The 460,316-nt window shown below is 33.2% G+C and overlaps 79 protein-coding genes and 1 non-coding gene across 112 annotated transcripts; 33 read left to right on the top strand and 47 right to left on the bottom strand.

The window, feature by feature from the left end:
- Window positions 1-398: 398 nt before the first annotated feature.
- Window positions 399-8,576, bottom strand: Bm3000 (Uncharacterized protein; the record flags this gene model as incomplete). Its single annotated transcript, XM_043080568.1, has 25 exons — window positions 399-608; window positions 783-905; window positions 1,067-1,171; window positions 1,358-1,561; window positions 1,731-1,883; window positions 2,246-2,389; window positions 2,469-2,537; window positions 2,776-2,888; window positions 2,971-3,091; window positions 3,196-3,229; window positions 3,414-3,558; window positions 3,862-4,018; window positions 4,148-4,400; window positions 4,653-4,862; window positions 5,088-5,180; window positions 5,416-5,592; window positions 5,668-5,749; window positions 5,895-6,032; window positions 6,112-6,257; window positions 6,498-6,611; window positions 6,774-6,874; window positions 6,965-7,099; window positions 7,532-7,763; window positions 7,901-8,002; window positions 8,464-8,576. The coding sequence occupies 25 exons, from the start codon at window positions 8,574-8,576 to the stop codon at window positions 399-401; spliced, it is 3,474 nt and encodes a 1,157-aa protein (XP_042936502.1).
- A 417-nt stretch (window positions 8,577-8,993) lies between these two features.
- Bma-rpl-31 (Uncharacterized protein) lies at window positions 8,994-10,379 on the bottom strand (the record flags this gene model as incomplete). 2 transcript variants are annotated; one of them, XM_001901348.2, is made up of 4 exons in its annotated part: window positions 8,994-9,141; window positions 9,626-9,751; window positions 10,025-10,144; window positions 10,321-10,379. In XM_001901348.2, 4 exons carry the CDS (start codon window positions 10,377-10,379, stop codon window positions 8,994-8,996), a joined length of 453 nt encoding a protein of 150 aa, XP_001901383.1. The 2 variants fall into 2 exon arrangements, with proteins under 2 accessions (XP_001901383.1, XP_042936501.1); XM_043080567.1 differs by lacking the exon at window positions 10,321-10,379 and having other exon boundaries at window positions 10,025-10,137.
- A 6,767-nt stretch (window positions 10,380-17,146) lies between these two features.
- On the top strand, window positions 17,147-35,519 carry Bm12939 (the record flags this gene model as incomplete). 2 transcript variants are annotated; one of them, XM_043080566.1, is made up of 18 exons in its annotated part: window positions 17,147-17,363; window positions 17,945-18,131; window positions 19,070-19,223; window positions 22,237-22,373; window positions 22,855-23,040; window positions 23,252-23,325; window positions 29,681-29,981; window positions 30,231-30,971; window positions 31,260-31,699; window positions 32,154-32,404; window positions 32,696-33,001; window positions 33,450-33,708; window positions 33,842-33,996; window positions 34,234-34,377; window positions 34,455-34,550; window positions 34,734-34,857; window positions 35,013-35,162; window positions 35,362-35,519. In XM_043080566.1, 18 exons carry the CDS (start codon window positions 17,147-17,149, stop codon window positions 35,517-35,519), a joined length of 4,080 nt encoding a protein of 1,359 aa, XP_042936500.1. The 2 variants fall into 2 exon arrangements, with proteins under 2 accessions (XP_042936500.1, XP_042936499.1); XM_043080565.1 differs by having other exon boundaries at window positions 31,260-31,711.
- A 1,224-nt stretch (window positions 35,520-36,743) lies between these two features.
- On the bottom strand, window positions 36,744-41,044 carry Bma-zipt-2.4 (Uncharacterized protein; the record flags this gene model as incomplete). 2 transcript variants are annotated; one of them, XM_043080563.1, is made up of 9 exons in its annotated part: window positions 36,744-36,914; window positions 37,073-37,348; window positions 37,627-37,804; window positions 38,404-38,505; window positions 38,787-38,895; window positions 39,015-39,097; window positions 40,049-40,218; window positions 40,462-40,623; window positions 40,961-41,044. In XM_043080563.1, the coding sequence occupies 9 exons, from the start codon at window positions 41,042-41,044 to the stop codon at window positions 36,744-36,746; spliced, it is 1,335 nt and encodes a 444-aa protein (XP_042936497.1). The 2 variants fall into 2 exon arrangements, with proteins under 2 accessions (XP_042936497.1, XP_042936498.1); XM_043080564.1 differs by lacking the exon at window positions 38,404-38,505.
- A 1,177-nt stretch (window positions 41,045-42,221) lies between these two features.
- On the bottom strand, window positions 42,222-43,776 carry Bm13892 (Uncharacterized protein; the record flags this gene model as incomplete). The annotated part of the gene is made up of 5 exons (XM_001901344.2): window positions 42,222-42,449; window positions 42,644-42,762; window positions 42,986-43,107; window positions 43,389-43,513; window positions 43,687-43,776. 5 exons carry the CDS (start codon window positions 43,774-43,776, stop codon window positions 42,222-42,224), a joined length of 684 nt encoding a protein of 227 aa, XP_001901379.2.
- A 144-nt stretch (window positions 43,777-43,920) lies between these two features.
- Bma-nol-58 (Uncharacterized protein) lies at window positions 43,921-47,319 on the top strand (the record flags this gene model as incomplete). Of its 3 annotated transcripts, XM_043080560.1 has the most annotated exons (11): window positions 43,921-43,965; window positions 44,084-44,160; window positions 44,410-44,581; window positions 44,904-45,053; window positions 45,268-45,362; window positions 45,479-45,551; window positions 45,631-45,792; window positions 45,913-46,203; window positions 46,287-46,477; window positions 46,651-46,822; window positions 47,287-47,319. In XM_043080560.1, the coding sequence occupies 11 exons, from the start codon at window positions 43,921-43,923 to the stop codon at window positions 47,317-47,319; spliced, it is 1,461 nt and encodes a 486-aa protein (XP_042936494.1). The 3 variants fall into 3 exon arrangements, with proteins under 3 accessions (XP_042936494.1, XP_042936495.1, XP_042936496.1); XM_043080561.1 differs by lacking the exon at window positions 43,921-43,965 and having other exon boundaries at window positions 44,159-44,160; XM_043080562.1 differs by lacking the exons at window positions 43,921-43,965; window positions 44,084-44,160 and having other exon boundaries at window positions 44,573-44,581.
- A 665-nt stretch (window positions 47,320-47,984) lies between these two features.
- Bm12938 (Uncharacterized protein) lies at window positions 47,985-51,174 on the top strand (the record flags this gene model as incomplete). The annotated part of the gene is made up of 9 exons (XM_001901342.1): window positions 47,985-48,184; window positions 48,286-48,422; window positions 48,554-48,783; window positions 49,067-49,247; window positions 49,396-49,556; window positions 49,712-49,846; window positions 49,930-50,136; window positions 50,273-50,353; window positions 51,016-51,174. The coding sequence occupies 9 exons, from the start codon at window positions 47,985-47,987 to the stop codon at window positions 51,172-51,174; spliced, it is 1,491 nt and encodes a 496-aa protein (XP_001901377.1).
- Window positions 51,175-51,205: 31 nt separating this feature from the next.
- Bm4518 (Uncharacterized protein) lies at window positions 51,206-52,955 on the bottom strand (the record flags this gene model as incomplete). The annotated part of the gene is made up of 5 exons (XM_001901341.2): window positions 51,206-51,253; window positions 51,774-51,988; window positions 52,140-52,227; window positions 52,394-52,522; window positions 52,815-52,955. The coding sequence occupies 5 exons, from the start codon at window positions 52,953-52,955 to the stop codon at window positions 51,206-51,208; spliced, it is 621 nt and encodes a 206-aa protein (XP_001901376.1).
- Window positions 52,956-54,736: 1,781 nt separating this feature from the next.
- On the bottom strand, window positions 54,737-56,635 carry Bm3491 (Uncharacterized protein; the record flags this gene model as incomplete). Its single annotated transcript, XM_001901340.1, has 6 exons — window positions 54,737-54,883; window positions 55,225-55,315; window positions 55,473-55,537; window positions 55,647-55,783; window positions 56,043-56,103; window positions 56,429-56,635. The coding sequence occupies 6 exons, from the start codon at window positions 56,633-56,635 to the stop codon at window positions 54,737-54,739; spliced, it is 708 nt and encodes a 235-aa protein (XP_001901375.1).
- Window positions 56,636-63,353: 6,718 nt separating this feature from the next.
- Bm12937 (Uncharacterized protein) lies at window positions 63,354-68,369 on the bottom strand (the record flags this gene model as incomplete). 2 transcript variants are annotated; one of them, XM_001901339.2, is made up of 13 exons in its annotated part: window positions 63,354-63,447; window positions 63,758-63,933; window positions 64,163-64,229; window positions 64,349-64,581; window positions 64,802-65,026; window positions 65,379-65,471; window positions 65,725-65,907; window positions 66,073-66,258; window positions 66,421-66,582; window positions 66,809-66,877; window positions 67,177-67,339; window positions 67,687-67,753; window positions 68,327-68,369. In XM_001901339.2, the coding sequence occupies 13 exons, from the start codon at window positions 68,367-68,369 to the stop codon at window positions 63,354-63,356; spliced, it is 1,761 nt and encodes a 586-aa protein (XP_001901374.2). The 2 variants fall into 2 exon arrangements, with proteins under 2 accessions (XP_001901374.2, XP_042936493.1); XM_043080559.1 differs by lacking the exons at window positions 66,421-66,582; window positions 66,809-66,877; window positions 67,177-67,339; window positions 67,687-67,753; window positions 68,327-68,369 and having other exon boundaries at window positions 66,073-66,228.
- A 1,658-nt stretch (window positions 68,370-70,027) lies between these two features.
- On the bottom strand, window positions 70,028-71,926 carry Bma-tsp-20 (Uncharacterized protein; the record flags this gene model as incomplete). The annotated part of the gene is made up of 6 exons (XM_043080558.1): window positions 70,028-70,147; window positions 70,352-70,435; window positions 70,600-70,779; window positions 71,050-71,223; window positions 71,433-71,627; window positions 71,819-71,926. 6 exons carry the CDS (start codon window positions 71,924-71,926, stop codon window positions 70,028-70,030), a joined length of 861 nt encoding a protein of 286 aa, XP_042936492.1.
- A 1,524-nt stretch (window positions 71,927-73,450) lies between these two features.
- On the bottom strand, window positions 73,451-77,718 carry Bm17651 (Uncharacterized protein; the record flags this gene model as incomplete). The annotated part of the gene is made up of 15 exons (XM_043080557.1): window positions 73,451-73,572; window positions 73,948-74,077; window positions 74,166-74,328; window positions 74,497-74,599; window positions 74,734-74,900; window positions 75,047-75,135; window positions 75,291-75,470; window positions 75,634-75,762; window positions 75,837-76,044; window positions 76,166-76,275; window positions 76,459-76,566; window positions 76,640-76,750; window positions 77,032-77,088; window positions 77,207-77,337; window positions 77,568-77,718. 15 exons carry the CDS (start codon window positions 77,716-77,718, stop codon window positions 73,451-73,453), a joined length of 1,959 nt encoding a protein of 652 aa, XP_042936491.1.
- Window positions 77,719-79,051: 1,333 nt separating this feature from the next.
- On the bottom strand, window positions 79,052-81,842 carry Bm13730 (Uncharacterized protein; the record flags this gene model as incomplete). Its single annotated transcript, XM_001901336.2, has 8 exons — window positions 79,052-79,216; window positions 79,346-79,442; window positions 79,665-79,795; window positions 80,005-80,158; window positions 80,382-80,547; window positions 80,789-80,905; window positions 81,208-81,298; window positions 81,744-81,842. 8 exons carry the CDS (start codon window positions 81,840-81,842, stop codon window positions 79,052-79,054), a joined length of 1,020 nt encoding a protein of 339 aa, XP_001901371.2.
- A 1,614-nt stretch (window positions 81,843-83,456) lies between these two features.
- Bma-lst-2 (Uncharacterized protein) lies at window positions 83,457-88,609 on the top strand (the record flags this gene model as incomplete). The annotated part of the gene is made up of 14 exons (XM_043080556.1): window positions 83,457-83,469; window positions 83,553-83,738; window positions 83,959-84,080; window positions 84,243-84,445; window positions 84,835-84,924; window positions 85,087-85,176; window positions 85,310-85,494; window positions 85,714-85,810; window positions 86,559-86,735; window positions 86,911-87,094; window positions 87,363-87,450; window positions 87,543-87,706; window positions 88,050-88,176; window positions 88,524-88,609. The coding sequence occupies 14 exons, from the start codon at window positions 83,457-83,459 to the stop codon at window positions 88,607-88,609; spliced, it is 1,812 nt and encodes a 603-aa protein (XP_042936490.1).
- Window positions 88,610-91,040: 2,431 nt separating this feature from the next.
- On the bottom strand, window positions 91,041-95,541 carry Bma-magu-3 (Uncharacterized protein; the record flags this gene model as incomplete). The annotated part of the gene is made up of 8 exons (XM_001901334.1): window positions 91,041-91,113; window positions 91,442-91,729; window positions 91,891-92,029; window positions 92,305-92,494; window positions 92,792-92,920; window positions 92,997-93,125; window positions 93,452-93,814; window positions 95,323-95,541. 8 exons carry the CDS (start codon window positions 95,539-95,541, stop codon window positions 91,041-91,043), a joined length of 1,530 nt encoding a protein of 509 aa, XP_001901369.1.
- Window positions 95,542-104,137: 8,596 nt separating this feature from the next.
- Window positions 104,138-109,102, bottom strand: Bma-hpo-11 (Uncharacterized protein; the record flags this gene model as incomplete). Of its 4 annotated transcripts, none has more annotated exons than XM_043080553.1 (13): window positions 104,138-104,251; window positions 104,532-104,659; window positions 104,815-104,928; window positions 105,030-105,162; window positions 105,330-105,485; window positions 105,690-105,773; window positions 105,960-106,070; window positions 106,227-106,285; window positions 106,527-106,610; window positions 106,793-106,928; window positions 107,147-107,236; window positions 107,744-108,016; window positions 108,965-109,102. In XM_043080553.1, the coding sequence occupies 13 exons, from the start codon at window positions 109,100-109,102 to the stop codon at window positions 104,138-104,140; spliced, it is 1,620 nt and encodes a 539-aa protein (XP_042936487.1). The 4 variants fall into 4 exon arrangements, with proteins under 4 accessions (XP_042936487.1, XP_042936488.1, XP_001901368.2 ...); XM_043080554.1 differs by having other exon boundaries at window positions 105,345-105,485; XM_001901333.2 differs by lacking the exon at window positions 108,965-109,102 and having other exon boundaries at window positions 107,744-107,923.
- Window positions 109,103-112,215: 3,113 nt separating this feature from the next.
- Window positions 112,216-112,368, top strand: Bm12935 (Uncharacterized protein; the record flags this gene model as incomplete). The annotated part of the gene is made up of 1 exon (XM_001901331.1): window positions 112,216-112,368. The coding sequence occupies one exon, from the start codon at window positions 112,216-112,218 to the stop codon at window positions 112,366-112,368; it is 153 nt and encodes a 50-aa protein (XP_001901366.1).
- A 1,520-nt stretch (window positions 112,369-113,888) lies between these two features.
- On the bottom strand, window positions 113,889-116,989 carry Bma-fecl-1 (Uncharacterized protein; the record flags this gene model as incomplete). Its single annotated transcript, XM_001901330.2, has 6 exons — window positions 113,889-114,149; window positions 114,707-114,970; window positions 115,320-115,388; window positions 115,833-116,055; window positions 116,263-116,481; window positions 116,736-116,989. The coding sequence occupies 6 exons, from the start codon at window positions 116,987-116,989 to the stop codon at window positions 113,889-113,891; spliced, it is 1,290 nt and encodes a 429-aa protein (XP_001901365.1).
- Window positions 116,990-123,817: 6,828 nt separating this feature from the next.
- Bma-sem-2 (Uncharacterized protein) lies at window positions 123,818-127,227 on the bottom strand (the record flags this gene model as incomplete). 3 transcript variants are annotated; one of them, XM_043080551.1, is made up of 8 exons in its annotated part: window positions 123,818-124,225; window positions 124,487-124,642; window positions 124,789-124,968; window positions 125,390-125,546; window positions 125,667-125,920; window positions 126,062-126,227; window positions 126,422-126,534; window positions 127,117-127,227. In XM_043080551.1, the coding sequence occupies 8 exons, from the start codon at window positions 127,225-127,227 to the stop codon at window positions 123,818-123,820; spliced, it is 1,545 nt and encodes a 514-aa protein (XP_042936485.1). The 3 variants fall into 3 exon arrangements, with proteins under 3 accessions (XP_042936485.1, XP_001901363.2, XP_042936486.1); XM_001901328.2 differs by lacking the exons at window positions 126,422-126,534; window positions 127,117-127,227 and having other exon boundaries at window positions 126,062-126,151; XM_043080552.1 differs by lacking the exons at window positions 124,789-124,968; window positions 125,390-125,546; window positions 125,667-125,920; ... (1 more) ...; window positions 126,422-126,534; window positions 127,117-127,227 and having other exon boundaries at window positions 124,487-124,585.
- Window positions 127,228-132,048: 4,821 nt separating this feature from the next.
- On the top strand, window positions 132,049-133,538 carry Bm8164 (Uncharacterized protein; the record flags this gene model as incomplete). Its single annotated transcript, XM_043080550.1, has 4 exons — window positions 132,049-132,171; window positions 132,470-132,559; window positions 133,265-133,331; window positions 133,402-133,538. The coding sequence occupies 4 exons, from the start codon at window positions 132,049-132,051 to the stop codon at window positions 133,536-133,538; spliced, it is 417 nt and encodes a 138-aa protein (XP_042936484.1).
- A 12,796-nt stretch (window positions 133,539-146,334) lies between these two features.
- Bm17650 (Uncharacterized protein) lies at window positions 146,335-146,632 on the bottom strand (the record flags this gene model as incomplete). The annotated part of the gene is made up of 2 exons (XM_043080549.1): window positions 146,335-146,351; window positions 146,506-146,632. 2 exons carry the CDS (start codon window positions 146,630-146,632, stop codon window positions 146,335-146,337), a joined length of 144 nt encoding a protein of 47 aa, XP_042936483.1.
- A 1,959-nt stretch (window positions 146,633-148,591) lies between these two features.
- Bm8162 (Uncharacterized protein) lies at window positions 148,592-149,232 on the bottom strand (the record flags this gene model as incomplete). The annotated part of the gene is made up of 3 exons (XM_043080548.1): window positions 148,592-148,688; window positions 148,752-148,901; window positions 149,111-149,232. The coding sequence occupies 3 exons, from the start codon at window positions 149,230-149,232 to the stop codon at window positions 148,592-148,594; spliced, it is 369 nt and encodes a 122-aa protein (XP_042936482.1).
- Window positions 149,233-163,789: 14,557 nt separating this feature from the next.
- On the bottom strand, window positions 163,790-164,396 carry Bm12930 (Uncharacterized protein; the record flags this gene model as incomplete). Its single annotated transcript, XM_001901325.2, has 2 exons — window positions 163,790-164,064; window positions 164,387-164,396. The coding sequence occupies 2 exons, from the start codon at window positions 164,394-164,396 to the stop codon at window positions 163,790-163,792; spliced, it is 285 nt and encodes a 94-aa protein (XP_001901360.1).
- Window positions 164,397-165,975: 1,579 nt separating this feature from the next.
- On the top strand, window positions 165,976-167,921 carry Bma-pas-4 (Uncharacterized protein; the record flags this gene model as incomplete). The annotated part of the gene is made up of 6 exons (XM_001901324.1): window positions 165,976-166,074; window positions 166,232-166,358; window positions 166,784-166,908; window positions 166,994-167,116; window positions 167,361-167,540; window positions 167,799-167,921. 6 exons carry the CDS (start codon window positions 165,976-165,978, stop codon window positions 167,919-167,921), a joined length of 777 nt encoding a protein of 258 aa, XP_001901359.1.
- A 1,098-nt stretch (window positions 167,922-169,019) lies between these two features.
- On the top strand, window positions 169,020-170,631 carry Bma-snr-2 (Uncharacterized protein; the record flags this gene model as incomplete). The annotated part of the gene is made up of 5 exons (XM_001901323.2): window positions 169,020-169,022; window positions 169,285-169,378; window positions 169,545-169,630; window positions 169,927-170,122; window positions 170,504-170,631. 5 exons carry the CDS (start codon window positions 169,020-169,022, stop codon window positions 170,629-170,631), a joined length of 507 nt encoding a protein of 168 aa, XP_001901358.1.
- A 487-nt stretch (window positions 170,632-171,118) lies between these two features.
- Window positions 171,119-173,882, top strand: Bma-ola-1 (the record flags this gene model as incomplete). 2 transcript variants are annotated; one of them, XM_043080546.1, is made up of 8 exons in its annotated part: window positions 171,119-171,190; window positions 171,590-171,701; window positions 172,071-172,260; window positions 172,519-172,708; window positions 172,783-172,932; window positions 173,144-173,295; window positions 173,441-173,537; window positions 173,652-173,882. In XM_043080546.1, 8 exons carry the CDS (start codon window positions 171,119-171,121, stop codon window positions 173,880-173,882), a joined length of 1,194 nt encoding a protein of 397 aa, XP_042936480.1. The 2 variants fall into 2 exon arrangements, with proteins under 2 accessions (XP_042936480.1, XP_042936481.1); XM_043080547.1 differs by lacking the exon at window positions 171,119-171,190.
- An 887-nt stretch (window positions 173,883-174,769) lies between these two features.
- Bma-sptf-3 (Zinc finger, C2H2 type family protein) lies at window positions 174,770-177,708 on the top strand (the record flags this gene model as incomplete). Of its 2 annotated transcripts, none has more annotated exons than XM_001902881.2 (7): window positions 174,770-174,967; window positions 175,318-175,444; window positions 175,879-175,976; window positions 176,258-176,465; window positions 176,861-177,095; window positions 177,212-177,402; window positions 177,476-177,708. In XM_001902881.2, 7 exons carry the CDS (start codon window positions 174,770-174,772, stop codon window positions 177,706-177,708), a joined length of 1,290 nt encoding a protein of 429 aa, XP_001902916.1. The 2 variants fall into 2 exon arrangements, with proteins under 2 accessions (XP_001902916.1, XP_042936479.1); XM_043080545.1 differs by having other exon boundaries at window positions 175,867-175,976.
- Window positions 177,709-179,767: 2,059 nt separating this feature from the next.
- On the top strand, window positions 179,768-180,633 carry Bma-rps-19.1 (40S ribosomal protein S19S, putative; the record flags this gene model as incomplete). The annotated part of the gene is made up of 3 exons (XM_001902882.2): window positions 179,768-179,981; window positions 180,204-180,373; window positions 180,565-180,633. The coding sequence occupies 3 exons, from the start codon at window positions 179,768-179,770 to the stop codon at window positions 180,631-180,633; spliced, it is 453 nt and encodes a 150-aa protein (XP_001902917.1).
- Window positions 180,634-180,645: 12 nt separating this feature from the next.
- Bm1046 (Uncharacterized protein) lies at window positions 180,646-180,747 on the bottom strand (the record flags this gene model as incomplete). Its single annotated transcript, XM_043080544.1, has 1 exon — window positions 180,646-180,747. The coding sequence occupies one exon, from the start codon at window positions 180,745-180,747 to the stop codon at window positions 180,646-180,648; it is 102 nt and encodes a 33-aa protein (XP_042936478.1).
- Window positions 180,748-182,406: 1,659 nt separating this feature from the next.
- On the top strand, window positions 182,407-190,955 carry Bm4154 (CG14616-PC, putative; the record flags this gene model as incomplete). Its single annotated transcript, XM_043080543.1, has 27 exons — window positions 182,407-182,472; window positions 182,612-182,794; window positions 182,994-183,087; window positions 183,209-183,363; window positions 184,125-184,226; window positions 184,313-184,474; window positions 184,585-184,771; window positions 184,890-184,993; window positions 185,275-185,412; window positions 185,512-185,648; window positions 185,717-185,862; window positions 185,950-186,045; window positions 186,160-186,260; window positions 186,386-186,529; window positions 186,600-186,771; window positions 186,853-187,097; window positions 187,337-187,476; window positions 187,548-187,662; window positions 187,981-188,198; window positions 188,524-188,638; window positions 188,948-189,185; window positions 189,424-189,747; window positions 190,021-190,077; window positions 190,173-190,250; window positions 190,414-190,510; window positions 190,567-190,736; window positions 190,891-190,955. The coding sequence occupies 27 exons, from the start codon at window positions 182,407-182,409 to the stop codon at window positions 190,953-190,955; spliced, it is 3,849 nt and encodes a 1,282-aa protein (XP_042936477.1).
- A 2,975-nt stretch (window positions 190,956-193,930) lies between these two features.
- On the bottom strand, window positions 193,931-194,296 carry Bm12928. The gene has a single exon (XR_006227886.1). It is a non-coding gene; the product is annotated as an Unclassified non-coding RNA Bm12928 (non-coding RNA).
- Window positions 194,297-201,494: 7,198 nt separating this feature from the next.
- Bm17649 (Uncharacterized protein) lies at window positions 201,495-201,982 on the top strand (the record flags this gene model as incomplete). The annotated part of the gene is made up of 2 exons (XM_043080542.1): window positions 201,495-201,638; window positions 201,956-201,982. 2 exons carry the CDS (start codon window positions 201,495-201,497, stop codon window positions 201,980-201,982), a joined length of 171 nt encoding a protein of 56 aa, XP_042936476.1.
- Window positions 201,983-204,437: 2,455 nt separating this feature from the next.
- Bma-kpc-1 (celfurPC protein, putative) lies at window positions 204,438-212,682 on the top strand (the record flags this gene model as incomplete). Its single annotated transcript, XM_043080541.1, has 15 exons — window positions 204,438-204,541; window positions 204,747-205,218; window positions 205,790-205,897; window positions 207,658-207,756; window positions 208,181-208,327; window positions 208,401-208,538; window positions 208,616-208,781; window positions 209,256-209,428; window positions 209,627-209,839; window positions 210,142-210,270; window positions 210,522-210,715; window positions 211,275-211,435; window positions 211,627-211,770; window positions 211,889-212,125; window positions 212,546-212,682. 15 exons carry the CDS (start codon window positions 204,438-204,440, stop codon window positions 212,680-212,682), a joined length of 2,622 nt encoding a protein of 873 aa, XP_042936475.1.
- Window positions 212,683-215,630: 2,948 nt separating this feature from the next.
- Bma-trap-1 (Uncharacterized protein) lies at window positions 215,631-217,909 on the top strand (the record flags this gene model as incomplete). The annotated part of the gene is made up of 7 exons (XM_001901320.2): window positions 215,631-215,685; window positions 216,139-216,236; window positions 216,506-216,596; window positions 216,687-216,814; window positions 216,985-217,269; window positions 217,572-217,686; window positions 217,851-217,909. 7 exons carry the CDS (start codon window positions 215,631-215,633, stop codon window positions 217,907-217,909), a joined length of 831 nt encoding a protein of 276 aa, XP_001901355.2.
- Window positions 217,910-218,579: 670 nt separating this feature from the next.
- On the top strand, window positions 218,580-224,576 carry Bma-cogc-3 (Uncharacterized protein; the record flags this gene model as incomplete). The annotated part of the gene is made up of 21 exons (XM_043080540.1): window positions 218,580-218,626; window positions 218,725-218,843; window positions 219,095-219,170; window positions 219,385-219,523; window positions 219,687-219,851; window positions 219,964-220,112; window positions 220,425-220,516; window positions 220,599-220,821; window positions 220,892-220,998; window positions 221,081-221,286; window positions 221,596-221,780; window positions 221,937-222,069; window positions 222,137-222,247; window positions 222,346-222,547; window positions 222,679-222,824; window positions 222,972-223,118; window positions 223,228-223,335; window positions 223,486-223,569; window positions 223,710-223,798; window positions 224,228-224,281; window positions 224,486-224,576. The coding sequence occupies 21 exons, from the start codon at window positions 218,580-218,582 to the stop codon at window positions 224,574-224,576; spliced, it is 2,673 nt and encodes an 890-aa protein (XP_042936474.1).
- Window positions 224,577-226,419: 1,843 nt separating this feature from the next.
- Bm12927 (Uncharacterized protein) lies at window positions 226,420-230,799 on the top strand (the record flags this gene model as incomplete). Its single annotated transcript, XM_001901318.2, has 11 exons — window positions 226,420-226,513; window positions 226,589-226,625; window positions 226,890-227,004; window positions 227,097-227,216; window positions 227,322-227,474; window positions 227,771-227,881; window positions 228,070-228,336; window positions 228,627-228,744; window positions 229,018-229,676; window positions 230,010-230,336; window positions 230,665-230,799. The coding sequence occupies 11 exons, from the start codon at window positions 226,420-226,422 to the stop codon at window positions 230,797-230,799; spliced, it is 2,136 nt and encodes a 711-aa protein (XP_001901353.2).
- A 1,839-nt stretch (window positions 230,800-232,638) lies between these two features.
- Bm12925 (Uncharacterized protein) lies at window positions 232,639-241,069 on the top strand (the record flags this gene model as incomplete). The annotated part of the gene is made up of 24 exons (XM_043080539.1): window positions 232,639-232,792; window positions 232,864-233,043; window positions 233,321-233,432; window positions 233,844-234,007; window positions 234,214-234,308; window positions 234,739-234,818; window positions 235,434-235,608; window positions 236,076-236,202; window positions 236,410-236,506; window positions 236,583-236,693; window positions 236,941-237,062; window positions 237,401-237,657; window positions 237,754-237,984; window positions 238,080-238,179; window positions 238,322-238,478; window positions 238,561-238,642; window positions 238,750-238,835; window positions 238,986-239,140; window positions 239,252-239,332; window positions 239,521-239,737; window positions 239,838-239,905; window positions 240,167-240,345; window positions 240,419-240,569; window positions 241,026-241,069. 24 exons carry the CDS (start codon window positions 232,639-232,641, stop codon window positions 241,067-241,069), a joined length of 3,225 nt encoding a protein of 1,074 aa, XP_042936473.1.
- A 5,716-nt stretch (window positions 241,070-246,785) lies between these two features.
- Bm1045 (Uncharacterized protein) lies at window positions 246,786-247,032 on the top strand (the record flags this gene model as incomplete). The annotated part of the gene is made up of 2 exons (XM_043080538.1): window positions 246,786-246,889; window positions 247,029-247,032. 2 exons carry the CDS (start codon window positions 246,786-246,788, stop codon window positions 247,030-247,032), a joined length of 108 nt encoding a protein of 35 aa, XP_042936472.1.
- A 1,420-nt stretch (window positions 247,033-248,452) lies between these two features.
- Window positions 248,453-250,129, bottom strand: Bm1044 (Uncharacterized protein; the record flags this gene model as incomplete). Its single annotated transcript, XM_043080537.1, has 5 exons — window positions 248,453-248,516; window positions 248,743-248,882; window positions 249,235-249,306; window positions 249,674-249,746; window positions 250,101-250,129. 5 exons carry the CDS (start codon window positions 250,127-250,129, stop codon window positions 248,453-248,455), a joined length of 378 nt encoding a protein of 125 aa, XP_042936471.1.
- Window positions 250,130-251,101: 972 nt separating this feature from the next.
- On the top strand, window positions 251,102-251,423 carry Bm12924 (Uncharacterized protein; the record flags this gene model as incomplete). Its single annotated transcript, XM_043080536.1, has 2 exons — window positions 251,102-251,250; window positions 251,342-251,423. The coding sequence occupies 2 exons, from the start codon at window positions 251,102-251,104 to the stop codon at window positions 251,421-251,423; spliced, it is 231 nt and encodes a 76-aa protein (XP_042936470.1).
- A 3,177-nt stretch (window positions 251,424-254,600) lies between these two features.
- Window positions 254,601-255,125, bottom strand: Bm12923 (Uncharacterized protein; the record flags this gene model as incomplete). The annotated part of the gene is made up of 2 exons (XM_043080535.1): window positions 254,601-254,722; window positions 255,107-255,125. 2 exons carry the CDS (start codon window positions 255,123-255,125, stop codon window positions 254,601-254,603), a joined length of 141 nt encoding a protein of 46 aa, XP_042936469.1.
- A 286-nt stretch (window positions 255,126-255,411) lies between these two features.
- On the bottom strand, window positions 255,412-256,040 carry Bm1647 (Uncharacterized protein; the record flags this gene model as incomplete). Its single annotated transcript, XM_043080534.1, has 2 exons — window positions 255,412-255,559; window positions 256,027-256,040. 2 exons carry the CDS (start codon window positions 256,038-256,040, stop codon window positions 255,412-255,414), a joined length of 162 nt encoding a protein of 53 aa, XP_042936468.1.
- A 69-nt stretch (window positions 256,041-256,109) lies between these two features.
- On the bottom strand, window positions 256,110-256,536 carry Bm1646 (Uncharacterized protein; the record flags this gene model as incomplete). Its single annotated transcript, XM_043080533.1, has 2 exons — window positions 256,110-256,133; window positions 256,360-256,536. 2 exons carry the CDS (start codon window positions 256,534-256,536, stop codon window positions 256,110-256,112), a joined length of 201 nt encoding a protein of 66 aa, XP_042936467.1.
- Window positions 256,537-257,354: 818 nt separating this feature from the next.
- Window positions 257,355-257,861, bottom strand: Bm1645 (Uncharacterized protein; the record flags this gene model as incomplete). The annotated part of the gene is made up of 3 exons (XM_043080532.1): window positions 257,355-257,432; window positions 257,559-257,687; window positions 257,826-257,861. 3 exons carry the CDS (start codon window positions 257,859-257,861, stop codon window positions 257,355-257,357), a joined length of 243 nt encoding a protein of 80 aa, XP_042936466.1.
- Window positions 257,862-261,820: 3,959 nt separating this feature from the next.
- Window positions 261,821-262,352, top strand: Bm1643 (Uncharacterized protein; the record flags this gene model as incomplete). The annotated part of the gene is made up of 2 exons (XM_043080531.1): window positions 261,821-262,031; window positions 262,189-262,352. 2 exons carry the CDS (start codon window positions 261,821-261,823, stop codon window positions 262,350-262,352), a joined length of 375 nt encoding a protein of 124 aa, XP_042936465.1.
- Window positions 262,353-263,412: 1,060 nt separating this feature from the next.
- On the bottom strand, window positions 263,413-270,811 carry Bm12922 (Uncharacterized protein; the record flags this gene model as incomplete). Of its 2 annotated transcripts, XM_043080529.1 has the most annotated exons (25): window positions 263,413-263,520; window positions 263,640-263,783; window positions 263,855-263,963; window positions 264,140-264,268; window positions 264,343-264,503; window positions 264,696-264,855; window positions 264,942-265,106; window positions 265,240-265,345; window positions 265,502-265,599; window positions 265,700-265,794; window positions 265,886-266,005; window positions 266,116-266,188; window positions 266,271-266,380; window positions 266,460-266,527; window positions 266,739-266,910; window positions 267,021-267,102; window positions 267,414-267,560; window positions 267,753-267,838; window positions 268,237-268,360; window positions 268,521-268,691; window positions 268,800-268,952; window positions 269,418-269,543; window positions 269,678-269,886; window positions 270,033-270,245; window positions 270,620-270,811. In XM_043080529.1, the coding sequence occupies 25 exons, from the start codon at window positions 270,809-270,811 to the stop codon at window positions 263,413-263,415; spliced, it is 3,321 nt and encodes a 1,106-aa protein (XP_042936463.1). The 2 variants fall into 2 exon arrangements, with proteins under 2 accessions (XP_042936463.1, XP_042936464.1); XM_043080530.1 differs by lacking the exon at window positions 270,620-270,811 and having other exon boundaries at window positions 270,033-270,119.
- A 1,197-nt stretch (window positions 270,812-272,008) lies between these two features.
- Bm12921 (Uncharacterized protein) lies at window positions 272,009-272,477 on the top strand (the record flags this gene model as incomplete). Its single annotated transcript, XM_001901311.2, has 2 exons — window positions 272,009-272,093; window positions 272,329-272,477. The coding sequence occupies 2 exons, from the start codon at window positions 272,009-272,011 to the stop codon at window positions 272,475-272,477; spliced, it is 234 nt and encodes a 77-aa protein (XP_001901346.2).
- A 240-nt stretch (window positions 272,478-272,717) lies between these two features.
- Bm3408 (Uncharacterized protein) lies at window positions 272,718-284,093 on the bottom strand (the record flags this gene model as incomplete). Its single annotated transcript, XM_043080528.1, has 33 exons — window positions 272,718-272,819; window positions 273,166-273,406; window positions 273,651-273,769; window positions 273,896-273,951; window positions 274,167-274,267; window positions 274,387-274,544; window positions 274,665-274,868; window positions 275,136-275,312; window positions 275,709-275,840; window positions 275,909-276,010; window positions 276,115-276,258; window positions 276,398-276,446; window positions 277,079-277,251; window positions 277,389-277,499; window positions 277,732-277,914; window positions 278,040-278,119; window positions 278,220-278,418; window positions 278,539-278,734; window positions 278,835-278,954; window positions 279,060-279,202; window positions 279,507-279,668; window positions 279,823-280,092; window positions 280,214-280,303; window positions 280,474-280,663; window positions 280,917-281,101; window positions 281,289-281,558; window positions 281,809-281,940; window positions 282,019-282,165; window positions 282,351-282,524; window positions 282,707-282,922; window positions 283,140-283,233; window positions 283,397-283,513; window positions 283,909-284,093. The coding sequence occupies 33 exons, from the start codon at window positions 284,091-284,093 to the stop codon at window positions 272,718-272,720; spliced, it is 5,022 nt and encodes a 1,673-aa protein (XP_042936462.1).
- A 2,209-nt stretch (window positions 284,094-286,302) lies between these two features.
- On the bottom strand, window positions 286,303-287,536 carry Bm6320 (Uncharacterized protein; the record flags this gene model as incomplete). 2 transcript variants are annotated; one of them, XM_001901309.2, is made up of 3 exons in its annotated part: window positions 286,303-286,740; window positions 286,852-287,112; window positions 287,399-287,536. In XM_001901309.2, the coding sequence occupies 3 exons, from the start codon at window positions 287,534-287,536 to the stop codon at window positions 286,303-286,305; spliced, it is 837 nt and encodes a 278-aa protein (XP_001901344.2). The 2 variants fall into 2 exon arrangements, with proteins under 2 accessions (XP_001901344.2, XP_042936461.1); XM_043080527.1 differs by lacking the exon at window positions 287,399-287,536 and having other exon boundaries at window positions 286,852-287,082.
- Window positions 287,537-289,071: 1,535 nt separating this feature from the next.
- On the bottom strand, window positions 289,072-299,679 carry Bma-hgap-1 (Uncharacterized protein; the record flags this gene model as incomplete). 3 transcript variants are annotated; one of them, XM_043080524.1, is made up of 19 exons in its annotated part: window positions 289,072-289,487; window positions 290,008-290,200; window positions 290,427-290,741; window positions 290,836-291,028; window positions 291,281-291,564; window positions 291,674-291,964; window positions 292,171-292,341; window positions 293,227-293,391; window positions 293,837-293,932; window positions 296,391-296,537; window positions 296,669-296,829; window positions 296,974-297,056; window positions 297,156-297,460; window positions 297,848-298,013; window positions 298,170-298,420; window positions 298,510-298,657; window positions 298,806-298,989; window positions 299,086-299,254; window positions 299,554-299,679. In XM_043080524.1, 19 exons carry the CDS (start codon window positions 299,677-299,679, stop codon window positions 289,072-289,074), a joined length of 3,864 nt encoding a protein of 1,287 aa, XP_042936458.1. The 3 variants fall into 3 exon arrangements, with proteins under 3 accessions (XP_042936458.1, XP_042936459.1, XP_042936460.1); XM_043080525.1 differs by having other exon boundaries at window positions 291,281-291,552; XM_043080526.1 differs by lacking the exons at window positions 296,391-296,537; window positions 296,669-296,829; window positions 296,974-297,056; ... (5 more) ...; window positions 299,086-299,254; window positions 299,554-299,679 and having other exon boundaries at window positions 291,281-291,552; window positions 293,837-293,896.
- A 1,376-nt stretch (window positions 299,680-301,055) lies between these two features.
- Window positions 301,056-301,777, bottom strand: Bm6954 (Uncharacterized protein; the record flags this gene model as incomplete). Its single annotated transcript, XM_043080523.1, has 2 exons — window positions 301,056-301,504; window positions 301,588-301,777. 2 exons carry the CDS (start codon window positions 301,775-301,777, stop codon window positions 301,056-301,058), a joined length of 639 nt encoding a protein of 212 aa, XP_042936457.1.
- Window positions 301,778-303,314: 1,537 nt separating this feature from the next.
- Window positions 303,315-306,426, bottom strand: Bma-mlst-8 (Uncharacterized protein; the record flags this gene model as incomplete). Of its 2 annotated transcripts, XM_043080521.1 has the most annotated exons (7): window positions 303,315-303,377; window positions 303,455-303,559; window positions 303,861-304,050; window positions 304,396-304,670; window positions 305,240-305,401; window positions 305,687-305,892; window positions 306,387-306,426. In XM_043080521.1, 7 exons carry the CDS (start codon window positions 306,424-306,426, stop codon window positions 303,315-303,317), a joined length of 1,041 nt encoding a protein of 346 aa, XP_042936455.1. The 2 variants fall into 2 exon arrangements, with proteins under 2 accessions (XP_042936455.1, XP_042936456.1); XM_043080522.1 differs by lacking the exon at window positions 306,387-306,426 and having other exon boundaries at window positions 305,687-305,707.
- Window positions 306,427-307,642: 1,216 nt separating this feature from the next.
- Window positions 307,643-315,948, bottom strand: Bma-let-502 (Uncharacterized protein; the record flags this gene model as incomplete). Its single annotated transcript, XM_043080520.1, has 27 exons — window positions 307,643-307,756; window positions 307,945-308,054; window positions 308,146-308,205; window positions 308,271-308,403; window positions 309,004-309,084; window positions 309,649-309,727; window positions 309,882-310,033; window positions 310,242-310,409; window positions 310,523-310,714; window positions 310,854-310,997; window positions 311,168-311,265; window positions 311,336-311,436; window positions 311,543-311,625; window positions 311,908-312,039; window positions 312,238-312,360; window positions 312,592-312,792; window positions 312,902-313,129; window positions 313,320-313,511; window positions 313,604-313,712; window positions 313,785-313,947; window positions 314,041-314,198; window positions 314,292-314,509; window positions 314,661-314,860; window positions 314,952-315,090; window positions 315,164-315,324; window positions 315,599-315,680; window positions 315,877-315,948. The coding sequence occupies 27 exons, from the start codon at window positions 315,946-315,948 to the stop codon at window positions 307,643-307,645; spliced, it is 3,693 nt and encodes a 1,230-aa protein (XP_042936454.1).
- Window positions 315,949-317,081: 1,133 nt separating this feature from the next.
- On the bottom strand, window positions 317,082-319,161 carry Bm16947 (Uncharacterized protein; the record flags this gene model as incomplete). Its single annotated transcript, XM_001901304.2, has 4 exons — window positions 317,082-317,243; window positions 318,379-318,628; window positions 318,741-318,900; window positions 319,137-319,161. 4 exons carry the CDS (start codon window positions 319,159-319,161, stop codon window positions 317,082-317,084), a joined length of 597 nt encoding a protein of 198 aa, XP_001901339.2.
- A 570-nt stretch (window positions 319,162-319,731) lies between these two features.
- Bma-him-6 (Uncharacterized protein) lies at window positions 319,732-325,517 on the bottom strand (the record flags this gene model as incomplete). Of its 2 annotated transcripts, XM_001901303.2 has the most annotated exons (26): window positions 319,732-319,849; window positions 319,993-320,119; window positions 320,188-320,298; window positions 320,417-320,573; window positions 320,664-320,763; window positions 320,826-320,932; window positions 321,149-321,355; window positions 321,458-321,595; window positions 321,662-321,733; window positions 321,808-321,926; window positions 322,038-322,162; window positions 322,247-322,298; window positions 322,408-322,553; window positions 322,688-322,822; window positions 322,953-323,060; window positions 323,129-323,274; window positions 323,359-323,472; window positions 323,599-323,717; window positions 323,779-323,922; window positions 323,998-324,057; window positions 324,111-324,207; window positions 324,296-324,404; window positions 324,547-324,623; window positions 324,840-324,995; window positions 325,112-325,312; window positions 325,398-325,517. In XM_001901303.2, the coding sequence occupies 26 exons, from the start codon at window positions 325,515-325,517 to the stop codon at window positions 319,732-319,734; spliced, it is 3,165 nt and encodes a 1,054-aa protein (XP_001901338.2). The 2 variants fall into 2 exon arrangements, with proteins under 2 accessions (XP_001901338.2, XP_042936453.1); XM_043080519.1 differs by lacking the exon at window positions 321,149-321,355.
- Window positions 325,518-328,938: 3,421 nt separating this feature from the next.
- Window positions 328,939-333,624, top strand: Bma-viln-1 (Uncharacterized protein; the record flags this gene model as incomplete). The annotated part of the gene is made up of 10 exons (XM_043080518.1): window positions 328,939-329,021; window positions 329,446-329,623; window positions 329,715-329,808; window positions 329,959-330,095; window positions 330,504-330,716; window positions 332,443-332,650; window positions 332,735-332,808; window positions 332,923-333,016; window positions 333,222-333,417; window positions 333,591-333,624. 10 exons carry the CDS (start codon window positions 328,939-328,941, stop codon window positions 333,622-333,624), a joined length of 1,311 nt encoding a protein of 436 aa, XP_042936452.1.
- A 1,580-nt stretch (window positions 333,625-335,204) lies between these two features.
- On the bottom strand, window positions 335,205-336,546 carry Bma-rpb-6 (Uncharacterized protein; the record flags this gene model as incomplete). Of its 2 annotated transcripts, XM_043080517.1 has the most annotated exons (4): window positions 335,205-335,268; window positions 335,587-335,786; window positions 336,133-336,266; window positions 336,420-336,546. In XM_043080517.1, 4 exons carry the CDS (start codon window positions 336,544-336,546, stop codon window positions 335,205-335,207), a joined length of 525 nt encoding a protein of 174 aa, XP_042936451.1. The 2 variants fall into 2 exon arrangements, with proteins under 2 accessions (XP_042936451.1, XP_001901336.1); XM_001901301.2 differs by lacking the exon at window positions 336,420-336,546 and having other exon boundaries at window positions 336,133-336,255.
- A 194-nt stretch (window positions 336,547-336,740) lies between these two features.
- Bm12920 (Uncharacterized protein) lies at window positions 336,741-337,855 on the top strand (the record flags this gene model as incomplete). The annotated part of the gene is made up of 3 exons (XM_001901300.2): window positions 336,741-336,897; window positions 337,154-337,311; window positions 337,715-337,855. 3 exons carry the CDS (start codon window positions 336,741-336,743, stop codon window positions 337,853-337,855), a joined length of 456 nt encoding a protein of 151 aa, XP_001901335.2.
- Window positions 337,856-340,698: 2,843 nt separating this feature from the next.
- Window positions 340,699-348,743, top strand: Bma-unc-14 (Uncharacterized protein; the record flags this gene model as incomplete). Its single annotated transcript, XM_043080516.1, has 10 exons — window positions 340,699-340,902; window positions 344,053-344,287; window positions 344,540-344,736; window positions 346,313-346,521; window positions 346,785-346,980; window positions 347,316-347,441; window positions 347,604-347,736; window positions 347,848-347,947; window positions 348,217-348,599; window positions 348,664-348,743. 10 exons carry the CDS (start codon window positions 340,699-340,701, stop codon window positions 348,741-348,743), a joined length of 1,863 nt encoding a protein of 620 aa, XP_042936450.1.
- Window positions 348,744-350,038: 1,295 nt separating this feature from the next.
- On the bottom strand, window positions 350,039-350,167 carry Bm1640 (Uncharacterized protein; the record flags this gene model as incomplete). The annotated part of the gene is made up of 1 exon (XM_043080515.1): window positions 350,039-350,167. A coding segment is annotated over one exon (129 nt), but the record flags the coding sequence as incomplete, so codon positions are not given.
- A 301-nt stretch (window positions 350,168-350,468) lies between these two features.
- Bm3751 (Uncharacterized protein) lies at window positions 350,469-356,654 on the bottom strand (the record flags this gene model as incomplete). Of its 2 annotated transcripts, XM_043080514.1 has the most annotated exons (13): window positions 350,469-350,575; window positions 350,693-350,866; window positions 351,411-351,557; window positions 351,747-351,857; window positions 352,079-352,266; window positions 352,509-353,052; window positions 353,683-353,995; window positions 354,410-354,583; window positions 354,806-355,078; window positions 355,245-355,417; window positions 355,580-355,819; window positions 355,928-356,066; window positions 356,511-356,654. In XM_043080514.1, 13 exons carry the CDS (start codon window positions 356,652-356,654, stop codon window positions 350,469-350,471), a joined length of 2,727 nt encoding a protein of 908 aa, XP_042936448.1. The 2 variants fall into 2 exon arrangements, with proteins under 2 accessions (XP_042936448.1, XP_001901332.2); XM_001901297.2 differs by lacking the exons at window positions 355,580-355,819; window positions 355,928-356,066; window positions 356,511-356,654 and having other exon boundaries at window positions 355,245-355,382.
- Window positions 356,655-360,947: 4,293 nt separating this feature from the next.
- On the bottom strand, window positions 360,948-362,786 carry Bm5219 (Uncharacterized protein; the record flags this gene model as incomplete). The annotated part of the gene is made up of 2 exons (XM_001901296.1): window positions 360,948-361,642; window positions 362,543-362,786. The coding sequence occupies 2 exons, from the start codon at window positions 362,784-362,786 to the stop codon at window positions 360,948-360,950; spliced, it is 939 nt and encodes a 312-aa protein (XP_001901331.1).
- A 1,563-nt stretch (window positions 362,787-364,349) lies between these two features.
- Window positions 364,350-368,472, bottom strand: Bm12919 (Uncharacterized protein; the record flags this gene model as incomplete). The annotated part of the gene is made up of 10 exons (XM_043080513.1): window positions 364,350-364,565; window positions 364,739-364,834; window positions 365,156-365,572; window positions 365,661-366,288; window positions 366,405-366,552; window positions 366,919-367,162; window positions 367,231-367,362; window positions 367,527-367,634; window positions 367,845-367,908; window positions 368,354-368,472. 10 exons carry the CDS (start codon window positions 368,470-368,472, stop codon window positions 364,350-364,352), a joined length of 2,172 nt encoding a protein of 723 aa, XP_042936447.1.
- Window positions 368,473-374,531: 6,059 nt separating this feature from the next.
- On the bottom strand, window positions 374,532-379,120 carry Bma-riok-1 (Uncharacterized protein; the record flags this gene model as incomplete). 2 transcript variants are annotated; one of them, XM_001901294.2, is made up of 11 exons in its annotated part: window positions 374,532-374,633; window positions 375,469-375,621; window positions 375,863-376,043; window positions 376,386-376,477; window positions 376,561-376,803; window positions 376,924-377,110; window positions 377,320-377,525; window positions 377,777-377,880; window positions 378,203-378,245; window positions 378,323-378,354; window positions 378,676-378,814. In XM_001901294.2, the coding sequence occupies 11 exons, from the start codon at window positions 378,812-378,814 to the stop codon at window positions 374,532-374,534; spliced, it is 1,482 nt and encodes a 493-aa protein (XP_001901329.2). The 2 variants fall into 2 exon arrangements, with proteins under 2 accessions (XP_001901329.2, XP_042936446.1); XM_043080512.1 differs by lacking the exons at window positions 374,532-374,633; window positions 375,469-375,621; window positions 375,863-376,043; ... (4 more) ...; window positions 377,777-377,880; window positions 378,203-378,245 and adding an exon at window positions 379,107-379,120 and having other exon boundaries at window positions 378,317-378,354; window positions 378,676-378,851.
- A 1,869-nt stretch (window positions 379,121-380,989) lies between these two features.
- On the bottom strand, window positions 380,990-384,752 carry Bm12918 (Uncharacterized protein; the record flags this gene model as incomplete). Of its 2 annotated transcripts, none has more annotated exons than XM_043080511.1 (10): window positions 380,990-381,164; window positions 381,492-381,664; window positions 382,075-382,140; window positions 382,304-382,398; window positions 382,541-382,704; window positions 382,950-383,304; window positions 383,527-383,675; window positions 383,766-383,930; window positions 384,194-384,291; window positions 384,519-384,752. In XM_043080511.1, 10 exons carry the CDS (start codon window positions 384,750-384,752, stop codon window positions 380,990-380,992), a joined length of 1,674 nt encoding a protein of 557 aa, XP_042936445.1. The 2 variants fall into 2 exon arrangements, with proteins under 2 accessions (XP_042936445.1, XP_001901325.2); XM_001901290.2 differs by having other exon boundaries at window positions 382,950-383,298.
- Window positions 384,753-387,322: 2,570 nt separating this feature from the next.
- Window positions 387,323-389,311, bottom strand: Bma-mrpl-19 (Uncharacterized protein; the record flags this gene model as incomplete). The annotated part of the gene is made up of 6 exons (XM_043080510.1): window positions 387,323-387,502; window positions 387,811-387,872; window positions 388,434-388,592; window positions 388,667-388,801; window positions 388,994-389,118; window positions 389,193-389,311. 6 exons carry the CDS (start codon window positions 389,309-389,311, stop codon window positions 387,323-387,325), a joined length of 780 nt encoding a protein of 259 aa, XP_042936444.1.
- A 795-nt stretch (window positions 389,312-390,106) lies between these two features.
- Window positions 390,107-393,671, bottom strand: Bm7327 (Uncharacterized protein; the record flags this gene model as incomplete). Its single annotated transcript, XM_043080509.1, has 8 exons — window positions 390,107-390,310; window positions 390,531-390,802; window positions 390,976-391,187; window positions 391,275-391,455; window positions 391,770-392,156; window positions 392,607-392,839; window positions 393,070-393,220; window positions 393,422-393,671. The coding sequence occupies 8 exons, from the start codon at window positions 393,669-393,671 to the stop codon at window positions 390,107-390,109; spliced, it is 1,890 nt and encodes a 629-aa protein (XP_042936443.1).
- A 1,037-nt stretch (window positions 393,672-394,708) lies between these two features.
- Window positions 394,709-395,266, bottom strand: Bma-josd-1 (Uncharacterized protein; the record flags this gene model as incomplete). Its single annotated transcript, XM_001901287.1, has 1 exon — window positions 394,709-395,266. The coding sequence occupies one exon, from the start codon at window positions 395,264-395,266 to the stop codon at window positions 394,709-394,711; it is 558 nt and encodes a 185-aa protein (XP_001901322.1).
- Window positions 395,167-395,449, top strand: Bm1639 (Uncharacterized protein; the record flags this gene model as incomplete). The annotated part of the gene is made up of 2 exons (XM_043080508.1): window positions 395,167-395,275; window positions 395,394-395,449. 2 exons carry the CDS (start codon window positions 395,167-395,169, stop codon window positions 395,447-395,449), a joined length of 165 nt encoding a protein of 54 aa, XP_042936442.1.
- Window positions 395,450-396,125: 676 nt separating this feature from the next.
- Bma-mrps-33 (Uncharacterized protein) lies at window positions 396,126-398,042 on the bottom strand (the record flags this gene model as incomplete). The annotated part of the gene is made up of 5 exons (XM_001901286.2): window positions 396,126-396,212; window positions 396,417-396,518; window positions 396,877-397,073; window positions 397,359-397,427; window positions 398,027-398,042. The coding sequence occupies 5 exons, from the start codon at window positions 398,040-398,042 to the stop codon at window positions 396,126-396,128; spliced, it is 471 nt and encodes a 156-aa protein (XP_001901321.2).
- A 142-nt stretch (window positions 398,043-398,184) lies between these two features.
- Bma-pro-1 (Uncharacterized protein) lies at window positions 398,185-401,013 on the top strand (the record flags this gene model as incomplete). Of its 2 annotated transcripts, XM_001901285.2 has the most annotated exons (10): window positions 398,185-398,202; window positions 398,413-398,527; window positions 398,612-398,808; window positions 398,891-399,024; window positions 399,330-399,507; window positions 399,750-399,857; window positions 399,922-400,117; window positions 400,171-400,325; window positions 400,483-400,539; window positions 400,822-401,013. In XM_001901285.2, the coding sequence occupies 10 exons, from the start codon at window positions 398,185-398,187 to the stop codon at window positions 401,011-401,013; spliced, it is 1,350 nt and encodes a 449-aa protein (XP_001901320.1). The 2 variants fall into 2 exon arrangements, with proteins under 2 accessions (XP_001901320.1, XP_042936441.1); XM_043080507.1 differs by lacking the exon at window positions 400,483-400,539.
- A 1,228-nt stretch (window positions 401,014-402,241) lies between these two features.
- Window positions 402,242-408,420, bottom strand: Bma-maco-1 (Uncharacterized protein; the record flags this gene model as incomplete). Of its 2 annotated transcripts, none has more annotated exons than XM_043080505.1 (17): window positions 402,242-402,455; window positions 402,846-402,982; window positions 403,201-403,328; window positions 403,590-403,725; window positions 403,956-404,115; window positions 404,328-404,510; window positions 404,623-404,778; window positions 405,179-405,500; window positions 405,603-405,869; window positions 406,216-406,452; window positions 406,751-406,902; window positions 407,024-407,102; window positions 407,172-407,282; window positions 407,410-407,550; window positions 407,662-407,788; window positions 407,881-408,052; window positions 408,329-408,420. In XM_043080505.1, 17 exons carry the CDS (start codon window positions 408,418-408,420, stop codon window positions 402,242-402,244), a joined length of 2,814 nt encoding a protein of 937 aa, XP_042936439.1. The 2 variants fall into 2 exon arrangements, with proteins under 2 accessions (XP_042936439.1, XP_042936440.1); XM_043080506.1 differs by having other exon boundaries at window positions 407,446-407,550.
- Window positions 408,421-412,715: 4,295 nt separating this feature from the next.
- Bm1043 (Uncharacterized protein) lies at window positions 412,716-412,966 on the top strand (the record flags this gene model as incomplete). Its single annotated transcript, XM_043080504.1, has 2 exons — window positions 412,716-412,729; window positions 412,876-412,966. 2 exons carry the CDS (start codon window positions 412,716-412,718, stop codon window positions 412,964-412,966), a joined length of 105 nt encoding a protein of 34 aa, XP_042936438.1.
- Window positions 412,967-416,462: 3,496 nt separating this feature from the next.
- On the bottom strand, window positions 416,463-419,582 carry Bm12915 (Uncharacterized protein; the record flags this gene model as incomplete). The annotated part of the gene is made up of 2 exons (XM_043080503.1): window positions 416,463-417,278; window positions 419,424-419,582. 2 exons carry the CDS (start codon window positions 419,580-419,582, stop codon window positions 416,463-416,465), a joined length of 975 nt encoding a protein of 324 aa, XP_042936437.1.
- Window positions 419,583-424,685: 5,103 nt separating this feature from the next.
- Window positions 424,686-426,365, bottom strand: Bm12914 (Uncharacterized protein; the record flags this gene model as incomplete). Its single annotated transcript, XM_001901281.2, has 4 exons — window positions 424,686-424,730; window positions 424,917-425,016; window positions 425,640-425,871; window positions 426,302-426,365. The coding sequence occupies 4 exons, from the start codon at window positions 426,363-426,365 to the stop codon at window positions 424,686-424,688; spliced, it is 441 nt and encodes a 146-aa protein (XP_001901316.2).
- A 1,055-nt stretch (window positions 426,366-427,420) lies between these two features.
- On the top strand, window positions 427,421-434,099 carry Bma-sec-8 (Uncharacterized protein; the record flags this gene model as incomplete). Of its 4 annotated transcripts, XM_043080499.1 has the most annotated exons (17): window positions 427,421-427,477; window positions 428,296-428,425; window positions 428,618-428,680; window positions 428,798-428,936; window positions 429,227-429,315; window positions 429,388-429,464; window positions 429,674-429,739; window positions 430,145-430,456; window positions 430,757-431,065; window positions 431,207-431,443; window positions 431,561-431,758; window positions 432,084-432,318; window positions 432,440-432,654; window positions 433,055-433,222; window positions 433,393-433,520; window positions 433,685-433,918; window positions 434,012-434,099. In XM_043080499.1, 17 exons carry the CDS (start codon window positions 427,421-427,423, stop codon window positions 434,097-434,099), a joined length of 2,745 nt encoding a protein of 914 aa, XP_042936433.1. The 4 variants fall into 4 exon arrangements, with proteins under 4 accessions (XP_042936433.1, XP_042936434.1, XP_042936435.1 ...); XM_043080500.1 differs by lacking the exon at window positions 427,421-427,477 and having other exon boundaries at window positions 428,314-428,425; XM_043080501.1 differs by lacking the exons at window positions 427,421-427,477; window positions 428,296-428,425; window positions 428,618-428,680; ... (2 more) ...; window positions 429,388-429,464; window positions 429,674-429,739 and having other exon boundaries at window positions 430,211-430,456.
- A 1,111-nt stretch (window positions 434,100-435,210) lies between these two features.
- Bma-iars-2 (Uncharacterized protein) lies at window positions 435,211-442,022 on the top strand (the record flags this gene model as incomplete). Of its 4 annotated transcripts, none has more annotated exons than XM_043080496.1 (18): window positions 435,211-435,354; window positions 435,437-435,526; window positions 435,860-435,967; window positions 436,413-436,594; window positions 436,706-436,895; window positions 437,063-437,283; window positions 437,771-437,855; window positions 437,986-438,158; window positions 438,278-438,518; window positions 438,647-438,844; window positions 439,035-439,146; window positions 439,295-439,509; window positions 439,714-439,908; window positions 440,168-440,269; window positions 440,565-440,789; window positions 441,032-441,157; window positions 441,440-441,615; window positions 442,013-442,022. In XM_043080496.1, 18 exons carry the CDS (start codon window positions 435,211-435,213, stop codon window positions 442,020-442,022), a joined length of 2,793 nt encoding a protein of 930 aa, XP_042936430.1. The 4 variants fall into 4 exon arrangements, with proteins under 4 accessions (XP_042936430.1, XP_042936429.1, XP_042936431.1 ...); XM_043080495.1 differs by having other exon boundaries at window positions 437,042-437,283; XM_043080497.1 differs by lacking the exons at window positions 435,211-435,354; window positions 435,437-435,526 and having other exon boundaries at window positions 435,966-436,013.
- A 1,547-nt stretch (window positions 442,023-443,569) lies between these two features.
- On the top strand, window positions 443,570-444,160 carry Bm7262 (Uncharacterized protein; the record flags this gene model as incomplete). The annotated part of the gene is made up of 2 exons (XM_001901276.2): window positions 443,570-443,824; window positions 444,134-444,160. The coding sequence occupies 2 exons, from the start codon at window positions 443,570-443,572 to the stop codon at window positions 444,158-444,160; spliced, it is 282 nt and encodes a 93-aa protein (XP_001901311.2).
- A 1,277-nt stretch (window positions 444,161-445,437) lies between these two features.
- On the top strand, window positions 445,438-449,356 carry Bma-rtcb-1 (Uncharacterized protein; the record flags this gene model as incomplete). Its single annotated transcript, XM_001901275.1, has 12 exons — window positions 445,438-445,530; window positions 445,712-445,858; window positions 445,965-446,064; window positions 446,537-446,703; window positions 446,788-446,934; window positions 447,097-447,196; window positions 447,393-447,545; window positions 447,638-447,720; window positions 447,854-448,049; window positions 448,513-448,616; window positions 448,773-448,892; window positions 449,249-449,356. 12 exons carry the CDS (start codon window positions 445,438-445,440, stop codon window positions 449,354-449,356), a joined length of 1,518 nt encoding a protein of 505 aa, XP_001901310.1.
- Window positions 449,357-451,335: 1,979 nt separating this feature from the next.
- Window positions 451,336-457,507, top strand: Bma-lin-41 (Uncharacterized protein; the record flags this gene model as incomplete). Of its 2 annotated transcripts, XM_001901274.2 has the most annotated exons (16): window positions 451,336-451,458; window positions 451,712-451,824; window positions 452,333-452,573; window positions 452,932-453,153; window positions 453,401-453,544; window positions 453,860-454,141; window positions 454,295-454,468; window positions 454,757-454,917; window positions 455,090-455,299; window positions 455,412-455,504; window positions 455,668-455,851; window positions 455,959-456,045; window positions 456,326-456,508; window positions 456,579-456,700; window positions 456,951-457,119; window positions 457,220-457,507. In XM_001901274.2, 16 exons carry the CDS (start codon window positions 451,336-451,338, stop codon window positions 457,505-457,507), a joined length of 2,796 nt encoding a protein of 931 aa, XP_001901309.2. The 2 variants fall into 2 exon arrangements, with proteins under 2 accessions (XP_001901309.2, XP_042936428.1); XM_043080494.1 differs by lacking the exons at window positions 452,333-452,573; window positions 452,932-453,153; window positions 453,401-453,544; ... (9 more) ...; window positions 456,951-457,119; window positions 457,220-457,507 and adding an exon at window positions 451,966-451,978.
- Window positions 457,508-460,316: the final 2,809 nt, after the last annotated feature.

Raw genomic sequence — 460,316 nt, 5'->3', positions numbered from 1 at the left:
AAGCATTATATCTCTCACTGAAAAAAATTTTAAATAATCAACTCTTTGTTTTACATCGATTTTCAGATCTAATGGCGACCCAATGCATATGCAAGATCTAAACTAGAAACTAATTATCAAATTTTTGGTAATTCAAATTTAAAACTTTAAACATAAACTTTTTAACAAAAAATTCGACATTTAAATAACATGACTTTCATCAAACGGAAGTTGAGTCAAATTTTTTATCACTAAAACTAAATTTCACTATAGTAGCATTAAAATTACCAAGATTACAGGGTTTCAACCATCTTTTCACCGCAAAGTTAAAATCATATCCTCATTGAAATTCTGCTAATGAAGTATCCTTGTTAAGGACTTCACATAAAAACTGCAATTACAATATAGAAATAAATACATTAATATGGTGAATTCATGCCCAATTTCGTATTGAAGTCAAGCTTTCTTCTCCGTTGGTCACGATAATGAAGTTTGATTAAATAAAGCTTGCACAATTCGCTAATAACAATAATCACAGTTACCCAAAAAAATGAGATTACTATAACCCAAATGTTGCAGTCAAAAATATAACTCAACAATGAACCACATGAAAGATTTGTATAAGCGATCTGAAACAACATAAATTAAAGTCTTTTGTCTTCTCTTTTTCACCAAATCGTCCATCAGAGATTTACTTTTTATATTTTAAAGTGTGGCATTCTCATGATCTTGCTGATTTTGACATAAATGATGATTTGTTCAAATGAATTATCATCAAGATGTAAATAGAAATGTTTCCACACCTGTATAAGAATAACGCAAGATGTTACGGCTACCCAATAATAATTATCCAGTGGATATTTCGCCCAGCAGTTATCACGAAAATGAACAAAACCCATTGATAACGTACATAAGTAAAGAAGCAACTAAAAATGGAGTCCAATTACACTAAGACAACGGTATCAAAATAAATATTGGTAAAGTACGTAAGACTTTAATATTTTTCTTTTTTCTGTAATATTAGCACCGCGTGCTATACAATCTGTAAATTTAAGGCCTTTGCAATGTTAAAAAAAGTTCAACATACATAAAAAGAAGCAACATGCTGGCCAATAATAACGGCATGATTAGCAGGATAAAACGAATAGTTGGAACTTCTCTGATATTCATACTTTTTTCTAGTTATCACGACCTGAGATATACAGAAAGAATAAATCTCTGTCTTAGACAGTTCGTTTAAATGATCTTTTATCTCATTTGTGAATTGTGTCACAAATAATTAGTGCTGATTTTGCCAAAAAAACTTTTTACTACAATGCACAAAGTTTGCGAAATATTTCTTTTCTATGATAACAAAAAAATCTAAGCTTGAACTTACGGTGCTATAATAAATAAGACAGACGACGAAAAGAGACGGAAGAAAATTTATTGAGAAATAAATAATCGCACGACGAATGACACGTTTCGGAGCTGAGGAAATGTTTTTCGGCGCTATTTCATCACGATTTTCACCAGAGCCACGCGGTGAGGCCATCAGTGATAAGGCTAACACTGGTACATATAAAATTATGAATAATAGGGCCTAAAATATGTAATCTCGTTTTCTTTACTTACTAGAAATAAAACTGTGAATTGGTTTATTTCAAATAAATGAATAAATAGACACTCGGTAATTTTTTAAACAGAAGATTACTGAATATCAATGTGTTCTGTCGCTAAAATCTTCATGTGTTCTCTATATAAGAACAAACCTGAAAAACGGATAAGACATTCGGAAGAAATAACAAAGCTAAAGTTTGCTGCAGCGCAAGTGCTGTCGATGAGAATATAAAAAATAGGAAGGAAGAACGAAACGTCCCTAACTGATGTCGACAAAATGAGATCAATGAAATAAGGTCCAAAGTCTAGAACAAGCATATAAAATGTTCCAAGAAGATGATAATAAATAAACTAATATTAAGGTTTTACTTTATCTATCAATGACAGAAGTGATGCATAGAAAATTAAGTATGGTAAAGCATTATGCTTTTCCTATTTATTACTAACTAGGCTGTCAGCAGTTATATTATTTTTATGTACAAAAGAAATAAAAACTAAGTTCATTATAAAATGTAGATTAAGAACTGTAGAATGTATATCTACTAGCATTATTTATTTATAATCATTGTCTAATTGTTGCATTAAAATGCCTCGAATCTCAAAGGCTATCTTACCGGTAATTAGAATGAAAAATAATCAAAAAATCATATGTATAATAAATAAATACCTGATTTGGAAATACAACAATATCGCAACACAGTCCCATAAGCAATGTAGCGATAACTGATGATTTCAATCCGTTGTCATTCTGGAAAATTTTTTTGCTACATAAAGCAGGATGCTGCGGCTCAATAGTGACTGAACAGTTTGCCTATAATAAAGAAAGAACTATTAGAAATTTGCAAAATATGAGAAAAAGTTCCAAAATTACAAATTGAAATTGAATTTACCTGACCAAAGATACTGCAATTGAAATAATTTAACGATGAACCAACAACAAGTACCACTTCACCATAATCCTAAATTGTAATGATGTAATTGAAATGTAACTTCAGTAACTGAAATATTCAGACAAGAAAACAAAACTGGCAATCTGTTTCCTCTAAAAGCAAAGCTAAAGCAGAGAACACAAGCTAAGCAATCCTAGAACGTAAGGCACCTTCATTGTGGGACGAATCAAAAACTACGAGAGAGATACGGTCAGCCTCACACAATCTCTTTAATAAATTATAAAAAATAGAAATGAAGCCTAGATACCTGCATTATTTCAATCATTCTTTGACAAGAAAAATGGTCGCAATCTGTGAAAAGATTAACCAAGAGTGGCACATTATCAACATTCTCTAAGTGAGGACGTATATTCTTGATTCCTGGAAATGAAATTTTGAGCTGATATGAAAATACAAGAAAATTCTGAACCTGAATCTTTTTTAAATATGCCAAATTCCAAACTCCTATTCCATGCTTCACCTGATGGTAATTTTGCTTTGTTCGGAAAAAACTCCACGCCTGTTTCTTCACTATATGAAAACACTGAATGATGACTTTGACTGTTTTTTAATGAAGCTTCCTCCTAGTAAGAAATTCTCATTACGCACAAAAATTAGTGGTTATAATATAAAATTGGAAAAAAACGCAACTTATGTTGGTAAACAAATAGTAGATCGGTAAACAAACCGCTTTGCTTCGATTTGAGACTTGCATAAAAGTTCTGAAGGGAAATATTTATAGAGATTGTTTTCACATTACTCATGAATAATAAATGTTTTAACAAGAAATTTTGGTGTTTTTAAATAATTAAAAAAATTCATTAAAAGTTACACACTGCGATAGCTTACGAAATCTGAATCCTCACAGCCTTTCACGAAATTACTAAGAATAAGTAATCTGATAACCTGAAGATACTCCCTACTGAAAAGATAGAAGAACGTCTTTGCTCTAGTGGAAAATGTCCAGACCAAGTAGCTGAACGATGTAATGCTAACTCTGCTGAATGTCCATAAGAATATTTGTCAACATCAAGAACTTCGGAGTGTTCATCTGCAATTTCTTTAAATTTTATTTAACAAATTTTGTCCATTAGAAGACTATAACAAAAAACAGATGATTACAGATGACTGCAGTAGTCATCTGAACGCTATTCGATTACTAATAACAGGCTAAGAATCACCATGAAAAACATTAAGTAGGTTGTACCTGCTTCAATTTTTCGAATATAATGGAATTTGAATGTAAAATAGAGTTGGAATAATGTGAATTCCATGCTTACTTTGAGCGGCAATAGGAAACTAAAACTAATATTAAAATTACAAAATTCCTTTAAGTAGTTATTTAGTATCTTACCTTCGCTAGCTAATGATATATGACAATTCCATCCTGCTTCTAAACCCAGTTTTTCTGCAAAAACTCGACTGCGCAATTCATTTTCTTTCGAGAAGTAAATAAATCGAATGCAAGCATGATCTAATTGTTCCACCAATTGAACGACGTCACTTCGAGCCTTAAAATTTATTTAAAGAAAAAAAAAAACTAAGAGGCTCGTATGACTATGAAATTTACAAATAAAATATATTAGGCAGTAATGATAACATAAAATAGAATACCCATGCTGAAAATTTTAAAAATTGACTTGGTGCTGTAGGACAAGCAAACCACATAATGTTTGCCCATGCATTACTTCTTCAAAGCATTCATAAGCGGTATGCAAAGGCGACTGTCGATAAAATGCTTTCAAAAACTCCATATCAAGACTGACGGCCCTTGGAATTGAAGTCCTTTCTATAACTTCATATTTTTTTAGTAACGAAATATCAATATATCTTCCACTAAGAGTATTTGAAATCGTGCAGCCCACTGTTCGATAGCCAAGAACCAAACAGAATCTGGAACTTTATGTTACATTCTTCCTGAGAAACAGATGAAGCACTCTTAGTCACATTTTTAATTATCATACTTATCGCTCTGTTTTTTTTTATTATTCAGAATTATTTTCAACCATTTTATAAAGCAAATATATGTAATTTGAAGACCTATATGTAATGTATATATATGTAATTATATGTAATTTTAGAATTACTCTAAAAAGATATAAAACGCAAAAAAAAACACACAACTAAGAGTATTAATTAACAAACCCCGTCATTGTGTTGCGCTGATAAAAATCAAGGACGCGTTTATGTAAATTCGGTGTATACGGTTCTAGAGAATTCTCACACCATACATGAGTGCAAGCATTAAGCAGTAAATCAGCTGTTCCCTGACTCATCACATGATAATACTTTGATGTTGCATCTTTCGTAATTGTCAGAAACGCATTTTCTAACGGCATTCGGAATTTCCGTAGTCTAAAGTTTATCATTATTTATGAATCATAGGAATCGTTAGATATTACTGACAAAAAAGTACCACTGTTATTGCACTACTGCTAAAATTATTTCAGAACTTGATTACAAAGTAAATGGATCAAGATAGTATATACTATCCAAAATAAATACAAAGTGTTTTAAGTTGATATAAACAAAACAACAAAAAAAAAAAAACAAAAACAAACAAATAAATGATAAACTGACTCATTAGCGGATTTTTCTCTTTGCAATCGCTTATAAAAGCCTATCGTTTTTGTATCTGAAGTATTAAACTTTTCTAAAACTTCGTCACCAATCCTGCAAATACTTAAGACTTATACTTCTGGCTCTTCGTCCTTTTTATGATTCAATAACCTAGTTTTAATAAAAGAATTTAACAGAACTCTGTAGTTGTCTAACACTCAAGATTCATGTCTTAAAACTTTGAATTTTACAATAATTCAGTTTCATTTGAAATAACGGAAGCACTAAGTATTAATAACTTCTTTTCAAATAAAATGTTAGAGAAGTACTGATAAGTCTGTGAACAAACCCTAATAATTGAGTTAACGGACATAAGCAGTGTCGATTGGAAATTGCAATAGTGTTTGACACAGCTTCCGAAATACTGCTAATGTGATTAAGGAATAATGTATAATCTGGCAGTAAAGAGCAACCATTTACAACACTGCTAATTCCGAATGGCAGTAAAGATCCCTTATAGCTCTCCCTGAATTGTTACATAAAAAGTTTTACACTGAGATATGAAAGAAAAAATGTTGGTTAATAATAACATGCAGCCAACCATGAAGAATCATCGAAATGTACAGGGGAAGCTCCATTCGTCGTTAAATCCAAGATTTTTGGCACCAATTTTCGTTCCTCACCTTTGGAAAAAGTAGTGGAAATTTTTGGAAATTTGAAATACATAGAAAGCATAAACACTTACCATGAACAATTCTCCGAACAGGGAAATTGTTCAATATAAGTGAAGAACAAAGGAAAATTTTTAGGAATTCAAGTAATTTTCACCTTCGCCATCAGCGTGAAAACATAGCACCTTTTCGATTGTTGCATTTGGCCATGAAAGTAGGCCTTTCTTGTCCAGGAAAGCACAGGATGTGAGACCACCGCATGTAAAAACGAAATCCATTGAAATGTGAAAATGACCTAGAAATAAACATACACGAATCAAAATTCCTGTTCACTGATTCTTCATATCTATTACTCTAAACTGTAAAGTAATTACCTATAAAATAATGATAAACCGCCTTAAAGCCATTGATAACTGCTCCTTTTCTGCTTTTATCAAGAAAAATACCAGCTGTGGCGGCTTCTGAGCTTAACTTGCTGTATCGCAGATTACAATCGTCACCCAAAACAAAGCCCGAATTCCTCAACATAATTGAAAATTCCAACCAATTCGAATTGACAATAAAATATGAAAATTGTGTGAAAATATATGGAAGTTTCCCATTCAAAAATACAATCGGAAAGAATAACGTTGGAATAAATTTCAAAATATCAGTGTTGTAAAATCATGTACTGTGGCACATTCTTCATTACGCAACTATTCATTGGAAGAAACGAAACGGGAAAATTTTCTGAGGCAATATATATAATTCCTAAGCATACCATAACTTTCCAACCAAGCAGAAGGACGGAATCATGGGTCCCAACACAGGAAGAAGAACCACTGATGTATCTACCAAGAAATGAACAGTGTTTTCTCTCGCCACAAAAAAATACCTTAAAATAATTTATAAAAAACGTTTGCATCGAACTTGTTTAATGTACTAAATTGTAGGAACTTCCCGAAAACAATGTACTATGAGCATCATCGTGAGTATGAACGGTAAAAAACATCTTTCAAGGATAAAATGAAGTGTCGTATGGATTTCAAAATTCAACAAATTCGAATGTTTCTTGCGATGGTTACGAAAAGCTGCGCGTATATGGTCAACAATAGGTGGTTCAACAATTTTCCACAATGTTGATTTTGATGGAAGTATCTAAAAATAAAAGAAATATCGAACGATTAGAAATTAACATAACATTTGAAAAATTCTATAAAAACAAGAATAAACAGTATGACACAGTACCTTTAGCAGTCGTGGTTTATCCCCCAAACCAATGAAGTCACCATGTTGTGATATACATTGGTACGGTGGCGATTGTCCAGCACGAAGTTGTATTATATCACCATCTACCAAAAGCATCCATGGCACATTCACTAACTAAAACAATGTTTTCTTATATAAGGGTTTTTTAAGTGTTTAATTCGTTGAAAAGTTTTTTTTTTTTTTTTTTGAAAAAATTAAAAAAACGAGTCAGAAACTAATTAAAATACGGCTGTAAACCAAGAATTTAACACTACGCATCATCTATAGAAAAAATTACAGCTGTCAAAATGTTTTTTTATCCATTTATTCCAAAAGAAGTGGGTAAAACTACGTCGTCGGACATGGAACAGTGTTATTCAAGTTTACAATGTGTGCCAAATGCAGCAAACGAAGTTACGGTTCCATATAGTTTTCATTAAGCAAAATTATATCATTCTTCACAGTATTCATATGGTTATATGAATGGTCAGTTCAGCACAGTGAAGAAAACAAACAAAAAACGAGAAGAAAACACATTAAAATGAAAATAAAATTGCTTAAAATTACTTTGTGGTCTCTGTATGTCCATTGTAAACTGATAGCATCAGATGGCGGCGCATAAAGATTTTCATATCGGAAGTTCTCTACTTTCAGTGATTTTAGAATATCCAATATATCAAGGGCTTTTTCAATAATTGCATATCTTTCAGTACGATATATTTTTAATGAACAATATATGTTACATATTGATATAGTCAAGAATAGAAATGATGCAAGCTGGTCGAGTAAAGTGCAATCTCTAAATGTTTTACAAAGTAACTTCTCGTTTGATATTTTTTTCAGGTTCTCACCAATCAATTTTTTTACTGATAAAAGATGACTTGTGGGACAATCGAGAAAATAGAAATATGTAGTAAAATAATAGAGTCAACAAACCTAAGCAAACTGCAACTTAACAAAACAAGACAACAAATAATTGAAGCTACCGCATAAATGACACAAAAGTTTCCGGTAGTCAATGCATCATGAGCTAAGAACCTGAAAAAATACTGTACCTATAGTGAATTAAAGAGAATGATGTGAGCTGGTCATTCATCAAATCAAGTTTTCTGCTGGTGGAGATTGACTTATTTGCCACCAGATCTCGTACTAAATAATACTCCTCACGTGATCACATCCAGCAATAAGCTCAAACGGGAAACTAGAACATTCTTCACAAATATTTCCATCCTGTCCATTATTTAACACAGTAGTAAGTTTAGGGAAAGAAAGAGAGGAGCTTAGGATTGTCAGCAAGACAATTTTGAGTCTCAGAGGAAATTAATTATGAAAATCAACAATTTAATAGTGAAACCAAAGACCCCAGCTTACTTACACTCCAACGAGAATACTGGCACCACATTTCACTTTCTAAAGCTGGTTTCATTAGACCAACTAAGAGACAAATGCAGATCAGATTTAATATTAACTGCAGTGATAAATCGGCAGCAAGACGTTACCTAAATGTAAATGGTCCAGCTGCACGTCCACGTTCCTTGTCAATTTCAAATTCTAATACAGCGCAAAGCTTTGCAAAAGCTTCCTTCGTACTTAAACCAATCTCCACATCCATTGCCAATTCCAAAAAATCTCAGAAACATCATGTCTAATATACTTCTTTGCTTACATGCTAAAGCACATCGACGAACATTATGGCTCATGAATAGCAACAAAGGCACTGGACCTATACCTGCTGCCACTTATAAATAACGCAGCGGCAAGTTGAGAAAAAAGTGGGGATTTCCGGGATTTTCAATAAGACAATTTTAGATCGCAGAGAAAAATCCGTTATGGAAATCAACAATTCACTTACACTCCAATATGAACACTGACATTCCCATTTCACTTTCTAAAGCTATCAATCAGTAAAGTAAACAAATTAGATTAATGCAGATAATATGTAGTATGTGAAGCGCAAACTGACTCGGAAACTTTATGCTTCAAAAAAAGAAAAAAAAAAAAAAAAAACCGAAACAATTAAAACATAAGATCATTCCTCATTATCAACATTCACTGTTGTTAACTTTTTAAATGTCGTAACAGGAACATGCGTTACCAATGTGTATAGTCGATCTGCAGAACTTTCATCATCATTATGTCGTCGCGACAAACGTACACGTACACGATACGGAACATTTCTGAAGATTTTAATTCCACATAAATTAAAGACAACTAGAAATTATTTAAAATTTTTCCAATTTTCAAAGATTTGTTTCACTGTATAGTTCTGGTCTAAACACATATTCTTTTCTCTTTTCTTTTTTCTTTTTGGATCCTTAACCTTCGAGAGCGTGCTAGACAAGAAACAACACTTCATTTGAACAAGTTCAACTTTTTAGTCTTTCTTCTACCTCACCACGACAGCAGGCACCAGAAAACTTTATATATCGAGACTTAAATTGAACTTAGTACTCCAAAATATATAATTCTTGTCACAATACAATCAGTACTATTGATAATTAGCACACAGTATAAATAATTCATAAACAACGTATTTCGAGAAGCAAACTATTGGCAAGTCCATTTCACTCTTCATTCTTTCCGAAGTTAATCAAACTATAAGTACTCACAATACTGCTACTTTACAAACTCTTTACAAATCTTCGGTATGATAATGCTTACTTTACGCCTTTCGACCACAAAAATTCATTCAGACGTATGTGAACGCGTACATCTTTTGTCCCCATCTGTTCTTCTGCAAATTTCCGTATCGCCTTGATAGCCTGAGGAGCACGCTTTTTGAAACCACTGCAACTGACAGCTTTAAAACTTAACAAATTTGGCAGCATTTCATGCATTCCTCAGAAATCTAGTACATTATAGAGCCATATCGTGAAAAAAAAAAAAAAAAAGACATCTTTGTGTCATGAAGAAACCTGAACTAGCTAAGACCTAATCAAGATTAACTAATATATATATATATATATATCGAACATAGGATACGACCACATGCAGAGCAATAGGGAAACAAAACAAATTTGTGCAAATTTTATATATACGAACTAAAATACACAAACTTACACTCCATGCAATCGTCGATGCAAATTAACAGTATACTCACGTGTCACCACTTCACTCATTGCACTTCTCGGCTTCCTTTCTTGTTTCGGTCCTTTCTTTCCAGGTGCCATCATCAAATGCCTGCAAAATAACCAACTCAATTCTATACGGAAGAAGACCGGCATAAGATTTTACATTTTACTGCAACACCGATGTTGCAATGTACCATCTCCTACCGCTCTTTACTTTGTCTTGACCATGAAAAATTAGTGGTAATGGTAGTTTGACACATCCAAAGAATCAGACGCCAAACCTACCCACCTACCACGTCGACACGCTTACGCCACACATCTTCTGCCAAATAGCCCGCTGCCATCCCAAGCCCTCGACCCTAACCCTTTTTTGCGGCCGTTAAAAACAGAAGAAGGGAGGTATGCAAATCTACATTTCACAGTCAATAATCTCCCAATGGTGCATGGTTGCATCTCTTCTGTATAACGTGTCCAGCAAGTGAAGTGTCGTTGAAGTGGTTGGATGTCCTTTCCTTGGCTCATCTACCATAGGAAGTGCACGTTTCTCGTTATCTGTGTGTTAACGAAGAGTTAATCACATTGCATATAACTCATTCATATCTTTCAATAAAAGTGGTGAGACTAACCATAAAGTAATCATCTAAAACAATCTAAAAATTTATTTGTAGTGCAGGCCCAAATTACATATCTTGTTCACGTTAAAATTAGGTAGCAATCAGCTCTGAATAATTCTAAAAAAGACCTCAATAACCAGAAAGAATACAATTAAGTCTCGATAGAGAGTAAGCAAAGAGTAATAAGTATGACAGGATGAAATACTGCATACCAAAGGTCATCAAATTATAATAATTAAAAGCTTACAAGATTCAGCTCATAAAAGACATATAGCAACAAATATTATAAGAGTAATAATCATCATACAGAAAAAGAATCCAAAATGTCAATTAAGATAAAAACTTATTTGTAAAAAGGAGAAAACAAATTTTAAAAAAACAGAAGAACAACTACAAGGACAATATAAAGAAAAGCTTAGGAACGCAGAGATAAAGCTGGAAGCGATTCTATAAATTCAAATTTAAACGTCTACTGAAAGGAAATCATTAGCAGCTATGGCACAGTAATGCATAAATTAAATAAGCATAATATCTTTTATCATAATTGAAATTAATATTAAAAACTGAAAAAACAAATAATCTCTGCTATGCTCGAACATAAAGCAATAGCAGTATGAATTATAAAGATTTGCGCTAACATTGAATATTTAATTTAATCCAAAAAACAATGAAAGATATGACAAAATTTGTAAACTGAAAGTAAAAAGCGAGGAGTGAGCAAAAGAAAGCAATAAAAATTAATAACAAAAGTATAGAAATTAAATACAACTAGGCGACAGCAGTTTATGATTGAACGGAAGTGGTAATTTATGAAGATTTCTTTTCAGTTTTCATAATTAGTAACTGCAAAGAATAAAATGGCCACTGTCTTTTATGGCAATTAAGTTATAAAATATTCTCTCAAGTTTAACTCACAATCAATGCAATCAGAAAGTGGAAGTGTGAAGTGAGGGATGTACCATGCTAAATGCATACTTTCTCTGAATAGTTTTCAAATTTTGTTTTGTTCTTACTTTCATTTTTAATTTCATTTGACCATTTTCTTCTGACTTGATAATATCAATTTGGAAATTTATCGTTTTTTTTTTTTTTACTTGAGAAAATATCATAGAAAGTATGGCTCTTATTGGTATTAAATCATAAATACATACCATACTGGTTGAAGATGAATTCTGAAAGTCATATGAATTGTGATAAAGATCAGTTTGATTTTAAACTTTAAATTTAATACCTTACTTATAGTTATCAAATAGAATTTAAGAGGCATCGGATTTTTTAATGATCAGTGACTTTATGATAGATAGAAAAGGTGTATCGAAATTGTAAACTTTTATCGTTATAAAATTTATTTGATAAATTGCATTTCCATTCTTTCAGTAAGCCAATAGCATTGGTCAAAATTAAGAATTTATTGCTTTCGAAGTTTAATTTGTAACTCCCACAAAAAAACATGTTTTCCAAATTGCTAGCAAGCAGTTCCATGGAAAAAACTAAAATGAAATTATTTTCAGTTCCATTATTCTCCAAAATGAAATAATACTTTTTGGCTATTCTTTTTATTGTAGTGGTAAAAGTTCCCCTTTGATCAGAAGTATTTGGTCTTTTCTTATCGAACTTAAATTTGAAATTCAGATTCAAACCAAGGGACAAAATTCATAAGAGATCGTCAAATTTTATTTATGTTTTTAATTTTGGCTTTCCCATAATCTGTATTGTGACGTTTGTTTTTTCTTTTTTTTTTTTTTTGAATGTTGACGTGATGGTAGCAAATTTCTTTAACAATTATGCTTTTTTAATTATTAACTACATACCTTATATTTTTCGAATATTCTTAACTTAAAGCGATGATAATCATTTTTGAATCATATTTGCCTAACTTCTTTCCGTCTGATCTTTTTCTACTGGTTCAGAGTGCCTCAGATCAGACAGTAACAGCCATCTTTTTAGGTAAACAGGAGCTGTTATGCCAGCAGCATATAAAGTGCATCAATTAATTCATAGCTGTTACTTTAACTGGATAAGTAAACAAATTAGAAATGACTGCATATATTGAAAGTAAAGTCTGTCATATGTTAATACATGCTTTAACATTTGGTCGGAAAGGTACTTAACAAATTTTTTGACTTTTAAGTGCAAAAAAATAGAAGAAACATGAAAAGAAGTATTGTGTCAATCAAGTTTTTTAGGTGTGTCTTTACTTTAGAAAACTATTTATATCGCCATCTATCACTCATTTTCTTTTTCTTCCTTCCTTACGGATTCTTTAAATCTTTTCTTAATTATTTTGAAAGTAAAAAAAAAGCGCAAGAAGACAACAACGTTACACATGAGAATGTTTAACTTAACTTACAAATTAATTTTATTGTTATTATAAATAGTCATTATCAGTCCAAACTGACCCAGTACCGGATTTGTGGATTCGGTTTGAGAACAAAAGAAATTTTTTTGGTATGCTAGACTTAAAGAAATACAAAATTTTCAACCATAAAAGAGAAACAAATAGAATTGATGATTTCTTATAACGAGCGCCTGCAACGCAAAATTCATTGACCTTGACGAACTATAAGATGTTTTCAACCTTTTAGATGACAATTAATTTACATTTCAGTCTTTAATTTGTTATGTCAAAGGAAAGAACATGTATATATATATTTTAACAGATGAGAATAGAATTGCCAAACATCTTTTAAGGTTATGTCATTTATCCACCCAACATACCTCTCTGTTTCTCTCTTTTTTTACTTTACAATTAATTTCATTTTCTGTTGTCATTCTGCTTTTTCATCATTCTTTTTTCCCTTCCTTTCCTTTCTCGACAATTAATCAATAGATATCATTTTCATCGTAGACATAAAAACATTTTCTGATATTGAGTTTTTATTGCCTTCCATTCTTTCCAATTTCACAATTAATTGAATGAATAAATCCGATGATTTATTTGAGATGATTTCGTGTTTTTTTTTTTTATTTCCAAGTTCAAATCGAATTTACTTTATACGATGTAACGTAGGTATAAATGCTTGATATTTTACAAACAAAACTGGCACCGGCGGCCATCGCAACTGTCGCATACTGCCAGCAGTGATGACCTCCCTGGGGGCTCATCAGCAAAATACATACTCTTTTTTGATTGACCAGTATGTGTGTGGGTGTCATCGCACTCTCACTCATATCTGCTTTATTTTGCAGTGACCAGAAGAAGAAATAGTTTAAATCTTAATTTGCTAAACCCTTAATATAAAAAGTTGAAGTTTCATTCATATAGCAATCTTGTGACGATGATTCGTTTGGTCGATAAGCAATTCATATGGGCAGAGTTTAATTTCTAATTTAGAAAAAAAGAGATGGAAAGGTTTTTTTCAAGCCTTTTTTTTAAATTTTAAAAATGATTCGCATCAAAACGAAGATAAATTTAAACAACTCAATGCTTCTACATTTAATTTGTGAACTCGATCTAAAATCCTTGGATCATTTTTATTACTAATTATGACCATCTTCTATCTTACCACGACTTCTTCATCCTTCCGTCTAATTCAGGCACTCAAACTCTCGACATTCTGCACGTAGCATGCATTGCATCGAATGGTGCGCGAGTCATGTTCTGAATTTTGCCAATAACTCTGCTATGGGGAAGTCGGAATATTACGTGGAGAGGTGAAATGTATGTAGGCGTCATTAAAAATCAGTACATCAGAGAGGATAGAATAGATATTTCTGGTGACATGAAGCGCAAATAAGTCAGTGCAAGCCAAATAGTTCTTGCGTTGGATGAGATGACAACTGCAGTTAGAAGAGATGCAAGAGGAGAGAAGGAACAGAAACTACTGTGTGAGCAAGAAAATTCGCAACTCTCAATAGCACCTGTTCCCGGTGCCAATAACCATCGGTTGCTCTGGACAAGGTGGTAGCATTTGCACAGGCGCATGTGTGTGACTGTTTCACTGAGAGCATGCTCTGTGGAGGGACTGACTGCGACAAAGGACGAAGTGTCATCCTCTTCAGTGCGCCTTTGAAGTGGTCGAGAGGACAAGGGACAATGAGAATACTTTGACCCTCACTCGATGAATTTAATGCGCGTTTCCAGTCATTACCGCTTTACTTTTCTCTTGTGGATATTATTAACACACTACCGCTTCCGACATCATGCTATCATCTGCTCACATTCTTTTAAATTCTCCTGATAATTCATTCTTGATGATCCTTTCTTCATGATATTATCATTATGTTGACCAAACAGTGGTAATGTCCTCGCTCATTAATGTTTATAGCAGTAATGTTCTGAACCATTAACGCCAATAATTTAACAAGTAGTCGTATTTTTTGAATAAGTAGCTTCAAACAAAATTCACTGGTAGCTTATGTTTCCACTTCCTGTAATTTGTTCCAAATTCTCGATAAATATACTAAGATAGCTTTCCTGAAAATTAACCGCTGTGACTTTGTATAGAACCTAAGTCAATGTTGAGGACTGCAATTATCATTTGAATAAGATACACTCGAAATATTTAAAGCAAATGCCAAAATATCCAAAATCAAATATCTGTTTTAAAATAAATTTTAATAAAATTTGCTCAAAATTTTGTTATATTAACCTAAAATTACTTTTTAATATGCTATTACCATTAACTATCAAGTATTCTAAAATTGCCACTGGAAGATAAATTCAACTTTGGAGCGAAAATTTGATTACAAACAATCAGTTTAGAATAACTTTTATTAGTATGTTATTAATTCCTTTACTTTCAGAATCCTTCTAATTTTTCCTTTTATTTCTTTACTTCAGCTAACTGTTTTAAAACAGCTTTAGCTCCTTAGGACTATTGAACATTCAAGCTTGCTGTCTCCGCAGTATCTTTCGTTCAATTATTGTCTTGTCATTTATTTAGCAAGCATTTCATCTACAATTAGATGGACATTGTTGAACCAACATTTCCCTAATTTTAATCTCGATAAAACCTCATTACGAATTTAATGTCACGTTTTGCTACAGTCCTATGCTTTATAAAAAAAAGCATTTTCTCAAAAGTAACTACTGACATAAATAATCAAAGTGGTATTCCTAAATGTATTCAAAATTTCATGAATTTGTGTTGTTAATTTTATATTGTTAATTTATGTTATTGAATTTATTGTATACTGGAAATACATTAATGAAAAGAATCTCGGTTAAACACTAGATTTCAAGAGATGTTGACAAACGACCACAAGTGAGTAACCTCCCAAGAATTACTGTCAATGGAGGACGGTTTTGGTTGAAAATAAAAAATTAATACTGGGATGTATTTTTCCGAACATTTTCAAAAAACCGTGAATAGTACCACAAAATAAGAACAATTCTTCTCGCTCCCTCGTCCGCCACAACATTCTTTTCCTTTCTTCTTTCTCAAAAACAATCTGAACATGACTGTCATTAGCTAACGACACTTCTCCCATCAGAATGCTATATTTATTTCGTTCTCTACCTATTAACCAATACCTCAACGGTATATCAACTAACAGTTTCTTTCGAATTCAAATATCTCTTATATTCCTTATTGGAGAATGTCTTTCGTCTCCTTACATTAATATAATTTCTTCCTCAAGTCATACTTGAAATTAATAACTTTTTATTTCACTTCTTTCTTTCTTAATTTATCAGTGATTCAATAATTTTATATGAAATCCTTATTTTATAATGAGATCATATATATATATATATGTACACATACTTTTTTCGTGAAATCTGTCTTACTCACTTCATCATAGACTGTGAAGAGTATATTTTAGGAGGATTACTAGCCGAATAATAGCAATTATGATAAACTTCATTTGCAAAATGCTATGTGATAAGTTGACTCAAATTTCATTTCTGTCAGAAGGCGTTCAATGATCAGATACTGTTGATAACTTAGGTCTTTTACTGCATGCTATGTAAACTTAAGAAATGCATTGTGACAATTAGTTATAAGAGGAATCTTCGCTATGACATCTAGTGAAGTCATATTTCTTAAACATAATCATTTCCTCTTCCTATTCAGTGATCTGCTATCCATATTCTGTCAAGATGAAAAGATGGAAAGACTAGGTGTGCAATTTGATAGTGACAGCGAAATCGACTCATTAATTAGCTCATATCATTTTAGGAGGATTCTTTCCGGGAAATCTTAGTGACAATTCTTTACAAGTACTGAATAAAGCAGTTGTATATTTAAATGCTAACATCATTTTCTGCAGTTGGATTATGCAGGAAATTGAAGTTGTTGGAAACAAACTGTACGTGTTTGAGAATTCAATGCACGAGTTTTAAATATCCAAAGCTAAACTTTTATACAAAGATGACTTATCAAAGTAATCCTTTCTCTTTTAATTGTTCACTTATGCATTGTTCAGTGTAAAGCGCATAAGCTGCATGGGACAAACACTGATACAAAGTTAATTGTTGAGTTGTAATCAAATGGTACACTCGATTTCGTACAGCTTTGCTTTCATTACTAAAATTCCTCAAAAAGTGATAGGTGATGAACAGTCGAATACGAACAATTGTGCTGTATCGCGGAAATGCGGATACATCGAAATCTTCAAGTTCAAATTGTTCACAACAGCAGCAACCCTCCAGACACCCATTGGGTTTCAGTATCGTAGGTGGCATCGATTCACCGCGCGGTCCCATGGGAATCTTTGTTAAAACTGTCTTCGCCGATGGACTGGCTGCCAAAAGTGGCCTTGTTTGTAAAGGTAAATAAAATTGGTTTTGTCGCAGAAAAGTACGATCGGATGGAATTGAACAGAAATTTTAATCATTAAATACTTTAAAAGTTTCGGAAAATATTTGTCATTTTTTCTTCTTCCTTTCCTCAAAAAAAGGAAAGGTGCAATACTTTTTGTGGACTTCTTTAGGGAACTTCCTCTATAGCTAGATAAATATTACTAGAGAATACCGCTAAATGAACATCAATCGGTCTAGAGTATTTCTTCTTTATAACAATTACTTTTATGATCTACTTGAATCTCCTGTTACTACTCATTTGAAAAGTTCATTAAGTTTCGGAAGAAAAACCGTATTTCTAAGGAGTAGACTTTCAAACTTTTTTAACTGGAAAAAGTGCTGAATTTCAATTTTAATTTAGTCAAGGTGGAAATCTACAATAGGAACGAACCGATTGATGACTAACAGATTGTAATTAATCTTATTATTTCTGGATTTATGCTTTTAAGCAGTTCCATGCACTTTCCTTATAACATGCATTCCAGTCCAAAAACTTAGAATAAAACTAGTTAATTTAAAGAGTCAGTTTTGTGACATTTAAAAATTTTAGGCGATGAAATTTTGAGCGTTAATGGAGTGGAGTTGAGTGGGAAGACACATTCGGAAGCGTTGCAAATATTCAAGAAGAATACAAAAATTGATGTAACTCTTTGCATTCGTCGAAATATCCCGAATTCATCGAAACAGAACAGAATTCTCGATTGTACTAAAAGAACCTTCACAAATCAAAAACTAACGTACTGCATTTTACGAATTTTATCAAAATCTGATGTATGAAGCAAGGACAGGATCTTTTACGATCTTTCATTTCAGTGATGTTTGTTACCACGTAAAGATACATAGTGAGTAAAGGAATCATCAATAAAATTTAAGAGTTGAAGTGCAAAAGAATTCTAAATTTTAAGGTTCTTGATTGATCGGAATTCTCCAGTTCTATACTTAAAAGCTAACATTCCAAATTATTAACAAAGTTAGCTTTTTGTAGAACAGTTAAGGATCAATGATTATTATGAATCATCGACTATTCTGTTTTGTTTAATCTCAAAAATTTGAACTTAAGATTTTAAAATCCGTAATTTTTGTATAGTAAGTTGAAGTTATGTCAAAACCGCTTCTTTTATTTTCTTACTGTACTTAATACCCATCAAAATTGCTTTTTCCAGTCTCTGCAAGGAAATATGAGTTTTTAAAATAACTTTGTGAAATCCAAAATAATCTTCGCGTATTGGAACAGCTTATGTCATTTCGTTCATAAATTTATGCTTAAAATATTCTTGTCTTATCTTATATATCAAACCAATAAATATTAGTTCTATCCTTCCACTCAAAAGTTGCAATTAATAGTTAATTCAAAGTAATGAACAGAAGAAATGAATTAGAAATGAAGAGTGCATTATTCCATTAAAATAAAATAAATTCTTAATATAATAATAAGCAATGTTTGTTCTAATGAATTCTGTTCACTTATAGATTAATAGTACATCTTCAAAATGGTCTACAAAACTACAAAAAATGTTTTCGTCATTTCTGATTCATCCACTGTTTGTTTACTTCCGGTTATTTGCTAACCTTTCGACATTTTACCGTCATTTTCACTCATGATCTATTATACTAAGAATATTTATTCGTATTCTTTTAATGGAATAATTATAAGAGAAAAAGAAAGGTTTTTCAGGATGGCCAACGGTAGTAGGTATGAAGGTGCAAAGAAATGCATTGTAGATGGATCATTAATAACAGCAGCAACAACATCAGCAAGTACTGCATGCCGCAGATCTGCGATTCTGGTTCAAAGTGAACGACTAAAAATGCATGATAGTCTCGGTGCGGTAAGTGGATTGTATTTCTGTGAAGTGTAGCAGGGAAATTTGTATTTCGCTTGTGCAGCTTCATATTAAAGGACAGACTTCAGAAATTTAGACATTAGCTTGAAATGTATATTTCTGTAAGGATTTTCCGATTCAAGGTGCACTTTTTTATTCGACAATATGTCTCCTGATTATCTTTCAACTTCCATAGTTATAATTCTGGTGTATAATAATAAATCCAGCTGTTGATCAGGGACTTTGTTAAAGCATAGCCGTCCCGTCTTTGAAAAAAAGCTTCCAAAAATCTAGATTCATCATATTGTCCGAGGAGAGTGAGTTTCGGAGAAAGCATTAATTTGCATCTGGTGTCACGAAGTGCAATGCAGTGCTGTACTCCTACCATATAATTATATTCGTTCTCGTCGCTTATCATTTTCTTCAATTTCGCTTTTCCCTTAGACGATCGGCTTCTTTTTATCCATTTTTCAAGACTGATGGAATTAAGTGTAAGATAGTTAACTGCTTAAGCCTTAAGCATACTATAATCAGTTAGAAGCTTACTTTTAAGAACCATAGGAAGAGTAGATCATTTCCCTGCACATCACTTCACTTTTTGTCTACATTTATTTGGCAACTTTTCTGTTAATTACCTTTATTCGACTTTTACTTGATTTCATTCTGATGACATTTCGAGTGAAGAGGGAAGGCTGAAAAGAGGTACTTTTTAAGATCTGTTTCCAAATTTCTTCCAAGTTTCATTAAAAATTAGGCCTTGATATTTTCGCTACAAATTATATATAGCGCACACAATGTCTCGGTTAAATGACAACACAATGACATTGAATTATTCAAAAGAACTTCATTGCCATTTCTTTGGTCATTTCTCTCCTAGCTACTTCTCATACCCATTTATATTTTATTTTTCTTCATAACTGCTTTTAAAAAAGTGAGAAATCATTGTGGCAGATATCAAATACGGACGAAATTAGTTCCACCTGCAATTTATACCATATAAGAAGATCAGTCGATAAACATTTGACATATAGTTTTCTGTTGTAATATCCCCGAAACCTTGCTAAACTTTCAATTACTTAATTAACTTTTAATACCCTTACAAAGCTGAGTTGTGAGGCTTTATAATGCCATATGAATGCGGAGGACGCATTCAGTATTAGTAATATTCATTTATTTTTTTTTCATTTTCTTTCCTACTGACTTCCTTTTTTGACTCATGTTATGACAGTTTACTTTCCCTTGTTTTTTTTTTTTTTTTTTTTTTTTTGGTAAAAAAGTGTTCTTCTGATCTGTAAATATGGATCGAACATTGGGGTTACAAAACTCAGTTTTGCTCAAAATTTATGGTGTATGTTTTGTCGAATGCAATATTAGATTAATCTCGAGTTAAAGAGTTAAAGTCTAGTATTTTAGTAGTACTTTAGCTTGTAGAACCTGTTGTAATCAAACTTTAAAAGGCCCGTAGAAGGCTTTAACTCGAGATTGAGTTAAAGCCTTTTATCCTTTAAAAGGCAGTAAGCACATTGCAGATGTATTAGATCTCAGTCATAACCTTTTGAGATCTACTGTTAACTGACCTTTTGATGATTTTTTTGACAACTGCTTGATTCTCTTCCTCTGGCACTAAGTGTTGAGGAAATAAGTGATAGAGTATTCGTCGGATTCACTAACAATCAGCAATGCCTATGTGTCATTTCTCAATTTAAAAGTTATGAAATGAATGTTGCTACTGAAGAATTTCAGACAAGATTTTTAATGCATTGCTATGTTCCAGAAATTTCCAGCGCTAAGGAATTTCAATTTTAATTTTTGAGGGTAATAAACAGGTAGACTGTCCTTAAAATTTCTACATTGCTTTGTTCCATATGGCCTTCAAAAATTGATGTATTGGTAGGTTGGCTTCAGAAATTGACGTCTTCTCTATCACGCTGTACAAATTTCCATTTTAAAATCAACATGTATTTTTTTCAGTCTGCTAAAATTTCTGGGATTTCGGATTTTTCAAAAAAAAAAAAATTACTTTTCCTGATTCCTATTATAAATTTAAAGGGATTAGTATGATTCCCATTACAAAAGTACATGTGCGCAAGCAGACAACTGATTTTCTCATGTCATGTAGTCTGCCAATTGAAGTAAACGTAAAATGTCCGTTCATTCTATTACAACTGGCTTAATGGTGAAGCATGTATTACTGTGTTTAAGTCCTAAGCGTCTTACGTAGTACATCATAAATCACGTGGTGATAGAGTAACACGTAAGGTATGTAGGGATGAGACTATGGCAACTACCTTCATCATTGTCTCTTTCTAACGTATCGAGAAAGTGAATTTAGCATTTGTTTGGTTAGGAACTTGAGTTTGACTAATTTCGATTAAATGTGATTTATGTTCACTCCCAATTTTGCAGTACACAGTAGAGTAAACCCAAAATAGAGTCTTATACCACTGAAACGTGATTTTTAATTTCTATTTTCTTATTTACTTATCCGTTCTGCCTTAGTTGCATTCCCAGTGGTTTCCGGTCAACTGATTATTATTAATTAATTTTATCGTAAGATATAACCGTGTAGTTATATTGGTATTTGATGCACTTACACACTTGAAATGTCAATTTGGACAACATCTGTTCACCTATTTACCTCATTTTTTGGTTTATCTTGTATTTAAAGGTTTATTTCTTGTTTTTTTTTTTTTTTTTCATTTTATCACTTTTGAAATTTGAATGAAGTGGTCACAGCAAAGCAGTTTAAATTGTATTAAATTTTAGAATTCAAAGATTTTAGCATCGAATTTCATACGCTTATTGCTTCATATATTTCCTGTCATTCTTCCATAATTGGTTTCTGAACAATTTTTAAGTGCTTCTTAATTTTTTCTTGGATGATAACTTCATGTACAAGCTTTTTAAACAGTCAGTAGTCAATGAAGTGTAGTAGCACACTAATAATTCGATGATAATCAAATATTGATTGTTTGGTTATTGTCTTCATCAATTATTCACGTAATTATGCAAATTGCAGAATGCTTTTGTAAGCGCAAAGCGTGTACTCGGCATTAAGCACGAGCTGATGCGCAAGGAAATTATTCTTCGACGATCTGCGCCATCAGAACGCCTCGGTCTTGGGATCGCCATTGAGAGCGATGATAATAATAACAAGTAAAATTTTATTTGTTTATTTCTGTATGTGACGATTTATATTTCTCTTTGAAGGGATGTGAATTAGCTTATGCATGTTATATATCTGTTTAGTACTTGAATTAGTTGAAATACCACATAAGCCGCGAGAATTGTAAAGCTGAAACTTCTAAGCCCATTCTTATATTTAGATATACTGTTTATTATTTTTGATTGGTTATTATTTAAGGTGATCCATATAGGATTTACGTAACAATCGAAATTTTTATGTTACAATGCTGAAAATATAATTTAATGCTTCATCACCTCGATACTTGATACATAAGCTTTATCCTGTTGTCAGATTCATTTTATTAATACTATTCATGAAATCTTTTCAGTGACCAGCAATCCTTTCACAGTATTAAATTCATATTGAAGCAGCATTTTAGCTCAGGAAGTCATTTTAACTTTTTAAAATGAGCTTGAATAGAAGTACTGATTTACGGAAATTTCCTTATAGAGTGATCTGTGTGCGTATAGAACAAGTTGACCCATATTCTATTGCTTCTCGAAGTGGCTTGCAAGTTGGTGATCGAGTATGGAGTGTTGCTGGCACCGATGTCCATCAGTGCACTCGAATTCAATGTTTGTCACTTTTGCAGCAGCCAGCAATGAGCGTCACTATGGTTGTTAGTCGGCAAAATACGTTAGTTAGCTTTTCAACAGTTTAATTTATTTAGAGTAGTTGACTTGATAATATATACGCCCAGAGATGATAAATTTTTGTAGATAGTATCGTGGAGAAGAATCAGTGTACGGTTATTGTACTAAAATTTAATGAATTGTTAAAAATTATGTGAGAAATTCACACAAATATTTATGTCAGAATTACTAAATTTAATTGTTTTTTTTTTCAGTTCATCATCTCCACAGAATAGAAGTAATCGTTGCATGATCACCAATGGATCTCAAATTTTCTCCTTACAGAAAGGTTATTTTTTCAAAATGCAGTCTTCATTCGTTTATAAATTTCACATGTGATCATCAATCAGTTGCAGCGTATTGTCATAATTTTTATGGTCAAGAAAATTCAGAAAGCTGAAATAACTTCCATGACGTGGAGAATCACGTGTAGTATGCTAGTTAACAACTTAGATCAGACGGAATATTTTCGCATGATGGGAAGGTATTGGTTGGCATATATATCTTAAGTCACTTTTTTATCAAAAATTTTTATTTATTTATCAAAGCATCATGTTGCCTTATGCCAAATTATAATAAATATTCATGATGAGGATTTCATAAACTACTATTGTGCACGTATTTCTACAAATGCATGTGTGGATAGAAGATAAAGGAGAAAAGAAATTTATTCATTTTGATCAGCCAAAGGTCAACCTATTCATTAAGAGTTATTCGGAAGACTGATAGTGTCCAACTGCAGTCCTCATCTCTGCTTTAGTTTCATTCGTTCTGCATTTTTTTTTTTGCATAATGATCTGCGATAAGCTTATAAAAAGTTGTGGAAGAAGGTCTGAATTGTGTTCATAGCCAGAAATTCTGAAGAATCCATGAGAAGTGAATAAAGAATTTTTTGATAACTGGTATTAGAGGCTTCTCAAGCAGTAAAGCAATGAAAATATCGTCGTCAATGTTTAATGTGAAAAAGTCGAACGTAGGTGAATTGTTCGATTACTTTGCAAGAACCTAATAATTAAAAATGTTAATTTATTATTATTATTACTAATTATTGATTATTATTTACTGTTATTTATTTATTGTTATTTACTATAATATTATTATCACTACTATTGTTATTATTATTAAATTATTTGTTCTCTGTTTCCTTATACTTGTTTCGCTCCGTTTTGCTTTTTTATTCCCTTCTATTCGTACGTCCTTGACGTTGTGGAAGAAGAAAATGTTTTTCTTCCGTTTCTTCATTTTCCAAGCATTTCTTCTTGGCTCCATTGTTTTCCTTAGTTTCAACCAAAGGCGTCTTTTTGTGTTTTATGCCCTATATGGAATTGTTCGTTTTTCTAATTAATGATTTCCAACTTCTGTATTTCTTTCTAAATATTCATTTCTATAATCGAGAAATTTTCCGGATATTTTGAAAGATTAGAGAACTTCTATGCACTAGAATTCATTTACATTGTTATTATATATAAAGTTGTGAAAGTTTAGTAATGGGTCAAAATTATTTTCATTTGAATGCCACCTAAAGAACTATTGACTTTTTTCACACCTCTACCCTCTTGACTATTAAACCAGATATCTTTGTTCGTTACAGACAGGGATCAATGTAAAGTATTAAAGGAATGTTTATCATACTTCTTATTTGTAATAAGAACTCATTTTCTATATTTCATTTCTTCTTTTGTTAAGTCTACTTTTTGTCGATCTCAATTCTTCATTTACTTTATAATAGTATCTATTCGATCAATTGAGATTGAAACTTCAAGAAAAACTTTATGTTTAATTTTAAATTATTAATTTAGGGAAAAAAGATTTAAAAAAGAAAAAAAAAAAGCAAATGTCAAATATGACACAATTCCATTAATGAAATATGCTATTTTATATTCAAACGGTTTAATCAATAAGAGATTATTGTCAAATGCCTCAAGTTTTGGTGAAGTTAACCAATCACTTCGTCGTAGGTTGGAAGTGGCATTTTCTGGAATAAGTCAAAAGATATGAGAATACAGATCTGGAAATTTCAGAAGACATTTCTCAGCTCACCTGAAGTTATCCTGGGACTAGGGTAGCTAGGGGTCTTAATATTAACCAACTCTTCTTTCCATGATAAATAATGAATTAATTATCTTGAACCTTTATGTTAAACTGCAATTGAGAAAGTTAAGCTTAAACATTTAGACTATTCGTCTTATCAATAACTCTGTTATTCTGTTAGTCCATTGACGTATGTGATAGTTTCCTTCAGCTAATTCCGTTAGGCTTATTAGCTGTATTGAAATAAGTTTCTGGCATTTCGGATCCAATTTAATTCAGATCTGATGAAGTTTTTGTCATCACTGTGTCAAATTCTAGATTATTGTAATAATCTAAATTCGAACAGAATAATTTTCGGAATTTTAAGACTTCTCTCCCTCTTTCTTTCCTTCGCATGAATTGTCAAATTCTGAGCATTCAAATGCAAATTTCATGGTGCATCCAATTTTTGCATTTGAAATTTTGTTAGAATTTTCTTCATAACTTGAAGGATGACGTCATTATCGTCTGCATTTACATTATCTTACTACCAAAAATCCGCATTAATTTGTTAATTTCGGGTCGCTTCTGTCTCATACCCTTTCTTCCAGTTATCAAGCCTTAATGAGGTATCTTATTTCATATTAATTTCACTCATTTTCTAATCTCCATATTCTTTTTCATCTTTTAGCTCTACCATTAAAAATGTTCTAAGATTTGGAGAGTTATGTCTATATTTTTTATCAGTGCTTCCTGAAGTATCCTACTTCACTGTATTCTGATCTATCACAGTAGTTTTGATTGAAAGTTTTGACAAGACAGTCGGTACTTGTAATTCTTCTACAAAGTGACGAATTGAGACGAAAGGAATCCGAAAGTTTGTTTTGAATATTATGTGAACAGCAGAAAATGATATCAAAACAGTCCTTTAAGAGGCAAATACTATAGCTTTCTTTGATTTTCTGATTCTGTAAGCTTTTTCCGTTTGTGTGTGGAAAAATTTTTTAAATTTTATCATTCAAAAATGGTGATGTGACTCATTCAAACATGTCAAATTAAACCATGCATCTATTTGATTACAATCTTTGATTTTTTTCTCCTTCATCTTCCTTTGCCTCTAACATACAAAGAATGAGGAATGTTGATAAAGGCCATGCAGTAGCATCTCACCTGACATTATCATTATGCAATGGTTATTATCGTCATTGTCGTTATCGTCACATTTCTCACTGACAAATTCCCAGTGAATACTATTGAATTGAAAAAATATGCATTTTCATGGGATTGCAATGCTTTTTTTCTGAACTTAACTGCTTGCTTTTCTAACGATTTTATTCCTTTCTCTCATGATATTATTTTTTATTCTGGCTGAATTTGTCAAAAATAATAGCTTGTGGAGTAAGGAACTTCAGTAGAAAAATTCAAAAAAGTAAACTGCAATTGCAATTGCTTACTAAATAAGGAGAACCCTTAAACTTCACTTTTCATCGTTCGGAAAAAATTCATCTCATTTTTCTAGAAAACTTGTCTTAAATGCTGTAGCTGCTAGTGGGTTTTTCCTGCATGAGTTTACTTTAATGAAATGTTAATTAAAGTTAAATATTAATGTCTTAGTTAAGAGCGAAGGATTGACCGAGTTTGAAATGTTACCATGATCCTGAGAAATTTTATGTTCGTGGAGCCTTGTGAAAATAATCCTTTGCCGAATAGATGTACTGAGTTTGGATTTTAGGTTTCTGAAAAGAAGGATTAAAAGAAATTATAAAAAAGTGAGAGGTATCTGAGACCTATTTACCAAACTCTTGGAGATAGGAGAAAGGACTCGATTAATTGATGCAAGAGTTGATTTGAAATTTAAGTTTTACTGTTTTGAATTCTTCAGGATTCAGATTATTTAAAATCCCTCAGCCATAGGAGATTTTTTTGATTTACATGGAGACTATCGTATGTTAAATAAATCGCACTAGAAGTATTTGGTTCAGCTGTCAACTGATTCGGCAGGAGAATTTTTTGATGACAAATCTCCCTAATTGTTCTAAAGTTTTCATGATTTTTTGAAGATGAATTCTTTTACAGAGTTATTTATGTTTGAGTTATCGATTTCATTGATATTTTTTTCTGGTTTATTTGTATTTCTCTTTTGTTTTTCTTCTTAGCATGAAAAGTACTTCAGAAACTGATGGAAAAGTCGAGATTTTTTTTTCGCTGTAACAGAATGAGCAGAATGTTTACCTGATGCGGAGAGATGAAGATCAAACAAGATGACAAGGTGACAGAGGTCGCGGATATTTCGTTATTCAAAGGCTACAAAAACTATTTCATCATTTTCAGTCATCACTTTTCCCAATGAACAAATGAATGACTCACTTTGCTAACATTCGATCACCAAAACATCTACCCATCCATCCATCCATCCATCCTTTTCTTTTCTTTCTTTTTCTTGGAGAGAGAGAGAGAGAGAGGAAGGGAAGAAAGAGGAAAAAGGAAAAAGCTTTTCTACTGAATACTGTCTTGCATCTTCCAGCATTCTGCTTATTCATCTCTTCTATCAACTTATTCAATTCAATTTACATCCTCTCATGTCTTCTCGTTATCCGCGGATTATTTCGTCTTCAAGTGCACTTTATCTTATCAGCTAATTTGTAATTAAACTCGTTCTTCCATACAATAGGGTTTTCTAAGATTAAAGATTTGACTATTTGTTTGTAATGAAGACTAAGATCAATTACAAATACTTACTAAACATCAAATATGCGATTCTGACCGAGATGCCGACATTAATTATGTATTACGTTCCATTTCAGGACTGGATGATTATTTCTGTCTTGATTAGCATTTAGTACTTCTACCTGAAAATCTAATTCTAATAGCTGCTGACGTTAGTTTCTATACTGCGTGAAAATTCTATGTTAATATTCTTTAAATGCTAATAAAATAAGAGTAAACAGACGCTTGACGTAAAGCAATAAATCAATCAGTGATTTATTTTCAAAGCTGCTCGGCTTGGAAAGTTATAATATGCACCTCACTTAAGTGATTTCAAAATGAAATACAAACATCTGAAAGTTAACGTTCGGTCGTTCCTCGTATCTGTGATGACAAAATAATTATCTATTGAAGATTCATCGGTCAACCTCTGCACTATAAAACTCTAAAAATTTGTATTATAAGACATTATTGTATGAAAAACTTAATAAATTAATAATTAGAAAACTTAACAATGGCTCAGCTCTGAGCTGATTATATTTGTTCTGACTGATTTCTATCTAAAATAACTATAATTGGAGAGATTGAACTTTCAGAATCATGCGAGTTTGGAATGCTGAATTTAACCTTTTTTTTTTCAGCTTCGATCTAGCTTCATTTTTTTCATTTTTTTGTTTTGCTTAATATGTAAGTACATTATTATTAGTTAAACTGAATTAAGTTGAAATATACTTATAAACAGACTTATTATTCTCTAACCTACTTTCCTTTTCCCATTTTAAATTACTACAACATTTTTAGTGAATTATTTTCATAATTACCATCACTACTTTCGTTATCTTGCAGATGAGATGTTTTATAAAACTCAGCACTCAAATTCGTTTATTTGTTCCACACGTGACCCACGTGAGAAATGAGAATTGTGAAGGAAGGAAAAAGGGATTATTTGTATGTTTGTTATGGATAAATTCATTTTCATACCCTTGAAAAAAGCATTTAGTCCTGCTTATCCTGTTTACTTTTGGAAACCTTTCAATCATCCAATTGCTCATGTTTCACTTCGCAATGCTCATCCATTCTTTCATGGATATTTATAATTGGAAAAATTGGAAAATATTTCCTTACTGCAAGATTGATTCAAGAAATTAGTGGGTAGACTTTGAAATTATATATAGGTAAATTAGTATTCGAATTGGGACATAAAGCTAGATAATCGAATAACAATCGTGTTTTATGATTCCATCGTAATAAAATACCTTTTGCAACAGTGTGTATCTATCCCATGTAGCTTTTCTAGTTTCTCTTTGTGCTCACATTTCGATAGTTATGTTTTTCTTGGAAGTAAAGTTGTGTTTTTTAAATAGTTCTAATATAGACGGTAAGAATAGCTACTGTTGTATAGCAGTACTCGGGATTGAAATTCCTTCATTTCAAATCGAAACCATTTGAAATATCTAAAAAATTTCCTCTTCGAGACTAACACATCTAATTTCTTGTATCAGCGACTGTTGCAGGAGGCTTTATATTAGTTATTGTTGTCCTTCTTCTTTCCGTCTTCATTCACTACCAGAGGGCTTCTTTAGATAAGATTCTGTGTTGTCAAAAAAGCTGAAATCTTTTCCTGAGATTATCAACTGGTTGTATTTCATTCTTAAAATCTTAATCTGATTAATTAAAGGTGCTTATATGTTATGAGCACTACTTACGATAAGATTGTGTGATTGGCAATTTTGTTTGCACTGCTATGGTGATATTTGTCCTTGGATATTTGTAATATGTTACAATAGCTTTGGCCTATCTCTTTAATAGCTTGTTTCCCCTTTCGAGCGATGTATTACTTCTACTTTGGCAGTGCTATTTCCGCTGCATTCATGAATAAGCTAAATTTGTTTTGAGCGCAAAATCTTTTCAAAATGAAAAACTTGCAGGTAGTAAAATGGCTTTAGAATTAGATACAACCATATCATCTGTGAATGGCAATAACAATGATAACAATGGTAATATTACTGGTATGGTATTCAAAACAATTAGTAATCATTCACCAAGCAGTAACGATTCCGAATTTCACAGTGATCAGTTACAACAGCATCAGCAATCTAAAGCACAACGAACTATGTCCCGAAGTCGTGGAAATATCAAACACAAGCCAACTTATGTTAGCGTATTTGCTTCTGACCCAGATTGTTCCAGTCCATTGTTCGATGAATTCGATCGACGTTTCGCCGCCAAGTATTTCTTTGAAATGTTTATAAAGAATCTAGTGGAAGTCAAAACTGACATAAGATCGACTCCGAGTTTTACCGGAACCAAGATAACGTTATCGACCGCATCTTACTAAGCGGTCGATCAAGCGTGTTATATTGTAGAAAAGACGTTTGTCAAGGCAGCAGAAGCTATGCCCTATCGTGTTTACTTGTTGTTGTCTCATCTACTTTCAAACTGCATTAGCAAATTCTTTCCATAACTTATTTTTTTCAGTCGACCGAACTTTCTTAACGCTACGCTTCATCTGCCAACAGGAGATGAAGAGACATGTTCCGTTCCATCAATCTCTGCTCCGCTAATAACGCCTTCCAGACAACCAATATCACCGTCGTTTATGAATATGAGTGTTTCTTCGAATCCCGCAATTCATCCAGAAACCTCGCAACAATCTTATCTGAATGAACATCATACTCTCGCAACATTTCCTGCATGCACTTTTCAACAAGAGCAGCAGCATCAACCTGCTTATTCAACTACGCTTGCAGAAACCCCAGCACGTGAAGAATCAAATAATGTAACAGCTCCTTTCAATATTCTTTCATCCAGTGGAATATTAAATTCAAATCGATCAGTGCAGGAAACTTCGGTACAGAAGAGTTATAAATATGCTTGTTTGAAAAGTAAGATGCAAAAAAATAAGACGTACATGAATGAGCAGGAAGGCGAAAAGTCGAAAGCATCCATAAAAGAATCGCCGAATGACCTCTGTTCAAAATTCCAGGAAAATTTACACACTGAAGCACAAATTTCGAATTGCCATTGCTATCCACGGATAGTTAACAAATCAGAGAACTTTCTTACAAAATCAACAAATCTTCCTACAGCAAAGTTACTGTGTGATAATTCATCTGAGGCAAAGGAAACAGTGGAAACGTTGGACACAGATAAGCAACATAAAATTGGAAAACAACACGATGATGGAGTTACCATGAAGCACTTATCAGCCTACAAAATGTAAATCTTATTTGTATAATAAATTGTTAGGAATATTTACTTTCTTGAATATTCTGAACAAAAATTGCTCAGCAATAAATTCTTTTATTCATATTTAAAAATATTTTAATTCAATTTAAATTCTTCCAATTTCAAGACTTGATTAATTGAAAATCCATTGAAATTTTTGCCACCACACACTTGGTTTCTTTATTGATTTAACTCGAATCAGTTCAAAATTCCAGTTTAGCAGAGTGATTTTTTTCTTTTCTCTATTAATCAATTTCATCAAATCTTTTTGCTTTCCAGATACCACATGTCGTCTGATTCTGTTACTGAATCGTTGCCTCATAATATATCTGTGGAATCAAGGAATGCTTCACCTGAACAGTCGCTTATGAGGGCTCAAGAAATAACAGTGCCAGAACTTTTTCTTTTTAAAATTGTCTCGGGAAATGATCAAGAAAGTTGTGACACTAACCTGGAAGGACCTCCACTTCAGATTCTGTTTCGTGACGTAGAATTTGAGATGGTTTCACAACAAAAACCAGAAAATCAGGTGGTGAAAATCGAGAAATGTATTGCTTATAATGAAAACCTAGAGTCATTCAAAAATTCTGCTGTGAAATACGGAAATAGTTCGGAATCAGAAACACACTCGGATGTCAAGAAAAGTCACTTCGTTTCATTTGTACCTGCTACAAAACTTAGCCGGATTATTTCTCAGAAGTCTGATTCATTAACAAATGGTAATGGTAGCGGTTTGTTTTTTGATGTTTTTACATGGCAAATAACTGATTCAAATGTTCCCCAAACTTCCATTATTCTTCATTTATCTAGTGAATAATTTGTGGAAAATATCTCTCTACCATCTACGATGGTCTTCTTTCAGAAGAATTTGAGAACGATATTGAATAATCTTATTTTTCTTAAATAATCTTATTTTAATAATCTTATTTTTTTTATCTTAGTTTTCGGCAGCCGAAATTTGGTTCTTTGGAACTTAATTCTTGCTTGAGATGATCAGAAATGATTCCTTCAACTGCAAAAAAGTCCAATTTTTCATTATGTGCAAACAGCTACTTCAAGAACTTCAAATCACTTGATGAATGACCAGCTAAGATATAAGCAATAAGTAGCTGGTATATATATAATAGATGTGTCATTCAAAAAGAACAGCTGCAGCAAACTTTTCTGTTTCAGAAAAGTTTGCTGCAGCTGAGTTTGAGAAGTTTGGCTCAATCGTCTCTACCAAATCAATCCCTTTCACGCGCGAAAATTCTACTGTATCGAAGAAACGGGAACACTCTCGTGAAATTGACAGAACATCATCCATTAAAGAATTGCAAACTGCGAAATCATCAAATGAAAAATTCGAAAAACCGGCAGTGCCACTTGCTCCGCGGCGTACCAGAGACGATAAGCCAGTTCCATTTGATAAACTTATTGAAAAGGTAGTTTTTGTTTCCATTTTATTTTTATAATTATAACTGAGCCAACTGTTTAAGTCAGTGGATTAGATTGGCTCGCTAAGATGCTAACTGTGTTTGAAATCCTCTGTGATTCTGCTATGAGCAATGATTTCCTATACTTGAAATTATTAATATTGCTAATTGATCTATTTAGCTATGATTGATCTATTGCGATGGTCTTTTCGACTAAAATCTGATTGAAATTACAATTTCTTCCTTATTTCCGCCAGGTATTTTTACTCCGATTTTTGACTGATCAAAAAATTTTTGTAGTTCACAAAAGCCGATAATGGTGCAGTTCCAACACCGAAAACATTTCAAGGCATCGTAGGTGTTATTGATCCGAGGAAGTCTACTGCGATCAGAAGCAGTAGTAGTGGTGCTCCGAAAGGGACAACACTGAATCTACAGATCTCAAAAAAAATTCCGTATCGTGGCAGTAGAGTGATGAGCGACAAATTTACTGGAAGGAATGCGACCTATGTTGGAACTTCCAGAAATAGATTTTCAACTACTGAGAACGCAACTGTTTCGCGAGCCGAAAATTTGTTTACAAAAGTGAGAGCATCCTTTGAAAAGGTAATTTGTTTATCTAATTGTTTAGAAAAAAACTAATTTGTTTAGAAAATTGCTAATATGTAGCACGTTCTTTCTCTCATGTTTTATGGAAGGGAGTAGTAAACAGAAAATGAACAGTACTAGAAAAGTTTTAAGTTAAAAAGATATTGGAAAGAAAATAGCTCAACCATAGCTGATAAATTCACGAGAAGGGAATTCAAATTTTAGTTAATGGAATAGTGACACAAGTCCTAATTAAGAGCCATTATATAAGTACCATTACGATAATTTGTTTTTATCACAAATTTCATATTCTTATTTTTTGTCTTTAGCAGATGCACATCTTATGTTATCAATTGTAGCAATTTGTGAACAGTCTTCGTAATACTCTCTCTTCAAACTATATTATGTTCTTCGTCTTTAGCAATACTATGTTTCATGTCCACAGCATCAGAATAATTCTTTACAGAATGCAGAATCTTTTCCAATGATCTTGGCATCTCATACTAATGGTGAAAAGAAATTTGTCTCTATTGTCGAAGAAAATATCAAAACAGGAAAATCCTTGAATATTATCCGACAATCTGAAAAAGTTGAGAAAAAGTCCTCGATTATAACGGAACGGAAAGAGTCCCCAGAAATGTACACATCCGTGATGGAACAAAAGCCGAATGCAAAAATGCATTCTTGTCTATCAGAAACGGAATCTTCTTTCGAAATTATGAAAGGTTCAAAAACAACTTTGTTCATTTATGTAATCTTCCGACTGTAAGATGAACTAGTCAGAATGAGGATTGCACAATTGATATCTGTGCAGTTTTCATGCATTTTCACTACTTAGTAAAAAATGAAATATTGAAGGACTTACTTTGTCATGTTTCGATAATGTGGCAGATGATGACATAGTTGGAAGGTCAGTTAAAGTAGATAAAGCTGAACAATCAGCATTTCAAGCAATGGAGGAGGTAACATCATGCAGTGGATTACATGAGCAAGGAAAGCCATCTGAAGCGGAGGTAATATCTGATTGATTCCGTTATTGTTAAATTCTTATTGATTGTTTCATATTTTCGCAAATGTGGAATTATTCCAACAAAAAAGAACATTATGAAAGATAAACAATACGTTTTTTGTTTGCTTTACTGCCTCACTTAATTACTGTTTTAAAGTTCTAAGGAAATGTGCTTGTTTTTTGATAGAAACTACAATGTTTTTATTTGCAATATCCATTTAATATTGTTAAAGTATTTTAGTTAATGGAATGCAAAAGTTTGTTGGATGAAAAATTTGCTAATTATGATATTTTCAAAGTAACACTGAAAAGATCGGCAAATAATCCGGAAGGTTCAATTGGTGTAATTCTGAGTTCAGCAGCTTCCGGTGACCAATATATCAGCGTGAGTATTCGTTATTGGTTAAATAATCGATTAATTAATTGTGCTGGGGTGTCGAAGAATGGTTTTTATATGTTCAGGTGCAAAGAGTGATATCGGGTAGCATTGCGGATCGAAGCGACCTCGTCGAAAAGGGTGATCGTGTTTTTTTCGTGCAGGGTCACTCTACAAAACAGGTCAGTTGGTTTTTCTTGTTGCTTATCTTCCGCATTATAATTTTTGATATCGAAAAGTTAAAATCTTCGATGTAAAAAAAAAGAAGGGTTTAGAACACAAAAGCAATTCTTGCGCATTGATCTTGCAGAATATTTGAATTTGATTTCTTATAACATAAATGGATCAGTTTACTCTTGTTCCAGATGTCAGCCACAGAGGCACGAACCTTAATCAAACAAAGGACTGAACATGTCGTTTTTATACTCGGACGACTGAAAACAAAATCAAATGACATGCCAGCTGAACCTACTAAATTTGTTTCCACTGGTGAAATCATTTTAGATGTTCTCAGTATATTTAGTTAAAAGCACAATCTGTTTTTGTTGTACGAGTTAGTAGTAATTAGTGAATTAAAAATGTGCAAAAAACGAACTATAAATTCTTTAAAAAAATTTTTTTAATGGATTTTTTCCTCTGGTTAGCTACTACTGATCCTGATCTATTCAATTATTCAACGTATTCCGAAGAAGTGATACTCACAAAAGGTAATCTTGGTGTCGGTTTGGCACTTGATGGTGGTCGTGGATCAGTGTTCGGCGACCGGCCTATCATTATCAAAAGGATTTTTGAAGGTAAGTTATCACTCATCGTAGAAATAGCGATATGCTTGAAAGTACATGCTTTAGTTAGAAAAAGAACTTTGCATAGTCTCTAGCTTTTCTTAGAAAGTCACATTTTAATTTTTAACGATGTCCTTCATTAAATTGTAGTACTTAGCTAACGCTGATTACCTAGTCAGTAATTACCTAACTCATTTTAACTCACTTCTAGGCGGTTCTGCAGCACGTAGCGGTCGTATAAAAATTGGTGACCAAGTGATCACAATTGATGGTATAGATATAAGAGGTATGAGTTATTTGGAAGCAACGAAGACGCTTCGGTCACGTCCGGAAGGACCATTAAAGTTGGTTATACTTCGCCGTTTATAATAGACTTATGTCAACTGTTTCTGCTTGTTCACTCGCTCAAATTTAGTTGATGCAATAAAATTCCATTGTTTCAGTATGCAAGAAATGAAAAACATAGCTTTTTGAGATCATTTGATATCGCCTTAGGTTGAGTCACAGATAATGTCTCAATGACTTTGGATATGTAGACCTGATTTTTTAATAAAAGTTGGATAAGGAAATATTATTAACTCGCCGATGAATGCGAATTTTTAAACATATTTCGGGTTTACCTTTTATGGAAATCGTGAGATCCAAATGTCACTATTAAAGTTGTATCTACAGGTTTCCTATATTCCAAATCAATTTCTATTTGAACGGTAGACGAATGTTTGTAAAGAGTAAGCGTAAGCGTTGTAATTTATTATTTCTAGATATGATTTGCAAGTTTTGCGCAATTAAATTTTTCTGACGACGGATAAACTCATCAACGTTACATGGTTTTTGTCAAAAATAAATGTATCAATGAAAGCTAAGCGAATTATATATCCTAATTTCTTTATCTTTGACGATAGATATGAAGTTGACTTTATGCAATCGAAAGATTATTCGGAATGAAAATGCGGCAGTTCTTAGCTTAAATTTCTTGCAATTCTTTGCCTCATTTCTTTACATAGAGTATTCTATCATGAAAACATTTCACAAGTGATTAAAATATTTTACTCAGTGCAAGTCTGACTGATACGATTTTGCTAGTTTCTTACATAAAATGTGAGATTTAATACCAAGAAAAAGAGATAAAAGAAATAAAACTTCCCATAATTATCAAAGTCAATGTATAAAATATGCAAGTGTTAATCAGATTCATTCAATGATGCCAACAATATTTTGCGATTCAGATCTCAGCTTGCAGTTCCATAACTGATAGTTTTTATTTAGTTCCAAGATTAAGAAAGAAGATATATGCATGAAGATGTTGGATACATAGACTTAGTGAATCCAAACAGTCTGATGAGCGTCATGAATGGGAATAGTGTAACATATCTGTAAGGACAGTCTTCTTTGAAGAATTTGCAAAGTCTCGTGTCCCTATACATAATTCATCGCGTAGAATTTGTAAGTAAAATTGAAAACTGAACGAGAAATTTAAGTCACAAAAATGACCCAACTTCACGACGATAATAAAAGTACTGTCTTTACCCTGTGGAAATATTTACAGAGGTTAAAAACAAATATTGAATTAACAGCTTTCTGAAGGACGAGATACTATGGGGTTGAGGTGATGACAAGAGCTCCATGGTTTTGAAGAGATCCATCAAAATGTTCATGGGAATGATTGTCAAAAAACCGCAGCCCACCAATCAATGCAAATCCTATCAACATAAAAATAAGTTTTAAAAGATTCGGATGCTCGTTATCTCGTTCGTGTAACAAAACCTGCAAAACACATAGCACTTGGAAATGGTTTTTAATGTTTGTTATTATTCGATATAATTCGTCTCCCAGAATTAATCAGATTTTCGATATCACTGTTTGGTGTTGCCAAGATTAAAAATGTTCCTAACAAGTCTTCTAAATAAAAATATGAATCTTACCTCAAAAAACGTGACATAAATGAATGTACCAACAGCAACTCCTTGAAAAGTAAGTATTGTCAGAGCTTTCACTTGTGTATCCATTTGTGAGCTTTGAACAAATGTACCAATAAAACCGCCAAAAGGTGACATGATCGAAAAAAGGGCCATACTAAGGCACACCCATCCTAAAGCATGTGCGTGAGTGCGGCCCAACTGCAGACCAACCGAAAATGCAACAATGATTTTGTGCACCATTAACGATATAAACAGTGTCACAATTCGAGCGTTATCAGTCTGCAATAATTTGAAACACGACGATATATCGAAAACAAAATTTTTATAGTAGGAATTTGCATTTAAGAAAAACAAAAAGCTATTAAGAAAACAAAAGAGATAAATTTAAAATAAAAACAAAAAAAAAAATGTTATGTAAGTTTAAAATCCCATTTTTTTCCGACTGCAGCTAGTATTACCCAACTTTTCTGTTTTTTGTTCACTTTTTTCTTAGTAACTGACCATATTCCTGTTATATTTTCAGACGTTTCCTTATCAAACTAACAAAACTGCCAAACCTGAACACCGAAAGCGAGACCCTCAATGATTGAATGAAACGATATTGCCAGGACGAATGTGATACTACGTACACCATGGCTATGAGCATGAGGACGACTTTTCATCAAAATTGGTGGATCTTCTTTAACACTATCGCAGTTTCGTTCACATGCTTCTGGTTCAGCCAATGTCAATGTCCTATAAGAAAATAAGGGATAATCAAAAAGATAATCCGGCAAGTTTTAATAGCTCTGTGTGTATTTGAACAGATAGGATACAAACAGCACATTTGTTCAGATGAAACTGATAAATTTCATCTTAGTATGAAATAGCATAATAAAGTATGAAAACGAAGAATTCTACTATGACCAATATGCATTACTTTCAAACTAAACAAGTCACCTTTAGAGCAAATATTTCTTGCTTTTTCTATTTGACTAATAATATGTATAAGGTAACTTGAAAATATCGAATATTCACTTCTTTAGAATCAATCTCATGACTGAAGTTTTTGACGTGTATGTAAAATATCTTCACTCATGCCATAAGCAACAAAAATTATGAAAATACATAAAGCTTAAGAGATAGGTAGTTAATCTTCAACATATAACATCAAAAAATAAAAATATCTACTGTTAACGAATATAAATAATTAAACACAGTAATCAGTATAAACCTTCATGCAATTTTAACAGTGACGTGAAAAGAAAATAAAAAGAAAATTAGGCAAGAAGTTATAAAACGATCAATAAATGTTAAAGTAGCAAAAATTTAAAGGATAAGCCGCAAATGAGTACTTTCCTTTATCTGATGATTCCTGACCACAAGATTTCCGGATCATAGTACCATATCCACCACTGTATGCATAATTTTGGAGCAAAGGCGTTGAGTCTTTTCCACTAAATTTCAATATGAAAAAAAAGTGAGATAAAAGCTGTAAATCCATGCTTTTGTTCAAAAAACGGTGAAAAATCAAAAAAAAAATACAAAAAATCATGCCTCTTCTTCAATATATCATGCAAAGATTCGAATCATCACAGATGCACAGGGACAAAACAGGCCCTCAACCAATAATAAGTTTACTGCATGCAACATTTGCAAAAATGTCGGAATAACAAATAAAAAAATAACTAAAATCCACAAAAATGTTGAAAAAACGTTGTCAAAGCATCACACTTACTCTGCAGGATGTCCATAATCAGATCCTTTGTTAACGCGCTGACCACCCGCTGGTGCTCGATTAGATGAATTTATTGTGCATAGTAATCCTTTTCTAGACGAGTCCTCGTCTGTAATGTGAACAAGTTTATTTCCATCCTAAAGCATAAAAATGAATAAGTGTGAGAAAAACCTCCAGAATGCAAGAAGCTGTAAAGCAGTCAATATTTGGTCGATGCTTAAAAATTACCTTTAGGACCACATGACAAGCAAGTTTTCGAGGAAGCATCGACATTAACACTTTCATGGCAACAGTGATCAACGTCATGGTTTCTGAAGCTTCGATATTTTCAAACTAAATAATAAACTGAAAAACTGTGAGAACTACAAATCAACCAGCTCCTAATCCATCGCCATTAACGATATCCAAAATCACTCAATATTAAAATTTATTTATACCTCCTTTATTTATACCCACAATAGAGGTAAGTCATGTCATATGAAAAAAGAAATAACTATTAGATTTGAGTAATTACGGAATCAAATATTGACTTTTCCCTTACTTTCTGTATTTGCCATATTGACTCTCACCTACTGACTACTAGCAAATTAGTCAAGCACCTCACATTTATTTTCAGAAAATTTGTAGAATCAGTCATCCCTTTTCAATTGTACAGTATCGCTTGACACTCGTCAAATTTGTCTTTTACTCATCATTTTCCTAAACAACGCTATGCCTATTCATTTCATTTGCATTTATAAATTTTCGGAAAACAAATTAAAATAATTCTTTTCTAGCAACGCACAATAAGGTGCGCCATTCACGCAATATAGAATTGAATGCATACTTTATTTCCAAAAACTTCAAATTCTAACTTTACTCGATCTTTATTAAGCTTCACGCCAGAGGCAAAAATCCTAACTTAAACTTTATATATATATTTATCATCTTAGTAAAATACTCAGTACCAGATACTTCGTAATATTTAAACTAGGTGCTATATATGTATTCATGATCTATGGAGTGTAATCTTCCCGGACAGCAACATTTCATTATTTAACCATTATAGTCAATTATACTTGCTTCCGTAATAAATCATGTTTATGAAACAAAAGGAGCAATTACCTTTAGAATCATCAATAAATTTAGCATTTAATATCCAAAATCGTTACTTTACCAGTATTAAGCAAGCTCTATCTTTATTGAGCGATGTTGCAACTAACCAATTAGAATAGTTCAACAATCTATGAACCGTTTGAGAATCCTTTTTACTAATAACTCACCGTTCACAGAAACTTTCAGCAATTTGAGCACCTGTCGGAGCATGTAAATGACCAGCACCGGGTAAAAGAAGCAAAATGACTTCTTCGACAAAAAATAAGAGAAAAAATCCTATGCACGACAATAATTCAGCCAGGGGATATGACACAGAAAACCCATATTCTTTTTTCATCTAAACAAATGACAGTGATTAGTTAACATCAATTTCGAGCTACTGCTTCTTTATATCTGAAGAATAGAATTTTAAAATGAATCCAGAAAAGAAGAAAGTTTCCAAGCGAACTGAAAATTCCTGGAAAAAATTACGCTTGGAGTTCAGTTTCAAATTTACAGTTATTAAATCACGTGATCATGTTTCGAGTAACTGCAAAATGATATCATTTTCAAATGAAAAATGCAATTCAGACGAAATAACCTCATGAAGATGCTCAGTGAGTTCCGGAAAGAGATGTAAAAAACACGTGGCGAAGAAAACACCACCAGAAAAACAAGTAAGTAAACACAGCACTAACGAGACGTTTCGCTGCTTCGCGGATGTAGATGCTGAGGCTGCATGCTTCCGAAGAATTTTCAGTACCTGAAATCTTTTGAAATCTCCTGAGACCATAGTCCGAAACTGAGAATTCTTCCAATTCTGAGAACTTTTACCAAACTTACAATAGCACCGTCACTATCTAACCTATTGCTTTTACAAATTCACTTTTCTGATGGCAAATTCTTTTTGATTCAAAAATTTTTGTGATCTCAAAAACTATGTTCATTTCAACAACACTGATGGCCCAAAGCTTACTGTTCCCTGCAAACTAAACAACAGCAATACGCTTAATAATTATTTTATATCTATACAGCTAATCATCATTCCGATATAGTAATACGAAATCAAAATAAAAAGTTTTATAAATAAAGCAACGTACTTTTACTGGCACCATTCCCGCGCCAAAAGTAACAGCAAACATCACAATCAAAAGAATAAATTTCAACCAAGTTGAATTCATCATCTTTTCTACTTATCCCTTGTATTTAGCCATCAAATCAGTAAACTGCAAAAATAGCTTTTTGCATTGAACTTTTATTACTTTACTACTAAATTAGAAACCAAGACTGGACCTGATTTAAATCACAATATAATTCATACGCTAAGAGGAATAAAGTACGGAAGAATCACAAACTAATAAATATGAAGTTTGACAAAATAACTGCCGACGCCAAATCAAAAAAATAGAAATGAGCACCATGAAAAAGCGAGGTGTTATATTTAAATAGAAACGCCTTGACGCTATCCAAAAAACAATATATTGTGAAATAGCAACATATATATATATAATGAAATAATTAGTGGTATAGTAAAATTTATAGAATAAAAGAGAAAAGCAATAATAACTGACCTATTTTTACTAGGAAAAATGGGAGCAAAACCTTTCGTTTTTGGTTGGCAAGAAAAAACTAAAATTCCTTCTAAATTTCTCGAAAAATTGAAGTCTTAGCGCACTGTCATCTTCTATTTAATGGACATATTATAAATAACACTGACGCAGTACCAGCAATAATAAACAGAAAACAGCGAAGAAATCACTTCAACAATCTCAAGCTTCCGGTTATGAACCAAAAGAGTTATTTTGAAATGTCCAATGATGAACTGATTACTCTTGGCCCCTAAACCGCCGTAAAGATAAAATAACAAAGTTCTGATTCTTCGGATCTGATTATGTTGTTCCAATTGTGCCCAATACCTAAAGGCAGAACACGGAAGCAAAGTCTTAAATTCGTTGACAATCCGGAACTACCGTATTTTACCATATATACTGGAATAGATGAGAGAACATATAAGGAGACTGCTCATTACTTTCACCAAGCGACAACATTTTTCTCCACTTTGCTACGCCATTCCTCACCCGATCAAACTCGCTTCTGTTTTAAGCTTTGCAGTGACCACCTTTACATTTAACTTAATAAAAGCAATGTTACAAGATACCTCGAACGGTTTTTAAATCTTCCCTTTAACCGTAGTGCTATCACAGGACACCACTGTAAAAATGTTTATTTTAAAATGAACAAAAATCTTATGCATACATGTATAATATAATAATAAATAATAACAACAATATTTGCCAATCAAAATTAAATCTACGAAATGTCGAAAAATTAGTTATAAAGTAATCTATCTGTTGGTGACTTCTATTCAGTCAAAGTAATAAAAGAATGAATATGGATATGTTCCGGTAAATGTTTTCGTGGTTCTAGGTAAGCAAGTTCGATTAATGTGAACGCTCCAGCTACGTCACCACCAGCCTTTTCAACCAGTGATACGGCTGCTTTTAAACTACCACCCGTTGCTAAAAGATCATCCACCAACAATATCTTTGAACCCTGCTTGATTGCATCTTCTTGTACCTCGATTACATCCTGTAGATAAATGAAAAAAATATTACGACCCTCATAAATTAAAAAGACGAATTAAGCTTAATTGCAGTGGTTCTGAAATCCAATCACAAAATTCAAAGTAATATAAATCGTCGAAGCTATTTATTACAATCAGATATAATTATATTTTAAATTTCCACTTATATGCGAAATTCAAAAGAAATAAAACAACCAACTTCGCCATATTCTTTCTGATAGACTTCTTTGTGTGTTCTTCCTGGTAGTTTACCTTTCTTTCTAATTGGAACAAATGGCACCTTCAACATCATCGCGATTTGGGGACCAAATAAGAAACCTGCATTGAGTATTCAAAACATAAAAAATTCTGTTCAAAAACACACAAGCAACAGAAGTTTGAATTTTATTAGGCAGCTTATTCACTTGCATCTCAAACAACTATTTGCAAGTAGGTCTTTAAAAAAATTTGCCAGCTTTACTTGGGCAAATTAATATATGTGCATAATTAGAGTATAGCAGTTGAAATGTTTTTTGAAAACGTTGAAAATGAATGTATTCACCACGAGCTTCCAAACCAGCAACTGCATCTATTGTGACAGGCATTTCAACACGGGCATGTTGAGCTACTGTTGCACAAAGTTCTTCGAGCAGTAGCGGATAGCGCATTAATACCATCACATCTCTGTAAACAAGTCTCCTAATTCAATAAAAAGAATAAAAAGTAAGTAAGCGATATCATTAGTGTCATGAGATTTTATTAAATGAAGTAGTCATTAAAACCTTCCATAAAGGCCCTTACTCACTGCAGTTTTAACACCTTCCTTACCTTGCGCCAGTGTAGATTGACTATTTTAAACTACGGTAACATTATGGAAGAACTGCCAGTAATGTCGAAAAACATTCTCACAATTTAACATTTTATTCTTCTAGAACTTTTTTACAAAGTAGAAGAGAAAGACTTACACAAATTTGATCCCCGGCTTAGGAAAATCCGGAAAAATTCGCAGTTTCGACCCAACTTCCTTCTTTAGACATTCCAGTTGACGTTTACTTTTTGACGTTTCCGTCTGACTATTCATAAGGTACTCCTAAAAAGGTGCAAGTCCATTCCTGAATTTCTCAGTGTTATGAAGACAAAGCACTGACATCATGCACTTCTGAGTGTTCAGGATCCACTGAAGAATGTCAAAATACGAGATCAAATACTGTAGCCGATCTCTTCCTCAACAAGCACTGTTCTGCCGAGCTTGCATCGACTCACATTGCCACTCACCGCAGCTACCGTTCGGCAAGCACACTTTGCAAATCTAGGAGCCGGGCAATATTTCACGGCTGGCTGGGAATTCTTCATAACTGCAGTGATATGATGGGACAGGTCGGGCGACGTGAGGAAGAAGGCAAAAGCATTGCTAATTTCGGGTGTGCACGTGCTTACGTTGACGTAGCCTTAATGATTGTAGCCTTTCTACATCGCACTGTTCATTGCAGGTGAAGAATGTTGGTGCTATTTGAGACACCCGCAGGATATGCTTTGTTCAAGGTTACATTTTAAACTGAGTAGAGTAGGATTATCATGTATGACATATTTGAAAGTGTTAGGCTAGAATTGTGGTCCTGAGAATTCACAAACGTTTTTTGAGATTTACTTTATATTTCAGTTGTTGGACGAAAAGAAATTGGAAAATGTGGATAATATTTGGAATGAGTGCTCAACACCAGAAAAGGCGCAAAGGATGTGAGTTTTGCAGTTACTGTTGATAAGTGAGGTATAATTAGATAAGTTGTTCATAATGGGATAGATATATCATGGTTTGCCAGACCACGACATAACTGTTCAGGGTTTCTTTTGGTTTTTTTTTTTCAACTCATTTTTGTTTTTCCTTGCAAATGCAGAAAAAGAGTAACAAATCGTTGCGGGTTTTAAATACTTATTGTAATGTTGGAACAGACTTTATATTGAACTAAACTTTATATTGAACTTCAGGTTGCAGTTAATTTCTTTCAAAAAGTTCAAGGATACGGCAGAAGCAGTAGAAAATGCTACTCGTCTGGCGGAAGGGAAGTTAACTAAGGCACTGAAAAAAGCTCTGAAGGGAAAATTACACGAAGGTGAAGAACTTGCTGTTGGTGAGGTGAAGTTGGGAAATATGATCAAAGTGAGTCCTTTAATTAATTCTAGTGTTTTCAATGAAAATAGAATTCAGTTAAATATTTCGGAGGTCGCGGACTTCTTAACATTTAAAGTTCTTTACATACCTACTTTTATACAGCCAATAATTACTTTGATTCTTTCATTATAATAGCAGTTCCTTGCCTAATCGTAGTTATGGTGAAGACATTTTGCTTTGAAGAAAAACAATGTGGCCTCATTGTGATCAGTTTCATCGATGTCTCTTGTAGGTATTTCGAGGTAAAGGTATCATCTTTATCAAAAATGGAAGGAAGCATTTAGTATATAATGAAAGCGTGTATTTCTAGGAAAAATTCGATGTATCTTGTGTTTATAATACAGCGACTCAGGAACTTATGCGTAGTATTCGTGCAAACTTGGACAGTTTATTAAATGAACACAAACAAGAGCTACACTCTATGAATCTCGCTGTGGCTCATTCGTTGGGTCGTTATAAAGTAAAGATATATATATATATATGTATATATGTAGTGCTAACTTGCTACTGACCGGAAGTGATATATGAAGTTCACTAAATCTATTTATGATTGTAGGATTGAATCGATTTTTTTTTTTAATTTTTTCGACAAGAAGTGCTTTGTATCAGATGCAGATGACTCAAGAAAACTGACAGAATGTTTTTCAGCTGTCTCTAAAATTAAAGCTTTTCAGGTTAAATTTAATCCCGAGAAAATTGATACGATGATTGTGCAGGCAGTGTCTTTACTTGATGATCTCGATAAAGAAATTAACAATTACGTGATGAGGTTTGATTTATTATGTACCAGAGTACTGCAGACAACTCCATAAAAAAAATTTGCTTTTTGCTTAGTATTTTGACATTAATTTTCGCGTAACATTTTTGCGTAACAATCTGCTTTAGATGTCGAGAGTGGTACGGTTGGCATTTTCCAGAATTGAGTAAAATAATTCAAGAGCACCAGACGTATATAAAGGTTTGTAAATAGACCTCTGGCAGCAGCAACTTTTTAATCCGGAATGTTGTGTGATTTCTGTAGTCTCATTTTTGTTTAGACTGTGAAAACTATGGGAATGAGATCAAATGCTACAAATTGTGATTTATCTGATATATTGCCACCAGAGTTGGAAGCACGTGTTAAACAGGAAGCAGAAATTAGTATGGGAACCGATATATCCGAGTCAGATACTTTGCACATAAAAGGATTATGCGAACAGGTAAATTTGAGATTCATTGTGAATTAGTGAAATTATTCGTCATGAAACAAATAGAATAGTTGACCAAACATTTCTTTGAACTTGGTATGAAAATGTTTTTGATAATAATTGCTTTTTTAGATTATTGAATTGACAAATTATCGTTCCGAGTTGGCAGATTACTTGAAGAATCGAATGATGGTGCTTGCACCGAATCTTACTATTTTACTTGGTGAATTGGTTGGTGCCAGGTTAATTTCTCATGCCGGATCACTGGTGAGTCTTGCGAAATACCCAGCATCGACAGTGCAAATACTGGGAGCAGAAAAAGCACTTTTTCGAGCGCTGAAAACGAAACGAGATACTCCTAAATACGGCCTCATTTACCATGCCCATCTTATTGGTCAAGCTAATATAAAAATCAAGGGCAAGGTAACAGCAATTATATATTTTTTTTTATGAATGAAATGTTTAACTGCGTTGTTGATTGGTTTTTATTCTAAGCTAACTATTAGGTAGCTCGTAAATTGGCAGCAAAAGTATCGCTAGCAACTCGAATCGATGCACTTGCGGATGAGTCATTGGGAACTGAGCCTGGAGAAAAAAGTCGAGCTTATATTGAAACATTTATTAGAATGGAGCAGGAACGAGGACCAAAGAGAATAACAGGGAAACCTACTCAACATGACAGTTATACATATAAAAGGTAATTTAGTTGTTTTTCATTATCCAGTATTGCAAGCTATATTTTCTATTCTTTTCCAAGATATATTTCATCCAGCATGTTTCTTATAAAGTTTATATCAATAATTATTTCATTTCTCAGTTTTTCCGAGTTCATCAGGTTTCAAGATTTCCCATTTTTTATGTGCATTGCAGCACCACAAGTCGATACGATTCTAGTGCTGACGCAACAGTAAAAAGTTCTAAGAAACGGAAATTTTCTGAAGGCAGCGATGGTGGTACTGATAAAGGTTCTGATACTATAAATGAGACTGGAAATGAACAGAATAAAGATGGCCCACCACACAAGAAATACAAGAAAAAAAAGGTATAACATGTTTGAGTATTCAGTTTCAAAATAATTTCTTGTACTGAATTGTCAAGGTCCTAAAACGGAATCAGTTTGAATGTTTAATACTTCGTTTTGAATTGAATTCGAAATATCTCGATTATTTTTAGCAAGAGTTTGTTTTTCAAGTTCCTTATCAGCTTGCCTTGAGCGTATTAGTGTCATTAATTTGTTTGTCAGTGATGTAGTTTAATCTGAAATAGATTTAGAGCTCTGATTTTATACTTGTCCAAATTATTATTGAAATCATTATGCAAGCAATTAATGTGCCTAAATATCTAAGCTGAGGACCAGTCTCCTGAATCAACTTTTGGTAAACGAACTAATTACCGGTTTGATGTCACTGATAGAAGTTAACAAACAGAAGTTGAAATCAAAAAATGATATGGAGTCGAAAGGTCGATTGCAAACTTTAAAACAAATAAAATATATAGTTTTTGCAGATAAAGGAAGAAGCTGATGATAGAAGTTATTAGAGCATTCAGTCTCTCACTACCACCAATCACGCTATGTTTTTAGATCCACTCATAATTTTCCGTATTCAATAAGTTTTCTAGCCTCATGGAATGTAGCGCGTTTATTGTGTGTGTATTTGTAAGGAAAGATTCAGAAGTAATGAAGTTTTAAAGTTAACTTGAAAACTTGGATTGTTCGGACTTGAGTAGCTTTTCATGAGACTACATGTTCTCTGTTTGTTATCCTTTGTTGTTTGTTTGTTGTAAGTTTGAAAGTTGGATAAAGTTGGATTTTTTTCTATTCTACAACAAAACACTTTTTGATTCACATGAATAATTCATTGTCACACAGTATTTAGTTTTTTGGATCCACTCATAATTTGTCAAATTGGAAAGCTCACTATCATTTTATGTTTTTTGTTGATTTCAGTTTTCATTCTCATAACTAGAAAGTTCTACTCCTATGTTTTTTTCAAAAGCACTGTCTAAACTGATTAGAATTAACGGATACATGAGTAGTGTTAGAATGAATATTTACTGACAATCTTGTGTAAGCACAAATTTCACGCAACAGTAAAGGTCTGATGGGGAGCATTTTACCTGTCTCCCAGTTACCGTTCCCTCCTTAGTAACTGTTATATATTTGCAGGAAAATTTAAAGAAACATCAGTTTCAGATGATAGGAAATGTCTTATTATTTTTTGTTTGCCGCTGGTTTGTTCATTTCATCATTCGCCAAAGGAGCTGAAAATGCTCTCTGTTTCGGTGCACTTAAACTTGATTTGCCGGTTCGCTATTTGCATATACAGTTGCGGTATGGCGAAACTAATATTACGCAATCTGTAGGCCCTTTAAAAGTATCTATTTTGGGATCTTGTCGTCATCGGTTAGTTTTTCTACAGCAGCGAGCTGCTTCTTAAATCTATTGCTCAAAGTACTATTTTTAATATAAACGTTATGATTTTAAGATGTCATGAAGAATTATAGGTTCCAACTACTTGATTATCACGACGGCTCATATGTGCTACGATTGCGGTTATGGTCTTCTTGTCTACAGATGGTTATCAATATTCATACTCCAAACGGTGTCCCATTGTGCGACTCCCCAATTGTAATTAAGAAAGGTTTGGTATTCATTAGTTAATGATAAACTCACATGCATACACAGATGACATCTTACATTTGATTTCTATCCTTTACGATATCTGCGATTTTTAAACGCATTGCAGTTCTCCAACGTTATGACGTTATTTAGCTGATGGAAGTTTGCTTTATTCGGAATACTGTGATTGTCCGAAAGGGATCGTTTCGCAGTGGATGCAGGAATCTGGTTGTACATCACAACATTCACAGCTTGATAGTGATTTAAGTCAATGGTCTACGATTAATTTTGAAGAAGTATTAACGATAGTAAAAAAGAAATGGGCAAGTCCGCAGCATCGCCGTGGCAGTGCATTATGTCATTATCAAATCATTGAAAATAATGTAAATGTTTCTAAGTAATTGAAATTCTACGCCTTTTCTACGGGTTTGTGTTATAGACTTTCTCAATCGATCTTTGATATAATTGAAACCACTTCCAAATTACAATCGGACCAAATTTGGGTGAATCTTTTCGTTTGATTGGGTAATTCTTTCTACATTACTAACGCTGTTCAAATGACTGTAGTCACTTTTTCTCCTTTGCAATCAGACTCCAACAAAAGAGCAGTCTTATGGGGAAAAATAAAAACCAATTCATATTTTAAAATTATGTGCTCATCTTCAGTTGTATAGACAGTGTTTTGGTGATTATACGGGTTTCCGGATATTTGTTGATGCAGCATTCACGTCATTGATGAGAAAAATGTATTTGCCAAATACAGAATTTATCTTCAATCTTGGCGACTGGCCGCTTGCAAAGGCAGAAAGTGACCTTGTTCCAATGATTAGCTGGTGTGGTTCCAAAGGTACAAAATTTTTACAATAAAATTTAATAAATTGAGTAATGCAAACAAAACTGTGACTTGCATATTATGACTTGCAATATGCTGATCTTTCTAAATTTGCAAAAACCATTGCAATTCTATGGAAACAGTGCACAACTTATAATTTAAGATACAACCGATATCGTAATGCCAACGTATGAGCTAATGAAATCAGTAATTGACTCTATGGAATCGGTAATACTCGACATACATTCCGTAAGAGGTGAAAAACATTATAAATGGAAACAAAAGAAAGATAAAGCTGTGTTTCGAGGTCGAGATTCTAGTAAGGTATACTGTATTTCATTTCAAATATAGCTTTCCTGAAACTGTTTAAAGTTAGATCGATCCCAAAAAAAAATACAACCATTTTGTATATATAATATATGCCTTAATGCTGAAGGTTTTACCAGCTTATTCCCGAATAAATGGAGCTTTTATTATAGCTGCGACTTCATATAGCGCAATTATCAAAATTACATCCTAATTTTCTGGATGCAGGAATTACGAGATATTTCTTCTTCAACGAATCCCAGCACACGCCGACGGTTGAAACAATGCCGTTCCCTAACTTCTTCGAGGTTCATACTGGTTTTATTCATATACTGATTACTTATAGTACCACTTAAATCTTTGAAATGAAATGAAAGAAATGGAATTCCAGTACAAATTTATACTAAGCATTGATGGAACGGTTGCTGCGTATCGTTTTCCTTTTTTGCTGGCTGGAGATAGCATCGTTTTCAAATCGTTCTCTGATTATTATGAACATTTTTACGCCGATCTAGAAGAAGGACTACATTATTTTCACTTTAGTGATTCAACTCTCATTGAACAGATCAAATGGGCACGGACACAAGATTATAACAAGGTGACTTTATTTATAATGTAACCGTTCTTCATCTGAAATGAACACATGCAATTTCCAAAAGTTATCAAGAGTCTGCGATGTCAATCTTCACTTAGTGTGGAATGTATCACTCTTCCCTCATCTTTACAAATTTCAGACATTAAAGGCGATGCGCCAATTTGTGCTCCAGCATCTTCAACCTCTGAATGTTTACTGCTATTATGCCGATTTTGTGCAGGTTTCTTTGCCATAAATAGGAATTTTCATTGCGCTATACCATCTTTACTCTTAAGTTATTTCTAAAAAATGAGACACAACTGGTGATCAAAAAATAAGTTGAGTGATAATAATATATAAATAATAATTCAAATAATTGCAATACTAAATTTTCTCGAACTTAAGAGTAAAGATAATTCGCTATCAATATTTCTTAATTTCCAAATTTTGAATCATGAAAAGACTAAAGATTTTCATTCCTTTGTTACAGTTACATTTGCTTATCAACGAAAGCCTACTACCGAATGTCCACACAACAATGAAATATATATATTCAAACTATAGCAAAACAGATGGTTTTTAAAACGTGAGAAGTTTTCGGGAGGTTTTAGAAAGTTCTCTGTATTTCCCATGGGTTAAAGAAAAAAGAAAAAGGACGACTTCTGCGCCGCATAGTAATAGGAGCAAAAATGATGTAGAAGAAAATATACAACATATGAAGAACTATAAACTATGAGATCCAACAATTTTCAGTAACTTGTTTTAGAAATTTCCAAATAAAAGTAGTGATTTCTAAAACAGATTCATGTAGGTAATGTTCAGCAAATATTTTTCTTCACTGGTTTTATCATAACTTATATTATTATAATAATATATACCAAGTTATACAGTGAATAATTTCAGAAGTATACTAGTAAACTGGAGAATATTCCGACACAACCTCAGGATGGGATGGAACTTATCCCGAAAATACCTCCGGAAAAACAATCTACTGACCAGTCGTGCGATTGTTCAAACCAAATGAAGTCTGGCGAAAGCGTAAATAATAAACACGAATTATAAGAAGGCAAAGTATTTACTACAACGCAGCAAATCAGAAGATCGTTCGTTTCTCGGTGAAAAATGAACGAAGTAGGAGCACCTGTAAATGAATACAGTTAATGGACTTTTCGTTCGAATCACATCACTTTGTAAGTGTAAACTTGTAATTATAATTATAGTTTTTCGCTCACATTTGCTACTCCAGCTAGAACGAGTTATCAAAAAAAAAAAAAAAAAAAACATATCTAGTTATTAAAGAAAATACATATTTAGTTAGAATCTAGTTAAAGCATTGTCTCAGAGGTACGTGTGGTTTTCAGTTTTTCCAACTTTCCAAAGTTATTTTCCCTTGAATACCTTTCGTAACTAAACATATTTTTATTTCGGATTTAAGAGATTCTACACCACCAGTCATTACCAAGAATTAATAGTGTATTTTCTGTGAATATTAATACTTTGGAATGAACTTTTATTCTGTGTTTTAAAAGAGTGATAGCATAATAATTCAACAAAGTCTTACCATTTAGTGAAGACAACTCATAAATTAAAAGATGCAAAATTCATGTTTGTATGGCCTTTGAACAACAATAACAAAAAAAAAAAAGCCAATCAAATGTTACCTGTGCAATTCCCAAAGTAATAATAATAGCCGTTTGTCCCAAAGACCATAGTAAAACGCGCTCATTGAGGTCCTCCGCGCGCTTACGCCCAGTAGCTTCTCTTAATCGGTGATGTGTTTGATAATCATCAATTAGCCTTAACCGATCACCAATAGCTGATGCAGATGTTTCAAGTTGCGTCATGGCTGCTATTCGTGAAGTTACCCTATCGACATCTGAATTGAGTTGGATTATTCTATTATATGGAGATGTCTGACATACCAAAAATGGAATTTCAGTTCATTTTTCTGATCTACTCAAATCAAGTTGATATGAAAACAAGGAGAAAGAATGTTGTCAGTTTCTAAGCTAAAATGGAAACTATACTTGGTAAAAGTTGACCCTCATCTCCTTTTTGCCAATCCATGTAGACTACTTTATGTGAAAAAGTTGAGAATTCATTTGAGAAGCATGCCTAAAAAAACTATGAGGTGAAAGAAAATTAAAGAAAATCTACACGTCTCATTCGATTAAGGCAGAAATCTTAATGATTTTCTAATATAATTTTCAACAGCGACAACTTTTCCATAAAACTTGATTTTATATTCAAGGGATTTCAGAATTTAATGAAAAAAAAAAACCTTATATGTTCCTTCTGTTTCTGTTTTCCATGAAAAACTGTCATATTGCTTTTTGACACCTTTATATAAGATTTTACCTTCCTTATCTTCAAGCGTCATATCTACATCATACTGACCACCTGTTACTACCTGAAAATAATCATACATGAAAATGTAAATTGTATTTTTCTAATCTATTCAAATCAAGTTGATATGAAATCATGTGAAGTGCAAAAGATCACATCCATAAGCAATTGGTTCCAAAATTTTTAAGTTAAAGAGATTGCAAGGAGATAATAATCCCAAAAGAAAGTCATGAAATGTTCTAATAAATTAAAGGGTTTTCATCATTAAAGAAAAGAATATGATGCCCTGGAAAGGATGACAGGAAGACCATTCACAACATTATCTGAACCTCATAAAGACAACTGAAATATAGCACCTGATATTCAATGACGCAGTCAATGCCATCTTTGATATCCTCAAAAAAACACTGATTCGCACTGTCTGATAACTCAAACGTTAATTCGATAGCTTTAACAAAAGCTATAACACAAAAGGCTGCAATTTTTGATAGTAACATTCCAGCTAACTATAAATTGCACTCATTAAAGTTCTTTGAAATCTGCAATGTTTAAAAACATATGAAATATGTGGGTGAAGTAGGCATTCAATAATTAATAACAACAATAAATAACAATAATAATAGCAAAAATAATAATTAATCATAATAACGACAATGACAACAATAACAATCAACAATAATTATTAATTAATAATAATAATAATAAAAGAACAAGAACAAGAATAGAAATAACAACAACAATAATTATTAATTAATAATAATAATAATAAAAGAACAAGAACAAGAATAGAAATAACAACAACAATACTCACAGAACACCATCTACCGCTTTATATATGCAGCGTTTGCGAGGAATGTAAATTGATTACTTAAGGTTACTTATTGATTACTTATCAATGGTATTAACTGTTCTCATTTACTTACATGTTCGAGTCTCGAGAACAGTCCTCATATCCTAAGTGTCATCCAAAACTAGCATAAAACGAAAAATGGAAGACTGTATTCTCCCAAGCAATGCACCGTTCGAAAGACACATAATTGGTCGCGCCGTGCAAACTTAAATCCCAAATAAAAGTTTTCTATTTCTGGGCCAACTGTCGGAGGGAAAGTCCAGAAACCTAATACGGTTTTCTAATCGTTATCTGAAAATATCTGATGCCAAACAGATATTAAATCGTGACAGATCAATGAAGAATCTTACATTTCGAAATTCCGAGTTCGCACATTTGCAATTATTAACAAATTGACTTTAAATTAAATAAAAAATAACATGTGCTGACAAAACCGCTGTCGTAGACAGTATAAATCTCATCAATATTAGTTTTAAAAACTTCCGTTTACTATTCACATGAAAAAACATCAGCAATCAATGTTTTATTCAACATATAAAAAATGAGAGTAATAAGTCTAAAGTGATTTTTAAAAAAATGAAACCAAAACTCTCGCAGCAGAATAGCGAGATTCTCTCTTAAGATACAAATGCTATCAAGAATCAAACCTTTTGCTCAGGATATTTCAAAATCCTCTTTCAAAAATTTAAGGACGAAACTCAGTAATCCAATTCTAATGTTCATTTCTTAATGAATACAACATAGAATTTCCTTCATTATGCAGAAAAACGACCACAAAGAGTCACGTTTAAAATGACGTTTACATTAAAGAGAACATTTTTTGACGCAAAACTAGGAGTGACATATTAAACATGGACGAAGAAATCAACGAATTTTTTGCTCCTCTTCTTATTTTAGTTGGAGTTATCCCATTACGGTGAATAAAACAAAAGCTAGAGTTTTACTCCAAATCAAACAAATTTTCAGGAGAAAAAATAGTTCAGTTGAACTGCTGACATCAGTCAGTATATGTCACATATTTAAATTCAGGTGAATTTTCCAAAAATTCTACTTCTTACTTACACTATTTCATGAACTCCACTAAAAAAAAAACTCTTCTAATAAGTCCGAATCACACTAATAATAATATAATATAAGAAAATTAAGGATTTAAGTTAAAAATCGATGGATAATCCAGAGAAGAGATAAAACTTAGAGTTAGTTTAACAGGAAGTATAGGTTGTAATCATTCTGTAAGCCTATTAAAGAAATTCCTGAGAACCCGAAATTATTGAGAAACAGGTAACAGCGATCTGACAATAGAAAAAAAATTATCAAAAAGGAGAAAAAGATTTCCATAAATTTCAATGAAGAAAATATACGCAAATGCATAAGTCACATACGCATAAGATTTTCATCTGGGATTTGCGTGGTCGAAAAATTCAGCTATTATGTCGTAAGAGGTTCTTTATCTATGCTAATCACAGTATCGGCATACGGTGGAGGTTGTGACATCGTAATGTATTCATGAGGAATATCGTCATAATGAAATGCCATCTGAGTCGTCGAAAGTTGCTCTCCAATGTGTCGCACAACCTAAAACGTATGCATTTATGACTTTAAGGAAATTTACATCCTTATGCCACATACGAACGCGAATTTGATTATCAGAAATGATTTGTGCAAATATTTCAAACTAATAATAAGCTAAAGAGAAATTTTTCCTTCTTTCAAGCCAAGACTGAAAAGCATATGCGTGGAATAAACTGAATTGAATAATGGGTGCTTCCGAATAAAACCACGTCTGACTAATGCATATATGATTAACATGATCTCAGTGTCAGTAAAACTAATTCATCGATTACATCTTTCTGCACTGCCCAGTACCAAAATAATCAAAAAAAAACCATAATTTTACAAAAAGCTATAAAAATAACCTTCTTGTCTCCCAGAAAACCATAGCATCGCCATACAGTCGCAACGCACCATAATTGAAACAGTGTCCCAATCAAATGGGAAAAGAACTGACTGCAAATAAATTATATAAATGAAAGATAAATAACGCTACGCTGTATATATATATATATATATATATATATATATATATATATATATAGAGAGAGAGAGAGAGAGAGAGAGAGAGAGAGAAAAGAAGGCTATCAATAAATAAAAACAAGGAACTAACTTGTTGTCGTACATTAAGTGTGCTAATGACGAAGGATGCATAAAACCGAATAAATCGTTCCCGATCTACAAATATTTAAAGCTATTTATGATTAATATTGGAAAAGCAAAAACAATTTTATAAAGGAGGTAATTATATTAGATTTCAAGATAAATATAACCATTAAATAGCTACCTGGATAAAGCCGAGAAGTACTGCGATCAATGAGAATACAATAAAGGGTAGCAAAAATGAGCGGCGTTCTGTCCGAATCCCGTGAACAAGTAAAAGAACAAGAAGCAACTGTAACGTGACCGCAAACAGAAGTGAAGCTAAAAATGAGACTTAATTGAAAGAAAAGTTGAATCTCTCAATCAATATACTTATCAAGTGAAACTATCAACATTACACTTTGTTGAGCGAGAAAAATTAGTGCTGCCGACACGTCAGCCTATTTTAATGTGGATATAATGACTTTCGTTCAGCTGCAAAAGAAAATAGTGAAAACAAACTCTGAACAAAACACGAATCGAAGGAAAATTCTTTATATGATTCTCAAAATAATATTGGATAAGTTGAAAAAGTACTTACAAATATATCGTTCACCTAACTGATTGATCCAATGGTCTTGCAGTAAGCGTCCGTTAATGGCCTAAATAAATGACGCTTTGCGTACTGCAGAATGTATGTTATTTGTAATGTATCTTAAAAAAGTTCCAGGAATTTTGTTTGCAAATAAATCGTCATCCAACTAACTGGTGTTAGTTGTTCGCTAACTCCTAGCAAAAAAATTTCGTTAATTCTTTTCGATGGTTCAGAATCAATCGTATTCTACTAATTTAATCAGCCGCAAAGGCATACAGTAGTGATGCGAAATGTTTTACGATTATCTTCTAATAATTATTTAATCATCGATGGATGGAAGTAACGATATTTATTTATATGAAACGAGTTTCTTTCATGTAGAAGGATCCAACCTGTATGTAATAGAAAGTGAAGAAAAGTGCGAAGACAAATGTGATTAGCATTTGAGCATAGGCAATGAAGAGCGATGCTCGGACGACATGGAATGTACGACAGCAGCACTTGTACTTATCCGCATCTGCATTCCAGAAATCATCCAGGTTAACGTCATCCATACGTCGATCACCACCACGCAAACTTGTTCGGGTCAATTTTGGCATTCGTAGCTGCAAGAAATGAACATTAGAATGAACTGCTTTCAGAAGTATTTTCAGCGCGTGAATTGCGTAAGTGTAGTGTAGTGCAGAGTTGAACTGAGTGCGAAAGCTGGTGGAAAGCACAAGTATTCTGAAGATTTGACGTAGCTCAGTACAGTACTGTGTGACACGACTAGAACTTCTCAGAATGAAATACATCCTTGGTTCCCTGGTGGTTCTTCAGAAGGCCATTTCGTATGTCACCGAGCAGCCAGCCAACATTCGATTGGAAAACAGCCAATATTTGACAGAGAAAGAGGGAGAGGAGGGAGAAGGGAAAGAGAGAGGGAGTAAATTTGTATTCTGTAGAATGGTGTCGAGGGAAGAGGGAGCACGAGCACATGTCACACGACTGGCAGACAGTAGAAAAGTGAGAAATCAGGGTTTCTGTTGAATTGCTGCGATAGCACGCAATACTGTAAGGTGCATGTGCATGTCTGCATGAAAGATCACTTAAATTCTATCTGGTAGGATAGGCTCTGTTTGGGTAGTGAATTTATGATGCTGTAACCATGGCAGCAACCGAACCGCTTGGCATTTTTATACATCGGAATTATTGGATAGGACATTAAGCAGTAACATAAGATGAGAACATATTGGTGATATTAATGGAGTAGTGGGGTGTAAACAGGTGAAAACCGGGAAGTAAAATTGAGGAGAAGGGAACAGAATAATTAGATAATAAAAAAGTGTCTTCCGAAGAAACATGAAGTGAAGCAAGAAGGAAAAAGTGGAAAAAACAGATTCTAAAGCATTTGAGGGAATAGCGGTTGCAAATGCGGCAATGACATGATACCATTCTTCATATGAAATGAAAACATTCTTAGAAGATTTCAAAAATTGCTCCATTTCTTTGCATCACTGTGATTATGGGATGGAGTGCGACCAAGGTAGCAACTAGGTACCAGATGTTTCCTTAAATTTATTCAACTTAAAGAGGGTAATTAATTCGTTATTAATAATATTCTTTGAAGATTTTCAGTTCTTCATTGCAGTTGCAACATTTATTTTTTTCTTTCAATGTAAATATAAATAAATCAAAAAATCAACATTTTAATTTCTGTTATATAATGATGCTTATAAGAGTAATTAAATTCATTGATTATCTTTAATAGTTTTCAGTTTTTCCCAATGTTTGGGAACAATTTCTACCCATTACAATGCGTACTTGCAAATTACTTACAATATACGTTGTTTTTTGTTTTAGTTAACAACAAAACACGAAGTTTGATGTCGTTTTCTTTTTTCTCACATAATCAAAACGGCGTAGTATTTTTGCATTTTCATGTAATATTGGAAACGAAATTTGGCTGTTCTAAGTTCCTTTCAAAGTTTTCCAAAATTTATAAAATTCTTTCGAACCTTATTTTTTTCAAATCAAATATGAATTTTTAATTACTTAATTAGCAATTTAAATAAGGTATACAGGGATATTGTCAAATATAAATGTCAGTATTAATTTAAGCAGCAATAATTCGAAAGTATTGAACATATTACTCGGCTTTCTATCAAAGTTTTTTCATCAAAATTTTTAGCCAAGAAACCTTAGTTCCAGTGAACACTTTTAACAATGCATATATTATCTTGTATCATTGTACTTCACCTCCAGCTGTTTAAGTCATTGACGAATAAACTCATAAGTATTCGTATTTACATTTGAGGATTCATGTAATAAGAGCTATCCAACATTTAACAAAACAGCTTACCGAATAAGGATATTACATAAAAAGAAGTGTAGAAGCTTAGTTTTAAAACACACCATCTGTCTTTTGATAAGTTTCAGACATCAAGAATATTCTCTCCACACCTGAGAAGATGATAAGTTCATGCTTTTTTTGGTACCTGTAGTGTTGAATACTCTTCCATAGGTATTATAAATAATCAAATGATGTACAAGATATCAGAGCCCTGTTTTATCATGGTAAAATCATAAGATTTCTGTCAGATGTTGGGAACAGTTTCGGAATAAATTGTTCCTCATGCTTATGAAAACATTCGTTTGACTATTCACGTTTTTTTTTTTTTTACCTATAAAAAAGTTTTCTTACTTTCAGATAAGGAGAAAACTACTCCAAACTTTCAGTCAGCAATGATCAGTAAGTTTTTTTTCCAACATCTCTCTGCATGACCTTCAATTTTACATGCAATTAAAATAAGTTTTTGATTTAAATCTATGGCTAATAAATTATTTTTGGCATTTATTCTATTTAGATTTAGGACTAGAATTCCAGATATAACCAAAATTAAAGTCACGAATGGGTCGTACAAAGAATAAGCAAGAAGAAAGCAAAGAAGATTATATTAGAAAATATAGGATTGCATAATTAAGAAGTTAGTGTAAACTGGAACAATAAAGTTATATGGAGGAATAAACAGTAAGTACGGAGAGGAGAAGAATTAAAAGATGATAATTTTGATATGTGATGTATGATAACTTAGCAGACATGAAACAAAATAACGTATGGATCAATGATTTTTCTCAATTGTATTCGTCGTTGTTTAACATATGAAATGAAAGTAATTGCATTTAACAACGAAAAATTATTTAAGTATTATTAAATATAATATTATTAAAGTATATCACATATATCGTATGAGAGATTTGTGATTTGAATAAAAATCATTATTTGATTTTGCTTTTTTGATTATGCTAGATTCTCGTTTCATTTAATTGTTGTGAACTGCTGTGGTCAATCTCTTTAAATTCATAAAATGAGGAATAGATTTTTTCCTTTTTGGAATATTTAAAATGGCATATTTTTGCAGATTTTTTTTAGAAAAAAAGGCGATCGTCCATAGCGCTTTCTGTGTTTAAATGTGCGAAGTAAAACGTTACCGAAAATATAACTTCATATGGGTTGAAGGTATGCTTTTTTCCAATGATTGGTTCAGAATTTTTATTTTTTTTTTTAACAAATTTGCGCATTGAATAAGCAAATATTAAACTTTTAGTTGATTGCAGCATGTTGGTTATGAAGTAAACCTTTTTTTTTTTCAGTAAGGTAAATAAAAAATATCAAATTGATTGACAAATCTAATTTTCAAGGAATCCCGTTCCGGATTTAAAAAGAAGAGGAAAAAATATTATCTGATATGAACAGAAAGGTTTGGGCATGGATACCAAGCAAGTAAAATTTTATGAAAGCCTTAGTGATATATAACATTTCTATAAAATAATTTAGGAAGATTTTGGTCGTTTCGCTTGCAATTCATTTTGACTGCAGAAAGCTGAAAGTAAAAAACTATAGCAAAAACGCTATGATTAAAAATTAAAAAAGTAAAAGATGACTAGTATTATAAACCATTAAAAAAAAAATTAAAAAAAAAAAAAACTATCAGTGGTAAATGTTTGATATTTACTTTTTACTTATTACTTTATTCGCCTTTCTCTCCATTTCAACTTCTTCTGCTTCACATTTTTCATCATGAAATTCTACATTATTGGCTATGATGCAACCAAACTAATGTCGAGAGCATTTGATACGATTTAGTTAACTTTCATTTAATATTTTTCATACGAGGTACTTGTTGAAAAACCAAATTATAATTGTATGAAAGCCATAAAACTAAAATCTATCTTATTTGAGCATTCCTTATACAACAAATGTTCCAATCTCATGCAGAAAATCATTTAACCAATATTTATCTTTCAATTTTAACTCGAATATGTGTAGAAATTTGCTCCCAATTAGATTGTTTACAAATTATCAGTTCTTTATTTAGTTGATCTTTTGTTTTGCTTGTCGGTTGCTTACTAACTCTAAATTATATTCCAATTTAACTAGGTTAACAGTTCTTTATTTACCTAACCTCCTTTGCGGCATGTTCGCTCCTTCTTGTAAATCAAGCCTTGTCATAAGTTAGTCTACAGTATAACCTTTGTCTAAGTTAGTTTTTGTGGATAGCAATCTGGCATTCACTGCCAATTACTTCCTTAAACTGTTTAATTTTATTCGATAACAACGACAAATCTTCATCTCAGTAAAATAAAGGTAAACATATTCGGCTCTACAAACTACTCGAAGCAAACACTATTTCACGATAATTTTACCTCGGAAGTACAATTTTCCTTTCATTCCTTTCATTTTGCCTTTTTCGCACTTAGCTGTGATGCAAAAAGATACTTTCCTGTGTCTTAACTGTTCAGTCCTAATCAATACCAATACGAATTCTTGATCAGTTTAGAAAACACAAGATCACTTAAAATTCAATTTCTTTACATATTAAAAAGATATTTCTACGGACCAAACAAGAAGTTGCATTTGTTACACATTCGAAGAATTTTCAAAATATTTCAGAAGCTAAGAAAGCTTCCGATATTGTTAAAGTTGAAATGTGATATGTAACGGATTAAACAAGCTTGTTCAAAATTTTTTTCCCTTTTTTTATAAATTAATTTTGCAAATGTTTCATTATTCTATTCTAAGAGATAAAAAAGAGCAAATGAGTGTAAATTATAAAGATGATATCTTGAAATATATGGAAGGAAAAGAAAAAGTTCTGTATAATTATATAGACGAATAAAAACATTACAGATAAAAAGTTTTCTTTTACAATTGTGCATGTTATTAATTAAGAGAACTCTCAAGTGAAAATTAATGCTATTCGTTTCTTAATAAAAATGATACAACAGAAATAAATATGTATTCTATTTCATTTTTTTTATGTTTACAGCAATAGAAATATAAATTTTACACAATGTGAATATAAATTTGCATATATATATGACATCATTTGAAATCAAGGATTGTTTTCCATCTGCTCTTGAATCGTTTTGATAATAATAAGGTTTAGACTGCAAGAAGAAATTTGGCAATTTAAAATAGGTATAAAAAAATAATAAAAGAGGAGGTTTTTTATTATTTTATTACGTTTATTATTATTATTATCATTAATTATTGTTAGAACAACAATTGTTTTGAATTTTATCATTTTTGTTAATTTTCATACCTCTCATATGGTCATATTCACGCATTGTGAATATTACTGAAAAGTATTAGTAAATATTAGTATTTTTCTCCATCTTTATCCTTAATTTTTTTAATTTTCATGTGTGAGCAATAATCAATTTATGGTAATTTCTTGATTTAAATATATTCTTAAACTATTGATGATTTGAGGTTTGGCGACAGCGATCGAAAACAGTGACTTTCAGGAAGCACATTAGCAAAGCGTCTTGATGTGATAATATGAACATTAATTAACAAATTATCAATGAGTTGAATATTTGGTAGGAGATTAATTCGAAGGTTGCCGTTCAAAATTGATATTCATTGACCTCAAGCAAAGTAATAACGTTCACGAATTTGAAAATAAAAACTTTAATTTAGAAAAACTCTTCAAATTTTCAATTCCTTAAAATCTTTTGAAGAAATTGTTTAAAAATTTGGTAGATAAAATATTCACATTTATTTGGTTGGAACATGTTTTAATTGTGTGTAATTAGTATTTCTGCCTCATTTTTCACTCATTCAAGTCCTTGTCCTCATACTTCTACTATCAAGAATAATAAATAAATATTTACTACGAAACTGAATTCTGACTTTCCGCGTTTCTGCGTTGTCCATTTGTCATTATCTTATCAATAAGTGCACAAAATAATTTGCAATATGCTTGTCAATTTTTCAGACCCAAAGAATTAAACATTTGAAGCATGAATTATGAAAGACCTACCGAAAGAGTAGTAAGTCTAACAAAGGGCTGTTGACCTTGTTTACAAGCAGAGCTAATTCCTAGTTGACGAGCAGTTTTATATAAAAGATTTACAGATTAAACATAAGATTGAAAGCAAAGAGTTATAAGCACTACTTGCAAGATTTCATAAACCTTATTTCTTACTCATATTCTCAATGCTTATATTTTAGAGTTTCGCGATATTAAAATCCGCGACAGGCATAGCCTGAATGTGACCTTTTATTATCCTTCGCGCTTCACACTCAAAGTTCACCTCACATATTCCTTAGATTTGAAAGGGTGTGCAAAATCTTAGTTAGTGACAAAATAATAGATAAAGTTGCACGTTCTGAATGTAAGCAGTTCTGCTGAGATGATTTTGAAAAAAATATGCTGTTTTTACATTCAGGTCTCGTTCTAGTAGAGCTAATATGACCTCTGGGCTGATTCATAGATGAGACGTTGATAGATTTGTCTCTTTTTTGTCATTCAAGATCAGTTCTTCAAAACTTACCGTGAACTCATCCGATTCTTCCTCAATATACTCTTGATAATGTGCAAATATTATTAACAAATATTATTATAATTAAACGATGACGTTGATAATCACAAGGTGCTTGCCGGCTATAAAAGATATCACTCGACTTTAACCATTCAATGAAGCGTAGATACAATAAGATGTTCGTCCACTTGACACATTCCTGTATTGTTTGCCTGAGACAAATTACAATGCTAGTGATCGACTATTTCCTTCTCTAGATGAACGAAAAAGCAAGGTTTTGGTAAACAAAAAAACAAAGAAAGAAAATGAATAATAAAAAATGCGTTTTATCTGTTGCATTGAAGCGTCTCGTTGACGTAAAAATAAAACGCTTGTAGCTGTTTTCTTCGATATCCTATCTCGAAATTTATTTTAACTGTTAACAGTAATTTTTTTTTATAAAAAAACAATATAAGAAAAAAAAAAAAAAAAACAACAACAATATAAAAAAATGACTGCGCAAAAACATCAGTTAAAACGTGTTTTCATAGTCGGCTCAGCAGCACTACATCGTGTTAAAGTGCCACCATGTATTTTTACGTGTAGTGATAAATCATCACGGCTGAAATACCATGCATATAAGCTGACAGGCTTTGAAAATATCGTTCGTGTAAGTTTAATATATGTACGTTAACGATTTCTATTCAATTTATTTTAGTTTTTCAGCCAATCAGAAAGAAATATGATTGAAAGGCCTCTTTATATCCTATTAAGATTTCCCCTTTTTGTACCCTGAACTCTGAGGAAAGAGATCCTTAATATATTCCACATATCCCCGTTTCTTCATTATATTTAGCTAAATAACTGTTGCTTATAATGGACACCAATGCTGGTAACAGATACCAACAAACGATCATAGAAATTTCACTTACTTCAGAAATTGCAGATCGCAAATTTGACACGTAAAGTTTTTCCTCGAAAAATGTTTTTTACGATGGGTTTCAAGGCGTTGACTGGATGAAAAAGATAGCACACAAAGATCACAGCGAAATGATCTTGTTGAATGAATATGTGAATGACCCTGGAGAGCGCTTTCCGAGCCAAACATCTTAACAAGAAATTACAAAAATAACAGCACTTCAAGTTTTTTCTCCTTTTGCACTTCACTTTTTAGAGCAGTGTGTAAGGTCATTTGCGTAAGTGTCTTTTGCATCAAATTTCCAAAACTAGCCGGAAATAAGATAAGGATTGTGAAAAAGTGGTAAAAATAGTACAGTGAACAAATATCGTGTGATTCAAATGGATTGAAAACTAACAGGAATTGCAAGAAAATCAACCTTAGGACAGTATGGGCACTGATAAGTTTGTTGCTGGTTCAAGACCGGTGGCTGCTCTTGAAGTGAACTAAACAGTAATTACAACATGGATCATTAATGCATTGTTATCTCACACATCATACATACTTTTTTATTTCAATAATTCTATAACAGAAATTATTGGGACTGGACTAAAGTAAAGTCAACTTAGGCAGTGTTTCGCATGCAACAGCTGGACAATGGTGATGTTGTAGTTGAGATTTAAAATGAAAAGCCTGTCGACAGTTACTGCACTGATAGGCTGCTTCCACATCCGAATGCACTGAATCAATGTGAGTCAATAAACTCCCAACATCTGGGAGATGTCTGCCACAGTACGGACAATCTCCGTTGCTGGAATGCTCCACTACATGTAATCCGAGTGATTCGCTTGAGAAATGCTGCAAAAATCTTAAATGCCAAGAAAAAAACATCATCAAGATAGACCACTCATTCCCGCGACTTAGGATTTCCTCGCGATATCAGAGAGTCAATGAATGGGCACGAAATATTGCTACACTCAAATATAATGTTTGCAGATCTGCGGAAGTCTATAATTTTACAGAAGATCTCTTTCAGTAAGCTGAATGAAAGTTTTATAACTTGACGATATTAGTGAACCTGTTGGCATATTCTGCACTGTTGATCCCTTCCCAAGGTATTGTCACTTAACTGCAAATGATATTTAGCATGCGTATCGATCTGTGTATCATTACGAAGTGCTTGCCGACAAATGATACAGCTTACGGTGTATTCGTCTTGCATATGTTCACGAATATGATTCTTGAAATGCATGACGGTCTGGATTTGTATCTGGCAGTCTGCACAACGATTCGACCGAGGTACCTGAGAAATTCTGTTCTCAAAAATCTCAAATGGTTAACAATAAAAAGCCAAACTTCGAGAGTCAAAAATGGTAATAAAAGCTCAAAGTCGAATACCTACAGCAACGAATTTCTTAGTTATTTCTTCCAAAATGATATATAGTACTGATGCATAAAAGCAAATCGAATTACACAGAAAATGTGCCAGTTAATGTGTCCGTTTAACGAATTAAAAAAATTATATGGCCTTTTAGATAAAAACAATAAATGAGAATCAAATCAGTAAGCATAATATGAATCAATAAATACTGAAATCGAAAAAATAAAGAAAAATAAGAAAGAAAATAGGAAAAAAACAGATAAATTCCCAATACCTTGCAATGTGCGATAAGGCGATGAAAGTCCAATTCATCTTCGTTTTCAAATTTTATATCACAGACCAAACATTTTACTAGACGATTTTCAGACTGCAATTGAAATATTCAAACTTATTTAGCGTATTTTGTATTTCGGTCACCAATCATATAACTCATTAGTAATTAAACATTGTGATCTATTAGTGGGAATCTGTTATACCTAACTTATGAAAATGTATTTTTGAAAATGCACAATGTGTACTATCAAAGCATTTCCAATTGTCAATGCCATCGATTGACCAAACTGGCCTGCAGTAGTGAATATAAATTATTAATAATTGCTGATCGTATAAGAAATAATGACCTGTTGTTTGCAAAAACTTTTTCCCGATGAATTCCGCTGTAAATTGTTAACTGTTAAAGTAATGGCAGACCGATCATGAATTAGCTGTACATGGATCGCCAGAAGATCGCGAGTTTCAAATGGAATGCTACAAACTGCGCAATGATATCGGAGAACTTCTTCGATGTGAGTAACAGAATGTTCCTAAATTGAAAATAATATTTAGTTCAAGAATATGAGAATCCCGATATTTGTGCATATCATATTGATTGCCTATTCGTCGTCATTTTTCTCTCAAGTCTCCTGAGAATATATTACATGTTATCATATTTCATTGCATTTGCAAATGAAATTCCGGAATTCCTGCACCTGAAAACGATGTTGGTTGCTAAACATTTGATGACATATGGCGCAGCGGTATAGTATCTCCAAATGCTCGTCAGAGTGATGTTGCCGAACTTGTTGAAAATTATAAAACGTTACCGTCGGACATTCTTTGCATTGTATACGAATACTATTTTCCATAAAATGTTCAACAATATGTGATAATCGAATCTAAGAGAAATAGGTAGGTGACAGTAAACAAAGTTGCTAGTGTTTTTTAGTTATTGAATACTTTTATAGTCAAAAATTGTGGGAGAAAAAGAAATTTTCATTGCTACGAATATTTTCTTCGCATCATCTATATTATTTTTGAAGGAGTAAAAAGATGAATACAATAGGATCGGTGAAGATGGCACTGCAAAGACTGCATTTCTGCTCCTTATCTTTACTGATTAAATGTGTTCGCATATGACAACCAAATTCAGCAAAACCATGCAGTGTCGTGTCGCACTGTTGACATACCATTGATGGACCTTCGCCATTGTTTCGACCGATCTGAGAGGATTTTAATTGAATTTGGTTTAAATTTGATTTAATTTGGTTTTGGTTGGACATAAATATTTTCATAAAAATAGAGAGATCAGTTACTTAGACTTTATCATTTTGTATCGTTTCAATATTTTAAATCTTGTCATATTAATTCAAACAGAGTCTTAAGCAATATCGAGAATATTTCCCTTTCTTGTTGTGTTTTTTGCAATAAACAAAAACGAATGTATACTTCGTTGTTCAACGAAACTGCATCGTTTTCCTCATTTTCCACTTTTATATTTTGCTGCTGCTGTCGCTGCTGAAATAAAAAATAATTAAGTCTTCATGGAATGCAGCAATCACTTGCACGTTAACTTATATTTTTTTAACAAATGGAATCTTCCAACGAACACTTAACGTAATAATTCCTAAGGAAAATAGATGATTTCGAATAAATTAATAAATTCGTATTAGGAATAAAGAAATTGTGAAGGATCAAGGAAATAGGTGAAATTACTCGCCATGCATTGTAAGCAGCAACTAATGATAAGTTTGGTAGACCCAGAAGGAAGACTGAATGTGACATTTTTGTAATTACAGCACTTGAAAGCATTATACCTGGTGATTTTGTAATGTGTGATTCTGTAGTGCCTTGATATCATCAAATCTAGTCTCACAGAAGCTGCAGATTATTTCCATATCTATGATCTTAACTAAGAGAGAAGGTTCTGGAGATGATTCTTTGCCGTTGATCTCTGATTCTCCATCATTTTTTTGCTTTCTTAAGAAATCAAGATATAGTGACGGTCACTTTTTTAATGCAATATGAAGAGTTGCATGAAATTAAGGTTTGCTTTAGTTCTATTATTCCCACTAATTATCTACTCAGACCACTCACTTCACTTATGAGAATTTGGAGACTTTTGTTCAGTGTCAACTGTAACAAAAATTTCTGAACAAAATATTTGTTATGGACTTAGTTTAATGGATACGCATCAGTCAAATTTTAATGTGCTATCACGAAACATGATTAATCAGTCGTTACAAAAGAGATTTTAATTTAAAGCAGATATATTAGTTTTTAAGAAGTCGTTAGTAAAATAAATGGTAGTAGTTCTGTGAACAAACCTTTTCTTTCCTTGTACTCTTTGCTCCCTATGTAAACCATCATAATCATTATTAATTGTTTCATCATCTGCAATATTTTCAAGACATAAAATTTTCATTAAATAATAATCAACCGACTGGAAGATTAAAAAAAATAACTGAATGACAGCTTAACTATTAGTCAGTAAGTTCAACTGCTGCAGGTCTATTAGCTTTGCCTGATTCCTAAAATTATTTGGAGGAAGTCATTATTGGGATGTAAAGAATGTGTGATATTAATGGGCAAGAACAACATGCATTTTCAAAAAGATTCAAGTAGAGAAAAAATTATCTGAGCCAATTTTGGCAAGTGTATTAAGCAGCTTGGATGTTAACAACTTCCTTTGAAGAACAATGTCCGTTACTTTCGATGTTACGACAGTTGTGTAAAGTAGCGATCGTGAGGTAAAGAAACATTGTGATAATTGCCAGTAACAATAAAGTGTCATAAGCAACTACGAAATTTTTTAAGTGAATTTACTGAAGTCTAAGCTTTATGCAAACGTAAATTGTTTACTAAAACTGCTACTCATGTATCTGAAGATTCAAATTTGTTGTTTTAACGAAAATTTTGATTGTAGAAATCTTGGACAAATAGGAAATTTGGAGAAACAATTTATACCTTTGAATGCTTTCGGTTTAAATTGCTTTCTTTTTGTTGACATTGTTGATTTGAGATTTTCGGCCACTAACAAAATAATGATAAGGCTTCCTATGAATATAAATACTATAAGCACACAGATACCACATTCACTGAAGTGACAGAAGGTTCGGAAGTGAGCTTGAGCTCTGACGGAAATCTGAAAGTCGCCAACTGGAATAAATAGGATTTTATAGGAAAAGAACGGGAAGGAGGGTTGCGGAAAGGGAAGGGTACGGGAGAAAGACAGGAGAGATGATTTGAACGGGCAATATATGGACTAGTTTGCGGCATAGCAGCAATTCCCTAGTGAATTCTGGTTATGGGCTTTGCAGTCTGCGAAGCAGGTCTCCGCCAAATCCCTTAGGTAATCCACTAACCGTAGCTCTTCCATCCCTTCACTTCATCCTCATTCTCTCTCCTCTCTCCTTTAATTAGCTCGTTTGAATTCTCGAACTAGTCGGCCAACAAATGCAGGAGTAAAGCCTCACTTCCTTTCATTTTCTAAAATTCTGAAGAGACAAATTTACAGCAAGAAATATCACTGGAAACAAGCGCCACAAATTTCTCCATTAATGGATCAAGTTTTGTAAGTTGGTAGAAGACAAATACGCTTTCTCTGCGCATATTGACGCTGTTACTACAGTAAAGAATAAAAGGACGCCTCAAGTCTGAGATGAGATAAATTTGTTACGACTGACAAAAGTTAGGGACGGACGACCTATATCATTTGAAATACAGTACTTCAAACATAAAGCTTATCCGCCTTCTTGCAAATCCAGTGTCAAAGGTCGAATGATGCATGTCAAAATTTGCGAATTTTCCCAAATGTCACCTTTTCCTTCAACAACCTACATTCTGTCCAGCTGATTTTTGATCGCTTAATTTTGTTTGTATTAATCAAACATGGATCCAAAGGTGAAGATTAAATAGCAAATTTCACAATTATACCAGTTAAATATGCTTTTCCTGCACATCAATTCGATTGAAAATTTCGTTTCTATTCACATTTGAAGTTGATGGAATATTTCAGAGATTTACTTGCAAGTACAAAAGCTTGTTGTGCAAGACAAAACTTTTTTTTTTTTTTTTTTTTTTACAAAATATTAAGGAAATATACGATCTAATCAAAATTGTGAATCGCACGATATATAACATTTATTAAATGCTTAATAACTGGCCCAAAATTATTATATTTGAAAGACAAAACTGTACGAAATACATTGCAGTGATTTATGACATTAAAAAAAGCATTAACATATTAAAGTATTATTTGCCACCTGGGTAGTACCAAAAATTTTGAAAAAAAAAAATGAAATTTTACAAGGCAGGACAACTAGTGAATAACGGAAAAAGTCTTATAACACAATATGAGAGTTGAAAGCTTTACATCAAAGTTACCGCTAAAGAAATATTACATAAAGATTAGGTTTCCTCTCGATTAATAAATAGAAAATCAACGTAGGTATAAACAACACTGTAACATATAGACAAAGGTACAACAGGACCATACGATTAATATAATAGTGATATTGTAAAATCCAATTTTGCGAGTTTGCAAATGAAATAATTCTAAATATTTGAATAAAGAAACAGGAATGTTTTTACTTCAAATCGAACTTATGTATTCTGTATAATATATACTCATCAACTTAGAAAAAGAAAGGTAAAAAAAAAAAAAATTCATAAAGAATACATGATAGTCATATCGTTCTTTTCCCTGCTATTAGAGCTTATAGATCGAAACTTTAAGAATTCACGCCACTTCATATACAAATATGCAGCAAAACACATGCCAAATAGCTAGAAAATATTTTTGGAAGTTATTCAAATATGTAAAAAGAAGCAAAACCTAGGCACAATTATTGTAATGTCAACTACTGATTCGTTAAAAATATTACATAAAAAATGATCAAGAAGTTCTATCCAATCTGATTCCGTTGGTTCAGTTTATTCAGATACTTTTTATTGTATTCGGTGGTAAGATTTAATAACAAGAAGACACACCTGCATAACTGCAAATGCAAATGCAGTACCACATATGATCAGTAATTGCTCGTTTATCATTTTTTTCAAATAAATTAAACATCCCTGAAAATTCCATTAAACTTAGATAATAAATTTTGAATAAGGAAAAATTTTAGCAAATCAGCAAACTAGACTGATTCTTCAGCAAGTCTTAATATTCTGGAGCGGTACTGAAGGAGAACCTGATAAATAAAGAGCATGAGTAATTGACATGTACAGCAACTCACATTATAATAAATATTGGAGGGATGATCTCGGCGTCCGCAGTTCGGTTTCACTGAACGGCAGCAAAAATCCGGTACAACCAAATCAAAAGAACGCTGTTTAAGCTCAGCTAGGCCATTTACCTTTTGCCACCAAACAGAATCACGCCAGTCCTCGAAAGACTGAGAACCACAACAGCGACCCTGCAAAAAAAGAATGACAAGCAAGTGATATTATTTGAAAAAGTGATAAAAATATCTGGAAAAAATCGAACTGATGAATTTTCCTATCTTTTCACGCCATATTCAATAAATCTGTGGCGCTATCTTCACAAACATATGTAAGATTATCTCAAAATTATTCTCAAGGCGTTTAGCGTAAACATATGCCTACTAACATTCCTCGTAATACATAATAGAAAGCATTCGTTAGATAAACAATAGCTTCGATATATTGAACATATACTGTGATACCTGCTGATGTAAGTGCTGCAGTGCTTGAGAAATATCACTGCGCTCAGAATGATCGCGAATAACTGACATAAGTAAGGTCGTTCCAAGATTACTTTCAAGGTGCTCAACATAAGCATACGTCATAATACATAGTGCTAATTCCATCAACATTGTAATTAATACCAGAACAGAATACTGAAAAGAACGGTCCAACTACACTTAATTATAACATCGATAGTCACTTTATTCTAACAACTTTATTTGAAGATAAAGATGTACTGACAACTAAAAACAGGTCATTCGGAAGCCATACATAATACTTGCGGTTGACTACGCTGTAACAACGAGAAAGACAAATTAAATACGCTATAAGCAACATATGAACTATATAAAGTAGTACCAACCAATAACAACAGCAATTGTTTTCTTTTTAAAATAGCCCAACAACCTGAGGAAGCTACAATAAATACAGCTAAACCAACAACGAAGCACAGACCGATACTGTGCAGGTACCTGTTGCTATACAATAACGAACCAATCATTGTATATTTCATAGTATAAGTCCACATAGCTAGTCCAATAAATGCCATGGAATTGATCTGTTATAGGCATTGATATTAAGATTTAAATTAACATCAAATTCATGGCATTTTCTTTTGGAATTCAAAAAGTTCGAACTCTCCCTTACTGAAATTTAACATTTACCAAACTCCAAATGTTAGCCTTTTCAAAATAATGAAACATAAATAGCATTTCGCTACGAGCAAATAATGAAATAGAAGAAACTAACATAAAAGAGAAAATTGAAGAAATAAACGATCATTTGAAGCAGTCGTACATCACAACAACTTTTCTCGTTATATATCGCTCGCTGTATGCGGTCATCTCTTTTCGCCATACTCACTCAGTTTATGATTGGATAATATTAGATATTACAAGGGAAAAAGAATAAGCAGATGTGTTTTAATATTTATAATTTAAAAAATCTCAGCTTATCATCTAATCAATATATAGTGTTTGTGATACTTCGAGACATTCATAAAGCCATTTCAGATGTTTCCTTTGTTTTAACCTACTTTCTTGTCTATCTCTCCCTTTGCAGTGCACGCTGTTCCAATATATTTTCTCAATTCATTCAGTGCAGAATTCGCTCAACACCTAAGATTTCCTGTTATTTCTACCATCCTCACTAATTCTACCTTGACAAGGAGAAAAAAGACGATACAGTACAAACAACCTCTCACTGTATCAATAAATAGCCAAATTCTATATGACGAACGAAATGGTCAACAAACGCAAATCTCCTTGCTATCGAGAAATTTATTACAGAGATAATATTTCATATGTCAAGAACATGCAGACAAAGAAATAGACACTGTACATCTCTCCGTGTCACTGATGTCCTATATCTTCTAGAATGCCACTGAAGGAATGTCTCCTACAATTGTTTAATGAATAATATATAACCAGAGATGCTAAGGGTCTACCTTCCCTTTGTGAGATACACTTCAGAATCTTCGCAATTAAAACTTCACTTGGTTGGGTAACTCAGCTGAAATGAGACCATTGTTAAAAAGTTTCCATTTTCACACCAAGCAATGATTGCAGTTTTATACTATTTAACTGCCGGCTACACTAGTCAAATCTGCACAATGGGATATAAGACTAATTATGTAAAATAAACCTTTGTAATTGAGAATTAAATTGATCCAACAGTTGTACTACATTTTTAATAATTTATTCTTGCTACATCAGTAGCCATCGTTTCATCTTATGAAAAATACATGCCTTCACAATAGAGATTATCTCACGAAAACGTAGCACAATATACCTATTTTTTTTATATTTCATAGTTTTTGCAATAATTCCAACAGAGTTGCAAAATCAACTGGTTCAGATTGATCCTTTAATTTCAATATCAGCAGAAGCATAATATAATTTCTACATGACATAAGCAGTTCATAAACAAATAATTTTTTAATTCAATAATTGAATGAATTACAGAATTAAATTCACCTTCATTTGCAAATATGGAAAACTTTCATAAAAATGACTTCACTAAATCCTTTATTAATAATAAAATCGACTATTAATATGATAAAATATGAAAAAAAAAAAAAAAAATCATCAAAAAAAAAATCATGAGTGGAATCTTTCCTAAAAATTATGGAAATTAAAACCTGGATTTCAATCTGAAACAAAAATTCTTAAATATTTATTATTGTGATAAAAGCAAAACTGGATTAATATCATTTACGAAATACCAATTATAAAACAACTTGAGGATGAAAAATAATGGTGATGACCATCAGAATTATTATCGAAATAACTCCACTTCGATTTGATTTACCAAAACATCATTGTATTTCACCAAAGCGTATCTTTCAGTACTCAACAGTAACAAGGAATCAAGTAAGTTATATTACCTCCGCAGTACATTGATGAATGCTTCTTTAGGGATTTGTACTTGACCCAGCTGTTTCATCCGTTCCTTTCCTTTTTTCTGATGCGACAATTTCTTACAGAAACGTTCCCAACCACTACCTAGAATTAGAATGAACGGTTTTTACGTAAAAGAAGAGAAATATTCACCATAAAAAATGAAAAATAGAAATCACCAAGAAATAAAGAAAGAATTTTAAATGAAAATAATGGAGTTGAATATTCAAAAAACGAATGTATTAATGAAGAATGATAAGAATATCGCAAAAGAAGATTAAACTTATTAAACTATTATAGTAATTAAAATAAGCAAACAGCTTGCACGCAGATGAAAGAAAAAATTAAAGATATAATAAAAATACGAACACAATAAAACAAATGAAATTTTTAAAAAGTGAAATCTCGCAGATAAAAAATTGGTATGAAGGAAAAAAAGCAGGACAAAAACTATTAAACTAAACTCAAAAGTTATCAAACCTCCAAAATTGCCTTTCAATCGACCTGTGAAATCTTTTTTGACCGGTGCAATAACTGTCTGTACTAGCGCCTTTTTTGATTGTCCAAGAGTAGCTTTAATTCGTACTTCATACTGCTGACGAGGTATCTCCTGCATTATAAAAATTTTCAAAATATTTTTTTTCATAATAAAAAATCAGAGAAGATGAAAAATCTTTAGAAATTGTGTAAAAACTAACCTCTTTCAATTTCTTTACAATTTCTTTAGCTCTTGCTTTAATTTGATTTGAAGGCATTATCTCTGAGAATTCATAAATAGGAAGATCATTGATATGTATCATAAGCAATTCAATTGTCGCCTTTTGGAAGCCATCCCACTGGTAATTATATGTCACATAACCACTAAAATATAAATGAATATTTCTGTCATTCGAAACTTTTCTTAAAAAAGAAGAACCAAAAAACTATAAAGCACTGAATAATTAGGTAATGATGCTGAGTAAAGAAGCAGGATAACGACCTTCTGCAAGAAATAGTAATCTGGCAAACGGAATAAGTAAAAATAGCAACCTCGTGATCCTTTTTAATCTATCGAAGAAGTCCATACAAACTTCAGCAAAAGGTAATCTCCATTGTTGCATAATACAGTCTGTATCCAACCCATTATTCTCAACTGAATGAACGAGATAAGGAAAGCTTAATATTCCCATCTTTTATAGAAATAAGTTCAATAAATTGATTTTATGAAAATATATTACATATGTATAATAAAATATATAAATCAGCTGCACCAAGCACAAATGATACCTTGCTCTCCACGAGCATCAACACATAATCTTTCTACGTGCTCGCAATATGCAGTGGATAGTAAAAGTGTTAATTTTATCATCGGTTCTAAGAAATGATCAATGTCGCTGGGGCAAACCGGGAAATCACTAGCATCCAAAAGACGAATAACACGTTGACCGTTGTATCTAGAAAAAATAAAAAACTGAACATATAAGTAATGTTCATCCAGAAACAAAGAAAAGAATTTTAAAAATAAAAAATGAAAAATAACCATTTCAACTCAAAAAAATAATACAAATGTAGCAAATAAGGTTAAGATTTTATAAAACACCTTTTTTTTAGTATAGTCTGATTGTCTTTAATGACAGCGCGATATTCGACACTAGGTGCAGTTATGGTAATGTTAGCATCATATTCCTGCTCCAATCTCGCACAAAAAACCCGAAAAATAGTTACTTTAACTTTGGATGTTTCATTTTATTAGCAGCATGTAAAAAAAGTGAAATTATTTTTCCAAAAAAAACTAACTATTATGGCTGTTTTGCTTTTAATAAGTTTAATAAGCAGAAAATTACCTCCATATGCAAATGTCCTGAGAAACCAATCTTGAAACCATTCCCCAACGCAGTGCTATTACTATGCTGGATTTGCACTGATGAATCATTTAAAGCCAATTTGTAAAGCGCAACGCGCAAGGCATTATATTCATTTATGTTTGTCGGATAAATACTGGCATAAATGCATGGCGGAGTAGGCTACAATTTGACCAGCCCTTTATGCTTGCTTTTTTTGAAGATTTTAGCGGAAAGAACTTGCCCTGTTTTTTCATTGTGTATACACTAACTGACCACTCTCAGGACAGATATGACTAAAAATAAACATACTAATTTGTCCACTAACCACGTTTCAAACTCGAACCGTTATTAGAGGCATAGGTTGTACCATATTCCGTTCATCGCTTACATCATATAACGTTTCTCCAATAACAGCATCTTGTACCGATTTCATCGTTGTTAACAGATAGCCAACTTGGCCAGCATATAAACACTGCAACACCTTTTTGAAATAAAAAGCGAAAGGATGGCAATAAATCATTTGAAACCATGAACAAATTACCTAACCTTAACTTCATACATATTCGGAATCATGATGCCTACTACCAACACTTCGTATTCACAGTCACTATGATACGTTCGTATTCTCTGCCCCTTAGAAATCACACCATCATGCACAGCAACGCAAACCACTGGACCATGATGAGTCTCATACCAGGAATCAAAAACATGTGCACGAAGAGGAGAATGTGCTTCAACTTTGGGTGGTGGTAGTCTGCAAAAAAGTGAGGATGAAAAAAAGAAAAAACTATGAAGTGACCCAGTAAGTGTTTAAGTTATGAGGTATGGAAAAATCCATCTTTAATATGAAGTAATAAATATTGCAAATGTATAACCTTTCAACAACGGCATCCAAGACATCGCCAATACCAGTACCATTCTTAGCAGAAATATAAAGTATTTCTGATGGTAAAAAATCGAATAAATTCTCCATTTGTGATACTACCTACAAATGTTCGGAAATGAAAAAGAACGATAGGTGATGAGGGACGGTGGATGTTAAGTATTCTATACCAGGACAGAGACTGCTCAGGCTTCCGACCCATACTAATTCTACCAAATTTTCCGAAAAGAAATAGAACTAGTTGAATTGAAGAAAAAAACAAAAAATGATGGAACATGAACGAACTCGTGGAACGTTAGCGCTCTTGAGATCCACTTTATTGATAACTGGGATTATTGTTAAACCAGCTTCAAATGCTAGCCAAAAATTTGCCACCGTTTGCGCCTGTACACCCTGTAAGTAGCAGTGTTGTATATTTGGTCAGAAATTTTTACAAAAAGTTTTCAAAAGCGACACAGAATTCGACCTGATTAGCGGCGACAAGAAGCAGAATTCCATTAGTAGCAGTAAGAGATCGAGCAACCTCGAAACTGAAGTCAGCATGACCAGGAGTGTCGATTAAATTCAACATGCAATCCTGTAATGTATTTATAATATCATTTTGCTTCAGTCGTTCATTATATAAAATAATGACTTTTTCCAAATTCTAGCTCTTATTTATCTTCTAGTTTATCGTAGAAAAATACTACTATTTGGAAATAATAGAATTAATTGAAACTGCTTATTTATAAAATCTTTCCATCGTTTCTACGTGATAACTACCTGCTTTGAGTTATATGACTATCAAATTAATTACAAAATTTCTGTGCAATTCCACATGTCGGCAAAATCAAGTAATCATATATTTAATCGAAATACCTTATGAAACATAGTACATGACTGCGCTTTCACCGTTATACCGCGTTCCCGCTCTACCTGCAAAAAATGAGTTTGCTAAATATTGAAAAGTTTAACCAGAATATTTAATAAACAGACAAAAACAATTATAAATACTCATTAATTAGAAGACAAGATTACGAATAGTGAAGTAAACCTGCAATTTGTCAAGCATTTGACTAGCATGACTACTTTTCTCAACGGCGCCTGTCATTTCGAGAAATCGATCTGCCAGAGTACTTTTGCCGTGATCCACGTGGGCCACAATGCCGAAGTTACGTATCTTCTCTTCAAAAATTAGAAAGAGATTTCGTTTATGCATCAGCAAACTATTATACAAAATAGTGAGCCAAACTGATGAAAAACAATACCAACATTTCCAAAAACGAAAGACAAGAGAGGTCATTCATTCATCCCTCGAACTGCGCTTCATGGTGATAAGGCATGCATGCACTGGCATCATGTTGCTATGCATAAAAAAACATAAAGAGAATGAACGAAAAGGAAACTAGTAATACTTGGTGGATAGGCCGCTAAATCGATCACTTTCTTTCTATTTGTTTTTCTCAACTTTTCAGTGAAAGGTGATGAAAAATATCGTCTTCCTATAATAAGCATAGCGCTACTGCAATTGCCAACCATTGGTGCAGCGGCTCGTGTAACTGCCATTATCAACACGACTGTTTTTCATTTACAACCTTAAACGGCTAAAGCATTCACTGTATTACGTAACTGTTTTTTTTAATGATGCATCAATGCGAATAAGGTCAAGTTGACAGTTCCTATATACTATTAACCACGTACTCTGTACATTAGTACCCCACATAGATATTCGTCTATCTCTAACTAGTGTTTCTATACGTGTTAACAAGAAATAAGTAGGCTATGTCACACTGCCGCACGTTATATGTCGGAGCTCTGCCACCCTGCCAGTATCTCACGCGAAGTTCACATGAGTACCAATCACGACAGGACGTAATTCAGCGGGGGCACTACGAAAATGACAGACTCACACACATTTCGATTCCTTGTTTGACATTATTTACGTGGTTTTAAGAGTTGTATGCCGGTCAGATGGATTGTGCATGTTAGATATGATTTGACACAACTCTCGTAGCTACGATGTTACCTTGACGATTAACTGTACTCCTCTACATACAATATTATTTTTTAAGTTCTTTCCCTCGTGTCATTTTAACTACTTGCATGGATAAAGGCGAATTTTAAAGAAAATTCTACCACTTTGCAAATTAGCACTATATTTCTTATGCAGTTTTGTGGAAACTTCCTTTCATTTGTTTATTTTATTGTAACAATTTCACTGTCTTAAGTTTTTAGAGCTGTTAGTATGATGCAGCATTATTCGAATTCGAGACTACGCCAGTGAGTATTCATTAATGAATTAGAGTGATAGTTGTAGTTGATGTATTCCTTTCATTTCAAATTTCAAATTTTATTGTTCAGTGACTTGGATTTTCTTACTCTTTCAAAACAATCTCATTTTTTTCGCAATACAACAGTTCTTTTTTGATTCAATTAGTGATATCTCTTCATTTTTCATGCTTCACATTTGGCTGAAAATATAATAAAGCGTGAATAATTTCAGTTTAAATTTCGAAGTTAACTTCTAAAATTTTTTTGTCAACAACTAAACAGAATTGGCATAAAGTGAAAATTTAGTTGCTTGTACTAAGTGTGGGTAGGAAAGGAGCGAAATTAGAAACTTTTGTCAATGTTGAGAAAAAGTGACTTCTTTAACTTGTCTTACAAGCTGACATAAAATGTGGTTTTTTGTTGCAAAAAATGGAAGTGACTCGTCAACTGTGTACCTCGAAGAGAGCGTGATTTAATTGTTTGTAGTGGCTGAATTAATAGTTTCGAGTTACTGCTGCCATTATGTAAATTATCTATCTTTAAAGAATTAACAATTATCACTAAGTTTTGCAACAAAGAATAGTTAATTAAGTGATGAGTTAATTTCTGACCGAAAGTTTTTGACCTTTTAAACTGGAATTTGCCTGAAGAAACTACTAACAAAATTGCCAAACAAATCTTCTTCGTTCGGACTCGTAGGTGCATTTGTCAGCAGTTTTTTTGCAAAAGGTGAAAGGTAAATTGTTTCTGGAAAGCGATATCTAGGCGGCAAATTATTGACAATTACTGCTATCTAAAAAAAAAAAAATCATATATGCTATTTGTCTGCAACCTTATTTTTTTTTATTTGTTATATCCTTCCAAATTAAACGGATATTGAGTGTTTTTATTGAAAGAGTTCTCGTGCTATTAACATCATTACCTGTTTTATGTTTACTTCCAAATGATGGTCTCGAACATTCGCAGCAACTGTTTCAGTAATAATTTCGAGATTCTTTGCAATTTCATACACTACTGTCCTATAAATAAGATTAAAGTGAATGTGAAAAAGTTAAAAAAAGAAGTGAGTGCCAGGATTTTCTGGAAATTGATGCTGCAATTTCTTAATAAATGATTCTCTTCACAATAAATCAAACAATACCAGCTTTTCTTTTTCTGTCAAATACTTAAATTTCAACTTTGGATACTTGAATTTGATTTCTATTGTTTGCCGTCAAAGGAAAAAAGTATAAGTAACTGACCTAAAATGATTGATCTGTCCTTCAAGTTTTTTTATGTAGTCTTTCGTAATAATTCCCTTATTTAGTGGCTTGTTGATAATGGCGATGTTCCTTGCGCCAATATTTGATCGAATGTATTTGCTATATTCCGGCTACAAGAAATAAAATAACAGAATTGCCACATGTGAAACCTGCCTTTTCTGAGACAATGAATATGAGAGAATCTAAACAAAGTAAATTTGTTGATAAAGCTCATTCTGAGACGAAATTGAAATATATGATTTCTTGCAATGATATGGGAGGGAACTTGGATTTTCAAAGTGATGCAAATGTTCAGTGTTTCAATTTTCAACTGACTTACTTTATTTTTCTGGATTTCTTGTAGCGACACTTGTGGAATAGCAAATAACTCGGTGATTATATATGCCATTTCAAAATTGGTAAGAGCATTAGTTAACAAATTTTTTAATAATTCCTTGTGTTTGGCCACATTAGCTTTATTATTCTCGAACCATCTACAAAATTAATCATAGCTGTTTGTATCCAACTGCTTGATACATAACTTTCTAAGTTGATATCTTCACTGAAAATGCAAAAAAAAGTTTCAGTTCTTAATACCTTTTAGGAGAATAAAAAGAAGAAATCAGTTGCATCCGTTTCATTTCATCGCTACTCTCTACTTTTGAACAAATCACTTAACATTTTCATGAAGAAAAAAGATTTTAAGAAGAAACAAACTTATCCAAGCTTGCTTGTATATCCAGTAGCTCTTCCATTGCCTTTAGGTTTGTCTCCAACCGATACAATGCGCAACAGTCAGCTAATGAAACTGTTTTTTCACGAGTTAATGGCCGATAACCTTGTGTCATTTCCACATCATCTTGTTGCAGAGTTTTCAACGCTTCTCAAAATTCAACTCTACGAATTTCTTAGGTTATGATGAAGATAAATCTTGACACTACAAATCATAAATCAATCCTGAGTCAATAATTACTCTTTTTGTTGATGCATAACACGCAAACATTTTCAAATATTTATAAAAGTGTCTGCCAATGAATGATTCATAAGTTCCTATTTTAACAGCATATTTTTGAAGAATTTTAAATCTAAACAGGGCTATCCCGTGCAAATATAATTTTATATACGCTGTAGTTTCTCGGCAACTTTCACGTGACTGCCCTCAGTGCCATCAACTTTATTCGCAGCATTCGCTCCGTCTGTTGAGCGATCGCTTGAAGATTCCATTGATTTACTTACAAATTCTACAATAAATAAGATAAATGCAAACAAATCTTAACCGTAAAAAGTTTTAAAGGGAAGTAAAATACCGATGAAAAAGAATATTTATTATAAGAGCAAATATAAATTATGTCCTCTTTAGCAGTTAGAAACAATTTTACAAAAGTTAGAGGAATATGGTACAATAAGTAAGAATAGCAAATACACAAAGTGCTTACTTATTCTTTACATCTTCTCTTTACTTGAAAAATGTCAAACTTGAAGATAAGGGATGTTTACGAATGTGAGTTGAGAACTGTAAATTTGTAAAATGGAAGTTATTTACCAACGGCCCGCTTTCCCCCGCTACACAATTCATCCAGTGGCTTAAGGTACATTATACGTATCTCTTCGATGTATTTCCTTGTCATCCATTCCTAAATGTTACGCTCACGCAGGTGAATTAACTAAATAAAGCAAAAAACAATATAAATGCAGTACTTATTTTATTTAATCCACGTTATGCAAATATATTTAGTTTGCGCACGAAGTTTGAACTAATCATAATTAGTTATCAAAACGTGAATTCATATTCAGTTCCACCTTTACCATTCACCATAATTATGAAGCAATTACCGCCAGCTCCTGCTCTCAATACTGAGAATCTACAACCGTCCATTGCTGTCCTTTCACACTTCATCACTCCTCATAACCAACAATCAGTTTGCATTGTGGTTCGAAAAAGTTATAATGTTGTTATAATAGTTTTATTGTGAAATACGATATTGAAAAGGTTATGTGGAACATTTACGTTAGCACAAAAAAAAATTCGTCCCATAAATAGAAGATGGTAAAGTAAGTAGCGAAAGAGCAAAGCGATACCTGACAACGTAAGAAAAAGATAGCTGCCTCCACCCTCTCCCTATCATCACCAATACTTGAATTTGCAATAGGTTTTACTTGCACCCTTGTAGACTTCATTGTGTTGGATGGCTTTCCTGTTGGAATGACTCACCTATAACGAAATGTGTAGCCACGTATAGGCCTGATATACGCGTACACGTTTCTTTCATTACCCTCCAGATGCTTGAACATGTGAGATATGGCAGTCCGAAGTACGTCAGTAACGTAGTGGCGATCGTGTAAGACGTATACGTTTTCACAACAAAAAACAGAAGCTAAAATGACCTATTCAGTGCTTGGATTTACAACATGAATATATGAAGCGAAATGGACTGCAATTCCTTCATCCTTCATGTTATGCAAATTTATGGAAATGCTGAGAAACGCAGAACCGTATGAAATTCAGACTGCCCCATATTAGTAAACCTGGTGATCGAGTACAGTATCGCAGTCAGTCACTCACTATAGATTATTTGTGGATAGGCAATTGTTCCATAAACAGTCACTCGTAGATAACTGTCTTTGAGGAGGATTTGCAAGGTATTAAGAAAGGATATAAGACGTAAGTATAGACATGATATGGACTGTGGAGAAGATATGACGAAAGATTGTTAACAGATATGAACTGAAATAATGGAGTGACCAACTTAACAATACATTGCTGGATTTCAATGAGAAATTTCATTAAAATGAGTCGAGGTTTTAAATTAATTGTGACCAACATCTGCTTACTGCTCCTCACATGATACCCTGAAACGTCACTCATTGCCAAGTTTGTTTCACTTTGTCATTAATCCCAGTGGGAATTAAAGTTGCAAACTGTTCTCCCTTGCTTGTGATATGTAGATTGGTCTGATGAATGGTGTGATCCATGTACCAACCAGCTTGATTATGTTCCATGTTAGCATTAGGTTTGTTGGGAGGTGTAGGAATAAGTTGGCCAGAGTTAAGACTGAGTGGACTAGTAGGATTCAGGCTCTTCCTTTGACGTCTTTATTTTTATCTCTGTCAATTTATTACTTTACCTACTTGGCATGGCTTTCTGTTTTCCTTCGTGGTAGTCTTATCTGCATTTCTGATCTACTTTATGAAATGGAACAACAAATAAATCTGGTAGATTTATTAAGCATATTTAGAGCATCTTCTATCACTATCAAGTTCCATATATTAGAACTGTGGCAGGAAAGCATAGGAGTTTATGAGAGAACCTTATCTTAATTGTAGAAATCACAATAGCTCTTCTTTTGTATGTTGCAAACATATGTATAAATTGCCTGAACTATGAATGTGCACTAGCTTATCTTCACCTTATTTGTTCATTTTTCATTATTTTTTAAAAATCAAGCCAGGGTTTTTTTTCTGAGGTCCTGTTTTTGAAACATTGTTTCTTTCCCATATTACACATAGCAATATGGCAGTGCAATATCTCTCTCGCTTTCATTCTCTCTCTCGATGAATGATGGCTTAGAAGTGTTATGTAGAAGGAAATCGAAATCTGAAAGAGTACTTATTGGTTAAGGTGAAATATATAAGACTATAAGTCATTTCTGATTTTTCAGAATTGTTGAAATTGGTTTTTCTGGTTTGTTCGTGTATTCATTTCTTTTCATTGTTCGATTGTTAGTTTCATCGTAGTATTAAAAGTGGAAAAAAGGCGTAATCATTTTTTGGTGGAGTATTACATCGGCTACTATGCAAAGCTTGCGTTAGTTTTATTTGTTTTACCAAATTATAGATTATATTGGAAATTTTATATGGCAGTTGTCAAAGTAGAATTTGCAATTTCAGGTAAGCTGGTTAACAAGCCTCGTGTGGACGACTGGAATCCACTGGCGAAATTTTACTATGCAGACGAGGCACTGAATGCAGTGGCCAACGAATTAGATTCATTTGATGGACGTCGTGACCCAGAGCGTTGTAGCCAACTAGTTAACAAATTGAGGCAAGCCCAGGATCGTCTGTTGCATATAATTTGTTAGTTTGTCGTTGTTTTCGTCTTTAAACACTCTACTAAGTAATCAAAGTCAGGGGCATTATGTTAAGCATTTTTCATTTATTCAGCAAGTATTTCCACGTGAATCTTTAGAAAAGATGTTTCTGTTCTAAAACTGATTGGATCACATTGAGATATTAAAGTTACTAGTTTAAGATCAGAGACTATTTTCGAAAGATATTCACTTTTGCATTGTTACAGCAGAAATGATACAGCAAGTATTTCCACGTGAATCAGATCGTGCCTGTCGTGATTATCGCGTAAAGTTTCCGGAAGAAATTATGCATGACAATTTACCCGGACAGCTCTGGTTTGGCGCTGAGGCAAATGTTATACCTGTGTTTGGTTGTACTTTCTCAGTAGCTTATGATCCATATTTTTTGATTCTTTTTTGGTTTTTGATATTGTAATGTATTCACTTGGTAAATATATGAATACTAGATTAGATGCTACTGAAAGTGACACTAATAGACGTTTCATTTCAGTGTCTTACGGCAGGATCAAACATAATTGATCATGAAGTGGAATCAGAAGCCATAAGACCAATGGCTCGTGCATTAACGAAACATTTGGACACTTTGCGCGATTTGCTGAAAGATCAGTCTCTTAGAGATCCAACACATTATAGCGATAAAGTGAAGAGAAGTTTAAAGCATTTCGACCATCTTTTTGCGGAATTTGAATTAAAGTTAGTGAATGAAGTTAGTAGCGACAAAACATAAAAGCACTAGCTACATTATGGGAAGTGGATATTTTTAAAATATATTTTTCCTATTGTGGAAGATGGGCATCTCAGAAATGTATTTTAAAATGTTTTTTTTTTCTTTTTTTTTTCCAAGAGAAAAGTTTTCTTGCACGACATGAATAATACATAGATGCTTTCATGTTTTGTTGCCATAAATGTTTTGCGAGATATCTTGTATTCTAAGAAATTAGACTGATGTAGAATTTATCATCATTCTCGTTTCAAGAATCTATTTTTTGGTCAAGTTTATAAAATATTTGTTAATTTGTCGAATTCTTGTAACGTTGATTCAGTTAACAGCTTCAAATAATCAGTCTGCAGGAGTATTTCAGTTATGTAAGTGCAATGGTTCCAGTGAAGAGTGTGAGAGAATACGATTGTCAGCTGGATATTGCTGTTTTATTTTCGGAAGCATTAGATAGGTTTGTTTCTGCTCATAACCTCATTTACAAATGTTTATATATGACATGACCATTCAGTTTACAAAACTTCAGTTCTTGAGGTTTCGAGGTATCTTTGCACTTTTTAAAATCCCAGTCATGATGCAAATGAAATAAGTATTACTTCATTTATATTGCTTGCAGAGCTGTTAGATTAGATTATCTAACGCAGGATCAGATCGATGATTGTGATCCTATTGTGATGATTGCTGTCCCACGTTTAGCCATTGTTTGGTATGTTCTGCTTTTTAATTTCCGTTTTCTTTTTCTATCAGATTGAAAAGACCAGTTAACTAATGGATCCTTTATAGAGTGCTAATGTTATCTTAAATTCATCTGAGAATTGTTTAAAGAAATTGGTTTGCAGCGGTCTTTTGTATTTTCCGGAAGGGGCACTGAATGTGGATGCGAATCCTGAAACATTATCCAATATGTTTCGCTCATTTCATAGTCTGTTGGTGAAAATCCGTGACCTATTGCGTATTTTGAACTTGCATGAATTACGTCGTGTCGAGAAAGCTCTATGTACCGGTGAGACACAAGTTAAATTTGGTACGTTCAAACACTATTTACTACCTTAATTTTTCGGGAAGATATGCACAGATTCAATATGAATGTTCTAATTATCTACCTTCGACGTGTACTGGCAGACCATTGATACTTTTTTTCACTTTTTTTTTTTTTTTTTTTCACTTTTTTCACTTTTTTTTTTTTTTTTTTTCATAGTTCACTCAAACTATTAAAGCTGTTCCTTTTATTTAGCTCTTCCAGGTGAAGATAGTATCGTGGAAACACTGACTGTAGCAAATTTTCACTTGAAAACTACTGGAAAAGGAACTGGAAGGATTTTAGAAGCGCAGAATTTACAGTAAGAATTTAATTATTAATTATTAGAAAAGGATAACGAAGTTTTTACTTTGCTAAAAGGAATTTAAAAGACTGGTGTAGAGGGAAATAAAATACTAGTGTATACTTGGTGATTTGCAATGAAATCATCTTAACCATAGCACACTGTAATTTAGTGTATTGTGAAGAGAATGAGATTCTTAGTAATTTGATGCTTTCGGTGCTCTGTTTGTTCGTTAATTATTGATCTGTTCATGATAAGGAATGAATATATCAATTACTTGCATCAAGCTTATCGTTTTGCATATGTGTTAATAGAAATGGGTCAGCGGAAAATGATTAAATAAATAATAAACAAGTAAATGTAGCTGGAATAATGAATCCTTTAAAAAATTAAGTTCGTTTTCTATTTTACCAAGCTAATAAATTATTTTAGAAAAAGTTTTGGAAAAAACATTTTTTCTTTAATTTCATTGTAATTCTTATTTGTATTTTTTTAGATTTATGTATTTTCGCTATTCATTTCTTTTGGCAATTGTTTTCACTAGTTTATTTTGAAGATTTTTTTTGTTATTTCTTATCACTTTTATTCGTCGTTCTCCATGTCCACGTACATTTTGATCATTTTAACTAGCCGACCTCCATGTTTTACACAACGTTAACTCACTGAATTGTGACGCCACTTTAGTGATATCATCGTTATTTCTATAGTTTTTCTTATTAAGCTTCAAATAGAAATTGATTAGCTTTGTCTTTGTTTTTTTTTGTAGACCGAATGGCTCTTCGAGCTCAAATTCCTCAGATGGTGGTGACTGTGACGTATCCAGCGCTTCCGGTTCCGTATGTCACACAAATACATTTGCATATAAGATATTATCGCCAATCCGTCTCAAAGACAGTAGTGAAAGTAGCAGTATTGAGAATTCTTCGAAATTAGACCTTCTGATGTAAGTTAGAGTGTTATGATCTAGGTTATTGCTTGATCAAGAATTTAAAAAGACGATCCTGTGTTTGACTGAGAAACAGTTGTAAGAACTTGAGTGTTTTTGATGGATTTCTATAATAAGTGGTAGTATAATTGATTTCTTCAATGATTTAAAAAAAAAATGAAATTCTTAACAGTATGACTCATCCGCCTGACCCTCATCGCTTGCGTGCCCGATTCCGTTCTTCTGCCGATCTGATACATCGTTTATTTGTTTGCATATGCGGCGTTGCTGATCAGTTGCAAACAAATTACCCCACTGATTTACGACGTGTGCTAAAGATGATTTTGCAGCCGAACGATGTTGTGCCAGTCTTTGAGGCTTGTTTTTATTCTTGTTTGAATTTATCTGTCCTCCCAACTACTTTTTTCATTATCAAATGTGTCATATGTCATGCGGATTTACTTTCTTGATGTCTCGAAATTTCATCAAAAAATTTATTGGAAAAGGGTGGTTTTACTCATCATTCGCTGGTTCGCAAATTGTTTTAGAAGATAAGCAGATCTTTGAAAACTTTTCCTCATTCATTCATTCACTGGTGTTGGTTGGGTACCTGTAGTAGGCATATGTATTGTATCTGTGTTTCAGATATCCGGAAAAACAGCGCCAAATCCAGAGAATGAGGAGGAAATGGGTCTGGAAGTTCAGGAAGCACTTCCTCTACCTTCCCTTATAGGTTAGTTTTTGTTTTCTTTTTATATGGTCTTCAAGTGTAACATTTACATGAGATGAAAACCAAAATTGATCTTTTAAGATCTTTTTCTGTAGGTGTTCGTTGGGTACCAGATAGTGACTGCGAACAGTGCACTGCTTGTAGTGCGCAATTTACACTGGTCCGACGTCGTCATCATTGCCGCAATTGCGGGAGAATCTTTTGCTCACGTTGTTCTGCCAACTCCTTACCGCTTCCCGAATTGGGTTACGATAGAAAAGTAATAATTCCTTTATATTTATAGAAGCATTATTTTTCATTCTCTTTTATTATTTTTTTTATTATTGCTCGTTAAATTGTACACTTCTGTTCCTTTTTGCAAAAAACTATCCCAATTTAAGCTGTTGTTTTTATTTCTTGTTGTGATTATCTTGTTTGTTATTATATTATTGCTAATGCTGTCAAAATAGGAGTAGGAAATCATCTTTTATATACGAGATGGGATTATATTTTAATTATTCGTAATCCTATTTTTCATGTAATATACCGTTTTTCTTTAGTTTAAATGCTATTATAATTTAGAATTTTTATAAGAAATGTTTCCATATATATCTACATTTCAGGTTCGTGTATGTAATTTGTGCTTTCTGTACAAAATTAATCCATTTTCGCCTTGTACAGGTCAATCAAACTCGTCACAAAACCATTCAGTTATTGCATTTAATAGCGCTGTTACTTCTACTGCAGTTGGTATAGCTTTTCATTTTTTTCTGTTTTATCCTTCATTGGTCGTTAAATTGTACACTTTTGTTCCTTTTTGAAAAACTATTTTTGATATATATTTTTTTGAAAAAAAAATTTAAACTGTATGCCGATTAATAATTAAGCTGTAAGATAAAAGTTTTATCCCGGTACGCCTTCTTGTCAAAATTAATATCACTTCATTTCTCACTGATCTGTTATAGTATCATCTTTTTTAATGTGATATTGTTGTTATTGCAGTTAACATCTAATTGCAGTTAAGCTGCGGATCCAGACATTTTTCATCTGTTGTATCTGTTTATTCATATATTCAATTCATTATTTGCTCATTTTAGTGCTGAATCAGGTTGACCATGAAAGAAGCCAAGACGGGTCGCAAAGTAACGAGTCACCCACAGCAACAACAGCTACCACTATATAAATTTATTCGGGTCCTTTTGCTACAAATCTTTTTCCCTTGATTGTGCTATTGTTTACTGATTTCATGATCTGGAAGGAGTTTGTTATTTGAACTCGTGTTGTAAATTCCTGAAAGATCTCGAGATTTTTGCAATTTTAGGAGTGTTGTGGACATAAAAATAGACTTAAATTCTAATTATTATCTAATTAAAATCTAATATTAGTAGCGATATACTATTACAGCTTACTAGTTTCTCGGTATTATTCTCGTATACGATTTTCATCGAGCTAACAGATTTTTTTTGATTTTTTTTTTTTGTCGATTATTTCTTTACATATTTGATTACAGATATTAGAAGGCCCTAAATCTTTTTTTTAAAGGATTTCGTCCTAACACTGAACAAGCAAAAAAATTACCAATACATCAACACTAGTTTTTCATGTTCTAAGTAAACAATCTTTATCATATAATATTACATTACTTATTCCCTTAATGCGTGTTTTCATTACATATCCGGTACCTTTTTTTTTGCGCCTTAAATTTATCACTGAAATGGCATGTTTTTATTTGATGCTGTTACATGCCAGCACTTAATACACGTTAAAAGATATGAGCTTTTAATTTTCTTCTCTCTCTTTTGTTCAGTGCGAATATGATGGCATTTCCAAAAGTATTGTTATTTTTTGTTCTCCCTGACTTGCCTTAAACAAAAGTTTCGTTATTTCTGAGTCTTCTTACTAAATTTATAAAAGTGAGGAATTTCTAAAAATTATTGACTTTTTAATGCGGGATATTGCTTTAAGCTGTCAAGGTGACACTATTTGAAATTCAAGGGCAATATTTATTTTTGCGAGCGTATTTCTGGACATTTGTGATATGCTTGTTTATATTTTAAATATACAAGAAGTGGCATTCGTCAAGATGTTTTCTTAGTGTTTTAGAACTTTAAAAACCGTAATCTAGCACCATTTTTATTCTTGGAAAGTAAGATTGTAATAAAACTTCCACATTCTCCTCTTCTGTGTTCCGAAGATTCCTTTCAACGGTGTCCTTTCATGTATTTCTAACGAGTTTCGCTTCTTCACTCTCGTAATGTTACCATGTAACCTATAATTTTTCGCTTCTTCACTCTCGTAATGTTACCATGTAACCTATAATCCAAAACTCAGGTATTTCAAGCAACTCAGTATTCAAGGATGAAGCAGTATTCACGTGAATATACGTGGTGTTATTTCTGCCGAGGGTACATGGTACACCGGAATAAAACGTTACATTATAATTTTATAAGCATCGAGTAAGGGGTTCTTATATGCGGGAATCTATTGGTTGACCACATTTCGATGATAAGTATGGCTCTATGACTCTATAGAGAATGTCCTAGATAGCAAGAATTATGAACTAATAAGGCCTTCCATAGGATATTTATAGCCGCTAATTGATGTGTACTAAAAATCTATGTTAGGCGGTACTACTTGTTGGGTAACTGCAAAACGTTTGGAGCGGAAATATTGCATAACCTTCTCAGTACTTCATTTTTTTCAAATCGATGATTATAAGCGTGGTACTTTCCAGTAATATTTGTAACAGCCATCTTCAGGATTACGATCTATAAATAGCTAAACGTCGTGTTCATCTTTACGATGAGCAGCTACGCAGTGACTCAACGTCAACTCGATCATCTAAACTACACTTTGTTATTGCAAAAATAGCGAATGAACAACACACAAATATTACTTAAACCGCATTTTGATTGTCGCATTTCTTATGGAGCGTATTGCTGAGATCAAAGTAACTGAATAAACGTAACACAGAAGAAGAATTTCTTCCCCAAATTTTTAATAATCTTTCTTAGCTTCTTTGTAAGGTATCGAGAGAGAAAAAAATATCTGGATTTCTGTAGTCGTGACTTCGACTTTAGTTTTAAAAATTGAATGGTATACTGTGTCTTCAACCTTAATCCAAAAACATCTCACAAGGAAAAGGTTGGAAAAGCATGAAAATTTCCCACAGATCAAAGTTCAGCCAACAATTTTTATAAAACAAAGTTAATGGTAAATCATTCATATTAATTTTCCACTCATTCCTCCTTCGTCTATAGAGAAGTAATTTCAGTTAGGAACTGATATACATGAGATAGAAATAGTTGAACGACGATATGTTAACAGAACTACGAATAAATCAAAATATTAAGGGAGAAGAAAGAGGCAAAATAAAGCAACTAATCATAGCAGCAGATGATCTAATTTAAAGAAGTTCATTATCTTTTGAAAAAAATATAAATATTTTGCCGATTCAAAATATATTAATGCACATCTCACGAATTAGAAATTGGTGTAATTTGTACTGCACGACACATTCCAAAAATCAGAAAATTCACTGAAAACTTCACTCCTTAATTTTTAAAGTGATACGTAGAAGCGAAAAGGAGATTAAATTCAATTCAAAAAAAAAACTATTTCCGACGCAGCCAAGTCTCTGGTACCCATTGCACTTCATTTCTTAATTCATTCAAAATCTCCATAAGCCTAAAATTATATTTCATAAGTTTCCAATATTCCTTAACTGTAAAATTTAGGAATAACCTGAATAAGAACAGAATTCCCATTCTTTGCTTCTCACATCCTTTCATTCAGTTTTTAGTCCAGATAGATTTCAATAATTCAAAGTGTCCTACCATACAAAACCAGGTCAAAGAGAATATATTGAATGGTCTCTGAACCGAAATGGTATCTCAATCACACCCAAACTATAGGACTTCGTACTGTTTTCAGACTGCAACATCATTTTAAGAACGTGTTGTAAAAGAAACTTTGGGCTGCGTAACAATAGCACAGTAAACAAGTAAGGAAGGACCTTTTGAAAGTGGTGTCCAAGTTTTTGTTCACCAAAACAATATCAAACATTTTGGCATAACTGCTCTCCATCAGTCTCTTATTTTCCCGAATATAAGCTTCCATCTGCTCTTCAGTGTAAGGTTGTAGTCGAAGCTTATTTATTTCTCGAAAGTCGTCAGTTTCCGGAGGAGCGATCAATACAACAAGTGGCATAAATTCGGCATTGTATAAATGTTGCAAAGCTTGTGGCCCACAATCCAACAAACAAACCCGTCCGCTTCGAATACAACTACGTACTGTCTCCAAACTGCAACGTGATTTGAGCAGTAGAACCAAAGAAACTATAGGAAAGTTTCAGTTCTGAAACACCTAATGAATCTGTCCGGAAATATTATCTCATCCTTTTCTGTTGCTTTCCATAAAATTTGCTGAAATAAATGGGTGTAAGAAAAAGGAAGATGTAGAGACCTAGTGCCATAAAGTTGTTCATCTAGTTCACCCCATTCGATCATATCACCAGTTCGGATCCTCTCTAACATTTCTTCTTTCGTTCGGAAATAATATTCACGACCTTCCAACTCGTTAGGTTTTGGAACTCGTGAAGTATCTAAAGGATTTCTAAGCAAAGCTCATTGTAATGTTAGTAGTAGTAAAAATTATTAGGAAAAAGTTGTACAGCTGTCTGCTACAAAAGCGCCAATGCTATTGTTTACTTAGTTTCACATTATAAAGGATGAAGTTGGTCTTAAAAGTTCTGTGCTCACTCGCTTTACAGAGGTTCTTCAGAATAATAACCCTAATTTAGATAATTAGACATGCATGGGCATCTTACTTATTAATTAAATAATCTTTACAGTGGTAGTGCTGAACTAGTTAGCTTACAAGGAGTGGCAGATGTGAAGTATTCAGGCAAATGACTCAGAAGCATTGTTTTGAGAGTTCTGCGTCCGACACCTGGAACACCCAATAGTACCAAAACTCGCCGACCGAATGGGGAAAGCATTGAGACCTGCTCACCGATTATACTTACCGGACACAACCCTGTTTCATTTAAATCATTCACTTTCCGTCCCTGCAAAGCTTCAAAATTTTTTTTAAATCTGATTGATTTGTCCTTTGCCTCTAAATCATACGTATGATTTTGCCAAGTTTGACTTATCCCTTATTCATTACAGTATATTATTTTTTTTGTATATCCATCTAGATATCAGATCTGCTCCAAACTGGAAACGAGAGAACATATCTAAATAAATCTGAAATTCATTTCAAAAAGACAAAATTCTCATTGCTTAGATGCAGAACTGATAATGAGTGTTTTAAATAAATAATGAAAAAAATCGCATTATATTAAAATATTCAAATCTGCAACCTGAATCCAATTAGAATCCTTACTGAATGCTTGGATAACATCACCTTTCTTCAAATTCAAAACGTTGAAATGAACTGGTACACGACTATCGTGTGAACCATCATAATCCAGTATCGCACGATAATAAATCTAAATTTGAAATAAGAACACCTTTTAGTTTTTTCTAAGCAATTAAATTCCTAGATGTAAATAAATATACACTTACTGATGGCCCTTGATGTAGAGGTGTCGGCATCATTTTTAGCATTATTCTACCATTCAACTTCGTTAACTTCTTGATTTTGGTGACAGGCACTCCATTGATTTCAACGATTGCATCACCCGCACGAATTTCCTATCAAATTTCAATAAGTATTAATTATTACAACTGCATTCAAGAAATGATGTCAAAATATATTGATAGTTTAGGGATCGATATTGAATTAAAACAAATTTGATGTAACTTCTTGCACTAGCTTTGAACGATTTCAACTTAATGTCAAACTCTTATATATCTGTAATTCTAGCTTATAAGCTTGAATTATTTAGAGTGATAACTGCAGAAGACATACTCTTTTATCCAGTATTCTATCATTATTCTTCATAAAAAAATTGCTAACATCACTAAGCTAAACCACATTATTTAACAGGTACATGGAACCGATATTAATAAAAGAATACTTTAGAGACAGAGTCAGGCTTCACTCGGGTAATAATGATCAGATTGGCAACTCGATCGTAGTCAATTTCATGGAATGGATTTTGACTAAGTTCTATGATTCTCGTAGTCATCGGGATTGACATTTCAGATGATAAAGCAGATGATATTTCAGTATCTTTCCAAGTTAATTTCGTTGTATTAAACATTTTTGATTTGTCAGCATGAAGTTCTGCGATTTCATTAATCGTCGTCACTGACTGATCAAAATCATCATTGATCGGTATGACGTGGAATGCTTTGGTTGTAACTACTCTTTCTGTTACCATTGTACGCTTCTTAATACCCGTTTTCGGATCTTCTGTCAACGTTTCTTTACAAACTACCTAAATTTTGAATAAATTACGTATTAAAGATTTATATTATAGATTTTCGAAGTTCAATTTCGACAAAATTTTCAAATTTTACTTCCTGATTTTATTTTTCAATTAGTGCCTGAATAAATATGAAGTGATGGAAGTCTTTATATTCCAATTTGAAATAAAAAACGAATTGGATAAATAATGCCGTTCTTAAGTAGAAGAATGAAAAAATTTTGAATACTGTGTTGTGAAAATTGTTTCTGTAAAAAAAGTTAGTTAATTTGAGAAATGTTTTCTGTTGAGACTGAAATAAACAATGAGCCAAACAGAAATGTTCTGGCCATGTTAGGATACATTTCGCCATTCCATTCATCTATTTCTTATATTTTTTACAAACGGTTAGTGTCGTCCTTCAAGTATTCAAGTTGATTCACAAAACTGATATCTTTAATGAAATGCCTGTCCTATTTGATTAAAAAACAACACAGCCTGAATGTCACTGAAATCGATTAACATTGCACTTTTCTGAAATGAAATATCGCTGTATTCTGCAAGAAATCAATGATAGAAATACAATCGATAGATTCGGAAGAATCAGTAATTCATCGGTTTAGATAACAATTAATTTTGCCACAAAATGACTAAATGATTCATTTGTTCTGAAAATGATAAAAAACATTTCATTTCCTAAACAAAATCGAACTTTTAAATTTATAAGTGGCTTTCGCTCAAGAAAATCCATCTGCGATTTTCTGACAAAGTTACACATACTCTTCCGAATTTCTTCCCTTCAGTGCTGGATAAATAGATTCTGCAATTCATGCAGGTTTCTTCAGTCACTTCATTTATCACATTATGATTGCTGGTTAATGTTTGGTACTTCCGTATCCAAAAACAAGTTAATATTTTATGGTTTTTAAAAAGAAATTCCCAAGACATCTGTTTTTCTTCCTTGGTATTAGTATGGCTTTTTTCCAGTCTGCATCGGTTGGAGAAAGTTAGCCAACTTGAACTATTCTTTAACTATCAATGTAATGCAGCTTACAGGTTGCATTTAAAGTGTCGCCTATGCACTATCACAAATGATGTGCTGTAGAGGTAGCTCTAATGATGGATCCATAATTCAAGACAGAAAATTTGATGCCTAGAACATTCATGGGACAGAATTCGGAGAATATTTAGTATATTTATGGTAATGAAACGTTCTTGGAATTAAAGAAAAAAAAAAAACAGATTTTCGGGGAAAAAAGAGAGATACATCCTGCAATAGCAAAGATTGAACTCAATACAAAATAGAGATGTGTGATTTTTGTCAAATTTTAACAAGATTCTATTACTAAATCTTCGCTAAAAAGTAAATCAAACAATATAATCGTCTGTCATAATGGCACAGGACAATTTCACCCATTTAATGAACTTTGACAAAAACTGATCAATATTTGCAAAGTTTTTACGAGGAGATTTCGTGCTGCTTTTTTTGATAGAAGAACATAGAGAAAATAATTTTTGGAAATTTCCAAGAGAAAGCTAACCTTCACATCTGGATCCTCATTATGTCTCTCTTTGATGTTGATTGACATTAAATCATCAGTGATACCATTGATTCTTTTTGAGATATTATTGATAGAAGATTTATGTTCTGTATTCGAATTGGCGATACCTTCTAGCTGCTCAATACGTTTTAATAAGGCATGTAAACAATGCCACAGATTATCCACATTGGTTTGTAGACTTGTCACCTCAACATTCATCTCGAATTATCGTCTGCTATAATAGCCACCATAAAATTCTCAATTCAGCAAAAATTATATTTCGACATAAAAATTTTCATTTTTCACACTTTGTGTCAATAGATATTTATCGGTTTTAGCAATTACAAGTACTTCATGATCAAACTCTGACGAAAATAAATCTGTATGTTTAATTTTTAGATTTTGATATCGTTGTAATACATAATTAAGTGAATTCTGAATAAGTTTGACCTGAAAATTCGTTATAAATTAAGAAAGATACAATTAAACAGTGCTGATAACCGAGAAAAGTGAGCTTAGCATTAAGAAAGTCAAAACTCCAGTCGTATCAGGTAATGTAGATGGAATGAGCTGAAAAAAAGTCTCTGGTAGATATTCTCTACAGTTTAAGTCCTACTCTAATACAAAATATTATAATTATATAAATGAGGCTAGAATGAAATTAGTGGTGAAATATTTTCCTTGAATATATTCATAAAACGGAATAAATTCAGTAAATCAATTAAAAAGGTAATAAGAATAAAGAGTTCGTTGATGATGGTCACCTGACTTCAGCATATTAAAAAATTATGTACCAATTTGAAAAAAAATCAGTTTTATTGAAAAAATTTTATTGAATTCTAAAAAAAGAAATCAACTTTAACATGATTTTTATTTGAGATTTAGATCGAAGCTTTGATGATGACATCATTTGCGAAATTAATACCTGAGATTTGAATTTTTTCGCTTCATTTCTTCCCTCAACATACTCAAGAATTTTTTAACTTCATTAGAAATGGTCCCATATTTTTCGAAAAGACTGTTTTAGCTTAGTTAGTAATACAAAATTTCTTACCAATAAACTTTATTTAAGTTCGGGGAAGGAACATTTATATTCATCGCTAATAGAAATAGAGGTCAACGGTACTCTGTGAAGAAATTCAGTAACAAATTTTATATTTTCCTCTTGAAAAATAAGTTCTGAGGAATTTCCACCTGAAATAAACTGCAATTAATGTCAGTCAATGCGGAAGAAGAATAAGAAAATGTGAAACAGCGCAAATCTCAGAAAGAGTATGCAAGCGAATTAATAATGTACGATAGGCAATATCAATAAATAAATTAAGCAAATAAATAAGTGATATACTTAAGTGTACAAAGGTCAAAAGATCAAAAAATTCAATTTTCATTTTAATTATTATTCAAGTCCACCTCATATAGCCAGATCATTCCAAACAACAGCCAAAATATCATTCTGATTCCGCAAAGCGTTTACTTGGAACTGAAAATTTCATGGAATTTTTTAGCTACTATGGCTGAATAAATTACTCATCCAGATATTTCACAGCCACTTCCAGTATGATTAGTATTAGTACTATGTAAAAAAGTGTTCTCAGTTGATGAAGTATGCCAGCCATTCTACAATCCGGAAATCTATTAGCAGCAGCTCAGAAATCCAGAAGTAACGAATCAATTCCTTTCGCTCGTCCATTTATTGTAAGCAATAACAATTTCAGTAATTCACTAATAATCTTATAAAATCATTCTTGATCGATCTAAATTTCGCAAATATAGAACATGAAAAGTGAAGAATTGAATTAATAATCGGATCGACTATGATCCCAAATTTTATTAGAACACAGAAGAAATCTGTTTTCAAATTTCATGTAAACTAAAGGACTTAATAGTTTACAATACAGATGTGATGACAATGTCTTCATCGTTATCCATTTTTGCTTGTAGCATTTGCATATACACAACTTTATGTGCTTATAAATGTGCCAGTAATCTGCAACCTTATTATCAATCTGTGTTTGACAAATATGTTACAGAATACAGTGAATGGAACTGACAACGAGCGGAGCGGATGTGCCGCAGTTCAATGAAAGCGATCCATTTCTACTTTCTTTTATTCAGTTTTGACACGGAAAGTATGTTTTTTGTTTTTAATAATGCATATCGCAGCATATTTCAGTCAGAAAATAAAACACATAAGTTTTTCTGAACAAGAAATTGAATTTTCAAAAAACTTCTGCCGGTGACACGTAACAAACATTATGTGATCAGCCAAATAATTGTCGATGCGGACCGAATATGTCGTAAGTGTCGGCAGTGACAGCAGAAGTTAATGCGGGATCGATTAGTGCATGGGTGACTTGCAATATAAACGCCTTATGAAAAACGAATAATGATTGACTCTGTTCTCTTATGCTTCTGCTATGACAACAATAACAACAACAACAACAACACTTTCCCATCTGATTGTTGTCAAAAGAACCGCCAATCATTGACTTTCATTTCGTGCTTTCCCCCATGATTGTAAACTATGCTATAACATCAGCAAAATCAATAAATGCCTTTAAAATTTCGACTTCGTACTCAATTCCGTCGATTAGATCTAACTTTTAATTAAAAATAATATGAATAAACATAAAAGGTACAAATAAAGAAAGTGCTTTCTTTCTGATTTCCTATTAAATCATATGAAAAGCAATTTTGGTAATACTCAGACCTTTAACTATCGCGAAACTCGAAATAATTTTCGCGAAGCTCCGCATAACTTACGAAATGTATCAAATAAAGTCGTATTACATCCATAGAATAAAGGACTGTCTTATTTTACCCGTCAAACAGCCGTTCCAAATTCATTATCTAAATACAGTACAGCACTCGGTTGATTACCTGAAAAGATTACGCCTGTCATTATATATCTATCTTACTGCATATGTATTGCTAACTGCATTGCTTCCACAATTAGCAGGTTTTTTTTTGGAAATAGCAACCATTGCAGGACGGAGCAATCTATACCTTTACGACAGTGCTAGCTTTCTTCATTATCCTCTCTTTCTACAACAGCTTGAAACTATTTATTTTGTACCCTCTTTCAAATAGATTGTTTACATGGTATCAGTTCTTTATTTAGTTGACCTTTGTTTCGTCATTGATTTTAAATTATGTTTGAATCTACAAGATCAACAACTTTTGCTTAACTGACTCCTTTATGACTTGTTAAGTGGTAATTAGATTTACTTGTAAACGAGGTCAACAACGCTTTGTTAGGCTGATATCTCTTTCGGCAAGTCAACTTCTCATTGTAAATCACATACATTGTTTTTTCATATGCTTGCTATATAAGGAGGTCATTCATGTTCAACATTTCACTGACTAAGGTCCAATTTCAACTTTTCATATGCGCTCGCCAAACTCAATCCCTTATCTAATTAATTGTTTTCCTCACCTAATTTTCATAGGCAAATACTACGAACTTATAAGCATATTCTCGATATAGTTTGCATCGTGGTTGCTAACGAATAAAATCCTCATAACAGATCTTTAAATCAAAGCATTTGTCTGTATCAACTACAAGGAAGACTCCTGAGCATACGAAAGTCTAATTCGACTCTAATCTACAAGAAACAAGTTTCACGACACTAACTAAATCAGAAGTGATGAATAATCAACCCAAAGAAACTTTTTGAATCCTAAATGTTCGCATAATGACTTACATGAAAGCATAAATGCACACTCTGAGTTGTAGTCTACACAAGAGCCAACTTTGAAATATGAGAAAGGATACACTTTATTTTGCTGATAAAGATGATGACAATGTGATAACAATGGACAGTATACTTAACTGCATTCCATAAAATAGCTATTATTATATCATTCATACAAGCATAAAAACAGCCTAACTAGGAAATAAAGTATCCATCAGTTTTATCAGCCTCTGCACGTTTTAATGCTAAATTTTAAATTCCTATGTACTTTGCGCTACCTCACTTTTCTGAATTGGTTCTTTCCCTCATCTATTTGTTGCGGTTTCCTGCTAGCTCTTATTCTAAATATTTAATTCATCTTTTGCTTCTTCCGCGACTTTTCGGACTCTGTAATTATTTTTTCACATACATATACAAATTCTAGTAGCAAATAAAAATATTTAAATAATCCATCTTGCATAAGTCAAATTCTAAGTAGCCTTTAGAGACTGAATGTACGATTGACCGCATGAAAAGTGTGCTAATCGCACTGAACAATTCTATGGAGTAATTATGTGAGGAAGAAGAATAAAATCTTCGGCGTGGACAAATTCATAAATCACGCGTTGTAAACAAACAGCGCCTAGTTTTCTCCTTTCTTTTTTTCCATCATAATGGATTTGAAAACTTTTAACAAAGTGAAAAAAATTTTTTTGCTTTGCTGTTGCTGTGAATCCTGCACTTTTTCAAAATGAATCTTAAAGAGGACTCTACATTTGGAATTCAACATTCTTCAGATCTTATTCTAAACAATCGTTATTTGGGATTGCTTTTTATAAAGATTAGTTGAGTGTGTTTCAATCTTTTGAAATTAGTATGATCTCTCACTTGCAAAAAAGGCAGTCACTATGATGGGATTATAAACTTTAAGAAATATTTGAGGTACTTGTTGAAAAACCAAATTATAATTGTATGAAAGCCATAAAACTAAAATCTATCTTATTTGAGCATTCCTTATACAACAAATGTTCCAATCTCATGCAGAAAATCATTTAACCAATATTTATCTTTCAATTTTAACTCGAATATGTGTAGAAATTTGCTCCCAATTAGATTGTTTACAAATTATCAGTTCTTTATTTAGTTGATCTTTTGTTTTGCTTGTCGGTTGCTTACTAACTCTAAATTATATTCCAATTTAACTAGGTTAACAGTTCTTTATTTACCTAACCTCCTTTGCGGCATGTTCGCTCCTTCTTGTAAATCAAGCCTTGTCATAAGTTAGTCTACAGTATAACCTTTGTCTAAGTTAGTTTTTGTGGATAGCAATCTGGCATTCACTGCCAATTACTTCCTTAAACTGTTTAATTTTATTCGATAACAACGACAAATCTTCATCTCAGTAAAATAAAGGTAAACATATTCGGAGCATCGGTAAACATAACTCAACTGGTCAGTTAGCTGTCTATGACTGGATACTATCTGGTCAGAATAATAAAGCCATGCAATCTACTATGAAAATAACAAAAGAAGCATACCATTTTCATAACTTAGCTTTGAACAACTGCACAGAAATGACAAAGTTAACAGCAATATCTATTATTATCTGAAAGATTTCTAATTTGTTAGAAAAAAGTCGATTCGAAAACAGATTGAACTGGAAAAGTGACAGACACACAAAAATTGGAAAACTGTAAATAAAATCTGATTCAAATCGGTTCAAATCACTAATGCGATTTAGCTATTCAATCTTACCAAGTTTTTGAAAAAATATATAAAAAATTGTATGCATCATTCACTTACTGTTCCACTGTTATGCAGGAACATTTGAATTATTCCATGTGAGTAAAGACATATGATAATAAGAAGCAACTAGATATAGCAGACGAATTGATTGGCCAAAAGTGGACTTATTGGGGGTCTCCAGGCTCAAATCGGCTTTGCCCAACCCAATCCAAGTGTTATCCTCCCCTATGCATTAGAAAAATTTTTTACTCTGCCTAGCGATTTCTAACCGTCATTCTGCTTTCAAAAAGAATTTGTTGGAGACCAGCACTTGGACACTCACTAAACTAGTAAGCACTGCAATATAGCTGAATCATTCGAGCTTCATTTGGGTCTCCAGACTCTACTGAAAAAGAACAAGCAATACAAATCAATGGATGGACATTTGCAATAACCAATGAAATAAAAATGTATTCTACGATTTTAAATTGTTGCGGTAAGAGTCAAGAATAGAATGAAAGGTTAATCGGTTGGAGCGAAATGGAAATTGTGATAAATCAGTCACTCAAAGTGCTAAGAAAAGGTGCACCACAAATAATATATTTTTATAAAACTTCGAAACTAATTAACTGTTGAAAAAGAAATCGTGATGATCATTATAACTGATCACTGCAAAGATCACTGAATCGATAAGCGACGAAGGAATAATGTTGTGACTGTGAGTATTCTGTTAATTTAGTCCAACAAATCTATTGAGCTAGGGTGTGGAAAGCATAGAGCTTTTAATTATATTTTAATTATCATCAAACTTCTGTTCTTAAAATGGTCTAACTACGTAACTGCTGTAGAAGGCTTTTTTAACGTAAAAAACTGCAGTACCAATTCACAACTAAACAATAATCATGCAACAAGTCATGTAAGAAGACGACAAATACTACATCTTTAAATAATAACTGAAGAGACAGACAGACCACTTGATATTTCAAAAAAGCGCTGGAATATGTCTTTTGAAAATCCAAAATGATAGTAGACATAAAAAGGAAAGTGAATGATTTGGCTTGGAGAATCCATTCTAAAAGTGGGCATTTTTATTTTTTCAATAAAAGTCAGTTCATGTGGCCAAGATCTAAACCGATAAATGAAAATATCAACAAGAGAAAGAAAATAGATTCCTAAAGACGACAGAACTGAATAAAAAGAAAGCATACGGAGAAATTTCAGAGTAATGTTGAATAAACTGAAATAAAATTGTGAAATAAAATATTGAATAAATTGAAGTATTGAATAAGACGTATTTCTGAACATTAATTATAGTTAGAATAGACTAATGGATCATGAATAAAACGATTGCTAATAATTAAAGCTATCGCCAACAAGTATGTGAAATGATTTCCTTGTAAATTTTTCTCTATAAGCAATACTATACCTTCGGTGTTTTTCAAATTGCAGAAGAGAAAATTATGAGGAAGCATAAAATAACTCAAAAATTTATAACAAATTTTTCATATCAAGCTAGCGCAAACAATCTAAAAACAGCCTTTTCATAAAGCACACAAGTCATCATAATCTGGAGAGATATAAAACCCAAAAATCCCAATGCAATTTTAATCAAAAAAATTCCGGACAAAATCTGAGAGAGCGATAACTTTTCATCCATGTGATAAATATTATGAGAGATCGCAGAGCGCTCCATATCATATTATAATTCGCAAACACTAGTATTTGCGACACTGAATTTATCTTTCATATAGACTGTATGACCACCCAAAACTTTACTCTAAGAAGAAGCAGTAGTACTGAATGTTCATTTGTTCCTTTCCATAAATCTCCTCTGCAACATGAACTGAGAATAGATGGATGAAAGCTGATTGCATTATATGAGCATCACTTCAACCTTATGTGACTCGAGCTGTTTGAATGGAGCATTCTTTAACATATCTTCTAATTAATGATTCATTTTGTTAGATGCTACTAATTTTGCTCGTGGCAACGAACAGTTCAGATTTAGATGGATAATAGATAGATCAATATTAATGCTTCAGCTAGTTGAATTCATCAGCATTAGCTTACTTGGAATGACTTCCCATCTAATTTATAACCATTTCTGGCCTCATTTTCTTTGCCACTCTGAATTCCACTTACAGAGCTAGCAATGATAGGAACTTAAAAGAATATAAAAAACTCTTGTCTCCGAATTTCATCCACAATCTCAAGGAACTTAAATGAAACTTATGGAAACCACATGCATCACAAGTGTATCTAAGGATAACACTCAGTCATGCATCTGAAATCATCAGGTTGAGGAAAAGCAGGAGTTCGCATTTAAATGAAACGCATACAAAAGATAACCTTCCCCCATCTAAACCTTATATTTTAACGATCACCACCGAACACCTAGACATATTTTAATCTATAGGAAAAGCTTCAGAACACAATAAATCGAACATATGCAATTTCCAGAATAATTTTCTGCAATAATTATGAGCTTGGAAACAAAATCACATTTACTCGCATCCCACAATACAAACAACTTCCCCATAGAATTAACAAACACATTGACTAGCAGCGGATACCCGTAAAAAGTAAAGAATTTCATTCAAACCGACAATAAGTGATTCTTCACATCATCTTCAAGACAATTTCCTCAGAGATTACCTGATGCCACAGTGCATCCGCTACTGCAAAATGATGCTCAATACAACGTATACAGTAAGCGATAGTTAGAACTTTTACCAATTTCTTACTTTTCAGGTTATTTTCATGAAGCAAATAGTAAACGTTACGGATAGCAGTTAAGCAAATAAATCATCAAAAGTGCAGCTAATATCCTTCATCCCCGGACCATCACATTACAAAACAAGTACTCAAAAAATTTGACTCATTCATCACTTTGAACTTATATCCAGTACTGAAGAAGTAATTCTTAAGCAAATAAACTTCTCTGGGTGGGACTATGCCCAAATGATCTTTGAAACAATAAATGCTTTCTATAACAAAGTGTATACATGAACAAATATGTATAACAATATAATCGTGAACAGGTGATATCAGAGCTCATATTCTTTCAGAAAAGAAAAAATACTGAGCTATTCTGTTGTATCAGGAACAAGCAGAGTTTCTTTGTTAAAATTGCTGCATCAATCCAAAATCCTAATACCTAAAAAGAATTTCTCAGGTATTTGATACAACACCTAACCGCTCAATTTAAACAAAAAATGGATTTGAAAGAAATTCAGAGGTAATTAAACCAGAAAAATTTGCACAAGCTCAAGACTTTTCAGGAATCTAAAATATGAAACATGAGGAAAAAATAGTACAGTTACGACATCTAAAGGCTCTTTTCTAGCTGCTTGTAAAAGCATCTCCATAAAGAAGTGCAATTTGTATGATTACGGGAAAAAATACAGGCTCTTTAGTCACAACGTCGATGTAGATGCTTCTTGAACTATTTTTTCATTCGTCAAAGTGCTATCAGTTGTGTCTTTTCCAAGAGCTTTTGCGAATGCTTCTTCCACTCTCATTTCATCGCTCTGTAAAATTTTCGAAAATGCAAAAAAAAAAAAAAAATGACACTGGACTTCATTTTTTCTAGACTCAATTTGTGGAAGGTTCCAGCGACAAATCACACTAGATTAGTAAAAAAATCAAAAGATGAGTTAAGCATTCAAAGGATTAACTCAAATAGAAAAACCACTAAGTAATTCCAAAAAGATAACAATTGTTAAAAGTTATAAAAAGCTAGCAGGAATGATACTTCTCCAAAAAAAAAAAAAAAAAAATATTTGCATGAGTTTAAAAAAAACCACATACCTCAGCTATTAAACCATGCTGCACTAATTCGGCTGCTAATATACTTGAGGTATCATCCTCAGTTATTCTAGCTGTCAACTGCCGGTTCATCATATCATCTAACTGAACAACTAATGTTAACAGTGACCCTGCAAAGCACAATGCTTATCATGTGGTTACAAGAAAAACAACGCAAATATGTAACAATAAACTAGATTTATAATTAGAGCGACAAGCGAATTGAATTATAAAATTATTTGATTTAAATCATAACAGTATTTTCCAGTTATGGACATGAAATTACCGTTAATTGTGACTGTACATTTGATGATTGACCTGCTTTCTTTATATTCTACCGGTGAATCTGCTGGAGGAGAGGGTGTCGGCTCCGGTTTGTCACCATCTGACCCATGATCTTCTATAAAAATTTGCAAATAAATTTTAGCTTGAAACAATTCACTACAACACTGAGACTTGGTTGAAGAGAAATGTCATATTTAAGAAAAATTATCCAAGCACCATGTTGTTGTTCGCCAATTATAGCGGATGAAGATGTCGAAGCCGTCATCCTTTGATGATGAGGAAGAGGAGTAAATGCTATGAGCGGATATATTCCATTACTAACATCTTCCAAAAACTTTTCCAGATCTACCTGAAATTAGTCATTTGCTGCGAGCATAATTATGTAAAGCTATTTAATTCACAAACTAGCTATTAACTCGAACCAATAGATTACTACCATTACATAATTTGCTATGTTTCTCAATATGACAAAAAGTATGTAAGACAATATTTCATTTGATTCCGAAGAAAGAATACCTGAAAAGAAGGGACCTGATTATAAGCCATTTCGCGAAATTCTGATGTCGCTGCAATGCGATTCGGATCATCTACATGCAGATCATCTTCATTTAAGCTATCATTCAATTTCGATGATACGATGCAGTGAGCAGCCAATAATTTTAAAGAATGCACCTGAGTCATAATATCAAGCTATGAATTAGAAGCTTTTCTGTGAATTGCTGTTAATTGTTTGATAAGAACATGCCGGATAAACCTAAGTGATTTACCAGAATATTGATTTCGCAGGCTATAACACAGTGTGCATTACGTGCTCAATGCATATTATTAATTATACTTAACCATTGAAAAAAGAAAAAAAGCAAATGCAACGTTTACCTCAAGCAAAATAGTATGGAACAATAAATCACGAGCAGTAGGCCTTTTAGATGGGTCCTGGTTCAAACAGCTCTCAATGAAATCCTAAAATTTAACATTCAAGAACAAAAATATTTGAATGAGAAAGCCTTTTTTATATACATAACAAGTGTTTAAAAATCATTTACAACCTTGTCAGCTATTCAAAGATGTTTTATGATGTAAACGCATACAAACCAAAACAATTAAAGAACATTTGAACCGAGGCTTCCCAATAATTTAAGTCTTCACTTTTTGCATAGGATCTTCTAGTGATTCCAGTCCTCTCCTAACCATCTCCTGTGAAACGACACTTGTTTCAGTACCATTTGAAGAGCCGCATAAACCCATCGGTAAAGCCATCTGAAATACCAAAAAAAGTTGCTGAGAATTCTATGTATTTTACAGGAAGCACAAGTCTGGAACCTGTGGCGAATAACTCAGCCTCCGATTCAGGCCTTTTTATGGTCACAACTTACACTGCCCCAATACTTAAGCTCATATTCGAGATAAACTTGCCTCTAGCGCACATATTCCAAAGGAATAGATGTCAGCTGGCGGAGCTACAGCATTACAATCTGGAATCAAACTATTAAAAATCAAAAAAAAAAAAAAAAATCAGGAGTAATCAAAACTGCAAACGGCGCATTTGGTAGAGGAAATGGAATCTGTATCTAAAAAAACAAAAATTTATTCCGCAGACCCCAAAGAGAAAGAACTAAGAACAAAACACCCCACTTTTATCATGAGGCCACAACGAAAATTGCAATCTTGATTACAATTTCCCTAGTAGTAGAATTCTTCAAAAAAAAATCTTACGTTCATATTCAGGTGCAATGTAATGCATATTTCTGATATTCTCTTGAAACGTCTTCACGTGATGTTGAATTGCAGTTGGAGCGACTAAAATAAGATTACAGATATGTATGTGAATTTCACAAAATCCAAACTTTTGCCATATCACGTTCCCAAATAAAACGTTCTTTACTCAGCAGACAAACAACCTTAATTCTATTACAAAACTTGTTCGGCTCATTCGTATGTGAAAGATAAACAGAAAATTTGTATAAAAATTTAAATCTCACCACAACCGATCTTGATCAAACCATTATGTTGTATGAACATTGTGTTGCAAGTAAGATTTGCATGAACAACTGGAGGATTACATGAGTGTAAATAATTCAGAGCAGACAGGATTTGCGTAGTCCACTTTTTCCAGGCCTGAAATCATCTGGACAAAATATACACAAAAAGAAAAGAACAAGTAAGAAGAAAAGTAGCAAAGTCATAAAAAAATTCTGTACATAGTAAAAGAAAAAAAAAAAGAGAAATGGCAATTCTGATATGTATAAGATAAAAGAGAAGACACATAAATCGAATTAAAAAGGTGCCGAAAGCTGTTCCTTTTAAACTAAGATAGCAGGATTAATTAAACCGACCTTCAGATTTAAAGCAGCTCCAGATTTGCGAGTACGCTGTAAGAATCGTGCTAGTGAACCAGACGACATATATTCTGTTATGAATATTATCTAAACAATATAAAAGGAAACTGATGTATCGAATTTTACAAATTTGAAGAGCTAATTTGTTAGTTCAAAAGCCAATTAAGAATGAAGTAATCAAAAAAGTTCGTCTGCAGCATTCCGACCTAAAATGATGCTACCATTAGCAATTCATCAATGAGCTCTGATAAAACGATTTGAATAAGATGATAAGAACTAGATGTACATTTATCCACTCCTCCCAATTTTCCACAATGATCACGAGCAATTCATCAATCTGTAAATACTGACTCAAGATACTTACTAACCACTACCCACGAAACCAAGATGCCTAGAATTTAAAACAAAAACCCGTAAGAATCTCTTTCAACATTTTTCAAATCTTGCATGTACTTTACTCGACACTGGAAAAAAAAAAAAAAAAAAGGAAATAAACAACAGTTCTATAAATCAAATTCTACGTGGATTCATGTTCAAGAAAAAAACCGAAACCTTAAAAATTATTATATGCGAGAAATCTGTATTTAAACGAACCCTTGGTTTATCAGATTTCGAATCTGTCCAATATTTATGGAATTTAACGAGATTTGTGTGCACGAGATGAGTCAACTTGTCGAAAACGGCATTTATATGTTCTTCTTGTGAACGAAAATTTTTGCGTTCTGAGAACAAAACTTCATTCCATACCACTTCGTTACCTGTTTCATTATCCATTGCCAAGTAAGCATAGTCGATCCCAGGAACATTACGCTGTTTTACTTGCTCACGCCGTTTGCTCCATCTTTTGCATGGGCTTTCTTCCAAGATCTAGAAAAACTGACGACTGACGCACAAGATTCACGATGAAATGACGACAAAATTTCTTATTTTATCTTTTCTGTGGTAAGCAAAATGCATGAAAAAACAACTTTTTGCAATAAAAACATTGAAAAACAACACTAAGTGTATTTTAATATGTGTATTATAACCAAGGATGATTAATTGGCAAAGTTATTAATTAATAAGTTAAATATATAGATAAAAGTTAACAATGAAGTTTGACGATTGTTTGACATCCACTTTCAATGAAGAATGTAACGAAGAATTTGAGATCAAAAATAAAGTATTTATTGTTTGAGCAGTATAGAAAGAAAAGTCAAAAGCTAGACTGAGACATTCTGTTTGCTGATATAAGTTATATTACAAAACTATCCAACAGTGATCGTTATTCATATATCAAATTTCTATTGAAAGCAAACTTACCTCACCATTGTTGAAGTACAAGTGAGAGGTATCCAAAGACATGCCTATGGGCACGGATATACTTCCTAACAACAACTGATTTATGTCTGTTAATTAAGTACAATGATGGAAGATCAAGGATGGGCATGACAAACCCGCCCACTCAACCCGCTCAAGAAGATAATATCAGTATTTATATAAAATCCATCAGTCCAGGTACTTTATTTCCTGCACAAATTCTACCTCTGGAATCTATTAAATGGTTGTGTTGTTCAGTCCTAGCATTGACTTCATCAGCAGACTCATTTTTCAGCACTTAGTTGGAGTTTATTCCACCTACGGATTTCGGATGACAGAATAAATAGCAGTAGATAACTTCATATGTTTGCTCATCATTTCCACAACAACAACAACCAATAAAGTTGAAAGGTTTTCAAAAAAAAAGGAAATAAAAACAAAGCCATTATCATAAATCTTACAACGTTTAATCTACAAAATTAAATTTCGCAGTATATAAAACTTCTTTAAGCAAACCTCTTCAGCTCCTTCGCCTTCTGAATCACTATCCTTGCTATTATTACCACCTTTTACATCATAACCATGTTTGGCTGTCGTATCGGTTGCGTGTGATACCGTGGTAGAGCCGACATTCGTTGAAGTAGCAGAATTCATGCTAATGATATTACTCGCTACACGACTGTCACAATTATAAATGCTTAGGTTTCTTGTTTCACTTCTTGCTTCTCGGGAACGTATGGTTACAGCACTACAGTAAAGCGCTGTTGATGTTAATGCTGCTATGCAGCTTCCAGTACAAGAAACTGCTGAGCAGCTTTCGAGACTGTGCCGATCATACGGCTTCAGCAATATATAAGGACGACTCAACTTGACTGCTTGAATGATTTAGAAGTTCTCGCGACGGCACGATTTTGTCGGTTGAAATGCTGAGCACAAGTGCTCCACTCGAAGACAAAACCAGATTAGAAATTTGCTAAGAGACCTGTAACGACCTAAACTTTTATAATGTTTTCCCTGTGATTGCGGTAGTTGCCAACGAGCCTAGGTCAGCTGCCCAACGACAGATTAAAGAATTGTATGCGTCCAAAAGCGTTTAACTTCTCACTCTGAGCTCACTTTCCAGATATGCTTACAAGTGATGTCAGTCCTGAAGTACAAGTAATTTTATGAACACGTAGATGGCAATACTATTGAGTGATAGCGCAGAAAACAAAGTGCTCTGTGCAAAATTTGACCCGCTGAATCACCATTTCCATAATACAGCGACAGTTGCACAAAGAGTATAAGTGGTGCATTAATGATTAACAGTGCCATTCAAAGCACAGGAACAGAATGCAACAAATGTTGCAGAAAACATTTATTAACTTTATAGAAAGTACCGAGAACAGTGGTATTGCCTGTCCAATATCCCCTCTTCCTTGATGAAATAAAAAAAAACAGACAGAAATGTCTTCACTAATACATATTGCAAGAAATGGGTCAAAATTACCATACGCTCTAAACAAACTGAAAATTTTGCGTCATCTCACGCTTTCAATTAATGATTATAAATAGTGCTCATCGCTCATTCTTCACAAAGATTTAAATGTGGCACATCAGGGAAACCCTACCTAACTCAACTTAGCCTTAAGAACAAAAAAAAGAAAAAAAAAAAAAAAAAAAAACTGAGATACATATTTACAACCATATCGCAAAGGAAAACAAAGTAATGAATAACGACAATCATGAGTCACGAACGGATACATTCAGTTCAGTCTGTTTCCTAATCCATTCAGTTGTAATTCACTCACCATAAATAATGAAATGTCAGACATATTTTAGTTCTTCATTGTGACTGCTCGATTCGACGACTGATAATTGTAGTTTGCAGTATGAATGTTGTGCAGTGTGAACTACAAGTGCGTTGTGAATGTTTAATATGAAAAGCTTGCGGTTTTTACTATAACACTGATGCTGAAAAAATTACCATCTTATTCCTAGGTTTACAAAAAAAAAATTTTCTTTATTTTGCAAACCATCATATCGAGACTGTTGTGTTAATTTCTACGAACTTGGAGGAATAGAAAGACAAACGACATCTTCCTTCCCTAGCATGTCTCTTTTATTACACAGGTCGATTAGTGCTGTGATTCCTAACAAACAAGTGGAACGGAACAAATAGAATTCATATGAGCAGTTAATACATAGAGAAGAATACACTGAAATCTCAAAGTCCTTTTGGAAGCGGTGACATAACATTCATGAACTGAGCGTTACAGACAAACAGACCGAAAGAAATTATGTACAGTAATAAATTGCGAAGTTTTGTTGCATTCAAAAGAAGACCTATAAAAAACAAGAACATTTTATACCGGGAACATCTGAGAGGAAGCGCAAAATGTGAGGGTACAAGTTGCTGTTGGCTCTTCACAAAAAACTGGGACGCAGTGTGCTAAAAATACATGTTGTCGAGAAAATGCAACTGTAAACTCTGAAATTGACTGCCCTTCACAATCGGCCGTCTTCCTCTGCCCTACCTCGTCCAAGAATGCACAAATTTCCTCTGTAACTATCCCTTGTTGCTTGTTGCTGAACGTGGGATGTCGAACTGCAAATAAGTAACAATCCTCATCACTCCATTCCTCCTACATGATGTGTGTAAAATCCGTGAACGTGATTGATTTGTAAATCTGTGAACTTGACTAATTTCTGCGCCACTAATTCTGCGCTGTTTCCATCATTCAACATTAACAATCACTCATCACTATATCATTACGCGTCATAAAATCTTCACTCTTTGCATTTTTGCGTACGCATCAAATGAATTCATTGGATGCAACATCGATACCTAATGCGCAATTACGGAAAAGATAATAAGTTCCTCATTACGCCTTATTGATCACATAAAAGCTGTTGTTACCTACCAAGATCATTCATATGTGCAATACCAATAAATAATTACATCAGAAAAACTTCAAGTTTTACCTCTGAAAATAGACTACCTGAATAAAATTAATTTCCACAAAAGCCCTATGAATTTTCTAGCTCTTTCCTAATGCCCTTCTTTCCGGGGGTGGTTCAATATTCTTCACAACATAAGTCAGTAATTCAGAAATCTAAAAAGCCAGGAATGTGACACATGATGACTTAATACTTGGGGGAAATTTGAACAGTTTCCTCCATTCTAGATGATCAAATTTTTAATATATGTTCTTTGAACGGTTGACGGCAAGTGGAGTGCAACAACCCTACCCAGATCAGTTGCAGAACTGCAATTAGTTTTCATGATAAGTACTCTTCATGCATACACCTACAGCAGCTTATTTCACAATCTTTAACCTAACTTTTATAAAAAGGAATTCCAGATAGATCATTAACGGTATAAATAGCGTGGTGGGAGCCCGGAAACTCATCTCGTTACAAGTAGCAATTTAAGAAGAAAAAAATTGTCTCCCTCCCTCCCCCTATGAGAAATAAAAGAGAATGATCAGTAAGGTGAACTGAAATGGAGAAGTGAAGCCACTCACAAGATTCAGTGTGATCAAAACCTTTCACCGATAAAAGTAAGCCGAAAGGAGAACTATCGCTATAGCAAAATCACAAACTGTCGAAAAGACCGTTCACACTGACATGACACACAGCGCCACCAAAAATATGAACATTGGTACCTAATCATTCATTACTCAGTTAATTAATCAACAGAACCATCAATCGATGGAGTAGTTTTAAAAAATAGGCAGAAATACAGCAAAGACTTGAAAGTAAGGTGACCATAAAGGAATGACGTGATGTTACTCGCAAGTAACTATGAGAGGACAGTGAAGAAATGGCCAATTGGATCGATGACCCAGCAAAGTGTGATGGCGAGGAGAAATGAAGGGAACAGAATGAGCGAATCAAGCAAAGGTACTGCAGGTGCGGATGGACAACCCACGGGTTGACCTATTCAGGTACACTCATCTTGCCATTCATAAATATGAAATAGACCCCTTCTTCTGGAACTTCTCGCAGACAGACGGGTAGACGGCTCTGCAATCACTCAACACTCCCACCCACGCCGATCGATACACGCCCACTCCACCTATCACATCTACATGCATACAGCAGACCAAAGAGAAGCCGGCCGTCTAGACGTTCTCTTCAATTTGCAGTGGAGGTTGTTGGCAGGGGGCCAATTTGTTACTCTGAGTCTCACAACTGATGATAATGCGGCAGTTTGTAGAGAAGGGACCATCCGCAAGAGAATGTGGTGGGAGGGAAGGTCAAAGATTATTAAAAGGATTATATGAGAGGTCAAATCAAATTGCGCTATCTCGTTGATGTGAAATGGACCCGTGACGTGACCGTGTGCACCATGATGCAGTAGTATATTTGCTGGGAGATTGCGTAGACTGATTCCTGCTCTTCCTTCCTTTCTTTTCATATGGATGTGGTGACCTTTCCATCATACAATTACTTTTTCCATGTTCACTGTTTCTCCGTCGCTGCAAAGGGTTCATACGAAACATCGTACAGTAGTCGTAAGGAAAACTTCAGTGATTAATTTACTCTTCTAAGGTCTTCCTAAGTAATCACCTTTCTAAGGCATCCTTCTCCTTATCACACTGTATTTTTAACTGTTCGTAGATTTTACCCGCAAAAAATTCCAACACATTCGTTACCGCTTTTCCAGGCTGACAACTTAAACAACTTGAAATACCTTCAAATTTCACAGATTCAAAAAAAAGCTTGAGAATTAGTTGCATATGACATATAATTTACTGTTAATACATAATACTGACTGACAACCAGCAGTAAGCAAAACTGTGATCTACTCATTCTCACACACAATAGATGAGGAAAAAGTTGGCAGCAATCCCGCACAGTGTGAATTAAATCCGACCATAATATATATAACTTGTAGCTACATCTACACTATAAGTAGAGTCTGTCACCACACGTACCGAAGGATAATGGAACGACAGTCAAGCTAAGTTAGAAATCGATTGCTTTTCCTTACCTTTATTCCCCTCAAAAATTTCTTGCACGCAAACTTCTATGCTGGAACTCGAAATACAGCATCATCACGACACCAGTGAAATAGATATGCTATTATTTTATTTAAATATTAGGTGTTTATCAACTGCTTGAAATTGATTCCAAATTTACATAATTATTCACAAATTAAAGATACGATGAAAAAAATAATATTACACAAATATTATTGCTTGATCGAAGTTATTCTAACTGACGTTCAGCAATATGCAATATACAATTAACAGTCAAGTCAAGCTAAAACATACGGCCCAGACTAAAGAGTTGTTTCAAGTGGAGTACCACCCACTTGCCAGACGAGAGAAATTAATCTTCCCTGACAGTGGAAGCACTATCACTATGCGTGCGTTGATGACTTTCAGCAACAAAAAATTTGAGTGGTAATGAACCTTAAGAGATCGTTTTAATCTAAAATATTTCGATATCTTCAAGCCGAAATTTGCAGTCTTTTTTGTTGCTGAATTAGCTCTCCGTTCCCTAAAGTGTTTTTTAAAAATATTTCGTTGAAAGGTATTTCTTTTGGTGCCAACATTGCTTCTCGAAGTAAACAACGTGAGCTAAAGCAGAATTTACAGCGATGCAATAATTGTGATGATGCTCTACGTCCCATCAAATGATTCTTGATTAGTTCTGCAAAGCCATGTGCCAAAACCGGTGAAAATCCAGGTGGTGAAAGTAAATCGACACCCTGCAAATAACAGATTATGAAGAGTGTGAAAATTAGGCGCATGTAATAAAGTATAAGATGATAAGTTTTTAGAAACAATTCCAATAAATTCGTTAAAAAAACAATATAATGGACGCATAGAATCAAACTAATAATTTTAAACTAAGAGCAATATTTTCTCCAAAATTCATTTTTGCAAAAATAAGAGCAGAAAAATCAATAGGAAATGTAATTTTATAAGAGTAATAAAATCCCCCTCACCATTATAGAAAATTATTTTTAGAAAATCTCCTCTACAGAGAATTTCAAACGAAAGAAAAGAAAAAAACAAATGCAAAAAAAAAAAAAAAAAAAAGTTGTTGATTAGTAAACAAATTAGATTAACTGTAGCTTTTCAGATAATTGACATCAAAAAAAAAAAAAAAAAATGGAAATTACTGTTTGTAAGCTCGTCCTGCACTTTATCAATTTAATTTTATTACAGTTAAACAAAATATTAGTAGGCAGTTAAATAAAAGCATTTGTTTGATGCAAAGCAATTTATGAAAAGTACTTGGAAACGAATACAGGTGGCTTACCTCATTTTGTAAAATATCTGGTAGCAAACTTTCGCTTTCGAAAGAAGGCATGATTAATGCAATGGGCACAACTAAAGTACGATATCGCTTTTCTCTTCTCAAGAAATATAACTGTAAATTTATGCTTTCCAATGTTGTTGCTGGCCACTGATCCCAACCGCTAAACCACGCAAGTTTCCAAGGAACGGCTTCATTCATATGTTCCATCAGGCGATAACAAGTTGTCCAAATCTCTCGCATGTAGCCGGAAGAATTATAACCACGCTAAAATGCAACTCCGATAGCAATTTTATTTTTATACATCGGACCGAATAACTACACAAAATATAACAATCAATTACCGAAACAGTTTCATTGAATTTTTGGGCACTGAAAAATAAGGTGATCTGGCTAATTTAATTTATTTCTCATCTTAAAATGAGATCCTGTTGATACGTTCATTCATTCCAGAGATTTATATTCAGATCATTTTAGCCTAGTTTATACTCAACAGAACTTAAATTGGACAAAAACAGAAGAAAGATTCCTCACTTCTTTGAAGATTTCATCTGCCGTATCAAATGGAAGCAGAAAGTTATCAAATTCATGAAAATAGTAAGTTTAGAAGACAAACCATTTGTGGGGCAACAAAAAGCAAACTGTCGTGATCCTTCAGTTCGGTACATAGCAAATTATACCAGAACTAAAATGTAAAGAAAAAAATTAGCACAATTAATTCTTCCAAATAAACCAAATAAATTCCATAAATTTTAAGAAATGCGTTAAATAAGCACGTTTGTTGAAAGAAACATTGCGCATTTTCGCCATATCTTCTTGGAAGTCTAGAAGTCTCACAAACTTAATTTTCCATCTCTGTTAGACATGAAGTTTTTTTAGCTTCTTCTCAGCACAATATGAAGTTTTTAGTTTTTTCTAAACTTTTATAGAAAGTTTATGTGCTAAAATAATTACATAATAGAAGCGATATCAAAAAATGAGCAAGATTCAAAAATAAACCGGACTCCGATTTACATGGATTTTGATGCAACTGAAGAAAGGGTAAACAAACATAAATAGTAGCTCAAAAAAGAAATATAAGTGCAAAAGTCTTCAAAAAGAATTTTAAACGGATCTTTAAGCAACTCACATTAATAATAACTGGATGACTACTCCACCGATCAATAGTACTACAGCGAAATGATACATGGGACATAGTTCTCACTCTATAATCCATTGAACATATACCATCTTTTGACAGCGGTTTTGTTTGCTCATCAAGAGCCTTAACAGCAATATTTAGCATTGTCCCCGTTTGAAAACACGAATAATGTGGATATAGTGGTAATAAAATTAACCGCTGTATACCTTTTCTGGAAATAGTAAGATCACAATCAACTACATGACATTTCAAATGTACTAAAAACTTGAAACCTGATTCAAACAAATCAATGGCAAGTTTTGTCCCAAATAGAAACTGCAGAAGCTGGAAAAACAACAGCAAGATTATACCCTATTTTTCCTATATATGTTTCTGAGAAAACGAGAAGTCCGAGTTACTTATTATAAGTTGAAATTACCTTATCAATTCACTGATCGTTCTCGAAATAGCTGGTTCGTCATAAAGAAATGCGTAAGTGCAGTAGAATGAACGATGTTCCGGAATTAATTCATTCAAATATCCTTGCAGTACTTTTGAATATGTACTGACAAGATGTGAGAAGTTTTCGCTGTATTTGTAGTCGTCAACACAAAAATTAACTTTCTTCGCTAATGGCCAATATAATTGTGTCACACGTCTTGAAATAAAAAGGTTTTTAAATTTTAAAATGCAAAAGAAATATATCTTTCAAATGAATTTTTCCTTTCTTTCTCAAATTGAGTATCACGCAAACCGCTAACGCACAAAAGGGTATAGGAGGGTTTCTTATACCCTCCTATTATTGAAAGCAGTCGAAATGAGCAACAAGCAATTACGTGGCACTGTGTACCATTTCATACATTAGAACTTTATGAAAACAGAATTAAAAAGAAATGAAGCATGCATACATACGAAGTAAGCCATAGTGGTATCTTATAGTAGTAATGAGAGCCTTCAGCCAAATGTTTCGTGGCATAATACGGTGTTCTCGGCTGTCCATGATGTAGCATCAAGATTGCTGTCTTCGTTGTTCTTTCTTGCACAGCTTTGAGGTTCACACCTTCTGCCGAAATAGATCCCAATACATTTGAACTTAAGCCATTAACTTTTATACATTCAATGTGATGGACAAGAAATAGGCTCCTGCCCAACGGCCATCTGCTCATTGTCAATCTGTATTTGAGTTATTCCAATTACTAATACTTCAATCACCCGTAAATAATTATGATAGAATGAATAAAGCTTCAAGACAGTTCCAGTGCTTTAAATTTCATTTTATTAATCTCGATCAGCTCGTTTTGCTCCAAGTTCAGTTTCGGTTAAATATCTAAAGGTGAAGCGAAAAACAACTCGGAGCAGGGAGAGAGGGAATAAGAAAGAGAGAGAGAGAGGGAGAAGGAAAGGACAGAGTTCCACAGCAACCCATAATACGAACCCATGCTTCTTCCTCACCACCCACACACAAATTCCAAAAAGCATATCGCATATCGCATCCCGGGACGAGATTCTACTTCAGTGCCGGCATTATTGCCTTGGTCGCGTTACGAAATAATTGTCCTACATCTTCCGTCCTACGCTTTATCAAACGTTATGGCACAACCGTATGACCGTATGATAACTTCTAAATAGTGCTATCTCATCTCCATCTTGATAACTGACTAGATTGAAAAGTGAATGATAACTAACTGGCTACTGGATAATTTACTCGAGAAAACTTCTAAACAGTGTTTAGTGGCATAAAACTGAATGGCAGGTCTGTGATGTTTCTAGAAATCTAGAAATGCATATGAACATATATGTCACTATAAAGTAAACAAAGCCAATGCCTTTGCAAATAGCGTATGTACAGTTGCGCATTTTGAATGTGAGAAAGTTTGTTAGTTTTTTAATTTGTTGTATAATCGTCCTGTTCCTGAGAAACTGTCAGGTATTGAAGTGACAGATGAATAATTGAAGGATTGAACAGCAACTTACCCTTTATGAACATCAAGTAGAAAGGAACTTCAGAATTGTTATGCATGATGTACTGTGGGATGGGACTGAAAAAATTAATATCAACTGAAAAAGTTGAATGATCAGACTTGAACCTGATCACCACTTCATGATATTACTTTGAAGAATTCAAAAAAAAATCGTTAATAGAATTTTATATTTCTTTTTGAGTGAAACTTGTAAATCAATCACTTCATTCTTTTTGATATAGCCTTCTAGTCTTTGAACTTCATGAGTAAGAATGGTTTTATTTTGTTCGAGAATGCTCACTGTTAAAAAAAGTTTTCAATTTCATCAAATTTTCATTTCCCATACATTTTAAGGAACATATGATTTTATGATACGCCCCCTCCCTCCCTCCCTTCAATGAATTGAATTTCTCGTTCTTTCTTATCTTTGAAATACTCGAACATTTCGCATGTTTAATTAATGACACTTTTTGCGATCTTGAGGTTTTGAAATTGATCCATTTTTTCTGGTAGTATGGACGAAAAAAGATATCTTACCCTTACTTTCAGGCGAGGGGGTGTGAGAATGTACCGCAAATCGTTGTTAATCATAGAGCGGCGCTTTTTTCTTCCTTTTAATTTTTTTCACTATGGCAGTTCTCAGCAGTTCTTATAAAAAATTGCCCATCGACATGGTGCTTAATGAAAGCACCAATGCTTTCTTCTTTACTGTTTTCAGAGAAAAGCCACATTTTTTGAGATTACCTAGTGCTTGCATCATACTACGCGAATTCGGCATGTAGGCTCAAAAATTAGTTTTGTTTGATATGAAATGAAAATTAATCTTAATTCTACTTGCATTACCGAACCAGTACCTACGGTAACACATCATAGCCACTTATGTTCATTTCTGCACTTGTGTACAGCATTACTATACACTTACTCTTTCAGTAATAAGCGAAATTAAATAGATCCTATTTGACTTCGAGTAGATTGGCTCGCTAAAAAATTTCTGCATGCCCGAAAGAACCAGCTGTGTTGACAGTTGCAGTCTTTTTGAAAATCAATTCACTAATATGATTTCAAAATATCTGTAGTTGTCTAGAGAAGTTAATTGCAACGATGGAAATGTCAGCGAAACTAGATTTTGCACTCTGTGATTGGCATAAGAGTGATACTGTTGCGCTGTTAATGATGTAATCAGAAAATCGGAACACATCTGACATCTAATGCTACAGTTGTCGTTGAATTCAGGAGACACGGATGAACTCGAACCGGATCATCCTGTCAACTAACATACCAACTTCATGGCAATACCATTTTATCTAGAACATTTAAATTCATGTCGTTATTCTTCATTTGCGATGAATTCTTTGTAAGTTCTGTGAACTTTAAAATGGAAGGTGAATTGAAAACGATTTCCTTTACTTGGTATCTCTATGGTAATTGTTGTGACTGTTAAAAAGATACTCTCTGGTAACATCATAACTATTTTTCTCAATGGTAGCGATCAGTATGATCAGGGACACCAGCTTCATACTTTGGAAACATGCTCAGTTAGTGCAAAACTTTGGAAACAAACTTCGAAGGTTGTTCCTTGATAGGATTTCTGAGCAAGGAATTCATGTACTAATCTTGTTTCGAGTTCAAGAGGAAATACACCAAGTAATGAAAGGACAATTTTATATTGAAATGAATGACATGACAACAAGCATTTATCAGGAAATAGATCTGTCCAGAATATTTGTTCTTTCTCCCTTACGACATGAAAAAATAAGCTGCATAATCTGTTTACATATCGTAAAATGATGCTTGCTTCCACGTCTCTGTGTTGCGTAAATCAATGATTGTGTCAAATCATTGTACGGATGGTTGATTACCCGTAAACAATCCCACCAGGTCAGTTAGCTGTTAATTCATATACTAATTCACTTCCCTCGGCCTCTATGTGCCATCGTTGCAAAGCAACCTCCGATGCAAAGATGAATGAATGCTCAAGATGAATCACTTGACTGGATTTCCATTTTTAGAGCTGCACAATTGCTTACTTTATGTAAATTTAAATGTATAAAGTTGTAGTAATAAGAAGAAATGTTTTTTTTGACTTAAAGAGAGAACAATGGTAATAGATCAGCCGTTAAATTCGTCTCTTCGTAAATTGCTAATATATCTATTTGCAAAAAAATTCTCACAAAAATTTAAAATTCCTCTTGACCACTTGGAATTTTCACATATCAATCAACAGCTATAGCATTGCTTCCTATCCTCTCTTCGTGGCTGTGAAAATTTCTTCACCTTTTTCAAAGACCATTATTTTCAATGCCAAAATGACTTGTTAAATTGTGCTAGATCTATGTTAATGCAGGTGAATACAAATTGATCAATAATTACCAGTTGAATGTAGAACTAGAAAAGCATTCAATTAAGTAATAGTTTAAACATTTGTGCATTGCAAAAAAATAATAATATTGATAAATGCTGCGAAAGTTTGAAATGCTTATAATTGATTTGGTCATAATATAGAAGTATTTAAAGCACTTTATCGGGCAAAAATAATATAAACTGATATTCTCTTTTTTGCAGTCAATGTAGTTTATAACCTATCAATACTAATTGTTTCACAGTGTCTGATTCACTACATCGAAACAAATAATTGATGGAACACTGTTTTATCAGACAGTATTATTAGTCAGCTCATTCAATGAGACATCAGTTTATTGCATACAAGAAACTTGAGTATTCCTATGCTGTAAGACATGAATGTCTAATATTTCTAAATCTGCGATGAAATCATACTTTTACTTTCTCGGATTCACAGTAAATTTCATGTCTCCAATTTTTTCGATATTTGCTTTCATTTAATGAGGACATTACCGCAGCCGTTCTCAACTATTTCCTATAAGGCTCCAGACTTTCAAGAAGAATTAAAAGAAATCAAAAAAACATACGCGGTCCGAATTAGATACTATGGTTTGATCCTTCAAATAACACAGAATTGTTTAAAATTCCTCAGCAGCGTATTAAGTTTATTACAACAGCGCTATCAGTTACATAATATTTGACCAATTGTGGATGAATGCAAGTCTTTTTTAGTTGCTGAACTTTCCAGGTTACTATCAATCAGTAAGTCATTTCTAAATTAATTGCAAGAAATCAGTTCAGCAAAATATACGACATACTGTAAGACAAGAGGGTAGAAGAATTGGCAGAAATCGATCAGCTGTCTTAATTAATGCTTTTAGCCCTGAAAAATTGTTCCAAAAGTTTTTTCGATACAGAAAAACTGAAAACAGGGAAGGAAAGCTCTTCTTTCTTGATCATTCATTTCCTAACATGATGAAAACTTGTTTTCGTTTCACCTGTTATCAACAACAATCGAAAGATATGAATGTCCACCGTCAGCGTCATTTTCGGAGTGTAATACCAAACTTCTCATTTCATTAAAAACAGCATTAAATTGTCGAGGAAAGCAAATTTGCATTTTTAACAAGAATCTCATGGTTTCAATTGCTGATTAGTGTTGTATTCCCACTAAGATCTTAAGCATGTTAGTAACATGTCACCATCATCCATTTTCAGCAACTTAGATTTGTCAAATTTAAGTTAAAACAATCGGTTTAAAATCGGCAAATTTTTGTAGCTCGTTATTCTCAAACCAGTTAGTATACTTTGAAGTGGTGAAGAAGGCATGAAGCTTAATAGATTCAGGAATGAGCAATAATGTCACTTATAGAAACTAAACTGAACGTTTAAGCATCGCACCACTATTGAAAACACTGGAAACAATAGACTGCACCACCGATAACTACTCTCCTATTATTTACCACAACGTGAAGTCAGACATATCAGACATGGATTTTACCAACCTCACGAGGCCAAAACAACCAAAATGAACAATGTGCTGCAGTATCCAAGTCATTCAATACAGGTAATTCTGGGAAACATTTCCACGACAACCAACCTTTCATCCCTACTTGCAAGCTGTTTCCCTTAACGAGACTGTTATGTTTCCTTGCCTAAGTTCATCTACATTACTCCTATAGAACCTTTCCCAACCCTTATCGACATATTGCATGTCTCTTCTTTGCTGTGCCGGCGCCAGTAGTAATGGGCTTAGAACCATTTCTGTAGAACCTTCTGGAATCATTTCGATGCTCAGAATACCAACCCAACAATCTCTCGCTACATTGACACTACAGAACGAAGACACGTAGCAATACCTCGCCGCTGCATTCGTCCGCTGCAACAACCATGAGTGCATCCCACCCTACTGTTAGATTTGACTCACCCTTCAAATACAATAACACTGCACTGAAACAACAATCTCATGATACCGACTAGATAATTAGACATGAGAAGTTGACATGTAATAATTAGTGCGCAAAAGTCGCTCTCATACAAGATAAGCCTCTTGGTCCTAATAATATCCTTCGTCATCTTCCAGTCCAGTATATTTACTAACTTTTCCGACAAATTTTATTCGAAATTCTGCCTGTATACCAAACAAATACTAACAGAAAAAGAACTGATGACAGGAAACGGAAAATATAAGTGGCCAGAACAAATGCTATTAGTATAAATCGTATATGCTGATGTCAAAACGAATAAATCTTACGAGCTCAAACAATCAAATAGTCTTCTCTAATTTATCCTACATTATTTTTTAATGATAAAATCAAAAATGGGAAAACATGATTTAAGTCGAGTGCTGTAACCTAGTGGAAACTTCTGTTAACGAAAAGAAGCATTATTTTCTGACTGAACTTCAACCATCATTAAAGGGAACAAAATGATAAAGCGGATTCATCTGACAAAAAAGTAACACTTTATGACAAAGAAAAAGTAGATATAAGGACGGACGAAGTGGATGAATGAATGGGTAAATGAATGAAATTAGTAAATGAAATATAAAAACGCTCCTCGACATTTGCTACAGTTATCACCGCTTTAACTACAAATTTCATTTCAATTAACGAAACATATGCAAAAATGTAATAATAACGTATCATCATTCTCCCCACTGATTTGCTCACTCTTTTATTATAATTCATTAGACAACAACCTGCTAATTAGCCTAAAAAAGATGCAGTAGTGAGAATGGCAGGCCTAATCTCCAGTCGATTAAACTATCGCAAATGCCGAGTCATGTACAAAAACAAAAAGCCACACATGAAATATATGAAATAATACTTGCACCTAACTGAACAAAGCAAGCGTATATACCGGATTTATCAGAGTAATCGACGGATAACGGACTACTTGATGTAACTGTGAAACTGTACTAAACTGCATTTCTCAAATGCATCTAGAAAGGTGACCCACAACTTTTCTTATTATATATTAACTTTTTCTAAAATAATAACAAATGCATGAACTAAGCACCAGAGAATTCAATTCTTATTCAAAATCCAAACCAGATGCTAGGTTCAAATTAAACCGTAAAAAGCAGACAAGCGTACTTGCAACACCATCTCTGAACGTTTTTCAGCTTGTCCGAAAGTACACGATGAATATTAGATAAATAACATTAAAAGAGTATTAACAAAGATTTGCTTTAAAACATCACTGAAAATATAAATGACTACACTTCAAGACTGTACACTGAAGCACCAAACGATGCTATAAGAATACGAGATTGTTTAAAAACAGTCGTAAAAAATTATTATATGAGGTCAGAGTAAATTATGCAGTGATAACGAATAAAAAGATGAAAAGTATATAAGTGGATCAGCTAACAAAAATAAGTGTTTAAAAAATCAAGTGAAACCTCGAAATTCTTTGTTGGTCTAGTAAAATGTCTTCACTATCATCATTTCATATCGACCTAATGACACTTAGACTTAAACAGGCATACAAATTCTGCTCGCGTATTATCATCCGAAATGCATTATTACTAATAAGCAACTTAAATTCAAACGTCGCAATAATCGTATTCCGATGTCTTCCATTCTTTCTCCTTCTCAAGTATTTTGGGCAATAAGGTTTCATACTGCTCTGAATAACTTCTACTTTTGAAGTTTGAGGTTTTAAAAAACTTAGCAAATTTTATTTCTTTCACATGCGATTGCAGTAAATATCATAATCTGCTGGTGTTCGCGTAAGTTGATGATTTGATGCCGCAGTCCATAAATCTGTGCTGACTGGTGCATTCCACAAACCGCTCATCGCGGTTGGAAACTGAAAGTCACTGATCGATGGCAACAACTCAACATCAGGCTGCGACTGATTTGGATCATCTGATGATGGTGGCGGTGGTTGTTGTGCTGAACCGTTTGAAACAAATGGGTCAGAGCTGGTGCCTGGTCTACTTGACGGATAGTAAGACATGGAACAAACGGGAGAACGCACATTAACTACATGAGCGGTAATGGGCACTGAACTGGTGGCTGTTTCCGTGTCGACGGCTGTCCCTGCACTTCCGTACCCACTACTTGACCCGCTTGACATGGAACGTAGTTCATCCTGACATACATTAATTAGCAACACATTAAAAATTTTGACGTCGGTCGGCAAAATACAAGTGCAACGTTTGTTGGATAGCAACTGCTTGTAAATAAATTGTATTCCTATAACAACCTCAAAAAACCAACTAATCAATAATAAAAATTAATGCATCGCATTAAACAGATAAGTTGCACACCTCATTAAAGTAATTACTGGATGTCAACGAAAAGCAGAAGATTTTATGAGTGATACTTCAGTAAAACCTTAAAGAATCCCTACTTGGTCAGCGATCATTGCACTGTTGTTAGGAATGGCAATTGGTGATTGTCCAGTTGATGGCTGCCGATAATATGCAGAGATCTGGTGATGATGCATCATCGATGATGTGCTACCATTGCTAGTGCTGTAGGAAGTAGTTACATCACCCACATGGTTCTGCAAATAGACAATCATTTCAACCACTCTAAACTTTTCAAATAAATCTTAAAAATTGGTATTTCAGATTCTCCTTCAAGGAAATAAATTTACTGAAAGTTTTCTCCAAATATTAACTTTTCGAACTAATTATAAGGAAAGTTAACCATTTTTGTACAAGGTATCAACAGATGTTGCGACGGCACACTGGTAGTTGAACAGGAATACATTGAAGGAGCTGAATGCTGAGATGATGTATAAAAATCATCGTAAAAGCCGCTTTCTGGAGTCATTGGTGTATTCGCAAAGTTATTTGGCGATGGAAATGATTGTTGGAATAACGCTTCCTATAAATGCAAAGTAAATTTCTTATTCGAATGGAATTTGTTCCATAAAGCTAATTTAAATAAATTCAAATCACTCAGTCATGATAACAAAGCTATTACCATCTACTATTAACATATGACTGGTAAATTATGAAACTATTTTCAAAACTAAGAATTACAAAGACTTTTCTGAATATCAGTTTGACGAAAAGCACGATGCATTAAAAAAAAAAAAAAAAAAAAAAAGAACTCAGTTAATTAGTATTTTGTCAAAAGAAGCAATTTGAAATGAATGAACAAATATTCAAAATTCAACATCGAAATCTTGGCAAAAAAGAGTTCAGTAAATTACATCACATTATATTAATAGCTTCTTAAATTATGCTCAATCGTACGTCACTTATTTCACATTTACTTCCAAACAAAGGACTTTGAAATTTACCTGTTTGATAGTAGTATTTGCAAGTGGTGATGTCTTCTGATCACTTGTGGCCGAATTCAGGTAACGAATACCATCATGATCAATCTTCATCGATTTACCAGAAAATGCTAAGTGATGATGAGCTTCGCTCTGACCACTCATTGGCAAACCAAGTATGCTGTAATGTAGTCTAATAATAGAAGTTTAATAATTAGAACATATGCTGTGCCCGAATTTCTAAGTGTTACAAGCAAAGAATTCACTTTCTTCTAATCCACTTTTAACGACAAAAATCTACCGTTTATGTGTTTTCGGTCGACCAGTAGTAGTAATTGATGAAGTAATGCCATTTTGTCGCATTGTCTGACTGGGCACATGACAAGAATTACTCACAGAAACAGCAACCTGTCCATCCGCACCCTTTTTTGGCTTCTTCCGCGGCTTATACTTGTAATCCGGATATTCCTTCATGTGCATAACACGTAACCGTTCTGCTTCAGCAATATATGGTGCTTTCTCACTATCCGACAGTTGACGCCATTGTAAGCCAAGCTAAAAAACATTTAAGGAATGGCGGCATTGTAGTGATTAAAGAATTTTCATATGCATAACACTATAAATTCAGCTAGTTAACTGTGCTCAGGACGGGATTTATGCATCAATTTCCAGGAATGCAGTGAATTAAAGTCAAACCCTTTTACTGATTTCCGCATTATGCATATCCGGTGAGGTTTCGCAAATTTTGCGGCGTTCCATTTGTGACCAAACCATGAAAGCGTTCATTGGACGCTTGATATGATTGCTCGATTTCTTGCAATTTGTTGCATCCGTATAAGGAGTGGAACTATTTTTAGCGACCGGAAAATATTCGAAATTCATCCACAAAAATAAAACAAATAGAAAGAGATTAGGAAAAAACGAAGATTTTTGATTGGAAGAAGTGTACAACATAGAATTATTGCATCATAGAATCATTACAAAATCTAAATAGACTAAAATACATTCACGAAATTAGGGAAAAATGAGGATTTTTGGTTGGAAGAAGTGTATACCTCATAAGAGCAAACCTTCAATGAGCCAAAATGTTCAGTAGGATCCCAACCATTTGATGTGGATGATGTAACGGAGGAATAGGGTCGATGAGGTTGTTGGTGACATATATCCAGCTGAAAATATTATCTTAATTTCACTAATTCCATTGGTGATAAGTTCTGAGAGATCAAATTCAAAGCTTTTGGGTTAGGCTTAACTCTCAGTCCATGCCAAAGTCTACTACAACAACCAAGAATTATATGATGAATCCATACGGCCACAAAAAAGGACTAAATTGTAAACACTACATTTTTCTGCAATTAATGGTCAAGAATACTTAAAAGTCACCTGACTCTCCAAGTCATCTAGAACATACAACTAACTACAACAAAAGTCGCTCTGACGAAACGGAAAGAGTATAGAAGCCATAGTCGATCAGAAATTTGAAAAATGAATAAATACAAAGAAAATGGGTGAACAAGTATAAAACTCACTTGAACACCTTATCATAAAATTCACTCGAAATTTACGACTAAAAAAAATTTAAATATAGATGAAATCTGTGGTATAGATGAATTTGAAGTAGAATTGAATTTAAAATAAAAACTTGGACAAGGTCAACACTGTATGAAGGATGAACAACAATTTGATAAGAACCGAGCAACTTGGAAATATTACATTCTGAACAACAAGCAACATAAAAATTGTAAGCCTACCTGCAAGTGATCTGTTTGGCCGCCATGCGAGCTGAGATCCATTTCAGTCTTAATAGGTATAAATGATACCGCCGATGAAGGCTTATCCATAATCAGGCTACCAGATGACATGACCGCCTTTCGAAAAACTCAAATCAATTAATTACTATTTCTAGTAACAGTAGAGAAACAGGAATATTTTCAGTTATGCTTTCCAAAGCACAAATATGATACTAATGAATATTATTTGGTGGATGCCCAAGATAGTCAAAGCTGTAACAAAATTATACATTAATCAAAACCTTATATAGTATGAAATCGCGCAACGAGAAAACGATGAATTATTGATCTGCGGCATTTATTTCTTACTATTTTTTTTTTGCTTACCCGACATGTGAAAACGAGAATGTTTATTGGTCACTACTATCTTCTTAACAAGATAACACAAATCCAACAATTCCAAATCATTAACAATTAAACAGTATTATTATAGCACAAAATTGGTAAGGAAAAAAGATTTGGGAACGAGTCAAAAAAAAAAAAAGACTGAACTCCAAGAGAAACAGTTGAAATCGAGAAAGCATTTGCATTACCGCTTGATTCCCTCATATAAGATTAACCTGTGATGATATGAGGGAAATGAAATGGAAGAAATGACTGAATGAAAAGTGCTTCCTCTTACTTGAATCCTCCGATACATTCAGGCCATTCCCAAATTTCAAATCATAACTGAAGACTCTAAAGAATCATTGCGTTGAATGTAAAAAGGCAATGTTTTGAGATACAAAAGTGAGACTAAAACGGTTGACAATTTCAGTAATGCTAAGGAAAAAGAAGAAATGATAAATTGGTGATGTATTATTAGAAAACAATAAGTGATGACGAACGAAGTATTGGTTAAGTTCACTTTAAGTTTTAAATTAATGAATGATTAAGGGCAATACCTGCTAGATAACTGGCACTGTTTTGCTTGAGAATGAAAGAAAAAATTGCCGAATGAAGAAGGATGCAACAGGTCATCCTGGGTTATATAAAAGCGCTGGAGATGAAATATACTTTAAGATTTGAATAAATTCTAGTCATCAAAGCCAACAAGCAATTTTGATATAAATATCTGGTCGGATTTTCTCTTTTCAGTACCACTTTTCAGTAGAATTCGAAAATTTCCAGAACATATTTCTGTGCAGATTTCAAAATAAACTGCTAATTGGAAAAAATTCGTTCACAGTAAAATATCGAAAATTGAAACAAACACAAATATAATTCCAGAATATTTCCAACTTGGGAGCACATCTTTCAGTGAAGCACATTAGTGCTAACCAACCAACCACACTGTTTGCTGCTCATTACTGTATAGCTCCGGAATCAGTAACATTACGGAAAGGTAGAAGAAACGAAATTAAAATCAGGAAGCTGTATGGAACATAATATCAAAGTAGGGATTGATTAGAACAGAAGGATCTGATCAGCTGCTACAACAACTACTACTACTGCTACTGCTATCCTTTGGCAAATCATTCAATTAAAATGGTAGGTAATGTAAAAACGAGATTTCACAACACTGTAGCATGCAAAGATGAAGATGAAAATGACCGAAAGTACGCTGAGAAGATAATAGTAGTATAAAAGAGAAGCACAGGGAACAGATGATAATTAATGAAAAACAAGATTTCAACAGTGACAGAATGAACGTAAATACTACAAAACGGTGGGTCGAAATCGAGATTTGTTTCGATTTCAGACAATTTCTAGCACGGAAACAATTTCAAATGAAATGAAGAAGCACATCACTCTAAAAATCTTTGCCTGAAATATGATCGAAAGATAGTGAAACAGTACAAAAGTTCTGACTACATACAAATGCCACATATCACTGAGTTATCCAATGAAGCTATCGGGTTTATAATTGTGCGAGACAACTTCTCATTAATCAGAATTCATAAAATTCAAATAATATAAATTTCACGACTTTATTTACATAGTAAAAAATGAATTAGCTGCTAAAACACGGGATTAAGTGTTAACCTATAATATATTCTTTATTCTTACTGTGCCAGAGCGAAATACGGTGCAAAAGCTCAGAGATATATGACTTTATTTCCAACTAGCCATGAGTTCTGTTTTAAAGCAAAAATGAGCTCCTCCTTTCGAGAAATAACAAGGCAAGCAAAACATGTCTTAAAAATAGGTGCGCAACAAAACAACATCTAGCGGTTACCGATAAGGCGACCAATACCGAACAAACCTGATCATTTCCTATCGTTGATATCGTATGGTCACTTTCAAGAGACTAAAAACAAGTTCTTGGAACTACTCTAGACATCGAAAAAACTGGTACCAATATAATTTCAGGTTATTTTCTAATCAATAATTTCAAAAATCCGCTCCTGATTTCAATCGACAAATACTATGACCTGTTTACTTCCTGCTGAATGAAAACCTATGTATTCAATTCAGCACATACACAGAAATAGAATGAAGCAACTTATAGAATAGCATTCATTTACTGATTAAAAAGGCCAGTTAAATTTAAGCATTACTTGATGATTTAGGAAAAGAAAGTTGAAAAAGAAAAATGGTTAAATATACTGCATTATTCTCATTCCTGTGAAAAAATCAAACCACTATTAAAGGCATGCTAGTTTGCTATACTGATAAACTTATCAATAAATATTTGATTCTACTCGCTTGTCCACTTCCACAACAAAATATAAACCTTCATCGCCTACTATCATAAGTAGAATAACTTTTCTTAATTTCCACAGCACATAGCAGAAATAGAATGAAGCAACTAATAGTTTTCAATGTCCGCGGAAAACCCTGGAAATCTAATCAACTTATTCATTATGTAAACTTTTCCCAATGCAATCGTTGTAACGAAATAATGCTTCAAAAACAACGCCGAAATATGCAGTAAGATTCCATTCGGCAAAAAAAAATACTGAAAGATAACTGCATACCTGATTAAAATGAGATTACTCTCAGCTCTCGGATTAATCTACAGCGGGAGAGAATTATGTCATATGAAAAATCTGATATGACTTCTAAAATTCGGAAAATGACTCATTCGAAAGATCCTCATCGCTTCATTACCAACAACCACCAATACATTAAATTTTCTAAAACAGTTATCACCATGTTCCTCCACAAAAGTTCGCATTGAAATAGCTGTAATTATCATACATCCTCAACAACGCATGCAGATTTGCAGCAATCATAAGAAGCTGTGGCGTGAGATGACGAATGATCCAACTGATTCGGCAAAACGAAACCAACTAAACCACAATCAGAATTATGTGAAAGGTACCGATGAGTGTTGGCACAAACAAGCATTCTTTTTGCTTTCGGACATGTGAAAAGTACGGCGAAAAGCGTTTGAGTTAAGGTAAAGAATGATTTTTATCGCCCCAGGCAGAGTAATTACTGCCACTGTCACTATCATCCTGCAGCATCGTCATCACCAATATATGATTATCATCTTCTGTTATCACTATTATTATCTTCCTATTAAAATCATCAGGACGACTAACCCTTATTGCGAGAAATGGAGATCTATCAGTCTTTCACATTAAACAGTAGCAAACAAACAAGTTTTCTTCTCCACTGTAATACTACTGACCATACCAGAAACACCGTGATATAACCAAAAAATCAACATTCGTGTAGTAATTAGGAATGAAGAAGTTGAAAGCTCTCTTGAAATCTACCATCACACGCGAGATATCTTCTCATTGATATTTTTGAAAAACTAAGAAATTCAAGTCAATATTTAACTCAATACATTTTCATTAGCTACTTCAATGTCATGTATAAAACTGCGCTCCTCCTCTCACTCCATGACGAATTATACTTTTATTCAAATCCGCTTTATTAGATAATTAATTCAAAGAAGCAAAAGCTTTGTGCCACATCATCACTGTTTAAAATAAAGGATAGGGACGGGACGATGTCCGAATTATATGATGTTCGGGACATTGAAACTTTTTCTCCCACCATTCTCTGCCACGAACTTCCTCATTCTGTCCATCCAAAACACTGTCAACATCAGGAAATTTGGTTTAATAAAGTGTCATGGCACCATGTCAGTACCAATTACATACTTCCACCACTTTCGGGAAGAAAAGACGGGATCGGTTCGATCTCAGTAGGGGGTACCTCGTCCACCAACAGCATCCCACAGCGCTACAACGACCACTAACCTCTTACCCCCTACATCTTTAACAGAAAATGAACCACCTTAATATGCCATCTGAAATAAGATCTCAATATCAAAATCCTTACAATAAACAATTGAATTATAAGAAAAGGCACTGGTACCAAAATACCAACTAGATACCCATAAATGAATGACATTTCACACCTCTTTAGAGATAGCTATCTTGATCCTATCCAGTAATGTACTGAATAAAGATGTTTTTTTTTTCAGATATTTGCTTCTTATCAAACGATCGTCAACTGCGCTTTATAGCAAAAACTCCGCGTTAAATGACCTAAGTTACTATTTTTAAGAATTGTAATAATTATCTAGTAAACTGCAAATGGCAAGCAAAACAAGTGAAAATAACGATCTTTTGACGACACGGAAACCTTCAGACCATGTAATGATTTTGTGGCATAAAAGGAAGTTTTACAGATTTCACAATCCTAGAATCTTTTCTCTTTGTCCATCTGACTATAATTTTATCAGAAGGTGCAGAAAGGTTTGGAGAAGTTGACAACTGACATCTCTGTTGATCATATTTGGAATGGAAAATATATAGTTCAGAATTAACAGTGATAAAAATAATGGCGAAGGCCTGTTACAACAGGATTTCAATATATCTGTCTCATCATGGCCAATTCTCCCACAAATCCAATAATTTCGCTATAACCAACCCACAAATTAAATTCCTATGAAGAGCCGTAATAGAAAGCTCACAATAAAATTCTAACAGGCACTATCATAGAAAACAAATGATCTATATTGTAGAAGCTTTATTGGTACAAGGAAAAGTGCAGTATGGATGGGCGGAATTGTCAAATCTCGATGTGCTTTGCGAAGGAAGTCATTTATTAAGAAAGTCATCTGGGCAGAAGGTAAGGGAATGTGGAACAGAAGGAGCAGAATGTAGAGACAGTTAACAGAATTTCTCTTAACGGAGGATGCATAACGACCCGGTTAGTGTTTCCCGGAAAACTGTGGCGCATAATTAACAATAATCAGTGGAGATGGAAACGGGCTTTTAATGAAATATCTGACTACAGTATGGCTTAGCTTTATTTGGGCAATTTTGGTGAATAATTTTGCAGTCGTAAGTACTTAGGCGGGAAGGAAAACAACAAAGTGAAGGACGACCACTTCTCCTTATTGAGATGAAAAAGACGACACATCCAGGAAGAAGCCCCGGTAACACCAGTGGCAACAATCACCGGAGGTGGAGCATCTGCTCCACTTCAATTTTACACCGTAAGAGCACCACGCCCCGTTCGTAGGGCCAATAGTTGGTGGCACATAGTTTTCAGATTATCGTACCACAGTCTCGAGAATTTTCAAAACAACATTGAATAAATGGACAAGAGCCACTTATAATCCACGACACATCAGACACATGCGATATTAAAACTGCGGAAGAAATAGAGGGGCATTAAAGCTCTGAAATAACTACAAGAGGAACTGGACGGATAGTGTGGGAATTATTGGTTACATACTCGGGCTGACGTGATGTATTTATCCTTTACAAACAATGATTGGAAAAAAGCATCACGTGAAATGCTCGATCTCCTTGAGAAAGATCCTCAGCCAACACTCAACGGTAGCAGTGGATTTTCCAATTTCGCCATATTTCAAATCTAAGTGAAACAATTTTCAAATTCAACAGTTCTAACTTGCATGCCGATGATCTTCATAGCAGTTGGTGCTCAGTCTTGTACAGGGAAAATCAATATATCGATGAAGCAAGTGGTGGTGGCAATTAGTCGCTCTATCTTGTTTTTGGGCAACTGATATAGATTTAAATATCATCGCTACTAGAAGTGACGGAATAGAAGCGCTGATGAACAGCTGTCGTACTTGTTCATGAAGTGCGTCTCATTGTACCTACCAGGGACATGTTGTCATTGCTAATCTCTGAATCACTTTCGTTTCAACTTTCATCGATTTGTTCAAATCTAGATGAATTAGAAATTGCAGGCTATAATAAGGCAAGACATCAGTGTTGAAAGTAAACTGTCAAGATGGGGACCAACTGAAATCTGCAGTAAGAGTAATTAATGAGCGCTACTTCATTCTTGTAATAAATCTAGATAGAAAGGAGGCACGGGTTACAGGGAATTCATTAAGGGATAAGATTTGCGAAGAGGCAGTAATAATTTATAGGGCCGCAACGGGTGGTAGAGTTGATGATCCACAAGTTCCTCCTCAACCCTCTTCTTGTCAAACCCTCAAATCCGTCATTTCAATCTAACAGTTAACAGCTCCTTCAAATATCATCTCCGGTTCCTCGCTACACAGATAAACTTGCTTGTCAGTCCAACAACCTCACACAGTTCACACTGCAAACAGACTGATAAAATCCACCACATACAATCTTCAATGTCGCCTTATTATAATACCGCCTTTCCCACGCTCTTATAAGCAATATGGTGAGAGTACACTACGTAATAGCAATATATACATTAACATATGCAAATATATATGCAAATGGTGACACTAAATAAACAACACTATTCCACTAGCCCATGGAGAAAAAACCCATTGGCGGCTATTCTCGAGATAAGCAGGCAAAAGTCGCCAAGAACATCAAGAGCAGGACATCTATTTTCTATTTTTTGAAAAGTTCTTGTGAGGCAAACTTTCTAAAAGTCAGTTTTTCCTAACATTAATATTGTCTATTTAATGGCATATCTAATAGACAGAGCACGGAGTAAAAATATAAGTCTGAAACAAAGATTTCATAAGATTAGCAATGAATAGGAGTGAAAACGGTATTTTGTTGAAAATAATTAGTAGGAATGCATCAGGAATGCTACAAATTAAGGGACGCAAAATAGAATCATTTCATCCTCGCTGACTAAACAATATGTTTACGTTTTTTCTTTTTTTTTAGTTTAAACTGTGTATGTGAATAGACGGGAAAAATAACTTAATCGATTATTAAAAGGAGAGTTAGGTAGAGGAAAGGATAGTTCGATGGTCGGTCACTCCCTGTGACATGATGAATATTAATTGTCACTGATTATATTGCAGTGCTTTCCATTCATTTATTGAATTCACAAACAACCATATCACTGTCACTTATTCTTAGCAACATTCTTAAAAATAATAGCAGTAACGAGTTCGGCTTTTCATGAAAGAAGCAGTATCGCACGCTCAGCCGTAATGAACTGTTGGAAGTTTCCGAAATTTCATGATTTTAGAAGACAACATAATTCATGACGATTGGCAATGAGGGAAATGATGCTGGAAATGGACGAACTGATGATAATCTATCTAGATTAGAAACATGCAAAGAGTTGTGTGACATAAGGCACGCGTTCCTCGTCTTAAGGTGTAAACACTTCACAGTTATCTCACCAAACCATCACCAACTAGCAAAATCAGGACCTCTACTCTGGTTTCCCCGCACCTCCTTGTCACAAGCACTAAAGAGACGATCCATGATTAATTTATTACGTGAACCCTTGTCTTCTCTCTTTGCTCCTCGCTATCACGACCATAACAAATCACTCGAAATTCTCTTCGATCGCTTGGTTCCGCTCAGATTAGGCGAAACGCTTTACTGCATTCAAGAATTTGACCTTTCGGTGAATATCTGCACAAACTTATAACATGCGATACATTTCACGAAACTACCATGTTGTGAGAGTCATCCCAGCAGATCAAATTCCATGTTTCATCACATCTACGTAAAAAAGAAAACCTGTACACGTAACTTTTAACTGAGAAAAAAAGAAACTCCTTTTTGCAAATTAAGGAAATGCACTGTTTGTAGCGCATTTGAAGACTTTTTTATTTGTTAACAGCTAACATGTGGTCTAGATGATAGCACATTAAAAAATTACACAGAAGTCCTTCCATCAGCAGCAACTTTTATGGGTGAAACACAAAGATTCACAACCAATACAGAACATATTGTCTATTGGGAGAACAAGTGGATTTCAGTAGCAGCAAAACAATGAAGAAAAAAGTTAAATATCAGTGAAACATATTAGTTAAGCCTTATGGGTCCATCAATTGACCCCGCTCAAATCTTCAAAAACAAATGAATCCGCAGCGGTAATTGAATCTTAACAATAAATATAATATGCATACCGATAAGGGAACCTTCAACACAATAAATCAAAGCAATACTGTAAAATTCTTATCTTTGATTTGAACTCTTTTTAAACTTGACCTCGAAAGTCATTCACTCTTAGAACAATACCTGATAAAGTGTAAATCTATTTACGAGGATTCAAATCAGAAGAAAAAACGTTTTGTGCAGTATGTGCGCTAGCAAAAATTATAAAATACTAACGAAAAACGACAGGTGAAAACAAGAAAGGTATGCTGAGTTGAGCTATATATTTGTAAGGGAACTGCTAAAGTGAACATTTTCTTTCAATGCAGTAAACCCACAAGTTGTACCTTTTAAAAAGACATATATCAATGAAGAAAACTAATTATATGAAGGGAAAAAAGCCATTACAATACTTTCCAAATGGGCGCCAAAACTAACTCTAAAATTTGAATTTGTTGAGAAAATACTTTCTTTAAGATATATAATATATATGTATAGCTTAGCATCACCTTCAATTGCTGATGATTGCTTGCTGCTATATTTCATGAATAAACTTTACGAAAGTATTTGTTACAAAAATTCATCGTTTAATCTTAGCTTGAAGGTCATCTCTAAACTTTTTCCACCAATACCAATACCAGCAATGACCGAAAATTTTGAATCAAATATAAAACTGAGTTTTAAATCTACCTTGGTGATGTAGAAAACGGTTACATTAATTGCCCCTTTCTTCTTCGTTCCCTCATTTTCTCTTTCACCTTCCATTTTGCCACCAACACATTTTTATTTTCGCGTCATAAAATAATGATAAAATTTTCATTCGGACATCAGAAGTTTAAACTGAACTGACATGGGTGAACAATTTAAAAATTTATTATGCGTTAAAATTACCGTCAAGATGCTGATGTCACAGAAAAGGGAGTACATGGATACTGTAACGGGCGGCTCATCAAATGCTGAGTGAATCGAATCGAGTCGCTGCCGGATCATCAAACAAGCGTTTCATATATATATATATATCTATATGTATATACGTACTGTTGCATTTGATTCCACAACTATATTCATCACCGCCGCTTTATATTTCATTTCACTCATAAAAACATAATTTCATTTTACTGTCATTCTGGAAATTACTTAAAATTGACCTTTAGCCTTCTTTTCAGTCTTCGTTTTCAGGTATCGTATCCTTGCAGCTATCATAGACTGGAAACGAGGAAGATGACCTATGAAAAAGTTCAGCATCTCTCAACTAAATATAAATATGCTTCCTTTCCTCTCCAAAACGATGCAGCTGTTAACATCTGGTGGTAGACTGTCCAAAATAACCGGTTATGGATGTTTCAGAAGTAATCACAATTTCTAAATCCTATTTGTGCCATTTCCATTTCTGAATTTTAAATTCATCCATTTAACCACAACACATTTCTTTTTTTGACTTATGAACAAGTTCACTGACGAAAAGTTTTTATCAAAGAACACTGGCTAGCAACTTTTAGATAATAAGGTCTTTGAAGAGTTCAAAGACAGGCATAAATCATGAAAGAATTAACCGTTTGTATCAACTTTACATTTCAAGTGATATTTTTTTCTAAATGATGAATTCAATATCATCAGTGACTTGTCCTGATGCAGAAAAATTCTAAAACTCCTATTAATGCAGAATTCTTTATTTCCCGAATTGAGACAAGCAAATCGATCTGAATGAAATTCCCAGTCAATGAATAATTGCAAGTTGGGTTTATGACAAGGAAGAACACCGTAAATGTATTCATTATTCCAATGGATATAGCACACAAAACCCAGTAACTCAAAAATTATAAAGCTAAGTATTTCTATTTCATTTACACTGGCTTACTACTCGGTTCTGGAACAGAAGAAAGTATCGGATGACAAGGAAGTAAGTATAAGATATATACGGAACAACCACACGTCAATAAAAATTGAACTATTGAGAAAAGAACATTCCATTTAATGTGACTCAATCGTGCAGCAACATCATCCTATAGAGAAATTCCCGAACTTTAATATTTCACATTATTCATCACTATAAGATTCTTCAGTAAATTGAATTTCTTTACCAGAAAACGAAATATTGCATCAGGTTGGAGAATACGGTAACACAGAATGCACAGCACTGGACGTTATTAAATCAAATGAATAAAGATAAATTTTCCAAGAATTTTGAATACAAAGTTCTTTAAATTAACATTTGCCTCTTTGAGCGAAATAATTAAGATCGATGTAAAATTCAGTACTACTCAAATCTCACTGCTTCTTCATTAGTGAATTTATTACGGATTGTTTGTTTGCATATTTTTTTTCTTCATGCTTTCTTCTTTTACTAATTTTGTCAGCAAACAAAGCGTAAAAATGTAGGGAAAGTAAAAAATAAATAAGCAAAAGTAAAAAGAAATCAGAAGCGTTTTTTCCTCAGCAACTGCACAACAACACTTAACCCAATGAAATAATTATAGACCAGGGACATGTGAATTGTTCAAAGTACTTTGCATTAGTGGCACAAAGAAAAGATATCAGCGTAATTGGGATTGAAAGAAAATTAAATGACGAAATGAGAAATATCAAGGATGTCGTGTTAAAGATATAAATAGCTTATTCCAATTATTCAATTTTTAATCTTTTTCTATATAAACTAAACAGAAGAGTACCGAAAGGTTAATAAAAGTTTACAAAAGATAAAATTACATATTCACTCTCCCAAAACAGAGTATATTATTGCGTAATTTTGCTCTGTATTCAACAACGACAAAAAAATGTCAGAGAATGACAATAACAGGTAGTGTATGCAGATGGGAAAAAAGGCTAAGTTTATCAAATAAATGAAAAATGAAAAGAGATATATCGCACAAATAAAAAGAATAAACGATCTAAAGAACTCATAGGATCTAATTAATCTTCAAGAATTTGAAAAATTATCTTACAAAAAGTCACTTTTCTTTTTGTTCAATTTGCAATTTTTATTCATCAATGCATCTGTTAAAATTAAGAGAAGGCCAGCAAATCTTAAAATAAGATAAACTTAGTAGCAAGATATTTTCGAGAGTATCAATGACACAATTATGTAAACAATAGGATTACCTGTTGAGCTATTAGTTCCTGTTGAATTATAGTTATATGAATTTCTAAGCCATAATCACAGCATGACATGACACCAAGAAAGTTTGAATAACAATTTATAAGCAAATACGATACGTATTCGTTCGTGAGCAAAAACATTATATGTTTACTTAATATTTTACTTAACGATATACCTGCTTCAGACCAGAAGTATTGTCATCCAGTCATCTAATAAACATCCTAAAGTCCCTCCATAATTGTTTTCAATTAGTGATATTCATTTTTACAAGGTGTATGATCATACAAGCTAAGTTTTATTACACCTGTGCATTTATATGGCCATTTTATTTGGATGTCTAACATGTCAGCTATCAACTAATGTGAGCCATATAGAAGCTTTCAAGGTCGAGAGCTACGAGTGATCAGTATCCTCATACCCTCATAGTTCAGATTAACCATGAGCAAGTGGTCAGTTCCCAGTAAGCTCATCTGCAAACAACACATAACAGTGTGGACCAATGTCATGCTTTCTGTTGGAAGCGAAAAATACGTCAAATAAACAAAGTGAACATCACTGGTCAGACGTGACAGTCCATCTCGACTAAGGAAATGAGAGTATCAATAGACATGGTTGGACCAGTGGACCAATCAACAACGGTGACAAATTTGATATTCAATTCATAATGTTCAGTAAAATATACACATATATATGTGTATGTCTGCTGTGTATATATGCAAAGAAATCGAAAAAAAGTATTTTTTCACTGAATGACTGTTTTATTTTGATAATGAACGAGAAAGAAGAAAAGGTTTCATTTATCTAAAATTAGAAGAAACGGATGGCAAAAAGGAATCTCGAGGATGTGTGCGAGCAGTGTGCACATATGCGGGCGCATACATGCATTTCTAATGTGCAGCTACTAATACCACTATTATTACTTATGGCGGCTTTCCTCACAAAAACTAAAAGGAGCGGCAACCCTGAGGGAATCCGATTAGCGCCGCCATCAGGCATCAAATAACTGTAGAATATTGCTGAGGAGAATGCTAACATCTCTGCTCATCGGAGGGACAATTTTTCCCTCTTTTAATTCGAATAAAAATGAGCTAACAATTCCGCTTTCATCAATCTAAATTTAGACATCACATTCAGTCCATAACAACGGAATTCAACGGAACTTTCCTCATTTATCAACAAAATACACATGAAACAACTTAATGTATATTTCTCGAATGCCAAGAATGAATACAACGGGAGAGCTATGTGATGATTAAGAGAGTATATTGTCATATCCATTACTAGATTATACTGACTGCAAATCAAAATCATCATTTAACAACACGGTTTCTAACCCTTGACATCAAAATCTTTCGATCCTTCTGGATGAATCCAATTTGCATTTAAATTAGTGTGACATCATATAAACGCACAGTTCTAATATACCTTATAGAATACTATAAACGGATCTGCTTATCAGCAATCCAGAAAGCGTCATGGACTTCAACATTGTCTATTCAAACTGCTAATGCTATTTCTTTAGTGACTATAAGATATGCGTGAACTTAAATCTCATTACAGGTGACCAAAAATCTCGAAAGCAAGAATCACAGGACAATTTATGTGTTCAGCTAACTTAGAACTAACACCATATATAGATCGTTTATGCAGGATCAGCAGTGGAAACAAGTACCAGACTGAAGCAGAAAATACAGGAAGGAAGTGGAATTAGACAGATGTGAAAAAAGTGATAAATCATAGTGGCGCATAAGCAACGTTCATTAGCACTTCGTCACTACTCACTCGTTGTACGATCATCACCAGCACTTCCCACTAAATCAAATCTTCGACATTTCCTCTCTTCCCTCCGGCACTACAACTGTAAATCAATACGGATTGCACACCTGCATGCATTGCAACATAACATACCTCCCATTTTAATTCCACATTCCATTCCATATTAAAGCAATGTTACGGTTTTTGTTTTGTTCTTTTGCGCGCAACATTTCACTGATTAAGGAAGGACGACAGCACGCCGTTCCTTAATCTGTGAAAGTACTAACTGGAAATAGCATACTGCAAAACAGTTTCATATGAATTGTTAAAGTGATCAAAGCAGTGATAAGTGCTGGGAACATCTGCGGCGATACTTGTTTAAATATGGCGAAATCAAAGATTTGCATGCACGAAGGTGCCACCAAGACATGCATCTCTCTTCTCATCGGATATGATATGAAATCTCTGTAGAGCGTTAACATCTGCACCCCACATTTTAACTCACAGCAAACCATTGTATACGAATATGTTTATTGAATACAGGTTTAGAGGATAATTTCAAAAATTAACACTAGGATTTCAAAACACAGCATCAAGCATCTCTGATTCTCTCAGTCAGCGTTATAAACTATAGTTTTAAACACATTCTTTTCCATTCCTTCATTTAATAGATATTGGGTATTTTTAAATGAGAAGTCATACATTTAAAAAATTCTACTGCAGTGGTGGTTTAAAAAAAAAAAAGCCTAATTTCTTTAATTTGCCAATATTTAAATATAAGGATCCAATGGATTTAATCCAATGAAATAAAACAAACCGCAAAAACAAATAACAGTTGAAAATGAAAGTAAAAATTGAAGGTAAGAAGGTAATGAAAATGAAAAGAGTTGGGTAAGATGAGTTTGGAATGAAATTGGAAAAGTTTCGAGATTGATTAACGGTAAGTCCAAATAGAGGGAAGATTTATGGATTGGAATGATTCGGAAAGGATGAAAGGAGATGGGGAGAAAAAGGAAAAGAAGTAAGAAGAGTATGCCCTAAATTCCTAGTATCTCATCTCGTCATCCGAAAAAGAAAATGCATATCCAGGAAACCATCTTTCTTTCTCCTTTTTGATTTGCAAGGAATGATTGGTGTGAAGGATGAAGATGATTAAAGAATATTTACACTACCTTTCATATTCCATATCATTACCCAAATATACGTTTTAAATCTTTTCATGTTTTTTCCAATAAGTAAACATTCTAGATCTTAAGACAGTTAGACAAGTTACCATCAGCCATAAAGAAATAAAATATAAGTTTATATAGCGGCAGGAAATATCTATTTCCCAGTAAAATGATACCCGAACTTTACAGACAAGCCTTTGTTAACCTGTAGGTTTACGTTTAGAAAAAAGTTAAAGTTCATATCTCGCTATTTCTTCCGATCAAAATGAAATCGTTATAAATTTTCTGAAATTAACTGTCTCTTTCTAATTTCATAACAAATGTTGAGAAGAAAAGAAAAGGAAATGACTGTCATCCGTAACCGATGATTTCATTAACTACGAACAAGAAGTGAGAGCAATGGGTACTTAAATTGATCAACCAAACTCATCGCGAAATCCATCTATCCATCTCCTTACGCAATTCATGAAATGAGATTACGAAACAATGCAGGCGGATGATGATAAATGACCAAATATGGGGTGCATGGATATATATATGCCTCGTGGCCGTAGGACAGAACAATGTGCGGTGTTTTCCTCTAATTGAACAATGCAACAACTACCAGCTTGATCGAACTTTTCCATATCAATCTGATGCCTTCCTTTATCTATTCCATTTCATTCTAATCCATTTTTTCTCTCAGAAAAGCAAACATCAATTATAAGGGAAATGGATGACTGTTACATTACCGAGTAGGTAAAGCACAAATCTCCTCTCAAAAAAAAAAATCACACTAGTAAATTAGCTTCTGTTACTCGAAATGCAATTCATCATGTTCACCAAATAGCATCAACTCATCAGAGAAAAAGTAAACTAGAATTATTGCATTTCAATGATTTCGTTCTTAGCACACTTCCAACCTGTCTTGAATGATTTTATATAACGAGTCTAGCTGATTCCAGGTACTCTGTAAATTAATTATACTTTTTCGATAAAGGGAATAAGTGAGCGTGCGGGAGAGATAAAAGGGTAGTAAGTAATGATTTTCATACTTTGAAATTGTTTCTCACCGCTCAACTTAACGCAAATGACAAAATTATGTTCTCCCCCCCCCCCCCTCCCCCCCCTTCGGACAACAATTAGCATAATTCGGAAATAAAATTGTGGTACAGCAACATTGGCAGAGATGGAAATATTTCTTTGTGTAGCATTCTTTTGACAGAACAATCATGTTGTGACCCAGAACTGTCAGAGCATGAGAGGATGATTGTAGAAGAATAACGAGCACAGCTGTCAACAATGCTTTAAGGAATTAAGTTGAGAATCAAAAAAAGAAATGAAATATTAGAGACCTCAGGTGGAACATTCAAAACCAAATAGACAAATTATCTACTACTGCTGAAGATGAAAGACCAGTGGACAACTCATTGATGGAACGACAAATATATGGGCAGAATTAGGACATCGTTTCCTTTTCCTGATTTTTGAGAGAACATTTCTGGACGCCTTATAAACGACAGTTTTAATTAGGTCTCTTTACCTCCGAAAAGACATATGAAATTTCTAAAAATTTCTATCCTGGAAAATTTCCACAAAATTCTCATCTTAAAACAATCTGCTTCCTTCCAGACTAGCAGGACGTTACACCCATCGCATTTATAGGAATATGAACATACGTAAACTGTTCTAGAAGACATAACAACAAAAGACGCAGTGGACGGAAATCGTAGAAAGAGAAATGCAGAAACCTCAACCTGAAATAGTATAAAACGAGTGTTATTGTAAACAAACGAATGAAACGAAAATAAAATTTGATATCTGCGATTGTGAGCAATGACTAGTGAGAATGAAAACTGGTAATCATTTCATTTACATACAACCAAAATTTGTAAGTCTCAAGCAATCTCTCTGGATGTGTTCCAAATGAGATCAATTGTTAAATTTTGGTCTGGTGAGCAGGATTTTATTTATTTTAAAACAAATCAAAGTAATTCCAGTGACTATTTGGAAGTTAGATAGTTTAAGAAAACAAGTTAGCTTCATGCTATGAAAAGATCAAGACTGAGCTCCTTCGGTGGCCTAGAATAATTGAATGGCTACCTGTGGACACATTTCTGGCAATGAATAACAATGGGTAACTTTTTTTAAAGATAGATTTACAGATCAAGTTAACAGCATATTAAGCCACCGTTTTTCATGATCCCAGTCAATCATGATGAAATGACTGTTTCACTAATTGCACTCTCAGAGATGATTTGAAGTGTATAATAGTTACTGTTCTTTTTATATACTAGCGTGATAAAGTAGCAAAGAACCACGATGAAATGGTTTGACAGTACCGTATCTGGCAGCTCTCAAATGTTTATTCATTGGTTGATAGGGGAGTGTGTGCCAGAGGAGGTAGGGAAGAGTAGTTCGTAAGTCGAGAGTCGAGACTAGCTGGCGACGACGTCGTCTGATAGGCAAAATGTTTCGATACAGTGAACAACTGCTGTTTTTATGTAAGGATCAAAGGGAAGCGATAATTTTAACATTTTTTCAGTTGCAAATGGTTAAAAGACGTCTGAACAAAAAGCTTACACAATAAGGTACAAGAACAATGTAAATACAAGGAAACACACTGAATGAACCTTTCTTTTTTATTCTTCACACTCATTTTCAATTTTTCTTAAACTGAACTCAATGTTCTTTTAATACATCTGAAAGGTGTCGGCACCTTTCAGTTTACAATACTGCATTGATTCAACAAAATGCTACTATTTCTAATCGATGATTCTCTGTTAAAAAGCCTTACGTTTGGTTAATAATCCTTTGGCGAAGAACCTTCGAAATTCAATTTATGTTTCTTTTCCAGTACAAACTAAAATGAGTGAAAATGGGATGATTCAAAACTTTCAGGAAGAGAAAATTGATGAGGACAATTATTATGGCATGCTGAAAAGCATAACATGATAACTGTCTACTAAAATAATAATATAATAAGCCTACTTGACGTTGCAAATTTTTCGTAAAAAGAGGAACACGTGTTCCTGAGCTCGAATAAACAGACAACTGGGAGGTAATGATGTGATGATGGAAGATCGATCAGTCAACAAATCGCAAACATCAATTCTAAAGTCATTAACTGAAAGACTTAAGCGTTCGAACCTGTTTGTATTCAATTATTTATACCTGTTACTGCCTCAAGTTAGAAGTGGTGAAAAAGAAAGTAAGGAGGGATGGAACGTTTCTCAAACAAACATCTGCCTCTTACGAGAATAATTTTGAAAGCTGAAGAGAAAACAAGGTGCTACCCTATGCAGATTTCATCTAACTTTCTCCCCCTCAAATTACCTATGCTGTTGATTATCAAGAAATATTTTGGCTTTATGTTTAAAGTTTCATTTTTCTGGTAGGAGTATTAAATGATTAATCTCTTCAAAATTTAATGCCCCACCTATTACTTTAGGTATTTTTTCTCCATTTTCTCTACGTAGGAAAGATTAACAAATGAAAACTGTCTGAAAAGAATTTTTGATAAACATTCATTTCTGGTGGTCCAATCGATACTTGCACGATTCATTTTGAACTCAGCACTGATTTCAAATTTTGCCGTGTGCAGCAATTTGAAGATATAATTTTGAAGACGACGAATTTTAATTTGAAGACGTCATTTTGGTAGTTTGAAGATATCATTTTGAAGACGACAAAATTATTATCTACGACTATTTTTCACTGACACACGTTAGTTTAATGATTTTTATTTCACTGAGGAACAATCCCAAGAAAATAATTGAGGTAGTTTTGGTTCAGTGATGATTATTACTACTTTAGAAGTTTAAGCTTAACAAAAAAAATATGCGAATTATCATTACTTTTGAGCTCCATTTATATGAAAAATGCCTATCTCAGGAATGGTAATGAACAATGAGTGCAATATAGGTTACTCTTTGACGGTCACCTTGATACCATTTCGCTAAAACTCATAAAAAATGATCCGGTCGATTAGATCACAAACATCCATTCCACATGACCACACGCATACACGAATATTGGAACATTATTGAAATCACATTTAAATTGGCATCAAATGAGCCATAAGAAACGTTAGGTATACAACAATTTTTCACACGCGTTTCACATTTTAGAATTAAAAAAGATAAAGTAGGTAGTCCAGGTGATTGGAATGTATTTCTGTCTCCTTGCTATCTTCCCTATACACAAAGTTTCCATTTCGAGTTTGGAGTAATGCTGAAAATTTGAATTATTCGAAGGTGTTCATTCATTTGCTATAAGTGTTTAGTTGAATCATTTAGAAATGCTCACAGATAACATTGCTTGCTTGCTATCCAATATTCAATTATCTTAATCTAAATCTTAAATTTAATAAAAAGATAAGAAGTATTATTTTTAGGTATGTTAGGAGAAAGGAAAATATTCCCTTCATCTTTACCTCAAAAGCTCGATCATTGCGGAAACACTTTTTTTGAATTTTCTGAACTTTCAAGAAAAGTTATGATCTATTTTTTTTTTTAATTTGATTCTATAACAATTTTCAGCAGACTGCTATAATGCTATTTTGGATTATGAGTCCTACATTATATACCATCCGTCGAGAATAACCAGCAATTAAATCAATGAGAATAATTCCAAAACTAGTTAGATCTAAAACTAATGCTACTGCTACCATAAAGATGGACTGTGACTTGAGCATATATTTTAATCATCGAATCATCGAAACTTTTTCATTTCAATGTTATGTTTGCTCGATTTCCAAGACGAGAATATGATAAATCAAGAATATATATATATATATACCTGAACTTTCAAGAAATTTACCATTTAAACAACGGGGCATGAATAGAGACACACACACAGAGAGAGAGAGAGAGAGAGAGAGAGAGAGAGAGAGAGGCAGACGGTTATGTTCTGCAACCACAGCATGCATTTTTCTTCTAAGCGTAAACTCAGATTTCAAGATTTCCAAACAATAAGGAATTCACAAAAGTTGGAAAACTACAAGTTTTCCCCAAAATTCAGTAGAGCGGGGAATCAGATGGATGAGTTTCATTAATAAAACTGTAAGAAATAGGGTGTGGAAAAAATCTAAAAATGTAGTGAATTCTGATTAAAGTGCTACAAATGTGAAAGTGGCGATGAGCGGTATTACCTATATGCTCGTTACTAAGAAGATTCACATTACAATGTATCGATGGAGCGAAGATTCTGTTATCCGTATTCGAACCATCAAAAGGGAATTGATGTGACAAGATATATGTCGACAGTTCGAATGGCATCGCAAGTCAGATGAAAGTGACTTCGTATGGCCAGTTAAAAAACAACAAATTTTTTAATTGCTAAAGAAAATTTGAAAAGCACAACCCGTAAATGGACCATCCGTTGAATTAATATTACATGGAAATCGAAGTTATGCTTTGAAGTCATCAATTTATCATGGGGTAATAACCATATTCGTTGTGCAAGCGTCGCGGTTAAACATAGATAAAAGTGTACTTATACACATACTTTTCTCTTTTCAACAAAAGGAACAGAACAGAAAAGTAAAAAATAAGTGAAAATTTGATAGAAATTTTGAAATGTCAATCAATTTCTGATGAGTTCATGAAGGTATACTGAAAACTGCTGAAATGCTGCAGGGGAGACAATGACGCCGGTGATGATAACGAAACTGAGGTACTTCGTCGCACTTATCAGTCAGCCTGTTCTTTATCAGTAAGCCAAATCTTTCTCATGCACACCCATCATGCTTATATATATATATATATATATATGTAGAATACCAGCTTCCGCATTTCGCTCTCCAAAATCGCTGCCTTTCGAGATCAGTTTTTATGATATCTGGTATTCATATCCTTTTACAGCTACCGAAAAGAAATGTACGTCTAGAAAGATGAAATCAATTTTGAAATAATCAAGTAAAGTAAACCCACCTTTCCCTAATTTTAATTTTCTTTTAATAACATTTTTACTCATTTTTTCGTTTTTCTTTTTTTCATTTTGCATTTATCTCGCACAGAATAAAGAACCTACCAATATTTTACTTCTTCCTTTCGGTCTTCTTGAACTTCTTCCTTGTCCAGTTTTTCGTGCAGTAATTTATTGATTTATCAAGCTACTGGCTTAACTGCAATCATTTCCACTGTAGCTAGTCCACTTTCCTCAGAAGAATCACCACTTTACTCATCGGTTGTATCATTTTCATCGACGTCATTATCGGATTGTCAAATTTTTGTCTTTCTTGTATTCAATTCGATCCGCGATCGAATATTTCTTCTAGTTCCGACGACAAAACCATACGCTATCATCAGACATATTTGTAATAATTAGTTTTGCTCTTGAAAACCCTTGATTTTAAATCAGTCTATTCCTAAGTTCATCACAGTAACACAAAATTATCAACAAATACAAATAATCCTCATCATTCAATTTCAAGCAATATTTGTAAGCGTTTTCCATCAATTATTCAACATAGAATTCAAACAAAAGCAGTCAGCCTGTTTCACAGTACGTATCAGCCTTATCACCACTATTAAACTGTTTTGTAAAATGCCAGAAAATGTTACAATTCACTGAATGTTACAGTTGTTTTTGTATCTATAAGCATACTAACCGTACATGGAATACGACTACTGGATTAGATCATATCCTGCAGTATTCGCTACTTCATCTTATTTCAGTCTTCAGTAAAAAGCCTACATCTATTTGTCTGGACATAACTTGTAAAGTAATAAGTGATAAGAGATACGACATGGAACAACATAAACTAGAAAAAGGTATTATTAGAACAATACTCAATCGCTCTTATTAAATGGTTCTATGAAATATTAGCCTTCACTTGTAAATTATTTGCTATATTTACGTCATTTACAAGCATGACGTTTTTAATCACCAGTTTGACGCAAGAGGCATTAGGAGACTGCAACATTCAAGCTAAACTACAACTCAGTTATTATTAGTTCAAGTAAATAAACTAATTATTACTTGTTATTGACAGCTAACAGTCAGGAGGTCGATAATGGATCACTACAAGAACTTACACCTGCATAGAAAGGTAAATACCTAACACTGGTGGCGAGGTATGTCAAGGTGAAGGGTAAAACAATCTCATAAAATGTGCACACTTTAATCAAGCATTAAATGCTTTAAAGCATTGTAGGACAACACCGTAATAGAATGCTAGTGACTAGTAAGGCCAATGGCCCAATGTCTCTCTATCCTCCACCCTAATCATTAAACTATTCCAGTGGCCATAAACTGATGGGTAACATTTGAGCATTCCTGAGCCTAAATGATGTCTCCGAGTCAGAGGCAGATCCTAGAGGAGATGCAGAGCTGCTATGAAGCAATGACTTAGAAATGACCCATCCATCCATATGTATCTCAGGAAATCCTTACCACTGTCCCTCCTCTCTACATGATCGTCCAATCAATCTGATTGCAAAAAACGCACCAAAAAAACGCTCAGCTGGCCTACTGCCCGACCACCCCTGAAGCAAGCCCCATTTATGGCTATATGAATCGCATGGACTACGTATTTCGGTAAGTCTAAAGGGACATTATGCATAAGCGAGATTGTAGGGACTGCGAATAACAATGTAAGCGTAAACGAGCCTCGGGAATAAGTTGACTGGACTATTTCCTAGACCATAGCCTTACTGAAATAGTAGCCTAACAGTGGAAAATAATTGGTTTTCATTAACTTAGCATCATAATAGTATGCATATGGCCATTAGTATACATTGTCCCTGAATTACTCTCGCAATTCAGCAGAGTAAGCTTCCGAACAAAGTAACGAGACATGACGTGCATGACATGAACCTCTGGTGGTACTAAGGATCTTGGATGATTGTGTCTGTGAATTACCTTGCAGCTCCATATTAACAAGTGAACATCTAAATCTAAAACTCACAACTCTAACTTCTTCAGCTATTACTACCATACCAAACATTTTTTGAAATTTTCTGAGATTATGTGTAATGAAATTATTTTATATTGGACAAATGCATTTCAAGCAAGTGAAAACAGTCTCGTATTGAGAATTTACTGAGAGTCTAAATTTTGATCCTCTTGTTATGAATTTCTCTTTGCGAGGCTGCTGTATCAAGCTTACTGGATGTTATTACAAAAGTTTGAATGGGTGTAATTCTCACAAAGTGAACTGTCAGATGTTAGCTCATCTGCTTGTCACATACGACCGATCAGGAAGGAATTACGCAAAACTGGTCTCGTAATTATGGTACGTACGAATCTCCGGTCATTTAAACATTTTAGAAACTTTAGAATAACCAGGAATGGACAAATATGACAGCAACATGTAAGATTGTGTATTCGCCACCTCTTAAATGTGTTGTCCGCTTCAAAAGGAAATATATGATGAAAATTTGTTGAAATTGATTGTTATCCCTTAAAGAAAATCCGGATTTGAAGTTAATTAACATTTACGAAAGTTAACTTGGAATGTTTTCAAATGAAAGTCAAATTTCCGTCTTTCCAAAACTCAACAGGACAAAGTATTTTTAAATTTTTCTCTGAGTGTGCATGTTGCATATATATATATGTGTGTGTATCATTTTATTAACTGCAAAAAAAAATGTTATTTTTGTTGAAAGACGAACGTCGAAAACATGAAAATAAGCAGTTTTAAGGGGATGGACGATGTAATGGGAACGCGTTTTAAAAACGTTCTATTAACGATGAGTTCAGAAAGAGGTGGAAAAAAAGTTATATCCTTGGGGAACCATCGATGACTCTTTCAAGCTAAAATAATTTATAAAATAAAATGAAACAGAGCAGCTCATGCACATAACGATGTTTATATAACATGACATAAAATTGGTTCAAAGGTAAACAATTAATTGCCAATTAATATGCGCTAGCAGCTTTCCAAGACAAAACGATAGAAAAAGTGAGGATATGATCACAGAGTGTATGTAATTTTTAGGATAATTACTTCGTCTTCTATTCTAGCCTTTTCATAATATCAGAACGTCAATCCAAGTGGTGTAATTACAGGACAAGGTCCCTATTATTAATTCAACTCATGAAGTCCTAAAATTCATACTAAGTACGTCACCATACATGTCATTTAAAGCTATCATGTAATGATTACAGCATTTCAGTACAGTACATTAGACTAGTACTGTTTGACCGAGTATATCACAGTTATCTAAAATTTACTGCTGATCCCAAGAATAATTTACTTATGAAGTGAACGAACAGATTCATACAGATTTTTTTCTTTTTACTTTAAATCATTACAAACCACACTGCCCATTAAAAGTCCTCGCATCGCTCAAAATTAGGTAATAAAAATTTACTCTACTCCAAACAAAATTATTCAAACAAAAAAGCTCTGAACCGGCAATTACATTATTTTTGCAGCTTTTTGAAAGGCGTAAATTCAGTGAAAAAAGGGTACCAGCCAAAAAACAAATTCAGTCAAGAGACCGAAAGAGACAAAAATGAACTGTTGTATTTCGGAATGGTAACTTTAAATTCTTCGAACAAGGATTCCACTCATTTTTCCCGCGTCATATACTGACTACATACTAATAAATGATCTGATCCGATTGTTTGATCGCACTCACTGATAATCAAGTTCTGAGCTATACTACATCGCTTGCTCCACAAATATTCATTTACTTGCACAGAATTCATTCCTATCCATCAAGCTGCTTTCTATGGTGTACCCACCCATTCTGATAAATGGTGATCTATCTATATCAAGTCAATATCAGCCATAAAAATACGAACATTTTACTCGTGGAAAAGAAACGAGAGAAGGAATTACCGATACAAACTCTAGGGAGATTGAAGCACTGAGTGAGGAAATTCTATCAGAAGAGTCTCCTATCTAGTGACAAGCAGGAGGACACACATACCACTAACTAACTCATCGAGCAGCAAATGTCTCCCAGACTAAGCTGTAGCACAACTGCAATGTCTCGACATTATCACTGTCACAACTTCGTCTCTTGAACCTTCCTGTCGGAATGTCCACTTAGGCTATAGTCAGCGATTATTAATAGCAATAATTGATCATAAATAATACACATAAATAAACCAATCAATGATACTATTAAAGAATATTTAACGAGACCACACCTGTATGTATTATTGCGCACTTTTCTTAACTTACTGCGTCAATTACGCGTCTTCTGATCATTCCGGTCTTTGTGTCACGCATACCCACAACCTCAACATCATGTTAGACAATTGAGCATCATTCATCACAGCGAACTGTAAGCTGACTTATATTGACTGTTCTCACCAGAAACAAGCTGGATGGTAAAACGGACAAACAGAGAAAAAACTGTTCTTATGGGGATAGAAACCAGTAACCAGTAAGTCACTAGGGGACCTTTTGCGCATCGGAGTGTGGCAAGGAATTAAGCGCAAATTGTACCACAAGAATGGCGAGTCTCCACTACAGTTCACCGCACTATAATGGTCCACTCTAAAATCCCGTAAAGTGCGTGAGAATTTTGGTGTTGTAGAGTCCTGTATCTCGCTGAAAGTGCGTGAGAGCGTGGAGGAAGTCACGTAAGAGTTTTCCCTTCCTATTTAGAAAATAACACATTTCTCTGCACAAATAGAAATAAAAACTGGACGTTTTAGAAAATTGGACGCCTTATCATAAATGAAAATTATTCCATATTTATTTCCGTTTATTTCCGCAATGACTAAGTGATAAATCGCTGAGATTTGATTATTTAGTGTCAAAAACGGAAGGGAATGAACGTTAGGAAGCAAAGTATAAGTTCAAAGCTTTTTCGGAAACCACAAAATCGATAGTGTATATTTCGGTTTAACTCTTTTTCATGGCTGAAGCTTTAGCCAAACTTTCAGTCTTTTTAGTCAGATCAATGACAAATGAGATCATCAGGAAATTCTTCAGTATTAGAAACTGTTATTACAGAAACCTTCCTATCTAAATTTCCATTTTAATATAAAAAAGTGGTCATTCCAGAAATGCAATACCTGAAATTATAAAAGGAAAATCGGAACACTCATATGTTATGTATTTCCCTACTTTCCCGTGTCACAAATTAATTAGCAACAATTTGATAGTCCAGAATTCCATATTTATGACCGACTTATATTTTCGAGAACATATACTGCCGATGTTTTTTGGACTTCGTAAGTAAAAACAATGAACACAACAGACTTGTGCGACAGCAGTGACATCAATCATTAATCGATACTTATTTTGCATATCCATGGTTTATGGTTGGTCTCGATATAGATTTCAGGAAGTCTCTAACACCGAATTGATAATTTCTATCGATGTCCATTTCTCATACTCAGTTTGGATGCACATATATGACTTACATCCTAACCGCAATTATTAACGTGAGCATTTTCTTTACCACTAATTGTGCGCTAATTTAAATGTTTAGATTAGATAAAAATTGTAAAAGCTAAAATAAGCGTTAATTGATTGTGTACACACATATCAGTAAATGACCAAGCTGCCCCCTATATTCCCTTTTTATAAAATTCGAAATTTCGACTATCTCAGATTTCAACCCTCCCAAGAGCTCATAGTAACATTGTTCTACAACACTGATATTTGAGAAAAAGGAGGTAAAGACGATGAGGCGCAAAAAGAGCAGGTGGTTGATGACCTTGAAAACTAGCTCTTTCGCAGCTGTCACAATATCATTTAATTTAGTATATTTTTTAAAACCATTAGCATTTTTCAGGTCTTTATTATAACTGACACATGAAAATTCTTTTGAGGATTTTCAATTCAAAATTTGATGTAAACAACTTCTCTACAGGCCGTGTTACATCCTTGATGTTGTAGTAGTATCACTTATTTCAAATTTCGAAAAAAAAGGAAAAAATATTTGTAGCTGAGTGCTATAAGTTCAAGTAACACGAACGTGAGGAGCAGGTGGATAGGTGAAATAGTTTCCCTTCATAAGTTATAAACTTCATCAAAGAAAAAACACCGCGTGAATTGCGCCTATTTCTAAATGTGGTATGAGTTACAATTATTAAAGAGAAGTTAACCCAACAATTGAATCAATGTATGGCAGATAACAAGCATTTTAATGAGTTAAGATGACATATTGGAAGGTCAGAATTTCGAACTATTTACTGGTAAGTCAAAGTTTACAGTTGCTTCTTAATAAAAACATCATGTAACAATTTCAATCTCACCCTACTTTCTATAAGGAATTTAACCAAAAAATTAAAATTTTTTTTAGAACCGGAGAAAACAAATATCATAGTTTTTTAACCATTTCTTCTAAACTGTGTTCTTAAATGATTATTTAAAAAATTTAGCAGTTATTTTTTACATTCATACTTTGAAATAAGATATGAACCAAAAGAGCCTGAATTACGAAATTTCTCTATATTATTGTTTGCTTTATTCACTCTCAATTTTGCGATTACAGAATCAACATTTTAACATCAAACAACCTAAATCGACTGAAATTTTTGCGGACGATCTCAAAATTGTTTAGGATATTTCTACAACTGTTTATATTAGATAATTCCTTCTACCAATTTTGCATGCTAAAGCGACTTTTCTCATCAGAAACTTGACTTATATACTTCACAATATCATATAACTCGATAATTTAATAGATAAAGCTGTCTCTAACAAATGAAATTCATTTGCAGTCAAGAAAACATGCAATGACATAAACTGACCTAAACCGCCTAGGTGTGATGTGAAGCATTTCTATTGATGTATGATGGAATTACTAGTAGTGTTATAGAAAGTGTCATACAACAATACTTGATGCCTTGCGCAATTAACAACTTCGAAATTGAAAAATGCTTTAATTTTAAAGCTATAATCTGCAATACTTATCCAAAATAAATTATTAAGGAACAAAAATTTGTCTCAAAAGTCTGGTTTACAAATTTATGTGAGTAGAGAGATGTTTAAAAAATAGAAGCTATGACAACGACGATTGCATATGTTCAAGTTTATAAAATTTACATCATTTGATACTACAGAGCTGTCAAAAGTTATCATATCAGATAATAGCGATGTAATAAGTGGTTGTAAGAAGCCAATCATCTTGCGACAGAGATAATCCGGGCACTGAGGGAAATGATCAAATGACATGTTTTGCATTGGAAATGAACAACCAATTGTTGTTATACGATATCCATCTTATAAACTGAGCCTTATCAAAGTTCCTGATCCTTTTCGCTTTTGTATGTCATTAAAATAACATCCTTAAAATTACTTCTTCTCTAGAGAAACTACTAAGTGATGAATATGCACTGCCGCATCACAAAACGATCACTACATCACTTAACAGTAATATTAATTTAATTTTGGTAGGTTATATATCGTTAGCTTCTCGATTTCCCTATTCCATTTTGACCTGAAGTTCAAATGTCCATGTCACATTTAAACTAACATTCTTGCTCATACATCAGCTCTCACTGATTGATTTAATAAAAAAATGAATAAAATTCAAGAAGTAGTTAAAAGAATTTTAATTTTAACTTACCTCAACGGAATCAGGTGATCTGACCTATGCCTTTAGTGAATCGACTCAGTGACAGAATTAGTTCAGCCCTTAGCTCATATGAAGTGCTGCTCAGTGGAAGCATTGTATAACACTTCAATATTAGCAACAAATTCATATTTATCACAAATACGAATAACACTTCCATTTTTAAAGCAGTCTTGCTTTTTTCTGCAAATCCAATGCATAGAATAAGAAATAAAAGTCCGTTATTGGTTAACTGTAAGTGGAAACAGATAAGTGGCGAACAAGCGATGTGCCCAGTGTCACACAATAAAATCTGAGCTTATCGAGGAGGTCTGCGTCAGAGATTCGATTAAATCTTCATAATATTTCAACTTTTAAGTTTGCATTTTCACGAAAAGTCTCGCTAAACACACTAAGACAAACCTTACTGCAAACAGACTTACTGCAATAACCACATCCTTCAAACTGGGAAATAAGCCTTTATGAGGAGATACGAAATTTGTTTACTAATAGAAGACCGATAGCGGGTCAGGAGGTCATTCAGAGAGGGTGAACAAGACAAAGAGATAAAAACAAAGAAATGAAGTACGATACTGACTGCTTTGTTTTGAGTTGTAAAATGACTCTAACGAGCAAAATCATTGTTTACAATTTTATGGAGATACCAAATTAGAGAGCTTAGGTCTTCTATTAAGCTTTCCGAGGGAATCACTCCCTGTCACTACTAGCAAGCCTACGATAAGAATGAAGTAAAGTATGTGAGTTTGACTTACTTTCTTAAATTTAAAGCACCACAATATTTTTAATTCAGTTTTCCGTCTGGACTGAAGCACTTAAAAAACATAATAATTTAATTAATGAGGGACAAAAAATGTTTTAATCAAGTACTGTCTCGTTTTTCCATTAACATATGATGGGTGATATAAAACCAAGCACTGTTGATTGTTGCTTGAAAGGAGAGCATCATGTAAAGCTGCTCCCTCAAAATTACAAGGATTTGTATAACAGTCCTAAACATCACTGACTGAGTCTCCACCTTTGATGTCCTTTAGATAATTCTATGCTTGCTTGGCAAGTATCATACTTAATGACATTTGCTCGATAGATATTATTAGATGGCTCCCAAGTTGAAGTACTGTAGTTGGATTTCTTATTGCACAGTAAAAATATGTGCCATATCGGTTCAATTTGTTTACAACTGGTCAAATGCGCGGATCAGTTCAGCGGTTCAACAAAATCGTATTTCGTTTACTGAAAGAAATCAATGTACCCATGTTTGAATATGGAAAATAACCGCTGTCAATCTATTTGAGCCTCTCAATCGTGTTGCATGCGCAACATCGTTTGGAAGATGGCGCTTAAGGCAGAAGGTGCAAGCTGGCACCTACCGTACCGTATACGCCCTGAACACTCCTACAAGGACACACAGGTAGGTGTGGAAGTAACCTTCTTCCGCACCTAATTTAAAAGGAGAATAAGTTCCATCATGGGGAACATGAAACACCAACTTTTTTGTTTATAATTTATGTAAGAACTGATCCGGCAGATCAAATGGGCTAGCTAAAACTGATAAAGGGATTCAATTCAGGAAGCTATTGTAAAAGTGCTGAAGATTAAGGTCATTCTGAGGATTTTCCCACTCGTTCCTCGCTCCGAAATTTTTCTTTTCTACCGCTCCTTCCATGCCATTGGACTAATTATAACATAATCATTTTATGAGACATTTGTCACAATGAGTCAGAAAAAGGTCTTCCTTCTGTGCTAAAAAATTTCGACACTCTGCAAGGCTGAACACATGTCAACATCGATTTTGGGTTGTTCGGTTCTAATATTTTATTTCAAAAATTTTAATCTTCAATAAAAAATGGAAGGTGCTCTTGGACACCACAGTAATAATAGCGGGAAAAATTTTTTAAATTGATTAATTGATTTAAGAAAAGGTCAGCTGTGTGATTTTACTTGTAAACAAGTATTAGCAGTTTGGCAGCACTAGTAAAAGAGAGTCAAGGGCACATTTCTTTACAAGCTAACAACTGCTCCGTTGATGAAAGCTCCAAGAAAAGCGTTTTTCTCAAGTTCTGCCATCATTTGCTTTTACGAAACTCATTAATCAATTCAGCTAATGAAATTCAAAGTTTTCGGAATTTGTGAATCAAGGCTTTTTTTTTTGAAATCAGATTTACGAGAAAGGGACCGATAAATTTGAATATGTACCGTCTAACTACAATTTTATAGCAGTGTAGTTTTGTAATGATACAGCACAATCAATAACCAGCATTACATTTAAAAATTTCAACCTTTCTAAATTCTAAAACATCTATTTTAAAATTCTAAATAACAAATGTTTCGAACTTTCTTCTTTGTATGAAACAAATTTAGTCTAATTTGTGACTGTAATAAGGGAAGACAATATTACCTTAGAAGTTTATCACTTAGGAGTTAGTAATGTTTTTAAAGCAGATGATTATTGCTGCCATGATTTGCTTTTACAAAGCTCATTAATCAGTTCATCCAATGAAAATTTGTGTTTTTTTCCAAGAAGATGTCAGTGAACAATATAATGGAAAGATACAAAAGGAATGGCAACAAGAAGAAAAAAGGAAATCCATCATCGTTTTTTTAATACTGTATTAAATGTTTCGATTTTCGAACTTTTTTGTATCTGCCAAGTCTTGGTTATGACATTTAAATTCGGAACAGAATGCCGTTTACTTATGCTATTAACATTAATGTAACTGATCTGTCGAAACTGTTTTTTATTACTTCACATCTGCAATTCCCATAAACTGATTCAGTTGTCCACCCAAAAATTTGTATGAGAAATATTGAGAGAGGAAAAAGATGGATCGAATTTTGATTGGAATAAATTCGTGAAGGCAATCATTTTTGAAAGAATTTGAGAAATGCATTATTGCCTGGAACAGTTGTTCCAATCTATTTGGAAAGTGCAAGTTGTTGATGCCACAACGATGCCAGCAGATCAACGTATATCAGTTGTTTTCTATCAACTGATTAGTTTGTTGTCAATTTTGATCCTAAACTTACAATTGTCTCTTTCATACAGTTTTACAAAAAATTAGATCTCAGAATATTACATCATCAAAAATTTTTACGTCTGCTTCAGTTAAATGTAGTCTAGGAGTATCAAAGAAGATTTCTCGGGTATTCTCAATTCTCACAGTAATCATACTACCAAATTTTTATAGTAATGCTTGCAAAATAAATTATTGTTTTTCTTCATTTGTTAATTTATTCCTTCAGAATTTAACGATCTTGGAATCTTCCGTGTATTCCAAATCTTGATGAAATTTTTTTAAAAAAAAGGAATATGATAGTATCGAAATGAAAAAAAGAAACAGTGGAATTTAGGTACAAAATAACAATTTGGCGTTCATGATAACAGAACGTGAACGTCTATGTCTCGTACAGAAAAAGCAAATTACATGGCTCAGAAAAAAAACAGAAGAAAAATCAAATTTCAGAAATTCACAGAATTTCATCACAGGCAATGCTAGACAAGTAACCCTCATTAAAGAGGTTCTACTGAAAACAAATTTTGTGATGAGCAGCTCGGAGAAGAATGGAAAGTGAGGATACGGTAGGTGTTGTGGCGGTGATTACATTATTTGCGGTTGACGTATTCTTCTTCTACTAATGCATAACATAAATAGCACTCATTTATGGAAATTTTGTTCAGCGTAATTTGAAATTGTAATCCACGTCGTTCATCAAAGTGTGTCTTTGCAAATTTCTCTTTTACAGATAAAATTATTTCAAAGAAAAGAACAAAATGTTATCTCGAATAACACTTAAAGTGAGATGTTGAATCCAGCAACCTAAGCCAACAAAAAATAATTTAACAATCTATTAGCAAATTATAGAAACCTGAATGCACCGAAAATTTCTGAGAATAAATCTAATTTTCTCCAAACGAAATACAATTCAAGCAATTAAACGCAAATTACTGCTGTTTTTTAACCAAACGGGAGAAAATGATATAAGCAAGGCTAGTTGAAAGGAATTGTTTCTACGAGCAAAGATTAGTTTAGTTTGCAAACACGTTACAATATAAAATAATTGGACCAGCTTGCTAATCTGTTTTGAACAGTTGCAGTATCCAAGGAGTCTCGGGATCTTTTAAGACAACACAGATTCCTTATTACTGCCAATTTAATAAATAGGTGATTACTAGAATTTTATTTTTCCTTATGTGACTTACTTTAATAATAAGATCACGATTGTGTATCGGTATGAAGAAAATCTAAATATTTAGTGAACTAATTAATAACAATAATTAATGAAATGTAGTGATGAGATGGAGGAGTATTCATTTTTTCGGACTGATAGTCTTCATATGGATTTAACGGTAATGAAATGAACACTGTTACACTTTTCCAAAAAAGAAATACATTTCATAATTCGTAATTTCGCATACAAAAGCTGTGTAAACATCAATCTAAAATATGTTTAATGTAGAAAGTTGCGAATAGCTATAATTTACTGTTTGTGAAATTACGAAAATGATTTTAAACCGACCAGTAACTGATTCAAAAAAATTCCGAAAATGCAGAGACATTTTTTAGATTGGGTTGTTTTATTCCTATACTTTCAACTTTTACCTTTCGCATAAAGCCAAAGATTTTTTATCTTAAATGGGTAAGTTAAATGGTTTGCATCCCGATCTGGTTTGAGTAAATCATTAATCCAAACAGAGAAAACTTTGAGAAACGGAAAACCTGGGAAAATTTCGAGGAAATTCTATATTACGGTCAGTTCTTAACTGGTTCTGAAATAGCTATCCGAAAATGATATGAACATGTAGTTGAAATATTTTTCACCAAAATACTATTTTATTAAGGTCTCAAACCAGAACTTAATTGGCAGGCACCTAGAAAGAAGGCAATTAGCTTAATTAGTATTCAGAGCAAATGTTCCAGAGGTAATTCATATCAGTAAGTAACTTCATGAATGTACCATTAACTTGATTGGATTTGAAAAATATAGAACTTATATTGAAAGTCTATCAATTTTGGTTAAATTCTTTGTAAGTACGAATGATATCTCAGATCACGTATGATGATCTGGAACGTATGATGATATGACATAAACGGTATGACAAAAACGGTTAACCACGTCAGCTGGCAATCATCATGCAACAATGTCTTCGTATCTCTCAGAAAACGATCCAAACCCGAAAGAATGTATGAAATGACTTGATTTGTTCACAGCAACTCATACATTTATTGAATAAATTTGCGTATATGAACAAATGTTACTTCTCAGAGTGGACAATTGCTCATCAGACTTTAAAATAATTGTGGCACTGGCTGGGAGGATGGGAAAACATTTTGATTCTGCCGACCATTGTCAGTTGACAATTTTTCTTTTATAATGGCGTAATTTGCATATATAAGCAGTAGCAGTAGTGATAGTAGAAATAAGCGCATAAGCGGTAAGACAGTAATACTACGTCGCATTAGTTGGACGGATGGTTATTAATGTTTGCCGATTTGAATTTTTAACCATTTCAAAATTATAAGTAATGCTTGCGCGAAAATTTTATAAAGCGGAAAAGAGAATATACTATGTCTATGTAGATTAGGCATACTTATACCTTTTTCAACTAGAAATTCGGTAGTCTTAATGGCATGAGAGAAGAAACACCGACATGAAATGAAATGAAATGAAAAAAAAAAAAAACATTTGGTATTCAAATACGACAGTTGAGAAAAATGACTGAACTAAAATTTTCTTATAACTTATATCAAATTGCTTCTATTTATTGACATTTTATTTTAAACATATTTTTTGCTTCATTTTTTAATGTTTTACATTTTTATATTTCGTAATTTAACATTAATTTCAATATTATTTATATTTATATTTTCATATTCATTTGTGATAACTGAAATGCTAAGAAAAAAATTACAACGGAGGTTACATTTGCGAATGAAAGGAAAAAAAGGCACTAATAACAATAGTATATTTATTGTGAACATATGTGAAATTTAAAAAATGATGATAGAATGGAATGTTGCGTGAAATTGATTTAGAAAAAGTAACTGATCTTTTTATTATCTGTTTTATCAGATGAAAATTCTGGATGAAATGTCTTTTCCAATCACTAATCAGGATTGGTTAGTGTTTCATAACACTTTGAAAACAGATCGTAAGCAGTAAAAAATAAAAATCTGATTCAAATATGACATGCAGTGCTTGTTTTTCAACGCATAAAAGCCAGAGAGCTATGATGAGCTTGGCTCATTCTTCTACGTGAAGCTTGGAAAAACAACTTTTTTTGTTTACTTACCTGTTCAGTATAATTTTTAAATAGCAATTATTTTTGTGATAACTATCATGTTATAGAAGCAGTCCGCTCTCATGAGAATAAAAGTTACGTGACCTCATAGATCAAGGAACTCTTATTCCAGGTTTGAGCAACTTTGTCATGATAGTTCTTAGACGAAAATTTCTAAGATGTTTTGAGATACATTAAAGCTTTTATGTCTAACTAAAAAAAAAAAAAAACTAGAGAAAACTATTAGTTAGATACAAATTACAGCAAATTTGATCAATAAATCCAATAAAATCATTAAATAAAAGTTGACTTACATACACCTACACAGTTTGCTTCACTTCCACATATCACTCCATGCGATTTGAAAGTTACAATTTTAAGTGCACGCCTAGCCAATATGCATGCCATTTAATTAAATTTTGATTTGCCTAATAAAGTTAATTATATCAGTGACAATGTTATTTTGGTGGATAAATAAGATTAGTTGATTTGTGTTATTCAATGCTACTATTTTCTGTTGCGATATTATGATACTGTCAACAATTTAAGATGTGACATGTGCCAGTAGTGGCTTCCGTATATAACATTTGAGAAATTTTTCAATGCACGAAAGCGGTAATGACGTGGAACATGATTCTTTTATGATGATAGCTTTCTCTGATTGCAGTTTAGTTAAATTTCATTTTCAACCAATGACTCGAAGTTACAAATCATTTATTTCATTATATTATGACAGTCAATTAAAGAAGATAATATATAAACTTACCCAAAAACATTTCATATGATTTCAGAAAGTTATGGTAAAGTCAAGCATATTTACAATTGTGGCATGTAGCAATTTTTCTATTGTAATACTTTAATGAATATTTTAATAAAAATCAAGTATTAAGGAATCTAGATGAAATCTACATAACTTCATGTCTAAACTTTGACATCTGACCACCCATATACACCCGTATTCCGAAAATTCCTTGTTTTTTTGAGTGATTACTGAATGAATACTGTTTTTGAATAGTTAATTTCATTGTATTCTTAGAGTAAAAAAATCATTTTTATGCATAAAATAATTTGAAAAGAGTGTCAAAGAAAATGCTATAAGCGGACAAACTGCTCCCATTCCTTTTTCATATTTATGAAAAGTACCAAATTTTGATCCACCATCTTTTTTCTGGTTTGCTCCATCCCTTTAAGGTCCACATTTCTTTAAAAAGGTTTCTGATACAATAATTTGATATAACATACATCAGGGGACGCAATAAGTTGCATTAGCTGAATACTAAAAAAAATAACTCATCCGCAGTCAGAAACTTCTTTCTGATAAAATGGAGTATGGCATGGAAAAGTAAGAATTGATAAATAATATGCGACTAATTTCGATTAAACAAATCTTGCATTTTCTTAAATAAAATTAAATATTAAACAACTTTAATAAATACTACGAGTACTGTGGGCAAACTTTCTAGTAGTGAAAAAAAATGAAAATTCTAAAATAAAAGGTGGATAGGAAGTTTTTTTAAATGTAAAATGAATCGAACAAATTTAAATTCATGACAAAATAATTTAATCATTAACTGAAATTTGTTGTTACTTCGCACCACAAGCTCAAGATCTTTTTTTTTTTTTTTTTTTTTTGGTTTGGAAACCTGCATATGTTTTGTGCTGTCTTTTGATGTCGTATCCAAATATAAGTATATAAAGGTCATTCATATCACCCATATACATTCTTTACTCATGAACTTGAGCTTGTGAGGATGTTCCACCCTCAGATTTTAATTGTCATTTATCTGACAACGTATAAAAAAGTATGAAAACAGAAATGGCTTTATGCAGTAAGACTTCAATGGTGGATAACTTAATAACAATGTTGGAGGCGTCGTCGGTACTGTTAACTCGAGAAATAAAAATTGGAAGACACTCTGTAAAATTGTCAGACCAGCTTGAACAAAGTACTGTGTGACAAGTCAAAAGTATTTCTCACATTACACTCTTAGATAAGCATTGGAAATGAAATAGAAAAAATGGTATGACCAATTGCCGGAAAAAATTTATATACCTAAAAATAAAATTACATTAAATCCGTAAAGACTGTCTTGTTTGAACATTTCTTGAACAATGTTCCAATGTGACTAAAATCATTTATATTGGTCTTCTATGTAGCTCAGCTTATTTGCATTATTTGTTAGCAAAAAATAGGTGTTGGAATTTGTCTTCAATTAGACTGTTTACAATTATCAGCTTCTTATTTAGTTCACCTCCCCAGATTTGATTGTTGACGACGTTAACAACACTTACTGCTACAAGCTAATCTCCTCTGCGGCACTGCAAATCATGCGTCTTGTTAATAAATTAATGCTTATTATGAAAGGAATAATTATACTGACATTAGCTTTTCTGGAAAGCAATTTGACACTCACTGCACTCCTATAACTACATTCTCAAACTTTCTAATACTGTTGAATAACTACGATCAACGATAATCTCTGTCAATAAAATAAAGACTGATCGAAATGTTGATCAAATGCAAAGCAAAAATTATTCGGTGCTACAATCTACTCCAGTCAGACTCTATTTCATGACATCAACAGAATATTACAAAAATTTTATGATATGCTTAATAAAGCTTTGAAGCAGATATAGATATACTTTGTATCAATTACTTTGTTCAATTACAAATTGTAGTTTTTTTTATGCACTTGAACTTGCCAACAAAGAAAGCCGAGCAGAACACCACCACCCAAACCAATTAAAAAGCCAACTATCATGCCACGGAAGAAATATCGACTCCATGGAGCTTCTTCCACGACATCACAATTTTCATCTTCATCTTCTATAATCCAGTCACCTTTTACTAAACCCTGACTGGAATTGAGCAGATGCAATTCGTGATTTGACAATCTCTGGCACTGAATCAAAGTGAAGCATATCATCATCAATTTGTTTACTGAAATTTGATTACATCAATGATAAGCATTTACAAATAGAAAGTGAAGTGTTTTCATGAAGTAGATAATCTCATCTAAATGACAAGCTGTTCCGAACAAATGCACTATTCCACCTAATGTGGAAAAATCAAGGCAAGATATGGATAGTGTACAAAGCTAACGAATGATCCTTTTACTTATGTTGCTTCTCCTGTAAACAAATACTATCCATTTTAAGTTGAAATTAATTCTCATATCTTCTCATCCCAAAATGATCAGAAAACTTGTCCCTATGATCTGTTCATCTTTTGTTTCAACCTTTAGAAATGACCACTAACCCACCGGATAACATTTCGAATGTTGATACTCCGACTAAATTGAACAAAAACAACCGTGGAATCTTGATTTAAATCTCTACCAAAGTTAAGTTCTAGAAATTTGCATATGTGCCGAAACAACTGCGACAGAAACAATCTTTTGAAAATACTGACATCTTCATGACTGCTACCTTCGTATACTTTCTTCGAAATAATTTAGGCCGGGAATTTAAAGACTTGGACAGCTAATTTCATGAGACTTGAATGAAATGAAACAGAGTGACACATCCCAAAGATCAAAGAAATCACGGGATCAATAGCAAATAATAACACATAATCAGCATGATTGTCTAACCAGTACAGATTGTTTCAGAATTGATCCAATAAATAAAAGATGACTATAATGCTGATGAGAAACGTCGCACCTAGTACTTACATGTCACACACGTAAATATATTTATGCTTAATAGAAAATTATTATAAATACTCAACTGACATTTTTTTTTCGATCACGACAGAAATTTTAGATTTTTAAGAATGCAATGGTAAATGAATGCGACACATAGAGCGATACCAAAAATAGCACCGATAAGCTGGCCAACCAAATACCCGATAACAGTGGGCTTTATCCATTCATTCTCGTCACTCTTGCAATCACTTTGGCCAATTCCAGACAGCAGTAACCAGTGGTCATTTTGATCTTCCGATAATTTCTCATTCTTGACATCTTGGAAACACTGTGTTGAACTCAAACACAACGTGATGATTATGCTTATCACTGAAACAAAGTTTTCTATATCTAAGTTAACAAAGTTTATTTAAGAAAGACCAACTCATACAAGTTCACATTTCAGTGCAAATACGACACCCTGAAGCACAGGACATTTATTAAATGGACAACAACGACTAAAGCCTCGATTGAGTCAGTAGAATTTCGCATGGTCAGATCATTCAATTATATCAGTCATAATCATAATCAAATATTTATCCAGGAACTCTTCATATTAATTAAGATAAAGATGTGATATTTCAAAATGACAATTTGCAAGTAACCTTCTTTAACCGTAAAGTGGCGAGCAACCTACCGAAAGACATGGCGAGCAACCTACCGAAAGACAGAACAGATGAGATGACAACTGGAATGCGTAAAGTTTTTAAACACTTTCATTTTTGCATAAGTGAAGTCAGTGATGGAAGGAGCGGATGAGTTGCCGGACTTAAAATCTCATTAAACTGCTGATCCCATGATCTGATTCTATGAAATACTTCTTGCAGACGATTTTCCTAGTCAGAGAGCAGTACACTAATTCCGACAGACATTCCAGAATACCGAAATTTGCAAGTGGCAGGCAATTCTGGGATTTGAGAAATATGGCCTACAGGGTCAGTAAAAAATAGAGAAAGAGAAGATTTGCTCGCAATGGGCAAAGAACGAAAAGAATTTCTGAAGCAATGCTGCACCGCACTGCCTTGCACTGCACCCCCTAATCCTGCAGTAACGACGGTGTCACGGGTTCATACTCCAGTTGCGATATGGTTGTAATTTCAGGTTAGGGTGCGAAAGAAGGTCTCAGTTACGGAATTCACTGAACGTGTAAATTGATCTCTTCAGGGATGGAGCGATATGACCGTGCCATTACAATCTTCTCGCCGGACGGTCATCTATTTCAAGTAGAGTACGCACAGGAAGCAGTCAAGAAAGGATCAACTGCGGTAATCCCAGTGTTTTGACGTGACACTTTATCCATTCTCATTTCAGAATTATAGAGCTTCTTGGTCCTATCGTAATATTCTTATATAAAGAATTGTCTTCCTATTAACACATCTTTCTTTTCTTTGTATTATGGGTTCTGTGAAGAGATTTTTCTAGGTTGGTGTGCGAGGTAAAAACTGTGTTGTGATCGGTGTCGAGAAAAAATCAATACCAACATTGCAGGATGATCGCACCATACGTAAAATTCATAGCATCGATGAGCATGTTATGCTGGCATTCGCAGGTTGTCCTTTTTCATATAATTTCTTTTTTCTTGTAATTTATATAATTCTTTTTTTCTTGTAATTTATATAATTTTTATATAACTCTAATATTAGCCTATCTGCATGCTCGGTATTCACAGACAGAAATATCAATTGTTAAACCTTTTATCTTATAGCTAATTAGACGGTTGTACTTGATTAATTGTTTCACGTGAAGTTTAGAAGAACCGTATTTTATATTTCACGATAGATCTTTATTACCGTTCTTGATTTTTTCTAATCTCATTTGTTTGCGTCATAGCCTTTTTAGCTTCCGTCGCAAATCACTCTTCAAATTCTCTTAATAAGAGTCGACATAAATTATTGCTATATATATAATCATTACGACCATATTTGTATTAGTCTATATTAAAACTGATATAAGTTAAGATCTAAGTTTTTACAGGTCTTAGTGCGGATGCACGCGTTTTGGTGGATAGAGCACGAATTGAATGTCAGTCATATAAGCTGACTCTTGAAGATCCCGTTACAGTGGGCTACATTGCACGATTTATAGCGAATACTAAACAAGTTTGCTTTTTGACTATTTATTTTAGGTTGCCTATTATGGTGTTCACGTTACAGAGCTTGGCTTATATATTTCTACATTTTCCAGAGATTTACACAAAGCCCAGGAAGAAGACCATTCGGTATATCGATGCTTATTGGTGGCTTTGATTTTGACGGGACTCCACGATTATTCAAAACTGAACCTTCAGGAGCCTATTACGAATATTCTGTTAGTTTTCTTGCCGTGTAGCTACAAAATCAAGTAGCATGTTTTCAGCGCAACTGCACAATTGGAATTTTAACATAATACTATTTGAATTTTTTGATATAACTTGTATGGATCCAAATCATTTGTTTCGTTGCATACTGAATATCGATATTTTGCTTAGAGAAGCATTTCATTCAGTGAATTGGCTTCTCTTTCTATTCCAGTTCTCAGATTTTCATAGTTAGCTACCAAATGCATTTTTCAGGCAAATTCAACAGGTCGTGGTGAGAAGCCAGTGCGAGAATATCTGGAAGAGCATTACAATGACGAGACAACAGCGGATGAAGCAAGCGTTTTAAAACTAGTAGTGAAAGCTTTATCACAAGTGGTTCAAAGTGGTGCTCAAAATATCGAAATTGCTGTCATGAAGCTATCTACTGAACCGGTTATCATCGTTTTCACTACAGTAGTGAAAAATTGAATTAAAAAAAAAAAAAAAATTAATTGTGTAATTAATTAAGGCATGTAAGTCCATATAATTGATATAGAGGCGTTTCAATAATCAGCTATTAAGTAAATTGGTACTACGTTTCTGAGTATTATTTTTTGTTTTATTGAAGAAACTAATTGTCTTGCTTTGCATTCTCTACTAAAGTACTTAATAATATGTCATAACCTTTACTAAAATAATATGTCTGCGCAGGGACGCACGGTGAACTATCGGATTCTTCCAACTGAAGAAGTGGAAGAGCTGATTAAAGTTGTTGATGATGAAAGGATGGAAGCCGAAGCAGAAGAAGCAGCGAAAAAAACCGGACTGAAGTGATTGTTTCTTAATTTCACATATTTTGTTTGTTAACATGTTCATCAATCACAAAATTCATTTACATGTAATTAACTGATAATTGAAATACAGAGTTTTTGGTAAACTTTTTCATAATTAAACAGTGAAAGTCATGATTGAAGTTTTTAACTGAATATTTTGAACCTTCTATATTTCTAAACAATGATGATTTCTTGTTTATTGCTATAGTAAAAACAAGACATTATTTTTTTTAAGCCCGGAGTAAGATCATTCATTTATAACTATCCTTTCCTTGGTTTCCTTTCTTGCCGGTTGTCATTAGATCCTTCAAAACACGAAAATGTTTTGAAAAACGAAATATAAGTAGTAGGCATCTATCTACATTTAGAGTATTTCGTTCTCAGTTTTGGATTTGTGCTTGTTTTCAAATGTTCACATATACTTCGATATTATGTATTGATTGATTGTTGCTGTGTTAATGAAATAAACCTTACCACTGATTTGCATCATACTTTTCAAATAATTCTGTTTTTGCATACAGCACATACATTGCTTCACTCCAACTTTCACATGTTGAATTTGTTACCGATTTTGCATATGGGTGGAGTAACGGTGAACTCCGCCTCCATCGCCGCGAAGTTTTGGGTAAAATGGGTCAATGTTAACAGTTTCGCTGTGAGATTGCGCGTTACGGACTTGAAATTTCCTGGGCAGTGAAGATTTCTGGGTTGAAGTATGATTAGGTGAGGTTGCTAGGAGGGTGTAATTCGATTGGTCTGTCTTTCTGTTTGTTACTATCTTATTAGCAGTTTCGTAATTCTAAGCGACACTCAAATGTACGGTAGCACTATCTGTTGAAAATAAATGATGTTTCAAATAGTATTTATCTTTCCCTTCTTTCCCATATTCGGGTATTTTTCTTCCTGATAGTATCTTTGTGACTAAACAGTGTCTATGAACGCAGTGTATCAAATTTGTTAAAGTTCATATGAGTTACCGTACATTCAATTTATTGCCAATTTTTAAGCTGTATTTTTGTTTATTCATCTGCAGTGTCTTTTTGTGGGTTTTCATTTGCAGCTGCTTATTAGAGAGTAAAATAACTACAAAACTACCAACATGGTAAGTGATAATAATTTGTTTTATCCATCTTTCTTGTGATTATTATCTTTCCAACAATTTCCCAAGTCGATTATCAGGTGGTAAAATACACGTTAAATTATGTTTATAGTATTATTCTCTATTATGAGTAAATTATAATTCAAATAATACAACTTTTACTGAGCTGTCTTTTGTGCCAATTTTTTAATTTGAATGTATATTTACTTTAGGTGGCAAAATATGTATTCGTTCAAATAGGTTTTGTGATATTATTTTCTTATAGACGATTAGCAAAAACAATAAAATGATGTCTCATTTGAACCGTAAGATGAAGGTGGTATTATTGGATTCTAGGACATTCGTTGGTTATTTCAAAGGTATACTTAATTCGTCTGGTGTAAATCTTAAAATTTTTAATAAATTTGTATCTAGTCTAATCATGTTTTGCATCTCATTATCTATAATATTCTGAAACAGCATATAACATACCAAAGAAGAACTGCGTTTTCGTGCCACATTTATGTGAATAATTGTATGCTTTAGCTTTCGATAAACATATGAATATTCTTCTGTGCGACTGTGAAGAACTGCGTCGGATCAAACCAAAACCTGGCAAAAAGATTGCTGAGGTAACTAATAACGGAATATTTAGAGTTACACAGTTTGATATATTAAAGCTTCGTTCTTGCTTCTTTATATTGTAATACTCAAGTCCGTTTCTTATTTCTGATGTTAACAGTAGAGAGTAGAGCAATGAGAGCAAAATAGCATCGAGGAAAGTGTAACTCATATTAAGTCAGTGAGTCGTCTGTAGTCATTTTTTAGGAATAGTTGTTTAGTATTTGTGTATTTCGAGTTTTATATCCCATGTATATTGTTATAAACTTCTCATTTTTTCTACTTCACTGTATATAGTTTCTTTTAGGGAGAAGAAAAACGGACGCTGGGTTTGGTATTATTGCGGGGTGAACACATAGTTTCAATGACTGTTCAGTCTAATGAACAGGATGAGGATTCAAAACAACAGGGAAAGGCCGGAAACATTGGTGGACCTGGTGCAGCAAAACCAGCTGGGCGTGGGATGGGACCACCTATGGTTGGACCTCCTGGACCTGCTCCTGGTTAGTATTTCTGATTCCTTTCTAAGCATGTAAATTTAGTAAGGTTTTGGGGAGAAGAAAAAAAGTGAAGAAAGATGATAAAAGCGTTCTAACGGATTGTGAACATTCCGTAGACAAGAGGGAATCCTACTATCATTGTCGCATAGAAGAAAATTTTTTCTAACTTAAGTTTCTCATTTACTGTTTACTGTCACTACTGAGAAAATCAGTTTTTTGAAAAGATAAAATAAGAATGAATGTTCCGAACTATTCGCGAATTTTTTTTGTCTAATTCCTTATTGCTGAGCTAAAATTTGTTTGGAAGGTTTTATTCAGATAATGAAATAATGTTCATTTTTTGTGTTTTTGTAAGTGTTACTCTTCATCTTCCATAATTTTCAGGTTTGCAGGGAGCAGTGCGTGGTATTGGGGGTCCTGGTATGGGAATGATGCAACCTCAACCAATGCCTGGAGCGCCACCCTTCGTTGTTCCACAAGTTTTCCCTCCACGAGGACCAATGTACCATTAATTTCAGAAAATTTTATTTTTCGTGTTATTTTTCTAAATCTGTTTTTGTGCGGTTTCTGTTTTTTTCGTTTTTTTTTAAATAAAATTTTAAAAATTATTGTTTTGTACCAGCTGTCGATTTCTTACATTCCTAGAAATAAACAGAAATGACTGCACAACACCGGTGTTTTTGAAAACACTTTCATCTAATCAGTTTGAATACTGAACTATCTTTTATATCCCTAGAAATAAACAATTCGATTCTTCCTTGCTGTAGCTTCATTAACGAGTAAAACGAGTAATATGATTCCCTTATCATTTTGTTTCATTATTCTGGCAAAGGAAATGCTATTAAACTATTCTTGAATCCTTGTGTCTATCATTTTGGTTTATTTACAAGTTATAATCGATTCAGGCTTGCTAGGCTGTTCTAACTATTAACACGTAGTTCAATTCTAAACCTATTATGCATTTTTTAGCAATTTATTCAGTATAATTAGTAAACAAGAATGCCACCGAAAAAGAAAGGTGATGTGGGAGAGCGTCTGCCCATATTAGGTCGGATAGGGACAAATTTAAAGGTATGTACGCTTTTGTTCTCATTTTGATCAAATAACATTAATTTTCTAATAAGAGAACTATTGACAATGCTTGTAATTTGGAGACTTTTTAAATTCATTGGCTGTTTTTCCGTTGCAAACTTCCTAGTCCTGTGTTGGTTGGAAACTTCCTGGATATGTCTTTCTAGTGTTGGTAAAGATGATGGACGTGATAACTTAATTATCCAATTACTGCAGCATTGTTTCATTATAATCGACTGAGATTTTCTTTGTAAATAAGATGTGAGTGCGCTATTGGGAGGCAACCAAAATTACCTAGTAGTTTATGTTAAAAAAATGTATTTAGAAAATGTAATTTATCTGTGTAGTTATATCTCTGTGATTGTGTCAAAATGATATAATCCGTTATTTTCGATTTAGATGGGTATTCTTGGAGTTCCAAACGTCGGGAAAAGCACTTTTTTCAATGTGCTAACGAAAAGTCAAGCACAAGCAGAAAACTTTCCTTTCTGTACAATTGATCCTAACGAAAGTAAGTTTGAAACAACTAATTTGCTCTTTACATTTTCTGTTAATATTGCAGAAAATACCTCACTTTCCTGTTTGTAATGATCGTCGTTATCACTGCTGAATAAGTTCTATTCTTTTGCAAATTCATGACGACTAGATAAATTTTGTAAAACTCAGTTGCCTTTGAATCTTTTTTTTTTAAACTATTCGTAAAGATGTTATTAATTTTGAAGAAATGTAGCATGCTTTAATCAATGCAATATTTCACAGATTTTTTTGCGTCTCTTCATTGATTTTTTCCTGTTTTTCTCTCTACTGGAATTTGTTATAGGATTATTAAGCGTTGTTTATGTCATTTTCTAGTATGCAATGAAGTTCACTATCATTTTAGGCCGCGTACCCGTTAATGATAACCGTTTCGATTGGTTGGTAGAGCATTACAAGCCACTCAGTAAAGTGCCAGCATTTTTAAATGTTGTTGATATTGCTGGTTTGGTGAGTGGTGCTTCTGAAGGACTGGGTCTTGGAAATGCTTTCTTGTCACATGTTAGTGCGTGTGATGCGCTTTTTCACCTTTGTCGGTTAGTAACGATCTTAAATTAGTATAAACCCTTTGTCTTTTTATTTATGAAGTTGAAAAGGAATGGATGAGATTCAATTACAAAAATATTTAAAATGTATGAATTCAGAATTGTTTTGTTACACAGCTGCTCAAGTTTAGAACTACCAAATTTATTTAAGGAGAAAAGCGGTAAGAAAAAGAATAAAGAACTTTCCTCGTTACATAGACTGCCTTATAGATTTCAGAAAATGATTGGAAAACAGAATTGTTATTTTAGTGCCTTCGATGACGACAATGTGACGCATGTAGAAGGTGAAGTTAATCCAGTTCGTGATCTTGGTATTATACAAAGAGAGCTTATCAAGAAAGACCTACAGTATCTAGAAGGCGCTATAGATAAAATGGAGAAAATTGTTGTGAGAGGTGTCGATAAAAGTAAAAAGCTGGAGTATGAAATATTATTGAAGGTAATCCTGACAGAAAAAGATAATATTTGGAAAGCTGAAGGAAATGAAAGGCTTTTCAGGCTTTTTAATTATAGGTGAAAAAGTTGTTAGAGGAGGATGGTCAACCCGTTCGTTTGATGGTATGGAACGAAAAGGAAGTGGAAGCACTGAATCATCACCTTCTGTTGACGGCTAAGCCTATTGTTTATTTGATTAATCTCTCGGAAATGGACTATGTCAGAAAAGCAAGTTTTCAGGTGTTGAGAGTTTATTCAGGAAAGCTAAGGACTGCTCTTTGAGAGGGCTATCCTTGTCGCAAATAAAGTTCGGAGGATTGATTAATCTCTCGAAAGTGGTTTGAGAAGGAAAGAAATTATTTAGTGCATTTCAAGAATGGTTCTAAGATAGTTAGCGAAAGTAAATATTTTATTTTCGAAAATAAAAATACATTTGCAGAAAAATAAGTGGTTACCAAAAATTAAAATCTGGTTAAGTGAGAATGACCCGTACGCAGCTTGTATCCCATTTAGCGGTACACTGGAACTGAAGCTCATGGAAATGCCAGAAGATGAGCGAATCGCCTTTTTGAAAGGACAGAATGCAACAAGGTATGTTTTCTCGATGATTTTTCAAACTAGATTTACTGGAATGTTTGATTTGTGCTTATAGATTTGTTTTTTTTTTTTTTTTTTTTTTTTTTATATGTCGTTTTTCCATTTATTTGTTCTTTAGTCTCTTGACATCTTGTTTCAGCGCATTAGATAAAATTGTGAAAACCGGTTACAAGGCACTACAACTTGAATACTTTTTCACGTGTGGTAAGGATGAAGTGAAGGCGTGGACAGTTCAAGTAGGCTTAACTATAATTTTAAAATCACAGTTGGGGCATAACTTTTTGTTTAAGGATTTCAGTTGTCGAATGAAATTTTTACTGTCAGTTAAAAATCGGTATTATCTTTTGAAGAAAGGAACAAAAGCACCGCAAGCTGCTGGAAGGATTCATACAGACTTTGAGAAAGGATTTATTATGGCAGAAGTATGTAAGGTGAACGATTTGATGGAGTTAGGCAGCGAAACTGCTGTGAAAGCAGCAGGGAAGTATCGTCAGCAGGGCAGGAATTATATCGTTGAAGATGGTGATATAATATTGTTTAAATGTAATGCGGGTGCTGGTCTTACAACTAAGAGGAAATAAATATTAGCACAGGCATGGTATTTGCGCATTTCTTATATCTTGGCATTAATCTAGGAATTTAAAACCAAGTGCGTAGGCGGAAAGCACAGGAAGCAAATTTTTGTGGTTCTTTATTGTTCATTTATTGTAGTTACATTGCTTGTTCAATAAACACATGAAAGAAACTGCTTAAGAACAAAACAGGCATGAACAGAACAGTTCACTATGGATAACAAAGTGTGAACAGTTCAAATTAGAAAATTTAATTAACAAACTCATGGATTAACAGACATCACCAGTTCTTCGACTGTTGTGTAACACTTCAAAGTATCTTGGAAGAATCAGCTTTATGAACTATTCTTGAAGCGCAAAACAGAATTCAGGAGAACATTACCGCCCTATAGTTTATAGCAACGATTTTCTGCAGAGTGCAAATGTGTGCTTCCCAAGAGCGATGTGCAAAGTTGCATTAACGTAGTGTTTGTGTCCCGATTTCAATCGGGAAGTATGTTTCGAGGAGGACCGAGTTGAGAGCTACCAGCACCGCCCACCCCAATGCAATAAGTCATCCGCAGGGTCAGAAGGGTGCCACGCCCATTTTCATTAAAGGGACACACCCATTCAACGACGTGGGCCGCATTAATTCCATGCTCCGCCCATTGTCCCATCAAAGTTGGCTGAATCGATTGCTAAAGACCGGCGGGGAGGTGTGCTTTCTTCATTTGCATTCCTTATTCTAATTGTCAGTGCGTTGCGTAGGCTTCCGCCATCGCAAGGAAGATTAAACGTAAGTGTGTGGTGACGTATAGCCTGAAGAGTTGACACGTCGTAGTACAGCCTGCCTCCCCTCGTGTGATCAGTATAGGAAAGGGGCAGCAACAGTAACAACAGGTGGCCCCCGCCTCACGATGACTGAGACCACCCCTATCTTGCCCAAGCAGCCATCGTCCAATCCAGCAGCGCCATCACCATCCACGACACAACCCCCAGCGACGCAGGACACTCCCATACTGCCGAAACCCATTACCGGTAACGCCGGTACGAATGGTACCCCTGTCGTGACACAGCAGTCGCAGCATCAGACTACATCTATACAGCATCAGCAGGTAAAAGATTCATTTCATCTCGGAATTTACCGAATTTTCTGATCACGGAAAGAATAAGATATAGGGTGAGTAGTATATTTGGAGTTGCGTTGTGCACTTTTTTTTCCAGTATGATATTAATTTACAGTCCGATTAAAACCATGTCAGATTTCGTTGGTTTTGCTAGATGAAGTGATAAAAAACTTGCGCAAGTTAACGATTAGCACGAACACATCGTTCTTTCAAATCACAAAAACTACAAATTTTCAAGTGTTATTCATCCATCAAAGCGTTATAAAATCGGGATTTGTTCTTTATATCCTAAACCTACTTTTCCTAATTCTGTGCATTTTGACTAGAAGTTTTTTTAGGTGCAGTTTATACCGATTGCTACTCAAAATCAAAGTGGACAACAACCGACACAAGTTCAGCTCATACCGGTCACAGGGCCAGGACAAACTCAACAATTCTTAGTAATACAACAACCCACAATTGCTAGTAAGATTTACAGTCATTTCATAGCGGTGCAGGATGTGATAATTGAGAGGATGTCTCTTCGGATTTACATTTATTTTTGCAAATTCAGCTTTAAGTAGGGTTTTTTTTTTTAACTGGAGTGTGATAAACCTGATTTTACATTTCATTCTGAACCATATACTCATTAGGCTTGAAGCTGATCTATGCTGCCTGTTTTCTGTTGAACAGGTGAGTTAAACAGCCGAGAGCACGTGTTTTTTCTAAAAAAATCAATAACTAAGAGCAATAAAATATATTCTCGAATTGAGAATTCTTACCACATTATATATATATATATATACATAGTACATTATGTAGTATAGTTTGGTATACTATACAACTAATTCGCTTTTTTTGTTCCCATTTTTTCCCCTATCATTATTTGTTTTTATCAAGGTTTGCAGCGGTGTTTCCAGGCCCTTCAATACCAATTCAACCTACCGGTATCCAGCAGACTAACCAGTTTTACATTGTACAACAACCTACAGCTGGCCCCAATCAGGCACCGCAACAGGTTTTTCTCTTGAATTGCTTTTTTGAAGAAAAAGTAAACGTAATTTTGTGGCCTTCTTTACTAGTTCTGAAATATCAATCAAGGAAGGAAAGAGCCGTAAGTGGGAATAATGAATAAATTCTATTAAATGATAAATTTGCAGAAGGAATTCGGTGAAAGCCTCTTCCAACTGAGTACGACTCGATTAAATTTATCTTACCGTAAAAGAATCTCAACTTTCGGCTAAAATAAATGCTGTGGTTTTTCTCTATAAAAACTTACGATCACTTTAATGCTTTTAGATAGCATTTATACCGCTGCAGATGCATCCGGCTCCAGATACGAAACCAGTATTAGCCAGTTTGCATGCGCAACCTCATCATATACAGCAACAAACTTTACAGCATATGCGAAATGTGGACATGCAACAACCACAACAAACAAATACAAAACATGAAATAGACGATGGTAGTGCTAATGGAGTCGCTACCCAACAAAGGATAAAATTAGGTTTGATTATTGATTTTACTATTCGTCAGTGGTTTACTGATCAATTTCTGTCATGTAATTTTAATTTTATGCAGTTCATTTGTGGTATCCATCCTTTGCAAAAATGTTATAGCTAAAAAATGGATTTGAAAAAAGACTTCACAGTTTAAACGATAATTTACGCAAAGGAATGGAAAAATTAAAATTAAATTACCGAACTTCTGCTACAGACAGGAAATGGTGATTTGAGAGACGTATCCAAAATGCAGTTTTTTATGTCGCTGTAGTAAAATATGAGTTCTATATGAATTCTGTTATTCGATGACTGAAAGTTAGTGAGTTCTACTGCTCTTACATACTAAAACATGCCGATAGAGGGTTTTACATTTTTCATCACTTATGAACATGTATTGCAGGAAATTTGCATTTCATTCAAGATCCAAATGATCCTCAGAAATGGATAATTACTACAGCAACAGGTGATACAACAGAGCCACCAAGTCAAGGATATCGTTACAATCGTCAAAATGAATTCGACGCTACACCAAGTGCTTCAACTGTTGGTCAACAACTAGGATACAAGCAGCAGAAAACGCCTAAAAGAACTGCGTGTAATTGTCCGAACTGTCAGAACAGTACTAACAATAAGCTGTAAGTGTTTATCGAGGAATGATTGGGAATTAAAGAATTCCAACTCTTGAATTTTATTATTTAATATGTTTTTCAGTAGAAAAAATTTGAGCAGGAAAACCATTTTTGTTTTTTAGGGTTAAAAGTGGTGAGAAGCAGCGTTTACACATTTGTCACTTATGTGAAAAAACCTATGGAAAGACGTCACATTTGCGAGCACATTTAAGAGGACATGCAGGGCAAAAACCGTTCGCGTGCGACTGGGCACATTGTCAGAAAAGGTTCACACGTTCCGATGAATTGCAACGGCATCGTAGAACACATACTGGTTTGTGTTCACTTTGTACTTTCGAAGTCTTTATATTCGAACTGCAAGTTTGATAAACAAAAAATTTTTTTAGGTGAGAAACGTTTTGCTTGCGGTCATTGTGGAAAAAAATTTATGCGATCAGATCATTTAACAAAACACGAAAGGACACATTCAACAGTACGTGGACATGGCAATTCAGAATTAAGTACACGAGCACGTGGTTCTGTAGACGCAACAGTGCGGGCGGTAGCATCAGCAGAAGTTAATTCATCACAAGCGAATCTGATCACTACACAGCAGTCGGCTATCATTAATTCAAATTAGTAGTAGTATGCTGCTCTTTCTATTTGTGTTATAATTTGTAAACTGCTGATGAAAATGTTAAGAATACATGAGATGTTCTGTGTAATGTTATGCATTGTAAATTTGATCAAGACCATGCACAAGTCACTGGTTATTTAATAGAAACATTTAATTGTCTAAGGAACTTCTAAAGAATTTTTTAGTCTGACATGATTTATGTTATTTCTTTAAAAATTCGTTTATGGTTGACTTTTTCTCCTAAGTGTATTTGTTTAGTTTTATTGTTTATAATTCCTTGGCGTTTTCTCCAAACTTTGTGCGATGTTTATGTAGGTCTCTTCAGCTGAATTTCATTCAGATTTAATTATATCTTCTGTCGCCGTGGATTTCAAGAATTGGAGCTTGTCACAATTAACGATCATCCTTTTTAGGTGGAAAGCAAAACGGCAGTATAAGTTTTGGGGTTCTGTTCTGCCACGCTTTACATTTTCATTCATAGTTCGTTTTGGATCGTCTCTTATTCTTACTGTTTTGTATTACTTTATTATTACGGTTGTAATTATTTGTAGCATCTTCATTATATTGCGAGCTATTGATGCTCACAAATGCTCACTTTGAATTTAGTTATCTTTTGTTTATTTTTCAGAGAGACTTCATGAACCCTTTCAGGGGCGAAAATAAGTGCTCTTGTCATGGTTCTGAGAAGCACAAGCAACTTCGCTTTAGTCTGATTTTTTAAATTTTTGTTAGCCTTTGTACCAACTTTGCGATTTCTCATAATTTGCTATGTTTTGTGAAAATAAATTATCACGATTATGGATGACGCAAGCCTTTTGAATACCACTTAATCTTCAGGATGGAGTAAAAAGTGGTATTACCTTCCTTAATGATTGGGAAAAGTAATATTGCGAAATACTGATTTGTGACATTACTGAGATGGATTGGAATCACAGAAAGGAAAATATCTTGTGAGAGGTGGACAAATCTTAGTTATTTACTGGAAGATAGTACGGAGGTGGGACTTGTAGATTTCAATTGTATGGTCAGCCTGGGAGCTTGTATGTTTCATACTAACAGATGAAACTGTCAGAAAAACGAACTGGTGATAGCGAATCTGGATTTCGTAAGTTCTGTATTACATCGAGAGAACAGGAAGAAACCCTTCAATACGAATCTTTTTGCGCTAGAAGTTACGTATTTCGTGCTATGTCACTAATCCCATGCACGAGGAATTGAGTTCATTTATTATTCATTAAAGATTCTATGAGTTATCTTTTGTTCGCGCAATATGTTTCTTGTCCGTTTCTTTAAAAACAGATTCCCATTTCCCATTCCATTCAGACACAGTTGTCTTTGTATACCTCCATATCTTAAGTTTGTCCACGCTTTTCTAAAAATATCTGTCACGACCGGCATTTTGACTTGGAATAACCAGATTCCCCGATAAATTATATCTTACCCTAGCCTTAGCAACAGACTACACAAGCCACATCGACACATCAACACTTCTTGCTCTCTACATCCAATACTTTTCGTTATAGGCTAAACAAAATTTAACAGACCGTACCAAGGGTCTAGAGTTGAAGTAGGGATGTGATGTGTCGCGCAAGTTGTTCAGTATATCCTGGGTGTTTGTGGTGGTTTCTTAACGGTTTGAGGGTAAGTGTTGGAATTTGAGATGGTACCATACTACATCTAAAATGTTGTGAAGGAAGAGGACAGTCTTGCATGTCGCATCACACTTCATTTATATATACTCGTTTTATAATGTTAAAATATTTTCTTTGTCATGCCCTTGTATTAATGCATTGGATTCAGTCTTTGTTTCGTCTTTGTGGCATAATTAGTTTCACAGCATTTTTCCAGGACAGTGGTATATTGTATAACTTAGAAGCTATTGTTTAAAAATGCAAGGCATTCTGTCCATTAACACATTTGATTACTGTTTTATTAATGATTTCTTAAAAAGATTATAGCATATATTACTTGCTTATACAACCTGAAGCTGATCTTTCATTTCATCCTTATTATTAACAGACATATCTTCTAGAGACATTCGGAGAGGGACGAATATTAGACAATGGTTAAACCAACGAGTGTTAAGGATGTGGATCAGCATGAAATGGTTAAACACATCGCACATTTTTTGAAAAAAAGCGGAAAAGTGAAGGTGCCTGATTGGTCAGATCTTGTGAAAATGGGAAGTTACAAAGAACTTGCACCTATTGACATTGACTGGTACTACACCAGAACTGCTAGCATTGCACGCCGTCTTTATATTCGTTCTCCAACAGGTTTGTTCTTTCATTCCCTGTTTATCTTAATATTTAGTCAAAGTACAGAGTATTAGTATCAAGAGACCTACAAAAAAGTTTATTTGGACTGGATGATTAATTTTTTGAGCTTATTTTTTTAAATGAGGCTATGTCAGGGAGTATATTTTTCTAAAAAGAACCAGATTGTATTTTGAAATTATTTGGGATTATTTCCTTATACATATTGAACTTCATTTACAGGAGTTGGTGCGTTACGGCGCGTTTATGGTGGAGCTAAACGACGAGGAGTAACACCAAATCATTTCTCTAAAGCTTCTGGTTCTGTTATTCGAAAAGCGCTTCAAACACTAGAGGCCATAAAATGGGTTGAGAAACATCCGGAAGGTAATGGCCGAACACTTTCCCGGCAGGTATGGTCGTTTATGTTTGAAACTATGGGATATAGTTATTACGCATACATAAAATTTCTATATATATTGTTGGGTACACACTAATGGTTCCCGAAGGACGTTTCTTTAAGTGAAAATTAGTTATGAGATAGTAGCATGTTTTTTACATGGAACAAATATCTTGTCATTTTTATACTAATAATTTCATTCAGGGACGAAAAGATTTGGATCGAATTGCCGCACAAATACGCCTGAATAGTACGGCCGAGTTGGAACAATAGACAACAAAGTCATTACCTTTTTCCTAATCGTATATGTTGTGGTAATTGGTTTCGCAAGACGACCAGCGTAAAAATATCAGAATTCCAGATATTTATGTGTCCAATTTGTTTCATTTATAAGTATAACTCAATTACCTTTGTTAACTTATCATCCTGTAAGTTCGGGAATAAAATTTATCAAATCTATTAATACATGCTTTCCCCTTTTTGTTTAGCGAAACATAAGTCGAGGACTTATTTGTTTGTTATGTATATTCTTTTATTGGGTTGGAAAGTGTGAGAAACTGGCGATTTCAGAGCATATCTATTTTTTTCCAAAGCCAAGACTTTAAAGCAGATGTTAGTGTTGTAGGTTTCTTTTTGCATTAGTCTTGGCAAACCTTTTCTGACGTTCAAAAAGAGTTTGATAGTTTAACTTATCGCAAATTTTTCCGGAATTGAATTTTGCATAGCCCGTAGAGTTATTTTCCTCAAATTATTTTAATACTGTCTATCAGTTTTATTTGTGTTTCAATGTCCTACAAAATCGAAGCTATGACCTTATCTTCATTTACTACGGATAGATCAGTTTTATAAGAACAATGGAGATACTGCCATTGCGAAGAACTAGAAACACAATAATAAAAGTTACACAGTGCACTTACTGAATGCACCAGATGACGGTGGTTACGTTAAATGATTTGAATTTTGCAATCAAAATTCGTGATGTCCACCTGCGATTTGCAATCAAAATTCGTGATATTCACCATTCGTGATGTATCACCTTTATTGGATCTTGAGTAATTGCTGTATTAAGGAATTTAGACTAGTCTGACTAATAGTATATTACAATATAATATATTTCCTCAATTTGGGACTCGAGATTTAATTGTTAATATAAATTCATTTCTGCAATATCATTTTGTACTGCTGAATTGATTTGGATGAATGATATGATTCATTTTAATCGACACTCCATTGTTGCAGTGGTTGCATGAGTGCGTCACCAGCGCTTTTTGTGTAACTCAACGAACAGTGGGAAAATGAAACGGAGTTAACATAATTAAAATAAAATATTCATAACTTCCGGAATAATGGTCTAAAATTGGTCTTCCAAAAAAAGTGACCGTAAGCAGTGCGTTTTTTAAATCGCCACACTAAACAGTTAAAGTCTTTTAGACTCAAACGCTCTTCCAACAATGAAATGCTCCAATCTGAGGACTGTTTCCTGTCACCTACAACTACAGTGATTTATTTGTGACTGTTGTCGATTGGTATTTTAATGAAGCATAGAAATTTCATTGGGTCATGCCAACAGTATTATCCAGTCGTGAATCAGCAAAGAAAGTTGGATTCTTTATGTCTGATTGATTGACTGGCCAAACAAGAATTTGGAAGATAGTTTGGGAAAAAATCGACAACATTGATTCAGTTCAAATTGTCAGTAGAAATCGAAAGAATGTATTGACATTGCAAGGTGAAGTCTAGAATTGGAATTAAGGGACTTGATTCCAATTCTAGACTTCTATAATTAAGGAACTTGCAAGGCATTCCAGGGCATTAAATATGGGAAAATCATAAGCACATAGTTTTAACATTTTTCTATCTCTGGTGCTTTCGAATAAATTCTTTTGTAAATTGGGCAACTGTGCTGGTCTCACAAAAGTAATAACTTAGGGTTTAAATTTCTAAACAAGATTCGGTAGAAAAAGAAGTTGGATTTGGGAAAATTTTGATATAATTATTTTATTACTACCTTTTTGTTTTTTGGAGATAGTAATCGGAGTTTGTACGATGAAAAGAAAAGCAACAAGCAAACCGATGCAAGAAATCATGGCAAAAATAGTTGAATACTACGGGGTATGCTTCCAATAGTACAATAATTTTTGAATTTTTTCAAGCAGATGAGTGCAACTGTTCTCACTTCTCACTGCTTACCTATTATGCAGCAGTATTACTTTACACTTACTGCAGTGCAAATGTCTGTCCAGCATTTCAGAATTGGCTTGAGTTTGTGATATTTCCTGAAGAGGTAATATTGAAAGAGCCTGTTGAACGATGGCCGCTATGTGATTGTTTGATCAGTTTCCACGCAGCTGATTTTCCCTTGCATAAAGCTATCGAATATGAACGTTTAAGGCATCCATATGTTATTAATGACCTACATAGACAGTATGATCTAGTAAGTCTTATTTCGATGTTGTAAAATATTTCTTAATTAAGCTTTAGCTTCTTTAGATTTTAAATCGTACAGTTTATTCGATCAGCAAGGCAACATAAGTGTCCTGCAGAGTTACATAATAGTATTATTTCCTGACCTTCCATATTCTTTTATTCATTTAGTACGACAATTTTTTAATTAAGTTTGAAAAATGTTTCAGTTAGATCGGCGCAAAGTTTTCAAAGCTTTAGCTCGCGCAGGTATTGAGCATCCTCGTCATGGTGTTCTCTTACGTGACAAGGAAGGAAAAGTTGGCAAGTTCATTTTCAAACTCTTATATCATTGTTGTTGCACTGCTGTTAATTTCAAAAGTTATTGTCTTGGTGTGTTTTATCTTTACTTTCAATTTGTTTTCTAAAACAAATTTTTGTTGAGAAGGGACGTTGAAGGAATTTAGCGATCATATCGAGGTCAATGGAATGATGTTCAACAAACCATTTGTGGAGAAGCCGTTGTCTGCTGAAGATCATAATGTATACATCTATTATCCAAGTTCCGTTGGTGGTGGCTCACAACGTTTGTTCAGAAAGGTAATAAACATTACCCAGATTATGTTGAATGTATAATTGTTCAGGGAGAATTGCTTCAGGGAGAACTGTATAATTGTTCAGGGAAAATTGCTACTCTTAGTGGTTTGCTTCATATGCTAATGCGTACAGAATTGGGAAAGATGTTTTTTTCAATCATATAAGTAATAATTTTGGGCATGCAGGAGATTTCGGATCAAATATGAATAAGTATTTTCAAATATAAAAATTTAATTGTTCTTAATCATTTTAATTAAATACTAAATTTGTGATTAATAGTAAACGGCTGCAAGTTGTTATATTTTGTTGAGTTGTTATTTTTATATTTGAAATACGCTACATTTTTACGTTGATATGCTACATTTTTGTATTTGGAAGATAGTGGAACTAAAAGGTACTTAGTTAATGTTCTCTGCAATGTATTTTAGTTTGGTCTATAAATCTCAGGTGTCTTATATCCTTCACAGTATGTTTTGCATTGGAAATTCAAAAAATCAGCGGAATCTTATGTAGAATTAATGCCTGAGCAAAGTTAAAGGCAGTTTATGTGGCCTAACTATTTCAAAAATATCTTAAAATGTAATTGGCCGCTCCGGATCAGTTCCGAACCTTGACTTAGAATTATGGACGGTTCATTTCAATTTTTCTTATTTTTGAAAAATTAAGGAAGAAAACAGTGAAATGTTTTGTTTCAGGACTTTAGAAGGAACGTTTTTCGGACCTGTGTAAGGATTATTTTCGGAAAGTTATTTTATATTTTATAGATAAACAATCGTAGCAGTTGGTATTCTCCCGTAAGCACAGTTCGTCGAGAAGGTTCTTACATTTACGAAGATTTCATACCAGCAGATGGCACTGATGTTAAGGTACTATTTCAGATTTTAATAAAGTAGTAATTTAAGAAGGTTTAAGGATAAATCGAATTATATTTTAAAGGACTGTGTCGATTCAGGTTTATGCCGTGGGTCCGTATTATGCTCATGCAGAAGCTAGGAAAGCGCCTGGTTTGGATGGAAAAGTTGAACGTGATTCTCATGGAAAAGAAGTTCGTTATCCAGTTATTTTGAGTAGCAAGGAAAAGCTGATCGCAAGAAAAGTAGTTATGGCGTTTGGGGTAAGTTGCGAAAAATTGATAAAGCACTGATTTGCACAACACTCACCGAAACACTTACTGTAAGCAACGATAATTAGTTTTTCAACCGATTAAATTCATTTTCCTTGTAGCAAACTGTTTGTGGCTTCGACTTGTTACGTGCAAATGGCAAATCTTTCGTGTGTGATGTTAATGGATTTTCATTTGTTAAAAGTTCAACAAAGTATTATGAGGACACGGCCAAGATTCTAGGAAATACTATATTAAGACGATTGGCATCATCGATGAGCATACCATGGCAAATTCCATATCAGGATGGTAGGTTATTTTTTAGTCTTTTTCAAATTATTTACTTCTGTTCATTTCGGAATATGTGATATAGCACAGTTCAACTTTTTAAATTTTTTTTTAATATCAATTTTCGACTGGCTTACAGATGACCCACCTCTGGTTTCAACACCGAGTGGAAAAATAATGGAATTACGGTGTGTCATTGCCATTATTAGACATGGTGATCGAACTCCAAAACAGAAAATGAAGGTGACATTACTTTGTAAAATTTTTTATTTGAAGGAATAATTGTAATAAATTTTTAGGATGCTTTTTGTTATGTTACGTAAATATTGAATCACGTTACTACTTTTCGTCACTTTTCTGCCACGCATGTCCTTTGTTGAAATCAGTAAAATGAACTGCTCGTTTCTGTTTTCTCGTCTTATTGCATGGAGCATCACTTCTATTCTTATGATGAACTGTAATATAAAATGAAAATATCTACTTCCTTCGTATGAATTATTTTCCTCATCGATTTTTATCAACAGATTGTTGTAACGGATCAGCGATTCTTCGATTTATTCAAAAAGTATAATGGATGCAATAAAAATGAAATCAAAATGAAACGGCCAAACCAACTTATGGAAGTGCTTGAACTTGCTCGCGAAATCCTTCATGAGCAGCAAGTAAGAACAACATCATTAAATTAGTGGTACTAATTTTACTTACTAATTCATTAATTTTATTTCTTGTAGAGTTGTTAGAGAAATCTTTTCATTTTCAAGGGGCGTCGTAATGAATCATTAAAAGAAATGGAATCTTGTGAAGATAATGACGGCAGTTCCTCTAAACTTGAAAGAGATTTAGAACAATGTGAAGAAGCAATCAAAAAGTGGGATCAAGTGCGTACTGTTCTTGAAATGTAAGTTTTTTACGTTTAAAATTACAACACACTGAAAATTTCTGCCTTTTAATTGCAATTGCTTGAAGGTATGGTCATTTTTCGGGTATCAATAGGAAAGTGCAGTTGAAGTATTTGAAACCACGTGAAATCAAAAGTTCTGATGATGAAGAAGTGCATCAGCAGTCAGCACTTATGCTTATTCTAAAATGGGGTGGAGAATTGACTACTGCAGGTTACATTTTTCTCCTGAAGTGTTCAATCGATGTTTCTACTTGTAATTTAGTAGTTGAATGGAAGTATCTAATTTAAACTTTTTTAGGTAATTTACAGGCAGAAGCGCTTGGAAAGCTATTTAGAACTTTGTATCCTGGAATCCGAAGAACCGATGGTAAGAGTTGTCCAGAGGATACGCAAGGTACCTTTCTGTTCCCAAATGGTTGAGTTTTAACGCTTTGAAGCGAGTTTTCTTGCACATTTTTCTTTTCCATTTTGCTCTTAAGATCCGTTTCATTTTCGCAATTAAATTTAGGTTTGGGATTTCTTCGTCTCCATAGTACCTACAGACACGATTTGAAAATTTATGCATCTGACGAAGGACGTGTACAGATGACTGCAGCTGCTTTTGCTAAAGTACGTAGTTATTTCATTTTTTATGAAGTAAGTCATAATTTCTACAATTTTGAAGAAAGAAATAGGTGAATAAAAATTTTGTGATAACCAATTTTGATTTCAGAATCGCTTTACTGATATTCTAGGGTCTTTTGGCATTGGAGGGTGAGCTTACACCAATTTTAATGCAAATGGTTAAATCAGCGAACACTGATGGACTTTTGGACGATGATGTTAACGCGCGAGACTTTCAGCAGGAACTGAAATGTTACCTTCATTCAGCACTACAAGTACCTTTTTATTTGTAAATTTTAATATAAATTTTAGAATGAAAGAAAAAATATATCTGCTGTTTTGCAGGTAGATCGTGACTGGACAGCAGAAGATCATGAAAATTTAAACCCGTCAGGTATTCGTTCTCTAACGAATGCAATGGAATTTATCAAAAATCCTCGGAAAATGTGTGAAGAAATTGCAAGCTATGTACAACAAATGGTTGAAATAATTCAGTGGCATAAATGCAATAAATCAAGTTCGTTTTCAAGCAAACATTTCGATATGTATGAATAATTTTTTCTGCGGTATGCGTTTTACGCATAGTAGATTTTTCAAGATCGGTCCTTGTATTTGAATGAATCTTGGGACTTGGCTGAACGGCGTTGGGCTAAAGAATTGCAAGAATTCCGTCGAGTTAACAAAAATGGTGATGTAGAATTCGACATTTCTAAAATTCCGGATATTTATGATAACATCAAATATGATATGGAGCATAATCCGGAATTATGTATTAATAATGAAGGCCAGTTTGAAAGAATGTACTTATGTGCAAAAAATATGGCGGATATCGTCGTTCCTCAGGTTTTAAATTTTTTTTTTTTTTTAAACAGATGCTTTTAAATTAAGCCTTCTGATTGTGGTCCTGGTATTTTTTACTTCGTTGAATGTATAGGTATTATGTTAGTTCCGTCCGTATTCAACCCATCAACAGATATTTCCTTAACTGATTGACATGGTGTTAAGCTTTGGATAGATTCATATTCGAAGAGAAGAGCGGTTATCAGTAACATTCAAAGTTTAATGCTTAAAAACTTTTCCAGGAATATGGGATTAGTGAAAACAGCAAAGTAATCATTGGACAACATGTCTGCACTCCACTATTGAAAAAAATAAAAAGTGACCTTTATCACTGCGTCGAAAATCCAAATGAAGATGACACACAAACTCGTCTGGACCCAAGGTAATTATTTTGCATTGCAATTAGTACATTCAGCTTCAAATTTTATTTCCTAATTTTTATTTGCTTTCCAGAGCGTCACAAGGAATTGCTACACCATTTCGACATGTTCGCACTCGCCTTTATTTTACGAGCGAGTCACACATACATACTATAATGAATTTGATAAAATATGGCGGCTTATGCAAGGTTAATTCCTCATTTTTGTTTTGACTTTTACAATGTGATTACTGCATTCTTTATTGATAACTGCATTTCTTATCACAATGACACATAAACCATATGAACATATTTTGTCACATAACTGCATCATGTCTGAATTAGTAATTATTAGTTCCAAATTGTGCATTGTTGATTCTGTTAGCTGCAATACCTGATATCTTTTTTCAATTACTAAAATACGAAAAATTTGTTGTCAAGAAATTTAAGTAATTTATTTATGCTTGGCTTTTTTAATTTTTGACTGCAACAGTATTATTCAGTTTCTTCTCTAAGTATTACGTGTAGGTAGATGATAAGAAGTGGCAACGTGCTATGCACTTCCTGTCATCAGTTACCGAATATAATTATATGACGCAAGTGGTTTTGATGGTGTACGAAGATAGTCGAACAACAAGTACGAAACAAGGCACTGATCGCTTTCATATCGAACTGTTGTTTTCACCAGGCCTTTATCCTTGCTTTTTAACTGAAAAGGAAAGAATCTATGAAACGCGTTTTCCAAAGTCAATTTCTTTTGATAACTGAATTCCAGTTAGTGTAGCATGCTGAAACAAGCAGTGATGTTTCATTATTTTCTTGTGGTCATCATATCCACTTTCTGTAACTCATTATATGAAATATCTGATTCATCATTGGTTTATCAGTAGCTGGATTTTATCCGTTTTTTTTTTTTTCACCATGATGATTTTGATTGATCTTGCCGTCCTACAATTACATTGTTTATAAAGTTTCAAAACTCATCATTTTGCATTAGAGAAACAATTATGATCATTTGATATCATTGCTTGCATACACATTTGGTATATGTTTAAATGCTTTCATTTCCAGCTCAAGTGGTAAGCAGTGTTCAGGACCAATAGGAACAAAATCAAAGCTTTCGACTCGAAATTGCACAACATCAACTGCTTCATTATCATCGGTGGAAATTGCTGGTGGTGAAAAGGTATCATCTAGTTGTCTCTCCACCATGTAGATTTTTAAATATTAGCTAATCATCTTAGTTGCAATCTTACTGCAGTCTAATTTTAATTTCTCTTTCGTATGTATTCAGATAAAAGATAAGTGAATAGAACGTCCATATCAACCAACACTTATCTTTGTCATCAATCGCTTGATAAAAAGCGATGCAATCTGAGTTTTTATTTTCCAATCCATAAGACAGATTTAACTATAAGATAGCAACTTTTAAGAAAACAAAACAGAAATTGAATCCAGATAAATTATCAATATTATTGTTTATGTTCTCTTATAGGATGTAACCAATTCCGGAAATTCGGCATTTCCAGGAACTCTAATTAACAATGCTACAGACGGAAGCCATTCAGAAAGTAGCTCATCCACCAGCCTCAATAATCTTACTGTTGGGAAAGCTTCTGCTCAAGCTTTAGCACTTACCAAGAAGCGTCTAGAACTGAACGATTCAGAAGATGACTTAAATGATGAAAGTGTCAATTTGGTTGCACTGGATGAAGTTGCTTCCGGTCAATACAGTGAGCATCATCTTTCATCTTTTTAACACTCATAATATATAATGAAAAGAAAATGCATTTTTATCTTCTTACCTTAATAACAGTTCAGCTATCTTGTCTGAGCTAATTGATGAGGTTAACAGGAGGCTGTTAGCATTTTTCTTAAACGAAAAAACTCATGTATTCGTGCATTGAAGATTAGTCGCGATAGGTTTTCAATCGGAATAAATTGTACAATTTTTCTTCATTTATTTTTCAGCAACAGATGAATTGGCTCGACATAGTCCTGGGAGTCTGCATCATAGTCGACGGCGTGTTGCTGCAAACAGTGAAACTGGAGCAGACTCTCGAAGTTTTGCAGGGAGCTGCTCGTCAATAAGCGATTTGGATATGGAGACGTCGGCACATGGTTCTTCAGCAGAAAGCCATCTTGTTGGTTTGATGAAATCGATGAGCGACATGTCTTGCAAGAAATCTACAGTGGACATCAACAGGGATTTTGTGAATCCGGACGATCCCGTATCCGCTACTACTGAAGTGACTGTTGGTCCAAGAAATGGGCACAATTCTCCCGGTTCTGCATGTAAGCAATTATCGTCTATTGGGTTATAAAAGTCGGTTAATTGGTTAAATGGTCGGGATGCCAACGAAGTTGCCGAGTGGTTGCGTTCTATTCCGCAACTGCATGGGCGGTGATTTGATTCCAACGCTTGAACTGATTTTCATGATTCTGATGTTGCATGTATTATATGAGCCCATATGTCCAGTTATTAATTCTCTCTTTATCTTTATCAGCGAATACATACTGCATATTTTTGGAAAGTCTGTTGAAGAATACTTAAATGCTTTACTTTAGCACGTCGATCGAGATTTCCGTACTGCTTCAAGCATCATACAGTCAGCTTCTTAACAGGTCTGGCTTTACTTCTTGCTTTGTTGTCTGTCCTCATTATGAATCAACTTCCTGACACTATTAATTATTGCATTATTTGGAAGTAACATGTTTAGAGCTGGATAACCGTTTAATTAGCACAGATGTACTTTTTGGTAAATCGAATGATTCAGCACGACGAAGATTATCCAACAGTAAGTCGCTTATTTTCGAATTAGTTTCTGATATTTTATTCTTATTTCACTCATTGAGATGTCCTTCATAACGTTTTAATATACTTTAATCTTTTACTTTTTGTCGAAAAGCTTGGTATACGAATATTTCTTCAGACTAAGTTTAATCTCATTTTCTTAGCAGGTCCGGCGGTTTTGTCTACTGCAGTAATCGCGCGATCGTCGAGTGCTCCACGATTACAAACGTACAAAGCAGAAGATGAGATATCTGTGGGAGATAAGTGTTTTCCGTTGTTCATTATCATTATCATCACTCTACAATCGTAGTGAATCTAAGCGAATCTTCTAATGTTTCAGAAATTCGCCGTTTCTGGCCTCCACTGCGTTCACTGGAAACATTACACGATAACATACGTTTTAGTCAGTTGGATCGTTTCCTTGAGCGATTGATGAAAATTCGAACACCGATCCCTTCCCCACCAAAAACACCAGTCTTTTCAAATAAAAGTAAGTTTTTTTTTTGACTCTGTTTTTTACACTCATATAAGCTTAGTGTTCCATAATTAGAATAAATATGAACTATCGCAACAAATTTATTTTTCACTTTTTCCTTTTCTATAATTTGTAGTAAATCACCTATAAACTTCCGTATTTTTTGTAGTGATATCAGTAGTTGCAGCAGAGCTGTCCGATACGGCAAGAAAATTAGAACGAATAGGTCACTGAAGTTTATGGAATCTTGAATTTTTATAAAACAATTTCGATTATTTTCTTCATCTGATAGATCTCATCGCTATCAGTGAAAATTATTTGATTTCACTTCATATTATTGTTTAAATTCCATTTAATATTATTTGTCATTATTTCCACAACTATTGTGGGGTTTTTTTCTACTGGGAAAATTTAAATTACTGGAATTTTCCCTCAGTATATTATTTCAGAACTTTTCAAGTTTTCCGAAATTCTAATCTATTCGCAGCATTTCTAAGTATGTAAAGTCTTCAAGAGTCAGTGAAGATACCTGATTTATATATTTGCTTGAGATCTTTCCGAAGTTTCTCTGTATATATTTCCCTCTGACTTCTTCGAAATTTTCAGTTGGAAATTTTGTAAAAATATATTGTTTGGACCTTGCATACATTTATAATTATTGGAAGCTAAGGACTTATTTGTTTGCAACTTTGGATTGATTTTACAATTATTCTATTATGCGTACGTAGGAATCAATCGGAAACACTTTATCAAGTTTCATTTATTAAAAATTGCGAGTTACAGATGCGCTTCTTTTTTTTTTGTAAAGATAATTTCTTTAATTGCCTTTATATCAGCTCTTTTTGTTGTTCTTTATTCTTTTTATTTTATTGTTGCACATTTATTAGCATTTTTTTTCCTCTTTTTCGAAAAAGGTGCCATTTCAAAAAATTTCATTCTGATGCTTTCCTCATGAATAACTTCAACATTTCAGTGACACTCGAGTGATTGTAATGTTTTCCTTATTATATCATCTTTGCATAAAATTTTTTCGAATTAATTACATTTCTGTAATATGCAAGCCGAATGCAGAAATGAGCGGACAGTATAAGCTGCTAATCAGCACTTTCATTTCATTATGATTTGACAATTCTTTATGCAGCGAAGAAAAGACATTTGATTGAAAGACAACTCGTTGGTCTCTCATAAATGCATTAACCTAGTAATCATGATAAGTCAGGAATGAGACGAAGGAATTGCTGAACATTTCTGTCGACACAAAGAATGAATGTTGACGGTTTGGGCAAGTTTAGTTGGTTCCATAAAAACGAAGCTGTGCTTGCGTATTTTAGATCGTTTCAAACTCATTTCAGGAATATTTTCAATTTTCAGAATTCCTTGTTTGAAATTCAAGTCGATCTGTTTTGTTTCCGTTTATCTATCAAAAAAATGTGCGGCTTATTCTCTAATCAATCACTGGCACCAAAAAAAAGTTAAGCTGAATTTAGTATAGCATGATTGATAAGGAGATCAAGGATTGATGGCTCGTAGACCACTGATCCATTGAGGTTAGGAAGATTTCTTTATTCTTTTTTCCGTCTAAAATGTTTCGCTTTTTCCGATTATTTAAGACTGATTTTCATAGTTGCCAAAACTATTTAAGTCCAAATCCCAGCAACGAATTAAGAGACTTTATTAGAAGAGCTTTCGAAGTAAGTAAAAATAGAATATCAATTTGATCATGGATGATCTTATTAAAAAAAAGAGCTATGACGAAGACGATGCATAAACGCATAAGCGTGTCATTTTGACAAGCCGATAAGAAAGAACAGTTTTATAACTTGACTGAGAAATTATTTTGATGCGAATAATAACATGTATTTAACAGAATTCTTAGTCTTATCAAAAAATATTGTCATTGCTGCTGTGAATGGAATTCATCTATGTTAGTGTGAAATTGTATCATAAATTGAAATGGTAAATAATTTAGTAAAAAATAATAGACAATTTGAACGTCCCAATGACGTAACGTGAAACACTTGATGTCTTCAACTACATTACATCATTTTTCTCGAGTATGATAACGAATAATGTCTAGCTCTCGATGTGAATCAGCATCTCAATTCAGTGCAAATTAGATTATGATGATTCGATTACTTAATTTTAATCAACTCATTTACCACTACAATATTTACTTGATTTATAGAAAGACTGGAATAAAAGTGCTTTATTTATACTGCTGATTATTGATTATTGGTGATATTATACTAGGACACAATTCTTAGGTCTCTCTTCATGGAAGGGATGATAAAGGGGTGAAAAAAAGCGATACTAATAGCCGGTTGCATCTAAAAATGATCAAAGGATCTCTCAGATTAATGGATAAGAAGTAGAAACAGAGAGCAGTAGCTGTGAAATTAAATTGTTCCACTGATCTGATCTGATTTAATCTGCTTCTTATCAGCACTGTGAATTGGTGAGCTGTTGCAGTGCTATCGTTCATTTTTTGCTCTTATTGACCGAATTACCGAAAAAGTTGTTTACATTGTGCCCTAATTTAGCTATCAAAAAACAACTGTAGTTATTGCCTCGAGCCGTTACTGATTTAGAATTTTTACCGTTATCTCGCTCTATACCGTTATTTCGAATACATTTCATTGAGAAGTCAGCACTAATTTCAAAAGTGCAAAATGTTATTCATTGCTGTTTTACTACTTTATTTCTATTCCATAAATCTTTATTGCATCAAAGTGCAAAACCTCATCTTATAATTTGAAATGCTATAGTCTACAAAACGTTACCAATAATTATTGCAAAGGTGTTATTTATGATATGAAATCTTTGAAGCTTTATTATTAATAGCTGCAGTTTTTTCTTTACTTAAGCAAACCACATTACAAGCAAGCAAATTTAAGTACATGGATGAGGAAAGATCTTGTCTCGATTTAATTCGGAACGAAAGTAAACGAGATTTAAGTTGGGCTAGCGACTTGTCTCTTCAAGTTAGCAATTGTTAACTTCCTCTATTAGTTTTGTGTTGCAAAAGGGAAGAATATTTTGTTATATAAATTAAGTAGTAACCTAAATGAGGCAAATCTTTTTATTTTACGCTATTTTCCAGCGAAATAAACGCTACGCGTTTGAGACATACGACGTATCTGAAATTAATTCAATGTTTTACTACTTCCTATTAAAAAAGACAAACAATTCGATTAAGTCGTCTAATGATCCTATCTGAAGATTATATAAATATCCAAGGAGAATATATAAATCCCAAAGGCAATTTCTCGAAATGAATCAGTTGAGACGCCTAAAATGCAAAAAACATGTGCGGATGTTTGTCGGAACGCAATGGAATGGGTGGCTTTTGGCAAGTTTTATGCAGTGTTGTGCATGTAACGCCATCATCCATTGCTTCCCAGAGTGCTCATACCGGAACTCTGCTCAGTTCGCATCCGTCTGGCGACTGTTTCTCGCTCCGCAGCACTGCTGCCGTTCCGTATCATTTCTCCTATCACAATTTGCCCACTCGATGATAGCAGTGATTTGCGCTTATCGATTTCCGCTTTCACTACCCAACCATATGCGCTTCTCATGATGATGTGACAACTGTGACAGACAGACTCGTTTCACAGCAACCATTTGGCTCACTCAATTACAGCGATAGAATTTTCAGATCTTCTTATCTCGTCAATTTCCTGTAACAATCAAAACAACCAACAATAATATTTGAATGCCCGCCTATGTCCGAGTGTTGGCTCGGAGCCAGGAGACCCCGCTTTTTTGAGATTGTCTTGGACAGTGTGTCGTGTGCAGTTGTGCGGTTTCCTGGTGGATTAGAGTGTAGTACTTTACTTGGTGGGACATTTAGAGTTTCTGAAACTTGGGGATATAATCATTTGTAGATTGAAAATGAAAATGAGTCTTGAAATATGCGAGTAATTATTCATGTTAAGTCAAAGATTTTTAACTTACAAGTCAAAAAAACAGTAATTAAACTTTAGTTCAGAAGATTTGAGAATTTCTAGACTGAATGTCAGATGTGTATTTTATTTCGCACGCAATTCTTTATGTGTTTCTTGGGATTTTTAGAACAAAAAATCAATACGAACGAGCAGAATTAGTTGAAAAGTTTAGGTTAATTATGGCTGGTTATCCATTTGATCAGATTGTTCCTATCAAAAATTGTTTAATGCTTTTTAATAATTTGATATTGAAATTTAATGTGAAACTGTTAAACTTATTGGAATGTATAGAAGATGCTATTTTATAGATGGTTCTTTTGAGAAACACTCAGTTTCACTGCTTCTGTTTTGTTAACCGGATGATGTTACTGGAGATCTTCATGTTGAGATGTCAATCAAATTTTCATTCCTGTTTCTAGGTTTCACAATCAGATCCTGCCTATTGTAGGGTTAAATATTTTCGAAGTTTCTTTTTCTTAAGTTCTTAACGTTCCGAATCTTAAGTTTTGGTTATATTCCAATGGAAAATTTAGATATTCCCATGAAAATTGCTTAGGAAACCAAACTGTTTATCACATCATTCTAACACTGAACATTTTAGAAATAATTTTTGGAATTTTGCCGAAATTTACTTATATTAATATTATATTCAAATTTGAAACAATATGTTAAAGCGGATGAGTAAACTGAGAGACAGTGCTGGCAACATTCGGATAATGAGGAAAGACGGTTCTGTTATGCTATGATGATTGAAGTTGTGTGTATTTACATTTGGTTTTGATTAGGATGTCAGTCTGATTTTGTTAAGACCTGAACAAGATTTTGAAGAACCGGTTTCGGATTGCGGTCGCAGTGTGGGGAATTGATGTGGAAGCAACATTTGAATGATTACAAATTGGATGGATATTTGCTGAATTCATTAAAGGCGTTTTCTATATATGTCGATTTGCTTTTACACTCTATGTGATATTCGAGAAATGAAATGACCCTTCAAACAAGTAGAAATGAGTTTTTCTCAAATTGGGCAATAGCAATTTTCCCCGAGGCAATCAGTTTTTGTTGTTGTTTCCTACGGAAAAGTGGATTTTGCAGAATGATTTCCATACTATTATTAATAGTAGTACTGAATAGCAAGCAATTCTGATATTTTTATTTTTGCATTTTTTGCGCTTTGAATTTTGCGACCATCATATTTTCTATACTGATTGATTGTTAAATTTGGTTTTTGCCTTCATTTTTCCAGAAAATGCCTGCTATCACTATTATATCTTTGTTTAATTATCCTTTATTAGCCTGTGGTATCTTGCCATACCAAACACATTTACTTTATCAGGTTTGTCTGTTATATTGCTTGATATGCTTTCATCTAACAATCCATACCAGCTTTTATTTTCGTAATGTTAAGCGAGTTTGATGTTCGACCTACAACTTTTTGATTTCGGTATAGTTTTTTATTAGTTTGGAATCATGTTTTATAGCTAAATGTATTATTGAAGTCAGTGTTTTGAGTTAGCGCACTGTTCTATCTATAAAAATACTGTAGTCTCAAGGACTAATAAAACTTTTGATGAATATCCCTTCAATTATTGCAAGCAATGATTCGGTGAAAGAATATCTGCGTAGTAACTTATCATTTCAAATAGTATTTCAAACTTATTTTTCATCATTAATACTTGTTTCATGATCTCCTGACAGAGATCGTCATTTGTGAATGTTATACTTATGGTTAATTGCAGTGTCTTGTTTCTTAGAGGGGTTTTATTAAGTATTTGTTTGTAAGACCTATTGAAATAAAAGCTGATCCTCGGATTTTTAATTAAATAGTCTGTTCAAGTTTCTTTAAATTTGCAAAGGACAATGAGCGCAGTCATCTTAACTGACAGGAAAGAGTTAGAATTGCGAGTTTAACCTAACTGAGAAATGATTCATCGAAAATTCCTTTTGATATTTGACTGTTTCTGTGCGGTTACATAAGAATTTGTTTTTAACAAGTTTTCATTTATTGCTATCTACACTTCTATTTTCAAGTTTATAAATTACAGTTTGTTACTTTATGCCAATACTCACTCACTATCATAAATAGGTATTGTCTCCCATCGTTTAAATGCTGACCAGAATAATGTACTTTTATTCTATGAATAAACAAAATGAGAATCTACTTGAATTATCGATTAGCGCACTGCGACGCAAACTCACATATACATTGAGAATTGAAAGCAGTTGCCATATATATGAAGCATTTCTATTATATTTGTATAGTTTACCAATTAAATTTGTAACGCGTTTGTATGACTTTTTTGTGAAGCAAATGTATCAGATAGTTGTTAAGTGCATAATCCTTTCATATATTCAGGTTTTAGTTTCACTTTCAAATACCTTATGCTACAAATACTTCTGTCACTAAGAAATATACTGCATTTCCTTCCAAAAATTGCTCAAAGTTTGAATTTTTTATAATGAAGTGGTTATGATGAATGATTCTTCGCTTTACTTGCTTCTCATCTATCTTCACTTCTTTCGAGTTTTTTGCTTCATCAGCGTGGTCATCAGAGTGTTTTTAGAATTGACAGGAACGTCCATATCCATATAACATAGTTCAATCACCTGAAAAAATTTGGCAACTCATTTAACATCATGCCCAAACAGTAATGAGCAGTAGAACACTGCTGTTTTGAAAAACAATTTGAATAGTCATGCTTATACGAAGGTGTTGGGAGTGGTCCACTTGCGGTCATTTCATCTATAATGAATTAGAATGATATCCATTTTCGGTGTTCCTTATTCTTGTTTTAAATATTTCCCTGAACATCTGTTCATCTGGAATCTGCTTGCTTCAATATTATTCTCAAAGTTAATTGTAATTCAAAATGATGACATTTTTTTTCCATTCAAATGTTTTATTTACCCAACTCTGGCTACTCATTTCAAACACTGAAGTGCCCGATGGATAAAGTTTGTTTTGTTTATGGTAAGTGACTACATATGATAAATAGATGTGGTAGGTGGCTCCATATATAAATAGAGCTTTAAATAATAAAATGATAAAAATACCACTGGTATTCTTCTGGGCAGCAAATTTTGAAGAAATTTGTGACTTTTTGTCAGACTCTAGTTTAGTTTGCACTGTGAAATGATGCTATCTCTCTAGTTATAATTATCCAGAAAGTTTACCTGTTCTTTTTAACTGCTGACTCGAAGAACTTATTAGTTGCTGAATGCCGTAGAAATGCAGTAACTGTGCCCACATTCCTAGTGTGCTGTTTCAACACTATTTTATGATTTGATTGAAGTTAATTATCACTATCTAGATCGTTCATTCAGACTACAAAGATGAAAGAACGGTACACAAAAATATTAACCTTTCTTCATTTTTTCATCAAGCGAAAGACATATTTAATGACTTCGGTACAATTTTCATATCAATCATTTTAAATTATTGTTGTGCTTTGAGAGCGATCTCCCATTATACATGGAAGAAATCCATGGTTTTTGTCAAAGTAATGTTATTGGAATTTGTTGGGAAATACCAGAGCAGTGACAGATACACTCAGAATTTTGATTCTCTCATGTTTAGAAAATAGTCTCTAGATGTGATATGTATTACTAGACTTTAAATAAAACAAAAGTGGGATAAATTAAAGGTCCTGGTAAGTAATGCTTCATGTTTCTCTTTTTGTTTAGAAAGTAAGGAGATGGTTTATATGCTAGCATAAATTATGCCATTTGTGGCGGAATTGTTCTTGGTCGATTTATTATGCCATAGAATTGTTCTTGGTCAATTTACTGTTTCGAAGTAATCTTCAGCATTCAGACAAAAAAGTAGAAAAGAAAGATTTTTTTTTTTGTAATAGGGGAGATATTCTGATGTGTTCCATGTCTCCATTTCCTTCAACAATTTTGAAGTGTCATCGAGATGTTTTATAATAAATACTCAGCGCAAACTGATCGCATTGTCAAGTTCAAACATTGCTTTATCTTTTCATTAGTTTTATCAGAAAGATTACAGATGAAACAAGATTGGTTTTGTAGTGACATCTCTGTAATGAAAGAACCCTATCTACAGCATAGATAGCCGGATATAGCATAGAATTGATCATTCAGGCAATTATAGTAAATTTATGTATGACCAAAATGATAAGCTCTTCTTTTTTCCGATTGGTGTCACTCTTCAACTTTGGGACATTTTAATTTAGGATGGACTGAAATCAGTTTTCTCTTCTATGCCTTCCATGGGTAATGCTCCATAGGTTTAAGTATTTGTAATTTCTCTCGTATGAAATCAATGATGCTGCTTAACTGATTTAATTAAAGGAAGAATTTGCCAACCTCATGAAATTGATGGACAAATTTCATGTTGTTGCTTACCATCCTGTGCTTCTTCAAATACTGATATGTAAATTCTATCACAATCTTATTTATGAAAACAGTTGGATTTAATTTACCTCGTATTCATTCCCTTCATTTTTCCATTGCATGCATAATGTAGCTAGCTATAGATCAACTATCGGCCAATTAGAGTCTCTTACATCCTTTTCTATATAAAGTAAACTTCTAGAGCAATGATTTCAATATCATCTAATAACGATAATGATTTTGTTTTTAAGCTCAATGATTTCAAGTAAGTCTCGATTGCAACAGCGCATTTTCCCCATCTAATTTATGTTATCTTTTTCTAAATGAGTCATTTAACATACAGTAATTAATCAATGTAGAGCGTTTCAAAAACCAGATTTGCCACACAACAGTTATTGAATTTAAATTTGAATTCCAATAATTTCCTCATTAATATGATCTTTTTGAGCGCACATTGTCAGTCATTCTTTATACATCCCTTTCATATAATCTCAAAATGTATTATTTGGTAATGCGTTTTTAATTCCGCATCTAAATTATCGACAAAAGAAAATATTAGCATTCCTAATTAACCAAGCAATTTCTAAGACTAAGTAAGTAATTGCATATGTTTTGCATGTGCATTGAAAATGATGTATTCGCTCAATTAAGAATGTCTTTTGAGACCAAGATAATTATTTTGATTTTGATGTTTACTCTTATCCCATAATTTATCTTGCGAATTATTGTAATCCCCGTAAAGGAGCTAATATTATTAATATTATTATTACTATTAATACATTATTATAGTATATAAGTGGTACCCAGAAATCTTTCATCATGCTTATTAAGGATGAAAATAGTAAAAAGTAAATTCTCTAAATTAAAATTCAAGTTCCAAATCCAAGAAGAGTTTTAAAAATCCTTTAGCATGGATAAATTCATTCTAGCGCGTTAAATCTTTTATCAAAGGAAGAAATTTTTTTTTGTTCAAAACTATTAGTTCTACTCCTTTTGTTTGAGAGAATAGAGCACAAGAATCTTTTTATTTGTGGATGAAAATGCAGACAGATGAGCAGAGAGGCATAGTTTCCTTAATTTTTTCCCCGAAAAAAAGATTATGGATGTGTTTAATACAAAGTGGTTTGTACTTGTTACTTCATCAACTAACTCATTAACTCTTTGCACTCTCAGTATTTACACTTTTCTACTCCTTTTGTTGGGAAAGATAGAGCACAAAAAAGGAGATTTCCTTCTCCAGTGTAAAGTGGGAACTTGAAATCGTACAAAAGGAAATGGGAAGGGAATGCTCATTTGGAATATCCGGTAATCATCCGGACATTTACATCATCATTCTGCATCACTTCTGTCCATTCCATTTAAACTTAGTTATTAAGACTATTGTTCAATTTATCTGTTTAGTTTTCTTTATTCAAAAATTAGAATGCATATTCATTCCCTTTTATATTTTTATATGTAATGTCATTAGTTTTTATTTACGAATGTCTTAACGAACATCTTAACATCATATATTAGCTTTGATAAAAGTGAAGGTATTTAATATTAGTCATGAGAAGTAAGTCGTATCAAGCCATAGTTGGTCAGTCAGCTCTTTGTTTTGAATATAGTTTTGTTCTGATATGAAAATTTGAATTGAATTTCCAGAGTATTGATCGATTTTGTTTTGTCATCGAATTACTTATTCATGTCTGTGATATTTCATTTTTGGTTATTTAATATTTTTAATGTCACTAAGGATTTTAAAAACTAACAAACTATGTAAAATAGACAAACTGAACTGCGAAATAAAAAATGAATATGATTGGGAAGAAAAACTTATGCATATTTAAAAATTTCTGAATTTTATAAATGAATGTCAACTTGCTTTTATTTACATATTCAGTTTCGATTAATATTTACGATTTCAGTTAGTGTTCACCGAATTCGTTTTTAAATACTCTGAATTAGTAACTTCATTTAGCGCGACTTAATGTATTAATTTTCATCTTATATTCACTTTTCCTTTTTTATATGTTGGCTTTATTCATTTTATTGTCACAGTTTTTTTCCTGTTGAATAATTATTTCAGATATTATTTTTTAAATATCACTTCTTATGTGTTTGGATTCTCATAGATTGTTCTTATGTTTCCGATTTAGTCCCTGCATTTTCCTTTTTATGGAATAATTCAAGGATAGCAAAAACAGCAAGTTTAGACGTTGGTGTCGTTAACTGGTTTTAAATCAGATCTGGCTGTGAATATAGTCCGTACACTACTTTCATTATTGGACAGACGAATTAATTTTTTATTCCTTGTCTATCAAAAGTCGTGTAATTTCATTCTTTTAAATATAAGCTCTGATATTTAATGTCACATTAAATTATAAAAATTAAATATTTTGATTTTCAGTCTGGTAAAGCAATCATTTTTTTCTTATGTTACATTAGTGTAATTGAAATTTTCCAAGGATTTCAATATTTTGATGGAGGTTCCCATATGGCTAACTATTATATGGTTGGACAGAAACAAGACCGTAATTTGATTATCGTAAGTTTAGGTTTGCAAAAAATGACTGCAAGTCTTCGATTTGATTTAACCTTATTTCTCTGTTCATTTATGGAGCTTTTATGTCATTTAAAAGTAAGTTGGTCATTTCATTTCTCCTCAGCTATTGGCTTTGTTAACACTGCTAAGCTTGTTAAAGAACTGGAAGATAGTTCGATAAGTAGCTTGTTAACTAATGATCCAGCCATCTAACATCACTTCCAATTTCATTAGTTAGACACGATGTCTGGCACAAATCGCTTTTCTTTAAAACTTTAACATTTTTACAAAATATTTTATTTGATATTTTTTTAAACAAATGTATTTTCTCAATTATGCTAAAATTTATATAACTTTTGATGATAATAGGGAAAGGGCATTGGAACAGTTATTTCCTTTTGAGAGCTTTTCAGCAGCGAAAATGGAGAACAGAAAGTTGATGACTCAGAAAGAAACTGAAATCATTTGAAATATAGAGTGATTTAATAAAGTTCATCGATTTTCATATGAAGAAATAAATAAAAATCATTGCCAAAGAAGTTAGGCTATTCAATGAATAAGAATATGAAATATTTCTTGTGATAATAATAAGAAAAAAAATACGAAATAATTGAGGAGTGATAGTATTTGTCTATTTTGATGCAGTCACCAAAAAAGCTTTCGTTTAATCTGAAGCAAACATTTTTAATTTTCATTTTAAAATAAATGATTTAAAAATTATTCAACGATTATAAAATGAATGTCTCATAAACCATGTTGTCGTTTCTTGTATCTTTCATTTACCTCAACTAATCATTCCCATATTGCAAGCTTTCAATGGTTGTTGTAATATCTTTCATTTTATCACATTTCCTTTTGCGCACACTCAATCACAGACTTAAAAGCATTCATTTCTGTTTTTCTCTATACTTTTTCGTCAAAAAGCCATTGTAAGAACTTCTCTTTTTCACATACTAATCAACAGTTATATACGACTAGTTTAAGGAAAGAAACAGACTATTTATATTTTAATGATCGTTTTCTATTTCCTTGACTCTCTATTGTACTCATCATAATGTGAAGATGAATACAGTCAGTTCCAAATTCTAAGCATCACGTTAAATTCGTAGATTGATCAACATATAGAGTACTTTGGTAAAGTATACATGATGTTTCCTGAATAAGAGTTGGGTCCAGTGCTCTTTTTCTATTAGCTGCTTTATAGCTAACATGCTTTAATAAAAAGCTGCTAAAAACTATTAGCGATATTATTAGAAAAAGAAAAAAAAATACAGGATAGTCGCATATGATTACAAGAGGTGGATAAACGGTATTCTGAAAAGGTCATAAAACAATCAATAATAGTTATAATCGTCTCGAGTTAGTCAAGTTATGATAACACTGCTAATGTTTCATGTGTATATTCATGAAGTGCAATATATAAGATGAGCTGGAAGAATCAATGTGAATTTTTGAAAAGCTTGGTGTTAACGAAAGATAGCAGACTAGTGGTCACTGTTCAAAAAAGAACAGAGTGCAGTGGACAAGAAGATAAGGCCGACTGCCAATCAGCTACATCTTGACCACTTATTGGGCATCTTGTGGGAGACCTCTTAGTAGTCTTTCTCAACACTAGGAGTGACCACTGTATTATTTTTCAATGCAGAAGTGATATGTCCAAGTGGGAAGAATAAGTCAATGAAAACTGAAGATTTGTTGCTAAAAAAGCACTAAGTTGAATTGAATGAAAATTTAGTAGCACGGTTGTGTTGGGAAGTTTCAATGATATTTGATGAGAGCAGTAGAAAGTGTTTGGTTGTGAATTCATTTCTGCCCCTATAAACTAATGCATCCAGGTTATTCACGAAAGGATATATAATTATGGAGTGGTGCAAATATGCTGCGATGAAAGCCAAGCTGGCTCAAAGTTGAAATACCGAAATAATGTGCGTTTCAAATCGATAGATGACTGTTGTCGAGGAGCAGTGAAATAAATTAGTTTTGTTTTTCAAAGCTAGCTGAGTAAAGAACTACAGAAATTAATCGGAAATGAAAAAAGAGGATTTGCTATCGGAAAGGCTGAAAAAGCAAAAGAAGAGAAGAAGTAAGGCATATACGTTTAACAAATATATGTAAAAGTAGGATGGGATTAGTTCACCCTTTCCCAGTGCAAACCGATGCTTAAGCAAAGGGATTTTTTGCACCTGCTATTTTTATTTTATTTTATTATTTTTTTTTTTTTTTTTATAGCATTCATTTTGAGCAGCCTTCTATAGATTGTTCAAAAGCAATACAATTAACGATTGTTGTAAGTAATTCGAGGAATTCCTTTCTTTTACTATCAGCTTATGACAAAAAATAAAATTTCTGACTAATATATTGTCGTCAAATAAATCGCTAAATAGAGAGTTTGTGCTAAATGATTAAATTTTCGAAATTTCATCATTTAGCATCTCATCACTGCCCATGGAAATATTCATTCTTGTGCTCTACTTCGTTTCTTTTTTTATATGACTTCTTCCTATAATATACATCAACGATCTATAGTTCGTTCTACCTGTTTGCTGTCAGGACTGAGTCATTTACGCCGACTATTGAGTTTTGACTTATGAGTTTGTTTGCATACCACATTAGTTATTTATCTTCACTTTTTTCTCTTTATGCGTTCATTTCCCAAGAAATAACGTTTGCATCAGTATGAAAATATAATCAACATTTTAGAACGAATGTGTAAATATATATATATATATATATGGAAGCTAATATCGGATATTTTTACCTTCATCACTACTCTTTCCTAAAATTAAATCGTTGTTGTTCATGAATTCCACAAACTTGGTACACTTTAACACCTTATCTCCATCGTTCCTCATTCGCTTCTGCGAAAATAACGACAATTTTCGGTGATACAAATAAATGGCATTGAGTAGGAAATGTGCAAATCCAACTTATAAACATTCCGTATGGGATAATCAAAAATCTGCTCATGGAATTTATCGAGTTAAAATCAACAATGAAACGTAAGTTGTTCATTTACATATAACTTTACTTGCCGTGTTATAATCAGATTTGAAAATTTTGATTAGTACCCTAAATTTTGTGTAAAGTTTGATTTAACTCCTGCTGTTTAAGTAGGATAGAGTAAAAGTATGTACTGTTTCTGTTTGTTTCATTTTCTGGAGAAGTAAATTTTGTCTAATCTAGATTTTGAAATCTTATTTTTAGGTCAGTTCATACTTTGAACAGTGTGGCAAAAAATGAATTGGCTTGTTGTTCAAATGCAGATGTTTTTAAATTCCCTATAATGAATGAAGAAAACAGTGTTTTGAAGGGAAACTGCACCACATATCAGATTTGTCCATTAAACAGGAACTATCGCTCATTATCGCGTCAGCACTTTCGTATTCCTGTGACATCATTATTATTCATCGTTTTATCATTGGCCTTTTTATCGATGCCCCAGTTCTCCTCAGTAGCAGCAGATGAGTTAAATTCTTCCGATGCGGTGATCGAATTGACACCCGTTGGTGGCAGCAATAATCATAATAACGGTAGTTACGGAACAGGAACGAGCCAGTCATCATCAACAGCATTGCGCAAAGCGTATACTAATCAGTTTGCTGTGCGAATCACTGGTGGTGATACTCTGGAAGCGGATAAATTAGCGGCAAAATATGGCTTTATCAATCTGGGACGAGTTTGTTTTTTTCTTAAAACTCCATAAAAATTAAGAAATTCGGTCTAGAATAGCAGATTCTCTTGCTAAGTATGCAGATCTTCATTAAGACTAGAGAATGTAAACAGTTCTGATGTTCGCGGTTGCTAAATATGGGAAGTTAAAATGCTTTTTTTATAGCATTTTCATATCTTTGTTTCGTTGATTTTTTGTTTTAAAAGATTTCAAAGCCCTAATAATTTTAACAATGACAGTTCTGCTAACTGATCCTTAAGTAGTACTGTTTTTACTTAACATCGTTTTACCAGTTTGAAGACTGTAGAATCTGAAATTGCTACGAGAGCGATGAAATTATTGTCCACTTGATATTTGATTGTTTACTTTTATTCGACTTCTATTCAACTAAAGCATTAATCTTCCCATCCAGTTAGATTTGTAATGCACTGGAAAATTCCTTTTTTTTGAACTTCATGATTACGAAAGACTCTAATTGCTGAGGAATTTGAAGAAAGTCATGGATTATTTACAACTTTCAGTTTGATATGTTCTCAGTTAACATATCACATCATCAGTTTCAACGTTCATATTTAAGGTTTTACCGAATGATGAATATTTCTTGTTCGAAAGTCGACAAACAAGAAAGAGGTCAACAAGGCGTAGAAGGAATGCTCAAACGAATTCTATTGCAAGAGAACCTAAGGTAAGGTTTTATTTAATTCTTTCGTTCCTCCATGTATTTATAGGTTTCATTTACTTCATTTACTCCTTCAATATCGATATTATTCGACTTCCTAATTCATTCTCAATTTGATTTTCAATATTGTCGATTTGTTATAGATAGTAATATATGGAAAGAAAAGGATCTTCGCCAGATGTTCGTAATTTTTTTTATAGACTATTATCTCCTATCGCTTAGTACTCATATTTGCAAACAGAAAACAATTTGCGGATGAATAAAATGTCTTTCCATCACAAATACTTGTAATCTTGCCTTTATCTTGTCTTCATGCTCTGCATATCATATGCAACGCACAAATATTTCTTCGCAACTAATTAGACGAATAAGAAAATAGTTTTTAAACGTTCTGTTCGGCTATTCGGTGATGAGAAAAGGTAGTGCTGCTAAAAACTGAAGCTGGATAATTATTCTGCATTGCATTAAATTGCAGAGTAAGCATTTTGAAACTCCAAGTATAATCATACTTAATAATATGCCTTAATAAGATAAGAGCGGATATATGGTTTTAAACTATATTACATCTGAAGCATATGCAATTTTCATATATTCCAAGTCGCTATTAGACTTGTGTCCGTTCAGATTAACCAAATATTACGTTCTTCATAGTAGGAACACTCGTTTAAATTCAGAATAACGAAGATTTTGTGGCATTCGCAGGGTGTGTCGAACATACTGTTTCCTTGATTAGAATCACACTGACTGAGTTGTTACATAAAGGGTGGCTATAATAACTGTATTTGAGTTATTTTTGCATGACTTGGTCAGAATGTTAATCTGAAAGGAAAAAGCAATAAAAGTCAATGATAACTTCTAAATATTCTTAAATTCTTCTAAATCTTCATTGTCACCTTTCTGCGAATAAATTTCCTTTTGTGAGAAAATCGAAGGTCATTTTTTTTAGTCACCATTTTTTAAACTGTACCAGCATTTTGTAAACATATTAAATCATTAGATTTCTTCTTCCCCATTCTGCTTGTTGAAAAATCTTGAGCGACTATTGAAGGAATAAAAGAGGACTTATTAAAGTATGCAATCGCTGATTTGGCTTTGTAAGCTATTGCAGCTAATTAATAAGTGAAGAACATTATTAAGTTAAGAAATAAGGAAGTGGTCTTGTTTGAGATGAACTCTTCACACGATTGATTTTCTAATAGGGAGGTTTTTTTCTCAAAACATAAGCTGCTAGTTTGAATGTAAGTCAAACATTCAATGCATTTATGCAGAAATGAATTATCAGTGCTTGTTACATTTAAGTTGTTTTTAAAATTCCGAAGTTTTATGCTCTTCTCTTAATATATCCTGAGCTTTCAAATGTTTGAGCGAAATATTTAGAAATCATTTCCATCATCCATCTAGAGTTATCTTTTTTATCCACGCCCACAGCTACTAAATTATTATAATCAAAGTTGTATTTTCTGTTCTTCTAGTAGTGAAATAGTAAATGCAGTGTTAATGATGGATCCATTCATGAAGATGATACGCAGATGAGAAGCCACATTCGGCATTTTTGGCATTTTGCTTCCAGGTTATGAAGTGAATCAAAGACAGTTATTTTATTGTTCTCCGACCGCTTGTGCACTAGCTTATCAACACTTCGAGATTAGTATTGTGCACTACTCTGATTTATATGCCAGATTAGTTTAAAAAAGGAGTACTGTTTGAGAATCTCATTTTTTTTTTTAGATAGAATGGATAGAAGTAGAATAATCTCATGTTTTTAGGTGGAATGGATAGAACAACAAATAGCAAAAAAACGAGTTAAGCGTGATTACATGTTGATGAACACTCTTTCATCGACTGTGCATTTGCAGCGATTTAAGGTGAATTCTTTCATAAACTTTACCTTAAATATTAGTTAATAATGCCAATAAGAGTTTAACCTTTTTTTTGTTTTGTGTGTTTCTGTCGATTCAAAAAATCAATTTGATGTTTTGGCTTTTATAAATTCCGGTTTCATTTGATAATTGAAAAAACATAGCTACAGGATAGTACTTATATATATTTTAAATGAAAGTTAAAGAGAAAGTACTGAATTCATTAAATTGAAGAGTACAAAGGAAACGTTTTTATTTTCTGAATTTTATAGATCAGTTCAATTGCTATATTTATACAACATACTCATTGTTTATTCATATAAAAAAAATTTGCAATAATTATAATCAATAATTAAAGAATTAAAAGATTTTTCTGATTGGGGTCTCTTTCATTTCTAAAATACATTCAACTCAATAATAACATCTCCAGGGCAATGAAATTAGTGACGACCTCACAATAATAGGCAGTGACGATGTTCAACAACAATATGCAAGCAGCCGTAACAGGAATGCCGATATCCGCAGTGTTGGAAATTATAATTTAAATGATCCATTGTGGTCCGACATGTGGTATTTGGTTAGTTTAGAATCATATCATATAATTCTTGACTTTGTATTTTATTGACTACTCATTTGGAAATAAATTCCAGAATGCAGCAGCATATGATCGTGGCTTGGATCATAATGTACGCGAAGCTTGGGATCTTGGTTATACAGGAAGAGGTGTAGTTGTAACAATATTGGATGATGGTTTGGAACGAACACATCCGGATATTGCTCCAAATTATGTGAATAGTTCAAAACACATTATTTGTCTTCTTTTACTACTTTCGTAATATTTTCAATTCGAAATTTTTATTTCCAGGATTCGAAAGCTAGTTATGACGTGAATGATCGTGATGAAGACCCAACACCTCGGTATGATTACACAGATGAGAATAGGCATGGAACACGATGTGCTGGCGAAGTAGCTGCTATTTTCAATAATTCACTGTGTATTGTTGGAATCGCCTATAATGCTCGAATTGGCGGTACTATTTTGCCTGGTTTTTGCGAGATGAAGTGTGAAAACGAAGGAAGAATGTGTTTTGAAGGATTAAATTCGTATCATTTCACGAATTTGTAATAGTTTCTCATGGAAGTTGATTTGAACATCTTATGACGCAGTAATAAAAACACACAGATAGTATCTTTCACTCCTCTTTTGCGTGTTAGATAGCAAAATTCATTCTTTAGTATTTATCTATCAAGTAAACTATCAAGAGGTACGTATTAAGTAAATTTATATGAAACTATGTAACAACTGCACTGTTCCGGATAAAAAATTTACCATTTCAGGTATTCATTTTTCAGATATTCAATAGTTTTAGCATCAGGAAACTGACAAATAGTTGTTAAGAATTTAAAATTTCAAATAACTTTAATAATAGAATTCATTCAGGCTTATCGCTCGAAAAAGATGTTTTTCGGTGAAAAGACAAGTACTAAATCTCAACTCCTTATAGGGATTAGAATGCTGGATGGTGATGTGACCGATGCGGTAGAGGCAACCAGTCTTGCTCATAATTCTGACCATATCGATATTTATTCAGCAAGCTGGGGACCGGATGATGATGGCAGAACGGTTGATGGACCAGCAAAATTAACACGAAGAGCTTTCGAAAAAGGTATTCGTGAGGTGAGTCGTTAACAAAAAGAAAGTGTTGAGTAATTGTTCCGGAAAATTATCTTTGAAAATTTTGTGTTTGTGTTACACAGTAACCTAATAATGATTAATAATAGCCAGAATTTTCGTAAATTGTCTTGGTCAAATTAGAAGAAAAATCCTTAATGAAAAATTTTTCATTTATCTTTAAAATGAAGAGCTGTTGTTCAGGGTCGTCGTGGTCTTGGTTCGATATTTGTTTGGGCCAGTGGAAATGGTGGTAAAGATGCCGATTCATGTAATTGTGATGGATATACTAATAGTATTTATACATTATCTATATCATCCGCAACGGAACACGGTAACATACCGTGGTATTCAGAAGCTTGTAGCTCAACACTTGCTACTGCATATAGTAGCGGTGCTACTGGTGAAAAAATGATTGTGAGTTGCCTGAAATTTTGTTCAGAAGATGTTAAACTGATAACTAAAAGCGATGATACAACAATAAGCTGTTTATTTTTGCGAACATTTATCTTTCCACGAGATATATTTGCTATCTGTCCTACTCATCGCTTTAAGCATTCAAGAAATATTTCAGTCTATACACGGAATTCTCGCGATCACAATACGTTTAAAATTTGTAAAAATTTGTCTGGCTAAAAATACCAGAATTTACGTACTTCTTTGCAAAATAAATCTAATACCATCAATAGGTATTTAAAATTTCGTACATTTGTTTGCAGGTAACAACAGATTTACATCATTCCTGTACAAATGCTCATACGGGTACGTCGGCAAGTGCACCACTAGCAGCTGGCATTGTTGCTTTAACTCTGGAAGCAAATCCTAAATTAACATGGCGGGATATGCAGGTAATTTTCATTTGTTCCTTAAATATAGATTGTGGGTTAAAAAATCTCATTTGATCAATTAGCTAGTGGGAAACAATTATTGCTGAGAACTGAATTATGGAGGTTGTGCCATTTTGTTCGTTACTCAAGTGAATAAAATGTACATACGCTGGGAGTTCTTTTAGGATAAAATGTGGAACTTCATCCTATGGAAAAATGAAATAGAAACATTGCCAATATTTAAGATAACGTGATAAGAGTTTTCGTTTGAGCATATTGTTGTTCGCACCGCTCGACCTCTCAATCTTCGTGCTGGTGATTGGGTAACAAATGGAGTTGGGAAGAAAGTATCACATTCATTTGGTTTTGGTTTAATGGATGCTGGTGCGATGGTCCGATTGGCTAATAACTGGACAACAGTTCCGGAACAGAGGAAATGCGTCGTCTTTTATCCTGCTAGATACAAGCTAGTTCTTTTTTTTTATTATTCAGATTTCAACTAAATTTGAATCGAGAGGATTTGCATTCGAGCACTTGCAAGAAAACACTTTGCTTCTTATAACTACTTTTTATAAGTTCATTAGACTTTTCAGTACGAAGTCTTCCTAACTGTAGTGAAGAGAATTTTACACAAACTCAGAATGTACAATGATTATTAAAACTTATGTATATTTCATATGCAAACTTTAACAAATGTATACTTCCCCTTCAAGTTCTGGTTTAATAAAAACAATTATTAAAATCTACATGCTTAATAAATATTACTTTAATCACTTTAACAAAAAAATATATTTAATAAATATTGCTTTAATTACTTTAACAAAAAATATATTGTGTGTTTTAAATAAAATAAATCGATATTAAGATAACTTAGTCAATCTTGGCATAATTTGCAAGAATCACTGCACTAAAAAGTAAGTCTATGTAAAGTCTTCAAAATTCCCTCCTCTATTTTAGTGGAGGAAACATTCATTCTAGAATTCCCTCAGTTTTAACCTTTATTTTTTTAATATTCTTCTTTTTAGAATAGTTCCACACGGTAATCGATTGCAGTTGCAACTTTATACAGACGGTTGCTCAAGCTATTCTCGTAACAAAGTAGGATATCTTGAGCATGTCCAGGCAATCATTACTCTAACTGCACCTAAACGGGGTGATATACAAATTTATCTCACTTCACCTTCAGGTGGGTTGTACTTCCATGATAATTAGTCTACTAAACAGTTAGAAGATTTGATTCAGTTGTCTTGAAATGGATAGAGATAGTTTTTCTATATTCATTCTTTTCTGTTGTTTTTAGATCACTTTCATCATCATTATATTGACTTTTTGCACGATTATTATATGAAGTTTTTTAAGAATCCATATATATTATAGGGACTCGATCAACTTTGTTGGCGAAACGAGCTCGCGATACTTCACGGACAGGCTTCAGAGAATGGGCTTTCATGACAACTCATAACTGGGGCGAAATGGCTGTCGGTTTATGGACATTAGAAATTAATAATGATGGGTGGGATGGTAAATTTTTCAAATGAAATTTTCGTGAGAGCTAATTTCATGTAGAACTCACCTTTTCCGACTGCATTATACAAAACTAGAACTCCATAGTTTGCAGCTTACATGCTAATTTCTTTAGATGCTGAACTGATTCGATGGGATTTGGTTCTTTACGGTACAGCAACAGAAGTAAGTAATATAGGAGGTACACCTTCGGCATCTTCATCTTCGTTGACACCGCGTTCGTTGTCTAGTAAAGTACGGAATCGCTATGGTGCATTATGGGAAGACACATCCGCTGCGTCTATCATTACTGCTTCCAATATTATAGCTTTATTTTTTTTACTGTGTTTTATTTATTTGAACTTTCCATCCGGTGATTTTTTTTTCTTTTTTTAAATCGAACTTATCCGAAATTAACTACTGAGCTGATTATTTACAATTCATTTACAACTTTAGGTTTAGGAAAGCAGCCGCAAAATTTGGTAGAAACCTCAGGCTTTAATACTTGGTTGTGGATGTTATGAAAATTTTGAAATTTACGTTTGTGAGTTAAATTCATTCAAAAATTTTTAAAATAAGTGTGAAAGAAAATGATATGTTTATTTAGCGGAATGTGACAAAAGCTTTATCAAACCATTTTTGCAAGTGATTTTTATGTTGCTGTTGTCCTACAAGAGATATGGTTCACTGTTTCACAGTGAATAACAATTTTGCCTCTTCATTACTTTGTTAATACTCCAACTAAAATTTAAATTTCCATGTAAGTTTTCTTTTTCAAATTGTGTATTTTCAGCGGAAAAATCGGTTAAATATTATTTTGGAGTTTTCCTGTTACCAGCAAATGTTTCCTTGAGACATTCTGATTATTTCATGGTTCCGAAATGTTATCGGTTAGGATGTCTCACGTTCAACTTAAAAAGCGAACAATGAATTCAGTAGGAAGTTTATTTCGTTTTGGTAGGAACATTGAAATCCCTGTGAACTTATTTCTGTGGCTTTTAACTCCTCACTACCTCTAGCATTATTTTTGGCATGTTGTGATCGCACAACATAGGTAATTTGTTTGCTTATGCGCCAAGTATTAATTATTTTACGGTTATTTTACACCGCACATTTTATTATTACAACGCATCAAATTATTGATGGTAGTTAATCGGAATCTTTAAAGGAAGCCTAGTTTCAGTGTTTTCGTTTACCTGGCATAGTTCCTAAAGAACCCGTTGAGAATAATGATTTGTGCGTGTAGATGTGATTTGTATCAAAATCAGTTTAATTGTCGATTTAGGTTTCTTGTGAGATTTTTTGAAACCATCCAGCAGTTTTAGTGTACGATTGTGATGAACTTTGTGATTATTTTAAGTTTTAAGCTGATGGTGTTTCAGTTTAAAACATATGATAAAAAGGCATTGAAACATGTCCTTTCGGATTTTTCGTATTTCCTTTGTCTCCACTTGCCAACATTTAAGTTGCATTCCTGTATTTTTTCGAAGTGTTTGATTTATTTTTCGTTGAAGTCATTTGAACATTTTCTTTACGCTTAATATTGAGTGACTTGTAACTAAAGTGGGAACTGCTCAATTTTTATAAATTTTTGCAACGTTCCTAATGGGATTCCTAATGGGCTTAACTTTCGGTCTTTTAATAACCCAGATATATTAACTGTACATTTAACATGCAGTTCATAGCCTGAAGCAACTAGATCATTCTTGAAGAACTGGAGATATGCAGTCTGTAAAGAAGACAAATTTGTCGAGCGTTATTGTAAATTTAATTTTATAGGATGTATTCATTAGGTTAAACTTTTTTCCATCTGTAAATGAATCTTTCATTCGTTTACTTTTCTTATCAGTTCAGTTCCTGTTCTATACATAACATTGGTGTAGTTCTGTTTTTATTTTGATGCAGAAGCAATTCACAACTATCGCTTCAACTTCTTCGTTTGAGATTGATATGTGAAAAAGTAAAAATATGGTCACATTCGTCCTTTGTGACAGATATTTCTTTTATAGTAAGTTCTAAATATAAACGGAGAGTTATAAAAATTTAAAGCAGTGCTAAGCACAGAGTCATGAAAAGAAATCAAGTCACACACAGAAATCAAATGAATGTCAAATATTAAAAAGCAATGCAATTTGCGGGATTTGATTTGGTTTTCACGTAAAACTTCGGACTGTCGTTCAACCCGAATAGCTGCTTATGTGGATGTTCGATGACAGATACAAGAAAATTCGTAAGAAAGATATAAGAATTGATTTTTAATTCATCTCGGAGACGAAGGGTATAAAGATTTCCGATTGTATGCATCAGTCAAGCACATTTGTTATCAGTGAATAATTAGTGATGTTATTGATAAAGTGTGGGAGCTGGATTGTAAAAATTGCTCCAGTTGCAATAGCCGTCTTTGGAATTCTGAAGTTTTTGGAATTATATCCAACCGATTTTGCTTGGAAAGGATTTCTGAAATTCATTTAAATTTAAAGAAAGTTGCAATCTTTACAGGAATGAATTTATCTTTTAAGTTAAACATTATGAATTTCTAAGTAAAATGGTTATCTTGCAAGCAAATTTACAGGATCCTACTTAGAATATTTCAGTGGCAAGCATATTCTTTGCATACTCCCCGTTACAATAAATTTCGAATCAACTGCTCTAATTTTGGAGATGATATGAAAGCCATCGCACAAAAAGCTAATAATTTAAATTTCTTTGCTCCTTTCCAATATCATAACTTGGTTGAGAACATAATACTAGTATAGCATTACAATATTATCTTAATCATGATGTTTATACTAAAATTTATCACAAGACGGAACTGTCAGCTGGAAACGCAAGTAATCAGTCAAAAATTATAATTTACTACTACAATCTGTTATTTAAATCTCTAACATGCACCAGTTGCTCTCAGAAATGAAATATTTCGCCAGCGGTTTTCGCAACATATTTGATTAAAATTCTCTTCAAATCAAAGAGATAAAAAAGACACTGATCAAGCAGACTGTTGATGCTGACCGGTTTAATAAAAAGGATAGGTTAAAAATCGCTTGCTCGCATGGCTCGTTTTTTTCTTACCGTTCTTCACTTCTAAAATCTTCATTTACTTTCTGAAATAACCAGATCAAATTTGAACTCCCTTTTTTAAATTGTACAACAAAGAACCTAGATTAATTTAAAATCCAATATTAGAAAATACTGCATTATGGACAGAAAAAGTAATGGTGATCTATAACTTTGTTCCCTCCATGTGAAGTGACACAATCCAAAAAATTTTGTGCTGCAAATCATTCTTATCATACTGAGTATAAGGACGGTACCAATGAACTCCATAAATAATTGAGTTTGTGACGTAACTTGGGATGGCCTTGCATTCGTCTTGTTAACACATTATAGAGATAAATTACTACGTAAAAAGAATGATCAGAAATAAGGATGAAAAAAAGAGGATTAACAGTGCTTAATAATGTTACGTGGCGTTGAACTGAGGCTGAACTAGATCGGAATGCCCACGGAATTCTTCATTTTTCTCTGAAGGAAAGAAAATCTTCATTTTTCTGTTAGGGAATTGTGGGAACTTGACCTTCTGTGTTCCTTAATGCACACATGAAACATTCAGAAAACTCAAAGCAGTGTTTCTTGAAAAACCACTCCGTTTCTTCCCCACTTCCTCTAACCGGAAAAAGTTGCATGAAACGTGACCCTTCTTACTACATCACCTCCGAACTACCACATCCTCCATCTCGACACATCTTGAAAGTTTGCAGTTGTTGAAGTGTTGCAGCGTTCTTCCAGCAGTTTGTGGACCCGGTTGTCTGGAATAGTTCAGTGAGGGCGACTTGGGGAGTTGGCAGTATTGTGGACAGTTGCTGGTTGACGGGTTGGAGATGATCAGCAGAAGAATACTTCGACTTCTTCTCGGACTTGCTGCATTATCAACTTGTGAGTTTGCCTTTCAAAGTCATTTCATACATGGGGTATTTTGTCACCTATTTTAAAATTGTCCTAGTCATTTCCACCGAGTAGTACTTCCCTCAGCTATAATTTCAAGTGGAATTATTAAGAAAAGAATGTTGATGATTTGAACGACATTTCGTTTTTTTTTTTTTTTTTTTTTCAAAATTCTTTTAAAAAAAAAAAAATTTTGAGAAAAATTATGAAAGACATAGTCTGAGTTTATAATTTTTGCACAAGATTGGTCTTTTAGACGCTGCTTATCATTTCGCTTAAATTGTTGCTTTAATATCATTCTTTACCCCATTTTAGGTATTCTTGAAGCTGATTCTCATAGAAAGTAAAATCCCTTTATTAAGTCGGAACGTACTGTTTGTGATTTGATAACCTGTTAGTTCTAGGAAATTACAACCTATTTATGTCAGTTGATAGTGCTTTAAGGTTTCATTACTATGAAAGCGGATGATGCAGTGGACGGTGAAGTTGAAGAGGAGCTTTCTGTAAACGAAGAGGACATCATCGCAGTTTCCGAGGATAAGGTAGTTATTAAATGATATCCCGTCAATTTCAATTTGGAAATTTCTTTATAAAGCATTTTATTGGTAAGAAAACAGGTATGAAATGAGTCTGTTTCATATTACTGGCATTTAACAGCTTGTTCTCGTTTTTCTGAATTTCAGTTTTCTTTCCTAAGAATTATAAAAAAATTTTTTATTTAAAATTATAAATTTGAATTATAAAATTTGGCCAAGTGATACACAATTCGTAATTGAATAAAATTGGTATCACTAAATATGAAACATTCCAGATTTCCGATGCAGTGGAAGTTGACAACGTAATGAAACCTTCTGCCGACGTTCATGTGGCTTTCATTTTTACTCATCCTGAGCATTCGGAAGGTACTTTTATTGATTTTTCTCTTCCTAGCTCCTTTGTTAAAAAAAAAAAAAAAAAAAAACATAATTTTCCATTACTGTTTTTTTTTTTAGGCCTTCCTGGCGGTAAGCTTGTTCAATTCTTGATGGGGTTTCAAAACCATGGCGAGAAAGAATTTACTGTGCTTTTTTGCGAGACTTCTTTCCGCTATCCACAGGATTTCAGCTATCACATACAAAATGTTGGTATTTTGAGTTTCGATAAATTCGTACTTAGTTAAATCTGGTTACTCAAATTTTACTAAAATTTTAGATTTTGCTAAAAAATTTAATTTTTTTTAAAATTTAATTTAGTTAAATTTAATTTTTTTTTGCTGCAGCCTTATTTAATTTCATGTATTTCTTATTTTAGTTTTCGAGGGTGCAATATAATCGTGTTGTAGCAGCTAAACAGGAAGCTACCTTTAACTATGCCTTTTACCCGTCTGATCAATTCGCTGGACGGCCGCTGGGACTTGTTGTAGAACTACAATATGAAGATAGTGATGGAAAAGGATATAAAAACACAGTTTTCAACGAAACTGTAACGATTGTAGAGGATGAATCAAATTTCAACACAGAAACTGGGTTTCTGTACGTCATTTTCGCGGCTGTTGTTGTGCTAATATTATTAGCTGGACAGCATTTTCTTTCCAAGGTTGTCGCTTTCATGCATGGAGTTTAGAGATATATTTGTTGTAAATACTAACAGCTGTAAAAGTGAGTGGTGTGAAGTGATGTAAAAGGAAAATCATTAGATGTTGATGAAGTTTTTCATTAAATAACATTGAACTTGAAATGCATATATTGATCTTGAAAAGGGCTGAGAAGCTGTGCTTGTGGTTGCCACATACGAAAAAGGGACAATATAATTTAAATCACCAAGTATAAAATAATCCAAAACTTTCGTTTTTGTTGATCATTTATTTACTATATTTGAATATTGCTAAAATATTTTAGTTGACAAGAAGACATGGGATGGCCAAAAGTCGACAAACACAACTGACTGAAATAGGGACCAGCAAGAAAAACGAAGTTGATTTTGAGTGGATCCCCCGTGAAGTACTTAATCACAGTATGAGTTTTATTTTAATGTTTTGGCGTTATTTGTATATTACAAACAGAAAAGAAAATTTCAGAAAGTTTTCCGGAGAATAGTGATTTGCATGAGAGTCATTCTTAACTTTAAGTTAAGAATATTCCTTACAATAACATAGATCTTATGTTTTGAAATTTCAGACAAATCACCGAAATCAGGATCCCCTAGGCATCGGAAGCAAACACAGCGATTGGACTAGACAAATAATGTTGTTGTTTTTGTTCCAGGAATTATAATTAATAACTTAGTGATTTTTAATAACTTAATGACTTAGAATTTACATTTAATGGATATGAAGCAGAGATTTTTGTTCAAGGAACTTAAAAATGTGATACATTATGATATTTAACTCACATCTTATTAATGTTTTGTATGTTTTAGAGATTTAGATTGTTCACTTTACTTTTCTAGATTATTCGAATTTGGATCATCCTGCAATTTTGCAGGACGAATCTGAGATTTTTTTGAGACTGATTTCTTTTAGAATTTTGAATAATAGGAATATTTATTTGTTTAGTTATTTTTATGTTGTTGCTATGTTTTCTGATTGTGTGGTCATTTTTATCTAAGTAGTTCATACCTTCTGGTTCTTTTTAAAAGCAGCGGAATGTTTTTTGGTTTCTTGGATGATTTTATTTGCGATAGTCATGGAAGAATATTTTGGAACATGCTTGAAGTACCAGCACCGTTTTCTGTTTATTTTATTCCTTGTTTTTTAGATCCCGAAATTGTCTTTTGATGTGAGAATGATAGCAATAAAATAATAAAGTGATTTTCATGTTAATATCAGTGGCTGTGCAGTGGTATTGTCCTTGCAGTAATGATAACATCAGGTTTACGACTTAGGAAGGGTGATATAAGGATAGCTTATGCATGGATACCTTTGTCCGGGAGCTGGCGTTTCCAGTGATAATTGGTTCGTGTACATCTACTTGAATTTATATTTTAATATATGGACTTGATTACTAACGTAATATTGCAATCTGTCTTGTTAGCATTCAATATAACTTCTAGGGTATCGTCAAGAGTACATATGTCTATGATGGGTCCGTTTGGATCTATGCATAAGAAAACAGTTGAATTGTTGATTACTAAAGTTGCTGATTATGGGCTGCCTTCACCTGCGAACAATGGTGAGATTACTATAACTTTATATATAATTTGAAGTATTCTTCCGAGAGAGATTTATGGGTTGTTATACAGATTGTAGCAGTAAAGGCTTATAAGACGAGTCAGTGATTTTAGTATTTGACGAATTTCAGTCATTAAATTTTGGAATATGCTGCGTTTACAGAGTTCTTGGATTGAGAAGGTATTAACTTATGTTTAATGAAAATAAGAGCTTTTCTTGTGCTGGTAGGAATAATGATTTGTTATTGTTTAGCTGATTTACAAAGTGGTAAAGAATTGGAGGACTTCGAAGTACTAGATTCGAATCTAAGTGCAGATTTACTTTACAGGTTTCTCTTGTTTCCCATTACATGTACATTAATGTTCAATGTCAAAGTGAATTTTTTTCAAGGCGATAAAATTCAAAACATGAATTGAGAAGAAATAATCTCTAGGTTTTTGGAGATTCTCTGCAGTCATTTTTTAGAACAGAGAAAAAGAAATATTGTTTAATATTAGCTTTCTTGAAATAACTTGAGAGTCATCTGGATTCTTCCCCTTCAGTTACTTGTCGGATTTGTACATCGCTGAGAAGGAAAACATTTCGAGTGGTATTATCGAAGAGAATGCTGAAATTGGTTTGCTGCACATCTGTAAGGAAAGTATAGATCTGGTGAAAGAACGCTATGATAAGTGCATTGAGGTGGTTTTATCAGTACGAGTTTTATATTTCAATTCCTAATTCCTTTCTTTTTCCTACATCAGCTTTTTTTTCCGTCTTACTGCTTTGTAACAGATCTATTTAATTAAATATTATTTCATGTATCATTTTTATAAATGTTATAAAAATTTCACAATTTAATCAGTTGGTGGATAAGTTACGAAGTAATTATGAAATTGTCACTGAGCGAACCTCTTCATTACACAATGCATGTGATCGGATGATGGCACACCAAACGCAGATTGCTGCTGGAGCTGAACAAATTTGTGCCAATCTTTATTATTATACTCAATACGACTCTATCATGAAAGTGTGTCTTTTTCTCATTTATTTATGTTGAATACTTATTCAGACATCTTAAATAGCTTAAGGAGGTTAATGTTTCTGTTTTTTCTTTTTCATACTTTGTAAATATATTCCAGAAATTAAGCACTGGAAAATTTTCGATAACGGGACAAGTATTTACACAGATTTTATCGACAATCGATGAATGTTTGAGATTTTTGAATAACCATATTCATTACAAGGATTCCAGAATTTATATTACGAAATATGAACAGTGTTTGTCAAAGTACTAATTTCTTATTTTTCTATAATCCTATGTGTGGAAATATTCCCCGTTTATCATTTACTATTTTTTTATAAATATTCGCCCTCTATCATTCATTTTTTTTCGTAAATATTCTCATCATTTATTTTTTTTATGGAGGAATGATGGGATGCTATGTTAATTTAGTGAAGTATTTGAATAGCATAATCACACTTCAGAATAATGACCTAACAAGATTTTTTTTTATATACAAAGGTATATGGAAGTCGGAATTTGTTAATTTTCCAAATAACATTTTCAATCATTTAAGTGCTTGCAACTGATAAAATTTAGAGCAATGACAGTGATAAGAATGGGTGTTATGGCCGATCTGGAAGCAAGCCATAATGCCGTGAAGGATAGGCATATAAAGCTATATGTCGAAAGTATGTTGTTACTGCCTTTTTAAATAAAGGAGGGTTTTAAGGAATACTCAGAGAATAGGAAATAACTTACATATTTCTACAGCTCGTCAAAGTGGTTATACTGATGACGATACCTTCGCACTCCTATATGGTGTTTTTGCTGCCAGAGCCAATTCTATTCGATCAGCTCTTAATGTTGCTGAGCAACACTTTCGAGATATCACAGAGTTTCAGTTGATGACAGCTGATTGCCAACAAGCTTACTTTAAAATACGATATCAGATGCTTGAACCTGTTATAAAAAATACTATTGAAGAACTTAAAAGGTTGTTTCTTTCTTTGTTCTCAAACATTTTGAGGAGAATTTTAATCATACTAATTTTTAATTTTGTGCAGAACTCATGAAAGCAGCTCTTGTGCATTGACTCGAAATGGTTGTGCTTTTTTACTCCGACTTTGCGACGATGAATTTCGATTATATAAGCAGTTTTTTACAGTTCGTGGTGAGCAAAATTCCTGAAGGAATTTTAATAGTTATTTCCTTTGTTCTATAAAGCCTTTTAAGTCTGAGAACGAACGTTTTAGACGATGACGATAATGGTTCAAGACCTGCTACAGTATCAATCCCATCAAATCCGCATGCATCAATTTCGACCTCATTCAACTTAGAGACAACATCGTTCGATGATTTTATCGAGTCACTATGTCGTGTTTTGTACGATATTTTGCGACCTATTGTTATACATAATCCACATTTGGAAACCCTAACTGAACTATGCACGATTTTGAAAGTAATTTCAGATTTTTTTTTTTTCTTTAGTTTGCATTTAGTAAAGTTTGGACTGAGTCGTGGTTAACAAAACCAGGTCAATTATATAATGTTGATTGTAATAATAGTTCATAATTGATGAATGAGACAGTATAGCTTGAAAAGTGAGCAGCTTAGCTTGACTGGAAGTAATCCACAAACAAAATAAAATGTTTCCTCATCAAATGTTAGTTTAATCTAAACAATGTTAATACACAGGAATGAAGCAGTTTGTAGCGAACTACACTCATGTGACGAAATATATTCATTTGGACGCTTTTAAGAGTTTAAGGTTGAAATGATTGAAGAACGTTGTGGCCTTATGCAATCAGTGATGTCAGTAAAACGATTGGCAGGTTATACGAATGCTGGTACATCGTTACCGTTCTACACTGATGAATATATGAATCCTCGTAACGGATTCGTACGTGTTATGACTGAATTGTTGGGTGATATTGCTGAGCGAATTGTTTACAGGTGAGTTTCTCAGCACTGTTTTCATATTTCATATTTGAATTTGATATTATTTGATTGAGTTGATATTGTTAAACTAAATTAAACGGTTAGTTTGTGATTTCATTGCTCCACTGTTAAAAGCATGTGTATTATGCATTATCATCCAGACAGTTGCAGAACTAGTTTGTACGCTCAATCGGATATAGCCGAATTCATTCCATCGAGTGGAGATTTGGCCTATCCTGAGAAATTGGAAATGATGAGAAAGATTGAAAAGGAACACACTTTAGAAAAGATATTGTTTTTTCTAGTATCAATATTTCCTTACTAAAGTTTTTAGAAGTTAAAAATATAGAAATGGAACAGAAAATATTCAGGATGATATAAATGCAACTTCATCAACTTCTGCAGTCAATCTTTACTGTTTGTGGTATCCAACTGTCCGACGTACCGTGCTTTCTCTTTCTAAATTATTCAAATGTTTAGAGGTAATTTATTTTTTAACTTCTTCAGTTTAATGTACTTAGATCTGGATTTAACGGACTTTAGGTTTTTGCTTAAAACTATGAAGCCGCCAATATTTTAGCCTTTAGTATTCCAAAGCATTGCTCATGAGCTGCTGACAGCATGTTGCCAATCATTGGAAGATGCAGCAGAACAGATTCGGAATAGCGCTGCGGAAAAGATTTCGCTCCCTCGTCGATTCCTGGATGCCGAATTATTTATCGTGAAACATTTGCTGATACTGCGTGAACAAACAAGTCCGTATAGGGTCACTGTGCCACCTGGTAAGTAATCCTTACCGTTTCTATAAATTCATAGATATATATCAGTAATGTAACATTGGTTTTATGTCAGTCGAATTACAAAACTGTTATAACGCAGTTTTATCGATTTAATAAGGAAATTTTAATTTTAGGAAGCACGCTCTCTGATAACATTCCGCAGCGTGATTACGTGTTCGACTTCAGCAAATATAGAACTTCCGCTTCGCAGCTCTTTCATGACCGTCACAGATGGTTTGAGTTGACATCAAATAATGCTTTCCTGGAATTTTTGTTGCAAGTATTTTTTTTTCCCATATAATATTACATTATTACAATAACTTAAGTTGTTTTTTTATAGTACTGTTTATTTTTCAGATATACAAAGTTTTTTGAAAGCTACATAATGTATTAGCAGCTTAAACATTGTTAACTGATTCATTTTAAGGTACCACTGGCAGTTACGGAAGCAGCTGGTGATAGCCGGCGAATTATTGATATTCGGTTGAAAACTCACTGCCATAACCTGATAAATACAACCAGTGATATGATTATTTTTGAGTTTGCTGATTACATTGCTAAAGCAGAGAAGACAGTAAGTCATTTCAAAATGGTGTACCTTGATTTTACTAAAAGTTCTTTCTTTATGTTATCTAGTTACGTTAGTTTTTCGAAGCCATTCTGTACAATAACTTCTGTTTTAGGCAGCAACTGCTGATTTTGACCTTGCAAAAAACGATTTTCTGAAGGCAAGTAGCATGCAAAATTTTGCCGGTCAAGCATATAAAAAAGTGACCCATTTATGGCCTGAGGTAGACTTTTTTAAACTACTTTTCAAGCTTTTTTTATTCTCAATATATCTTACTGTTTTTTCTCTGTCCTTCTGTTTAATTGAATTCACTGCTAGTAATATTTGATGGACTGTTATATTTCTGATATAACTTCATTTAATATTATTATAGATCAAAGAATGTTTCGATCTTTATATTGGTTTCAAAGAGACTGAAAATATTTTATTGCAGCCAATAAAGAAGAGAATAATTGACGTGAGTTCCTCTTCTTAACTCCATCTGCTTTGAAATGCTGTCTTTATGACAGACTGAGGATAACGATTTCGTAGCCATTAACAGTTGTAAGATTGATTCATTTCCACTCGGTTTGAATTCCTGTGTCGGTTCCCTTTCAGGTATTTACACGTGCAGGTACTTTTGTTGATAAATTTTACGATGATGAACAGAAGCAGATAGCTAGTCTTCCTACTCAAGACCATATATGGTTGGTAATGAATGTTTAATTTCGTTGGTTAAGGACGTTTAATTTCCCGATTTGATACGATTTTAAATTGTGCTTCACTTTAATTCATTGTTTCATGGGAATTCTGAGAAATAAAAATAAGTCATGGCATATTAACCAGTCTTAGCATTAGTAGGTCTGCCAGAAATTCATTGTTCCATTGTGTGAAAATTAAATTAATTTGGGTTTTTTAGTTTTTTCAAGTGTTGAAATTATGACATGCATGTATAACATGGCGGGGTAGTGAATTGTCATAGAAATTATTTACTGATAAACGTTGGATTTGCCCGATTTTGCACCAACTTGTCAATGATACCAGGATGGTGAATATTAGCATAATTCCTTTGTGTTTACTGTGATTTTCTTCGTCCAGTTTCTGATCCAATTTCTCAAGTATTTCATTTTTTCAAGCAAAGATCTGCAGTGCGGCAACTCATGTTCAATATGGAAAGTGCTTTTTTCCAGGTGAATTTATGACAATGCCTTATATTAACGCTATATATTTTTTTGAGAAGCAATTCATTCAGGTTCAAATAATTTGAATAAAAATGTAATTCTGGATAAAAACAATCTTCTGCACGATTAATTAAACGTAGCCTGCCTTATATTATATATGAGTGTTGCGATATAGCTATGGAATTTCATGAAGTTAATTTCAATACCTATCAGAAAAGGCATACCACGTGGTTGTTGGTACATGGCATCTGTTGCTGGTTTTAGCAAATTTGCCAGTGCTTTACAGTGGCGTTACGCATCATAGTTCCAACATAAATCTATCATGTCTTAAATGCTTCTGCGGATATATGAACATTTTTAGTGTTGTCACTATAAAAAACTCAATTGAAATATCGAATTGCTTCTACTCCCAAAAAAGCATCTCAGACTTACATACTACTCTATCAGTAGCTTACTCTGCTCAGTAACGTTTTGACACTATGCGTTTATCCATTGAACATTTAAGGATGCTAAATTTGTGCAGATACTCTGAAAATTTATTTAGCCGTGGTATTATCAGTGGTATGTGCACGACTAATAATTTGTATGAAAGGATTGAACCGAACATTCCACCCAATAAAATGTTTATCCTGTCCTGGGAGAGATATATTGGCCATTGACTGAAAATGAAAGTGTATTGTAAATCTCTTTACAAAAGGCGGATAAAATTATATGACGTGAGTTATCTATAATGGTTTTGAATATTAAATTAGGGGTGAGTAATTTTAAATGAAAACTAAAAAAAGGAGTGGTTACTTTCAGAAATTTATTGTAATAATGAGTTCTAAACAAAGCACTCTGTATCCTTAATTATGTGTCTTTTCAAAGACCTTATGGCCTCAAATTCTCTTTTAAATAATTCATTATTAATTGAACTTTGGAATAGAATTAACATTCCAAAGTTGCGTTTGGGACAAGGAAGAAACTAAAGTTTAATATTCGAAGAGTCAAATTCCAAAAAACTGATAAGCTAGAGGAAGCGTTAATATAAAATGGAAAGAAAATCCAAGCTAACAGATATTTGATTTGTCTCAAAAGTGCTACTACATTCTGCTTTAATGATACTTTTGTTGGAGTACTATGGTGTTAGGTAAGCTATAAGGAAGTAATCTAAATTAGAAATTTGAACAATGTAACAGCGATGCATTGCTTTGAATCGTCTCTTACTGCGAAATGCTCCAATTTGCTGTAACAGTATTTTCACTGGAAATAAATCAAAGTTCAAACTAGTGACGAATCATAAAAAGTTAGTGAAGAACTTAAATATGTTGGGAATGGTATATGATTTAATGACTGTTAGAAATTATGACGTCTCAATACACGTATTACATCGTCGTTAATTATTGCTTCACAAAAACAGTCAAATTAATAATTGTCAGTATATGATTAACAAATGAGATGTGTGCCATCACTTATGCTGTTCTCAGTGAATGAAGTGCTTCTATGAATGTAGGGCTGAGAAATTTTTAGGCATTCGAGTAATAAATTGTGAATAACGTACAGATGACAACGTAGCATCTCGAGTTTAAAACAAAAAGTTTAATTTAATTTCTCTTCCGACCACAAACCTGGAAGATAAGTGGTCTATGCTGTATTAATTTATTTCTTCTGTCTGATTCCAAATCGTTGACTACTTCAGTTCGATTCGTCTGAATGCAATTTGAATGATACAGAAATTTTTCTGCAGATATGGACAGACTTTACAAATTATGATGTAGGTCGGCGAAATTGAAATATTGATCATAATAGAAAGTGTAAGATAAAGAATTATAGCGCCTGATACTATTGATGGCGGTTGATGCACTGTGATCCTCTAAAAGATAGAAAAACTTTTGATCATTGTTGTTATTGAACATCCTTGAGAATTAAGTCTGAGTCTTTTAGACTTAGTGTAGATATTTGTATACAAAGTAATTTTATTTATCTTTACATTTACTATTCTTCTTTAAATCAAATTCTCTTATCTTTTGTTAATCAAAATTGTCGTTTGTTAATAAAAGGAAAAGTTGAATAGTGAATGTGGTTACAGTGTTAAATGAATGTGTTTTGCAGATAAAGTGTAGAGATTTAGTAATATGCCTTGAAATTATTGTTCTGTTTTAGAAGCTATGCATGGTACAGATAAAAAAAGAAGATCTTTGTTAAACAAAACAACAGAGTCTTCTGAACCACCTATTAAGTATCGGCGTATTACGGAAGAAAGTCAGTTTGAATCCAGTTTTTTACTCCTAAACAATTTTTTGTCTTGTCTATACCATGCATAACATTTAATTTCAGATTGTCGTAGTGCGAAAATAATTGAAAGCGAACGCAGGTTGGTTTTAATGGTACTGTTTTTGTATAATAAAGTATGAAGGCTTGCTCCTGTTGAGAAATATGAGAGTTTGGAGATATCCGTATAACAACTTACTTAGATGATTCACCGGAATAGCTGGAATTTTATTAAAGGAATTTAGTAGTATCTAAGATGCTTTCTTCAAATGTTTCAAAATGACTTGATACATTCGTTATTTTTTTGACAAAATAATTTCACATTATTAAGAGTAGTTCATATAATACTCAAAAGAATTGTGTTCAGATTAAGTGATAATGCAAAACTTCCTCCGGAATCCTCTACTAATGCATCAGATGTTGAAGTCTATAACGACCCGTCAAACTTCCTCAGCTGCAATTGTCTTGGTTCACCACGACAGGTCATTCCTAATTTCTGCACCGATGTTTTCCATAATTTTATATAAAAGACGACAAAGCGATATGTAGATTTGTAGAAAGATATGAGTTACAGGTCTGGCAAATCCTTTGCAATTCGCGTGATAGACTTGACGAAAGAAGAGTGGTAAGATGCAAGATAAAGAAGGTGAAAGGCATTCATTTCCGAATTACTGCGCTCCTGCTAATGATGCAAGTAATAACTTTCTTAAAAAACGAATAATGAACTGATTTATTAATGATGCTAATACGATACAGCTCATAAACACAGAAGATCCAAACAAAGTAAGCGTGATTCTAGCTATGCGAACATATGGAGTATCGTCGCGAAACATACCACCGTGCTGTAGACATATTCGATCGTGTAATGACCGTGTTTGACTTTGCAAATATGGATAAGGGAGATGTAATTTTCACAGGGATTTTCGTCGTCTTCATCGCTTCTAAATTAGAGGTTGATTTTCTATCTCGGATTTTTAATCCAAGCGGTGTTTTTAACTAGCCTTGATACACTTGGATTTAGAACAGACTGAATCCTTTACTTTGAGGACCGAAGAACTTGAAACTCATAGGTCCCACTTAGATGTTACATTTTGCCATGTAGGAGTTGTTCCTTCTCGATTATTAGAAAAAAGAGAAATCATGAGTGGTTGAATCACAAAACTTTTAATACACCAAGGAAACAACACGTTGTTAACCACAGAATATAAAGTTGATTGATTCTCAATGAAATAACACTAAGTAACTCAGGAAAGGCGAAAAAACCATTGGAAAACTATAGCGGATTACGTACGTCAAGTTTCCCCATGTGGTCGCTTGGAAACAGAAAATATGTTCGAACTGGAAATGAAAATAATTAGCGTATGACAATTTTTTTATATTCCACAATTACGTAGTGCATTAGCAGATGCGCAGCACGAACCCTCCTCAGTATAAATCTTTCCTGCTCTCTGTAACAATACAAATAAAGAAAATGGACCGAAGTTCATAAATGCCCAAATTTCCAGTTTGATATGAGGAAGCAGCTAATTTTACAGTGCTAATTTTAGAGTGTCAGTTGGTCATTAAGGACTATAACTGCCTTAGAATGGGCTAAAATATATACGCATATGACGCGAGTTTATACCATATACAAGCGAATTTGTAATCTAACCTTGGCCCATCAGTCAACACCAACTAAAAAACGAACAAAAATAACATTAGGAGTATCTGATGATGAAGAAGTGGATTTCTTCACATGGGCAGAACTGGACGATCTCGTCATAGGCGAACCATCATCTCCAGGTGATTGGAATAATCGAATTGCCATCGCACAGGTATATTTTTATGTGCTTTGAACTGAATAAAACTACTGAACATTAAATTTTTTTCACGTCAGTATTGTGATTTTATTCACTGCATAACAACTAAAATTTCTGCGTTTTCTTTCAAACACGAACTCCTAAGTCCTTTGCTGCTTACTGATTTAAATTTATTTGAATTACAAAGAATTTCATCTAAAGAACAAATGGTCATTCATTTATTACTATTTATGTCATTTAGCACAGTTAAAAATGGCCTTTTATAATTCAGATAAAATGAAATGCACACCTACTTTTATTTTTAGGTTCTAGATCTTTGCACGGCAGATCTTTACAGCTTTAATTTTACATACCGTCAACTTGGAGCAGCAGCATGTATTTCAGTGTTGGGTCTAAACTATGAAATAGCAGCAAAGATTACAGGTCTTTTTTGAATTTAAATTTCCGAGTAAACCACACATTACGACTTGTTTGCAACAATACTAAATTTGCACGAAATGTGAATTGTCAATTCTCTTTGCAGGAAGATCCCTGCTACTCGAGAAACTATTGAACATTAAATCTTTTTCACGTCAATGTTGTGGTTGTATTCACTGGCAGAACAACTAAGATTTCTGCCTTCCTCTGAATTAGAGTATTATGTTTAATAAATATTATGGCATTTTTGGTAAATTTTCTGGAAACCAATAATTTCAGGCCTCGAAATGAAAGATTTACGACCTGCACTAGACTTCGTAAATTCATATCGACGAATCTATATGGAATATGTCCACAAGGAAGGCATCAATTTAGCTGTTGTTCAGAATGATGACCCACTGCATGGTTTGGAAGAATCAGATGAAGACGAAGAAATTGAAGTGGTGGAAAATCGAGATGAGAAACCCAGCGTCCCGGAATCGATACAAAACGTTGAACATATACAACCAAAAATGTTAAAAACTAAAATAAGATTTCCGACTCCAAAATGCAAGCCTGATCATGAAACTCTCAAAACATCAGGATTCATCAATGAAATGTCGGAGAGTATTGGAGATGTGTCAGAGGAGCAAGGACCGTCAAATACCTCGCCTAAATTCAGGAAAAAATCAAGAATATTCGTGTCTGACACAGAAGTGTCATTGCTGGAAATTAATATCAATTCTCCGAGCTTCCAGAATATTTCTATAGAAGCCAATATACCAGAACAACAGAGACTAAGGATTTTGTCATCTAAAATTGAAAATAAAAAAGAGATTAGGCGACCCATTAACTTTATCTTTATGAAGAAAAAACAACTTCCTACCGCATTATCCCCAGTAGTTGCAAACATGTTCTTTCAGGCTCCACCACCAGAAACACAAGCACTTCCATTGCAGGTATAGTGTTTTCAGAAACAGAAAGTAACGAGATGCGCATAATACAAGCATAATATTAAATGACGGAGTAAACCGTCGCTAAAAGTTGAGATCCTTGGAACCATCTTGCAAAAGTCTGACTTGAAATCATGATTCAGAATTTCATTACTTAATAGAAAGATATCAGAATATTTGCAATCACTCACATTGGGTGATTGATCAGAACCGACTTCTGACAGATTTACCTTTCGTGGCTATTTAATGCGTGTGATCTGGTTCTGGAATAGAATACTGTATCAGGTGGTTAAAAAAAATAGCAAGACTGGTTAAGCTCTTCAGACCATTTTTTTTTAGGTGCCGGTGAGCCATGCTACAAACAAGGCAGAAAATGCAGAAGTCATTGAAAAAAGATGCAAAAAAATTATCGAGATGGAGTGTGAATGTGGATGTGGAAAACGAGACGTAATTGACGACAAGCTTGAATTAGAGAGAATGATCAGTTTATTTTCACATCAAAAGGGAGAAGGGAAAGCCGTTGCAAAGTTATTTATATCCAAACGTAATCAATGCGGGGAAACAGAAATATTGCGTGAGATCGCTATCCCCCATCCGATTGAAGTTCTGGAAAAGCAAATAGGAAGATTCTATACTCAGTCTTTTCCCCTTGAAGCACAAATAACGGTTAGATCTTTTTTCGAAACATTACAATGATCAGAGGTTAGATGGATATGCTGCTTTGCCATTAAAATATGCTAAACAATAAGTGTCTTTTATTCGAAGGCTGCATACATCCTTCAAACTAAACCAAAAAGCTAAATTAGACTTTGTCGGGAATTGCGTACTTACTTGTTCAACCACGCAAGTCGAAATATAATATATGCTGATTTTCTTTTCTTACCATTTATAAAAAGTTACTGAAATACCATATTGCAGCGTAGTTCTTGAATTTGCTTCATCAAGCTATAATTACCGCAACATATTTCTTCCTTTTCCTATTCTATGATTTCAGCACCGTGTCATAAGACGTTTACAACGATTTTGGCTGGCGTGTGAAAATAGTCAGCCATGCAAACGCCGGCATTCCCATTCAGCATGGCAAAATAGACGTATAAACGTAAATGTGCAAAGAAGAAAGTCCAGATGATCCCTAAGATTTAGTATGTCGAATCCTGAAATTACTCTAATGATTGTGGAACTGCCATTCTAGTGGTTCAGGAAACTAAAAAAAAGTAGGTGGGAGTATGGAGAGAAGTGTTTTACAAATTAGATAATATGCTAGCGAACTGGAGAAAGATGGAATTAGAGGTAGCACTGTATTGATGACTGTATCATCTGATGCTATGTTTTGTGCTAGTATTATAAGTTAGCTGAAGAGAACTGCACTCATCATTTCAATGTATCTGTTTGTACACTTCACTTATATTTCACTTGGGCCAGTCCAAGTCTACATAATTCACTGAAATACACCCTGAGATTCTTGGCACACTTAGTGGGACCACATAAATCTATCACGCCTGAGGTGCATTCGGACTGACATCGCGCACTACGACCTAGTCTCTGTGTATCAAGCTGCAATAGGCGCTCGCGATACACATATAGCAGCATGACAGCGATGACGTGAGCATGGGAGAAGTAGGGGCTCATTTCGGAGTGCGCACCGCGGCTTGCACTCATACAACTTCTGTTGGTCATTTCTTGGGGATCTTCATGCTATTACCGTTCCTACGATAATCTTACTGCTACGGGGGAAAAGTGCACAGAGCATACGTAGATTCACTGTAAAATAAGAGAGACAATTCCGGAAGTCGATACCTCCAATGAACGCGTTAGATAAGGCTAACAGCGGATGAGTACATTTGCATCTGTGGTTCTTATGGGAGTTTCGAACTCAGTTAATTATAACGTTGACCTTTTATTTGTTATGTGATTAATTAACAGTTAGACGTTCTGATTACTATCTTTCGGGATCAAACAATTAGGATGAGTACTGAAGTGGAGAAGAGCCATAAAAAATAATTTTGATTAGCTTTGCTCATACATGTCAACTGAACATTTGAGTGCTGTTATTATTGGTATAAAAACTGCAATGGGAAAAATCAACCAGTTGAGTTATGGGTGTTCGTTTGGTTCAATTTTTTGTTGAAATCTCGAGGCGTCTGTTTAGAACATACTTTTGATGTTTGATATCCCTCATTGCTTTTCCATCTGATGTTTTCCTGATATTTTTTTTTTTTTTTTTTGCATGTGTAAGACAAATGTTATGAGTGAGCGGTGATCAGTCATTTTTTGTCAACCATTTCAAAGGAATTTGGGGAAGTTTTGTTTTAATCCAAAATATTTGGAAACAGGGATACTTTCATTTGATTATCTTAACCATCTCCAAAAAAGTGATGATGTTGTATAGAGGATGGCAAGACAAATGGAGAGAAGAAGGATGATTCACTTTTAAATCCTGGAATATCATTGTTGAGCAAACGATGTCAACATTTTTAAAATGTTGTCTGTTTTATTAGAAGTATAGGAATGGGCAGTTTCTTTGGTGATAATTCGATTGAGATGGAATATTTGGAATATGTTTATAAATTGTCGCGGTAATTAAAACGTGAAGTAATTGGATCGATAGACCCGGTCTTCCTACTTTCAAATGATAACAGTGATTGTTTCAACTGTTTTAATCCGCATAAAAAGTTTATCATGCAAAAACAATTCACGACATTGTTAGTTAAATTTCGGAGTCGGATTTTTCAATCATCACATCAATATGCATGTTTGTTCATTGTAGTCTTAGCAGGCGTGGGCAACAGTTCTTCAGTCTTCGTTTTTGTGTTTTTATAGATTGTGCGTCGTCAGCATATATATATATATATATATGTTTCAGCATTTTTCGACTTTAGTTTTTTTAGTTTTAGTGATCCATATATTAGAACATATATTTAAATGAATAGTATAAAATGGGGTTAAATTATCACTGAATGAAAAGAAGATGGGTGATTCGTACGACGAAGATGAGGGTCGTTTGATGATAGATGATGCTATTCTGGATAATACTCATTCATCCCAAGCAGGTTGCGCGGAAACATCGACCAAAACGACAACTTATGAAAAAACGATTGAATTAACATCAAGTTCCGAAGATGGTAAATTGTATCAGAAATAATGTTTTTTTTTTTCTTTGTAATATTTCCTAGTAGTTGGATTAGCTGTTTAGGCATGGAAAGTCATCCGGTTGATCCAGAACCGAAGCCGAATTTTTATTGTGAAAGTGGAGCTCCAAAAGCAGTGCAAGGCGTTCATCGAGATGATCGATTGAAAATGACAATCAAACGGACACAGAGCCCAGTCAGCGGTGGTGGACAGTTTTCGTATTCTGGAGAAAAGCGTAGTGACGGTAGGTTTTTTTTTTTTTTTAAAAAATCTTCATTGCTTATAATTTTGCGAACATTTGCATACTTATCCATCTGCATAAGGTATTTATTAGCTTTGTTTCTCGAACCATCTGTATTGGAAATACATATTTTATATACCACCGAATTCGAGCTAAGTGCATCAATGGATTTCAGATGGATTATTATGAATTGTAGAAGATGTATATTTTTATATTTTCAGCATATTAGTGCTTTTTTTTGCCATTTTTTAACTGCTGTAAACTGCTAAAACGCCTGTAGGAGCAGCACGAACTGAAGACATATCTAAGGAGGAGGGAGAAATCGATGATGAGGAAGAAACGGGCAACAGTTTACATACTCAGTCAACCACTGTTCACCAGCCAGCTAACTGGTGCGTTATTTTTTTTTTTTTTTTTTTGCGAGGAATTTATGAATTTCATTCATTCTAAGAATATTTGTTATGGACTTACGGTCTTCTTCCATTAGTAGAATTGGTGCGAGAAGTAACACATTTGAAGACTATTTTTGAAATTTCAATAAATTATCCGGAAAAAGGTCGTTCAAGGAATAAGGGTTTTTATTAAGTTTCCATAATTTATTAAGAAAAACTTAGCTTTGTAGGCAGGTACTGTAGTTTGCTAGAACTGTAAATTTAAAATTTTAAGAGTTATTCATACCTCAGTAAAACTCTTTTTCCCGTAAAAGAGGATTTTTGAAATCACCGGTTTGTTTGATTGTTAAATTTATTAATTTAATAAGGAAATTTGACCCTTTATTGTGCATTGATATATAATGATTTTAGGTCTGGATACCAGAGCAGTGGTTTTGAAGCTGGATCTGGCACGAGCAAATTTCGCCATAGTGGGCAACAACAGTTTGAGCATCATGCCCTGTACAGCACACCACATTCTAGCACTCGTCAGCTAGCAGTCAATATTTCTGTATCTTCAAATGTAACTTCTTCTGGTAATTAATTTATTGATATTTTTTGGTTTTTTAGTTCATTTGTTTTTTCACTATTTGGTGCTAGATTTATCTGATTATTAAATAATGTTAGGATTATGTCAGATAATTATTTATAAATATATTAGGAACATTGCTCTGAAACCGTTGTTCAGTACAATTTCCATACAAAACTGTATTACTTGCATTCTATAGGAAAGTTTTTCTAGGGCCTACAAATGTGACAAGTTCAGTAATGGTTGAAGAACACCATTCTCGTATTCTCTCTTCATCTTACGTGCCGCAAACGCAAACTTCTACCAGTGTATGTCTGGAAATCAACCTTAAGCAGTTTCATGTTTTAATTTTTTTAGTTAGAATACTTTTCATATATATTAGATACGATAGTTCCGATTTTATATGACGGCAGAATTCAAACGAAAAAAAAAAGTGAATTTTATGTATCAAAGAGAAGTTGCGGTGCAGTTTGTAACTAACGTTACAGATTATCAGATTTGAGAAATTACGAAGATTCATGTGGTACATTGTGTTAGTAATCATTTAATAAAAAATATCAGGGTTTTTAGCTACTGCACTTTCTATGTTTCAAAAAGTTCCGAAATGTCGTTTCAAACTGCATTTTATTTTTCTCGTGGTTTTATTTCCATGCTCATTATTTATGCAAAGTTTTTATTGCGTTATTACCATATTTTTACAATTACTTAATGATAAGATAGTGATAAATCTAATTAAAGGAGGGACAATTTGGTGAAGATTCTGCAGATTTGGATCGACAGAATACTGCTGTAGTTGGTGTTAGCTTAAAAAATACAGGGTTAGTGTTTCATATTCTTTAAGTTTTTACAAATTTTTTTTGCAAAAATTTCTTACAAATTTTTAAAATTTTATGTTTATGTCATGCTATGACTTATTGTCAGTGATGTTATTAGTCTGATTAAAGATGGTGTAATTTCAAATTGTGATCGTCCGTTTGGTGTCACGCAGAGAACAGTGCTGTAAAATATAGTAAATAAAATAAAATCATTTCTCTTATATCCATACACCTGAAATTTATAACAATAGGTGGACTTTATTAAGATGTTAAGTAATAAAAAGACGAGTGAAAAGTATCGTTTCAACTTTCTCTTGTATCATTTTTCGTTCTTTTATATGGTGATTGTCTTTTTTCTTTTTCTTGTTTTTTTTTTTTTTGTATTCGCTAAGTTATTTCCTAACTTAATATTTGGTTCTTGGTCGCATTTCTTCTATCAGAAAGATAGTCACAAACTTTTATGTTAAAACGAATAATTAAAAAAGGTAAATTTTTCTAAAACATTTACGAATTTTTCATCCTAATAATCATATAATAAGTCTAATAATTTCATTGTAGACTGCAATAATCAAAACTGATGTGTTATAATATTTGATGTGATAGCTTGATGTGTTGTAGAACGCACAATTTACCATGCAACAAAATACGAAAAAAGAAACGACGTGTCAGTGAGCAAGATGACCATGGAACTTGCCAGGCTTCTCCCAGTAACGCTGCGCCTTCCTTTAATATGACAGCTTCACAGTTAGGCATAACTTCTGCAAGTGTTAGTTCAGCGAAAAAGAAGAAACCGGTAAGTTTAGAAAGTATGGAACACTGCTCATGTATTCGAGTTTAATGTAGATTAAAATATTTCGAGAATTTATGAGATACAAAAAAATTTGCGATTTATTATAATGATGGACTTCATCTTATGCAAATGATTTGAAACATTGTTTACAATTAGTGAGACATAACTATCGTATTTCTTTCAGAGTTTGAAGTCAGTATATTTCATTAAGATCTGTTTTTAATAATAAAAATCATCATTTGATTTGACAAAGAGTAATTTGTTATACATAAATCTCATATCACAGTACACTATATTGTAATGTCACTTTTAGGTACTAAAAAATTTTGTACTCATTTAACGAGCAAGTACTTAACGAATTTTCCGTACACAGTCTAAAAAACAATGCTTTTGTGGCCTGGAAATAAATCAGCCACACTTATATTTCAGCAGTTCAAAAAGTTCTTTCTTTTTAATCAATCTAACTTTAGCTACAGAATATGCGGGACTGCTCGACATGTGTTACTGTGAAGTCCGTGCAAACTAATGATGGAGATATAGATGTAAAAGTTGGCTCAACTCATTGCCTCAATATTTCTGTACTTGCAAAAGCATCGAGTAAGATCATAACATTTGCTTCACTTGTTTTCTTCGCAGATTCCTGGCACATTTATTTAAATTACTTTTAATATCAATAGCCTCACTGACTTAAGCTTATGGGTGACGTTGTACTACGCAATATCATGTTATACTATATTTCTGCTTTTGTGAATTGTGCATTTACTCATAACTCAGTTCAAGCTACTTCGCTGTCAAATTTTACAGATTATTTATATTATGTTACGAATTGGAATGGGCATGATTTGTATGGTATTTTGGGTGACGGTTTGCCGCCTTTACAACATACTTACATGAATAAAAAGTTAGTACTTCATTTTCAGTTATAATCCAGTGATGTTATTTGTGGCCTCATTGGCAGATTATGTGATTGGTTTTAGATGTGGTGGTACGTCTGGTGCATCAAACAGTGCATCTGGGTTCGACTTTTTTAGTTCGCATGATAAAACAAATGGTAGCAGTCCATCAAAGCAACGACTTAATGCTAAAAGGTTTATTTAATATTTCTTGTATCCATTTAAAACATAGTCATCATGAACACACTTTCTTCGATTGTCTCAGTTTTTTTTTTTTTCGTTTTATCTAATTCATATGTAAATATATTAATTTTATTTTCAGTTTATTTTCTTTTAGTTATCGGTCAAATTCTATATATGATGAGGTTAATCTTCTCATTTTACTGTTTTATAAGTTTCTGCAAACTAAGAAATTGTTTGAAACTAAGATATTATTTTAAAGATCAAACAGAAGCTCCTCAGTTTGTCCACCGAATGGATTTCCTGAAATTAAGCCAACTGGAAGAAAAGGTTTGATCGGAAATGTTGGTCGACCATCAAGCGCCTCAACCAGCGATGTACAATGTAAGTAGAGATCACCAAGTTATTTTATTGAAGTTACTGTAACCAACTCTGGAAAATATGTTTGTTCTTATTAATGTCTGATTAACATACGGGGGCATTTCATAAAAAAATTAGGGATGCAAAGAATGAAACGGAACTCTGTTAGATATAACTGGATGTTGAACAACGATTTTGCGTTTGCAGAAGTCGTAAGAACTTGAGCTGAGCCTGAATTCATAATCGTACTATTTGCTATATTATTAGCTAACACCGCGCTCAAGTGTTTGCTAAAAAAAATTTTGAATATATTTCTTTGTTCTCTTAAACTGGTAAGTTTTAATAAAGTAGAAACATTGCAGCTATCAGTGGAGATCTGCAGGATGATGAAAGGTCACAGTCACCAGTCTCATGGTTCACATCTGGAAGTAATGATCCAATATCTGCGCTCGGTTCATTTGGAACTGTTGCAGACAATGTTTCATCTCAATTACGCGAATGCGTTTTATCTACAATGTATTCTTGTCCAGTAGCAGGTTGTGAACATCGCTATGACACTCAGTCACAGTTGGCAGTCCATTACCACACGCACTTTGTGAAAGAAGACGGAGGAAGAGCGGTAGAAAATAATTTTAACATAAATTTATCGTTTATCATTTTTAAGAATAAATTAATATTTAAACTTGGAGATTTTTCAGAGCGTAATATTTTGTAGATCTACGTTGAAACTATGGGTACTCAAACAAATTTAGTCGTGATGAAAGATGTTGCTGTCGATACGGATAGAGAACTAACTCATGTTTATGCAGTTTCCTCAGGAGAATTTATTCCGGAAGGAACGAAACTCAAAACTGGTGAAAACAGTATTCATTTGATTTCACCGAAACCGAAATTATCGAAAACGCTCACAAACCATGAAGAACAAAGTATCAGTGAGCTCTTCAAGGTAGGACAATTCAAGCTACCCTTATTTAAGATTTAAAATTTTATGAGTCAGGTAATACACTGCAGTACCTTTATTTATCGCTAGAATTTTTATAGGTTGTAACACAGAAGGCAGAGACGAGCGTTGGAACTGCAAAAGCTGACGGGAAAAAAGCTTTCGTTGTTAAAAGTCCAAAAAATATTGTCACCAGCAAAGGTAGGAAATGGTGTTATCACTAAAATTTGTTTATGTTTATTGTTGATTAAATTCATAGATTGTAAATTTGACACATTGTTTTCATTATCACCATCTACATTCGTTATTTATAATGAATATATTAATATGATATATTTTTTAGTATACGGTGCCTTACTCACTAGTAACAGTGCAGTAAATCAGAATGAAATACCTACTGCACTTGATGCGATTCGTAAAATGGTAACAAATAACAGTGGTGAAGTTCATTCACGTGAGCAGCAATCAGCAACCATTATTTCCGGCTTGCCATCATCTAGGTATAGATCTCTCTCTCTCTCTTTGCTTCATAAAACTTTTTAGACTTAGAAATCAAAGAAATGAATTTTGAAAAGTTTTCAGTGTCCCTTCTACACCTCACGGTGGCGCTACTTCACCTGCATTTTCAGACATTTCGGATGATGCTCCCACTTTGGAAAAAGAGGTTCTTTTTGAAATATTTGGACAAGTAAAGAAAATTACGTTGTTATTATTCATTTTCTCTATGTTTTAAATGCACTACGATAATACTGAAATAAAGTCGTATTGTAGGTGGCCGACAAATCAGAGGAGCGATCTTTGGATCGAATTAAAGAATTAGTAAACAGCACCGAAAAAGCTCCACTAGAACAGTTAAGGTTTGTTATCGAAATATTTTTGTTCTGTTTATTTTTTATGGAGTTCGTTTTTGTTTACCTTAAATCAATCTCGGTCCGTCAGTTAATGAAAAGATTAAATTGGTTGTTGGTGAACCTACTGTTTTTCTGGAGCAATTATTTGAATTAAAGTTTGTCGATCGAGGACGAAAAAATGATCACTGTACCGAAAAGCGGAGTTGGTTCATCAACTTTGCTCTGTCCTGTAAGCTCATCAACTGCTATTGCTACTACATTGTCTGTTCCAAGAGTATCAGCAGAAATAAATCAGGGCTTCTCTTCTGATGGTTTGTTCTGTTTTGATAGTTTTTTGAAAAATATGCAATATGCAGTTTCAGATTTTGAAGTTTCGAAATCTTGAGCTTTTTATTGGGCTTAATCTGATCTGAAATTTCCAGGTTCAAAAAAGAACGAAATAAAAACACAGTCACATGCAAACACTCTCGGTTCTTTTGCATCATCCTTCATGGATCCATCGGGTTACTTTTTCCAACAACTGTTTTATTGATGCATTCCTCTATTCATATTACTAATATCCATTTTAAAGAAATTGTTGCTAGTCTGAGCGGTATGAGAATTAAACTACCAAAATACTAATCTTTTAATTGTAGCATTTTTGTTGTTACTGTTTAAATAATATGACTGAAATATTATCATTTAATTTCAGGATTGCGCCATGCTTCTACTATTCCGATTTCTATACCGAATTTGTCAAACGCCCCTTCTGCTTCAGTTTTTGCACAGCCCTATTTCATACCATTTATCAGTCCGTCAGTGAGCAATGCCACAACTTCAGGAATATCGCAGCCTCATACTTCGAAACATAAAATTCATGATTTGAAGGCCAATCCACCAAGTTTGATTCCTTTTCAGTCTAAAGAAAGGTTAGTGATTAAGTAGTATAGTCTTAAAATAAGAATTTCATATTTTCTCATATTCTCAGAGAGCATTGTTTTTTTTTTTTCTAAAAGATTTGTATTCCAGCAACAGCCTTGGTCAGTCATCAGTTGTTGCTTCGTCCAATTCTCAACCTCTATCACAAGGAGGGACAGGTTTGTGCTCTAAATAAACTAGATTTGACAGCCTGAAATTAGGTTTTATGAGATTATGTTGTTCTAAAGATAAATTATTGCAAAGGTAATTTCTTATCGAAAAAACTTCGTAATTGCCTTGCCGTAGGCCAGTTTTACTCAAAACTCTGATCAATTTTCTCAAAAACAGTTGAGATATTTATCTTTTTTCATTTTTATTTACTGACAGTGTTCTGATTATCTAAAAATTTGTATCGTTTTGAGGTATATTTCTTCTTGAAGGTAGTGTTTCAACAACGAAGCAAACTGTGCACCAGCAACTAGGAAGTCAAAGTGCTGCTTCGGGAAATTCTTTTGCAGCTATTCAGTCTCATGCTTCGACCAATAGTGATCGCAGCGCAAATGCTCAAAATGTACAATCTTCTGCATTGAACTTCATGCAGCATCAACAACAGCAACAGGTGAAGTAACAATATCATATCTTTATTAAGGCATTCTTAACCAACCTATCTACGCATTCTATCCATGTTTTAGGCCTATTTTGCGCAGCTGCAACAACATCAACAAATGCAGTATATGCAACGATTTGGCACAGCTTTTCCAATGACCGGACCACCGAATTCCATGAATGCTGTTGCACAACAAGCTTATGAGCAACAAATGGCTGCTTTGCATGCATCATTTGGTAAGTAGTAGGATAACACTTTTTGCAAATTTACTTGCCAGAAGACCCTTTTAAATTGTTTTTTGTCAGTTTTTTTTTTTTCAAATTTTACGAAATAATTTTTGGAATCATTGGGAAATTATATTTTTGATCGATTGCATTGTTAGTAATTAGTTCTCCTTAGCAGTAATACATAATTTCCCAATAATTCAGTAACCCATATATGGTATGACAGTGCACTTGAATTAGATCGTATGCACATTAAACTAATCGATATAGGCTATCCTCTTTAAAAAAGTATTGTTTAACCATTTATCATTAACACTGAAATATTTTCTGCTCTCAGTTTTTATTTTGTTAATTTTTCCACTCTTTTATGAACACTTGTTAATTTTAAAATCTTTCAATGTGTGTTGTGAGTCTAGAGAAACAGATATATACACCATGTTTTATATATGTATTGTAGAATATTTTCAGGCTATCCAGGAATTTTTATGCCGCCGTCATTTCCACCCAAGTAAAAAGGAATGAACGGGAAGATTACTGTCCAACGAATGTGTTAGGTTCTAATTAAATTGTTCTAGTTTGCTCAGAATGCAAGATATTGCTATGTTTATATTGCAATATAAACCGCACTGCAGGTTTTTAAAAGTTGAAAGTTTCCAGACACAGAAATCGGGTCAAAAATGAGTGCAGCAATGTTTTGCATATCTAAACCCAGTTGGTAGAATCTCTAAAAGTTTGTTTTTCTTGAGATGTTTACATTCATTTTGTTTCAGTCATTCTTGGCTCTTACTGTATCATCGCTCAGGTTTTCTGTTCGGATATTCATGAAAGAAAATATTATTTTTTAAAACTCATAAAATGGTTATAACGTATATTTGTTTTATTAGGATATATTTGAGAATTTGTTAGAATTTTGAAATGCTGTTTTGATATCCCTTAGTTCCTAAATTTTTATTAGTTCCATGAATTTGTAACAAAACTGATGCCAGAAAAAGATATATTATTGTGAGATGTCCAATGGCAGTCACGTCTGGTATGCGACTGCATCAAAATACGACCGACGGCTGTTGTGGTTGTAATGACTGGATCAAACTCCCCACTACTTCAGAACTGTGCATTTGTTAATGATATATTGTTATAAACAGCTAATTCTGCCCTTTACTTCGGTTCCATGTTTTCTTTTTATTGTCGCTTTATTTTTATTAGGCATCATTTTAAAAGTATTTTTATCACCATTTTCTCTTTTCGCAGTCTTTTCATTATTATATCTTTTCATATATGTTTTGTTTGTATTGTGTCATGCTTGCTGTACATTTGACTTTTCGGAACGGTTCAAACAGGAAATTATGCAACTTGAATTTGTTACACATTCCGCTCACCTACATCAACGGGTTAATTAGTGCTTCAGTTATATTTTAAGAAGGTAATTGTTGAGCTCTGAAAAGGATGTAATTAAGTGACGCGATATTTATAACGTCCATATTTTACTGCTTTGCTGCTCAGAAGCTGGTTTTATCTCCTCCGGCAATAAATTTTTATTGGACTTTACTATAAACTATGGCAAGAAATAAATTGAAACTGTGAGTATTTTCTTACCTATTGTGTAACAAATAACAGCAAAATTCGAGTACTTAGTTCATTGTTGATCATTTTGTATCACTCGTATAATACCCTCCCCATCTCTATATCGTAATTTCAGTTGTAATTATATTCACTTCACAACTTTTAGTTTTGTTTTATGAAATGCTTCAACGTATTATTTTTTCAGCGATAAGTTTATTCTTTTTGGTTACTGTTATTACTGCTCTAGTGTTAATGCTATTCATTAAAGTCGTTCCGTCATATCTTAGCAAAAGACTGATAGATTGGTTATGTTCGTTTGAATTTATTGACGCATTGTTTTTTCCTTTACTGCTGTATATTGGATAAGCCGGAATCACTGCTCAAGATATATTCTTTAAAAATATTTAAGGTTTTCCATGAAGGAATGAGGAGAGAGGGATACATTTCTTGACAGTCTTCGTTAAATGGAGTCATTTCAATAAAAATATCTTTCCTTCGCAGTCATGAATATCATAAGATATAAGGGATGAATGATTCCATTGGAAAGGAGATTTGAGAGTTTATATTTAAAAGTTAAGATTTCCGTATCATTTTTCATAACACTTGTAATGTCTTGTAATGAAGTAAATTTACTTTCAGGTGAATTCATTATATTAGATCTGATGATAAGAGATTGTAACACTTGTTTAATTTAACAAAATATGTTGTGGAGAATTGAAAAAATCTCGAATTAGGTGTGTTGCGATGACTGGTTGCTCATCTAATGAGCCTGTCGCTCGATAGGGATGGATGCCACCACTTCGAATCTTCTCGAATCATTCAAAAGACCGTATTAATGATGTTGGTTCGAAATAAAAGTGGCTTTGAAATTAAATGAGAGGTTGAGTCGTGTAGGAGTTCGTATTCAGGTTTTGTGTCACGTGACTCATTCTCAATCAGTCATTTCTCAATGCGATATGGCAAGCGCAAAATTATGTCATCTCCTTTCCAAAGCCGCTTAGTTATGTGTCGTAGAAGAAACTGCTGAGATCGGAAGTCTATTAAGTGGATGTTTGTGGCTTGGTTGGGCCATTTCAAACATTTCATTTAGCTTCGTTAATCCTTAATAGCGGTAAGTGAATATGCAAAAGGAAAGTTCCTTTATTTTCAGACAGATTAGTAACTGCAATTGCAAAGTAAGTAATGAAAGGTTCAAATTTTGTTCTTTATGATTGGATAGTAAGTAGATTTTCGTCAGTGCTTACTTTCATGTGAAGTGAAGAAAGTTTCCGAAAATTAAAAACTTGAGATATCTGATCATCTTTGAATTTCCGGCTTTTTCTCTTGATTAATAAAAACATTTTTGGTAAATGCTTTCGTATTTGTGCGTCTCGCTATGGCCCAAGAATTCCACCTCTCACTCAGGACACGTACTTAACCATTATTCCTAACAGTGATCGCTTATCTCGAATGAGAAGACCTATCTCAAAGTCCATACATGAGTGTTAGGCGTTAGCCAGAACTGAGCATTCTAATTTCTTTATGGTAAGCTTACTAGCCATCACATGCAACTGATCAACGTAATGAAAAGAAAATTGGTAAAATTAGCCCAGAAGTTCAGTTTTCATGTGATGGATAGACCATCTTCTTGAGCAATTATGAGTTGTTTAATCACAAGGAAAACAGTATATATTTTAAGAGTTGGAATTACCATCAGTAAAGAAGCAGATAAATCTGATATATTAACTATTCCTGACTAAGCTATTTATGCTACAATCTAAATCACATTTCCCTGTACTTTTGAGAATAAAGCTAGCACAAACTCTTTCCACTATTTGATTTCGTTTATTTACGTTTAGTACTACTTATATGTACTTGATTAAAAGAGATGTTTTCGAAATTTAATAATAAGGCAGTCTTGTTTAGTATGGACCAATTTGTTCCTAAAGACACAACGTGTCAAGAACGGCCTTACATTGACGTAACTCGAAGAAGTAATGAATGAATAGCCGATCACGCATGCGTTTTGGTATATCGATTGGTATATCGATTAATAACGAAATTGTCAAACAGCACGAATAAAGTATATTAAAACGGCTAGACGGCAACGCCCTCGTTATTAAGAAGATACTTTGCTATTTTAGTTATGCCTTCACTACTCACACCCATAACCATGGTAAAAATTAAAACCACCCTCCCAGACTCATCTTTTATGGACCACTTGCTTGTCATTTCATAACACGCACCTTCTTCAAATTCATAATCTTTTTTTGTCTTCTTAACGAGCGCGTTGCAAAGCTGTGTTTTTCCCTTTGTATTCCATTAATCCTTCGGCATTGCTAACATTTCTTTCATACCCAAGCAACTCCCATTTAATTGTCCTTTATCGGAATTGTCTCTTACCTCAACGGTGGCACCCATTTCCATATTCTTGTATCTCTCAAAGATACTTTATATAGTTCTTATTTTTATCTGAAATTTCTTAAGTTACCACAACTTGATATCCACCGTTACATATCACACTATCGTCTTAGCATCAGTGGATTCAACAATCAATTTAATTGAAATATTATCTTTGTTGACACTCTACATAGTCTTTGTGGACAAAAATGCCATGGTACAGGTAGACAAACACCGTCTCTCTTATTTGATTATGACACATTCTTTCTCCTCTCACATTTCCAACTATTTCTAGGCCTACGCTTTCATCTATTTTACACATATATATTGACATTGACATATGAGATGCTTTGCAATGCTTGCAAAAAATGGATCAGTTTGGAGAAGAGCAGTTAATCAATTTTCTTGTTTATGTTTTACAAAGTGCATCATTTGTCACTTCAACACTAACCAGTCAGTGAACATAATTTCACTTCATCAATTCAATCTGCTCTGTTTTAATCTACAGGATGAAAAGATAGATCTGATTCATTTTGTTATTAATTTGATGGAAACGATGTATTTGATGGAATGCTTGTTTTCTATATCTTTTAGTTTTAAATTTTGCAATATTTATAGTTGTTATCATGGTTAATTGACGATAATCTTTTTAATATTGCCAATTCGAAGTATTTTTTGAAAATTCGAAAAAGAATTAATTTGACAGCAGATAATTTTTGAGTCCAAAACTTTCATACATTCAAAATTGAAAGATTGATAATAATTCGTAGTCGTATTTATGACGGATGATTCTGCATAATGCATGGAAATGTTAGAAGCGTGGTTGATTATTGCGCCATCTATGGGAATAATGATCTGAAAATGGCATCTTATACCGCGATGGATATACTCGTTTAAATTCACATTAAACAAGAATAATTATATTCCTACCAAATTCAAACGCAGTATTTACTAAATAATCAATCCCTTACCATTTATTCACATTTTTCTCATTAATAAAGGTGGAAGAAATTTCAGGACAGATTATATAAGATGATTCCCTTGCATCTATTGAAGAAACTAAAGAGAAGAGCTCTGGAGATTACTATTTGTGTTGTGTGTGTTGAGAAACTAAATTATAAAGGCATATTAAACATTGAAGGATCCTTGAGCATCATTTATGAGTTGAAGAGAGTGGCATCTCTTGCTCCTGAGAAAATACTTCCCATTTGAATATTCCGAAATTTGAACCATTCAAACTTGAATCTGTGTTACCAAGCATTTTCTGAAATGTTCTGTTTTAGTACAGCTTGATCATAACATACCTAATATGAAATTATACATACACCAATACACACACCTAAAATAAATATAATTGTGATATGAAATTGAAACATTCAAATTTCTGGGATATGAGTTATTTATGATTATGACAACTGCGACATGGTGAATCTCAGCATAGGGCAGAAATACTTCATCAAATCTGGGCAGGCTCCACCTGTTTGCGAACGTTTTCTGAATTATGTTTGATAGTGAGAGGAAGCACAGTTTTAAATGCCATTACTGATGATTTTATTGAAACTGGTTCATTACCTCAAATTTATTTCTTTGTATTACAGATATAACTGTTCCCTAAATTGGTCATTCGCACCGTGAAATTAAACTAACTTCTTAAAAAGTTATCTTCCTGAAAGCTGTTTTAATGCATTTTGTTCTAATGCGCTTTTTTTCTTTTTTTTTTTTTTTTTTTTTTCAGTGGACTGTTTATTTTAACTAAGATTGAAAAAAATCTTCAAGTTAAAATTATAAGTTTTGATGTTCTGCATAGTTTTTGGTTTTCGCCATTGATAAGTACTAGATACTGTCTCTCACTTCCAATCATTTAAATGTCTAAACTTTATAAGTGGGATTAAATTTTAAAAATGAACTGACTTTAATGGAACGAAGTTGGTAATTACAGTATTAATCTTATACTGAGTAGGATCATCTGTTTTGAAAAATTCCAAAGTGTTTTACGACTTAAGCAAAAACTCTTTGACTGAACAATTAGTGGCTCGGTGATGCTGATCAAAATTATACGTAGCTTGATATTTTTATGCCAGCTTTAATAGCTTCTGATGTTTTTCGCCACTCAAATTTGAATATTTGAGAAAATAAATCCAAATATATAACATTTATTTCTCAAATCGACTGCTATTATTGTTGCGTAGGGTCCAATATCGGGTTAGCTATAAATATTATCACTTTATTAATTAATTAATTAATCATTTAAAAAACTATCTAGTTGCAGCTGATAATGCCTATCGTAATATGAAACGAACAAGGAACTGTCAGTCAATTATTATTTCTGGGGAATCTGGCACAGGCAAAACAGAGTCACAGAAGTACATCTTACGATACCTTTGCGATAACAGGTCCTATTAAACAACTTTAATTAGAAAGTAATATTTGAAGTTAGTATTTCCACTTTTCTTGTTATATTTTTGAACAAAATTATAATTGAGTTGTTATGTTATAATTACGAAATCATATTTTAAGTGATAATATTTATAGCTAACCCGATATTGGACCCTACGCAACAATAATAGCAGTCGATTTGATGAAATTCGTCGAAATACATTTCAATCAAAAAGTAGTTCTCTTAATATATATATATATATATATTTCAGACTCTGTCTGGACTGCCTTTTTTTAGATATTTGGTCATTTGGTATTTCATTTGTTTCATCAATCGTAATTCAACCAAGAAATCTTCTAAAATATGATTAAAATTTTTTGCCAAATTTAAAGTTATTTGATATTGAGACATATTACTGAATGACATTGTTTTCTTCAGAACAGTGAACATTTCATTTTTCGAAAATATCCATTTTTTGAAAGTAACTTGGCAGTGTACAGGAGTTCTGAAAATCGAATTCGAATGTTTGTCACTTTAGAATTCAGTTTGTGGTGGTTTTATTTCACATTACTTGTTGGAATATGTCACCAACTAAAGGGTGAACGCAATTACCACATTTTTTATCAGTTACTAGCGGGTGCTAATGAACAGATGGCTAGAAGTCTCCAGCTTAGATCTCCTAGTAGTTTTAAAGTATGTCAATAAGAGTTTATAAAACTGCTATCAAAGTGATTTATATAAATATAATTAAGAACTTGAATTATTGTAATATATAGCTATTCACTTCGAAATCCTAGAAACTAATTCTTTTTTTATTTAAAGACAGATTGGAAGTTTTTTGAAGATTTGTTCTTTAATTTAAGTTCTTTCCTAGTATCTCAAACATGGATGTACCCAGTTCTTCAAAGAAGGTGGGTACATGGATGCACCCCCTTCTTTAGTTTCACTGCATAATTTTTTAATGTTATTTTCAATCATCACGAATTTATCATTGTGATAAAGAATTGGACTTTGGGATACATCGATGATATCCACTGCCCACCAACAATATATATAATTCTTTAAAAAAAGAAGAAAAAGATAATTCTGCTGGCTTTAACAAATGTGCTTTTAAATCCATTTGAAATGTATCATTTTTATTTCTAGTGTAGGAGCATAAAGAAAAAATTCGTCCGAATTAGCATATTTTGAAATTATTTTGAGAAAGGCATTTAAAAATATCTAAAATTTGCCGCTACAATAAAATTATTATTGTTGACAATATTCATTTAAAATTTTATACCTTCTGTCCACACATTATAAATTTTGGGTTAGAAGCAGCAGTTACTGAAAATTATTAGCTAATTATTAAATTAAAAAAAAAAAAAAATTAACTTTTGTACACAGTCAACTTGAGAACTATCAAAAGTTTCGAAGTAAAATAGTTCAATAACATTAAACTAATATTGTTAACTTTTTCTTTATGAGAAAATTAACAATCCATTCATTAAAATCGATTTTGGCTTATTCTTCACGTGGTGCATGCTCCGAAAGTGTCTTACCCGTTTATATATTTTCTCATACACTGCTTGTCGTTCCATCAGTTCATGTTGGAATTTCCGATGCTTCTCCAGGTCAGTTCGCAACCGATCACCAGATGCCGTCTAAACATGATATTAATCATTATCAAAAAATCTGGAGCCTGATTAATAACAAGAAAAAATGCTTCTTCGCACAATCCAAATCTGATTTACAAATCTGATTTCACATAGTTACTGACTAATAATCCATGAAATTGTAACTGAAATGCCTTATGCATGTTATTTTCTGCATATAATGTGACATTCACTGAAATATGCTGTAAAAGCAAATTTAGAATTTCTTTCTTACTGCAAAGTAGCTTCCTTTCTTGATGGTTCAGATTGCTGACTTCTTGGTCTTCGATCCTGGTAGAATCTCGAATTTGTACTGGTTCCGTTCTGTGTACGTGTACTGTGGGAGTCTTCGTGAAACACTTTATTATTCAAACCTCAAACTTGGGTAATTAAACCTTAGATTAACAGTAAATATTACACAACATTACAATAATGAATTGATAGATAACACAGAACAAGAAAGCTAGACACCTCGCAACCGAGTCATACCAAACAAGGAACTATAATCAGTGGCTTTGTAAGGAAAAAAATTGGGAGGGATTTTATGGGTGTTAAGATTACGAAATGGATTAAAATCATTTAAAACAATAGCCTTTGTTCATTAGGTTATAGCTTTGCCATTGTGGCGACAAATGTTATGTGCATCTAGGCACTCTCAAATATACGAGAAATACGTATAAACTGTTTGTATGAATACTTAAAAAGCATTTACATGAAGAGAATATACCTGTAATATGATTTTCGAATTTTTCAGTGGTTTCCCGGAAAAATTTTTTTTTTCAATGGAAACTGCAAAAAACTTAAGAGTAAGATGTCCTGAATAATTGAATCACTGCCCGACAAATAAGTGATTGTAAATATCACTGGTCCTAAAGCGATATCACCCACTGGGATGACGAATTTCACTTGTCCGTGGTCACTGTTAATGTTATCTACCAAACGACATTTTTTATCTACCACATTTGAAGTTTTACCAGCAAATATCGGTAATACAAATAACTTCAATGCTGGATGAGAAAAAAACGGCTTAAATCTCATCATAAAATAAAACATAAAAAGAAAAAACAAATTAGAATTTTTGAGGAGAGAGAGAGAGAATTTTAAGGAAAACTAAAAAAATTTTGAATGAAATTTTAAAAAATAAAAATAAGGAAAAAAAAGAATACTCGAAATGTGTTGGTGTTGATACTTCTTCCGATTTTACTTGTACTGTTTTCCGTAATAGCTTTTTGTTGATAACTGAAACAAAAAAAAAAAAAAAAAAAAAACGGAAATTATATCATAAATATCTGTAACTGTAGTAAATTGTGGGATTTACTACAATTAAATCATGTAATAATTATAGCAACAATTATATAACAACGAGTCATAACAATATTGGCTTTTAACGAAGATAATTGATGATATTAAGGATAGTGAATGTTATTATTATTATGTAAACCATATAAATTCTGATAACAATATGTTTTACCCATTATGGTACATCCATGTTTGAGATACAAAGAATTAAAAATTATGGTACGCACAGAAGTAATGGAAGAATGGATACCTAAAATGCGCTCTAAATATATGTGAAATTCAAACACTAATTACCATAGTGAGCACTTTGATATTGGGTTCATTGCTGAATTTGGTGGACACTTGAAGGCTTCTGCAAAACCATTTTTAAAAAATTATGGTACGGTTCAAAGTATTCACGTTGGCATCGAAAGTAATCATTCCAGGTTGAATCCCTGAAGTTATCACCTGTTCAGATAAGAACCTTGCACAGAATTTGAGAAATTGTCGATACAGATAACGTCGTGCCCAGCTTCCAGGCTCACTACAGCAAATAAAATAGTGAAAGACGAGCGAAAGGTAAGACATTCTTTAAAATGAATCAGAATCTTCTGTAAATGTTAAATACAGAAGAACAGTGATTGTTTTTGTCTTAATGTTTTGAAAAAAACGATTTCTCTTTTACTTTTAATATCAGGTGTTATTTTTACAACCATGCATGCATGAAATAAATGAGTAAAGAAGTGACATGAAGCTGTATGATTTATTAAAATATGTTCGATAAGAAGCGCAATGACGAATTAACTTCTATCCACCAAACTTTCTTATCACATTCAAAATTTTTTACATGTTGTGTTTCTTGATTAGTCGAAATATTTTCTGTTTTGGAACATTATTCATTATTAATTACTTCATTTCATTTTTCATCAACTTAATACATTTTCTGTGCTCTGTAATTTGTCCCTATTTAGGATGCAGATTTACACGATGAGCTATTGGATGACTATGTTGACTTTCAAAGGTTGCTTAAAGGACTTTCTAGCATTGATTTTGATATACAAGAACTGAATACTATTATCTTGCACCTCGGTAACATACACTTCATTGAGAATGTCGAAGATACAAAAGGTACAACTGTGAGCGTATTTCCTTGGGCTAAGATCTTGCTTTGCTCCAGATTGGAAGATTATAAACATACAAATTTCGACAATTATAAGAAATCTTGGAATTCAAGTCATATCACCGGATTATCCTAATGCATAAATCAGTACTTTTCTAAAAGCAGTACCTTTACCATTTTTTTGACAGGTGGATGTATGATTAAACCGTCTAGCAAAGTAAGTTTCACAGCATCACTTGAAAATGCAGCTTCGCTATTCGGTTTAGAAGATTATGAACTGAAAAATGGCCTCACAACACGAGTCGTGCAACTTGCGAAAGGAGGAGTCAGAGGTACCTTCATCAGGTTGGTTACTTATACCTTTCGTATGTAACAGAAATAGATGTAAACGCTAGATAAATCCTGACTATTAATAACTATATTAAATATATTCTAGGATACCGTTGAAATCACATGATGCATCAGCAGCTCGCTATGCGCTTGCAAAAGAAAAAAAAAGAAAGAAAAGTAGAATTTGAAATTTTATCACTTTTATTTTACATTTGCAAAATTTTTACTTACAAATAATCAACAAATAGCTATTGCTTATTTGTAATGAAAATTAAAAACGAAAAAAAAAATTGATTTTTGAAAATTTGTCGTTTTTTTTGAGTTCCAGTTTATATTGCAGTACTTTGTTAATTAAATGCATTTGTAGACAATTACTGTTTTAATAATTTGCTGAAAAAATACAAAAATAAATTTAAAATTTTTCATCCTGAAATTAAAATATTAATTGAATATCGCTGATTTTATTATCGTACTGAATTTAGCTTATGCAAATGTATTATGCTTTGCATTTGTTAATATTTGTGATATAGCGAAAATTCAGATAATATTTGCTTGTAGTGATAACGATCGATGAATATTAGCTGTAATTAATTAATAATTTTAGCACTTATCTTAATTGAATACAAAAATGTTAGTAACAATGATATGATAGTGACAACAAATATGTAATAAATGATAATTATTAAGAACAATGATATTAGTTCAAAAATAAGCATTAATGACAAATAAGATAGTGATAATAATTATTTATAAAAATAATGATTATGAAAATCACTGCAGCATTCAGTAATAGTAATAATACTATTAATGATAAAATATTGATAATAATAGTCCAGTGATAATAACAATAATATAATGTTTCGGGATCATATGTAAATTCTCATAGTCAAAAAATGATAAATGATAAGAGGAATGGCAGCAATTATCATAATTAAAAAAAATTTGAATAAAAATTAACTAAATTATCCAAAACAATCAGTTAATTATATAATTAATAAAATAATAATTGTTAAGTAAACTTAAAGAGAAATGTAAACAATTTAAAGTAATATTTCAAAAGCTGTTAATTAACCGATAATATCTTTTGGAATTGAACATACAAAAACATTTTTAATAAGCTTTCGCTTTTTTTTTTAAAAATGATAAGAAGTTGTTATTTCCTTCATTTTTTTTTCCTTTACTCTCTTCGTTTTTTTTTTCTTTTTTTCTTTTTTGTTTTGTCTTGTTAAAAATAAAATTTAAATGAAATGATTAATCATTTATTAGATGTTAATTTGGTATTTGATATCATTTATAATGATTTAATCATGTATGATAATTTATAATGATCTTAATTTATTGATTTTTATAACAATTGTCACGTAACAAACAATTTTAAATGCAGCAATTTGAAGGTAATAATTTTTTAAAAATTTTCCCAAATAAGACCACATGAAAAAAATATCAATTTAAATGCATATTCCTTGTTTAATTTTAAAATAAAAAAAAAAAAAAAAAAGAAAATAATAAAATGATTAGATTGGAAAAGATACAAGAAATTAAATTAAATAATGCTTAATTAATTTAAACATTTTCTAAACAGTAAATAAATTTAATAATTAAATTATTGCAAAAAAAAGCTATTTGTTATTAATTTGTCCTTTTCAAAGAGATTTATACTTTTGAGAAAAAAAAAAATTTTTTCTTTTTTCTTAGTTTTATTTTTGAGCAGCAAAATAAACGATCTAAGTGAAAACAAACAACAAAATTAATAAAAAAAAAGAAAAATATTATTTTTAATTCATTTTACTTTAATCATACTTTTTGAAAATTTTTTTGTTTATTAAAAAATACGAACTTAAAATAATATTAAAACAAAAAATTTGATGCTAAAAGCAAAAATTTTAATGCCAGTTTTGACACATAATTTATTTTACATTTAGTCAAATTTTATATACTTATTATTATTGAATAACGAATTATGATTTAGAATTGAATTAACAAATTAAATGAATTAAATTAACAAAATTAGCATTACAATTTACAATTTTACAAAATATAAAATTCTACAGCAAAAATATTTGCAATTGAATTACTAAATGAAGTTATATTTTATTTAATTAAACTGTATATTAAACTTACAATCATACAAATAACAGTCTTTTCAGAATTAAAGTTAACATAATATTTCATCACATATCGTAAAGTAACTAAAAGTAATATTTTAGTTTGAAGTGATAAAGCCAAAATATTTGCGCCCAAAAATCATTATTATAATTGCATTTTTAATTTTTTCCCATTAACAATTTTGCTCTTAGTTTTTTTTTTTTATTTTTTCTCAAATTAAATATTATTTTTTATTATAACTTAACTTCATCTTTTTTCCATCTTAAATTATATGCAAAGAATTTTGTCAAATTATTAAAAGGAATTTAAAAATTTATTATTTAAATCTGAAATATTGATCAATTCAAATCAAAAAAAAAAAAATTTGCTTAAATCTCTTATTCAAATATATCAAAATTTATAGCAGAATTTTTATTTTAACATTTAAATTTTTAAAATTGACTGATAATATTAGGATAAAGTGATGATAAAAATAAGTAATACTATGCATATATGCAAATATTTTATTGCGTATATCATAAAAAATGCATTTTTTTTTCAATTGGAAATTTTAATTAAAAGCAATTTTAATTTGCCAATTTTTAATTTAATAAAACTTTTAACATAAAATTTCAGTTTGAATTATCACTTGCATCTGTTATTTGAGAACTACTCGTTTCTTGAGATTCTGAAGATTCTATTTCACACGTCCAATTTTGCGTAGTTTCTGAATTTGTATTCGTATTGCAAAGTAATTTAGTTGGATCAGGCCAAGCTTTCAGTAGCACAACACGTAAAGCGCTACGTGAAACTGATAAATCACAAATTCGTTCCCATTTTTTACAATCAAAACGTACTACTGTTTTAGTCACCATTCTATTATAACCACCAATAGCATAAAAATAATTTCCCATTCTACACACTGCAAAATTTGATCTTAAAAAAATTGTTTAGTAACAAAAAATAATTTAATTGAATAATTTATGTTAGAAATAAATAAATCTAAACAAAAATAACTCAATTTTTTTTTTACTTTAATTTACAATCAGATCAGTAATATTTTTAAAATAAAAATTTCGAAGCATAAAAGTTTTAAATTTTAACAATTTTAAACGTAGCTTGAATTATCCATGTTTTTTTTTTAAATAACAAATCAACAAAAATTTTTATTTATTGTTAAGCAAAAATTGCTAATGCTTTACTAGCAGTTATAGTTTTTGTAAAAGTTTAGAGATAATTTTTGAAATATTTCAAAAAAGTTTAAACCTTGGCATTGGGATTCACTCAACGTTTACAGTATGAGCGCTTTCAATTCGTAGGATTTCTGCGCTGCTTAATCGATTTATACCATCGTATCCATCAGCGATTAGTATAAAATCTGTACGTGCTGCACATGCCAGGCCTAAAAAGTATTTGAAATTTTATTATTATACTTAAAATAATTATTTTCACACTTAATTCAACAGTTAATTTAAAACTTTAACTTTTTTTTTTGTTTACATAAGATTTATAAATTTTGTTTACAGTTCTTGATTAATAATTAACTTAACCATACATCTGTCCAAATATGTTGTTAATTAAAATGTGTAGGAAAAGAATGCTGAAACGTTTTTCAAATTTTTCTTTGCATTAAAATTTTCAGCCAGTAAGTAAGTAAATATGAATAGAAAGAAGAAGATTTTTATTGTATTCTTACGATGTTAATTTAAGCAATTTGTAATAATTTAATTTAAATTGATAAATTTTATTTTATAAAAATAAACTTTTCATTCAATGAATTATTTACCGGATCTTAGTGAGCTCATATCTGAACTTCAGTACAAATATCCATTTCCGGCTTATACATTTCGACAGTTTGTAATACCGTTTCACCGGTATAACCACCAGCTACGTATAATTCACCATCCATAACACATGCTGCTGCATCTGATCGTCGTTGTGTCATATTTCTTGAATTAAATTTAAGAAATGATAGTAGCAATCATTAATATTTCAATTGTTTTTAAAATTTTTTAACCTTAATTTAGGATATTTCAACAAATTCTTTTATTAAATTATACTGATAAAAAAAAAAAAGAAAAAAAAAACAAATTAATTGATAAGAAAAAAATATAATAATCGAATTTTTGTCCATTGATTTTTGTTGATATCATTCATTTCAGCAGTTCGAAGTCTTGATGTGCCATCTGAACCACCGGCAACAATAATTGTACCATTAATTTCACATGCTGATATATAACTACAAAAATTTCATCCAATTTTTTTCTTCTTTTTAAATAATATATATCTGTACTTTTTTTTTTCTATCAAATATATATTAAAATAGTATGTATTAAATAAAATATATTTTCTTATTTTTTATTCTTCATAATAATTTTTTAGGATTTGTTGATTTGTTTACAAAAAAAGGATTTATAATATGTAATTATAAATCAAATTGAATGAAGATGAAAAAAAAAAGAAAACGGGAAATCCGTTGAAATAAAGCAACCAAATAAGTAATTAACTATTTAAATATTTCAATTGTGTTATTTTATTGCAGCAATATTATAATTATTTATTCAACCTAAAATATAATTTTAAATGTTTGTTATTTTTGCCAAATTGCTTTATCCTTTTTTTTAATGATTATATTAAATCTTATCGTAATTATATCATAATATATGATAAATTTTATCATTTTAGTAGTTATACTAAAAAGTTTACCTTTCATAATTCATTGAGTTAATTCAGACCATTCTTTTATTCCACTATTATAACAACGTGTGGCATTAAAATATTGTGTTCCTTCAAAACCACCAACAACATAATTTCTAAAGTTAACATTTTAAAATTTATAGATTTAAATAATAAACAAATTCTATATTATTTGAATATGTAATGATAAAACATACTTAATAAATGATAAAACATAATAAAAACAGAATTTTATTAAAAAAAAAAAATCGTAATGAAATTATTTTCTTCAATAAATAATTCTTTCCTCTATTAAACAAAATAACCAAATAAATATTAAATATTTAATAGTAAAATTTTTACATTATTGATAACGATACATTCATGATAAGCTATTTGACGTTTATCCTCAAGTGTCTTTACACGTTGCCATTTATTGGTACTTATATTTAATACTTCTGCGACATTTGTTGGCCCTCTTTTCTCCCATCCTCCAATTGCTGATAATAAATCACGTGGAATTCCCGTTTCCGTATTCATTGATCAAATCATATCTTTTTGATCATCGATAATGTTTGTTTTAAAAAGTGTAAGATCTTTTTTAATTTCATTCTTCTGAAAATTTTCCATAATGGTTTACTTTATCTTCTTTTTTTTTTCTGGTTATTAATTTAATATTAACAAATTTTTGTTAATGTCTTTTCTCTTTTATTGCCTCTTTTTCTTAATATTCAATATTTGTCCTTTTTAATATTGATTTTTAATTTTTTTAATATTAAATTGTCTTTTTAATCAATATTTTTTAATGCTTTTTAATATTGGTAATATATTTATATTAAATGCTGAAGTAAATGTTCAATTTAAATTTGTTTCTTTTTTTAAGTTTAATATTCATAAACTAATGGAATATTTTGGATGAATTTTAACAGCATTTAATAAATATACATTTACAAATATTTCATATTAATGATGCCTTGTTAAAGAACAGAAATTTTTATGAAAAATTTAGAAAACCATAAAATTTTATTCCTTAAACTCATCGCTATATTTAATTAGAACTTGATTTAAATTTTGCTACAGTGCAGAAATACTTACATCAATCATTAAAGCTCTCATTTAATCATTTTAATTATAATTTATAAATTATGATAAAATGAAAGAAGATTTCTTCGCAAACAGTAATTATTTACCTTTTCCTACACATTTAACTGAACAAAAACTACTGGTATTAATAGTCATAATAATAGTAATAGCATGAAAAAATATATAAGTTCAAAATTATAATTTAAATTGATATAGAAATAAGAGAAAATTTTGTTAAACCTGTTCATCATTTAACAAATTATAACGAATGCACTTCAATAGTTGACGACAATATGGCTACATTTTTTACGATTCATCAAAATCCATCGTTTAAGAAGAATCCAAACATCCATCTAACAAACATATAGAAAATTTTTTTCTTATTTAAAAAAATTAGAATTTAAAAATTTAGCAAAAATTTGTGCTTTATCAATAAGCACATAATATTTTTACGTATTTGTAACACTCAATTAGTATACCTCATCATTTACTTCCAATAAATCAGCATTCAAAATTTCAAATAAATCATTACATTCAAAACGAAAATAATCAAGATTGTAACCATTGTTTACAGATGAATTTACAATATACAACACATATTCAAAAGTCTGTAATAAAAGATAGCAATAATAACTTTTTTGTTCCTTATTTTTTAATAAAGAAAAGGATGGATTTTTTCTTGTTTTTTTGTTTCCCATTTTTTTCAAAAACCTTCACTTTAAATAAGTAAAAAATTATGTTTAAACTTTTTTTATTTGTTCAGATAAATATTTGGCACACATTCGCAAACACCAATATAATTTTCTTCATTGATACCATCAACAAAATTTTGCACAACGCATCGTTTTATGCTGTCTAATTCTCAATTATTTGCCTAAAATTTATATTTTGGAAAATTTCACAAGTTTTACAACAAAAAAGTGACATAAAATTCAAAAAAAAAGAGATATCAGTCAGATTTTGGTTTATTTATAACTGCTTCTTTTTAAAGTGCTGTAAGAGATAATTGTTAGATAAATATTATTAGTCTTAGCACAGAAATATTTCACATAATTTCTCAATGGTAATTAGTAAATATTTTTGTATTTGAGTTGCTTAATTTTGAATTATTGAATTTGCTTTTACATTAAAAAATAATGTGTCAACAACATTATTTGATGACCAAGATTGTAATTATGCTTTTTCACTTCGCTTACATTGAAATGACTAAAGTGTAGTTTTTCATTATGGAAAAATTTTGTATTTGTTTTTAGCATAAATATTACTAACAAACTTATTGATAATACCAATCTTTTAATTAAATTTACAAAAAAATAAAGAAATAATAGCATTCATTGTAAGAGAAATGCTGTAAGGCATAACCACTTTATGAATTTGTTCCAATTGAAGCCAATCTTTTACATTAATATTTTCATATTTCAAAGTGTAAAATAATTCTTTTATCTAAAAGTATGGTAAATTAATTTTATTTTCACTCTAAATTTCTTGAGCTTTTTGAAAAGCAAAAGAATTATTTACTTAAAATTTATTGTGAAAATGCTACATTATGTAAATATATACACTAAAAAAAAGTAATGAAAATTTCAAAAAGAAAAATAAAAACAAATTTACAATATCAATTGAAACTGATGTATGTATGGTATATTGTTGAGTAGTTTCATTGAAAAGCATAAATGGAATGAGATAAGGACAACGATGTTCAACAAATCGGCTATTTAATCGATATCTAAAATAAGTAGAAATTACCGTATTTTTTAATATTACAGTACTGAGGACTATTGAGGTACTATAAATGATACAGTAACTGTAAATTATCAGAATAATACTTAATTGGACTTTAATAAATAGATAACATTGTAAATAATCACAGACAACATTTGTATTTGTGTCATGAATGAATAACAAATGTTGCAGATTACAATAAACACTTGCTATTTATCATCAATAAATGGTAGTGCTGTAAATTACCACAAGAAGAAATGTATCAATCGCTTTAACACATTAACGAAAAACAATACAGTAAAATATTGACAAATAATATAGAGTAGTATATTCACTACTAGCGATAATGAAGAAGTAATACCAAATTTATTAGTTATTTGAGTAACAATAAAAGTAATAGAAACTTTCTATTCCACTACAATGAATTAAATATATAAATATTTCTTCTCCTCTTCCCTTTCTTCTCTCTTCTTCTTCTTACCGATCATTATCATCAGTAATGATAACACAATCACATAACAGATCATCAATATCGCCATCACAAATATTATCTATTTTCATGTTACGGAATTCATTACCGTATGACTTGAGCGCTATCGCAATCCTTGTCAACCATCATATAAGTCAACAGAACACAATGATTACCGCTTTCAAGAAAAAGAAAATGAAACTTATCACCTTTTGAACACTTTTATATATGTCGTTTTTGTAACAAATTAGATTTATGTAAATTTAAAATCAAATACTTCTAATCATGGTGCTTCCGAATCGCTAATACACAAATATATCTTATTTTTTCTCTTATAGTAAGTCTATGTTATTTCCATGATACTATTTTCAAATATATCCTATAGCAAATTTATGAATTTTCTATGATTTTTATCTTAACTGTACGGTATTTTATGAAATAAACCCATTTCCTACGGTATTTTGTGAAATACACCCGTCTTCTACAGTATTATACTTTTCGATATACATTTCACGCGTAATTGTTTTAGAATGCAAATAACAGTAAACATTTGTAAGTGGTACTGAAATGGATGAAATCAGCGCTAATTGTGGATGATATGTAAGTAAACAGAATATATTGTACACGAGATGTATGTTTGCGACAGGGAATGGCTAATGTAGATCGGATTTTTTAAGACATAAAATGTGATGTAGTATAGTATAGATATATGTTTGAAGTATTTCAGCACTTCAAAATTTTTAAGTGTAAAAATGCTACAATTTTTAACTTAGCTTGTCATTTACGTAATCATAATGGAACTAATCTGCACTACTTCTGACAAAAGGATCAAATGACTCAGATGGCTTAAATATAATGATAAATGATGATAGCACTTGCATATTTTAACAGATGTAACTTTACAAAAATTAGGCTTTTCTTTTCTAATTTTTATGATCGAACATTAAACATTACAGCCAATAGTTATTAGTGAAAATGAATTCATTTGTATTTCGTAAATATAATTGTATAGAAAATGATTTTTTTTTTTTTTTTTGTTTTTATCTTTTCCAATCATTCTTTTAATTTTCCTTTTCCTGCTTATTTTTTAAAACTTTTTCTAATCATTTATTTATTTAAATAACAAAAAAGAAACAACACTGAAAAAATATTGAAGGCATTTTAAAAATTGTTTATTAAATTTGAAAAGGAATTAAGAAAAATGTTTATTAAAAAAATGTTGTGTATTAATTTTGCAAACTTTATTATACTTAAAATCAATCTTCTCATCACAAAATTCTTATCATAACAGTACTATCAAATTGTTAAATAATATGACTCATTTCAAGCATTTTTTTTTTTTGCTTCGATTTAATGAATTGCTTATTACTATTCCTTTAAATTCCTTAAAAAAAAAAATTCCTTTAAATTCCGATTCCTTTTAAAGGATTTACCAAATTCCTTTAAAAGGAATCGATAATTTGTCTTTTGTTTTTGGTTTTTATAAAAATGAATTTGACAAAATAAAAAAAAAAGCAATAACATCAACTTTAATTAAATTTTTAAAGATTTAGAAAAACAAAAGTAACATTTGATAAAGCTATAAGCTGATACAGGTAGATGTATCTTTATTATTTAAAATCACTGAACAAGATGAAATGACTCGTCCGATTCGATTTCTTGCAATAGCTATGTACTTAACTTCATCACCAACTATACAACTACTGATTTGTAATATCTACCAATCATTTTTTCGATAAATATCTATAAATAAACATTTTTTACAAATCATAAACAAGATTAGTTTTTGCAATATTTTATTTATGAATTTATAATGCAAATCATTAAAGCAAGTTATAATTTCCCAATAGAAAACAACAAAAATTTCATGCAAAGAATGTATATGCAAGATTTTAATGTTTTCAAATTTCGATTGAATTATTAAATTGAAGCTTCCTTTATCACGCGGTTTATCTTTCTCCGATAGAATTATATTTTAATCTTGAACAATTTTATGAAAGTTATAAGCGATTTCCAAATTAATTAACGTCTTTATGAAACAATAATCAAAAATGATATAAAATTAAAATGATCACATTTACCGTTTCATACTTTCAATGTATCTGTATAATTTAAAAATAGCTTATTAAAAAAAGCTTACTTATTCGTTGATTGCTTGTAATGCGACGATTGCGAAAATGAAAGGTAACATAAGGTATTGGATAGCTCTCTCCTGTCTCCTGTCCTCTCTATCTCTTCTCTCTCCCTCCTCTTCTTTCACTCCTCCTCGTCCTCTTTCCCTTCTCCCCCTTCTCCCCTCTCTCTCTCCTGTCCTTTCTCCCCTCCTTTTCTCCTCCCTCTCCTATCCTCTCTATCTTCCTTCCCTCTCCCTCTTCTCTCCTCCTTCCTGTGTTGGTGATGATTCCATTATTGTTTTGTTTACTTGTGCTTTTTTATCATATTAAATTTTTTAGCAAAATTTTGAGATATTGAGATCAAAAAGATTAAAGGAAAGATATGTGGGTCTAAAAAGAAGATGTATGAGAGGGGCATTTTTGCTATCACAGATAAATGACATTGAAAGTAGACGCTGCAACATTCTCATTATTTTTACTTGCAGAATTCTTCATACGGAATTCATTCGAACAATTCTGTATTAATTATTGTAATGAGAAACAAAATTTTTTCAATGACCGAATTTCAAAATGGGAACAAGACTTATATGTAAAAGAGAGGTTGAATGTCGCATACATTGATTACAACGATAATGATGACTGCATTGGTCGGTTTTCCTCCGTACAGCTTCCTTTAAATCTTCATAGTGCCTCTCTTAATCTGGAAACCTTAGAAGAGGAACTGTAGACAAAATCATATTTTAAATATCCCAGCAACCTAATATTCTTGATATTTCTACAATTGACAGATGAGAAATTCTGTAGATTTGTTCGAGAGGAAAGTAAATGGATTATTGGATTTGTTGGATGAGGAAGCACGTCTACCGAAATCTTCACCTCACTATTTTGGTATTTGCGCTCATCAGCAATTCAAAAATCATTTCTACTTGACAGTTATTTTCAATATTATTATAATGCAACTATTATAAAACAAGTGTTTTAAATATGTCTGATCACCAAGTGTTTTCTAATTTTGTTGAAAAATTTCTCAGAGAAAGTGATATTGGCAATTTATCAGTGAAGTGGGAGATTTTGAAACTTCTTTTTTCCCTTACGTACACATTTTTGACATCATATTGTAATCATTTTCATTTATTTAAATTGACCTCTTCATCAAACTTTCCCATTCACTTCAAAATTTGTTTTTGTTTTAAGTTAGAAAGAAATATACCAAACAGATAAGAAAACTGTAAGAGCTGAAATTTGTCAAATTCTCAATTGGAGAAAAGATTTTTTTGTTTTATTTCTGTAGTAAGTGAGTGATAGTGATGGACGATAGAATTGAACAGAATGGATTGATATGGTTCTCTTTTTTTTTTTAAACAAAAATGATGAATTGCTTAAATTTTTTCAATGTAACTATTGCGATATTCCAGATTTTATTGCAGTTTTTTAAAAGAGATATGTGCTTTTATTTTGAAATTATTAGAATTAAATTGATAATATCGAAATATAATTGAACAAAATGAAACAAAATGGTTGAAACAAAATAGAATGAAATATAATATAACACAAAGAATGATAATCTATGGAATAAGATGATCAGACATTTGATTTTTCCTGATTTCAGAGCATAAATTACAATATATACAGAAGTAGTTGTGTAATAACGGTCAGCGGTATCCGTGATTTCTAACGAAACAATGTAATTTAAAACGATTTATTCATGAGATTGTGAGATACCGAATTTATATAGAGAGAATCAATTGGTATATTTTCGACTTCTCAAAAAATAGAAAAGATACAAACCCACTAATGCAACTAAACGTTTTCAAACTCCAGTTATTACTATTGAAAGAAGATAAGTGCCGAATTCAAATAATTATTAGTCCCACCTTGTTAAAACCATAATTGTGAATTTGCAAATCTCATCAAACATAAAATAAATGCAAAAATTTCACTCATATATATCATAGGCTTCTCAAAAAGCAAAAGTTAAAATTTGTAAACAACAAAAATAAGACATATACGCCGATATTCAACTATATATTATTGATATTCATCCCTAAGCACCCATAAGTTTGAGTTTTTCTGCAATATACACAAACGCTTTAAAATGGATCGAAATGCAAACGAGTCTTCAACTGATATATGATTCTGAAAAAAACAAAGCTCTCACTCGTGAAAATGCACTGAATTCACATCAAATTTTCGAAATCTTAAAAAATTTTGGAAAAATATATGAATCTGATTTGATAGAAATGATACTTTCTTACCTTAAAACTCTGCAAAATTTCATCTGTCAACGCTTGTCCTTTCCTACGAACCATAAATAAACGAATATCTTCTGCCAATTTGTCATATTTATCCTCTTTTTTCACATCTGATGCCTCAGCTGGATTGAAAAATGAAGGATAGTGCTGAAAGTTTTCAAAATTACCCGAAAGAAAGGGGGAAAAAATAAGCATGATTGAAGAATTTGCAAGTAAACTTCTTCCAAATGTTCCTCATCGGTTGTTTTTTGGATATCCAACATGCGTTGTTTCCTCTGACGAATAGCATCCAGCAAACTTCCACCACTGTTAATTCCATTATTTTCACTGAATATAAGAAAAACTATGTCTCGAATGAACAGTGAAGTGCCAATTAAAAGCAAAAAATTTGCAACGAATCTATAGTGATTTTTTCCGTAGTCTAAATTGCTGAATTCCACCATTCAAAATCTGACATGAAGAATTTGAACTAGACTACTGCTCGCAAAAAAAGAAAATTGTACTTTAATAGTGCTGCACCACTAAAAGTCGGTTTCTCTGTATCATCGTAATTGTTTTCAATAGCTGATTGAAATCCAGCAGCTTTCCGCAAACCGAATCGTGGTTTTTCGAAAGGTTGTTTTGAAAACATCCTGAATATAAATGATCAGATTGAAAAATCCCACTTTTTTAGAAATTTCTGAATGATATATTTAGTAAATGAAACCTTCTCGAGCGTCTTAGTGATGCAGCAGCTTTTGCAGCGACAACATTTGCTTCATCTTCAATTAGCTGCTCATCTACAATACCTTTTGCAAAAATTTGATCATGTTGAAGAGCTGAGATAATCCCCGCATTTGTTAGCAATTTTCCAAGTACATAATCGTCCTGAAACAGTCGCTTATATTGAATATTAACATCACTGCAGCATCACACGCTCCTGGACTTGAGCATATAACCCAACTTTTTCAATCTTTCTCCCGGAACGGTATAGCTAGCCATTATGCGTTGAAAGCTCAATTATACTAAAATTTTTATGACACATCGCCTGAAGTCATATAGTGTCAATGATAGTATTACCTGTCCAGAAAATTCGTTTGTTGCTTGTTTATAACGTCGTTTTTTTCGCAAATAAGGAATTTTAATATCTGAACTTTCATCATCCGTCTTATTTCTCTGCTTTTCGCTCTTTTTTTCTCTTGCACCACTTTTTCTTGCTTCAGCGCATTTTCTAATTGACCTAAATTGCAAAAGAAATAATTGTTTAGCAAACAATGAAGAGGAAATTAGTGATAGTTTAGGAAAAGAATTCATGGAAATACAAACCTGCTAATTTTCCGAGCAAGTTCTCGTAATTCGCTAACTTTTTCAGCTGATAAATTTTCCTCGATAAAAGCTTTCGTATCATCACCAACATCATCATCATCATCGAATGTTACCTTTGTGTCAAGTTTTTTTCGTTGCTCCACTTCGTTTTGTTTCTTCTCACGACTAGCAACATTTTTAACTTCATATATACGCTCACTGAGTGTGAAAAACTCTTGCAGCATTTACAGAAAATTAAATAACTAATATCTTTTATACTCAATTTAAAAATACAAACTGAACGAAAAAGAAAGCTTACTCCTTCTCATTTTTATCGAAGAAATTATGTCGAGTAAAATTTCTTGTAGTGCCCTTTAAAATTGCTGCTGTTTCAGTGCCTTCCTTTTTGAGTAGTTTGCTATCACCTATAATAACCTATCATTAACACGACGAATAGAAATACCGTGTAGAAATAAACATGCATAAATTATAAAAAACTTGAAGAGAAATCTGTCACAGAACAAATTAAAATTTCTCAAGTAATTTATTGATGTAATAATATAAATTTATAACAAAACAACCTAAACAGAATAATTCATGTAACTCGTTGGTTTTGAAGAATCTTCGTTGTCTCGGATCAACCAATATACGATTTGACAAGAAAACTTTAAAAATTTGTCTAAAATGAAACCATGAGTACAGCAGAACAAAGACGAAGATTTGAATTTTGCATATATTTTGGGTAAAGAATCTGAAGAAGGCAAAAAAATATGTCAAACCTATGATAAATTTTCTCTTCAATGGTGCCACCGGTTAACAATCTGTATATAGTAACAGCACGTTCCTGTCCAATACGCCATGCTCGCTCTCGTGCCTTCAAATCTTTTCATTGGATTTTTTTTTTTTTAATTCTGATTATATGTATGAAAAAAAAAAAAGGAACTGCATGTGAAACTATTGTATACCTGAATATCGGTAGAAGGATTCCAGTCAGGATCAAAAATTACCACTCGATTAGCACCAGTAAGATTGATTCCTAGTCCACCGACACGAGTAGTTAATAGAAAAATGAAAATCTTATTATTCTGCAATGGTAAAAATAAAGATTTCATCTCTTGTAAAATAAATCTAGATTTTCTAGGTCAATTTTTTTTATAGCTAAAAATTCTAATAAAGTCCTCTACATGGCCAATACCTTATTAAATTCTTCAACAAGTAATTGACGGCTTCTAACAACTGTTGTACCATCCATTCGCAGATATTCATATCTGAGAAAAATCATGTAGTAAAAATTTTGTCCGTAAAATTAGTTTAAAAATTAAGCCATATAAACAAAAATGAAGCAACCACCTTTCTTGAATCACAAATTTTTCCAGGATCGTTAACATTTGTCGACTTTGCGAAAATAACAGAACTTTTTGACCTTGTCGTTTCCACAATTTGAGGAGTGCCTTGAGTACCTGGAAAGAATTCTGAATTTCAATTAGTCAAGCATTCCAAAAAAAATCATGCGAAAATGAAACTTTTACCATTAATTACCTGCATTTTGCCACTTCTACAGGGAGCTCCAAAGCCCATTTCCTCATCAGCAGTGACATCATAGTCATCTGTAACAGTGAGAAATTAGATCAGTCATATTACATGGTGCAATCTTATTAATGCTTTGACAAGAGCATGTGTGTTGTAGCATATAACTAAAATAAGTCTATTCACATTTTCTCATATCATTGATGTAAGTAAACAGTGAGAAGCAAACAATAACTCGTATGCAATTTTGCAAAATATTTAAATTTGATTATTAAAACACGAAATGCATACTAAATTTATTTGGTCCACCAGTTACAAGATCTGGATGATTACACAATTTGCGTAATGTAATTAAACCAACGAATGCATCCATTTTACCAGATAAAATACGGTCACACTCACGAGATGATAAATATTCTTCATAAAGTTTACGTTGACATGGTGTAATATTGCAAAAAAGCACCTTAAGGAAGAAAAGCAGTAAGTGACTCAAAGACTAGTACCTTGTATTAAAATAATAAAAGGGGTCTGAAATTAAATGAAAAAAATAAAAAAGTACCAGTAAAAATCAACCTGTTCTGTTTTCGTGGGTAAATGAATAGACATTTCAACATCCTTTTTCAAGCGTCTTAAGAGATAAGGGTTGATCGCATCCCTGAAATTCTAAATTGTAAAAATACATAAAATTTATCAGAAATTTTGAAAATACCATGATTCAAAAGGATGTGGAAAAGTTTAAAATACAGCAAGAATGTCAACAAAGCTACTACTGAACCTTAACTTTTTTTTAGCAGTGAATCACTATGCAGCAATAATACATAATCTTTACAGAAAGAGACTAATATGTGAGAAGGTAGCCTTTCTTTTTGAAAGTTATGATGAGACAATCACTACCATAAAATTCCTACTTAGTGTACCAATACATTTCTTAACATATCTGGAATATCTTTATTAAGAATTAAGAACCTCAAAATGCAGGCACATTTATAAGCGGTACGCACTTGAACCGCAGTAGCGTTTGCGTATCCTCCCTGAGTGATTGGAATTGAAAATTTATCCATGAATGATTTCAAAGCACCGAGGCGACCGGGATAAACGAAATCGATCAATGACCTATAAATGATATTCCGTTCTTATTGTTAGGTGAACATCAACATTATATAACATTGTGATAAAAGAGTTTACAGCTTAGTTAACTTAGCTTTTTAATAAACATACTTCAAGTTTAGTCGACAAAAATATATTCTATACATATCTGAATGCACAGTGACCCTAAACTGGACTGAAAATAGCTTAAACACATACCATAACTCTCGAAGAGAATTTTGCAACGGTGAACCGCTTAGAATCAATCTGTGAGGAGTACGTATTTCTTTCACGGCAAGAGTAATCTTAAAATTAAGACCTGCGATTTTAAGCGTAGAGAAAATATTAAACAATGACCTTAGGGACATCTTACTTTAAAATAAATAACTTTACCTGCAAAAAGAATCCGAAGCAATAAAAAATTAGTTGGGAATTAAGTTGTTTATTACACTGCACTCCTGAGCGTCCTTTGCTATACTTTCTATATGTTTTGAGAAATGCGTATCATGATAACTTATTCTCCTAGATTAATAATCTCCTCCTATCATATAAAGACTTTGAGTTATAATCGCATTCATATTTAAAAAAATGTAGAAATCAACAGATGGGCAAAACGAACATGAAGACTCCTCATGAACTTTTGCGAAGCATTTTACACAAACTCAAATAAAAACTCGTATAAAAAAGTAAAGACAACTACTACCTGCGCATCCGGGTTTCTAATTTTATGCCCCTCGTCAAGTATTATATAATGCCAGACTTTGTCAATCAAGTGCTTTCGATTTTTAGCAAATGTTCCATATGACGTTAACAAAACACTACCATCGCTAAAAGTAGCTTGAAAGCATATGTGATATTTAGTACAACTTTAAAACTCGAACTAAAATAGCTTTATTTTTAATGATGTAATTAAATACAATATTCCTCCAGTACTATTTTTTTAAATCCAAAATTATTTAAATTTCCATTTCCAAACGGGAAATAAACCTTTGTGATACAACCATTTTCCGAATTAACTGCGCACTTTGACCGTGGAAAGAACCACTAATGTGTAAAATTGCAACACGACAAAGTGGGAACCATGTGCGGAATTCTTTCAACCACTGCCTTATTAGTGTTGTTGGACATATAATTAGCACTGGACCAAGGCCAGAAAAGCTATAAATAAATAATTTGATAAAGATTCAGGAAAAAAAAAGCCTACAAATACTTCCTTAACAAACTACAGATATTAAGGAACCATAATATATAATAATTTGATGATACCTGAATCCTCTATCCTCCAAACATGAAAATGCTAGTCCCCTTAGGAATGAAATCACTTGAACTGTTTTTCCAAGACCCATCTCATCAGCTAAAATGCCACCAACACATTGATTATGCAATTCATTCAACCACCTTACACCAGTTTTTTGATACCTGTAATGATTCAAAACAATGTTGCTCTTATTCAAAACTTGAACTACTTCGAACAACCTACTGCTTTATTCTGATTATGCACCCTACCAACTCCTTCATAACTTTGCTTTATGTTTGTCTATTCAAAACTAGCAAATAATAGTAAGGATAAATCCGACAAACTTAATTACTGCGTGATGGAACTTTGGCACTTGACATAGGAAAACCAACAATCTCTAAAGTATATTTTAATTTTAGTAGATTCTCTTACTCTATTTTAAGCATTCACATGAATGACCAGTGTACAAATAACCCCGTTTCCAAATTTCATGCTAAACAAAATTCTAGTCTAGCTAGAATTAATGCAGTATTTCATATTTGAACATTACCAATATTACACATCCGCTATGTTATCTACAAAATCTCCTGAAAATAGATTAAACTAATGATTTCTCCTTTTATAAATTACTTACAAGAAAAACAAACTTGTAGAGCTTTTCCCAACAATCCTTAGGTATTTTTATGCCATTTTTCAATTCGTGAAAATCACTATCCTTTGATTGATTTCCCCCATTTTCAATTTTTGAAAGTTCCAGTCGAGCAAGATGGGTCCTGAACATAAAAATAAGAAAACTGTATTTATTTAAATAAAACCTATTAGATTCTAAAATATCTGGTCACAGAAATTCTTTGAGAATAAGAAACTCAGACATCAAGTGTCAATTAGTTATTGATTCGTTTTGTACCGTATTCTTTTCCTAAAGTAATCATCGTCAGCATCATCTCGTTCTTTCCTGCCAATTTTTTTCGTCTTTACTACTTTTCGTGAACGTTTGTTTTTTATTACGGGTTCTATTTCAGACGACGTATTTCCATCATCTTCACTTTGAGCAAATTCACTATCGGATGTAGAACTCACTGGTTCGTCACCTTCCAACTGCACTGTGATGTCTGCCTGATAAATAAAAGTGCATGAATAGTGAGAAAGCGTAACTGTCTATTACTCTTCCGTTAGAAACTTGTCGAACGAAAAAAAAAAAAAAAAAAAAAAGATAAATTGAAAACAGAAACATTCAAATAAGATTTAGAAACGAACTATACCTTTCGCTTCTTACCCACTTTCAGTTCTTCCACCAGAGTTTCTGAAGTATCTCTTTGTGATTTATCAAGCACTTCAAAAGGAGTCATATCACCATTTTCTACAAGTGTAGATTGTGAATTTTTAACTATAAAATTCTGTAATCCTTCTGCATTTGCATTCTGTGACACTCCAGTTTCCAAGGCAGCAACATTTTCAGCAAATGTCTTTTCAACCTAGAAATCAAGAGCAAAAATACACATTATTATAAAAGGAAATAGCACAAGATAAGCAAAGTCTCGTATTAATTTATATGAATAGAAACAATAATGTTATCATCTTAATTCGCTCACTTATTTCATTTCAAAGGGACTTGTTTAATTTAGTACATCATTCATTAAAGTGCCTCAACTACCGCTGCAAATATTAAGAAAAATCTTTCCAAAGACAGAAAAAGTAGAATACGAAAATTTTACTTTGAAGTAATTTCTCTTAAAATTTATTGTAATCAATGTATAACAAAGAAAATTTTTTTCATATTTTGGCGCTCATATAATTATATATCATATGAAGTTAAGCGAATCAGAAATTACTCAAAGAGAAAAATTGCCTGTTGCAGTAGGCCTTGTTCAAGCTTAGCAGCACTGTATACAGCAACATTACTGCTATCAAGTGCCGCAAGATCATTCACATTTTTCCTGTCCTCCCCAATTTCTTCACGATTAAAACTAAAAGTTGTTCGTCGATAGCAATCCCGTTCATTTTTTCTATTATAATCTTTTTCCTGTTTACTGAGGTCCATTCGAAAGAACAAAACATCAAATTGATCGTCACACACTTCTTAAAAATGCAATACCTATATTGCACAGAAAAATTTTCTTGCAATTATAGATGTAACAATTATGATAAGATAAAAGCTTAATGGAATTATCACCGTCACATATATCACAGATTAAAAATAAAGCGCACAGTGATGCATTGGTAATATATTCAACAGAATCACTTTACTTTTTTTTCTTAAAGCAACCAGTTATCATCATTCATCTTATTGACCACTGATAATTCAACAACACTTAGTCATACAATCATATCTATTAATTTCAATAATTCGTTTCGTTTTTTATTACATTTCAATTGTGCTTAAATACAGAGAGAATAATACGTATATTCCAGATGAAATAAATGTGAAACTTAATCCTAATACTGAGATTGAGTTTTGACTCGTTTCTAAAGCCTATACTAGTTATTTTTTAATTCAAACATTTAATAGCTAATTATCAGTACAACATAGCCGAGTCCCAATACTACAGCAGCCCAGTCACCAAGCTAACCGTACTAGGTTCATTTCGAAGAAAATGATAACTGATATGAATTAACAGTTATCACTTTTTTCTCTGCCCTCTTTCATACGTGCTTGATATTTTAAACCGTGACATTCTTCTCAATCGTCTCTTCTTAATTAATGCTATTCTCACTTCATCAATCTCTCTTTCCAGTATGCGTCTTCTTAAATTTCCTCACTATCTAATACAAAGTTAGCGAATCGCCTCAGTTCCTCCATTGTACTCATACTGGACATCCAGTAAACTGAACCTAAGCCGTACTTTGCTTACGTTTTTACTCGGTGACGTGTGCGTGTGTTGGATAGTTTCTCTCTTCATTTCTCGCAGAATAATGTCAATATCCAACGTTATTTCAAAGTACCGTTCGCGAAACTTGCTCGTGAACATATGAATATGTGTGGTATATTCAGAACTGTACATAGCTTACCTTGAAGCTTTCCTTTTTAAGTTTAATAAGCAAACAATTTCATGATATTCAGGACTCATTCAATAACGGTTACTTCATCTAGGATTTTGTATATCAACATTTGCTCATTGAACAATTAATAATGAGTGGACGATTCTATTTTAGTTTGTTAAAAGAGTGTCAATAATAAAATTTGAAGAATATATTTACCATCTTAGATATATTGGAAGTAACAGTAGCTTCACATGGTATGTGGTATGCTCATTTCGATGGACAATGGGTTGTACGTCAGATAGAATTACATCCTAACAAAAAACCTGTATTACTTCTTGCTGGTATGTTATGTACTTCATCCCTCTCCAAGTAATGACTATACTTCATCCCTCCCCACTTCTTCCTATATCAACAGATAGATCTAGATGATCGTCAGCGATAATAAAATTTGGATATAGAGGCATTCATAAGTTTACTTTAGGTTGTTCATTCAGTACTCCATCTAAACTTTCAGGATACCATCGTCAGATTATTCTCCATCACTACCTACATTAATAATGAGTTTTCTTCGTTTAGGCCGAGATGATATGGAAATGTGTGAGTTGTCTCTTGACGCAACGCAGTTGACAAGGAAAAAAGGTGCGGAGATAACAGCTATTGAATTTGAAACGGTGTGGCATCAGTGCGGTGGATCAGTATATCACGTCCGTCTCAACATGAAATAAAGTAATACATTTGTCGAGATTATAAATTCAACTTTACCATTTTACGTTGGAAGCCAATAACAATCGAAAATAAAAATAGGCTTAATCAAAGTTGGACACTAAAGGTGAGTGGGATGTAAAAGATATAAAATCCCATTCATGAACAAAAAGCGTACCAAATATAAAACAGCAGAAGTTATCAGATGAATAATGGAAAAAGTGAATCATTTGTACAACGGATGTAAATGCGAAGTAAAAGATCTAGTTCTTATCAATGCTATTTACTCGTGCGATAAGCTGACGGGTACGTCTTCTCTCTTCATCTGCTTCTGCGCCTAAATTAATTTCATACTCCTCAAGTACCTGAAATGATGAGAAATACCTCAACACACTCCCAAATGAAAGCGACGGAAATGATTCATCGATTGAAATATAAGATATACGCAGAAAAACACTGCGCTGTTAAGTAACAAATGGTTTTTTTGTGTAATCATCATGGAAGTTATGATCCAATGCAAAAATAAACATTGGAAGATATGGGTGATTACTCAAGACAATGAAACCCAAATAATAAAAAAAAAAAACATGGAAAAAGGTCCAGAAGAATAGGAGAAAAACACTAAGCATTTTACTTAATTTCCGAAAATAATCATATAAGAACATAAAACAAATGTGATTAAATTAACAGTAAGGAAATCAGTAAACAAACCGGCACAAGATGTTTGCTGAGCTTTCCATTCCCAGTTCGCATCTGAAACAACTTCACCGCTCGATTACGACAGCCAGGCATTGCACTTGAACATATATCCGCAAGAATTAAAATGATTCGTTGCAGCGTGTACAAACCAGCATCCAACTTATCCAGATACAGTTGTTCAATTTCATCATCAGATAATTTGCTATTCTGTGTCAAATTAACTTGACGGGCATCAAATCGGTCCACACGTTCTCTGAATACATTTCAATAAATAACGCTGTTGATTAAAATAACTTCAATTGTATACAATAGAAAGAAAAATCAGAATAAAATATATGTCTAATTCGAACGGAATTTTAAATTCACAACATCGCACAATCTTCCTTTTACTTTATCCTTTCTAATCAGTTACTCCAACTTCCGAAGGATAGTAACTCAGAATGAAAAGTATCACTCTCTTTTGCATAGTAGAAACTAATTTCAGAAGCAAAACTTGCTGGTATTTTAGGACGAGTTCAACAGCACGGTCAACTTTTTCATATTCATGTTCGCTAAATTTCGAAAAAATTCGACTGCGTCCTTCTTCACCACAAGACCTCAATAAAGATGACAATACCTACAAAACTTCGCATTTTTTTTTTTTTTTTGCATCAACAAAACAATAAACACAAATCCATAACAATAATAGTAGCAGTCATTCCTTACAACTTAGATAATAGAAGGAACTGAATGTTTTACCGACCGAACAGACATGCTCTTCATGTTCGTCTGGTGTTGAATCTTTTCTTTTTTGTTTTGCTGGAGTCCTCATAAATAGCGGAAAAATTGTTCGCAAACCGGAAAATAAACTCATGAAAGTTTTGAATGAACAATGCATAAACTATGGATTAACGTCAGAAAATACGACGAAGCATTATAAAAAAATTTATTCGATAATTCCTCAAACTGTTTTCAGCAGTCATTTTTCGCAAGCGTGACTCAATGTAGACGATTATTATCATTAAAAAACTCACCGAGAATATCTATGAATTTCGCACAATTGGATCTTCCTTCTATACCATTTGTAGCATAATCCAAAACTTTTAGTGCACTTTCACGTGACTGCTTACGTTCCCTAAAAAAATTGGGGACTTTCATTTAGGTGAAAAGTGAATACGTGAAAAAAAAAAAAATTTTTGTAATGAATTTGACAAAAAGTAATAAGAATTTTGAAGACTGGTCACATATTAGTACCTCAACATAAGATTCATTAATTGAAGGCCTTCACCATCCAAAAATTTCTGTCTATTTGGAGCATACATAAGCGCAGCGCATACAGCATTAAACAAGTTCTCCATATGCTCCCGTTCATCTGCACTGCCAGGATCATGACGCTTGTAAGTGGCCAAAGCCTAGAGTATATTAAATTGCACGAAAAAGTCCAAATTCATATAAACGAAGAAATTTCATCAAAAACCTACTGATTATGAGCCTTTTAGAACTTTTGAAATTGTAATATAATAAAAACTTACACGAAGCAGTAAATCGAAGCCATCAACTTTTTCGGTTAATCGTTTTCTAGCTAATTCAGTTGACTGCAGAAGCAAAGAAAGCAATTCACTAGCAAACATCTTATTGGCATCCAAAGCTCCTCGTTGAGTTGCACGACGGAGAAGCCAAGCAAACAGGCCCTGTTCGACACAGATATCAGCAAATGACGGTCGGAAATCGAGCACCTGCAGAAAAAAAAAATCAAATTCTACAGCAATTAAGGAGGATTAGCTTTTAGATGAATTACTTTTTATGATGATGTCTACTGCACTCGTAATGTTTGCAAATATACAAACAAATGTCAAATGTTAAATTCTTCATTTTCAGTCCTTCAGCAATAAAACTTATAATAATATTTCATGGCAAATCACAGTTTTGAATTATTTCCCGCAATTAAACCAAATCTTAATTCGAAAATACATTGACTTTCCAAACTGAAGGTAAAAATCTACATTTTCTACGACTGATAATGCATTATGGATTGCATCGGCTTCGTCTTTTATAGTTTCATCCATACGTTCAATGCTTTGCTGTACTAATGTTTCAATTAGTTGATCAGCAACCAACACATCAATTAGTTTTGCTGCCCCACTTTCACCTTCATTCAACGTATCAACATCTGTTAGTTCCTTTAAATACAAAAAAAAGAAAAAGAAAAGGAAAAATCGATAAGGTCCCGCAAGTATTATTCGAAATTTCTTTCTAGAATTCCAAATCTTACAAACGGTCGCTAATATCTGGATCATAGTAAATAAAAAATACTAACTACGAATACAAATAACTACGAATTATCGAGAAATATTGAGAATATGCATAGTTCGTGTTTTTGAAAACTTTTTTTTGAAAAGTTTGAATTTTCGAAATCTAATGATCTTAATATAATTTAGTATCACATCATATTTGTCGTACCATATTACACTTACCGTGGTACCGTATTGTTAAAATAATTCAATACCGTACTACACTATAATTTACTGTTATCAGTTAAAATTCCCTATAAATTTCGTGCATCAGTTCAGAGAAACCTGCAACAGATTGATGACGGCACCAACAACGTCAGAGTTTTCGTGAGCTAATAATTGCAAAAGGGTAGCTGTTCCGCCATGATCAACAAGTAGTTCATATAAATCGGGTTGCGTTGCCAAAGCATGCATCTCCTAAAACAGCAACACATAATCCATATGGAGATATTTTTAAAAAAGTGTTGCTAAAATAATTATAAAACCTGTATTGCTTCATTTAATTCAATTTCGCTTTCCATAAACTTTGCCGGTTCGTCGCCATATTTGATGCGCATCTCTCGATTTTTCAGACAACGTTTCTCCAGCTAAAACGCTGCAAAATGTTGAAATGCTAAAATTAATAAGGTAAAAGTAATTGAGCTTAAGGAAAATAACAACCCGAAAAGCATAAGTGAAACTAAGACTTGACCTGCATAACAATTCGTTTAACAGCTGCTTCATCAACAACCACTGCCTGTGATTCATCCCGCTCCAATGCAGCCAGAATATCTTCTGGTGTGGTGGTTGCTGTCGATAAATTCGAAATATCAATGCGAGGTCGTTTCAACTTTACCTTAAAGCAGCATTAATGCTAGTCAATATTTCACTTAGCATTCAAAATGCTATACCTGAACCAGTGACTAGTGAACTAATATTTTAATATCAAGAATCGGAAAGACCAAAACCACCAAAAATGTACAAGGGAAAATCACCTCAGCTGATGCTCGTAGAATCTCCGTCACATCGATAGAAGACATTCTTCTGCAAAAAGAAAAAAAAAATGTGCAATATACAAACAATTTAAATCACAGACTAAGCTAGCAGAACTCCTTTTAATTAGTCTAAACAACTGGTACACAAAACATCACTGAATTTTCTTGCACTACCAGAATAACCCGTCTAAAGCCACGTATCACCCAGAAAGTTCTTTCCCAAAATTTACTGCCTATACAATTTCTTTAATTATTCTAGTTCACCTCCGGAAATTAATAGAAGTCATAATAATGCAGGTAAACTGGTCCAACAATACAACCTGTCGGTTTCAAGAAAGAAGTGTGCAATCAATGTCATTTATTTAAATCACAGTTATTAAAACATAGAGATCGAAAAAAATGTAAGATACCAAGGAATTAATGAAGATTCAGTGTTCATAATAGAGAGGAATACATGTCGTAAAAGCCAGCATAAAAACGTATTAGATGTTACCATTTACATTCAATTTTTTCTTCCTTTTTCTTTTTTTTTTTAACATTTCCTGAAGGCATCTGCTCCGAACAACATTAAACTTGAGCAAACACAAGTTCAAATATGGATGTTACTAAACTAATAACATTTAAATCTCAGAAACCACATTTAACATTTCAGCGATTGAATGGCTAACTTTTACGAAATACTGTTCATCGCCAGTAATATTCCACTTTGTTTCTGAAAGTAAATTCAACAATTCCACGCGTTTATTTCTTTCTGCTTCATTGCTGCTATCACATTCAGAGATCAAGCATTCATAAAGTTGCTGAGCTGCATTACGTCGTATTATGGGATAACGGGATCGCAAATTGCGAACAACCTGCAACATATTAATTATAAACTCTTGAAAGCCATCGAAGTCAAATAAGATCTGTAATTGTAAAAGCAACTTAAGTGAAGTCTTGCAAAAAAAAAAATATCCAAATCTAAGAATAATCGATGAAGAAAAAAACTTGCCAATGACGCAGATTTCTGCCATACCAGACTAGATGAATTAAAATGCAAGAAATGGCATAATACTGAAATACATATCCGAACTTTCTGCGCGCTTCCTTTAATTGTAGCCTCCTGTAAAAATATTTCGTAAACAAATTCTGGTGCTATCACAAAGCATATTTTGCATGATAAATAGCATAATTTTTGTCTTGTTAGATTAATCACTAGACTTTTGATCTATTCAGCGAATCACTTTAGAAATGATCAGTAAGGCATGAATAAAGTAACTGTCAACAATCATTCTATAGCAACCGTCTGACTTCTGATTACCAAAATTTTATACAAGTATAAAATAAAACTGTACAATAACAACGCGATCCACAATTTTTCGAAGAGAAGGTGAAGAATCTGGGTCTGCTTCAAAACACTGAAGAAGTTGTGCTGACAAAATTTGTTCTAGTGTGCGAAGCAGTGGTTGGGTTACACGCAATAATCCAGCATTATTGATTAAAATGGATGTAAAACATTGAAGAAAAATTTCCAATTCCTGCAAATCCGAAACATTTTCTTTCTAATACAATATTCGGTTAAACTACTGACACTTTATTTAAGAATTGATAACAGTATAGCTGTTAATAATGTGAAATTTATCACATTTTGCTACTAACTGACTTGTCGTGATCCGCGAATATCAGAAATCACTGAAAGCAGGGCATCAGACGCGCCTCGCATCGTAGACTCCGTAACACCACCTAAATTTCAGAAAAGTAGAGCGCATATACCTGTGATAATTTTGGGCCCAAGGAAAAGATCTAACAGTGGTAGTGCTCATAATTTGATTTAAATATTTACCAGCGGATATAATAAATCCACTTAAGGCAGAATATCTGTAATAAGAACTCTTCAGCAGCAAAGCCAATCGCTTGAAACAAGATGGCGATCTCCAGTCCACATTCGAACCATTAACCAAATAAATTTTTCTTAGCATTTCTTCTTCCTGAATACCTTTTAGCCCTGACTGCAAGATCCTCTTCATTACCAAAGCAGCACACTGAAAACTGAATAACTACAAACAAGAATATTTTTAAGATCTATCATTAAAATATGATATTTTTTTAACATGAATATCGCTACATAAGCTGCAAAACCTTGCATATTTTGGGAGAACTACCTCACGAGTTGCATCAATTTTCTCAATAGACTGTTGAATTATTTTACAAACTGCTTCAGAAATACGATCAACAATTTTCGAGTAGTTTTGTGCCAGAGGCAAAATAATTGCAAGTGCCCTCATCGCTTCTTCGCGCAGAACTCTTCCAATATCACCCCTTTTGTCCATTGTATAATCGTCCAAAGAATTAATTAGACTAAAACACTTTAGGTTACAAAAAGAAATAAACAAGACAAGTAACATAAAACATATGTTTCGCAATAAAAAATTTACAAAATCGAAATCTGATAACAAACCAGTCAAGGAGTTCAGCAACATGACCTAGAGGTTCAATCCCAATTGAATCAATAATACGCGTAATAGCTTCCACACAAGAGCGCCGTCCACAAGCCCAAGTTGTGTCTAGTGCACTAGATCTAGAAAGCATACATAATATACTACCTAATTTACCAGTTGGGTTTAAAAGTTAATTTAAAAAACATCAAGACGAAACTTTGCATAACCAACACAAAAATACTTACCCACTGATTGTAAACGTGAGTGTACGAATTATTTCGGCAGCGAAAGAATCGGATAACGTTGATAGCAATAATACTTCACTTGGAATGACACCCAGAAGAGCTGCTGTCCCTTCTCTATCTGATTCTATTTTGGCAGCAATTATCTGTAAACGCAGTACTGTACGTCGAATCGTATTAACATTATTTCTGGATCAGTGGATATGTTCAGAATTAAAAGAAGTACTAATTTGATTCAGACCTTTCGACATTCACATTGAAACTGGATATGATTTCATTTCTAACACTAAAACACACTACAGTGACAAAGAAAGCAAACAGCACTGTTCACGGGAAGTAACGTAATACCTCTAGACTTGTAGAAAAAAACTAACTAAATCTTAAAATTAAATTTAGTAATGAAACTATGCCAGCAATACCAAGAAGCAAAAAATTCAATAAACTACGTACCTGTGGCAAATAAACTTGACGAATTCGAAGCATCAGAAACTCGGCACCTGAGCTATCATTGTAAAGTTTGAAGAAGGATTTTCCTGCCTCACATGCTCCTTTTCTGATATCTTCATTTTCGTCGCAAAAATTCAATTCCAAACAAGAAAGCCAATCTTCAGTCTGAAAAACAAAAAGGTTGAAACATATTTTTCCTTTGTAAAATCATGATGGTTTTTTCAACAATCTCTTCTCATCTTGATAATACTAGCTAACAGTCTCACATTCAAACTAATAGAACATTTGTTTTGTTTTATCAGGATCTAAAAATATGTACTTTTATAAGCCTCTTCGGTATTACGGATGATAACGACTTGATGAAAACGTTCATAGCTCGACGCATCAATTTAGAACCCAATGAATTGGTTCTTTTCTTGCACAAAGGATAAACCATACTAGGTATCTGTGTAACATTTTCGTACAATTCTTCATGTAGAAGCGTTCCACATCTTTTCAAACCTGATAAAGTGGATGCCAGTGCAACCACACCTCCTTGTCGCATAATCAGTGACTCATTACTGATTAGTGGAATTAACTTTTTAAGAACCTACAAATAGTTTCTTTTTAACTCTTGCAAAATAATTGCCGGTCTTGCAAGACACGAAATTTAAAATTAAAATTTCTTACATAAAAAAATAGAAAGATCAAGATATAAATAGAATTTTTACCTGGGCGCAAACAAAACTTGGATCTGAAGCACAAAGACGATGGAGCGCTTCAGCAGATAATAAGCGAATTTCTTCATCCCAATGAGTTATCTATAAAGAAAGAAAAAATAATGAGCTAAGAAACAAAGTAAAATAGCAGTAGCTGCTAGGATTCTCCTACACATTTATTTTCCTTATATTGGACAATTTCCGATTTTTAACAAGGTATTTTTCTATAATTTATTGTGATTATATTCTCCCAACTAATTTACAAATGAAACCTTGAAAGATATGAGATGCTCGATAATCCTTTGCGTGTACATTGAGTATCTTGCTATTTGACATGAGATCTCTAAATAAGTTCTACAACGTTGTCCAACAGCAAAATAATCAATTTTTGTCAATATCTCGATGCCATTTGGGAATGTGCCTTGCCGACCAACAATTTCTTGAAATGCTGCACTAGCAGCTCTGAAAACTAACTGCATGGTGTTTATAAAAAAGTCGAAATAATCTTACCTTTTGATATTTTTCATTTACTTGACTTTTCCTAAACAGATTTTACTTCTTTACAGTACATCACATTGCACAATCATTCGAACTCTCACTTAAGAATAATGTTACACTTCATTAAAGTATACAACCGGTGAAACACTTCATAAGATTGTTCCAAAAGTCAGCTAAAGTCTAGATTATAAATCTATAATGAATGCAAAGTAATTACCGTCTTACATTAACTTCTCTATCAAATAAAGCTACACAAACAAGGCTTGTTGCAATCTGTTCAATATATGCTTCCAAATCCATTGGATGAAAAGTTCGAGCTAATGACCAACATATATAGCAAGCTGCATCCCGAACACTCGCTCCCAAAGCATGATGTCCTTGCGGTTCTTCAAATACTAAGGCCTGAAAATGTAGGAATAAATAATTAAAAAAAATAACTACAGGGAACACAAAACATGTGCTTCGATCCTTCAAGGATATTTATACATTAATACATACAACAAAATTTCAGTCAAAGATAAACCGTACGAAAAAAGTGTATAAGAAAGAATGATGTTTAGATATGATAATTTACTGGCAAATCACTAACGATTAAAAGGATTTTCATAATATCCGGAAGTCTTTCAAGGGGTAAAAAGCCGCGCCTTGCAAGTTCAGCAACTGCCAGACAACCGCCATGCCAGGCAGCATTGCCAGAGTGCAAGTTGAAATTAAATTTAATGATATTGCAGAGTACATCACTTGCAAGATGTTTCGGCAAACGAGATAAAATCCGCCCAATACCTTTTGCACCCGCCCAACGTATATCTGTATGACGATCACGCAATGATTCTAGAATTGTATTCAGAACTACTTCCAGCTGAAAATTTTAATCTGTAATTGGTCATATTCTTGATAACAGCCAAACTGCTTTGCATTATAGATTTCTTCCTTTCGATCTTCGTGACATATATGTAAAAATAAAAAACAATGATTTCCTAACTAGCCCTTACTATTGCATAAAAACATAAGCTATAATATCCTACAAAAAACATGCTCCTATCTCACCTTTATATTACTGTTTCTCAACTTTCCGAATGTAAAGGCAAAACAATATTAAAAGTAATAACCTTAGCATATGGGACCTCGTGAACTTCGTCTGCAAAATTTTCTACCTCCAAAATATTTAATTCTCGACATTTTCCAAAATCACTTTCTAAATTCAGATTGCAGTTTCCATTATTGTAACGCCACTTTGCAATCTTAAACATAAAAACTCAGAGCAATTCACTATAAGAAAAAATAAATGAAACATTGAAGATTTGCAAATATATACTTACTTTTGGTTTTAAAAAGACCATTCCTAATCTTTGAACAATTTTGACCGTTAACTTCTTCACAGTGAAATCAGAATCTTCAAGGTTACTTAGCCGATGTAAGGCTTTTAATACCTGGTCTGTGATAAGCAGTAAGTCTTCACGTTCTCCCTAGAAAAGCGAAACAAAATAAAATAGATAATTTAGAAATTTACGTATAAACATTTTAATTATTAAGCCAGCATTTCATTATATGAATAAAATTTACATTCTCGTACTATTATCCAAAGTTCCTTGATTGTTAACTTCTTTCTTTATTATTTAATCAATCCATCAAAAATAACCAGCAATTTTACCTTTTTAAGAATTGCTGCAAGCAAACGGAGACTACCAACGAGTTCATTGTTAAGAGACCATTTACCTTCACAGTTTTCAATCGCCGAAATACAAGGATCTATCAACTTCTTCAAATATTTCTTGCGTGCATCTTCACGAGATACTACCAATGAAAGTAACAAAGCAGCAGAATGCTGTAAAATTTTCAATACTTCAAAACTTAATTATTTGCCAAAATTTCTATTCAAAAAAAATTCGAAAAAATATTTTTCAAAAAAATTCAAAAAAAAAAAGAAAAAAGTAGATAAGGAATTGAACTCTGCAGCAAATATTTAAAAAGATGACAATCTTAATTCCTAAAAAATTCTTGTTATACCTGACATCTATCAGTATTTAGATATAGATATGGCAGTGCAACGGTGATCATTCTCTCCAGTACATTACAACCATTCTTGGTTTCAAATTTGCTCAAATCAAATGGATTCTTGCATAAGATCACCGTCCAAAGAAGAAGTATATACCGGGAATCCATATCCATCACAGAATCAGAATATCGTTCTAGTGAAGAAAGTACTTTCTCCATATATTTCATCTTCAAAACCATAAAAATTTTTGTTTTTAAATTTTGGACAATTATATCAATCAAGCATACACTCATTAAGAAATAAAAAAAATAATCAGAAAAGAAAGCCACACCCTTGAAAAATAAAAAAGATTCTAGGGACATTTTTGATAATTTTAAACGAGGGATATTTTCTTATGGTTCCAGAAAAATGAGAGCAGTTTTTAAATATAATCGTTACACATACTTCGTGAGGTAGCAATGAAAGGAACACCTTGTACCCCCTAACTTTCGATATATGTGCAAGCAATGCAAATGCCACATTTGACACATCGTCGAATCTTCAACAAATGTAACTATGAAATATAAACACCAATATATGAAATTGATTAAATAATTAAAGAATGACGAAAGTTCAAGTATCTGTAGTTCGCATAACACGAATCAGTTGGGAAACACAGCAATGAAAAAAACTTTTTTTGCAAACAAAATGAGAAATCTTACTTCGTCTGCCCATTGTCAAGAAATTTTATATATGCCAGTAACCTATTTATCATGATTTCCATGAAAGGATCAAGCAAACTGGGCTGTTCTTGGTACAAATCAAGTAGATATCGAAATCTGAAGAGCTCGAAAACAAACATATATTTCAAGCAAAATTTATATAGAACAGTACAAGTTGGTATTATAAACCTATATATTTCCAAAATTTTCTGCAACTCCACTCTAAGTATGCAAATGAGTTTTCAAATTCTTTAGTTCTTGACAACAGCTCACTAATGTTAATGTGCTTCACTATTGCATAGTCACTATTATCACTAAAATAACCTTCATCTTCAAAAACAAAATTACAACAAAAGTCTGTAGTTATGTTTTTTGACACCAGTAATCAAAAAGTTCACAGGGTCGGGAAGTGTACAAACTGTGATTTATTTACAACAACATAGGAAAAGACGTGTGGATTACCTCACAATGCGGATTACGCCATATATGGCGAAATGTTGATTAAAGGTAACCTTTCAGAACGGTTTTCTGTATCACGTTGACTGCTTGCAAACGAAGGTATAAGGTCGATAACATCAAATACCTCCTGCCGATGAGTTTCAGCAAATGTTTTCTGTGGCTCTGAAATACCGTCTTGCATCATCGAATCAACAAGAGGCGAACCAGGAATCACATCCACTAAAACTTTTTCTTGCATCCTGAAACTACTTGTATTGAAAAACAGCAATTATCTTTATATAGTTTTTACGAATGATAATGAAATCGTAATACTTTAACATATCATTTCTAATTCAGCTTTTCTGACTTTCATTATTCTCATTTTGTTCTTTTATACAAACTCTACCAATTTAAAAATGAAAAATAAGCTAATGAAAGATTGTTCAGCGACTAATGAATGACTCTTGACTCACCACTAAATCCGATGACTTATGCATTCAACTCACCGAGAAAAATCTGAGACCCTTCCAACTGGTGCCCCCAACTACCGATCCAGGCACTCATCCCTTCAAAACAATTAGACATAACTAAGTTCTTTCCATCACGTTGAATAGAACTCAGTGATCGGATACACATCCCAAAATTGTCACCAATACTAATATATCACTAAAGGAAAACAGGCCGAACAATTTTTGGGAGATTGTCTGGCCAAGTTGGAAAAATAGTAAGGACAGAGAATCGACACTTAAAAATATCCTCTCGATTATATTTACTTAATACAAAGAATATTCCGAACGTTAAAATTCAAGTCTGTAATTAGAAGTGAACAGCGCCAGTCAGGATATGCTATCATTGCAGCTAGCCGTACTTACCTCCACGTGACTCATCGAAATGTCAGCATTCAGCTAGAAATTAATTTCTGCGATCTAAACAAGGAAAACCTTATCTGTGATCTTATTCCAGATATGCAAATTGATTCTCTCTCTTCCTCCATATTTCTCCAGCCAGTCTTTATCACAACGGTATCCAAAGTTAATAAAAAATTTCCTAAGGATTCCAGTTTAGTTCTTCAGTTAAAATCTTTTAACGACAAATATTAGGCTGAAGTGATTGAAGAAAGTAAACTGAAGTGCTTGGATAATCGTTTATGCCCATTTCGAAATAACCGATATAAAAGATCATTTATTAGCTTTTCTCACCTTACCTCATTCACATTTGTTAAAGAAGTCACTTGCTGACCACTTCAACAACACTTTATATCCTTCGAAAGTCAACTTTGTAATCTATTACCAGTGTAAAGATTACCAATTTATTTAATTCAGGTTCTTGAATGGAGACTTGCCGTTCCCATAGACAAACATTTGAACGACTTCAGCAATTCCAATCAAATAGAGAAACAGCGACAGTTAGTTTTACATTTAGCTCCCGCGTATTAGCGAAGAGAGTGAACTTTGTCCGAATTACATATAAATGCTGCCACAAAGTGTTGACTAGAAAATAGTAACTGTTTGAGAAAAACATCGAAAATAGGTTGAAACTTGCATAAAGTACGGGAATAATTTATACAATGGACGCGGAGAATACAGAGCTACAAAGCAAAATACCCTTAAAAATATTAAAGTAAACTTAATATCGTCAGTAACAAGCTCTTCAAACGGATAGTTAGTTATATGCCGATATTTTACTGGGTTGATTATTTATCAATAATTTGTGCTTTCTTTTGGTGATTATATAATGTTCCTCTCTCCACTTTCCAAAATCCGTAAATGAAGTAAGCACAGCTTTATAACTCTACATCAGGACTATTTTGTGTTTATGCAGCTGGTTTTATGGTACCTATTTGAGCTATTTTGACACTTTACGTGCTGTGTATCAGATCTATTTCTGACACTTTGTTCAATTTGAAGTGGAATGCTAACTTTTATTTCTCAGATTCATAAATAAATTGCTAACATAACCACTGTTTCGAATTATGTCAAATTATGTTGCTTCTTTTGCTCTTATCAGGTTTCTGTTTTTATCGTTTTCTGCTTTGTCATTGACCAGTTAGCGTTTCTTGGTTATAAGTATTATCCTATTGGTTATTGGTATCAGTATTTCGGTATTTTTATTTGTCTTGAAGAGGTGATGGCATTATTAACTGTTGACTTGTTCGAAGCAAATCAAATCTTGATGTTTTAAATCAAAATTAAACCATTTCATTTTTTACTTTTACAGTTCTTCATTCCGTTCTTTTTCTAGACGATGTTTGTTTTACTGATTTTAAATTGAAAAAAAAAAAAAAAAAGAGGAAACAGCACGGGCTGTGTTCTCACCATGACTTATGCACCAATTCTCTACGTTGTAATCATAACGGTATCTTAAGTTTTATTCCTCGCTTTATGAGACACCAAAACGCTAATGGAAAGGACTGAAAAGTGTTTATATGATTAGTCTCGTCACTGCACTAACAAACAAACTTTACAAATTTAACGGATTTGATTCTGTCGTGCTAATGCTGGATTAAATTGTGAATTATATTTCGCAACATTTCCCTCCTTTCCTTCTTCCTTGCTTCCTGAGGACGTCAACAAATTGGTTAAACGCTTTCGTTCTTTTGCTTCTCGATCCAAGCGTTCCTGTCTTAGCTTTTCTAACTTCTGCTTCTTTGAATTTTCTTCTAAAGTCGACGGCTTTTCTTCACTTGACAATATTTCCAGTGAACTTTTATCATGGTGTTTGCTTTTTTTTTCGCGCTTTTTATGATGAGATTCCTTATTCTTACACTTCCTTTTATGCTGCCTTTTCTTTATCTTTTCACAGGTGTCTCTAGCGGATTTGTTGAACAACTTAACAACACATGATCGATTTTCCGATTTTCTGAACTCTTCCTTCTTTGTTGGAACTTTTTCATACCACGGCTTTTCCTGAAAAACTAAATCACAGTTCTAAACACATAAGGAGAGACAAAAATCAGAAAATAGATATTAAAGCTTTCTTATGAAGAAACTCTTTGACTTGAAACTTAAGAAACAAACTTTCGTCAACTCACTGGACCCTTGTCCAAGACACTGCAAGATGCCAACTTTCTTCTCATATTCTTCTTGTTCCTTTTTCCTCTCTAATGCATAATCTCGATTTCCTACTCCAAAATTTTTCCGGTATTCTCCTTCTAAATCAGCGAAAAGATTTATATGGCTGGAAGAGTTGATGAACTGCGTGTTATTCTGATCAGCTCCACTTTTTCCATCTCTATACATTACCTCCATTCGTTCCGCATTTTGACGCAGTAAATTTACCTAAAATATCTAACTGTAGCAATTTGTTGATGAAACTACATAACAAAAATTGAAAAAATGAGAAATGAATATTATATTTGATTGATAATGTTCATTATTATTTCTATTCTAAAATTTTACGGCTTTTATTCTATGATAAAATCATACTGTTAACATTATCGTTTATACGACACTCGTCAACAATGATGATATTCCTTAATAGGCATAGCTTCACATAATATCTTGTCTATTATGCGGAAGCTCAAATCCCAATCGAGAAATTTATTCTTTCCTAAAGGAAGCCAACCTTGTATTCTTGCTCTGCAAGCTGAGCTCTTCCCATCACCACCTCTTTTTCCTCCTTAGCTTTCTTCTGATCACGACGTACACGTGCAACATTCTCCTTCGTCCTCACGTGCCACTTCTTTTTAGGCAATATATTCATTTTCTGGAAAAAAAATGCCCGAATTTGAAAACAAGTGAATCGACGTGATGACCTTCGACGTAAATAACCTACTTTGTAAGTTACTATAAAATGTTCTTCCCGGCCTTTCCAGCAGTATAATTCGAATCGCACGATTTGGTTAGGAACATTTGCTTGGAGAGACTCGTGTATTAGATAATGCTAAATGTTGCGGGGATGTTCCTCCCTAACATGCAAATAACCTTCCCAACCTTGTAGCAAAATATAGCATCACCTAGCAAAAACGACAAGAATTCATCACATTTCTAAACTCAGCAAACAATCATGGTTCCTTCTGTACTCTATCGACACAAGGCGCTTCACAGGTAAACATTGATCCACAACTTATCAGTGGTCTCTTGTGAGGTATGGTGTGCAACATCTATTAAAATTAAGAAAATGATATAAGAAAGTGCACTGCAATCTACAAAGTAAATTTACACAATCATTTCACATAGTATAAAGAGTACTAAGGGCCGATGCGTATGCTTGCTAACATAGTATCTCGAACTTACATGCAGTAGATGATTTGAAATAATACAGCAACAAACTGTCATATGAAATTACAATTAAAAAAAATATACATTATGAAGATATTCTCAGATAGTAAATATCACTAATTTAACAAATAATGCTGTAGTGAAAACTTATCCAGTAGTTAACTCTCTGCGAGGTGTGATGCAGAGATTCCAAAAAAAAAAAAAACGCCTATAGTTCCCTATTTAAGTTTTCAACAAAAAATGTTACATAAAATTAATTTAATAAACCATTTGCTTCACGCATTTATCAACTAAAGCTTTTAACTGTAGCCCTTCTAAAGCATAATAATCCATCTGAAAGATGATATAAAGATAAATAACAATCAATTACGATACTCATTTATTAGGTTTCTAATTTTTTGTCTAGATTTGATAGTATCTGGGTTAAAAAGGCGATTGTCTAAGAAGAAATGGCCAAAGGCTAATTGGTATAAAGTATAACATTTCACCACAGATGCGTAATAATAAGAGCAGCATATAACCTTGAAAAGGAAGCGATTTAAAAATTATCCAGAAAATAATACAATGTAAAATTCCTATATAAGGTTGGGACAGGGAGCAAAATCGGATTTAATACTTTGGAGGGCAGGATTTATTCTGATGTTCAACCAAGAAATTGGACCAAACGATTAAACGAAAAAAAAAAAAACTAAACCGAAGCAAGAAATTCCGGAAAAAAGTGCAACCTTTCTCGCTTCAGTTAATTTTGCACAAAACTCAGAACAAGAAAAGCATGCTAATAATAACTTACTGATACACAAATAACAAGAAGCTCCAAAATGCTAACGTATTACGTGTAAGTACGTTAATAGAAAATCCGAGCCGAAGACATTTAGACAAAGACCACAACCCCTTAACCATAAAAAATCTGAAAAAATATCCCTTTATAAAAGTCCACATGTACAAAAAAACTGCCGCTCACGCCATTTCAAAAGTTTTCACATTTGTTGATTTTTCAAAAACACATTTATTAACAATTCAGAATGAATATGAATTCAGTGAAAGAGCAAATGTTTGAGAAATTGAAAGGGAAGGGGATGGAATATGCAGATGACGTCTCGTTTCTTCGAATACTTTTTCGCGATGTTCCAGCGGTCGCGCATAGTCTTGTTGGGATAACCGATATGCTCGGGATGCGTTTACAACAGTATCACGAACTAGATGTGGTAGCATGCAAATATGGATATGAGCTCCGTCAAAAAGTGGCCCAAATTCCAGCGGTCGCTGCGTTTCAATTTGAACCCGAAATAGGTAATGTGACATTCGATAAAGGATGATAAGTATATCACAAAATCGTGTCGCAATGGTATCACGACGATACGGACGATCGTTCTCACTCCACACTACATGCACTTCATCGTTACCCAAATGCTTCAATTTCTGAGTAATATCTCCTAAAATTTTAAAAATCTAAAGTAATAGATAAAACTATATATGCAATAGTAACCACGACTCTTCTTAAAGGTAGCCAAATGCCTCGTCATTTAATTCGTGACGTGCAGGAATGGATTAACGAGATTTCCACTGTCCCTATCTATTATCTAGCGAAACCACAGCCAGCAATATAAACAGGGAAAAAAAAACCTTATATATAACAAGATTAACTATTTAATCATTTCTTTCGTTCTGCATCCTGCTTATTTGTAACAAATGATTCAAGTAAACAATAGTCTTTTAGCAAGAAGAATATTGCTAGTCGTCAAACCTCGCCGTTTCATTAACCTACTGTTTATATTATTGATAGTTTCAGTCATGCTTGTAGTCCCTTGCAAATATGATTTGCAGTATTTCGACACTTTACACTTACAATTACCATCCAGTATTATATATCAAAATGTATTTTATTTCAAGGAGAGCTTAAAATAAAATTTGTAAAAAAAGCTTACAAAAGCTCCAAATGAATGAGAAACAAACCATCGAGCATAGTACTGACATGGAAAATAATTTCTGTATCAGCAGATGCATAATATGGAGCACTTACACCACTTGGCAGGCCACCACTATACCCGTAATGTTGATGACCTATTTGCACTTGCCAACCCAAACGTAAAATGAATTCATTGAATGCTACTGAACCACAACTATTAGAAAGTACTGAGACTTTGTCCTAAAAAAGCAATAATTAAAAACTGCTCCCACTTTCACAACTGAATCCGGACTTATTCTGTTTTCTTGAAATTATTCCACATTTCTATAATATATATTTCAAATATTCCTGTTAGATTTTAAGCAAGTAGAACTCACATTAAAATAACTTGGTGGCAAAATAAATTCAAAAAACTTAACCTTAAAAAATGTGGTTAACAAGAAAACTTGAAGCTTATTAAGCATACTTCTTGTCCTTTAGCAACGTAGATAACAGCCACTTTATGCACCTCTCGAGAATAAGTGTGATCGAGATGTCGGATATCGCGGTTGAAACTGGGTGAAATCTGTCGCGTGCCTGGGAATAACCGCAAATCAGCAGCAAGCGTGCGCCACAAGACAAATTTCTCTTCAGTTAATACCCGTGGCAAACACTGAGTTGTTTTTGGATGACGCGAAGCAGATACACTCGTTGTTAAGCGCCTATTCTGTTGAATGAAGAAATACATTTCATTACATTCAATTGGATCCGCTTGCAATGTCCGTGGTAATTGTGGCAACATCTGCAAAAATTTGAATGAAGAGACAACTCAATAATTTACTATAAAATGGAACAATTAACACATAAAGCAAAGAGTTTATGTTTATGGGACGTACTTCGAATGGATCTTCAACTACTCCTTTACTGCTTGTCATTTCTAACAAGATCTTCGGCCGTAGTGCTAACTTCCGCAGCCAATTATTAACGCAATTCATTTGACGCCTAATCGTACGTTCTCGCGTAAAACACCAGCAGTGTTTTCCAACTGGCGTTCGACTTGTCACACGTACGCCGTTGTCTATATCAACACTGAAGTACCACAAACTTCTTTGATACGAACCATTTATAAACTTGAAATTTCCATGTACAGTTTTGTTTGCCACGGATTCTGCTTTCTTAAGGTCATCTTTTAGGATTGCCGAATTAATTATAACAAATTGTCATTAGCAACAGACTGCTGTTTAAGGTAAACAATGAATCCAAATTTTTGGTTTCTGTGGGCCGATAATCATAATATCATCTGAAAAAAATTTTAAATTCAGCTGAAACCGTAAAAAGGACCTTAGAATAGCTCTTCCTTGGTCAAAAAAAACACGTCCTGCTGTTAACGCATCATAGTGAGAGCTTCCGGTAGTATTTTCCAGTGAGTTACAGTGAGCTAACGTAAACGACGGTAATGGAAATTGCCGATAATACGTAAGCAAGAATCCTTCCAAACAAAGCCTTCTACCATTCACCACGCGTTCTAGCAATGAACGTCTAAGTTGACAATCCATTAAGCTAGTTGATACGCTTTGCCACAGCAATTCATCAGCTAAGCAATCATCCTTCATCTCAAAAGAAAACTAAAAATCAATTATTTTAATGAAATATTGAAAAAAAAAAAAAAAAGTCATATTGAAAAGCAAGAGACCGTCAATATCACTTTTCGAATAAAAATGGAAATAAACATACAAAATCGAGTGCCTGTTGCAAGACAGCGGCTAATTTGTCGCGCAAGCCGAGCTGTTTTAACTGATTCAAATCAGCACAGAACATATGAAGTAAAGTGGAAGTTTTCAGCATACAAACACGATTTATCACTTCGGTCATTAATTTCGTATCAGCGCGCTCGATGATTAGGAGTGCCAGAGCATGCAATGCTAATGAGTAGGATTGCAGTGGCACCTCACTCGAATTCATCGCTAACAGATTAAGTAGCAGCGTTTCACCCACAGCATGGTCTGGTGAAAGAAGTGCGGCCACCTGCAATATTTTCATTTCATTGTTAATGACCACATAATTTGTATGCTTGCCCAAGATTGCTCCATGCTTAAAAGGATTCCACTACAGTCGAAATCAACAGTAAAACGAATTAAAAGAACTTCAAATATGTCCATTACTATTCAACTCATCTAGCCATTAAGCTAATATGGAATTAACAGTGATAATTTCAAAATTCTACAATTAACCTGCACACTTCTTGGTGAAAAATTGGACTGTTTAATGAGTTGGGTGAGTGAGTTAAGAGCTGGACGTGCCAATACAGTAAGATAATCTTTCGACATAGATGGCATATATTCCAGGACAACAGTAACACGTTCGGAAACAATCGCTCTGCCTAGAGCAAGTAGGATGTGAGCCTAGAATCATACTCATAACAGAAAAATTGCAAAAAATGCCAGAAAATTCAGAAACATGACTTCAACAATGTAGAAAAATGCAATACATAAAACAGAAAAAAAAAATTAAAGAAAATTGAAGAAAGAGGAAAAGAAATGGAAGGAAAAATGCCTACATCTAGTAAACAAAATCACTGTTCAAAAAAAGCTACGGTGTTTTGATAAAATATCGAGATTCATGCTATAGCAGGATTAATGTCAAGTATAAATAAAGTTTTAGTAACAATATCATTATATTATTGTTTATAGAATCCCAAAAGAGAATAAACTTTTTCCTTTTTTAACAATATCTATTATTAATCTATTATTTAAATTACAATTTAAATTACAAAAAGTAATCAAAACTTGCAAATTAGTTGTGAAATCAAACAATGTCATGGCCTTTTTATTTCACTAATCTATTTTATTAAATCAGCTTAATGAAGTGTTACTTTTTTCTAAAATGTATATTCATTAGTGGAGCTCAAGTGCTTGCTGACAATATGTTTATTTCGATGCTTTACTGAATATATAATATAGCAACAAGAATCTTAGTTTCATGCTTACTACTTTTCGATATTCACTAAGGGTGATGGATCTTTTCTCTCTGGACAGTACATCAATATAAAAGTAAAGAATTTATTTTTGACTACCAATTTCAATAACTGTCACAAAATCTACACCAATTTCAATAACTGTCACAAAAAATCTACACTAATTATCAGAAAAAAAGTAATAAAATGAACTGTCCATAACGTATATAAAAATATTTTTGCACATACTACTGTGTAATTCTATGATATAAAATGCACTTGAACATTAATATAATTTCTAAATCTAAATATTTAAAGTTATAAACTAGTTAACCTCAATAAGGGGTGGAGGATTGACAGTTGAAAGAACAGCACAGTATGCGGGTAAACAGTGAGCCTGCCCGGAAGGTGGAAGAAGTAAAAGCCGGGTACAAATCCAATGTATTAATGCATCAGTACCACTTAGTCGAAGCAAAGTGTTGATGGTCTTCGAAATAGTCTGAAATAATAAGCACAGTTAAAGGCTGCACAAAACTGATTTTTTCTTTTTTTTTTAATGCAAAACAATGTAATACTAGGTTAATCGTAAAAACAAGATACTGTCTTAATTAAGTCAAATAAAATCCAATCAATAAATTCAGTTCACTCAATCGTAAAGCAATGTAAAACCCTGTTCCAGTGAAATTTCTAATATTCTGAAAATGATTTTAATGATTGCTATGAATGAACTGACAATATAAGATTTCAAAAAATAGCAAGTATGGAACAGAAACATAACTATGGAAGATACGACTTTTCAGACTTGCTTTAAATTTAGAAAAAGATACTCAAATAGCATATTCTAAGTAGTCGTAAATGAAATGTCATATTTCAATTATGGAGAATTACCAATAGTTCAAATTTATCAACTGTAAATCATCAACTGTTTTGGGAAAATAAGTAACCTGAACAGCAAGATATGAATGAGCAGCATGCAACGGAGAGACCAAATTAACAATTCGCATCCACACTCTCAACCACACTACTGTGTCACCAGTAGACTGCAAAATTCAGTTAGAAAATCTGCATAAAACGGATGAATTAAACCTTTTTAACAAAATTCATTGATTTTTTTTAAAAATCTTTAAGCTTTTGCATCTTAGTACGTATAATGAAATAACACACGTGAATAGTTGATCTATCTGATACATTTATTTTAATTGAAAAAAAAAAAAAAAAAACCAAAAATATAAAGGAAAGTTTGAGATTCTAATTCTCGATCATCTCTTGACATCACTGTAGCTCCAGTGCAACTACTTTTTACACTTCAACTTTTTAAGATTTGGACACAGAAAACATGTTTAATACACATAAAGAAAACAACAATAGCAGAAGCTACATTTGTACAATCATTGATTTTAATGACAAAAGTTAATCCATTCAACCAATGTGCTCAGTATGACAAAACTTTGTAAAGTTGGAATAAATTCAAACTGCAATAAATTGTAAAATTGGTTTACATCAATTCAAGTCTCAATTTTTTACTGTTGTAAGGATCCTCATTTTTCCACAAAGATCTTTTACAATAAAATATTATCAGGAAGTGAAAAGGGGAGGCCAAATGCATAAGAATCTATCAGAGATTTTTTAAAATCTTCTTTAATAGTCTCCAATAGAACCCAAGACGAAACACAGAACTTGAAACATTCTGTCGGTGTTAATAACCATATGACCTAACCTTTTATAAAATAGAATTACTGAAAATAATCATCGAAACTAAAATAAACGATGACAACTTAAGTCCGTGTTGATCTTCACTTACAACTTTAAGGCAGCATACGAAAATGAAAAACAAGTCTTAGACGCAGTTACTCTCCTGCACAACCCGTGATTGTTCACATATACACCAAATCCATAGCTAAACAATCACTACCCAATATGACTACATATCAACAAATAAAGTTATCATTATAAAAATTTTAATTTATTGTAAATTATAAAAAACACCGAAAAAGTTGGCTTTTTCTTACAAATTAAAAAAAAAATTGGGATATCCGGAAAGCAGAATTCCAAATTTTAAACTGAAACAGAAGTTTTTCTTAAATCTCAAAAGAAACACTAATCGCTAAAACAAAGGAGAAAAGAAACAAGTCAAGGCAAAAGCAGAAGAATTCCTTGATCTTATCTTCCAATTTATCAGTAAAACAAACATCGTCTAGAAAAAAAAAACGGAGTGAAGAACTGTAAAAGTAAAAAATGAAATGGTTTAATTTTGATTTAAAACATCAAGATTTGATTTGCTTCGAACAAGTCAACAGTTAATAATGCCATCACCTCTTCAAGACAAATAAAAATACCGAAATACTGATACCAATAACCAATAGGATAATACTTATAACCAAGAAACGCTAACTGGTCAATGACAAAGCAGAAAACGATAAAAACAGAAACCTGATAAGAGCAAAAGAAGCAACATAATTTGACATAATTCGAAACAGTGGTTATGTTAGCAATTTATTTATGAATCTGAGAAATAAAAGTTAGCATTCCACTTCAAATTGAACAAAGTGTCAGAAATAGATCTGATACACAGCACGTAAAGTGTCAAAATAGCTCAAATAGGTACCATAAAACCAGCTGCATAAACACAAAATAGTCCTGATGTAGAGTTATAAAGCTGTGCTTACTTCATTTACGGATTTTGGAAAGTGGAGAGAGGAACATTATATAATCACCAAAAGAAAGCACAAATTATTGATAAATAATCAACCCAGTAAAATATCGGCATATAACTAACTATCCGTTTGAAGAGCTTATCTTGAAAAGGATCAAATCTCTGATCATTATATATTGAAAAAGTACAATAGTACGGGAGCGAAAGGGGAAGCGGATATGCAGATGAACACAGTTAGTGCTGCTGATGTCCATATAAAATGCTAATAATTATACTAAAGTATCTTTATAAAAGATAATAGAATTTCTTTTTTTCATTAATTTTCAGCAAAAAATAATTATAGTCAACAAGGCTATCTAGAATAAGAGTTCAAAAACTCTTAATCTTACAATTTTAGTTGTACAATTGATTAGACGAGTTAACAGACGACTAAATTTTAACTTTTAGTTCAACATTTTTTTATAAATTTTAAATCCAAAGCAGTTCTGCTGCTTTTCGGTAGGAATGAGACTGGGAAATAATACAGTTAACAAACTTAAAATCCCAATGATTGCAAGACTACTGAAAAAAAGAGTCACAATAAATGTTAAGAAATAATGTTGAAAAGAGTGCAGTCTAATGCTCAGCGAAAATGATTTCTTTATTTGATAATAAAAAATATGAAGGAAATTAACCTAATTTACCTTCTTTACTTATTCGTTTTCGTTATTATACGGCAGAAAACTGTCACTGCACAAATTAGGAAATTAGGAAGGGGCAGATGTAAACAAGATAATACGATTCTATAAACAGAAAACCCACGAATAACAAAACAAAACAAAACAATATCTTTTAAAACAATTTACCTGTACCACTGAAGTGAATTGCGCATTTTCGTCCTCAACAGAATTATCGTTTTCGGATCGAGTTTCTTCCGAAAATTCTGCATTTCCATCTTCTTGAGTACTTGTCGTTTCATTACTTTTCACTCTTTTGACTATTTGGTGAGAAGTCTGAAATAATATCACATAGTAACAATTTATTCTTATTGCCTGCTAGTAAGTAGCTTCAGAACTCATCATCAAAAAAGACTAATGCATTACAGGACAAACTTCAAATGAATTAAAAGACTAAAAAAATATACCGATTGAGTAGGTGGAGCAACATCAACCTCAAAAAGATTCAGGATAAGCGCACGTGTAACACTACCGACTACTCGGCTCCACTGTTCAATCATTTGCATCCAACAACCAGACTGGAACACAGCCAGCACATCATCCCACACTCTTTCTTCGATTTCAATACCTAAACAATAAATTTTGAGCCATGTGTTGTGAGCTCCATCTGTGCAAAAAAAAAGTGTTAACAACTAAATAAAACTACTGAAGATTATGTTATAATTTAATTTCGAATATTCCAGACAATACTCCAGATGAATAACAGACTAACCACTTATTGCTCGAACAAAAACAATAACACCAAGTAGATTTTGCGCTAGAGCACCAGAAGTTGCACGTCCATAAGCGTCAGATCTGAAAATAAGAATTTGCAACTACAATAAATAATCAAACCAAAACAATTTCTTCCAAGCATAGTAACTTGAATGCCACGAAGGAACAATGATTCAAAACCTGGAAGTAACATTGCGTACACCGGCTGCAAGACTCCTGATAAGTTCACACCATACTCTAGTTGACAGTGAATTTTGCAAAGAAGTTGAAGGGTTGGAAAGATCACGAGTTGTTTGCAGTAAACTCTGCGTTAAAGAAATGGCAGACGACAAGCGTTCACCAGCTACCGGTAAGTATGGACTGTGAAAAAATGAAGTAAGAAAATGAATGAGCAAAAGTGATAATGATTCAATTGCAATTCCTTCTTGACCAATAAAAGGAGGTAGATTTCGCTGTAACAACCATGTATTGATCAAAGAAAAAACCTGAAAAGAGAAATCTATCAAGTCCTTTAAGCATTCACCTAACAAAAAAGACTAGATATATGGCGGTAGAAAAGACTGAGAGAAAAGTGAGAATATATCAGTACCCTCAAATTTACAAGATGTATTGGACTATCCACTATTCAGACCCTAAACTCAAACAATCAGTGAAATATATTTCTTTACTTCCTGGTTTCTAAACTGAGAAAATCTTGCATTTAACAATCAGTTAAAAAGATTTTAGGCTGAAAAAAACAAAAAAGAAAAAAAAATTAAGTTGCACATTATAGTATGACATTCACTTCTCACGGACAACACGAAGGTGCTTGTACTTAACACTAAATTGTCGAAATTACATAGTGACAAAGTTCACGAAGATGGAAAACAAACTTTATGAATAACATTCGAGCACGGTAATGGTAACATTACAGCTTCTTTTAAAAGTGTTAAAAGTGTATTCGTTGCTTTACGACTAGAAAACAAAGCTTTGCGATATAGCAGCTGACCCGTCACAGCTAAATCATTATTAGTTGTAAGCGCAACCGTCGCCATCCATCTGCAGGGAAGATATACAGTACTAAATTTTTAACTTCAGTTTTTTCCGATAAGAATAACAAAAAAAGATTTTAAATGAAGAAAGGGAACTAAGAAGGAACAAAGAGTTGATGAATAAATGAATTACCAAGGAAATATTCAAAATATTCCAACAAACCTAATAAGCCAATATCGTGCAATTACTATAGGGTCGGCGGTATCGCGAATATCCATCTGTCCTTCGCCACCTTCCCATCCACCATAAATATCTACACCATTAGTTTCTATATCAGGAAATATTTCATAAATATAAAGGACAATCACACGATCCAAAATAAATTTTGCACACTCCAGACGAATATTTTCATCATTCCATTCAATTCGAACCGTTTCTCTTGTGCAATATTCAAGAAACTTATCCAGATACACCTAAAAAGGCCTTTTACGTTCTTTAAATTCTATGATAATACAAGCATTTCACGACAGCCTCATTTTTTTATCGCGACTACTAAATTTACCTGAAGTAATTGTGCTCTTTCCTTCGGACTTGGCGCAGTATTGTTCGGATTACTAACAAGCGGTGAATGGCGGATGGGTCCTGGTCCCGCGATATTAGCGGTCGACTGACAATAAGTATGTAAAATGCTTTCAGTAGGCAAAGTATTCCTGAAAATGAGTGAGTTAAAATTATTTAACAAAAATTTTAACAAAATAAAGTTGAGCTATCTATTTCACCAGATGAGAGTACTATTGGTCCTTAAAAAGTAAAGGATTACATAATAAAAAGATGGAAAATGAAAGAGATTTTACGAACCTTAATGGGAAATGCGGAAGAAGGCATTGAAAAACGGTATCTAACTGCGAATTACTATTGCTGTAAATTGCCAAACTCTGATACCAAATAATAAATAGACGCAGCGCAATTTTCCTTACGACTAGCAAATTATGTGGAAACAGAGCCTTTTTCAAGACATATTCGATGGCATGCTTTTGCCAGCCTGGAAAAACAAAGACTTAAAACTTAGATTTGGTAAGTTTTTAGATCTAAAAGCAAAAAAAAAGAACAACAGAATTTTAAGTAAGCAGACATATACCACTGCCAACTAATCCTGGTGCAAGACACAGTAGCTGTTCGAGCGTCCACAAAGCTGATTCAACTTCAAGAACCGACTGAGCTGTTTGTGTAAGATCGGCTTGTAGTAACAATTCATCTACCAGATGGAAAGTTTCAAAACTATAATCTTCCATGAACTGTCTCTTGTCCTGGAAAGGAATAGATATGATGTGGAGGATGAAACTTAAAATACTTATCATCAGTGAACGTCAGAGTTATTTAGAATCATTAGAAAAAAACACCACAGCAATAAGAATGGAAATATAAATAAATTCAAGAACTAAGAGAGCTGCAATCATCAACTGTAGTCATCCCGAAATTAATTAACAAGCAATAATTTACTAGTGATCTACCTGCTCATCACATGTACTAGTATAGACATTAGTACCATACGTCCTAGTTCCTGTCATATGTTCTAAAATTCAAAATTAAGCAATGCAGAACAAACCTTGATGCAAAGGGCATCGAGAGCAAGTTTGAGATGTTTGGCCCGTGACGCACAATCACGGTGAAGATCGGCAAAGCGCTGCAACGATGCTGTAAAATCTGCTGACTTTACTTTACGAGCGAACATTTCTTGCTCTGTAATGCAGCAAACTTATTCATTCTAAGACTGAAATGCATAAGAAAGCTAAACGTTAGAATCGGACAAATTTAACTGATACGCACTGTAATTGCTTCAGAAGTACTAATTAATTAGCAGTAAGAACGTAATATTGGAAGAAAACCGTAAAAATAAGAAAAAAGTTTGAGAAAAAGACATCCAATAGATGAAGCAACATGACACCATGGAAATTTAACACTCTAAAATGTAGTGATACTTAACGTACCATCCTTCCTGTGCAATACAAATTACTATCGTAAATAAGCTGCATGCTATTCCTTCTATCCATCCATTCGTTTATAATTAAACACTTGATAACTCTGTGGATCATATTGCAGCATAAGAAGCAATCACAACATGTAACCCTGGATAAGAGCAGGGAGCGTGACAAGAAGTGGTGAACTAACATGGACAACTAAAGAAGACACATCGGTATAGACATCGGTAAAGAAGACATATCGAATGAAACACACACACATACAAAGGACCTCTTCTTACTCATCACATCCACTCACTCCATCTCTCCCTCAAACTTGTTTTATTTCATTTCATTCAGATCCGTCCCTCATAACCCACTTCCAGTAGTAATCTGAACATATTTAAACTTGTCCAATGATCTTTCTCTTCCACCACTCGTTCCAATCACTTTCACGCTGCCCATGTACGGCTGTCCATGTCTTTCCTCCTTTGCATGTGGTGCCTGCTACCAATGCTACTAGTTACTCTCCTCCTACAAATAGAAACTTACTAAGACGGCACATTCTGAATGAATCAATTCGGTAACTTCCCGATACATTCAGCGTCCATATATTAGGCATTGATTTAATGCCTTGTGATTCTCCTCTCTTCATATCACTAATGATGGAATAGCTTGTTATCCATTTCTGGTTCAGACTAGTATTATTTTAGCGGTAGATTCTAATTGTTCCACGTTGATAAAAGCTATTTCTTTGACATCTCATTAATTAAACACAACAGATGGGATAATGCCATGTTTGTCAAACAAATATTGATTATAGCAATTGCAACATGAATGAGAAATTGATGCTTTATTATAATCAAAGTTAATCACATTAGATGGCATTTCAACTTCAGTGAGTTCAAACTCAAAACTAGTTCTGAGTGTTACTGTAAACATTCAATATGCAACAGAATTTTGAAATTACAACTACGACTGATTTCCAATTTCTGTACAGATAAGTAATCGAAGTATCATCTACCTATCAAAACTACCTACTACATGCAAATCAGCAAAATCTTTAATGAGTACTGAAATATTCAAACAGTAGCAAATAATTCGTTCCGAACGGCAAACGATGATGCTTGAAACTGCTATCATAAAACTTCTACTTATTTATTAGACTTGTCCTAAGCGTACCGAAATTATATGTAAACCATAATGTTTTCCTTTTCACCACATCACGACATCGATTCCCACCAAAACCAATGAACAGATCTGCCTGTGCGGATGCTTCTAAATCAGTCATACCATCACCAATCATGACTAAATTCCGGTATCCTTTCTCATCCTTCAGCTTTCTACAGACTGCCGCTTTACCGAAATCCTTGAAACCTGAGTCACTAGTTGCTCTTGTCTCATCAAAACCAATGCAAAATCCATTTTCATCGAAGAACATCTCATTTGCATAAATATTTGTCTCAGGAATTTTAAGAATTTTTGCTACTGGAAGAATTACAGGAAAAAAGCTACCACTGATCAAATAAACCGGAATAAAACGGCGATGCAATTCAGCAACCAAAGCTTCACCACCTGATGTCAGTTTTGGTTCTTTTTCTTGAATAAAACTTCCAGTTGTTCCCGAGTTGGTTTAAGAATACTTAACCGAATTTTCAGGGATTCACGAAATGAAATTTCACCATTCATTGTTCCCTCAGTAAATCTGACGACTTCGTAGCAGTGAAGATATTTCGCAAATTCATCGATCATTTCGCAAGTGCATAAGGTGGAATCGACATCGAAACAAACAGCATCTGCCATCTGCCAGAGTTTTTTGGCTCGAGCTTCCTTGTTCTCAGTGAGACTATCCGCAGCTTCATCTTCCAACATACTTTAGAAATCAGTGCTGTGCAAAAGCTTTTCAACAGTAATTCAACAATAAATTCGCATTTGTATAACAATCTTTTCTAATCAAGATTTCCATATCCTGCAATATAATGTGACTGATCAACATCTACCATATGGCTTCCTTAGGAGGAATACTCCGTCATATCCTTCATGCATAATTACCAGTAGATTCACTATTTCAGAGGGGAATATTTCCGATCGATTTTCTGTTCCAACTACACGCTACTACTGCATTAAAACAAGAAATGACTTCACTCTATTCCAACCACTTTTAGTCCTAAATAATATTATCAATAACTGACTGAAAGAATAAATAAGTAAATGATGTGACATAATGGCAACTTGCTGCTCGACTTCTAAAATTCAAGCATTTAACTTTAGTTAAATTCTATATAATGAAACAACTCGTTTGGTAAAGTCTAGTATTCCTTAATATAGTGAAAAGGGAAGAACTATGTCCATTCAAGGTACCAACTCAAAACAATTCATTATCAAAAACTGAGCAGATGACAAATTACCATCACATTTTATAATACAGTGCTGTCGAGCAATAACTGATTATGATACGCTGTTTTAAACGACTGGCTAAACGAAATTAACAGCAATAGCTAGTGCTGAGTATTAGTGCCCACTGTTCCATAGGACTAGCTAAATTTGTTGGCTCAACATAAAACATAGATTTATACACATCAATTTATTGTTTCCAAAACGTGCCACAGTTAATTATTACTCGTCAGCAATGTATTATGAAATATAATATTTAATTTATCATCTGCTTGTTTGGAAATATAGATTTTAAAATAATCATGACGTAATGACTATTTACGTTAACCTGATCATAAAAAAGCGTCAAAAATCTGATTTCAAATAACTGAAAGCATAATCAGTGGATGAAAAAAGCTGTTTTAATATGTAAATGAAGATCTGAAAACACTGCAATATCTATATATACAGTACAAGCAAATAAAAATACAAAAACAATAACTCTTTTTTTGCGCACCACTAATGACGTCTAAAAGTGTCTGGTAAATCAGTACTCTTTGAAACCTGAAAACGGAACAATTTCCCTTAAATTTGCAGTGACAGAGGTCCTCAAATTGAGAACACGATACGACATATTTCAATATGTGTGAATGTAACGTTATGTATAAACCATTCCAAACAGTGATAATAATATAAGAACAGTGGATTTATAACTTCGAAATCTATGTGCTTGAGAAATATATTCAATTATAAATGATACATATGATATCTAGCAATACAATTCCAGAAGTTATTCGAAATTTTAGAACCTATTATTGACAACAAATTCTAGTTTTGTGCAGAAATTAAGCTTGAAACTGACAAAACATGAATGAGTGAGCTCATCATGTTAGAGTAAGTGCATTTATAAAAAAAGAAACGACATTAACTAAAAAAAAATTTTATCTAATTGAATTATGAGTGAACTGCTTTTCATTTCGTGTAAAATTGGAATGAATATATTACTGATATTCCTTTTTTCTTTTTAAAAAACAAGTCAACCTTCTCGGAATGCAAAACATGATATCATTTTGCTGTGACCTTGATATTGGCGCACTATCTGAAATATGATCCAACTATTCGTAATTTTTATTTAGGTTTACACTAAATAAAACTGCATAAACGCAAACTGCGTACCTCTTCAGTCTCAAGATTCCATAACCTCAACTGACAACCAGATGCGGTAAACAGATATTTCGAATCGGATGTAAACGCACAATCCCAAACCCATCGTGATTCCATCTGAAACAAATCAACTAAAAGCAATTGAAAGTTTATCTCTATCTTCAGAATTAAAGCTCTGTCTAAACCTTAACTCTAACTTTACAACATTTGTAATTCATTTCCTTTAAATCTATATAGATTGGCACTCTTTTAATTTAACTAAATAAAAAACAAACCATCTTGCATAGGAGACCCAAATTTTCATGATTTTAACTGCATGTTACATTTAAAACTTATTAACTCATCTTCAACTGCATATATGTTAGTAGTGAATCTCTCTGGTTTTTAGTGCTTAATGAAAAAAAAAAAATTAAAGCACCTTTTCTAAGTGAACCGACTTTGTTAAATCAGACGCAACGAAAAGGGACTTTACGAGTTTCGTAACATTTGTAGCATCCCATAGATGCACATAACCATCAGCACCGGTTGTTGCAAAATACTTATAGTCAGGTGAATAGTGACATTTTAAAGCATATTTCGAATGAGCAATAGTTTTTGATTTCTGCTGTCTACAATGTGAAATCTACGAAGATTAATCCAGAGAATTTACGCAAAACGAATCTTAGAAGTTTCACAACTCATCTACACAAAAGTATTGTGAAGATTTGAACTTAATTGATCTAGATGAAAGAGCTGTCTAACATCGGTTTGGCACCTCTCAACTAAATGCTATAATATGAAATATTGTAGCCTTGATATATATCCCTCTTGTAATATACGTTTGTCATGAAGGAACCACGGCCGTATAACTACAGTAAATCACCCTCCACAAACAGCTTTCTGTTGTCAACAATTCAAATCATCTAATCAAAACTTTTCATCAAAATCTTTGCTACGCTTCATTAAAAACGTACAGTGTAAGACCAGTGCTGGACGCAGAGCCCAATTCGAATGATGCTGATACTGACCAGACTATAACTTTTCCCTTATTTGTTACCCCTACAAGTGTATCACCAATTCTATTGATATCAACATAAGTGACATGCTCAAATATGTCGAGATCTAAGTTTGCAAATATATCGCTGACATCACTTCGTATATCCCAGAAATACAATGCTCCGGAGATATCTGATATAATTAGAATCATACAATCTGGATGGGTAATAACACAATTCACTGCAGATTTGACCTGAAAATATAGTAGAAAGAAAAACAAAGTTCTGTGTATAACGTTTCTTCAGCCTTTACATATAATGTTCTTGATGTTGCACACCATACTAATTTACTCACTTTGTCACTTTGCATGCAATCTTTTTTCATCTTCATGAAACATAGACATTTTTTTTTATATGTTCATGATACACTAATTTTTTACTAATTTACTCACTTTGCATGCGATCTTTTTCATCTTCATATCATGAACATAGATATTTTATATGTTCATGATATCCTATCCCATCAAAAAATATGAATACGCTATACTACTAAATCCTCGAATCAAATCAGAATTCCAAAAAATTGCCGTACACATGTGACGTTTTGATATTACTACTAAATTTTTCCTCTACATTCTCTCTAATAATAATTTTTTTAAGATGTACACATTGTGATATCTCTTGCGCTGCCATTAACTGAACAGTTTAAATAAGATGAATTGTGACTGAAGACTAAAATTTTTGATATCCTAGTTGCAGATTTTTATGAACAAATAATTTCATAGAAACTTTGCACTTAAGGTAATAAACAGAAACTATCCACTTGAAAACATCTTCGGCAATTTAAGGAACTATGGAATTCCCAGAGTTTTACAAAACCATCCTCGCCAGCAGTGTAAAACCATCTGCAACGCCTATCAAAACCAATCACTGTCACATTTTTGTACATCGTGTCACATGAAGTCACCAATGTTGGAGGAGACACCTGAAATCCAAAAATTCCAAAAAAAAAAAACTTGCTTGGGAAAACATTTCTTAGACTGCCATATTTAATAGATCTAATGAAGAAAACCCAGAAATCCGGAACTTAAATTGGAAACCTAAAGATACTTTTCCCGATTTTATGCTCTTTCTGAACCACTTCACATTCCGTTTCCTTTTTTTTATTTTTTTTATTATGGTCCGAACTCTTCTGATTTCTCATAACCTTAGCTACCCATTATACTTTCCAGACAATTGTTAACATTAAATAACCGTTAAAATGTCTTACCCCTAAATGATAAACACGCATATGTTGCCAGCCCGCAATCGCCAAATATAAGCCATTTCGAGAAATATTTGTCACATTAATTTGAGAGTCTTTATGAACGAAATTCTCTCGTGCCTCACCCCTTGCAATATCCCAAAATTTAATGCATTGATCATAACCAGCAGAAATCAATAGTGGTTGATTTGCAATTGGTTCTTCCGGATTTTCTGAAAGACTTCAAATTTCATGACTTGCTTCCATAGATTTATATTTAAATAAATAAATAAATATACTGAATGTATCACCGACCTTGTAAAAACCCATCGATGAAACATTTCTAAACAGTAACAACGATAAGCGTTGAATTTTAGTCAAAAAACATCATCACATCTTGTAAAGATTTTAAATACTAAGATACTTCTGCGTATATTTACCAACGTTCTTTCTAACAAAGTTATTTAAGCCCAACCATGTGTAGATAACTTCATTATATAACGTAATTACCTTCCGATCAGGACAGCACAGTTTCAATCAAAAAAATCAGAAATATTATAATGCTGGCATGCTTGGAACCTTTATGCTATTACACACTACGTAAGTATTTAAATGGGAATTAAACAATAAATTGTTGAATCATTCATTTGGATTACTATCCTTTATAAACAAGAAAAGGGATCGAAAAATAGAAGTCAACTCATTTAAATCAAACACAGAACATTACCTAAGTAATGTGACCCAGCAACTAAACTGCCAGCGTCCATATCCAAACGAATTATAATCAAATAACTTCTTTTTGTCGTATATTTTGCTTAATAAACATATTTTTAAAATAGCTGATCGAAATTCTAGTTCTAAAATAATTTGCGCAACTGAACAAACCAGATGTGACAATAATGAAACCAAAGCTTTCAAGAAATACTGAACAGTTCGTACTAAAACTGTCTTGAAAGAAAATGAAGCAACATCAATATTTATTAACTTGCGAATATGATAGGAAATTGCAATATAATGCAACGAGATGAAAAAAATGACAGTTTACCGTGGAACAGCAATAGTTGTAATGACTTATGTTCTTACAGATATTGCCTGATATTAATGTCTAAATCACTGAAATTATTTAAAAAGATATTTATTGAATAACCAAAATTATAAATCTGAAGAAAATTTTGCATGTTAGTAATATCAGTGACATGGTAGAAAGCATCAACGACACAATGTCAAAACAATACAGTAACTCTCGAGTTTAGCTTGGTGTTTCTAAATACAAAAGGGCTGATCTCTGTAGAGTAGACTTAGAGTAGACAAAAGAAGTTCAAAAATAAATGGTTTGGATAAGATCATGAAAAATACAGAAAGTAAATCCGTAAAATCAAAGAAAGAATCAAGTAAAAGTTACGATTTACTGGGAGATATCCAATTTCAAAAAAAAAACTGGTTTAAATCTCGAAGTTAAAAATTTCTCGACACAGTAAAATTCCTCCGCATTTTTCTAGCAGGATCAGTATTTTTCAGCAAAATGCAAATTATTTATTTAAATTTGAAGACAAAACTAACCGAAAAAATATACGTGAAACCTTGATTTTGACAAAAATTCCTTTTAAAGAGTCAGAATTTTGGGATGATCGTTATCTAGACAGTAAGACAAATAATTAAAAGCAGTAGAAGAAAACAACGAACTACAACGTTACCAAATAATTGTGCAAATTTTATCAAATAAGTGAAACTATTAAAAGGCAGAATAAATGGAATAACCAAAAAATGTAGGAATGATATGCACTGTGAAAGCAAATTTACAGATAAAAGACAACCCAACAAGGAGATAAAATATTAAATCCAACTGCATGAAACCAAAATAAATGAAAATGAATCAAGAATTTACATGAAATCTTGCAAATATGAAAATAAAAACAGATTCAGTTCACGCTGAGATAAAACTGGATTATCTGCACTTGAACAATAACAAAACTGGTAACTTTATCACAGAGCTACCGGAGAAATAAGTGAATTGTTTGGGAGAGTAGCAGAACGAGGCACGTTTGCTGACTTTGTAGGCACTTTCATCGAGCTACCAGAAAGAGGAAGTAGCGTCCCCTGCAAACATGTATTTTTTACCAAGGAATTAATTTCTGCCAGTCAATCTGAAAAAAATTTTTTTTCTTAATTTTCAAGAACTGATTTCTGATAAAAACTAAATAAAATATTTCCAGATTTCATAAAATCAATATTTCAATAAAAATTAAGTATATGTTCCCGTAATCATAACAAATGAATTTACAGACCATTTTCTGGGAATGTTTGTAATCAAGGAAACGTTTTAAATGCTGAACCCACGCTTCACATGTTTCTGCTGATGGAGCCATTATTAACATCTCTCGAGCATCTACTGTTTCTACAAGTAATTTCATGAATTTATCATGACAGTATAAGATGATAGTCCAAGGAAACAGTGAAATTAGATTATATTACAAATCAAATCTTACGTCTGCATTGCGGTATTGTTTCTACTCCAAGATGATCTCTGTGGAAACGCATTCGACAACCTAAAAAAAGTTAATAAAGCAACACAAAAAAGATTAAAATAAGATACAAGTTCGAAAAAATGTACGCCTGCATTCGAAAGCTGGTGGAGGTCGAAGCAAATTTGACAGTGGTTTAACACAAAGATCACAATTCGTTGGCATGTGGAAAGTCAGTTCGACAAGATCATGTCGATTCCATAACGCTTTATCTAGCTTTTCCTGAATAAAATCTTTAAATTATTTAATCACAATTACTGATATATAAAATGTCCTTCACATCATGTCGATACCACATGAATCGAAGAGAATTTATCCGACTCTCTCTCTCTCTCCCTCTCTCTCTCTCTCTCTATATATATATATATATATATATATATAGATCTAATTCAGGAAAAAACATTGCTTTCTATTCTTCCTCTCTTTATTCTCTTCAGCAATACTATTCATTATAGCAGTATCCTTTACGTACAAACACAAAAAAGTGTATAAAACTTGATCAATCAAGAAAATGTCATTCATATGACTGCATATTATTTTTGCGAGATTTAAATGCTATATATACTTTCAAGTATGATCAACAGATAGCTATTTATTTCTCATTATGCTACTTCTTGAAAGAAGTCAAAATCATTTTTAATAAGTAAAACTAAGCCGAATGGAAAGCATGCATTGATTTTTCCCCTTATATCACACTTGTTTTTTCGAATTACGATATACCAATCTCACATAAATAAAAAATTTTCCAATAAAATTCCTTCAAAGGAAGCATGAGAAAAAAACTTTGCAAATCGAAAAAATGTGATTATGCGACATACCAACCTCACGTGAACCTGACAGTGATGATAAGTCAGCAACTGAAGAGCGCCGAGATGATGAATTCTCCTCAGTACCATATAAAATCTAGAAAACGCTCGAAAAAAGTAATCAATTAGTGTGATGTGTATTTCAATAATCATTGTTACATATGATCAAGAAACATCTTTTTAGAAACTTTCCAAGTAAATGTCTGTGCCTTGGTTCTTATTTTTGTTAAATCATCACAGAATTGCTGTCAGTTTTCATGGCCAACACAAGATTCTTTTCGGTCTTTTGAAATAATTTTGATAGAAAACATTCGCATGGCTAATCTTCGATTTGGTGACGTTAAATTTTGTGGTTCGAGTTATATACGACTCAAAAAAAGATGTACTAAAGCTAGATATGTATTCAGTTCAGACAGAATGTCCAAACAAGTGGAGGTTACATTTTGTTCACCACCAAGAAAATCTGTTTGTCTATACATTGTTAGAGCAATCAGTAGACAGCTGAAGCAGTAAATCCTGCTTTCAACTACAACAGTTCTTTAAAATAAGATATAAAATATAGGCACTTTGGAAATCATTTGAATTGTGTAATAAATATAATTTTTTTATATTAGCATTTTTTTTATAACATATATGAATATCACAAAAGCTTCAGACGTACCTGGAAAATACGTGGCAACTGATTCTCCCCAGCGCACCTCACATCTGCAGCGCTCACATGACGAGCGTGGCATAGTCTACTGAACATGAATTTTATGGACAAAAATATCACGACAATGCATAAGGATTGCTATGTACAAACTATGTTTGTAACAAAGAAGTGAATTATTTTAAATGGAGAAAAAGAAGTAATATTAAAAAAAAAAAAAAAAATTGCTTAAAATGAAATCATACTCGGCCTGGATAGTTTGAAAGGGTTGACGATCATTTTGAGTCAAGTAAAAGAAAAGACCAGCAGGATTAAAAATTGCAAAACACTCTTGCCATTGTTGTCGCCTCTTCACTGTTAAACGAATTGAGACTGCGCCATCATAACGCAACTCATTCTGAATGAACATTTTCAATTCTATTTTTCATTTTATTTAATTACTGAAGAATTGCTTTCTTAAAAGCAAATATGAAGAAAATATGAAAATTTCGCAACAACTGAGGGTTATGAATTCAGATTAAAAGGCTGTACAAATCCTGATGAACTAATAAATAATAAACCAATAAATATTGCAGAAGGAAGCATATTCATAAAGCAGAGCTCACTTCATTAATTCCTTGCATGAGGTTGGTAGCAGAGGTTCGAGGGTGATCTCCATGAATTTCTTGCCTCTCCCGCTTCTTTTGCTCATTCATTGCAGTTTCCAGATGCCGGAATGTTTCAAGATCCATTCGCAACTTTTCGTTTGCTTTTTCTTCTTCAGCTAACGCAAGCTAAAGAAGTTTAACACTGTGTCAAATTTGTGAGAAGAATTATATCATGTTTTAGAGTTAAGCATATCTTTTCACACGATAGTCTCCCCACTAACTGCTGAAAGATGACCCACCTTTAACTGTTCATTTTCCTTTACTATCTGCATAACACGTTCCTCATACTTCTGCCGTTCCATTCTTAAGTCTTTCTCCAGTTCAACTATCTTCTTTTCTCGCCTTCTTGCATCATTACGACTCATTTTACCTTTTTTGAGGGCTTCATTTGCCTGACGTTGAGCCATCACTTCTTCCAATTTATTAATGGCCTGAAAAGAGTTGTAAAAAATGTGGAATTTGACATGGAACGCTTTTACTCTCTCTCCAGCTATTTTTTATAAACTAAATTGCTTAATAAAATTTTGCAGCGGATCAGATCACTTCAATCGATCAAACTTTACAGCTTACAGTAGTTTTCATCACTTTTTCGTGCTCCAACTGGTTTTTCAAATCTCGTATGCTCTCTTCTGGTGAAGTACGTGACCAATCTCGTTCCGAAATGGAACGTAGTTCATTTTGGGCGCCTTGTAAGGACTGTTGAAGCTCTTCTTCCTAGAAAAACATGTGGCTGTATAATTTTGCATATTGAATATGCTTGACGAAGAATTTCAAATTATTTAATTGTACTTTTGATTGTTCAAATGTCTTTATAATAGTTTCATTAGAACTTGCCCAATATTTAGTTTAACGTATCAAGTAAGGGAAAAACACATCAAAGAAACCTTTTGCGAAATTAATTGTATAGCAGCATCTTTGGCTGCCAACTCTTTCTCATGTCGTTGTACAAGTTGACGTACTTCAACTTCAAGCATCGTTTTTTCTAAAACAAATCAATTTAAAAGAAAAATAATATGTAAGTTAAAGATCGTATCCAGTATTCCAAAAAACACCTTTGTCTGTAGTGGATAAATTTTCTTCAGCAATACGTCGTGCCAGTCGCTCACTTTCAAGATGTGCAAGCATATCACGAGTTCTTTCTTCTTCTCGCCTTCTTCAAAATTTCTAGATTAAAATAGAAAATCTCTTCATTTGTCGCATGAACTACTTTACGGTTCCAGAACGATACATTAAAAACTTAGTGAAACAATAATTCATACTGATGTTCTTCCAGTTGTTCTAAGCGCCGTGTTTTTTCCAACAATTCTTCATTTAAAGCATTCATTTCTGTCTTGTATATATTCTGAAAAATTGTTACACAAGAACTTAGAAAATTAAAAAATACAATATAGAAGTATACTTTATTTCATTTTTATATTTTTGAATTAACACGACCACTAACATATGTTTTTTTTGACTAACGAGGATGTTCCTTATACTAGAGATTACAGATAACTTCCGCAATTTATCACAAATTTCGATTCAAATAAAATGATCTTCAGATTTTGAGTGAAATATATTTAAATGAAACTTAAAACTGATCAATATTAGTGGTGCACAACTGATTTTAAAATACACAACGCACTACAAATGAGGATTCAGTGTCAAACTGCTCTCGAACATCTTCCAGCTGTCTTTGTAAAAGACGACTTAATGATGACAGGCTTTGCAGTTGATCCTCTAAGCGTCGTTTTTCATCACGAACACGCTTCAACTCCTCAAAAAGGCTAATATTTAGTTGTTAGCTTCTGTAAGATATAAGTATGCGAAATATAAAATTTTCCTGAAAATATAAAGTCATGTTACAATGGAAAAGGATTCCGTTTATTCATAAAAGAAAAAAAAATGAGTTCAAAAGTTGAGCAAACAAGGAAAATGAATCCTATTCATGGTTAAGCCACAAGGTTAAAACTACATTTTCTTGATAATGCAATGAACTTTGCATATTTGATAGTTGGTCATTCAAACAGTGTACGTCATTTTGTGCTGATATTCTGCGATTAGTTTCTTGTTCCAAGTGGGATGTTAACTGCTCTAGCTGCAAATAATTTGAATTAAATAAATGAATTAATAGTGACAAAAAATGTTTCCACTTTTGTGAATTTTATGAACCGCAAAATTTTGGAATGTGTTACGGCAAATTCAGAGGATTGCATCAGTTAAGTATAGAGTTCACTGGTATAGAACTATGAACTAAAACAAAAATTAATCACAAAATAAGAGTAGCTAGAAATCGAAAGCAATAGTAACGCAAAACTATTAAAGTCACCTTTTTGTGAGCTGCTTGGAGATCGCCAACGAGACGTACGTTATTTTTCCTGGCTTCATCGTTAATCTTATTTTCATCAGAAAAATTTTCCTGCTGCGCCATTAATTCACTCAGTTTTCCCACTTGGCATTTTAATGCCATTTCCCGATCACGTGCTGCTGCTAATTCTATCCGTAACTCTTCTACTTTTTCATTCTGTTCCTATAAATTTGAATAATTTATAAATTCTAAAAGTACCACTGCATTTTATTGAAATAAATAACTATCAAGCAACATCATTAATCGGTTTGAACTTAATATGGACTCTTACATTAGACCGTTGCTGTGCTCGTCTTAAATTTTCTCTTTCTTGTGAATTCAAAGCATGCAACTGATCAATTTGCTGCTGTAGTACCGTCTCTTCTTCATTACTTTTCTGAAGTCGCTCATTTAATTCACGAGCAATTTCATTCTGTGAATTTAATTTAGCATGCAATTCACTTTGCTGCTTTCTGGCCCGCTCTTCCGCTTCGGAATGATGACGACATTTTTCATTCAGCTGAAATAAGCACTCAATAAATCGTTAAAAAAGCGAAATTAAATCTTGCGGAGAGTCAAGTTAAATTATCCTCTAAAAATCCAGTGGTTTCATTGTCAGCAGCTTCCAAACATTCAAACGGCAATTACAAGGTTTTTTCTAAGCAAATGAATAGCATAAAAATGCTTCTAACAAAGCAAACGCTACAAACCTCTCCGATTTGCCGTTCAAGCTCTTTCATACGATCTTCCACCTTTGCTTTGATAATTAGCTGCTCTTCCAGAGAAGTTATCATTTTAATTTTAATATTCATTTCTTCACGTTCCATATCAAGTTTTCGAGCCAAATCTTTCACTTGTATTTGATATGTTGCTAATTCCTTTTCAAGCTTTCGTTTTTCATCCTAGAATTTTGTGGTATAATATCTGTAGGAAATTAATAAAAGATATAAAGTGCATTATGCTTATATTTAATCGAAGCAACTCAATAATATACCTCTAGCTGCGATTCTGAAATTTGATTCAGCTGATTTAAAGCAGCTCGAACTTGCACAGCATCATCCCTTGACGTAGTTTCAAACTTTTTTTGAATTACAGAAATCGGTCTGAAACAGCATTTAAAGTAAAGAAATTACTGTGAACTCTGTGATTCTGACTTTAAATCAACTAAAACTGACCCAGTTTCATTAGAATACGTGAAACCAACAAAGGGTAGCTGGTTTCCAGCGAATGATTTCGGAATTTGAAAAAACTCCGCAGGATCCGGCTCTTTTACTTCAATGTCATCAAAATGAGAAGCATCGTCATCACCCTTTAGTTCGGGAATCACTGGAGGCACGGCTGAAGCGACTTTGTTCACATAAATTACAGAATCGATAAAAACGAATACACAGGCAACTGATATCTTTGAAAATTAATGATTAGTTTATTAACCCTTCCGAATAGTCTCGAAGTTCCACTCATCATTCTGGAAAAAAGGATGTTGTTTTATACTTTCGACACCATCTTTACCAAGCCGTTTTTCTGAGACAGAAAGAAAAGCGCGCACTAAATTTTTGGCATTTTCTGACATCTCAACATCTTCCGGAAAACTGAAAATCATAAATTTAAGGATGAAAAGCTAAGAATATGCTGAAGATATTGCTTTGTTTCCAGAACTATCAAAAAAAAAAAAAAAAACCAACTTCAGTTCTGTCGCATGATTTCTGATTCTCGTGTAAGTCCCCATCAGAGAATCGGCATAAAAGGGTGTTTCACCCACCAGCATTTCATACACAAATATACCCACAGCCCACCAATCAACTTCACGACCGTATACTCCTTCGGTGCCTTGTAATTCCAGTACTTCTGGACTAATATAATCAGGAGTACCAACTGCAGTAGTACATTTTACTAAGCCATTCTGCAAAAAGTTCACTATAAATATAACTTCAGAATAAATTTAGTATAAATCCTTTCTTTCAATTTACACTAGATCAGGCAAGAATGAAATAATTTTGAATAACTCCAAATATTTGAATTCCCCTACTCTACATTTCTATACATAAACTTACCGGACCCATGCGCAGACAAGTACCAAAATCAGCTAATTTCACGTGACCTGATTTACTTATAAGCATATTATCCGGCTTAACATCCCGATGAATGTACCCCATCCCATGTAAGGTATCCAAAGCCATTACAAGCTCAGCTGCATAAAATCGAGCCCATTTTTCAGACACATCATATGATGTCATTAAGTTGACCAAATCGCCTTAAAAAAATACGCACGTGTATTTTAGAATCGGAATTCTCTCTAAGCAAAAAATTAAAAATGTGTTTCGTCTTTTCCAAATCAAACGAACCTCCAGGCATGTATTCCATCACCATATACAAAAACTGGGTATCCTGGAAAGCGTAGTGCAAGCGTACAATCCATTCAGAATGAGCATGTGCCATAATATCTCGTTCTTCCCAAAAGAAAGCCGAATCAGCCCGCCGTACCTCAAAAAACAAAAAAAATATTATTCGTTCAATTTCTTGATTTTCAACAAAACATTAAAACAGCTATACCTACCATTTCATTTTTGTTGAGCAATTTCATAGCATAAACATTTCGCGATATAGTATGCCGCACTAACTGCACTTCACCGTAAGCTCCACGTCCTATGACTTTGATAAGCTGGAAGTCGGAGCCTTTTAGACGAAGTGTTGTAAGTTGTTGTACTGCTTCACTATCTAAAATAAAAATTCAGAATAAGTGAAAAAAGATCATTATTACTATATTCAGGAATGCAGCATCGATTAACCCATCATAAGCAGGATGATTATTAGACAGTGACCATGAAATTTAAAAAAAAAAAAAAATTGAGAAATAACTTCGTTCTGCGTTTAAGAAGCCTTACGAGAAACACATAAAGAAGATCTACAAAGAATACGTTTCACCAAACAGAACATTCTAGCACTTTTAATAATACTTTTACTCAGAAAAGAAGACCAAAAAGTTACTCACAACGAGTAACAAAATTGTCGATATTTTTTGTTCTCCTTAACAAAGGATAATTGCAATCTTCCACCAAGGCCGCCAACGCATCCTGTAATTGGAGTCCTACATAAAATAATATGGTAGCTTGCTCCACTAGATTTAAACTCGCACTGTAATGCATACAGATATGTGTCATATGTAAAAACGTTAAAAAAGGAACAAAGTAAAAAGATTTTGCACACAATCTATGCGCTGTTTGCATAATTTTCAGTGAATAAAGAAGGAATCGAAGAAAAATGACTTGCCAGTAAGCCATCAACATTGAGCATGGAACGGGGGTTGAGAAGCTGTTCGGCCAGTTCAGCTGCTTCCCCCATTTCTTCTGCAAAATTATTTTTAACATATTTTTGAATGCATTCATAACAGAACAGAATTATGGTTAATTACCTACATGGCTATACTGTCAAAATTAATCCAATCTGCGACGGTAAGATGTGCTAGCATAGTAATTATATGTGAACCTCTATCTTCAGTTTTACAATACTGAATGTTATGAAATTAAAAAACAGACTCAGGAAACAATGTACTTTTAGTGCACCAATAAGCTCTGGAAGAGAAATTTTGCTTGAAACAACTTTAAAATAAATGCCGTACCCACAAATCCAGTGCGGAAACCAAGTATAAACAAACAATCCATTTCTTGAGGATGAAGTCGTACTTAGATTTATATACTTACTAGGACTTTCACTTTCTCTAAGCACTTTGATATTGATAAGAGATACTTGGGGAAAGATTAAGTGACTTATCCCATATCAGCTGCTTTGTATCTGTGTTCTCCAATCATAATTTAACCTTTTAAAAACTAAACGAAATGCAGACAATACATGAGAACTTTGGAAGGATAAACAACTGGTACGGAAGCACCATTTCACATGTTTTGACATCTTCTCCTCTGGATCTAAGTGAATAAAACTGTAATACTTTCAAAGAAAATACACTCATGTTTGAATTAGATCTTTTCTATCAGCAACAAGAGAATCACCCGACAAATAAAAGCAATACATTTATTCCACAATAAAAACAGAGATAAAAGAGAAAACTTAGAGTGAGAACATAAAATCAAAAACCAACATATAAACCTAATATAAAAACCGTTTAAGAAACTATTAGAAGCATAATAAGATATGGTGCAAATAAATCCACGAAACCAGATTTTCTTATTCCATTTCATTTTATCGAAAATCGGTTACAATCAATTGGTCTTATTGGAATATCGAGGTGATTTTTAGCAAGCTCGCAAGAATGTTAGATTAAAAGAGACAAGGAACTAAGGAAAGAAATGAAAATGGAGAAAGAAAGAAATTTTCATTTTTCAAAATCCCTAATCCGCAACATTCTTTGCTTCTTGATTAAAAATTTTCTTGCATAGAAGCAATGAAATTTTAAAGGCAGAAATCAAGGGGGTTATATCATAGGCGAGTGAACAAAAATGAGATCTTTGTAAGAAATATTAACTCTGCTTAGACTTAACGCCATACTTTTCCTTTATTCTATCTTGATGTTCTGGAAATGGATCATAATTGCTTAGTAAGCCAGCACCATAATAAGTATACTGAGAATTGAGAACATTGATATGATATGTTTTCTGCAATTTCCGTCGTCTACGATGCAACTGAAAAAAAAAATTTTGAAAAACTTTTACATAGTGAAGTAACCAATAACTATCACTAATATTTTTTAAAATCAGAATATTCAGTAATTATAAGTGATAAGTAATTAAGCATAATAAATAAAAAAATAAGGAACTGGTATTATAGGAATTCTAAAAAAGAATAAGTCAAAAGATGTATAAATAATGCTTCAAAAGACGTATAAATTCTAAAACGAAACAATTCATTCCCAAGTAAACTTTTTAATTAAAATCCACAGATTCCATAGCTTTACAGGCTTTCTTTTTCCTGTAAAACCGACAAACCAAATAATCTCTAGACAAATAAGAAGTAGACGAATTAATAGACTGATAGCTTAGGATGAAAACTTGATAAAGTTATTTTCTTTCCAGTTACATTACATGACAAGTTATCAAGCATGAAATTTGCGTCCTTCTTGCAGCTCGAATGTCTGTCATAATAGAACCAATCAAGAAATTGTTTAGCTGTGTGTGCGGTCATTCTCGTAAAACTCAAATATAGGCGTAAAAAGAAGAAAGTGTAGAAAGTAAAAAGATATACAGAAATGATACAGACACAAATCAAAATTGGACAGACAATATGATTTTTTTTTTTCTGGTTCGGTTACCTGTTTTGGTGGTAAATTACAGAAATCTGTAAAAACTTTGATGATACATACAGAAAGGAATATAATTATAACATGCAAAGTGTAAAATTTTCAAAAGACAGTGCCCTGACAATAATTTTATAAAATCACTCTGAATCCTGCATTTAGTTCTACAAGTTGTCACATGTGAATAGCTGAGACAACATACTGACATCTGCCTAACAACTGTTAATCTCAATCTATGTTTTTTCTTTTTTTCAGTTCATGTTTTTTCTTACACTGAAATTCGAATAATCATCACTTCAACACCTTTAATGTTTTGCAAGGATTCAATTTTTTTTAGATCTGACCAAAAGATCCCCGGGAACATACAAAAGATATTTCAAAATAAACATTTTTTTAAGAAGTGTATAGGATTTAAGATACGAAAATCAAGCAGCTTGTGACTTCTCAAGTTAAGCATAATAAACATATATAACCAAATTTCAAATGCTCAACTTTAAAAAATTTTTGTAAGCAGTAAAATGAACCTTTAAAATAGTATGCAAGTCATTGAGAGTGAATGGAAATTCACCATCAGAATCTGAGTCAGATTCCTCCAGCAAAATTTTCTGAATCCACTTTCTTTTTCTCAAAGTTTTAAAATTGTACAGCTCACTGACAGCAGTTTTACGTTCTTCTTCTGTTGCCCAGAGAGAGCGTACTGAGAACATACTGGCAATGTTGTGACGCACTTTAACAGGCGAACCAGGATAAGGCAAAATTGACGTGCCTGGAACTCTGGAAACAGAACAGGTTTTGCACATTAATCATTTTGCAAATCGTTAAAAAACATTTTAAAAAAGTCTAAAAGCAAACCAGTATTTAAATTCTAAACGAATATAACCATCACTTTATTGGCTGAGTCAATAGTTCTTCCAGTTGATGCACAAACCGCGTCAGATCTAGCATTTTGTGCAATCTTTGCATTCGCAATGACTCTGTTGCAGTATACCTTGATTGACTGCTTATCACTGTTTCACCAATCTCCAACTTTTCTACATTCGACGTATCTGAATTCAAACTCACTGGATGGACTTGCCACCAAAATTTCAGAAAAAAAAAAGACATACTTAGAAGATTTGTGCTATATGCTCAGATAACAACAAGCTGGAAATGTTTAAGCAGCATAAACCAAGCTAGGAAGCATTTCCTTCCAATAAATCCATCATATGAAAAAGATTGACAGCATTGTTGTCAGAATAATTCAACGAGCACACTAAATAATAAATAAATACTAAAGCCTAACCTTGATGCCTGTCTGTGTCCATCATATATCCAATTGTCTTCGCCGTGTCATTACTTCCTCACCACCACCATGTAACATAATACTCTCTTAAAGCAGATTGTGATTTCCCGACACTATTGTGCTGCAAGCAAAATGTACTATCAGTTGTGGCGGGATTTTGAAGAAGAGTGTGGAGCACGAAGGTGATCCAAGCTTTCGTTGTGATTATTAACCTGTTATAATCAGTGAGATTACAAGTTAGAAATTGACTGAATATGAATTGGTCCCTAGGGTTTAACTCTTCACTTTATTTATACGTCGATTAAGCCAACAGCTGTTGGGCATTACTGTAATGTAAAGATGAAATTATTTATTGCATTGGTGAGAACTTTTTATTGCAGTAAGCAGTCCAAAACAATCCCAGCACAATCATCAGATTAAAAGCAAAAAGAAGCAAGTATTCTCAATAAAGGGGAAAAAAATATAATTAACATAAAAAATGACACAGAATGATGACAAAAAGGCAGCAAAAGTCTATATAACCAACAAATACAATGTATACAATAAATGAATAATCATACAATTTGACGAATGACAAAATTAAGTGACACTAATCTTACAGATTTGGAAAAAGTGATCGATTAATAGGTACTTTCGTTGCTTTCGTTGCATGAGACGCACAAGTTTTCCTCCGTCCATGTCTAGAGTGAGTTGAACCTCTCGACGAACTAGACCTTTAAATCACGCAACATCATAAATTTTAGAGAAACAAAACACTGCTGAAAGATGATGTAAAATTCCTCCACACTCGATCAGTTAACAACATCATATGTTATAATACTTCAAACGATTACCTCTACAACTTTTATCAATTTACCTTTGTGATTCGTTAAACCCTCTCTTGCGATCCTGGCCCCGTCTATTTCCACTCCCAGTAAAACGTGTTGACGTCCCGAAGTAAGGTAAATATTTTCCACGACCACAAATTGACTGTGAATTGAGCACTGAACTTTTAATAAATAATTTAATTTGAGTAATTTGTAACTAGCTATTTTTCAGAAAAAATTCTAACCTGAAGCTGGGGTAACTGCACCATCTATCTGTATGTCCCTAAAACCACCGACGATATCTTTATTTGTATTCATATGGTTCAGCTGCCGTTTGATTTCATTTTCCTCACGTGCTGGAGATTCAAGTGATAACTGTTTATTTAAACTATAAGCAGTCAAAGTAACAAATGGAAATGATTCACCAAATTATTAGTCACTTTTACTTGTTGCAAATCTAGTAACATAAGTTACCGTCGAGTTCATTCCAGTATTCCTTTAGCATACACATGATTTGAGCACCATATCGTTCAGCTTTTCGCACAGTCATGCTATCAATTTGTAAGAGATCGGAGTATGTACGCGGCATCAGTGCTGCTATTTGTTCAATACCTTCGGAATTAATAATGGGCTGGAACAATTTTCAGAAAAATATCTTATTTCCTTACTTGAAATTTCAACAACTTTGCAAACACTTGCAATCGGAAAAAAAGAGACAAACCAGATGATTGCTAAGTCCCTCTGCAGATGCAATGTCGGAAAACAATCGCAAAAGATCTCCTTTACACTTGCTAAATAAGTCCGCATGTTTCACCATATATCTAAAACTCAAAATCTTCATGAAAGAGTATAGATGTAAAATGAGCAAATGAAAAGCACCAACCTTTCTTTCAAAGCCTCTACTTCACTGACACTATTTATTGACATTAGTCCTGCTACTTCCATTCCATGGGAATCATCATCTGACTGATTTGGTATATGAAGATACACCTGAAAAGTAAATGCTCCTAATCTGTTCCACATTTTCTACTAAACTTGAATTAAGATTTTCTACTACTTTCTCCTTCCACTTCTCAGCTCTTTTTATATTTTCTTAGATTTATTTTGTAATATTTTGTCAGATCCCTCATTAAGATTACCATATATTCTGTCAGCACCATACAGTTCACCACTTATTTACAATAAAACATAATGTTTCTTTAGTACCTTCATTCTGCTGTGTCCATTCGCTAATTCTCGACCTAACTCTGTCAGCTCAGCATAAGCAACCGTTGTACCAAATTTCGTATTATAAAGCTGTTCCGTGATAACGCCGTCAATTACCAATTTTCTAACAAATCTTAATGCATCTGTTTCTTGCATCCTAACACCGCGTCCAAACATTGCATATTTTGTGTGACCTAACCGCATCGCCTACGAACCAGAAACTTAAAACAAAAGTAAAAAAGTATATTGCTTTAAGAAAGTGGAAAATTAGATAATAACAAGTATGAATTTTGCATATCTAGGACCAACCATATCAACGAATTTTTTTTGTCCCATATGACCACGATATAAATCGGCGAGGTACTTCAAAGTAACATTATGCATATAAAGCATGCTCTGAGTCACAAGTTTCGCTTCTTCTGTTACATCGTAAACTTTATATGCGTTCTGAATGTGAGAAATTATCATGAAAGTGTTGCATTTTCAACAAACATTTTGAAAACTAAAAAATACCGCATTCTTGATTTGCTGGACACAAACATCACAAGGGGAGTTACTTGTACGACAAGCTTCTGCATCGTAAACCTGAAAGTTCCGATGTCTGCTTCAATTATTTAATGATTGATACAAAGGTGCAACATTTTAATTCAATGAAATACCTCGCCAAAATGCTCTACTAATAATTTCCGCCGACAAATTGAAACATTTTCACAGTATGCTACAATTTGAAGCACGCTATTCAAATGCATCGTTCGAACGCCTTGTGTGTTATTCTCTCCTAAATTTATAGGTTCATTATTATAAAGAGATAAAAACAAAAGTCAACTTGTGAAAGACTGCAGCTTCGGGTAAGAAAAAAATCATGAATACAAAATAAAAAATGGAAAACCTTCGATCATTTTCCTGATCCTTACTGAATCATTATAACTGTAAAGGATTGCACAGTATGAATTTAAGCCATCGCGTCCAGCTCGACCAGTCTCTTGATAGTATGCTTCGATCGACTTCGGCATGCTTCATATTAATTTAATTCATTTTAAAAATATGCAAACAAAAAAATCCACTTGAGAACTAAACTGAATAAACATATAATATTACCTAAAATGAATAACAAATCGTACATCTGGTTTGTCGATTCCCATGCCAAATGCTGGAATGGTTGAGATGAATTCATACAAACAGTAGGGTTGGTTTTAACAAATAAAATAATTTTTGTTCGCCTCAGCGTCTAACAAAACAAGAGCGGTAAATGACTGTACCAATAGTAGCACAAATGACATTCACTTGATTACTGATCCATTTCGTTTGCACTTCGAGCCGTTTCTTATCACTTAATCCTGCATGATATACCTCCGAAGATATAGCGTGATTTTCCAACATTTTTGAAACCAATTCACAATCCCTTCTGGAAATAAGGTACAGATAAATATAAATTAATGGAATATTTATTTGAAAGGACTGTATTTTGAAACCTCTTTATAAGAGAAATACATATATACTATAAAAAGGATATACAGAAAAATACACGCGCAATAATACCTTGAGAGACAATAAACAATCCCAGATTTGTCTGGATACAAAATTTTCATGCGATCCATTACCCTCACTAATGAACGCGGTCCTTTAGCAATCACATCGTATTTCAGATTAGTTCTCACAAAACTACTTATAAATCTAAAAATCTCAAACTTTTAAATCTGTGAAATGAAGGAATATTAACACTATATTAAAATAAGATAATAGTAAAAACTTTCCTTCATTAATCATAAAGCTCATAATGTATTAGACTTAATTAAAAACTTACAGCTTGCTCTGTTGAATTGCCAAATGAACTCGGATATCAGTTACGATTTTTGGTGTTGCTGTAGCAGTGAGAGCCATAACCGGTACCACTGGATTTGTGAACATTCTCCTGGAAAAAGAGTATAACACGGGTTTATCAAATCAAAAAAATAAAATTAAGACTTCAAATCATGCGACCTTAAAGATTGCAATTTCGTATAATCAGGCCGAAAATCATGACCCCACTGAGAAACACAATGCGCTTCGTCGACGACAAATCGAGTGAGCAAATCCCTTCGATGTAAAGAAAAGAACATGTTATTCAATTTCTCGGAAGCAGCTATCTGAAGAAAAAATTTACTTTTCTCTTTAAAATCATAAGTTCTTATAGAGGAAAACTACGAGGAAACTACAAGTAATTCCCATACCTTCTCGGGCGTCACGTAAAGCAATTTTATTTTTGGAGAGCTTTCATTCAACATGCTATAAATTCGATCCGACTCAGCCTGATTGAGCTCAGATGTTAATGCATAACAGCAAATCTGCAAAATTTTTTTTCAGACTTGAATTGGAATTTGTTTATACTCTGAATACAGCTATTTATACTATAAAGTGATTTAATAATTTCCGAAACTTGCTTCCTTTATTTTGAAAACTCCATAACTAACCTCAAGCTCCTTCATTTTCATTTTCTGGTCTTCGATTAATGACTTGAGAGGGGAGATAACAACAGTAATACCTTTTGATAAAATAGCTGGAAGCTGATAGCACAAACTTTTTCCAGCTCCTAAAATGAAACTCCTGAGGAAAACACAAAGATTTTATAGCAAGTGTGAGAAAAGTTAAACCTGTTGGCATGAGAATGAAACAGTCGTAGCCAAGTAGAGCTGCAATAATAGCGTGTTTTTGGCGATGACGAAACTGGTTGAAACCAAATCTGCTTTTCAAGATATGATACATTTCATTGCACAACTCCCGTCCCAAATGCTTAGCTAAAATTCAGTTCGAAACATGTTGAAGAGAAAAAACTAAATAAAATGTAGTCCATTTTTATTAATAAACCCTACTTTCATCTTCGAACTGATCTCCATCATCTTGCAAGAAGGCTCGAAACTGACCGTGCATATCTGCAAAAGAATATATAGTTATAAAAGTGTACATGAACAAAGTAAATACTTACCATGTCTGTGTTTTTCCGAATTACATGACAAAAGATGCGTATCGTCTAGTTCATTAGTTATGTGAGGAGCAGGATGAGCGCTTTCTTGTACTCTGACCTGTAATTTTTCTATCTTGTAGCAATAAAACAATTGGAATATTCTTATTTTTGCTACTGAATAACATTATTCTCGAGTGATTCACAACCTTCATATTCATATCACTGTCGTCCATATCATTGTCGAATACATCGTTATTATGAAGTGTCGTGCATGGTGTAATTTTGGATTTCAGGGGAATGAAATCAGGCGACAATCTTAAATGGTCATGAGAAGTCTTCAGAAAATTTTTTGAACTGAATTCTTTCAATGAGTTAATCTTCAGAAATTTTTTTGAACCGAATTAAAAGGATGCTTATTCGCTATTGACTATTTGGAGATATTCAGCGTGAAACATACGTTACAATTTCAATAGAGCCTTGTTGTTCATTACCAATATTTCTGTCATAAGTTAGGAGCCTTTCATTACTTGTAACCTTGAAAAAAATTAAAACTTGCAACTTCAACAAGCAGTATAAAAACTGATTAATATGCAGTAATAACAGATTTAAGGAAAAAATTTGATTAATAACATGCAGTAATAAAAGATTAAGATGCAGTGTTTAAATGTGCTGCTAAGGATGGAATATTGTCTTAAATATTATAAATATCTCTTGAACTTGAATAAAATGAAAAAAAAGAATCGACAGTACTTCATCTGGTTCCATATTTGTATCCAAAAGATCGTTTGGAGAATCAAGGAATTCAATTTCTTCACCAACAACTGAATCACTGAGATAAATTTCGTCATATCGTGGAGGATCCGGAATGTTTGACACGACGCTTTCTTGCTCTGAACGTCCTTTATTCTAAGTGAAATATATGCGTAGAGTAGAATGCTGTTCATATAAATGTTGATTTATAGAATTACTGTAAATCTCGTAAAAGAACAACGTGAATAGGGAAGTAATTTAAGAGGACTAACTTTATTAATCAAAGCACTGGATGATACCGATGTTGGAACATATTCCAGTTCACTTGCATCTGCAAGTCGTAATAATTCATCGTCATCAAAGTCATCAGAAAGGATAACATTTTTCTTCCGAGAAATGGGTGATACTACTCGAGGTTTGGATATCGGTGCCACTGTTTGTGATTCACGAATGTCTTTTTCATCTCTTTCACACTGAAAGTATTATGTATTTGACGAAGAATTCAATTTTATGCTGAAAGAGAAATAGAAGTAAAGGAGGACAGAGAAGAAAAAATACCGCAAAGTCGGGAATTATAAAATTTCCAGAGGGTTTGATGAAGCGGTACTTGCCAAACTGCACACGTTCACGACATTTCACGCTGTCGTACTTCAGTTTCAGGCTTGATCCTTCCAACATTGGTCTCAACTCAATACATTCTGCTCGGAGCAACAATGCAATTTCATACAGTAAAAAAAGGAAACTTCTCCGAACTTTCCCGCTACAAACTATTTTAAGTGGGGTAAGTTCTGGAGCGCTATGAAAATCATCAAATTTTGACTTTTACAGACTTTCACATAGAGAAGAAGGATGTCAGTTAAGTCATTTTGAGCACTTGTAGATGTAAGTGTACGTTGTTACATCTCGTTTTCTACTGTTAGAAGATATGACTTAAAGATAATAAATCAAATTCAATGAATTTTCAGTTACTGACTTTAAGAGTTTAATGGCGGGAAGGTATTGCCATCTCACTGAGATTACACTATCTTATTAGCGCTCTCATTGATTGATCGATTCGGATGTCCCCGAAATAGTCAGCAGAGCGTAGAAATAAATCTGTTTTACTAAACAGCGGGAATACTTGAGTGATTGTATGGAAAAGAATTTGAGGGATGGTTGACACCCACTCTCTTTCTCCCTTTCTCTCTTTTTTGTGAATTGAAGAGCGCAGTTGTGCTGAATTTAAATTTTGGTAGTGGAAGCGTGCGGGGATTTTAGTTCGACGATAATGTGATATTGATTTGATTGGGAAAGGTAAAATTTTGTCTGACAAGTAGAAAATAATGTTATTTAAGATCTTACCCTGTACTTGTTAATCTCTTTTACCACTGCTTTTTCAAGAAGGGAGAGAGAGTGGTAAAAGAGGTTTGAGATATTATGGAATTTTTATTTCATTGTTTGGCAAAACGAATAAATATCGTTAAGGTTTTACGGACCGATGTTGTAAGGCAATTGTCAAGAATATTCAGAATAGAGTTAATTGCCATGTTGATGTTTTTCGGAAATTTTGACAGGGATTTGGAGTTGTTATGGGTAGGAACTTGGTAAGAGTATGGATTCTTGTTAGCGGATTGTTTTTTGGAAGTGATCAAGAAAGAGTTATTTTTGAATGACCTTAATTCGTTTTATAGCTGGAGTGATTTACAGTAAAACACAGTTCTTTTGCAAAACAAAAAGAGTTAAGTGAACAAAAAGAATTATTTTATATTTTGGCTATTGAATATAAGTTTAATTCTAAAATAAAATAATTTACATGCGAATTAGTTTAATTTAAAGAGTGGAACATTTCCTTTATATTAGTTTTGAGTGATAATAAATGTGATTCAGAGAAGTGTTCTGAATAAAAGCAATCTTTATTTCTATACTGCAAATTCAGTTAGTTATTACGAAATACGTACAGTACGACATATTTGATAACATTAAACGTTAAATTAAAAGAAGTTAAAGAATGAAGTAAAGGTTAAGGAATAAAATAATGAAGTAACAATGGCCATCGAATATTAGTTCATTTGAGAATTAGTTCAAGTTTTGGTTTCCGAAGACATCAAATTGCGGAAATTTCAATTGAGTGCAAAGTTGGACATGATAGATTGCAAGAAATAATATGCCATTCCATAGCACTTTTGATATATCTGTTCTACTGCAATTTTTTTTGATATGCAGTTGATGATAATAACAATTAGGAGATATCTTACCTGCTGTTGTCTCTCCTACTTTTCCTTATTTTTTCTTTTTTCGTATTTCCACCTTGCTCATTTGAATTCAAAGGCTAACCAGCACTGGCAGTCGTTTGCGTTATGTAATATAATGATTGAATGGCATTTGATTTTTTTTTTTTCTTTTTAGAATATGCTTTAAATTTTTAGTAAAATTTTTATAACCAATTAGACATCGTCAATTTCCATTTTTATAGCGAGGGTCGTCGTCTCGCTACGGAAATACTTGAAATATCATTTTTTTATGATGAAGCATTCCTACTTCTGTCGAGAAAAGTTGTAATCTTGTAATTTAACTGCTGATAGATACTGTCACTCAACTAAGTAATTCTAATATATTTTTCTTTGAAAATGTGTTTTCTTCTGAACGTAGGCGATATTTCGCAAAATGAAAAAGTCCTCATTTAACCCTTGTTGAAACTGTAGACATATTTTAATGATTTAAATTGTATCAGATAAAGAGATGAATGTTCAGATCAGATGATATGGAATTCGCGGCTAAAAGTTTATTTTTAGTTGATAGATGGTTAAAATTTTTTTTTTTTTTTTTGAAAGGTCTACTTTGAGGTAGGGAAATGGTGGTGAAATGTCTTGGTGCAGTATATCAACTTATTTTAATTGTGGGCTGTTCTCAAATCAAGTTTAATCCAAAAAGGAAAAGATATATTGATTTTGGTTTTTTTGATTTATATATATGTTAATGCTGAAATATAAGTAATAAAAGGACACTTCTGGTTGAAATTCTGGAAAAGAAACTTAACAGATTACAAATCAATCTGTGTGATAAGCAATAATGCTCCTGGAGATTTCAAAATATTCTTTCATTTCATCCACGTTTTCTCAATTTATAACTAAATTACAGCATTGCGACAACTGCATTTCTGAAGTCATTTTTAAACTTTTGTTAACATTTAAAAAACATCAAGGAAAAAATATTTCTCTGTGGAAAGTTCCGAAGCCCACAAACTTTCAAATTTTTAGGGACAAAATAAAATATTTAGCATTTCGAATGCTTTTAATGATGGTTTTTAGTGAGTCAAATTCAGATCTAATTCGAATTCCAACAGTTAAATTTTTTGATACAGTTTCTCTATTAAATAGCTACTTCTTTATAATAGTATCTAATTTTTTGAAAAAAAAAAAATCTTTTGGTAAAATTACATAGATACAATTTTTGCGTTTACTGAACCGTTTTTTTGTTTTGTGCCATGCACCAGCGCCCTAAATTTAAATAAAAAATATTGAAATGCCGAGAAGCAGTTTCTTGGGAAGCTTTTGTTTCATCTCTTCATTGAGTAATATTGAATTAATTCTGCATAGTTTTCTAATATTCTGCGCATTTCTGTACAATAAATCTTTTTTCTTCCGCACTTTTACAAGTACCAATTGTAGCGATCTTGCAACCTTGGCGACAGGTGTTTCAACTTTCGTTCCAATAAACATCTAAACTGCTGCAATGACAGAGTAGAGGAAGAAACAGGGTTTTCGCCATGACTGGTGGGCACGAAATTGAGAAAGCTGGACATCGTTGATCCGCGATAACGATTGATCCGCTACAATATTTCCAAATTACAGACAAACTAAATTTACCTGTAATTCGATTAGTCAGAAAATATTTCTTCTTTTTATTTTTTCAACTTGTAACTTGTAAGTGTTTTATAAAAGGAACCTTTGTAGTGCAACTGGAAGTCATCCGAGTCAGATCGTATGTGTGTCAATTTTTATACGCAGTATACAGTATTGATATCAACGGTTAAAATTTAATAGTGACCCTATGCATGACACAGTGCACCTGGCGACTTCAGTGTTGAGAAATTTAGTCAAAATTGTGAAGTGACACAGTTATGGGTCATACTCCTATATCATGGGGTGTAGACATCGGTACACATATACATACAGCATGTACATCTAGAATTCCAATCTGTTCGTTAATTTTCAATCTGATATATCAAGGGGTTGTATAATTGGGCATAAAGGTTATTCTCTATTTTATTTCTTTTCTTAACCAATAATACTGCTACATTCAGTTGCAAATCAAACTACCTAATGAAGATCTCTTGATTTTAGTTGATCTTCTTATGATTCATATCATACCATGCTTGAATCTGTCCAATGTTCCCATCTGATCATAACATTAATCATGACCTACGATAAATAGAGACAACAGCAAAATAAAGAAGAGTTCTGAATGAAATATGGGCAAAACCAGAATCGTAATAAAAGTTTTTCTAATACCTTTGAAATTTAAATTTTTTCAACACCTTGGAAAATACTTCTTGATGTAATAATACCTTCGAAATTAGCTTAACAATGGGAAAAATAAATCTTAAACTTAAACTATGTATTTTCAGATTACTTATACCAATTCGAGCTGCAGCACGTGGTCGTGGTCGACGTAATGCTTCATGTCGACCAGCAGAATCTTTGACGTGTCAACCATCTGTTGGTGCGTTACCAAGTCCCATCGATTATAGAAGGAAACTTGAACAAGAAGATTATGAAGTGATAATCTTTGATAGCGCCAAAAAGGTTCTCTATACATAGATTTAACTAATGACGAAAATTAGTAGCCTCGAAAAAAGTTCCAAATATTCTGATAAGCTTCATCTCTTTGTTTCAGGGTCTGCAGAGTAAACTAGATTATTCGGCTGTAAAATTGAGAAAAAGACAACTAAAATCACCATATCCAGAATTAATGCGTATACGAGTGAAAGGTATTTGTTCTTTAGCCATCTTATTTACTACAACCGCCAATTTCACTGTGAAGTGGAAATTTTCGTTTAAAAATCACTGTCAAGAAACATTGTTTTATTGCTCATATTTTTCTAAATTTAATTTTTTCGTTTGTAAATACAATGATTTAGGTGATAAGAATATCGATGTTCGATTAGTACCACCCAAATATACCTCAGTTCATGCATATGCTGTATTCATTCTAGTTACGCCAAATCAATTATTCGTATACCAAGGGAAATACTCTAGTTTACTGGAGAAGAGTAATGTAATTCTTTGTTTAGTATTTGTTTAGCAGCTAGTATTCAAAAAATGTCGAATTATTTATTAATAAGACTCTGCAATAATTCAACTTTTTTTTTCAGACTCCACAATTACTATTAAAAAAATTGTATTTTTCCCATCTTACTCAAAGTGATGAATATTACAAAGAGAAATTTAAACTGTTTACTGGAATTTATTTGTTTCTTACTATTTAAAAATAAGTGTAATTAGCTTGTCGTATCTTTCTGGCAAAGAAGTTCTCTTTTGCAAATATAATCTAACCCTGCTCTACTATCTGGTCATGCATTTCTTGTCGCTTTATATTTGAAAATGAAAAAATTTGAAAATCCTAAGATTAAAGTCTAATTATTCAGAAGGTTAGCCAAAACCTTGTCATTAGATATAGTTTCAGGCAGCAATAATAAGTACAAGTATTTGTGAAAGAAACGATAAATTGGGATGCAGTGCGAGGCACTTTGAAAATGTTCATGAAGGAATAGGTACTGGCGCATTTTGGCGGTTACTTGGATTAAGTGAAGAAGAATGTGAAGATGCCACAAGAGAGGAATATGTTCCAGAAAATCTCCTAATCCTAGATAAACCATTTGAGAATATTGCCGCACAAGTAAACATGATTTTTGAAATTGATGAGCATTATAATATACAACGAATCTCATCAAGCCACGCTCCAAAGTTTTCTGTCTTTCATCCAAAAAAGGTTGGTTTTTCACTAAAACTAATTAATTACTTATCAAAGCTAAAAGAAAAAAAAAAAAAAAACTAATCAACGTATATGTTGGCACAAAAGCTATATTCTCTACATTTCAGGAACATTAACTAAATAACAATACCTTAGCATTATGCATTTTATCCTCTGCAACGCAAATGAGAATTAGTTGATAAAGATATGTTCTTTGGAAAGACTTAGTATTCACTTAGTAAATCCGAAAAATCTTTTCAACAAGAGTAATCTTTATTTAGTCTATGAAAGATTAGTTTTTGAAGTCTTTTAGTTTGAAGTTAATAAATTCATTTTTTTACCATTTATATTTGAAATCTTATACTTACCTTTTAAATTGGTAAATTTGCGTTTTAGAATTTGATTTTTGATTTTGGTTCTGAAATTTATGTTTGGGTTGGTCGAAACGCTAATCGTATTGCGACATAACATGCAGTTGCGTACGCTGAAATACTGGTACGTTTCAATCCTATGTTCTAATTTTATTATTGCCACTGAAACCTTTCATGAATAAATATGCTACAAATTATTGAAGATGAAAAAAATCTTTAATCAAAAAATACAATAATCAGCAGAAAAATATCCGGCAGCACTCAGTAAGTTTGAAAAATCTAAGTAATAATAAAAGATTTTCTTGAAGTCATTAAACTACTCGTAATGAATGGAAATAAATAACTGTAATGAACAAATTTTTTTTTAACTAAAAGATTTTAGCGCACTAAACCTCTGAACGTGGTCATTGGATTAGATCAGATGATATTAGGTGATAATTTTGATGTAACTCGACCAGTTTGGTGCCTGTACATCAAGCTAGCTCAGGGACTGAATGATTCACTCTTTCAACACAAATTTCATGACTGGCAAGAAATAACTCTTCATGCAAGAAATCTGTATAACACGCCTGCCAACTGTAAAACCTCTACGTTTCAAGCTTCAGTACTATGTGAAGAAGAGAATGCTTAGAATTTAGGAAGGTGGATTTTTTCTGATCAGTTTAACTTTATACAGTAATGGAGAAATCAGAAAATCAAAACTTTAAATTTTGGAAATATAAATTTAAAATTGAAAACAATTCTGTTTTCAAAGTAGTAAAACTTCTTAAACACTGACTTTTGAAAATCAAAATTTAATTTATTACAGAAATCTTGCATCCCGACCAATGGAAGAGTCAGTTTTATTCCTAGAAGAAAAGGAACTATATAGAAATTCCAGAAATGTTTTTACCGAGAACGTACGATACTTTGTTTTGGAAGATGAAAAGACATTGAATGAAATGGATGAACTATGGATCTTAAAGGATGATCGCTGCTATATTGTTAAATGGGAATATCGAATTGAACGAATAGGCAAGTTTTTTTATTTTTGTTAACAGGCCTAGTTGACCTCGCATATATTATAGTTGAAGCAAAAAAAAAAAAGAAAAAAAAGAATGCTAACACATTTCAGGAATACGAAAGTTGGAAGGTTATTTTTAACTTTCAAAAATAACTAATTAAAAATGATGGTGAAGTACATATCATCTATCACTACAATAGATAGTTTGAATTGATCGATATCACCACATTCCGACATGTCAGACTAATTAGAAAATGGTTTGATATAATGCTTTCAGGGCCAAGAACCGCCACTGTTCTTACGATTATTTCAAGGATCACTAGTAGCTATATGTGGTTGTGGATCAGGCATTTTCCTTGTTTATGGATCTTCAATTGTCAGTGAGGCTCGAATGGAGGAACAAACTTTACCTATCGTTTATCGTGCTCATGCTGTATATATTGCATTAAATGATAGGAAAATAACAATATTGGAGGGAGTTGGAAGTAACGAAACTTCAAAGATAGCAGCTATGAATTTTGCCAGAAAAATCAAAATGAATTATGGTGTCTTTGAATAGTTTATTTCAGAAGCAGTCATTGACCGCTGTCAGTTGACTGGAACGGAAGATTATGCTGTAATCGAAGCAGATCACTGGATAAAGGTATATCATATCATAGTCTTCATAAATCTCGCATCAGTGACTGCTTCAATTTTATTAAATTTTGATGCATTTATCAACTGTCTTCATTTTATCTATTCCACATTTTCATTACAGCCGCCACGGTTATTCCGGCTGTTTGAGAAAAATGGTGAAGAACTGTTGCCAGCAAATTGGGATTCTTCTCTTCCATTCTCATTTCAACAGGACAGTTCTTGACAATGGATTTATTAATACATATTCATATCTATATAAGAACTTATCGCTCAAATCGCAGATTGAATTGCAAAAATTAGAGTACACACTTGCTAAGTCATATAGAAATTGCAAAGTTTTTATTTGTAAACAGTGCGCATATTATACATATAATTGACATTTGAATTAAAAAAAGGTATATTTCAGGGATACTATTATAGTAGATCAGACTAACAGACTGTGGGTTTGGAGCGATAAGACGGTCAGTACATTTGCATTGCGTGTAGCTAACGCTTATTGGTTTGGTCGGAGTGGTCCAAAGACAGTCATTTGTAAAACACAAGAACCAGATTCATTCAAAGCACTCTTTGCTAAATGGGATGATTTCGTTGATGAAATTGATGAAAATGAACCTATGTCAGTAAAACTTATGTTTAGTCCTACTTCTAAATCTTTGAAATAAGGAAGTATCTAACAGTACACTACCACTCATTTTCTTCTGAAACAAATCTTCGCCGCATAAATCCAACGTCTTCCGTAAACTAAGTGCACTGTTGACATACATAAGCTAACAAATTTATCATTTTTAGCAGAGCCCACTACGATGCCGATCAATCGAATTAGACGAACTGTTACAATTACGAACAAAAACTTGGCCACTCGAAAAAGTGAAAAACCGAGATTTGCCACCTGGCATTGATCTGAATCGACTAGAGCAATATCTAAATGACGATGACTTTCAATCGCTGTTTCGAATGGAACGAATAGCTTTTTACGTACTCCCACACTGGAAACAAATTGTGCTTCGCAAAAAGCATAAACTATTTTGATGTATAAAATTTACTTCAAAATATTAAAACATCTATATCTAAATCCATGAGCTAAGATTTCGAATCTCCTTTCAATCCTTTTTTTTTTTTTTTTTTTAAATCAAATTATGAAAGATAACAGTGATTTCAAAATCACAATGTTCCGTATTAACGAAGTTACATCACTACTGGGGTTTTTATTAGGAATAACTATTTCAGTGAATGCTTCCTTTCTTGATATTAAGAAACTTAGCTCCCTCACTCCGTCATCAGTGGTCTCATGACTTATGTCATATAGTTACCAACTGTTACATTAAATTTACATTTTTCTTCGTTATGCCATATCTTCACAACTTTCTAAGCCCTCAACCGGTGATATTATCCGTATCATTTCTCAGATTCTCTCTTTCAAATCCAATTCACAGATGTAGCTTAATTCTGTTACAGAATATATGAGGTCTCCAATGACATACAATAAATAAAGATGTATTCAAAAAAAAAACCCTAATCCCGAATCAAAGTTTCTCATTACCGATTCTAGTACTTAATGAACAGTAAGCTGTTCAAGTTCTTTTCCAAAGAGCACTGGATTTTCTCTTAACACCCCATTAGCCCCTCTAGGTGATAGAGAAACATATCTGTTGAAAGAAAAGTTGAAATCCAGCCAGTTCTTTATCGAAAAAAGAAAAAAATAAAATAAGATTTTCTCTTAAAAAGAAATAGAAGTAGGAACAGGTGTAACATGAACGATCCATAACTTTACGTCTTCCATTAATAGACATATAAAATGATACTTCAGCTTTTAAGATGCTAACGAAGCAATGTAGTAATAACTTCTAGGAATTGAGAAGTAAATATATTTCGCATGAGTATTCATGCTTCTTTTTGCAAACACTGCCATCGTTAAGTAAAACTGTGCGTGGATTATATCACAGATATTCAAGGAAAATTGTTCGACTGAGTCTGTACTCAGTCTAATAATTTAAGTCTAACAATTTAATAAATTCAAATTTTTGTAGTGTTCGTACTTTTCTCAATACTTTATTGCTCCATAGTGGAAATTTTTTCGAAAGATAACTATTTCTATTAAAAAATAACTATTTCCGCGCACCAAAAGTTTTATGGAATTTTTATCTCATTTCTAGTGAAAATTTGAAACAAGTACTGTGTAAAAACATGTGTGGATAGTGTCGTGATATCATGTGATTTCACAACATAGCAGCCCAGACCATTCTCCTCCATTTCAGTATACTTCTCTTAAATCAAGATTTTTGAGAGATTTTTGCTTATGTCTTTACTGTGAAGAGAAATCTTTTATCTGTGTAGAAAGATCTCCCATTCTCTCTTTTTCAAATGCAACAAATGAATACATAAATAATAAAACTGATTACCAAATCACCAGTCAGTAACATCTAATTCATCAACACTCCAGTCCTCAAAAGAACCATCGGGAAGATATCTGCAACAGGAGATCTTCACCAGCTATTTAAAATTTTTATAATTCATTTGTGTTAGAGATGTGGAATTCCAAGAATCATTTTTTTCCGAGTCCCTTTAAGAAAATGCGGGACGACAAAAAAAGTAAAATAAAAATTTTCTTAAGAACGAAATGAGAACGACTTACTGAGAAGGCGACTTGCAGAAGAAAGCAGTAATCAAATTATTGCACTTTCTTGATCAAGAAAGTCAAAGGGAAGTACAAAGCAGTAATGCAACAAAATGATGTCTCTGTTTTTTCGTTCATTTTTCAGATGTGTTAATAAAAAGCAGAACTCACCTTCTCACGATAAGAGGTATCTTTTGGTGCTTGAGTTCTTTGCGAGCTATCTCCAACGGATCAGTTTCTCCTTCTAATTCTACCATAACTGGCGCACCCATTGCGATTTGCAACGCTCTCGTGCCAAGGATCCGTGCTCGTTCATATTTTGTCATGAATGGAGTTGTGACGCGCTCCGTAGATGCTGTTTTCTCCGATCCCTGACACAAACAAACATTGATATGGACAGCACTACATAAAAACTAATACAGAAACTAAATTAAAAAATCGTCGTCTAATTCTCTTCCTTATGAAATATTTTACGAAAATATTTTATGAAATATTTAAAAATTTTTATATTTTATACTAACTCTTTTCTCTTATGAGGAAATGAATTCGCAATCATACCAAATCGGAAAGTCCCGTGTGAAGTTGCTAAAGATGAGATTTTTTTTTTGCTTATGGAATTTATAAATCCTAAATGTAATTCCGAAAATTTTTAAATCAATATTAATGTCTTGCAGTTGCAGGAATTATATCAACTGAAGAAGGAAAACAAAAAGAAACCTCAACGACTTGTATCCTTTCAGTATCATCTTCGGCCGGTTCCAAATCTAAATCATCCATCTGCTCTTCATCGCCAAAATCATCGGCCTCCATTTCACCTTCGTAGTCTTCGTCTTCCGCCATTTTTGACTCACCTAGAAAATATCGAAAAGTCCAGCAGTTTGAATGAATTCATTATATATATTCTATCGCTTTATGGACCAGTAACTTTTCTCTCACCGTCATAAAAAAATAAATTTCATGACACTTAACGGGACATCTTCAGAGATTCTGGATTCGTAACAAACCCTTCTGTCGTAAAACTCGAGATTGAGAATGATAAGGAACACAGAAAGTCCACATGATGAGCTTACTGGACTTGACGAGCGAGTCATCAACACAACGTAAATGACAGATCATAATGCTACAAGTCATCGTCTAATTCTCTTCTCTTATAGGATATTTTACACTTATCTTAATCATTGTTTGCCTTTGTCTCCGTGGGAGATTTCAGTTCCACGTCGTGTCTCGGCTGTTAGTTGTTTTTGAGTGGGGTTTGGTGCGAAGTGTTGTCTTGCGATATCTATTGTCTTCACAGGTATTTACAGAAGGGTAGCACTTGATGCAGGATGGTCCGTACGAAGCAAACCGCAAAAAAATCCTTACCAGCTCGGGGAAAATTAATGAAACTTCGCACAAAACGAGATCGAATAAGTGGTGCTAAGCATAAAGTTCGTAGTGATGCTGCTAACGAAAGCACCATCAAGAAACGACGCTACAAGCCAGGTCGGTTGTAATTCCATGTATTTTTTAGTATGCAATGTTATTCTGTATTCTCTGTCTTGAATTCAAATTACTTTCTTCCATAACTTCATAATAAAGGATCACTTATTGCTTGTAATTTCCGGAACCATTCGTAAGAATTACTGGTGGTTAGAGAATTATTAGTGCTGTTGTTCAAATTGGATTTTGCAGAATATCTTATTTTACATTTTATGTGAATGTTTGAAAATTCATATAGTTGAATGTGTGTGGTGCTCAGGTATGCGTGCTTTGCAAGAGATACGGCGATTGCAAAGAACGGTTAATTTGCTCATGCCGCGTGCACCATTCCAACGTTTGGTGCGTGAAATTGCAACGAATGTGTCCGAAAAAAACGTCGATTTGCGTTTTCAGTCTCTTGCAATATCAGCTCTACAGGTAAGTAATTACCTACCATACATCCGTGTCTTTTACTTGGCTCAGATTTATACCAAATACGGATAGATCACAAGGTATCACTCATATTTTAAATGAATGCAGCAAGTCTAAAGAAAGCACTGTAATGTTTCATAAGCTATTTCATAGATTAATTAAGAACTTTACTAATGCCCAACGCAAAATATTTAGCAGATGTCTGTCACTAAAAAGTGAGGTTTGCATAAGTAAATATAAACTTAGTGTTATAATTATTATGAAATGTCTGCTGTAACTGAGGTGTGAGTTGAGCTGCTTACTGGTCCTATCACTATCACCTATTACACATACACATATATTTGTCTTATTTGAAGTTTTAGTAGAACTTCTACAAACTTTAATCTTTTAAAATTACTCTACTTTTTAGGAAGCTGCGGAAGTATATTTGACCTGCTTATTCGAAGATACTAATTTGGCTGCTATTCATGCGAAACGTGTTACTATCTTCCCCAAGGATATTCAATTTGTACGTCGTCTTCGTGGCGAATTTGCTCGATTTGGACGTTAACTATAATTTTTTTTTTTTTGCTTTTATTATTAATGTTCATTATTAATCTCGACACGTAAATTAGCTCCATATCTTTGTGACAGTTATTTTATCCTCAAAAATGTCGAGTTTTTGTGACTTTCAGAATTAAATATATTCTTATTATTCAGCACTTTCAGTCAAAAAATAAAATAAACGTTGCAAGAATGTTCTCGTAGGCGAAGCCGAAGAAATGCAATTAGTTGTACATAGAAATATTTTTATGTTATTCATTTCATCCGCGTTTTGTAAACACTGAAAGGTCAGAGCGCAGGTAATTAGTTAAGGATTCAACAAGCAGAAAGGATGAATACGCACAGCGGATATGTTCCGATCTGCAAGTAGGACTAACCACTGAAACTATACACTGAAGTTCAAACAGTGATCAAAGTTAAATGCAAAATTTAATATCGAGAAATAGATCCAAGGCGGTGACAGTTATAAAGAGTTTTGCAACATTTACATGAATAGTACTCAATATCTACTGTGTCTCATTCACTTCATCCGTGTTGTACAAACACGATTTGCACAACATCGTACAAGACTGGTGAAGGCTGCTGCTGAAGAAACGGATAACAACAAGAAATCCAAATTGGTGGCCATTTTGTTCGACAACTTAAGGTTTTGTCCTGAATAATGATAATACTGTCGGTGTTTGGTGAACATTTCTTCATTTTCTTTTGGAATTTCCTTGTTATGCTTTCAGATTCCACGAGAACATGTTAAGAGCAATTCTTCATACCTTAACACATCAGGTCCTTTTTGTGTTTATAATGATTTCTTTTATACCTCAATGAATCATGACGATATGGTAATAAACTATTTTGTAAAAAATTGTTTTGCAAAATTCTTGGAAATTCCAAACCAGTATTTCTAAATTATGTATGGTGTGATTCAAAACCATATTTCTCCTGCAAATTTTGGCCTTAAGTTTCTCTGTAATTGGTCAAATCAGTCCAAGTTTTCTCTGTAATCAGTAAATTACTAGTAGGGAGAACTTTATAGAATTCATAAATGCTGAATGACTATTCATTATTCAAAACAAAATGCTTCCAGTGCTCATGTAGTCAGTGTTGTTGCACTTTTCAATTTCGTTAAACTTGTTTTGAACAGACGAGCAGAAGTGTTCATCTTTTGTTTTTCGGAAGATTTCGTTCACCTTTATTCGCCTTTATAGAAAACACCTCTCACTTTCAAAGGTCATGAAAAACTGCAGTGCTTCATTGAGTCATAGCATTTTTACACGTTGCAATACTACAACGATCCATTGCAATACATTTAGAGATTAACTAAAGTTTCCATTCAGTTTTACCCTGGAAAGAAACAGAAACAAGATAAAATGGAAAATGAAAATGCAGATGCGCGTTTCCTTGATTCCCAAATTCCACTGCAATCCTTTTCGATATAATTTTTCGCCTATTTGAGATAGATAATCAGTCCTCCGAATATTTCACTCCTTGTTAGCACACGAATACAAAATTGGTTGAAACAAAAATACGAAAACTGGTTGAAATTGAATACTATTAAAGTTATGTCTTAATTGATGCTTACTCTAACAAGCATCCTAACTCAAAGTACAGCGCATAATCGACTGTGAACGCATAACATTCCCACGTATACGACTGCAATATATTTTTCTAATATCCTCTTCAATAGATGTCACTTCATCAATTCAATGAATTACACAATCAATCCTATAAAATGTATACGATTCCCTGTATAAAGATTCGCTATCAATGTACTGTTGTGTTTACACTACCTTCCTAAGTAAATTTCTGACTGGAGAAAATGATCCAATTCAATTCCATTAAAACTTTTTCTTAATTTATATGCTTCGGAAATTGCTCTCCTTAAATGAGTTCTTTTCACCCCTTCAGTGAATTACTCCATCAAGACTGATATCACAAACTCTAACCTCTGGTCTGAGGTCTTTCTGCTCCACAGTTAATCTATTTATCTTACTTCTATGAATCATCTTTCTACGTCTTTTTTGATGAGTTCTACAATTCGTTGCCCAGGAGAGCTCAAAAATTTATGTTTGAATAGCGTAAGCTAGCTTTATCTTAGGCCTTGAGCTATCTCAGCGAACCACCAGAACCCATTTCATCGGATGATATAGCTATATGCTAGGGAATTTGTGCGTACATTAATCCAATAAACGCTTCCTCCTCATTATTACTCCTTCCTAACGTGCTTACTGGAAATGTCGACGGAATGCAATAATTCAGCACAAAAGATATTCCGGAAATGTGTTCAGAGGAGTTAACGCGTACACAGTATGTAAATGTCAATATCCCTCTCCGTTCTATCAGGACACTCCTGCACACCATTTGCATATCCTCCTCCTCCGTTGGCCTGAATTGCTGCCCACAGGGCCTAGCTGGCAGCACCATCCTTAATATCGACAATCGATACACCCTGCTTACCCTTACTGCTTGCTGCTCTCCCCAAATGCTGAGATACAGAGGAGAGACAGAGAGACAGGTACGTCAACGCACAAGAGAGAGATGGAGGGGAATGTTGTTGTAAGACGTTGCGGCTGGGCATACATTTGTTGTTTGGTGCGGAGTGTTGTTGTTGCCGCTAGAGTGTACGAACGTGTCGGCGACAGTTATTCGCTGGACTTGACCCGACTGATCCATTCCGACCCGAGCTAACACTCTACTCGACTCATCCCGAAGTATTATACTATGGGCTATTTTTAGAGCTGTACAGGATCATTTGCGAGAATTGCGCTGTTGATCACTGAAATTTAAAAAGCCTGGCCATTGGTTCATTGTTGGTGGGGTGTTTCTTTTCCAGCTGTGATCAGTGAAGGAGTAAACATGGTCGAGCTATGTGAACTTAAATTAGTGGATCAGAATTTGGAATCACAATGGCCAGCTGACATCGATCAGCACATCGCACAGCTTGATTTTCAACGATCAACTGATGACGAGGATATAAGCCTATTCTCAAGCATGGCTTTAGATCCTTCCATCATATCCACTGATAGCCTTGACATCGAGAAGCTTCATGCCCGATGCGAGGTTTGTCATTTCTCTTCCCCACTGTGCTTAGTACTAACTTTGTGGTTTCACTTCCCTCCACATACATACATTTTACTATCTCTTTTGTTGTAAAGCGGAGATGATTATATCTTCCCTTTGGTATCTTTTCAGTACTATGAAATTATTTCAGTTCTTAACTGTCTTTTATTTTCACTTCTCTTTCCGCTTAAGCCAAAAATTCATTCATGCTGTTCCAGGAAAGTTTTTTCTCAATTTTCAAGTGTTCATTTGTTATGCTAATTCTTTGTGAAAAATAGTGTTTCAATATTCCAAATATACATATAATAGGCTATTAATAAAATATTTTTATTGTTGACTGTGATAGATATTTCGTATTGTCGACGTCACTGGTGAATAATAATGATTCTGTAAGCTTCAAGTGAGATAGATCTGTATCAGCAGCCTTGGTGTGACAAGCTAAAAATGAGATGTATCACATCTTTAAAAGCACTTTGTTATTAAAGTTCGTGCCATAAACATTTAATTTCTTTCTAAATTTTCAAATCTTAGTATTTAAATTTTTAAGAAACTCTCAAATCTTGAAATAACGTGCAGAGTATTTTTAAATGCTTGGAGAGGAGGGTCAGGATTAAAGAAATACCACTGCGATGACTAAAGTGGGAATATAAAGAGATGAATTGTTGGGACTTGTTTATAGACTTTACTGATCTATTATCCAGTAATCTCATTTGATAGGGCATCACTTATATTCTTCATTTGATTGTAACATTAAACTTTTTGAAAACAAAACTGATTTTCGGGATCAAATAAATTATATAGTATTCAAATTACAGTGCAAAAACTAGTTCACTATGCTTTTAAGCAAAGCTCATTTTCATTTTTTATTAAATTTGGATAAAGTGTTTTGACTTCTGTATCAAAACTTTTCCGCTTGTGCGTTATTGAACCATCTCTAATTTTTTAAAGGTGTTTCATATTGCATTTATCTATATCAGTTATCTTTAAGACTGAATCCACGTTTGATCAAGTATGGTAATAGGCTCAGAGAGAATTGGATGTTTTAGAGTAATTTCTTGTAATATTTTGATTAATGAGATTAACTTATAATTTCCACTTCTAATTGCTAGCAGCCTCAATCGATGTAGAGAATGACAGTATGTCATTAAATATATGTTTGTTATCTGATTTATCTCAGCTGAGCATATAAACTTTTGAAGGGGAAAACGTCATTAAAGGTAGGACTGGAAAATGAAACGAAAGTTATATTTTGGATAAGGTTAAATTATGCTTTCCATGTATTAATTGTTGCATTATATTCAAAATAATATATATTTATGTTTGTTGTAAAGGTATCTAGAATGAAACCGTTAGTGATATTCTAAAATTCCCAGCTTCAGGACAATATTTATAGTTCTTTCTTTTTCATTTAACGGCGATCTTTCTTTGCATGTAAGCAGTGGATAATTATAAAATATATATATATATATATATATATTGATTGTAAATGAGATATAATCCAACTTCATTTTTATTTAGTTCACTTTTGTTTAGGTAAATTATTCAAAAACCTTTTTTTTTGCAAACTTTTTTTTGCAAGCATTATTTCATACTACTCTCCCCTCGACGACATACCAGTCAAATTATTTTTTGGTACTTGATTTGTGTATCTACCAGCATTTATTTCCTTTTATGCTGACGACTAACTTTTGCGAAAAACTAAATAGAACTTTGTCAAATCACTCTATTTATATTAAATATAATTCTAATTTTTTTTTGCCTGTAATTCCACTGTTTCCCAACAAGTCGATTTGTGCCAAAATATGTTGTAACAGGTTATGCATTTTTCAAAATTCTCATCTATTTTTTATGCCAAGAATTCAAGCATAGAGGAATTTTCTATAAAATTAAATTTTTTAAAACCTCATTCACCGGGTTTTTAAAGTAATTAACGTATGATAGTTAAAAGCATTCTGTTACGATTGTCGACCTCCTTTTTCCTATTTCCATTTCATATAAAAAATGAGAGCATTTTAGTATTCTTTTCTTCAAAGGGTTGGTTTAGTCAATTTGATTCTTACACTACCTTTTTTGGGAAAGATCCTTAGTGCTGTCAGGACACATTAGTACAAGTTCCACTTCGTAATTTTGGTAAATCATATGGAACAGGTTAATTGATTGTACAGAGAAAACAGCTGATGAGAGCTGTAATGATTGTAATATCGTTCGATGAGTGGTTTATCGTTTCAGGTATACGTTTTAACACTTCAGTGCTTGAATATTAACGAAGTTTTGAATTTGTAAAACACTAACAAACAATGAGGGGCGACAGCTAAGTGGCAGTGTGTACCACTGCTGAAATTAATAGTACATTTTCACAAGTCAGTTTTTAGAATCTTTTATTTGATTCTCCTATTAAAAAGAAGTTTGAACCCGAAAATTTTGAACTAGAAATTAAACCTAGTTTAGGCTGAAATTTATTCGATCATTGAACTCTGCACTACTTTTTCTGATCTTTCTTGTGTTGCAAAGATTTTCAGAACAAAATGCTTTCCACATACAATTCAATATATTTAGTTTCACATTCATTCTGGAAAATTGATTAAAGAAACTTAGTTTTTTCTTAGAATGTTAAAAGAACATTTAACACTGCTTAGAGATGAACGTTTAATTGTTTCGATATATTTCTAGGAGATCAGTATAAAAAAGAGGATCAGTATAAAAATATAGTAAATTATGTTGTATTCTAAATTCATAATTTACTTATCCTTGTCTACTAAGTGGACGTATTAAGATATATGATTGAGATACAAAATCCGTCATCTCGATGAATAGGTGAAACTTATTCGACTGCACTTGAATCCAGCGGTCGTTAATTTTGCTACTGCAAGGTTCGTAAAGGCTGTCGATAACGTTTATGTAATCGATCCGAAGCAGTGAATGCATGACACTGAACACACACATCTATTTGCCATGGCATCTTATCCTACCTCTTTTCCTGTTTTGATGGTTTTATTGGTAAACAAGTAATATAATTGTATTAACAGTGACGTATGGACTACTTATAGTATGTATATATGGAAGAAATAACATGAGACCCAGGGAAAGCATAAACTATTAAATATCAATTTCTGCCTTTATATTATAAGGTCTTCTGTTCATATTTTTTAGGTAAAAAAAAATGATTACAAATTAACGTTCGAGGATAGCGGCCAATGGACAAGTGGTAATTTTACTACTTGGGGGCGTATTCGAAGTACAGAGCCGTTAGACGAAAAAACCAATAGTTTGCCTGAATTAAGCAACAATCTGAAAGCAACAACAAGCGAACAGCAACGACCATCGAGTCTGGTGGCAACTTTTGTTGAACGACAATCCGACTATGATTATTCAGATTTCTATGTGGGTGAGTTGAAACATTTTATGCTTCATTTATTGCTTGTATATCATTTGTAAATCAGAAAAATTATTAAAAAATAATTAGAATAAAAGGACAAATCCATAAAATTGTCCTGCATGTTTTTCACTGCAGTATCATTAATGCAAGCTTTTGAAATCATTTGTTTCCCATATAAGAAAAAAAATGAAGCGGGAGGTGAGATAATGTAGGTTTTACCTTAGCAATAAAAAGACATTAATTTAAAGCAAAAAGTTTCAGGCAATGGACGTTATTTAGATGTCAATGATAATGAAATCGGTTTTGTGTCACAAAGTACGGCAGCTGTGCAACGGGCAGACCGTTGGCGTGCCGCAAATCGTATACCGCCAAACCCTCCAATGAAACCTCGACGAACATTTGCGGACTTCCAAGCAATTCGATCTCCACATCTCGACTTTATGGTCTTAAATCATAACGTTAGTTCACTTCATTTAGGCTATTTTCTATTTTTACAAAAATTTCCCAATTCATTAAGTTTCCTTAAAGTGTTCCCGTAGTTTCAGCAAATTAAATTTTCTCCTACTTAAACTCTTCGGCTTCCTCACATATAGATTGCTCTGTTTTTTGCTTTTGCGCGCACTCAATTATGCATAAATTACCCAAATGCTTTATGAAGTATTGTGTATCAAAAGACACATTACTTTTACGTTACGAATTTTATCTATTTCAAGAAATTACTCCAAGTGGTTTTGTTCCACTATAATTAATGGCCTGAAATTGATACAAAAATTAATTTGCAAAATCAAAGAGAAATTAGAAAAAAGAAAACTACACTTTTCGTTCTTTCGAAATTAAGGTACTAAGAATTTTAAATGAAGGAAAGGGAAAGATATAGATCGTGGATTTGGGTAAAAGAAATGACCCAACTGAATACTCTGTTCTTCTTTCCAAAATTTTCTCAGTGCATTGATCTATATCATTTCTTATCAGGCAATAATTATGACTACGGAGGGATTTTTTTTAGAGCATTTCAGTTTCTTCACGTTTCTTTTTTTGATTCCTTTATAATGATAGAGTGTTTGTTGGATAGTTGGCCGTATGATTTCAAGAATTCAAAACGAGTTTTCAAATAGTTTTTACAGAATATTTATGCTTACTGTACGTAAACTTTTTGAATTAAATACCCTTTTATTTCAAGAAAAGTTAGGAGAAAAAAACAATCGAAATGCATATTTAATTCATCTTTCAATTTTTTTTTTTTGCATATTGAAGTACACCTTTGATTGGACTCATCAAGATTTATGATGTTCTTGAAGTTTGTTGTGTATATGTTAGAGGAAGGTGATTGTTGTATTTATTTCAGTTTTTAAAGTAGATCTTTTAAGAAAAATCTGTAAGCCAGTCCACTTCATTGATTTTCTCACGTGTCATAGCATGTTCTTCCTCACCACTAATATATACCGTTTTTAAGAAGAATGGTTAGCGCATTTGGAAATTTTTTCATATTCAGAGTGATAAAGCCAGTACTTGTGCAATTGCTAAATCAATAATTTTTTATCAGCGTGAGGAGTCCTCCTTGTCTTTACCGGTCGCATCTGAAGGGAGCTATAATGCTTACCAATAATGTTTTCACGACAAAATAGAAACATTCCAACTTTTCTATGAGAAATCACATAGAATTTCGTAATTGTGATGATAAGTTTGTGTCTTTTCATCCTGTAAAAATTCTAAAAATACGGTAATGTGCTCGATTACTTGTACCAATGTTGTTATTTACCTAATCTAAAATCATCTAGACTCAGATCTTTCTTTTCCTTCTGACTGTTCTTTCTTGATAAACTTCAATATTTCTGTAAATTGTTGATTTAAGACTTTTTTCCTGAACTTTTCGAGATATCATCGGTACTTTCACAGGTCGTGAATATAAAGTTTTATTACTGTGAATTTCGAAGTATATGTATCTTTTTACTAAAACTAGACATTACTGGTACTTGCATATTTTAAGTTGTCAGTAAGTCTTCTCATAACTTCGAAATCGTAAGTGGATTTCAGATGCCAAGTTTATGTCAGTCATCTCTGTCAATGAATACAATTGTGGATAAATTGAAAGAAGGAGTGTTAGAAGATGAAAATTTTGATTTCTCATTGGTTAACGTTCTGGAGAAACGAGGCCCTGATTCTGGACTGGGTAGCAGTGCTACAGCTAGTAGTGGCCCGTCACATATTGAAGATTGGCCATCATTAGCTCTTCTTTTACCCAAGTAAGTCTTTTCCACAAAATTCCATAATGGAAGGAAGGGAAGTATGAGGGAGGTTACATTTTTTCTGCACTATATACTGATGCTGTTGGAAGGATAACGGAACCTTACTAGGATTGATGTTTATTCTATATTCGCTAGCGAAATGTAGAACACCATATATGAGATTACTTCACTTCATGACATGATTTTAGAAAATAATGAATTTACTTATCTCTTTATAAATTTTAAAAACAAAAGTTTCAGATTAAACAGAAGTTTTTCAGACACGTTGCTGAGGCTTGTTCATTTTTCAAAGCAAATAGTCAACTTTTAACAGGAACAAATAATATTGAACGGATAATACCACGTAGGAACGAAGCATGTCGAACATGTTTCAATGTTAGGAAAAGGCTCCATCCACCTGTTTGGGCTCAACCTGCTAGAGCACGATATATTCTTTGCGATTGTGTCACGAGTGAGGTTACTTTTTTATTATTTTCATGTTTGAAGTTGCTTTACTGTATTTTGTTTGTTGTCTCTATCCGATTCATGCCTTTTTTAAGTGTATTTCTAGCCACTAAATTATATTTTATAAATATAACTGTTGCTACGAAAACACCGAACTGCAGGACAGCTGTATGTTATCTGATGTGCAAAGTTCTTATCAAAAAAGGTCATCTTAACTGGAATGAAATGAAAACCTCATTCTGAGAATCTCAGCCTAATTTCATTCGCGCATATCTGTTTGGAACGATTGTAGTTATTTATGAGTAACTATGCGAAGATCGGCATCAATCAGCAACCCCGATTTACAGATTGTTGATCGAAATTCCTCAGCTCAAGATCAACTTACATCTTTTGGTCAACTGAGATTGCGAGCACAAGAGTTGAGCATTGTTGGCCTACCCATTTACAATGCCAAAAGAAAACTGGTCGAAAAGGTTATGCTAAAATTCTATTTATCATTTAATTTAGAGAACTTTATTTAGAAAATAATTAAATTCCTTCTAATTTTGTTCTCTATTTTCGTATAAGTAATTTAAAAATACCCGGTTTTTTATTTTTATTACGCTTTTTTTTTTTCTATAAATTTCCATATGTAGGTCGTAGAGGGAGTAGCAGAAGTAGCGCGAGGAGGTTCACCAACAAATCTCTGTTCTACTCTCGAGATGTTGCTCGCCGATGGTTTAAAAATTAAACATCCTTGGGATATGATTGTTACCGTTACGGCACCTGGTATTCATTTAATTTACTTTACAAAAGTTTCAAGCGTATAGTTTGAGTAAATGTTGATTTTAAATCTCAAAAAGAAAAAAAAAATGTTTGCAAGATTTAAGGGCATTTCAGGTCCAGCAACGAACAGTGTATATTCACTGGTGCATAAGTTAGATAAAAGCGAGAAGCCTTTAAATTCTCGTGTGGAGGTTTTCTTCAATGAATTAATCAAGTAAATTTTCAAGTTTACTTTCGATAAAACTCAGATCTTTCCTTGAAGTTCACTGAGGCAATGCCTTTGTTCAGTGCCTCCAGTTTTATTTTTAGCGAAGTCTTATGGTTTATTGATTAATATGTTCTCGTATCAACATTCAATTTCAAAAAATTATTTCCCATTTTAATTTCAGCGATTGTGGAAAGGCTTGAACGTCGAAAGTGGCCTTATTTTTATTAATGTGTTTCATGAATTTCGATATTTCACTTTGAATCGGTTCCTTTCAGATTAGGATCTATTGATTGCTGGATGTGTTATGTGGTGCTAAAGGAGAATGTATTGGCGAGAATTTACTACGATGGTGCTTTCATGTTACGGGCAAGTACTGCATATCGAAGTCTGTTGTGGCGGCTGTTAGAGAATTTGGAACTGATCACATTACTTGAGTATCGATCCTCGAACAATGTTTCATCCCAGGAATGGCCCAACACGATACTTCTGGAAGCTTCACGTCTTGCCAGCGATTCGCGAGTGCCAAAGAGCTCCTCAATGCCTGCTCGTCTGTCAAATCAAAAGCTGAACAGCATTTACAATGACCGTACCAATTCAGTACATTTCGTCCATTCTAATGACACACAGTTACTGCGACGAAGCCGGATTCCCCTACTTAGTAAGCGTCCGGTACGAACGAAATCAAGCGTTGAAGCATGTTTTAATTCTAATCGTTCTTTAAGATCGTCATCACGTGAGGGTGGAGCTCCTTCAGCTAGTGCAACGTCTCCATCTCAGAAGTTGCATTCACGTGCATCAATAGCAGATGGCATCAATGCCGTTTGCTATTTAGCATCTGCTATTGATGACTTCAGTGGACCCGGTATGCTCGAAGTATCACGGGGCGAACGATTACGCATTTTAACAACAAGAGGCCGTTTGGCGCGGTGCTGCCGCCTGAAGCCGCGTCATGATCGAGTTCTACAAGGTTTGGTGCCAACTTCGAATCTCACTGTTAACGGTTTCTAGTCGTATTCGCTCCCTCTTTATACCATTCTTTTCATTGTTCCGTGTATTGCTGATAAGTGTGAAATTCTCCATCGAATTGCTTAGCGCGTGTGGCGTGTGTCTATTTGTATAGCACTTCCGTTATTTGACGTAGTAAGCTTACTGAAAATGTAGTTGCAGTAGAAAATCTGTATTTCCATACTGAGCACTCAAATCACACAGCACTTTAAGCGAAAATGCATACTAAAAATGATTGAAATATTTCGAGCTATAAAGACCACTTAATACCGTGACGCTAAAACATAGTTACATATGTAACGGGTAATCATTATTTTTGTTAAATAGAAATGCCATCATTTCTTGTGCAGCTGCTGATGACTTTTCATTGTAGCACAATTTGTGCATTCAATATCTACTTGCAATACATCTCGTTCTGTCATGTATTTTACTCAGTAAATAATCCAAAATACAGTTATGTTCCATTTGCTTACATAATATTAAAATAAATTAGCTCCACATACTCTGTTAACATTTTATTGTGGGTACTATAGTTTCTGAGTTTACCCTCTTTTTATAAACTGGTACCAATTTCGCAGTTTGCTACTGTCCAGCTATCGTCACTAGCATGAAATCATTGGGCGCTTAGTCCCAATGATTTCATGACGAACACAGAACCGGTCCACGCGATCTTGTTCAATAAAACCTAAGATCTGCAACGGGATCCAGCAATCAGAGGGGAAAATGATCACAAATTAAACAGCATAAGTAAACAGCAGAACTGTCCCATAAGGGAAATTTATTCCACAGAACAAATCAAATGCAAAAGAAACTATAGAACGCTTGGTAGATAGTCAGTAGACGAGTTTATTAAATCACAACTTCCTTCACCGTCTCTTGACGTTTGAAATTGGGGAAAGCTACTGTAACGAAATGTGGTTCGTGGATGACGGGCGGTGAAGAGAAAATAACATCAGCAGGATAACCAATCTCATTCTAAGAATAACTGCAACACTCTAAGCAGTCCTGATATCGTTTCCTCAGGTCTAGATACAAAGAAGCGGAAAAAACAATTCGCATTAGAAATTAAGATTATCGTACACATTAAACGAACTTACTGAAAAAAATGGTATTAATTCTTCGACTACTCCAATGAAAACCTCCTCTTGATGGTAAAAATCGATTCTGGTCCTGCCGAAAAGCAGCAATATGAAACTTCGAAATAATCCATGCTCTTTTCATTTAGATTCGTATTAAATCTATTTGACCATTTTAGTATGATCAATTATTCACTAGTGTAAGATCAGGGGTTCGACAACGGCCGACGAACTAATTCTCAGGTCTGTCATAAGCACCCGAAATATAAGTAGGCAGAAGTCACATCTTCCTAACGATTGATTGATATTTCAGCTTTCGCATAGCAATTTGTTTTCTGTCGAAAAAATATCTACCACAATCGATCAAATTACAGAAAAAAACACAAGGCATATATTCCGCTTCGTCTTGAATAACATAAGACCATTAAGCATAATAAATACTTAAATCAGTAACGGCGGTTGTATTTATCGTAAGAATCGTACTTTTCATACTTATCATAAGTTGAAACATGTCCATGCGTGTCAGCTATACCACCAGCTGACCAATGGTCATCTACAATAACAAAATAAGGTTAGTAAATTGGTATTGACAACGGACGCACAATTGGAACCATCAGAAATTGTCTCTTCTACAATAAGACAAATTTCCAGAAAAAAACAATCTAACAACCTCTTGATGACCAACTATTGCTTCCCAAGCCATGATTCCCATGGCCTTGAGACGCCGATACGCCCGAAATCCATGCATCGCCATCATAATCGCGTGATGATCCTACGTACGTCGAAGATGAACCTCCAACTGACCAAGTACTACCTCCCAAAGATCGCGAGCTGGGGCCATAACCTAAAAAACGAGTGAAACGCTCACTGTTAAAATTATTTCATAGAATTCATGCTTTACTCACCAATACCATTCTCAAAGTATTGTAAACTGACTCCTTCCCATTCCTCTACCAGAAACATAGCTTCGTGAATTTCTGTTGCTATCGAGTGCAGCAAACTAATTTGTTGAACTTCAGACGTTTTATAACAGCTTCAAATTTAGTATTAAAATTAATATCATGAAACAAAATCAAAACTTGCGTTTACACACTTTGAACTTGCGTATCACAAAAATATGCGATTTCGCGACAATTTTCCAATATAGAATAACAGCAAAACTGTGCGTTTTAAAAATCTACACTGTAGTCAGAAGCTATGTAGAATAATTTTTATTTGACTACTCATACGATATTTAGTTTGTTAATCATTATTTGCTCCTTCACACACACTTTCTTGAAGAGCATTTTTTAAGTATCGAAAAATGATGCATTCAACTGCAAAGTTAAATTTGACATATCAAAATAACTGAATAGCTGATTGTTCCCAAGATATACTGAAAAACAAACCGGAATCTTTGCTGTAAGAAGACGGTGCTACATCACGGGAATAAGTACTGGATGAGCTATATGTCCCTAGATCTCGACTTCCATATCCAGTGTCGCCAGAACGATGACTGTTATAAGTGGTCGAATCCGGTCGATATAAATCACGTCCTGAAATTACCGTTTGTCTTTTTATTATATTAGATTAAGATAAAATTGATATAAATCCTTATGTTAATACCTAAACCGTAGATATATATGAAAGCCCATCCATCTAAAATTATCTTTTCAAAAAACTGGTACTCCATCTAAAATTATCTTTTCAAAAAACTGGTACCGATTAAAACGTGTAAAAAGTACCGTAATTGTTGGAAACTGTGGGGTCACCACCACGTGAATATGAATGACTTTCACGACCATAATTAGGAACATTTTCACGAACCACGTTCGAAGAACTGTAGTCACGAGTACCTAGGATTTGTTACATCAAACAAATTCATGAATTTCATGTTCAAACCCAGAGCTCATCTTAAAGATGAGTTCTGCACAACTTATCGAAACAAAGCAAATATTGGAAATCAAACAGAAATAAAGCTGAGATAAAAAGAATTTAATCACATGTAATTAAAAAAAAAAAAAACGGATAATTTAGGCAAAATATGCAGCTGTTTTAAAGCAATAAAAACACATACTATGCCGGTTACGGTCACGGCTACGTTCACGACTTCGTTCGGCAGTACCACGCGACGAAGAGTGTGTGCTACTTACATGTCGCGATGAACTGTGTCCTTCTCGCCGATCCGGTAAAGAATTACGTGAAGAAGTTACGCCACGATGTGATGACGATCGTTCTCCTGATCGCCTTGAATATTCGTTCCGCCTTTAAATAAAGATTATTTGAAGTAGTTCTCTATAATTCACGCGAAAGCACTATCTTTAGTTAGTTTTTTGCTCTAAATCGTATCAGCATCATCATTCAAAGAAAGGCATGGCAATTCCCTCAAAGTTGTGGTGTTTTCAACTGGTTTCGTATCTTTTTATTAGACCCCAAAAACTTTGGAATTCATCAGAAACGTACAGAATGTGTAGTTAAAAGAAAATTCGCACCCAATCAAAACATACTTCAGTTCCTTTTCTGCTTTGTACCTGGATGAATCCATATCACCATATTCATGTGAGCGACGTTGTGGAGGAGCTCCTGGAGACATCATCTGCACTGGTGTCGTGAGAGCAGCGATTTGACGTAACTGTTGCAGTTCGAGACGTTCCCGTTCAAACCGTTCACGTTCGAATTTTAGGCGTTCACGTTCACGTTGCAGTCTTAACTCTTGCTCTTTAAGTCGGTGCTCCTCTTCCTTCTTACGCAACATTTCCATCATTTCACGCTTCTCCCATGAAGAAGGAGGCTCAACACGACGTGAAGAAACTTCACGGCGAACCATACCGCGTAATATATTGCCACGACCAAGACGACTCGAAAATGGTCTACTTCCCAAAGTCCTTCTTGAAGCAGCTGACGAATAACTAGGTTTACGAATTACATATGACCGTCGTAATGTTGAAGAAACACGATCTGCTCTCTCTATTCTTCGACTGGCTCGAAACCGTGACGGTAGACGTGTGACTGTAGAACGTTTACTGCTACTGAGCGTTGAGAACCTTGAGTCTGAAAGAATATAAGCAAATGTCCTATTTCTCATTTCGCCTTTTACACTGAAAACTATAGCGACGCACAGAGACTCCCTCAACATGTGTTCGCAGGTACAGAATCGTAATTTTATGAGGCAAACTCATCCCAGAAACACAACTCTCAAAAGTGTCTTCCAAAGAAGCATTTTGGTCAGGAAAAACTTCATGAGTGTTTCATCAGCACCTTTTCGGTAACGGCTTTTCTTCAATCTAAGAACCAGGGAGCCACAACCATCTGTTGCAAAAGACCAGTTGACTGTTTGGAAGGCATGATGATATCAAAAAGATCAACGCCCAAGTACATACCAGACAACCCCTCTTAGTAATGACAGCATCAAAACTTCAGAGGTTTTTTACACTCCAAAATTAACGAAGTTTGGCTGCCAATTTCAGGAACCTCAACCGGATTTCAGGACCTCAACCAGAATTGTAATTTTCTGAGGTTTCACCCCAGAAATACAATTCTCATAAGTGGTTTCCAAAAAACATTTTAGTTAGGAAAAACTTCATGAATGTTTCATCCGCACCCCAAAATGACCATTTGCGTAAGGAACTCATCTTTTCGATTGCTGAGCTTTTCATACATATAAAATTCTGTAAATGTTACGTGTTGTGCTTGCAGACGGTGCTTTAACAGGTGATTTTTTCGTTTCCGACATTGCTTTCACTGTTTTCTGCTTTTCACTTCTTGTTGTGCCGACTGTTTTACTGCCACTGGATGTGCTACTTTTCGACTTGTCAATGTTAGATGTATCTTTCTTCGACTTTTCGGCTGCTCTAGTGGTTGATAATTTTTCTTCTCCGCTTTTCGAACAAGTATCAAAAGTGGTAGCAGACTTTCCACTTTTGACATCACCTGTCGCGTTACATATCGGTTTCTTGGGTATCGATTTAACAATGGGCATGTTGCAACGGTCTGCCTAAATTTGTAAAATTTTGTACCATGTATGCTTTAATAAAGCATTCTGCCTTCGTGAATTACCAACTCTGGCGTTCCAATGGATATATCGCTTTTGAAGTCACATGAAGACAATACTACTGTAATTTTTTTGATTACGAATATTGGCTTTTTACTAAAAATCAGGACGAGGAGCAAAACATTGATTTGTGAAAATTGTTGGTCACAGCCTATATAAGCACATACTGATCCAAATGTAACAATTAGCTTTCTCGAATCAAAGACATTTGTGGCGATCTATTTTCGTGCATCATAGTAAAATTCGATAACGAAAATGACTTCAGTTCTGGATACTAGAATAAACCACAGCATTTGCTTATAAATCTGAAATCGCTATCTCACCACTCCTGTGCGACAGAATTTGAAGAAAACATACTCGTTCGACTGTAATCGGACGTCCTTTAACATTTGTTTTATGAAGTTTTTGAATACAAAGATCGGCTGCAGCAGAATCGACCATAGTGACGAACCCAAAGCATGCATTTGATGGCTGCTGCCGTCTCGTAAAAATTTTAGCGGTTAACACTCGGCCGTACTTCGCAAACAATGCCTGAAAACGTTCTCAAAACTGTTCTGAATATATTTGACTGAATTACTTCCACAAACCATATATGCACTATGGTTATGTAGAATTAATAAATGTATCTGATAACGCAATCTCTATTCAAAATAACTTGAAAAAGTGAGGAAAAATCGGCAGATATGTGTAAAGTCAATCCATACCCTGTATACACTTTCTAAAAAATAAAACGTTAAAAGATCTTAGAACAACCTTCAAATCTGCAGCTTTTGTGTTCGGGCTGATGCCTTTGATCCACAAAGAATTGTCAGATTTTTTAAGCACTGATGTTGATGCATGTGAAGCACTCTCTATACGTTCCATTGGTGTCGATGCTACAGTTTCCACAGTCGACGTAAATAAATTCTCATCCTCTTTAGAAGCCTTTACTTCTACTTTTCCAGCTGTCTTATTTTCATCCTCTTTTTCTGTCATTTTGCTTTCAATTTCTTTGCACTCCTCTGCTTCGCCTTCCTCTTCATTGATCTGCAAAATTCTTTTAGATCTTCCTTCAACCAAATCAAAGCGAATTTTCTATTATCTAACATCACAACCGTAAAATAACTTTTTAGAAATGTGAAAACTTTTGGCAAAACAACAAAAGATTGGATATAGCAATAAAAATGTTAAAAATGAAATAAAAACAAAATACTCGAGTTGCATCTGGCATTTCCTCATCTTCGTAGTTCACTTCATCTGCAACTTCTTTAACTGCTTCTTCGTCCGGCTCTTTAGTTTCCACTACTTCTTTGACAATAGAGGCATCTTCAGCAACTTCGTTTACTTCCATTTGTTCTTCGATAAGTCCATTTTTACTGCGATCTTCTGAAAATTTACTGCCACTATAAAACATAACTGGACAGTGAAAAAATAAACATGAATTGTGCAACGTCTCCAAATACTAGTTATAAACGACCATTTGCAATGGGATATGCAAAGTATAAATTGATGATAACAACAATTAAATATGAGATTTAAACAAAAAACCCTGCGTCACGATTGAGGAATGAGTTTCCTCTATTTGACTGTGTTTCACTTTTTTGCACTCCGTCACTTCTTCAGACGATTCTTTGGATGTTGTCAAGTGAACAGTCTTTTCAACTGCCCCATCACTGTCTTCAGACTCGATAACCACGCCGACGACAGTATCCGGTTCATCCTTTTTCACTACCAGCTGCTCATTTTCATGACGACCGTTGGAGACTTCAATTCCATGTTCAGACAGAGCTAAAAGAAAATAAAACTGAAAGAAGGATAAAGGTAATTGGGAGAGAAAGCTGATTACAGATATTAAAAAATGATCATTAAACAAAATGAAGAACGATAAGCTCTAACTTTTGTGACTACTACAGCTGAACTGATTTTCCCTCACTGTCTCGTTAAAAGAACCTTTTGAGGGAATCGTCAGAGTTTTGCCATAATCATTAATCAGAAACTTGTAAATCTTTGGGTCATGTCCTTCTTCTCGAAGAGCCTTGAAGAAAAACAGTATACGACTATATTTACACAAAAAAATTTGATTATCAAAAATTTGTAAAGAGCAACTCCCCGAAATTACATATGTATTTGAAAAGATTTGCCGCTTTACGACAACAAGATTATTTTACCAATATTCCTCAATAAGTTATTCCCTTTTGTTTATGACTTACTCTAGAGGTTTACTTTCAGTCTGTTAGCAGCTTATTAATATGACCTAAGAGATCGAACAAAGTGGTGGTGTATATGGCTATTTTGTGTGTAATGCTAATTTCTCAGGATCAATATTGGCATGTGTCATATGTGCATTATTCATAACGATTATCTTGAATTTGATTTTTTAGTGGTGCAGCTTGACATAATGTCAAATGTACAATTTTTTCAATTCAAAGAATACCAAGACCAATAAATTTCTTCCTTCGTACAAATGCACAAAACAAACCTCCTCTAAACGTTCTACCAGTGCTAGTTTAATTCCACTTTTGTCCAGTCCACGTTTTTCTAATTCTTGCTTAAGTTCGAAAACACGTAACTCACTAAGTGTCATCGTTTTTCCCTGTGCTGTAGCAATTGGTGTTGCTGCCATTTTCAATAGCTAATAGGAGCTGAAAAATCGACGAGAAATTAACTATCGAGCAGAAATTCCACAGCATAAAATTAAAGTGACAGAAGAAAGATCGGCAGATAACCCGTGACAATGAATAAAAATCATTTAAATAAACATCATCATTATTTTTAGATCTTTCCACAAGTCGAATTCATATTTACAGAATCATAAGTTGTCTGTAACATCTGTTCATAAAAATTTGGTGGCAACATTTGTCTATAAAAAGTTCCACCCTTCTAACCTATCATGACCTTGCTTAACCTCTACCTACAGTATTAAAGCTACGTTCCAATCCACAGGAATTCAAATTAATTATTTTTAAAAATCAAACTAACTATTTTTCTTTAACTTCAGAAAAAAATTAATAGAAAATCAAAGTCCATAAAAAGGAGTTACCTCTACCTACAACAGAGATATTTAAAAATTTCAAATCTGAAACAATGAATGACAATGCTTTGCTGCTGATAATTATTAAAATTACCCTGAGTTCTTTTTTCATACCCTAGATAAGTTACCAAACAAAACATTAGGGTGATAGGATGATGAATATAATGCAGCATCGATGGTTGCATTACTGTAACTCATTGTACGACCAGTCAATCCATTTATTAGTTCATGGATAGCTATTATATATTCATAACTAATCGCCCTAACGATAAAACGCAATATCAATATGGATATTCATTAGTTTATACGAATGAAGCCTAACAAACAGATCAACGCAGAAATGATAACACATTAAATGGTGCAACAAGATAAATCACACAAAACATCACCAAGATTAAACACACTCTGAATCTCCCGTAGTAACTCCCGCGGCTCACGACCAACCTGCCCACCACTAAACTCCAACAATCAGAAATCACTCATCTGAGAGTAAACACTACGCCAATACTGTAGCGCAAATAGTCAGTGTAAGCTTTGTATGGTCTTTTGCAGCACTATAAATCATTTGTTTTTATCTCTAACTTCATTGCTTAAAAGATAAACTAAAGCTCACAATGATAAGAGTTGTGTAGAAGATTTAATAACGTAAGCTATGAATCAGTGATGATTAATAAAACTGAGCAAAAAGCCTAGCATGTCAGCATGTAGCGATTTAGGGAGGATAAGGCTTTGTAACTGAAGTTCAAACATAGTAAAAATCTCAAATATATTGTACTTCTGTCCTTACTTAATGCAAACGTAGATGATAATAGCAGTGTCAAAACAAATTATGTATATATATTTTTTTATATCTATATATTTGAGATATGAAAGCTACTATTTGGACTTTTTGCAAATATATGGGATTTGTAAGGTACAGAAATAACTGATTGAATGAGAAAGCTTTCCATTTATTTTGTGGGACTCCAAATGTAATATCTCATATGTTTGCAAAAAATCTAAATAATAGATCGTGGGAATAATTTGACATATTTGTATGATAAAAATAAGGATAGCAAAGATGTTGCCAAATGATGAAACCGGTGAAATCTATATCTTCTTATCTAAGTAAAACGATGACTTTATAAACTTTTCCAGAATAATATCATCATTTATAAAAACGAAATAAGATTACTGTCAGAATAACCGAAATATGCTTTTCATACAAGTATGTCAAAGTAAATTGATAAATAGAAATTTTTAGTGTATATTTACAGTACATTTTATCAAAATGATAAAAATGGTTTAGAATATTTCCCAGATAAACGATTCATTATACACAAAAAAATGAAACAAACGTTTCGATGCCTAAAATGATGAATTAATTATCCAACTCCCATCTTTTGGTTTGTTAATCAAATTCTATTCAGTGCTTAGATCAGCAACGCGCTTCGCTTCGGTTTGACTCAGTGCTATTATCTGTACGCTCATTAGATACCCTCTAAATACAACAATCAGTTTTTACTGAATGTTTCCTACCAGTGATAAGAAAGAAGATTCTTTGATAATTAAAAACCATCATCACGAAATATTTATCTACGCCAATCGTCAAAAAAAAAATGCCAGCCTGACGAGTATTTATAGCTTATTACATGATAAAAATGACGCAAATTTATGAAGTGAATTACTGTACTCGCCCAGTATCCAATAATCTTCGAGACAGTTCCCGAAAATGTTGAGATTTAGCTTCTTGCATTATCTACTACTGACACCTGCTGAGAGAGTTTCTAAATCTACCAACAACACTAAAGATTCGCTGTCATATGACAACAATTATAAAAAGTTATTTTTTGAGTTTTTCTCATCTCTACTGAAGTAACATTCCCAGTAATTAGGAATGTGATATTTTCATCTACTCCATATCCATACCGAATTCACTTATCAAATGAACAGCAAGTTAAATTGGCAAGTTTAATTTTGAATTTAATGAACATAAATTCTCTTTAACCTTTTAGCAAGGATATCTTTATCCATTTCTAGAAAACAATCAATACGTAAAATAATAATTTGAAAACACTTTACACAAGCTTGAAAGAAAACAAGAAATCATTTAATTGAGAGCTACAAAGGCTTAACAATTAGCTAGAGAATTTAAAACTTGAAATATACATTTTAAAGGTGTGATAATAGAAGCCAAAAAGTCAAGTAATTAATATTTCATTAATTCAATGATTATTGCAATTATTGTCAGAGGAACAGAATATAATGGGTTGAAAAAATAATAAAATCAAGTAAGGAGATAAATGAAGGTACAATGATAAAAAAATTAAGTTTTGACACTAGTAATCATAGATCGCAACGAATTTGAAACGAAATATAAACAGTTAACATTCGTTGTTTCAAGTTTCGTTCGTTATCTCTGACTATTGTCGAACAACTCTATTTTACAAGAGAATCTGTTTTGGGAATCAAGTCCCACATTATCGCTGAAATTTGTTCAGAAACGCTCGCTAACTAGATGTTTGTCAGAAAAAAAAATTTTATTAATATCTTCTTACTACATTCATCAAATGCCATTTGCAATATTTTCGAAAAAACGCCTGACGACGTTTTCAACTATGAAGTGCATTAGAGCTCAGCTCATTATGATAGATTGTAATAACATTGCTCTGTTGTACTTCTATAAATGTGTCGCTATATCTTGCTCAGAATTTCTTTTCGAAAATTGATTTTCTTTAGCAGAAAAAGTCTTATCAAATTTAAATTAAGCTGTGATTTAAGTAAGGTAAACTACAGTCAGTTCATTTGTTTCGCTTTTTTTCTGTTTTTCTATTCGGGTAAGGTGCTATTATTTTTATTAAAATCGATATTTTGGATGCTCGAGTTTTTCCATTATTAGGATGATCATTTCGATTACTATCATTCGATGACATTTTGTCTCATTCTGATGATAAGTATTTTGATTAATCAGTGCCCTTTTATAAATGCAGTAAAAATGGGTAAACCATTCATGACCTCGCTATGATAACCAGATAACACGTCCTGATGTTGAAAGGTGAATGGATTGTCATATCTTTAACATAGTACTTTTCAGGGCATAATTTGATGGGAAAAAGTTTTAGTGGAAAGCTGTAGTTTTTGAAACAATAAACCTTTATTATTGGGTAATCTTCTTGGTTAAATTGTTGATTATGTGATAAGGGGAAATCCTCGGCTACCGCACGTATAAGAGTATTGCTCTTATTTCTTTAATACATGACAGATCGCAAAGTCTAGCGTTGAGTAGTTTCAGTCTTTTTTTTTTTTCATCTTGCATAGTTTAATAATAAAATAATAGAAATAGTTTTAACAATCGTTAATCAATTGTCAATAAAGCAGTAAAGGCCAATTTCCATGTTTTTGTCTGATGAATAGAGAAAGCAAAGCATAATTATTAACACGAAGTTAGGCTCTGTACTATACTTAAAGGTCATTATGCATTATACATATTAATATAAAATGATGTCACGATACAAAAATGGATGCATTCTTGAAGACAAGCATTGAGGAAATCTTTAAATTGATAATCATTTCACCTTTCAAAGCAGGACGTGTTATCTGGTTATCATAGCGAGGTCATGAATGGTTTACCCATTTTTACTGCATTTATAAAAGAGCACTGATTAATCAAAATACTTATTATCAGAATGAGACAAAATGTCGTCGAATGATCTAATCGAAATGATCATCATAGTAATAGAAAAACTCGAGCACCCAAAATATCGTTTTTAATGAAAATAATAGTACCTTACCTAAACAGAAAAAAAGCGAAACAAATCACAGCTTAATTCAAATTTGATAAGAACTTACCACAGAGACTTTTTCTGCTAAATAATATGGCGGCCTCTTTCTTTTCATGCTAACTTTTCACATGTTCTTCAATTTCTTGTGAGACCTCTCTTTTGTGCTTCCAACAGAAAGAATAAACTTAGTAATAATATCGGTAAATTCATGGGGTTTTTCGGCATGAACCCAGTGTGATGCATTAGGAATCACCGAAAATTGTGTATTCGGAAAATGTTTCAAAATTAAAGCATGATCACTAGGCATGACATAATTTGAAACTCCGCCTGAAACAAACAAACACCTTCCATTATATGCACTCTTATTCTCTATACCAGCGCTACCACAAATTTCTTCAATGTGATATGCAATGGAATCTAAATTTAATCGCCAGCTATATGTGTGCTGCTGATCTGTGAGTACCAAATTCGTCAATAAAAACAGTCGCGTCGTTTTATCGGCAACTGTTGATGCCAATTCTTGTTCAATTCCAGCACGATCAGAAGTCAAATCGATAGATTTCATAACTTCAATGATTCTCGAAAAAGTTGAAAAATTGTATGCCTTTGGAGCTATATCTTCTACAATCAACGATTCCAGTCGTACGTCGCTACCTTTCATCAAAGCAACACGCATTGCTGTTTTTCCACCCATTGAATGTCCAAGAAGATGAACTTTTGAAAAACTTCCTATTTGTTGCGGTATTATTTCGTCGATAAAATACTGTACGTCGTTTGCCATCTCAGCATAGGTCATTGTAGGATGCCATGGGGAATTACCTGAAAATAATAAATAAATTGTCAGAACATAAGGCAGTCAAGGGAGTTTACTGAAAAATCAATTCTATGGAAAACTTTTTCGAGTTAAAATCAAACTGTAATTGCAGAAGGATTATTACATATTATGTGGAAATTGCAAACTGGAATGTCTTCGCTGATAATTGAATAAACTGTCATGAAATTTATCCAGGTGATCCTAATGAAATTTATCCTGATAATCTTACTGAGGTAAGTCACTTAAACACTCGTTTCGTTCTTGAATTCAAGAACAGAGCTCAAATTTCTTCACGAATATCTATCCTCTAATTCGCTTGTCTAAAATACTTTATCAAAATTCAGGACAATAACAAATTTATGTATACATAAAATTTTTATTCTTTTATTGCCTTTTGCCTTTTATTCTGTTTATAAAAGGCAGAATAGATCATGAAATACATTAGTTAAAACATTTGGTTTGTTAAAACTAAGAAATCAGAAACAAACTATGTAATTTGATACCTACGTTTAAAAGCACATTTATTGGCATTACCTTTGGTCAGCATTTTAAAAGCCAAAAAATCTATTTGGGTAGGCTTAGCATATAGACAATTTTAAAGAAAAAATTATCAATATGTTTGTAAGCTTATTCCTATGTGATGACTTGCTGAAATCCATGTTAACTTAATAACATCTTTTCAGCAACTTAAGAGATATCAACGACAACTTAATAAATTTTGCTACAATTTCAATATTTGTTTGGAAAAGCCACAAAAAAAAATTCCAAAAAACTTATAGCTGATATAAATCCAACTATGAGATATAAGTTTTAAGAAATGAGGTTAATACGGTTTTAGTTTCATAAATAAAAGAAGCAAGTAGCTTTATGAAGCGACAATTGGTCATTGGACCTAGCAAACTAACCATGATTCCGTAGGTCCAATGTAAATATAACAGTTCTTAAAAGACGACCCAAATTACTTGCAATTGATCTCCAATTCGTTTTCTGTCCAAATAATCCATGTAAAATGACGACTGGTGACACTTCGCATTCGATCTTTGCTTGGCCACCAAATTTTTCAAATGACAATGGAATGGGAAATGATGACATTCCACGACACGTTTCTATCAACTGACTCCATTTACATAGTCTCAATGATTCACACATTCCTCAATCAATATATACCCTTCACAAACTTTGTCCCGGGTATTCTGGAATTGCAATTAAGTTGTATATGCCTCAAATCTGACTCCTTCCATGTTCAGACTAAAAAGAAGGTTACATATTGAAGCTTATCGCCCATTCTTCACTATTCAAAACGATTTTATCTTGAATGTTTCTCCACATCAATCTAAAATCCAATTCAATCTTCCCATAATTTCATGAAATTCTAATCTTCTGATAAGCAGTACAATCACAACAATGTCCCACAGAAATAGCTAGCAGTACTCAAAAGTTTATTTCGTACGTACATAGAAACAATTAGAACACAATTCTAATTTTAAAACACCAAACACAGAATAGTCAATTCTATAAACAACTTGAACACGCAAGATACACTAAAATGGATGAGGGACATCAAAAACGCAGGGTACTTTTTAAGGGCGACATTTTCTACAACTAAACATAATCTCAATGCATGTTTTTAGATCTAATCCGAACAAAAAAGGCTAAACACTTGCTGAGAAGGCTTGTAATTTAAGCATACAAGAATTGCTTTGATTGTTCAGTATCTACAACCCTCCTTCCCGGTTTCTAACACCTAATTCCACCACCATGTCACCTAAGCCGTAAATACTCATTAAAGAAATCATTGATAATGCATTTCAGTGGGAAAATTGCAGAATACTGCCTCTATTATTTAAACAACTTGAAACTAAAAAAAAAATCAAAAAAAAAAAAAAAAAAAATGAAGTTTTTCAGTTGAGAATAAATTATTAAACAGTAGCAATGGCCAAATGCAGTAATCGCTGAAAACTGGTGCGCATGATCTCAGCACTTGATAATCATGCATAAATGATATTCATGAATATGTAAAGCAGCTTGATACATGCACAGTGATGAAATCCTCTTATAGTAGATCAGCTAGGCCTAAGATCGATGGATTTCAACGGGAAAACGTACACATTATTCCATCAGAATAACCTTTTCTTCCTCTTCCTAATTTCTTTCCTCTAAGAAAATTTTCATTTGTATATCAATAGATAATTATTTCTTAGAAAACATCTGTTGTAAGAAAGCATTCGAAAATTCAAATATACAGCAAACGAATGTAACATTAACTAACACTCGTCCAGTAGACATTCGACAAAACACGCACTGTGTGACTATGCATACAAATCATCATATTAAATTTACATTTAAATAATAAATAGCAGCAATTCTATACAATATGTATATGTTTATGTTGTAACTTCTTACTCAGGACGAATCTTCACAAATTTCAGCTAATGGAACTTAACTGTGTTAATATCTATTCCAATACTTAACCGATCTTTAAAGTAAAAAAAAAAAAAAAAAAACTATAATTTTACGTAGAAACTGTCGAATTAAACAGTTTTTTTTACATTACCTTGAAACTGACTCCGAGATTTGAACCTGCTTTAAAGTTTCTGAAAATTTCAGAAACTTTACAGAACATTTCAACTCTAACTTTCTTAAGTTATCAGAAATTCTGGTACTAAGTGAAACCAAAACTTTTTTTTTCTTTTTGTAAGAATAAATTCTAAGTTATTTCATAGCAACAGGTCGATGATTAATATCGGGCTCGAAGGGCAAGTGCCGTATTGTAGTAGAACCTTCGCGGCTTACAATCGAATCAACAGGTTGACCTGGAAGTGTTACTGACATCGACGGATCAGCTGCAGACAACTCATCAGCTAATGATCGATTCGAGCCATTGCGTTGCAGCACAGACAACAATTTGGGGTTCGTTGTAGCTAGTTTCTGAAGATTTCAGAAACTTTAAAGAACATTTCAATTCTAACTTTCTTAAGTTATTAAAAATTCTCCGCAAAAAAAAAAAAAAAAAAAAAAATCTTTTTCTCTCACCATAGCACACCTATGGCTTACCTATAGGTGGTCGAAATTAGATTTCCAGATGTAAAAACAGAATTAACCTGCAGAACAGAAGCTGTAGTATGACTGAGAACACTTTTCACTGGTGTGCATTCACTTGATAAAGAAATGTCAGCCCTATGTTTTAGAGATTCAATCTGAAATATAATAAACTATCGATGACTGCACTTTATCCATTCCTACATAATTTCTTATTTTTATCAAAAATGTTTATCAAAAATGTTTATTAAAAAAAAATGTTTATCAAAAATGTTTACTTGCATAGCCTCTACTTCACTTTCAAGAGATAGAGAGATAAAATGAACGGCATTTCTCGCTAAGCAGGTCACGAAAAATCATATTGTGTCCTGGCAATTCTAATATTCTGATTTCCGTGAATTAGATTCATTTCTAATTCAATTCTCAAGGATAATAGCATAATAATAACAAAGATAATAACAAAAATGAAAAGAATTCACCTCAGAATTATCAGTATGCAGAACTGGCGGAATTACAGCCATTGAAGGTGCACCACCACGTGTTCGGCTCATAATAGAAACTAACTTAGCTTTGCGCACTTCACGCTCACGTTGTTCCCTCTCTAAAAGTTCGTCTTGAATTCGACGCCTTTCTTCCACTGAATTTTTCTCTCCTACCAATTTCAAATCTTCTGTAATAGTTTCTATTCCGTTTGCACTCAGTTTCGACTTGTTCTGAGCCAATGATTCAAACTCTTCTTTGTCAAATTTGCTGGTTTCAGTGGTAGACATATCACTTTCTTCATTATCTTCCACTATCTCGTAAGGTTTTCGAATGGCTACCTTCTCCTGTTTACTGTTCTCTCCAGTTTCAGGAAGATTTTCATCTGCAACCAATGATTCTTTCTCTACGAAAACCTGAAACAGAAATAATGATAATCACTGAAATCAAAGTTAATGCCTTTTTCTGTTTCATTTGTTTTGAATTCTCTACTAAAGAACAAACCTTCACTGCGTTTGCCATTTCCTCTTGTTCGTCACTAACAAATTCAGCTTCCGATAAATCTGGATACACTCGATTTATACCTGATACTTTCACAACACGCTGCAGTTGGGTTCTCTTCACATTAACCATCATAACTGCAGTGTCCGTTTTCGCCTCATTCATAGAATTACCATCGTTTTCTAATGAAAGATCAAACAAAGGAGCATCTTTAGCGGTTGTAGCTTCTGTTTTGCAATCTAACGCAACATCAAGAATTATCTTCTCTTTCATAGCATTACCATCCAGTATATCGCTTTCCACAACTTCAGATACATAGCCGACATTTTTCGTTCTCTCTTCCTCATCAGGAACTCCCACCATAACGCATTTCTCATTTGACTTTTTAATTCTGTTAATGTCAGGAACTAAATTTACGACTTCTTTTATATCTATATTATTTCTAGTAATAGCTATGTCATCTTGAACTTCGATGTCATCATTTCCCATAATTATGGTTGCTTTACTCATATCATCACTTGGTGATTTATTCATTACAGCTTCGGCTTTGGCTTCATTATTAATTTTCAGTTCAGCAGACTTATGTAGTAGTCCTGGCTTCGTTTTCAAAGAATGAATTTCTGTCTCAGGTCTGAAATAAAAAATTGCTCTGAGGCCTAAAAATTGGCAAAATCAAATGCACTACTTACATTGGCAAAATCAAATGCACTACTTACATTGGCAACATAAAATTAGTGGAACGCTCACTTAGACTGCACAATTCGAGATCTCTGTACATACAGTGGAGGAACATGCTTTTGAACAGGCTTCTCTGTTTTAATCGGCATTTCAGTCACTATGGATGATGTTGTCTTTGTAGCAGCTATTGGACGCTGTATCACTGACTGACGATGAACTATAATTTTTGGGACACTATTTATTAATGAATAATATTATTATCTGAAATGTGAATATTATCTGAGCCATACCACTCCTCATGAAAAGGCAATAGACATTGTTGATTAATAAAAACAATACTACACCAAAGAATTACTTTAATAAGTATGATCTACTAAAATGACGTCCACAACATTTATTGTTACTGTTTTTATACCATCACTCTATCGACAACAAAAATTAGGGGAATGCGCCACACATACTATTTTTAAATAAGTCAAATTACAAATAAAAGTAACTTAAGAAATGAACTATAAGATTTTAAGACTGAAACCATTCAAGATACATATAAGATTAAAATACAAAAACATAAACAAAGGAATACCGGGTTTTTGGCCGAATTTCACCGTGTTGATTGGTTTTGGTGCAGTCATCATAGACTGAGTCATGCAATTTGATATAAGCTTGTGGCATGTCTTTAACTCTGATCGGGCAATACACAAGCTTCCTGTTATTGAAGCCCCGGTATAATTACGTAAGTCATAGGTTGGTGTCAGTGTTGAATGACTAGACGAACCAGACGGTGCAGCTATATTACGATCAGAAGGCATGAGTTTGCGATCATATACCTGAAACAGATTTGATAAACTTTCAGGAACAAAATTACTTAATCCAAAAATCTGAAAGGTATTGAAACCTTTTGCTCTTTAGTGAGATGGGTCAAATATTCCAATTCACGAGGCGTACTGCTACCGAACGCGTATGTTGCTCGTGATTTATATTGTGATGTAAGACACGGCGCCAATTCACGCGCTTTCGTTAACATAGCCTAAGAATGAAATTTTTAAATATAAAATTATATTACTACAACATCAGTATGACAGACTTTACAGCATCAGCAAAAGAGACTCTAACATTATAATTTCTTTTCTAATATAATCCTCGCAGTTCAAATAAATTGTTTGAAAAAAAAAATATTCGAAGAAAAAGTACCTCCTTCTTCTCCCTCTCTTTTTCTGCCAAAATTTGAGTACGACGATCCAAAACCGCTTTTGCTCGCAACATTTCCCGTTGTTGAGCTTTCCGCTGTTTCAGTAGAAGCTATAAAATGAAACATAGGAAGATGAGAAAGGACAATATTATACACTATTTATGCTAAGTAATACATCATAATTTGAATCGAATACTTCTTCAATCACAAAAACACATCAACAACAGCAATATTATTAGAATCTCTGCGGCACCACTAAAAAAATGAGGACAACGAATGAAAGAGAAACACTGAATATATTTGTTAACACATAAGCCTACCTCTTCCTTTTGGGCGACAGCCCGAGCCATTTTTTCATCTTGCAGTTTTCTCGCCAATTTCTGTCTAAAATGATAGAAATTATGTGGTTTATAGACTTACTCTCAGTAAATTATGTCTCTTGCTTGCATTATCTAAATGATCATCGTACAACAAAACATATTACAGTTACTAGGTAAGATTTTTTTATTGAGCTTTTGAAAAAAATATGGTCACTCCATTTGTCAATTACATTTTCTAAACATTAGAAATATTTCATTTGCTATCGTGTACTTGGACACATATGATAACGTCAAACACTGATGAGACCTGATTCCTGAAGCAAGCAACAGACAATATCGATAGCCTTATGAGCGTCAGAGTGCCCAGAATCCTAATTCTATTCAACTTCAGTTGAAGTTAATAAGAGAAAAAAAAATCAAAATAACGATTAAAAACGAAGTTTTGTGAGGCCAGTAAATACCTTTTTACGAAAAAACCGTATTCATACAAATCATATTTAAAAAATAACCTCTCTTCTATTTTTTGTTGTAGAACTGCTCTTCGTTTTGCCACCTCTTCAGCATAGTCCTTCCGCACTGAACCCGTATAGCTCGAACGATTTATTACTGTGTTCCGAACATCACCCATCGTTCATTTGCCTAAAAATTAATTCATTACCTAACATATAAATAAACATCACCTGATTTATACTACCATTGCTATAACAGCATGTAATTTACAACAATTAACGCCTATTCAAAATATCTATGTAGTGACTGCTACTTAGGAAAATAACTACTGGTCTTTGGTAAATCTGAAATGATAATATAAAACATCAGCTGCAGTCTAGCTCATGCAAAATCAAGTTCTTGGAGAATGAGTTCGAAAGAGCTGTATGATGACAGTAAGAAGAATTGTATTGATATTAGGAAAGCTAAACTTCTTCAATGAAACAAAAACCACTTGAATTACAACCAATAACGTCGAAATAAAAAGCTCCATTTAGTAGCATTATGCACAGTATCTCCTTAGTAACTGACATAAGATAACGAATGCAGACATAATATAAAACACAGTTCCACGCATCTATTTTAAGATCAAAAATGTGGTCATGCAGTGTACGCAGACAAATAGTAATTTCGAAATATAATAAATGAAAACGTAAAAATATACAAAATGATGACAGTTATAACGATAATTTATACAGACACATATTATCATACAGTACAATTCAGTGATCTTTTGCGATTAAAAGAAAGAAGAGTAATGGTATGATCAAGGATCAAGGAGGAGCAACCCGAATAAAATAATTTTCTCTTCCAGCCTACATTCTAGAAAACAAATTACATTGTATCTACTGTGATAAGTCGGATCTACTTTAAAAGAAAAACAAGACAAAATTACCAAGATGCAGTAATTCACTTTTTTCAGAAACTGAATTTCGACTATAAAAAGAAAAATCCACTGCTTACAAAACTATTGTGATACTGGTATGAAGAGAAATTAACAACCTGTAACAAAATTGTCAAACATTTTACTCATATCCAAATCATAGGTGAAAATCACACAACGCAAGAAAGACAGCTAATTCCGAATCTTGTTTTTTGTTATTAAGAAAAAAAAAATGTTGAGAAAACATATCAAAACATGGTCAATTGGCGACTGATTAGAAACGACGTAATTTAATGTTTTATAATTTATCTCCACTTCGATGCATTCTCTTATGCAACCTAGAAAAGGTGGACCATAAAAATTTACTTATTCGAAATTTTAACCTGAACAAAAAATCAAAAACGTCATTCTGAGTTAACCAGTAAATGATATTTAATTATGGGTAAATAAACTGAAAAAAGAAATGAATGGTCTTTCAGAGACTAAATGAAAAAAAATTCATCCGAAAAATTAAGTGCAACACTCAGAATGATTTGAGTAAAATAACACAGCAAAGACACGAAACTACATATTGATCATATTGGCAACGGACGGAAACGTATCACGTGTTAAAGCTTTTATAGAATATATTTGCGGCGCTAACGCTTTATAAAAAAAAAAAAAATAGTAGAGAACAAACAGAGAACTTCGACAAGTACAACAACAACAAGTATTCCAAAGAGAATTTAGAGGAAGTTTCAGGAAGAGCAAAGGATGACAGATATAATTGTGTGACAAAAAACTGAAAAGATGGAAAGCCACCTTTGGACTTTTCTCTTTATCATTTTCATTACTGAAAACACAGAGAGTACATCAGAATGCAGAAATGAACCGTCGATATTACCTTAGTAGCCATGATCTGCGAGCAACTCATACCTTAAAACGTAGCAACATAATAATAAATTGAGTTAACCACTTCCATCATGCAAATACCTAGTCACAAGCGTAAAAGCACACCTTCAACTGACTCCAATGATATGTAATCATCAAAGGTACATGATACAAACTGATTGACATGATATATTTCAGTTTTAAAAATATAGAAATTAGAAATGACTGTTCTATTCTAGTTACAAACATCATAGCAATAAAAGAGTGAAAAAAGAAATGGATCTCGATGAGAGGTTTCAGCAGATTTAGTTGAGTTTTGCAAATATGGAATTGGAGAAAATCAGAGGCAATAAATGGATAGCTGAGGATGTCGAGTGCAGAGCAAGTTGAAGACATAGATCGTAACCTGAAAACATGCTCATACAAAAAAGCAAATGAGGCTTGACCGAAGATCATTTTGGACGAATTAAACAAAAAACAAAAGAGTTACTTAATAAGTCTTTTTTCTCTGTTGAAGCATGTAAAAAATGACACTTCTGTTTCACATTTTAGCAGCAAACAACCGCAAAAAGAATTCGATAGTGTGTTGGGTTCCAGTGCTCATATATGTCACTCACTCACACTGATGTATTGTAGCAAAGAACAATTACGCAACCGTCTCCTTCGCCCTTCACACTCCTGGTTATCACCATAACTCTCCTTTTCGCTTCTTGCAGCCAACTTTTCAGTTAGGTCACTTTTACATCTCAATAAACGATCAACCAGCACTTTTTAAGCTAATAATTTAATATTCGCAAACATCACAAGAAACAGGCAACGATATTGCTGAAAACTGTTTATTTGCAACGACAAAAGTAAGCTTAACAATCTCTTAAAGCTAGTAAACCAAGACAGTTCTGTCACTGTCATTCTAATAAACTTTTCTGAAAATGAGTATATAGCAAGTTCTTTATTCACGTTCGGTGCTATGGGATTTTCCGGATGGATTTACTCTTTCGAAATGAAACATTCATTTAAATCTGAACCATTTAACTACAAGTGAAACATATAAAATCTCAACAAACAGTTTTCTCCATTAGGCATTCCATCATGATCTTTCATTATCGGTATTTTTTTTCTGAAATTTTTAAAATTCAATAAGCAATACATCACATATAAGCCACACAACGAGTTAACTTGAAGAACTCTAATCTTACCGAAGTAATGCCCAGGATTATGCTACACTTGCAAGAAAGATCTTGATTATCTTCTTTAATTTCTTTTCGATAAATAATAATAAAAGAGTGACCAATGCATCATTCTGGACAGTGGAGGCAGTTCTGTCATCGATCTACACTTTATCACACAAATTCTATGACTGATTATGACATAACACCAAAGTAGTTCACTCATTAGTTACTAACTCAGCGGTTATATTCTTAAGTTCCCATTTAAAAGCAGAAACTCTGATGGTGATGGTGATAAATGATTACGGCGGAGAGTGAGCAAGAGGCAGTAGCAAGTGCAGTAAGTGTAAGAGGAAAACAAATGTTGTACACATCGCGAAGTGAACAAAACAACACAAACAACATACTTAACTCTTCAAGGACTCCCCAACTTCTTCCTCTGCAAAAGTTAAAATAAAAGATCAAAGATCAAAGGCATAGACAGTATCATCAAAATTATGACAAACAACTAACAACTCCGATCCATAGATATGCATTAATTTTACCGCATTTATGAAATTGTATGGAAAAGGATAGGAGTCCCTTCGTTTCATTTTATTTTGAGCTTGTCCAGTATGCAACGCGACTAACTGCAAACTACAAACATTAATAATGGAAATCTCAAACAAAATGAGTCTATCATAAAATGAATTCGTCAATTCAATCAATTGCATTTTCAGTTCTAAAAAGTTCCCTTCCTTCTACGTAGATATTAGCATCAGTAAATAAATTCTCGGTGGAAAATGTTAACTGAGAGAAAAAGAAAGAATGAAATGACCAAATAATAAATTAATAATCAATCAACATGATGAAACTATGATTTGAAACAATTAATTAAGATGCAAAAAAGTTTGAAGAATATGATAAGGAACATAACATAAGACATTTGACAACTGTCCACTTCAGAGGTTTTCACTCAAACCTTTCTATTGTTACCTACTCTCAATTTGAGAATATCAGTGCCTTCTTCTTAAGTATTCAATAAATGTTGCATTTTCATAGTGATTGTAGGGAAACACAAATGAACATGAGAAGTGAAATAATCTAGGAAGAGAATGAGTAATGGAACTAATGAGAACTAGCCATAAACATTGATTTTGTCAATTTAGAAACAAGCCAAACATACTTGGTTCTACAGGTAAGGCACTGATGTGTGCAATGCCTCAGCAATATGAAAATAATAACAATGCTACCATGACAACGCTATCCTAAAAAGAAAAAAAAAAAAAAAAACTAGTTACTCCATCTAGACCTAGCCCAAAAACAGAATCAATCCTTAGCTGAGAAGGCCTTTCTCTAATCTCTTCTTCGTTTTAAGGTATATTCACTCTATCTGCCTGTGCGTTCTTCTGCTGAAAAGCCCTATTTATTTCAAAAACTTCAATCTTTCCCAACAACTGACATTATCATTTCCTAACAGGCTCATTTAAGTAAGGTCAGAAGAACCCTCACTTTATGACTTTTGTTACTTTCGCTTTCTTGTCAAGCATTGTATCATTTTGAAACAAATGTTCATCGGAAGTTTAGATGGAATAAATGCCGCAAAGCAACAATGATTGTAAGTAACAATAACATACTTCCAGATCATTTTATACCAGTACAAGTAATGAATGCTTGACTTTAGCGCAATGAAATTCTGCGCCTATCCCTTTAATAACAAATTAATATCTAATAAGATAACAATTTTAATTTCAATGCCTTTTTGAACCAACAGCTCAGAAAGTCTAAACAACCGAGCGGTTAATCAGTCCCGTCTTCTTATCTGTGCAATTCTCGGCTGTTGATTATATATTTGACCACTGAGCGACTGGAAATAAAGAATTCTTGTTATCAGATTTAAAATGGATTCACTCCTCACCTTCGTCAGTTTGGATGTTGGGTGAGTGTTCAGTTCACGCTATATTGCAATGGGAAGATAATACACAGACTAGCCAATTAGAGAAAATGAGAACGTGACTTACTCAGCCATAATTTAGACTCGCAAAAAATTACTGCTCTTTGCTACACTGTTTTCTTCCCATGGTAATACTAGTGCAATGAAAATTCGGTGAATGCACAGTCTGCGATGATACGTACGTGCGCAACAATCACGTTACGTCATGCTTTCGTACCAGTAGCGAAACAGCGTGAGTGTAAACATGACTCACTAACAAATCAAGACAACTATTTCCGACGAGTGGACAAAATCGAAGGAATGAGGGACAGAGAGAGAGGGAGATAAATGTATAAGAGATAAAGACCACAGGAGTATTCAATCGAAAGAATGGATGGATGTTATCAGTCTGATGAGATCGATAAGGTTGGATGAATCACACATGGACGTTAGAGTTGAACTGAAATATTTGTGAAATTTTATGCAGAGGGGGCGTGTCATAAGCTTTTGACGACCAGTTATTGTTCCGAAGATGAATTCGTTTCACCTTACACCAATTGAATCGATGTTAATGTTCATAAAATGGAAAAACAAGGTCACACTATTTGCATGACTAAATATGTACCAATGATTCAAACAATCTGTCCTTGCAAAGGATACAGAATCCGAGGGCGGTTACCTCCCCAACGTCCACCCTGCAACTTCGACTTTTCGGCATCAACTTCATAAGACTTAATGCAAGTATTTCGTCTAAGTGATAACCTCTGCCACAGCCTTGTCATTACTATTATACCCTTTTAGATTCCAGACCCAATTAACTTCTTTTTAATAGTGTAATTCATTTATTCTTTCTATTTACGAAAGCATATCACAACAGACATATGTGATATCCATGAAGTGGAAATGATATTGTAAAATTGTAAAGTTTGGAATATTATTGTTATAATATATTATTGTAAAACAAAAAAATAATCACAAATCTCACTTTCGTCTCCGATAACTTCCTAAAAATTTTGAGTGACACAACATCTTAAAAAAGGGCGACAGGACGCAAAAGTTATGAATAGAAGACAATGAGAGAGCTATAAAGAACAAAAACAACAATTGAAGTGTGTAGTGGATTTTGTGATGATTTCATTCTAGTCAGAATTACTGACGGTTTATTCATCAAGGTTATACTGTTTTAATACTGGCAATAGCAACAAGATTGTTAAATAATATATTATAACAATAATATTTCAAATTTACAAGATCATGGGAAGGATTTATATTCTGTATTTCTCGATACGAAATCGTCAGTAATTCTGATTGGAGAAAAGAATGAAACCACTACAAAATCCACTACATTTTGTTGGTTGGCTACACTATTACCGACATTTATTGGCTTTATTATGGCGCTTCTTAATATGTTTCGGTATTTTGGTTAAACGATTCGCGCGCTTTTCTTCCTTTACTAGTCGTTTCCGTTCCTGAAAATAGCAAATGTCGAAACACACATGCATTCTCTGGTTTGATATTCAAATACTTACTTTAAAGGATTGGTTTTAAAATACGTATTCGAATACTTATGAATACTTCCTATTTCCAATTCCTGGAAATGTACAAAGCAAAGATATTTTGCGTAATGTGCCATCAATACCCAATATAAATTGCAAATAAGCATTTCAGCAATAACCAAAGACTATAGCAGGAAAAGTCCGACGGTATACGTTCACTTCGAATAATTCATCAATTTAAGTCACAGTTAGAAGTAACGCTATATTATTTATTCCACAAAATCTAACAATGTGGTAAAGAGATTACCAGTAGAAAATCTCGATAAAAAGTTGGATAAGACCAAAACAGGTAATGGAGCAAAAAAATGCTCCCGTTCTACTCTATTACTTATACTAGCAAATATTACTGGAAAAAATGTTTATTTTGATAAGACATATGATTGGTGGAATATACAATTTTTAGAGGATACATAAAACAATATATAGATTTGAATTTAAATAAGTGAACGCAAACGTATTCAACGTTTGCGTTCACTTATTTAATTTAACAGCGAGGATACTTTATCTTACTCAGACGATTTCACCATTTTTAAAGAAAAAAAAGAAAAGAATATACATGATTTTCTTAAATAAATTTATATATATATATTGTTCTGGGAAAAGTTTGTCAGTAATGGACTGTCTAAAAAGAAGGGTCCAAACCTTGCAAAATTTTTAAGTCACATTCCTAAAATTTATGTTAGTGTGCCGGGTCCTTTAAAAAAAATAAGTACTAATTACGACTGTGTATAGATTTTTCATCGCAAACCTTTTTTGTATTCGGGGATTCATCTCGATTGCGTATATAGACTGCTACTTTGCGATCTTTTTGTTCTTTCTCTTCCGAAGAGGACGATCCTGCTGAGTCATGATATCGAGTTGATTCTCTTTGGTCTTTTAATTCATTTTTAAACTCATTTTTCTAGAGAAAAATACGAATTGAACTAAAATATATCCAAAGGATGAATGAATGCTATCTCTAGCAATGATGTAGAAAACCTATAAAATCAGCTAAAACTATTGTACAAATTGAAAGTGCCGCGCATATATAAAACCACAATATATATAACTATCCCATATATCATTTCAAGAATAGATGCTTACCATCAGAAAAAATAAGAAAACATCATCAAAATACAAAAGTGACTTAAAATGATATTTACCTCATTTATACTTTTATCTCCACTGCTTTTTACTTGTGAGATCATCATCTGAAATGGATTTGGAATTTCTCCACCAGCTTTTTCAATTTGTTGATCACGTTCAAAGTAGAGTACTTGTTCTAACTTTTGAGCAATAAAGGCATTCATAAACAAGGTATCATCGGCTTCTATTTCAAAAGTCCTGCAAAAATAATATAATGACTTTTGTGAGAAAGTGAGAAAAAAAATTCCAAAACATCAAATCCAACTAAGATTATTTTTAGCTTTCCACCTCTAAGATAAAAAGCTAAAGGTAAGACATTATCATCTGTAAGAACCAATATCTGTATAAAAGAAATTCAGCTGCAGTTCACTGTCTTCAGTAAAAAGTGTAATATGAACAGAGAATTTAAAAAATAATATAATAGAATTCAGTAATATGAAACATATTGCACATGTCTGTAAAAGAAACGACGACAACAATGACCTTAACCAGCAGCGGGTTAAAGAGTGAAAATGTCAAAATGAAATAAAGGAAAACTACCTTTTATTCATTGACTCTTGTAATTCACTTTCTGTTTTAATAGATGGATCAGCCACCAAAAGAAAAAGATCTCTGGTTGAAAGTACAGAAACCTACAACTAACACTGCATTAAGTTCAAATTTACCAAATTCAGCAATTCCTAAAAGAGGAGCAAGTCTTCAACAAAAGACTTACGCCTTTACTTCTGAAGAATTTTGTGATATTTGAGCAGTCTGAACGAAGAAATTCCAGCGAACGTGGATGGTCATGCTCTACTGATTGCGATACATCAATTATGTACAACTTCCCCTCTTTAACCATAATATTGTATTCGGATAAATCGGCATGTACTAGTCGACAATCTCTGTACATTTTTCGCATATAGCCCACTAGTTCGATATAAAATGCATCGGCGAATTTATGTGACAGTTCAGCATCCTGAATTCATTAAAATAATCCCTTAATCAAAAAAGAAGTTTGGTACTTCAAAAAAGGAAAAAATAATAAAACGAAGCTTTTCATGCAATAAGAGAAAAAATACTGAATCTAGACAAGAACCTTTAGAAGTGTGGCTGGCCAACCATCGGCACCAATAAAATCCATAACCAAAACATTCTGTTTAACTACCACAGGTTTTGGGACTGGAAGTCCAGCAGAATACATTCGAGACAGATTCCTCATTTCTTTTTCTGCCCACACTGTGATCATTTTCCTTGGATTATGCTTGCAGTAACCATGTCGATATCTGTATGGAAATATATCTTATATTTATCTCGTCATACTTTATTTTAATTGAAGTCTTGCAAATAATTTAAAGTACAATCAATGATAAAAACAGGGATGCAGAGAGTCGGAAAAATGGTGGCTTCTTTGAAGACTTATTAATGATTTTATAAGTACAGGTGTAATTCATATGAAAATATGCTGCGAAAAAACCAAGTTAAACTAACTAACCTGAATTCACCATTAACGTATCTGTCGCGATCTCGAAAAATGAGTATGCTTGTTTTATATACCTTCACAGCCAGACTTTTACCATCTCTTGTTACAGCATGATAAACATTCGCCTCCTTACCAGTACTAATGCATCCTTCGATTTCATCGAAAATATCTCGTTGCAAAAGTCGTCTTAATACAAGCAGAGTACGTTTATCCATAACCTTGAAGAGAAAGAAAAGTCAACGAATGAAATCAACTAAAACTAAACACAGATGTCTAGTGTTCAATATACTTCTGTTTCGACTACATATTTTGCTCCCAAACCATTCCAAAGGGTTTCATCCTAAAAGAAAAAGCTCATTTTGGAACTCTTCTTAATGTAGTGAACTATACTGTCGAATAAGAAATACAACAGTAGATATGTAAAATAACACTTTGTTCTCCTCTAATAACATGAAAGAAATTCAATTGCCTGTTCAGCAGTTGCTCGGTCAGCACGATCCTTATATACGGTATTGATAGAGGAAAATTTTTCAATTAACTTTTGGTCCCAGAACTCACCCAGACAAGTTCGATCTGCAATGAGTGTTAAATTTTGACAGCAGTTCTTCAAGAACTACTGTCAAAATTTTCAAATTTATTGCGAAAAATACAGCAAAAAAATGAGATGGAGAGTACCAGTTTATTGGAATAACTTCGCAGTCCCAAGCTACAATTTAAACGTGATTTTTGATAACCTTAAACACCTGTATCATAATAAATTTACCCAGATAAATTTTATGAGACTAAATTAATGAACATAAATCATAAACAACTTGCTACGTAACTGATTACAAAGGCCCTCAATAATATGCCATCTAAGTAACAAGAAATACATCGAAACAAGATGAAAACTCACTCGTAGCTACTTTCGACACAGCATTCAGCGAATTCATAATTAGCTAAAAAAAATAAATTGCATGTTTATTGCAAACAATTTGCACGTCTTCCCAAGAAAGGATAAAATCCGAAGTCATACCTTACTATTACTGCCGAACTTCGCAATAAGATCTAAAAAGAGCAACATTTAATGAAACAGTGAAGCATCAAAAACTTGAGTGCAAGTTGATAAAATGTCTTTATATCCATTTCTTTAAAGAAAACTGCAACAACCACTCAAGCTAATTAAACGCACCATCTCCTACTTCCAAATTCTGCGACTGTGCAAACATCTTCATTTTCCTAACTCGCTTTGCAAGTGTCTTGCGCGGATATGGAATTAATCTATAGATGTTTTCAATAGCAAACCAATATGTTAAAGTTAATTTCTTATTTCGCCTAAGAAATAAAGCATAATACACCAAAATAACTCAACTGATGACGTAAACCTACCATCATAATCATCGCTATACATTCTCTCCCAGCCATCATCATCTTCAATATCGCTACCATTACTCTTTTCACTGTCAGCAATTTGCTCTTTACTGACGAACTCACAACGGTCCTTACCGACAGTTGAGATTTTCGCCATTCTGCGCAGCAGAGCTTTTAAAATTTCGATGTTAATCCTGTTCAAATTTTAACACTGTGATTATATAACAGATGCTGCAGCCATTTATGCTAAGCTCTATCATCGGTTATTATGAGTGTACATGTTGCGTGTCACCATTGATGACATAAGATATTGTGGATAAAAGCAATGTATCAGTTGGTCAACTCAACTGATCATATAGAAATCGAAGAATTCTTCCTTTACGGTGAAGGATCATTTCTTCTATGTCTGTTTTTCAGTAAAATAAGCTTTGAAAAAAAAAAAAAAAAACATGAGAGCTGTCATCCCTCTAGCTTCACAACAACGTTACTGGGTTGATCATTCAAAAGTCTACGTTATGCTGGACTGAATAATGCAGATGCTGTCAGAGAGATATGAATACTCGTGCCGATATCGAATATGTTTCACATTACTGTAACAGCAGTCCTTAAGCTGAACTATGAATAGGGGAAACACTAAGCATATTCATTAAGCATTTATCAACAACGAAAAATAACCAACAAAAATAAACCCAAATGAAAAGGATGAATAGAGGGAAAAGTACCACTAAGAGTTCACAAAGCTATGATAATATATACAAAAGTCATGCAATAACAAAAGGTATATGTACAAACTAAACGATGCAGGCATAATACAAACATTTGAAAACACTAAATGTTTTTTTGCTTCGAATATATTAACTGAGCAAAACAATTCATCTAAAGTGAAGCACATCTACTCAATAAGTCGGTCATTTTGTTGACGCGCAATATAAGCTTAAACTAAAGGTTCCATAAAATAACACCTCACATTATAAATACAAAAGTGAGGGGAGGAGAAGAAAGAAAGAAATATAAGGTGTTAGAAACTTCAGATATTAAGTAACCCCACGGAGAGAGTGCTTGGAATACAAGGACGTATTTTCTATAAAAAAGATACACTATTCGTCAATAAACGAATGAATTCCTTCTCAAAGTATTGTTAAACGACTGCCTTAGTATCACTCAATACTTCCCCACTTTACTAGCATAATTCAGAATTAACGAGTTATTAATTCATAAAAACCACCAATCCGAAAAAACACTCAAATTCGAGATCTCGCATGACCTAAACTATTACGATACCGAGATATCCGTCACTGTGCAAACCGACCGTCTCATTACACTCTTGCACTTTATTGCCATATGTTCCAACCATTCACAGTATCTGCGTAGGATTGGCCATTCCATTCATTCCAGCAACAGTTCTTCGATACAGGAATCACTTCGTAACCACGTTCAAACTGAACGCTTCTTCTGCTGAGCACCATTATACATAATTAACAGTTATGAAAATCCACTAGTAATGAGCAAAAGAGGAACTTAATCAATGTATTAGTACAGAATATCGAAAACAGAAGAGTGATTAAACAAACATTCTATTGCAGCTCGTCTTCGAACGATTTCATTTCAATTTTTCCTTAATTCTTGAAGTCATAATAATTCTTCCCTCAAATGGTTCATTATTTTTCCAATTCACAATAAAAATTTTATATATGATCCGCGAAATTTTTTCGATGAATAATGATATTAGAACTAAGCAGTGGCTATATTTAAATTTAGCAGGAATTACATTGCCCCAAAATAACCAGTTAATCATTGTATATCGGTTCGGGATGAGTAAAACCATAGGCCCTTCTTCGTTTTAAAAATTCCTACATGTCCAAAAAGTTCTTTCTTGATGAGCTGAACTGATTGCTATTCTAAGCAATTTTGATCCTAAATGTATAAATAACAAATCCAACAACGTAGTTGTTTCATCTTTAAACTAAATGATACTTCAATTTTAAAGTTGAGTAACAACCTTTGAAGTAAAGCTGTACAATGAATAAAGCAGATTTAAACTAATTATAAGGGACAAGATATGGCACAAAAGGATATAGAAAAATAAAGATTAATATGGGAGACCCAGCAAAGAATCCAAAAACTATGTAAATCCGAAAATTAAACTTAAATTTATGGCACGTTTTTCAATAACATTAAGCTAGAAATAACACAAGAAGGAAGAGAACTAGCAGCAAATAAAAATTAAAACAGAAAGTCCAAATACATCACCTTAAATTACCACTTTAAAAAAAAAAAAAAAAACTTTACAGAAATATTTATTGTTGCCGAACCTCATCAAATGCATACCGAATCATTTACGGGGTGAATATTTTGGATTTCGAGGCATTTCCGTGAAAGATTGGAGTTGGTATTTGATCATATCTTTCCCCAATTCAAAATTTAACGTTTCCAGTTCATTTTTCTGCGAAAATAACATTTTAATATCGGTATGAATATACAGTCTACCTCGACGATCTGTTGCCAAGCTAAAATAAGTTATATACATTTAAGTTCTTCCTTGACATAGGAAATTAAAATTTCTAAATTATTCCGCGACTATAAAAAATTGGAATGATTCATTGAGAATGAATGTAGGCAGAACAACTCAAGGACACGGCTCATTATTTTCATTATAGAAAAACCAGAGGGAGACGTGTTCGAAATACGCTTTCTTTAAAGCACAAGACTGGTTAGGATAGAGCAGGTATCGAGAGAAGTAGAAGACATTATTTTTTTTAGAAGACAGACGTTATTATCAGGACTAAAAAATAGGTTCAAAATAAATTTAAAATACGAAAATTCAAATTAATAACCTTAAATGAATTAGATATTTAAGCCAAGAGCGCAGCACACAATCGTATGTACATCCCACTGGCATGAAAAATATACGTTGTCGTAAAAAGGTTTGTGAAGAAGGCGGCATGTCACTAACGTCAAACTTGACTACAAACATTTGCACCACAGTACCCTGTGGGTTGAACAACACCTAAAACAAAATGATTTCAGTATGTGACATGCAAATGCATATCAATTCTTAAATCAAGGATGCAAAATGGAAAATTAGCACCAATTCTATCTCCAATATTTAATAACAAAAAATGCTTCATAAAACTACCGACTTTTTCCATTCCATCAAATACTGCGAGTGAACTGGCGATCCTACAATTTTTTTCTCTATTGGGTGATGTGCTCCTATGACGGTATGCACTACCGAAGTCGAAAAATGAGATTTTTTGCGATTATTCCTATACGAAATTCTGTGCTCCATGACGAGCTTATTATTAGCTATTTTAGAAGATTTCAAGCAGCTCTAGTACAAATTGCTTTTCTCAAAAAATGCCGCTGTAATGATTCTCAACGACTGTTCGGAATAAGAGAATCCATATAAATAATTACCGCCTGCAAAATGCCCTTCCTAGGAATTCTGTAACCCTTGCGCATGTTTTCCAATGAACAAAAACCCTGAAAATGATTAAAATTACAAATTAGAAAAGTAAGCAGTTTCAAACTTGCACAAAAAAAAAAATTCAACTATTTAGAAATTCTCCAATAGTACCGGAATTTAAATCAGTTACGATAAAACAATATATAAGACATAGTTTCGGGATAAAATTAATCAACAAACCATGTAGGGTAAAGGCGCTTCATCTTCAGACATGTTGAAAAAGAAAGTTGTAACCGGCAATGTAAGATGGGGAAAACAAGTTTCATCACTTGCTGCTACAAAATTTTTTGATTTCATTCGCTAAGTGATTTTATTGCTGTTGTCAACATAATTCAAATTTAAAGAAGAGTGGGATTAAAAATTACAGCCGAATTTTATGAAAAGGATAATTTTAACGGGACATAACTTTTAATTTACCAATTTGCAGATGGAAACCGTCCAAAGATATGATCGGCTCTAGACGGCCATTCAGTGCACTTTCCTCAAAGTTGCACAACAAACCACTGCTTGAAGACGTGTTTCTTTTAATACATCCAGTTCCATAGCAATTTAGATTATTGTCATTGTCATCCATCGGCATACTGTAACAGCCGAAACTTTTAAAGCATTATTTCGAAATTTATTATCATATTTTTATTATACTCCATATCCGTCATAGTAGATGACGGTGTTGAAGATATAGTTTCTGGTACATTAACGACGATATAGTGTTAATAAAAATGTTCAAAAACTAGTTATAAAAAATGAAAAACCTTACTAAGAGTGAACTGACATTTACAAAAACCATGATATGATATCTAAAATAGTGAAATGATAAACTACTAACTTCGGCAATATATGAGCTCTTGTTTGTTCTTCAGCTGTCTTCCTTTCTCTATTTCTGGTACTTTTTACTGATTCATTCGCAACAAATTTCGTTGCGCTGCGGTTGAATGGTGCAGGACTAGAATGTAGAGGCAGACCTGTTGTTTTTGAGAAGGATTTGGATGCTGTTGACATGAAACGAAATGCTGACGCAATAAGACTTCGACGTGGCAGGGTTTCTCGACGCGAGGTAGGCGATGGTGGAACTGCTTGAATTGTAAATTCAGTCTCTGTTGAGCGTTCTGATGTTGGTAGTAGACTCTGAACAACGAGTAACTTAACAGTCTGATCATTTTCCAACAACATCTCATCTGCAACTATAAACAAATCATGAATAACCTAACCAAAAAATCACAGCAAGAATTCATTAACGATAGATATGTGCTAGATATATGATATATGCAATCCATGAATTCTATCAAAAAAAGTCATTACCAAAAATCAGGATACTTTTCCATTTTTTTATTTTCAGTTAATTCAAATCTTTTATATTTTTTCAGAAAGCGAAAAATCGACAAAATTTAAATGAGGTGACTTGCAAGCATGAATATCTTCAGATTCTATCCTTTCCTCCTCACTGTTTTGCTCATACTCAAATGGTATGTAAAAAAATGAAATTCTCGGTGACGATGAAGTAAACTGTCCCTCAAACAACGTCGGTGAAAATAGCCAATCATCAAAAAATGACCTGAAAGAACTGACTTGATATCTGATATATGACATGACATTGTAGAAGTGGTAGTAATTATAAAAAGCTAAGAGCGATGTTAATTATTACCCAGGAGATTCAGAATATGACAAATGCGGAAGTGGAAAAGCACTATGTTTTCTCCATTTGACTGTTATGTAAACACTAGGAGAAAGATTAAGTCGTCCAAGAGAAAATTCATGAGTTTCAAAATTTCTTAGCTGAATATCTGAATAGACACCATTCACAAAAATCCTGAAAAAAAAATTATAGAGCATGGTTGTAATGATAACTAGATCGGAATTAGTTAAAAGATATCTACTTATGAGGTTTTCAATGCTATTTGTAATTTATATTCCCTAGAAGAATTTTAAAAAGAATTTTTTTTTTTTGAATTTAATGGTCACGTTTAAGAAAAGTAAGCACACCCGTATTTCTGTAAAATACATTTCGAAGAGCTGAGATACTTTTTCGACAAAATACTGAGAAGGATAGCCTGAATTACAAAAGAAGCAGACCTATATTTACAAACTGCATCATTTGACAGTTGTTCTCTAATACATATTATCCCGGAATTAAGTTGCGAAAAATGCAAATAGGACTGCATTGCATTTTTCTGAAACAGATTATTCAGCACTTAGCGTGAACGACATAAAAAAAGTTAGAAATGTGAGCAAAAGTTTCAAAAAAAAATTTTTTTTCTTATAAATTCTTGAGCCATAAGAATAGTTCAGAAATAGGACAACACCATACAGCGTCAAACAGTGAAACTTGCTTACTGCCATAAGTTAACAAGATTCACACAAACTTAACTTTTTAAAATTTATGTTTTCAGAAACTGACCTCTTTATCACTGCTTTCTCTTGAAACAATTTTAACTGTCCATTCATCAAATAAAACAAGGCCTGTGCAAGAAGAGAATTTCAAATAGCATTGTCGATGTAAGACAAAAGTATGTATTGAGAACAGAGAATCGGTCTCAATGATTTCACGAGCTCTCTGAAGTATCTGTCCAGTATACTTCGAATCTCCACCACTATCGATCACCGAAGGTGCTATCTCCAAATCCAACTCCATCAGAAATCATCTGACAAAAAATTGAAAAGGACAGCTTGATATGATAAAAAAAATTCTGAAAAATGAAAGTGAAACGATCATTAGATATTTAAAGTAGTGCTTTTCAAAGTTTAGCGTATGTAAAGTAAAACTTTCACTTACCACACTACGCTAGCCTCTGAAGATAAATACAAAATAATAACGGAAGGCCGTTATTATTTAATTCCTGTTCTTGCTAAGATTTCTTGAACTTTTACAGACGTCAGCGATTCATCACTATCATCAGATTTTCGTTAACAATTGAGTGAAAAGGTAATTACCTACAGAAATTCCTTAAAATACATAATTTAACATCTTAAAATCTTATGAATACACATCCTTCTGCTTGTTTCTCATTTGACGTCGAGTACTTCAAAACCACACTTAGCTTTTATTCACTACACAAACTTTATTCAATTTATCAATTGACGAAATTACATTAATCGTTAGATATATTCGTAAGATTTAGCCACGTTCTAGGTTATGCTTGTTCCCAACTTGTCGTTGAGTATTTTAGTGGTTCTGTGGGCAGCCCAGCAAGTGTGGATTGTGGGAGAAAGAATCTTTTTTCTCCAGGGTATGTGCGATATCGTGGTTTGCGGAGTGTATTACACGTGGATGGGCAATTAATGGTGTTTTCCAATTTAAGTTTGGAATTCATTACTGAAACTGTTCATAATTACTATTAGAGATTCGTTAAATAAATCTCCCATTTAATGCTAAATCCAGCGGCAATAACAAACTAACCTAAGGCTTCAGGTAGTCAAGAAATTGACATTGATGTTCAATAATACAGTGATGAAATATTTCAATTGACCCACATTTCTGTAATACAAACCGTAGAAACGAGATACACTGGAAAGAAATCCTTTCCGTTAAAAAATGATATTTCTTAAATTTCTGATGTTTCTGGTGATTTCTGGTGACATCAACCTTTTCAGGAATGACATCAATTTCTGGTGACATCAACCTTTTCAGGAATGAAAACACTTCCAGGGACAAAAATTTGAATAAAAAAAAATTTGAAGTAATGCCTTTTTAGAGATAAAAAGTTGAAATAACACAGTTTTTAGGACTGGAGATAACATATTTTCGAAAACACAAAGAACGAATAACTTGTGGAATAATACAGAGTAATGAAAAACATTTTTATTGCACCCTGAAATACTACAACTGAAAAAAAACATTACTACTTTATAATCGTCAAGCATTTATGCCTATTCTCATCTGAAGTAAAAAGCAAAATAACACTAGGACTCGGTCTTGCGACCAGCATCATTCATAGATACAGTTTGTTAAGATAATAAGACGTGGAAAATCTCTAAGAAGTATCAGAATTCAGAGTTCTATAGCCCTGCCTGAAACATGAAAAAGTTGCATCTTCTCAAACGAAACATAGCTAACTGCATCAGCACATTCTTGACTCAATACCAACTGGTAAATCCGTCTTTTGAGTACCTTTGCACCTGTCATACGAACATCTGCGATAAAATAGAAATATCAGTGGGTATGTTAAACTAAACTACTCGCCGATGGCAAAATTTTTAAATCATAATCGTAGATGTTTTTTAATGCTTTAAATCACCAGAAAAGAACAAGAAAATAGAAAAAGCATCCAAATCTATGTCAATAACTATTAACACCATAATTTCCTGTCAAGAAAAAAGTACAATCAGCACACGCAATACATCAATTGCTTCAAACCGGTTGATCTGTGCAGGAAAACAATCTCATTCATCCTCGTTTCATAAAGTCAGCATTAAAAAAATGATATACACATTGATGGCATTAAGTCGTACTTGAAATTAAGGTTTATTATATATGTATATATGCTAAGCCATAAAATAGAGCTATTGAGGAGACAGAAGTTGCGAACTGATCCCGACTTTCAATGGGATGTAATAATGTGATACTGAATAGATTGTCACTAGTACTACATCCATCTATATGTCCAGAAATGTACATAATGGTTTCTTTATCCGTACACCTAATAAATCCTTGTACACAAATTTCATCTATAAGACTTGTGAAATTCCTATGCTCAATTTATTAAGCGATTGGAACGCTGGTAACTTGAACTTAAATGCAGAGTTAGCAATTCCCGAGAAATATTTTTCAGCGTTTCGATATCGAAGCAACGTGAGCACTTCATATGTCAACTTTTTTTTTTGGGAAAAAGGAAGATATTCCGAAGGAAATTTAAGACAAAAAAAAGAAATATTCTTTTATCACAATTAATAGACAATTCTAAATAGAACCGATTTCTTATTAACCTGAGTAAATCAACTTTTCTTAGGATCCTAAACTGAGAAAGGTTAATCATAAATCATCCCTTCAAGTCGTCGGGAGATAATAAGCAACTGATAAGCGCGAGAATTACCGATAGAGGCATAAGAAAACTGAACAAATGATTTGATAGGATAGCAATATGAAACAATAGCTTTTACAGTATTTCGAGAAATTGTTTTAAGTGTTAAATTTATAGAACAGTTTTATGCCAAACTTTAAGACCAATTACAACAAATATATATATTAGGTGTAGAAGCAGAAATTTATAAATCATGGATATATGGTTGTTCAGCAGACCGCAGTATTTTCCTCTTAGTTGCACCGGTTTGTTGTCTCTGGATTTCAAAATCGAGCATTTCCTGCTCAATTAGCAGTTCCTCATCAATGTCAGTCATTATTTGACGATAATCGGCTATGAGATCATATTTGCGGAGGTTAGTGATCTTAAAAAAAACATTTTAATGACTTATATTTGTAATAAAACCCTTTCTACAGAGAATATTTCTCCAATAAACTAAAGACATGGCGTTCGTTTTGTTTCCAGAAACGACATATTTCGGTTTTGCAGCTCTAACAAACCTGTATTTTTGAGGAAAAAGCGGAACTAACAAACTAAGCATAACTTTAAGTCTGTTATACTTTCGTTTTTTATATAAAGTATATAAATAAATATACACACAATAATGCAATTAAAATTGCAAATATTTTAAATTATTTTCTTACAAGTCAAGAAAAAAGCCAGCAAACTCACTTTTGTTCTTCTGAATTTTTTTTTATACCATGGAGTTTGCTCACTCCACACATCTTCTATTCCTTTGTAATCAAAAAGTTCCCATCTCCTTGTCCACGGCGGTGGACGCAATTTAACCAAAAAAGATATAATTGACCAAAATCCATTAATGAGTTAATAACTGTATACAAATAATGACCGAAATCCACTAATGAGTAAATAAGTGCAGAAGTTTTTCTACATGGAATACTTACTCCACTAGCAGGCAATAAATGTGTTTTGTTTTTAAAAACGCTAAAGTCCAGTTTTGAAAAAACTTAATAAACAGAAAAAAAAATGTAAACCCTGTTTTTATAAGAAAAAAAAAAAACCAGAATTATAAGTAACATTTCTGTCTGCTTCGGATATGACAATTAAAGAAACAGTATTAAAAGTAAAAACAAGAAGCACCTTCAATTTTTAACAACTATTCGTACTAAAATTAGATTTAGATTGCAAAATATAATTTTGTAATTTCATATTTTTTTCAGAAACCTTATCGTTCTCGGAGTTTCTAAAATTGGTCGAAATTGTGCTATATAATATTTGTCATATCGGAGTAAAGTGAAGATTAACCTTTAAAGGATTTATGGGAATAGGTTTACCAACAACATGAGACGTAGGTTCCATGTGAATATCGAATGTACTATATTCGGGATAAGCATCAATTAAATAGCTTAAATCATCATCCAAACGCTTTTCCAGTTTGATTACTTCTATTTTCGTAATTGTTGGTGTGTACATTTCATACATAACTTCCACTCCTGTAAGTTTTTAGGACAGTTTATTAGAGAACCAAACATCAAATTGGTCCCAAATCAAAAAAAAAAAAAGAAACCTATTCCTTCGATGACGTTCCGCAGTGTAAACTGTGACTTCAGACCTTCCAATCTGCGATTAATGCATATGCCCAAAAATCGATTCCTCAATCCGATCAATTTTTTATCCGAATAAGTAACAGCAACAATGGAACCTTCAAAAAAAATGAGATCACATTCTCTTGTATTTTTACTATAAAAAAAAATTCTACAATAAAAACTCTACAATAATCCGCTTCAATACTTAAATGGTCTAAAGGCTGATTTTAGCAACTACCAATTTTGATAAACACGTTAGGAAATTGTTCTGCGGAACAGAAATGCGAAAATGAAAAAAATTCACGTACCAACATAGAATTCAGGAATATCTATTCGCAAACGACGCTCTAACATGTCTTTTCTTTCCAGTTCCTCCCGCAACAAATTTCGTCTGCCATGGATAGAGGAAGGCTGGAAGTCTGGATACACCTCTCTATAAAACTGAATCCACTCAAAACCTTTACAAAATTAATGCGTTGCAAAATTTTCAAAATGAAATATGCTTACCGGAAATTCTGTATGTGCCTTGCAAGTTTGATTTTTCTTTCCTCACCAAAGATAGAACGATATGCACGTTGACCCACTATTTTTGCTTCCAGAAGTAGTATTCTGATATTGCACCGCATTTTGAAGCTTTTGGGCTACAGCTATCTTAATCCAATCTATGTTCCAAATAATTTCGTAAACCTCTACATTCAAAATCACCCGAAAATTTCCTAACATAGAATTAAAACCCAGCAGTCTTTAAATCATTAATTTCCTTGAAGCTACTCTAGTAAAAAATAACGACTGGATTTAAATATATTTTTAGGGCTTGTCAATGAAACTTTAATATATTTCACAAATAAAAATAAGAGTTTGAAATAACGGTAGTCGACTTTTGACTTTATGAAGAATAGTTTCATAAGATTGTTACTTTTATGCAAATTCAGTAAAACAAAATAATTTATATAAAAAAGGAAAAGGCATAAATTAAAATAAAAAATCGAAACAAACACAAAATTATTACAGTATACAACTTCTATATTCAAAAACCACATAGAATTTCAATACAATTAATAAAACACGGAGAGAAAAAATAGAAAAGAAGTATATATATATATATATATATATAAAAAAAAAAAAAACAGCAATATCAAATTGTAACCAAAGATAAACCACACGGACCAAAGACGGAATATACATTTTATAACAGGTATAATTTTTAATTCAGTTTATACAATGTATTTGATCAGATATGAGAAGAGCACTCAGTTAAATAAATTTAAGTAAATAAGAAAACAATATAAACGCAGTATAATATCTTGAAAGAATGTAAGGATTGAAAATATCCATGGTCAGCAATTTCTGTGGTAAATCAAACAATACCAGTGAACATTCTTGAATTGTAGTATATAAAACAATAAATATTTTAGCTAACATTAATTAATAGTATATACAGAACCACTCAAAACATCCCAAGGAAAATACTCATCTTCAGAAGGATTTTCAGTACCAAATGACTCGCTATTACCATCTTCTATTTCTTCTGGTGCATTGAAATTGTGACGTTCTTCCAAAAACAGCTGTTCAAGCGCTTCAGGAATCTTACATTTACAGAGGTCTGAATAACACAAAGGGCACACCTGAATGAATTAATGATTGAAGATTTTCTAAAATAAATAAAATTTTGTCCTTCCAGAAAAATAAATTCTTCTCAAGCATAGATAGCATAGACCAATAAAGTATCTTCAAAACCAAAAGCTATAATTTCCAGAGAGAAAATAAAATACTAGTTATCTAAAAAGTATTTACTGGCATATTGCTTCCGATGTCAATCTTCTTTATCAAAGATAAATCGTGGACCTGTTTAACACACAGCCATTTTTTTAAGCATTCACTATGGAAAAAATGATTGCAAGGTGTTATGCGTGCATCTTCCAGTATATCAGACAAACATATAGCACATGCATCGCGTCGTTGTTGCAATGCTTCTTTGGATACACGAGGCAGTCGTGATAAGCTCGAATATGCTGCACGTCGTGATTGCACCCTAACAATTCCAGCTTGTAGTCGCCTCCAAACACTAAAATACATGTAGAACACCAGAACTGCCAGACTTGTTAATGTCCAATGACCTGCAAAATAGTTTTGTTCGACACCCAAGATTTTTATAAAAATATACGCAATCTTGAACAATACATACTATTTTAACAATAGAGTCTACAAAACGCACGGTTAATAGAAGTTAAAAATCAGCTGCATCCTATCTTACTAAAAATCGAATTACTTTACTGTGAAGTGAATCCACCTTTTAAGGATGTCAAAATACCGAAGCAAACAACATTCAGTGCAAGTAATACTTCAACACCACAAGTAATCGTTTTGCATAGGAATACGACGTAGTCAGCTTGTCCCCATGCATCCATAGACTCTGTCTCCAATCTATATATGGCATACACAATGAGAGCTGATAACGTATGTAGTGCCGTCAGCAAACAATTTGAACCTATTATTAGACACCTGAAAAAAGAATCAATTCCTGATTAGGGAACTGACTGTTAAGTAAGAAAACACACAAGTCTGAAAATATTAAATGAAAATTCTAACCACAAGTCAATGGGTAGAAATCGAGTAACAGCAATGGAAGCACAAAGGGATGCCACAAGTACAATGATAGCCAGAAAAACAGATCGCATATGTTGACCTCGGTTCGTCGATCTATTTGCAGCTAACGCAAGTATTTGTGGTTCAAGAATTTCGTATAACGATTGCAACAAGGCAGACACAACTGAACAAAATTGATATTTAACATGTCAAGCTTAATCAGTAATATTGAAGGCATCGAAGATTTCCAAAAAAAATTTCACTGTCATTTATTGAATGCAAAGTAATTTTACATGAAAACTTTCAGTTTCAGGAATTTTTTAACATCAAGCTTCAACTTTGATAGAACTTTGTTTCAAACTCGGTTTATTAAACTCATTTGTACCGAAATGATAGATATGGAACGAAATAACAATCATCTCAGATTTAGGCGATCTGTAAAGGCGATGTTTCTCATGCTAGTGGAAAAACCGAAATAAGCCATAATAAAGTGTTCACCAATGAAAAGAACTAGCCCAAGTAGGAAGGCTTTCTGCTCAGTTCGCATCCCGAGAACGCCTGTTTGTGCACAAAGCAATGTAAGTGTTAGTGCTCCAGTATAGCCGCCGTTGGCCAGAACCTGTCTATGACCTCGTTGTCCGCCAACAGTACACTCCGCAATAGTCAAAATTTGCTTACAAAAACAGCTCACAGTCAATGCCAGTGCTAACAATGACAGCGGAGTGTTTGTGCTTTCTGCCACTGATGCTAGGAATATTGCACCAATTTCACCAAAATCTCTTCCTTTTCCAGTTAAATGTATATATACTCGAACAAAAAACATTATTAACCATGCTGAGATTAATATTTCTGCGAGCCGTAAACGATACCACAAAATAGCAGCACCTGCAAATCCTTACGGCTTCATGAATTTATATAATTATGTTGTTAGCAGTGAACAAACTTTTTAATGCTTCTGCTCAATTAGAAAAAAATCTCAAAAAAATATCTCACATTCAAAAAAGATGCAGGAGTTACATTTGTTTTTGTCATAAATAAGGACGAGTGAAGAGAAAGAAAACAATGTTACTCGTTCTTCAATAATGACCGACAAACATGGACTACCCAAAGATTTATAAATATCAAAGTACCAATGACGGCAGTGACTTTGAAGAAATGTATATTGCATAAAGTTGAACCTCATCTTTAATCTTCTTAATTAATCAGAATTCACTATTGGAATATGATGTCTTTATTATTCTCAAAATCTTAAATTCGAAATTTTAAATCTAAGCAAAAGGTAATTACGACAGGATCAAAGAGTTATAAATATCAAAGTACAGAATTAACACTCACCTCCTCCAATACCCTGCAGAATTACGATAGCTTTAAGGTAGCGCACTAAATGACGCATAGACAGTAGCAGAACTGAAGCTTTGTTTAAAACATATATGCAAATTACCAATACTGCCAGAAAACAAGCCACATTATGAGCAATGATTAAGCGATCAATAGGCACTGAACACATTCGAGCAATTATTGGTATCAAAAAAACTGCAAGCGTAACTCGTGCAATATCATTTTCCAATCTTAGAAGACAACTTTGAATTACACAGAGCACCAACTGAAAAGTACTGATCTTTCAAAATTAAAAAGCATCTAATAACCAAGTTTTTTCTAAGCAATTGCACATCAACTTATATAATAGAAAGCATTAATGAAAGGAAGTATCATCCTTTTGATTAGTAGAACATAAAAATAACATATCTGGGCCAAAATATGAAATCCGTGCCGTTCTAATTTCGTGAAATCATCCAACTTCAAATCAGGATCACCATTCTGCTCCAGTTGAACATATCGAGATGAGAGATAATGTGCCACAGAAAACAGCAGTAATGAAAGTATGTGGAAATAAACTTGGACAAGTTTGTAGAGAGGAAGAAGAAAAAACATAAATGATATAAGCACAACTGGAACCAACAAATTTTCATTAGTAAAAGAAGTGTATTTTTTGAAGACTTATGCCAATTAGTAGCTCTTAACGAACTAACTAAAAAAGAATTCTAGCAAATTGCTATATAGGATTGAAATAAATTAATAATAATAATACAAAGGTAGTAAAATAGCACTAGAATAATCATATTAATTAAAATCTGGAATTTAATGGTCACCTGTATAGCTCAGTATCTGTGCCCCAGTTCGATCAAAATCCCCCACTTGAATAAATTCAATAATTTGATCCATTTCCAAATATGATGAAAATGACTGCTTGAATAAATCAGTACTAAAGTGCATATCTCGACTACGCCACCAAAGCTCGAATAGAAAAATGCCAGGTAATCGTATGGCAACTTCCATGCAATGTAAAAATACTATTCGAGGATGAACGCTGAATGTTTCCACCGCTTCACCAACGTCCATTTCATTAGAAATTCATCAAACAAATATTGCCTTAATTTCTTTATTCATTTATATGCTTAGATTTGAATTTTTTGTTAGCAAAAGCATAATAAACGAATGTGACCGTAAGCAAGACAAATTCTCACTGAGAAAACTCTTTCTTACATAACAATATACTTATAGAAACATTTGAATTATGAGAAAAAGAACTGTCTTCCTGATGTATTTGCAATCAGTTATCATTAATTATCACCACAGTCATTTTTCACTTCAATGTCCTTTTCATTAACTTACTAGAAACCTTTGAGTTCCTAAAAAAAAAGTATAAATACCTTTCAGGTCTCATCGACAATCTTGACTGCCATTTTTATGTATTCTGGAGTTTTCTCAGTAGTGTAATAAAAGTTTGAGAAAAAGAGTCCTTTTTAAATTCAAAATAACAATACTCAAAAGAGCAACCACTTTTCGAAAAACTTTGATTTAATGAAATTCAAGCACCATTAAAAAAATTGTAAAGCTTTATGGCTTCCGTGTTTTGTTCCTTCTTAACCATTTAGCTTAATTGCTTGCAAATAATACTTACTGCGCAAAACATTCAACACCAAATAATAAAAATAATGAGTCATGTGAAACACGAAAAACCACATTAATATAGTCTACAAGAACATAAGTACGCGTATGTAATAATTAACAGAAATACCACTTCTTTCAAGCAAAAACTTGAAAAAATGCTGATCACATAAATAATCCACTGTATTATCAAAACTTCGAAAGCTCGATATTGTATAAATCTCTAAATATCATTTTCCCGATCCTCTGAGATTTGAAAGGATCTAAGACAGCCTGTAAAGAAGGCATAAAAAGTAAAAGAACACTACGAGTTTTTATTTCGGTAGCGCTATAGTTACTGTTTAACGCAGAGTTAACTATTGAATTAAGTCTCACTTTTAATTTCAGTACACTGAATTCTAAGGCAATGGAAAGTATCTTCTCTCATCGTAGTAATGTTAGGCTATTCAATACATTTCTAATTATAAGCGAATAATAAATCACAGCAGTTAAACCGAAAAATCATTATCGAGCAAATAATTGTTAGCATTTTGAGGTTCAACGACAACTAATAACTGAGCTCCCTTTGCTAATAACGAATCTGAAAATGCAACGAAGTCATTAATTGGTGCTGGTTCGTTCAGTTTTGAATCGAAATTGAAAAATCCAGCAACACCTATTTGCCGTACAGTAAACCAGTGATGCCCTGTCCAAAACGGTATAAAGCCACGTGATGTGATATTGAATATGAAACCGAAAATTTTCGAAAAATTCAAGCAAGCAGTGGAACGCCTCGAATCAAACCAATTCAATATTAGATTTCGTGTTTCCAATGCCGCGATCAGTACATTGATGTCATAATTACCAAAACCGAACAATGAACGGTGTCGATTGAACCAGCGCGACCTATGTAAATTTTCCGCAATACAATCCAAATCAATCTTTTTAAATTCATTTCTCTGCAGCAATGTATTCAGCGTATGCATTAAACAGAGTTGCATTTGTTGTTTCTCGTGATATAGCTGTCCTGTTGAGACTGTACCTCCGAAGGAATCATAAACATTCATCTATAAGAAGTTATTTTTTTGTAATATCGTAGCTATAAATTATGGATGTGTAACTAGAGTTATATGTCACACGTCAACGGGTTGTTGACCTTAGAATAAAATTTTGTAATCAGGCTTCATGCTTTAGGATGCAAGTACTGCATGTTGATGGACAATAATTTACTCGGAATATTAAGATGTTAAGATCATCGTTATTTCAACGAAAGATATACAGTCGGCTATACTGCACAACAGTCTCCAATAACACTGAAAACAGAATAACATGACAGTATTAACAATTTTATTTCTGATATCATTACCAAAAAATGATACTTGGAAGTAGATTAAATTATCCTGACAATTTCTTACTTTTTGTTATTTTTTGTTCAAACAAGCCGCTAAACATCCTATGCACAAATTCTTTCCATTTATCCAAAAATTACAAATGCTGACTTCCAAATTAAATGACTAAACTAATTCCTTTCCTCCATGCAAGCGAGCACTTCAGTAACGTTAAATTCTAAACAGATTTAAAAAAAAAAAAAAAAAAAAGATTACTAGGATATTCCGCCGCTTTTCATTTCCTAATGCCCAACCTTCTTCTTTTTGATAAAGTCATAAAACCAATAAAGTAACACGACAAAATCACCAAGTAAAGAAAGCATCTACTATTACAGTTATGTATTAATAAGATAACGAAATTTTTTCGGTATGCATAATTATTAAATCAAAGAAAACTAAAGAAATGTTAACACCGTGGTTAGAAAGAGACCTGAAATTTTAAATAAATCTTCATTTTTTTTTACATGAACAATATATTCACTGGAACAATGTATTTGAATCAAACGACGTTGAAACAAAATTTCCCTTGTCATTATATTTATTTCTTCTCGCCTCTGAGCTGAGCCCTTTTACCTTGCCCAATTGGTGGATAAAGCATTTTTCCTCGTGCTGATTTCAATCGATTCTGAAATATACAAAAACCTTACTTTCTCAAATCTTTGATAAGCATTATCGAATTACGATGAAGAAATCATAAAATCTGATATAAAGCAAAAATAAAAGTTTTCTTCTGTGATGAAGAAAACGAAAGCACTGCTGCTGTTTTGCAGAATTAAAATTCAATTTAGTTCAATTTCAAAGCTTTACAAAGTATTATTGCAATATTTACCTGCACTTCTCTCCATACAATGTGTTCATCAAAACAAAGACCATGGAAGCGCAACATTTTTGTCAAATAGTGGAACATTGGTTGATTAGGATAATAATCAATCTAAATTTACATGATTCCCTTTTCTCCTATTTTTATTCAACTTCATCTATAAGTTGTAGAATTTTTAGAGCTCTGTTTTTCTTTAAAATAAGAATCAGTGCTGGGTATCCATTTTATCCTATTTATGCACAGTACATTGGGGAAAAAGTTGCAGCATCAATACCTGCAATAAGGCTTGGTGGCTTATACTCACTTATTCTTAAAAAGTAATCATTATCGACTGAGATAGGCTGAATGCAATTGAGCAACATAACGAAAAATATAAAACTAATGGTAAAGGTTCGATACTGATCTTCACTGAAATGTAAGGAACACTTTGACAAGAAGTACTAAGCAATCATCAACCAAACGAACTAACTGCTTTGAACGACTGTTGCTCCAACGGCTCTTCTGACATAACCCTTACAACTTTCAGATTTTTAGATTCGGTTGTTCGCTGTGGCTCAGTGAAAATACGTCTCGATAAATCATTCATATGTCTCCCATATTCTGTTTCACAATTGATTCCTCGAGTAGCTAAATTGATACGTGACAACATCGTTTTCACCGCAACTCCTACAAAATTTGTATGAGCCATTATTTTCTTCTTAAATTTCATGCATTACTCATTCATTATTTTCTCCTTTTCTGAAAATGCACAAATGCAATGTTTTTGAACTTACATAACAACCAATCCCGTTAAGAAATGCTACTCTCAATCATTCTACACAAAACTGATCATATATTTGAAATGAATATCAAACTGACAAAGCAGCACGCTCAAAGAACTTATAAAACACATAATGACAGCAAAAACAACCAATTCCGTAAAAGTGCTAATAATCCATGTGTAAAAATAACCGGTTTTTGATAAGCGCAACGTATGGTTCGTGCGTGTCGCCAATGTTTTTGTTCTCATAGCCATTGTTCCTGAAAATATGTACAGTGATATATTTTCAGCATGTATTTTTACGGCAGAAATTAGAACTGCCAATAAATTTGTGATCAATTTGTCTATTTGTTTCATTCCCTAATAATCCATATTTCGGTGGATGATGATATACGCCAGCAATAATGCAAACAGAAAACAGTGAATTGAAATATCTACATAATTCTTTTTTGTGCAGTACTTTTTAAAACTAAAATACTTAACAAATACATGAGCTATATTTTCATATTTGCAACAGCTACATGTTTCGAAAGTTCTTCAGTAAAATAATTGTGTAAAATAACATTCAGTATAATAGATCATATCAAGAAGAATTTTTATCCTTGATCCATTGTAAAGTTGTCCTCGATTTTAATTTTTAAATACTTGATCGATGATATTGGAGATCCATAGGCAACTTCTCCCATTCCCTTCCTGATGAAAACCATATTTCTTACTCTTCGCACCAACAGTCAGCCAAGTTTTTTTTACACCGATCTTTCATTCCTGTCCAAGTACGATGTTTCAAGTTACATATCTTGTCATCCCAGAGAACTACCCAATTCCGAAACTCACGCAAGACCTAAGGTAGAACACTTACCCTGTCCAGTTCGCATACATTAATGGAACACCTGATACGTGGGGACGAAATTTTCACTGCCGCTCCCATCATAGTGAGATGAAATGGTGGACGGTTCATTCCTAGATAGAAGTTAAAGAGTAAGAAGGGAAGTGGAGTAAAGTAGTATTCTCTCTGCAATGGAATATGAGGCTGAGGTATTTTTACTTTAACTCTCCTACACAGAATTGATTCGCAATCGAGAATTTGTTTGCATTCATTACAGTAATGGCATTCTATTATGAAATATGAAATACAGTTTGTTTTTTTTTTGCATCACTGTGACAAATTTAGGAGTTAATTATAAAATCATATTTTATATATTGTGCTTTTTGAAGGGTAGTTCTGTTGGAAATTAATATTTTCAGTATTTATTGTTAGCAAGCGAAACAAGCGATCCGTATGCAACACTGCTAATCAGCCCAAAGACGGGTGTTTCCCGTTGGTCTTATAAAGGAAATGAACTACAAGGAGCTCGAACAGGTTAGGTTCCAAGATTTTCGCCTAAAAGAGTGGGAAAATTGGGAAACTAAAGTTTAGTATTTGCATATAGGCAGTTGTTTGCAGGATCCGTTGAGATGGTTGGTAGCAATCATTTTATTGTAGCAACCAAAGACAAACCGTTACTTCATTTCCTTTCTATGGATAATAGTAAGCGCCTCCATGTCAAGAGTGTGCTTCCCAAGTCGGTGCATCACTTAGCTGTAACACCAGATGGTAGCTTACTGTTCGCTGTAATCAGTAATGAAATATACATATGGATTGTAAGTCAAATATACATATTTTTGATTTAAATTGCATGTTTAATTCACCTTTTGTTACCCTCTATTCTTCTCAAAGTTACAGATAGCCACAGGCGAACTTATTGCTATAATTAACGGTCATTATCGATCAGTATCTAGTTTATTACTGAATTCCGATGGTTCGCTCTTAGCGTTTGGGACGGAGGATGGCAGCTTATGTGTGTTTGTTGTTGCTGAGTAAGTTTTACTTATAAAAGAAGGTTTTTCTGCACGGCAGGAAAAAATCAAAGTATTTTTCATGTGTGTCCCACTTTTTCATAGACTTTTTCTCCTTCAGTATTACTTATATTTGCAAAAGAAATAAAATAGAATTTTCCTTTCTACAAATTCTTCACTCTCCTAGAGCTATATGGATAAAAATAGTATGTATATTCCATGTTTTACATAGTAAATAATCACAAAGCAAAACAATATGTTAAGATATCATTAACTTGAGTGAAATAAACCGCTTAGAAGTTTGATATTTCAAATTGCTGTTTTAGGCTGGTATCGAAAAACCCAGCTTTTGAACGTACCGTCCCATTCCGTCAATGGCGACCACATTCTTTACCCGTTAGCGATATTGCGGTAACACGTCATAGTAATGCTCGTATATTATCGTGTTCCAAGGACCATACTGCCGCACTACACTCAGTTACAGCTAATATTTGTTTGTTAAAGGTAGGTTAGGGTAGAAGTTGGACAATCTGCGTTGCCTCCATATGTTTTGCATTTCCTTACTTGTAAACTCTTAAACACACATAAAAAACCATATTATTTAAGCAAAGACATCAATAAGTTCCCGATTTATGAATCACTTGTTTGAAGATTATTCTTTTTGTTTTTGCGTTCCCCACCATTTGGTTTTATGAAATGGACCATTTAACATTATGTAATTACTGACTGGTTTGGTTTTGTTTTAGATCTCATGTGACATGGCAATATCATCCTGTGCAATTGATCCCGCTGAATGTCGATTGTTTTTGGGCACTGTCGACGGATCCTTGGTGCAATTAGATCTTTATACTTTGGTATGCTCATGAGAGGAATTGATTCATGGATTATTGGGAAAAAGAGGATGCTTTGTCATTTCAGAACAAAACAGAAGTGTCGCTTGTAATTAGAGAAGAAACTAGTGGGAATTTACAGCTGTTCAAGGGCCATTCTGCTGAATTGGCACGATTAGATGTAAATCATGATGGCTCCTTGTTGGCATCCGGTGATGTATGTGGTGTTTACGTGATCTGGGATATTTCGAGTCGGCAGTGTTTGAAGACGGCATCTCTAAAAGGTATATTCCACGAAATCTTAACTAGAGTTCTGCTGTGTATCTTTTTCTTTAAGGACCCATTTGCAAGTTGAAGTTCAATGCACGATGGAAAGCTACAGAAACAGGTGGCAAAAACAAACCAACACTCTGTGTCTCTAGTCTCAAGCGGCAGAAAGAAAGAAAACTACCCGCTCTTGTACCGTTGCAGGATGGAATATCCAGTGAAAAGGTATCACCACTTCCAACTTATTTCATTAGTTGTAAAAATACTTTAGAAACTAGCATTTTACTGATGACTTCCTAGAATAAGTTAATATAATCTAGCCGTGATACAGAAGTCTGTAAACTTTAATTTTTTGTTTTTTACTTTATTTGTTTTTTTCCAGGATGAATTTTATGCTTTAGATCTGGACAGGATCATATCTAATTATGCTAAGGTGGAAGTAAGTATTTAAAAATAATTCTCTTTCACGTCTCTCTATACTTGGAATTGGTATCTGACTCCATTGATTAGTTTTTTTTTTTTTTTTTTTTTTTTTGTTTGTTTCTTAATGAATTGTATATTCCCAACAGAAGCCAATATAATATAATTAGAATGGTAGGTCAAAATTGAAAGTAATTAGTACAAAGAAACATGGAATCAGTCTTCAGCTGTAACGATAGCCCAATAAGATAGGATTACACTAAAACAAGAGAAATTAAATTTCTAAGTAAACTCTCTTTAGGTTCACGTTAATACTTCAAACGACGATGAACCGTACAGTGAATACACCACAGAAGACTTAAAATTAGCGGAAGGCGTGGAGAATTCAGATTCAAAAACAATAGAGGGCTTGAAAATGAAAATAGCAACCTTGGAAAAAATAAATCAGCAAATTTATGATTTTGCGGCATCATTAATAATTAACCGGAACTAATTCGATCATAAAAAACTTCAAAACAATACTCCTCCTAAGTCAGTGCGTAACTGGAAATAAGTCTTTGTATACGTGAGCTAATACTGTGAAAACTGGACGAATCCAAATAAATGTTCATTTTATAGTAACAAATTGGTTCCAGGTCGGTTAGAAAGAGACTGGTCTTATACTATTTAAATGGCTATGAAAGATAAGCTTTTGTAAGACGTTGAGTGTTCTTCAGCTTTTTTTTCATATCTTTGTCTTGTATTGTTCAGAAATTCTCCTTACTTGCTTACGAATGTTTGTAAGAAAATCTTTTTAGTGCAAAAAAATTAAGACTATACATAATACAGTCAATATGTATATGATTTGGCTGTAGTTGTTATCCCAAAAAAGGAAGGGATTGTGAGACAAACCAGTGTCAATTAAAAAAAGGAGAAATGGTAAAACATATAATAGCAGATTATGTCTCCGAAAATTTTTTGAACAGAAACAGTCATATTTTAACAATGAACCGTAAGGAGAGATCCACAAGAGAAACCAAAGTAAAACATTTAAAAAAAGAAATGAGCACAGCTCAAGACGAAAACAAATGAAATAGTTATCAGCAATTGAAATAGGCCCATAGAAACAAAACAGCTAAAATATTTGCTCATATGAAATTTCATTTCAATGAGAAAAATGATCTGTTTCAGTGAGAGATTAATGTGAATAGCAGTTTTTTTAGCGCATTTCAGCTTTTTTTTTTCAAATGCTAGATACGTTTCTATGGTATTTCTGGTGTTGTGGAGTGAAGCACGATAAAAGAACGTCATCGAGCAAGATCTATATGTATGTATGAGGAACAAGGGCTTTTGGGGGTAAGAAAGTAGGTAAGGAATAAGTTGGCCAATTCTAAAATTCACAGCATTCTGGCGAGTGAAGCAAAATTCCAAGTTGTTAAGCTCCAAAAGAAACCCCAACAAAACCGTAAAAAGGTGACAAGGAAAATAATTTTATGAAGTCCAAATGTCGCGGAGCTCAAATGAGACGGGAAACTTTGCTTGAGATAACGACCACAGTAGTGTTTGCATCGGGTAATACTTCAATCACTATGGATACATATGACACCGGAATAACTTCATGTACAAGAAAACGTACGTCACTAAAGCATTGAAAGTAATCGAACTAGATGAAGATGAAGGAAAAAAAACCGGAACGAGTATCCGAATGGATTCTAATTGATATTTTTAAGAACTACAATAGCTTACGAATTTTTTGGAGAGCTGGTGTTAGTCGATGCTGGGCTAAATTTGCTGTTTGTGAAACGAAAAGCGTCTGAACTGACGTTGGGGAGACATGATGACGGAGGTGGACTCACCGAGTCTGGCGGTATCGTAGAAGTCTGGTGGGATATCGTGACTGGACTATCAAACAGGGAATGTTCATCATGAGATGAGTGTGTGATGAATGTATATGGCCTAAAAATGCTAGATATATGGTTATCACATAAAATACAATCATCAAGTGACGACCACCACTTTGCATTCTAAATTACTGATAATTTTGAGCGAAGTAGAAACAAAACAATTTCAATAAAGAATTTCAATATTTCAATGAAAGAAGTGGCCAAATGCAGCAAGGCTAGATAATATTGATATATACCACATATATTATTTGGAGCCAGCAAACTTCATCATGAACTTCATGATGCATTATTCTTAATGTGAAAGTAAGCATAACTTGTCACATCTGAAAACACGACTGAAATCCCCCTTACGGTATACGTTGTTATCCCTTAGTGAAGTATAATGATAGCGCGGTAATTCATTTAAACATTAAAGATAAAGTACTACAGTAACAACACTCACATGTAAGTATTGCCTGTACTGTTGAAAATGTCCTGTTCTGTTACTACATGTGGTTTCATAATGCCGCTAATATCACTGACAACAGATTGCATAACAGCGCTACCTGCTGGACTGCAGCGTGTTGTTTTCACTTGCAGCTAAAAAAGTTAACATTTAAAAACTTGGAAGCTGTTTATTCATGATTCATGCAACATAACGTAAATTATTAACAACTCCTTAAAGGACATTACATATTACCAATTTCATCTTTCAGAAAATAGTATAAAAGTCAAGAAGTATTCATGAGTTTTAACAGTGGATTTTCTTGCACTATGTTATATCAAATATTTATTTAGTTTAAATTAAAAAAATATACCGATACTCGATTATCTCCAGTAGGTGATAATTTTGATTGGTCATCTGTACCACTTCCAAATCGCCCTCGCAAATTCATTAACTCAACATTTTTCAGACGCAAATCTGCTTCCTTTGCAAGAAGCTGTTCTGTAACATAACTTCCAACAGTTACAGCCTTCATTTTCGAGTCTCAAGTTATAATCTTTATGTTCGATATTCAGAACAACAATTATAGAAAGCGAGAAATTACAGATTTCTGCAAACTTCGCTATTAATAACTACATTAGCACACATAACTCACACTGTGATGATGAATAAAACCTCATCAGCTTATTCTTTCATTTTCAAAGCACGAATGAATCAAGTGGCTTATGAACAAAAATTACTGAAAAATAGAAAGGAACTGACGCCGGAAATCAGCCATCTGTCCTCGTGCTTCATTTAAAGCATAAAATAATTTCTGTTTTAGTCGATTCTCTGCTGACAATGAGTTCTCCAGATGGGTGTTTTTCTCACGAATAATTTGAAGTGTAGCATGCAGTCCCTGAAATATGTTTATTAAAAGCAGTTAGTCCAGAAAATAGTTAAATTATGAAAACTTCCAATTTGACCAAATTTGATAGGTTTACTTGCTTTGGAAAAATTCACCGTGTGGAAGTTGAATTTACAATAATAAAACATCTAATAAATTCGATATAATTTTGACTGCACCGGAAGAAGACTTTAAGGAAATATTTCTCATATATTTTAATTTTTTTTATTTATTAAATAAACCTGCAAATCATTGCTTTCTTTGTACTGCCGTAACTGCCGCAATTCCTCTTCATGTTCACTTATAAGTTCCTCCTTAGCCTTCAGTTCACGTCGAACGATCCTTAGTTCCTTTTCCAAATCAGCCTTCCTTGTTCTACATGCTTCACCACATTCAATAACTCTCAAAATACAATACACAACTTTTCAAGAATGAAAAACCACAGAACTGAAAATATACTGAAAAATAGACTGCTTATTAGCCTGATTGTAGAGAATATACAGCCGCAGCACCACAAGAGAGACCGTGTTAGCAATCATTTCCTTAGAAATTTGCATAAAATTACTGCAAGAAGTAGCGATGCATTTACAAGCTAACTACAGTTAGCGACATACCTGTTTGACTGCGCTGCGGCTAATGCACGCGCAGAAGCGTGCTCTTCCTTAATTTTGCTACGCTTTTCTGCATTTAATTCTTTTTCTAACTCATTTTTTTTCATTTGTATATCAATTAATTTCTTTTCTAGTAACTGCATCGTTGACTTATCCTGTTCGCGTGCCTTCATTATATTTGCAAGCCTGGAAAAAAAAATTCATCCACTTTAAAACAAGAGGACGTTCCACTTTAAAAGAGAACGAATTTTTACTTTAAATTCAAAAGTTGTTTCAAATATTTCACAGAGAAACTAACTTATTTTCACTGTGCTCTTGCTTCAATTTTAACTGATGTAATTCCCCTTTCAATCGCTTTTCTCCATTAACATACTGCTGTAGCATGAAGCGTAATTCCGTTTCTTGTGTTCGTGCCACACGTAAGTCATTACGTAATGTTTCCAATTCTTCAGCACTAAAATATACATAATCACATAATCATCTATGAAACTTCATAACAAATCAGATTGTATCAGATAACTGACTTATTACGACTACAGTTTTGTGGATAATGCTTACAGAATTTCATAGCAGTCTACTGAACAACATAACATGAATAACAAAAAATAAAAAAAAAATACTACTGAACAACAAAAAAATTAAAAATTATACATATATGCTTCAAACTAGTTTTCTGTAAGCACAACTTCACTTCCATCTCGAAATGAATGGTCCGCATCCTTATAGTGGATCAGTTGAGATAAGACAAAAATAAACAAATTGATGTTACGATTTCTCTTAGTATATATGGGTTTATATACTAAATGTTGTGCAGGAAAACTTAACTAAAAACTAAAAATTAAAATGTCACTAACTCATATTCGCTGGCCTTCCTATCAAAAGCGGTTGCATCGCATGCAGATGGATTTCCATTTTCAACATTAATACCGCTAATCGATATACTTTGATAACCTGTACTGCTAGCAGAATTGTACATTTGCCTATCCTGCTGTATACTACCAGCTGCCAGATTTAAGAAATTATTATTTAATGCGCAATTAGCGCTCAATGTTGATGACGATAACGCAGTTGCAGGTGTCAGTGGCGATAAGATATAGCCATTGTGATTTTGTATATGACGTCCCCGTGAACGTCCACCTTTTGCTCGAGAATAGTTTCCCGAGCTCGAAATGAATACTAAAATATAAATGAATTTTCGAAGCTCAGAAATTCATGAAAACCCTTCAGGACCAGATATATTTCAAAATATTTGACACTTGTTATAAGAAACTGAAGTACTTTTATTTTTTTTCGAACTGGTTGAATGCCGATGAATAGATCCTAAACGATTAGAACTTGGTGAAGCATCGTCTGGTTGAGATGATGTTTCTTCTTGGTCCATCATTTCATCCTCGCTTTCCATTTCATTTGAAGACAGTGATATACGATCGTCTAATGATGGTGACGGTGACTCAACAACACCACCCAATATGTACAACATTATGCCCCAAAGTAAATCCCATATTATGCGCCATAAATACATTCTTGGAGTGACCGACAGTGAAACTGTAAAAAATCGACTGTCACACACATTCTCACTCTTTCCAACCTTTGAAGGGAACTGTGTCAGTAAACATCATAATTTTCTGGTAATGAATAACTCGTCAAGTCACGGCATTTAGAGTCCACGGTTATTTTGCTCAGTTGAAGTTAATTAAAACAGTGAAATGTTTCAGAATTTACGAGTTACAACTGTGAAAGATTGTCCATTTAATCATTATTGAAATCCAGCTATAAGGAAAATTATCCCGGCACCATAATTTTACGAAGAATGCCTAATAAATTTATTTCTCTTTTAGAAGACCTCATTTACTTTTTTTTTTGGAATGAGAGGATTTTACTATTAACGAACCAGAACTAGCTGTATCATCATCATCGTTATTTTCTCTTACTACTCTTTCCTTTCGTATTGATGATGACCCATTTGAGGGAGCGCAAACTTTTTTGGAATTAATGGCCACATGCTTCCAACTATTTTGCTTCCAACCCGTCCCACGTGAGTTCTTCCGATGTGCTATGACAGCTGATGAAGGTGATGCACAAATAGCTAAATTTTGCAACGGACCAGGGCAAATTTCGGATTCATACTCTGAAAAGAATGGACAGATTTACTTCACTCATTTCAGTAAAAAAATAAACTTTTGCTCGCATCTAATTTAGTGAAAACATACAGAAATAATTTAAAACATTTTTCACAAGAGACGATAATTAGCTCGTTTTTCACTCATTAACACTACCAATGATCGATGAATTTCACAAAAGTAGACTGATATGCTACACATAATCCGCCTTCCTCTAAAACGCTTTTGAAATGAAATCAAAAATGTGCATTACAGTTTTGCAAAAATTGTGCAACAAAGGCAAAACTGAATGCAAAAAAAAGCAACCTATTTGTTCTTGGTCCTGCAATACGGTACCGTTACATCGCGAATATATTTTCGGACCTTCATATAACGAAGGTAACGCCTCCATTAGAAGTTTACAATATACTTCGTTAGCAAGAGACACTTCACGCTGGCGTCTTTTCACTCGCCAAAGTCTGACAACATGTTTTCAAATGTTTTCATAATAAATTAACAATGATGGGTCAACATATAGTCTAAATACAGTTAGAAAAAAGTGAAATTCGAGAGCAGTTATGTTACCAAATAATTCCATACCTAAAATAAGTTTTGAGACCAAATCCAAACATAACAACTGGATATCCAATGCAGTGTGCGGCAAAGGGACGACAAATATCTGAAGTCAACGAAGAACTGTGTGCAAAAGCTGCCATTAATGTGACACCAAAACGACCCAAAAAATTACCGACAGGATTAACAAATCGTGCTGGTGGATAACATTCTTTCGAAGAATCACTTGTAACCTCGCCATTGGTTGATAAATCACGTAGTTCTAGCCATTTCGTCAATATACCACCTGAAATTTTATTAATTTAAGTAATTAGTTCGATCAAATTTAAACTCAGTGCAATGAAGGTTAAGAAATATCAGATTTGTGTAAGCTTATTATAATAAAAGGAAAACGAAATTTCTGAAAAAAATACCAGTTAGAAAATTGAGTGCCAACCCAAGCGTCGAACCTTTTAAAAGCTGCAGCGGCGAATCTCCTCGATAACGCCAATTATACTCGAACGATATTATAGCGATCCACAGAAGCAAATGAGCTGAACCAATACCTCGTTCTGCTACAATTGTTAATGAATTTTAAGAACGTCGAATTGTAAGAGATTTAAAGAAAACAGTTTAAAATATTGAATCCAGAAAGATAGAAAATGTATTCCACGAATTTTCTATACCTGTCTGCCAAATTAGAAGGATCCACACATATGTGCTTGCAAGGAAGAATAGCAGCTGAACGGGAAGAAATATAAAACATATAAGGTCCGTTGTTACTGTCGCACATACAAAAAATGCAGAGAAAGCCTGAAGACGATAATTTTGAAAAATTGGTATTTAACTTAAAATTTAGAACATTTTTGATACACTTCTTTGGTAAAAATAGGTAAGAAACATACAGAATATTGCAATGAGCTAACGAAACCCTGGAATCGAAATGAGTCGTAGCAATTGCGCATAAGTAACCAAACCGGATATAATAACTCAAAACGAAATCCGATCAATAAATCAAGCGCAATACAACTCAGCCACAGCAATACAAATTTCACGTATGCGAATCCACCGAAATGTCTGTAAAGTGTCATTTTAGAAGTGGTGAAGAAGCAGCAGCACACCATCAGCGATACATATCTCGGGCCAGAGGCAACCTGGAACTACACAATTCTATGTTTCATCATACATGCAGAAAAGTATCCGGCAGTTAGCTAATACGAGCGAACCAATAGAGGATCATTCCTTGTACAAAAATACATGAAAATTTTAACAGTCAACTTATTGTATCATGGAAACGAAAAATGACCTCCGCACGTGAAATATCATTATATGAATATAACAAAGCTCACTAACCCACAACACATTGTTTCTGCGATACGGCCGCGTCCCTTCAAATTTTTGCGTAATTTTGGCACATCCATCGTTCGTGTTGTTCTCTTCATCATTTCTGAAGACCAGCTATTCTCTCAGACAGTAATTAACTAAAAAATATTGAAAACTCTTCAACTTTCACACATTTAGAAAGGAAACATTTTAATGTAACTTCTTAAACTACACGAAGCATAGCACAATATGACATCAAGTAATACAGCCGACTTTTTAAATATATTATAGTTATTTGTTCCTACTTTGACTGTATAAACGCAAAATAAACATTAAACCAGTGAATAACGCATCCTGCAGAGGTGGGAACATAAACGTAAGTTAGGCGAGTTTACAGTTGATAATTATTCTTAAAGTTATATCGAAACAAGTTTATAGTCTTAATAGAAAAAAGTACCGCAAAAGTCACTTTGCATAAGCAGAAAGCGAGGTTGTCCCTTTATAGTTTCAACATAACAAAAATGTTGTGAATCTACGAATGAGCATTATCAAAAGAACCCACAGTGCTATGTCTATACGCAGTTATCAACGATACTGAAAGTAACATCTCTACTAACATTAATATGAGTCCTATGCCTATAATCAGGTAAAGTGTATATCAAGATGACGATTTAGCTCACTGTCAACTTAATGTAAGTAATCTCATGACATTCATGGCTATCACGGATATTAGCTGCATTGCAAAATAGGATGAATCTGTGAGAAAACAAATCATAAGAGATTATCAACAAAACGGAAACAAAAATGATGGAAAAAAGTGTTATCGACTTAGTCTTGCTTCATTGCAAGCTTTCAAGTGCAACTGACAGCAATCCCTCAACAAGCCTCTACCCCACTGCCACACTCTTCTTCCCCGACCCTTCTCTTCGCCTGGACTTTGTCATCATCACCACCATTATCATTATTATTATCATCATCATCCTCATCTTTATCATCATTTCATAATGACCATTACCATCATCCAGGTAATCCTTCCTTCCTTCTAGCTAACTCCCTGCTGTGTCCAAAACTACCCATCTTATTACTTCAAGGCCGATTCCCTCACTGTCTTCCTTTTCCAGATGCAGATGAATCAGTAGTAGCAGTTGGTAAGCTTGCTATTTTCCCCTCTCGTTTCAAGTTCAATTCTTTGCAAGTCTTATAAGGCCACGATCCAGTCTCTATCACAATCATCAGTCAAATTTCAGTCCATTCCATTCCACGCTTCATATCCTCTCTTTCGTCCTTCGTGATACATTCATCCCTTTGAGAGCCTATCCTTCCTTTAGCTCGTCTTTAGCACATCCACGATTTTATAATTCTTTATCTTTTTAATGCATTTCACCATGTACAACCTCTCTTACCTCGGGAATTGAAAATTCTTCTCTTCCTACTATCGAAATCGGTCTGAAGCAAAACCAGTACATTTTAACGCTTGATGACACGCCATGCCACTCATGTGTGTTTTTCGGTGTGTCACCGAGAAAGGAACTAGAATAACCATAATGGAAATCCACATTTTTGATCCTTTTGTCTACTGCAAAACAGAATTCAGCCTAAAGTTCTTTAATGAATACCAACTTAACGTCATATTCCCTCACTCAACCGTACCTTATTATAATGTGACATATGAAGGAAGGAACATTTCATCAACTTAAAAATACAGTGAAGCTGCTATACTCAGAACACTGCTTTGTGCTGAGAGCTCAGTCGATTTGGAGCAGACATCAAAACATTCTACTTTCTAAATGCTATTTATAAATCGAATAAATTCATCAGCTGACATATAACCTACATGTAGTTTGTTAATAGCAGAATGAATGACATAATGGAAAACGAAGATTCAAATCAAAATAAAATTCAAAAAAGTTTATACGAACATAGCTGAACCTACTCTGTGATACAGATAGAGCAGTGATGAAATCAAAGGATGGTGAAACATTTATAATGGCTTTTTTGTTGTCCTTTATTTTCCTCCGGAATTCATTTAGTGTGTGCCCTGTTTCACCATTCCCTCCACTGATAATTTTAGTGGTCAACTTTTAAAAAAATCCCCTGTTTGCAAACTTCTCGTTGATGAACCATTTAAATTATAAAATTAAAATACACATCTGATGGACATAACTAAAACTTCAGATAAAATTTCCAAATGTAGTGATTTGTTGATACTGTTGGCTTCCTATGGTATAAGGTCTTTAGTAAACATATTTTAACAACCTCATCAGAAGTAATTTCTAGCACAATATCACCATACACAGAACTGATTAGAAGATATCACTCTCCAATGTACAATGTAAGTTGTTCCAGAAATATAATTTTACTAGTAAGGCGAATACCCAGGAAATTACAAAAACAATTGATGAGGAATTACATAGTACATCATTTAATCAGTGCTCCAATCCCTAACTATACCTGATATTAGCAGTCCTACATTCAGTAAAAAATTAACTTTGCTTCTGATTCTAAAAAGCTGTATAACATGTAAAAAGCGATCGTCGGTTATAGATTACACATCAACACAAACAACAGGAAACATGGAGAGAGATGGATCTGATAAATGCATTTTCCAGCAACCATTTGTAGCATCGATAATTTTATCACTCTCTCATCTACATGTAAATATCTTCCAATCTATGGCTATTCTAAAAAACATTAGTAACAACGATATTTTTTCTTCATTTAACTTTTTCTCCATTTAATCATATTTCATTTTTTCATTATTTCATTCTGTGTTTGGCTCTTTAAAGTGTTTTTCCAAGCCCACCTTATTACGAGAGCAGTGGATACTACTGATGATATTCTCGCAGGACTAATTTCATGAATTAGAGGTGCATCGCTTTTAATAGTCCTTATTCATAATTTTATGATTAGATTACGTATTTTTTCGCCTGCAGGAAAATTTTGACATGAATTTCCTAAACTCTAATTAAAACATTACTATTACAGTGTAAAACTTTAGATAGCATTAAGTGAAAGATTCCTTGCTAACAGTGTTCAGATAGATTCATTCATATCACTGTTATAACATCGAGTATTTCACTTTTTTTCCAGTTATACCACAAGTGTACAATTTTGTTATATAACAACATGAATTACGCCATTTAGTGGTAAAGGGCAAGAATCCAACTGTTGCAATCTGACAAAAACGAAGCAGAAGTAAATCTACAACATTCGGAAAACTAAACAGATGCACTAGAGTGGTAGTACCGAAATATTATCCGGTTATATACAATGGTATGCCGGTCATTCTGTTTGGTATATGTGAAACATTGGTAATACACAAAAAGCTTTTCAAAATTTCTCCGAACTAGGTTTACGATGGAGTGGGGTGTCGAAAGTATACAGATACAGTATGACATATGTTCACATACCTCAAATAAATCGTGTGGGCGTATGCAGTTTGCAGGCGCAAATGCAGGACTCACTAGTAATAGCTGACGTCATATTGTAAAAAATTGATACACACGGCACCAGTTCTTATATCTCCATATTCTAATGGGAACTAACCTATGCAACTTCATGACATGATCTCAACAAAAAATATAAAAAGATCTACAATGATTACTGATTTCTAATCTTTTCTGTTGCATATCCAATGACATTTAGAGGACGCTACTACTTATTAAGTTATCCTTGATAATGTCACGTCAAATTTATAACCTCACTGAAGTTCAGCATGATGAGTGCTGGAGCTTACAATACAGAAATGAGTGGATAGCGACTGAATTATAGGTTGGTCACGCTGCTACCATTATCATGAATACTAAAAATCTAGGTACATCAATAGGAAAAACTGAAGCATTACCCAAGAGCAGTTAGGTATCTTCTTCAAACAACAATACATTTACCCACTCTTTATCGCTTAATAAGCTTCCACCAGTTAGTCATTTTCAATACTTATGATAGTCTGAGTAATGACAACAAAAATGTGTCATACAACAGAAAAGCAACTGAGTAACTTGTAGAGAACTTCTTATGTTTCATATCGTGGTTGACACAAACCATATAAGCCGCGATATTTTCATGCCTCCGATATTTTCATACCGCCGTTTTTTTAATTTTAAAAATTAGAGATTTAAGAAATTTGCTTGGCTCTGTGCGTGAGGTTCTGGGATTGATAAAGTCATCGTTTGGCACCAAACCCAGCAAGCGGACCATCAAACCCAGCAAGCGGACCACCAAACCCAACACACCAAACCCAGCAAGTGGACCACCAAACCCAGCAAGTGGACCACCAAACCCCGCGAGTGGACCACAAAACCCAGCAAGCGGACTACCACTCATAGTAATAACTAAACCACTGACCATTAATTATAAACTGATCTGGTTTATAATAATAAAGTTTGCATCCATTTCTTTTGTTAGTTCGGTGATGTAGATGGGAGGTCAGAGGTGTATTGGTGGAACAAATTAGAAATATAATGGGGGGTAAGATAGTACGGTAATTAGGAACAGACTGGTGAGAGTGTTGCCTCATGTGATTATGCTATGGTTGAATATTATGTAATGTTATTCCTAAATAAAATTAAAATATTCAGGATGAACAGAATTTTGAGATCTAATGGAGCGTCACATCTGACAACAAGCATTGCTAATCGTAGTGCAGAAGAGCAAAAGAGTAAGGAATAGGATCCCGTGATTGACAATATATATCAGTTGACATGAGGCATTCCTCATCTTTGATATATGCCGTGAGGAGTCACAATTCGAGATATGCTAGAATGCACTGTGATAATTTTCAGGTTACGGTGCTCATAGAATTTTTTTCAAACTGATATATATGAGGATTGAGAGAACGAAAGGTTGAAGTTCATTGGCCCATTGATGTGGCATGTTTCCATGACGATTGCTTTTTTCTCTTATTATAGAGACGCTTATTATAGCAATATTTACTCTCAGGATTTAATTCATATAGTTGTGTGTTGTGGTTATTTTAATATCTAAAATATGTAGAGCATAGTACAAATATAATCACATATTTGTTTGTGTACCGTTCATTGTTTCTCGAACACTTCTCACTGCTATCTGAAATTGTTTGGATTTTGAAATAATAAAGAAGGAAGATCAGGAAAATTGTGATACGGTGTATCTTAAAAAGCAGTGTTAGTGTGCATCCGATTCATCTGTCAGTTTACTTTCCAAGATGAAATGCCTGATTATAATGCCTCTGTCATTTTAGTTTTAATTATATCCGATTTGAGGTTATCCTTGTTTTATATGGGGTCAGTGTATGCTTAACATTAATTTAAAAAAAAAAATAAAATTGTATATCATTTCATTATTTCAACATTCAAACATGTTTCTTGTTTTCCTCTATCGATAAGTTATTGTAGAGCAAAATGAAATAAATAAGATCAGAGCTAGTGATCCTCAAATTCATAAGAAATTTTGATGCATATTTTTCATAAACTGCAGTAATGTGACAAAGAATAAAAAACCAATCAGTGAACATTACATCAACTGTGATAGCAAACAAGACGCTGATTTTCCGAATATACTGAGAAACAAAAATTCAAATTTCGAATTGAAGTTTCAAATATTTTAGTAAAGGAATAATGCTACATTAGGTTCCAGTCTCTCCAGAATTTTAGAAAATATAATTTCAAATTCTTCTCAAAGTCTCCCATTGAAGTATAAAAAAGAATACTTTATAAACTGGAGAATTGCTGAGGTGGGAAGTGATTAGTATTCTCTACCAAATCTTTTAAATAGAAAACATTAATATTAGACTGTTAGTAAAGAGTCAGAACGGTCCTATACTAGACATTGAAACTGTTTCATTGTTTCCATAGTTGTAACCATTATTAATATCTATCCTTTTAGATTGATTTAGAAGCGAAGTATTTAAGCGATTTCAATGGAATGGAAAAGATGGTGTGAAATACTTAATTAACAATGTGAGTAATTTATTATAGACTGAATGAAGTGTAAAAGCAAATATTATAAAATTAAGATGTGGTAAATATTTTGTTGAGATACAATTTATGCCTTCATTCACCGAATAAGCTTCTAGAAATAATATCATTTAATAACATGATGCTAGCATAGGTACGCACACATGCTATCTACGTCACAAGTAATTATATAGTTAAAAGAAAAAAATTGACAAATAAAGTATACCAATAACTACATTCATACAACATTATCCATCCTATGAATTTCAGCAAGTTATGTGATCGTGGGTACCTCTCAAAAAAAAAAAAAAAAAAATTCAAAACATAAAACCTGAAGTGAATGTTTTCGGTAGTTAAACCTCTTCATTTCTGTTCAAAAAACATGTTCAAAAACACAGCAATAATTTTACCTTATGACTTTTGCAAAAATGAACAGAAGGACTATCAGAATTACCGAGTAGAATCGAATTTGTTCCAGATATTTTACCATGCACTCACATAAAATTCATGAATTTGCTTCTTGGATGATGGAGTCGGTCTATTCACTAGAAGTTATCCTCGGCAAAAAAATCAAGGAAATAAACGATCATTTAAACTGGGGCCTTCTAGTACTTTTTGCTTGCCATTATTAAGCACTCACAAAAGGATGTTAACTTCAGAAATTCTCCTTAGCTTTTATGTGATGAATATTCCATTTTCTTTTGACAAAAAACAAGAATCAAAGATAGAAGGGAAACGTACATTTCTGTTTAGATTTTATTGATATCTGTGAACAAAATTTTGGATAAATGGAAGTTTGATAGGTCATTTCAGATGAAGGTGACTGAAAAAGCAAGTAGTATGTTGCTTCAGTGCTGAGCTAATAAAATCAGATGCTTTTAATTTTATTAATTGGGTATTAATTTTCGTTGCGATAAATATAAATCAGTAATAAATCCTTTGTCTTACGGAGACCTTTACTTGGCCAGAATGATGAAACTGAAATAGTTTTGTAATGCAAACAAAAGATCTTATATTCAATGCGAAAAAAAAAAAAACTCGCATTTATCACTAATAATTGATACATTAAGAGAATATTAGCTGTTAATTTTCTTTAACATTACATTTGAAACATAAGTGTAAGAAAAAACAATGGAGAAAAATTCAAAAACAGTTCTTGAAAAACTCTGCAACAAAATGACGAATCATAATTGCCTTCACTGTTTTATCGAATTTATCGAATAAAAAATAATAAGTAAATGGCAAAAACAAATAAAACAAGAATGAATGTGAGATTTAAACACAAAGCGAATTTCAATAATGTAAAAATCAGGAATAACTTGTCCCATACAAATCCATTACATCTGACAGGTTATTCACAACTTTGTCCTGATGAAGTTCAAGATGAATTTCCGCATTTTTGAACCATCTACAACAGATTATAACATCATTAAACAATGTATCACTATTAAATTCAAGTGATTGAACCAGTAATATTTGTGGATCATTTATAAACATGCTTATATGGCAAAAAAATCAACGATTTGAGGAAAAGAAAATTGAGTAAATTAACTTGGGTATACATGAGATGAAGCAATAATTCATCATATGCATTTAAAATAGTATAAGTGTATGCTTATCATTATACTGAACAATACAAATAATAGTTTAGATCAGTGACTAGGAAGATCAATACTTACTCTTCGTCACTACTTTTACTTTATGATTACCACATACTGACCAATAATAAATGACTGTGTTCCCACATTATAGAAAGTAAAAATACTCTGTTAAAAGTAAAATGTCACTAATCACGGCAAGCTGACTTTATTTGCTTGGTTCCAAAATGTTGTCTTGATTCCAATTTAATTCCTTTCAAAGACTGCGGTCGAATAACGAAAGCAATTTTAATCCACTGAAACTACTCCCTTAGCTTACTTTCTATAAGTTTTACCTAAAAAATAGAGGAAGAAAATTAAGAAAAATGCTTCAAATGACTATTCTTCATTATTCTACTCCTACGGGCATACTTCGCTATCAAACTAGTAAATCTATCTTGGACAGTGAATGATACTTTGTCATTATTTTTTATTGCATAGTTTAGATAGATATAATATCGCGGATGCAAGTACCATCATCACAGTCATTTCGATATGAATATATGAAAAGTTAGAATGAAAAATAATAGAATGCAACATTAATTGTTCATTGTTTACAAGTGAAGGCACTTCTTAAATGTGTTTCTGCATAAATTACAAAGAAGTTTGTACAAGTGGCAATATAGAAGTATCACGATCACATTGTGCCAAAGGCGCCTTTCGAATCAATTTATTAGCACTCCCTGAAGAATTAATTCCCAATAATGCTTCTTCCTTTTGGAGCAGTAGTGATTTCAATTTCTGAATTTGCGATAGTTCACTGAATTCATTTTGCACTGATGTCACTTCCAAAGTTGAATGCGCTATTGGTTTTGCTGCCTTAAACACTTCCACTTCCTTTAACTGATTGCTGGAAGTTTCATGATGATTCTGAATCTGATACCAGCTAATAAACATAAAAGTGCAAGTCACAAAGAATAATACTACAGCAAATAATACAACAGCGAACAGCATCAGCTGCCCTATGGACCAATTTTGCAGTACTGCTTTCTTCCATCCTCCATTTTCTCCCCGAAATTCCGTGAAAATGCTAACAGTAGTATTAGGTGGAAGCATTTGATCATCCTTTTCATTTGTATTCAACCGTCTCATGGAACTAATTCGTAAATCAAAACGTTTTGTACTAACGAGGAAACCTGTGGTAGCTCTGCACCAGTAGGTAGCCTCATCTTCGGGTAGCGTTTGTCGAATATGCATCAAATGATACGTTTCATTGCTGGATGCGGCATCTTCCACAGCAATTCGATCATCGTCGGAATAGAGAAGCCGAAGGGCAAATCCATTTTTATACCACTGTACCACAGGCTTAGGGTTACCCCAAACGATGCACAGGAATGATATAGCTTCACCTTCCTTTGCCTGTAGTTTCTCCTGAAGCGGTCCTTCGATTACTGGTCCACATGCGAAATCCTAAAACTATTTATTAAGTCCTGATCAAATTTTCATGAAATCTAAAATCTATTTTAACTTGGAAAATTTGCACAAGACTTCTGGATAATTCTTCTCTTAAATACAAAAAATCAGCGTATCAACACATTAGGAATTTCAAATAATTTGTGTTTCAAACATTTTCCAGTCACATCGAAACGAACAATTAGTCGTTATTTTTCTTACATGCTATTTTTCTGTCGTATTAACATGTATTAAATCGCTGCGGTAAGATTGCAGTCTTAAAGAAGCAGCAACAATAAACTGTCCAAGTATTATATGTCCAATATCCATTAGCGCCATCGCAGAAAGGTGTTATATTAAATTACGTCAATGCTTCTTATATGGCGCACTGAGAAACCCGCCATTTCTTAACATTTGTATGGAAAATTTATATTATCGCTTTGATCTTAACTGTTGCCATTCAAAAAGGCGAATATAAGTTTTAAAATTTATTCAAACAACTTGAAACAGAAAGAAGTGAGACTTTCCTAATAAATAAAGCATGTGAAGGAAGTTGTCCATTAATATACACTCCTATTTATGAATGGTTAGGTTTTCTTTAATTTCACTTGAGATAGAGCAAAGTGGTGATGAGATTGTTACTAAAATCAACAGCTTTGTTTAAAATGAATTTGTAAATTATAGCCCAGTTAATACGCTTGTGCCATATTTAGATCTTATTAAGTCGAATTTTGCTTTTTTTATTTTGAATTTGTTGCTGTTTCAGTAGCAGAATTTTTTTGAAATTTTTCGAAATTATTCCTAAAATTTGTAAAAAAGAATAAGGAATATTTGGAATATTAATGCACTTTATAGTCAAACTCATTTCATAATTGGGCTCATTGCGGAGCTGCAAAATAAAAACAAAAATGGATGAATATTTAGTGATTTAGAAATAATTTGTAAAACTGAAGTTTCATTTCATTTAGTGATATAAAAATCGAAATCAAATAATAGAATTTATTGTTCATTAATATGTTCACAGATAAATACTGCTTTCATGTTTGTACTTGACATGCAGAAGACAGTGAAGATATGATATATAACATAAACCTGTATGGAGTAAACAAATTTCGGTTATGAATGTTATATAACCGTACAATCAAGTACATAAGTATTTATCACATCAAAAAATATTCGATGCTTCATATTCTATTTCTCTTTTATGATAACAATAGTATGAATTTTTCAAAAATATTACTGGCCTTAATTTCTACATCGGTCGATTTCTCTGATCAGAATAGTTTTCGATGAAAGACAGATAGATAACTTGTAAACGGCTATCAATTCTCAGAGTGTGTCGTGAAAGACGAAATATTTAAATTATTATATCCAAAACTAACAAATTCCTCTTATCTGATTCCTTTTCCTCACACAACAAAAACCCTTTGTTAGCAAAAACCCTTTATTAGCAGTCTTTGTTTCACATCAGTTAAATATCCTCTGCCGGATATCTGGTCAGCTCAGTTCTGCATGTAAATCATCGTCCTCCATACGGTGGTTCATTCTGCATTTTGGGGTGGTTTTGATATCATTTTAATGTTTTATAATTATATCTTTCGTTACGCGTTTGTTAATCGGTGTGACATCCGTACGATATGTATAAAGCGCTATTATTTGCTTCATGTTAAATAAAGGTTTAATTACCCAAGTTTGAGGTTTCACGACAGAGTGATTAGAAGTAATGTTCCAGAAGACAGGTTAGAGACAATCAGGTAAAATATTCCTTTCTGAATGAGAACACATAAATGACTATTTTATGACTTTTCAGAATTCTTCACTTATGTACATATCAAATAAATGTGTTATAAACAAGAAAAAACCAACATTATTCAATTATTGGTATGACTAATCACCTCTCTTAACTATGCAAATGCGTTATAAAATCTGGTCTCTTAAAACTTGAAGATTGAAAATTTGGTTCAAAATGCTAAAAAAAAATTTTTAGATTCTAAGTGAGATATTGTGTAGTAAGAGTCTGTATTTTTTCAATGATGATTGAGGAGCTATCCGGATTGATCAATGTTAAATATTCTTTGAAGTGTTCACTGGCTCGGAGACTGTTCGAAGAAAATTTACGAACAGACAGAACCAATTTCGTTTTGGGTGAAAAACTTTGCTTACCTCTAAACTAAGATCGTCCCAGCTGATACCATGAATTTGTGATGGTTCATAACACTGTGATGATTTGGCGTTTAGGGTTTTTCGTTGAAAAGATATAAAATCTCGCAGATGACAATCGCATCGCCATGGACATCCATCTAATTCTATGACCCGTATCATATTGCCGAAATTCGTGGGTTTCACGACATGCAGCTGATTATGAGACAGATCGACCACTTCTAGCTTGGGTAATAATAAATCATATCCATGGAGGTAGCGAATTTTATTGTGTGAAATATCGAGATATCTCAGTTGTTGTAGGGAATACAGTAATGGAATAGTCATAAAGTCATTGTAGGAGATAATCAAATTTTGGATGAAAAAGGAAGAATCACTTTTGAACTCAAGAGTTCTAAGCAGATTATGTGACAAATCAAGTTTCCGTAAATTTGTTGCAAAAATGAAAGCTTCTGGCGAAATATCCGATAAATTACAAAAATTCATCATCACCGTCACAATTTCAATATTATTTAGCAAAGATAATTGCTTTATCATAGAATTTAAAATTCTGAGAACCATCGTTCCAGGAGGAACTTGTAAAATATTCTGGAACTTGACGTTTATGCATTCATACACACGTCGATTATTTTGTGTAAACTGTCTACAGTTTCTTCCATTATTAGGACCATTATTAATAATATCACTCCTTATTAAAATTGTCATGACACAGGACAGTGATAGAATAATGGAGCAATAATAAAACAGAACTGAACGATTAAATTTCCAAAATAACATCAGCAAAGGAACAGGAAAAAGCAAAGCTGTAGTGTTGCACAGAAGTAATCACTTCCAGAAATTTAAATTAAAGGAAGGCATAGCAGAAAATTCTGAAATTCAGAATAACCAGTAAATAACTCGTATTTCTGATTTAGAATTCGTAGCTTGAAGGGCAACAAATTTCAATTCTCTGACGAATCCTTGGAAATCTACAAATATTTAAACTTAAAATGAAATCCAAAGTAGTGATAATTCAGGCGGAGACAATTATCGATTGATGGCAGACGTTGTCACCACTATTATTATTACTTTAGCTGTTTAATTAGTGCAGAATTTTATAGACTTGGAGAGTAATGGCTTGCTGAAGACCCAGTCTATGCCAACCCAATGAAAAACAAATTCGTCCACTTCACCACTTAATATAACAACTTTCCATTCATCGCTGCTTGAGAGATAAATGTATGAATAATTGTCCGCATTACTCCCTTATTCAGTTAATCAATGGTTACGAGTTACTAGTTACTACTATACACTTCATTTCATAAATTTATTTTATTCAACTCAGATTCATTGCATGCTGATGTCAATTTACTAAAATATATCTGGACGACTCACTCTTCGCATAAAGAAATTGAAATGTTGGAATTTGTGTTTAAATGGAAATTACATATATCAAAAACACCAACCAAATGCAAATAATTCATGAAATTTCAGCTATTTTTATGCATTAACAGTTTATAAGAGTAGCTAATATCAAAATAAATTAAATGTTAAGCGTAATTAAATACACCAATGGTCACTTTCAAACTCCTGTGACATGTTAAGGAATAGAAGAGAATTTATCTTGGAAGGTTTTGATTTGTTTAATTAATAATATTGGGAGAGGTGTTTGATCGCAGGGAGATTGGTTGAATGTAAATGTAAATGCGTGAGGTAACAGAAATATAATCCAAGTTCTTTATTAGCAGAAATAATAGGACAAAACGTTGATAGAGAACAATTGAAATTCGAATCGTCGGTCCTTAGCGATAAATTACACATATACTAAATCTTTTAACAAGGGTGATCCTTATATAGCAGTTATCTTACATTATATGTGTTAAAATGTGGGAGCGGTTTGTAATTAGACAGTTTTGTACAAAGGATGATAGTAAGTAACTTTAACAATAGGTTTAAAAATGGATATCACGATGAATTGAATGGATATCACGAAAGAGAGTACAATGGTTTGTCTAGACATTATGATAAATGGCTACTATGAGTTGCAATAGACATTACATGATAGATGCTCATAGTATATGAATTGATATAAGATCAAAAGTCAATTAAATCATTATGATGAACTCAATCAATGGATTGCTATATTAAGCATTGTTAACATTTGTTTAGTGTTTCGCGATGTTAAAATCCGCGACAGGATTAGAAAAAAAAATAATAACTCGTTGCGCATAATTTTCCTCAAATATCTCGTTTGAACTTAATTAAGATTCAGAAAAATCCTAATAAAAGCAGCGGAAGTTATATTTCGAAATCTCTAAATTTAATTTTGAATATTCTATTGAATATATTACTAATTTTGATAACCACTTAAATTAATAGGCTTATAATATTAAGGTTCGTAGCAAGAAAGAAGAATAAGCTCAAAATCCAATGGAAAAGGGTAAAAGAGAATATAAATGAACTAAACTAAATTGTATCAAATTACATTGGAGATATAACATTCAGTAGATAATTTTCGAATGAAAATTGTTTCGAACATTAGAAGTCGAAATGCGCAAATGAGTTGTAAATATTAGTGAGAAGCCACTCGAGGATGAGAGAGAAAAAAAACTTTCCGTTGATTGGACACCAATGAGCAGTAGTAATAATGGTAACATTGAGTATAGTGCTATGACAATTATAGAGAAGAAGAAATAATATATTTTCAGTTCCCACCTCACTAATGGAACCAAGCAATCAGAAAAAAATTCAAATAGAGTTGTTAGCAAAGAACAACTTCCTAGTATTGTGCAGCGATTTTTGCCTCCAGAAGAAAGCTTTTGGGATCGAAGCGAATAGGACGGATACACGGAGATATACCGAAGCTAAGCCAGTTAGCAACTAGTTAAATGAATATTATCATGTGCAAATAGATAGAGTTATCCATTTCTGTCTCTCTTCTCTTTCCGTTTTATGTTTACGCACTATTTGAACCGGAATGCATGCACACGTAAATGTATATATACGAAAGTAGCTTTTTTGCAACCCCATATCTTACTTTGAAGAATATTCAATGTAGTAAAAGAAAGCTTGACTAGAGGCTGCTTAACGTTAAGTGTAATGGGTTGCATCCGGACTACACTTAAAAAAATAATTTATTAATTTACTTGTTAATACTAAACTTTTTATTTAAAGAGTTTAGGAAAATAGTAAACTGCTAATATCTCCCAGATAAAGAAATAGAAAGCAAATAAGTTTTAAATATATTTTCTAAAATATTCTGCACTTTTAATCATCTTTAGCTTTCCACATCTTTTTTTTTAATAATGAATAACAATATATTCCCCTACTTTTTCGCCAAATTTAGTGTTTTCACTTTTACTGTTCACTGAAGTTTCTCGAAATATCTTTGAATCACTTTTGAACTACTTCCAGAAAGCCCGACTTAAATTACATGGCTATGAAAATAAAAAGTTAAGTGAAATTTCAAAAATAGGTTACTCTATATATTGCATGAGATATGAATAGCAGGTAGAATTTAATGTGATTGGAGAATTAGCACTTGAACCTTCTTCAGAAGAAAAGGGACTGTTAAGCTATCTTAGTTGCCAGACTGTTTGAGGATTCTCAAATTAAACTCGTTAACGAATGAGTGATCATTGTTCGGAAAATTAACATCATGTGCCACACTATTCGCGTCCCGCTCGTCCGAGAGATAGAAATGGAATGTTTCACTAGCAAAACAAATCATATAGCAGCAAGATCAAAAGTAACTACAGCAGCGGATTTTGTCATCAAAGTCGGTCACAATCTTTCCGGGAAGTGTCCAACACATGAGAATAAACGGAAATCAATACTCAACAAGTTAATCATTAACGCTTTATACGTAGTAGCATCAAAGGATATGAAAATCTTCAACGGTTCCTTTTTTTATAAAGGAAGCTGCAAGGAAAATGAGTCGAGAATGAATCATTTAAAATTACATTAACATAGCCTTCGCTTCACTTTACAGCATACCACAGCACTGGAATGAAAGTTAACAAAGGCACTAATTTGAGGAAAAGGGTCTAAAAAAATATCGTTTAAAAGTATTGTTCGGAGACTTTCTAAAATTTAGTTTTCCTGTAATTGTAAGAAGCATCTGATGGACTGCGATATGATCAGCTCATTTATTAAATAAGTAAAATATGACGTCATGCAGTACCAGGTATGAGACAGACATGTATTATGTATAAACCAAGACACATATCCAGGAAGCAAAGTAATCAGTGGGCTACGAAAAAAGGTCTCTCTACGGGAATTATTCATGAAGTATAAAAAATAGCCCGAACTGCAAAAGCAGCGCAGTGTGGGCAATTCCTAACACCATTGGGCATGAAGTCTTTTCTAATAACATCTAAAATGTAACGAACGATGATCTCTGCGATTAAACCATTCATAGCTTCTTCTGCAACTGTTTCAAACATTATAACAGTTCATAAGAAATATTAACAATGGAAAATAGTATATCAAATAAAAGCAATCTTTGGCTAGAAATCGAACCGTGCAGAAATTAATAAATCCGTAAATCAAAACAACTTAGAAAAATCAATAACCACACAACGCACTCACGTCTATGCTGACAAATTTGCATATCTTTTCAATAATTAGCGAATGACATACAAGAATAAAAAACAGTACAAGCTATGAAGAATTTTTCATTTACAGGCATTTCAATATACTTATATCAGGATAATTCACCCTCCTCCTGTATCGTGGCTCCGAAACTTCTCTTAATTTAAAAAACTACACAGATCCGTACTAGAGGCACAAAGAATTGGAAGAGAACTGTCAAAGAATGGGAGACAGATTGAAAAGGAAGCAGGCATTATAGCTTGTTCATTTGCTTTGGAAATTCACAAGTATCGAAGAACAGGTCTATGCAAACCCTAGGATTACAGAGATCGGAATAAATTGAGAATACTTAAATCGCAACAAGTATTTATTCATAGTATGCCAAAGTAATAATTAAATAATTATTAGCAATATAAAAATCTTTCATTCTACAGATTATCCTTAGCTTAAACAGGGCTCCTATACTGATAAGAAGACCAAATTCCACTTTATCTTTCAGAAGAGATTAAATTAAAAGCCATAAAAGCAAACCGATTTGCTTCACATTCGTTAATCAAAACATTTTTAACGCGTTTATAAATCATTAACACAATTTTTCATCAACAATACAATTTTAATCCGGTCCAGTAAATTTTGAAAATTTATTAAGTTCGCAGTAAATATAACAAACTGTTCAACATTAAAGAAACCCGTTCAAAAACTACTGTCGATGTTTTTTTGTGACAGATTCCGTGGTACCTGCAAATTTGCAATTCAAGAATTGAACGAACTTTTAAAAACAAATGAAAACCAGTAAATTCTACATCATCCTCACATTTCTTATCTTTTCTTTTGTTTTTATGTGCTTGCAATCAATTCATTATAACTCGTTGATATTTGTTTGAAAAACGTGAGAATCACGGAATTATTCAAAGCAAAACCCACTTCAACACATTTCTGTTCATAAAATAACGATGCTATAAAATTCGATGAAGCCACTTGCTTCCCGAAATTTGTTGCTGCTCGATCCCTTTCCCACGGTGCTCTAAAAACAGGCTTTCAGTTGCTTATTCCCTAATACATGATATATGGTTTTCGGATTTATAAATAAGAGATATGCACTTTATCCAAAATCTAGTAGCTTAATACTCAACCAAACCGAATGAAATAGTTTATTAACTAGATAATGAAGTCCACTTCAAGAAGCTCTGAGAGTATTCATCATCAAAAAGTTCTGACATTTCATAAACTTTGGTTTCACAAATTTCTTATATGGTTAGTACAAACATATTGACGAAATAAATTTATTACATCATTTATTCCTCTTTATTTTACCTATAAGTTTGATTAAAATTTAAAGAGAAATCTATTTAAATTTCTGACAAAATCTGTATACACACGCAGCTGAAATATTTGTACTAACTATAATATGAAGTTTATAAAATCACAAATTTCAAACTGAAATAAAAAATTTGGATCTTCCGCTCACAACGGCATACCATAGGAAGTAAATAGAATTACAATACAATATTGCAACATTTTATTTTCCACCTCTAAGTTAAGCATTTGCTCGGTTGAAATTACTCTACAGTTAAATTTTGATCCCACGACGGCAATGAACTAGGAAAAGACGACAAAAAATTTAGGTGAAATTACCAAAAAACTCACATAGCATTATGATTCTTGGTTGCTCCGCACGTGAAATGTTTTGTTGTACTGATATGCAGCACTAACTCATCAAGCGTATTAAATCGTTGAGCACATCTTAGACATGTGAAAATATTACTGGTGATGCTGTTAGGAACACATTTATTAGGCATCGGTAATTTTGTCGCACCAATTCGATGTACCATTTGCGACAATTCACCTAGAGCATCTGCTGCTGATGTCTGCGTTGAATCTGAAATTATCACATCAGCTTTCAGAATCTATGCAGCATCTACTACAGAATACAGCCTGCTTGTTTAAACCACTTACTGCATGTCGTTCTCAAAACAGTTTTAGAATGCATTTATTCATCTGATTTAAAAAATTGTCAGCAAATTATTAGTCATATCGCGTTGTTAAAAACATCTGTCAACCATATCTAAGAAATGAAACGCAGTGAATCAAAAAAAAACTCTGATGACGCAATTTCAACCAGTCTTTAGGTATATTTTTAAATGTAAATTTAAAATACGGAATAAGTATGCTGAAATATTACAATAAATAATGTTCAAATTTATTCAGTAAGATGATTTCTATTCTGGGAATGGTTTTGGATTCATCTCCTCCATAGTGCCAGAACACAAAATTCAGAGTTATAATGCAATATTAAAAAGTAAATTTACCGTATTCAAAAGGCAATTTCATAGAATTGCTGCGTGAATGTGTCAAGGCATATCCTGTTGACATGGAGAGTCTACTGCTTCTGTAAATCTCAAAAGTTGGACTGTTTGCAGCTTCACTGTTTGCACGTACACACCGTTCCAAACGTTTCAGCGGAGATTCCGAATCCACTGATGAAGTGTATCCGTCGACTCCGGAAACACTTGCAGAGGGACTGTCAACAGAATTTCTACTCCCGGTGAACACAGAAAGGAAGGACTTGTGGTAATCACTGACATCTGAAGTGACGGGAACTGAAGAGCTTGCAGAAATGCCGGAGCTGAGTCCACTGAGGAATTCACAATGAGCAAACTGCGATTTGGAAAATCGCGTGCACTCCCCGACATGACAGTATCTCTGAAAGTCATCCAGTTCATACTTAGGGACTTTCAAAGGAGGTGCATCACCGTGAACTACTGCACCCTGCATGGTAGAAACACAAAAAGGATTTCCGGGTAAGTAGTCCGGTTCTTCCATTGTTGAGGTTGCTCTGCTATGAGGAGGAGAGGATGACGGAGAGTGCCATACCGGAGAAAGCCCCTCTTGGGATTCCCCTGCTGAGACATCTTCCGGAAACACTCCACCGGCAATTCGCTTCGCGGGTCTCGCCTGCTTCTTCCTCATTTGTCCATGCCGAGAGATCTGTCTATATCAGTAATGACGATGTTTCCCATGGTTAGTCAGGGAGGATCCCTTCCTTCCTCTTTACACCCTGTCCCCCGTAATCCCTCCCGAGCCCTCTCCCCGCCTGCTCTCCCCAGAATTTGATGTGGCACCCTGAACCCTCCGTATTTCTCCCTTTCCTCTCCACTCTCCTCCCAAAGAGATAGAGAAGGGAACTGTCTGCCCGCCTGCCACTCCACCCAACCCAACATGATTGATTGATTGATGGCAACCGACACCACGCTGATACATTCCTTCTTTCAATTTTATTGGCTACAGCAAGTGATCTCGACAGGAAAACTTGCCAGCGGTGTTTTTGGAACCTGTTCATTCAGTTTGACCTTTCGTGCTCGTTAGGTGTTACGTGAAAGGAGGGATGTTGTCTGTGCAGTTAATCTGGTCTTTTGCAGGCTGTGAAGATGTCAGACGACAGACCGAGACGAATAAAACATAGCGGATCTCTCCAGGACAACGCGGTAACTTATTTTAGTTAGATAATGCATGTCTAAGAGTGTCTTCCCGGGAAGTATGTGACAGATTAGTTTAATAGCTTCAACAGTAGAGAAGCACGTACTAGTTTGCTTATTTTCATGGTTGATGTGGATACCTAGTAATTTGTATCACTGTCGAATTTTTGTTTGAATATCAAAGAATGATCTTGTAAAACATTATAAAATTTTTTATAACCGAATAATTTTGTCATTTGCGTTATACGCCTCTACTTTGTACATTCTCGTTGTCGAGACAATAAGTTGTCATGTGCTACTGCTGTTGTGAAGTAGTAAAAGATAGAAATGTTTCCTTTTTATCTTTTATGATCCAAGAAATAAAAAAATTCAGTTCTTTCAATTTTTTCTTGTCTTTTTTATTTTATATTTTTCCTTTTTTTTTTCTATTTTTATATTGCAGAGAACTTGTGCTATTGTTAGCTGAATATAGTAATTTTCGTTTTCTCTTCTGCATTTGAGTATTATATTTAGCTAGTAATAGCAGAGGGTCTCCAGTTTCTTGCAATATAAAATTTGTATTATCACTTGAAAATCAAGCATAACAGTTACTCACTATTTGTCAGTTGCTACTTTTATGTTTTTTGCCTTCTGAAGCAACCGTATAAGATGAATAGAAATAGAGTGTCGATAAGGTTGTCAAAATATAACTGGTAATATTTTAAGCATGTGATGGTTTTTTTTAAATAATTTATACCCCACTTGTGGCATGTTCTGAGAAATGTTAGATATTTAAAAAACACAATTACTGTAGCATATGAAATAATGCTATCTGATTTTTTTGACAGAGTGCTTTACTGTTGAACATGATTCGAACATTGACAAGTAATTCCTCGGCAGAACAGAAGGAATTGGATCGTAGGCGTTTGGAAGCTGGATTTACTGAAACTTCAAAAGAAATAGATGACCTGGTTCTTGGTAAGCACTAAGAAAATGAATTTGAATTTACTACGTGACAAATATTTCTCATTTTATTTTAATTTCAATATTCAAAAAGATTCGTAGGATAGTGTTCAACTTTTTCAGTATGGTTCATGACGAAATCGCAGCTCAGTGATTCATTGAATTTTATAAAGATGTAAGGGTTGATCAAAAGATAAAAATCTTTAGAACATGAGAACGATGTGGGAACTTGTTTGGAGTCATTCAGAAATGTTTCCACTCGAATTACCGGTCGGTTTCCTTTGAAGTTTAAACCATTGTCGTTTTAATAGGACCACGCTAGCAGTTTTATAAATAAATATTCTTTAAAATTGTCTTCACGATACGCTTGTCTTATCTTTTTTCCAGCTTGCCGTGAAAAAGTACACAGTATACGTAGTAGTTTGCTGACATGTCGTTCTCTGCTGCAATGTAGACGGGATGACTTAAAAAGACTTTGGATGGAAAATGCTCAGCAAAAACATGTCAGCACAATTCTGGCTCAAATGTATTGTGATTTTCTCGTTTAGATGATAGTTGAAATTGTATACAGGAACTTTGAAATTATGGAAATGAGAAAGAAATTTGGTTAACAACAAAGGGGGATGAGTCGTCAATGCAATATTTGATATAATAAGAGACAGGTAGTTCACTTAATTATATTAGCGGATGAGTGGCAGGAAAATTTATCTGGGAATGCTGCGCATCTTTCTCGGTAGAATCATAGGAAGTATGCAGTTTTGTGATTGAAAAATTTGCTGATCATTATAGTATTTCAGATGATTTTTTTCTTTACAGAGAAGGACTGAATCGTTTAGGAAATGAAGTTGAAGCTGCTATGGCCACTTCAAATTATCATTTAGCTGCGAATTCCTTAAACGAAGCAGGTTGTTTTTCATTATGCTTAATTATTTCAGAAACAACTGATTGTTTTTGTATTATGAGTCCTAGATGTTCAGATCTTTTGTTCAATGGTCCATTTTCAAACATCGATGGATTGAATCAATTGCGCTCACAGTTGCTTGATCTATCCAAAGTAAGTTGAAGTTTATGATAATTGAAGTCGATGAACAATTTTGGTGAAAATTTATTAGGACATATTTTTACACTTCGCAGACTGTAAATTTGTTTTAACAAGAAATACTTTTCCGTCTAGTTAGTGCTTGAAAATTTGTTTTTTTTTTTTTTTTAATCTATTCTCTTTTTGTTTTTCTTGTTTGTTATAAACTTGTGTCGCTTTTTTAGAAACTTATAGAACGGATTGTTAATGACATTACAAATCATTTAATCATTTGGCCGTTCGAAAACCATGTAAGTTTTAACATCTGGTGCAGAAGTGATTTTGGTCAACATTTCTGATCCTAGCAATGTCTACAATTCATGGATTGTTTTCGAGTGCTCTGTATAACATTTCGAGACGGAATAGTGCTTATAATCCTGCTTGAATCTGAATCTCAAAAATTTACTTGTTAAGAACTGCTCTGCATATAGTGATCAATTTAGAATCTATTGATATAATATCAAGAAAATGAACTTTACAATTTTTTATGGCAGCAGATAATATTTAAAAATATTAAAAATAATTCGCTTGGCTTCTATTTGCGTCTCTCTAAATCAGTTATAGATTTCATTACCTAATTCATTTCCATGCCATTATTTCTTCTCGAAAGTGACGTCATTAAATTCCTGGAACTTGCATATATTGTTAATTTTAAGCTTGTTGAAATAATCAAATCGCTGCCAGAAAATAAAGTTGCGGAATCGGCGGATTGCGTTGGAATTATGTCTCAGCTTAATGTAAAGGAAAATTTTACCATGAATAGCACATATTCCATAGCTGCTCGTTGTGCTGAGGACATTCATGCATTATGTGTGTTCGGCAGACTATCAACAACACTTCGACGCTTTTTACATGGTTCTCCGGCAGTATTTAACCGTCTGATACATACGTCGGAAAATGTAGTATGTGTTGCGTTTGATGGTAATCAAAAAGGAGATGAACAAAATTTGGCTCAGTTTATGCAATTGGTATTGTTTTCCGTTGTTACATGTGAATTTTGACAAAATATCGCTTTTGCAGATGAAACCCTAAAGATTATTTGGTTTTTGTTGTATTATAGTAACCGGAAAATTTGGGAGATTGAAGGTTTTTAGTGAAACAGTTAACTGCATTAGGTTGAATTAAATACGATATTCAGTATCTTTACGTTTCGGGTTCATGATTTTTAGTTGTGTGTTTGCTGTTTTAATTTTCCACACTTATTCAAGATATACCTTCCTCCACATGAAGTAATTTTCGCTGTACCATCATGCAGGCTGTTTGTACAGGTGCTAAATCAGTTTCGTAGTAGCTATGAAGCACATATTGTAATGGATGCTGAACTTAAAAAACTTCGGCAAAACGACCAAACCGATTTGGGCGAGGACGAAGAAATGATATCCTTGTCCGAAAATTTTTGGGAAACAACGCAGGCTATAATCGAAGATCTAGTAGACAAGTATATCGCAGATAATGGCAATACGTCTAGTTTAGTTATGCAGAAATCGAATACATCAACTGCAGAAAAACTTATCTTGTTCAGATTTGACGCTTCTGCTTGCGCACTTACTGCTCAGTCTAGACAAACTTTTAAGCAGGTTTGGCTTTATTTCTATGATTATGGAAGTAGTTTTTTTTAAAAACTGCAAAAACAAAATTACAAAATGACAGTTGAATTTTTGTATTTTTTGTTCCAGTAATCATTTCTGTAAACCCAATTTTTCATCTTCCAACTTAAGTCTCTGATATGCCCTTCATCACCGTGGAACATTATCGCTCTTTATCCACAACTTGAACGTTTCTGCAACGAACGCGAAGCTGAAATGAACGGTAAACCCTGTCGTTTGCGTTCTTACTTAGACTCATTCATTGTTAATGTCTTCATCGACCAATTCAAGTGCAAGCTTGAAGCTCTTACCGAGCAGGCACTCAATGAACAGGATGCCTGGCGTGTTCTTATGCATTATCCTAATCCGGCAAGTTTTTAACTTTATATGCATTTCCAATGAATTTTTCATTATAAGTTAATTTATATATGTTCTGATTTTCGAGTAGATTCTTCTGTGCTTCATGAATTCATTTTTTGCTTTCAGAGAATTTTGGGAAGTTGTTGGAATGTTTATTCAATCTGTGACCAAATCGGAAAATTGATCCTTGCCATGGATAAATATACAGAAAGATTATCAGTATTGTGGTTACTTGTTATCGATGAGTTTTCGAATAGCGCTAATAATATATATGAAAAAGTTGTAACTTCCTGGAAACCTACTTCAGAGGGAAAGGATTCGGTGGTAAGATGTTACCCTTTTTATGTATAAAAAATTTTCTTTTCTGTGATATTTCCACTTTATAGTTTGACATGATAACGCATTTCGAATTAAAACATTTTGTAATACTGCTATGTAACTCACTCAAAATATTCTCCAAAAGTATTTCAGTTTTTCATATTGCGTATTATTAAGATCTTCGGGTTTATCAGCAACTTACTTTCTAACAGCTTGAACTTTATCACTTTTTTTACTTGATAAGTTCTGTTCAAGTTCTGGCTTTGGTTTTGCAAACTTATTTGTACGATAGAGCAAAAGAGAGTTTTACATGGTTGGTAATGGTGTTTAGGTTTCCAATATGAGCTATGAAGATGGATTCAAAGAAAAGCGTAAAATAAGCGCAGCATGGGCAGTGGACGAAGACATATCACGTCTTTTAAAGAGTTTGCCAAACTGGTTCATGGTGAACTGTTATGAAGATGCTTCAACTTCCTCGGGGAATACGCCTTCCGCATTTTCACCTTCAAGTGAATCGGAAAGTGATGTATGTTACCGAAATGAAAGAGAATCTGAAATTCTCATAGGTAAACTTTCCTATTTTCTCTCTATAACTCAAGGGCGTATAAGAACATCGATGATTTAAGTAAAAAAAAAAAGTTTGTTTTTGATCGTCATTCAGTGTTAATTGCTAAGCTTGTATCTTAGGTAATCTGGGAACAGCAAAACAACTTGTTCGTGATGAACTGATAACGGATATTGAAGTAATTCGTTCTCTGGCATGTATACATGAATCATTGAAATGGTTTTGTAGAAGCATGCGTTCTCTTATCGAAAAGCTTCAGGAATCATCTCGTAAGGCAATGCGTAAATGCGTTGTACAATTACAAAGAGTAGATGAAAATGGCATTGTTCACCAGTCGGTAAGAATGTCTTAGTTTATAATTTACCGATGATAGCAACATTTTATGTTCTTAGACAGATATTAAGGTCTTTGAATATTATGTTTGGAAAAATATGTATATATACTTGTTTTTAAAAGAATATGCATACATATTTGTTTTTAAACTTCAAAATAGGACTGTAACGGTGGTATGGTTTTTTTGACAGATTTTTTATTTTTTTAAAGCATTAATGCTTCATCAAACTGTATATTTTTTAATACATCAAGCTATTTATTTTTATGTTGCAACTTCATATGAAAAAGACTGAACGAATACTGCACAGCATTCAAAGAAAATTTGATATAATTCTTATAGTATAATTGATTCAATTAGAAAAAAATTACTTCCTTGAATTAATTGACTTTTAAATAATTTTAAGGAAGAACATATTGCTGCTGCACTAGATTCCAGATTAACCGATTTGGATGCAAAAGCTGATACTTGTTTATTAATAATTCACCTTGAGCTTCGTGTACATTGCTTTTTCCATTTGTTACCACTGGCTCGAGTAAGGCCATCATTGCCTCATGATGAGCTCGATAATGAGGTAATGTTCGTTATTGAAAAACATGTAGGAAATCAAATATTTTTGTCTTTATCATTCCTCAGTGCTTGTTTCATCTCATGTTTTGCTTTTTTTTTATCAATGATATCGCATAAACTGACAAAAAATTGTCTTTACATATAGAAAATTTTTCAAGTTGTACATAGTTGCAGGTAATTGATTTTGGGCGCGACATGGGCCATTTTCATCAAGTACTAAGCACGAATCTTCCGCCACATAAAATGAAATATCTCTTTGACGGCTTAGGACATCTTTCAGCTTCTATTTTTATTCATTCCAGGTAATAAATTTCTGTGTTGGAATTTAATCTCTTAAAAGTATTCCACCCAGTCCTTACAGTGAATTCTGAAAGCAACATATTCGGATTTCTGCTTGGTATTGAAAAATACATGGAATGAATATTAAAGATGTCATCATAATCTTGATAAGAATAGGAATTTTCAGTCAACATATGCAAAAATTGAACGAGAATGGAAAGAAACGTGTCTGTCGAAATATTTTTGCAGTACAGCAGAGGTTAAGTCAGTTGACAGGACATCGTGAAAGCGAGCTAGAAAGAGCGAGAATTTTTTTCGAATTGCTTAACCACGATCCTGATCAATTGTTGGCTTTAATTCTTGAACGGGGAGCAATATTTTCACATCTGGAATACACCTATCTTCTTGCACTTGCTCTAAGGTAATCCTCATATGTTTGAAGCTTACCAACTTTCTAAAAAAATTCAAGATTTGTTACAAAATTAATACTGTGATAAAAAGTGTCGCTGTGCAGGTCACATCCGATACTAAGCGCACAACCTGGTGCTTTGGAACAAAGGATCTCCCAGCTGAAGACGATTTTAGCACAACTGAAAAAGTGAATACAAATGTGTTATTGAATTTTATGGAAAAATCACTTGAAAGTCGTTTCTTGATTGATAATTTCTGCTGTTCACTTATTAATGGAACATTTCAGCATTGCTTTCATCTTATTCGATACTGTCTTCATTAGCTGAGAAATAATTGTTGTTGATTGCAAAAGCATGAGTGTAGATTGAAGGTTGATATATGCTTTTAATTTTGGAAAGCTTCTACTTATTAATGTTGTTCTTAATCTTCGCTGTCACGAATATTTTTACTCTATTCATACTAATGCAGTGTTTGTTTTATTAAAATATATTTTGCAGATGTCAGAACTTTCTCAAGTGAAAGTCATTACTTATCAATTGTAAAAGTTTCTTATTTCTTGAACGTACAAAATTATATCAGATTTAGAATTAAAAATTTGATTAACATATTAATCAAATTGTCTGTTTGGGTATTTGAAGATCAGTCATGGAATTTTCTTGATTTTATAATATTGACATTAACATTGCGTATTGCATATTTATCATTTTTTTTTAAAAGACCATGCATGTTTGTATGTTTTATTTATCGACGGTGATTTATATTCATATGGGTGATTTTTGTATTTATTCGTTTTTTACATTGTAAGATATATGGTATAACTATGTTCTGAAGGTCCTATATTTGATGAATCAATATTTTCAAGATTTTATAACACTGTGCTTTTTAATAATACCTTTTGTCTGAACTATTATGGAAGTTTTTGTTGGTAGGATATCGTCCTCCGAACTATCGATGTATTTTTATTTTTTATGTTTTATAGTAATGGTTATGGTATTTTGCTATTTTTTATAACGGCATTTTGCTATTTTTTATAGCGGTATTTTGCTATTTGATATTAGTCACTTCGTATTTTTAGAAGTTCTGATGGTTTGTAGAAATGCGAAATTGCGAATTTATTTTTGTAGAACTGTAGGACTGGCGCAAATGGAGGGAATCCGTGCTATCTTTAGCAGTTTCATCTATCTATGAAACAGCTGGAATAACAATTTAATAGGATTACCAAGCCTCCCTACATTTAATAAGTATAATGTTAAGTGAGACATTGAACTTTATATACAAAATCTCACGAGTTATTCAAATTTGATGCTGGAGAGCCCACAATTACCATCAGTCGCTGACTTATCGTTTGATTATAATGGCAGCAAAACACATTTCAATATAGTTCAGCTCGCCAACGTTAACGTTGTTATTATTTCTGATATCGAAAAGATTGGGCAAATTGTACATGTAAGTTATGCCTTACGTTCTAACAAAACATTAATTTTAAAATATTAACTTACTTTGTTAAGAGCTGTCTGAAAATTTTCAGGTAATCTTTCCTGAAGCAGTCATTACTTCTAGACTTCAACCGACGCATAATATTGATTACGACACGAAAGTCCTTCTAGGGGCACCACTGGTAATATTATTACTCAAAGTAGTACATCTATTGCTGGTAGCAGAATTGCTGCATACCAATCACTTTTGAGCAAAGTAGGTAATTACTCAGATCGATTATTAATTTGATTAAGCATGTTAAGCACATTAATCATTGAGCAAATTGTACATGTAAGTTATGCCTTACGTTCTAACAAAACAGTAATTTTAAAATATTCACTTACTTTGTTAATCTTAGATGTTGAGATTTTTATTTTCGATCTCTCTTCGTTTCATTTTAGTAACATCCATTTTTCATTTGAGTTGTTTTTATTTATCCTTAACATTTCAGATTCGTGCAGTTTAGTTTTTTCAGGGTGATTTCGATCTTCTTTTGAATCGCTTTGTGAAAACATTAGTTGAACACAATAAACGGTGTGATTTCCTGTTTTCATTGGGTCTAGATCATTTCGACATAGATCATGTGCGGTGCATTGTGGAAAAATTCAATGAATACTTATCACATTAAAGTAAGTTAAGAAAGATGAAAAACTGGGGAAAAAGAAAGAATGAAGATGACGCGAAATAAAGGAAAATACGGTAGGATTAATATTACTCGCAATGTAACCTAACCGGATGTTCCAAGTCGATTTTTTTTCAGTCACTTGAGTTCTAAATTTACAATAGAATGTGGAGTCAGTACGTATTTGTTTATTCGCTCACTTATTTGTTTATTGTAGCCAGTTAAAGGCATTTATATTACTATTTGACAAAATAAGCTCACTTTATATACTGAAATAACAAGCTTGCCTTTATATACTGAAATAACAAGCTTGCCAACATAACTAATGTGAAAGAATTTAGTTCGTAAAAATTCTCAGATTTTATCAAAAAATCATATCTTTTGGAAAATGTTTTCTCAAATACAGTTCCGGCGATTTTGTTCTAAAAGTGTACGTGCCAATTGTATCTTCTTGCCTAAAACTTCGTTCAAGAAATTCATAAAATCTCGTGAAAGAGCCAGGCTGGATTCAGAATTGGCATGTTTAGCAAAATTTGAAGAATTTTATAATTGGCAGTTGAACGAATCAACCAGGCAGTCATTTCCAATGTTAGTTTATGAATTATGAATACTTTCAGTGCAAAATGCAGTTGTTTTGAATTGCTGTTTTTAAGTTCTGCTTTCTTTTAGTTTGTTCATGAGTAATTTATTGAATTTTAGATTTGAACTTTTGGATGGTCCACCCTACGCAAATGGTGACGTGCATGTTGGACATGCTATCAATAAAATTTTAAAGGATTTTGTTGTTCGTAGTCAAGTTTACAGTGGGAAACGTGTTTTATTTCGTCCAGGATGGGATTGTCATGGACTTCCAATTGAATTAAAAATAGCAAGAGACAATCAGCAAAAAGTTATTACATTGTGTTCTTTTATAAAATGGTATATAAGATTTTATAGTGAGTTGCTCATTTATTTTACTAGTTTTGTGTTGGAGTATTTTAAAATATCTTATTTCTTTTAAGAAATTAACAAGCCTTATTTCTTTTTTCTCTTCAGCTAAGAAATTCGATGCTTAAGGTTAAGGACACTTCGCTCGTTGAAACGCGAAAAGCAGCTCGGCAGATAGCACTGCATTCAATTGCGTCACAAGAGAATTCATTTAAGAGATGGGCAGTCACAGCTGATTGGACAAATCCCTACCACACTATGGATAAGAAATATGTTGCGAAAGAACTCAGGCTTTTCGGTGAATTGTATAAGCTGAAGATGATTTATCAAACATTTATGCCGGTTTATTGGTGAGCTTGTACTTGTTTTTACAAAATAATATGAGCTTTTCATTGCATCCACAATTTTTTTAAGTTTAAATAACATGAAAAAATTCACTTAAATTATGGAGAATTTTAATCATCAATTAAAATAATGGAGAAGCAAGAAAACAAGCAAATATGATACACTCCGCAAGACATTTCCCCTCATTTAAATTTGCGTTTATTAAGTGGCTAATAAAGTACTGCCTTTTTCAACAGTTCTGTTTTGGAATGTTTGTTTTTTGTTTGTTTGTTTGTTTAAATAAATATGGCTTAAAAATAAGCTCCGCTCACTGTGTTTTATAGTACTATTATTTTATATAATAATTGTTTTTTGTATTCTCTTTAAGTTTTTTGGTCAGTTCAGTGCTATAGAGGATTTAAAAAAGGGTACTAAGGCATATTTTTTAGACAGGTTTTAGATAGGAATGAAGTGGAAATAGCAGTCTTGTTTTGGAAATTTTCATATTTTCAGGTCTCCGAGTTCATTTACAGCTTTAGCTGAATCAGAATTGGATTATATGGACCACAGCAGCACGGCTGCTTTTTATCGATTTGCGGTAGTTTGTAATATTTTTAAGCCCTTAACTGTTACTATTGCTATAGCAATTTTAACTCTAGTTAGTTATCTTTCATCAAATTAGTTTCAAATTGATCTTCCCCTAAGAAGCTGAGTAAAAATGCTTACAGATAATAAATTCTGGATTCATCCTTTCTAAATGTAAGGAAGAGGAACGACCAACAAAACTCTATGCATTAGTTTGGACAACAACTCCGTGGACATTACCAATGAACAATGCAGTTGCTTATAAAAAAGATGCGATTTATACAGTGGTGGAATTGCTTGCTGATGGCCACTATCGGTTCAAACTTACATGGGCTTAATGCAAGGAGGATCAAAACTTTAACTGAGCATTTAGATAATTGAATGACTTTACTAGCTGATTAGTTATTTAATTGTAATCCACAAATAATTTTGCAGGCGCCCAACCCGTCATTTATATATTTTGGCTAAGGATCTTATTAGCAATTTTGAGAAGGAAACAAAAATCGTGACTAGGATATTACTCACTTTTGTTGGTATTGAACTGGAAGGACTTGTATACCGAAGTGCAATGTTCAGTGATTTAGCACAGCCATTTATAGAGGCGAGCCATGTAACTACTGCTGTTGGAACTGGTCTTGTACACCTAAGTTATGCACATGGCTTAGATGATTTTAAAGTAAATCCTTTCAATTATTTGTGAATATTATTTTAGAAATTTAGAAAACTTTTCATTTTTCAAGTAAGAAGATTATGGAAAGTTTACTGTTTTACTATAATTCTTGTTTGTCCAACATTCTCTTTTAGGTAGCATTGAAACTTGGTGAAAGAGTGCGTTGCTTTGTGGATGAATGGGGATGCTATACAAGGGATCTCGGTCATGATTTAGAGGGTAAAAATGTTTTGAACGAAGGAAACGATCTCGTACTGAAAATGTTCAGGAAAAACATTATCTACACACATCAGTACAAGCATCGATACCCTTATGACTGGAGAACAAAGCAGGTGTCATATAATTCTATAAAAAAACTATTAGTGAGGATTTCATAGCAAATTAAGTGGTTGCGGTTTCCAATTAATCAATGGTCAAAACAGTCCTGAAATTTGGAGTGGAGTTATAAAAGCTTTTTTATGGAATGAGATTGCAATCTGTAGTAATGTTTGCTGAATGCATAAAATTAGCGCACAATTTTAGCCAGTGATTATACGAAGTAGTAAACAGTGGTTTATTGATGTTTCGCAGGTTGGTGTTGAAGCAGCTAGAAAAATAAAGATCGAAGCACTGCCTATAGGAAGTCCTCATTCAGGTAGTTCTTTTTAATGAATGTTGTGCAAATCGATAGATTATGTTTGTTTAGCTTAGTGTTTTTTTCTTTTTTTTTTTTTTTCGTGTTTAATAATTCTTTGTAATACGATCTTTCATATATTACCTTTTTTTTTTTTTTTTTTTTAAAGATAAAACAGAAGCTCTGTTAACGCAACTAAAAAATCGGATTGCTTGGTGCATTTCACGACAACGATGCTGGGGCACACCGATTCCTGCATTTTATAGGGAGGACGGTAGTGTTGTTGTGGGTGAGGATATCAGCAATGCTGTGGCAGAAAGCATCGAAAAATACGGCACTGATATTTGGTGGGAATGTACGGCGAATGAATTACTTCCTACAAAAGTATTATTTATCAAGTTTATTGTTTAGTTATTTGTTCATTAATTGGGGATACTTTGGTTCTCTCATTTCGTAATTGTTTTTCAATTTATTTTGAAGAAAAAAAATGAATGCTTTGTTTGAATTGAAGGATATAAATAAAATGCCGTAAATCGAAAAACCGGGGGCTTAACTTCTCAGTTCATTTAAGCACTGAAAAAATTGCAGTTAATGAATAAATATGGAATTAGAGCAGAAGAAAAATTGGAAAAGTCGTGCGATATACTAGATGTGTGGATGGATAGCGGTGTTGCATGGGCATCAGCACGTCAAAGGACAGAACCTGTGGATCTGATTCTGGAGGGCGTTGACCAGTTTCGAGGGTGGTTCCAGTCACTTACGTTAACTTCATTTGCTTTGAATGTTGGTTGTAATATGCTTCAAGTAGTTTGTATGCCTCATTCAAATTAGTAGGCCGATATCACAAACCTAGTTGAGCAGAAATGCATTTACGAATGCCAGAGCCAACAGTATTATGTTTAGTGGATAAGTGGATCACTTTTGTATTAGTTTATGCTGCACGATTACTTTTATCATATCAACTGGATTTGTTGCTTGGAAATATATAAAATTTTTAATTTTATAAGTTTCACTTTCTTATTAGCAACTGCTTTTATTTCAGAAAAAATTGCCATATAAGTGCATCTATGTTCATGCCTTTGCAGTGGACGAAAACGAACAAAAAATGTCCAAATCTTTAGGAAATGTAGTCAGTCCTGAACTGGTTTGTTTTCCATTCTCCAAAAGAAAACTGTGAAATATCTGGAAGGGAAAGAAATGTTCATTACGACATAACTCCATTTTCATAAATTACTCGACGTAATACATAGGAATCCACAAATATATATTTTATAGTTTTAGACATTTTTAATGCAGTTTTGTAAAAGGTGTCCGATTTTCATTGTGTAGTCTTATTGAGAAGTATGCGAATGAAAATTTGGTTAAAAGTTACTGAACTGATAGAATTTGAACTGGAGGTTCTAAAATTGCAGTAATTTTTTTTTTGATTTCGTGAGCAGATTACAGATGGTTCATTGAAAGACGAACCTCATGGCGTCGACGGTCTTCGTCTTTGGGTTGCACAGTTTGGTTGCGAAGGCGATAAAGCACGAATAGGCTCTTCAGTTATGGAAGAAGTTAGACGAAACTATACACAGTTGCGTGCTTCGTTCTGGTTTCTGCTTGGTGCAGTCTATGGTTATAAAGGAGTCATTTGCTGTGATGAGAAATTTTATATTGATAGGGTGAGCAGGCCTTACAGTTCAGAGAAATTTTTAATAATATGGATGAATGTAACTTACAGTTACAGAGAAGGAAAACTGCTTATATTATTTTGTCATTCTTATTCTTTTTATCATCCAGTATATTAAATTTATTTGACCGATTTGAAAGGACTGCTTTGTTCTTGTTGCATTTAAATTTATTCAAAAATTATTTTGTCTGGTTTATCGCTGATCTGAATAGATAAATTAAAGAATTTTTTCAGTATATTTTACAAGAATTAGCAAAATTTACACAGCGATGTCTCAAAAACTGGAGCGAATATCGTTTTCCCCTAATGGTTAACGAATATATGCAGTTCTTGCAGCATCCGCTCAATTCTCCTTATATTGTAAGCAGTATTTTTTGTATTTTTGTACTAAATTATATTGAAGAAATTATGATTTGCTGCCGTCTCTTTCTCTTCATACTTGGATCATAGTCGTCCGGTTAAGTAAATGTAGCTTATTAATAACCAGTGTCTTTGCATTAATGCAAACAAACTGTTTCACCATTGTAAATTAAAAACCGGGATCTCCTAAATGGTATATTTAATATGATCTACTGTACTTTAAGTAGTTTTAAATTAAGAAGAATTGTTTTTTTTTTTTTTTTTTTGATATTTGGATTTCAGAATAGTGTAAAAAATAGGCTGTACTGTGGATTGCTTGCTGAAAGACAGAATGCTCAGTCAACATTGGCAAAAATTGGACTGAACTTAGCAGCACTTCTTGCTCCTATATTGCCTCATTTGGTGGCGGAGTTTTTCATGCATCATCCAAGCATTAAGGATGCTGCTGTTGCTCTGAGGTAAAAAAAGATGTTTTTTATCTAGCGATTTCTTTTCAGTAGATGATTGAAGTCTTCGACTGGAAGCAAATTTCGGTTAAATCGAACTTTAATTTTTTTTTTTTTTTGAAATATTGTTTCCATTTTCATGGAATGCAATCAATTTTACTACTCCGGTGATTCAAATATAGATGAATTATATTCCGTCATGGATCCTGCTCTCAACATTCGAACTGAAATGTTGAAACAGTATGGACAAAAGGATCTATCTAGATTGGTATGCAGTTCATAAGTTTTCAGAAATCCGTGAATAAATCAGCTAATGAGCAGAGTGTTGCATATCTCTTTATGCAATATAAAGAGATTGGAATTCCGGTAAAATAATTTTATCAGTTCCAGTAATTTTACTTATTTTTAGGGAATTTTGATAAGAGGGCCCGATCTCATCCTCCAGAAACTGTATCCACTACAAATAGAATCATGTTCGTATTACTCGCAGCTAGTGGAAATTCTTGGTGTTTCTATGGTTCGAATGGAATGTGATAATACCAGTAAACAAATCATAATTCATTCGGTGGCTTGCGAACGAGAATTTTGTAAACGTTGCAGAAGGAACGTTAGACCTAAAGAAGAGAAATACTGCGATCGATGCTCAAAATCGATAACTGAAAATGGATGTTGGGGATAATTTTGCAAAATTTTCATTAATTTTACGATAGGTAAGTGGTCGGTGATGTTTAGTGCAAAATCTGATAAGTTTGCAAAGTGTAAGATGTCTTATTAGTGCTCTGTTTCATAAAAGTTTATCAGGAAAGTGTGGAATGTTCGTGAATTGAATTTCCGATCGATACTTTATCAATTTAAAAAGCTTTTTTTTTGTGCTGCGTAAGTTCTCTTGCTTATTAAAATATCTGGCTATTGTGAATTGATAATATAAATTAAGGGACTAGAAATGCTAACAAAAAATTCCTAACAGATAGGGGATGAATGTGAAACACCTGCAAATTTACAACTGATCGTTGGACTCATCAAAATGGCATCGAATCAGTGGTTTTATGAAGTATGATTATCTTTTGTCTCCATTCAGATATTTGATCGTCTATAGTACTCTTACAAAATGGGAAATAATTTCTCTCGTTTCATTTAGTTCGTTAGCTGAATTTTAAATCTGTTTCGAAGCACTTACTGTTCTGTTTTCGAATCATTTACTGTGATGTTGTGATTATTTTTATCAATCAGATAACACAGTTCCTTTCTTATCAGATGTTAAATAAAAAACTGGATTGAAATAGCAGTTCGTAGTTCTTGATCGTTTCTAGAAATCCATATATTATCACTGTTTTAAAAATTTACCGTGTTGTTCAGTGTATGAAAATTCCATACAGAATGTATAAGCTGGTTATCGAGTAGCTTATTAGCTTGGTAAAGTAAAAAAGTCAATAACTTCCTAGTTTTTATGAAGAATCCGATTGGCCTTGATTGATAGTAATGTTACAGTTACAGGTAAATTGGTTTTTATACATCGAGATATTAAAAGGTATCATCTTAATCAAGAATTTGGTGTTGTAAGAGTAGAACCAATGCAGTAATAGGGAAATATTTGCGATGAGGAGATGCATATAAAGGATATATACAAATGTTTTGGAAGAGAAGCTTTTGGACACTAAGGAATCAAAGTACTGTTAAAGTCGATTGTTTCATTTTTGTCGTGACAGGCTGGGTGAGTGATGGTGATGCGAGGTGCTAACAATCAGTCGTCGCATATTCCGCTATAGTCTGTGTTGCATTACATGCTGTAGGTGCTTCCACAGCTCTTTAATATTTTTTTTTATCTCTAAATCTTCGCGTATATTCAAGTCATGATATTGAGAAACAATGGAAAATTTTGGAAGATTCATATTTTAAGCTTCGGAAGAAGGTAAAAGTAGATACTTCGGGAAAACTGATTTAGCCACGATGGAAATATTTTTCGGCCATGATGTTTCTTGATCGATTGAGCAGTAGCAGTTCTTTATATTCGGAAGCGAATACTTCAGTATATGATGAAATAAATGATGCAGCCTTTGTTTGCCAAGAGTCATTTCTTGGGAAAAGAACTGCCGGAAATTTAACTATTGTTTCCGGAAGGAACACTGTTGATGGACGGTATAGGACAAGGAAAGGCATAATTTCAACTTCGAACACTGTTGATGGGGAGTCAGTAGAATCGACAGTACTTGCTACGAAGGATGTAAGTTATGTCGATTTTTTTTGCCGAGAATTCCGAGCTGAACAACTTAAGAAAGTTATAAAATTGCTTCAGTAATAATTCCTTTGTATATATTTTAAATCTGAATTATTGGAGAGCATTTGCAAAATCCAACATCAATCCCTAGAGTGTGCCATATTTCCTAGTATAGATTTCTAAAACATTTTCTTTATTTTGTAATTTATTGTTTAATACAATCTACGAGTAACTAATTACTTTAAAAAGTCAAAATGAGAGAAACTGATGATAAATTGCTACTGCGCCTTCAGTTTTAGTTTGGTCATGCTTCAGGTATTGGTTGATTTATCCACTACGTAAGATAGGCAGCATGAATTAACTGGAGTACGTAAAATTACAAAAGGTGATCCATGATGCAATACACGAGAAGCAAATGGAATTATTAGAAGATGAATCAACAAGACAGTAAGACTGAATATTTGTATATGTGGATCGTGTATGAGACAAATGTTATAAAAGGTAGAAATGAACTGGCTTTTTCATAGATTCGGCAGGTCGCACATTTATTATGTTGTATTTTGTATATATATTGCAAGCATTTTGCTGTAAATGAAAACTGTAAAGAATAACAAAATGAAGGACAAAGCAATAAAGATGAAGTCGTCTACATCTCTCAGTTCAGTGTATGTGCATGCAAGAGGTCTATCTTATCACTAATTTTTTATGGTGTGGATTAGATATATGTAAGATAGAATTATCATGCGTTACATCTACCCCTACTATTCGATACATGTTTACTTGTTTTCACTGTTCTCCAGCTTATTAGCTCCATTCATGATATCCGTGATGTAGTTATAAAGATTGCTTCTTGTACACCCTACTTCATATGTCACATTCTTACCAACTCATACTTCATATCTGACTATTGGCCACATATATTATTTCTAATCTTGTGGTAATTAGTGATGGCATTGCTTCTGTTCACCTCAGATTATAAGCTGGTCAGTAACTGCTGACCAGCTTGATTTCTTTCTATTGAGGTCTCGACATCAAATATAATCATACCTCGCTGACTCTATACTTCTTCACTTTGCTAGAAAAGAGCACTAGTGGGCCGTGCAAGACGGAGAAAAAGGGTGACTGAAAGTGCTAGATCGGAAGGATCATCACATTAATGATATGGATATAAGGAGGATGCAGTTTAGAGTTTTCACGGGGTACTCTGGCTGGTAGTTTTGACCGAGACTTTTATTGAAACTAGAGGAACAGGTGCTGCGTAATAAGACTAGCTAGTTCTAACCAACTACCGCTGATGTTTCGGAAATTAACTGCAATGGATCTCCACGCTGCAAAAATTCGTTGATCTTTGGAAAACGAACTTTGATAAGATGGACAAATATTTAAAAAACTAGCTGTCAAGCATCGTAATCAGTCGCTTCATATATGGTCCAAGTTAGGCCGGACAAAATTAGTGTAATTTGTATCAGACATAAGTTGAGTCAAACGTTAAAAAAATTGAACTTAAAATTCATTGCTATTTATTATACATGATCATTTACACATGCGGAAATATTATTGCTGTTATATACATTGCCACACAAGATTAAATGAATGGAAATTCTTTTGGAAATGCAGGAATGCCACGAACGTATGATGAGGAATGCAGCTATATTGAACGTATCACAGATGTTGTGTACAGAATCAAAAAAGGATTCGTTCCAAATATGAATGTAAGTTAACGAGCTCGCCTGCAGTCTTCGATGCTGTGCTGTTAGGCAAATAATCCACTAATTCCAATTTCACAGTGCCTGGAAATTTGTTTGATTTTGTCAAGTTTGAGCGCTTGTTTACTTTATATTCTTAATTCAGAAATTGACATGTTCACAAAACAAGTTCAGCAATGTTTTATAGGTCGAAGGACGCTTTTACGTCAACACAGCTTTAGAAAAACTGATGTTTGAAGAGTTGAGAAATGCGTGTAGATTGGATGGTATCGGCGGATTCTTGCCTGCGGTACGCCAAATTGGAAATGTCGCAGCACTCCCTGCTATTGTTAACGTAAGAAGAAATGTGAATATGCTTTTGTCCAGCATGTTCTAAATTTGTTTCTATAATAATTCTATTTTGATATCTTTATTGAATAAATTCGTGCAGTAAGTTTCAGGCTTCTATTGGTTTGCCGGATATACATTCCGGTTATGGATTTGCTATAGGAAATATTGCTGCATTCGACGTTTCTGATCCAGATGCTGTCGTATCGCCAGGTTTTTTGCAAATTTTTAAACTGTGTGATTATTCAAACTGTTTAAACTATGCATTTCATGTTTGAGTTTTTTTATATGCAGTGAGTTCGCTTTATTGTTTGTTTTATTTGTCAATTTTCTCATTACTAACTACTATATAAACCAAAAGTAAACCTCCCTGTTCTGATTTGATATATTTGAGCATTTCCTGTTATGTAGTAACTTGCTTCCTAGAAATCATTTTGTTAAACATTCCACTTACTTTTTTAAAATTAGTTTCTGCCAAACTAGGAGGCGTCCTAATCGAATGATATCGTCTAGGGAAATGATTTGAAATTTTGATATTAAAACGTTTTCAGTATAAATGCTTGGAATTTACACGGAAGATGTTTAAGGTAAAACGTATACTTCGGAAAAAACGGACGGTTAGAAAATGATTTCTTAACTTAAATCTCTGTATGTGTAAATTGGTTAAGTAGTATAAGTTTTTTAGGTGGCGTTGGTTTTGATATTAACTGTGGCGTCCGTTTAATTCGAACAAATTTGTCTGAGAAAGATGTTCAGCCAGTAAAAGAACAGCTCGCTCAATCGTTATTTGATCATATTCCGGTGGGCGTGGGATCAAAGGGTATCATTCCAATAGGAGCTCAACAGTTCGAGGTATGCTAAAATCCAACCATCTGTCTTGAAAAAGTACTTCAAAAAGAAATTTTTTTTTGCCACAAAAAATGTTTTTCAATTTAGGAATGTCTTGAAATGGGTATGGATTGGACTCTGCGTGAAGGGTATTCGTGGGCAGAAGATAAAGAGCACTGTGAGGAGTATGGAAGGATGCTTCAGGCCGATGCTGCCAAAGTTTCACCCCGTGCCAAAAAGAGAGGACTTCCACAGGTTTATCAAACATATAAAGCATATATATAACCTAATGAAAGTATTGCAAAACTCCGGTTTTCTTGATTTCAAAACTAATAAATTTATGTTTTATTAAAGCTATATGTAGTGATATTTGAGTGAGAAAGTGTTGAGGATCATTTCAGTAATTTTACTTTATAGCTAGGGACTCTTGGAGCTGGAAATCACTATGGAGAAGTACAAGTCATTGATGAAATATATGATGAATATGCGGCTAGTAGAATGGGCATCGACAGACTGGGTATATTGTTATTCTCGGTATTTACTGTTTGCAAATTATCTTAAACGAAGAAAAAATGAACTGCTAGTGCAAACAATCTGAAGCTCAATCTCAATCTATCTCAGTCTCTCAATCTATTAATCTGAAACTCAATCTACACATAATGTACATTGAATTAGCAAATTTCAGGTATTCTTTCTGTAATGTTAAGGTTTAGGTCAAGTTTGTATAATGATTCATTGTGGTAGTCGCGGTTTGGGACACCAGGTTGCTACAGATTCATTAGTGGTTATGGAGAAAGCTATGAAACGAGATAATATAATTGTCAATGACCGTCAGCTAGCCTGTGCGAGGATTAATTCTATGGAAGGTAAAGTTTATTTTCGAATTAGTCATTTGCAGCCATTATTTCTTCTTCTGTGTAGTCTACTATTTAATTTCTTTTGTTCTTCAACTTTTTAGGGCAAGATTATCTCAAAGGCATGGCGGCAGCTGCGAATTTTGCATGGGTGAATCGATCTTGCATGACATTTTGCGCAAGACAGGTAAAATTTTTCTTTATATTGAGAATTTAAATCAGTCGTTTTTCAAGATATTTTAAAGTCCTGATTTGATTTAATAACAGTGAAAATGCACGTCGAAGAAAAAATTTTAAAAAATTGTCAAATTCTATTGTAGGCTTTTGCAAAAGTGTTCAACACCTCACCAGATGATCTGGACATGCATGTTATATATGATGTCAGCCATAACATTGCTAAAATAGAGGAGCATCTTATAAATGGAAGGCCAAAACAACTGTGCGTGCATAGGAAGGGTTCAACACGTGCTTTCCCTCCTCATCATCCTCTCATTCCCGTAGATTACCAACTTACAGGTTTTTTCCTTTACTGATTTAATATTGAAAATAATAATGTTGAAAACAATTGTTCATGTGAGCAAACTAGGCAAGTTTAATCGGGGGAAGAAATAACTGTATTTTTTTTCCAATTAAGATCGAATAATTTCGCCTTAAACTGGGATACAGCCCTTCAGGCTTCTTTGTAAACCTGCCTTCTTAAAAAATGCAAATTTGATTGGGAATTCGAGCCCCTATTTAATTTAAATGCGTCAGCACCTAAACTCGAAAATTAGTTTTGTACATTTTACTAAAAGAGAAATTTCTCATAGCTATTGTTGATTCGAAAAAAGGATAGTGTTTAATTTCAAGCCTTCACGGTAAGGTTGTTGATTTTACGAAAAAAGGGTAGTGCTTAATTTCAAGCATTCACGGTAAATTTAAATTAATGTTCATGGAGGTACTCATTCTTTTATTACTCCAAAATCACTTTTTTTTAAAGGACAACCAGTACTAATTGGTGGTACGATGGGTACCTGTAGTTACGTTTTGACAGGCACTGAACAAGGGATGAATGAAACATTTGCTACTACTTGTCATGGAGCGGTAATCTTTTGTGAAAATAAGGACAAAATAAAATGCTACTATATACAGATAAATAATACATCTTTTTTCTTTTCTTTCGTAATTTAGTATAGTGAGCAAAAAATTACACGGAAAGTTCTGTTTTACTTATCTATTGTTGAGTTTTGAAATTTTTAGGGTAGGGCCTTGTCTCGTGCTAAATCGAGACGAAACATAGATTTTCAAGAAGTTTTGAACAAGATGCAGGCAATGGGTATATCAATTCGTGTGGCTTCTCCAAAACTGGTTATGGAAGAGGTAAGCTTACAAAAAAATAAGCAAGTGTATTTTTTGGACAGCAGTACGGACTAATATAAGAAATTGCAATCAACAGATTTTCTCATCAAGCTTCACTGTAAGTTTCTTGACCATGCCAATGTACGAGCATTCTAGGATCCGATATTCAGCATTCCACTCATCCTTTTTACTTGGTCCATTGGTTAGATTTTAACTGCACACCAAACATTAAACTGTGCATTAAAAATAGAAATGTCAGTACAAAATCTGGTTTCAAGAAAGAATTCATGTAAAATGAAAGAAGCACTTGTATGGGTTATATTACACTGTAAATCAAATAAAAATAAAAATAATTTGACGAAACTTGACGGTTTTAGGCGCCGGAATCATACAAAAATGTGACGGATGTAGTAAATACTTGTCATGAAGCTGGTATTAGCAAGAAATCTGTCAAATTACGTCCGATTGCTGTGATTAAAGGATGAGAGGACCATAATTTCTTCTAACATTATCTGTGTTTCCGTTGTTCCAATCGTTAATTGTGACTTTCAATCGAATCTTTTGTTATGCTGGGTAATTGTATGCATGAAACACTCCAAATTATCATTATCAACACCATAAAGCGTTACTACTGTCTTTATTTTCACCCCGTTCGCAGCCAAGAAATACAGCTGCATTTAGCTAAAAATGTCAGCTGAGATTTGTATATGTGATATTTATTGCTGAGTAACGAAAATAATAGTTTTATATAGCTATGTTAGCTATTTGTTTTCAGTGTTAATGTATATCATTTTGTTTTTTGCTATTTTAAATCGTTTTGTTTTAAGTTTCCTTTCGCTTTTCATCCGAATATATTTGACGGTCACTCGAAAAAATGACCAACCTTAATTTCACCTTTTTTTATGTAGTGGAGAAATATTACAAAGTAGAAATGAGAGAACTTTTTCATGACCTCACATAGAGTAGAGATTAATGGTGCAGATAGAAAACATGTAGGAAACAGCGGAAATAAGTTTTAATCCAACAATAACAAACAAAAAGCTTTCTAAAGTAAAGTCGTGCGCTGGGTAATTTAATAGTTGATAAGTGCTAATAGAAGTCCTAGTATTTTCTTAAATTTGAAGAACTATCATAAGTACATTACTCATACCTTGAACAGTCGAACACATTTCTTGAGGTATAAAAGTGCCACGTCTCAAAGTGCGAAATTGCAGAGTGCACGACGCCTCTCGAAGTCTAACTATTGCCACATTTCAGTCTTTGTGATGAGATTGGAAGTGGGTAGTCGTCTGACAGTCCAGCAAGGTCTTTGTTCTTGAAATTATTGATATCTTCAAGGGGTTGCTGGGCAGCCTCAGTCTTGGTAAACTGGAGGAGGAGGTGAGCAGTACAATTTCCTCTGCAGTTAAGCTCCTTGCACTTTCGTTAACCGAGTTTGCCTCTCTCTCCTATACACGGTTCTCTGTGCATTATTGCATGTCTTCGAATTTGCATATTTGCGTGCATCTTCCTTGTACCCTACAGTAGAGTTAAGAAAGTCATGTAGTGGTGGAATGGATGAATGCATGTAGCATAACATTTATATGAACGGGTGATAGTACAGTGTGTCATTGGGAGAACGGGGGACAGTGCAAGTAGTAGAGAGAGAGGAAGGAGTATGAATGTCGAGAAAGGACTTCCTACTTACTTACTTACCTACCTACCTAGAATTGAACTACTGCAGAGTAATGTGTATATGTGACTCTTCACTATTGCTCTTCCGAGGGCTACTGCTCTGGCGTCTTTCGAACAATGGCTTTTTAGACTTCATATATATCATATAGACTTGACCCTTCACGTTAAATGGTGTGTCTTTCTGTATTATGTATATAGTATAATTCAATTTATCGGAAAGATCTACGTCATCTTCTGGTAAATGCTTACTTTAGAACTCCATTACCACCTTGTTTTTAATGTATGATAAAGAAATCATAGACATGTAATGGGGTGAGATCAAAGTGTAATGAGTAGTAGTAATCTACAAAGTGGGTCTTTAACATTTGCTGTAAGCTGTAACCTTCATTATCCTGCTTCTCTCAACTAGGAAGTATAGTCACTTGCTGGTGTTAGTTACTAACACATGAAGTTAAAGCTTGTTTTTTTTTTTTTTTCTAGTTGTTGCTTCAAATAAATTGGGTTGGAGGTTATTAATAAGCAGTTTATTTAATTTTATCATCAAGAAATTAACTTGAGACTCCCAAATAATTCAAATCTGACCATCGTAACAAGTTTGTATTTTTTGTTGGTGTTAAAGATCATCAAATTTAGGATCGTATTTGAAGTGCACGATGCAAACGATGAAGCATTCACAAAACTATCAGGAATTGTATTATCTTTCGCAACATTTTTTTTTTTGAAGTCTTGCTGTTTACAGGGTGGAAGCGGTGACGAGTGGAATTATATTTGGGAATTGAGCAATGTTACTATGTATAGACGCGATGAAGATGGTAATCAAGAAAGCAGCGGGCAAGTCCCAGTACCTTTAACGACATGCGATCTCAGCACAGCTTCCACTCCTACGACAGTTTCATCTGCAGTATCACTTCAGGTTACCTTTTTCCATTCACTACTATAATTCGAAGGATCGTTCAAGCCCTAATATTGCTCTTGCTGAGATGCATTTTTTTGATGATTTTCACCTCATTTTCTCAGAGATTGATATGAACATACTGTCTATACTTTTTCATAATTCCTAATACAGAGATTACAAGTTGTCTGTACTTAATATGTTACAGAAACATCACAAAAATTTTTGGGAAGACAAATTTAATTTTAAATTATGCTGAGTTTTTTTATTTCAGTTTCTTTCAACACCCAGTGCAGTAATGGATGAGCCAAAGGAAAGCGGTCACTGTCATGTTTGCAATAAAATACAACCATATTCTGCTTTCGTTATGCTGCCATGTAAACACGGGTGGGATAAATTCTTTTAAAAACATAATTTATTTGAATACGTTCGGTCTTTTCTTTACCCAAAATATTTAAGCCGAAATTGTTTAATTATTAATTATGAATGGTACGAGTTTCTCTGTTCCAATTTTGGTTTTGTTTATAGAAACTTGATGTGACCGTATTCTTGAGCTAGCATATTCTACAAGCCTTTTCACTTTATCCAGCTGTATGATTCAAGGAAGTAAAGCTGAAAGTATAAATTGCAAGCACGTAATCACTTTCTTTAGAAAATTTTAATTCACGCATAATGTTTTATCCGATTATTTTACCTTTTCGGTTTTAATTTAAACCTCTTATTTTAAGTGAAATCGGTGAAGTTGTTGGGTTGAGTTTTGTGAAAAGTTTGTCCTGAAATTGAGTTCCGAATTTGCTTGGTCTTTATGCTGCGGCGAATTTGTAATGTTCAACTTATCTAGGTTTTCCCTTAGTTTTTCAGAAACTGTTGCTGAATGCATATATGGAATTTTCAGGTTCTGCGGTCAATGTATTTCATTTATCAGTCAAACTCATCTCTGCCCACTATGCTTGAGTAATGCCGTTGGTGGACTTCCATCTTCGTTGAGTAGCATCACTGCCAGTCCAAGTCCGCTTTTTCCAGAAACTCCATCACATTCCGGAGATGTCAAAAATCTTCCGCTCGATTCTTCTTTTTCAATATGGGATCCTCTTTCACCGAAATCGATTATCAAGCACGAATTACAACGCTCAGCTGTTTGTTGTTGATTTCGTGAGCTGAGATAGTTGAAATAATTCAAAAAACCAGAGTTTTTCAATTGTATCAGTAATGAATGATTCAAGTGTTGATCAGAAGTACGAAGAAGTGTTACCAACTAAATAATATTAGTAACGAAAATGAGTTCTGCTATAGTCTTCAAGACGACAGTTCTACCCTATAGTTGAAATATTATTTGGAAGATAGGAGCAGAAACAATTTCAACAACCAATTGATTTTTTCATTGCTATAGAACTTAGACATCAAATTTCACGGAATTGTTAACTTAAACTGTAGAAATTCGTCATGTAAAAATAAACAGAAGTAGTTATAGAAATGGGAAGCAAGGATTTTTAGGCGCAAACATCTGTTCATCAACGGACTAAATTGTTCAATCCTTCACAACAGTTGTCAGATACTTCGGCAGTACATTCGCTGCTTGATCCATCTTTACTGACTTTCCAAAGTGGTGCTGCAGCTGCTGCAGGATTATTTTCAGTACCTCCCCAATCACTTACTGCTACCTCAACAATAAACTGGCATACCGTTCCAAGTGCTGAAATTCAGCAGACATTCAACGTTAAATATCCTAAATGCACTATGTGCGCTGAGGGGAGCATTTTTATGAATTTCAGTGTGTTATTCTGAAAACCGAATCTACATTAAAACCTATTATGATTAGAAAATTCGTTTTGTAAGCCTTAGCAGTTTGGAGTAATGAGAATATATTCTTCTATGACCTATGTTTCTACACAAAAATGTGTAATTGTTTTCGAAACATGGTATATGAAAATTTATCTGTAAATAATTTAGTGTTTCGTTTCAGGATAATGCAATAGCAGCTGTACGTTGCATGCAGTGTGATGAAACATTATGTAGTGAGTGCGTTGTTGCACATTATCGCATGCGAGTTACTCGTGAACACAAAGTAGTGCGTATTGAGGCTTTTAAGGGCTTACCGCTACCTCAAGTAATATTTGCAATTGTCATTTAAATTCTCATTATACTCATTATATGCATACAATTATGCATATACCACGAATCGAAATCCAAACTTAAGCATTGTTTTACTTTTTTTATGATTTTAAAATCTTCTTTATTGTTTTCGGCGTATAGGAATTATTGGTTTGTAAGAACGAATTCGTGTTTAAGAATGATAGATGTAATGAAAATTGTTTAAGGCTTTAAGAATGAGAAGGATGATTGCTGTTTAAGGAAATTAAGAATTTAGGAATAATATAAGGATATCTTGATTCATTCTGATAGGAGCACAATTCAATTATAGCTCAATACGGCAACAGAACAAGTTAAATTCGACAATTTACTTGAAACAGAAACATGCAGCACTCATGATTCACCTGTAATTTGTACTTGTGTGACATGTGGAAGTGTACCACTTTGTAACGTATGCATTGGAGATCATTCAAAACACCAGCTTGTGCCCTATAGTGAATTGAGAACATCGCTGATGACATTGATTGCTAGTTCAAAGCATGATCAAAAGAATCTAGAAGATGCATTGGAAACTATACGTCGAATGTTAGAAAGGGTTGATGCTTCTGTACAGGTTGATCATTCCATATATGAAGGTTTAATTCTATTAGACTTAAATAAATATGATTGCATTTAATACAGTTAAACTTTTAAACTGATTGTTTTGAGACCAGCATCGTGTAAGTAACGCACGAGTATTTTGGAGTAGAATAAAAATTTTTTTCAGTCAGCAATCCGTGAACTACGATCAGCGATACATTTGCACATCAGTGCGCTGGAAGAACGGAAGCGCGATTTATTGCAACGTGTTGATACCATTCGCCAGACTAAGATTAGCACACTGAAAGCCCAAGGAGAAAGACTCGGACAACGTCATACAATTTTAACTGAAGCTCTAAAAGTAAACTTTTATGACCTTCGGTATTCTTTCTTTCCTTATGGTTCTAGAATGAGATTTAATTGTCGCTATAGATGATCCGTAACATATCATTCAGAACATTGGAATATATGGTTTTGAAACTTTTAGGTGGTTGATGAAGAAGTAAAAATTACGTTGCATTATTTAATTTATAACTATATTTTGTAGTAGAATTTACGCTTCTGTTGTTGGCAAAAAATCGGCAAATCACGAGTCAGCAAGTCATTATTCGAGATTAGGTTGTGTTAGTTTTTCTTTTAATTTTTGTAGGCAGCAGAAATTGTAACAGCAGTCGGTGAAGGGATGGAAATCCAACAGCGCAATTCATTTGATGCATTGCTTAATATTTTGCGGGAACCATGTTTATATTTGGTACCAAATGAAACTGATTTGATCAAATTTATTCCACCCGACAGTACTTTTATTTCAAAGTTCGAATTACATATCTTTGTTCTTAAATTCATATTTGGAGAGGCTGTTATTAAGAAAAGCAGGAGTTTGTTACTTTCAATAACTTCCGAAGTCTCGAACTTCTATGCCATATTTTATAAGTATAAGATTTCGATAGTTTTGGTTAATTCCTTACTTTTAAGTAATTTTCAGATTGCGTTCTTTGGGGGAGCTGGAAAGCGGTGCTTGTGCACAAACAACACACATTATTGGTGAAGGATATAAGCGTGCCATTCGTGATCGGTTATGCACCATTTTGGTACAAACTCGTGATGCATGCGGCGATGCTTGTACATCAACAAACCACCAGATGTCTGCTTCGTTGCTTAGTCCCGAGGGTCGTATCGTGGATATACGCATTGAGTAAAGTTCCTTTAAATCAGTTCTGTCGGAAGTTTCAAGTCAGAAAAGGGTTAAATGATCCACTATTAAATATCCGATGTGCATCTCATACTCTGATCATAATTTATTACAGAGAACAAGATGGAGGTATTTACTCATTAGCATACTTTCCAACCGATGAAGGCAATCATTTTCTAGATATCAAAATTCGAGGTGTTTCTATTTGGTACGTTCATTTTTTGTATTCAATTAGTCATTTTGTAGAAGTTATTGATTTTTTGGAATAAATAGTCTCATTCATCCTCCTTAAGTGCAAGAAAGTTTTTCATGATACTCAAGTCAGTATTCTTTTGTGTAATTGCCAAAATCATCTTCGTCTTCAATTCTAGTGGGTGCCCTACTGTAATTTATGCACGAAAAGGTCGAAATTATGGAACAATTGCTCGAACAGGGCCACTATTCTCATTTGGCTCGGAGGGTAGCGCTGATGGACAGTTTTGTCGACCGTGGGGAATTTGTTGCGACAATAAAGGGCGCATTCTAGTAGCGGACAGAAGCAACAACCGTATACAGGTAAATAAAAAAACTGTCGAACTATCAAATAAAGCTTTCAAAACTTGCATATGTATATAGTAAGAAATTAATTGTTTTTTTACACTCTAATATAAATGAAATTTCAGATTTTTGATAAAGAAGGTAACTTTCTACATAAATTCGGTTCTCCAGGAACTCGTCCAGGACAGTTCGATCGGCCGGCAGGCATTGCAGTTAACTCTATGGCTAGTTTTCTTAAATCTTGTTTTATGTAATGATTTTTTTTTTTTTTGTCATGATTTGGGGCCAACTCGTTAAATGTTTTCAAAGGTGGAGATCTAAATAGTGGTTGTCATATGTTTTTATATGATGATGTGTAGTTGTGCAGTTGCTAATATCTTAATCTTTATTAGTATGAAGACATAAATTTGATTATCAAATAAAACCTTTTTAAATTTCTAGATAATTGATACATCTTTTTAATTTGTTTTTAACTGCTTAAATGAATTTCAGAATGAAATAGTTGTAGCTGACAAAGATAATCATCGCGTGCAAGTATTCAGTGAACGTGGAGATTTTCTGCTAAAATTTGGTGAACGTGGTCGAACTCCTGGTCTTTTCAATTATCCATGGGGGGTCGCAGTAAATTCATTTAATCAGATTGCGGTTTCGGATACTAGAAATCATCGTGTGCAAGTCAGCTCCCAAATTTTTTATTAACTTTTATTTTCAAGATTATCATCCACCCATCTTCATAATATTGCAGATGTTTTCACCGCAAGGGCATTTTATTCGTAAATTTGGCTTTGACAGTTCACTCTATAACTACAAGAACTTTGATTCACCTCGTGGCGTTTGCTATTTGCATGATGGCCAACTGGTTATTACGTATGTTTAGTCGGCGCATATCTGCAGACATTTAAAATTGATAGTGAGCTAGCGATGTAAAAATATTCTGGGATGTTTCGAGTTTTTTAGATACCTTTAGAAAATATTGTATTTGTTTAAACTACTAGATAATCCTAATACTGCTAAGCAGAATACTACGGGTACTAAATTCTTAAATATTTGCTGATAGATTTTTCGTTTCGTTCTTAAAATTTTGAAACTTCGTTTTTTATTTATTGTTAAATTCTAGTGACTTCAATAATCATCGTCTAGTAATGATGTCATCGCGTGGTACAGTTGATATGAAAATGTATGGCGGCGAAGGTGACAGTGAAGGTTCATTTTGTCGCCCCCAGGGCATAACCACAGATAACGAAGGACATATTCTCGTTTGCGATTCGCGTAATAATCGAATTCAGGTCGAGTCTTTTTAATTTAAAAAAAATAAGTTTGTGGGAGTGTTAAACTTGGAAATGGAATGCAGTGCATTGCACTATTTGGTAATGTTAAATTTTTTAGGTGTTAAACCTGGATGGAATGCAATGCGTTGCATCATTTGGTGGTGCAGGACTGGGACCTACACTGGCAAGTGGAGTGGGTAACGCGAGTGGCGGAGAAAGTACTATAACACCATTAGCCAGTATGCCAGCAACACACACTACTGTAAAAACATCATCTGCTCAGCTGCCCACATCTACAAATGTGCCGAAACATTTAGTACTTGATCGTCCTACTGACTTATGTGTTTCACCAGATGGCTTAATTTATGTTGTAGACTTCGGTAGTAGCTGTATTCGTGTCTATTAGATAAGCATTTCAGTCAATTCTAAATTGAGTCTGTTTTTCGATTATTGGTTCGAAGATTTTAGGATTTGAAAGACTTCGAAATTCCTCCTACTTAAACTTTCAGTTGCATAACTTCACTGCACTGTTTGGTTGCTTTACTATTTAAAAATATTCTTCACCGCTCAGTTTTTTTTTTTTTTTGATTATATAAAAGCTTCTCAATTATTGGAGAAAATCTGTGGTATGATCGCTGTATACAATTTTAATGATACAACTGTATGCGTCTCTGTTTATTTTTCTTCCTCCTCTTTGTTTTTTGTTAGTTTGTTTTTTCTAAATTTTCACTTCTACCTCCGGTTTTTCTTTCCAAATTGAAATAAGTTGTCAGATTATTTGTGATTGTTCTTAATCTAATCTAACATTGCCTTTTTTAGAATGTTCCTTTATTCAAATTATTAACTGTTGGGAACATTTGGAAAAATTGCAATTGGATTTATGGTTCATTCAGATGATTCTGCTCAGATTGGTATTGAAACGATTGCTCGGGCTGGAGCACAGAATTAATATGTGGTGAGTTATTCCTCTCAGCCGGTTCGGAACCCATTTTCTTTAATGATACAAAACTGATGCGAAGAAAGCGCCTATTTGGTAAACCGAATGCATTTTAAACAATATTTTTTAAAAAGTAAATCTTGTATCTACAAAAAAATCTAAATAAAATGGGATTTTTAGACTTTCATTATCCTACATAAAGCTATTCCGGTTGCAGTTTTTCGGTTGTTTTTTATATATAGTACTGCACTTGCGCTTAAAAAATCTCTCTCTCTTGTGCCCTGAAGAGGGCTTTTAAGAAACAACTCTCTAGCTAATAACTTTGCTAATAGTTCCCGTAAAAATATTAAATCGTTTGACGTTTTTTAATGTGGGAGTTGTCCTCCTGACTACTATTGATTAAACTGATAACAGTATATATAGTCAAGGACAACGAAAGTTTAAGAGCAATGTGACAGGCAACATAAGAGGAGTTAAAGATTTTTCTGGCATAAGTGCATTCAAATTTTTTGTGTTCGTTTTTGCGAGTTTCCTCAGTCTCTGCTCTTAATTAAATAGTTAGATATGAATCTGTTGGGCGTTGATATCTGTACTGTAAACTCCAAATGGTGTGTGTGTGTGTGTGTATGTATGTATGTATGTATGTGTGTATGCCTCATTTCTGGATCGTTCGTGCAAGATTTCCTCCCTCCTCAATTCATATACTCAATGTGTTGCAGTCTATCCTACCTCGCGTAATTGATCATTAAAAAAATGGTATTTTTTTTTCTTTGCTTGTATTCTTTGCTATTTCTATGCCCTTTATATGTAGCTTAGTTGTGTACATGTGGTACTACTGATGATTCGAAACTTCTAGATTTTCTCGAGGAGGGAACAGCGTTCGTTGAATTTAGAGCAGAAGTTGTGCAAATAATAGGGCTTTTGGTTTTTCTTGTTATCATAGATCATCAATCATTAGGAAGTAGGTAATGTGAATAGAATGGATGAATATTTTGTGGTCTTGTTTAATTCTGTCGAGGAACATCAAAATTAGGAATTTATTATTTTTGCCAAATTTGAATGCTTAAATTCGATTGCCACTCACTCTAGTATAGTTATCGTCACTGATGAGCCTTCAGTTGAAATTCTACTACATGTCTTATCCTTTCTCCATGTTCTTTCTTCGTATTGTTTTCCTCTCGACTTTATTGTTATTTTTATTGTATAATCTTCATTTCAGATTACACAATCAAAATGGTTCATGATAAATAGGTTTCTTTGTTATTTGCAGTGAACTTTGAAAGTTTTGCATGTTCTACCTTTATTCATTATTCGGTAATCAAAGGGTTCGCTTACCTTATTCGATCGTTTGCTTATTTGTTTTCATAAAATTTGTTTTGTTAAAAGATTTTAATACTAAAACTTTGTAAAAATTCATTCTCTTTATTTTATTACTTTATTATTATCGCGACTAGCGGCAAAAAGATAGTACCAAGTTATCACAGATAAGAATTTCCTTTCTGTTCAGTTTATGTACTTTATTCACTTTCTCTTGACGGCCTTGTTGTTAATCGTTGCATTTTTCTCTATCTTTTCGATAGGAGTGATCTTTTATGATGGAATTTTGCTACATGAGTTGCTCGGCGTTTGAAAATCTTTTATTAAATGAAGGATCTTGACATTTTGGTCTCTTTTTTTGCTGGCGGATTTTAGACTTTGATTAGTGTAGTAATAATGATGCTATCGAACTTTTGATTCTTCTGTAGAGTTTACTTACGATTGTGAGATTCATTGGTTTATCAGGATATTAATTTATGAGATGTCTGGCATTCATGATTTCCTAGGCCTTTGATTCAGTAATTTTAATTATATATAAAACCTCATTATTTCGGCACCCTTAGCTGTCCTCTGATTGTTCCAACTACCTCTAAAAATTGCACTTTGTTTCAATTCTTCACCTCAACATCATGATGACAAACTCATGTAACGAGATCTTCACCTTCGAGAGTTTACAGTATCATTAAAGAAACGTTTAAGCGCTTCCATATGTTTGTTGCTTCATTTAACTTTCTACGTGATATGGTGTGTATTTCTATTTGACTTACAGTGACACATCGGTTCGCAATTATCTGTTGTCATTTGTCACCTTTGTTATACTTTAGGGCGGGTGCAATCCATAAGTGCCGAAACGACTAAATTCATTTCTTTTTACTGCCATTCAGATTTATGTAAATCGTCACGGGTCATTATCAGCTCTATTTGTTCGATTGAATTCTAAGATCATTCCAAGAAAGTGTGA

The sequence above is a fragment of the Brugia malayi genome (genome assembly GCF_000002995.4).
Source record: "Brugia malayi strain FR3 genome assembly, contig: Bm_v4_Chr3_scaffold_001, whole genome shotgun sequence".
NCBI lineage: Eukaryota > Metazoa > Nematoda > Chromadorea > Rhabditida > Onchocercidae > Brugia > Brugia malayi.
This window is presented reverse-complemented; position numbering and strand designations above follow the sequence as displayed.